At 45.7% G+C, this 576,716-nt stretch overlaps 1 protein-coding gene across 4 annotated transcripts; it reads left to right on the top strand.

Annotated features, from left to right (window-relative positions):
- Positions 1–144,172: 144,172 nt before the first annotated feature.
- On the top strand, positions 144,173–443,980 carry ZC3H14 (zinc finger CCCH-type containing 14). 4 transcript variants are annotated; one of them, XM_085626576.1, is made up of 17 exons: positions 144,173–144,378; positions 193,277–193,319; positions 207,691–207,805; positions 212,435–212,475; positions 216,315–216,504; positions 253,495–253,948; positions 272,406–272,575; positions 301,622–301,722; positions 326,158–326,445; positions 341,210–341,284; positions 371,765–371,918; positions 375,003–375,220; positions 391,889–392,003; positions 397,846–398,093; positions 398,574–398,662; positions 442,107–442,213; positions 443,208–443,980. In XM_085626576.1, the coding sequence occupies exons 1-17, from the start codon at positions 144,343–144,345 to the stop codon at positions 443,212–443,214; spliced, it is 2,451 nt and encodes an 816-aa protein (XP_085482702.1). In that variant the 5' UTR covers positions 144,173–144,342; the 3' UTR covers positions 443,215–443,980. The 4 variants fall into 4 exon arrangements, with proteins under 4 accessions (XP_085482702.1, XP_085482701.1, XP_085482704.1 ...); XM_085626575.1 differs by having other exon boundaries at positions 144,204–144,378; positions 253,492–253,948; XM_085626578.1 differs by lacking the exons at positions 144,173–144,378; positions 193,277–193,319 and adding an exon at positions 198,727–198,871.
- The last annotated feature ends 132,736 nt before the right edge of the window (positions 443,981–576,716 follow it).

Below are 576,716 nucleotides of genomic sequence, written 5' to 3'. Positions count from 1 at the left end.
GGAACCGGTTCAGGGGCATCCTGGCCCTCGCCCAGGTGGGAAACACACAAAGGGGAGTGGGTGTAGCCACCCTTTCCCGCCTCTACTCTGATTGGTAGGCTCTATTTTGGACCATCCCCTAATCTTGGGGATATATGGGAATAACTTTGCCCTAGAGCCTTAGATTCGTACAGGACTTCACAGAATTGACCTTCGACGAGCTGCTGCCCAGCTGACTGAAGAAATCTCCCTTGGGATAAAGGAGTTATCCCCCTGCTTGGCAGGCACCTAAAAGACTGCAAGATACCCGGTTGGAACTTCGCTGCTCTCACGAACTTCGACGCCTTCCATCAACCTTGAGGTGGGTCTCCAGTGCATCCTAGAGTCCTGTAAGCGTGCCCAGCAAGTCTGAGCACCGTGGACCACGTGGGTGCCGAGATCCCTGCATGCCCCGAGACCCCGGCCACCTCTTGCATAGCACACGACCCCGACCAGTGGGGAAGTTGTGCTTTGGCCCATTTCTGAGCCAACCTTCAAGCAGCATTCGTGCCAAAGCTCAGCCCCCTAGTCCACTCCGGTGGCCCGTGGGAGCCCTTTTACGCACTCCATTTGCTGCCTTCCGCGGTCCCTTGTCTCTCGACTTGTGGGCCCTGGCGGAAGACAATCTACTTTTCCAAGAGTTCCCCTGGTTGCTCCAGGCCTGCTCTACGCTCCCTGCGAAGGAGAGCACCCTCAGACCTCGTGGGTCTGCACCAGCAGCTGCTTTGTACATCTCGCGTGGGTTGCGGTTGCCAATGCTTAGTGGATCCAATCGGGACACTAACACTGCAGCGACCCTCATCCGACGTGGGACAGTCGCCCTCCCGAAGCTGGCCTTCCTTGAAGCCTCCCGGAGCCCGTGACTGCAGAGCCCAGCTGTACCTTCCACACCTGAAGCACCCGACATCCACGAGCTCCTTCCTGTGAGCTCCCTGGTCACTGTGCTGTGACCCAGACTCTGTCCCCTCTGCTTTCAGGTTCATCTTTATCTTCTCTTCAACTTTAATCTTCACGACTTCAACGACGCTTTCAGCTAGCAGCAGTTTGGACTACTTTTCCATAGAAAATCAGCCCGCGACCCGACACCAGAATCGACCTATGCACCCGGCTTCCCTGGGGCAGGTAACAGTGGTACTTCAGTACTCCCGTGGGGGTGGGCTCTCCAAAGCCTTAAGTCTCAAGCCTTAACTTTGTACTGTTGCTAGAAGTGTCCTTAACCTTTAATTATTCAACCGCGACATTCTCCATAGGCTAACATTGCGATCCCGATAGCAGCTTCTCGCACTGCACACGCCTCCCGTGGGTCCCCTTCCTCTTACCTGTGGGTAGATTCTGAAGGGGCAAGCGATCCTGAATGCCCTAGGCATTGCCTGTAGAATTGTCGTGGTTCTTATACCACTATTTTAGTATATGGTTTGGTCCCCCCCTGGGGTCCATTGATTTCTGTGCTATTTATTGTGTTTATAAATGCTTGTTTGAAATGTAACTTTGCCACTAGCCACATAAAGTGACTGTGGGATTCTGTCTAGAATAAATACATATATTTTATATATATACCTGTGTGGGCTACTCTTTTATTTGGATATTCAAGAGGTTATTATGGTAAAACAATAAGCTTAACACTCCTTCAAGACTTAGCCTGAAGGCTGCTCTCCACAGCTACCACTAGGATAGCTTTCTTTAAAGGTTGTCTTAAACCTATCATCAATAAGAGTCGAATTGGACTGGTGCAAGGTGTCCCTATAACTAGGAACAGCATATGCCAGGCCAACTTCTCACAGTATGGGTTAAACTTAGGCACATAAATGGTGATGTAAATGACTAATGAGGCCCCTTTGCTTCATGTTCTATGTTATAGATTTGGAAAAGAACGCGCTTCTTACGCGCACCGATTAGAATTCCTCGCGCCAGAGACTTTGCTAAAGTTACTTGGCCCCCTATGAGAGTGGACCGCTGTCATCGGGCATTTACAGGTGTGCCACAGGTGACAGAGCGCGTGGACATCCCCATTCGATGGACTGGCGGGAAGAGGGCTTTTGTCTGTAGTAGGAAACTAGAACTTTAAATACTTACATGTGATTGAAACAGGGTAGAAAAGATGGTTCCTCCCTTGCCATGGCATTGTTTTCAGTATTCCTGCAAATGCACGTTCACCTCTCAGGGACTGGTTCACGCACGCCGTTATACCAACAGTGCACACCGGCTCTAGCAGAATCAACGACTTTGTAAGATTCGAGACTGTAGTCCAGAAGTGTTCCCTAGTGAGGTACATACTTCATGTGTGTGAAACTTCCAATACTGTTTACGGGGCTGTTAAATGAGGTGTTTAAGGGCCTTATGTGGTGCGAACACAAGGAGAACCTGAAAATGGCAGAATACATGAAGCACACCTTCTATTACAAAAATGTGCACATATAGGGTTTCATAATGTTAATTTCAACATTCTTTGTTATATTATACAGTCCGTTTTACTCTCTGGGGTATAAAAAGCAGTGGTAATAAAGTGGCATGCCTGCATTTCCTTGCAAGATAAAGTATTCATCGCTGGTGACTAAGATTTTGTGAATGTGTATAGTTTCCTTTTTTAAGAAAACCGTGTCGTTTTACAGCAGTGTTCACTTTTCTATTAGTGCGTTAAATGTTACATTTCCAAATACCTAGACAATAATACAACAAAATGTGTTCCATGATGTGCCTTTAGTCGCATAATATGCCTCGTAGTTTCCTTCCTTTAATAATATATTTTGTCACCCCTACCATATGAGTTGGTATTTCGCTCTTGCAGGTTTCCCGCGGCCCTGCTTCTAACCATTGCCAGACACGGTGAGTTTTGATATAATGTGTGTTAAAGAGGTCGTCTATATCGAAGTGCACCCCGCGGACCGTTCAGCATCTAAAATGCACGTGTTCTTTAGACGTAAACCCCACGGGTCGTTGTTTTCTTCCTGACCCGACTCAAACACTGCACCTGAGACACCCACCTTTTCCTGTGGGGACATACGTTAACTTCCAAAGAAATGATAACCCCCGATATTTTGAAAATACAACTACAAAATGGGCCATTTCGATTCTGCCAGCAAGCGAAGGTAAGTAAGTCACTGCTGCGGTCGGTCTGTTTAAGATGCGTTTTTGATATTTCTGGAAGCTCCCTGTAATCATGCTGCATTAGACTCGATTTATCTGCCGCCGTTCATTGTTGCTATTGATTGATTTTTAAATTAGATTAATGCAATCAGTAAATACCACCCAATCACGGCCTACAAACATACCGGAGATGAGACCATTTAGGGTAATCATTCATCATGAGGGATCAATGAATCATTGATCCCTCATGATTTAAGGACGGTTTTGTTCATTTTCTCCGCGCTTTTCTCTCTTTATTTCGCCCGCTGCCTCTGTCCACGGGGTTTCATGGTCCAGGGGTCAGTTTTGGCTGTTGGCATATCAGTACTGCCCCTCCACTGTCCCCAGTTCACATTAATGTTCTTTTAGTGATGTAAAATATGTATCGAAGTGGGGGTTCCTCGCCTGTTTCTGACTTCAGCGAGGCCACCCATGTTCGACATTAGCTGCTGCCCCCTTAAATAGTAACCCCATCATGGGTGCAAGCATGAGAGCCAGCAGGGTGCTGGGGCCTGGGCCTTCCCCTAGCCACCAACGAGGGACATGCTGTGAAGTGCCCTGGGTGAGCACTGGTGCACCCCACTTTAAAGTGTAAAGTTTTTTAAAGAAAATACTGCTGCCTCCTGCAGGAACAGGGAACTGTCATGGCTGTGGGGGCCCCGGGGCTCCCCCCTCTGCCCTCCAAAAAGATCAGTGGTGTGGGGTGCTGCGCAAATTAAATAAAAATGCCAGCTCTTGCACTGCCCCAAAAGGTCATTGGCAGGGAGCTGATGGGGCCGCTGGGGCACTGGGTCTTCCCCTGTGGCTTCCTGTAAAACAATTATTATATGGCTTGAGTTATAGCTCCTTGAGATAACTATAGCTGTTGAAATTCAGTGGTTTTGAATGTTTAAAATTGCATTTTATAACTGACATTTCCAACTAACTATTACTTCACTTTAACCTTTGTTTTTTTCAGTGAATATATGTAGGTATTTATATTATGAATTATTTGTTTCGAAAACTTGAGGCTGCAAGGGGCAAAACTGTATTTAGGTGAAACCTTAAAAGAAAACCTTTACTCAAGACCTCCATGTGAGTTACAGAAGAACTGGAGGGATAGTTTCAGGGTCAAATTAAAGTGAACTCTTGTCATCACCAGCAAACAGGATAAGGACATTTCTCCAAAGAGCTGGTTGACTGCTGGCTTCGAATCCCACCCATGTTCGACATTAGCTGCTGCCCCCTTAAATAGTAACCCCAGAGCGAAGCCACGCAGCTGTGGGGGGCACAACCTCTCCACAAACAGGTGACATTTCCATGTATACCGCATTATGTTATTACCTACCTCTGTATAGTAACACACCTGTAGAAAACCATTGGTACCCTTGAAGCATGGATGGACTAATACTTACGGAGCGCTTCCAGCGCTTTGATTTCAATTTGTAAGTGTCCAGCTTGAAGGAGATCACCATTTGCCCAGGATCATAGAGGGTAAAGCGGGAGAGTAAGGTTCGAGATTGTATTGCTGTGTATTGTAAGCGGTGTACCGTGTTGTTCGTTGTGTTTGACTGTTACTTTTTATATTCTGCTCTTTGAATTGTTGTGAAAAGTGTGTATTTTTGGTTTCCTGAAATGTCTTTATGTACAGCATGTACACATAGTTGTGCATTGTTCTCTTATGTGTGCCCACTGCTTTGCAAGTGGCTGAACTGCTGTGGATTGAGGTGTGTGTGTCAGTATATTGTTACCCAATGTGTTTATATGCGTAATTACATTTTACACTTAGAACTGTATGTAGCAGTCCGAGTTTGTAGCTCCGTGATCCGTGTACATCTGTTTGGTTGGAGCCGTGCTGGGTTTAGGACTGTGGGTTGGTTCCTCCTGCTGTGCAGTGCAATCTGTGTCTGGATCGGTATTGATTGTGGGCTGTTTGTTTCTTACTGACTGCTGTGTGTAGAGCTGTGTATTCCTTGCTCAGTGTTTTTTTTGTCCTCATTCATCCCAGGTCCATACCCCGAGATTTTGCACTTGTCTTTCCAAGGTAGCCATGCTTTCTCTCTCGGCGTGCATCAGCATATAACCGAGTATCGAGATACAGAGAAAAGGATGGATGTAATCATAGGACAAAGTTATGAACCATTCACTCACCAACATTACCTTGTTCCAACCAACTCGTTAGTGGTAACCAAAAAGTATGTCTTTTAGAAGCCAGATGTGCGGCATCCATTCTTAATATGTATCTTAACAAGAAGAGCCATTCAGTATACTTGGGTGGGAAGTCTATGACCCTTTCCTGCAAATCTCTCTACATGCTAAAATTATTAAGTAGAATAGTAGCTTTGTTTTATCTTTACTCAGCTTTACTGGGCCCTCTGGGATCCCAAATATAATGAGGGAGAGGCTTACCTTAATGCTTATCCCAAAAATGTTCTTCGAGGCCTTACCCACATTTTGCCAGAAGCTGTAGATCCCAGGACATTCCATAAACATGTGACCATCACTGGCCTTCTCTAGCCCACATTTTATACATTTAGCTGGTATCCTTTTTCCCATCTTCGATATCCTATAGGGCGTCCAGTATGCTCTGTGCAGGGAAAGAGATGGTCCCTCCTTAAACTAGCAGGTTTGACAATATAACATGCTCATTGATACTTGCCGTAATTCATTTAACAGCCAGTATACTTCCACAGCTCGCCTGGTAGCGTACATTTTTCTTCTGTTATATCCATCAGTAACCAATACCATCTTGAAGTGTGGGTTAAGGACAGGTGATTTCTAGTATACGGCTTGATTGAAATGTTAGGTGGAAAGGTGCTGAGGGTTAATACCGTCCTCATTCTTTCATGCCACCATGGTACTATCTACTGTGAGCAGGTTCAGTCTTTTCTTGTCAGATATTAATCCCCTATATTGTAAGACATAACCACTATTAAGCTTGACAACTTTCTATACATCAATAGGTTACTTCTGCTAAAGTTTACAATATGCCCTTAATCTCTTCATATCTAGAGGTAAGTCTCTGATGCGTTCCTAATTGTGAATTTATAAACCTTCATCTTCATATGTGCCCCTTTTCTCATCGAATGTGGTGTCTTGCCTGTGAGGCTAATTGACTGTAAGCCTCATGGCAACCTTTTGTGATATAACAGAGGCAGATGGTCATGTGATGTCACTCCTGCAGTGTCATTAAGGGCATATTGTGAAACAGATCGCTCGGTTGCTGATGACATACATTATTTTTTCCCAGAGTCGCAAGTAAGTCTAAACTTAAATGATTTCCTGTGCCATACTCTGTACCTTAGACTAACACTTTTCCATCCCCTTTTCACTTTGCTTAACGTTTCTTTCTTGAGTTAAACTCCCTTTTGGAAGCCATGCCACATTTGCACCGCTGCACCGTGAGACACAGGCTGTCTTCGCGCTAATATATATCACTTTGATTCATTTTGCAACTGGCGGCTAAATGACCATCAAGCAGAACACGCCACACTTAGGTTAGAGTCCCAGGTAAAACAAAATGCTTTATATTTTTAGCTTCTGCTTCAGCATGGGTCTTTGAGCTGCAATGACTCGCAAGTTGGGTTGCATGCGTGGGTGGCGCGGGCTTAGCGTCTGGTTTGGTTTCTTCTGCACTGTTTTTGAAGTGAAAAATGACTGCTCTGTGTTTTTTCCCCACAGTCTTTGTTTCATTACCCTACTGTTTCAAAAATAAATTGTTATCTTTTCATTTTCAGCACCTGACAACCTGAAACATTACCGCATTTTGGGGCAATTTTCCAGCAAACAACAAGAGGACCCCAACCTCCTTTGCTGCTCTCTCACCCGACCCCGGCTACAACCCAGCAAACACCAGTGTTAAAGGTAAGGAAACTGATGCTATATATTTTTTTACATCGTAGTTAGAGCTATGTATGTGGTCACTCTCAAGGCCCTCAAGCAGTGTCTTTCAGTGCCTCCAGCAACCACTATGGCACAGAGAGGCAGGAGGCAGTACGGCTCTATTTTTAGCAGTCATTTGAGATGTATTAGGATAATGCACAAGATATATGTATAATGTATTTATACTGAAATTTAATATTATTGCACTGCACCTTATACGTTGTACTTTGATTATTGACAGGTTTCTTTAATATATATATATATATATTGGTAAGGCCAGCAACACCCCATCATGAATACAGTACAAGAGCTGATTACAAAGTCATTCCAGTCACGGCCACTTGAACAAAAACTACAGTTAAAACAATTGGGACCTCATCAGCCTGAAATAAACCTACAGCAAACTAACCAGGACAGAGGAAAAATGTCAAAACGTACATTCTCAAATGCCTGGTACACAAAAGCTGATTGGCTTACAGGGTGCCCTATAAGAAATTCTCTGTTCTGCTTCCCCTGCTTGCTGTTTGGCGGTGACTTTTCTTGGACACTGCAAGGAATGGTCGACCTGAAGCACATCGCTGAAAAAATAAAGAAGCATGCGCTCACAAGAAATCATCTGGAAAACCTGACAAGACTGGGAATGTTGGGGGAAGACGCACCAATTGAGCAGCAGATAAATGATGCGTATCGCAAATCCATTCAAAAACACAATGAAGCTGTTGATAAGAACAGACAAAATCTATCCAAGATCATTGATTGCATTCGTTTCTGTGGTGCTTTCGAACTGGCATTGCGAGGCCATGACGAATCAGAAACTTCCTCAAAACCTGGGATCTTCCGAGGCCTAGTGGATTTAATGTCAACCATAGACCAGGATTTGGAAAGACATTTAGCACATGCTACAGTCTTTAAGGGCACCTCTAATACAATACAAAATGAACTCCTTGACTGTATGCTTGAAATTATAAGAAGCCATATTGTGCAAGAGTTGCGAAACACAGACTTTGTGGCTATTCAGGCTGATGACACCACTGATGTGTCCACTCAAACACAGTCCGTGTTAGTGTTTCGGTACCTTGACAGTGACAGAAACATTGTGGAAAGATTTTATGGCTTCACGCATTTAAGTGACTCTAGTGCAGCAACCATCACTGAAGCAATACTGTGTCAACTGGACTTAATTTTCCCGGACCTGCCTCAAAAACAAAAGCTTATCGCACAAAGCTATGACGGTGCATCCGTAATGAGTGGGAGCCTTAGTGGAGTTCAGAAGAGAATTCGAGATGTGTACCCTAATGCTCATTTTGTGCACTGTTACGCCCACCAACTCAATCTTATTATGCAACAACCGGTATCAAAGATCAGAGAGACACGAGTTTTCTTTCAGGATATCGGAGGAATAGCAGCATTTTTCACACTTTCCCCCAAAAGAACAGAAGCCCTTCATGAGATTGTGGACAAAAGGAGATCCTCAACTCGTTGGAACTTTCACATTCGTACAGTCAACTTAATCTTTGAACAGAGGGAGGGCCTTGAGAAATGTTTTGTCGCCATAGCATCCAGAGCAGACTTTGATCACACAAGTCAGAATGAAGCCCATGGCTTTATTAGAACACTACAAGACAAAGAGTTTCAGTTCTTACTGTTTTTATTTCATGACATAATGATTCCTGTTGATGTGTTATACGATCAGTTGCAAAGAAAAGACCTAGATACTGTCTCTGTGAAAGCCAATACATCTGCATTTGTACAACAGATTATGAAAGTGAGAGATGGGGTTGAAGATTTAGAGAGCAAACTGCCGCAGCATTCTGTTTTTGCAAACCGCAGACAAAACATCACCTCTCTGGTTCGAATTGGAAAGGAGATATGTGACATTGTAATTGTGCAGGCGAAAGAACGTTTTTCGTTCACAAAACATTTGGTGAGTGCGACTTTATTGCAAAGTAAAGAGTTTGCACAATATGATGAATCCTTCCCTGAGCGTGCTCTGAATCAGGCTGTGGAAGCATATCCTATGCTCAAAAAAGAGCAGCTGAGAACTGAGTTAACTGTACTCTACGGAATGCCTGTGTACCGGAAGGCCACAAGCGCCTTGACTTTGCTGAGTTTAATTCATAAACTGCATATGGAAAAACTCACTTACAGAGACAGTGACTTTACTAAAAATTGTGATTACGACTCCAATGACAACAGTAGAAGCTGAACGATGTTTTTCAGCCTTAAAGCGCATAAAGACATTCCTCAGGAACACCATGCTAGAGGAAAGACTAAATGCTTTGGCGATGCTATCTGTAGAGAGCAAGCTAGTCCAAAAGATACCGGACTTCAACATGAAAGTAATTGACAAGTTTGCTACACTGAAAGACAGACGTGCGGATTTCATCTACAAGAAGTGAATGCTGCTACTTGTTTGAATACAAAAAATTCTGATTGAGGTAAGAAATGCATTGTTATCTCTGTTTTTAAAAGTTTTGTAGTGTTTGTTCTATTTGAAGACTATACAGATTTGCTCACCTTTGTTCACTGGCCGGACCTGTCTCCCGCAGGGTGAACGATTCGTTGCTTGTGTTGCCTATCAAACCTTTCCCCTTGGCAAATTGCGAAAACCTTTATACCATTTATATTTGGGGTACTTGCGTGGACCTATGTGAAGTGTGTGTACAAAGTTCAGCTCAACCAGAATCACGGTAACAGCGCATTGCGCTGCCTCTTTTATATTCAGTATATTGTAAGACTGTTTTTCTTCCCCCGCCTTTCCTTGTTTTGTTTCCCTGTTTTCCCCTTGCTTGCCATTCGTTACTCTAGAGTATAATATTCAGTATGTTGTAAGACTGTTTTTCTTCCCCCGCCTTTCCTTGTTTTGTTTCCCTCTTTTCCCCTTGCTTGCCATTCGTTACTCTAGAGTCTAATATTCAGTATGTTGTAAGACTGTTTTTCTTCCCCGCCTTTCCTTGTTTTGTTTCCCTGTTTTCCCCTTGCGTGCCATTCGTTACTCTAGAGTCTAATAGAGTCGGAAGGCCGTAGGGGAAGACTGTGGACTTTTCTTCAAGTTCCTGACGCTCCTGCGGAACGAGCCTGGCAACCATTACACTGCTGTGCAACTTCTTCTACTCTTAGAGCTGAGATTTCCATGAGTCTTATAGTCTGAATTCAGCACCTGAGCATAATAGGACAGAATGTATGAAGCTCTGTGGTAATACTGAATAAGCAGCTACCTATGTTATGCCATCTATTAATGTAATAACTGCCCTTTCACAATTGCTTTATTAACCTTCCTGCTTTCTCAAATTTGCTTGAAAATGCACGATTTTTCTTCTTTTTTTTCAAAATTTTCTTGGGGGGGGGTAACCCCCACAAACCCCCCTTTTGGGGTTCGGGCTCGCTCGCTGCGCTCGCTCGCTACGGTGCTGTATGCTAATTCGTTTGCGCCTCACCACTTTAAAATCTCACCCACCGCCCCTGTGCTACACCTTAGAAGGCCCGATAGACCTTAGAAGCCCAGGTGTCTTAGCACCCGCAGGTGGACCTGTCCACCACAATCCATACTGCAGTTCGCTTCCAGTCTTACGGGCAGGCATATGAAGAAGCACATCCTAGATCGACAGTGAATCTGTCACTGAGGTCACAAGACCCTGAGGCCAGTCCACCTCACCCATTGGTACCTCCATTGGCCTTTTTCCAGCACTAGCAGTGCAACTTGCCAGGGGTTGGCAATGTAGGATTTGCATGCACACCAAACTTAGGGGGTGATTATAATGGCAGTGGTACCGCCACGTCACCCCGTCGGTGGCGGTCCCACCGCCATTGGTGACTGCATCACAGCCCGCCATATTACAATGGCGGGTGGTTACCTGGCGGTCGGAAAGACCAACCACCACGCACCCGACGGGCTTCTTGAGCCCGCCGGTGTGGTGGAGGGGCTCGTAGTTCCTACAGTGCTGGTGGTGCCTACCATGCACCGCAGCAGGGATTACGATGTCCCTTACCCGCCAGCTTTTCAATGGCGGTTCACCTGCCATGGAAATGCTGGCGAAAGGGACATTGGGGGCCCGTAGCAGGCCCCTTTACCCCTGGCCCTCAGACATGGGTCCTGGGGGGCATCTATGATGCCCCACAACATATCACTGCACCATGTGGCAGGCACCGATATATTTAACATGTTCCTTTTTTTTTTACTTTGCGGCGGATGATGCAGCCAGCAGCACCTGCTGCAATGTAAAAGATAGGCACTGCGAACACCGTAGTGGCAGTCGCATTGTAATGCCTATCGTGGGGCCTCCACCTTGAAGGCCAGCGGTCCCATTCCCCGATTCGATGGCGGTGGTACTGAAGTCCGCCTGCCATCGTAGTCAGCCCCTAAGTTTGCATTTTATGAATATGATTCAGCGGGAAATAAATTGATGTTTGCAATTTAATTGACTTTGGTTGGCCTCTTATCTATGAGATTTCCCTGTTGAATGTGCCTTTACATTATACATTTTTGGTTGTATGAATTGATTGCATACTACACTCTCCTACAGGTATTAATTTGAGTGTCATTAGGAGTGTCTGGGACCAATTGTTTTCTTAGGAATTGTTTTCTTTACTAACCTTTGCAAAGGGCCCTAAACTTCACAGCAACACAAGTCACATTTCTTTTAGTAATTTGGGATCCGTTTGAGCTACAAAATTGTTTTGGAGGAAATCGTTAGATTATGCAGCAGATTATGTATTATGTGGCAAATATGATACAGCCATAGTTAAGTGGAAAACATTTTTCCACTTAATTTTGCCCCAACATTGTAGTTGATCAATTTGTAAGTTCCCCAAACCCAAAAGTCGAGTTTGGGCACAATTTGCATTTTAAAAGCAGCCCTATAACACAGGGCTACTTTTAAACTGACCTCAGGCTTCAGCAGTGCACACATGCAAGCGCAGAAAGGGCTGCTGACCTCTAAACTGCCATGCCTTATTATATTCTAGGGACTTAAAAGTAGTTCTAATCCCACTGCCCTATTATGTACTAGGGCCTTATAGGAGAGGTCATGCCAATCATAGGGGTACCCTAACCCATAGTGCACCCTAGTGTATGTAGGTGTTTTCACTGTATTTTTAAGTGCCTCTTTCAGAATAGCACTGGCAGTTTAGGCAGAGGCCAGGGTCAGTCAGTCAGGTACCACCAGTACCAGTCAGCAAAAAGTTGGGGAGTGCCCAGGGCGGCTTTGCAACACTAGAGAAACACAAACTCAGAATGTAAAACATACCACCATGGTTGGGGGGTTCTCTTCAATAATCAGAATTGATTTCTATCCTAATAAACCCATTTTCCAACATTAGGATAGGGAAAGACTGGGGAAAAATCATAATGTTCTAATCTATACATTGAAGTTTTTATGCAGCTCTTTGATGACGGTTAATCGCTCACTGTTCAATGTTAGGAATTTAACTTATAAACTTCAAATACCAAAAGAATATCTCAGACAAAAGCAGTAACTCACTGACCTATTGAATTAAAACTTTCACTAGACAAGCCTTTGATCTCTCTCAAAAAAAGAACATTAATCACCAAAGTTATCTTCACATTTTTATTGCTGGAGACCAGGAATGCAGCAGCAGGTACTTTTCAAACCCTAATGCACTTGCAAACACGACGCCCCCACCCTAAGTCAGCGGCCTTTGTTAGCTTTGTGCATTAAGATGCAAGATTCATATATATGTTTTTTTTAAACATTTGGTCTCATTACTATATGAATGTAAATAACAATAAAGCATACATGCAAACTGTGACTACATGCCTGCTTTTCTCAATATTTCACTTCGAAAGTATGCGATTGTATTTGTTTAACGGGCGGTATTTTGTATAGGGTCACTGGAAAGTGCACAAGGTTGTCCCTGTCCCCCTCCGAATTTTAGTGTCTCCTACGCCCCTGGCTGGCTCTGCTTTAATCTATGCCGGAGAGACGGTGGTTCACTTATATTCAGTACTTGAAATGGAACAAACATTTGCAATGCAATAGGTCTCGCATTTACGCGAGTTTCAGCTATTCACATTGCAAATAACAATGCCTTTTATTTTTGTTTTTGTTTTTAAAACATAAATAAAAGGCATTGTCATTTACAATGCCAATAGAATAAACTCGCGTAAAGCGAGACCTATTGCATTGCAAATGCTTGTTCCTTAAGGCACGGAATTCGGCATTGTATAATTTTATTGCGGCTTGGGTTACTCCCTTTAAACTCATTGACTTTTAAATGGACTCAAAAAGAAAATGTCACCCGTATTTGCGATCTTTGCAAAGGTGGCGTGCAAGATCTAAAGCATGTATTGTTAGTCTGTCCGAACTTGAAATTGGCCGAGACTAGAAGGCGCTATCTAAAATCAATCCAATTTAGATATAATAGCGCATCTGTGCAGAGTTTGATCTCACTTTTTAAATTTCCCCCCGATGAATTTGTGTGTCGTTTAAATATTTAAAAACTTTGTAAAATCTGTATTTAATGTTCTTAATGTACATAATTATAACAAATGTTTTGTATGAAATTTGTTGTTCTCAGTAGAGAACTAAATCAAATAAATTAAATTAAAACATACTCCAGACTCTGTTGGCCATTGCCTGCCATGCTAGGAAAGACTTCTCTACATCGCGTCAGCTTTAGCCATCAGGTACTGTGAAATTTTAGACATATTTACATAGCTGGACCCCTGCTGGACAGAATCTTTCACTGCTTTTCTTTGGGCCCCTTCCTGGTGAGGCCACTATATTTGCAATGGGAAACACAAGGCAACAGATGCACTCCCTAGGAAGAATACAAATTCTAAGCTTACCCCAGTGGCTGCCCCATGTAGGATGCAAGCCTCCACAACGTTTGAGGACATAAACACACTAATTGAGGAAGTTGAAACATTTCTGGGAGTGGAAAAAGCTAGTGGCCCGATCCCAAATAAAGTATTGGACAAAGTTGACCCTATATTCTCTAGGGAAAAGAAACTCAACTTGTCTGCTTCAATTGTAGCCGAAACTATTGACGCTGCCCTGACCTCTGAAGGACCAAAAATCTATGCTAATGCTAGTACGTCTGATTGTGCCACTGATGGTCACAATCATGTACCACTATCCCATCACATCCTATCTTCTAACAGGTAATCAGCCCTTGTACCATTTTCTTTAGGCCACAGCACTACAAAGGCCCCTGTGCAGGAGAGAGGCACTCTAGGTCCTACCACCCAGTCTGTAAACGGTGTAGAAGGTATGATTCCAAGCACTGGAATAGCCTTCTGTTAGGCTCTCAGTGCTCCCGGTACCAGCCTTCTTGACCCGGACAGCACAGAATGGTTGCTGGCGACCAGCGACACGATTCTGCCCTCCTGCTGCTGAGCCAAGCTTGAGCAGGGGAAGGCAGAACAATAGGCATCCTGTTACAGGGAGGTGTGACCCCCTCTCAGACAGGATGTAGTGTATTGGGATGGGGTGGGTGCGATTGCCAGCGCCACTCAGTATACATGAGGGGCACATTTGGTGTCCCTGTGCATAGTCCAGTTCAAACCAGTCCTGGGAGCCCGGCTCTGGCACGAAACTGGACAAAGGACATGGGAGTAACCTCCCCCCTATCCAGACCCTCCTCTGGGAGGGTCCCCTGAATCTTTCCAACCCTTTCCCTTGGGTACTTAAGAGCTTACCTGGGTGTAGGTCCCTAGATTCGACGTGGGATAAGATTCAGATCAGACACCATTACTCTTCAACCGTCTGGGCACTCTGGACTTTGCTGGTCTTTGTTTGGGCCTGACTTCATCTCCCTTCCATTCTGCTGCATGGTCTGTGCATCATATAGGAACCTTTCAAGGCCTGCGAAGCATCAAAGAAACTTGAAGGAATCTCCCTTGGAGTGGAGGAGTCACTCCTCAACATTTGCAGGTACCACAACTAAGTCGACCGGTCTGCAGATCCTGAGCTCCTCCAGACTCTGTGGGCTCTCCAACACAGGTGGTGGTTTTCCACAGCTCCCGAGGACTGCCCTCTTACCAAGTTTGAGGCCAGGATTTCTTGTGGGGGTTGCAATAACCCAATCCCTGTGCACCGCGTCCAACTTGCAGTTGCAAAGGCTTGTTGGCTTCTTTCCAAGAAGATTTTCGGGCTCCGAGTAGCCCCAACCTCGAGCACCTCCAGTGGCCAGAATCTTCAGCCACACCGCATCATGAGCTTCTTTTGGGGAGCTGCTTGAGGTCCTCTTGCGATTCCAGTGCTTCCGGCCTGTGGGTCCTCTTGAGGGTCACACTTGCTTCTTTTGGGCTCCCGTGATTGCTCGGGGCCTGCCCTGACTCACCTGCCTTTGGTGAGTCCCCTGGACCTTGCTGGTCCCGGCGTTGCTCCTTCTTTGATTTCTCCATTGCTTGCCTTTGTCAAGGTTTGTTGGTGCTCCTGCCGGACACCGACCCCTCAATACTTGACATCCTTCATGGGACAACTCGTGCATGGCTCCTGGTCCTCCTCACCGACGCCTAGTCCTCACAGCTGCAAAGTCAAGGTCATTGTCATCCATCCTGCAACACCCGACATCGGAGGGCATTCGTCTTCCAAGTCTCCTAGTTACCCCTGAGTGACATAGACCTCTGCTTGCAGCCCAGGTACCTCTCATCTAGAATCCATCCTTTGATTCCAATGGATACTTTCTCCTTCTTCAACAGCGGCACTTTCCTGAAGCCCTCCATTGGGTTTGATGGCGGTTTCCGACAACACTTCACACGTAATCACCCGGCTTCCCTGGTGTAGGTTACGTGGATACTAGGGTATCCACCCATGGGGTGGCTCTCCAACCTTCTGTCTTCCATGGGGTTTCTTCAGGGTCCACTGGGAAGGGTCCTTAATCTTTAAAAACTAGCCACGACTAACACGTAGAGTTGTACGGAACACATGGTTGTGTTCCCACACTGCACACGCTCTCCATGGGGTCCCTATTTACTCATCATGGGTGGTTCTTTGGGTCCCCAGCGCTTCTATGTCCTCTCAACATTGTCTTGACCCGAGACGTGGTTCTTATAACAGTTTCTTAGTCTATGGTTTGGTCCCCCCCTGGGGTTCACTGTGTATTTTGTGCTATTCACTGTGTTTCTTTGCTGAAGTATTGTGTGCATTGTGCATATCTCCGGGTAGGAGATATTTCTATGTGTTAGAGAGTATTATATAATAAATACATATTTTTATAAATTCTTTGTGTGGTTCTTTTTCCCTTAATCTATACTATAAGATTGCATTCTGGTGCAACAAGCTGATTTACACTCTTTCTGGACTAAGCCTGAAAGCTACCTCTTAGAGAGCTTTCTAAGGTTGTCTAAGACCTCTTAAATCACGATAAGGGTTGTCTGAACTGGTGCACGGTGTACACTTACATAAGTGTACATCATATACCAGGCCAGCTTCTCACAGATATTGCTAGCATTGTTACTTTGGTGAGAAGACTACAGGCTGAGATAATAGATCTCAGATCTCAACTGGCAATACCATTGTCAAACATAGGGGATATGAAATCTTCCACAAAACCATCTAGTGCCAATCCCCCTCACACATACCACACTCCACCTACATGTCCCTAATTGATGAGAGAAATAAATGGATGAATGACAGAGTTAGAACCCATCCTGAGTTACGAAATACCCACCCCCCTACCCCTGATCTATGCCCCATTAGATCGACGCCTAACACCCCCTCTTGCGTATCCTCTTGTGTTCTTGATAAACCGCGGATGGCCATGGCTGATTCAAGGTATTTAACCAAAACTATGGATGGATCCAATAATAATTTTCCTACCCAGGGGTGGCCCATAGATGGCATACTAGGGCAGGAGAGGGCTACTCCTGTTGGGAATCCCAGGCATGTTTATATGATAAAAGTCCCTAAACTGGCTGCGAGGACGAAAGAAGATGAAGAGTCTCTAATAAATAAATGTATTCATCAAATACCATCGGTGCGCAATTGCTACTCTATTTTCTGATCAGACATTTTGTACATCATACAATTCCATGATCCCACAGAACAGGCAGGGATGTTCAATTCAATCCAGATAAGTTTGAAGTCCACTATTCTAGCAGAGGGACTGGTGGGTCTAGGACTGCACAAGTAGCCCCCCCCCCCCTACGGTTCCCTGGTCCGGTTCAAACTTAACCGACCCTCTACTAGCAATTCAAAAGTCACACACCTTTCGACATCTTCCACTGCATCAGAAATTTTGGATACATCCATGGTGGATTGACTGGGATGAGTGGGTCCTTCCTGTTTCACTAGGGAAGGGGGGCACCCTGTTAGCACTGAAACGCCCAAGCCAGTTATCGATTCACCATAGATGAACACAACCTGCACCGGCCAGCATCAAGTGCCTCTGACTACCTCCCAGATAGACCCATTCAAGACCCCCAACACTAGTGTGATCTTGTCCTGGAATGTTGCAGTTGTGAAATCTAAGCTTGGCAACCAAGCCTGGCAAGCTTTTATAAACCTTTTCCATATATGTCTCCTCCAAGAAACTTGGAGGCCTAACCCTGACCATAGGCCTGGTTATGTCTCCTGTCACATCCCCGCTTTCTATGCCAGAAAGGGCCGCACCTCTGGTAGCCTTCTTACTTTGGTATGAGCTGCCATTAATGTCAAACTGTGTCTAATCCCTACTGCTTCCCACAACATCTTAGGCATTACTATCACAGAAGAGGACTCTCATATGTACTAGCTATACAATCTTTATAACCGCAGAGTCAGAGGGGGTGGTGAGACACCAACGTTACAGCAACTTACTGCCCATAGGGATCTTTCTGACAAACATGACTCCCTAATTATTGCAGGCGAGTATAACAGCACATAGGAGCCCCTTGACAGTGACAGTCCCTCCCTCTCTGACGCTGAAGATGAGGAATGGGGTATACCCTCTCTTAACAGCAACCCAGTGAAGCGATGGACAGATGCTGCTTACCAGCTACAGGGGTTTACCCTATCCTCCAGTCTGAGAGCATGTAATGGTCGCACGCCATCCGATTTACAAGCAGCTAATACCCCCAACCTACCGGGCAATTCTAGAACAATTGACAATATTCTGAGTTCACTTCCCATCTGGTTAGCCTAGCCGATATATAGGTTCTCACCAGGTCTGATAGTGATCATACTGAATTCCACTGATTCTTAAAAGGTATATTTAATCACATGTCAGGTTCATATGAACTAAAGACATTCATGAACTGCCACTCCACCAACATCATCTATGAGATACGATGGCCCTGCAATCTTGTATACATCGGACAAAGTACACAAATGGTCAAACAACGCATTATCCAGCATAAGAGCTGCATCCATTGTAAAGTGGATATTGCCCCACTTGTCAAACACTACATATAGAAACATCACAGTGAGATTGACATGATGTGGCAGGTGATTGGCCAACCTAAGCTACCCATTCTCGGTGGCAGTATGCAACAGCTCCTTAACAAGTGTGAATGCAGATGGATTACACGTTTTAACTCTGTTGACCAAGGGCTTAATACCCCTGATGAGTGGCACAACACTGTACATCTCGAGTAATGCCCTGTACATGCTCGAATGACTCATGCGCTCTTCCTCACTGCATTCTAGGGTGCCATCTCCTTTTCCCAAGAGGTTGGCTAAACTGTCTTTTCATCGCTTCATATACTGTCTTGTGAATATGTCACATGCATGTATTATACCTGCATGATAGGTTAACAGTACACACACTCATTTGTCTCACTCTACTACTGCCCATACCAAATGTATGAATTTGGATGTTGATAACATGTTGTTCCTTGATCAATGACATGGTAATTGGATCATATGTTTTAACGATTCTCTCCCTTTTCCTTATGGCTATATAAGTACATTATTGTTCCTATATGTGTACATACTCATTTTTTATTGTATCACCCTGTTTTCAATATGTTTTAGAAATATGTGAATTACAAAATTAATGTGATCGCTTTTCAAATGTCACTTTTTTACTCCAGTGGCATTTTTTCCCGTGTCATGCAGTCTCTTCAATTACTTTTGCCCTTACCTTTCGCACCTTGTTCTCCATCCAAACTTTATTTACAACTTGATTTACTTCTTTCAATGTATATCGGGGCTCCGTTACACATTTTACTCATTCCTCCTTTCCCCTGTGGCCCAACAACCTGATCACGGCTGCGACCATGCCCCTGACCTCGCCCCCCCTTACCACGCCCCCTCCGACACACCAGTGGAACATCATGACACTTCCTGTGAATTACATTTTAACCATTTCCTGAGTGCTCACAAAATTCCTTCTTGCTCGGACTCACACTGAGCGCTTAATTTGTAAAATATGAAGTGGAGGTGCTCACATTTGTTAGGAGGCCACACCCACTTCCCCGACTCAGCACACAACCTCCAGTGGCTCTACCCACTTCCTTTATTGGCCCCACGCACATCCACAAGCCTAAACACGTTAGACCTACCTCCTCACTTCTTGAGTTTCGCAAGAAGCTGAAGACCTAGTTCTTCACATAAGCATATCGAAGACCTTACACCTACACACCTGGCCAAGGGCCTGGATACTCTATTGTGTGATTAGTGCGCTATACAAATCAATATAACATAATACATTTTAACATTTGAGAAGCCTATGACAACAACTTAAAAGTGAACTCAAATTAGAAAATGTGTGTAAATGCCACGCCAAGATTTAAATTTATGACCCTGACATCAAACACAGATTCCTGGAGGGGGTATAAATATATGCTCAACAAGGAAAAACATAAAAGGGAGCGAGTGAAAGGAGGAGAGGTCTGAAGGCAAAGATAGATACAGTAGACAAAGAATGTGAAGAGAGGTGGGGAAAGTAATGATTGGGAGTGCAAGATTGAAGTTGTAGATGATGAGAATGAAAAGTGGAAAGAGGAGAAAGGCAAGGAAAGGCAAGGAAAGAAGAGCAGACGGCATGTGAAAGGAAAGTGGAAGGGAAGGAGGGAGAGGTGAAAAGGCGGTGATTAAGAGGAAACATGGACGTAGGGCAGATAGTGAAGGAAGAATGGAGAGAAGGGAAGGAGTGAGGTGTGAAGGGGAGAAAGAAAAGCAGATACAGAGGGAGAGAACAAAGAGTACACCTCTGATTTATTACCTATACAGTAATTCATTATGTAAAGTTGAGGGTTGTCATGGCTCTATCATTTTTTGGCCTGTCTCATCAATGAATAGCTGGGCTGTCCAAGATGCACAATAGCAATTCTTTAACTGTGTTAAAGTGTTATGCCTTCAAATGATGTTTTGTGGCATCACAATTGGTAATCCTGATAAAAGTGTCAGTTAAAGGCCCAAGTTCAGGGCTGAGGTGGCACAGCAGAGCTGTGAGTGAAGGGCCACTGCCCAGCCAGTGAGAACTACGGATCAGGAGAGAACAGCACTGGCAGAGACGTGGGGATGCGCTGATGCTCTAGAATTAGCAGAATACCTGTGTGGGTTTATTGTGCAGTAGAGCTGAGCTTGGCAAGGCCTTCCTACATTTTTTCACCAGTGTTGTGTAGGTTCGTAAACTAAGCTGCAGCATTAGGGGCATAGATGAGACCAGGACTGCACATTCTGGTCACAGACACCCTCTGAAATATTATCACTTGGTGCAGGCCAGACTGGGCCCCTCCCACCTCTAGACTCCGGTGCACTGCATCAATGGTCACTATGCCCCTGCTATCATCCATTAGAACCACCTTTTCTTGCTTCTGTTCCTCACTGTTTTGCATGTTTGCTTCCAGTTCATAATGTGTATTTGGTGAAACGCACATTCAATCCTGTGTTTCCAACTCAAAAATACTCATAGTGCCTCGAGAAGGCCTGGCCTTGGAAGGTTTCAAATATATGACTGTGAGGCCAAACACAGATCGATGCAAATACTACACTGCTTCACCAGACCCTGCATTCAGGCACTCTCTCCATCAGCATATAACTGGGAAACTGCTGACTTTCCTGTTATTTTCTCAACAGTGCCTAGAATTATTTTAGGCTAATGGAAATACCACCTCTAATCTCTAGATTTCCCTCCCCTAGCCACCTATCAAAAGTGTTTAATCTTTTCAATTACTTCCCTGGGTGTTTGAATCTCACCCTTCCAAAAGTTGAAAGAATTGCAGCCTACACTAAGAGATTTTGAAAGTTTTGATTCAAATAGTAGGTACAGCGCATTCTCCTGCGTGGTATATGCCCATGCACCTTCCACACCAGGCCAAAGACAGCCCAGCAGCCACGGAAAGACTGTGTGTGGACCCTCTGCGACAAATGCATGAAAACAAGGGAAACAAGCATTTACAATGCAATAGGTCTTGCATTTGCAAAATTTAGAGTTATTGGCATTGTAATTTTCACACATATATATAATTTATATATGTATTTATATATATATATATTATCTACTGGCGGTCACCAGTAGATAGTTATAGTTAGGACCGTGTTTCCATAGGAAATCCGCAACATTCTATTTGGAATAACTTTGGCGCCGGTTGACGAATCCTCGCGAAATGTTATATATATATGTAGCTTCCACCCCACCTCTTTGAAACAAAGCATCCCATACGCAGAATGTCTTCGTATGAAGAGAAACTGCAGTACAGAGAGCAGTCTTGTTGAAGCAACTAACACTCTGTTTGACAGACTAGAACAAAGAGGTTACAATGCAGACACTTTAAATAAAGCCAACTCCAAAGTCCAGAAAGTCACTAGAAAAGAACTTCTTTTCCCCAACCCGGAAAAACTAAAGAAAAAAAGCAAAAAGTCCATATCTGGGATACCAAGATTTATAACTGGATATAACACCTACCATGACATTTTGAGAAAAACTCTGTACAAACATTGGCAAATTGTGCGCAGTGACCCCGTTCTAGGTCCAAATATGCCACCGACACCATCACTAACGTTTAGACGTGCAAAATCCATGAGACAGAATCTAGTTAACAATGCACCCAGTATCAACAAAGGCTCTGAGTGGCTCAAAACCAACAATGGCTTTAGAAAATGTACCAAATGCAAGGCCTGCCGCCATGGTATTAACGTAAAAGAAATCAGTTCTCCACTCAGACACTCCCCCTTTATTATAAGGGGAAGTTATACGTGTAAAAGCGATTTTGCAGTGTACATGCTACAATGTACATGTAACAAACGTTATATAGGGTCTACCATTCACCCTGTTCATGTACGTATACTGCAGCACATGCGGGCGATTAACAACGATGACCCCAATTACCCGGTGGCCAGACACATTAATCAATGCCACAATGGAAAATCATCTGACCTTTCCTACTGTGTTCTTGATACTGTTCCTAGGAACCCAAGAGGAGGCAATAGACAGCAAACACTGCGTAGACTGGAATCCAAGTACATTATTCTGTTTAACACCAAAATACCCATTGGATTAAATACGGATGAGGCTTTATCCGTACATTTGTGAATCTATTTCTGCCTGTCTCTTACCGTACCCTTACTCCGTTTTGTATCCCAGGTTTACCCTATTGTACTTTTTAATTTGTTTAGAACTATGTGTCTATTCAATAAGTATCCTTAGCCCATGATGACAGACGTTGTGTTTTCTCTGAACCCATATGAATCCAGCTGAGACTCCTTTTCTCTCCCCTCAGTTAGAACAGTTTCAAAAATGGTAGCCAACTGGCCACTTTCTGTTCAACCGAATAATTCAAAAATCTTTTTCAGGGAGGTATAGGAAGGCCCACAGGGGCTTTATATTTCAAACAATTGAAATAATCATGTTTAAATTTGGCTTATATTACTGTCTCTGCGGATTTTTCACACTGTTGGAAAAATTTAGATTTTGGTTAATCATTAATTTAATTTTAACTAAATAATCTTTTCTTGCGGTGAGAACCAACACACTGAACGTATTAGTCTGTCTTTTTATGGGCTGAAACTACACGAATTGTTGTTTTCTATGTCAGTTGTTTACCGTTGCCATGACGATTGTTTGTGACACACAGTACTTAATGGGAGCCATTGGTATTACCTGAGATATTGACAAAGGCGGCTTGCCGTCGAAACGCGTCTTGGTCTTTGTACGAAATAAAATTCCTTCATGCTCATTTCTCACGGAGTCTACGCCTGTTTTTGAACCTTGACAGCAGGATTGGTTGCATATATATATATATATATATATATATATTTTTTTTTTCCACCAACTTCCTCGAAAAGGAAACACTGCACACCAAGGGAGTTGTATAAATCCAGGATTACTTTTAATTTCTCGTGCAATTGAACACCAACCTCCACCACCAACGCGTTTCAACCACAATTGGTCTTGCTCACGGTGCGTGAGTCTGTCTTCAATGTTGTTTATTTATACTAATTCCCATTTTAACCATTAGGAGGAATTGTGGGAATTGTAGTTATATTCATATTGTACCAAATTTACCATGTTAAGATATAATCCTGAGTGGATTTTGTATTAATGTCTCTGTTAAGGAAATAACATTGTATCCATATACGTGAATTGTTCACATTAAGTATGTATACATAGTAAACATTATTGTGAGATGTATATTGACTAACATGGTATGTAGTCAATTGAATTGCTCTTTGTCATAGCCATGGTGTGTAGTCAATTGAATTACTATTTATCACACCCATGGATTTCTATAATAATTGCTTAGTGCATATTTCCCACTTTATTACTGGCTTAGTGCCTACAGGAATACTATGTAAGTTTCTTCAGATAATTGTGGATACAAGGATCTTATGTGAATACTCTTAACCATAAATTCATCGTCAGTTTATGTTGTGTAGCAGGTTCATAGGTGACTATGTAACTCCTCATCGCCGTTGAGACCAAAGGGGGCCTTCGTCTTAAAACGTATTATCATTTTAGATTCCAATCTACGTAGTTTCAAAGTTCTGTTTCCTCCGCGTTCATTTTTGGGGACAGTTGTCAGTCCAAAGTATCTTATGTTCTGTTTCGTGTTACCTTTGTGAATTTCTTGATGTTTCGCAATTGCATAGTTAGTATCATTGTTTTGTACAGCTCTTAGGTGTTCCAAAATTCTTTTCTTTAGTGGGCAAATGGTACTCCCTATGTACCAGAGTCCACACCCACAGACAATGACATATACCACATACGTGGATTCACAAGTAATCCTTTCAGTGATGTTAAATGTGTTTCCCATGAAGTCCGTTGTTTGTTTCATGTTCATGCCGTGTTTACACGCTTTGCATGTGTTGCAGCGTACAAAACCTGTCTGTTTGGTGTCCAACCAATTCTTTGATTTCTTGACAGTTGTCATGTGGCTCTTTACCAGTTTGTCCTTTAGGGAAGGTGCTTTGCGATATGAAATGCTTGGTTGATTGCCAATTTTTGGTCCGATGTCTGGGTCCTTCCTCAAGATATTCCAATGTTTTTTTAGAATGTCTATGATTTGGTAATTTTCTTTGCTGTACGTCAAAATTACTCGGATAGCAGCATTTTCCTCTATGCGTTCCTTATGGTATTTTAGAGTCTGTTCTCGTGGAGTAGCTCTTGCTCTTTCTTGACCCTGTTTTATGTCTTTCTCACTGTATTCTCTTTGTTGGGATCTTGATGCTGTTTCTTTAAATGTTTGTTCCATTATTAGATCGTCCGAGCAATTGCGTCTCATACGCAGAAATTCCCCATATGGGATGCTCTTTTTCAATTTGGTTGGATGGAAACTTTTACCATGTAAGATACTGTTCGTCGCTGTTGGTTTTCTGTACAGTTTGGTTTTCATTTCTTGGTTTTCTATATATACAGTTACATCTAGAAATTGAATTTCTCGGTCGCTGATATTGTGAGTGAACTGTAGGCCTATTTCATTATTGTTTAAAATGTTCATATATTTCTCAAATTCATTTAGGCTGCCACTCCAAATGAGGAATAAATCGTCAATATAACGTAACCATAATTCTGTTTTTAAGGTGTATGGTTCGTTTTCCTCTCTCCAAGCTGTTAGTTTCTCCCACCACCCCATAGGTTGGCATAATGAAACTACCATAGCTGTTCCACACTGCTGAGAGTATATTTGGCCATTGAAAATAAAATTATTGTTGCGAAGACAAAGCTCAATCATTTCTAAGAGCATTGTTGTATGTTTAGATTGCTGTATATTATGTTGTTTTAGAAAATACCCAACTGCTTGTAGTCCGATGTTATGCTCAATTGAGGTGTACAGTGATACTTCATCTATTGTTGCTAGATAGTACCCCTTTTGCCATCCAAGATTTGATAGTATCCTTAAAAAGTCTCCTGTATCTTTTATGTATGATGTTAAGTCAGTGACTAGTGGTGCCAGGAAGAAGTCCACGTAATCCGATATATTCTCGTATAGTGAGTTGCAACTAGACATTATTGGTCTTGCTGGGGGATTGATTAAAGTTTTATGTATCTTCGGTAGGAAGTACATTGTAAGCATTACTGGACTGTTATTGTTGAGAAAGAGAGATTCTTCTGTTGTTAGTAATCCATCTTCTTGCCACTTTTTAATCCTCATTTGTAGATTTAAGGTTAGTTCATTGAGTGGATTGTGAGTTAATTTCACATAGTTCTTTTGGTCATCTAGTTGTCTTGTAGCTTCTTTAATGTAGTCAACTTTATTTTGAATGACCACATTGCCCCCCTTGTCTGTAGGTTTAATTATGATCTTATCATTGTTCATAAGAGTGTCAATTGCGTGTCTCTCCATTTTGTTCAAGTTTTCTTGCTTATGATTGTTGTTTATTTTACTCACTGTCTCTAGGTCACTGATCACTAGAGCATGAAAAGTGTCTATTCTGTTGCCTGGACTGAGAACAGGACAGAATTTAGATTTCGGTTTGAAAGCAGTCGGTTCTCTTTTATCAGTACAGATTTGTAAGTTCTGTAGGGCTTGAGAATCAGTTACATCATCGTTGTTGGTCATTAATTCATACGCAGTTACCAGAAGAGGTATGTCATCAGTTGTGAGGTCACTGGTCTCTGGTGCTGTTTTACTATGGATTGACGTTGTTCTATTCGAGAATTTGCTGAAGAACTTTGCAAGTTTTAGTTTCCTAACAAATTTGTAGATATCAATCCTGGTATCTACATAATTGTAGTGTTGTTCCGGACAGAAACTTAATCCTTTGTTAAGTACATTTCGTTCATGAGAATTTACTTTGTAGTCTGAGAGAGTGACAATTAGATTTGCCTTGTCCTTTTTCAGTTTCTTCAATGTATTCACTTATTCAAACGATTGCGTAGAGGGTAGCTTTTTGGTTGTTCTGCCCCCTCTTCTTGTTTTTCTCCTTCTTTTGAAGATTGATGATAGGCTCTTCCTCTCCCTCGACCTCGTCCTCATCCTCTTCCTTGGCCTCTTGGGTTCTTCTGGTCGATGTACATCAACTTCATTTCCTCTAAAAAAGTTAGATGTCCTGTTCGTGTTGTTCTTTCCTCTTCACTTAGGTCTGATTCTGATTCGCTAGTTACTGGTGCGTTTAATGTCACTTTTACATTCTTGCCCATTTGTTCTTTTAATACTTCAAATCTTCGGGCAAACGTTAGAATAGCCCCTGTTTCATAGTCCAGTTCATCTCTCCTGAACTTTCTCTGCTTTCGTTGTTCTACTTCATTTTCATGTCGATCTAGATTTTTCTCCATTTCTTTTCGTAATTGTTTACTCTCTTCCTCTTTATTTAAGCTAGTGATCTGTGATTCAACCTTTTTGATGTCTTCATGTAGCTCCTCTATGTCTTTTTTGGCATATTTGATGACAATAAGTACCATGTTCTTAGAGCACTGCATACTGTTTTTGCCCCTTTCTTCAAGCATCTCGGGCTTGGTATCTGGATGGTTAGGGAGCGTGAAGATTCTCAGCCCTCTCGGTATACGATCACATTCAATGTATTTTTCAAGCGTGATTACTTCCCAGCTTTTGGTAATCTCTTTTTTTAGTAGTCTTTCAAGTTGGATGAAAAGTTGTTTGAGGTTTTTGACCTGACTAGTATCTTGGTCAGTGGTCGTTGCCCTTTGTGTTGATGTTCCTGCTTTTACGAACATAGTCTCTGCTCTCTGCATGCGTTTCGCAGCTCTGGCTTCCATGTTTATTAGTGGTACAAATGTAATAAAGTGGGAAATATACACTAAGCAATTATTATAGAAATCCATGGGTGTGATAAATAGTAATTAAATTGACTACACACCATGGCTATGACAAAGAGCAATTCAATTGACTACATACCATGTTAGTCAATATACATCTCACAATAATGTTTACTATGTATACATACTTAATGTGAACAATTCACGTATATGGATACAATGTTATTTCCTTAACAGAGACATTAATACAAAATCCACTCAGGATTATATCTTAACATGTTAAATTTGGTACAGTATGAATATAACTACAATTTCCACAATTCCTCCTAATGGTTAAAATGGGAATTAGTATAAATAAACAACATTGAAGACAGACTCACGCACTGTGAGCAAGACCAATTGTGGTTGAAACGCGTTGGTGGTGGAGGTTGGTGTTCAATTGCACGAGAAATTAAAAGTAATCCTGGATTTATACAACTCCCTTGGTGTGCAGTGTTTCCTTTTCGAGGAAGTTGGTGGAAAATTAACTACGAGGACTGGCCCGTTCTCGACACTGGCACCCGCTATGAAATAGCGCGCTTTCCTTTTGGGTCGTTTGGTGAATCGATATATATATATATATATATATATATATAGGCACGAAGTATTCATCAGTTTCTCCACAAACAAGAATACACGAACTCCTCTTCGTCGGTGAACACTCTTTATTTGAAAAAGTATAAGAGTCTCCCTTCTGTCATATATATATATATATATATATATATATATATATATATATATATATACATATGTGTGTGTGTGTGTATATATATAAAATGTATTTATATATCTTTTTATATATATTTATTTCGATATTTTTTTAACTTTAATATATAAACTGTAAACTCATAAACATAATAATATTCAACTTTTAATTTTGTTATGTTTATTTAGAAAACATAGTAATATATATATATATATATAGTTATTGTATTTTAAAAATACATGTCTATATATTGCAGCAATTAAGCTCATCTGAATATGTTGTTCTGGTGCTTAAAATGCATATGACCACTGTCTTATGTGCCTTGGTGTCACTGCACCTGCTGCACCAATAATGCATACGCATACATCCGAACACTGAGGCATGCCCATGTTCTTAACCAATTATAACATATAGAAAAAAAGCATTGGCATGGCCAATAGGTCTCGCCTTTGGGACCTTATAAGTGTTTAGACATGCAACAGTTGATGTTGTTGTGGTGTAGATCGGAGCTTCCGAATCCCCTCTACTTCCACGGACGGAGTGATTTCACAGTCACACACGCACACACACATCACACGCTGGTGGGGCCCATTACACCAACATTCATCCTACCACCCTATCCGTGCCATGTATAAGGGGAAACACTTTCGATACCTAACCAATCTGCATGTACCCTGAGGTCAATGGCATCAACTAGTTGCTATAGATCTGGTGAAACATTTTACAATAAGCAAATAAATTCAATAAACATGACAAGAAAATAACCACCCGACACAGTGATTCAAACAGAATATTTGTTTATCTAAAATTGTAAGAAAAGCCAATTAAATGCAAATTCATTTCTCTCATATTTACCTATTCTGGCTAAATGTCAGATCCTAAGTCAGAACCGGTCCTCAGCAAAATAATCAAAGTTTCTAGCCGTCATGTAGAGTCACCGTCCCCTCCGTCAGCATCGGGACCTCGGATCATCAGTTCGGGAAGAAGTGGCGCTAGACCTCTCTAGTCTACTAATATTTATACTAAAATGACATTCCAAAATGTTGCAATTATATCGTACAAAATGGATGAATGGCGGAAATTATGTCGTCTTGGTACATTGGGATACATCCGAACATATTCACACACATTGATCGTCTCAAATAATGAATAGAAAATAAGGGGTCCATAACGAATTCGTTACTTCTCCGGATGTCTCTTTTGGATAAATTGTATCCCATTCGTGGGATCATTGCAAGTTCATAAAGTCAGTATTTTGTTTAGCAACAAATATCATGTTCAGGGGCTCTTGGCATCACTCCTGGATTTGTCGTCATGATCATGGCTTTTCAGTTCGTCAAGAGGGCAAGGTCACAGGCAGCGCGAAGCCTCCTTGCAAAATTTTCCATCGTAGCCATATTTTGGTAGGCCACATTGGTCAACTTAAGTGAAATGAAACACAAAACAGAATTACTGCACGGGAATGATTATACAGTGTTATTCCCCTACTAATACCCTTATGTGTATGTATTTATCTAGCCATTTGCGACATCAAAAGCCATTAATGCATATTAATTATAAGCGCAAAACACAATAACAATACATAAGCAACATCTATTTTTGTCAGTTTGCTCACCAACTTAGTTCACTTATAATTTTAGCCATGCAATAGCATTCCCACGTGTAATTCTTCTGTTAATAAGGTTGGTTAGACAGGACTCGACAAATCTTTAATGATTAATAATTAATCAGTAGTACTTTTAATTATAACATGCAAAAAAATGAAAAATATATTCGGGTTTACAGTAAAAACCCTGCTCCATCAATCCCCCCTTTGGTGATATCTTATCACCACAAAAAATAAAAAAATAAACCCCAAAAATCAATTTAATTTCCCCTTTTGAAGAAATTCAAAATATCTTCTTGTTCATTTTTCAAACCCTTGTTTCCATCTCATCTTCTTTCTTAGTTTCTTTATACATGCTTTCTCTTAGCTCTTCTAATTCTATTTCTTATGGATCTCTTTCTGGTTTCTTTTGTCTCCTTTTAACATTTTCTTTTGTAATTTTCTTTTTATTTCTTCTATATCTACAACACATACACCCTAATCTAAGGATCAATAATGCAACAATTACACATGTTAATGGAAATAATATCTTACCAAAAATGGTACTACCTATTTTAGCTACAAAATTCTTAATAGCAATCATCTTATTAGCCATTTTAGTCCAGATACTTACAGCTTCCAGTGGTACTAATTCTTCATGCAAATCAGTAATATTTTTGATATAAACTTTTAGATCTTTGCTTTCGTCAGGAATGTAAGTGCAACAATGTTGAACTTTCAGCATTCCACAGACTCCACCCTCTTTTGCCAAAATAATATCAAGGGCAAGTCGATTTTGCATCGCCATAGCGCGTAATGCAACCATTTCAGTATTTACCAAAAGAAAGCCTACAGCGGTGCTTGTTGACAAGCGATCCACCACTGTTGACAGCTTCCGAATGCCAAAGGCATTTAAAGAAATTCCCACTGCTGGAATTAAAGCTCCAAAAATATCTCCTACAATTTCTGTCCATGTTTCTCTTCTATAGGGTGTTAATGGATTAGTTTGTTCAGCATCGTCTACTCTGTCCATGTGAAAAATCTTTGGAAAGACCAGGCCAACACAACATGTGCCAAACCAATGGTCAGGCAAACGGTAATAAGCCTTGTTCCCACAAATATAATACACTCCTGGAAAAACTGGATCTTCTCCTCCTCTAAATCCCCATCCGGTTGCAATAAAGTATGTATCATGGCACTCAGTAGTCCCTATGAAATAATAATCATACTGGGATCTCTTCCTGGTAATGCATAGTTTGCCTTTCTGTGGTGCATCTACAGCCATAGTTGGACTGGCTCCATTTTTCAATTCCTTTTCTTTCTCAATATCCCACACTGTTTTACTCATTTTATGCCCTTCTGCTTTCTTGTGCATGTTCAACCTTCTTCTCTCAACCATGTCTAGAAAATTATTCTCTTCTCCCTTCAAACTGCAAGTTAAATTGTTCCTAAAAACATATTCTAAGGTTAATTCTTTAGTTTCTAATCTAAAGTGTTAGCTTCTTTTGCAGGATTCAGTTCTTTATTCATAGGCAATTGCCCAAGAATATTATCTACATTAGACATATTATAATCTAATTTCCCTAACTGATAAAATATGCTAATCAACACACTACATGAAATTCCATATGTAGCCGGAAGATGATGATAGGTCACTCCTTCCGAAACAGAGGCAGGTAATTGCATGCAAACGTAGCAATCCCTTACTTCCATTGTCTTTACGTATTCATACAACAATTTAGAAAAAACATTGCTAGAAAAATCATTAATTGACCTATCCTTATGAATATGTACATTGCTAGTTCCAGTTGAAACTATCTTCTGTGAACTCTTCCCTATATCAGTCCTGTTCTCAGTATGTCCTTCTAAAGTGTCTATAGTTACTCTAAAAGTAATCAATAGAGCAAGCACGCTCCAAAGCAGCATTAATAAACCTGTACAGCAGCAGCACATCTTGCACCATCTTTTCAGAAAGGTAATCTACTTTTATTATTCTCAGTGTTAGCCATTTTGTTAATTTGACCGTGTCTTTTGACTTAGCCTCTTCTACTCCTCTACCGAACTTTAGGGCAGCAAGTACCCAACAGATTATTACAATCTACTAGTTTTAATATTACTTCTTTTCTTTTCTTCTCCAAATGATTTCTTTGGATTTATTCAATTTGGATTTTCATCACTTTTCACTGTTTCTTCATAATCATCAAACTGTATCAGGTCCTGAACATCCGTCTCTTCTCCAATATCGGACAAGATAACTCTCAGGATTCCCACAGCTTCTTCTTCAGCAACCACTTTCAGTAAAGCCTCCTCTGAACTTCCTTGACTGTCTGCCTCTTCTCCTTGTTCAGGCAGTGCCACATACGTCCATTCTGGTGACTTATACCTCTGGTTTGGTTTTCTTATTCTTTTAGTTCTCTCAGGTATCTTTGTTTCTTCTTCTTCTTTAGTTGGATTTTGACTTGACACTTCGTTCACTTGTTCAGCTTTCGAAGAGTTAACTTGTGTCAGTCTATACCTCAGTCTCTTTATCTTATTGGGCCAAAGATCTCCTTTAGCATTTCTCTTTTGTCTTCCTTCTTTATTGTTTCTTTCTCCAAGCCAAGTTCTCTTTCTCAGAACTCGTCCTCCATGTATCTCATTGTCACTTTCATCAGACTCTGTCTCAGTTGCCTCTTGTTTATCAACAGTTTTCTTTTCTCCAACAACCTCCTTTCCTCCAACAGTCTCTTTTTCCACCAATTGAGTTTTCCCTACTTCTGTCCCTCCTCGGGTCTCCGACACGCAATCTTCTTGCTGTCTACTTGTCCCTTCACCTAGCTTGTTGTCGATGTTCCCTACACCTCCTCGGGGTTTTTCCGCAATCTGTCCCTCTCTGTCTTTTCCTGTCCCTTCTTCTTCAGGAATTATCTCAGGTGGAACTTGTTCAATTTCCTCATTTGATTCTGGTGTCACTTCTGTTGGAATGTTCTTTTCTTTTCTTTCTTTCCTTTTGTGTTGGTCACTGTTAGTTGAAACCTCAGATGTTTCTTCAGAATCTGAACTCGCCTCTGCGGTTTGCAATGTTCTCTTCAGAACCTCTTCTGGTGGGATGAAAATTTCTCTTGACTCACTTTCTCCACTTTCAGGATTCTTTTTTCTTCTTACTGCCTCACCGTCTGCATCATCGCTGGAATCTGATTCTTCAAAGTATTCCTTTCCAGTGCCGTCTCTTGGATTTGGAACTCTCAATGTGTGACTTGCATGTATCCAATTTTTCACTCCAGCACACTTCACAGCAGTAGTTGTGGTCAGAATGACTTGTCTTGGCCTTCCCCACCTTGGAACCAGGCAATTCCTTCTTCTGTGGACTTTTATCCTTACCCAATCCCCTGGGCTCAGATCATGGGCTGGTTTCTTTTCAAGTGTGGTGGCGTCTTCTCCAACCTGGTGAAACACAGAATGAACTGCGTCAGCCAGGCCTTTACAGTAATCCAAAATCATATCATCAGTTATAGTCATCAGCTAGTTGACTGGTACAAATGCATGTCTCATAGCACGTCCCATGATAATTTCATGTGGACTCAAACCTGTTGTTTTGTCTGGAGTAGACCTAATGGTCATCAGGACTAGAGGCAAGACATCGGGCCATTTCATTCCTGTGGCTAGGCACATTTTGCCAATTCTGTTTTTGATGGTACCATTCATTTGTTCGACCACACCAGAAGCCTCTGGTCGGTAAGCACAATGTAGCTTCTGCTGTACACTCAATGCTTCACAGATCAGACCCATGATTTCATTATAAAAATGACCTCCTCTGTCTGATTCAATGGTTACTGGGAACCCGTACCTTGGGATGAACTCTCTTAACAATAGCTTGGCCACTGTTATCCCATCATTTCTTCTTGTTGGATATGCCTCCACCCACCTGGAGAACAAACAGACCACCACCAGGACATACCTCAATCTGTTGACTTGGGGCATTTCAATGAAATCTATCTGCATTCTTGTGAAGGGTCCTCCCTCTCTGCCTATTGTTCCTAGGCTCACCACTGTTTTCTTTCCAGGATTGAATTGCTGACATATCAGACATCTCTGACAGAGACTCTCTGCTATCAGCCTGAATTTTGGACTATACCAGGTCTGCTTAAAGGCCCTTATCATAGCATCCCTCCCCAGGTGTCCTTGGCCATGATACATCCTTGCCATTGTTGATATCATGCTATTTGGCATGACTGGTCTTCCATCCCTATAGACCCACACATGGTCTTTTTCCCTTGGTGCACAACCTGCTTTCACCCAATCTTTCATTTCCTCATCTCCTGCCTCATCCTGCAGCTGTTTCACTTCCTCCCATGTTCCCACTTCATTAGTAAACATTAAGGAACAAGAAGACATTTCTCTTTCTTTACTCCGGTTAACCCCTTCGATGCTGCGCAGATTCCGCCGCTGTGCTGACGGAATCTTGCGCGGGTGTGGTCATGACGGAATGGTTCCGTCATGAGCACAGCTCAACCGTGGGTCATGACGGAACCATTCCGTCATGAGCACCGAAGGGGTTAATGGAATGATTGTTTCTTGCACATTATTGTGCTATGTCATTAGCAAATTTATTCCCAACAGTGACAAAATCATCACCTTGACCAGGAGCAGCACATTTTACAACTGCTAGTTCTTTAGGCAGCTGTATCGCGTCTAGCAATTTCCCAACCACTTCAGCATTCTTTATGGGAGTTCCACTTGAGGTCAGGAAACCCCTTTGTAGCCATAGCTGGCCAAAATCATGGACAACTCCGAAGCCATACTGGCTGTCGGTCATCACAGTCACTCTCACATTTCTTCCAATCTTGCAGGCTTTTGTTAGTGCCACCAATTCTGCCACCTGAGCGGATTTAACTCCTTTCAAAGGTGATGCTTCCACAACTCCTGAAACTGTACACACAGCATATGCAGCACTCAGTGTTCCTTCATCTGTTCTCAGGCAAGATCCATCCACAAACAACACATGATCACTCTCAGACAGTGGCAGATCTCTTATGTCTGGTCTTGGTTTTGTACAGTAATCAAGCACATCCAGGCAGTCATGATCAACTTCATTTCTCACTCCCACACATTCAGCATCAGGCAACAGTGTCGCTGGATTCACATTCACACATCTCTCCAGGCTCACATTGGTTGCACCAAGAATGACTTTTTCATATTTAGTCAGCCAACTATGGGACATGAACTGTGTCCGGCTCCTTGTTAAAAGGATTGCCACATCATGAGGTACGAATACCCGTACAGGATATCCCATTATGATTCCCTCACTTTGTTCCAAACTTCTACATGTAGCAGCTACTGCTTTCAGGCAACCTGGTAAACCCACAGCTACTGGGTCAAGTGTTGATGAGAAGTATGCAATTGGCCTTCTCAGACGGCCATGTTTCTGGATTAACACTGAAAGTGCCCATCCATTTCTTTCACTACAGTACAGCTCAAATTATTTTTCGTAATCTGGCATTCCTAAGGTAGGAGCTTCACATAGTCTGTTCTTTAACTCTTTAAATGCAGCCATTTCTTCTGGGTTTAGTTCCAATGGGTCTTTCACCTCACTTTTGGTCAATTTAATCAATGGCTTGGCAATCAAGGAAAAGTTACTTATCCACTGACGACAGTAACCCACCATTCCCAGGAACATTCTCACCTCTCTTTGTGTCATTGGGGCCCTCATTCCCCTAATGATTTTAATCCTGTCAATGGTCACTTTCCTCAGGCCTTTCTCAATATTATGTCCCAGATACTGGACTTCTTTCTTGCAGAATTGCAATTTGGCTGGAGATACCTTTAATCCTCCATCTGCCAAGTGATTCAGTAGAGCAATGGTGTCTACTTCACAAGCTTCACGTGTTTTTGATGCCACAAGCAGGTCATCAATGTATTGGACCAAAACTGAATTTTCAGGCATTGTTAGACTTTCCAGAGATTTCTTCAGCAATTGATTAAATATTGAAGGGCTCTCTGTATACCCCTGTGGAATTCGGCACCATGCCAAAATCCGCTCTCCAAATCTAAAAGAAAATATTGTCTGGCTGTCATGATGCAACGGGATTGAAAAGAAAGCATGACACAAATCAATTACGGTATACCATTCTGCATCGTGGGGAATCTGATACAAAATCACTGATGGATTTGGCACAATGGGACAGCATGACACAACAATCTTGTTAATTTTTCTCAAATCCTGTACTATTCTGAACTTTCCATTAGGTTTCTTCAGTCCCATTATTGGTGAATTACATGGGCTGCTCAATATTTCCCTTAACACCCCCTGCTGAATCATTTTCTCAATTATTGGTGTTATTCCTTCAATTATTTCAGGTGTCAGTCTGTATTGTGGAATGTTTGGGTAAACCACTCCCTCTTTTACAATAATCTTTACTGGATCTACATTTCTCATCAGGCCCACATCTTCTCCAGTAAAATCCCAAACTGCTGCTTTCACTGTCTGTTTCAATTCTGAGGGTAATGCATCTGGGTTAAATACAGCATATGTCCCCAAAGCCTCCCATTCCCTATTATCCATGGTCATTCTGTATAGGACATCCTCATCTGGTGTTTCAAAGGTTATTCCATCTGGAGTACAGAAAATAGTGCAATTCATCTTGCACAGCAGATCCCTGCCCAACAAGTTCACAGGACTAGTGTCACACACCACAAATCGGTGCATATCTGAGAATTTCCCTATTCTAACCCTTACTGGTTCAGTAAGATGAATTTTAATCTGTGTGTTGGACACACCAACTACTTGGATTGCTTCATCCAAGAGAGGAAGATTCTTTATATCAGCTGACCTGACAGTTGATCTCGTAGCTCCTGTGTCAACTAGAAAAGTAACACTTTCACCATTGATTTTTCCATCTACAAAAGGTCCTGCCTGGTCTATTTCTAGAGTTGCGCCAAGTACGCACTCCTCCTCCTCTCTTCGGCACCGTCAGAAGTCTCCCTCAGAATAACTTCCCTCATTTTTCAGCCAATATTGAGATACAGCGCTTGCGCGTTTTGGCTTGATTACCTGTTCTTCATCGTAGAACCCCGACTCTTGGCTGTACTTCTGGGATCCTCTCCTCTGTGGCAAGGGTGGTTTTGGCACCTGATTCTGCTGCTTAACAGCCTTCTGCTGTTGCTGATGCTGACCACACCCCTCACTCTGCACCTGTGAATTCAATGATGGATTGTCATCATTAGTAGACGGTGGATTCTTACACTCGGATCTCCAGTGCCCTAATTTTCCACAGTTGTGGCAAGGGAATTTTTTCTTTGCTTCCTCAATATTTCCTTTCCCTTTTCCTGGACCAAACCTGGGTTTATTTCCTGGGTTATTTGCTTGTTCAACCAACTGAGCTTCCTGTCTTTCTGCAACTTTCACTTGTGCCCACATTGCTTTTTCTTTCAGTTTCCTTTGCTTTGCCTCAATCTCATCACTGAAGTATTTTGCATGTCTCAGGATCTCATCAATCTTTTTGCTCTGCCAGTCTACGGTATGCTGCCTTATCATTTCACTGATTTCAGGTCGCAAGCCATATACAAATCTATATACAAAATGGCTCAGGTCATTGTCCCCCAGATGTTCATCTCCACTGAACTGTTTAAAAGCCAGTATTAGTCTTTCATAATATGCATGGACTGATTCTTTCAATTCTTGATGTGTTCGATCTATTTTAACCCAGTCTGTTTCCTTGGGGGGTACCTTATTTTTCAAGAAGGCCAGAACCTGCTCATACTTTTTCATGACCTCCGGATCTGGAGCTCCTGTCTTTGGATCTCTTGGGTATTCCTTAGTGGGCCAGTCTATGACTATTTTACATTCTGCCCACAGGTCTGCTGGTACAATTATATCAAACAGACTATTCAGGTCGATCCACAGCACTTTTGACAACTTCACAAATCTGTCGACCTGTCTATACCACTCGACGGGCTTCTCCCTTAGTCGAGGGAAATCATTCGTAAATGATAAAATATCCTGTCTGGTCCATGGGACATGTACATACCCACCTCCTGGAATCTACCTCATGGGGTATGCTGTCACTGCTTTCTCTTTTTCTTTCAGAGGGAATGTCGAGTAAGTTCTGTCTGCTGCATCCTCTCGCTTTCTATACCATCTATCTTTCCATCTCTCCACATCTCCCCATTTTCTCAACAAAGCAATCATCTCCTTAATCTGCCCTGTTCGGCCTGCATTGTTCAAATTCTCAATGTCCTTATCTGTAAAATCCACTCTGTAAGGCTTTTGTAAAGCTTTTACCTTGTCCATGTCGATCCCCATTTCACTGGCTATTCCTTTCAACCTGTCATGTATGTTCTTCGCTCTCCATATGATGCTTTTACATAAAAAGAGAATTTCTCCTTACTGATAATTTTTCAGCGTTTCTGTAGGCATTGTTCCTACAATCAGCTCCTCCATTTCCATACGTAGTCTAGCTACATCAAGTCCCTGGGATTCTTTTTCTTTCCTCTGCAAAGCCTTCAGCCAATCATTCAAATCTTCAGCAGTTATTCCCACAGATTTTTCTACGCCCCCTGGTTCTGACACTCTCTGTGGTTCTAGGATTGATCCTCTGTTCCCTTCCATACATCCAGAACTCAAACTTGAATTAGTCTGCACACTCAGTTCTCCTCCACATATGGTATGTCTCCACTGATTTTCTCCCGTTCTCCACTGTGTTTCTCCTGCCCTCATTTCTGCCTGCTCTGGAGGAACAATCAATCTATTGCCCACATCTGGAACTGTCAACCCACTTTCGCCCGTCCTCTGCTTATTGAAAATCAGCATAACCGGACCTATTGTCACAGGCACTGTAACTGCCTCATGATTCTTAGTCAGTTCCCTGATTTTCTCTGTCAATTCAAATGTAGTCCTTGCTAGTTCTCTGGTCTTTTCATCCTCAACTTCATTCTCCCTTTCTCTCTCTCTTTCTCTTTCGCTTTCTCTCTTTCTTTCTCTCTCTCTTTCTCTCTCTCTTTCTATCTCCCTTTCTCTTTCTCTTTCTCTCTCTCTTTCCGCCAGAGAACAACTGCTTTTCAGCCCAGGGGTGGTACCCTCTGTCTTAATAATCCGCAGGGTGTCTCTCATTGGGGTCACTGCTGTTCCTACCTCTGGTTCTCGTCTATACGGGGGTGGTCTTTTGTAGAGCATGTCCTCTAGGACATCATCATCAGACTCATTCGCCCCATACCTCCTTGTTTCTACATTATGTTCTTTCTCGATACATTTTCTCCCTTCCGTCTCCTCTGCTGTTCTTACAGGATATAATCCCTCGGTCATACTGGCATCACGCCATCGTCTCATCCGGTCATGATGGGTTTCGCGATCATACTTTCGCCCGAACATATACCGGTAACTACCTCCACCCCTCTGCTTTTCTCGCTCATGCATTTCATCTTCCCATTCAGTTAATGCCTCAAATTGCGTCGGCCTAGGCCGAGGCTCAAGACACATCATCCGCTCCCGTAAGTTTCTCAGTATGGCCAGATTAAATGAGCCATGTTCCGGGAAAGCTAAAACCCCATCCTCTTTTGTATACTTCACCCAGTTATCTAACCAAATACAGGTATGATACCCATACTTTGCAACCATGAAGGATGTGGGGGATCTTATTGGGGGAAGTAACTGTCCTTCCCTAGTCATAATATCCTTATCCTTGTCAAACCAGTTCTTAACCTTACTAGACAAGGATTTCTTTTTCTTTTCCTCAGCGTGGTAATACATTTTCTTATTTTCCGCAACCCTTTTGTCTTTCTACAACTGTACGATCTCCTGTCTAATTGCAGCACGACTCACACCAACGCACCAATCCTGGAGCGTCTACGTCACTAACTCAGTCCACGAATCCCAGCGCGACTCACACCAACGCACCAATCCTGGAGCGTCTACATCACCCTGTATGTCTCCCAATCCTTACGCGGCGTACACTAGCACACCAATCACCGTGCTTCCACCGTTCCAACCCACTGTCCAATCACAGCGCGGTCTCCCTGACGGCAGCAGTCGCTGCAGGAGCTTCTGCTCCTGTCTCCTGTCTCTCTCTCGTCTACCCCTCCTTTACAAACTATTCGGTAGACTTTGTTTCAACTTCTACGAGCCTGTTAGTTACAACATACAAACATCTCCATTGTCTGCTTCGCTAGCCACAGAACAGGAAAAGACCTTTCCCGCGAGAATTCCGCCTTTCCCGAGAGCAGCGCTTACCTCTGCCCTACTACGGAATCGTTACTTCCGTTGATAAAGTAGCACATCCCTCTACTCTACCCTTCTACCAAGCACCAATTAACTGTTTTCTCCGGAATGCTCCTAAGAGTTTCACAATTAACCAGAATGCCTTCTCATTCACGCACTTTCACACCAGAAAATGAAGAACATTCACACAGAATTCTGTCTTTCCCGAGAACAGCGAACAGTCTGTCCTACTACAGAATTATATCACACGTTAACAAAGCAGCGCTTACCTCTGCCCCGTCCTTCTAACAAGCTCAGAGAATACCTATTACCTCTCTTGTGATAAGCGTTAACGGAATGCCATACGGATCCCTGATACCTAAGACCAGAACTTCACAGATACCCTTCGCTATCATATACACTTCTCTCACACAGAAAAGACGTTTCTAATGGCAACACACGGCGATGCTACCTCATCGAACCCAGACAATGCGACACGCAACTTCAATTGTCACACGTTTTCCCCTGTCTGCATACAGGGCTAACAATCCCGCCTTTTTCCGAGAGCAGCACTCCCTCTGCCCTACTACGGAACTGTCACCTACTCCCTACGTCCCAGAAGCCGTATACAATACATAAACTCAATACAACTTCGACATATAGTGTTAGTACAAATATCAATCAATAATCAACAAGCCTATATACACGCAAATTCGCCAGATCAAGACAATAGTTAATCATCATTCTGCTACCAAGAAACTGGTGCAGATCGGAGCTTCCGAATCCCCTCTACTTCCACGGACGGAGTGATTTCACAGTCACACACGCACACACACACCACACGCTGGTGGGGCCCATTACACCAACATTCATCCTACTACCCTATCCGTGCCATGTATAAGGGGAAACACTTTCGATACCTAACCAATCTGCATGTACCCTGAGGTCAATGGCATCAACTAGTTGCTATAGATCTGGTGAAACATTTTACAATAAGCAAATAAATTCAATAAACATGACAAGAAAATAACCACCCGACACAGTGATTCAAACAGAATATTTGTTTATCTAAAATTGTAAGAAAAGCCAATTAAATGCAAATTCATTTCTCTCATATTTACCTATTCTGCCCAAATGTCAGATCCTAAGTCAGAACCGGTCCTCAGCAAAATAATCAAAGTTTCTAGCCGTCATGTAGAGTCACCGTCCTCTCCATCAGCATCGGGACCTCGGATCATCAGTTCGGAAAGAAGTGGCGCTAGACCTCCCTAGTCTACTAATATTTATACTAAAATGACATTCCAAAATGTTGCAATTATATCGTACAAAACGGATGAATGGCGGAAATGATGTCGTCTTGGTACATTGGGATACATCCGAACATATTCACACACATTGATCGTCTCAAATAATGAATAGAAAATAAGGGGTCCATAACTAATTCGTTACTTCTACGGATGTCTCTTTTGGATAAATTGTATCCCATTCGTGGGATCATTGCAAGTTCATAAAGTCAGTATTTTGTTTAGCAACAAATATCATGTTCAGGGGCTCTTGGCATCACTCCTGGATTTGTCGTCATGATCATGGCTTTTCAGTTCGTCAAGAGGGCAAGGTCACAGGCAGCGCGAAGCCTCCTTGCTAAATTTTCCATCAACTCGAATGCAGGCTGTGGGTGGTAGCCATATTTTGGTAGGCCACATTGGTCAACTTAAGTGAAATGAAACACAAAACAGAATTACTGCACGGGAATGATTATAGAGTGTTATTCCCCTACTAATACCCTTATGTGTATGTATTTATCTAGCCATTTGCGACATCAAAAGCCATTAATGCATATTAATTATAAGCGCAAAACACAATAACATCACATAAGCAACATCTATTTTTGTCAGTTTGCTCACCAACTTAGTTCACTTATAATTGTAGCCATGCAATAGCATTCCCACGTGTAATCCTTCTGTTAATAAGGTTGGTTAGACAGGACTCGACAAATCTTTAATGATTAATAATTAATCAGTAGTACTTTTAATTATAACATGCAAAAAAATGAAAAATATATTCGGGTTTACAGTAAAAACCCTGCTCCATCAGTTGCACCAAGGATATTGTACTGCATAACTAAATACTTATAAGGTTCTAAAGGCGAGACCTATTGGCTATGCCAATGCTTGTTTAAACAAAGGCTCAGAATAATGTCATGTTCTAAATGCAGTGCATACACATGGCTTTATCTGTCAACAATAAACATATCTCAAAGTGGACCAGCAATCTCAGACATGGTTCACCCTAAATCGAGGGCAAGTACAACTAGCTTGAAGAGGGTTGAAGTGGGCAGGGGCCTATGAACCCTCCAACCACAGCGAGGATTTAAAAAAACTGGATACAAGGGCTTGCATAAAGCAACAAATTTCCAAGTCGGATGCTTCATATCCCGACACAGTATGCAAGAGCAGAATTCCTTTAAAGCAGTAAGGCATGCGCCTGCACGAAAACTGAGTGCTGTTCCCTTGCAGGTTTCTCAGAAATGGATGGCTGGTGATCTCTAATCCTATTCAGCCTTGAAAACAGGCCCCTGCCAGCCAACTGGAGTGCAAGTCCTTATTACAGAGCACAAAGAGCGTCCTTCCCTCCTGCAGAATGTGGCAACAAGTCTCTGAGATATAGATATCTCACAAAAATGTATAAGCAGAAGGGGGGGGGGGGGCAAGCTGCAGAGGCTGCGTCACATCCTGTTTGAAGGCCAATCTAGCTTTAGTATCATCGGTGTGGCAGACACAATGTGCTTGGAGAACAGTGAGCTGAAAGGATGGTTAATTGTGAGCAATGTCAGAAAACATGAGAGGCTTTAACTCTCCTGGGCCGTTCAATGCCTAGATTGCGTGTACGAGAGGCAGCTCACTGTGCTTGGGCATGTAATATATTGTATGTATGTTTTTGTAACTTTTATTGTCTTATGACTGAAATAAAGTTCGTACTACTAATACTAGGACAACTCACTATACTTTAAATGCCTCTCTGTCGGATCTAAACATGTCTTTTATATCTTAAAGAACTGGTAATACGAGGGAACAGAAATGCACTGTCAAACCAGACCTAAAAGGACAATGCGCCCTGAGTTATATGCCTCTGTGTCGGATGTAAACATGTCTTTCTTCCACTTCAGCGAATAAAAAGTGCATTCTGTTCTTGTCCTCAAGAGGGCACCATAACCCACAGAGTAGGCATTAGCTCTAAAAACACCATTCCAAAAAATAACAACAACAAAAAGATTGACCAGGTAATGTTTCGGAGCTCTCGCGGTGTCAGCGCAAATATTTGAAAAACGCCGTTCTTGTTTATGTACCTGAACTCTTGAAGTTACCACCGGAAACTATTAGACCTGTGTTCCAAACATTGTGGAAGAAAACAGCTTTTTGTAAGTGGAAAAATGTTTGCAGTGAGGGTGTGTGCGCAGGGACGGCATGAATAAATGCTAATAGTGAAGTGCGTCCCACAAAGGACGGGGATCTCAAAATGAAAAGGCAGCTGTAAAGAGAACTGATAGTAGAGGTAATAATGCTAATAATGATAACATAGCTGAATATACCACTTCTGAAGGAAAACAGCGGACTTTTAACTGCTCTAACAAACAAGCATTTGCAATGCAATAGGTCTCGCATTTATACGAGTTTGAGCTATTGGCATTGTAAATGACAATGCTTTTTATTTAAGTTTGGTTTTTTTAAAACATAAATAAAAGGCACTGTCATTTACAATGCCAATAGCTCAAACTCGTATAAATGCGAGACCTATTGCATTGCAAATGCTTGTTGTCCCTTGGCAACCACCGTACCTCGGAAGCATCACATGTCGCAGTCTGTGGTTTTCAGACAAGATAAGCAGGACATAGTAACGATCGTCAAGAGACCTAAAAACGCATGAGACCAAATCACACAATCTGAACTAAGGGTTTGGCAGCAGCAAAATATGTAACAATCAAAGCGTAAAAGTTTAGTGCTTGGTTTTCACAATTTTCACCATTCAAATACACTAAGCGTTAAAATAACAGGGAAAATACATTCGTAGGTGTATTATCAAGAGATTGCGATTTTACGAATTTACGGGCAGCTACTAAAATGCAGGCTTGCTCCAATACAAACGATCATGCGGAAGCTTTAGGAGCAAGAAGTTAACAGCCAATTGAACAGCTACGCTCAATGACCAATGGGAAGCTTCGACGCATCACAGCATCGGGAAGTAAGTTTCACTTCTATAACGGGGAGACGTTCGTTATTCATGGAGCCAGAATTACAAAATGATGGTTACAAATTAGACAAAGCAGCTCCGCATCACATGAATAATTCTGAAGGTAAGCATGTGCAATCCTGGTGCCCCTATAGATGCAGAAATAAATGCACGTCCCGGTTTTTGGTGCTTCCTTTACAGTGTTGTGAGTGATTACGCTTCTACTGGCCCTTTCACCGCACTGTGTCCTGAAGTTCAATAGTTTCTAGAGCAGCCTTGTCTCCTTCACTCAGCACAGCTGGTTTTAATGTGGGACCAGTCTCCTTCCTCTGAGCCCATTAGCATGTCCCTGTGAATGATCGAGGCATCGGGGGAAGGAGTATTAATCTGACTGGTTTCATTCAACGTAGGTTTGCACGATATGAATGTTTTCTATTTGAGTTCCAGTTCGGAATACATGTGATTATGGGCATCTTTTCACTGTCTTCTGTTTCCTCTTGTAGATACGCAAATCAAAGCTTATCAGGTCCTGTGTTTTTTTTCGCTGGCATTCATGGAGGGAGGAAGGGAGGCGGCCGTGCGGCCCCGAATGTGAAAGTGATAGCAATTGCGAAAGTGAAAGAAAACGAGTGCTTTCAGGCTGCCAAATGGTGCGCGCGCCCGGAGCACATGCACTGTAGTTGGCGGCCTGAAATGCACTCGTTTCCACTTCCAAAACTCGCTTACTATAAGTCTCGCCAGAGCAGCGCTAAAGCGCTGTCTCAGGCGAGACCTAAAAACGACATGCAAATGCTATTTTAAGGACGAACAAATACTCCTCGACAGATACCTTTAATAATGAGTTTGGGTCTCCCCAAGTCTACACCGAATAATAGTCAACGAATCCCAACAAAGGCACATCGGATAGTCAGCGAAAACGAAAAATGTTCTTTTTCAGTCATCTATTTTGTTTGGTGAGTTCTTGCACTGGTTTCGTTATTTTTATTTACCTCTTTGTTTATTGGCGACAGGTTTATTTTGTTTGTGTGCCAACCCATGCCCGGTAGAAATGACTTGTCATACGTAACAGAGCCTACAGCTGCCTTAAATGAGCGCACTGACAGGGGACTTCAGAAACTGATAGTCTACGGAGCAGGCTCGGACAGTTTCCTTGTTGGATACCTTTTTATCAGTTTAAGAAAATGCTTAATACGTTCACTCATTGGCAACTTTACAAAAGACATCGGAGGTCTGCCGGACATTTTTTAATTCCATTTACGTGATTTTGCTGATGAATATAATATGTATTTTAAATAAAATATTCTGTTCTAAACTTTTATCGTCATTTAAATTAACATAAATGAAATATTCTATCAGATTAATTTGCTATCGAAATAATCCCAGGGAGACTGTCAACCCGTGATTTTAAGCAAATGTTTCAAAAGTAGCCAGCGTAGTATTCGTTCGAAGACAAATTATTTTGAATTGTTATTGTTGAAACTGGTTTGTCGTGTTTATTCGTTGCACTGCGACACTAAGACACCAGCGTTTGAAAGCGATTGCCGAATCCCCTATTCGAAGCCGATCATGACATTTCGTTTGTTGCAAATATTATCGGTGTTCGGTAGTGTTAATTTTTCGCTCACCATTTGACAAACAAGCATTGGCCGCGCGGCAGTGAAAGTGACATGGCCGCGCAGCCCGCGAAAGTGAAAGTGATTGCAATCAAGCGCGGCGAGCGAAGCGATCTGTGGTGGGGGAGAAGCGGGAGTTGTGTAACGGAGGAAAGACAGATGGCGGCTGCGCACGAGCACGCTCGCATGAACGCTAGTGCTAGGCCAGCCAAAGCGTGGGGTAGCACTTTGAAAAACCACCTACTAAATGTCTCGCAGAGCAGCGCATGCGCTGGCTCAGGCAAGACCTAAAAACCACCATCCCTCCATGCAGAACACTAACATGGCAGTTGTTGGATGCTCCCATTGCCCATTTACTACCAATAAATATCACCATAGAAGCAACACTCTTGACGCAGTCCGCCATTTAAAACTAATAGTGCTATGAGAATGACATATTTGCCAGTACAGTTTCAAACTTGTGCACCAAAAGTGACATCCCAGCTGGCATGAAATTGTACCCCAGACCGTGCAGCTCTTAAGAAGCATGCTGTAGAGTCTTAGAAGAACCCCGGGCATGTTTTGGAGGACGGGAGGAGTAGGAAATAAGGGATTCATGTTCAAAACGGTTTTTTTTTCCTGCAGTTTTATATAGCACTATCTCGACTGAAGATATTGGAGCGCTTTACATGAGTGTCGCTGGATGGGCAAGATTGGACTCCGTGCAGAGGAACATGCCAGCAGTAAGCAGCATTTAATGCCAGGTGCGAGTGAGCACTTGTGATGAACGCTTTCAGTTTTTGTTCTCTGCCGTTTCCTTCTCACTGCATGCACTGTCCAGGGCAACGTAAATAAAATAATCTCGGACCTGACAGTGTTTGGGATCTGCGCTGAATCAGGTCAGGTGACTGAATTTAGAGTGAGTGGAGAGCAGAACTTAAGAGGCACCGCAGGAACTCACAGCCCAGCCTGTGGGTAGAGCGCCTGGCTCTGCTGTCACACATGTACACTTCTGTTGTGGAAATATGGATTTTTCTGGTCAGTTATGTCCCCTATCTTGGACCCCAACGGTTCTATGTGCATGTTACAAGTACATGTATGTTCCCTCCAGTTCCAGTTATGAAGACGCAAATACATGTGCGTCCACCGTTAACATGTCCTCTGTTGATCCGCCATGAATGGGCCGGATATTCCATTCCTAAGTACGAAAGGCCACCGCCTTTATATGGTTCACTTATGCCATTTTACAGTCCAGACAAGTAGGCCCTGATTCTGCCATCAAGCTTTTCTTGCTTTCTGTCTCTGAAGCTCCAGTCCGAGCCTGCATCTGTGACCATGAACTTTGTCTCATCCTCTGCGCGGCTCACGATGCCTGACATCAGCTTGCTGCCTGCCAAGAACTGTATTTCACCTTCGGAAATTATCTACTCCGCTCACTGCCCAATGCATTCCTGTCTAGTAGCTTAAGTAAACATTCTGCCAGCTACCGAGCAAAGGCCCGGCTTCTCTGTCTTTATGCAAGTAATTCATAGCCCTGTTACCATGGAAGATTCCTGCCCTCGCATCTAGTGTAGACACTTAGACGCTTGTACACGCACTAACAGTCAGTATAGTCAGTATAGAATAAGATTCTACTCCAAGAAGGTCTCTTTTTTGGATAACATAGTTCTTTAAACATAGGATGTTAGATATGATTTGGGATTAGGTTGACTTGACCCTCCAGACATTTGTCGCCACATGTAGAGCTAAATGTCAAGTCCCCTTCACCCCCTAGCTGCACGTCAAATCACACGTCATGCTGCTGCGCGCGCATTTCTGCCAAGTATTTCTGCTGACATTGCGAAATTCTTTCATGTAACCACCCTCTTATGACATCACATCTGATGACGTTCTTTAAACATACCCAGTTACGCCTATCTTTGCCACATATGAATATATTATCTCCACTATCAATTGTTACGCCTCTTGTATTTGCTTCACTGTAATGCTTATTGTATAAAAGTAATTGATTGTCAATAACGTATGTACTTCACTTCCTGAACCTTCGTGGTGATGGAACCTGGAGCAACCGATTATAATCGACCATTGGAATAAAGCCCATTCCGAACCTCTAATATCACGGATTCTGCCTCTTATTTACTGAGCTATTTTATTATGTTTCTGTATCAAATTAGGTCCCGGTAATTAAATTATTTACCACATGAATGGCGCCCGAACAGGGACCCTTTCTCATCTCACGCGCCGGCGGTGCGTTGCAGGCCCGGTCTCCTGCCACAGCTGGACGGACAACAACGCGTACCAGCAGGATTTCCTGTATCTCCCTCCGGTCAAGCGGGGGCGACTGAGGCTGCGATCAACACCCAGACGAGGCGGTGAGAAGTGCGAAGTATCCCGACCAGAGCCTAGCTGAGAGAGCAAGATCCGAGGTATACAGAGGCCCACCAGTTTCCGAAGTCCCAAGTCAAGTCCGGTTTCCGAAGTGTTCAAGTCGAGTCCAGTCCGGTTCAAGTTCAGTTCAGACCGGTTCCGAGGCCTTCCGTTCCGAGCTACCCGGTGAGTACCATTACTGGGGAGGCGTTCTGACGTGCACATAGGTTGTGCCGGTCAAGACGGGTTTGGGTACACAAATCCGGTCTGCACTGTTTCAGCAGTGTATCTGTACTGTTTAGCAGTATATCTAGTATATCAAGTATATAAATTCAGAATAATTCAGTTAAATGTCGAGTATTATGTTTTAGTGATTAAGTTTTTCTTAGATCATCGTCATCATCACCGTTGCTCATTTTAAATGTTAAATGTTAAATGTATTGATACGTCCTGCATATTGTGGTATGAATGACTGTTCATTATTGTGTTTTATTGTATTAAGTTTGTTCAAGATCAAGTAGCAGACCAGTTCTCAATATGCCGCTCTTTTCGAAACTAAGACAGATCACAACTAGAAAAGGGGTACTCGAAGAGGCTGTTCCCATTCCTCCTAGGGACACTCCAGGGTACTTCATGTATCATAAACATGGCCTAGACGCCATATTATTTCTCAATTTATGGGTAGACTACACTAAGGAATTATCAGAAAGTCAGAGGTGGCCCGCAACTGGGACCTGGGATGCAGAGTGCATCGTGAAAGTAGAGGAAGAATTATGGAAAAAGAAAGCTAGACAATCACAGAAAGATGCCATTGAATTATGGCGTAAAGAATCGTATAGACGAACAGAAAAAGCACGTAGACAGGAAGAGAAGAGTAAAGAGAATTCGAATAAAGTTCAAGAAAATCTATTAATTGAAGAAGGTACACGAGTGAAATCAGAACAAGTAGACAGACAAAGACATGCCCTTATGAAGGGTATGTATCCCCTTCTGGCCGAGGGATTACCTAAGGCTACTGCGGGGATACCAAAAGACTTGCCACCCCCATTATTTCCAATAAAGGTACATCCTACGGGGCATCCTAGAACCGCAGAAGATGTTTTTCTTTCCTCATATTTAGATGACGCAGCTCCCGAGTATGCTAACCCCGCCCCACATAGACCGTTGGCCGGGGAGGTTCAACGCCAAGATCCTGTACCTGTACCCTTACAGCATCAAGTTCTGACACAAGTTCCGGCAAGCACATCTGTTTCCACATCTGTTCCTACACAAACTTCTATAGCTGTGTCGTCCACACCTATAGTTGCTGTATCGCGTTCTACGAATCGTTTCACGCCCGATACTCCAGACGGGGCTACCGGAGGTGCTACCAATATTTTTTCCACGCCACCCAGAATAAATAAACTTACCTTTCAAGAGTCAGCACATCCACGTACCCCCAAACTCATAAATGCCCGCACGCTTAAGGAACTTCTAGTAGATTGTAGATATGACCCTGTGCCCGGCAAAGAGGACGAAATGATCCTGGCATCATTACGTATCAGACGAGCCGCGGTGTATTTAGGGAAGTTACCAGGAATGACTATGCATCTAGATAATATATATCATTATGTCCAAACAGGGCGAGACTCTGAATGTATTAACAGAGCTATGGAATACCAGAAAGTGGAGATACAGGGGGAACTGTTACGTTTCCTCATAAATTGCGTAATCAGAAATCAAGACCGACCGGGGGTAGATCCGGAAATAATGCAAACTCTTACCAGATGGAGCCAGAATATATCAGAAGGGAGACATGATAGGCAAAAATGTATAATAGCCATGTGCAGAAAGATCCGTAAAGAAATAGAACGCCTACACGAAGAAAGATTAACGGTAGACCAGTTTGAACAAAACGAGGAGGAAGAAGGATCAGGACCGTCCACAGGACAGTCAGAAACCATAGCCTATGTAGGTAGAGGAAGATCTTGTAATAGTACTAGATATTTCACTGACCCGATACGTCCGATATGTCCAGATAATAACAGGAATTTCCAAACACCTATAATAAATATGAGATCCCCCGAGCATTCGTTCCAAGCCGCTGACAAATTACTGCGAGAACGAAGAGGTTATCATTTTCTCGATTCTATGGATGAACAAGAATTAGCCAGGTCAGCCGTTAATTGGGTTGACAGTCCCGGAAAGTATGATGATGATACAATAGTACACACATTTTTTAACCTCACCCCAGATGAACAGCGTTTAGCTGGGATTTATATGATTCAACAACTTCTTATACTATATAAAAGCCAACATTCAGATCCTGGTCCCCTACCTGATATATTGACTGAATTACTCACGAATAAATGGAAAGGTTCAGGTACTAAGTTGATTAAGGAAATACTAGAATCTAGAAAACAGTACATTCTTTTTGTATGTCCAGAACATGTTTCATTGCCCATCAAGGAAAGACCGATGTATTACATGGATAGACAGAATCCCTTACGAGAAGTACACCCAATAAAGGGCGAGGATAATCAGTTTAAACGTGTATATGTATATAGGCCCATATCGAAAATAGAATTGTTAGAAATGAAGAAAGTGGTATCCAGTCATGACAAAGACCCAGCGGGTTTCCACCGAGAAATTAAAGATATGTTACTCATGGGAGAGTATACCTATCCCGACATTATGACAATATTAAAGGTATTAATGCCTGCTGGCATTTATGAAAAACTCAAGGAAAAAGAGTGGGAGGTAGGAGACCAAAAGATAGATTGGGCAGCATTAGAAAATGAAGAAAAGGCCCGAGGTCCAGGTTCGGGGCTTGGGGACAAAACTAAAGCACTGCCAGGTCTACTAGTACAGGTACTGTCACGTTTATTAACTACGAAAAAGGAAGACTGGGGTGCAATCTCAGCCTGTAAACAAAAGCAAGATGAAGACACTAGCGATTTCTATGCCCGATTCGAAAAATGTTTTGGTATAAATAGCGGTATAAAAGCAAGTAGCGAGTCATACCCACATCTGTTTGTGACAAAATTAGTTGAAAATTCTTTGCCCCAAGTGAAGAATAGAGTATTAAAATTCGAGAGTACATGGCAAGGTAATACGCCATCACAAATGTTACAAATGTTACAGTACCATTACAATAGGATTAGAGAGGAACAAGAACATGAACAAAGACGCATGAAAGACACAAAGATGAAAATGCTAGTCTCTCAGACAGTTCCAGCTGAAGGACATAAAAAGGGTACGACACATTCCGGTGATTCGACAGGACCTGTAAAAGGGACATGCAATTACTGTAAAAGGCCAGGTCATTACGTACACGATTGTCCAGTTTTAAAACATAATATCGCTATAGGTAATACAAAAGAAAGACCACGGCCACCCAGACAGGATCAGAATGAACAAGGAGCACCGCAGCATGCACAGGCCATGCCAGCTCCACAACAGTCTATACAGTTTGTGCCAGCCGCACCAGCATTGCCAGCTGCTGCCACACAAACCACGACACGACAGCTGTACCAGACCGCACAGTATGACTATCCTGATTATCAACGATACGCATGAACCAGCCTAGAGAGGGAAGTTGACTTACCCCTTATCGAGGTCCCTGTAGACCAAGAAGGACCTTATGTACATAGTGAATTATTAGGCCAAGATAGAAAATTTTTACTCGATACAGGGGCAAGTCGAACAACCATAAAACGTAGTGAAGTTCCAGGGGCACCCCTCTCAGGCTCACAGAATATTTCCCTTGGTTTTTCAGGAAAACCTATTGTTAATGAAGTATCACAGCCTCTTTCACTTACGATAGGACCCTTGACCAGAACTACAGATTTATTGCTTACTAAATCATGTCCAGAAAACTTGTTAGGAATAAAAACACTGAAAGCTCTAGGAGCTATAATATGTTGTTCTCCGGAAGGAGTAAGATTGTTTTTACGTGATTTCAAAGGTCATTATGTGTCTCGAGATATGGATTCCCGACTGCAGACTTTACCCACACATTTATGGGCACAAGGCCCTACAGATGTTGGTTGCATGAACATTACACCCTATCGAGTCACACTAAAGGCAGGAGTGGTACTACCACGAATGCGACAATACAAGTTACCCCCAGATGCTGTAATGGCTTTACTGCAAATCATTGACGAACTTATCGGCCAAGGAGTGGTTGTGGAGACCGACTCCAATGTATGTAATTCACCGATAATTCCGATTCTTAAACGAACTGATCCAAAGGCTCCCCCAGTATCTCGATTGGTAATTGATCTGCGCGAATTAAATAAATGTATTGTACCACAATACCCCGTAGTTCCAGACATCTCTTCATTACTGACAGCTATTGATTCCGAAGCAACATTCTTTACTGTAATTGATCTCAAGAATGCCTTTTTCAGCGTCCCAATAGATCCGGAAAGCCAATATTTGTTCGGATTTAGTTTAAATGGACGTAGCTTTAAATTCACACGCGCACCTCAAGGATTTACAGAAAGCCCCAGCATCTATAGCCAAGCACTGAAACGAGAACTCGACAGTATCCACATGCCAGTTAACACTGCTTTGCTTCAATATGTCGATGATCTGCTGATCACCGCTCGAAGCGAACCTGAATGTGAAAAAGCATCACTGACGGTTTTACAATTTCTAGCCGAAAAGGGGCACAAGGTGTCCCCTTCTAAGCTGCAATTCTGTGTCCAGCGAGTTATTTACCTTGGTCACTCGCTGTCCAAGGAGGGAAGGCAGCTTACACCAGATCGTATTCAGTTAATAGCTAATATGCCAATACCCAAGACACAAAAGGAGGTGCGGGCTTTCATAGGCCTCACTTCATATTGTAGACAGTGGATCCCTCAGTATGCATTTCTAGCAAAACCACTCATTCAATTAACAACACAGGAGGCAGCCACATCGACTGTTCTCCCTTGGACTCGGGAACACACACTAGCTTTTGAAAGCCTAAAGAAAGCTTTATGTCAAGCACCTGTTTTAGCAACACCATGTTACAGAAAACATTTTACACTCTTTGTTACAGAACGAGAAGGTACTGCCTTGTCAGTACTCACACAGGAACAAGCAGGATCACACAAACCGTGTGCTTATTTTTCTAGTACATTAGATCCCGTAGCTCAGGCTTTGCCTGCGTGCCTGAAATCAGTGGCAGCGACAGCTTTAGCAATCAGACAAAGCGATGCCATAGTGTTAGGACATCCATTGACAGTACAAGTACCACACGCCGTAGAGGTTCTTGTGAATCGAACGCAAACACAACACTTGACTATAGCACGACTTACAGGGTATGAACTAACATTGTTTCAGCCACATATAGAAATCAGACGTTGTAACACATTGAATCCTGCCACACTTTTACCTATAAATGGAACAGACCCATTAGCCCACGATTGTATTGATGTTATTACAATCACGACGAAACCCAGACAAGACTTGACAGATGTTCCATTGTCAGATCCAGACCTGACGTTGTATGTAGATGGTTCATGTATGAGAACAAGTACAGGAGAGTTAGTGGCCGCTTACGCAGTCACCACAGACACTGAAATTATTGAAACCAAGTGTATAAATACCTTGTCCGCTCAAGCAGCAGAGCTCGTCGCTCTGACACAGGCCTGTATTCAAGCCACAAATAAAAAAGTCAACATATACACTGATTCACGTTATGCATTCGGAGTTGTACATGACTTCGGTGTGCTGTGGCGAGAGAGAGGTTATTTAACTTCTCACGGTGCCCACATTCAGCACGGACCCCTCATTCATGCCTTACTAGATGCAATACATTTGCCCATTGCAATATCGATTATGAAATGTAAAGCTCATACGAAAATTACTGATATCATTTCTCAAGGCAATGATCTAGCTGACAGAACAGCTAAACAGACTGCTCAAACTCGAACATCCGACATGACAAAGACAATAGTCCAGACACCAACACATTGTATGATGGTTAAGGATCCCGCTCTTGATGTAATTGACATACAGACACATGCTACTCTAGACGAAATAAGGAAATGGACTGAATTAGGAGGGATCCAAACGGATCAAGGATGGATGACGAAGGAAAAATCTGTGTGGTTCCTTCCTGATTCAATGGTCCAAGTCATTATTAACACTGTCCATAGTCCAGCGCATCTAGGAGAGAAAGCTATGCTAGACAGCATTCAACATATTTGGTTCAACAAGCATTTACGAGCAGCAGCGAAACAAAAAGTTCGTACCTGTATGATATGTTGTCAGTTCAACCCAGGAAAAAGCATTCCCGTAGAACAGGGTGGATTTCAGCCTCCTGATCACCCTTTTGAAATTCTCCAGATGGATTATATCCAGATGGAACGATGTCGAGGATTCAAATATGTTCTCGTAGTTGTTTGTGCTCTTTCCCGTTGGACGGAGGCATACCCGGTTTCAGATTACACTGCCCCGACTACTGCCAAACAGTTAGTTCGAGAATTCTTCCCACGATACGGTTTACCACGTGCTGTCTACTCAGATAACGGCCAGCCGTTCTCATCCGAATTAATGAAACACGTTTCACTTTTGCTAGGATATCAGTGGAAGTTTCATTGTGTCCGACACCCCGAGGCAGCAGGTCTCGTGGAACGACATAATCAAACTTTGAAAATCAGATTGTCCAAAATATGCAGGGAGAAAGGTGTCGACTGGGTAGTAGCATTACCAGTTGCACTCTTTTACATGAGAATGGTAGCACACTCTCGAACAGGGCTATCCCCGTATGAGGTGATCTTTGGCAGACCACCAAATATGTGGGGGACGCCTATACCACGTAAAATAACTGATATTGACTGTAATATGCTGACAGATTACTTGGCTTCCTTGATGTCTGCACTACAATCTTGTCGTTCACAGGTAGCTGCAGCTTTTCCTAACAACACTGAAGTGAAACCCCATGACGTAATTCCGGGGGATCTCGTTTTGGTGAGAAACTTCGATCGAAAGACTCAGCTGGATCCCAGGTGGAGGTCGCCTCAGCTCGTGTTATTAACGACGAGGACAGCCGTGAAGATCGAAGGCAGGAAAGGCTGGATTCATTCAAGTCATATCAAGAAATTTTATGGACTACCATCAGATATAAAAACTACACCTTGTGTGTCTTCACCCATTGACTCAAAACTTCCTTTTGTTGAAAAAAGTAATGCCGAACATTATAAACTAAAGCTCAGATCCAATCAGTCAAGCAATTTGATTGTTTAAGTCCTCTCCGAGGTGAAGCGGTTGAATTGTCTCTGACATGTATCCCTTGGACCTGAATAGAGAATACACCCGAAAAATGCTGAAACGACAGGCGTACTGTAAATCACTGCGTAGTCATTGTACAGTGACGTTATTAATTTCGTTTTTCCTTAGTCTTTTAATAATTACTGCAAGTATATTGTTGCACCTATATGATCCTATTTCTAGACATGCTTATAATATTACTGCTGAACATTCTTTTAGTGAACCCCCGCATGAATTGTCATACAGATTTGCGCTGCGCAATAACACTTTTATTAATATGTTACATCATTCCCATCAGGTTAGCAATGCTACAAATTGTTGGATATGTGGCCGACTCCCTCCCTATCAGAACTATAAAGGAATTCTACCTCTTTTTCCATACCCGTTCACACACAACGGCTCCTGTGGAGCATGGCTTAGTTTAATTAATTCCCAAGATTCGAACTCTGCAGTTTATCAAGACAATGGGGTATGGGGAAATCTGAACTTAGTTTTACTTAAGGTCTGCCACCCCAACAAGGAGGGACTTCCCAAAAAAACAGGAACTGATCTAGAAAATGAAGTATATGGATTAGGTAACTTTACGCTCAATCTCCTGATCTTGAATGTCGAATCCGAAGCTAATCCAAGTTTGCCCGCCATGTCAGTATTTCCAGTAAAAGGTGAATTATGTGTAAAAAAGAATGGTTCCATACATATGGGCCATAGTAGATGCACCACTGTAATAGAATTCAGTGATCAAGGCAGGTCGACATTTAGAGCTTCCCGCCATTCCTATTTTTTATGTGGTCAGACGGCATATGTACGTTTGCCTCTAGATTGGGATGGTACTTGCTACATTGGATTCCTTTTGCCACCTGTTTTTCTAGCTCCTCCTGATTATCACAGAAATACTCATTTAGTACACAATAGAGAAAGGAGAGATCTCCCAATAGTCGACTACACTGAAACAGCATGGGAAAAATACACAGATTTCAATAAAGGTCTCTTTCCCTATATAGGTACCGTTACTAATAGTAAGCTGATACGTAGATTGACTAGAACCCTTGAAGCAGTAGTGAACGAAACTATTTCCGCCTTAGGCAATTTAACAGAAGAACAGTCTGCTATGCGGATTGTTGTGCTTCAAAATCGTCTTGTCCTTGACGTCATCCTGGCCGATAGGGGCGGAGCTTGTAGGGTCATCGGATCAAGCTGTTGCATTTTCATACCAGAAAATTCGCCATCTGTATATAAAGCTATAACGCGCCTTCATAAGATTGTAAGCCAGATACACCAGAATCCAGGCACCTGGACTTGGTCCGGTTGGTTTTGGAGCGTGTTATCAGCCTGGGGATGGAGAGTTCTATCCTTCCTAGGTATTGGCCTTCTCATACTATTCAGTTACTGCTTATGCCTGCAATGTGGACCAGCGATTTGTGGTCTGTGTGCCACATCGTGCATTCCACATCAAGATTTTCATTCAAGATCCCGGAAAAAGAAAGAAGAACAAATGATGCTATATGAACAGATCAATGGATTAATGAAGATTGATATCTCTTGACGGGCAAGTAGGGGACAAGGAGGGAATGTGGAAATATGGATTTTTCTGGTCAGTTATGTCCCCTATCTTGGACCCCAACGGTTCTATGTGCATGTTACAAGTACATGTATGTTCCCTCCAGTTCCAGTTATGAAGACGCAAATACATGTGCGTCCACCGTTAACATGTCCTCTGTTGATCCGCCATGAATGGGCCGGATATTCCATTCCTAAGTACGAAAGGCCACCGCCTTTATATGGTTCACTTATGCCATTTTACAGTCCAGACAAGTAGGCCCTGATTCTGCCATCAAGCTTTTCTTGCTTTCTGTCTCTGAAGCTCCAGTCCGAGCCTGCATCTGTGACCATGAACTTTGTCTCATCCTCTGCGCGGCTCACGATGCCTGACATCAGCTTGCTGCCTGCCAAGAACTGTATTTCACCTTCGGAAATTATCTGCTCCGCTCCCTGCCCAATGCATTCCTGTCTAGTAGCTTAAGTAAACATTCTGCCAGCTACCGAGCAAGTAATTCATAGCCCTGTTACCATGGAAGATTCCTGCCCTCGCATCTAGTGTAGACACTTAGACGCTTGTACACGCACTAACAGTCAGTATAGTCAGTATAGAATAAGATTCTACTCCAAGAAGGTCTCTTTTTTGGATAACATAGTTCTTTAAACATAGGATGTTAGATATGATTTGGGATTAGGTTGACTTGACCCTCCAGACATTTGTCGCCACATGTAGAGCTAAATGTCAAGTCCCCTTCACCCCCTAGCTGCACGTCAAATCACACGTCATGCTGCTGCGCGCGCATTTCTGCCAAGTATTTCTGCTGACATTGCGAAATTCTTTCATGTAACCACCCTCTTATGACATCACATCTGATGACGTTCTTTAAACATACCCAGTTACGCCTATCTTTGCCACATATGAATATATTATCTCCACTATCAATTGTTACGCCTCTTGTATTTGCTTCACTGTAATGCTTATTGTATAAAAGTAATTGATTGTCAATAACGTATGTACTTCACTTCCTGAACCTTCGTGGTGATGGAACCTGGAGCAACCGATTATAATCGACCATTGGAATAAAGCCCATTCCGAACCTCTAATATCACGGATTCTGCCTCTTATTTACTGAGCTATTTTATTATGTTTCTGTATCAAATTAGGTCCCGGTAATTAAATTATTTACCACACTGTGTGTGCATGGTTCTCAGCAGTGGGGTGTCTTTTTCACTCTTGCTACACTTAGACTCGCTGGTCTAAGTGTTGGTGCTCTGCACACAAAGCATGGGTGCTGCCACTCCTCCTGCCTCGGTCGGTCTTCCAGTGTTTCTTTAGACTTTACCTAGCCTGATAAAAAGTAAAACAAAAAGCACAAGACACACCAGAAGAGCACGAAACAAGACAGGCCCCACACAACGAGGAGACCGGGTTAGATTTGAAGCATTCAGCGTGCATAAAATTGGATTTCCCCTGCTGAATGTTTATAAAAGATTAATTCTGCCCACCCCTTCAATAGTCCCGGACCTAAGAAATAAGTGCCGGTGCTCAGCACCGGAAAGCACCGGCTCAAATTAAGCACTAACCTGCCCTCTTGTCACTCCTGAGAACAATCACATGTCAGGTCAGTACTTTGCAACATAAATTTCTATGACCCCTCTGCCCCTCATGCGGTCTGTTTGTTAACTCCAATCCCTTTACCCTCCGCTCAGCTGCTGGACGCCCTCCGCTTGACACCGGGTCGGCACAACCCCCGAGGCAATTATTATTCCCACACTGGATCATAACAATCCTAAATCAACAACAGTCCATGTTCCTCCAGCAGACTGGTGAGTCTTACCAACTGCCCTTTACCCGGACATTAGTGTGACTTCTAGGCATTTTCTTGCCTCCTGTATTGGCCCCCCACCCCTCCTTCCCACAGATAGATGAGCTTGCTGCAATACACCGGATGATGGTACTCCTTGACTATACACCCTGCCTCCTCCTTCCCAGGAATCTTTCATTGGCTTCCCTGGATCTACGTCAAGCTCAGGTACATTCTTACTTCCTCTACTTCATTCCTTTTACTTTTCACCATGTCCCACTCCCTGCTTATCTCATCCCTTGCCTCTCACTTTCTCCCTTTATGTACAGCACGAAAAGTAACAGTAACCTGGTCCTGAAGATGACCTTAACTCGTTAAAGGTCGAAACGCCGTTGACTTTCCAGCGCAATCTTTGACGCAAATCTAATGCTCATGAAATTGTCCTTCCCTTGTGAAACAACTCTTGCTAACACTGTTACCTGTTGCCATCCGCTGTTTTGCCGCCGCTGCTGATTCCTTGGACGACACCCGCACAAGGGGACTACATCCCCCATCATTTCTTGCGGCGCGCACGCCGCACATCGTCTTTGAAGCGCCAGGAGGCGCTTAAAAGAGGGCCAGCCCAACACTGTTACCTGTTGCCATCCGCTGTTTTGCCGCCGCTGCTGATTCCTTGGACGACACCGGCACAAGGGGACTACATCCCCCATCATTTCTTGCAGTGCGCACGCCGCACATCGTCTTTGGAGTGCCAGGAGGCGCTTAAAAAGGGGCCAGGGCTCCCGCAGCGCGGGACGTGCGCGGGCTTGCCCGGGCCCGTCTGCGCCCATCAGAGGCAGGTAGAGGCTGGGCTGGGCCACCCCCTTGACATCGCACGCTCCACGCTGGACTTCAGCAACCAAACAAGGTACCGAAATGTATTTGGGAGGGGGTTTACCCGTCATTGCTTACTAGTGCCCACTAGTTATCTAACACAATGAGCAAACGTAAGGCTACAGGTCCACCAGTAGGGGGGGGGGGGTTGCAGGGACACTGGACGCTTTTTTGACAAGAGCAGAGTCGCTCTTGACCCACCAGATCCAGCTGACAGAGAAAAGACTCTAGCTTGATACCCTTTCAGCCCATAAACGGTCTTCAATGGGAGGCATAGCTATGGCCAAGTCCCCTACAGGCGCGCCGCAGTCTGTGGATAATCTGTGTACCGTCATCCCGGCCCTGGGCACTAACGGGAATGCAGTTTTACCATCAGCGAGATCGGAATTGACTACAGTTGCACAGATTCACATTGTCAACCCGGCCCAGAAGCGCCTAGGGGACGAGAACTCTGACTATTCGCCCATACTGATCGAAGAAATAGTGAGCCCGCCAACGGTGCATATGGAAATTAAATCTATCAGTGATGAGGCTATCACCCGATCAAAAAAGGCCACCAGGGATGGTGTGATAAGCCTATCGAAATCTCTGATAGCAAGCACCGATGAGCCGCCTGCAAAGCGCACAAGGGGGGGAGCCGCACAAAAACAGAAGCCCAAGCCTAAGCCCAGATCTAAACAACAAACAAATAGGTTTGCTGATAAGTGGACATCAGAACCTAATAATGGATTAGCCAGGATCTGTGTTCCAGATGGTGAAAATTGCACAGCAGTGGAGGCTAGGGATGATCCCGAGCTCTGGACACGATTGGAGACTATGATGGCTACTCGTATGGGACCCCTTTTATGTAAACTAGAGGCAATAGAAAAAAGACTGTTGCTTCTCCAGAACTCTGATAATGCATTAACCAATACAGAGGCATGTAGATGTTCATGTGTTGCTGGGGGGAGCAGAAGTCATTAATGCGCAAGCCCCATCTCCTATCAATGAGATGGTGCAGAGGGTAAAGGGGGTCAATGATCAGGTACTAGTGGAATGTGGGGGGGCTAATAGTAACCAACGTGTGTGTCTTGACACATTGAGACCAAACCCAAGTTCTGTGAATGGGTGGTCAAGGGATTCTAGGACAGTGACCCCAGGTAATCCTCCAATTTAGTCAGTGGATACCTCTAGATCAGGAAGGGGAGATAATGTGCCGCAGCAAGCAAAAGAGATGGTCTCACAATTGGCGCAGAGTACTCCTGGTTTACCTGTTCTAGACCTGCCCCCTGCCTCAAGCCTGTATACAGTTGTTCTAACAGGCATCCCAGCTTATACTAATCAAAGGGAGGAACCCACGCACAACTGATCAATAAGGTGGCGCATTGGATGTGTAGAAACGCGGGGTTCAATATTAGAGACCATAGACACATCTTGATGGCAAGGAGAGTATCCTGGGTCAGCGGCACAAGAAAAGTATTCCCAGGGGACTGTGTGATCATGACACTTAGGTTCCCCGAACTTGTGTGCAAGACCCTTTCCTAGAGTAGAGGGCCTTATTTAGCCAATGCGGACTCAAGCATTAAAATGCTTCCAATGGGCTTTTTCTACAGACACTCGGTCAGCCCTAACATGCCTCATGGATATGTGGGCCGACAGGAGGGTGATCTTTGGCAGGATAATATAGTGCCGATAAGTAACACCTTTGCACCACTTAGAGATCTGGATGACATCGATTGACTAAATCGGTGGGGGAAGCAGACACCACTTATAACAGCTCGGTGCTCAATACTGACCAAAGATGGAGGGGCGGAGAGCTCAGCCTGGGGACAGGTGAAGACCAAGGCACCTGTGAACCTCAGGTGGTAAACGCCCACAAGGTTAGGGGCATAAGTAAGCCAACCCACAGGTCTCATAACCCCCAGGCAACTGTCAGCAGAGATAGGCTAATTGGGAAAGATATAAAAATGGTCTCCTGGAATATAGCATGCCTGTCGTCTAAATTTAAGGACCAGCAATGGCTACTCTATATACGGGAGTTTCAGATAATCTGTTTACAAGAAGCATGGGAACCAGTTAATAGCAACTTTTTTTTAGAAGGATATAAAACCTTCTTTTGCCCAGAGCATAAGGCCTCGTCAGGTAGGGCCAGGGGAGGGCTGGTTATTTACGTAGATCTCACATTGCAGGGAAAATGGTTAGATCTAGCTTGGGGCTCGGAAGTTGTGCAGGGGTTGACATTTTTAAATAAATGTTACAGGTTACTTTTTATAAACTTTTATAATGTTAACTCAAATGGACAGGGCTCTGCAAGTCTGCATGAATTGGATACAAGAATGAATCAGTCACAGGTTCATGGGCAGATGGCTCTTCGGCTGGTTTTAGCAGGCGATTTTAATTGTCACTTGTGCCCAAATCTGAGAGTATTGCTTGGGGATTGGACAACGTGTACTCTACAGGACGGTCCACATCTGGAACAAACAGAGGAGGAAACGGAACTTAGTGGCCTTTTAAATATACATGCATTAACACACACAATGGATCTGGTTACTACTAAGCCGGACAAAATGGTTCACCCCACATTCAAAGGTAGAGGCTGTGCCTCATTTATTGATTACATTTTTGTCTCTGCATCACTCAGAAATTGTGTGACTTGGTTTAGTATTGATTGTAGCGCATTTAGTGACCATAACCCTCTTGCCTTATCACTTGCCAATGTATGCCAGGACCAGATACCCCTTGGAGTGGGGAAGGGGGTGGCCAGGGCTACGGATCAAGGTAGGAGGTTGCGTTGGACACAGGTTGATGGTGAGGCTTTCTATGTATTGCTTTTAAAGGAGGGCGAACATGCTATCCAGAGGTGTTTAGACCCTGAAATGTAAGGGGCAGAATTAGTGGGCGTTTTCAAAGATGTTGCCCAAATAGTCGACAGCCTATTGAGAGTCCCAGTCCATAAGGCAAATTTGGACACCCCAAGATGGTTTGATCATCAATGCTCACGTGCCCTAGGAGAGTTGAAAAACGCCTTAAAGATATCCCCAAGATATAGGGAGCGGGTGACCCTGTGCCGGAAAAACTATAAGTTGGCGTTCAAAGGGCGTAAAAGCCAATTACAGACACAAGCCTGGTAAGATCTATCAGAGGCGGTGGCACTAAGGGATTCTACCGCCTTTTGGAGAATTATAAATAATCCATATTTTCAAGAGGCTGACAAACCGGGATTGAGTAACAATATCCTGCCAGAGCAATGGCACGAGCACTTTCAAAGGCTCTATAACCATAACCCAAGCACAAACCAGTTGCTGGAGGATCACTGGGAACAGGTCACACCTCCATTAAGATTTTCATTGGGAGAGGTAAAAATTGGAATTGGAGGCCTAACCAGGAATAAGGCCCCGGGCCCGGATGGGATTTCACCCGATCTTTTCATCAGTTAAGTGGATCTTTGTGCGCCAATCCTGACTAGGGTCATAAACGCAGCAGTGGACACGGTAATGCCAGTATCTTGGGCCACTGCCACGATTGTCCCTATTTTAAAAAAAGGCAATAAGGATAGTCCGCAGAGTTATCGCCCGATTTCCCTTATTGATGTGTCAGCAAAAGTGTTAGGACGCGTGGTTTTAAATCGGCTGATTGACTAGGCAGAGGAGTATCAGGTTATAACCGACCTCCAATTTGGTTTTAGACCTGGAAAATCTACCACCGACCAATGCCTTCATCTGTACCTTATTTCGGCCAAATATACAATAGTTAATCTAGGGACGATGTATTTGGCATTCATGGACCTGACTGCGGCCTTTGATAGAGTTAATCGAGGGAAACTGTGGGCTATTATGGGTGGGCTTGGTGTGGACCCAGGGCTCATTAACATTTTAAAATCCCTGTATTCGCACACCACAGCAGTGGTCAGATACAGTCAGGAGGGGAAAACAACAGAACCCTTTCTGTGCTCTAGTGAGGTCAGACAGGGTTGCATACTAGCTCCCTTTTTGTTCACACTATATATAAATGGTCTGGACCGTGAATTAAGCATGTTACAGGTGGACACCCCTAGGATAGGTACTCAGAGGATCCCTGTTCTGCTTTATGCAGATGATGCAGTACTTTTAGCTTGCACCCCCAAAGGCTTGCAGCTTTTAATTGACGGGTTTGTGTCATTTATGGAGAATCTGGATTTATCGCCCAACCTGGCAAAGTCATATGTGATGGAAGTGGGGAAAAAAACGGGTAAATCCTATAAGTACACAATAGGATCGCATCACCTAGGAAAGGTACAGTCCTTTTCATACCTGGGGATTTTATTTGACCACCAACTAAATTTTAAACACTTGATAGAAGAAAAGCGCCAGGTTATGACCAGTTGTACCGGGTCCATAATGAGTTTTGCGCACAGGTTAGGACGTTGGTCCCTAGAGCAGATACTGAGATTATATAATGCTATGTGCTGTGCCAAAGTGCTGTATGGAAGCGAGGTGTGGGGTTTAACCCAAGCCGTACAGTTACAAACTGAAGAGAATATGTATCTTAGGCGCCTGCTAAAAGTACCTCAGAGCACGCCAGCCCACATTGTTTTTGAAGAACTGGGTGTCCGATATATCAGGGACAGCATGGCAGTCAAAGCCTTAGTCTGTTGGATAAAGATCTGGGCAAAAGAGGAGGCGGCTTTCAGCAGGCAGGTTATAGAAGACTGCCTTTCACTCGATCATGGACTAAAAATTCCCTGGCTCAAATACATGAAGGAGACTTTTGAGAAAATTGGTTTTGTAGACCTATTTGCCAACCCCTCTAAAGCGGGTATGAAAGATAAGGCTCTGGTTAAGGACCGGTTCTTTAAATATGCATCAATGCTCCGGGAAGACACAGAGCTAGTTAAGCCGTTGGTGAGGGAACACCTAGTAGTTAGGTCTGCTAGAGGCATTGAACCATACCTGTCTTGCATAAACAGTGCAAATGATAGATTCTTAATGACCCGGTTTAGGCTGAATCTCTTGCATCACGTTTTAGCGGACCCGGCAGGGTTCACACCTTCTATAGAGATGAATGGGCCCTGTGGCTGCGATCATAGATCTCCTCAGGACACCCTCCATTTCATCCTACTATGCCCTATCTTCTCTTATCCCAGGAGACTCTTCCTGAAGGGAATTTTAAAGAAAGCCAGATTCAAACAGGCACGGGTGGCACTGTTATTTTTAAAATTGGCTCCAGATGCTTTTACACTTTTTTGTATCATTAATTTTTTAAGGGCTGCATTTAGATTAAGGAATACAAGGAGCAGCGGTAACCTGTAGGTTCCCTGTCATAATTACCTATTATTTTTAAGAATGGTCCCCATGACTGTAGATGAATTGGTTGGATGTGGGATAGGTGCAATGTAATCTTTTAACCTTTGGACTGAAACTGTATTATATGGTTTTTAAACTGATGGATTATTAACTCTTTTCATGCTTGTACCTGTAACCTGTTTTGGATAATTTGTTGCTTTTATGGTATTTTTACATATCGAATAAAGTTATCTATTAACAACAACAAAAAAACTCTTGCTAAAATCAATTGTGAACCAGAAAGTATTTTGTATATATTTTTAATTGTGTTCACTCTGCGCTGTCCCTCGCTGTGTGACGTGTCACTTGCGCCGCTCACTGCCACAAGCACCCATGTGCACAAGTTTTTCGGGTTATTCCCACATTTATTGTAAACAGTACTGATACTGTTCTCTTGCTTACAATTTGTTTTGAATAAAGATTGCCCCTTGCATCCCTTAGCAACCTTGGAGTCTCTCTTTTCTTTCTTTGAAACTTGATGTGAATGTTTTATTGAACAGTCTTCTAATCATTACCTGTTGAGACATTGTTTAGTGTACTATTTCATGACATACATGTCAGACCCATGGCGTCTGACATTAACCTTTTCCAGAAGAAACAATAAGACCTGACACCTTTATCACTGCCTTGTCAACATACCCAACACTGCCTAAGCTTTCCCACAGGGCAACCATTAGACACACAGCCAAAAATTACAAATGTGCACCAAGTTATAGTCGGCAAAACAATATACCACCCCTCCTAAGAAGGGTTGACAAGGATTATCAAAGTTTAAATATTCCAACTGTTGTCAAAGGAGGTGACCAACACCACAATTCTTGCCTACAGCAGTAATTTATGAGAATCCATATAACCAAATACCTGTCTACAAGCTTTAACCCAGTGAAATAGCAATCCACCCTTAAAGGCCTTTTGACTTTAACATAAGTGGTTCACAATAAAAACCTAGGCCTGCTGCTTTTGTCATAATGTTTTATTAAAAAAACAGATCAGACCTTTGGCATTTGACATAATTTTGCCAATGAACCAATAAGACCTATAGCTTTTATAGCTGGCTTGTCACTATATATTACATTGGACATAAGCTTTCCATCAAAGCAGTCAACATGCAACATCAAAAAGTTTTTGTTTTTTATAACTCTGTTTATTGGCAAAGGTAAGCTTGATGGTCATTACACACAGGAATTCATAACTTTTACCGTGTTGCATCTATAGGTTCTTATACAAATATCACCACTTTCGATGGCATAGCACACAAGATGTTACTTAAATCATTAAGGCGTTAATGGTTCGTCAAGGGAAGGGATCCAGGGAGGCTCACACAGGTTGCCGCGGTACTCATTCCACTTTGACCAAATTGCCACCCATTTTCGGGGGCAATCCCGGGCCACATAGACTGTCTTCTCTTGCAGCATGCACCAGTCCATGTCCTTCTTCCATGCACTAAGCGTTGGAGGTGTTACCGCTTCCCACAGGCGTGCTATGTTACGTTTTGCTACAGCCTGTCCAAGTGTCGCCCATATTCTGCCTTTTGCTGTCAAATCTGTGGGCTCCCAGATGTTTAAGAGGCACCTTTTAACTTCGGGTCGCAATTCTACCCCCCAGACATTGCGCATACAGTTGTGAACCCGTTTCCAGTAGGTTTGTATCAGGGGCACTCCCATATTATGTGAAGGAACGTCCCCACCTCTCCACACTGTCTCCTAAAGAGCCCTTCCTCACTCCTACCCATCAATACTAGTCGGGTACTGTTGATGGTGACCTCAGCTAGGCCTACCAGTGCAAGGGGTTCGCCCTTCTCTGCACAGAGTCCTCAGACCAATAGGAAGAAGTTGGCACAGAAACTGGAATAGAAAATACAAAGTTTAATAAACCTCATGAGGTGGAACTACATTCACACAGCACCCTTCGGTGTTGAGTGAAGTAGCACACTGAACAGAAGAAGCATGGTCCTTTTATACCCACATAGGGGCTGAAAAAGGCGGTACAAGTACACATGAGAAGAGTTATGCACATAGATGGTCATACAGAAACTGCACAGTCAACAAGTAGGAGGTGTAATAAGTTGCTGACATCAGTTAGAACAGCCTGACAGTTCTATACTAGGAACAGGTGCACTCTACTAGCTAAGCACATCTGTGCATGTGCAAGACTCTGGGAGAGGGAAACAGCAAATGTCCAGCACATAGCTAACTAAAATGGCTGCCAAGTACAAAATGGCTTTCAGCTCATGCTAAGAGATTAATGCAATCTTCAACAGATGGTCCTTTTAGCATGAGCTAAAGACATTCCCATAATCCAGTAGAAAATATGCAAATAAATTTATCAATATCCTAATTCATTGCTTGGTGGGCATTTCTCATTCTAAATATTGTTAAGCTGGTATGTATAAGGTATAAGCAGGAGTACAAAGGGAACAGAGCATTGGGTCATACAGATAGCAGGAGAGAGTAATTACTATTATCAGAAACAGAACTATTAGCTTTCTAGTCCTAAGCAAATCCTAGAACCATCCAGTAAAAACATTTTCAAGACTCCTATGCATTTCAGTGACCATCAATTTCAATTTCAAAATAGCCAACAGCACATATCTAATAAAAACATTTTCACTAGACTTTTCCAGTGTTTCCTTTATGAGGGCTAGAGTATTAATCAAGAAAAGGGTAAAGTAACATTTGTCAATTGCTCAGATGAACTTTTCTCTCGCAGAATAAACATTATTCCTAATACAATTATGAAAGCAGTCAGACATATTATTACAAAAATTATCCTGGATCCAGAGGACCAGGAGGACCACACAAGACCATGAGAATTAGGACGAAGAGCTCCAAAGGGTTGCTCCTCCTCAAAAAGGGGACGACCAATGGGGTAAAAGGAAGTCCTTGGGAAATTAAAGCCGCTGTACAACCAACCAGAGGGGAGTCTTCTCCCTGTGTCCCTTTGAGCCTCACAGGCAGGCTCTTGTTGTTCCCACGGTGGAGCTGCACAACTCGCAACTCAGGAATCACGGCCCAGTTTCAAGGGAAAAGTTTCTTCTTTCAGGATATGGCAATCACCCACCAGGGCAAATGCTCTCAGCGATCCTGTCCAGTGTCTCAGGCAGTGCACCAGTTTTGTTCATTTCAATCTAACAGGCACCAGAGACACAGTACCTGTACCCTGAACTCAAGTCCTTCCCTAACTCCTGTATTGCTCTGCTGGCACACTGCTCTTTCGTTGGGGCCATAGATTGCATTCAGTGTGCCCAGGTATCTCTTGACCAACAAAGGTGAAAACTTTACAGCCACTTTGGGACCAGGATTCAGAGGCCTGATGCTAGGATCTCTGAAGCAACCCTTGTTTCAAAGGGGGTTACCTCAAGCAAAAACTTTCTCGCCTTCCTGGTCGGTCTGTGACTCTCGGCTAGGCATCAAAAACTTGATCCACAATTTCTCCTTTCTGATTTGTGACCCTGTCTTTCGCCCAAGACAGTGGCAGGGGTACACACTTCACATCCCAGTGCTTCCGGCCTTCTACCTTCACTGAGGTCCTGGTTGCCAGCAATTCCTGTGCTGGTTACCTTCACTTTGACTTCAAGCTGGACTGGTGCTGACTCTCCAAGCTGGATCTGATGTCCGCACCCCTCTGGCAATGGTTGTAAGGCAGCAAATATCTATTGGTGGACAGAACAAAAGGTCTTAAGACAAGGCACAGAAATAATCTATCAACAGAGAGGATAGTCTCAGAATACTTCCTAGTCTAGGGACGCCCCATATATTAGCAAGGCACCCAAGAACCACTTTCATCTATGTGAGAGTAAAAGAAACAACAGCCTGGACCTATTGGCAAGTATAAAAGGAACTCTTTGGTGAACTGACAAGAGTAATACGTCACCCAATCCCAAGCAGCCAAGGAAGTCTGTGTTCATTTACTAAATTCTGAGGAAAAGAGAAAAACAATACAGACATACTCCAAATCCCTACATCTGTATATTCCTATCTTAATCATCTAAAGACCCTCAAGAAAAAAGGAACTGTTCTACACTTTTACTCATAGACTTTGCATTACTTGTACAGGACTGCAGACACTTCTAAAATGATTTCTCTTAATAAAAGCACCTACATTGTATGCTTAGGACCATGCTCTCATGTTATAGGAGCAACAGGAAAATCTAAAACTGCTAATTTAACAGGGATTCCTAATACATAAAGAACTAAAAAACTTCAACATAATGGGTACATTTTCTCCAGCAGAACATCTTGTGACAAACAGACTCCTATAAAACAATATTTTCCTCAAAAATGTTTGCTAAGGATCACATGGGCATCTTCTCTGCATTCTATTTTTCACAATCCAAACCATGCAACATCAGCTCTAGTAAGGACTGTCAGTTTATTTACACAGACTAGCTAATAAAAACTAGCAATGCCCTTGCAAAACTGTATGTAGCATGAGAATAACAAACAATAGTGGTGTTATCACCTGAGAATTTTAGAACAAAAACTACCCACATCTAGTTCCCCTTAAAGATCAAATAAGGAAACCACAATCTAGACTACTCATCCTTTCATAATTTCATCAGACATTATGGCCAGTAACATAGCAAATGTATTTATTCATTTGATTAATGCTAATAATGTTTAAAACAATATTACTGAATAGCCAATTAAATGTCTCATGGCTATTTCACAGACAGTTTAGACAGGCTCAAAAGAAATTGAGAAAAAGAGAGAGAACACATACATTTACCTACCCTTAATTTGTAGAGGAGCTAGCCTCCTCCCCCCATTTTTGACAGTAGGAAACCTGTAACAGGTTTCATTCTGTCAACACTATCAACCCCAATTTGTTGCAACTGGGCATAAACAAACTCTGAGGAGCTAAATAGCACATTGAGCTAGCTAAAGAACATATTCCTTTAGCAAATGTACAAGTGTGACACGAGGGCACATGAATTCAAACTAAATCCCATTGCTTCCTTAATTCAGCCCTAAAAGCATTAGTGCTACATATATGGCAGAGCCATTGTCTTAATAAGAGCGGACATATACCATTATTATTCAATCTGTTCATATGAGTGAACAAAAACTTGCTTTTGCAAAAAAAAGCAAGCAAAACCTCTTTCTGTCCCTGCCCTGCCATTTCATCTTTCAAATGTCGAAATGTTAAAGCCCAAATGTTGCGCTGAGCCGTGCTTCTAAATGTAGAACTTCGACCTTTATCCTATTCCCAGCTGTTCCATTTTGAGTGCAAGGTTTTCATGCAGTTTTACAAATTCAAAGTGACCCTGGAGACTGAGAGCTCAACAGCAAAACCCACTCCATTCCTGTCTACCAGCAATTCAGAGGTAAGCTTAATAACTTCTGCCAGATTTTTTGTACATATTTATATTTGTAAGCAGTGTGCCGAGTGCTTGTCTAGTAGTATAGATGTCAGCTATTCATTCTATGCTTACATATGTGCATTTACTGTAGCCTGAGGCAGTTTAAAAGCTGCTCTGATTGGAATAACCTCATTTAAATAGTGAATTTTACTCAATTTAGACTTTGATGTTTGGGGTACTTAAAAATGAATATCCTACAATGTTTTTGCATAATAGTCATCCCCAGAATGTCCCCTACATCCCAGAGATGTGACATCAGAAATGTATAATGTATACCCTTATAAAAATGAGTTTTGTATGCCTGGGTAAAGTGACATTTCACATGTAAGTGACCCCCTATTGCTGTATAGCATGGCTTAAATTCAAGTTGGATGCTAGGAGGTCACAGCATCATTATTAGGCATTATAAATATTAAAAACCGAATTTAATGCACCTATTTTAAATAACATTTTTTATATAATCAAAATATATATATATTTTCTTTTAATAAATCCAATCATTTTGATGAGTCCACATATGAAAAGCAAGCTGCATCCCTTGCCTATCATATTTAAACGCATTCATTCATAGCCCTAAGAACAGAAACCTAATTTGAAAGTCTGCACCACTTTTAAAGGACAGTCATTATTATTTAACATCAAAAACCACTCTTATCCTTATTTAAAAAGGCATTAAGAAAAGAAATCCCTACTGTCAATCTGTCCTCTGTTTATCAAAAATAATGAAACTATATTTCTAACTTTTAAAACAGCAGTCTGAAATGCAGGATTTTACACCGTGCTTGCACTGACTTAAGGGGTAGTGACGTCAGCTGTTTTCCTTGGCCGGAGTCAGAAATACCCACGTGCTGACACAGCTGCTTGACACGTAAAGGCGTCGAATTCACACGCCTTTCAAGTCAGCCTTTCCACAAATCTGTCGTTCTGTAATGTATTCAGGTCTGCAACAACCAACTCACTCAGATGTTAATACCTAATACAGAAGGATAAATGCTGTGACATTTTGTATCCTAATTTTATCTATTGCAAAACACACAATTTCGTTTTTTGAAGCTTTTTTTATTCCTATTAAATGTGGATTCTAATTTTATCTTTAACATTGTGGCAATTTGCACACATGAATAGTGTCTTACTCTGTCAATTTTATGATAGCGTGCAGCTATTTAGCATATATTATATAATTCATTGCTGGATTCTTTTAAAATGTATTTTATTTTAATGATATTTGGCATAACAGAATGATGACAAAAACAAAACATTGAGCTCATTCCAGACATTTTCAAAACGGTGTCATACACATAATACAGGGCACTTAAGGCTAGCCATTCTTGCACCAAGAGCGCAATCGCTACTTACAAGTACCACTAATGACAAACCACAGACATTTAAACACACATTTAACCCACAGATCAACACTAAGGACAGAAACAAAAGACAGCCCACAGACTGTACTTAAACCAAACCATTTGTAAATACTAGTTGTAAGTCATATTCACTAGATTTGGCTGGCAGAACACCAAGAAAAAAAACGCTCTGCATATCACCACTTATGAATGTTACTAAGTGCACAGACCAGGATCCTTTCTATGTACATATTTAGTTCCTCGGGGTACTAGTCACCAAAGAAGAAATACTTTTTAATACCTAAACCTAGTTAAGTATCCCCTCTAGGGGAGCCGGCTAATTATATACAAGTTTAAAATGGTACATCCAAGAAAGCAACACATTCATAAATTCACCTGGGGGAAAACAAAAAGACCATCACGCACTTGCTTACAATTAACTGCTTTGTTCTTCAGCTCTAATGCTTTCACATAAATGTTCTTTCGCTGTTCTTTTTCAATCAAGGCTTGCTCACGCTGCATTCGTTCACGCACTTCTTTCTCCCACATTCGTACACAATCAAACATCTCTTGCCTAGTCTTTCGCTTAAACATACATTGTTCCACATACTCAATCTTTCATAAATCAAATGACCCATACATAGGCCAACACAACTCAGGATCCTTACGAGTGTATTTATTCCATAATGCGCTGTACATTATAGAAGAAATACCATACTTAATATACATATCCATATTAGGCGTCCCCTCCGGGGGGGCCGGTTGTGCTTCATCTAGTCTCAAATTGGTACCACTACAAAAGCAACACATCCTATGAAGTGTGCTAAAAACAGGCATGCCAAAAATAGTACAGAATATGCAGTATTATAATCAAAGTAGCACTTAAGGTACCTTTAGTACGATGTGCCGTTCAAATCAATTCAGATAGAGAAAATTCTCCTCATTACCTGCCTATATAAATTGCAATCCATATATAAATCTCATAACAAACCAAGTTGGCCAACACCAATTCCAAGATCCAAAAGCCACAGTAAGTGTTACTAAACTACCTTACCAATCCCAGGCATCAAAACCAACAGCAAGCGCCACAGAAGGACACCTACCAATCACTTGGTGTCCAGGTTCCAACTGCCAAGTTCTAAAATCGACCAAATGGTCACTGCACGGCGAATCAACAGAAGAGATCTCAGTCGAGGACCGGCACCACCTGGATGGTCAGATCTGAAAGAAAGGAAAAACGCCGTGGTTGCCAAGACTCGGGTCTCATCGGGCAGCGATCGCGTCCAGAGCGAGATTCCAATCCTTCGTCGCGACCAATCCTTTGGGCATCCGAGTCACCGATGAGCCCCAGTAGTTGGGCGCCAATTTGTTGATGGTGACCTCAGCTAGGCCTACCAGTGCAAGGGGTTCGCCCTTCTCTGCACAGAGTGCTCAGACCAATAGGAAGAAGTTGGCACAGAAACTGGAATAGAAAATACAAAGTTTAATAAACCTCATGAGGTGGAACTACATTCACACAGCACCCTTCGGTGTTGAGTGAAGTAGCACACTGAAGAGAAGAAGCAAGGTGCTTTTATACCCACACAGGGGCTGAAAAAGGCGGTACAAATACACATGAGAAGAGTTATGCACATAGATATTCATACAGAAACTGCACAGTCAACAAGTAGGAGGAGTAATAAGTTGCTGACATCAGTTAGAACAGCCTGACAGTTCTATACTAGGAACAGGTGCACTCTACTAGCTAAGCACATCTGCGCATGTGCAAGACTCTGGGAGAGGGAAACAGCAAATGTCCAGCACATAGCTAACTAAAATGGCTGTCAAGTACAAAATGGCTTTCAGCTCATGGTAAGAGATTAATGCAATCTTCAACAGTACCAGAAATGTAAACTCGGTGTAATATTTTCAGTTGTATCAGCCTCAGTTTTGCTGATATCGCCACTACTTTGGGGGAGGAAAGTGTCTCTCTACATTCTTCGTCATCGATCTCAAGACTGTCAAACTCCCACTTACTCCTAAGTGCGAGCAAGGGGTCAGGGGTGTGGTGTATACGTTTTTTATATGTGAAGGGAGATAGCCCTTTCCGGTAGATGCAACATCAAAATTACAAATACAAATAAAATTAGTATTGCAAAAAGCAACATTCGTCTTAAGAGGGTGTAACAAAGATTATCACAGTGGCAATCTTCTACCCCAAGCCTTTATCTGAAGGTGGAACTAACGTAAAAATTGTTTCTTAATAAGGTTTTATGTAATTTCATGTAGTAAAATACCAGTCTAGAGTCTTTAAAAAAAAATCTGTTTATTCAACCATTATACTTATTCTTTACAGTCAGTTAAACACAGGTATTAAACCCCCATTATTTTCTTCCTCCCCGTGCCTGTGGAATAGCAAAGGACTGCTGATGTCTTATATCACCCCCTGTGGTCTGTCTGAGTGAGCCCTACATCATCTCACACACCATGCTGAGGATACTGGGGGAATAGGATCTGTGTAGTATCCGTAGCTGCACTTCGATGCGCGATCTTATGGCAACTTCCCTTGGTCCTTGTAGCGCATCTGCCCAATCATAGTCCTCTAGGATACCTACTTCCACTTCCAATGCCTCTCGAAGTTGGACCAAGTGGTCCGTTGAATTATTAAGGATCTTCCAGTATGTCAACAAAACTGCTTTGGACTCCATGGGGTCCAGCAGGAGTCTATCCTCCAAATGTGTGTACTCTGATAAGCTATCCCCTTTTTAAATATGTGTCCCAAGTGCATGTTCCAGTTGGAGATAATGAAACCTTTCAGTATTCACCATACTGTATTCTTCCTGCAATTCCTGAAATGTGATCAGAGCTTGGTCCCTCCACACATCCCCCAACAATTCTATCCCAAGTAATCTCCATTTGCGGAATCCCTCCAGTCTACCCACTTCCGCTAGCAAGTCGCTATCCCATAAGGGGGCTCTTTCCATCAAGGTATTTGCACAGTTCAGATATCTATTTACCTCATGCCACACTGGGGTCATTGTCGGGGTGTGCAGCGGGAGTTGTCTCAATCCCTTTTTTCTGTATAGCACTTCCGGATAGCCTCGGTCGCCTATCGCCTATCGCCTGTCGGTCTATCCTGAATGCTGCTGGTTCCTCCCTATCCGCATACAAGCACACATTAACCATACTCAACTCTGCTGCCCAGTAGTACCTCTTGATATCTGGGACTGCCAGCCCCCCTTCATAAGCCCCCCAGTAGGAGGCCCCTCCATGTGCCATGTCTGTCCTGAGCTTCTTGATCAGTGGGAGAAGATTACCTCTTAGAAAATCATGTGGATCTCTGGTGATCTGTATACCCAAGTACTTAAAGCTAGTCCGCAGTAGTAGGGGTGTATCTCTAGCCATTCTAGGTGGGTTATCTCCTGATAAGGAAAGCAGGAGGGACTTGTCCCAGTTGATCTGGTAGCTGGAGTAGCTGCCACAAAGCCAAAAGATATGGATCAGTCTGGCCACTGTGCTGTATGGTCTGGTGGCAAATAGGAGAATATCATCCGCATACATTGAGATTCGTTCTTCCCACACCTCTGTGCCTCCAATGCCTGTCACCATATGATCCGCCCTCACCCATGCTGCAAACGGTTCTAGCGCTAGTGCGAAGAGCATCGGGGACAGTGGGCACCCTTGTCTTGTCCCCGTCTAAATGCAAAGGCTCTGGACATTACCCCGTTTACATGGACTCTCGCCTTCAGGTCACTATACAATATCCTGACCCAGCTGATGAACCCCTGCCCAAATCCCAACTTCTCGAGTACTGCAAATAGGTACGGCCACTCAATGCTGTCAACTGCCATTCTGGCGTCTAGCGATATCAGGCAGCTTCTTCCCCTGGTTTATCTAGGGTCTTATGTAGAACCCCATATAAGTCCCTGAGGTTTAATATAGTTGTCGCGTTCTACTATGGATTCCGTTGAGTCGAGTGAAGCACAAGGGTTCCACCTCCCGACGTTCCCGGCTCTGAATATAGTATCACAGAGTACCAGGGCAATCAGGCGAGGGAAAGGGAATTAGGAAGGGAACAGCGGGGAATGGGATACCTGTAATAGAAACATAAATATAAACTCAGTACAACAACCATAAGGCAACCTATTCTCATTAGGTCTCGCTAGTATGCCTCTGCAATGTGTCACCTCACCACATGCTCATACAACATTCACCTAGCCTCATAAACACCGTGACTCAGCAGGAAGCCCTTCCCCTTCTACTAAAGACCTTCTAGGTGGGAGATAACGCTCTCATTATCACCTGTCTGTTCCCTGAAAATTAAGTGAGAAATGTCAAGAGTTCTCGCACCCAAAAATAGTCCCGAACCAAGGTCCCAGAGAGAATAGTTATCGTCACTCTCTCCCCAGGCTCTGATACTCGTAAGCTCGAACAACCCCAACTATTGTCCCGAACCGAGCCTCCCCTCCTTCTAGGTGATCTACCTGACCGTTGTCCAGTTTGCGGTATCCGGTAGTCCTCCTGCTCGTGTTCCGTGGTCGGTGTATGAAGCGTCCGCTCCTACTTCCTCTTTTGTCCAAGGGGGTAGTAAAGGCAGCGACGCTTTGTTCAGCGTCCCGCTCGGCCGAGATCCGGTGAGAAGAAAGGCGGCGACGCTTTGCTCAGCGTCCCGCTCGGCTGAGATCCGGTGAGGAGAAAGGCGGCGACGCTTTGCTCAGCGTCCCGCTCGGCTGAGATCCGGTGAGAAGAAAGGCGGCGACGCTTTGCTCAGCGTCCCGCCCGAAGGAGATCCGGGGTGTTTGCCAAAGGCGGCGACGCTTACTTCAGCGTCCCGCGAACAACGTCCTCGGTAAAGAACTCCGAGGTGCTCTGACCACGCGCACCCCCCCGACGGAATCCTGAGTACAGCGGGGGCACTCCGGTACGATTGTCTCGCCCCTGCGAGCTCCGGCTAATCCTCGTGTCTTCGTTCTGTCTCCACTAGACCAAAATCCAATTAGGCAGTATCACGCGCTCCGATTGGTGTTCCTTGCCTGTACTTAACAGCTGTGACCACGGCTCCTCCCTGCCGAGGTTCCTGGGAGTTGTGGTCTGACTGCATCTTCGGTAGGCGCCTGGACTCAGCGCCTGACAATAGTACCGTTTTGTGGTATAAAGCCTGACTGATCTGGATGCACCACTGAGGATATCACTGTGGACAGCCTAGATGCCCGGACCTTTGCCAAGACCTTGACCTCCAAGTTAAGTAGGGATATAGGCTGATAAGAGCTACATAGCTCTGGGGGTTTTCCCTGCTTAGGATTAGTTATTAATAGAGCTGTACACTGATCATCTGGTAAGTACCCCTTGTCTTTAGCCGCCTGGAACATATGTCTCGTCACTATGCTTGCCACTCCTTTATAGATTTCGATTGGTAGGCCGTTGGGACCAGAGACCTTACCCGATTGTAGGTCCAGGATAGCCCCCACTATCTCCTCCTCAGATGGTTCCAGCTGCAGCATCTGCTTGTCCTCCTCGGACAGCACTGGCATTTTCACTTCCTGCACCCAATTCCTACCATGGTCCCTCCGCTCAACCACGCCAACATTTTGCTGGTCGTATCCCCTACATCTTAGAGTTTCCTCTGAGTTGTCAGTGAATGAGCCCTGGCACTATTCTCAGCCAGGTCTCTCTGCTTAACATGGATCCGATGGACAGTTGTCGCTGCTTCCACACCTTCAGCCAATGCCTGGGTCTTCAGTTCTGCAATTTCTTCCTTAAGCTCTTCATATTTCACTGCCTCTCTTTTAGTTTCCCTCCTATCGTTCCCTTCACCTGCCCCCGTATGAATGCCTTAAAAGCCTCCCACAGCGTATCGGCAGATGTAACTGACCCTTCATTTTCTTTAAAGTATAGCTCCAACTGCTCCCATACCTTCTGCCGGACGTTTGTGTCCTTGAACTCCCATGCATCTAATCTGGAGGCCCCTGTAGTTGTGACTCCACCGGTGAGGGGTCCGAGATCCCTTTCACTCGATGGGTGACCGAGCAGAAGAGACCTGCATGAGCTTGTAATGTGAGAATGTAGTCCAACCTTGCATAGCTGCCGTGGGAGTCAGAATAGTATGTGTATTGCTGCAATGTGGGATTGTTTCCACACCATATATCTGTCAGCCCGATGGATTCTACAAAACCTAGCAAAGGCTCCCTTCCTAGTCCCGTCTTGGGGCATGGGATTCTATCTTTTTCTGGATCCATGGCCGCGATAAAGTCCCCTCCCAGTACTAGTACTCCCCGCGTCAGGTCAAGCAGTAAGGTTCCCAGTGCCGAAAGTGTCTCACGATGTAGAAAATACACCGAGCAGTTTACCGTTATTACCTCCCATGTTCCTGTGATTGCAGCAAATCTGACCAACGTATCGTAGCATTTCCATCCTAATATTAACTGAGTTGAGACCATCACTAGGATGCCCACATCCCTCGAACGGATGTGTAACCCACATGTTTTTTAATAGTTCCCCCTCAGGTGAGTTTCCTGCAGGAGGACTACATCTAGGGCATGGCTCTTGATGCTTTGTAGGACTACTGTGTGTTTTATCTTACTTCCTAACCCATTTACATTCCAAGACATAACTCTCAACGCCCCTCCCCTCTGGATGCCTAGCGGGTGACGGGCTTGCCTATTCCCACTTGCCAGTATCTCCCTCAATGGGTTGATCATGACAGATCACAATGTCTCTGTATCAGGTGGGTCACTGGGAGTATGCAAAGATCCCACCCCTCCGCACTTGTTCCATGTATCGGTTTCTGTGTTTTATCATTAGCATGTTCAGAGCAAAACCTAACAAAAACAAACAATTTCAGGGTGGGCTAGGTCTGACCTCTGTTTCCCTATGCTGCTCAGCTTGCCTAAGACTGTGGCAGAGTCGTTATAGTCCTGACCTGGGATTTCCTGCTTCAGCTTTTCCTTCTCTCAATCCCCCCACCCCCAAACACCAAACCAAAGGATATTGCCTAGGTTTCATCACAATCACATCACAATGTTCGGCCTGCTGTCCTCTCATTACATTTTGCCACCATCAATGCTCCTTCTCTGGTGGACTCTGCCCCTCGTCGTACAGATGCGCTGTCTCACTGCGGTCCTCATCTGATCGACTCGATGGTGGGGCACAACATCATATATTTAAGGTCTTTGGTCCAGAGCTCCCACTTCACGGCCTCAAACGATCTGCGCTTGCGTTGGACTTGTAGAGTAAAAAACGGATTACCGTATTCTCATATTTCAAATCTCCATCTGAGTGTGCAGGCTGCAGGATAGCGTCTCAATCAATATAATTCAGGATCTGGGCTATGATTGTGAGTGGGGGCACTCCTGGTCTTGGCTTAGGGACTGGCGCCCTGTGGGCCTGTTCAATGGAGAAAACATTAGACAAGCACCTGGGTTGTAGATGTTTTTAAGGATAAGAAGAGGTCGACGGTCAGGCCTTCCACTCCCTCCAGCACTCCCACCACTCATATCTTATTCTGACGGGCCCTCCCTTCTTGATCTTCCAGCTTTGTTGCCAAGACTGCTTGTTGTTTAGTTAGATGATCTACTCGCTTTTCCAGGCTCTTGGCCGATGACTGCAATTTTGTTATATTGGCCTCTTCTGTCGAGACCTTATCCGAGATCTTATGGAAGTCTGCCCATAGGAGATTAACGTCTGTTGTCACTGCATCCAATTTAGGCTCAAGTTTACCCTTCAAATCAGCTATTGCCGCCATTATGGCTCCAAGAGTGGGCCCCACAGGTCCTCTGTGGTCCGGCTGGTCCCCCGCCTCCACTGCCGGTGTTCTGATCCCAGCATAGTTGTCCATTTTGTTGGCTTGGGCCGGGGGTTGCTTGGACGTGCCCATGTCTGCCCCTCTGTCCTAAGTGGAGTTGCCCCCCGCCAGGCTCCCCTGTCTTTTTCCCTGCTTCACACTGTTGCCTTCGCACCTCTCTCCTTTAGGGATCACCTCCTGCACGGTTGTAGTGCGATTTGTGTATTGCTGTAGCCAAATTATTGTCTGCTCACCAGGCTCTGCTAGACAATTCTTCCAGTCTGCCATGCCGGGTCCCCAGGCCATCTTCAGTTGTCACTCTCACCTGTGTGGCCATTCCTTTCCAGGAGTTGTTGCACAGAGCAGTCTGGGCAGACCAGGACTTCTTTAGTTACCCCTCTCGCCTGCATAGCTGCTCTTCTCCAGGAGTCGTTGAGCCAAGCAGTCTGAGCAGACCCCACCAGAGCCTCGTCGCATGGAGGCGTGCAGCCCCTCACTCAAGTGTTCTTCAGGGCTGGTTGCCTCCCTTTGCTCCTTACCTGCCACTATTTTGTATCCCTCTGCTCCTCTGTTGCTCTTGAGGTGACTCTATCTGCCTGGGCCTCACCATTCTCTCAATCTATTTTCTCCTCCCTCATCCAGCAGCCCTCGTGGCCCGCTCCTCCGCGGTCATCCTGGCCATCCGGTATCTTCCCTGACTAATCCCCACTTGCTTTCAGGCTTCAGTACAGGTGACACGTCTGCCCCCGCCAGCAGATCTGGGGCCTGCAGGGGAGAGAGCTCACTTGAGGCGGCTCATATCTCAGGTCTTCACCTCCTGCCCCAGTGCCCTTGTCATTGTTCCCCAACAGCTGGGTCATTTTTGCTCTGTGACATCAAAGTAAAAATGTTCCACCTGCTGGGTTGTCACGGGGGAAATCAACACCAACATACTTGTCTACTATAACAGTCTGTGAGAATCCAAGTAACTCAATACCTGTCTAGGGGCTTTAACACAGTGTAATAGCAATATACCCAGAAAGGTCTATTTACAAGACCATATGATTTTCACAATATATGTCAGGCCTTCTTTAGCTAGTATATTTTTATAATGAAACAAATAGACAAATGACCTCACACACTAATATTGTCCAATGCACCAATCAGGCCTTTAGCCTTAATTTATTTTATTTATAAGGTTTTATATAGCACAAGCATGACCCTTGCGAGTATCAGAGTGCTCTACAATAATCAAGGACACATCTAGAAGGAGGAATAGGGTATGGGAGAATCCCTTAGAGAGAAAACAACAGGATTCCAGGTGAACAACAACCTATGGAACAACATAAGAACATAGACTGTGAGAAAGAGGCATGCATGCAGGCTATGGGATAAATCATGTCCTGGGGATAGTTCAAGTGTTCTGCGGTATAAATTTGTTCATCAGTATCCTTTTAAATTATTTCTTGAATGAAGAAGTTGAGGAATTCATTCTGATATCAGGGGGGGAAGGGCGTTCCAGATTCTCGGGCCATGTCTGAGAAGGCTCGGCTATAAGTTTTTCTTTTGATAACATGTTGGTGGTTTCAGCAGTAGGGAGCTAGTGCCTCTAGATGCTCTGCCACCACCAGACAGCTCGAGTTTTTGTGCAAGGTATCTCGGAGTGTAGGAATGCAGGGCTTTATGGGTCATGCAAGCAATTTTTAAATAAATCCTTGCCTCCTATGGAAGCCAGTTAAGAGATTTCAAGTCAGGAGTGATGTGATTGTTTCTTTTTGAACATGTAATGAGCCTAGCAGCAGAATTGAGAGCACTCCCATAGTCTATCCTGGGAATCACTAGTGCTTGAACAGCAGACTTGCAGTCATCCGGGGGAAGTAAAGGTTTTATTTTTGTCAAGTTGCTCGTGTGGAAGTTCGCTCCTTTGGTGGCAGAGCTGATGTGCTCCTGCATGTTCAGACTCTTGTCCAGCGTTATTCCCAAAGATCTTGTTGATTCTATAATGTGAAGTACATAATTGAGCGGTGTTAGTTGTTTCATCCATTCTGCGATGTCCGGTGAGTGTTTGGGTGGGGCAATTAGTAGGTATTTTGTTTTGAGAGGGTTTAGTTTGAGGTGGTTACAAGTCAGCCAGTTTTGTGGTTTTTGTAGGGTTGAGTTTAGAGACCTAATATCTCCAGAAGAGATTTTTAAGTCCAATTGGGTGTCATCTGCATACATGTGATAATGGATGTTAGATAAATTCAACAATTCTGTTACGGGTGCCATGAATAAGTTAAAGAGCGTGGGTGAGAGCGAAGGCCCCTGAGGGACCCCTAATGTGATGTGTGGGGTTGGATAGGGACATTTTGACCTTGATTCTTTGCATTCTGTTCTGTAGAAAAGAGGCAAACCAGTTAAGAATGATCCCTGATATCACCATCCTACATTTAAGTCAGTCCAGGAGGCAGTCATGTTTGACAGTATTAAAGGTTGATGAGGGGTATAGAAGGATAAGAAGGCAGGATTCATTCTGGTCTACCATTTTTAGCGTATCATCAACAATGTGTGTCAGCGCTGATTTGGTGCTGTGTCCATGGCAGAAGCCAGATTGGAATCGATCTAAGAGACTAATTTGGTCAATGTGGTTGTGTTATGTTCCATATAGTTACCCCAATATCGGCTCAGGTAATGAATGCACCTTTCACCTACATTCCCATGATATTACACTGCATAATGGTTCTTAGTACTGACTTTTTACCTAGTTATGGTAATGCTCAAAGATGACATTGGGTTTTCTCTAAAAAGCTTAAACCTCGTTTATTATGCATGAGGATTATTGGAATCATAGAAGGACAGCAGGCCTACCATCTCCTGCATAATAACTATGTATGAGGGTCATCCTAGTCTGACATGATACAGCAAGGTATATCACTAGGGGGTACCGCTTTGGGTATATATACACCATATCTTGCTGAGGTAGTCAGAGAAGAAAAGGACTTCCATGCTGACACACTGATGCTAGATGCTGAGGTTCCTGCACGCAGACACTCCAGCTCGCAGTGGTCTGACATCCCTTACGGGGTGTACATCTCGAGACCAAGACAAAGTTCCACAGCCTCTCACTTCAGGTAATGGGGTTGACTGTATCCTAGAGGGATTCTTGGGTTTTTACACCCACAAACATGCTAGATACACTTAGGTACATCTAGTTATGGTCGCATCTTTGGAGTACGCATTTTATTGTCATGTATTTTATATACTTGCCTGTATTCATTGTTTTAGCACAATGGTAGAAATCTACCATCCTTTTACTCTTTTAGTGCTTATAATCATTTATATTTGTTACTGTCTAGTGGTTGTTTCAGCACACCTATTTTACACTAGAATGACGCTGGTACTGATGGAGCAGGTAAAACAAAATTTTGTATACCTCCTCTATTTTGCATGAAATTAATTACATAACCATATTAAACATTAACTCATACTAACTAGTGTGGAATGGAATGACTAATCAACCTTTGCCCCTTGATAAACACGAGATTCACGTGGGACTAAAATGCTAATTGCATGGCAAGCAATTAAATAATTAACTGTGGTACGCAAACTAACTGTAGAACGTGGTAAAATAGAGAATTACATGATTTATGTTGCTTTTGTGATGGTGTGTGCTTTCAGCAGTGAAGAATGGTGAGTATTATTGCTTTAAATGTTTCTATACGCTAGAAAATACTAATATACATTGGGATTAGTGTGGGTTTAAACATTAGAATCTTCATTTCTATATTTGAATTACTGTTATGTTTGTTTTGCTTAAGTTGGCATTCGGGCCTGCTAAGTCACAGTACTTAACATGGAGTTCCGAAGGTGCCATCGTCATGTGAGCGCGATGCATACTGCGTAGAATCGGATGGCTCTGGAGATCTCCAAGTGACCTTAGCCACGAACCAGAGTGTTCCTTGTCAAGGATAGGAACATGAAGGACTGCCAAACAAAGAATGGTGTGAACGATCGAGGTGACAATGAAGGACCTGTACAAGAAGGCTTGCTTGTTGTTACTTCGGAATTTTATGCCTGTAAACTACCAAAAAGAATACAATTGAGAAATGTTATGTTATTCATGGGAAAACAGGCAAACCTGGGAAAATTTGGGAAACTTGCAAGTTGAAATTGAATTAGCCAATTAGAACACTTTCTACCCCTAAATTGTTCCACATTGACCTAAAAGTAAGGAGAAAAAGGTATAAAAGTCCATGATCTGGCAGAGGGGGGGTTGGTTTGTTGGGATGACTGTCTTTGGCGTTGGGACTGCGTCGAACTAAAGGAGATTTCATAGTTTACCTGGGTTTTCTTTGAATTCAAGAGAACGATTCCATCTGAAGGGTTTTGATTATTGCCGTGGGTTTGACAGGTTCTCCTTTGTCGCAGAGACTGGAATAATACTCTGTGTGATTGGAAGGTCGCAAATGTTCGAAATTCGGTAAATATGATGCCATGCGAGATTTTATGTTAAGGATCAAAAGATTGGATGTCTCTTAAAATAAATGAAATATTTGAACTGTAACCCTGAACATGCTAATGCAGATTGAACTAAATTAGATAAACTAAAGTTGGGTTAATAAGAAATGAGTTTGTGATTCTTTTAAATGAGTTATTGAAAATTAATCAAATGTTTCCAAAGCTTTAACTGTGTTTTAGCTGGTTCTAAATCACCATCAACCAGTCCAACTAATTGGTCCATCCACCAAGTGGTGGAGTGCCTTGATGTTAAAGTCAGGTTTCTATAGGTGCTAATGCTGGAGCAGAGTTTTCTGTTTGAAAATTCGTTGGGTTTTGAAGCTCTGGCATGTCTATTTGTCATATTAATTTTATTAATTATTAGCAATTAATTATTTGTCTTGTGCAAGTGTGTTTATATTAATCAATCCGTTTGTCCTAATAAGAGAGAGTTACACGTGGGTGCGCATAAATGTGCTGTTTAACAATAACGTGCGTGTTTTTATGTTTAAACGTTGCTATGTGCTGTTTATTTTTGAGCACAAAACGCTTTCAGAATTAATGCTTTTCTATGTTGCAAGTGCTAGATAGATGCGTACACATAAGGGTATTAGTGGGGTTAACACTGTTTAATCACTATGCTGTGGTAACGTTGTTTTTGTTTCTTTTAATTAAGATGGTCTATTGTGGCCTATGGTGGCCTAGTTAAAGATGGCCGATTTTGTAAGCCTGGCCTCGATTTGAAAGTAGAAAACTGTGATGGAAGAGAGCCCTGCTGAATATGGTCCTGAAGTCAGCTGACCACAGTCCTTGCTTGCCTTGTGAAATTTTCCGTGAGGACATCAGCAGCCTGGGTAATCTTCGAGTGAAATGGAACGTCCTTGGCAGCCTTGGGAAAACAAAGGAGCCTTAGAGAAAGACTCTGAGCATTGGTCTCATTGCCGAGGAGAAGTAGAACTAACAAGATACATTTGTGATTCTTGGTTCCTGTTCCGTAGTCTTTATTTTGTGATTTTTCCTGAGCGGAGATTTTCGAATGTAGCAATGTTACATCCTTTCCTTCTCGCTCTGCTCAGCGGTCCAGCGGACATTACAACTTTTCTATGTATCTTTCTTTTGTTCAATTTATTATAAAAACTGTTAGCCTAGAGAGGGTTCCCCCACCCCTATTTGCCACTTGCCATTTACCTTTGCCGCGTACCGAATCTGCGTTGCTGAGGATTGATGCTGAAGGGACTTCGTCTTGAGAGACTTTACCGAGAGACTTGTCCTGACCCGTTCTGACATTTAGCTAGAATAGGTAACTATGAGAAAAATGATTTATGCTGCTTGATTTTCCTTGACTAATTTTAGATAAAGCAATATAACTTGAACATGGTGTTGGATATTATTTCTTGTCAATTATTGTGTATTATATTTTGATTATTGCTGTATAGGTTGTATAGATTATGTTTATGGACAGTCACAATAACCAGGTCTTATCGACCTCGATATAGATGCAGGGTGACTAGGAGTTTTCTTTCCACAGGTTTATTGCTGCTGGTAGAGTATTTGAGCGTATGTTAATGAAATGGGCCCTAGCGTATGATGAACGTATGTGTGTGTAACTGTGAGATTACTCTATCTGTGGTAGTGGGAATATTATACACACCCTGATCTCTATCAATTTCCTGGTAGCAGAGTAGGATGGTTATTGATGATTGTCTTGATCTGATAAGATTGCTTGTACATTAGCTTATGGGAAAATAAATGAGGAGAGTGTTACTTTTTTGGTAGACACAGGTGCAACAAGATCAACTCTCAGGTCAACAGATGTTAGAAATCTTCCTCTCTCGGATGAAGCAATCCAAGTAGTTGGTGTAGCCAATACGCAAATCAGAACACGTCTTACTGAACCTGTAAGAGTACAGATAGGGAAATTTTCAGACATGCACAGATTCATTGTCTGTGACACAAGTCCAGTGAACCTGTTAGGTAGGGACTTGTTGTGCAAGATGAACTGCACAATTTTTTGTACACCGGATGGAATAGCCTTCGAGACACCAGATGAGGATGTTTTGTACCGAGTGACTCTAGAGAATAGAGAGAGTGAGTTAATTGGTGCATTTGCTGTGTTTAATCCGGAGGATTTGCCTCGAGAGCTGAGAGACACAGTGAAAAGGACAGTTTGGGATTTTACTGGAGAGGATGTGGGATTGATGAATAATGTAGATCCAGTGAAAATTGCAATAAAAGAAGGAATTACATATCCTAACATTCCTCAATACAAAATGACACCAGAAATAATAGAAGGGATAACTCCTATAATTGAGAAAATGATTCAGCAGGGAGTTCTGAGAGAACTACTGAGTAGTCCGTGTAATTCACCGATAATGGGACTGAAAAAGCCTAATGGGAAATTTAGAATCGTACAGGATTTGAGAAAAGTTAATCAAATTGTGGTGGCATGTTGTCCTATCGTGCCAAATCCATCAGTGATCCTGTATCAAATTCCACATGATGCCGAGTGGTATACAGTAATTGATTTGTGTCATGCGTTCTTTTCAATTCCATTACATCATGATAGCCAGCCGATTTTTGCATTTAGGTTTGGCCAGCTTATCTTAGCATGGTGTCGAATCCCACAGGGGTATACGGAGAGTCCTTCGATATTCAATCAGTTATTGAAGAAATCGTTGGAGAGTTTGATCATGCCTGAGAGCTCAGTACTAGTGCAATACATTGATGACCTACTTGTGGCATCAAAGACACGTGAAGCTTGTGAAGTAGATACCATAGCTTTACTGAATCATCTGGCAGATGGAGGGTTAAAGGTATCTCCAGCTAAATTGCAATTTTGCAAGAAAGAGGTGCATTATCTTGGACACAATATTGAAAAGGGTCTGAGAAAAGTGACGGATGACAGAATCAGAATAATCAGAGAAATGAAAGCCCCAAAAACTCAGAGAGAAGTGAGAATGTTCCTGGGTATGGTGGGTTATTGTCGTCAGTGGATAATTAATTTTTCCTTGATAGCAAAGCCACTGATTAAACTGACAAAAAGTGAGATGACAGATCCATTGGATCTAGATGCAGAACAAATGGCAGCATTTGAAGAGCTCAAAAGTAAAATGTGTGAGGCTCCAGCTTTGGGTATGCCTGACTACGAAAAAGAATTTGAGCTGTACTGCAGTGAGAGAAATGGATGTGCACTTTCAGTGTTAATTCAGAAACATGGATTACTGAGAAGGCCTATTGCGTACTTCTCATCGACACTTGACCCTGTAGCTGTGGGTTTACCAGGTTGTCTGAAATCCGTGGCTGCAACATGCAGGAGTCTAGAACAAAGTGAGGGAATCATAATGGGATATCCTGTAAGGGTATTCGTACCTCACAATGTGGCAATTCTTTTGACAAGAAGCAGAACCCAGTACATGTCACATAGTCGGTTGACTAAATATGAAAAAGTGATTCTGGGAGCAACAAATGTGACTCTTGAGAGATGTGTGAATGTGAATCCAGCGACACTCTTGCCGGATATTGAAAACGTGGGTGTGAAAATGGAAGATGATCATGATTGTTTGGATGTGCTTGAGTACTGTACAAAACCGAGACCAGACATAAGGGATCTTCCCTTGCATGAGAGTGATCATGTGTTGTTTGTGGATGGTTCATGCCTGAGAAATGATGATGGTGTGCTATGTGCAGCATATGCGGTGTGCAAAGTTTCAGAGGTCATGGAAGCATCACCATTGAAAGGAGTGAAGTCTGCACAAGTTGCTGAATTGATAGCATTGACAAAAGCTTGTGAAATTGGGAAAGATTTGAGGACGACTGTGTTGACTGATAGTCAGTATGGATTTGGAGTTGTGCATGACTTTGGCCAGCTTTGGCTACAAAGAGGTTTCTTGACATCGAGTGGAACTCCAATAAAGAATGCTGAAATGATTGGTAAATTGCTTGAGGCGATACAGCTGCCTAAAGAGTTAGCAGTCGTAAAATGTGCTGCCCATGGACAGGGAGAAGATTTTATCACGGTTGGAAACCGTTACGCCAATGATGTTGCGCAATACTGTGCTAAGACAAATCAGTCCATTAATCGGAACCGAGAGGGGGAAATGTCTTTTCTCTCTGTGATGTTTACTAATGTCTTAGAAACCTGGGATGAAGTGAAACAGTTGCAAGATGAGGCAGGAGAGGAAGAGAAAAAAGATTGGATTAAGGCAGGATGTGCTCCAAGAGAAACAGACCATGTTTGGGTCTACAGAGATGGCAGACCAGTAATGCCTAACTCCATTTTGTCGTCAATGGCAAGAATGTATCATGGCCAGGGACATTTGGGGAGGGATGCGATGGTAAGGTCATTTAAACAGACCTGGTACAATGCAAAGTTCAGGACAATTGCAGAAAGCATCTGTCAAAGGTGTTTGGTTTGTCAGCAATTTAACACTGGGAAAAAGATAGTGGTGAGTCTGGGAACAATAGGCAGAGAAGGAGGTCCTTTTACAAGAATGCAGATTGATTTCATTGAAATGCCCCAAGTAAACAGACTGAGGTATGTTCTAGTGGTAGTCTGTTTGTTTTCAAGGTGGGTGGAAGCTTACCCGACTAGAAGAAATGATGGAATAACAGTGGCAAAGTTACTGTTAAGAGAGTTGATTCCTAGGTACGGGTTTCCAGTAACAGTTGAGTCTGATAGAGGTGGACACTTTCAAAATGAACTCATGGGTTTGATTTGTGAAGCATTGAAAATACAGCAGAAGCTACATTGTGCATACCGACCAGAGGCTTCTGGTGTGGTTGAGCAAATTAATGGCACAATCAAGAACAGGATTGGAAAAATGTGCTTAGCCACTGGCATGAAATGGCCAGATGTTTTACCTCTAGTGCTGATGACTATTAGATCTACTCCAGATAGAACTACTGGCTTGAGTCCGCACGAAATAATTATGGGACGTGCAATGCGCCATGCATTTGTGCCTGTCAATAAGTTGGTGACAATAACTGATGACATGATTTTGGATTACTGTAAAGGCCTGGCTGACGCAGTTCATTCTGTGTTTCACCAGGTTGGAGAAGAAGCTACCACACTTGAGAAGAAGCAAGCCCATGATCTGAGTCCAGGTGACTGGGTGAGGATTAAAGTACACAGAAGAAGAAATTGCTTGGTTCCAAGGTGGGGAAGGCCAAGACAAGTTATTCTGACTACGACGACTGCAGTAAAGTGTGCTGGAGTGAGACACTGGGTACATGCAAGTCATACTCTGAGAGTTCCAAACCCAAAAGAAGGGACTGGTAAAGAGTATTTTGAAGAGTCAGATTCCAGTGATGATGAAGATACAGAATCAGTGGGGAAAGAAGTAGGAAAAGCTTCGAATGAACCACTGCGAGTATCAGGGAAGAGATCAGATTCTGTAAGAGAGCCTGAAGTTTCAAAAAGCAGTGAAGGAAAAAGAAAAGAAAAGAGAAATTTCACAGAGACTACTCCTGAATCAGAAGAGGAGGAGATTGAAGAACCACTTGAGATTATACTTGAAGAAGTAGGGTCAGAAGAAGATAGAGAGGGACAGATTGCGGAAGACTCCCGAGGAGGTGTAGGGAACATTCTTGATGAGCTAGGTGAAGGGACAAGTAGACAGCAAGAAGATTGCGTGTCGGAGACTCGAGGAGGGACAAAAGTAGGGAAATCTCAAACAGTGGTGAAAGAATCTGTAGAAAAGAAGAAAGCTGCTAGAAAACGGAAACAAGAGGCACTTGAAACAGAATTGGATGATGAGAATGAACAAACAGAAGGTCGAGTTCTGAGAAAGAGAACTTGGATTGGAGAAAGAAGTAATAGAGAAATAAAGCCGAAAAAGGTGATAAAAGGAGATCGTTGGCCTAACAACAGAGTTAAGAGGCTGAGATACAAAATAATAAGAGCAAGTACATCAAAAGCTGAACAAGTAAATGAAGTTTCGAGTCAAAGTTCAAAAGCTGAAGGAGAAGAATCAAAGGAGTCAAAAGAACCAGTAGAAATAAAAAGAGTAAGAAGACCCACCCAAAAGTACAGATCACCGGAATGGTCTTATGTGGCACTGTCTGAAGGAGGAAAAGAAGAAACAGTGACTCGAGATAATCCGGAAGAGATCTTGAGAGAAGTGGTTGAGGAAGGTACTGGTGAAATTCTGAAAGTACTCTTGACTGACATTGGAGAAGAGTCGAGTACTGAGGATCTTGATGTTGGAGATCTAATACAATTTGATGTTGAAGAAATTGAAGTGAAGAATGACAAGTATCCAAACTGAATAAAGGAAGGATTCACTTGGATTAAGTGAACGAAAGGATCATTTGGAAAAACTGAAACCTGAAAAATTGCTGAAGAATTTAAGAGTTCCAATTTCAGTAGTGGAGTAATAGAGGCTAAACTAAAGTAGTAAAATGGCTAACATAGAAGATAATGGAAATAGATGTGCCTTCTTTAAAAGGTGGTGTAGAATGTGCTGCTGCTGTACTGGATTATTAATGCTTCTATGGGGTGTTTTAGTTTTATTAGTTACTTTTAAAGTAGAGTTTGAAATGCATACAGAGAATGTGACAAATGTAGAGAAGAATTCGCAAAAAGTAGTTCCAATTAGAATTAGTAATACTTACATACACAAAGATAGGTCAATTAATAACTTTTCTAGTAATGTTTTTTCAAAATTGTTATATGAATATGTGAAAACAATGGAAGTAAGGGATTGCTACGTTTGTATGCAATTACCTGCATCCGTTTCAGAGGGTGTTACTTATCATCATTTACCAGCTACATATGGTATTTGTCAAGAATTCCTGTCATACGAGGGAAGGAAAACGGTAACCAGCGAAAACGGACTACATCTCCCAGGATGCTTAGCGGTTGAGAGGTTATGTAAACAGGAGAGCTGTTACATAACTCAAGGGAAACACGCCCTTATGTAAACAGGAGAGCTGTTACATAACTCAAGGGAAACACGCCCTTATGTAAACAGGAGAGCTGTTACATAACTCAAGGAAAACACGCCCTATAAAGGGAGGAACCGGGAGGTACAAGGCTGTCGGTTATTGTGTTTACACCGACGTACCTGCTTCGTGAAGAGCAGTGTTCCGGAGTGGTGCTCCAGTAAGGCAAGAACGGAGGTAGGTCGAGTCGTTACTCCCTGGGCCGTGTCTTGCCCCATCGTCACCTGTGAAGGACCCGGAAGCTCTACCGGTCAACCATTGAGCTTCGCTTTTTGACTCGGCTGAGTCCAAGCGCAGTGGCGCTTTTGCTGGTTGGAGTCGTAACTCCCAGCCCGACCAGAGACACAGGGACTGCCAGCTGTAACGCACACCAGGAGGTGTTTGCCGCGTTACAGACTCGGAAGTCCACAGGATCGATCGAGCGGCTGCTCTCGGTTCAGTCTTCTTGCTTGTGATTGGGGTATCGGTGACGCATCACCAGGAGGTGACTCCGCGTCCCGGTGCAGTCTGAGGAAGAGGTTGAGCGGCTGCTCCCTTCAGGTAGAGACCCCGGCTGGGTGTTTCCCTGACTCCTCGATTCTCCCCAACACTCTTCGTGCCCCTCACAGCCTACCGATTGGCATTGTCGGCCATTTCATTTCTGCCCTCTGTTGGCATACGCCGGGATCGGCGTATATGCAGAGGACGGTTAGGACCATCCGTGCTGTGGGCTGGTAACGTACTTAGCCTGGAGGATTCCAGTGACTATAACTTTTGTTTGTTCTTTGTATTTTATTTGCCTTCATTAAAAGAACTAACCCTTCACAAGTGGTTGCGTCCTCATTGTCGTGTCTGTTAAACGATCCTGAGACGTTCAGGGCGTTACAGTATTTCTTGTAGTATTTTAAGTAGTGTTTTTTATTTGTTAGGGAAAGTAGATTATAAGATGTCTAACAGAGATAGTATTTTTGGGCATTTGCCAATGAGCAAAGAGCTGAATCCAGCTAAAGAAGCTAACACTTTTGGTGAAATTTTTATTGAAGAAAAAGGATTAACATTAGATTACATTTTTAAGAATAATTTAACTTGCAGTCTGAAAGGAGAGGAGAAAGCTTTCCTGGATATGGTAGAAGAAAGGAGATTGAACATGCAGGAGAAAGCAGGAAAATATAAAGTGAGTGAGACAATCTGGGACATTGAGATGGGAAAAGAGTTGAAGAATGGGGGTAGTCCAACTTTAGCTTTAGATGCACCACAAAAGGGTAAACTTTGTATTACAAGAAGGAAATCTCAATATGATACATATTTTGTTGGGACTAGTGAGTGCCATGATACATACTTCATTGCAACAGGTTGGGGTTTCAGAGGTGGAGAAGATGCAATTTTTCCAGGAGTATATTATGTTTGTGGGAACAAGGCTTATTACAAGTTGCCTGACCATTGGTATGGCACGTGTTATGTGGGCATGGTTTTTCCAAAGATTTTTCATATAGATAAAATAACAGATGTAGAACATATTAATTTACTAATGCGTTTTAAGAGAGAAACTTGGTCTGAAATAGTGGGTGACATTTTTGGAGTTTTGATTCCAGCAGTGGGAATTTCTTTGAATGCTTATGGAATTCGGAAACTGTCCACAGTGGTTGATCGCTTATCGACAAATACTGCTGGAGGGTTGCTTTTGGTGAATACGGAATTAAGTGCCGTACGTGCCATGTCTATGCAAAATCGACTTGCCCTTGATATTCTATTGGCCAAGGAGGGTGGAGTCTGTGGAATGCTGAAAGTTCAACATTGTTGCACTTACATTCCAGACGAAAGCAAAGACCTGAAGGTCTATATCAAAAATATTACTGATTTGCATGAAGAATTAGTACCACTTGAAGCTGAGAATTTATGGACTAAAATAGCTAATAAAATTATAGCTGTTAAGGATTTTATTGCAAAAATAGGTAGTACTATTATAGGTAGAATATTGTTTCCTTTAACTTGTATAATTGTTGCTTTATTGATAATAAGATTAGTGTGTGTGTGTTGTAAAAACAGGGGAGGGAGGAAGAAATTGAATAAAGAGAAGAAAAACAAGAGGTTGAAAAGAGAACCTCAAGAAATTGAATTAGAAGAATTGAGGGAGAGTGTTTACTTAGAGACAAAAAGGGATGATGAAAGAGTGACTGGTGTGTAATGTGTAAGGGGAAAAAGACATTTCCGATTTCTCCTAAAATGGGACTACATTTTCACTAATTTTTTTTTTGGGTTTATTTGGTGATAAAATCACCAAAGGGGGGATTGCTGGAGCAGAGTTTTCTGTTTGAAAATTCGTTGGGTTTTGAAGCTCTGGCATGTCTATTTGTCATATTAATTTTATTAATTATTAGCAATTAATTATTTGTCTTGTGCAAGTGTGTTTATATTAATCAATCCGTTTGTCCTAATAAGAGAGAGTTACACGTGGGTGTGCATAAATGTGCTGTTTAACAATAACGTGCGTGTTTTTATGTTTAAACGTTGCTATGTGCTGTTTATTTTTTAGCACAAAACGCTTTCAGAATTAATGCTTTTCTATGTTGCAAGTGCTAGATAGATGCGTACACATAAGGGTATTAGTGGGGTTAACACTGTTTAATCACTATGCTGTGGTAACGTTGTTTTTGTTTCTTTTAATTAAGATGGTCTATTGTGGCCTATGGTGGCCTAGTTAAAGATGGCCGATTTTGTAAGCCTGGCCTCGATTTGAAAGTAGAAAACTGTGATGGAAGAGAGCCCTGCTGAATATGGTCCTGAAGTCAGCTGACCACAGTCCTTGCTTGCCTTGTGAAATTTTCCGTGAGGACATCAGCAGCCTGGGTAATCTTCGAGTGAAATGGAACGTCCTTGGCAGCCTTGGGAAAACAAAGGAGCCTTAGAGAAAGACTCTGAGCATTGGTCTCATTGCCGAGGAGAAGTAGAACTAACAAGATACATTTGTGATTCTTGGTTCCTGTTCCGTAGTCTTTATTTTGTGATTTTTCCTGAGCGGAGATTTTCGAATGTAGCAATGTTACATCCTTTCCTTCTCGCTCTGCTCAGCGGTCCAGCGGACATTACAACTTTTCTATGTATCTTTCTTTTGTTCAATTTATTATAAAAACTGTTAGCCTAGAGAGGGTTCCCCCACCCCTATTTGCCACTTGCCATTTACCTTTGCCGCGTACCGAATCTGCGTTGCTGAGGATTGATGCTGAAGGGACTTCGTCTTGAGAGACTTTACCGAGAGACTTGTCCTGACCCGTTCTGACATTTAGCTAGAATAGGTAACTATGAGAAAAATGATTTATGCTGCTTGATTTTCCTTGACTAATTTTAGATAAAGCAATATAACTTGAACATGGTGTTGGATATTATTTCTTGTCAATTATTGTGTATTATATTTTGATTATTGCTGTATAGGTTGTATAGATTATGTTTATGGACAGTCACAATAACCAGGTCTTATCGACCTCGATATAGATGCAGGGTGACTAGGAGTTTTCTTTCCACAGGTTTATTGCTGCTGGTAGAGTATTTGAGCGTATGTTAGTGAAATGGGCCCTAGCGTATGATGAACGTATGTGTGTGTAACTGTGAGATTACTCTATCTGTGGTAGTGGGAATATTATACACACCCTGATCTCTATCAATTTCCTGGTAGCAGAGTAGGATGGTTATTGATGATTGTCTTGATCTGATAAGATTGCTTGTACATTAGCTTATGGGAAAATAAATGAGGAGAGTGTTACTTTTTTGGTAGACACAGGTGCGACAAGATCAACTGTCAGGTCAACAGATGTTAGAAATCTTCCTCTCTCGGATGAAGCAATCCAAGTAGTTGGTGTAGCCAATACGCAAATCAGAACACGTCTTACTGAACCTGTAAGAGTACAGATAGGGAAATTTTCAGACATGCACAGATTCATTGTCTGTGACACAAGTCCAGTGAACCTGTTAGGTAGGGACTTGTTGTGCAAGATGAACTGCACAATTTTTTGTACACCGGATGGAATAGCCTTCGAGACACCAGATGAGGATGTTTTGTACCGAGTGACTCTAGAGAATAGAGAGAGTGAGTTAATTGGTGCATTTGCTGTGTTTAATCCGGAGGATTTGCCTCGAGAGCTGAGAGACACAGTGAAAAGGACAGTTTGGGATTTTACTGGAGAGGATGTGGGATTGATGAATAATGTAGATCCAGTGAAAATTGCAATAAAAGAAGGAATTACATATCCTAACATTCCTCAATACAAAATGACACCAGAAATAATAGAAGGGATAACTCCTATAATTGAGAAAATGATTCAGCAGGGAGTTCTGAGAGAACTACTGAGTAGTCCGTGTAATTCACCGATAATGGGACTGAAAAAGCCTAATGGGAAATTTAGAATCGTACAGGATTTGAGAAAAGTTAATCAAATTGTGGTGGCATGTTGTCCTATCGTGCCAAATCCATCAGTGATCCTGTATCAAATTCCACATGATGCCGAGTGGTATACAGTAATTGATTTGTGTCATGCGTTCTTTTCAATTCCATTACATCATGATAGCCAGCCGATTTTTGCATTTAGGTTTGGCCAGCGTATCTTAGCATGGTGTCGAATCCCACAGGGGTATACGGAGAGTCCTTCGATATTCAATCAGTTATTGAAGAAATCGTTGGAGAGTTTGATCATGCCTGAGAGCTCAGTACTAGTGCAATACATTGATGACCTACTTGTGGCATCAAAGACACGTGAAGCTTGTGAAGTAGATACCATAGCTTTACTGAATCATCTGGCAGATGGAGGGTTAAAGGTATCTCCAGCTAAATTGCAATTTTGCAAGAAAGAGGTGCATTATCTTGGACACAATATTGAAAAGGGTCTGAGAAAAGTGACGGATGACAGAATCAGAATAATCAGAGAAATGAAAGCCCCAAAAACTCAGAGAGAAGTGAGAATGTTCCTGGGTATGGTGGGTTATTGTCATCAGTGGATAATTAATTTTTCCTTGATAGCAAAGCCACTGATTAAACTGACAAAAAGTGAGATGACAGATCCATTGGATCTAGATGCAGAACAAATGGCAGCATTTGAAGAGCTCAAAAGTAAAATGTGTGAGGCACCAGCTTTGGGTATGCCTGACTACGAAAAATAATTTGAGCTGTACTGCAGTGAGAGAAATGGATGTGCACTTTCAGTGTTAATTCAGAAACATGGATTACTGAGAAGGCCTATTGCGTACTTCTCATCGACACTTGACCCTGTAGCTGTGGGTTTACCAGGTTGTCTGAAATCCGTGGCTGCAACATGCAGGAGTCTAGAACAAAGTGAGGGAATCATAATGGGATATCCTGTAAGGGTATTCGTACCTCACAATGTGGCAATTCTTTTGACAAGAAGCAGAACCCAGTACATGTCACATAGTCGGTTGACTAAATATGAAAAAGTGATTCTGGGAGCATCAAATGTGACTCTTGAGAGATGTGTGAATGTGAATCCAGCGACACTCTTGCCGGATATTGAAAACGTGGGTGTGAAAATGGAAGATGATCATGATTGTTTGGATGTGCTTGAGTACTGTACAAAACCGAGACCAGACATAAGGGATCTTCCCTTGCATGAGAGTGATCATGTGTTGTTTGTGGATGGTTCATGCCTGAGAAATGATGATGGTGTGCTATGTGCAGCATATGCGGTGTGCAAAGTTTCAGAGGTCATGGAAGCATCACCATTGAAAGGAGTGAAGTCTGCACAAGTTGCTGAATTGATAGCATTGACAAAAGCTTGTGAAATTGGGAAAGATTTGAGGACGACTGTGTTGACTGATAGTCAGTATGGATTTGGAGTTGTGCATGACTTTGGCCAGCTTTGGCTACAAAGAGGTTTCTTGACATCGAGTGGAACTCCAATAAAGAATGCTGAAATGATTGGTAAATTGCTTGAGGCGATACAGCTGCCTAAAGAGTTAGCAGTCGTAAAATGTGCTGCCCATGGACAGGGAGAAGATTTTATCACGGTTGGAAACCGTTACGCCAATGATGTTGCGCAATACTGTGCTAAGACAAATCAGTCCATTAATCGGAACCGAGAGGGGGAAATGTCTTTTCTCTCTGTGATGTTTACTAATGTCTTAGAAACCTGGGATGAAGTGAAACAGTTGCAAGATGAGGCAGGAGAGGAAGAGAAAAAAGATTGGATTAAGGCAGGATGTGCTCCAAGAGAAACAGACCATGTTTGGGTCTACAGAGATGGCAGACCAGTAATGCCTAACTCCATTTTGTCGTCAATGGCAAGAATGTATCATGGCCAGGGACATTTGGGGAGGGATGTGATGGTAAGGTCATTTAAACAGACCTGGTACAATGCAAAGTTCAGGACAATTGCAGAAAGCATCTGTCAAAGGTGTTTGGTTTGTCAGCAATTTAACACTGGGAAAAAGACAGTGGTGAGTCTGGGAACAATAGGCAGAGAAGGAGGTCCTTTTTCAAGAATGCAGATTGATTTCATTGAAATGCCCCAAGTAAACAGACTGAGGTATGTTCTAGTGGTAGTCTGTTTGTTTTCAAGGTGGGTGGAAGCTTACCCGACTAGAAGAAATGATGGAATAACAGTGGCAAAGTTACTGTTAAGAGAGTTGATTCCTAGGTACGGGTTTCCAGTAACAGTTGAGTCTGATAGAGGTGGACACTTTCAAAATGAACTCATGGGTTTGATTTGTGAAGCATTGAAAATACAGCAGAAGCTACATTGTGCATACCGACCAGAGGCTTCTGGTGTGGTTGAGCAAATTAATGGCACAATCAAGAACAGGATTGGAAAAATGTGCTTAGCCACTGGCATGAAATGGCCAGATGTTTTACCTCTAGTGCTGATGACTATTAGATCTACTCCAGATAGAACTACTGGCTTGAGTCCGCACGAAATAATTATGGGACGTGCAATGCGCCATGCATTTGTGCCTGTCAATAAGTTGGTGACAATAACTGATGACATGATTTTGGATTACTGTAAAGGCCTGGCTGACACAGTTCATTCTGTGTTTCACCAGGTTGGAGAAGAAGCTACCACACTTGAGAAGAAGCAAGCCCATGATCTGAGTCCAGGTGACTGGGTGAGGATTAAAGTACACAGAAGAAGAAATTGCTTGGTTCCAAGGTGGGGAAGGCCAAGACAAGTTATTCTGACTACAACGACTGCAGTAAAGTGTGCTGGAGTGAGACACTGGGTACATGCAAGTCATACTCTGAGAGTTCCAAACCCAAAAGAAGGGACTGGTAAAGAGTATTTTGAAGAGTCAGATTCCAGTGATGATGAAGATACAGAATCAGTGGGGAAAGAAGTCGGAAAAGCTTCGAATGAACCACTGCGAGTATCAGGGAAGAGATCAGATTCTGTAAGAGAGCCTGAAGTTTCAAAAAGCAGTGAAGGAAAAAGAAAAGAAAAGAGAAATTTCACAGAGACTACTCCTGAATCAGAAGAGGAGGAGATTGAAGAACCACTTGAGATTATACTTGAAGAAGTAGGGTCAGAAGAAGATAGAGAGGGACAGATTGCGGAAGACTCCCGAGGAGGTGTAGGGAACATTCTTGATGAGCTAGGTGAAGGGACAAGTAGACAGCAAGAAGATTGCGTGTCGGAGACTCGAGGAGGGACAAAAGTAGGGAAATCTCAAACAGTGGTGAAAGAATCTGTAGAAAAGAAGAAAGCTGCTAGAAAACGGAAACAAGAGGCACTTGAAACAGAATTGGATGATGAGAATGAACAAACAGAAGGTCGAGTTCTGAGAAAGAGAACTTGGATTGGAGAAAGAAGTAATAAAGAAATAAAGCCGAAAAAGGTGATAAAAGGAGATCGTTGGCCTAACAACAGAGTTAAGAGGCTGAGATACAAAATAATAAGAGCAAGTACATCAAAAGCTGAACAAGTAAATGAAGTTTCGAGTCAAAGTTCAAAAGCTGAAGGAGAAGAATCAAAGGAGTCAAAAGAACCAGTAGAAATAAAAAGAGTAAGAAGACCCAACCAAAAGTACAGATCACCGGAATGGTCTTATGTGGCACTGTCTGAAGGAGGAAAAGAAGAAACAGTGACTCGAGATAATCCGGAAGAGATCTTGAGAGAAGTGGTTGAGGAAGGTACTGGTGAAATTCTGAAAGTACTCTTGACTGACATTGGAGAAGAGTCGAGTACTGAGGATCTTGATGTTGGAGATCTAATACAATTTGATGTTGAAGAAATTGAAGTGAAGAATGACAAGTATCCAAACTGAATAAAGGAAGGATTCACTTGGATTAAGTGAACGAAAGGATCATTTGGAAAAACTGAAACCTGAAAAATTGCTGAAGAATTTAAGAGTTCCAATTTCAGTAGTGGAGTAATAGAGGCTAAACTAAAGTAGTAAAATGGCTAACATAGAAGATAATGGAAATAGATGTGCCTTCTTTAAAAGGTGGTGTAGAATGTGCTGCTGCTGTACTGGATTATTAATGCTTCTATGGGGTGTTTTAGTTTTATTAGTTACTTTTAAAGTAGAGTTTGAAATGCATACAGAGAATGTGACAAATGTAGAGAAAAATTCGCAAAAAGTAGTTCCAATTAGAATTAGTAATACTTACATACACAAAGATAGGTCAATTAATAACTTTTCTAGTAATGTTTTTTCAAAATTGTTATATGCATATGTGAAAACAATGGAAGTAAGGGATTGCTACGTTTGTATGCAATTACCTGCATCCGTTTCAGAGGGTGTTACTTATCATCATTTACCAGCTACATATGGTATTTCTTGTAGTATTTTAAGTAGTGTTTTTTATTTGTTAGGGAAAGTAGATTATAAGATGTCTAACAGAGATAGTATTTTTGGGCATTTGCCAATGAGCAAAGAGCTGAATCCAGCTAAAGAAGCTAACACTTTTGGTGAAATTTTTATTGAAGAAAAAGGATTAACATTAGATTACATTTTTAAGAATAATTTAACTTGCAGTCTGAAAGGAGAGGAGAAAGCTTTCCTGGATATGGTAGAAGAAAGGAGATTGAACATGCAGGAGAAAGCAGGAAAATATAAAGTGAGTGAGACAATCTGGGACATTGAGATGGGAAAAGAGTTGAAGAATGGGGGTAGTCCAACTTTAGCTTTAGATGCACCACAAAAGGGTAAACTTTGTATTACAAGAAGGAAATCTCAATATGATACATATTTTGTTGGGACTAGTGAGTGCCATGATACATACTTCATTGCAACAGGTTGGGGTTTCAGAGGTGGAGAAGATGCAATTTTTCCAGGAGTATATTATGTTTGTGGGAACAAGGCTTATTACAAGTTGCCTGACCATTGGTATGGCACGTGTTATGTGGGCATGGTTTTTCCAAAGATTTTTCATATAGATAAAATAACAGATGTAGAACATATTAATTTACTAATGCGTTTTAAGAGAGAAACTTGGTCTGAAATAGTGGGTGACATTTTTGGAGTTTTGATTCCAGCAGTGGGAATTTCTTTGAATGCTTATGGAATTCGGAAACTGTCCACAGTGGTTGATCGCTTATCGACAAATACTGCTGGAGGGTTTCTTTTGGTGAATACGGAATTAAGTGCCGTACGTGCCATGTCTATGCAAAATCGACTTGCCCTTGATATTCTATTGGCCAAGGAGTGAGGAAATATGAATTTTTATGGTCAATTGTGTCCCCTATCTTAGACCCCAACGGCTCCATGTACATGCTACAAGTACATGTATGTTCCCTCCACTTCAAGCTATGAAGACGCAAATACAATTGTGTCCAACGTTAATATGTACTCTTTCATATCCGCCATGAATGGGTCGAATATTCCATTCCTAAGTATGATTGGCCACCGACTTTATATGGTCCACTTTTCATGTTTTACAGTTCAGGCGAGTAGGCCCTGAATTCGGCCATCAAGCCTTTTGTCTTTTTTCTGCCTCTGAAATGCTCCAGCCTGGACCTGCATCCGTATCCATGAACTTTGTCCTACTCCCTGCGCGGCTAACGGTGCCTGACGCGGCCTGTTGCCTGCCAAAAACTGTATTCAGCCTTCAAGTTATCTGCTCCGCTCCTCACCCAATGCATTCCTGTCTAGTAGTTTAGGTAAACATCCTTCCACCCACCGAGCAAAGGGCCCGGCCTCGCGGTCTTTATGCAAGTAATTCATAGCTCCTGTTACTATGGAAGATTCCTGCCCCCTCGCATCTCATGTAGACACATAGACGCTTGTACACGCACTAACAGTCAGTATAGAATAGGATCTGTCCGAGAAGACCTTTCCTTCCAGATAATATAGTTCCTTAAACACAAGATATTAGATATGATTTAGGACTAGGTTGTCCTGACACCCCAGACTTCTGTCTCCACATGTAGGGCTAAATGTCAAGTTCCCTTCACCCTCTAGTTGCACGTCAATCACACGTCATGCGGCTGCGCGCGCATCTCTGCCAAATATTTCTGCTGACACTGCAGGATTCTCTTATGGATCCACCCACTTGTGACATCATTTTCAATGACGTTTCTAGCATACGCCTATTATTACGCCTATTTTCATTACGTATGTGTATTCTTATCTGTATTATCAGCTGTTACGCCTCCTGCATCTGTCTTAATGCAATGCTTTTCATATATATTGTTACTTGTCAATAATGTATCGCTGATCCCTTCCTGAACCTTCGTGGTGATGGAATATGACTGCCTGGTTCGAACCATAATTCCTTTGTAAGGAATAAAGTCCTTTTCAGAACCTCTAATACCACGGATTCTGCCTCTTATTTTGACTGAGTTATTCTTACTAGATTTTACCGCATAAAAAATAGTACAGGTAATTTAAATATTTACCACATAAATTGGCGCCCGAACAGGGACACTTTCTCATCTCACGCGCCGGAGGTGCGTTGCAGGCCCGGTCTCCTGCCACAGCTGAACGGACAAAAACGCGTACCCGTAGGATTTCCTGTATCTCCCTCCGGCCAAGCGGGGGTGACTGAGGCTGCGATCAACACCCAGACGAGGCGGTGAGAAGTGCGAAGTATCCCGACCAGAGCCTAGCTGAGAGAGCAAGATCCGAGGTATACAGAGGCCCACCAGGTTCCGAAGTTCCGAGTCGAGTCGAGTCCAGTCCGGTCCAGTTCAGTTCAGTTCCGAGGCCTTCCGTTCCGTGCTACCCGGTGAGTACCGTTGCCGGGGAGGCATTTAGACGTGCACATTAATTTGTGCCGGTCATGACTGGTTTGGGTACACAAATCCGGTCTGCACTGTTTTAGCAGTGTATCTGTACTGTTTAGCAGTATATCTAGTATGTTCATGTATATAATTCAGTATTATCTAGTATTAGTATTATGTCAGTAACTAGTTTTCTTCTAATTATCATTGTTCGTTAAATGTTAAATGTTAAATGTTAAATGTTTTAATGTGTTTAAAAATAGTGGTATGAATGAGTGTTCCTTATTGTGTTTATTGTATTAATTGTGTTCAAATCCAGTTCAAGTAAGAATAAAGGAGCAAGGTTTAAAGATGCCGTTCTTTTCAAAATTAAGACAAATAAAAACTAGAAAAGGAATACTCGAAGAAGCTGTTCCCATTCCACCTAGGGACACTCCAGGGTACTTTATGTATCATAAACATGGCCTAGATGCCGTATTATATCTTGACTTATGGGTGGACTACACCAAGGATCTAGCAGAAAGTCAGAGGTGGCCCGCAGCTGGGACATGGGATGCAGATTGCATCATGAGAGTAGAAGAAGAATTATGGAAAAAGAAAGCCAGACAGTCACAGAAAGATGCCATTGAACTATGGCGTAAAGAATCGCATAGGCGCACAGAGAAAGCGCTCAGACAGGAAGAGAAAAGTAGGGAGAACTCAAATAAAGCCCGAGATAACGTATTAGTTGAGGAAGGTATCCGAGTAAAAACAGAACAAGTAGACAGACAACGGAACACTCTTATGAATGGTATGTATCCTCTTTTGGCCGAAGGTTTACCTAAGGCCACCCCGGAAATACCGAAAGATTTGCTACCCCCATTACTTCCGATTAAAGCACATCCCAAGACCGCAAAAGATATTTTCCTTTCCTCCTATTTAGACGATGTAGCTCCCGAATATGTTAATGACCCACCACACACGCCACCTGTCGATGGTGTTCAACCCCGAGATCATCCGCCCCCACCTCCGCAACAACAAACTCCTCCGCACAATCCAACAGGTCCATCTGTTTCCACCGCTTTTCCTGCATCCACAGTTTCTACCTTACATCCCACAAATCCTTTCGTGCCTAGCACCTCAGAAGGTGCGACAGGAGGTGCGACAGCAATTTTTGCCACGCCACCGTCACAAAGTAAATCGTCTCTTAGAGATTTAGCAAACCAACGTACACCCCAAATAGCAACGTCCGACATGTTTAAGGAACATCTTGTGGATTGTAGATATGATCCAGTGCCCGGTAAAAATGACAGAATGCTGTTATCATCACTACGTATACGGCGAGCTTCATTATATTTAACGACACTACCAGGAATGGTTAATCATCTAGACAATATATATCGCTTTGTCCAAACAGGGCAAGGCCCTGAAAGTATTGACGAAGCCATGGATTATCAGAAAGTGGATATACAGAGATTACTGTTACGCTTCTTCATAAACTGCTTGATCAGAGACAGAGATAGGCCTGGGGTAGATCAGGATGAAATGCAAGTGCTTACCAGATGGGGTCAGAATATATCAGAGGGAAAACATGATAAACAGACGTGTATAGTAGCTATGTGCCGAAAGATCCGCAAAGAAGTAGAACGAATACATAAAGCCAGATTGGAGGCAGACAAAACTGAATCAGAGGGAGAGGAGGAGGAAGAATCAGAAATGCCCACAGGACAATTAGAAACGATAGCTTATGTAGGTAGGGGAAGACCTTGTAACAATACCAGATACTTTACTGATCCGATACGTCCAGAATGTAATAGACATTTTCAAGCCCCTATGCTAAATGCGAAGTCCCCTGAACACTTATTCCAGGCTGCTGATAAATTACTCCGAGATCGAAGGGGGTATCACATGCTCGATTCTATGGATGAACAAGAATTAGCCAGGTCAGCAGTACAATGGGCTGACAGTTCTGAAAAATACAGTGATGATGCGCTAGCACACACGTTTTTGAATCTTACCCCAGACGAACAGCGTTTAGCTGGTATATACATGATACAACACCTCCTTATATTATATAGAAGCCAACACTCCGATCCTGGTCCCCTACCTGATATACTGATAGAATTACTCACGAACAAATGGAGAGGTTCAGGTACTGATTTAATTAAAGAAATTCTAGAATATCGACACCAGTACATTGTCTTCGTATGCCCAGAACATGTTTCAGTTCCCCCCAAAGAAAGAAAAACGTATCACATAGACAGACAGAATCCCTTACGCGAAGTGCACCCAGTCAGAGGTGATGACAATACTTTTAAACGCGTGTTTGTGTACACGCCCATAACTAAAATTGAATTATTAGAAATGAAGAAAGTAGTACCTAGCCATGACAAAGACCCAGCAGGTTTCCACCGTGAGATAAAAGACATGTTACTCATGGGAGAGTATACATACCCAGACATTATGAAAATATTAAAAGTCTTATTACCTGCCGGTATTTACGAGAAACTCAAAGAAAAGGAATGGGAGGTGGGAGACCAAAAGATAGATTGGACAGCATTAGAAAACGAAGAAAAGGTCCGAGCTGCAGGTTCAGGGCTTGGGGAAAAGACTACAGCATTACCAGGATTATTAGTGCAGGTACTACCACGTTTATTGACTACGAAAAAGGAAGACTGGGGTGCAATTTCAGCCTGTAAACAAAAACAAGATGAAGACACTAGTGATTTCTATTCCCGATTTGAAAAATGTTTTGGTATTAATAGTGGCATAAAAGCAAGTAGTGAGTCGTATCCACATCTGTTTGTGACAAAATTAGTTGAAAATTCCTTGCCCCAAGTTAAGAGTAGAGTACTGAAATTCGAGAGCACTTGGCAAGGTAACACACCGTCTCAGATGTTACAAATGTTACAATATCATCACAACAGAATTAGGGAAGAACAAGAACATGAACAAAGACGTATGAAAGACACAAAAATGAAAATGCTTGTTGCCCAGTCAGTTCCAGCTGACGGTCATAAAAAGGGTACGACACAGTCCAATGATTCAGCGGGTCCCGTTAGAGGGACATGCAACTATTGTAAACAGCCAGGTCATTATATACACGATTGCGCAGTTCTAAAACACAATATCTCTACGGGTATAACGAAAGAGAGACCACGTCCGCCTAGACAGGATCAGATCCAACAACAAGTACCTCAGAATATACAGCCTATGCCAGCTGTACAACAGACCGCACCCCAACAACAACAACAACAACAACAACAGCCACAGCCTATTGCTGCAACACAAAACACGACACAACAGATGTACCAGTATGCACAAAATGACTACCCAGAGTATCAGCGCTACACATGAAATAGCCTAGAGAGGGAAGTTGGCCTACCCCTTATTGAGGTTCCCGTAGATCAAGAGGGTCCTTATGTACAGAGTCAAGTATTAGGAAAAGACAGAAAGTTTCTACTCGATACAGGGGCAAGCAGAACCACTATCAGTCACAGCGAAGTCCCAGGGGCACCCCTCTCAGGCTCACAAAATATTTCCCTTGGTTTTTCAGGAAAGCCTACTATTAAAGAAGTATCGCAACCACTTGCATTCACAGTTGGTCCATTGACACGGACTACAGATCTACTGCTTACGAAATCATGTCCAGAAAACTTGTTAGGTATAAAAACATTGAAAGCTCTAGGAGCTATAATATGTTGTTCTCCGGAAGGAGTACGATTATTTTTGCGTGACTTTAAGGGTCACTACGTGTCTAGAGACATTGATCACCGGTTACAGAATCTACCTGCACATTTATGGGCACAAGGCCCCACTGATGTAGGTTGTATGCACATTACACCATATCGAGTCACACTCAAAACAGGAGTGGTACTACCACGAATGCGCCAATACAAGTTACCGCCAGATGCTGTAGTGGCTTTACTGCAAATCATTGACGAGCTCATTACACAAGGAGTGGTTGTAGAAACCGACTCCAATATATGTAATTCTCCGATTATTCCGATTCTTAAACGAACTGATCCAAAAGCACCCCCAGTATATCGATTAGTTATTGATCTGCGAGAATTAAACAAATGCATTGTACCACAATACCCCGTGGTCCCGGATATCTCTTCATTACTGACAGCTATTGATTCAGAAGCAACGTTCTTTACTGTAATTGACCTCAAGAACGCCTTCTTCAGCGTCCCAATCGATCCGGAAAGCCAATATTTGTTCGGATTCAGTTTAAATGGACGAAGTTTTAAATTCGCACGCGCACCTCAAGGATTCACAGAAAGCCCCAGCATCTATAGCCAAGCACTGAAAAGAGAACTTGACAGTATCCACATGCCAGCCAACACTGCCCTGCTTCAATATGTCGATGATCTGCTGATCACGCCCGAAGCGAACCTGAATGTGAAAAAGCATCACTGACGGTTTTACATTTTTTAGCCGACAAGGGGCACAAAGTGTCCCCTTCGAAGTTGCAATTCTGTGTCCAGCAAGTTGTGTACCTTGGGCACTTGCTGTCCAAATGGGGGAGACAGCTTACACCTGATCGCATCCAGTTAATTGTAAACATGCCACCACCCAAGACACAAAAGGAGGTACGGGCCTTCATAGGCCTCACTTCGTATTGCAGGCAGTGGATCCCCCAATATGCATTTTTAGCTAAACCACTCATTCAGTTGACAACACAGGAGGCAGCGACATCGACTGTCCTCCCTTGGACTCCAGAACATACACAAGCTTTTGAAGACTTAAAGAAAGCTTTATGCCAAGCACCTGTTTTAGCGACACCATGTTACAGTAAGCCTTTTACACTCTTTGTTACAGAACGTGAAGGTACTGCTTTGTCGGTACTCACGCAGGAACAAGCAGGATCACACAAGCCATGCGCTTACTTTTCTAGCACATTAGATCCCGTAGCTCAGGCTCTTCCTGCGTGTCTGAAATCAGTCGCAGCAACAGCTTTAGCAATCAGACAAAGCGATGCCATAGTGTTAGGACATCAATTGACAGTACAAGTACCACACGCAGTAGAGGTTCTCTTGAACCGGACCCAAACACAACACTTGACTATAGCAAGACTGACGGGTTATGAATTGACATTGTTCCAGCCACACATAGAAATCAGACGTTGTAGTACATTAAATCCTGCCACACTTTTGCCATTAAATGGAACAGACCCATTGGCACATGATTGTATTGAAGTCATTACTATTACGACGAAACCCAGACAAGTCTTGACAGATATTCCACTATCAGATCCAGACCTGACATTGTATGTAGATGGTTCATGCATGAGAACAAATACAGGAGAGTTAGTGGCCGCTTATGCAGTCACAACAGACACTGAAGTCATTGAAACGAATTGTATTAACACTTTGTCAGCTCAAGCAGCAGAGCTCATCGCTCTGACACAAGCCTGTATTCAAGCCAAAAATAAGAAAGTCAACATATACACAGATTCACGTTATGCATTCGGAGTCATCCACGACTTCGGAGTCCTTTGGCGAGAGAGAGGTTATTTAACTTCTCACGGTGCCAACATTCAACACGGTCCCCTTATTCAAGCTCTGTTAGATGCAATACATCTGCCTACTGCAATATCGATTATGAAGTGCAAGGCCCATACGAAAGTGACTGACATTATTTCTCAGGGTAACGACCTAGCTGACAGAACAGCTAAACAGACTGCTCAGAATCAGACTCATACAACTGACACAACAAAGACAATAGTTCCGACACCAACACACTGCATGACAGTTAAGGATCCCGCCCTTGATGTAATTGACATACAGACACATGCTACACCAGAAGAAATAAAGAGATGGACTGAATTAGGAGGGATCCAAACGGATCAAGGATGGATGACAAAGGGACAATCTATATGGTTTCTTCCTGACTCCATGGTTCAAGTCATCATTAACACGATACATAGTCCAGCGCACCTAGGAGAGAAAGCTATGCTAGACAGTATTCAACACATTTGGTTCAATAAACACTTACGAGCAGCAGCTAAACAGAAAGTACGTACCTGCATGATTTGTTGTCAGTTCAATCCAGGAAAAGGCGTACCTGTAGAACAGGGTGGATTTCAACCCCCCGATCACCCTTTTGAAGTCCTCCAGATGGATTATATCCAGATGGAACGATGTCGAGGATTCAAATATGTCCTCGTAGTTGTATGCGCTCTTTCCCGGTGGACAGAGGCGTATCCCGTCTCAGATTACACTGCCCCGACTACTGCCAAGCAATTAGTTCGTGAATTCTTCCCACGGTATGGTTTGCCCCGTATCGTGTACTCAGATAATGGCCAGCCGTTCTCATCCGAGTTAATGAAGCACATTTCACTCTTGTTAGGCTATCAATGGAAATTCCACTGTGTCCGACATCCCGAGGCAGCAGGTCTCGTGGAACGTCATAATCAGACCCTGAAAATACGACTTGCAAAAATCTGTAGAGAGAAAGGTGTCGACTGGATAGTAGCCTTGCCGGTTGCGCTCTTTTACATGAGAATGGTAGCACACTCTCGAACAGGGCTATCCCCGTATGAGGTGATCTTCGGTAGACCACCAAATATGTGGGGGACGCCTATACCTCGTAAAATCACTGATGTTGATTGTAATATGTTGACAGATTACCTGGCTTCCTTGATGTCTGCACTACAATCTTGTCGTTCACAGGTAGCTGCAGCTTTTCCCGATAACACTGAGGTGAAGCCCCATGAAGTGGTTCCAGGTGACCTGGTGCTTGTAAGAAATTTCGACAGGAGGAACCCGCTGGAGCCTCGCTGGCAGTCGCCTAAACTCGTCTTATTGACCACAAGGACAGCTGTGAAGATTGAGGGACGTAAAGGGTGGTTGCACTCAAGCCATATCAAAAAATTTCATGGACTACCAACTGAATCGAACTTTCAGCCCTGCATTCCCTCACAGACTGACACAAAACTCCCCCTGGTTGATGGGCCAGAAAAAGAGAACTATAAACTGAAACTAAGGTCTAGCAAGTCAGACAATTTGATTGTTTAAGTCCTCTTCAAGGTGAATCGGTTGAATTTGTCTCTGACATGTATCCTCTAGACCGAAATAGAGAGAGAAATAGACGGAAACAGCTCAAGAAACATATGTACTGTAAATCACTTCGTAGTCACTGCATAGTGACATTATTAATTATGTTTTTTCTAAGTCTTCTGATTATTACTGTCAGTATATTTTTACACATGTATTACCCTATTTCCAAGCGTGCTTTCAATGCTACTGCCGAACATTCTTTTAGCGAATTACCTCCGCATGAGTTGTCCTATAGATTTGCGCTGCGCAACAACACATTCATTAGTATGTTACATCATTCCCATCAGACCAGCAATGCTACAAATTGTTGGATATGTGGCCGACTCCCTCCCTATCAGAAATACAAAGGAGTTCTGCCCCTCTTTCCGTATCCATTCACACACAATGGCTCCTGTGGAGCATGGTTTAGTTTGATTAATTCCCTAGATTCAAATTCAGTAGTTTATCAAGACAACTGGGTATGGGGAAACCTGAACCTAGTTTTACTTAAAGTCTGCTACCCTAACAAGGAGGGACTTCCCAAAAGAACAGGGACTGATCTAGAAAATGAAGTATATGGATTAGGTAACTTTACACTTAACCTCATGATCCTGAATGTTGAATCCGAAGCTACACCAATCTTGCCCGCCATGTCAGTATTTCCAGTTAGAGGCGAATTATGTGTAAGAAAGAATGGTTCAATACACATGGGCCATAGTAAATGTACCACTGTAATAGAATTCAGTGATAAAGGCAAGTCTACATTTAGAGCTTCCCGTCACTCTTACTTCATCTGTGGTCACACCGCATACATGCGCCTACCCCTAGATTGGGATGGTACCTGTTACATTGCATTCCTTCTGCCACCTGTTTTCCTAGCCCCGCCTGATTATCATAGGAATACCCATTTAGTACCAAATAGACAGCAGAGAGATCTCCCGATTGTCGACTACACTGAAACAGCATGGGAGCAATATACAGATTTCAATAAAGGTTTCTTTCCCTATATAGGTACAGTCACTAATAGTAAGCTGATACGTAGATTAACTAGAACCCTTGAAGCAGTAGTGAATGAAACTACTTCCGCCTTAGGCAACTTAACAGAGGAGCAGTCTGCGATGCGGATTGTTGTTCTTCAAAATCGTCTTGTCCTTGACGTCATTCTGGCCGATAGGGGCGGAGCTTGTAGGGTCATCGGATCAAGTTGCTGTGTTTTCATACCAGAAAACGCGCCGTCAGTGTATAAAGCCATAACTCGACTTCATAAAATCGTAAGCCAGATACATCAGAATCCAGGCACCTGGACTTGGTCCGGTTGGTTCTGGAGCATATTGTCAACCTGGGGATGGAGGATCCTATCCTTCCTAGGTATTGGTTTTCTCATACTATTCAGTTGCTGCTTGTGTCTACAATGTGGGCCAGCGATTTGTGGTCTGTGTGCCACATCGTGTATCCCGCCTTCAAATTTTCATTCAAGATCCCGGAAGAAGAAGGAAGAACAAATGATGCTATATGAACAGATTGATGGATTGATGAAGATGGATATTTCATGAGGGTCCGTAGGGGACAAGGAGGGAATGAGGAAATATGAATTTTTATGGTCAATTGTGTCCCCTATCTTAGACCCCAACGGCTCCATGTACATGCTACAAGTACATGTATGTTCCCTCCACTTCAAGCTATGAAGACGCAAATACAATTGTGTCCAACGTTAATATGTACTCTTTCATATCCGCCATGAATGGGTCGAATATTCCATTCCTAAGTATGATTGGCCACCGACTTTATATGGTCCACTTTTCATGTTTTACAGTTCAGGCGAGTAGGCCCTGAATTCGGCCATCAAGCCTTTTGTCTTTTTTCTGCCTCTGAAATGCTCCAGCCTGGACCTGCATCCGTATCCATGAACTTTGTCCTACTCCCTGCGCGGCTAACGGTGCCTGACGCGGCCTGTTGCCTGCCAAAAACTGTATTCAGCCTTCAAGTTATCTGCTCCGCTCCTCACCCAATGCATTCCTGTCTAGTAGTTTAGGTAAACATCCTTCCACCCACCGAGCAAAGGGCCCGGCCTCGCGGTCTTTATGCAAGTAATTCATAGCTCCTGTTACTATGGAAGATTCCTTCCCCCTCGCATCTCATGTAGACACATAGACGCTTGTACACGCACTAACAGTCAGTATAGAATAGGATCTGTCCGAGAAGACCTTTCCTTCCAGATAATATAGTTCCTTAAACACAAGATATTAGATATGATTTAGGACTAGGTTGTCCTGACACCCCAGACTTCTGTCTCCACATGTAGGGCTAAATGTCAAGTTCCCTTCACCCTCTAGTTGCACGTCAATCACACGTCATGCGGCTGCGCGCGCATCTCTGCCAAATATTTCTGCTGACACTGCAGGATTCTCTTATGGATCCACCCACTTGTGACATCATTTTCAATGACGTTTCTAGCATACGCCTATTATTATGCCTATTTTCATTACGTATGTGTATTCTTATCTGTATTATCAGCTGTTACGCCTCCTGCATCTGTCTTAATGCAATGCTTTTCATATATATATATTGTTACTTGTCAATAATGTATCGCTGATCCCTTCCTGAACCTTCGTGGTGATGGAATATGACTGCCTGGTTCGAACCATAATTCCTTTGTAAGGAATAAAGTCCTTTTCAGAACCTCTAATACCACGGATTCTGCCTCTTATTTTGACTGAGTTATTCTTACTAGACTTTACCGCATAAAAAATAGTACAGGTAATTTAAATATTTACCACAGGAGGGTGGAGTCTGTGGAATGCTGAAAGTTCAACATTGTTGCACTTACATTCCAGACGAAAGCAAAGACCTGAAGGTCTATATCAAAAATATTACTGATTTGCATGAAGAATTAGTACCACTTGAAGCTGAGAATTTATGGACTAAAATAGCTAATAAAATGATAGCTGTTAAGGATTTTATTGCAAAAATAGGTAGTACTATTATAGGTAGAATATTGTTTCCTTTAACTTGTATAATTGTTGCTTTATTGATAATAAGATTAGTGTGTGTGTGTTGTAAAAACAGGGGAGGGAGGAAGAAATTGAATAAAGAGAAGAAAAACAAGAGGTTGAAAAGAGAACCTCAAGAAATTGAATTAGAAGAATTGAGGGAGAGTGTTTACTTAGAGACAAAAAGGGATGATGAAAGAGTGACTGGTGTGTAATGTGTAAGGGGAAAAAGACATTTCCGATTTCTCCTAAAATGGGACTAAATTTTCACAAATTTTTTTTTTGGGTTTATTTGGTGATAAAATCACCAAAGGGGGGATTGCTGGAGCAGAGTTTTCTGTTTGAAAATTCGTTGGGTTTTGAAGCTCTGGCATGTCTATTTGTCATATTAATTTTATTAATTATTAGCAATTAATTATTTGTCTTGTGCAAGTGTGTTTATATTAATCAATCCGTTTGTCCTAATAAGAGAGAGTTACACGTGGGTGCGCATAAATGTGCTGTTTAACAATAACGTGCGTGTTTTTATGTTTAAACGTTGCTATGTGCTGTTTATTTTTGAGCACAAAACGCTTTCAGAATTAATGCTTTTCTATGTTGCAAGTGCTAGATAGATGCGTACACATAAGGGTATTAGTGGGGTTAACACTGTTTAATCACTATGCTGTGGTAACGTTGTTTTTGTTTCTTTTAATTAAGATGGTCTATTGTGGCCTATGGTGGCCTAGTTAAAGATGGCCGATTTTGTAAGCCTGGCCTCGATTTGAAAGTAGAAAACTGTGATGGAAGAGAGCCCTGCTGAATATGGTCCTGAAGTCAGCTGACCACAGTCCTTGCTTGCCTTGTGAAATTTTCCGTGAGGACATCAGCAGCCTGGGTAATCTTCGAGTGAAATGGAACGTCCTTGGCAGCCTTGGGAAAACAAAGGAGCCTTAGAGAAAGACTCTGAGCATTGGTCTCATTGCCGAGGAGAAGTAGAACTAACAAGATACATTTGTGATTCTTGGTTCCTGTTCCGTAGTCTTTATTTTGTGATTTTTCCTGAGCGGAGATTTTCGAATGTAGCAATGTTACATCCTTTCCTTCTCGCTCTGCTCAGCGGTCCAGCGGACATTACAACTTTTCTATGTATCTTTCTTTTGTTCAATTTATTATAAAAACTGTTAGCCTAGAGAGGGTTCCCCCACCCCTATTTGCCACTTGCCATTTACCTTTGCCGCGTACCGAATCTGCGTTGCTGAGGATTGATGCTGAAGGGACTTCGTCTTGAGAGACTTTACCGAGAGACTTGTCCTGACCCGTTCTGACATTTAGCTAGAATAGGTAACTATGAGAAAAATGATTTATGCTGCTTGATTTTCCTTGACTAATTTTAGATAAAGCAATATAACTTGAACATGGTGTTGGATATTATTTCTTGTCAATTATTGTGTATTATATTTTGATTGCTGTATAGGTTGTATAGATTATGTTTATGGACAGTCACAATAACCAGGTCTTATCGACCTCGATATAGATGCAGGGTGACTAGGAGTTTTCTTTCCACAGGTTTATTGCTGCTGGTAGAGTATTTGAGCGTATGTTAGTGAAATGGGCCCTAGCGTATGATGAACGTATGTGTGTGTAACTGTGAGATTACTCTATCTGTGGTAGTGGGAATATTATACACACCCTGATCTCTATCACTAATGTATATAATGTAAAGGAATTACTCCTGATAGGAAACAAGGTACCCCCACATGTCCAGTGCTTTTCCTCCTATGCACAGATTCGATTGAGGTGTATGAGTGTTTGTGTTATGGGCCCCATCAATGAATGAATGTATGAATGAGTTAGTGCGATGACGAGTCTGTGACAAATGGAGGAAATGTAAATTTGCCCTTTTCCGCTGGCGCAGTACAATAAATACTTATTGAAAAACATCCCCACCGTTTATTCTGTGCATCTCTCTGAGACAAAGTAAGCACGAGTGACTGAGCGAAAAGTAGTACACTGTTTCCACGATCCTGAGGGATCAGGGTTGTCATCTTCGATAGTTGCCAAGAACTATTATTTCCTTGGTAAGAGGGTTTCTAGTGGCACTGTGAGCTAGCTGGTATACGGGCTAACATACCCGGTAGGGGTGTCTAGAATCAGTCCAAACACCAATCCTAAAGTGTATGTTGTCTAAACGCATAGATATTATATAGGTTTATAGGAACTACACAACAGTTGCACAGTTGAATATGAACACATTTCTCTAGAGTTCGAATCGTAGAGATTGGGGCGAAGTTGTTTTGGTCTGAGAAGTCCGCTGTTGTTTTTTTTAAGATGGGGTAACCTGCCCTACTTTAAGGCACTCAGGGATCGAGCCTTAAAATAATGAGGCATTGACTATTTTAGTCCATAGAAGAAGTAAGTACATTTTAATCTCACTAAGATGTTTGTTGGTAAAGGGTCGCTGAAGTGGTTTGCAGGTTTTAGTGTTGTAAGGATTGTGAGGATGGCACTTTCATCAAAAGTTTTTAATATGCTCACGTATCATTGTTTTTGGGGCTGTGAGCTGAGATACCCAGTGTGTCCGCAACCAGGGGTGTGGGGGTTCTACAATGAGGTGTGTGAGGAAGGTGCTCTGAAGCTGATTTCAAGTCTTTTTCGATCTCTCTTGTCTTTTTCATGAAGAAGGCAGAAAAATCCTCACAATTTAGTTGTGGCTTGGAACTTATGGGGGGAGAGTTGGGTTGCTTCTTGGATTGTGATTTGACCAGTTTGAACGGTTTTCTTGGACTATTTCTAGCTTTATCTAATTGACTTTACAAGAAGTTCTCTTTGGAGCTTCTAATTTGGTTGTTAGAAGCTTCTCAGGGATCTCATGAGTTTAAGGTTTTTAAGGGACGGTGATGATCTGCATGCTTATTCAGCCAGTCTAAGCGTATGCCTTTCTATGTTAAGGCTGCCATTGAGCCAAGGTTTGGAGTCTTTGGTAGACATTCTTTTTAGCTGCAGGGGTGCTATTGAGTCTAGAATGTTCAACATAGAGTTTGTAATGGTTTGTGAGGTCATGGACATCTACCATATCCAACTGGGGGTGTCAGGATGTTGTTGCCGAAGGGTGTCAGATCATTCAAGTTGATACTCTGCATGTTTCTTTTCCATTGTTTGGGTTTTCTTGGTTGGTCCTATTTTGTCTTCACTGAGTCTGTGATGAGGAAGGTGATGCAGTGTTGAACAGTCCAGTCAGAGGGGATGACAGATTCCAGTTGAATGGTGTTATTCTTGGCGATGATAAGGTCCGGGGTTGCACCCAAGTTATGTGTATGACTGTCACACCCAAGTTATGTGTAGGATGTTGTATCCTGATCAATCAGAGTGTATGGAATCTGGTAGTAGAACCTTGAGGGTCCAGATTCCATTCAATGTCAGTTGGCCCAGGCTTTTCTTTTAGAGGGACATGTTTCTGTTTCTCAATAAATACATATCATCATCACACATGGCTGTCGTACCTACTACAGAATATTACACTGGCGACGATCAGGACGCTGTCAGAAAAACCTGGATCACTGCTGCAGCTGTAGGAGTAAACAGTCAGCAGACCAGAAAGTGTCACGCGACACTCAAGGAGTTGTTGTTGTTGAGTAAGGAGCTGGCAAATTAAAGAAATCCTATTGTTATGCAGAAGCGGTGATTATCAGCGATCAAGTTCATACAAAGGTTTGGATTAATTTGGCAAAGTTCAGATGTCGCGCACATGCTCCTGTCTAATCAAGGCTGCACTGACGTAAGGTACGCTAATCTGCCTTTTTAACTTGCCTGTCCTGTTATCCCACCAGTCACGCATCATAGTGTGAGGCCTACCGATTTTAAAAATAGCTCTAACACTATTGAACAGATTTACACCAAATTAGAACAAGCATTGGCATAGCCAATAGGTCTTCCCTTTGGGACCTTATAAGTGTTTAGCCATGCAACAGTTGATGTTGTTGCATCAAGGATATTGTGCTGCATAACTAAATACTTATAAGGTCCCAAAAGCGTGACCTATTGGCTATGCCAATGCTTGTTTTACATTGTTAGCCAATTACCCCTTAATGTTGTGATGTCTGGAAACCTGGTCTGTGGAGCAGAAGTCTAGAACAGGTACCTGTCGGAAGAGCATATGCTCCCTCCTGACTTCCTCTTCGTCTTTACCATTTCTAGAAAGAATAAAATATTCTTGACTTACGGAACTTTACCCTCAACCGCCGAACCTCTCTCCCACGACCCCAGACTATGTTGAAAGCTAGTCCGGGAGCAGTGAAGTCCGAGGTTAGCGAGGAAGGGGGGTGGGGGGGCACAGCGAGCACAGAGGGAGGAAGAGAGACAGAGAGGGAGAGAGGGAGGGAAGGAGGGAGAGCGACAGAGAGAGGCCAGAGGGCTGTGGTGGAGTAGAAAGGGAAGAGAGACAAAGGAAAATGGGCACAGAAAGGGGGTGAAGGGAGAGAGGAATGTGGGAAAGGGGGTGGTAGCTCCAAGGGAGATAGTATAGAAGAAGAGCTGAAAGGACAGAGGTGAAGGAAGGAGGAGGCATGGAGTGGTAGCAGGAAGGAGAGAATGTGAAGAGAGAGAGTGAGGTAGGGGTGGGAGAGGGAGGATGAGAGAGTGAGGTAGAGGTGAGAGAGGGAGAGAGACAGTGAGGTAGGGATGAGAGAGCAAGAGAGAGAGACAGTGAGGTAGGGGTGAGAGTGAGAGAGAGACAGTGAGGTAGTGGTGAGAGAGGGAAAGAGACAGTGAGGGAGGGGTGAGAGAGGGAGAGATGCAGGAGTGAGGGGGAAGATAAGAAAGGGAGAGGGGTGATAGGGGTAACATATTGTGCAGGGGTGCTACAGAGGAGGAGAGGACGTGCAGAGAGAGACACTAGGGGAAGGGAGAGAGCGCAGAGGAGAAAAGGGGAAGAGGAGAGGAGGTAGTAGAAAGAAGGGGAGCAGCCGATAGGGAGTGGGGTAATCACAGAGAAAGATAGAAGAAAGGAGGATAGATGATAGAGATATATAGTTTGGGGGTAGTTGAGGGTGGGCATGAGGACGAGAAAAGTAGACCAGAGCAGAACATGGGGGGTGATAGAGGAGAGAGGGGGGGTGAGGAGAGCGGGACAGAAGACGGGGTCAGGAGAAGGACACAAAAGAGAGAGGCAGAGTAGAGAAGAGTAAGAGGAGGGAAGAAACAAAACTGGGTAGATGGGAATGAGGAGATCAGTGGAGAGGAGAGAGTCAGAAAGAATCCTTGGCAACAAAGCACCTCCCAGCCACAGTGTAGCAGAGAGGGAATCGGACAAGAGCAGAGCAAACCAACAAGCGCACCAGCTGGGCTAGCGGGCAGCTGCACACAAGCAAAAGCTTTGAAGTACAGGCGAGCGCTAGGCTAGCCAAGGACCATAAGGCGGAAAAAAAAACTTGCGGTCTTCTGCACTGTGTAGTAAAAGGTTCATCTGACAGCTCGGAGTTAACTGACTGCCACCTTTCTCTACCTACAGGAGCACACAGGTAGAAAAAAAGGGCATCCTCCTCGGAGGGGTTTACTCAATTCATGTTTTAGCAGGGCCCTCCAGTAGCAAATTTAATTAATGGGCGTGAGACCAGTTTGTTCATCGCTTTACTTTGTGGCCATCGGCAAACCAGCATTGTCCGCTTAATCAACCATAAGCGGAAAGGCTGACTTGTGGCAAACATAAAGCAAACCACCGGCCTTATACAGAAATACAAAGACCAGAAGTAGATTTAAGAAAATATAGGCAGGCGTAACAAACTTTGTGCGCCAACAGTGTCCTAGTCTGGGCGAGATGCATTTATGAACACTTCTTTTTATATAGCCCACACTTCTCTCATGCGGGCTTTACAGCGCTCGACGGTACGTCATATGAAACCTAAAAGAGTTATAAGGATTATACAATTCGGAAAGATAACATCTCTATACGTACATTAATTCGTGCAATCCGGACCAATGCAGTTATAAAGTTCTGCGGCTGGGATGTTTTCTGCATTAGTAGAGTTAACACACTTGCCACATAACACACAATCTGCTGCGTACCTTGCAGATTTCAACAAAACTAGTTTGTAAGTGAAACAGATTAAAAGTTACGTATACAAGCCTGGGAGTGGTGCGTGCGTGCGCGCCAAGGAATTTAAAGAATGCAGATGGCTCACTGCGGGCCGCTGCTCGCTCCCGAGACCCCTAGGCCATTGGAGTGAAAGTTTTAAGGAAAGGCGGGACATGCACCCGTCTTTGGCCATTTGCCACACGCAAAGGCCAATGGGATGTGTGGGAGGAGGCAGACCCACACGGAGAAGTCTCTTGGAAGTCTGAAGTTATTCCAAGAGGCCCTCTCCTAGAGCAACGCATGCGCTAGGCGAGACCTAAAAAAGGGCTCTTTCTGGACCAAGAGCTACCTTTCTGCCAAATTTGGTGTAAATCCGTTCAGTGGTTCGACCTGTAGCTGTGTCTAAAAATTGAAAAATACCCATAGACTTTGCATAGGGAAAATCGTTTTAGGACCCCTTTCTTTTTCTTGTCCCCTGCTTGACAAATCCCACCTAAACTTTCCATGCAGAACTAGAGAAAGTAGGACACTTTTTTGGGGAGAGTTTTGTGAAGATTTGTCAAACGGCACCAAAGTTATTAACAAAACAAAAAATGTTTTGTCTACAGGAAAAGTTGGTCCTAACTATAACTACATTAAATATATATATAGGTGGTGCGGGCATTCCTTGAATAAACCCGTTTTTTGCACCAAATCTGGGTCTGCCTTCTCGTCCTTGGAGAGGTTTCTGGTGGCGTGAAGTGTCGTGGATATATATATATATATGTTCCATCAAAATGCCCAAAGAGCTCAGGGAATCACTCGACAGCCCGCCTGCCATCCGGCATTTACAAATCAGCTTGCTCTGACAACTTCTGCTGGAAATCTCTTTGCCTGACGTGTTTCATGGCTCTGCCCCGCTTCTTCAGAGGCAATTAGCATACAGGTGACGCTTAGGAAGCTTCGTTCATTAAGGCACGTTTATTCATTGGATAATTGCTCCTCGTGACTTTCGCTTAGTGCGTGGAATTGTTATTACCTTATGGGACATGTAGTCCTTGAAGCTGTAAGTTCAGTACCCGAAGTGAGTTCCATGCGCCATACTGTAAATTAAAAGCTTTTTATTCACCTATCGTAGGTGCAGAGGTGATGAGGCAAGACTCTTTTCAATTCGACTTGCTGTGCTGACTGGCGCGGATACAGTTCCCAGCCACAGCCTCTCAATATCCAGAGATGGTGCATTCCCTCACGGTCGAGGCTCCGTGTAAATATGTTCCATCAAAATGCCCAAAGAGCTCAGGGAATCACTCGACAGCCCGCCTGCCATCCGACATTTACAAATCAGCTTGCTCTGACAACTTCTGCTGGAAATCTCTTTGCCTGACGCGTTTCACGGCTCTGCGCCGCTTCTTCAGAGGCAATTAGCATACAGATGACGCTTAGGATGCTTCGTTCATTAAGGCACGTTTATTCATTGGATAATTGCTCCTCGTGACTTTCGCTTAGTGCGTGGAATTGTTATTGCCTTATGGGACATGTAGTCCTTGAAGCTGTAAGTTCAGTACCCTAAGTGGGTTCCATGCGCCATACTGTAAATTAAAAGCTTTTTATTCACCTATCGTAGGTGCAGAGGTGATGAGGCAAGACTCGTTTCAATTCGGCTTGCTGTGCTGACTGGCGCGGATACAGTTCCCAGCCACAGCCTCTCAATATCCAGAGATGGTGCATTCCCTCACGGTCGAGGCTCCGTGTAAATATGTTCCATCAAAATGCCCAAAGAGCTCAGGGAATCACTCGACAGCCCGCCTGCCATCCGGCATTTACAAATCAGCTTGCTCTGACAACTTCTGCTGGAAATCTCTTTGCCTGACGCGTTTCACGGCTCTGCGCCGCTTCTTCAGAGGCAATTAGCATACAGATGACGCTTAGGATGCTTCGTTCATTAAGGCACGTTTATTCATTGGATAATTGCTCCTCGTGACTTTCGCTTAGTGCGTGGAATTGTTATTGCCTTATGGGACATGTAGTCCTTGAAGCTGTAAGTTCAGTACCCTAAGTGGGTTCCATGCGCCATACTGTAAATTAAAAGCTTTTTATTCACCTATCGTAGGTGCAGAGGTGATGAGGCAAGACTCTTTTCAATTCGGCTTGCTGTGCTGACTGGCGCGGATACAGTTCCCAGCCACAGCCTCTCAATATCCAGAGATGGTGCATTCCCTCACGGTCGAGGCTCCGTGTAAATATGTTCCATCAAAATGCCCAAAGAGCTCAGGGAATCACTCGACAGCCCGCCTGCCATCCGGCATTTACAAATCAGCTTGCTCTGACAACTTCTGCTGGAAATCTCTTTGCCTGACGCGTTTCACGGCTCTGCGCCGCTTCTTCAGAGGCAATTAGCATACAGATGACGCTTAGGAAGCTTCGTTCATTAAGGCACGTTTATTCATTGGATAATTGCTCCTCGTGACTTTCGCTTAGTGCGTGGAATTGTTATTGCCTTATGGGACATGTAGTCCTTAAAGCTGTAAGTTCAGTACCCTAAGTGGGTACGCATTTCGCAGAATTTTTCCGTTTCTACCATACGAGCACGCTACGCACACTCCGCGATTTTTCGAAAAAAAATTTAAAGAAATGTTGGCCCTTGGGGGTCCGTCTGGGACCCCCTGACAAAGGCTAGGGGGTCAGGAATTGTCCACCTTGCCCCCTTTTCACGTTCTCCACCTTTGTTTTTCACCCCCTCAGACTGCGAGAGACAAAATGGCGGCCGACACTTCCTGGTTTCGACCGATTCGAATGTTTACTAAGATCTAACAACCAATCAGAATTGCGCTCGCGCACGGCAGCGTGCGCGTACAGTAAGTTTACCGTACGCGCACGGTGCGCGCTTATAGATATATATATGCTTTTAAATGCTATTTTCTCAGGAAATACTGAACAGATTTACACCAGACCTGCAAAAGGCACATCCCGGACCTGAGGACTACCTCTCTGCCAAATTTCAAGTAATTCTGTTCAGCCGTTCGGGCTGTAGCTTGGACTAAAGGTCCTATGGAAAAATGCATGGGACCCCCCCTTTTTCTCAGCCCCCGCTTGACGAATCCCCCCGAGACTTTCAGGGAAGGAGTGGAGCGGAGCGCCCCACCTATTTTGAAAATTTCGCGATGATTCGTCAATCGGCGCCAAAGTTACTCCAAATAGAATGTTGCGGATTTCCTATGGAAACACGATCCTAACTATAACTATCTACTGGCGACCACCAGTAGATAATATATATATATATATATATATATATATATATATATATATATATATATTTTAAGCTCAATGGGGAGTGACCAACAGGTAAGTCGCACTCGGACAAAGGAAAGCTTTCTCCAAAACAGCCTTTATTATGGATCAAACAGCACCGCTTGCCAGCAAGTTATTAGCATGAGACTGCAATCCTGACGCGTTTCGAGAAGTCCTCTTTTTCAAAGGATAGTGCAGTCAGAAAGCGCATGATTGGCTCACCTTCACTTTTCAAACGAAATTGCATGCCCCTGATTGGCTGCTCTGAATGAGTCTATGCATTGCTTTGTGGGAGGTGTAGTCCTTTCTTTACCCCAAATGGATGCGCTTTCCAAATTAAATGCAGGCTCTCACATGACCCCCGGCCAAGCGTGGCTGGTAAATTCCGCGTCCTTTGTCCCACAATCTGAGCCCCTTGTATACGAGCTCTGTGGCCCCCAGCTTCCGGAGTGGTGCAGACTCAGCGGCAGGACGGCCGCTAAAACATCAAGCTCAATGGGGAGTGACCAACAGGTAAGTCGCACTCGGACAAAGGAAAGCTTTCCCCAAAACAGCCTTTATTATGGATCAAACAGCACCGCTTGCCAGCAAGTTATTAGCATGAGACTGCAATCCTGACACGTTTCGAGAAGTCCTCTTTTTCAAAGGATAGTGCAGTCAGAAAGCGCATGATTGGCTCACCTTCACTTTTCAAACGAAATTGCATGCCCCTGATTGGCTGCTCTGAATGAGTCTATGCATTGCTTTGTGGGAGGTGTAGTCCTTTCTTTACCCCAAATGGATGCGCTTTCCAAATTAAATGCAGGCTCTCACATGAGCCCCTGCCAAGCGTGGCTGGTAAATTCCGCGTCCTTTGTCCCACAATCTGAGCCCCTTGTATACGAGCTCTGTGGCCCCCAGCTTCCGGAGTGGTGCAGACTCAGCGGCAGGACGGCCGCTAAAACATCAAGCTCAATGGGGAGTGACCAACAGGTAAGTCGCACTCGGACAAAGGAAAGCTTTCCCCAAAACAGCCTTTATTATGGATCAAACAGCACCGCTTGCCAGCAAGTTATTAGCATGAGACTGCAATCCTGACACGTTTCGAGAAGTCCTCTTTTTCAAAGGATAGTGCAGTCAGAAAGCGCATGATTGGCTCACCTTCACTTTTCAAACGAAATTGCATGCCCCTGATTGGCATATATATATGTGCGCTCTCAGTCAGACGAACCACACATCAATCCAAGATTCCAAGGGTGTTTAATCACAACGCTTACACCGAAGCCTTGTTCACGTGATAAAACAGTGCAGCAAAACCATGACTGCTAAAGATATGAGCAATTGACATGAACAAAGGACATGAAAAGTAAACACTATAGTCTTATGCTGAAAACGGCCGACATGTTGGCATGGTAAATGACTTATGCGTACTTCAACTGATAAAGATTGTATAACTGAAATGTAAATATACAAACAGTACAACATTACTAAACAAAAATCATTGTGTTTTGGGAAAATAATAAATTCAAATAAAAAACAATAATAACAAAGTAAAAGTACACAAACATTGATCTAAGATACTAGGACCAAGGCATGCGTCGACCGCTGTGAGTTGACATATTTGTGGGCTGAACTGTTATTGCTAATCTCACGAAAAAACAGTGTTCAAATGTCATCAGGCACAAAATGAAAATGAAAAGGCATATGCCTATCCTGCAACATAATGTGCACGCATCAGCTTGTCGCATTAAAATATAGTGTCAGCACTCATGTTTACAAGATCGTCACAAAATGGGCAAGTGCCCATACTAATGTACTCAGTAATCTGACAGACAATTTAATAAGTAATCAAGGACACCAGATATACTGCACCTGATTGAAATTGCACAACTGAGATATCAAGGTACACACATTGCAGAATTGCTTGCTGCACATGTTATGCATTAGGGGAATATCTCGACATAAACTTCAAATAAAAGATAATCATGTGTAGAAGCATAATATAAATGTACAAACAGCTGTGATAGTCTCGAATATTCGAACTGTAGTACGTGTAAACTGATGTGTGCTAACGAATTGATGAGCTAGACTGCCCCTGATGACCCAATCAAAAACTAGTGTTCGACAACATCAGACCCACATGATATGAAGACGTCATATATTAGGCAAGTGCCAATAATAATGTTATCAGTAATCTGACACAAAATAGATCAACAAGCGTCATGTCATACGTGCTCAGCAACCAATCAGTCAAAGTGCTCAGTGATGATGAGGGAAAAAGGGTAGGTTGCCCGTGAAGAGTGAGTGCCAGTGTCTGGGCACCTTCCTTTCCTCCTGTAAAAATAAGAATAAAAAGAAATATAAGATATATATAGCTTATATATAACTTAATACAGATTAAAATAATGAAATATTTCTCATATGCACAGATCTACCTAATGGAGACAAGAAGAATCACACATGTCAGAACATAATGAACAACGGAGACTACAGTGGACACAGATAGGGCATGACTTCTTAGCAATCTCTAAGGTGTATTGCCAGTTCCTCATCTTGATTTAAACCGCCCGGATCCTTGGTCTGAAACTCCACTATATATTTGGACTCCCTTTGTCGCAATTTGAGCACTCTATTTCCACCCCTGGGATTATTAATGATTTGTTCAAGAATAAAAAATCTTAGAAGTGCAGGGTTGGAAAAATGTTTGTCCCTAAAGTGACGGGCCACCGGATATTTTTCATCATTATGTGTGATTGCCCGGTAATGCTCTAGTACACGTTTCTTGGCCAAAAGAGTGGTACTGCCTATGTACCAGAGATTACATGGGCACTCAATCACATAAATGACGAAGGTGGTACTGCAGGTCAAAAACTGACTGATTTCTTTATTGATCCAATTATACGAGATACTCTTGATGAAAGTGCTGTTTTTGCACGCCTTGCAATGGCCGCAGGGAAAAAAATCTCTTCAGGCCATGTTCATGTCTAGTGGGATAAATAGTAACATCACGGTGAACCAACATGTCCCTGATATTTCTGCCTTTCCTGTAAGTTATGTTAGGCCTATCAGAAATGATTCCTCCAATTGTATTATCACATTTGAGGATATCCCAGTTCTTAGCAAGGATTTTGCAAATATTATTGGAGTCAGCATTGTATGTCAAAATTATTTGGGTGTTATCCTCGCTGTTGTCTAGAGAATCCGTCAATTTATCAGCTATAGTTTGCGATCTGGGCACCGCATCTGCTCTCTCTTTGGCTCTGCATAGTACCCAATTAGGATATCCTCTAGTCTTAAAACGAGCCAACATTTCAATACTCTCTAGTTGGTAGGCCTCCTCTGTGTTGCAGTTCCTTCTTGCCCTCAACAGCTCCCCAAATGGGTTACTCCATTTGAGTGTCTCATGATGGCTGCTGAGGGCATGATGGACACTGTTGCCTGCTGTGCTTTTCCTGAATAGAGTGGTCTGAATGCACCTATTCCTAATGTGAAGCCTGACATCTAGGTATTCGGCATTAACTTTGCTAATGTGACTGGTGAGGACAATATTGTTATTATTGATGTTGAGTTTGTCAATAAAGTGGATCGCCTCTTGTTCACTGCCTTTCCAAACAATGAACAGATCATCGATGTATCGCATCCAGATAGTGACATGATCAAGGTCTCTTGCCCAATCAGGGCTGGTGAAGATGCCCTCTCCCAGTGTCCCATAAAGAGATTCGCAAAACTGGGAGCGAAGCAAGAGCCCATCGCAGTACCGATGATCTGCCTGTACAGGACACCATTAAACAAAAAAATATTGTTGGCAAGACATTATTCTATCATTTCAAGGATCATTTTGTTGTGTTCCCTAAACCGGGCTGGTCTGGTTTTAAGAAAGTGTTCACAAGCTTTCAGTCCTTGGTGATGATCAATAATAGTGTACAATGATTGTACATCTAAAGTGATGAGAAGAAAGTCTTCGTCACATTCTAAACCCTCAATTTTCTTAAGAAAGTCTTTAGTGTCCCTCATGTAAATGGGTAGGCGGATAACACTATCCCTAAGGAAGTGGTCCACATACTTGGACACATGTTCAGACACACTCCCTCTGGAGGAAACTATGGGATGTCCTGGTGGATCAATGGGGTCTTTGTGAAGTTTGGGGAGCAGATAAAGAGCAGGAAGACCAGGGTGGTCATTTTTCAAATAGCAAAATTCTTCCCATTCAAGGATACCTTTGTCCTTCCAGATGGTGAGTTTATCCCATAATTTAGTAATGCTGTTATTATATATTTCAATACTAATGGGTTCGTAGTATCTGGTATCCTTGAGTTGTCTGTATGCTTCCGCAATATATTAGTCCCTGTCCATAATGACAACATTACCGCCCTTGTCTGCTGGACGTATCACAATGTCAGTGTCTTCCATTAGTGATTTAAGTGCCTGTCTTTGGAGATACAAGAGATTGTTATTAGTAGGAGTGTGACTCTTCTTTTTATGTCTAAATGTACACAGTGCCTTACTTACACTCTCATGAAAAGTATCGATAGCGTCATGTGGAAGTGTAGGATATATATATCAAGCTCAGAGTTGCCCACTCGTAGGAAGCACTCGGACCGCTGTTAGAGATAACACTCTTTTTATTGATATGGGCAGTGTCCCTGCATATCGACCCTCTGCCTGACGCGTTTTGGATATTATTCCTTCTTCTGAGGCGATGGGTTCAGTGCAAGTGCCGCAGGTCCTCCCTTTAACATGCGCAATGGCACGCCCTGAATGGGCAGTCCGAATGTCATAGTGCCGAGCATGCTGGGAACCGTAGTTGCTTCATTAACATTTCGATGATTGCACTCTGTGAATGAATAAAAAAAACTCCAATGTGTCTCAGCACGGAAAACTGTCCTCAATTCAAAACATTGGGCCCCACATATTGTCGGCACAATCAATATCGCACCGGCCGGGGCTCCCTGGAATTTGCAGGGTGGTGCTCTCCTTGCGGCTGGGCTGCCGCGTTTCACATCAAGCTCAGAGTTACCCACTCGTAGGTAACACTCGGACCGCTGTTAGAGATAACACTCTTTTTATTGATATGGGCAGTGTCCATGCAGATCGACCCTCTGCCTGATGCGTTTCGGATATTATTCCTTCTTCTGAGGCGATGGGTTCAGTACAAGTGAGAACTGCAATCTCATCGGGAGACGAATCCGTACCTTACCTGAACAATGCCATTGTGCAAGACGCTGGAAAGTGCGCTTCTGCCTGTGGGCATTCAGGAGCTTTGAGATTACATGCGGCAGCCCAGCCGTAAAAAGCGCACCACCCGAGATGTACGGGGTCCTGGGGCCCGAGATCTTTCTGAGCCACGCAAAGGAACCAGCGCCCTGTGGGATTATGTGTGAGGACAAGCTTCCGAGGCCCATTCAGGCCTTTTAATGACAGTTTTGAATTATTGTGTATCCATCCAGGATTAATTTTCGTGACACAGACTGCAAGGCCCAGAGAACATTGCGCATAAACACAGCTGTGTAGCCCACTGGAGGGCAAACATAAGTATTTATGGGCGTGTCACTCACTCAATCCTTTTGTCGAAGCCTCTGAAGACGAGCTATCAGCTCAGAAACGCGTCAGTCTTTTTAATGGTCGACAAGAGAACTGCAATCTCATTGGGAGACGAATCCCTACCTTACCTGAACAACGCCATTGTGCGAGGCGCTGGAGAGTGCGCTACTGCACACCAGGCCAACCAGGCTGACTTGTAGAGTTTAGAAGTGCCAGGGGCACAGGATTGTTGAATGAGTAGGACAGTCACCTTCAAAATTCCTGGGATTCTGCAGGAAGACCTGAAATCTTCCAAGATATCAGGGAAAGAGAGCCCTCTAGAATTATGTTATGACAAGCTCCCTGAGGGTCGAGAAGCAAATTGGGAAAGTGAGGAATCCAAACTGGGTAATCCCAGCCAGCTCCAACAGAGTTGATTACCAAGGTTGAGCCTGCCAAAAGGGAGTGATTAGAACCAGAGATGAAAGTTGTCTGTGGGCCTGAGCCAGGACTTGCACAATCAGTAGAAAATGGAGAAGAGACTGTGGCCAAGTTTGAAGAAATGCATCCCTGGCCAGAGCCAGAATATCTGGTCTCCAACTGAAAAAGGAAGGAAGTTGGGCATTCAGTCGAGAGGCAAAAAGGTTGATTGACATGTTGCCAAAAATGGAAGAAAGACGATTGAACATTGAAAGATGCAGTTGTCCAGGAGCGGAGTCTCCATTAAGGCTCTGGGGCTGTGCCCATTTGCCCCTTTGATATTCCTTCACATTCCTGTACAAATATTAAAGAGATTTATTTATTTAGAGATACGATCGTATCTCTAAACAAATCAATGTATTTAAGACTGGGCTGTCTGTCCCAGGCTGTCTACCCCGAATCACTCTAAAGCAGGTGCGGAAGCAAGGCAGAAATCAACTTTCTGAACTGTGATGCACTAAGCAGGGCTTACTGTTCTAAAGCCTTTCATAATAAAGCATTGCCATTGTAGTCTATGGCAGTAACCACTATCAGCCAGTGACGCTTTCAGCATCATGGTTTCGGGCGCTGGAGTCTCCGTCCCTGCCTGATAGCAGCCGTCTGTCATTCACAGGCACAGATCCCACCCTTTCCCATTCATCACATGTAGGAGTGGATGCAAACACGTTTTGATGCCTTGTCCTCTGTAATGGTAAGCGTTAGAATGCTAATCTTCTGATATGTATATTGTTCTGAGACCCTTCGCCATACTAACCTCCCCCAGTGTGCACGTCACTGGCCCCGTTAGAAGTGGAGCTGCTGCATTTGTTCGCCCGTGAAATAGATCCAAAAGACAAGCAGGCCAGGGTTCTTGTTCCCTTGTGCAGTTGCTCCAAATATCATATTCAAGGGCAAAGTGACTGATATGTGCTTAAAATCGACAGTTATCTGCTGTGTGACATTAAAATTGGCCCAATCATCATGCCCTTAATAACATTAATGCCAAAAACATGGATCGATTTACAATGAGTGTTAAAAACATTAGGGCAATGCATGTCAGCAATTTAGTTCCTCTCTTATTTCAAGTTTTACTTAATCTTGCCTCCCTCAAGAGTTAGCTATTTGATCATGTTTTGTTTCTTTCTGTATTTTTTTCCGTGCATACTTTGAGCTGTGCAGGTGTTTATGAGGGGCTTTGATTGAGAGCTCTACAGCTGAAGCCAAAGCAAAGTGCCTATCAGAGAGTTGGCCTCTCTGCAGAGCACACAGAACAATGGTCAGTTGTAATTGCAATTTTGTGAAAATGTGTGTGAAGGGGGTGCACAAATGGCAAAAAAGTCAGGGCAAAAGTAAATACATTGCTTAAATGTGAGTGAGTGCAGTGTATGTTTGGGAATGGTGAAGTGAGGGAGATGCATGGAAGAGTGAGAGGGTGCTGAAGAGGAAAGAGAGGTAGTTGAAGATTTGCAGACGGACAAGATGTGCAGAGAAAAAGTACATGTATATATAACATAAAGCAGACATAACTGAAGGCCAAAACTCCTTCCACAGGCCTCAGCACTATTGAAATTTCAGAATTGAAACAAATCCTTGTTCTTACTCATTTATTTTAAACAGCTAACAATTACTGACAAAGCCAATCCTACTGAAAGGTTTTAAGTGCAGGTCAGTTGTTGTGTTATATATCTGGATGCAATTACATCTCAGAAAGAAACCAAAATACATGTCGGGTAACACACTATGGGAATCACAGAAATGTATTTTACGTTTTCCCTTTTAGACAGTCAGCACATTTTTCATCCAACTTAAAGACCTGTCTTCATATGTTTCTATATGCTTGATTGCAATCAGCAGCTGTGGGTCTTTCCCGAAGCCTGGTTAGAGCATTTTCTTCCAAAGTTGATGCCGCATGCAGTGCAAGACACTGGGCAAGCATACACTATAATAGGTTGAAGTTGTTGCATTGTACAATTTGCACATTACAGTAACTGTTGGACATATTAATGCAGTAAGATATAGGATAGTCTTGTATGCATTTAATATTTCAAAACTATACATTCCCACTTCTTTATCACTAAATTAATTTGCTTTAAAATGCACCATTTGGCAATCTTTTTTTCAATTTTTATCTCTGGAGGAGGATCCAGCTTGGACTCCACATTTGTCCATTAAGGTTGCCCGCGTCACTCACTACATAAAAGTCATACCAAACTTTTACGGCCCACCACTTTCAAATGTCACAAGCCATCACTGCAGATGCCAATCACTTGAGTCTTGAAGATGTCTGGAATACCAATCTGCAACGATATTCAAATTTCCAGGGAGGTAAACCGCTCTGACAGAGAGATTCAGTTGAAGACAGTACTCCCAAAGGGTTTTGGTGAGATCTACAAGAGATTTGGATCTTGAGATTGTTTATATATCTGACTGCTGACAAATTGTTCATCCGTAAGAGGATGGTGCATTATGCCCTGTCTTTTGTACAAGATTGGATGGCAAAGGAGCCTGCAAGCATCTCTAAACAGTTGATTTTCAAGAATGACTCCTGGCTTAACCATGTACCTCCAGTCGAGAATTGACCACATCTTGCGCTCCAACCTGTCTGACATACATCAGACTCTAAGACAAGGTCTGTGGCAGCAGTGAAAATTGTTCTCCTGTTCCAAGCTAGTCTGCAACCAGAGAAGTTCCTCACTTGATTCTGGATCACGGGAAATGGGATCTCAATCGGTTAGGCCTCTGCGGAGATGTCACATTTTTTATCTTTGAAGGGCCCGATAATGAAGCGGAACAGGAAATATTGCTTGAATAAGCCAGAAGACCCTCAAGGTGAGCCAGAGATCTGACAGAGCTATAAGTAAGGGTTAAGGAATGCTAAATTCCTGTTTTATAAGAGCCACCTTGTGTTGAGGGAGTTGGTGGGTAGACCAAGAGGTATATATAAGGAACCCTAGGAACTCCAGACGTTGAGAAGTAATCAGTGCAGATATCTTGATATTGCTAAGGAAACCTAGGCGAAGTAGAAGGTCTTGACAAAGATGCAAGTGGAAGAGAAGAACACTTTTGTTCTGGTCCATGATCAGAAAATCGTTGAGATGCATAATTAGTCTGATCCCCTGTGCCCTGAGGAAGGCTACAACAGATTTGAGAATTTTGGTGAAACACCAAGGAGCTGATGATAGGCCAAAGGGAAGAGATTTGAAATAGTAGAAGGAAGGACACCATTGAAACCGGAGATATTTCCTGTGTGAGGAACGAACCGGAATAGTAAGGTAAGCATCCTGAAGATCCAATCTTACCAGCAAGTCGTCCTGCAGCAATATATCTCTGAGGTGGGGAATAGTCTCCATCTTGAAGTGATGACACACTATGAAGATGTTAAAAACTTTTATGTTTATTACAAGGAAAAATGTTTTGTTCTTTATCTGTACCAGGAGGATGGTACTGAGGAAACTCATGGGGCCGGACTCTATTTGTTCAATAACTTGTTTTGTAAGACAAGACTGAATTTCGTCTTGGACCAGAAGGAATTGATCCTGAGAAAAATGAAGCATACATGGAAGTTTTAACTGCACAGGGGGCTGGTAGAGCTCTATGTAATACCCTTGAACTGTTTGTATTACACGGGGATCTGTGGTGAGAGAAAGATAAGCATTCAGACAAAGAGCTAACCTGCCTACTATGGGAGGAAGGTCAGAACTGGAAACTCTTGCCTGAGTATTGCTCTCTTTTATTCCTATATCCCCTAGACCGGAAGACTCTGGATGAACAGCGATAGAACTGGGGTTTGTAGCAAGTGTAGATGTCGACTTGGGAGCGTTGCTCAAATGAGCCTCTGTTAAGGGATTGTCCCCTTGAGCAGCAACAGACAGCAAAGCGACTCCTGCCTTTGCCAACCCTGGCAAAAACCTGGGAAGAGAAACGTTTCTTCAGGGACAGCTGGGCCTTGTCCATCGTGGCAAACATGGAGACATATTTTCTGAGTTCTTTAATAAAGGAATCCCCATACAGGAGGCCTTTAGCAAGTGGACCATCTTCCTTACTGGAATGACTGCTGAGCTTGGGGTCTATTTTTAAGAACAAACGTTTTTGCCTCTCTTGCATAATGTGAGCGTTGGCATTGCCCAAAATGCATATAGCCATTTGGGTCCAATTAGAGTGGGTATTGGAATCAACTTGAGTGCCCTCAATTCTTGCCTCTTCGACCAGCTCCAATATCCTGATAAGGGGACCAACTAAGTCTAAAAACCTATCCTGGCAGTTGGACAAGGCTCTGTCAACCACTTTCTTCGGATACTTTCCGAATTTAATAAAAAACATCAACATGTTTGGATCAACGACATGAGTAGCCATTGTGTTGTTGAGAAGCAACGGACAGGGACATTCTGATTTTAATTTATTCCTAGATTTATGTCAAAGATAAAATTAAACATACTCAGCCACAGGCTCCGAAGGGAACCACTCTGTGGAATTGGGATGATGACTAAGGGACAAACATAGTTTTCCCAAGATGGTCAAGTAATTCATTAGACACTGGCTACCACCACCAACATTAGGAGAAATTGTATGCCTTTTCTCCGGAGGCCCATGATTAAAAGGATCTCGAGATCCGTCAAAATTGTGCTTGTCACTCATGACATCATCACCATCATCATCAGTGTCTTTTAAATGGGGAACCTGAAGAGGGGAAGAAGGGAGCCCCAAAAAAGAAACCTCTCGGTGGGAGGACCAATTTTTAACGAATAGCCTTTGCTAATCCCAACGAGAGTCTCTACACATTTCTTATCATTTTTTGGGGGAACTTCAGTAGGGGAAGAGAGCATTTTTTAAATGGAAGCCTGTAAATTTATTTACACGTCCAGCATAGGGACAGAAACTGCCTGCTGCACTGATTCCTTAATAAACCACTTGAAATTATTCTTAAGTGCCTGGGCTTCTTACTCCTCAGACATTACAAATGCTGAAAATACCAATTACAACCACCAATAGGCATACAAAAGGAACCTAACTAAACAGATTGTAAATGGACTGTCTGAGAAAAACACTGCAAGGAAAGGGTAGATTTAGCAGAGCATTAGAGGAACAGGAACCTTTAAGGGGGCGCAGCTCTGAGGAAAAGGGCGGGCAACCGGGGAGGGGTTATTTGGCTGCCGAAGAACCAGTTGCAGAGAACTGAAAGAACAAGCATTGGCATAGCCAATAGGACTCGCCTTTGGGACCTTATAAGTTTTGAGTTATGCAGCACAATATCCTTGGTGCAACAACATCAAATGTTGCATGGCTAAACACTTATACGGTCCCAAAGGCGAGACCTATTGGCTATGCCAATGCTTGTTACCACCAGGTGGGGGAGAGGGGGCTTTTCCTCGCATCTAGGGTGGCCACATATATGGCAAACTTTCTGTTCAGAAGCCATCCCTTCCATTTTCTATTTCCAATGCCGTGTGCCTTTTGTTGCCCAATGGTAAAAATACCCCACTCCACTTGCACTGGTTTGAAAGGCATGTTTTAGGGGACCACTGGCCGGGAAAGCCTCTGTCATGTGCCTGGATGGGTGGAAGATGTTTTGCATTTGCGCTCTATAAGCTTTGGACGCAGGGACGGCATGGATAGTAGATACCAGAGGTGTGCGTGTTCTAGTTCTTCCAGCAGAGCCAACTTCCTCTTTCTGAGACAGACCGTGACAAGCGGAGGCGGCTGCGGCAGTCCAGGAAGATGCGACGCTCTCCTTCCCACTAACAGGCATCTGCTATGTCAACTAGAACCAGCAGCAATGAGCAATTCGTAAAACTACGTCAACGCTGCAGAATGAGGGAAGTCTGTTAGCGTCCTAGCTTGGCCTTGTGAGGACAGGAACCACCGAGTAGAAGCAAAGAAAGCAAACATTTCCAATGACCTTACTGAAATATTTCATGGTGCAGAATAATCAGGGAGGTAGGCTGCCCCAACATCAGCCGGAAGATTTCAAGAACTACATTGTGTGGGGAAATAAGGAACCTTCACAGTGGCAGTTCGTTACTTCTGATACTGTGTGAACTCAGACCATTAGCCAGATGTGAGGCAAACATCTGCCAAGTCAATAGGGATGGCATTGGCAAGCCAGTGCAACGTGTATTTTCTATTACTTTGGCATGCGTGTGCCGTAAAAATGAAGTGAAAACATGCCGCCACCCAAACAGGGCAGTCATATGCTTACAATAAAAAGAGAAACAATTAAAATACACAATTGCATATAGTTTGTGTAGCACAGTACAGGTGCTTCGTAGCAGGCAGGTGAATTTAGAACATGCAAACCCTTCTTCGAATGCACATCACAGGAAAATCGAATTCCCTTTGGCACAAAGGGTAATATTGACTTTAAATTACTGAAACGGTAAACAGTTGCACAAAGAAAGGAAAAAAAAAAACACATAGAAGACAACCCCAACCTCCACTGGGAATATTTGAATATGTGCTATACTCTTCATAAGCTAACGTGATGAACACATCACCATGTGCCACTCTTTTATAGTGTTCAACCATCGCTTGGAACAGGGGGCGTTCTACAGAAAAAAACATAACATAAACATGCTGTGGCCAACACCAATAGACACTAGGTAAACTACATTTGGCAAAAAAATGATGCTTCTAGCCTTGGTCTGCCCTGAAGCTGAGGATGTGTATGAGGAAACCAACCCGTGGCGAGAGCGTGTGTGTACTAGAAACCGAGGCACTACCGAATAAGGTCTTCATATCAACATAGGCAAGAGTTATTCAGAGAATCCCGGCACTGCTCTGTCAAATTGTGGGAATATAATATTTATTATTTTAAAAAAAAGGAAACGCAAGGCCCAGCTGTACAGCGTGTTCTGAATGGTGACAAAACAGCATGCAGAAGAGAAACACAAGGACAAGCAGGAAGTGGGATATGGGAGGGGGTAGGGCACGTCGCGCCCTCTAAGGGGAGAGAGGCACGCAGGCTGGCAAATGGTGTGCACTTTCGCGGCCGCTTTGATGTTCTCAGTGGCCCCGCAGCTCACTGAGAACATCAAAGCGGCCGGAAATGATCACGCAGCCTGACAAATGGTTTGCGCGCCCGGTGCACATGCACTGTATTTGGAGGCCTGAAAAGCACTAGTTTGCACTTCCAAATCCCCCGTTTACTAAAGCTCTCGCCAGAGCAGCGCTAAAGCGCTGGCTCAGGCAAGACCTAAAAAGGGAGGTGATGCCGCTAAAAGTGCTCCACCGGTGATGAGTGGAAAAAGCAACGTTCCGGGAGGCAACGCTGAGGGAAGCAGCCTAACGGGAGTCAGAGCAAGGCCGGAATGCCCACCAACGGAGAAAACTCTCGAGGCAGAACGGTGCATCATAGAGTGCATGTGTGTAGGATTGAAACTGTTCAGAAGCAACGCTAGTGAAATACACTGTAAACCACAATATCTCAAAACCATACAATAATGTAAATAACCACAATAAAAAAGAAAAGTGAGCATGGTACTTATCTTTACTGCAAGTAACAAGAAAAGAGGATTGGTTGCTCTCAGTCAAGACAATTATTAGGTTACTCGACCTCTTATTAGTTGTTGTATTATGACATCATTGTTTGTAGTCCTTTCACCAGGTTTCCTGGGTATTGTAGTTTTTTCTTTTTCTTGGCTGCTGTTAATAAAATCGCAAGAAAAGTTAGCATAATATGAGCCTGCTGTCTTGTAATAAAATCATTGCCTTTGTGTCCTTAATAGAATCAAACATTTCTTTGCCAATAACTAGGAACTGTTACATTTGTAAACAGCCCTGCATAGCTGCCAAGGTTTCAGATTGCTATGTGTGACATTTTCATACTTCCATTGTAATTATGAGTGACATTTCAACGACTATGAGTGACACTTTCTTGCTAGCAAAATTAAGCAATAAAGAGGAGGGAATTATATAAATATCAGAAATTACACCCATTTGAGTATAGCTGCTAATGTTTCAGATTGCTTATGTGTGACATTTTCATAGATTCCGTGGATTTACGAAAGTCAGGCAATGACTAGATGTGTAACACTTAGAGTGGCACTTTCTTGCGACCAAGATCATGGAATTAAGTCAATGGAAATATCAGAAATCACACTCATTTGAGCAACAAGGAAGTCGAACTCTGCAGCAGGTGCTTTTGAAGCTATTATTTAATTTCTAAACAAATCAGCACCCTCCACCCCAACCTGAGCTTCAGGTGCGGCCAAACCACATGTAACAAAGGGATCTCTGTGACAAAAGCAGCAACTCACTGAGCTATCCACATACAATACAGTACAATACACTATGCTGGTAGACTTTTTTTGAAGGAGGCATATTAACCCTCTGTGCTACTTAATAGAGAGTGTGAAAACTGCCAGTAGAGAAAACTCCGACTTCTCTAGAGCGGTAACATGACTTATCTCTGACTTAGCAAGTCTAACTGTGCTGAGAAAAAGAAGGGTGCTGCTTCGTAATGTCACTGTCAAGCAAGGATGTTAAACACTTTGCACTACTAATAAATCAGCAAAATTGCTAGTTTAGACAGACCGTAGCGCATTTTCAGCACAGACAGACAACTCTAGTGTGCCAATTTGCAAGGCCCTATGATCCACCGAGAGGAGCTGCTGGCCTGGCACCGCGTGTTCGCTAGCCTGTTGTAATGAAGTAAGATGACACAGTGGTTCAGGGTATGAAGGCTTCTTCTTTATTTCAGGAAGATTAGTAACAGCATCCCAACCACAGGAGGTTAAGCAGCAACTGACCACTCAAGAACCCTGTAACCAGGCACCTCTTGTGGTGTTCTCAGGAAACGAAGAAGCAGTAAAACAAAGAGAAGTTGAAGGAGGTAAGAATTATACAACCTCATCCACCAACAGCCGACATTAACTGCCGCGCATAGAATCTCTTACAAGAATTCTCAGACAAACATTCTCAAAAGAACATGCAGTATAGCTACGTACAAGGGTTTCGTAAATAAGATATGTAATAACCAATTTCACACATCTACCCCTTAAACAATAAACAATGTAAGGAAGGTAACAAAATAAACGACAAGGTTAAAATATACGGAGAAGTGAAGCAAAAGGAAGGATACATGAACACTAACAAAGAATGTCATATATAATCTTTCATGTACACAGGGAGTCTGTGCAACCTTTGACTCCTCTGTCTAACAAAACTTGAGACACCAGAAGAATCAGAGGAAGAGGACAGTGTACTTGACAATTTGGAATAAGAGCTAATGTCATCACCATGTGACTCAATTGAAGGAAAATTTCCTGTTAAGCTGCTTCTCAAGTTCTCTCTTCCTCCAATCTCCTATCTGGTTGTCCACAAAACCTTTATTTAACTTTATCCATCCTGGACACAATTTAGAATTGGGAATCCTACCTTTAAAAAGTTCAAAAGGAGATCTCCCAATAGTCAAATGTGGAGACATACGGTAAACTGTAATTCTTTCTTGAAGAACATGTTTCCAACACAAACCATTAGCCCTAGCTAACTGTATGCTTTCCTTGAGGGTTTTGTTGACCCTTTCTACAGCTCCGTTAGTTTCCGAGTGATAAATAGCACTTCTCTTCTGAACTATGCCGCAGTTATTTAAAAAACATTTAAATTCATGCGAACAGAATTGAGGACCATTGTCTGAGAGAATACTGTTGGGATAACTTTCTCTCTTAAAAATTTCCTCTAAAAACTTAATTACGGATTCAGAGGAGATTTCCCTCACAGCACACACCTCAATCCACCAGGAATATAAATCCAAGACAACTATTAAATAGGGAGTGTCACTGACACCATGCAAAGGACCAACAATATCAATAGCAACTTCATCCCAGGGATGATTGGGCAACTTCTTGCAAACCATGGGCATTTGTTTTGTCTTAAGAATTTTGTCACTGGCACAACATTCTGCACATTCCCAAACAAGCCTCTCAATATCTATATCCATCACGGGCCACCAGAATTGTAACCTTAGCAATTCTTTTGTCTTAACAATACCAAGATGACCATTTTGAGCAAGATTTAGTAATTTACTCCTAATACCCCCAGGAGGAACTAACTTCGTGCCACGAGCAAGCATACCATCAACAACTGAAAGTTCTTCACAAATTAAAGCCCAAGGCTTTTCCAGGCGTTTGTTGTTCATCAACATCTTCATCACTTTCTTAATTTCTTCATCCTTCTCAATGTCATCCTTCCAATCAACTTCGGAAACGGCACCATCAGTGATTTCACATACATTGATCACATCATCATCTAGATTTTCCTCATTCGCCACACATTCTTTTATGTTAACTAATCTAGAAAGACAATCAGCAGACTTATTGATGGTACCAGGAATATAATCAACTTCAAAATTAAATTCCTGAAGAGAAATTATCCATTTCCTGATTCTTGATGAAATGGAATCAAGACCTTTCTTTGCAAACACTTCTTTAAGAGGCTTATGGTCAGACAACACACTCACTTTTGTACCCCAAATGAGATTCTTAAATTACCTCAAAGCCCAAAATATAGCCAACGACTCCTTTTCTATAACAGAATAGTTACGTTCAGACCCTCTGAGACATCTAGAGGCACAGGCAATCAAACATTCTTTACCATCATTCTTTTGAAGTAAAACAGTGCCCAAACCTTTTTCACTGGCATCTGTCATCAAATAAGTAGGTAAACCTGGAACAAACACTTGTAGAGAAGGGGCTTTACTCAACTCTTCTTTAATGGAAGCAAATTCCTTCACACAATCCTCTGACCATTGAAAAACTACATTCTTCGCAGTGAGTTTCCTTAAATTATAAGTCTTATCAGCATAACCTGGGATGAATTTGCTATAAAATTCAACCATACCTAAGAAAGAGAGAAGCTCTTCCTTATTGGCTGGGTCAGAAATCTTAACAATGGAATCAACCAATTCTTTCTTAGGGAAGACGCCTTGTCCAGTAATCCGATGACCAAGATAATTTACCTCTTCTACTCCAAACTTACATTTCTCCTTTCTAAATGATAAACCAGCTTCTCTAAAGTGCTCTAACAGAGCACACACTCGAATGTGATGTTCTTGTTTTGACCTACCAAAGATCAAAAGGTCATCTTGATAACACCTGACACCTTTAAGTCTTGTAAGAATCCTTGACATGATACGCTGAAACACCGAAGCGGCAGAAATAAGTCCAAATGGCATCCTTTTAAACTTATAGGTCCCTATAGGAGTCACAAAAGCGGTCAACTCCTGAGAGGATTCATCTAGCTCAACCTGATGATAAGCTGACGCCAAATCAAGAGTGGTAAAGTATTTGGCACCTTCCAAGGTACCGACCATTTCATCTATATTAGGTAACGGGAATCTGTCTACAACAACTTCTTTGTTCAAGGAGCGTAAGTCTATGCAGGGGCGCAGTTCTCCACTGGCTTTCTTAGCTATGACAATGGGAGGCAACCACTCTGTGGCTTCTACTGGTTCTATGACCCGCATGTCCACTAGTCTTTCAATTTCTTTTTGAGCACCAGAGATTTCCCTCACAGCACACACCTCAATCCACCGGGAATATAAATCCAAAACAACTATTAAATAGGGAGTGTCACTGACACCATGCAAACGACCAACAATATCAATAGCAACTTCATCCCAGGGATGATTTGGCAACTTCCGGCAAACCATGGGCATTTGCTTTGTCTTAAGAATTTTGTCACTGGCACAACATTCTGCACATTCCCAAACAAGCCTCTCAATATCGATATCCATCCCGGGCCACCAGAATTGTAACCTTAGCAATTCTTTTGTCTTAACAATACCAAGATGACCATTATGAGCAGGATTTAGTCATTTACTCCTAATACCTCCAGGAGGAACTAACTTTGTGCCACGAGCAAGCATACCATCAACAACTGAAAGTTCTTCACAAATTAAAGCCCAAGGCTTTTCCAGGCATTTGTTGTTCATCAACATCTCCATCACTTTCTTAATTTCTTCATCCTTCACAATTTCATCCTTCCAATCAACTTCGGAAATGGCACCATCAGTGATTTCACATACATTGATCATATCATCATCTAGATTTTCCTCATCCGCCACACATTCTTTTATGTTAACTAATCTAGAAAGACAATCAGCGGACTTATTGATGGTACCAGGAATATAATCAACTTCAAAAAATTAAATTCCTGAAGAGAAATTATCCATTTCCTGATTCTTGATGAAATGGAATCAAGACCTTTCTTTGCAAACACTTCTTTAAGAGGCTTATGGTCAGACAACACACTCACTTTTGTACCCCAAATGAGATTCTTAAATTACCTCAAAGCCCAAAATATAGCCAACGACTCCTTTTCTATAACAGAATAGTTACGTTCAGACCCTCTGAGACATCTAGAGGTACAGACAATCAAACATTCTTTACCATCATTCTTTTGAAGTAAAACAGTGACCAATCTTTTTCACTGGCATCTGTCATCAAATAAGTAGGTAAACCTGGAACAAACGCTTGTAGAGATGGGGCTTTACTCAACTCTTCTTTAATGGAAGCCAATTCCTTCACACAATCCTCTGATCATTGAAAAACTACATTCTTCGCAGTGAGTTTCTTTAAATTTTAAGTCTTATCAGCATAACCTGGGATGAATTTGCTATAAAATTCAACCATACCTAAGAAAGAGAGAAGCTCTTCCTTATTGGCTGGGTCAGAAATCTTAACAATGGAATCAACCAATTCTTTCTTAGGGAAGACGCCTTGTCCAGTAATCCGATGACCAAGATAATTTACCTCTTCTACTCCAAACTTACATTTCTCCTTTCTAAGAGATAAACCAGCTTCTCTAAAGCGCTCTAACACAGCACACACTCAAATGTGATGTTCTTGTTTTGACCTACCAAAGATCAAAAGGTAATCTTGATAACACCTGACACCTTTAAGTCCTGTAAGAATCCTTGACATGATACGCTGAAACACCGAAGCGGCAGAAATAAGTCCAAATGGCATCCTTTTAAACTTATAGGTCCCTATAGGAGTCACAAAAGCGGTCAACTCCTGAGAGGATTCTTCTAGCTCAACCTGATGATAAGCTGACGCCAAATCAAGAGTGGTAAAGTATTTGGCACCTTCCTTAGCTATGACAATGTGAGGCAACCACTCTGTGGCTTCTACTGGTTCTATGACCCCCATGTCCACTAGTCTTTCAATTTCTTTTTGAACACCAGCTTGTTCATTCAAAGAAATCCTCCTTACTTTCGCAACCACTGGGATGGCACCATCTCTCAACCTAATGCGATGTTTGTACCCTTTAAGACAACCAACTCTGTCACTAACAACATCAGCAAATTAGTCAGCAAACATGGAGGATGAATTATCCACTTCTTGAACCTGAACTTGTGGAGAAGCATTGGCATTAAGGCGTACACCAAGTAATAGTTGATGGGGCCACCCTAAAAGAGAATCACCACGTTTGGCCACATACACTTTTCCAGCAATCATACGTCCACACAGCTCAATAGTAGCTAAAAAATGACCTGACATCTTAATAGGTATACCCCCATAACCTAAAGGAGAAAGATCACTTTTGACAAGTTTAACTTTGTTAAGGAAGTGTTGTCGAAAAACATCTTCACCTATCATTGTCAAGTGAATCAACAGGAATCAAACCTTAAAATTAAGTGACATACCATCAATTTCAACCATGTGAGAGGGTTGTTCTGCTCTTTGCCCATTAATCTGAGAAGTAACTGCTTTTACCTGTGGTTGATTTTTAGTATTAGAATAACCGCCTCTCTTCACTTTGCTTTTACAACATTTAGAAAAATGACCTTTCCACCCAAAGGTGTTGCACACAACACGTAAAGCAGGACAATATGAAGCACTTGCAAGATGACCTAATCGCCCACATCTAAAGCAAGTTGGTTTCCCATCAAATGTTTAGATCCCGGTTGTGACAGACTGAGAGGTATTCTTATCTTTATCTAACTTGTTTGTGTTCTGTACCTGGCATACAACCTCTTCTACATTTGTAGCAGTGGTGGTAGATTTACTTTTTTCTCCACTTAGTTCATCAACACATTTCGTCATGTGTTCTACTTGCTTTGCAATTGTTATCACTTCATCTAAAGGAGGTTTATCTTTTAACCATAGGTCTTTTCTAATGTTGTCATGAGCACACTTCAAAACAAATTGGTCTCCAATTCTCTCCTCTACTGCAGGACCAAATTTGCAAGAGGATGCTAGTTTCCTAAGGGCAGATACAAACTCTTCAACTGATTCATCTTTCTTCTGTTCTCGAAGACCAAAATGGTATCTCTCCATTATTGTGCTAAGCCGTGGAAGATAATGAAGATCAAGCTGTAAAATACATATCTCATACTCATTGAGATTTCTTTGTTCTGCAGCGCTGAGTTCAGGCAAATGTTCCAATACCTCCTGCCCTTTACCCCCAAGACAATGTAACAATAATGAATTTTTGCATTCAGCACTTAAATTGGTACCACAAACTCTTGCGTAATTTATAAATATTTTTTTTCCATTTCTGCCATTTTACATTCGGTTCTCCTGGGCTGGTCAAAAAGAAAGGAGGTTGTGTCACATTCTGCATTCTGTAATTAAGTTACACTATACACCTTAGAAAAGAACAGTAGTAAGATGAAATAAGAAGCAACAAAAAAAAATGAACTGAAAGAAAGCAAATTACTAAAATAATGCTAAATACAATAGAGTAGAGATACTTCCACCTAAATAGGGTTGTTAACACTTTAAGTGAAACTTGTGCTAGACATGAAGTGAGGAAGGAGTTAATAATGCCCAAATGAAACAACACTGCAAGACATTAAAGGTAACCTGATGTTACCTCTAGTCAAAGGTGTACCAGTCACCGAAACACTGGCTGTCCATGAAGACTCCTTTTAAAATTATACTAATTTATCGTTAATCGATGAAAGCCTTACACGTAAAAAAAATTTTTTATGGAAGTTTAGAAGTAGCGTGTTGATGTTCTCCGATGCAACAGACGCTGTTCCACAAATGAACTTGCTTTCGAAATAACGAGTTGACGTGCCCTGATGTAATAGACGCTCTTGCACAAATAAACTCGCAACACGATATGCCCTAAATTAATATGATGTCTATGGCGAGTCCCCAACTAACTAAAATGGATGCCTCGAATGACATAGAAGAACTTGATAGGTTGGCACCCACAGTTAAAATGGATGGCGTGTGTGACGACGCACAATGCGCATCCAATCAAATAGGAAAGGCAGGATTCTCTGATGCATCAAGAACTGGATTGAGGGCTGGAACGCAAGGAAGAATGTTCTATGCGGCCTTTTTAAAAAAAAATTAAAAAAGCGTTGAAATGCAAATGCGTTTCACTGTTCACCGCTCATTCCACCCTCTATCCTCCTCACAAGTTATTTCCGGGAAGCGTCTCTTCCTAACTGATACGCCGAGAGACAAACACTTAAACAGCCGCTGGAGAAGAACAAACTTCTCGTTCAACAAGTAACTATCAGCCGCTGGAGGAGGACATATAGTCAGTGGAAAGGTGAAAACGTCAGGTGTTGAGGTGAAACTGCTCCTTCTCCCTCGCTCGTCGCCAATAAAATGTGGTGCTCTCAGGAAACTAAGAAGCAGTAAAACGAAGAGAAGTTGAAGCAGGTAAGATTTATTCAACCTCATCCACCAACAGCCGACATTAACTGCTGAGCATAGAATCTCTTACAAGAATTCTCAGACAAACATTCTCAAAAGAACATACAGTATAGCTACATTCAAGGGTTCCGTAAATAAGACATGTAATAACCAATTTCACACCTCTAACATTCTACATTCTAGATAACTCACTAAGCAAGGATTAAACAACATAAGGAAATACGGAAATACCACACCTGTCTCTTCTTCTTCAGAGAGTCAGACAGCGAGCCCTGCTGCAGTGTCTCAGCCTGTGCCATCTGCTCCCACTATGAGACTCATGCTGGCGTGGTGAGTCTGGGGCAGAAGTTGGGCTCTGCTGGGCTGGGCACAGCAATAGCACATCATGTTGAGGTCAGGAGGAGGTGAGCAGGTGATCGATTCTCGAACACCGGCTTCCTCCTTTAACTCGATGCAGCAGAGGAATTCCTGGGTGCCCTGGGGCCCGGCTGGCAGGGAGGAAATGCAACATCTTGCCACAGCATGAGCGCCGACCGGACATGGCTGCTCCGCAACAGTGTGTCCATGTGGGACTGGACGTGACCCGGGGAACAGTAACAGCAAGCAGGGTTGGCGGCGCTAGTTTTGAGCTTCTTTGCCATATAAAAAAGCCTTCTGTGCACCAACCGGGTAATTGAGGCATTTGGCATTAGGAAGGTAGGTGCCCCACTGCAGAGAGCAGTTTGATTAGCACTCCAGGGGTCTCATCGATTGCATTCTCTGGGCATTGACCCTCCGATCGAAAGTATGGGAAGGGTGAGAATCCGCCGCCCTTGCCCCTGATAACATTTCTATGTTTAAAGTAATACCCTGCACTGACTTTTCACTACCTGAAGTGCTGCGCTTTGAAAATCACACGTGCACACTAGCAGGTAAAATTAATCTTCCCAGAGGAGCAGTTTTAAACTCGGTGCTAAGGATCTGTGTCTGTACCGCAGCGTCATGAACGTGATGTCCTTAATCGTGCTATGGTACGGCGCGGCATGGCGCGTTGGGTGAATTTCTTTCTTTCACACTGTAGGAACTAAGTATAGCTGCAAACTCGCCCTCCCAAGTCTGTTGGAAGCGGAGTGCACGGCGCGCTGAAGAAACAAGCTTTAGTTTCAATAGTCACTAAGGTGCATCATGATTACAGCGCTGCTGACGAAGTGCCTATTTTGCGTGACTTTGCTTTTCAGTACGGTGATGGTGATACAGACCACCGCACTGAAATGCGTTAGTCTAACGCCTGTTGCGTGATACTTGGCAGGGCTGGCCCTACCACGTTTCCTAGTTCCATGTCTGATGTACTACTTCAGTCCAAGTTTTTTCTTTGAATTCTAGGACTGTTAATCTTATTTATTTCATTATAAAACAGGAAAACAAATACCAGAATACAAAGCAAATTTCTGGACTCGGCCATCACGCATAGACATGGGAAACTTGGCAGCTATAGATGTTCGCATGTCACGTCACCCAGTACTTAGCTTTAATTCACTTCGTTTTGACTGTCGTTAACTCACAATTTGTAAGCATAAAAATTTTGTGACTACTAAAAGAAGTCGAATACACACACATTTATTCGCATTAAGCAGGTGGAAGACCCAATCCAAGATGGTCGCCAAAATTGACTCAATCAGAATGTGCAGATGCAGATCCCAATAGCGCCACCAGTCTCGCCGCTCGTCCTTCTTCACTGTTTTATGATTACATCCCTTAGAATCGTGAATTGTGACGTCGCGATGCGTGTGACACAACACCAGTTTGGACCTTCGTGCCCAGGAGAGGGCGCGCTGAGCAGAGCTGGCTGTGCTTGCTGCCCCCGGAAACAGCTGAGCGGAGCGAGCATTCGGCATTTGTGATTCTGCGAAAGGTTGCCTGGGAAATCCGGTAGAGGGATCGACCCGGAGTGTGCACTTCTAACCGGCAATATGGAGATCGGGACTGAGATCAGCCGCAAGATTCGGGTAGGTGAAAGTGTTTGTTCGATTTGAGAGAGCAAATGAGACTGTGGGTCGGAGATAAAGTTACACCGGTTGAATGTCAAAGGTAGCTTGGTAGAGAAAAATGCCGGCGAGAGGCTGAGAAGAAGCATTTATGTACTCCACCTCACTGAGTCTACTCTAAGGAATTTAGGTAGCTGACCTGGCCTTGCAGGAACTATGTACACAATTTATGCAATATGGACGTTTTCTTGTTTTGCAAATCTAAGGGTTTTTACTTGTCTGTTAGTAGTAAGTGATCGCTGTTCTGACGTCCACTGTACCGTACCGCAAGTTCATTATATGATATGTACTTTAGTGCATTCCTGTTATACGGTTTGAAATATGAGATTTAGCATGCAAAGTGTTTTAGCCTAAAAAGCCTGGACTAGAATACTTTTTCACACAAGACGTGAGCCTCATAATACCTGTTCATTTTGTCCTTACACAGAACTTGTTTAAACTGGCATCTGAAAGGGGTTATCATCATTCATTGTGCTGGAATAGCAGCTGTCCTCATGTGATGTGGTGAATGTATTTTTATTTTGCAGAGCGGACTCATTTTGTTTGGTTCAGGGATTAGGAAGTAAAGTGCATTTGCCGTAGAGTAATGCAGTTGTATAACTCTGCTCGCAGAAAAGCTTGCTAAACCTAAAAAATTAGTCATTGTGATTTCATAAATAATAAAGAAGCATCACCACCCCTGCCTAACTGTAAGGAACCGACGTATCGCCTGCCTAGCAGTAAGGAATCAACGCATTCCCCACCCCGCCAGTAAGGAACCAATGCATCACCTCCCTTGTGTAGTAAGGAACCGACACATCGCTTTGTTTTTCCTGCGCCTAACCTCTCCTGTGCAACGTTGATTTTTGACGCATCTAAGGTACTTTGTTTTTAAACAAACGCAACCATTGATTTGTATGAACTAAATTTGCTTAATCTTTTAAAAGTGATATGTTGCCTTGTGTATGCTGGATTTTTGTTGTTTTGGTCTCGTTTTATTCAGATAAATATTGACTTTTTCTATACTGGTGTGGACTCCTTTTTAGGTCCAGCCTGAGCCAGCGCGCAAGCGCTGTTCTGGCGATCAGTTGTAGATAGAGTATGGAGGAGAAGCTCCGCCCGCGCTTTTCATTGGCTTGTGTCTGCTCTTCATAAATGCTGGTGTCTGATTCCTTAATAGGCTTGTTAGTCCCTCATTGGTACGGCCATGTCGTCATTTGTATCCTCCCATGACTCCTGGCTCTTTTACTTGGTTGTTACACCATACGTGTACTATTTTTTTTTTTTAGGTTCCTTTTGTGCTTTACTTTGTTCCCGCCCCTCTTCCGTTGTCCGCGTTCTCCATTCTCCCGTTTTCCGCGTTCTCCATCTGTTTGCAGCCCGTTGCGCCTAACACTTTAACAGAATGGTAATAAACAATTGTTGTAATGTGAATTCTTCTACTACTGATTCCTGAACACAATATCTAGACGCTACGGCCCTCTTTCCCTTCAGCGCTACGCGCCGCGTCACACGCCTCCCAGCACCGTGGCCTGAGGCAGCGCAGCCTCCATTGGCTGTCAGCAGAGTGGGTTCGGAGTTCGTGACAAAATGTCAGCCGCTAGCGCCTCCGACCTAAGCCGCCACTGATCGAGAGATCCCACAGGACATGCAAAGACCATGGACGTCGTTTTGAGTAATTGCTCCTCTTTACCTATTGTAGGTATAATGAAACCAATATTTCTTTAATTCAATATTTTGTGAGGAAGACAGTTGTCCAATGTTGATTTTGAATAAAGTCTTTATTAATTTCATGAAATATGGTTCTTATGATGGTACAGTAACCAAACAGCCGACACTTGTTTCGCCCTCTGGTCAGTACGACCTGGGCTTTCTCAAGGCTGTAAAGAAATAGGTGTATAATTATAAATAAAAAGAAATAGGATCCCCATAGTAAAATACTAAGTGGTGATGATTGTTCCATTAATGAAAGGTGCAAAAGAAAAAGGACACCATAATAAAAAAAAATAATAATAAATCATAAAAAATCACCAAATAAAAAAGTGACGAAGATAAAAGAGTGAGTGAGTTAATCCAAGTGAGAAAGCGGTTAAAAAACACAAAAATAATGTGTTCTATATAACGGTCAGTAGCCATTGTAGTCTATATATAGGGAAACCTCTTTATAAGAATTTAAAGGTGCTGGCTAGGGAACATACAAGTTTGTGAGCAATGGTAGATCTTTTCAAATGAGTATCTGTTTTAATCTATAGATTTATTAAAATATGAATACCAGGGTCATGAATGTGATCACTAGTGATTAACAGGATGTGAACATGCACTGAAATTATATTTGTGCAGTATAAATAAAGTTTAGTCAAAGCAGCCTTTATCAGATAATTCATTCGTATAATACCTTTCTTAGTCTTAATTGAAAATCTTGTGCATTACAGCATAGAATTCTTCAAAGCATTAAAAACAAGTACATGTCGTTTTCTGTAAGGGAAGGGGAATGGGAATGGGAAAAATTTATGTAATCCAACAAGTCTTATAAGAAAGATCCGATAATAGCTTGATGGTTTTGAACCAAACATGATAATTGAACAGGTTTAATACAGTTGCATTATCTACCCCGACGGGAACATTGTGACGAGGTCTCAGATAAATATCAATTTGTCTTTCAAGGCAACATAAACATGTTTAATATAGTGCAGCCAAAACCTCATACCGGACATACACTAAGACAACTTAGTATGTAGTGCAGCCTATATAGCGGAAGAGTACGCGAGTGGTGTCAGACAGAGTGTCACTGAGGCATAAAAGCTTTCCTACGATGACCGTTTTTGTGGCACTGTTAATGTGCGTGATTGGCTTGCCGGGCATCTTACATACTCGAACGGAGAAGCAAAATATATAATCGACATAACCAACGTTCTTATATTACAGTCATCTAGCCAAATTACGCATACAGTTAGCGAGATTTAAAAAAGAGGAGAGAGCAAGCGTTCAGGCATCAGACTTACTTAGTCGAAAGAGAAATCCCGGTTTGAATCCCTCACAAAGTCATTTTCGAGTGTGCTCTTCCGCGTTCTCAGCGGCGGCCATTTATAGAAGGGAAAAGCCTAACATTGTTTGCGCGATAATTTGAGCGCCATTTCTAAATGGTCAAAAACGAAAATGATAGGAATTTGTTTAATTCCACTTCTACTGCAGCCTTAATTACAGAATGAAAAAGTAAGTTGGCTCACTACATTCTCAATATACCCTGTGTTTAGGGGACTTTTATATATTGAATGGTTGAATTATTATTGACTACCAATTGTTTTAGTCGAAAGAATACTGACCAAGTAGTGGTGATTTTTATGGTCGCCATCTTAAAACAGTTCTACTTCCATATACAGACATTGGAAATTGGTTGCTGTTACTAAATACTTAGCGCTCATAAAGGAATCGGCATACCTATTACTTCTTAATATAGATACAATTTAAGAGCACTCTATAAATGGCATATCATGGTTATTATTCTTATAGAGAAGCTATATATGTCTGGATATGCAGAGGTCATGGCAGGATTTGTATTGTCGCCATTTTAGAATAGGTATCGTTTGATGTATCTTATACGGAATAAGTAATACAAACGCTCAGCATACTTGACTGAAAATCTTATCATGCCAATATTGGTTTTAGATATTTCTCTAAACATCCATGATCTTAGCTTCATAAAGGGCAGTTGTTAATGCTGTATCGAACATAGCATGTAGTTGCGGTCTACACAGCGAAAATACAAGGATGAGTTCGTAGTAACGATCACATGAGATCCAATTATGCAGGAAACATATTCTAACAAATTCCTGTTACAGAGTAGATAAAATCATTTAACAAAGTTACCTAATCATATGATGTATAGCTATTTCTCCGAGGTAGCTCTAGAAAAAAGTAGGATTACTTAAGATAGGAAAGGCTATCTAATAACTCAAAAAAAGGAAGGAGGTAAACAAACTAATTAACCCATGATGGTATCGGGCAGCTCATGTTAGTTAGATCTATAGTGTGCGCTCATATGGATTTAATTTCCTTGAAGAATATTAAAAGAAGACAAGAAAATCATAAGAGAATGTGAGCTCTGTCCCTCAGTGTATTTTAATTTTTTTTAAAAACTCTTTTTATTAACATTTTCATTTCCAACCATTTCTGCAATACCATATCGTTCTACACAATGTACATTACATCTTCCTCGTCTCAGCCTTTGTCGTGCATTAATGCCTGTGTATTTTAATGATTCACACATTCATGGTCTTATGCATTCCTAAAGCCAATGATGCCACTCATGTTCTTTATTGAGTCCCATCTCCACAGTTCTCAAACGAATGATAAGCGCACTTTCTTCTACTCGTAATCTGTGTTCTAGGTTTCCACCCCTCTGCATTGTTTGTTTCCTCAGACCAATAAAATTGAAATTGCGTTGATGCTGATGGCAATTTTCAAAGTGTTCAACAAAAGGTTGTCTAGTGTCTGGTTTATGTATATTACGATAATGTTCCTGAATGCGAACTTTGAGAGGTCTGATTGTGCTGCATATATAGTGCTTATCACAAGGGCAGGTAATTAGGTAAATCACATTCGAGCTTTCACAGTTGATAAAGTCTCGTATTTGAAAGTGATGACCATTGACACTTACTTCTGTGGTTCTAGATTTACCCAATTTACAGATGGAACAGGTGTAAAATCCCAGTGGTTGTTGCAAAAAAGTAGAAGGTTTTTGTCCAGGTTAAAAAAAAAAATGGACATAATGTATCCCTGAGATTCTTACTTCTTGAGAAGCTGAATTGAGGATAATTTTGCAGTGCATCTTTTACGGTTGGATTTTCAGTCAAAAGGTTCCAGTGTTTTTTGAATATTCTCCATATATATTGCTGACCGTTGTTGTATTCAGTTAATAATCAAATAATTGGTTTTTGATTGGATGAACGGTTAGACATGAGCAAGGTTGTACGGTTTGTTTGTGCCAATTGATCTTTTGCTTTCCGTAGTTGCTGCGGTTCATATCCTCTCTGCAATAGTCTCTCTGTTATTTCATCAGTATTTTTGATGTATTCTGTTTCTGAGCTACAGTTGGTTCTAGCTCGTCGATACTCTCCATATGGGATGTTAACAATTGTATGGCGGGGATGACTACTGGACGCATGCAGTTTAGAGTTGGCAGCAGTATTTTTTCTATGGATTTTTGTCTGGAACATGTTGTTTTCAATGTAGATTGAGAGATCCAGGAATTCGATTTCTGTTTTCGAAATAGTATAAGTGATGTCAATACCCCACTTATTTGGTGTCAGTGATCCAATGAAATGATTTAAGAATTCTTCCGCCCACATTTTTCATTGGCTTGTGTCTGCTTTTCATAAATGCTGGTGTCTGATTCCTTAATAGGCTTGTTAGTCCCTCCTTAGTACGGCCATGTCGTCATTTGGATCCTCCCATGGCTACTGGCTCTTTTACTTGTTTGTTACATCATACGTGTACTATTTTTTTAGGTTCCTGTTGTGCTTTACTTTGTCCGCCCCCCCCCTCTCCAGTTGTTCGCGTTCTCCATCCTCCAGTTGTCCGTGTTCTCCATCTGTTTGCAGCCCTTTGCGCCTAACACTTTAACAGAATGTAAAATAAATAATTGTTGTAATGTGAATACTTCTACTACTGATTCCTGAACACAATATCTAGACGCTGCGGCCCTCTTTCCCTTCAGCGCTACGCGCCGCGTCACACGCCTCCCAGCTCTGGGGCCTGAGGCAGCGCAGCCTCCATTGGCTGCCAGCAGAGTGGGTTCGGAGTTCGTGACAAAATGGCAGCCGCTAGCGCCGCCGACCTAAGCCGCTACTGATCGAGAGATCCCGCAGGGCATGCAAAGACCATGGACGTCTCCCCATCAAGCTCCTTCTGTTCTTCCTCCACCTCCCCGTAGATGTGGCGCGCCACAGAGCGGCCAGGAAACCGCGCATGAACGGGAAGTAAGAGGAAGGTAAAAGATCTGGGATTGGGGGCTGGCAAACAGGACCTGCTCCCTGTGTAGGCACCAAATGACCATAACTGGGCAGCCCCGAATAACTTGGCGTGGGCCAGAGACACCTGTAAATACTTTTTGTATGCAGCAAGGGTGTGCAGCCATCTCTCCTTCCGGTATGCTGATATGTCAACCCACTTTTTGAGGTTAAGCAATATTCACAGCTCCAATACCTTTGCAGATAATGTAAGATTATTAAGGGCTTAGGGTATGCAGAGTTGCAGACCTCTCAACTAAGAGAGAGAAAGGCAAACGCATATCATGCTTCAGAATGGACTTTTGCTTTTACCTAATTTTGCTGTATTGCACGCATGCTTCCCTGTATATTGTGTTTATTTGTGCATTCACTATATAAAAGTCAATTCAGTTGGTTTTGGCTATACTTTTTCTTTCTCGTGATGGCAAGGAACACTGATGTATTGTATTGCATCGTTTAACAGTCTATTTTATGAATTCACAAAATATGTTTTTTTTAAACATGAGGGACTGCCTCTTATTCTTACTCTTAAAATAATAAAGTAATTGGCAGAACCTCCTGTGTGTTCAATGCAAAAGACGCAGCAAAAGGGAGTGAAAGCATAGAGCTTATGTGATAAACCTTTATTAAACATATGTACTCCTCAGCCTTTCAAACCCATCCGCTTGGTTGCTGATTGCTATGTACTACGTTTTTAAAATTTTAATTCCCGTAGTTTTTTATTACTGTTCATGTGACACAGTAGCAAATGCTTTTAAACAAGCACTTCTGACACTCCTCTTCCTGGCCACTTATCTCTGATTTGAGCTCTCAGTAGACTCTTATTTTAAGCAATTGTGCCTCGGATGTGTTGTTTTATTCTGTGCAAATGTACTTTGTAGAACTAATTAATGCAATTTATTGCTGTCATTCTTTTCTTGCTCATCAAAATTTGATTTATTAAAAGCTTTCAGCACGTTACTTGTCTAATACAATGATATACAACACTAATAATTAAAAACATGTTACAGAGTTCTTGCATTTTTACATTGTATACATTCCCTTGTGGCCCCAAGAATACATATTTCTTTACATTTTCTAAGGAAGAGAATAAGGCATATATTTTGTTAAATGCAATTCTCTAAAGTAAAAGAAGGCACATGTTTCATGTAGATTTACACTCTAATAAGACACCATGCTTTCCATATGCCTTGTTAGCGCTGTGAGCCGATGGCCTTCACGTCAAATGTTTCTAACATCATGGTGGGATCTGCCTGCCCACCTTTGATGGGGGCCTGGGCATGTCCAATCTCTATCATTTGGCCACCCGCCTCCTGGTCATTCACGACTGGTTCGGGGGGGGGGATGGTCCGATCCGGCCTACAGGGTGGAACTTGGGGATCTGGGTTTCTCCAGTATTCAAGACCGTCTGTACGGCGCTTCCATCCCCGCCTCCCGCCCGGATATCACCAAAGCAATCTTCCTGGCCTGGCGAGCGGCACTCCGCCACACCCGATGGACTGGGAGGCTGACCCGTGTCACTCCTTTGTGGCATGGGACGTGGTTGCGGGAGGTCGCAGAGATGGAAGGCTTTAAATCATGGGACCTCCTCGGCATTTCCCAACTGGGGGACGTCTGGCGGGGAGGGCGAATGTGTTCCTATTCAGAGCTGCAGGCGCGCTTCTCCCTCCACTCCTCCCAATTCTATAGATACCTCCAGCTGCGCCACGCCATACACACCTACACCCCACTGGACGTTCGGCTGCCGGACCATAGTCCCCCGGAGACTCACGTTATGATGGGCAATTTGGGGAGGGGGGGCATTTCCAGGATCTACCGCTCCCTAATCAACTGTACCCCTACATCCCTGGAGGGCCTTAAGGAATGGTGGGAGGGCTGGGTGGGTCCTCTGGACGAGGCCGACTGGCGGGATGCCCTTATGGCCCCCCGCTTGGTGACGGCCTCCGCCAAATTGCGGCTTATCCAAATTTACTACCTGCACACCGCTTATCTCACACCGGCTCGCCTACACCGTGCGGGCCTGTCCACTGACGCGGCCTGCCCCCGCTGTGGCTCTGAGCCTGCGGACTTCATTCATATGGTGTGGTCTTGCACAGCACTGGAGGGATACTGGAGGGGAGGGGGGTTTCAATGGGAGGGTGGGAATGTGGTGCACTTTCTGCTGTATTACTGTGTGGTGGTGGTTCGAAAGGGCCCGATAGTTTCTTTTGTTGTACTACCCAAAAACAATAAAAACTTGTTTATCAAAAAACATCATGGTGGGATGGCCTGCCTAAAATGGTGACCCCACATTTCAAAACTCCCTGCTCTTTTGTTTTGTTTTATTTGGTGCTACCCAATACTTGGTTTTAGGAGTGAGCTTCTTCCACACTGCCCAGCTTTTTACCTGGTATTATGTCATTATTGTAGCTGTAACATTGCCATAAATCACTAACCAAGTAAGACAATTCCCTAATACCTGCTCCAATACGTCCCCATGGTGTTGTCCTCCAGCCCCTCTGCTTATCTTTACATAGATTTGGACAAAACCTCATAAAATGAAGGAGGTTCCTGTGGCATTTACCTCCTAAAACCCTTAATTTTTTGATGTTTTTTAATCAAATGATTCCTTTCTTTCCCAACTGGTCCAATTTACTTGAGTCCCACTCCTGGAAAGTGAAAAAAGTCTGCACTTTTGACAATTTCTTAAAGTTGTGTTGTTGTAGATACAGTGAGACATGAAACAGGTCTGTTAGCAAAGAAATGCCACAAAGAGCTAACACCAGGTGTGGATCACTACTTTCTTTAGGTCGAGCTGGAGCCAGCGTGCAAGCGCTGCTCTGGCGATCTGTTGTTGGTGGAGTACGAAGGAGAAGCCCAGCCCACATTTTTCATTGGCTTGTGTCTTTGCTCTTCATAAATGCTGGTGTCTGATTCCTTAATAGGCTTGTTAGTCCATCCTTAGTATGCCCATGTCGTCATTTGTATCCTCCCACAGCTACTTGCCCCTTTACTTCGGTTGTTGCACAGTAGGCATTGTTTAGTCTGTAAGAACCACTTTGATTAATGAGTTTCGCATTAGTAAAGCACCTATGGTGTGTGTGTGTGGCGACACTTCACCCATGAGGTACGTGCCATGCACTTGTTGATACAATGCACACTTTGCGTCTTTCAATATATTTATTAAGTGCAGGACCTTGCCAAGGGATTTTGCACACTACATACATTCACTTAAAAAATAAAACGTATACGTAAAAAACATTGTCATTTATAAAGTCAATAGCTCTAACTCACAAATGCAAGACGTATTTACATTGCAAATGCTTGTTTGTAGTGTTTTCACTGTTTTACTCTGTGTGTGGGTACAAATGCTTTACACATTGCCTTTGAGATGAGCCTGACTGCCCGTGCCAGGCTACCAAGGGGATGAGCAGGGTTTATCTTAGCCATTTGACTCACTTACCCTGACTAGACTGATTGTCCCTTCTTGGACAGGGTGCAAACCATCGCCAACTAGATACCCCATTTCTAACAAAAGGTTTTTTGAGTTTGTTTTGGGGCATCAATAATAACATGTACTATGCATTTTTCACACCTTTCTATATATATAAACTGAATTAACATAATTGCAATTGAAACACGTTTCTTATGGCGTATAGAAGTGAAGTTATTAATGCATTTTAGTTAGGCCACATCTGTCTAAAACTCCATCTTTTTTTAATTTTTAAACATTTTATTAAATCAATCAGTCATTATTGCAGATCAAAGTACATATCAATTAGAAGGTACAGTATTTAACACGCACATGTTACATATCATAGCCAACAAGAGTTTCACTGTTCTGCTCTTTTGTGCATTGCCATATCTTCTGTCGGTGATGTGCAAATCTCGCCCCTGAACATGTTCCAACCCTTCCATTTTCGATCCCATTTCTTAGGGCAACCTCGCATTTTATAGACCTCTTTCTCTGCTAACATGAAGCGATCCATTTCCGCCATCCAGCCAACTGTTAAAGGCCGTGTGTTGGAACCCCAAGACATTGCAATAGCTCTCTTTACTAATAGGTACCCCAGTGCCACCCATTGTTGTTCTATTTCAGTCAGATCAGTGGCCTCCCATATGTTCAGGATCCCCAACCCTGGCGTCAGATCGATTTGTGTTCCTAACACGTCCCTCATTTTTTTGGTTGCTTTGTCCCATAGAGGGTGTATCTCAGGGCAGTTCCAGAGGACATGGTAAAAGATGCCATCCTGACCACATCCTCTGAGGCATAGTGCATCTGTCCTGCAGCCTATCTTTGCAAGAAGTACCCCCGAAAGGTAGGAGCGATGTAGGATTTTTTAGTTGGATAAGACGAAAGCGATGATTTATCGCCGTTTCCCTAGGGGACATTATTGCCGTCTGCCAATCTTCATCATTTATGGGCCCTACGTCTACCTGCCATTGGTTCCGGAGGGTCTGGAAAGAGTCAGGTAAGTTATTGCAGAGCTTGTGGTATGTGCAGGATACAGCCTTTATTAGGAGCGTTTCTGAAAGTAGGCGATCCTCTAAAGGAGAAGAGTCTGGTATGGAGGACAAGTCAGGGATATTAGTCTGAAGTGCATGCCAAATTTGCAAATATCTAAAAATTTCTCCTGAAGCAAGGTTGTGTTTAGTTTGCAGCTCTTCAAAGGTGAGGAGTTTTCCCCTGTGTATCAGGTCACCAATACTTGTTATACCGATAGTGTCCCATTTATCGAAACCCACGTGGTGGCAGAGTAGCCCCAATTTCTGCGTGGACCAAAGCGGTGTGGATTTCGTGAGTTTATCAGCCCATCCTAAACGTTTAGTTGCTTGGTGCCAGATGGTTACTGTCAGCGACATAGGTCCAAGCTACTGGTCCTTCTGGACCTTACTATGGAGGGCTCCCAAATAGCCCTCCCTCCCCGTTTGGTACCTCTCTAGGTGAAAGGCCGGATTCGATGGGGAACCGTGAATCCAGTGGTTCGTAGCCACCAGCTGTATGGCCCAGTAGTACAAGCGGAGGTCAGGAAGAGCAATTCCCCCATCGTACCACCCTCTCGTCCGCTTGCGGAGGGCAATGCGAGGTGCCTTGCTGTCCCATGATAGAGTCCGGATCTCTCACTCTATAGCAGTGAAGTATGCATCAGCAATGGGAAATGGGCAGTTCTGGAGGACATATAAAAATCTAGGGAATGCAAGCATTTTAAATAAGGCTGCTCTTCCCAGGAGGAACAAGGGCAGTGTTCTCCAATGTTGGACATCGTCTTGTAGTCGTCAGGGGGGGCCAAGAAGATTCCGATCGTAGAATATTTTGGGGTCAGAAGTAATATAAATCCCTAAGTGTTTAAAACCTTTGGTGGTCACATCAATTTCATATCCACGCGGTAATTTGGGTGGGGGGGCCATGCAGGACATACAATGCCGACTTTGACCAGTTAATAGTATATCCTGCGTATTTACCAAAGTTGGTGATGACATTAAGTAGACTATATAGTGAGGCTCGTGGGGATGCCAGATAAATTAAAATATCGTCTGCATATAGCGATATTTTATCCACTATATCTTCACTCCATCCCATGCTACGCATTGAAGTACTGCGTCTGATCCAGTGCACAAGTGGCTCCAGAGTCAACGCAAACAGGAGGGGGGGACAAGGGGCACCCCTGTCTAGTCCCCCTCTGTAAAGCAAACACATGCGATTTACGGTTGTTACTCGAATTTGGGCCAGTAGAGCGGTATATAACAGCGCCACCCATTGTCGAAAACGAGGACTGAAGCCGAACCTCGTCAGGACCTCAAATAGGTAGGGCCACTCTATTGAGTCAAACGCCATTGCGGCGTCTAAGGACAGTATAACTGCGTCTTCCTGTAAATATGGTTGTCAAATCAAGACGTTGTGGACTTGGCGAATATTTAGGGCTGTATTACGACTTGGTATGAAACCTGATTGGTCATCATGAACCAAGGAGGGAAGGACTGTAATCAAGCGTGATGCAAGGAGTTTTGCTAGTACCTTGGCCTCTGAGCTGATTAGAGAGATGAGTCTATACGAGCTACAGTTTGTCGCTGGCCTACCGGGTTTACGTATAACGACGATAGATGCCAGCCTTTGATTCAAGGGAAGAACACCCTTCTCCAGGCTTTCGTTATACATACTCTTAAGGTGGGGAGCTATTTTGGGGGCCATGCCCTTAAGGAATTCAATTGGGATCCCATTGGGCCCCATTGCTTTCCCGAAGTTGATCGCAAATATAGCTTAACAAATTTCTTCTGTGGTTATGTCAGCATCTAAAGCCTCTCTATCGCTGTCTGAGTGTGGGAAGGGGCATTTCTTCCAAAAACTGTCATGAGTCACTAGCGGAGGTGGTAGTTTTGGAAGAGTATATCACCTCCAGATGGTCTGCAAATACATTTGCCCCCTCCTGTGGATCAGTTACTAGCTTCCCATCTTCGAGTAAGAGTTCCGGGACCCACCTGGCCGCCTAATCTCATCGTTCCAACCACGCCAGCTTTTTCCCAGCTCGTTCACCTAGTTCATACACTCTATGGCGTGTATGGAGGAGTCTAGCCTGAGCTTTTTCCCGAGCGAGAGCGTTATATTCTAGTTGTCTATTTCGGAGAGCAAGGGCCGTATTTTCAGAGGGCGAGGTGTTATGTTCAGTTTCAAGGTGTAGCAAGTCACTTTCTAATTGAGTCAGATGTGCATTTTGGTTCCTAATGTATCCTATCTTTAATGCTAGTGCACGTCCTTTAATCATTAAGCCTCCCAGATGATGTTGGCTGACTCAACAAAGCCAACATTCTCATTAAAATAGTAATCTGTGTGCTCGGCCAGGTCGTCTTTAATATCTGGAATCGTCTGTAGCCACAGGTTAATAATTAAGGGGCCTCGGTTACAATGCCGATGTAAAGTGAGGTTAGTCATGAGGGGAGAGTGATCAGATATACCTCTCAGGAGGCTGTGGGGATGTCGAAACAGTCCGATGTCTGCCAGCGTTGTGAAGAAATAGTCAATGCGAGACATGCTTTTATGCGCATTAGAGTAGTGTGTAAAATAGGCTGTACTGGGGTTTAATGTTCGCCAGATGTCCATGAGACCCAATGTGTGGGCGAAGTCTGCCATGTGCGTAGTTCGTCGGAGAGACTGTCTTTGGGGGTGTCTATCTAGCGTCTCGTCCATCACCATGTTGAAGTCACCTCCCAGTATAAGAGTTCCTTGGGGGAGATCCACAAGAATTTTGCCCCGCTCTTGCAGTGCAGCCCTCTAAAATTCCATCTTGAACAAAGTGGCTTCCATCTTTACCCCTCACTCATGCACTTCCCCTCCCACTGACTCCACAGAGCACAGTCAAGCCCGCATGCAGTAGTTTATTTCCACTGTTCTGATTACACTGTCTTTCGATTTAGTTTTTCCCATTTCCCTAAGGCTTGTAACATTTGTCAAGGTCCTTCTGCTGTGATTACTAATCTATTTATTTGTTGAAAGTTTCATATTTGTTCGAACATCTCCAGATGATACATTAACAGAAATGCGATGATGCTTATGTGTTAAGGTATGACGTTTATTATTCATGTATTCTTATTTGCTAAAGAATTACACTTATGCTCACACTATGAGGAAACTGCTAAAATTGCTCCTATTCTATGGAAGAATTGTGTATAAAAACCTGTTCATTTTGGGGGTGTGACAGAGATTTTGAAGACTTTCCTATTCTGCTAGGGAAGCTGCCTGACCTTTCCCGGATTTTGCTGCTCATTTATGACTTTGAATAATTTCTCATTTCACATTCTCTATATAACTCTGCTTCTGAGTGCCTTCATGAAATTTAATCTGTATCACCTAGTTTGAATTTTGTAATCAAACTGTGTGAGCTTTCCATTGATCTAGAACTCAATTCTTGAGTGGTCCCAATTTCTTCTTGAAATTGTTTTACTCTGCTAAATTAATGATCCAGGAGGTGCCTGATTATGTGGACACATTGCCTCATGAAATTGCTCATGAAGATGTCATAACTGTCTAACTACTAAAATAATGATTTAACTAAAGTGACCTAACTCTAGCAGTGGTGTGGAATTCTACTTGTTCAGCAACTGGATGCTTCAGAATTCTATTTGTTCTGTAAAAAAATTATGGCAGCATTCTCATGATATCAGAGATCTGATACTAGCTACTTTGATTTGCGCCAGGTTTTATAGTCTGTCAGAGTGTGCATTATAGAAAGCCTCTGACTTTGCCACATTTCTGCAGATCCACCCACAGGGGCTGGAAGTAGGCAGGTAGCATGGTTCCAGGCCTCAAATGTCCTGCGAGTTTGTGTAAACCCACAATCGTACATGTTCAGGATTATTCACCACCCACTCCTATAAAAATTTTGTTGTCCATGATTCCTAAGAATATTTTCTGGGGATTGGGCAGTAGGAATTCCTGATCCCTGTGTATTGTGCCTAGTCCTTCTGCTTATTATGTTGCCTGGTTCCTTTACTGTTCGCTTTGGCTCAAATCATGTTTAACAAGCATTTGCAATGCAATAGGTCTCGCATTTACGCAAGGTTGAACTATTGGCATTGTAAATGACAATTCCTTTTATTTATGTTTTGGTTTCTAAAACATAAATAAAAGGCTTTGTCATTACAATGCTAATAGCTTAAACTCGCGTAAATGCGAGACCTACTGGATTGCAAATGCTTGTATTACTAGCGCCCATGCAGCACTTTCACATTTATGGAGGCATTGCACCTGTCTTTAGACTAGCCGAGTCTGAAGGAAGGGGCATGGCCGACCCCTCTACTCCTTGCTAAATAATCAGTGGCAAAACATGATGACTCAGGACTTCTATTCTTATCTAAGCAGCATAGTTCAGTAATTCGCAGATATGTTACACACATCTAACCTTGCACACATTTTCTCTCATTTTACCGTGCATAGATAACACTCTCAGCTGCTAGAATGTTTACCCTTTTCTCGCTAATAATAGACTATAATCAGTAATTTGCAGCAGTATATGTATGTTTCCTTCTTATGTGTACACACATGAAGAAGCAGGGCATGATAGCATAAATATGAGGTTATGAGAAAGCGCAAATTACATAATAAGAGGAAGCGTTATTCTCTCAACTTGCAATTGATCTTGCCATATTCAGGAACTATTTTGTTGGCCTTTTACCTACAATTAACTGCATATACCATGTCAGGCACACATATTAAATGCTAGATAAATGTGAGTTACACTTAAATGTGGCAAATACACGGCTCTGCTAGGAAAGCTCAATTGGTAATGCAATGACTTCAAAAAAGGTTTGTGTATCCGGAGGGCACAGATCTGAATCCTGGTTGGCAGGCTGAGGAGTACTATTGTGCATTTATTTATAATTCTAGGAGGGTCCAGCCCGCAAAAGAAAGCACTGTGAATATATGTCAGGAGATTTCAAATAGCATCACACAAAGGCTACCAAAGTTTAGAAAATGAAATGTATTGCACACAGCAGAAGACAAGCTGCATGCAGCATAAGAAAGGCTGCCACAAAATGTGTAAAATTGTTCAGTATATAAGGGCTTACTTGGACTTCCAAAGATGTATAACAGAGTTCAAGGAGCATGGCAACGGCAGATAAGTGTGGCAACAAGGGAGTGAGAGGATGATGGCAGAGGAAGGTGAGAGGGAGGGAAGGGCCACGGAAGAGGAGGGGACACAAAACTGTTGAGAAAAAAAGCGAACAACAGGAGGATGGTAGCAGAGGAAATGCGATGATGCTTATGTGTTAAGGTATGACAGAGGAAGAGAATACCAGAGAAGGCAGTTGGCAGAGATGTGATGGCTGAAGATGGTGATGGCAGGGTAAATTAATGGTAGGAGACAGTGAGGTTTTGACAATCAAGGAACACTAGTAAAATCAAATATTGAAAAGCTGCCGCAAAATAAACCGACTTTGAGCCTCAAAATCCCAATTTTGGTGCTGCCAAATCGGCAGAGGGTCTGTTTAGAGGAGAGAATTATAGAATGAAAACTCAGAAACGAAGCAGGCCGTTTTATATTGTCTGGTCACACGTGAAGAGTATTGAGAAGTGATATTGCAAAATTCACCACTCTACCCTTTACTTACACAATAAAAAAAAACTTTATGTGCTCGGTACAAAAGCAACATTAATAATAGAACGCCGAACGTAGCGAATGACCAAAACACATCTTACAGGAAGGAAAAAAGTTAAGATTATGATTTTGGATTTTAAAAATAGCATATGAAAAAAGTGCTATCTAGGAAACCACCTGAGTTGGAGCTCAAAGGATAGCTGTGGCTGCATACCGATGTGAAGCATTGCGACTGCCCTCAGTCTGATTCCAAACCATCTGCAGGAACGTCCGTATCTAGTCTGGCGCATACTGGGGCTGTGCGGAGCATAGTAAAGCGAACACCTGATAAGAAGAGTAAGATGGGAGAGTTCCGAAAATAAGTATGGACATGTGGTAGAGATGTTAATACCACAGCTGTGCAGGGACAGCATGCTTTCCCTGGGACTGTGCTTCAAATATGGCAGGAGTCTGTGCAAACAGAGTCCCCTCTACGTGAATTGACTTTGATTGTTTAAATAACTTTGTTTAATTGTGTGGTGACAGGGGTAGTAGAGCCTACCTCTCTGCAGCGCTGGTTGGAGCGTCCGCTTCCTCAATGTAGGTCGGGCGGTGAGCAGCGGACCCAGACTGCTTGTTCGGCTCATACTGCCCCTGTAGCCACTTGCTTCATGACGGAGGTAATCCAAGCCTATAAATATATTTTGTTTACATCCTCTGCCGAGCTATGCCTTGGCCGCTATCATGTTCAGCAGGTCGAGGTACCGTCACTTCCGGAGCAACCTTGATGGAACTGAAGGGCTTTCCGGTAGTTGGTTCGATAACGGACTGCAGCCGCTGGTGATTTTGGAGCCTAATACAATAATAGAACATTTAAATTGGAAATTGGGCTCACTAACTTATAAACACGAGATACAAAAACTGAGCATTTATGAAGCAAGCAATGGTAAAAAGAATGACCGCGTTAACAAAAATGCAAGTGACGGGCTGCTTGGGAACGAGACTCTGCATAGGCTTAGCATCAGTAATTCTCGTAAAATATAATTAATCTCCCCATGCCTATCCAAAAGTCAATGTGTCTGTGCCTTGCTCCTCCTGCCGCCTCCTGCTCCTGCCTGCCAGCCGCCCGCTCGCCAGTTTCCCGCCGCAGCTCGCAACAGGCCCCACCCACCACCGGTCCATTGGCCGAGCCGCTCCCGCCGCCCAGCTGACCCGCCCTCTCGTCCCCCTTCTTAAGGGGACAGCAAGGAGTGCTCGGGAGTGACCGCTGCGCCTCTCACCAGGCCGGGTCACCCCCTTGCTCCTCCTGCTCCTGCCTGCCAGCCGCCCGCTCGCCAGTTTCCCGCCGCAGCTCGCCACAGGCCCCGCCCACCACCGGCCCATTGGCCGAGCCGCTCCCGCCGCCCAGCTGACCCGCCCTCTCGTCCCCCTTCTTAAGGGGACAGCAAGGAGTGCTCGGGAGTGACCGCTGCGCCTCTCACCAGGCCGGGTCACCCCCTTGCTCCTCCAGCCGCCTCCTGCTCCTGCCTGCCAGCCGCCCGCTCGCCAGTTTCCCGCCGCAGCTCGCCACAGGCCCCGCCCACCACCGGCCCATTGGCCGAGCCGCTCCCGCCGCCCAGCTGACCCGCCCTCTCGTCCCCCTTCTTAAGGGGACAGCAAGGAGTGCTCGGGAGTGACCGCTGCGCCTCTCACCAGGCCGGGTCACCCCCTTGCTCCTCCTGCCGCCTCCTGCTCCTGCCTGCCAGCCGCCCGCTCGCCAGTTTCCCGCCGCAGCTTGCCACAGGCCCCGCCCACCACCGGCCCATTGGCCGAGCCGCTCCCGCCGCCCAGCTGACCCGCCCTCTCGTCCCCCTTCTTAAGGGGACAGCAAGGAGTGCTCGGGAGTGACCGCTGCGCCTCTCACCAGGCCGGGTCACCCCCTTGCTCCTCCTGCCGCCTCCTGCTCCTGCCTGCCAGCCGCCCGCTCGCCAGTTTCCCGCCGCAGCTCGCCACAGGCCCCGCCCACCACCGGCCCATTGGCCGAGCCGCTCCCGCCGCCCAGCTGACCCGCCCTCTCGTCCCCCTTCTTAAGGGGACAGCAAGGAGTGCTCGGGAGTGACCGCTGCGCCTCTCACCAGGCCGGGTCACCCCCTTGCTCCTCCTGCCGCCTCCTGCTCCTGCCTGCCAGCCGCCCGCTCGCCAGTTTCCCGCCGCAGCTCGCCAAAGGCCCCGCCCACCACCGGCCCATTGGCCGAGCCGCTCCCGCCGCCCAGCTGACCCGCCCTCTCGTCCCCCTTCTTAAGGGGACAGCAAGGAGTGCTCGGGAGTGACCGCTGCGCCTCTCACCAGGCCGGGTCACCCCCTTGCTCCTCCTGCCGCCTCCTGCTCCTGCCTGCCAGCCGCCCGCTCGCCAGTTTCCCGCCGCAGCTTGCCACAGGCCCCGCCCACCACCGGCCCATTGGCCGAGCCACTCCCGCCGCCCAGCTGACCCGCCCTCTCGTCCCCCTTCTTATGACGCCCCCAGAGCGACCGCGCAGCAGACGCGCGCAGCGGGAGCGCCGACTGAGCGCCGAAGGTGTGCCAAAGGTAAGCCCGTCTGCGCCCGTCCGCGCCTGGCCTGCGCCCAGCGCCAGGACCCCTGGCCCCCGCAGACCCCAGCCCACCCGCCGGACGTACGACGCCGCCACCCTCAACGCACTCAACGCCGGCCGAATCCCAGGATGCTACCAAGCCACCCCGAGACGCACCCACGGACCCTTCTGCTGCAACGCCTGCAAGTTCACCTGCATCCGGACCAGCACTACTCCAGCACCAACCAAGACCAAGACGAGCAACAGCAGCAGCCACCTGAAATGCATCCTGCTCAACACCCGCTCCGTCCACAGACACGCCATCGAGCTCTGGAACCTGCTCGACACAACCTCACCAGACGTCGCCTTCCTCACGGAAACCTGGATGAACGCCTCTTCAGCGCCCGACATCGCCATCGCCATCCCAGACGGCTACAAGATCATCCGAAGGGACCGCATCAACCAGACCGGAGGAGGCATCGCCATCATCCACAGGAACACCATCCGCATCACGACCAACACCGACGACACCCTCGCACCCGCCGAGCACCTGCACTTCCAGGTCCACATCAACCCCAAGACCACCCTCAGAGGCACCCTCATCTACAGACCCCCGGGACCACGCACACAATTCAGCGAAGACATCGCCGACTTCATCAGCCCGCACGCCCTCCTCTCCGCTGACTACATCCTCCTCGGGGACCTCAACTTCCACCTGGAGAACAACAACGACCGCAACACCACCACCCTGCTGGACAACCTCGCAAACCTGGGACTCAAGCAGCTGGTCACCACCCCCACCCACTACGCCGGACACACACTCGACCCCGTCTTCTCATCCAGCAAGGACATCGCCTTCAGCCACGCCACCAGACTCCACTGGACGGACCACAGCTGCGTCCACTTCAGCTTCAGAAGGACCACGATCCACCACCACCAGCAACAGGTTGCACGCAGAAGCTGGAACAAGATCACAGCCGACCAGCTCGCGACCTCCCTGAGCATGAACCCTCCCACCAGCGCAACGAACCCAAGCCAGGCGGCCACCAACCTCGCGAAGTGGATCAGCAACTGCGCAGATGACCTCGCCCCTCTGAAAACCCCGCCTAGCAGACCCGGTAGCAAGAAAGCCCCATGGTTCACCGACTAACTCAAGAGCTCCAAGAAGAACTGCCGAGCCCTCGAGAGAACATGGCGCAGAGATCCAACACCGGACAACATGATTGCCCTCAAGCTCGCCACCCGAAAACACCACCAACTCATCCACGCCACCAAGAAAACCGCATTCCAGGAACGACTGGACAACAACGCACACAACAGCAAGGAACTCTTCAACATCGTTAAAGAGCTCTCCAACCCCAACGCCGGAAACAACGACATCACCCCTTCGCAAGACCTCTGCAACTTCCTCGCCTCCTACTTCCACAACAAGATCGCGGACATACACAACAGCTTCAGCACCCAACCGACACACGCCACGACCGAACCACCGCCCCCCACCACCACCCTCCGCGCCTGGACCCCGATCAGCACCGAAGACACCGTCCGCACGATGAACTCCATCCACTCCGGATCTCCTACCGACCCCTGCCCTCACCACGTCTTCAACAAGGCCGACGCTGTCATCGCACCCCACCTGCGGGACATCATCAACACCTCCTTCGACACCGCTACCTTCCCGGAGAGCTGGAAGCACGCCGAACTCAGCGCTCTACTAAAGAAGCCATCAGCCGACCCCACCGACCTCAAGAACTACCGCCCCATCTCGCTGCTCTCGTTTCCTGCAAAAGTCATCGAGAAGACCGTCAACAAGCAGCTGGTCGCCTTCCTCGAGACGAACGGTTCCCTCAACCTCTCGCAGTCTGGCTTCCGGGCCAACCACAGCACCGAGACCGCCCTGATCGCAGCCACCGATGACATCCGAGCACTGCTTGACAACGGAGAAACAGCAGCCCTCATCCTCCTAGACCTCTCCGCGGCCTTCGACACTGTCTGCCACCGTACACTAGTGCAGCGACTCAGCAACGTCGGAATCCAGGAGAAGGCACTGGAGTGGATCATCTCCTTCCTCGCCGGAAGGACACAGAGAGTCCGCCTCCCCCCGTTCAGATCTGAAGCCACCGAAGTCATCTGCGGCGTTCCTCAAGGCTCCTCGCTCAGTCCAACCCTCTTCAACGTCTACATGAGCCCCCTCGCAGACATCGCACGCCAGCACAACCTCAACATCATCTCCTACGCCGACGACACCCACCTGATTCTCTCCCTCACCAACGACCCCGCCACGCCAGAGCCAACCTCCACGAAGGGATGAAAGAGGTAGCCGAATGGATGAAGAACAGCCGCCTGAAACTGAACTCGGACAAGACGGAAGTCCTCATCCTGGGATCCTCACCCTCCGCCTGGGACGACTCCTGGTGGCCCCCCGCCCTAGGCAGCCAACAGACCACGCACGCAACCTGGGCTTCATCCTGGACTCCTCCCTCTCCATGACCAGACAAGTCAACGCCGTCTCCTCGTCGTGCTTCAACATCCTGCGCATGCTACGTAAGATCTTCCGGTGGATCCCCACCGAGACCAGGAAGACGGTCACCCAGGCCCTCGTCACCAGCCGTCTGGACTACGGCAACTCCCTCTACGCCGGAACCACCGCCAAACTCCAGAAGAGACTCCAGCGGATCCAGAACGCCTCAGCACGACTCATCCTGGACATCCCCCGTCGCAGCCACATCTCCGGACACCTGAGAGACCTGCACTGGCTACCGGTCAACAAGAGAATCACCTTCCGACTTCTCACCCACGCACACAAAGCCCTACACAACCAAGGCCCAGGATACCTCAACAGCCGCCTCAACTTCTACGCTCCCAAACGCCAGCTTCGATCGACCGGCCACGCCCTCGCCGCCGTCCCCCGCATCCGAAGAGCCACCACAGGGGGACGGTCCTTCTCCTACCTCGCCGCCAAGACATGGAACTCCCTCCCGACCCACCTCCGCCTGACCCAGGACCACCTCGCCTTCAGGAAGCAACTCAAGACCTGGCTGTTCGAGCAGTAGCGGACCCCCCTCCCCCAGCGCCTTGAGACCCTCTGGGTGAGTAGTGCGCTATATAAATGCTTTGATTGATTGATTGATTAATTGATTGTCTGTTATGTAACTGGTGTCCTTTTACAGCACTGCAATACTATTCGGTCAAGTTTGCGCTATTTAAAATTACAACAAAAAAAAAAAGCCCGGCTGCTAAAGTGGTCCGGATGCGAGCGCCCAAAGTGAAAGCAAACTTGTCAGGCGCGCGCGCGCGCGCTTGGCGGGGGCGGGGGAGTGCATTCCAGGCGGGGGAGTGGACCCTTTGAAGTGCGATGCCAAACGGATTGCATGGCTGCACGATGCACGTGATTGTGCGCGTGCTCACCATGCAATCCGCTTTTGGGAGTACTTTGAAATGCCCCTTACTATAGTGCAATCCGCTTTTGGGAGCACTTTGAAATGCCCCTTACTATAGTCTCGCTTTGCGATCGCTTACGAGATAGCAATGCGAGACCTAAAAAGTGTGCATTTAAACACCACGCGTGGAAGGTGTGCTTCCCACGCCCCTTTCGTGCTCGCTTGTGGCTCCAGCACCCTTAATCGGCATATGTGGCACATGGGAGCGACCCCCTTCCAAATTAAAGAGACCCCCAAGTGGCTGCTGCCCCCAACAAAACACGGAATGCTGAATCCTACTTTCAGGGTAATAACGAGCGAGGGCTCGTGGGTGGTAGAGTGTGGAAGTGGCTTCATACAATGAGGAAAAACAGAAGCATTTTCTGCTGTTTTTGCCGCTGAGCAGGATGTGGTTTACAGTGTACCCCGATAAGGCAGCCAGGCGCCGACAGCAAAGAGAGGCACGGTCTACTACACCTGACGCCGACCCTCCATGCATTTCATTAATTGAGGGGGTGGCGGCATGTTTTCTACGTTGGGCACGATGCGGTGCAAGACAGCCATCTATGTAGCATTGGGACACCAACGGTTTCCAAAACGTGTGTGTGGTGAGGAGGGTATGAGGCTGTTCCTCCCTAGTGCGAGTCATACTGAGGGTCGATTGGGAGCGAGTGTTGGTCTCTCTTGATAACTGATTCCCGGAAAGAGTTTCTGCCTGGCTGCGCGAGCCTGGTGGTGGTGGGAGCTTTGCTTGGGTGTGTGTGGTCCCCCCTCCTGGTGGCATGTCCTCCGGGTAACGAGACAGAGAGTGCCTCGTCTACACTCGGTGAGTTTGGGGTGCGGATGCCCCCTGACTGGGTGCGAAAGCTCTTGTGCGCATGTGACACGCGCCCCATGCTGAGCTTACAAACACAACCATGGGGTGGGGGCAGCCCTCCCCTATTCGCCTGAGGAGACGCGGGCTCCCAGAGAGGGGAACGCCAGCGGCTGCATGAGCACAATGCCTGTGAGTGGCGCGCATCCTCCGGGATCAGTGACGGGAGAAGCCACGAGGTGTGGGGTTGTTGTGGCGAGTCCGGCCAGTGCAAGCCGCGTAGTACACCGCTGGGAGTGGAGCGGCGGTGTGCGGCCGTCATTCAATGAGTTGTGTGGCAAGGAGTGCAGCCTGTGTCTGCGGGTGGTATAACCAGATGCGCTCAGTGAAGGTATGCAGTATTTGCATGTCCTTATGGGCTGTGTGATGTTGTTAAAGAGACGTATTGAAGTGTGAGCAAATGGTGTCCTGTGGCATACAGTGATTTGCTTTCATTTTAGTAAGCATGTGTGGGCTGTATGCCCTGGTGTGGACTAACAAACACGGCAATGTGCTGCATCATATGCACTTGTTGTGGTATACTTTTTATGCTACTGTGCGTCTAGCTTGGTTGATGGTGTACAGCAGTGTATGGCGAGGAGTTTATCTCTGGTTCGGAAATATACTATACCGCGTTGTTTTGCGATAATGTTAAAAAGCTACAGCACCGCTCAGTGTCACCCGGAATACTATGTTTTTCAGTCAGCTGCTTTCATTTAACTAAACAATGCGTTCTGGGATTTGTAGTCCGGGGCATCTTCTAGTTAAATTAGAAACCACACCTGATAAAAGTAGTTTAAAAATTAAAGCAATGTACCGCACACTTGATATATTGCCGAGATGGAGCAAAGCGGTCATCCCTGTTTTTCTGTGGAATGCAGCGATGTGGATTGGTATTGTCCTGTGTGTAGTCATAGTGTGTGGAAGAACAAGCCCGGCGGAGCGTGGTGCGCGCGCGCTTGGGGGCGGGGGTGCGCATTCCAAGCAGGGGAGCGGACCCTTTGAAGTGCGATGCCAAACGGATTGCTTGGCGGCACGATGCGCTTGATTGTGCGCGTGCTAGCCATGCAATCCGCTTTTTGGGAGCACTTTTAAAACCCCCTTACAATTGTCTCGCTTTGCTTACGCGATAGCAAGGCGAGACCTAAAAATGGACAGTTTAGATGTTTTCCTGCAAACAATTTGCTTTCTCAGATGCAGAAGGTCACCTTTTCTATCAAGGTCACTGACAAAGTGTATTGATGCAGCTGTCAATGCAGGACTTTCAAGATGATTTCCAATTGTTTCTTGAAAGTGTTTCTCACCATAATGGCTTTGATGAACCAGTTTCTATGGAACACAGTAACGTTATGTAATGTAAAGAGGTGATTGAAAGCTATAGCTTGTGGATCCAGTTTCTTTTCCCAAATACCAGAATTGAAGAGCCATAATCAGACAATGCTTCCTCCTTTTTGATTGATGGTCTTCCCCGATCAACACACCAGGGCTCCCAGATGCTGCAATTGGTGCTTTACAAATACAAAATAAGAAAATTGGTGGGTACATCTTAGCATTAAGCATTTGCCACTGAGCATTTCACAAGCATTTGTGTGAGACTAGCTTCAGCCGTTTGCTCCTCTAACAATTGGAGTCCTTCTTTAGATTCAATTCAGCAATTTTTAACCATGTTCAGTAGGAACATGTTATGTTTTTCTGTTGGGTTTATCCTGTCCTCAGACTTGGACACACTAAACTAGACACCCTACTCAAAGTAAATACTTAATGTGACTGCTAATCTTGATCCTTGTACACTATTTTGTCAGCTGAGCTGTGAGCCATGAATTAACCTCATATCTGATGTAGCAGCACAAATGCCTGTCCTTTATGGATAAAACCTGAGATGAAAAATCATGATGTCCCTTACGTGGAAATGATGAAGACAAAATACTTTTAAAGAATGCTTTTCAACCCAGTGTGTCTGTAGGCACTGGTCTTAATGGCTTGTTGGCTGAGTTCAAGGACGAGGAAAGGTGTGCTTTGTTAGAATACGTGGGTTTTACATTTCTGTTTGAAATTGTGAATTGCTTTTCTTGACTACTTATTCAGGATGTATTCCAAGGGGTAACATGATGAGAACACAGTTGTCAGCCAAATGTATTTTAAAAGTTTTGGGGCCACCGAGACTGCATGTTTTTGTTGTCTATTTTTCTACTAACGGGTAATATTATGCAAGCCTGTCATTTTTAAGCCACTTGGCCTTTAACTTCATGGATTTTGATGTCACGAGAAGTCCTGGATGTTAGTATAGGATCCTATTATAGGGTCATCCATGATGTATGCTCTCTTCATAAATTTGATGATTGTGTTGTGTGCCTCATGACAAGGGTGTACGTGGACTGAACCAAGAGAAAGGACTTTGCATATTCGTATAATACAGCTGCTGTTGCTTCTTTGGGGAGTAGGAGTCCAAAATTGCTCTGCAGTTTATTGAAATTATGTATTTAAGTATAATAATGATATGTAATTAATGCACATATGTTGCGTTATGTAAATTAGTCTGAACAAAAGATTGTTTCGAATGGTCTGCAGTGTGAGGGCATGCATTTCAGGGACCAGATCACTTTTAGCGGTTAAAATATACATTGAGCTGCCAGATAAGCATATATGATGAAACATTGGATAATTAACCCATAGTACCGCTACATGTAATAATTTTATCATAACTCACTGCTTTTAAGACCGAGTTTAAATAGCTCATTACAGAAAGCATCCCTGTTATTCACCAACACACTTAGGTAAAGGAGATGATGCCTTTTAGTTTGATGTAAAATTTGTAATGGATGCACAGATGTGATAATTGTCAGTTATTATTAGATTATAAATACATTAAGTGTGTTCCTTTGAGAGAAACCCTGAAAGATGGCTAAAACCTTGGGCACCTTTTTTCCCACTTTTTATAGAAGTTGCATAGTGTACAATAGATTTTAATATTTTTGGGGAATTAACACAGGATTATTTTAAGATCACCCCTATTTTTCTGTTTTTTCCTTCACTATGATTGCCTAGGTCTGTTGCCTTTTGAGGGTGTGGTGGGACTTCTTATATGATGTGAACCACCTGAATTATCTATTCTTTCACACCTGTATAGATGTATTCTACATGTATATATCATTCTAGGGAGAGATGTAAATACATACAACAGCAGTAGTCTTTTTTCGAGTCTTTCTAAATTACGCTAGGAGAAGAAAAGCTGGATATGTCATTTGGTGCCAATACAGATCTAAATTGTGATTCCATATGAAATCCTCTGTAAATACTCTGCAGATTAACACTCCCCAAATTAAACTTGCAGCCTTTGTACCGTTGTTGTTGTTTACGCTGCTATATATCCCTAAGAATAATAACAATCTTTATTTTTCTAAGAATAGTGAATCTGATACTGATATGCCCCTCCCTTAATTAACCGAATGAAAAGAACTTCTTCAGAAACCAATGTTGAAGTTCAGGAGCATACATAAATTGAAGTTTGATGTTATACTTTTGGTAACGGACACCACCTCACAGGTTTCTTTGAGTTGCGCTCCCTTATTGGACACTGCCTGACAAGATTGATAGAAATAGCTAGAACACTATTGCCTACCTGCAGTTCTCTCATTAACTGGCAAGAACCTTGAGGTGGTAATGCATCAACCAAATATATTGGGCACTTTCTAGCAAGAAGATAGGTAAGCTGATAAAAAACAACAGTAATCATAGTCAACCGCAAAATAGAAACTTTTAGTCAATTTATAAAGTGGAGTAAGGGAGGAATGATACAAAAAGGTAGCACAACCTAATTAATCTGTGATAAGATGATGTGATGAATTAGAAAAAAACAATTGCCACGGAATTTGCCACACAATTTTAGAGGGCAACTCCTTTAGCGGTCAGTAGTACTGGCATCAACCCACGTTGCATGTAGATTATGTTGAGGAAGTGATTGCTGGGACAGGCTTCTGACAAAGGGACATTTGAAATTCTTATGTCCACTGAAAGCCAGTGAATAGCTTGTCTGGCTCCTGAGATGCGATTCTTACGGTAAAGTTTATGGGCTTAGCATAGGCCGTTGTTTTCGTACGTTGCTGTTGCTATTCACTCTGTGCCATAACAAATTATATGGTGTTTGCGTACATAAGTGGTGTGTTGTCTACAACCCTGCTCAGGGACGTAGCTTCATGGGGTGCATTTGTTTTGTGACCCCCCCCCCCCCCCCCTCCCCTCACAACCTCCAAATAGATGCATTCTTTGCAGGGCTGCTACATGTGTGTTAGTTTTTCTCGATGTGCGCGAACCATAAAAGACAAAATAGTGACATTTGATATAAAACAGGAGATAAAGAGATAGAGCTACACGCCTGGTGGCTGAATTTCAAAATGTAAAACCAGATAACCTGGAATCAATACTAGTTTTCCCTGCTTGTCTAAAGTTTGTGATCCTAGGCCTCAAGTATAAGAGCTTTTTTGCTACTGGAGTTCAGTATGTGCGCTATACATACCCCTCTTTTGATTAATGTAATAGATTATAATGTTCTATCTGCAGAAAGAATCTAGGCCACGTTTAGGGTTTACATGACTACCTACTTACCTTTTAGTTCACTAATGCATTATCATTGGGGGGTGATCCATTAATGCCATTAATGTTTCTAAGTTCATGTTTAAAACATTTAATAAATGTCTGCATATGTAGTGATATAATATGATGTACTACGGTGAAACATTTTCACATGGTAAAGAAATACACGTTTTAGAATTTTGAAGAGACTATATCATATGTTTGCACGATGTACATGGCATAGTTTCCATGGCTTGGTTCATGCAGGGTCTCTTAGAGCCAATCCAGACTTTTGGCTCGGCTCTGACTCACTCTATTAATTTGCTGGCATGCTCTTCTCTGTTTGCAGCTTGGGTTTAGTACATGGGGGCGTCAGTCACTTGATTTAAAATGATTTGTAAAATGCGAGGACTGGAAACTTAGAGCCCTGCCTACATGCACTGATTTGACAGCTCCACCATCCCACTTCTCATAGATACAAAGAGCAGTGTGTGCAGTAAAAATACATATTATAATATAAGCGATCCCACGGCAGGAACTGCAGGCTGTTGTGTTGTACGCAACTGTAGTCATGGGGTCCCAGGGAGCACTACCTGGCCCATGTGGGATGGGCAGGGGTCTAGCTTTGGTGGGGGTGTGTGGGTAGGTTGTGGAGAGTGTGAGAGCCCCCTAATGCATTCATGGATGGAAGTTGGGTTTAGGGGCTCTGAGTCACGTCTGTTATGTCTGTGTCTGGTTTTCTCATTGGTATTTTTTTTCCACAAACAATGTATAAATGATTCATTTTTTTGTAGCGGAAACATAAATACATAGGGCCTGATTCATTATGGTAACTTACACTTTTGCGTAATTTTCACTTGAGTACGTTTACTACTTTTTTTGCTGTTCACAAAATCTGAGTGTTTATTTACTCCAAAAGTGTAACTTGCATGTCGTCACCAAATTTAAAGGCATAGTAGCTATTCACAAAATGCATTTTGTAGTATGTTTTGTAGTGCTACACTAGCAGCTCAAACGTACTACAAAATTCTGTTCACAAATAATACTTCTAAAGTACTACTTTCTTTTGCGGTAGTACTTTAGAAGTGCAGTTTGCGAACATTGATGGATCTTGATGTTGCTCTCTGCAAGAATGGATCAGAGGAGTTTCACGTGATGGTTAAAAATGATGGGGAAGGACGATGGCCCTTTGGTGCACCTCAGATGACAGGGAATGTTTGTGACCGTTTGGAACCTATTTGCATGAGCTTGGAGCCAGTTAGTGATGTAGAATGTGAACTATTTCAAGATAGTGTCTGAAAATCGTTCTGTTTTCACGGTGTTGATCTAAGTTGGATAGTCAACTGTGTTGAAGCCTGTCGGAAGGTCCAGCCAGACAAGGAAGTAGGAGTGGCTCATGTTGAGAAGTAGGGTGTCGTCAACTTTTTCAGTTGTTGCTGCCACAGTGCTAAAGTGTGATCTGCAGCCAGATTGGTAGTCTTGTAGAAGATTATGTTTGCTGATGTGCTCCTGTTGCAGTGTGGCGACTGCTTCTCAATAATTTTCCCTATGAATGGGTGGTGAGTAATAGGGCAGAAGTTTGTGAGGTAGCCATAGTCCGTGGATGGGTTCTTCTTCAACGGTGGAATGATGAGACAAGTTTTAAGGGCATCTGGGAATGTTTAATGGCTTAGGGAGGCAGGGAGGTGTTGACCATGTAGAGAAAGGGTGTGAGAGCCTCTCCTCAGAATAATTTGATGATGGCAGGAGGAAGGGTGTCTTCTTCATAGGGGTTACCTTAAGAGAGTTCAAGATATTGGAGAGATCCATGTGCAAGATTTGGTAGGTGACGTCACATTTGTTTAATATGCTTTGCTACTGCTGATCCAGTCTCTGTTATCCGCTCTGACATTGAGCACCTGCGCAAAGCCATTTTGTCTTACCTCAGGTGATTGGTGATTGGAAATATGTATATATTTTAGAACTAGTTTTTAAAATTTCGTGCAGATTCGTCAAACGGCGCCACGATTATTAGCAAAACATCAAACACTTTTTCTTTGGAAACTAGGTCCTAAGTATAACTACCTACTGGTGACCACCAGTAATATATGTGTGTGTATATGCATGTATATAAATATATATTTGTATGTAAAAAAAATACGAAAGGGGGTGCACAATTGAAATAGTCCAATAGGCCTCAGTGTTGTATCATAATATCCTCTTTATTTAGAAATAGATTAAAGTTGATAAAAGGGTGGTCAGCCAACGCGTTTCATTCCCTCAAGGGGAACTTCATCAGGGCTGTAACATGATAAAACAACATATATATTACATATAAATCACAGAAGCACAGGACTAACAACATGCAATGACCACATGATGTAAGAATTTTTATAAAGACATTCTGTAGACAATCATAGAGAAACAACCATTTGAGATAACATAAAAATGAACGAGCAAAGAATATAAATTCATAATGTACATATTTACAGATAAATGTTTAACGGGTGAGAGCTCAACTAGGGAAAGACGTCCGCCTTATAAACAATTATGTGCAGATATTAAGTTAACCATAACCAACTAATTGTTGGTATACGTCTAGTGATTTGATCTATTGTCATCCTATATGCAAGAAACAACTTTTTTTTGGGAAAGCTTATGAACAACGTAAAAAGAACGCAAACAAAGATAGTGCATTTCAAAAAGTAAAAGGACAGAAAAAGAAAATATTTCCTATTTTCCTCTTTATTCATCTTTTTAAACAACAGGAGGGGGGAGTGGAAAAAACACATTGCATACCTTGAGTCAGATCTATTTGTTCCTAAAGTAGAACAAGTCTCGAAGGCTTGACGTAGTATAGTGTATAGCCCATGCGTTACAATAGTCTGAAAGAAGGAAAGGAGAAATAGTGTCCAGAATTATATTAAAAAGGCATTGTAAGCCATGCTTGTCATGTTGTGACCATAGAGAACTCTAAGAGTAATCATTCAAATTGCATACAAAGTATGATAACCTGCATATATGAGCTCGCTAATGATAGATAAGAACAAAAATGCTAAATATATTTAAAATGTCAAATGGAATCTAAGTTCCTTTTAATATTCAAGAACTACAAAACAATAATGCAATAGCAATATACATAGGTACTACAACAGTCGTAAATAAATGACATGACAACAGGGGAAATGAATCCGACAGACAGTATACTTCTTTCATAGTTACCATAGCAACGTGGTACACAAATAACGGTGGGAAGTCTGAACCAGAAAAAACTAGAAACCGTACGGTGTACCTAACTCAAATAAATAACCACAGGGCACCAATGATATGCCCCCGGTCGCGAGTCGTTGTAAGAATGACTCCATGTGTATGATATCACTAAAATAGAGACACAAACAAATGCCGGACAGCAAGGGCATGTCTAAATGAAATATAGAAAAAACCGATCGAAACGGAAAGTCCAGCGAGAATAAATATACGAAACTAATCTAAGCCACGGGCATAAGTTGTAAAATGCAGATGACCCCACAAATTCGGAGCATGTATAAACCCTCATATATATTCTTACCGGCAATAGTACGTGTAGAGTTCCTAGTAAGACGGCATATTCCTCGGTAGAAAACAGGAACCCCGCCATAGCGTATAAATATACGGGACTCAGCCCATTCATGAAGTGAAAATCAATGAGTGTGCGTCCAAGATCCCGCATTGGTGGTTACCGTTGTGTATTGCTAAGTCAGTCGCCATTATTAAATGGGCAGATTAGTCTGGCAAAGATATTCAAGCACATACTGTTGTGGGGTAACAGTCACAGAATTTAAAGACAGACAATATATAATAAATAATAACCAAAAAACACACAATTCCAAGATAGCAAAGGCCTGTGAGCTGGAATTGTAGCGAGTACGCAAAATGGCAGCTCCACCTGAATAAATCCGATCTATACAGGGCAATGATAATGTCATGTGTAACATTTAAAGAAAAGGGAAAATCAGCCCCTATATATAATATCAAAGTCTAAGTGATGTCGACTACAGAAAGTGATCATTATTATATACACAGGGATCGCCACAACTCAATGGACAGAGCAACGTGAAACATTAGCGAATGCGCGTCTGCAGCCGAAAGGTAGACGTCCAGCAGCACCTCCACCTAATTCAGTCCGATCCCAAATGGAGAGCGGTGGCTTCCTATAGGACATCCAAGTGCAGAAGCTTACCCACCTCTATATATAACCGTGCAAGAAAATAAAAAACTAAAACGCTAGTGGAGATCAACGATCATACACTTGAAAAAAGTTTTTTTGTGTGTAAACATAAAATCAGATGCTGACAGATGAAATTTTAAATATGAGATATTTGTGCATTATTAGCCTCAAAAACGGAAGCCCCAGTGGGCATATGAAGCAATGACGGAGCATTCTCGTTCCTAATAGATCAAAAATGATATAGGGCAGGTTTTATCTTTCCAAAAGCTGCAAAGAGTCCTATGTGCAACAAAAGAAGCCATTAAGGCTGATCTTACGGGGGATTTGAATTTTTTTTTTTATTTTTTCATGTGAATATCGTATCAAGCAAACTGTAATTGATGTCATGTGGATGAGAAATGCAAGATTTTCTGTGGGGTGAAATATATATTTGTATGTATGTATATGTTTTTTTTTATTTTTTACTGGCGGCCACCAGTAGGTAGTTCTAGTTAGGACCTAGTTTCCATAGGAAAAGTGTTTAATGGTTTGCAAATAATTTTGCGTTGTTTGATGAATCTTTACAAAACCTTTTAAAACTAGTTTGGCACTCATTTCAGTTGCTGTTTGGAGAGTTTCGGGATGACTCGCTAAGCAGGGGCCGAGAAAAAGGGGGAGTCCCAACATGCATTTTCCCATACGGATTTTGACCATAACTGCAGCAAAAGAACCGCGGAACTAAATTACACCAAATTTAGCAGATAGCTAAACCTTAGCCCAGAAAGGGTGCTTTTCGTAATTCGGTGTAAATTTGTTCAGTAGTTTTGGAGTTCTTGAAGAAAAGATATTTATGTATACCTAGGGGTGCGGATCGACCCGCCAACACCAATCCCGTGATTGGCTGGCCGCAACCTGACAGTAAAGTTGTGGCTATCATTTTGTGTATAGGGATACGGTCCTGGGGCGTTGAAAATAAAAGTTAAAAGGGACAGCAGGGTTCAGGGTATAGGTAAGCTGACCTCATGGGAGATATGGATGGGTTTGTGAGGTATCCCTGTGGATCCACCGTAGAGCTCAGCGTGGCCCCTGTTTGAATCTGCAGTGGATCCAGTTCCCAATTTAAAAAACACACACACACTCACAGATCCACTCACACACTCTCACACCCCTACACAACCACTCACACACCCATACACTCACTTATACACTTGTACAGTCACTGATAAATCCACTTAGAGACCCAGAAAACCACTTACACACTCACACAGGTACTCACACGCCCACTCACACAGCCATGTACACACCCATACAGCCACTTACACACCCCTTCACAGACCCACACAGCCACTTAAACACCCACTCACTCGCCTATGCAGCAAAACCAACGACACACCCACACACATCCATACAGCCACACACATCCATACAGCCACACACCTCTCATACACCTATTACACACACACACACACACACACACTATAAACCCATTCATACAGTCCCTCACACACCCATATGTTCATTGATGCATCCACTCAGAGACCCACTTAGGCACTCTCAGACACACTCAGGCACTCTCAGACCCACACAGGCACTCACACAGCGATGTACGTTGCCCGTGCGCAGTATGGGGTTGCCTGCATTTTGGGAGGTTGGCTGCATGCGGAGGTTGGCCGCAGGGCCTGGCCTCAGGCTGGCCACTACGGCCAACCCCCTGCTGTGCACGGCCTTTGGGCATAGTGGGTGACTGTTGGATTAACGTATGGTAATTAAATATGCAGGCCTTGTGACCAGTCCCCCACTGTGCATGGGTAAAGGCTGGACGCAGCAGTGGGTTAGCCGCGGCCCTTCAGCCAACCCCTACCGTGAACCGCCAAAGGCCTTCTCGAGAAGGGTAAAAAAAAATCTCAATCTAAAGCAGACGCCTAGGAGAACCTAAAGAGGTCACAATTGGGTACGTTTTATAATACAACTGGGGTAATGGAAGAGGATGACACGGCAGACTGCGTAATTTCTGCCCAAGGCAACTTTGATGGGAATGTAGAATGAGATGCCTCAGATAAAGATGATGAAGAATCCTGGCACCTCACTCCAACTAGCATTAAAAATTCAATAGGTCTCGCCTTTTATTAAGTTAAAGCCATTTGCTTTGCTACACAATACCATTAGCAAAGCAAATGGCTTTAACTTAATCAAAGGCGAGACCTATTGCATTTTCAATGCTTGTTTTTCCAAGGATTGGCCGCGTGCGCACACAACTCCCGCTTCTCCCCCTCCCCCACCACATATCGCGTCTCGTGGCCGCATCACTAAGATGTGGCCAAACGGCTAAAGCGTACGACCCCGAAGCTTGGTAACCAGGTTCGAGTCTCTGCGGCTCAACCTCTTGTTATTCTGGGCAAATCACTTCATCTCCCCACGCCTAACAAAACATGGATGTGCCCGTCTGGAACAGCTGGTGCTCGTGTAAAGCGCCCTGATACCTCCGAGTTGAGTTCGAGCTATATAAACCTACAAGACAAAAAATACCGTTCTGCGGATCTCACACGCCCTCACACGTGCACTCACTGTCACGGGCCTCAAAGATGCTCTCGTGCTCGTGGGAGATGCACTCTCCCACCTCCATAAGTGCCCCTCGCTCCCAGAAGACTCACGCACTTCCTGCTGGTTGGCGAAGAGTGAGACACAAGCTCTCACGTGACAAAGTCGGGGTATAGCGCCCACCAAGCTCATCTCGGGTTTAAACAAGCATCGTCATACAGATAGAACACGGTGACCAGTACGGGGTTGTTTGCTCTACCCCACGCCCCAGTGACACACTCAGGAGTGACACCCTCAGTAATGACACACCCGGTAGTGATACATCCATGAGTGATAACCTCAGGAGAGACACACCGGACTGACAAACTTAAGAGTGACACACTCTGGAGTGTAAGTACATGGGCCCCTGTCCTTGCAGGCTGGACTCATTAAGATGTGGCCTAACGGTTAGAGCGTACAACCTCGAAGCTGGGTAACCAGGTTCGAGTCTCTGCGGCTCAACCTCTTGTGATTCTGGGCAAATCACTTCATCTCCCTACGCCTAACAAAACATGGATGTGCCCATCTGGAACAGCTGGTGCTCGTGTAAAGCGCCATGATACCTCCGGGTCGAGTTCGAGCTATATAAAACTGCAAGACAAAAAACACGGCTCTGCGGATCTCACACGCCCTCACACGTGCACTCACTGCCACGTGCCTCAGAGGTAATCTCGTGCTCGTGGGGGATACACTCTCTCCCCTCCATAAGTGCTCCTCGCTCCCAGAAGATTCACGCACTTCCTGCTGGTTGGCGAAGAGTGAGACACAAGCTCTCGCGTGACAATGTCGAGGTATAGCGCCCACGGTTGTTAAAGTCACCAGAGAAGCCAGAGACACTTTTCTCTTTTAGAGCCATCCCAGTTGGACTGGCTCGCCTGACTTCCTTTTGTGCTAAAAGGTTTCTTATCTTTATGGGGCCATGTGTTTGGCCCCATAAAGATAACAGACCTTTTACGCCAGCAGTAAGTCGGGGCAGCCAGTCCAACTGGGACGGCTCTAAAAGAGAAAAGTGTACGTCACTGGAAGCTCTTTTCCAATGGCTGGCCACCGTTTACCAAAAATGGTGATGGCAGCCAATGGAAAAGAGGGGCGGGGCTTAAACCCCGCTTGTGAAAGCTACCCTAAATCATTAAATCTGCCAGCGAGACTGCGCATTTCTGCGCAGCATACGCCAGGCGAGACCTAAAAAGGGAATGTAAGAGGATTCGGATACAGAAGAAGGACCATCTGACTCCTGGGTTTCCACCCCACTCATTTAAAAACTATTTGATGCTGAACGAAATGTTCATCCTCCTGAATGGCCCCATACATCCAAAGCAGACTTCGGAAATATTTCCTGTTTCAGTGCCTTATAAAGCATTTCCATACCAAGAGTGTTACATTAAAAAATACACAGTCAAATCGCCACTCAGGAAGAGAAAACCAACATGGTAGAATGGAAAGCCATAATCCATCTGCAGACCAGGCTACTATGGATGTCCCACAAAAAGAGATGAGACATGCATAGAACAGCTGGGTATATATCACAAAGAGCAAATACAGAAAGTGGGCAAGTAGGCAACAAATACTACTTAACAACTTAAATGGGGGGAAAAGAAGAGCACAGCCATTAAGATGAGAAAGGGAAAAGGAAACACGCTTCTGCAATGGGGTGGAGGTGGAGACACCTGCACAGAAGGAGATAAAATCAGATGGCCTTCTACCCCAGCGCCTTCCAGGCCAAGTCACATTGACCCGTACCTACAGGATGCAAACCAAGGAAACCCCATTAATGAATGCAAACAAAAATAGGGATCGAATTCTGGGGGACCTCAGGAGGAAGGTGCCTGGGAATGGCACACAGGGGTCTGTGTGGAACATGAAGCAGGATGAGGTACACATAGACACCTCTTCAAACGTTAAGAAAAAAGCCCCAAACCTCTTCAACTATCTGCAAATTGTTTATTAGCTAAGAAATAAGGCGCCTAAAGCATGCCATGTCATATATATTGTCCAACCAGGTCTGTAATGTGGGAATAAGAGTTGCTTTCCAGAGTCGCATAATTGCCAATTTAACCACCCTCTATAGCAGTGGAGAGCCATCTATTCACAACTGAGTCATAGAGGGGAGGTCAGAAGTATTATGTAGGAGCAGTAGCCAAGCAGTCAAAGCCTGTCTACTCCTAGATCTTTCCTCATATGGTCCCAAACCCGAGACCAGAAGGCTCTCACCCGGTCACATTCCCATAAAATATGGAGTATATTGCAGTCTCTTAAGCCACATCTCCAACACTTTGAATCCACACCAAGACTGGCATTGTGCAACCTTGCTGGTGACCGGTGCCAGTGGTTAAGGATCTTAAAATAGCTATACTTAAGGCTTCTCGTAATCTTTTATTAAAGTCTGCCAGTAGAATATACCATTCATTATCCAAGAATTGCGGGTTAAGATGAGTTTCCCACCAGACACACAGTGCTGTAGATGTGGTAGAGGTAAAACGGGAGTACAGCATCATGGCATGCAGTCCTGCAATAGCCCCCCAAAGTTTTTCCAAGTGTAGATATATTGATTAATGGACAAGCTAGGGTGATCAATTTGCGCCTTCCCCAGGACAATTACTAAGGTGTGGGGCAATTGATTGTATCCTGTATAGTTGAGACAGAATTTGCGATTCCATCTCCCAAGTAGGAGAACGATTTGATAGAGCCGTTGGAGACCATATCATCCATGTGGTGAATACCATCAGCAAACCAAATGGAGCAGTGAATTTCCTCCCCGACCTACCGCATTGTGTCAAAGTGGGGCTTTAGAGTGAACACGGCTCAGGACTTGCACCAGCCTATGAGCCCTATGCCACGTGTACTGGGAAGAATGAATGATTGGGTTGAGGAGAGGAGTAACCAAAGGCCTCAAAGTGTAATAAATGGCAGGGTCCCCAGGCGTCTCCAATATGTGACGCTCCAGAAACACCCATAAGGTTATGTACCTGGAAGTAGGCAACCAGTACATGTAGTGGGTCAGCTGTTGTGCCAACCAATATCCCCCCAGCTGCAGGAGACGTAAGCCGCTATTCTCTGATGAGGAGTGCAGCTTAGCCCTCTTTATTCTTGGTCTATCCAAACCCCAAGTGAATTGGTAGATGGAGTGCAGCATGCTCCGCAAACGGGAGGCCAATATAATGAGGGACAGCATTCCACATATGTATTTAATTTTGGGGAGGACGTTCATCTCGATGATCTGTAACCCATCCCACAGTGACTGCTTCAGGGCAGACTACCCTTTTAAATCGTGCGCCATACAATCCACAATAGGCTGCACATTGCTCAGAACCATGTGTTCCAGATCCGATTAATATGCACCCTGAGGTATCTTAAAAAGAACTGAAGCCACTTGAGAAGTAGGCTACCCAGAGAGGGTCTCGTAGTGGATGGTGATATTGGTCAGGCCTTGTATTTTGTCCAGTTTATCTAATAACCCAAAAACTGGGATAAAGAGTCCAGTTGAGAAATCGGGTAGCTGCTGAGGCTGATAATGTCAAGGGGATGTTGTCTGCTTAGTAAAAGGTGTTGCTCTCACCCACTGTCATGTGAATGCCCTTAACGTTGTCATTATATTTATTTACAGTCACCAGATGATCCAGAGTCAACAGGAATAACAGTGGGACAAGGGACACCCCTTTCTGGTGCCGGGTGGATATCACAATACAGACATGAGAAACCCTACAAGTGGAAGATGCAGTAGGATCAAAGTTCAGGCCCTTGGCTAGTGTGAGAAAGTTGTGACCTATGTCCATCCTCTCCATGGTCCGAAAGAGGTAACGCCAATCAATACGATCAAAAGCCTTTTCTGCAACTAAGGATAGGATGACCTTCTCTTCCACCTCGTCCCTCACCTGCCTAAAATATGAGACCGAGTACGTAAATTATTGGTCGAGGAGCATCCCAGGACAAAGCCCAGCCGGGAGTAGTGAATAAGAGTTTTGATAACTTTATTCAAACGTGTCGCCGAAACTTTTGCCATAATCTTAACATCTGCGTTTATCAAAGAAATCGGGCAATAGCTAGAACATTCTTGTTCCCTGGTTTAGGGAGCACAGAGATTCTTGCACTGAGAACATCCGCAGAGAGATGCCCGATGTCTAGGGGCTCATAAGCGTAGACTAAGATGGGCATGGTCTGGGCTTTTGTATGTTTAACCGGAAAGGCGTCCTCACCAGGATCCTTCCCGGTGGGCATGGTATTGATCGCTCCCTCCAGATTTACAGATAGAATGTGCGTCAGCTTTGGTAGTTGTAAGGTGTCAAAAAAGGTCAATTCTACGTCTGGGGCCGGGGGCGTTCAGAATATTTCTAAAATTCGGCCACTATTGCGGTCGGATGGGTGACGAGGTGAGCCTCTGGGTCTCTCGAATAGCAGGGATCGTCCTAGAAGAATCTTGTTGACAGAGTACAGCCTACCCATCTTTGCACCCCTTTTATAATGTTTCTTTCATATGTGAAGAAGCATTTCTTTGCCTCTGTGGTACAAAGTATGTTGGTATTTAGCCAGTAGAATCTCCTTAGACGGGTCTGGAGAGGAAGAGTAGGGACCCGATCCATGCTTCTAGTTGCTGTCTAGAGTGTGAAAGCCTCCATTTAATCAGCGCCAAATCCCTCATCCGCATGCAGCAAAGCACGGCCTTTCCTGTCCCCCACAATGCCTGCACCGCGGTCACCGAGCCCCTATTATTCTCCAGGTATCTTTAGAATTATTCTGCAAGGTTGGAAGATTCTATACGCAAGATGTTTATGGAGAAGTATAGCAGCGCCCCATTTCCTAGGTCTGGTTACTAGCAGCTGTGTGAGCCCATTGAACAAACAGAGTGGCAAATTGCTAAAAGTTGCCTTTCCTTGAAAAGGACATTAAATTTGACTTGGACAGCTAGTTGGGTTTAATGCCATAATACATTTGATACCTTGAAGTACACATTTTGGTAGTCCCATTCAGAAATTACCCGGGCTGAGAACCCTGTGTTGTTAGCCAGTGGGGCTACTGACTTTTCAACAGCAAAAATGACAATCTGGAAGGTTTGCTGTCAAGACACATAAAAAGTATATGTCCTGCTTATTAAAATACAGCTTCCTGCCTTGGGGCTCCATAGGCCTTCCTTAGGGGAGACTTACATATATTGTTAAAATAAGTGGGGGCTTTGCCATTGAGTTGAATGGCAAAGTTGAACTAGCAGTATAAAAACTGCTCTTCCAGGCTGCAGTGGCAGGCTGGGAGCCAATTTGTACTTTGTCACTGACAGGATGGCACATCCAGTACCGAGGCCCTGCGGGGGACACTCTGCCTTACAGGCCGTGGGCACTCTTGGTACTATATACTAGAGACTTATAAGTACGTCAGCTTATGCCAATTGGGAGTAGCTGATTTAACATAAGTTTTGTAAGGGGTTAGATCACTGGCCTTGAGGTCTGGTCAGCAGGCCTCCGTGCACTCTCGCAAATGATAAACAAGCTGCATTAGTTAAAAACTTTGAGGGTGATCATGCAAAAAAGACATTTACTTACACCTAGCAGAGGACCCATCGTTGTATCCTTTTAAAAATGGACAGTGTCTCTGCAGTCCAATATATCAACCGGCTGTAGAGGAACTAACTCTTTCTTATTAGCAGACATTGCTTAAGACTTTTGTCACTACTTCCTGGCTCTCAACCTATCTGTACTGGCAATGCATCACCCAGGCAAGAAGAACAGTGCGGAAGATTGGATTTCCGTCAACGCAGGGATTCCAGTGAGTGGCATTTGAATTAATCTTTGTTTGCCAGGATAATGGAGAAATGAGAACCATGTTAAAAGGAGCTTTTTGCATCCTGCCTGACTTTTGCAGTTGGAGTCCGGATTCATTCGCAGTGGCGATGGATTCCTTTTTCAGAACTGGGAGGGATTGAATTATGTTTTCCCTCCCTTTCCCATGCTTTTGAGTGCATCACTCCAGATCATAAAGTAGAGAGCACAAGAGATCTCATTTACTACTTTGTTTTTTTTTTTTTTTTTTATTAAAACCTTTATTTTGGTAAATGCACAATACACAGCGTCTGCCTACAACCCCTCGGGGCCGGCCGCTATGACATATCAGCAATCTCTGAGTGAAAAGTACCGTGTAGAACATAGAACAATAATGTCAGGATAAGAAAAGGTTTAATGTTATGATTTTGTCGAGTACAATGTAGTGAACTACGAAAAGAGTCGAAGCTGATCACTGACCAGGAGAGACATCACCGTTCACGGAGCACCCAGAAGGAGGCGTTATATAGGAAGGCATTTGTAAGGAAACAGGTGGCCACCATCCAGGAACTAAGAGCAAACGCTATACCACAGAATGATAGAACGCAATAAACTCCCTACTAACACTGAACCCCGACCCTGAAGAAACACAGAAACATAGAAGAGAAAGAAACCGAAGAAGAAGAGAGAAAGAAAGAGAAAGAGGGCCATAGAGACAAAGAAAGGACATAGAACACATCCCATCCCCCCACCCTGCATACCAGCGGAAGGCCACGGCCCACCCCCCCCCAATAGGCATGCCTGTCGCCCCGAAAGAACCCCAAGTGGGAAAGAGAGTCTGGAGAGTGGGAAAGAACATCCCAGTCTCCGACTCCCAGAGAAGGCAGGAGGAGGAAATTTTACATACTCCCGGTCACCACCAGCCCCATAAGCATCCCCCACCCTGAATATCATCCGCACAACTGAAGTAGCAAGCAAAGCAGCAGGTGGGAAGACTCCATTCCAAATGTGCGAATAAATCAGATAATTAGCAATCCCATCCTAATCCCCGCCCGCCAATACGTACAGCAAACTAAAGGAAATCGCCCAGCCCTGGCCCGATCCTAAGTGGCCCCACAGATCCACCCCCGCAATCAACAATAGCAAATTACACGCATGCGGCACATCAGATACCTAGACAAATATTCTAGTCCGGGTCATGCCAGGCAGTCAGGCAGGATCATCAAGGGAGTCAACATCAGCCCTGGCCAGAACGCTGAAACCCCACCAAGCATGGCCACCGCTGGGAGTGTACCTCAGGCAGAACAAAGGAGCAAGATGGCCGCTCCCGGCAGAGAAGACGCAGAGGAAGAGGAAGCGAGAGTTCCCAATCATAGACCATCACCACATCGATAGTGACCAACACAGTTTTCCCCACAGAACGGCACACACTCCGGCGATGTTGAGGAAGCCGTGGCAACACTTGCAGAGGCAGAGTCTCAGCTTGTAAAGTGGAAGGGAGCTTTGTATCTGCAACTTTGTCATTAAAAGAACACTCGACACTGTAGCCAGGGAGAGGACGTTCCACAGCATCCCCCTGTCGCCACACTGTATCCGCCTCGAAGGGAATGAGAGGCATTGGGGGGTCAGACAACCGCAGTAGTTCCCTGGATGGCATAGCGACATCGATCTTCCGCTCCAGTTCTCGAGTGTTTTGCCACCATGTCGCCCTCAAGTCTTCCAGGGCTAGAAGGATATCACCATAGGTCAGGTCTACTCCCCGCTTCAGCATGTCGGCAGTATGCAAAGGCGCCACCGGGACACCCTCCAGCTCGACAGTAGGCAGGGCAGCTTGCGTCAGGGATATGGAGGCTTCCGTCTTTCCGGCGAGGCAGACCGGCACCGCCACCATTTTTGCAGTCAGCCCACATCGGAGGGGTGAGGGTGACTCCATAGGACGGAGGAATAGCATTTAAGGCAAGAAGAGATACTGCTCGCTATACGGGGCTCACACGATGTGAGAGCCCTCGGCTGTATAGCAATGCGGGTGGTGGGCGCTCTAAAATGGATACCGCTCTGACCGCTGGTAGCATGACAAAGGAAGGTTCGCCAGCCCGGACCCAATCATACAGGAATTCTCTCCGTCGCGAAGAAGGCTCCGCCAAGCCGCCCACTCCACAGCCGGTCACATTTCCCCAGGCGCCGGTCCGGCCCCAGGTCGTCTCACCGTACGTGATACGCGGTGTCCGGTGGCGGTGGTCGGGCCAGAGTGCGTGGGCAAAGTCCAAAGTCGGCAAACTCTATGAATCCTCGACCAAAAAAGCCGGCGGGGACATCGGAGGAATGCGGAAAGTGTCAGCGCATTCGTGGTTACATTTGCTCGCGCCGTAGGCAGGATTAAAGATCAGGATGTCATGTAAACAGCAGACGGGCTGCGGAGCCGGGAGCTCAGACGTCCTGTCCGTCCGCCATCTTGGCTCCTCCCACATTTACTACTTTGTTGAGGACACCAAGATGGCTTCCAGTCTTCCTTGAGCTATGTGCCAACAACGCTAGATTCTTCCAGTTTTTCTGACTTTTCTCTGGGACACACAGGGATAACTCATCCATTAATCTTTTAATATTTACCGCCTGGAGACTTTCTGGAGGCGTTGACAAGAAGCAGAACGTTCTAAACAAGTTCTTAGTCTCATCGATCAGGCCTAGTCCTACTCGATCAGCCATTTACATATAAACATGCTGGAGTGTGGGACAGGATTTGAACCTCATGACAGCAGATGTAACCTTTGTGGTAAATTTCCTGGCATCTTCTGCAGCTGAGGCCTCTCCTATAGCACTGTGAATTCCTATTGCATGGCTATGCTGCTGGTCCCATTCCTGGTGGAGATAACCCCACTGGTGAACATCCTTTGGTTTCCAAATTGTTGCAGGGTATTAGATTTTATTCTCCCGCTCAACTGAGATTCTTTGATCTTGAGATCTATCTGTGGTGCTGATGTGTCTCCTGTCTTGGTCTGACAGCAAGTATCCAAGAAACAACTTTCAGCTAAGTTGGCAATTCCACTTTGACTTGCCTCTTGTAGAAGAGTGCCAGGCGTTCTTTGAGTCGGACTTGCGGGAGGCATTTTACACCCAAAGCAATTACCTTTCTGAAATCTTCGAGAACAAAGTCCATCCAGACAAGTATCTTTAACAGCATTTTAGGGAGACCAGTAATTGTTTGTGGTAAACCTATAAGTCAATGAAAGTGTGATTTATGACCTCAGCTCAACAGTTTCTGACCAATTCATTTTTCTTTTCCTTTTGTCTCTCTAAACAAATTTAGAATTTGTATTCATGTTTGATATAAAATGTTCGATTTTTCAGCAACAAGTGATTACTTTACTGGTATCCTAGACTATTGAAGAACATGCTGTGGGCATAGCTGACCATATGAGATGGCAGACACAGATGACTTGGCTCTGGATGCGCCGCTTTACACAATGCTACATAATCCTGCTGATTCCTTCACATACAGGCATCATCAGATGCAGCTGTAGTGTCCGGGGAGATTAAAGTCCCTGGTGAAGAAGGAACAGTTGTGGTGATCTTCCCAGCTGCTCATGCTCTGTCTGCTGCCACGCATGCCCAGGGCGATCTGACTAGGACCTTATGATGCAACAAGTCATGCTAGCTCCCGATGGATTACAGGGGTCTGTGTTGTATTTTGGTGCCTGGCTGTTGCTGCAGATCCTGGGTGTTGGAAACCGCTGAAGTCCACTCTAAGAAACTCCCTCTTCCTGTGTAGTTTGTGCCCAACAGCATCACATGAGTCTGCCTGAATGAAGTCCCCCACCTCCCGTACCAAACAGTGGAGATCACTGGGTTAGCTGGCTTGACATATGTTGTATGATAACATTTGATTTGACAAACCACTGGCTCACTTGGAGGCAGCTGGGAGGTCTAGTTGTGATACATTCCACACCACTTTGAAAGGGAAGGCCTAGGAGGTCATCGTAAATAAGGTCATCGTAAATCAATCGACAATAATGCAAACCTGGCCGAAGGCAAGAGTAACATGCTCTTGTGGATAGGGCAAGGTAGACAAATGTACCAAAGCTGTGGCGGAAACAAGCCATCAACTGCTGTGGGTCATGGTGTGGCAATGGATACCAGCAGGGATGTGGAATTCCTATAGCCCGACGCCTGGGACATATTGTTTGAGGTCAAGGGCAACACGTTTTCATGTGTATTTTGTCCTTTGGACAAGTAGGCCCAACCCCCTACAGCACAAACCCTTTGGCTGCCTGTTTACAGTACCACACTATGGATCAGGAAAGGGCAATGTCTGCAGTTAAGTTAATATTTGTGTCCATGTGTTAAATGCTGTTCAAACTTGTATTTATGGTTCATTAATGCAAAACCTTTATTATTAGGGTTATCACTAAAAGTAAATGTAAGCTCGGCCTGCACAACGGACGCTGGTTCCAGTATAAATGTGTACACACGGTTTCAAAGTTTAGTAATATGAGGCTATGTATAATGCTCCCAGAATGCTCTCTGATTATATGCAAATATTTGCCGAAGCTTGAAAGCAAGAGTGATGATGCTTTGCTTTCAAAATAAAATGTTCACAAAACAATGCAAGTAGGAAAAAAACATTTTGCTAAACTACTGTAAGGTTTTAGGTACCATATATTTGCAGCATCATTTAGTAACATGTTGATGTATACTTGTATTCCCCAAAAATATTCATAATGATAAATCAGTGCAACCAGTTTAAATACGATTATGGGAAACAAAAATAAACAAGCACTGGCAAAGCCAGTAGGTCTGAAATTGGTGGTCAGCCTTTTGGTTTTGTCAATGTGTGACTTGTTTAGGCATGGTTTTTGTAAAACCTTATCGGTGTGGGAGCTGCTGGGCCCTCACCATTCCAATAAGCATTGGCAAAAGCAAACCATTTTTTGAGTCTCAAAAAGCACACATTGCCACAGCAGTTCCAGGCACTGATCCAAATTGCTTTGTGTGCCAATATGCTCCTTGTAAAAGAGCAGAATACTGTTACTTACAGTGAAGCTAGCTGATCGAGAGAGAGAGAGAGAGGGAGTATTTTATTAAACACAAATGGTCACGGTTAACGCCAGGCCTAATTAGAGGCTCAATTATTAAAGAAAGTCTCAAAAGTGCATCCATGGTATATTTCCTTGCATTAAGTGTATATATACAATTTCCGTGAATTCATAAAAATTTACAGAAGTAGGCCAAGAACAGTACTCCTAGAAAATATTTGAACTGCATTTTAGCATGAGCAAATGTGCATGTGTAGATTTGCTAGTGTTGCAATCTGAATGTTTTAAGTTCACTTTTCCTCCAACCACTTTTTTCTCAACCCTGGAAGATGTTTTACGTCTGCCACTGTCAGGAGTAAATTTCCAACCTTTTTCAGTACGGGAAAAGATTAGAAAAGAGTTGGTGCAAACCCTTAAAACACCCAAATTAGTAGGTTTACACAGACTCAAAAGGGCATTCCAACCCTTGAACTATTGCTTACCACTACCTTCAGCCCCAGTATGCAGACCTGCAGAAACGTAGCAACATAAGGGAATTGCTAGTATTCACCCCTACTATGGTATGAGCCCTGGCATAATTAGAGAGGCTATATCAGAACTCTTATATAATGAGATTGCTGCCTCAATTTGTCGCAGAATTACATGGCACAAAAGGGACAAGTGGATTTTGTTACAGGACAAGAAAATTTATGAAGCAACCTGCCCCATGGATAAGTAGATATTTTATTAAATTCCACACCCCTGATACCACTATACTGTCTACGGCCCAGATACTACAAACTATCCAAGATACCTGACCCTCCATGGTGGGTAAAAGTGGAGAGTTTGGTTTAGATGTCACTGTACACAGTTGTAAATCCCTTGAGCTTCACTTTGTTATAAACCAGCAGAAAAGCTGGGGCTTCAGTCTGACCACCAACATCCCCATCCCTAAGAATAAATTATGAGATGAGTTGAGTGGCTGGCATAAACTTCCCTTACCATAGTAGGCAGAACATCATCAAAAAGATAGTGCTTCCAAGCCTGCTTTACTCAGTCCAAAATTACCTTCTTGAGATTCTCACTTGGTTTTTTGAGTTAAATTGCAGGCATGTGCACACCTAGTTTTGACTAAACAAACAGCCCAGTGTGCTCTTCCTTAAATGTGTCCAGTTGGTTTATAATGGCAGACTGGCATGGTTGATTTCCAACTCTACTTCTGACGCTCAACTTGTCATGGTCAATGGCTGGCTTTTCGGAAAGAGTGATGACTGTGCAACCCTTTTAGAACTTGATTTGTTTAAGGGCTGAACTGTATAAAGCTACCGCTCCCCTCAATTATGATTGTTACCCTGGACTGCTGGTGGGGGGGCTCTCTTTTGGATTGGCTCGACAGAGCAAACTTATGCAGGAGACTGACCTGTGGTGTAGTACCAGGCTGACCTCACTGGAAGGCTTTAGAGCCTGGAATCTTCAGGCGTGGAGACGTATACAAAAGAGCCACATAAACTCCTTATACACATTATGAGACCATTTACAGCTTCACACATCCCTGGTCTGTAGATACCTTTTATTATGGCTTGCGTTAAACTTAATTGAATAGAATTGTCTCATCTCCTGGAGTTTAGCACTTCATAAGCAAAAAATCACGTTACATTGCCTGAGAGGAAGTGGCACCTCCTGTCAGGGGTGTAACGGGGGCCCCCGCAGTTACGTGGTGTGATGGGCCCTCCGGGTTTCTTGTTTTGGAGGTGGCCCCCTCACCCTTCAAGCCATGTCATTGCTGCCTTGCAGAACGTGTGCCACGGCATGGAATAAGGAATTGCCGAGCAGGCCCCTGCAGCATAATGGGGTGGCAACCATTCAGGGGGTGGCAACCATTCAGGGAGTGCCCATTGAGCCCAAGACCAATGAATGTCTGTGCGATCTGGGAGGCGCTGTGGTCCATCATCACATTCTGCAGTGGGGTCCATCATTTTGCGTTACACCACTGCCTCCCATATTTATAGATAAGGTCATAATTGCACTTGACACCCTCTTACATCTCTGAGCACAATGAGAATGAAATCAAAATGCTAGAAGTGGACAGAGAACTAAATGGCCTTTTGGACTTTAGCAATATTCATCCGCTATTGACTGATCAAATTAATGTTTTTTCACAATGTACTATACATCTGGGAAGCTATGGATAATGGACAGAAGCTTTCAGGCTGCTACAGGCACATTTACCCGTATGGTATGTGAATGGCCAACAATCCAAACCTACTGGGGTAGAGTGCAGAGGATTCTATCACAAGTGGTGGGTTGGCCAGTCGAATTAGACCCAACTGTAGGACTTCTTGGCATTATGGAGTAGCAGTGAGACTCGATGGGCACACCGCTCCCTGATGTTGATGATTAAAGAGAGAAATAGCGAGCCATTGGTGCACTGCTGGACCCACGCTAATAGTTGGCTGGCTGAGGGGAAAGGATCACCACTACCCGGAGCAAGGAATATATCAGGACAGGGGCTATCCTGGGACTCATTAGATTTATTTAGGGAGAATGGTGGGATTATTTCCCCTGTTTCAGACCCTGTTTCGTGGTAGATTGTGAAATACCCAGTCTTGGACATGATCTTTTAATCCTGTGTGGTACAACAGGTCTAAATTTATTGTATGAATTGTGGCGATTATTAGTATATGAGAAGTGGCATATGAATTGAATAAACGAATCACACAAATTCAACAAAATGTGAGATCCGGTTTGGACTTTTTTATACAAGGATGATATAGGCTTAATATGTCCTAGTAAATTAAGAGTCTTGGTTCTCTGCGACAGAAGAGGGCCTTCTAGAACTGGACCAGGGATTGTAAAGCAGGAGCGCGAAGAGACTTGGGATGGCAAAGATGTTAGTATCACACAAGCTAAGGTGGGTTTTTGTTTGTGGAAGCTTAGGGGTTTATTGTTTTCAAGTTAAGGCGGGTATGTCTGCCTCAAGTTATGCAAAGTAAAATTCAATAAAAACTATGAAAACATAAATTTATTGTACAATCGTTGCTTTATTAAAAGTTATATTAATTTTGTGTCATGATCTTATCTGCATACTGCCTAGCTGAATACAAACTCCTTACAAAAAGTTATAAAAAGTAACATTCTAATGTGTTAGCTTATTAGTTATTTTTTGTTTAAACTTTATTTATTGGTTCTTTTCATTTGTAAAACATTACGAACATGTAGAAAAAACACAAAGAGGAAAAATGGAAAGATGCGAGGGAAAGTCCAGGGTAATCTCAATACCAATAAAAAACAAGCAAAATAACGTGAGCACAAAAGGGTAACAGAGCCACATTGGTACATAGGCAATGCAATACGATCAGTAAGTCAAACATGAAGAGAGCCATTAAGCCAATAAGTCAACATGATGAGATAACATTGGTGGCGGGATTGGTTATTGTCACACGTCAGTCCTCATGCTCCAGTTCTGGATGACAACAAGCTATCCATCCGGGCTCACCGCAGGAGAGCGTGTGAAGCGATGGTGGGATACATCTTTGCCCTGTCTCTGTTGACATGCATCTTAAAGGGTGCCCAAATGTGCTCAAATTTAGACATCTTGTCCGCAACCAATGCAGTCAATCGTTCCATAGCATAAATGTGCCAGATCTTAGTCCACCACAAAGCCAAACTAGGCGGGAGAGGGGAGCCTATGTTTTTGAATATATAGTTGATTGACCTTCACTCCTGAGTAGATTTTACGCACTTCTAAAAATATTCTCTAACGTGTTAGTTTCTTCCGCCTCCAACTCACACTTCATTTTCAGCCATGTTCATGTTCACAGTGCTGACAGAGGAACAAACACGCTGTTGTCTAATCTTTTTTGGGAGGCAGTGGGAGGCATATGATTTTCCTACTATGCCTCTAATTTGTATCATTATTTTTTCATTCTCCTTAGGGCGCCATTAAGGGAAAGCTGCAGGAGCTGGGTGCATATGTTGGTAAGGGAGTTTTTATGCTCCGGTTGTGTTCTTCTGCTAATGATGTACTGTTGTTATGCTGTAATAATTAGATCTGCCCCTCTGCTACATATCTGCATCACCAATATGCTTCTGAATTTTATTGCAGAAATAGAACTGTACGTTGATGTATAAATCCTTGCACATGTCCCCTTTGTGTTCTCACGGTAACAGTGAGTTGCTGAGAGAGGTACTCAGTGTAAACCAGGGGACACTTGTTGTTATTGCCAGATTCTCAGAATTGGTTTGTGTATATAACCTGGCCCTAATGTATAAAGAGCAGTTTGCCAACCAGAGAGTACAAATTTCATGCCAACAGGCTTGCAAACTCTGTTTTCAGATACAAGCAATGTCCTAATTATTTCTGTAACAAAATGTGTATACACAGAAGATTACAAAACCTCCAGTCTCATGACTATTAATGATACAGGATGCATTTTGCCGAACAACCTACAAAAGCCGGTGAACACAGGGGTAGATGCTTGTGTGGAATAGCAGACCTTCTTCCCCCCTGAGTTCACATTTTCACAAATAGAATAGTTATTTTTTACAACTGCAATGTTAAACTTGATTGAAAGACATTGGGGGAGCATATGGTGAAATGCTGGACCACAGTCTATCCCACCCCTCGACATCACCGTGGAAAAAACCTACGTCATAGCTTTTCTTTTGTCCCAATGAGTTGCCACACCATCTCTATGACTCGCAACCAGGAGGGTCACCTCTTTCATGCCCCCTCGTATTTAAGATTCATAATGCTTGTGGAAGAAGTTTGGCAAATCGGGATGGCTCTTCTGGATCGCAAAATGGCTTTTGTACATTGCTCAATGGCATTTTGCGGTCGCTAACCCTATGTTTTTGCTATTTGCAGGCTTTGCATCCACAAACTACCTTGTACATATAGCTCAGTCTCATTCAGTTTGGTACAAGAGTACAAGAGTTTAAAATAATAGTACTTTCTCTGTTTGGTTGCTGGTACTCTAATAGGGCCCAAAAAAGTTACTAATGGTGTTCAATAAAGCATTCCAAATTAAAAGGCAAAGCATTAAAAAAAACTTAAGTAGAAGTAGGTAAAGATCTTGCAGAGAGGACGAGTTCACGATGGGGAGCCATAGCTCAGAGTTGGGGAGATGAGGGGCAGAGCCGACACTGATAAATACGTGTATCTGTTGTTAGATTCTTTTACCAAGTGGTAGGGCTGGGGAGGTATAGAGAAGTGCTCATCCTTTACGGTAAGTAAAAATAAAAACATATATTCACGCAAAAGTAATATTGCTGCAAAAGATGGTTTCCCAATCACTTTTTGAAATTAAGATTTTTTTTTAACTGTTTATTAAACTTAAGTAGTCATACAGCAGATGTTAATTATAGCCTCAGTTTTAACAAGCAAACCAATTACGAATTACTTTTCAATGTTTTGCTCAAACCATCAGTGACCCATCACAATTCTTCTCCATTTTACCCTGTAATATTCCCTTCCCAGCTGGATCTGCCCACTCGACTGGAGGGCGAGATCCAAATACCGCCCCTGTAGGCATTCCATTTGCCCCACACCCGGTCCCACTTCCGGTGACCCCCTGCTTTCGTAGACCACCCTTTCTGCTAACGTGCACCAGTCCATGTCTCGTTCCCATTCCCCTAACGTTGGCGTCTCCACCGCTCCCCATTTTATGGCTATATTTTGTTTCGCAGTTGTCAGTCCAGGGTGACTCAGAGCTACTCCATGTGAGTTATGTATGTTGCCTCCTACACATTAAGATGACCTAGTTTAGGCAGCGGATGAAGATCCCCCCCCACCATACACACCTCGCATCTGAGACACCACAGCCTTCCAATAGAGTTTGATGGCCAGGCATTCCCATGGTATATGGTAGAAGGTACCCTCCTGCATGCAAAGCCTTTTACATATAGCACCATTTTAACCAGGGTACCACAGGAAAAATATGATCTATGAAGTATCTTAAGCTGTATCAGTCTCAGTTGTGATGCTATGGCTACTTCCTGTGAAGAGGAGAGCGCTTCCTGTCAATCTTCATCTTCTAGGTTCCCTAAGTCTTCCTGCAAAAGTTTGCGAAGATGCGAAAGGGTGTCGGGTAGGTTATTTATTATTTTTTAGTATGTCACGGAGATGGCCCTTCGGTCCATGCAGTCTGTTAGGAGTCTATCTTCCAGGGGGAAGCCTCTGGTAGGTGTTTGTCAGGTAGGATGACTTTCATCAGAGCGTGTCGTATTTGTAGGTATCTAATTGTCTCTGCGTCTGACATTTCGTATTCTTTCTGTAAATCAGAGAATAAGACTATTTTTCCCCTTGCCCACCGGTCACCAACCCTCAAAATACCTATAGTTTCCCATTTATCAAAGGCCGGGCAGAAGCTGAGTCTGCCCAACCTCTCAGCCTCCCATAGGGGCATAGCTTGCGTCACTTTGTTGTACCATCCCAATCTCTCAGTCACATGATACCACAGGGCGATTGTTTGGTCTGTTGGGCCCGTGAGGTGTTGATGTTTTGGGTTTGTGTATATGGCCCTTCTATAACCCCTGTAGCTCACCAGCAATTTGTCCATCTGACATGATGGCTCGTTATGTGGTAAAATTAAGATATTTAATTAATGAGTTTTGACAGGTTAAGTCTAAAGACGGTGAGCTAGATTCAATAAAAGTTAGTCAGAAATCAGGACTTAGTTTAAAACACTTCAAGCGTTGTCAGCACAGAGGTTATTGCCTATTTTGCCATAAAAAAAAAAATCACATAAAAAATCTGCTTCCATCGGCTGCAAAATAGCTCCTTATCTTGAGATGATAAAGCCTAACAATAATAATTGCCCCAAAAGAAGCGTCTGCACAGAAGAGGTGTAAACAGTCTTAAGGTTGAAGGTGAATTGATTTTCATGGGCAGGTGTTTCAGGCTCTGGAACCATTTTATAATTTCTTCTGGTGGCACTTTGTCTTCCCCTAATGAACATTGTCAGGCCCCTAAGGTGCTTCTTCTGAAAAAAGTACATTCAAGAAAGAATTCTTGCCAAGTGTAAATGAACATGAAAATATATATATATATATATATATATATATATATATATATATATATATATATATATATTTTATCTACTGGCGGTCGCCAGTAGATAGTTATAGTTAGGACCCTGTTTCCATAGGAAATCCGCAACATTCTATTTGGAATAACTTTGGCGCCGGTCGACGAATCCTCGCGAAATTTTCAAAATAGGTGGGGCGCTACGCTCCGCTCCTACCCTGAAAGTCTCGGGGGGATTCGTCAAGCGGGGGCTGAGAAAAAAGGGGGGTCCCAAAACGCGTTTTTCCCATGCATTTTTCCATAGGACCTTTAGACACAGCTACAGCACGAACGGCTGAACAGAGTTACTTGAAATTTGGCAGAGAGGTAGTCCTCAGGTCAAGGAAGTGCCTTTTGTAGGTCTGGTGTAAATCTGTTCAGTAGTTCCTGAGAAAATAGCATTTAAATCAATATATATATCTGAGCCAGCTTACGGTGCGCTTACCGTGCGCTTACGGTAAGCTTACCGTACGCGTACGGTGACGTGCGCGAGCGCGATTCTGATTGGCTGTTTGATCTTAGTAAACATTCGAATCGTTCGAAACCAGGAAGCGGCGGCCGCCATTTTCTCTCTCGCACTCTGAGAGCAGGAGGAAAAACAAAGGCCAAAAACATGTAAAGGGACTGTTTAGACAGCTCCAAACCACGTAACCTTGGTGAATATGTCCCCAAATAACCCCCAAGGCCAAAAATTCCTTTTTAATTTTTTTCGAAAAATCGCCGATTACGCTTACCGTACGCGTACGGTAAAAAATATTTTTTTTAAAAAAAAATTATCCACACTCTCCCCACCCCGTGTGCAAATGGTGACCGAAGGGCAACATTTGAGCATGGCATAGTTATTTAAAAACAAAATGTAAAAGCGTACCTTTCACAACGAAGCGCATAATCTGTCCTCCATGGGCGCACGGTGCGCGAAGCGCATCGTGCGTACATGGCCCATCCAGCGCTACGCGCACCGCGTGCCCACCGTGCGTGCACGGCACTAACTGCGTTAAGTGGGCGCGCACGCCACGAATGGCGTAAAGTAACTTAGCATTTAAAAAAACGTACAAATTCACTGAAAAAACCATAGGTTTCACACACGTTATAGTTAGGAATTAGCATTTAAAAAACCTTGCAAATTCAGTGAAAAAACCATAGGTTTCCCACATGTTATAGTTAGCTGGACATTTTACTGATAAAAAACCAATGAAATTCCCCCGTTATAGTTAGTGCAGGCAACTATAACTCACGCGACCGCAATCCTCTGCTGATGCTAATACTGTATTTAGACACTTATTTGCTCATGTCTTCTTCCATTAAATTTTAGCTATACATATATTACAAATATTTTTTTTTCATAAAGACATATGTCATCAGCAGAGGATTGCGGTCGCGTGAGTTATAGTTGCCTGCACTAACTATAACGGGGGAATTTCATTGGTTTTTTATCAGTAAAATGTCCAGCTAACTATAACATGTGTGAAACCTATGGTTTTTTTACTGAATATATATATATATATATATATATATATATATATATATATATATATATATATATATATATATATATATATATATATATATATATATATATATATATATATATATATATATATATATATATATATATATATATATATATATATATGAAAGACTTCGCCAGAAACACTCCTGCAGACCAGCAATCACGAAGAGAGCAGGAATAGACGAACACTGACCCAGAATGCAGGTGAGTAATAGGGATTTTATTTAACTCACAGCAATGCCTGCATGACGCGTTTCAGCCTTCGGGAGGCCTTGATCACATGAGAAATTGATTAACTACAGCAAGTCCCAAAGACATTATGTAAACCACTTCTCAGATGTGGTTACCTAAATATTAAAGGTAAATATAATTTGTCAGTCTGGACATGCACACTGCTCCTCTCCCATTATAAGTCACAAAACAAACACCAAACACACAAATGAATCACTGTTCATAAAACCAATCCTATTTGCTTTATCATTGCTTATTTATTTTTCATGCTGTCTTCCTTCTCTCTCAAACATGTCACTTTCTTCTTACATGTGTGCAGAGTTGCAAAGAAGTCTGATACATTGTCAAACCTTTTCAACATTAGCAAATGTACAGTTGTCGCGAAAAATTCATAAATGTCGAAACCAGTCATGCAAATATAAGTTTTGTAGGATACCGACATTGTCGCCTCTCCACCCTTATAGCAGCAAAAAGCCAATTTGGAGAATTTAGCTGTAAAAAAACACTTTTTGTCTGATAATTCTGTCAGGACCAGAGGCGAGGATTATGCTCTACTTTCTTTATTTCCTTTCCAACAGCTTTCAACAAAATAACTCAAAAACTATCTTTCCCATGGTGCACAGGGCAAAGGTCAGCAATAATCCACCAATGAACAGTCCAGAATGTCCACAAAGGACGGGAAGCCCCAGAGATAGCTTCCTCTTCCTTTTTCTGCTTCAAGCAGTTAAGTACATATTTTCCTTATCGCTATTTTTTATGGTGCTTTTACTGTTTAAATATACTTTGTGTTGCGTTAATTTGGGTGCTGCCGACACCTCACCCCCAGGAGCTGGTTCATTGCTCCATTCCCAGGGGCCTGTGAAGCCATCGAGCGTGTCGGTGCGATAAGCACAAGGGCGTACTAGAGGGTGCACGACTAGTCAGTAGATCTGACAGGCAGCGCCCCGTGGAGTCCCTGCCTGCCTGCTTGTGCTACCTGGAAGCCCAGACGCCCATGACTCACATGTCAGTAATTAATTGAACAGCCTTACGCCCGCGTGGAATGGGTCTGTAATCCCTCAAAAACACCACTCCTTACCAGCGCCTATAATGCACTTCAACAGCGCGATCTCAGCGCCCTTACCTCACCATTCCTGGCTGTCAAGGACAGGGCCCAGGCGTTTCGGACACCTGGTGAAGGTAGGGTGAGTCAGCCCAGGGCAGAAGCCTGCTTTTCGTCATGCGCTCAGTGCGGACAAATTATTAACTGTTTTCAGTTGCCAAAAATAGAATCTGCCCAAACTTACTCTCTATTGTGGCATTGATAAATTATTAAGTTCAGAGGTCTCAATTGTGGTATTTACCCAGGCCTGACAGGTTTCTAAGCGCACTGCACCATTTGCCATTGCAATTATATATTAATTTAAGGGGGTCATGGCAGAAAACTACACAGAGGAGGAGACCTTACAGGTCCTTCCTTGAGATGACTAGTTTTGTGAGCCAGTGGATTTCTCCACCCACCTGGCGTTGGTTGAGGCCATGGGACCTTTCGAATGCCACATTATGGAAATGGCCTATGCCTACCAGAACTCCCAGTCTGGCTAGCGCCCACCACTCCCATTAACGTGCCCCTAAGCGCAGAAATGATTATGGGAAGGATTTGTGGGCCTTTGAGTGACAAAAAAGGCCTTCCTGACTCTCTGAGACTCTGGCGCACACAACGCCCTGGCAGATATGCCCGACTTATCCCCTCCTTCTCCTAAGGCCTGGAGGTGAATGACTCCCAGGGTGATTCAAATGACGAAGCCGGCCCTTACCGGCCATGGTGCCCTACATTGGTACCGGCCCCTGCAGAGCTGATGAATGATCCAGAGGATCCCTCTGACATGCTGACCTCTTGAACCCCCGCTTGGAAGAGTGGACCCCTTCCAGTAAGGTTTCTAAATTTGTTGCAGGGTGCCTTCAAAAGCCCCTAGAGAAAGAGGTCAGGACTTGCCTTAGGGTGGATTGCCCTTGCCTCACCCTACCGGATAAGATGATCACCCAACCGAGGAGATTGATCCAAGAATGGCCACATTCCTCCAGAAAAATATTACGTACCCAAAGAAGGGCAGCTAGCAGCATTAACTCTAGACGCTGGGTGCTTGTAGCGCCGGTAAAGTTTGTGATGTGCTTTTTATATTATGTTTTAAACGTTGGTGATACCTTTGTTTTTTTAACCTTGGTGAAACCTGTTTTAATCTGTGGGGAAAGCTCTTATACTTTTAAACCTTTGTACTGTGGCAGCAACTACTTGGGCTGAATTATAACGAACTTTGCACCTACCTGACCTTTTTGAGCCCGTCCCCGTTCCGCCACGGCTGTTGTGCCGATTGTTGCGGAGGGACGTGGCTCCTCCTCCCTCGCGCAGTTCCGGGGGCTGGACACTGCATATTAGTACCATGCCTAAGCGACCGCGCAGCGGACGCGCGCAGCGGGCGCGCCGATGGCGCACCGAAGGCGCGCCAAAGGCAAGCCCGTCTGCGCCCATCCGCGCTCGTTCAGCGACTAGCGCCGGCCACGCTGCTGGAGAGGTGCTCCAAGAATCATCTGGCTACGTAATGAACTCCTCAGCTTCGCTCAAAAAGGCTGTCCGACGCCCTCCTGCATGGATGTCTCAGGGTGGGGGAGGAATTTTGAACAATCAAAGGATTGTTGTGATTCCTGTCCCTTCCGCTTGGAGAAGCTATCCAGCAATGGGGTCAAGAGTTGTGGTAGGATGGGGGCAGCATCCTCTATAGCTTTCGTTCAATCACCTGAGATATTACAGGCTTGTATGATCAACTGTAGATCTTTACCTAAACACAGAGATGACATATGGCTCAACTTAAAAACGAATTCTTGGGACATTATGTTTCTGACGGAAACTTGGCTACAAGATAGCTCCAATCCTGATCTTTGCCTGGCAATACCGGAGGGCTATAGGATGGCAATAGCTAATCGGCCAAACTCCAAACGTGGGGGGGGACTAGCGGTGATTCTCAGGAAGAAATGGGAAATTTCATCAAAAATCATCAAGTTGGCAGGCCCTATCGAGGCCATGTCTTTTTGTATCAGAGTCACCTCTACTCTTTCATATGCGGGCTTACTTGTATACCGGCCCCCTGACGCTACTCCCTCGCACTGGCAGGAGTTGTTTGATACTATTGCTGTTCTCTCCTTAAAATACACCAATTTTTTTGTCCTTGGAGACTTCAATGTTCATATGGACAACTCTAATTGCCCTTCGGCTGTAACCCTTACAGACACTCTCCTAGGCCTCAACTTGACTCAGAGGGTCCCCTCCGCCACGCATGTTGCAGGTCATACACTTGACCTGATTTTCTCAAATGACCTCTCCCTCAGTGTAAAGGACCCTCTCCCTTTGCCTTGGACTGACCATTTTCTGGTCCCTTTTACATTAACTGGCCAGATGATGCCCAGTGGGTCCAGTTTAGAGCCTGAGGCTAGAAGAAACTGGAGGAAGGTTCTCCCCGAGCCCATGGGTCTCGAACTTCAAAATACACTCCCGCCTCTAACAGGTCAACCCGATCAAGACATCTCGGTCTTTGATGCTTGGTTCACGGCGGCTCTTGACAAAGTAGCCCCCATTAATATCACAAAACCTGCTAGGAAAAAGCCCACAGCCCCCTGGTTCTCGTTAGAACTTCAGCGGGAGAAAAGCCTGTGCAAGAGGCTTGAACGGCTCTGGCGGAAAAAGTATGAGGCAGTGGCAAAAGAAACCTACAGAATGGCTCAAAAAAGGTTCCATAAACTAAAGCAAAAGCACTGAAGGACTATTTCGCAGATCTAATTATGGCATCGGATAATTCCTCTAAAGAAGTTTTTAAAATCGTGAAAGATTTTGTAAAACCACAAGTCCTGAAAAGTTTGTTCGCCCCCTCTCTGCACTTATGTGAGGATCTGGCCACCTTCTTCCAAACAAAAATTCAGACCATTTACGCAGCTTTCCCTAAAATAACCACTCCTTGGCCTCCGGCTGAGATCTTGCCTACCACTCTCCCCGCGGAGATCTGGAGTGAATTTCACCCTTTCAGCCCAGACATCTCCCTGGCTGAACTTTCTAAAGTTAAGTCTGGCTCTCCAGCCGACCCCTGTCCTCCTAAGTTTTTTAAAATCCTAGCTCCATGGTTGAATCCGGTACTTAACCATATTTGGAATTCCTCCTTGAAAGGAGGTATTTATCCCACTAACTGGAAAACAGCGTTCGTCCAGCCAATTCTGAAGAAAGAGGACGCTGACCCAGCAGACTTAAAAAACTTCAGGCCCATCTCACTCCTTCCTGTCCCTGCTAAAATACTAGAGAAGGAAGTTCAAACACAGTTGGCTGCATTCCTGGAGTCACATAAACTCCTCCGCGACTCACAGTCGGGCTTTAGGACAGGCTACAGCACAGAGACGGCCTTACTTGAAGTGGCTGAAACAATCAGGGAGACGATGGACCAAGGGAACTGTGCGATGTTGGTGCTGCTGGACTTATCCGCAGCATTCGACACGGTGTCGCACCAGATCCTTCTAGATAGACTTGCCGCGCTTGGAGTGATGGGTACCACCCTGAGATGGTTCCGCTCCTTCTTGGAGGGGCGCTCCCAAAAAGTGCTTTTGCACCCCTATGTATCCTCTTCCACCCCTTTGACATCTGGAGTGCCTCAGGGCTCAGCCTTGAGTCCCTCCCTCTTTAATATATATCTTGCCCCTTTAGCCCCTATAATCGAACATCTGGGGGTGAAAGTCATCTCTTATGCGGACGACACGCAGCTTGTGTTCTCCTTTAGGGAACACTCCGAGGCTGCATTTACGAATTTCAGAAGCTGTCTTCAGAAAGTTGCCTCTTGGATGAATGATAACTGTATGAAGCTTAATACAGACAAAACTGAGGTGCTCTTTTTCAACCAACCTTCCCCCCCCCAGCCCAAAACTTTGGTGGCCCGCAGCGCTAAACCCTCCTCCGGTCCCAGCAACCTCGGTAAGGAATCTGGGATTCAAATTCGATGCCTCTTTGTCAGGAAAAACCCAGATTAGCCAGGTCTCTGCCAGCTGTTTTTGGAAGCTAAAAACCCTGAGAAGATTCCTGAAGCTTATACCGATCAGCTGCAGAAAGTCCGTTGTACATGCTCTGGTCATCTCACAACTTGACTATGCGAACAGTTTGTATCTGGGCCTTCCTGAGTACCTTGTTAGAAAGCTGCAGATTATACAAAACGCAGCAGCAAGACTGATTAGGAATGTTCCATTCCGCCATCACATCTCACCACACCTCCGGAGCCTTCATTGGCTACCGGTAAAGAGACGCATCGAATTCAAGGCTTTAACCTTGGCCTTCAGAGCTTCTCAAAACTCAGGCCCTATATATCTCAAAAAAAGACTGCAGAAATACCATCAAGGCAGAACCCTTCGCTCGAATTACCAGGAATTACTGGTAATCCCCCATTTCAAGAAATCTAGGATGGGCGGCAGGTCGTTCTCGGTAAGAACAACCATGCTATGGAACTCTATGCCGGAACATCTGCGTAAATCCCCTTCAGAACGTGTCTTCAGGAAAAACCTGAAAACATGGTTGTTTGATCTGGCCTAGACCCTCCTGTCACTTTTGCGTTTTTCTGTCATGCTCTGCTGCTAGCGCCGGGACACCTCCGTTGGAGGTAGCCGCGCGCTCTACAAATGCCACTAATAATAATAATAATAATAATAATTGATAGATCCTGGAAGTCTTGCCAGGACAAATTAGTAGACATCTCTTGTCCTATTATAACATTTTGGAGCAACCCCATTTTCCCAGAGAGAATTTCAGATTGGGCGCAGCATGCTGACGTCTTTTTTGGGGAACACGGATCGCATTCTCCAACCAAGAGGTGTCTCTCCCTCCTCTTGAAGGTTGGCCCCAAATTAGGGGACCTGGCCTCCTCTAAGGCAGGCATGGTGACTCAGAGCGGGCTCCATGTGGAGCCATTCATTAAGGAGATGAGCAGGTTCGTAGCCACGTTCACCTCCTTAGATAAGGTGCAGGTCTCCATAAAGAAAATAATTCAGCTCAGAATTTTTGTTGGGGTGGAATGTGGCAGAGAATTCAAGAAGTCCCAAGTTCTCTCTAAGCAAGGAGAGTTCTTCCAGACATGATGAGGTCAAGGTGGCCGCGGTTCTAGAGATGCCTCCTGAGTGAAGTTCCAGGCCTCAACATTTTCTCCTTTCCACAAATAAAGGTGCGAAGCCGTTTGGCACAGTTTGAACACAACTGGGGCCAAATCACTTCAGATGTGTGGGTCCTTCAGACCATCAAGGGCTTTCATATAGAGTTCTACGAATCCCTGATCCAGGAGTTCCATCCTCGCTGGTTTTTGCAGAAGATCAGGTCACCTTTTAATAGATCGGGAGATGACTGACCTGCTGCAAAAAACGTATCCCATACCTGCCTCCACCCACAAGGTTTCCTCAGCAACATTTTTGGGTGGACAAGGCGGATGGTGGTCAATGTCCTGTAATGAACCTGACGGAGTTCAATCAGTGGTTGGTTTACCGCCACTTCAAGATGGAGGGTATACATGTTCTGCACGATCTCCGACAACCCCATTTTTCCCCCACACCGCTGTTTTCTGCTGTTTAAATGGAGAAACCAAGTTTACAAGTTTACAACCCCGCATTTTGGTCTATCCTCTGCTTCATGGTGTTTCACCAAGGTCCTCAAGCCCCTAGTGGGCGAGGGGCTTTTGCCTCATCTATCTCGACGATTTTTCTATGGACCAATGCTCGTCACCCCTGATTGAGCAGTTGAAGACAACGGTCGACCTTCTGCAACGTCTAGGGTTCATGATCAAAAAATGGAAATCTCTTCTAGTGCCGTCCAAATAGATGAAGTTCCTCGGCTTTGTCATAGACTCTGTAGCACAGACTTTAAGTCTCCCCTCTCAGAAAGTTGTGAAGATCTGCAAGGAGCTGAAAAGAATGTTGGCAAGATCCACTACTTCATTATGGTAGGTAGTCTGGGTGGTAGGCCTTCTGTCATCCTCGAAACAGGCAATTTTTCCGAGGCCTCTCCCCTACAGTGCCTTGCAATGCTTTCCACCTCAGACAAGGCCTGCAGTTCTTGGAACAGGTACCCGTAACAGACAAGGTGAGGGGGAGATGAGATGATGGTAGGATCACATGGAGATGTGGAACAGACGAGCCATATTTGTCTCCCAACACGGACATCGTAATAGAATCTGACCCTGTGGGGACTCATTTACTGGAGGAAAATGGTCCGCAGACGAGCGACAACTCCACATCATTGATTTCCGGCATTGCTGGAGACTCCAGGGCATTTTGCATGAAGCTGAGGGATTACTGGCAGCAGCATGGTCTGACTGCACAAACTAACGTTACTGATCTGCATGGGCCGGATGGTTTGGATGGTGTCTTTGAAATTAACAGGATCCCATGGGGAATGTGAGGTGGTCGCTATTGTAAATCTTGGCCTCTCTAGCTTCACAGGGTTTGGTATATCGTACTATCAACTCCTAAAGGGAAGCAATCTCTACGGGGCATGTCCCGGTTCAAGGGGCCTCAGTGGGAGAACACCTATTGGTATGTGAGCTAATGCGGGGGATTCTTTGACTATCCCCCCAGAACCTAGGTACTCAGCATTATGAGATGTTAACAAGGTTTTACGCCTCGTCTGTTCTTGGCAGCAAAATAAGCATTTGTCCTGTAAGGAATTGTTGGCGAAACTCGCCATGCTTTTGTGCCTAGTGTTGTGTTGGAGATTGTCTGACATGCGGGCTCTGGATATTTCGGGAAGGGTCTTTACCTTGCAAGGGGTCACCTTCCATATCTCTTGGCGTACCAAGTCCAATTCCAAAGTGGTGTCTTTTCCTGCTTTTGATAGTTCACCCAAGTTATGTTTGGTCCGATGTGTAAAGGTTTACGAGAGCATGACGGTGGAGCTCCGTCCACCGGGCGAGCGTCAATTATAAATATCTCTGGAAACCTTTCAAAGCAGTCACTCCTCCCAACAATGGCTAGTTGGATCTGTTGGGTCGTGCAAGAAGCGGGCATTGACGTCTCGCAATTTGGCACCCATTTTGTTAGAGGAGCAATGGCTTATAAAGCTTTCTCCTTTGGGACTCGTCTGGAAGACATTATCAATGCAGCAGACTGGTCTTCGAACTCCTTGTTCAAAAGGTTCTATTTTAAGCCAATTGTTGAGATGGCGTAATTGGTGATGGATAAGCTTTGAACAAACACAATCCTCGCCTCCGGTCCTGACATTAATGGACGATTTCCTAGTAATCATGTTGGAAAGTTTCAGACATATTAAGGACCTGGAGGTGGGGATTGTTCCCGATGAAGGTCCCTGAGATCGTTGTCCCCAGCCCGGAGCGTTGTAGAATATTAGGGTTTTTCACTGTATCCACAGTTGTATGGTAGATGCATTGCTTGTTTATTCTTTCCAAAGTAAAGGTTTATTGCAATTGTGCATGTTTGTAGAGGTATTTGCATAGTCCCTGTTTACTCCGTTATGGTATACGTATTATCAGACTGGCTTTTTCTGAATGTTTGCTTCAGTGTGTCTGTTGCCTTAACTTGCGTAATACAGGAGGGTTCAGATTCATTCTTTTTGTCCTAGCTTCATTCAGATTCCGATGGTTCTAAAGCAGAATAATGGACAATGGTGGAAGATCCTGTCGCAGTCAAGAAAGAAGAAGCTATGCGGGGGGCTTCCGCCTTTGTGGACATCCTGGACTGTTCATTGGTAGATTGGTGTTGACCTTTTCCCTGTGCACCATGGGAAAGATAGTTTTTGAGTTATTTTATTGAAAGCTACTGGAAAGGAAATAAAGAAAGTAGAACACAATCCTCGCCTCCGTGTCTTTAATAAAATTGAAACTTTCCTTTATGATTGCTAGGATTTATTTCACTCTGCTGCAGAACTTTGGCAGTAATTCTCTTTCACTCAGTTGTCTTTATTAGACTTCAGCTCTGAAGTTACTCTCTCACTCACTGCTAATCTCATTCCACCCCACCCCCAAAGCCATTGAAGGGGAGATCATCTGCAATGTAAGAGTTTTGTTAATGAACCTAGCATGGTGTTATTCATTACTACCTTTATAATGGATATCCTCAGTAATAACTGTAGACACAGCTTGTCGGTTTGCCATGGTGTTGGTGAGAGACTCTTTTCTTCATTGCTTCCTTTACAGTGCTTATAAGACCTCAGACAACAAGAATATTTTGATTTCAGATTATTCTGCTAAATAGTCCTTTATGCCACTGGAGTTAACTGTCCAAAACTGATTAAATTATCTTTGTTTAGTTGGCATAATGGAACACTTCTGTGGCTTGTAGAGGGCCATACTCAAAATGGTCTTCTCTGTGGCCTTTTGTCACTTAATTGACTGCTTTAGGAGAGTCACTGGCTTAAGTAAACTAGACTGGAGCTTTATTCTCTTTTTCATATATTTAGGAGAGTATGAGCAAGCTATTTAGTGAACTTAGTGCTGTAGTTTGGTGATTGTGCACCTTAATAGCTCCTCTTTTTGTATCCCCAGACGAAGAACTCCCTGATTACATCATGGTCATGGTGGCCAACAAGAAGACCCAGGAGCAGATGACAGATGATTTGTCACTCTTTCTAGGAAGCAGTACAATCAAATTTACAGTTTGGTACGGTCATTGAATTACTGAAGTATAAATGTTTCGCACATGAAATGTCTTACTTGTCAGTCAAATTTCTACAAGGGTAATTGTGTGCTTTGCACAGTAGAAATTGTTCGTTATTGCAAATTGTGAAGAAAGCGGTTTATTATATGATGAGGCTGCACTACTGCACCGTGCAATAAACTCACAATCTTGTCTTGGGTCAAGTCAGGTTTGTTTGCAAAACCTTAGCTCAAACCTGGCTAGCTGTTGTTTCGAGCAGTGAGCCATGGAGCAGTGAGTACCAAGTGCAAATCATTTAGAACTACCAAAGCAGCTGAATAAGAAGAAACGCAACACAAAGAAATTCCAACATTAATTTATAAAAATAGCTATTATTTTTATGAATTTGTGGCTACCAAAAGAAACGAAATCCACCTAAAATATAAATTATTAAGCAAATAATAAATCACTGATTTTTATTCAAATGAAAAACAAGCATTGGCATCTACTGTGTTAGTGGTTACTTGGAAAACATTTGTAAAGTTGTGACGCCTACTCCAGCAAAGACCAAGTCCCAGGGACCAATGAGACTTGGCAGGACAGTTGCCCTGCAGTCTAAGCAGTCTCCAGTCCAGGTCCAGGCTCTGTGGGCGAACCAAATATAGACATCAATGAAGTGGTCCTGATGCAAGTATTCCAGAATGCGGAAGGATGCTTTGGATGCTGATCTGGGGAAGGAGGGGGGGTGGAGGGTATCCTCCTGGGGCCATCCCTAGTTCCACAAACCCAGTGAGGCGACTTTTGCCACAGGGGTTGATGTACCTCAACGTCTCGTTGTAGCCTAACCATAAACCAGTTGTCACTTGTCTGCTGGTCTCTGGTTACAGCAAAACCAGCGGTTCTCTTTAGCTGAGGATAGTGTTTGTCTTGAGTGACCAAACTGCACTCTTATGACTTTCCCTAGTCCAGCATACTTGGGTGCAACTTTTTAGGGTTAAGACTTGGTCTCCCAGGTTGCATTTCAACCGGTTAGTGGCAGTCAGTCAACAAGACAGACTTCTTAAGCTTTTGTGGCCCTGTAGCTGTAACAGCTGTAACAGGAAATCAGCCAAGAGACTCTTGAGGCCACTTCTGTTTGGGGCTTGGGGATAGCTTTTCGACCAGGGCACCACAGGCACAATCCTCTCTTTGCTAGACCAAGGTTCAGCAGGTTCAGTCGAGTCTTTGGTGCAGCCTCTCTTCACTGGGTCCAGGTAACAGCAGAGCAGTCTTTCTTTGGTCCTTTCTCCAGTGCAGCCGTGATCTGAGGTCTGGGTGGCAGGGGTGCCACTTTAATGCCCTGAAATTTCCCTTGGGCTGGTGGGGGGGGGGGGGGGGGTGCAGTGACTACCAGTCCATGGGCTACCACACTCCCTCCTGCCTGAGGACAGCTTCCTGTCAAGTGTGGCATCCAGCTGTCCCAGAAAGCACTATTCTGTCCACTCTCAGTATGGTAGACCCCTCCACCCTCAGTGTGTGGAGCTCGGTAGCCAATCCTAGAGATGTGGCTACCTAAGGGTTACACGCCTATGGAAAACTGGTTTGGCAACTGTTTTACCCTCTCTGTACCGAAGACAACCCTCTACAATAACAAAAGAGCAGCCCCTCTCGTGGGTGTCCACCATATACGTTTCTATTGCGGCTTCCCCTTTGAATTTTGCCTTTGGGCTCACACCCTATTTGGCCTTCTTTCCAGGAACGGCCAAATAGGGTGTTTAAACGGCATGTCCTTTGTGTTACTTCCTGAAAGTCATTCAAACCTCTTCCCAGGATGGCAGGAGGCTGTCTTGTGGCCAAAACCATTAACGGTCACTGGAAAACATGTACAACTAAGTGGCAACTTTCTAAAGTTGTCATTTATTAAAAACTCAAGTCGGGTTAAAGTTTACGATTCATTTGATACCATGAAATAACAACTTTAGTAGTCCCATTCAGAAGTAAGAACTGCTGAATTGTCAGCATGTAACTCAGTGCTTGCCAATGGGGCTACTAGCCCTTCCACAGTAAACACGACAGTGCAGGGTTTGTAAAGTTAAGAAAACACATGTCCAACTTTTTAATATTATCACCCTGCCTTTCGGGCTCAATAGGCTTGCCTTACGGGTGGGTGGCTTGTGAATATTAAAAAGGAGGGTTTGGGCTTTGCCATTACTTTCAATAACAAAGTTGAGTTAGCAGTCAAAAACTGCTCTGCCAGCCAGCAGTAGTGGGCTGGGAGTCATACTTTGCTTTGTCTCACTTGTGGTGGCACAGTAGGTGCTGCAGTCCACAAGAGGCAGTTTACCTTACAGGCCCTGGATACCCCTAGTGCCATATATTAGGGACTTCCAAGTGAGTTAAGTAACGCCAATTGTAGGTGAACCAATCGGTCATATGTATCTTTTAAGGGTCAGAGCACTGGCACTGAGGTCTGGTTAGCAGGACGCAGTGCACCTTCAGAGTCGAATAAGAGCAGCATCAGTCCAAAACTTTGGGGTGATCATGAAAATGTGGCATTTCCTTACACATACAAAGTATTTTACCCAGAAAAGGGCCTTTTGATTTATTTGTCACATTTTATCTTACATGCTATATGCTAATGAATAAGTATTGAAAGACACTGGGATTTTACTTAAACCCATCTAATTTATTTTACACCAATCCCGACCAGAACCCGCCACACAGAAACCTGCAGATCACAGAAAGATGTATTTCGATGAAGCACTATGAGTGTCTAAAGGCAAACAAATACATATTTTTCTGTCAAAGGACATACCATGCAGGTTTGCGATTGTGACACCTTGATTTGTAGGTGGGGTTATTAAGAGAGTACACACCCTACAGCTGTGTGATGCATTGATTTTTTTAAACAGTTTAGAGAATGCAATACTTTGTACAGCAGACACCCAACAGGATTGTAATGGATTACTTTCGGTGTTGGCCACCTTGCATCTTTAAGGTTTGTGATGTCTACGTGCCATTAGTGTGTGAGATTATAGAAAATCATTGATGGTAAACAAATTAGGTAGGCTGGAACGGCACCAGGAAAACAGAATGGTATTTTTAATTTGACAATAATTTGTAGATTAGTACGATTGTTAAAAACACTAAAATGGAAAACTACAAGTGTTTCGCCCCAACAACTAGTTGGATGCTCTGTGGTTATGTGGGCTCTGGTTTTAGATGAATAAAGAGCTACTTTCTTGTCCTTTGCTTTTTAATCACAACTGTATGTTTGTTTTAATTTTACATTGTTTAACAAGTTCAAGTTTATTGATGTTATGCAGCTGCCCTGTGGCTAAAGTAACCAGAATTCATACTTGCATTAATATTTCTCGGCAGCCGAGCTGGGAGCTAGATATTTTCAGATCTGATGTTAGCGAAGACATTTTGCTTTGACTTAAATTATATATTTAGTATAATTTAAGGGGATTTAAGCCAGCCCTCTTCATCAGTTGATTCGTTGTCATTCACCTTTTTCTTCTGCCCACTACAGCAGTGGGGTAGATCATGTTCATATTGCTCATATTAGGCATTGACTAACCAAGGTGAATGACAGCATTCTGTTCTTTCATATGGACTACACACACAAAGTAGTTAACCTGGATTACTTTGGCAATGTGTGATTATTTTTTTTTTATATATATTTTTGATTTTAGACATTTTTTTATATTGATGAAGGCTTGGCAGGTCCACAAAATATAGTTTTACCAAAGCCAAGACAAAACACGCATTGACAAAGCCATAAGGCTGATGTCCTACACCAGATTTAGTGGCTTTGCCAATGTTTTTTTCATTGGGCCTGCAAATATTTGCTTTTTGTTTGAGATACATGCAGCCATATATGTGTTGTCCCAGATATGGCCAAAAATCCTACATGAAGTTGTACAAAGATTCTGAAGCTCTTTTCTGAAGTCTTGATTTTTTGTTTTAAAAAAAATAATCTGTGAGGGAAGATTTGGCCTGGCAGAAATTGCATGTTGTATTTAATGTAATATTTATTCATATATGGACAAGTCACACCAGCCTGTATAGCAGAGTACTTTACCACATATTAGAGTAAAACAGCACACAGTGTCATAAACTTACACAAATAACTGAAAACATGCAGCATACATAAGTTGATGATTACATAATAAACTAGTCCACTTTGTGCCTGTCACATTCTAATTCCCTAAACACGTGCACGACTATTCGTACAATGCATGGGCATATGAATATTAATGCCTGGGCAGCTGATTTAAAAAAAATCCCTTTTCTTTTTAATGTTTTCAGAGTAATGAGGTGACCCCTGACACCTGAAACCATTTAAAGGGTGCTGTGTTCTTCAGTCTAGCTACTTGACATCCCTCTGACTCACCGATCTTATGCACTGCTTCCTGCTTTCAAGCCTATTCTATGCAACTGCATTCTTGAGTGATCTGCACACTGATTATCTGCCACTTGCAGAGGGAAAAGAGGCACTTCCCTGTTTGTCTCCTATTGGGGCGCTGATTTTGGAAGTAATTAAAACAGCACAGATTATTTGTCCAGGCAAATCTTTTGAACTCTGATCCGCAGTTTCTATGGTCGCTCAGTGCATTGATTGCGGATAACAAGAGGGAGAATTAATGTATTCTGTTTTCTGTTTTCTAGGCTTCATGGAGTGCTTGAAAAACTTCGATCAGCCACTTCTGGTGAGTAGAAGATGGCAGGGATAATAACCCTGCTTGGTTGGAAAGCGGCAAATCCATATGTGGTGCTTTCTTATGTTCTTGAACCATGCACAAGATTTTGTAAAGCCAGTCGTGTCTAATTTGTACTTAGAACCCAATCCTTACTCATTCTTTCTTAACTCTCATTTATGTATTTATTTATTTTACATAGCATAAACTCCAGCCAATTGAGTCCAAGCAGTGTACATTGCATAACAAAAAGAGTAAGGCAATCATGTGGCGTCATTCAACTAGGATTGCCATAAAAGTACCAAAGTAGTTAATGTTGAGGTAGGGCTGATATAGAATACAAAGAAAGAAGGACTTATTAGACAGTGGGTGATTATAGGTTGTGAGGATGCATGATTGAATGCATGGAGAGTCAATGTACATAAACATCTAATGACTGATGTAGAGCATGCAGATGGTCAATGATGTAAGTCAGTGATTTTATTAACTTGTAGTGGGAAAACACAGAGTAAAATACAGTAGGAACTGCCAAAGGCTCTCTAGTTTAGCAAAACCTCTGCACCTGGAACGGCAATCATTTGTTCTCTAGAACTCCTGCCTTTAATCAACTTGTACTCTGCCTCCCCTTTATGTGAACAACTAATGCCAAGTGGCAACAGTCCACAAAACAGACTTGGATTGAACTCTACAGTTCTAAGTGACATAAGCTTGAAAATAGAAAGAGAATGGAGAAAAGAAGGTTCAGAGAACAGATAGGGAAGTAGAGCGCACTTCTTGGCATTGTAGAAATTACCTTTAGGATCATTTCATAAGCAGAAATTATGCAGTCGACAAGCAGGAGGGCGAATCTCTCTCACACATTGAACAAGAACTGCTCATGCTGCAGTCCTGCACGAAGGACTAGTTCTGCATTCATGGGGCCGGGCGGTAGGTTGGCCCATCATGAGCTTTGACTTTCCTGTGTGGTGGTTGCTACAGTAAAACCATAAACCTGTCTGCTGCTTTCCCATGCAACTAATTTGTAATACTAGGTTGAGTGAACCATTTCAGGTTGCCGAAGATCAGCAACTATTTAAAAATAAAGCCAACATCATCAAAGATTTAAAAATAAATCTCTTGCTTTTGGTATATGTTCTATTGAAAATGTGTATGGGGGAATTATATTCTGTGGTCGATATTGACCACCATGCTTAAGTTGCTGGTTAAAAAAACTAGTTTATATCCAGCGTCAGCCAAAATGGTAAGTTATTCAATTGCTAGGAATATCATATGTTTATTAGATGTGTATATATATTTGCCACATATGTTTGTAAGTCGTGGGATTCACATCCAAGTTTTCATTTGCATGCACTAATACGGTTTCAGATACAATGCGAATATCCGCGATGAGAGTGTTTAACCTCATGGAGGTAATGCAGAGATTGTTTCATCACTTTTATTCAGTTGCTCAGGAAAAGGAAGGCTCACTGATGTTGACAGAGCACATTGAGTATGAAGAGTCCGAACAACTATTACCTTGTGATTAAGACTATTGAATATTGATAAACAAAAATCTAGGAAATCTCTTTTCCTGGGACTTCGAAAATCTTAATGGTTTTAATGTGCTACCTAAACAACAGTGGGCAAACAATATGCATGTTTAAAAAAAAAAAAAAAAAAGATTAAAGAGATTGAAATGCTTTGTTTTTAACTGCTTTAACTCTGTAATGGATGTTTAGTGAAGGGATACCTCTTTTAGTATTGAGCCCTTTATTTGACCGGGACTTTTGGCTTTTATGATGCATGGAAGGGTTTCATCTTAAGTGTCCTCTGGAATAGACCCTATGTCTGTCACAGCCACGCTTTGGAGTCTTCGACAACTTCCAGATAGCATGCTGTCATTATGACCAATGATGGGAGAAGTTGATTACGCCACTGTTGATAGGGAGGCATATTGCCACATCAAAAGATGCAGTACATTATGCTTTGGGTGAATGGCGGATTGAGAGGAATCTGAAGTGGGCAATAGTGTAGCAGGGATGAAGTGGAAGTTGAAGAGTACAATTTTCTGTTAAAGAGTAGAGGAAACAGCGACTTGTCGAGAATACTCAAGGAAGTATGGGCGACTTTGTCTTCATTCTCCTCCATGGCCCCCTCTCTCTCTCTCTCTCTCTGATGGCAGTCCCTTCTGCTCCTTCTATCCATCAAATAAGCAGTGTGTCTTTGAATCACATTATTCTGGGAGTATCCGTTACAAGGAATGATAGAGAGTTTTGACAAACCTTTCTTTTAATTGATGTTTATAGAATCTGGAACTGAAAGATTTCAAAGTTTGAGTGAGATTACTTGCTAAGGTGTTGAAGTTCAGGCCTAGAACTCTTTATCCCAGGTTGGCAAAGAACAGTTGTCTCCAGCTTGACCCTGTCTTGCGTGATCGTCTGCTTCAGTTTAGTCGCATAGGTTGGCTCCTTAGAACTTGCGTGTCGGGAATCAGAACAGTTATTCAAATGCCATTGACAGCAGTGACAGAATGCGTGCTCACTTTACCTCCAAACCTGCCCTTTGCCTTCACCCACCCTCTTCTGTTACGCCAACAGCTTGCAAAATCCAAATGGCTATAATCACTTTCAACAGGTTTGAAGGCTTAGCAGTCCACGACTGTAGGTGTAGGTGTCAGACATTAGTTTAAAATGAAAAATTACAAAATTCCATTGTATGTTTCTCTGTAATAGCATGTGTCTCAATAGGATATTGTATATACATCGGTGCATGAATACATTTTACGTCTGTGAAATAATGCAAATTGATGGAACGTAACAAAGCTATGATTTTTTTAATTCTTAACACAACGCAAACAATAATATGATTTCAAATTTAAAAAAAGTAATCATTACTTTAACACCCAACAGGGAAATGAGTGAAATTAATTGAGCATTTAAAATCCAAACTTGGATCTAAATTACTGTAGTTAAAAAAAGAAAGTGTCCACTAAATCACACTTCCTTTGGGTGTTGCCCAAAATTGTAGTATTCTCATCCAGTATCATTGATACTGGATGAGAAAAATTCAGTTATTTAGATAATGCAGACTGCTAACTCAGCTGTCCCTTGGTGTAGTGATAATGTGTATTGTTCTCACTAAACTCCATTGCGCTCGTGTGTCAGAAAGAGGAAAGGCTGAGTGGTCTCTGCTACAATTCATACCTCTGACTACAGGTTGCATAAATATTACTTCAAGAACTTAAGAATGTAACCAAACAATTTATTTCCAAAATGCAAATATTAAATATGAACACACTGTGTATGGCACAGACAGTCAGTTGTAATAATTTTATTTTGTATAGTATTGGAAACGTGTGATACTTGGACATAAAACGTTAAGCAGTGAAATGACTGAAGCATGGCTACCTATATACTTATAAGGAATTAGTTTTAATTAATCTGCTTTTGGGCACCACCATGAAATTGCACAGTTTGTCTGGTCAGAAGTTCTGATCCCAGTTGCCTTTACAGTTGCTTAAAATGGTTTAACAATGAGGGAGTGAGAGTGAGGAAAAAAAATAAAAAAAAAATAAATATATAATACATTTTATAACCAGGTTTGAGTTGTTCGCAACAAACAAGATGTGCAACATAAAACACCAGGCGCTCAGTCTTGTACATTGTTTCCTTAAACACATTTCTGATTTAAGCATTAAGCAAACCAAGGCCCAGCCCTTATTGGTCTCACCCTTTCCCCCAAATATAGTGTATTTCTGTGGGCAACCCTGTGCCACATATATAGGCTAACTTTGAGTTTATCTTGTAGAGCACTTCATCTGTAGTTATTTTCTGCTATGATTGACAACAAAAATATATTTGTTGGTATTGTAGATCCCAACAGTCAGAAGTCAACCGATGCCATCATTTTTGAGAGCAGTATGCCCTCAAATAAGAACCTCTCTGCCAGCAGTGAAGATGGAATGCCTGATGATCCAGGCCTTTCCATCTCTCGGACCCGAGTTGAACATCTCGATCCTCGTGTATCTACCAGCTCTCTTGGGCAGGGTGACTCTTATGTCAGGTAAGACAACAAGCGATCCAAATGTCAAAGTAATGACCCGCACAACATAAAATCTAAAACATTTTTTGAATGTGAAGGGCATCTACTGAAAAAGAAAGTGTTTGATTTAAACTTGTGGCTTGTTTCCACCAAACTGAGTTCTGAGTAGGAAGTCTAAAGTGTGTAGAGACCGTAATGAACCGGAGAGCTACTTGTAGAAAAAAGCTTTGTATATGGTGGACATGGTGTTTGTTACCCATGTGTGCAACTCTTACCCACCACTGATGGTGCTGCTAAGAAGATGACATAAGTTAATTTCCATGATGGAGATTTCTACTTGATGGGAACAACAACAGAACACTGTATTCATGTGGGAACAAAGAGGTCTGATAAGACATTGATAGATGTTGGCAGGTCTGCTCTAATTGCTCAAACAGTGTCTGCTGCTAAAGTAAGCAACCACATTGACCCTATGATCTTCATATACTATCTCGTCTATTAACACAGATGGAGAGATTTGGTGTTCTCTCTTTTGTTGTACTATTCCACCAGGTTTTGCAGGTGGCTTTGGCACTGGCAGCACTGCTTCTAGACCTCAGAAGATTTCTGCTCTTCTTCATAAGTGGTATGCCCTCTGCTTCCTCACATTGGGGCCTTTCATGAAGGTGTGTTTGACATTTTCCAAACTGTTGTATCAGAACCATCTGACATTCCTGTGCTGTCAAGTTCACTTTCTTTCTTGCAGTATATGCTTGTGGGTTGTACCATGAATTGGGATTACATGCAGTCTAATTTCCTTGCCCTCTGGGCCTCATAGCATTGGATCTTTTCTAACACCTCACTCAAAGCTAAGAATGAGACATTGTTAGACCTGGCAACCCCCTAACTTTTTCCCTTCAGGCCTCCTGTTTTTGCTGACTTCGTTTTGCCTGCCATTGGACTTTGCACACATTACCACTCCTAACCAGTGTTAAAGTGCTTGTGCTCTCTCCCTGCAACATGTTAGATTGGCTTGTACCCAATTACCATATTTAATTTACTTGTAAGCCCCTAGTAAAGCAGCCCTACCTTTTCCCTGGGCCTGTAAATTATATGTTACTAGTGGCCCTACAACAATTGTGCCACTCACTTAAGGAGCTTTTTAAAGAATATTTTAGATCTGCTATTACCAGGCCCAAACCTTGGTTTTTAATATATATATGTCACCCATACAGTAGGCCCTGGAAATCCCTAAGGGCGGGGTGCAATGTATTTAAAAAGTGGGACATGTCCTTTTAAGTTTTACATGTCCTGGTGGTGAAAACCTCAAAATCCTTTTTCACCACTGCAAAGCCTACCTCTCCCATAGGATAACATTAAAGTTACCCTATTACATTTTATACGTTTTTTTTCAAATGGGAACAAGTTCATGTTTGGTGTCTCCAGAATTTTAATGAAAAATCCTACGTTATGGTGAAGTCGGTTTTAAAATTACAATACTGAAGGTGCCAAATTAAGAAAGGGGGCCTTTTCTTGCCTTAGCCATTTGGTGCCTGTATCCTGTCTCTGGGTCACATGGGTTGTAGTGGGAGCTTAGGTGTGACTGGATGGACAACCACTGGGAGGAAGGAGTTTGACCCAGCCCCGCTTGCACTTGAATAGGCTGTGTCTTGTCTCCAAGGAAAAGGCTGCATACCTACTGTAGTTAGTCTGGAACCAGGGCCAGGAGGGCAGTGCTCCTTTGCACTTCAAAGGTATGCCTCTGGAAGCTTCCCCCCACTTCAAAGGCACCACTGGGTATACGTTCTGGACCTAAGACACCTGCTCCTCTTTACACTCCTGGAGCTGTGGATACTCTGCCAGAAAGAGGGACAGCTGTGCTGCTGAAAGGACTAAAAACATTACTGAATGAACACAAATGATGCCTCAAGAAAATATCTGTGATTACAACGGATTAAAACCTACAATATGAAGCAATCATCATATACCGCTTGTGTTGTATGAAGTTTAATGTTATGAATGTTTTGACTCACATTTGTGTTCATTCAGTAATGTTTTTCTATCATGGTTTAAATTGATATAGCAATAGCCACAAGGATACAGTGCGCAGAGGTCAAGTTGAAATACTTGATATAATTTTTTGTTGATTCATGACTTGTTCAGGCAGCATGTCAGCCTCTGCAGCACGCCGCATTTAAAAGAGATATATAAAAAGTATATAAGAGTTTAACTAGGAGTACTCCTCTTTTCAATTAATTTCATACTGCTGAAAGGACTGCCATCTGCTGGACTGATGCTCTGCTTAGCTGACCTGCTGCCCTCTTACCTGGGTGAGATGGACTCGACCTGCATGTCTTGAACCCAGAGTGACTCCACAACCTTGCACCTGGACTCTGGCATCTCTGAGTCTACCCTGCCAAGTGGTCTCATCCCAGTCCTGGGCCCTTGGAAGTGAGCTAAAGGTGCTGTGTCGGACCTTGTGAGTCCAGCGGAACTGATGCATCGTGCCTGCTGCTCTGCGCACTGCAGGGCAACAGGTGCATCCTTCGCTCAAGCCCTCGCATCCCTCATCAACGGCACCCTCGACGATGGCGACAAACTCCATAACGCAGCCTCGCAGCTCCTTGGAACTGACACAGCGCCCTGACTGTGCACTGTATCCCCGATGCCAGACTTCGCATCGCAAGCCCCGTCGATGCATTGCTTCGGCTGTGCGAATCATCTTCGACGCGGATCCTCACAATGCTCTGTAAAGCAGGATTTAAGGTACCTTGGTCCGCGGACCTAATTGGTCCCTGTAGACGTTCTGCGCTCTATAGTGATCAGCCTGAACTTGTGTCTGTGTCCCAGTCCGGCGCGACCAGATATCCACAGTTGGCGCTATGTGCTTTTTGGCTTTATTTTTCACTAAAATATTTCCAATTGCATATTTTCTGTTAGACTGACTGGATTTTTGCTGTTTTGGTCTTAACAAATTTCTATTTTTCTAACGTTGTGTGGGATGCATTTAGTTTGGTGTTTACACTTAATAATTGTTTGAAGTGTTGCATAAAAACTTAGAACTTTGCCTCAAAGTTAAGCCTGGCTGCTCTGTGCCAACCTACCAGAAGATTGAGCACAAATTAATTTAGGGATTGTTTGTGGCTCTCCCTGACGAGGATTGTGGTGCTGCTTGACCAAGGTTCACGCCCCAGTCAACCAACAACCCAATTTCTTACAGGCGTTCACCTAACAATAGGTCAGCTTGTGTGAGTTTGCACTACAAACCAGTAGCAGATGGTACGAAAACAGGGATGGCGGGTGGTGAAAACAAATCTATATTAATACTTAACTGTGCATGGCTGTCGTCTCTCCTCCGTCGTCTCTGCTGCCGAAGCAGGAAGCACACAGGCTCCCCTCCCTGAGCCAATCACGACGCTGCTGTCACAAGCATGAAAGCAGCGTTGTGATTATTCTGAGCGGCCTGGTTCGGCGCTCAGACAGGGAGTTGGAAGTCTGTGCATGTTCCCTACCCAGGCTGTGCAATACAGCCAGCTGGAGACCATGCTAAGTGCGCGTGACTGTTTGGCCGGCCTAAGACAGCTGGCCAAACAGTCATGCGCACTTAAGTGCACATATTTCCTCTTCTCCCTGCTCTGACGGCCAGCCTGCCCCACCCTAACCTGGCTCAAAATGAAAAATAAAATGATAACATTTTGCAATTATCATTTTATTTTTCCTTTTTTGCAATGCTGAAAAGCATTGGGGCGATGCTTCTCCGCCTCAGCGGAGGAGCGGCCACTGCCATAAACACAGACATACTCCGCACGTTAGCCTTGACCAGTCATAGGAGGGAGATGTGTTCCAAGATGCGGCAAGACATATTTGTGGTATGGGCATGGCCACAAGTAGATTGTTTTTGACTTGTCAAGGGTGGAAGAGTAGGAGTATTTACTTCCATCAGTTGAGTGCACATGGACCCGTAGGAGATGCATTTTTTTTAACTGAGGATGTTCAGCCCACACTGACATCCCAGAGATTCCATTGAATTACAGGAAATAAAGGACAAATTTGAAGTGATACTTGTTAACCCATCTGTGGAACCATATGCATGACCACAATGGAGATTTCCAATGAAACAGACTCTTGTAGCCCATGGAGGCAATTCCTTAGTTTTTGCAAGGCCTATTGGATGTGTTTCTACATAAACTATGTGTTATGCCATCCTGGGCTGCATAATATCCACATCATAACCCTCTACCTGATGTAGAGCATTGCTTTGGTAATCTTTGAAAGATGAAGGATCAGTGGGAAGACAGAAAATTCTATAGCTGCCAATCAGCTATAGTGTATTCTATAAGGAATTTAATTTTAATTTAATGCTGTATGCTATAAGGAATTGAATTTCTGCTCTCATCTGTTTTATCTGACTTGATATCTAGTTTATGCCATCTATTGCAGCTAGTCTGCAGTCAACTTTGGGAGGGTGCTGGTATTCCTGAACAAATGACACTGAAACATTCTTCAATAGAGCTACTAAATTGAGCTACATGGCATGCCTTCCTTCTAGGTAATTGCTTTGAAGGAAACCATTTAAAAAAACAAATAGGTTACCCCATTCCATCATTTATTTAAATTGCATTCGCTCTACCTTCTGTCCCTCCACTACTTTCACTGAAGCATAATAATTGGCTCCTTTTTTTAAAAATTTATTTTCTTTTTTTTATTGCATTGTTTTTTTAATTAATAAACAGCAACAATCATACATATATAATTCTTTCGCGTATGAGGATTAATAGTTCCATTTTTTTAACATCAGATATTTCAAAATTAAGCTTTTCACTACGTACAATTTATGTAAACTCTCAGTGAGAAGGGAAAGGAAAGGAAAATCAGATCAAATCAGAAAGCTAAAAATTATGCACAGTTGAGAAGGAACTCTAACAAATATCCTTTAAGATAGAATTCTGGCAAGCAAATATATTAACAGAGGGAAAATACAACTACAAAGATTATATGTCAATCATTTTTCGAAACTCTAGGACCCAATATGAATTTGCGCTTCCTTCCAATTATAGATAGGGTCCCAGATACGTTTACCCCAAATTTACCCTCTTTTACCCCTCCTTTCGTAAATTCCTCTCTCCAAATTAAACATCGCTAGTAGCCTAGCTAGCCAAAGCTGAAAGGTTGGGGTGGCTTGATCAAGCCAGGCTGCAGCAACACAAATTCTGAAAACTGCCATAGCAAGAAACAGAAAGCAGTAATGCAAGACTTGCCCCTGGCTGTTATCAACCCTGAGAAGCATTAGGGTTGGGCTTAGCTTAACTTTAAAACCCAAGGTGTGTTCACAAAAAGCCATAGTTGAAGATTTTTTTGAATCAAGCCGCAGGCAGGTGGAGAACATATGTACTAAGTCGGCATTTATTAGGTTGCAGTGTGAGCACCTAGTTCCCACCTGTCCCCCACTGTGCTATCTTTGCTGGTGTATAATAAAGTGAGAAGATTGTCTTGTAATGCTGAGCCTGAAGCCCAGCGGAGCATAGAACTGTCTGCCCCAACTCTAGAAACTCAAGGAAATTATCCGAATCAGTGCCCAGCCTATCTTTCCATTTTTCACAATTTGCTTCTTCTTGCCGCAAAGGTATGCTTTCTGTTACTTGAAGGGATGTTCTGTAGACCAACTTGGCTAATCAAAAGTTCTGTTCCATGCTGACACCTCCCTAATGGTGTAATTATGACAACACCTGTGCTTATTATTATTATTTTATTTACTCATAAGGCTTCCAGAATCTTTTGTTCCTTCTCCCTTAATAACATAAGTGCATATCATTCTTTCCCATAGGGATTGAAATGTGTCTACTTGAGTGTTGTGAATATTCTGACATGCTGCTTTTCTCGTCTCGGATTCTGAAGCTCCTTTCAGCTATTTACAGACCACATTACAAATCACTAATAAGTAACATAGTCTCCTTTTGTCATTCTTCCACTTGGCCCTGCCCTGTCGGTGTTCCCTTTTACTTGCCTTTCTATGCCCTGCCTTTACTGTTTAGCACAATATTAAATCTTCTGATTTGAAATCCATCGCTTCGCTTTTACTTTGTACCATCTCCTACTCATTACCCAATTAAGTGACAAATTGTAGAAATCCACTTTGATACCACAAACATAATCTTACCTAACTGATGGATGTGGGGAAATGAGGTTAAAATCTATTTCCCGTCTGATATTCTTGAATGTGGTGTAAATCATGACATTTTAAAATCACTCATTCTGCTAAAGTTCCTTTATCTGCCAAAATATGTACCACTTAGAAACAAACTAATCCCAGTTATTAAACTACTCCGTGGTTTAAAAAAGCAAATACAACTAAACTGAATTGTATATTTACCAGAAAAAGATTTAGAAAAATCTTTGTTTCCATTTGCAACAGTTTCTAAGCAACTGTATGTTTGAAAACGCAAAGCCCCCTGTGGTGCTGCATTTCTTTTTATAATACTCACTGCTGGTTAAATGTCGTACCTGAGGGACGCAAGTGATCGCAGAACACATTGCTTTGATGAGACCCACTTTGCCCAAAAGGGACTTCCTTTAAATGAGAATAGTAGCATCCTGCTCTTCAATTATTTTAATGAACCATTTTAACCAACTGTATACAGGCGAAAGGACAAAGAAGCTCCAATAATTTATTTTCTATTGCTAGTTACATACATTAATGTAAGGCCAGTAGAAAGATATAGTCTTTTAATGATTATGGTGTACTATAAGACATTTTGAAATTATTTTTTATGTGTGTTTGGGGATTTTTGGAGTTTATTGCAACGTGTTATTATGACTCTTTTTTGTTGCTCCTCTTCTCATAGATTCGATATAACTAAGGGCTATGTGAAGAACACTTTCCCTCCAGGAGCTGCATTCTGCCATTCAAGCTGCCTGTGGCCCTGGAGTGTTTTTCCCACTCATATTACACCATGCTGTGTCTGACCTGAACGTGAGAGCTGATTAGGGTGGGAAGCTTGTCGCATTGCACAGTTGTATTATGAAGTGTGGGTAAAATACAGGCCCCTCTGTGATCCACCAGACATATTTTGCCAACCGCACCTTCACTCCTGGCAGTGCAAGCTGTCATTACATCAGCTTATGGTCTTAGAATAACTTTCTACTTTGCCTGAGCCGTTACTGTGCCTGATCAGGGTCTGAGCACTATCTGGGTCAAGGAACATGATGTGCTGCCGCCTTTTCCCCTTTTTGATAGGAAATACTGTGGAGGTCCTAACATAGACTTATTTGGATACCTCCGCTATTTTGGGTAACATCAACAAGAGCTCAGCCTGAAGGTGTGTAGGAAAGTGCCTCTTTTTGATATGGTCACCCCCACATTTTGCCTGGAATCTTATGCCATTTTTTACAGAAATGTACTGGGTTCCTGCTATCCAGGTCCCCAGTGCTAGATCTCTTTCCCTAAAACTGTACAATTTTTACCCCAATTGGCAATACTTTTAGCACCCCTTGTAAGTCCCTAGTAAATGGTCCCCCTGGTACCTAGGTCAAGGAGGTTAAAGATGGACTCGAAGGGCTGCAGCGTATATTTTGCCACCCTAAGAGACCCCTCATCACCAACATGCAGGCTGCCATTGTAGGCTGTGTGCCATGTTGCAGAGAAAACTGAACACACAACATGGTACACCCTCTGTGTGCCATACCTGCAGACACTTTATGCAGTATAGGTAAGTCAACTCTACAGCAGGCCTTAAAGACTTAAGGCAGGGAGCAATATACTACATGTGTGGACCTATCTGCTTAAGCAGGTATGCTCCTGTAATGTACAAGTCGATTCTTAGATATTGCAAGTGGACAGGGAAGACATTTTGAGTATATATACTGGAAACTGGTGTTTACGAGTTCCCCAGCTCACTGAAACTAGAGATGTTTGGTATCAAACATCTCGTATTAATAACCCACACTGATTCCAGTGATGAATATATCAATGCATGCACCCAGAGGACACCTTAGAGGGGGCCCCTGAAAACCTACCGCCTTCCTGTGCCACCTGCCACCACCGAGAGGTTTAAGACCCCTGCAGGTGAGAGATGCGAAACAATGTCTGCTTCAGCCAGAGGTGTTGTCACCTCCTCCAATCAGAATGACTAAGTAATCAGCATATCAAGGCAGGAGGCTTTATAGGCCTCTGACGCCTTTGATATGCAACCCAAGGCTTATCCAGACGGGGGAAATGCCACCCTCTGCCCTGGGCCCATTTGGCACCTGGACAGGCGGGGAAATTAGCTAATCAGGAAGCGTGTTCCCCTCTGAGGCCAGCGGCGGCTCCTCCGCTATCGTGGAAGAGTGTCGCCCTACTGCTTTTATGCAGTGCAAAGTATGAAACATAAAATGCTAATAACTTTGAGTTATCATTTTATGTTACATGCTGCTTTGCAGGCGGGTGGGCGGGCCTGCTCTGCTCTTGGAGCAGGGGAGGAGTGGTTTGCCCACTCCTAAGAGCGCAATGACTGTTTGCGCCCTCTCGGGCGCCCAAACCAGTCATTCGCACTTTCCTTGTTCCGAGAACATACCCATCCCTGCATCTCCTGGCTGAGCACTGTGTTGTGGATCTCAGACTAATCAGAGTTGTCATTGGTCAGTGGGGTCTGGCTGTGCTTCCTGTTCCAAGACAAGGATAGCAGAGACGCGGAACCTGGCGGCAAGGTATTTTTTTTTTTTTAATTGCAGGCCACACCCACTCACCCCCACTGTCTGAGGCTAGTACCACCCCTAAGATGGACTACGTGAAGTCAACACGACTTTTAGAATTCCACCATCTTAGTTTTGGTGAAATAAGGCTCTCTGGATCAGGTTTATGCTCACTTCCCACAGGAAGTGGTCATGTAGAGGCTGTATACACCCTAAAGGTAAATAGCCCATTGACTTCTACCTGCCACTCCTCATAACGCACCTAAATTGAGTATTTAGGTGGCACCCCCTGACACCAGGAACCGAGATTCGACGGATCAAGAAGAGAGGATGAAGAATAGCTGCAAGAAAAAACAAGAACTGAAGACTGCTGTGGACTTTTGGCACCAAACCCTGCCTGTCTGCCTGCACCAAGTCTCAACAATCGTGACCATCAACTCATCCTGCAGCTGACCAGCTTCCAAGAACCCCAGGAGACTGCCAGCCTTCGCAAATTGCCAAGTAATTTCCCTTGGGGTAGAGGAGCTACTTCCCTGTAGTCTGTAGGCACCAAAACTCAAAGTCTGGTCTACAGGGCTGCCGCTTCCCAGCCAGCCCTACGCAGCAGCCCCTCTGGAAGAGGACCCTGTGCTCCTGAAGGTCAGATCCGGTCCCCCAGAGTGAGAGGACACCAGGACCAACCCTCTGATAAGCCTAACTGCTCACCCACACTACCACAAAAGAGAGCATTTGGGTTATCCTTTGTGCCTCTGTAAACCAGTGTGAGTTTGCCTGGACTTATTACACAGTGTACCTTGTTTTGGTCCACTGTATAAATAGCCAGTTTCCTACAAGGCCCTTCCTGTTTTTGAGCCTACTTCGCTGCTTATGCTGGGCCAAGGGACATAGTTAATTCATTTTACTGCTAAAATTGGTGGTAGATTTTTGCCATCAGTTGTGTCTAATATGTGTTCTTTATAAAGTGTCAATGTTGTTTGGAAGTTAGGTGTAAATACTATATTGTTGCCTCTCAAGCAGCAAGAATATAAGAATGAACGTATAATCCAGTATACCAAATAGAACTTAGTGATGAGAGTGGTCTACCAAATCAACCTAACATTATGTATTTAATTTTACTCAGTCCTAACTTCTATTTCAACCCCAGCTCTCGTAAATGCAGTCCCCATTTTATATTCAGTCACCGTATTAATTGTTCGACAAACGTAGCATCAATAAAATGATCAAGGTGGTTCACAACAGTAGGCATGAGAGAACTGCAATATTGTGGGATTGTCCTCCGTAAGCCGCATGGGCAATTGAACGCAAGTGTAGCATGTGTTTTGGAGTGTGAATGAGTTTATTGCTCACATGAGGCATTTCTGAATCAGTCATCAGAGTTTTGTGCTTCATAGCTGCAGCGGGAACTTCCATCAGTTGTACGCCAAGTCAGAGGACTCTCAATTGCATACAGGGGGTGGTTGGGAAGGGGCAATCATACATGTGTATCATTTGCTGAATGCATATTCCTGTGACTACCCACTGCATTCTCTACTTTCAGCTTCCAACCATATCTTGTTTTAAACACTTGGACCATGGTGTTTGGTCGAAATGACAGTTTCCAGGACAACGCTACTTGCCATTTAGCACACACTAATCTGCGATCTATAAATGTACATTTTGTATTTACAGTTTTGGACCCGACTGTAATACCCAGAAGAATACAAAAAACTGTAGCAGTTATAGCGTCAACAAATATACCACTTAAAGAATCAACAGTCAAACCATCAATTGTTACTGGATCGTACATTTTTATTCAACCAAAATCAATTTATAAGTTTTGAAAATCAGCCTATGTACACATTTGCACTGTGTATTGTCAAATTTGTGTTTTTGCTAAATTTTCAGATCTCCGATTCAGACAACCCTCTAAAAATACAAAGAAATGACATTTATATACTATCTGAAAGAGACACGTTAGTGATAGATTCGTTACCTTAGAATATCCCCAAGCATCAGACTGGATCTGAAAAGTTTTTTGTAGCAGTACCCCAGCGCCTCAGTAGGTGGCGTTGTGCGGCTCCGCATCCGTCACTGGCGTCGCAAGTGCCGAGATGACGTCACGGAGACTACTTAGGTGCCACCCATGCGCGCGGACGTCAGTTCTTTCTTTTTCCGCACCAGCAAGTGCAGATCCGGATAGAGCACGTACCTTAGTTACTTTTTGACTACTCTTTTGAGACTTTTTGTCCCCCCTTTTTTATCTCCTGGTGCACGTAGGGATTCCTGACTTTAAGTCTTGTGGGGCCTGCCGTCGCAACATATCGGTGGTGGACCCCCATGATGTTTGCCTCTACTGCCTGGAGACTGACCTTGACTCCCGGTCTTGCCGGGACTGTCGAGCCATGGCCCCGAAGGCCTTGAGGGAGCGGTGCGAAAGCTGCTGGAGGTCCGGCACTCATCCCAATGCCGCTCCAGGTCCAGGGACCGTTCCCGGGACCGCTCGCGGGGCCGCATTCGCTCCTCGGGCTCCAAGTCTTCGCCCTCGGATTCTGGTAAGCGACGACATAAAAAGAAGTTGAAGAAGCGTGTTCGCTCTCCGACGTCCCCCCGTCAGTCCTCGGATGCGGACGAGGGGGACAGGGGCTCAGCCCCTGTGGCTCCTTTGGAGCCTGGGAGTCCCGCGGCCTACCCGTCTTACCCGGGTCCGTCGGCGACTCCCGAACAGGTGCAAGAGTATCTTGCCACCATGGACCGCCTTTTTAGGTCTCGGGCTCCCGGCGGCGCGCCTTTGGGCCCTGCGGTCCCATGTCCAGATCCTGTTGGCCCGCTGGCGCCGCCGGTGGATCCAGCCTTGGCGCCACAGGATCCTACGCCGTTGGCCCCGGCGTCACGAGGTCCGCCGCTGCTGGCCCCAGTGCCGCCCTCGGCTCCGCCTCCGGCGCCGCAGTGGGTGCCGTTTGTTTCCCCCTTGCCCCGATTCCAGGACCATTTCGTTCCTGCCTGGGATCTGCATTGGCAGACGGCGCTGGCCCGGCCCCGGCCGGCGCCATTCACGGCGCCGTTTCCCACGCCGTCCGTCCCCTCTCCGGCTCTGGCTCTGCCGCCGCGACCGGTTCCTCCTGCAACGGAGGTGGAGGATGACTGGGAGGGGTCCAGGGACCCTCTTGCCCGTCAATGGGACTCCGAGCAGGACTGGGTGGACGATCTGGAGGACGCCGGCGACCCGGAGCTTGCCTCTTCCCCGCCTACGATGGAGGAGGACGCTTCCTACGCGATGGTGCTCAATCTTGATCTTCCTATGGTAGCCCTCAAAACTAACCTCCTTACTGAGGTGCTCCAGACGGTTTCGGCTTCTACGGAGCCACTGCTTCCCTTCAACGAAGCCCTCATCGACGTCCTGTTGTGCACTTGGTCGTGGCCGGCCACAGGGGCCCCTGTGGATAAAAATGTCGCCAGGCATCACCGCCCGGCGCCTGGTGACCCCGCATTTCTGACCACTAATCCTACACCTGAGAGTCTGGTCATCCAGGCCTCGAAGTCGCAGAGTGCCTTTCCCACGGCTCCCCTGGATAAGGACTCTAAGAAGCTGGAGCAGTTTGGTAAGCGGTTGTTGTTGTCGGCCAGCTTGGGGCTGCGGTCGGTGAACACCGCCTGTTTGTTGGGCCGCTATTCCCACACGGTGTGGGACACGGTTGCTCAGGTTTTACCTCAGTGTCCTGAGGAGGTCCATGCTGTGCTTTCCCAGGGAGTTGCTGAGGGTAAGGATGCGGCTAAGTTCGTCATTCGGTGTGGTTTGGATACCGCTGCACTCGTTTGGCAGGGCGATTTCTACGACTGTGGCGCTGCGTCGCCACGCTTGGTTGCGATCTACTGGGTTCTCGCCTGACGTCCAGACCTCGCTCATGCCCTTTGATGGCACTCGCCTGTTTGGTGATGGCACTCGCCTGTTTGGTGTTAAGGCTGACCGTGCGCTGGAGTGCATTAAGGACTCGCGGGCCACGGCCAAGTCCTTGGGTCTTTCCACAAGGAGCCCAGCCACTCCTGGGTTTCATTCCTTTCGTGGCCAAGGCAGGGGCGCCCAAGCACGTTCTTCAACAAGCCTGTGCAGAACCAGCCTCAGCGTGGCCGCAGACGCGGCTTCTGCAGGGGCGGCTCTGGGAATCCGCTTGGGGGCCAGTCCACCTCCGCCCCCGCTGCTTCTACCTCCAAATCTTACTAATCTGAGCTTTGTGGAGCACCCCACGCCGGTGGGTGGCAGGGTCCGCCACCACCTCCACCACTGGCGCGATATCACATCGGACGAGTGGGTGTTGCAGATCATGCGCAAGGGTTATTCTCTTCCCTTTCAGTCTTCCCCTCCAGCCATGCCACCTCAGTGCCACCGCATGTCGGGGGATTACTTCTCCAGCAGGAAGTTACAGCTCTCTTGGCCAGGGGGGCCGTCGAGCGCGTTCCTGGGCCAGAAGTAGGACGTGGTTGTTATTCCCACTACTTTCTGGTCCCCTAGAAGGACAAAGGGGGCCTGCGCCCCATCTTGGATCTCCGGAACGTCAATGGCTTCCTCCAGAAGGAGAAGTTCAAAATGCTGACTCTGGCTCAGGTCCTATCTGCCCTCGACCCTGGAGACTGGATGGTAGCATTGGACTTGCAGGACGCATATTTTCACATCCCCGTCCTGCCGGCCCACCGGCATTACCTGCGGTTCACTGTAGGCCAGTTTGCCGTGCTCCCCTTCGGCCTTACCAGTGCCCCTCAGGTGTTCACAAAGGTGATGGCGGTGGTCGCAGCTCACCTGCGCAGGTCGGGGTGTCAGTCTTCCCCCTACCCCGACGACTGGTTGTTGAAGGCGGGCTCGCCACAGGCAGTCGTCAACCACCTCCAGACTACGGCCGACCTCCTGCATTTGCTGGGGTCCTCCGTCAACGTGCCGAAGTCGCACTTGAGTCCCTCTCGGAAGCTCCCCTTCATCTGAGCGGTTCTGAATTCAACGCTGTTTCGGGTTTATCCTTCCGAGCAGCGAGTCCGGGATATTCAGGCTATGATTCCGATCTTTCAGCCTCTGTCCCGGGTGTCAGTCAGGATGACCCTCTGGCTCCTGGGTCTGATAGCCTCCTGCATCCTGCTAGTGCTACATGCCAGATGGCATATGCGGGCCCTGCAGTGGGACCTGAAGTTCCAGTGGGCGCAGCATCAGGGCAACCTGTCCGATCATGTCCAGATCTCAGAGGGCACTGCACGACAATTGCAGTGGTGGATCACGGATCGCGATTGGGTCAGTGGCGGATCCCTCTCCCTTCCCCAACCGGAGCACAGTGGTGACGGATGCGTCCCTCCTGGGATGGGGAGGCCATTTGGGAGAGGCGGAGATCGGAGAACTCTGGTCTCCGGCGCAGTCCCGGCTCCATATCAACCTCTTGGAGCTTCGGACGATCCGGCTTGCACTGAAAGCATTCCTTCCCTCTGTCCGGGGAAGTGCGGTGCAGGTGTTCATGGACAACACCACCGCCATGTGGTATTGCAAGAAACAGGGCGGGGTGGGGTCCTGGACCCTGTGTCAGGAGGCTCTGCGCCTCTGGACGTGGCTGGAGCATCAAGGCATTACCTAGGTGGTTCAACACCTGGCAGGTTCTCTGAACGCCAGGGCGGACGAACTCGGCCGCCGGTGCTTGATGGATCACGAATGGCGTCTGCACTCGGACGTGGCGCAAGGTCTCTTTCTGCAGTGGGAGAGCCTTGGTTAGATCTATTCGCCACCGAAGAGAACGCGCAATGTCATCAGTTCTGCGTGTTGGAGTTTCCAAGGTGGCACTCGCTTGGCGATGCTTTTCGTCGCGAGTGGAGTTGCGGTCTGTTGTACACCTATACGCCTATACCACTTCTGCACAGAGTGCTGAAGAAGATTTGGCGCGACTGGGCCCAAGTCATCCTTGTGGCTCCGGATTGGGCACGAAGATACTGGTATCCCGAGCTACTCAGCATGGCAATCGCTCCCCCGATCCGTCTGCCTCTTCAGGAGGATCTTCTGTCGCAGCAGCAGGGGACGGTCCTCCACCCGAAACTGTCCAGCCTCCACCTCCAAGCGTGGAGATTGAGCGCCGGCAGTTGATGGCCTTCGATCTTCCTCCCGAAGTCTGTGATGTCATTCTGGCAGCCAGGCGTCCCACCACTAAAACGGTATACGCCTGCAGGTGGAACAAGTTTAAGGCATGGTGCACAGCAAAGTCTGTCGATCCCCTTTCTGCCCCTCTTTCTGAACTGTTCCTTCTTTCTTTGGCCTATCAGGGCTCTGCTCTGGGCACTATCAAAGGTTATCTTTCGGCAATCTCCGCCTTTTTTGAGGCTTCCAGATCAGCCTTCTCTCTTTAAGTCACCGGTTGTTAAAGGCATTATGCGCACATTTCCTCCCGTGCCGTTCATCATGCCTCAATGGGACTTGAATCTCGTTTTGACCTATCTGATGTGCGCTCCTTTCGAGCCCCTTCATACCTGTCCTTTGCGTCTTCTTACTCTTAAGGCGGCTTTCCTGGTCGCTATCACCTCTGCCAGAAGAGTGATTGAGCTCAGGCTCTTTCTTCCAAACCTCCTTTCCTTTCTGTTCATCCGGGCAAGGTGGTGTTAAGGACCCGTCCTTCTTTTTTGCCAAAGGTGGTCACGCCCTTCCACATGGGGCAGAACATCACTTTGCCTACCTTCTTTCCGCCTCCGCATCCTTCGAGGGCGGAAGAGAGGCTCCACCGTCTGGACCCAAAACATGCGCTCGCATTATATCTAAAGCGTACCCAGCAGTTCCGGGTGAATGACCAGCTCTTTGTTGGCTACGTGGGTGCCAAAAAAGGTCGGGCTGTGCACAAACGGACCATCTCTCGGTGGGTCGTTCTGTGCATCAAATCATGTTACTCCTTGGCTAAGAAGGAGCCTCCTGTGGGGCTGCGTGCCCATTCTACCAGGGCGACTGCAGCCACTACTGCCTTGGGACGTGGCGTCCCCTTGCAGGACATTTGTCAGGCAGCTACGTGGGCCTCACTGCACACGTTTACCAAGCATTACTGCCTTGACAGTCAGGTCCGGAGAGACGGCCTCTTTGGCCGTTCTGTTCTCCGTGACTTTCTGGTGTAATCTATTTGCAGACCCACCACCGGGGTTGATATTGCTGGGGTATCTATTCTAAGGTAAGGAATCTATATAACTAACTGTTTCTTTCAGATGAACAAGTTACTACTTGTGTAACAATATATCTGTAAGAGACATTAGTTAGTGATAGATTCCTTACCGCCCCACCCATCCTCCCCGTTCTGCGAACTGATTCTAGGGTTAAGGTCATCCCCCTTTCAGGGCCCTAGTTTCCTGGCACCAGTGCTCAGTTTCTTGCATGGCTCTGCGTTTCTGGCGCGGAAAGTTGTGTACAGAACTGACGTCAGCGTGCATGGGTGGCGCCTAAGTAGTCTCCGTGACATAATCTCGGCGCTTGCGACGCCAGTGACGGACGCGGAGCCGCACGACGCCACCTACTGACGCGCATGGGGTACTGCTACAAAAAGCTTTCTGGATCCAGTCTGACGCCTGGGGATATTCTAAGGTTAGGAGTCTATCACTAACTAATGTCTCTTACAAATATATCGTTACACAAGTAGTAACTTGTGCTACAGTTGCATACATCCACCCCAGCATGCCTCACTCAATTCACTCCTTCATTTGTCACTCAGGTGATAACTTTTGGGTGTCTGTAGCCTCGACCTGCACGTTGGTGCTTTTGTTTTTGCCAGCAGGTTGATATGTTGTAGCTTCTTATCGATATCTGACCATAGTGCAACGTTGATTCCGGCTTGTGCATTTGCATGTGTTAAGATGACTACCACTTTTGTTTATGGGTCATGTGTTCATCCCAGCAGGCTACTCTTTTAATGCGGTCTCTCTGTCACGTTTGTGAGGCACTTCCTGCTCCCTCTTGTACCAGCAGGAGAGACACAAGGTGTTTGGCAAGTGTGATGCTGTTTGTTTCCCCCAGGGTAAGTTTTGAGGAGGGATCATTGGTTATGCCGTGGTGCGACTTCCTTTATGAGAAATCTTTTCATGAACCGGCTATTTTTACTTTGTCTCACAGGATTCCCGACAATAGGAGAATTTTACCTGTAGGAATTATTGGATTAGGTAACTATGTTTGATATGAACATACACATGATGGCCCATACACCACCCTACAGACCACACCCGCAACCTCGGCATCGTGTTGGATGTGAAGAAACAGGTAAATGCAGCCTCCTTCCACACCTTACGGATGCCCACAAGATCTTCAAGTGGCTCCCAGTCAACACCAGAAGGACCGTCATGCAGGCCTATATCACCAGCAGGCTGAACTACAGAAAAGTACTCTACGCACTCCTCCTGAAGAGACTACAAACAATACAAAACTCAGAGTAAGGCTCATCTTCAACCTCCCCAGACAGACCACATCTCACTGCATCTCATGAAGCTACACTGGCTACCGATCCAGAAGAGATGCCAGTTCAAGATGCTGACTCACGCGTACAAAGCCCTGCACAACGAAGGACCACCATACATGAACAAATGCATAACCTTCTACCAGCCTACCAGACACCTATGATCTGCCTTCCTCTTCCTCACAGATACCCCCGGGTCTGCCAAAGCAGCAGCGGAAGATGCACCTTTTCACACCTGGCAGCCAAAAGCTTTGAACGACCTTCCCCTCCCTGCACCTCAGGATTGCCTCATCACTCTGGCAATTCAGAAAAGGACTCAAGACCTGGGTGTTTGAATGAACAGAGCTGCGAGCAACTCCAGCACCTTGAGACCCTCATGGGTGTTTGCTTCATTTTATAAATCCTGATTGATTGATTGACGTACCTATTTATCAAGTATGGCTAGTCTGTGATTCATTTCCATTCACTTTGTAGGATTGGTTCCGCAGAAAGGTGAATTTTATTGTTACCACGTGTGAGACATTGACAGGTACTTACAACTACAGCAGGTTTCATGGCACTACGCTCATAGCTGTTTTTATGCGTCTGAGAGCCTTGCATGACTCCACATGGTGTATATTTTCAGGTGTGTTCACAATGTCTCGGGTTGCGAGTGCTGGTAATATTATAAGTGGCTTCCTTTTTGAGTGTCCTCTCTATTTCCAACATTTCTACCTCATGTAGGTGTTGTCACGCATTTTGGTTCAGTCAAGTCCCTGATAGAAGCCTTTAGCTTTATTTTATGGCACCATGGGTCTTTGATTTCATGTGCTATTGCAGTGGTATTTATTAGTCTTTTGACTGACTGATTTTATTTCAGGTTTTCGTTCCTATTTATTCATGATCCTGAGGGGGCATAAAAGACGTAAAGGTTGAAACACGTCGACTTTTCGAGTGAGAGGAGCCACATAAGATATATCACAAGTCTACTCGTACAGTCGTAAGGGGAAATGGCAAGATGCCAGTGTAAAAGCCATGCCCATTGTTAGCAATAGTTGCTGCACTTTGGTTTGAGAAGGTCCATCATATTAATTTCCTCAGATCCTTTGGACTGCCCTCACAAGCCTAGTAACCCTGCCTTAAACAGCTCTCCTTCTCTGTTTACTTATGCTTTTGATCATAGTCTCTCAATTGCTTTGTATCCATCTGCTCCAAATCCAGAGAGGTATCACAGCCGCTCACACCACACCAAATCAGTAATCAAATCTTTAAGGTTCTTAAAAACACTTGAGGTAAGCAATACTGAAATGTTGGAAAGTAGAAGGATATTTGCAGTACAACCATTTTTGTCAGAGGCAGTTGTTCCATTACAGTGTTCATATTTCAGCCCGTCTTCCCTGTATGAGGCCATTCTCTAATTAACTCATCTTATTATCTAGTTCATTTGACTCCACAGAACAGGTCCGGGTCTACATACTGTCTTTAGGTACATAATCCTGAGCCCAACCTTAAAAGTTTTCCACTCTGTCGTGGTATCTCCCAACAACCTAGCATTTCTGTGGGGTAGTTAGAAACCACATTTTGATTCATGCCCTGTAAGGCCTGGTCCTGTAGAACGTGTAGTTGCAGCCACCATGTGGGTTTGCATTGGTCGAATATTGTCTTGCCCGGGTAGGAATTCCAGTTGTGTGGTGACTGAAGTAACATTTCTACTCTAATGTAAAAATCATACACAGATGTGTACTATCAATATTTCCTATCTAATGTGTGAGAATCTCTTGATTCATCTTTTTTGGCAAATTTGCCTCGCCATTACCTACATTCCATTGCTTTCCTTGTGCCTTGTGTTCTGGGTAGCTGCAGGAATGACTATCCCAGTCTGGCAAATTGACTGGACAATGGACAAACTGCTCTGGTTGAAAATTGCACCGTGGCTACAGTAAAATTGTACAAGCCAAGCTTACTCTCAGGGTCCACCATTATCCTTGTGTAGACAAAGGTTACTCCTGGCTTTACTCCTAATAGACCCCTTCACTTACGCAGAGTATCTTGTATAGAACTGTCGCTTCTAGTGCATCTGAAATTTCTGCCCTTTACTAATGGTGGTATGAGTCTCCCATAGAAAAGCCATAAGCATCCTTCTTTGCGTCATATATGAATACATGTGTGCTGCTTATCTGAGCTAGCCTTACCCGGAACATTCCATGTCCGTATTGACTAGAAATTCCTCTCCCCTTTCTCTCGTGCTGGAATTCAAGATGCATGGTCATTTTGGGCATCTGTTATCATGCATGTAGGGATAAAGAACGTGAATTTGCATATTTCTAGCCATTAAATGCTGACCTTCTCTCCCATTGCTCCCCCACCCAGGACTCTGTAGCTGTTTACCCATCCAGCAAACCCCAGCTTACCCTATGGCCCAACTTGAACATGAAATATACAATCATAGAGAGAAATAAAAAGCAATACCAAACGTCTAAAGTTTGAAATGTGTGGGCCATTTTCCCAAAATGTTAAAGAAAATAGGTGTTATTTACCATTCTACAATGCCCTCCTAGTCACCTCATTTCTGGCTCATTACAACAGTGTGGCACAGCTAGTGTGCAAAAAAGTCTTTGAGTTGTTGAAGCATCCACTGGTGGCTAGTATGTAGACCCTCAGAATTTATGTCCAGCAGTCACATGTTGGTTAAACAATGTTGTTTGTAGTCATTGGCATCACTTGAGGATCTCCTTTTGTACTAGTCATAGAGTTTTCTGGGTCAGAGTCTGAATCTGTTGTGCTCTGCATAGAGTCAGCCCTGCTACTCAGACTCAGGCATCCTGCTGTATTTGTCTCCATTGCTCAATTACTGCAGCTTTGCATTTCGTTGATTGTTTCGTATAGGTTGTCTGGTTCTTTTTTGGTGTCACCTGTTCAATGCCTTTTTTCATTTCCATTTGATGTCCCGATGCTCAGTGTCACTTCACGGTCTGCCGCTCTTTGACATTAACTTCTAGGTTTCCTTTGATGTTTTAAAGAAATGCTTAATTCATTCAGCGATCACCTATAGATTTGCTGGGAAAAGTAACATGACCTTGACGTTCAAGTCCGAGTTTTCGCTTCACCACCAAGCAGGAGTTTCATTCATTCTGCACCACAAATGTGTAATCTAGGAATTTGTGCACAATGGTATTTTCATATTGTATAGAGCAAATGTGTCTTGCTCTCTGAAGGATATAGTCACTGTCCCTAAATTTCACTAGTTTTAATATATTTGGTCACAGTTTGAAATACAGAGGTGGCAGGGGTGGAAGCTCCTTGTTTACCCTTTCAATCGAAAAAAACGTTGACAAATCCTTAGGTATCATGACGTTAAAGAATAATGACACTTCTTGTGTCCCACTAAATTAGCCCCTGGTAGCTATGGCACAGAACAAACAGACTTCGGTTAGGGCAATGTGTAAGTATTAATGCAGTGCCAAAACAGCAATAAAGTCAAAACACCAAGCAATAAAAATCCAAATCTGAATTAGAAAAATAGAGTAAACATTAATAAACTAAATTGCACCAAAATAAAGTTCTTATAAGAATTACTGGAGATGTGGATTTTTAAAGATTTTAGTGAAACTAGTGGCAGCAGTACAAATGGCAGATGGTTGTGGAAGACCAGGATCTAGGTGGGATTTGAAGCTGGCTGCAATAGAGGTAGGGTCTGAAACACCAAGTGGTTAATGATCCTGGTAAAAATCTGAAAGTCAGGAAGTAAGAAAATGTTTTAGTCCCACTTCAGAAAGGGGCTTTGTCAAGCTTATGTAGAAGAGCATTGAAATTACTTCAGAGAATGGGACTTTGAGAAGAAACATTCTCCCCAAGTGGACTTCACTGAAGCTGTAGCCGCTGCCGTGGAGCTGAAAGCTGAATAACTGACGCAGGTTTGTCCCACTGGTGCTTTGGAGATTATGCACTGAAAGTGTTTCAAGTCCTAATGCAGAATGGGACAAAAGTCCTGGCATCTTTGAGCGGGATTAAGCTGAAATCCTATCCGACGCTATGGAATCGCCAGTCAGATACTTTTTCCGATGGGACCTGCTGAAGCTCTAAAGATCTGGGAGAAATCTTTTTAAAGTTTCTAAACATTCTTTAGTTGTCGAACCAACAATAGGAGTACACTTCTAAGGCCCCCTGGACCTCCCTGGCTGGCACCTTAGATTTTCATAGTGTCTTGCAGAGGCACACAGCATAGTCCAGTCCAGGCCTTGTCGCCACTGTTTAGGTGAACACTTCCAAGGAAAAGACCTCTTGCAGCTTGTGTCCCTGTAGCTACACAGGAGGACAGCCAAATGACCCATGGAATCCACTTCTTTGTCCTGGGTTCAAGAGAGAGCAGGTCCAATCTTTCAGAGCTCCTCTCATGTCACAGACTGCGGGTCCAGTCTTTTTTTTCATTTTGTGTTGGTCCAGAGACTTGGGGTGACACATTTATGCATGGCACCAGCTAGTGGGCAGTGCTGACTCCTGGCTCCACTTAACCAATAGGGTAAAAGTCTCCAGGGCAGAACTCGAAAAATCAACTTGCTCACTCGCTATGGCGAGCCAGATTTAATCAGGACGAGCTATTTGTAGAGCCTACTCACTTGTTCTGGGAGCTGACAACAGGTGTTCTGCCTGCTCACAAAGAGTGAATGAGCAATAAAGATGCCTTTAAATCTTATCTTGACAGATTTGCTTGTTTTTTAGAGACAGAGGCAATGTTCCCAATAAGCCGTGCGCATGCGCGCGCGCACCAAAGTCAAACTAAGCGCGCAGTGTGCTATATTTAGCGCACACACAACAACATCTGATCCCGCGAGACCGTATTCATGTTAATTGCAGTGCACATGAATACTAACTCGAAGGCTAAGTTACTGCCTCAAAGTCTTGAAAGTGCGAGTCAAGGGGGACAAACATTCCATCATTGGGAACCTCACCTCTTCACGGCTCATTTATGAATTGTTTGTTGTGCCATCAGTCCCTGGAGATCAGAAGGCGTTTGTGAATTGTTTTGAGGCGTTGTCTGTGGCGGAAGAAAGCCACCTATACAAAAATAAATCAAGCTTGAAATTTCTGGTTTTTCCACCAAAACGGCATGCGGTGCTGATGGATCTGAGGATTTGTCACAGAAGTGCTAGCCACGATTTGTATGACGAGAGAAACGGAAATGAAATACACCACCACACGCATGGAGAGGTGAATAATGGGGTAAAATCTACGAGGATGCCTATGTATGTGTTTTTTCAATAGATGTGCACAGTTTTACACTGCTCTGTTAAGTACAATTTCAAACCGCAACTTTTTAATTTTTCTTGAATTTCAAAATAATTTTGTAAATTGTATAAAGGTTACTTTCGATCTGACTTACACTAGCCTAGCAGGAAATGCTGTTTATTACTAAATCTGACACTTGACTTAAAGGACGATAACAATGACGCCTCCCACACAAAGGGAACGTGTGTGGCAGGCAAGCTACTAGAGGCCAGGCTCAGACAGTTCTGGATCGCAGCTCGTCTCCAGCTCCTCGAGGTTAAGGGAAGCTCATGCAGCGTGGGCTTTTTGAGACAGAGAGAAAGAGGGGGAGAGATCTGAGAGGGAAAACAGATCAAAGTGAGAGGAAGTGGGTGTGTGGCTAGAGAGAGACAAAAGCGATCAGAGGTAGAAGAGAGAGGGAAGATAAAGAATGGATGGATGGAAAGATAGATAGAGAGTAACAGAAGGGAAGGAGCAGGGTTGACTTGGACATTTTTGCCAGCCCTGCTCTGAGTGAGCTTCAAGCACTATGCCAAGGTTCTTAAGTTTTGAAATCCATTAGGGATTAGTCAGGCTCCCCAGAGCACATGAGGGGCGACTACAGAAACGTTTTGTGGTTTGACCAAGGTAGGAGTGTCCCACACCAAGTCCATCCATGGCTGCTCAGGCAGTGATGGGGTGAATGTCGTTCCCATCTCTAACCCTGCCCCCTCGGAGTCCGCGCCTCATCCCTCGGGCGGCAAACACGAATTGCCGCTTCCAGTGGTGGCTTGTGGCCTGAGCCTGCCTTCCTACAGCCAGCCTTGCACACCAGAGTCGTTGCCTGAAATTGAAAACCAAAAAGCGCAAGGCCAGAACTAGTTAGAGTTATGGAAGCCCAGTCTACTGACTCTGCTGATGTCCAGGGTTTCATCAGCAGGCACTGGGCATGCATACCTGGATGTTGGTAAGACAAAAGGTTGATAATAAGTTAACAATAATTTGATAATCATGACGTGGATACACTCGGGTAGAATCATGATGGGTCATTCACATATTGAAGGATAGCCACTGATGAATAGGACATCAGCACACTTTGTAGCATTACTGAGTGCAGGCTCGAGGCAGAGACGCAAACTTTAAATGCTAGGCTATTTTCATGTTGTGCACAGTGCAAGCTAATGTACAGACAGGTTGTAAATGCACTCCACACAGGGATTGGATACAGATAACACTTGGTTATTTATAGCATTTATTCAGTCTAGGTAAACTTGCTGGTGAGTGTCACTCGCAGTTGTTGAAATGTCACTCATAATTACACTGAATTTATGAAAATGTCACACATAGCAATCTGAAACCTTGGCAGCAATGCCCACAATCAGCCCCGCAGCTGTGCACTGTTAAGAAAAGAAAAGCGGAGTCTCAAACACAGCATGTGCTAAAGCACATGTCATGTTTGAGACACTGTTTTTCTTTTCTTAACAGTGCACAGCTGCGGGGCACTGAGATTTCGAATGGGCAGACTGCAAGTGGGTCAACTTGAAACACTCAAAATACGCCCAAGTGGAATATTATTAGATGGGCCCCTTTGGATTGAAGTCTTAAGTAGTTTTGCAAAAGAGGGCTAGTGTAGAATCAATGGACTCCAAGGACACTCTGGTCAATTTGCATAGCAATTTAGTGATCAAAGGTCACACACAGAGTTTAAAATTCATTAGGCCACTTATGTGGTGCGAGTGTCCGGCACCATGAATTGGCGGTGCTGTAAGCACATTGTAAGGGAGAACTCCATCCCCTCCTCAGTATTGGCGCCTCACAATGCAAGTGTCACTGAGGCCCAGAGTCCCCCTCAAATGATAGAAATGGTACAACTGGCCTGTGCCGCAGGTTGACAACAGTGCTGTGGGCATGATGTTAGGAATAACTTCAATCCCATCCTCAGCGTTGACACCTCCTGGCACAATTGTTACTGTACCCCCCCTCAAGTGATGCAAGTGGCAAAATCCACAGCCATAGAGCAACGCCCTGGTTTATTTCACTTCAATTAAATAGGGACCAAATGCAAAGGTCCAAGTGTCTGGAGTACACCTTATAATTGCTCTTGTCCAAACCAATAGGCTGAAGAATAAGGATTAGTCTGATAAAAGGCCATGAGGAAAAAAGGGTCTGGGTGGAGGGTTACCGCACAGAAACAGAGCATTGGCCCACGCTCTCCCGCAAGCACCCAGCAATCTCTCCTCTTGATTCCGAGGATGCATGAACCTTTTGTCAGACGGGCCATCAGACATATGCTATCATAGAACTAAACCCAAAGGATACTAAACACTCTTACCAAGAACAACAGTAGATGTCTGATGATAGAGCCAAGTGGGTGATCTTGCCCTGGTTCTTTCTGGTGCTGACGGGTGCAGGACAGGCCGGCCCTTGGCTGGCCCTTTGCACTAGTGTGGCCTGTGCATGTCCCATGCTGCAGGAGGAGGAAGAGAGCTAGAAAGCGTGCAGCATGGGGGAATCAGATGTGGCCCTTCCTCCTTTCTTCTGTGCAGCAAGGCAGTATGGGACACTGAGTGCCTGGGTACACCAACAGCAGCAGGCTCCCTGATCATCCCAGTTGATGAAAGATTTTTCAATGAAAATGTTGTTGGTACAAAACATCAAATATAGATTTCATGAAACTTAATAGGAACAGGGTTGATCATTACTAGTGTCAATGGAAAAATGGATACAACTCTACAAACCGTGGGATTTTGCCAAGGTTTTGTCAATTACTGCATTTTAGACCTGTCAGCCTTAGGTTGGTCTTCCCCCCACAATGTTTCGCCTACTTACCCTCAATTTGTACTGGATTTTTGTTTTTGTTGGCCTTAGGACTCTGCACTTTACCACTGCTAACCAGTGCTAAAGTGCATGTGCTCACTCAGCTAAACATGGTTTAATAGGCATGCAGCTAATTGGGAATATTTAGTTTACTTATAGCCAATAGCTATTCCCCAAGTCAGACTAATAATAGCTGCATTTAGTCGAATGTTTTTGGTCAGGCCAGGATCCAGCCGTCTGCAGATAAACTGGCAAGGAGAGGGTAAAAGGACAGACACACTGGCTTCTACGAGAGAAAATCAGGTAGTCCGTGGTGGTTCAAAGAGAGAGAGAGCGAGCAAAGATGTCAATTGCAATGCTTAAGTAACCGAACACTAACTTTGGAGTGTGGGTTAGAAGAACGTTCTGTGATACCAGCCCCAGTTCCCCATCAGAGATGGTTTCACTCACTAACAAGCACGCAGCAGGTTGTTTCTTTATAAAACGCACCTTTCTGTAGGTTTTTTCCAAGGAGGGGGTGCATTGCATTGTTTACAACAGCTGCCATAGCACAAAAAGGATGTTAATTGTACCAAAGCCAATCTCCGAGCCTGTGCATTTATAAGCTCTTTGACACTGGAGACGGAGGGTTTCTGCACTCGGGATTCTGGGAACTGTGGTCCACAGGGCACTAGAAGCCAAATGTTCACATCCTGGACATTCTGTGAACGGTAGTTCACTGAGATCTGCTACTAAAAGTATATAGAACCATTGTTGTTGAAAAAAAATGTATGCAAATATGGTCCGAATTTTAAAATTTCATAATTTAAATGTAAGGAAAGTGCAAATGTGTAACCAATTCATGTCCGGTCATGTGTATCTAAATTGAAAACCTGCTTTTAGACCATTCATGTGGCGCTGCATGTGTGGAAATACACTGTCTTTTCACTTTTTTAAGCAAACGTTTGGAATGATATTTGACGCTGAACCCCTACGCGCGGTCTGGTTCCTGGCGCACATAGTCTTGGGTGCAGCGCACAGAGACCTTACCCTGCCGCACACAGAGGAAAACAAATTAGAGAGAACATTGGACAGAGGTCAAAAGTCAGTTTGTCTTCCTACATTTCCTTTTCTTTCTGTGACTGCAGTTAGAGGATTTTGTAAAGTGAACTGTGTGACAATAACGCTGTGCAAAGCATGTGAAATGAAAGGCTGTAAGATTTTTGGCTTTTTTTTCTGCCATAACACTGAAATGGCTAATAAGTCAACTGTTCAAACATTTCAAGTATATTTCACAAGTTATAAAGATACATTTTTGTAATTCTGTGGTGAAAACAACATTTTTTTTATAGTATCAAGACAAATCGGAACACTTTATTTGGTGATATGCAAATTTTTAATATTTTTGCTGAAACCCAATTTCTAAACACTGTTTTTGCACTATATAGTTTTATCAGTAAAACTACATGTTAGTGGGAATGTTTTGTGGCGATTTGTATGGAAAATGTGCTATCTGTATATGACAGTGCACTACCACATCATGCTTTAGTTAATATATTTATGAAAAGTGAGTTTTTAAACATGAGCTGGGAAATATTCCTGCTCCAATGACAGTGCTATTAGTGAATTAAGAGGCAAGCCAGGCATCCTGTGTACCCCATTTGTGGGCTAGCTTCTTATTGTACATGGAGCAAACGTTGAGTCTAGTAAATAAAGTTTTTTGTGCAGCAGAAATAGTGAATTTGCATATTTGAAAGTGCTCTCTTATCTGATAATGAAGAAAAAGGCAGCTCTATAAGACAAATATTTGCTAGGATCACCCAATTTTAGACCAGTTCAAGGGTCAAGTACATTACAGTTAGGTCAAGTAGATTATTCAAGTTACTAAACCTGCAGGTCTAGTAACATTTTTATGATTTGTTTAGCACTGCAGGGGCAACCCTGCCTGCTTTCGCAGCAGTTACTTTTGTAGAAACACTCCTTCCCTTATGCAAACCCAGTGTGCCCACCAGAAGGTGTGGTCAGCCTAATAAACTTCCTCCTCCTCTGTGGTAACTTAAAACCAGTTCTGGGGCCAGCTTTTCTCCTGCTGGGTTTGTTGCCAACCTGACTATGGGGACAAAGGCTGGTTCCTGGAGCCACCTGACACTTACCTGTGACAGAACAGGCCCCTTTGGAGTTAACAAAGTTCCTGGGCCTAACCAAACTAGTCTTTCTGCCTTAGGTAAGAAAACACCTTCCCACTCGCAGGCTATTGCCCCTGCTCTGGGAGCAGTTTTCACATCTCATTAACAGCTTCTGGAGAGCTTAAGGTAAATTGTCTTCCAAGAACTTTAAGCAGGGTAAATGTAACCTTTTAAAAGTTACTTTTCCAAAATAATAATAAAAATCCAACTTCACCATTTATTTGGGTTTGTAATAAATATTGGGGTTGTTATTGGTATTATTATAATGATGATGATAATAATACTAACAAGAGGTGTTGTTGTTGCATTATTATTACTTGTGTTAGCAATACTTTGTCAGTGCCAGTAAATGCTGAAGGGGTTGTTGCTGCATGAACATGGCACAGACAGAACCCACTGATCATGCCATATGTCTTGGACAATGTGACAATAGGTAAGTTACAGGGATAGGAGAGGGTGAAGTACTCATTGACAGTAACATATGTTAGCAAAAACTGAGACAGGGTTTTAGAAGCATATAACTAAGCTGGAGGGAAGTGGCTGCTGCTTCTGCCTAGTGTGTGCGTATGTGGTGGGGATGAACGCACCCAAGGAATAGGCTGTGTGGAAATCAATTAAAAACATTCCTTGACAAAACTAATAAGTCAGGTGTGGGCTGCAGTGCTATTGGCTTTGCCAGTACTTGTTTCCTTAGCAAATGTTTTTATAAAAGCGTATGTGTGGCTGATTGTGTGAGCACGTGCATTCATTGGTGGCCACGTTGGAATGATTTTTGTTATACAGTTTTACTGAAAAAAGAAATTTAAAATGGCTACCCACTAATCCTTTCACATGTGCCCATTGGCAGCCATCTTTGAGTGGAGTTCATCCTGCTGGTGGCTTTGTATTAACAATTTAATTGTTTATTTTTAATCTTATTTGCATTTTTTATGTAATGTCTTCAGATCATTCAGATTCCTTTTTGGGATATGGTTGGGATTTATATAGACTTTAAACTAAAGAAATGCTTAACTTTTTTTTTTATTTTAATCTTTTTATTTAACATAGCTCATAGCAATGAGCAAGAAACAAATCCGACAATAGCGATGTGGTGAACCAAAAATAGCACATCAGCACACAAGTGGGATATATCGTTGCATGATCACTCCTCGACCTCCCCCCCTGATCCCCTGTATTTTCGCCATGGCCCCCAAATCTTTTTCCATTTCTTGATGCAACCCCTGCTCTTATATATAGTTTCCTCAGCCCTTTGGCACCAATCTAGGTCGCTCCTCCACTGTTCCCATTGCGGGGGCATCTGAGATCCCCATCCTCTGGCGATGTTTCTTTTAGTTACGCCCGCAGCTAATGCCAGCCAAAGTTCAACATGTCGCGACCAATCTGTATCCCCCTTGACCATCAACTGCAGCCACTTTGGCTCCATCGAATCAGAGTCGCCCACAACCACAGACATCGTGTCCGTAACCTTGGTCCAAAAAGGGACTATTTCGGGGCACTCCCATAGTATATGGTAGCAGGTGCCTTCCCCCCGGCAGCCCCTTACGCAAAGGGTCGATGGACTCCTGCCCCACTTGTATAGATGTGTGCGAGGGTAGTATATACGGTGAAGGATTTTCAATTGGACCAATCTAAACCTGGGACGGATTGCTACTTCACGCGGGCTCTGTATGGCATCTTGCCAATCATCGTCTTCGAGGGTACCAATGTCTCGGGTCCATGCTGCCCGGAGCTTCACCAAGGGGTCTGGCATATTGATTATGAGCTTTCGGTAAATGGTGGATGTTGGCTTCTCTAGTAAGGAGTCTAGTAGTAACCTATCTTCCAGAGGGGAATACTCCGGAGTGGAAGAATCTCTACCAATGTGGGACCGAATGGCGTGTGTAAGACGTATCTAGTGGTATTGTTGTGCGTCATGTAGGTCATACTCCTTCGTAAGGTAGGCAAAGGAGCAGGGGGCAGATCCCTTCCAAACGTCACCCAAGTAGTCTATGCCAATCAACCTCCAACCCCCAAAACCTGACAATTGCAACACCTCTTTCAGCTGATCTCCAAGCCACAAGGGGGTTCTACCAGTCAGTCTGTCTGTCCACCCCAGGAACTTATTCACCTCCCTCCAACACTGGACCACCATTCTAGTATGCGCAGGCCAGTCCCTTCGTAGCCTCCAAGCGTAAAGCAAGTGTTCGCTGTTTCCCTCTGGCATGACTAGTCTGGTCCCTCTATAGGCCGGTTCGGCGCTATTGGTGTATACCCAGTCATTAACAACTTGAAGCTGTGAGACCCAGTAATATAATCGTACATCGGGGAGCGCCAGGCCCCCGTCATATACCCCTCTAGTGAGTTTGTGGAGTGCTATTCTGGGGGTCTCACCGTTCCACAGCAATGTCCGCACTGCCTGAGAGATATGCGCAAATACACCCTGGGGGACAGGCTACGGTGTATTTTGTAGAATATAAAGCAGCCTCGGCAGGCCGAGCATCTTAAATAATGCTGTGCAGCCCATGAGGGCAAGCGGTAAAGACCGCCAATGACTCACGTCAGCCCCGAGATGAGCCAACTGAGGTTCAAGGTTCCTGTTGAAGAATTCAACAACGTCCTGAGTGATATAGACCTCCAAGTACTTGAACCCGTCCGTGGCCACGGTGGCTGGCCATCTAGTGGGGACTCGTGGGGGGTGCCGGACAAAGGAAAAATCACTGACTTCCCCCAATTGATGGTGTAGCCGGAGTAGCTGCCGAATAACTCAGAGGTGTAATGACTGCGCGATCGAGTGATATGGCCGCGCCATATACAGCACAATATCATCGGCGTAGAGGGAAATACGCTCCTCCCAGTCATCCATCAGAGCTAGGCCCCAAAAAGACCAGTCTCTCCTGATCCAATGAGCCAGTGGCTCCACGGCAAAAAGGAGGGGAGACGGGGGGCAACCCTGTCTGGTACCCCTCTTAAGGGGCAACACCAGGGACATAGTACCATTCGCTCTGACCTGAGCCACTGGCTGTTCGTAGAGGAGCCGCGCCCATCCGCAGAAGGTCGGGCCAAAGCCAAACTTCTGAAGCACCATATATAAATACAGCCATTCGATACTATCGAACGCCATTGAGGCATCCAAAGACATCAATGCCGTCTGCGCGTCCCCAACATCCTCTGTCATGTACAGTACTCCGTAGAGACAACGCAGGTTGTGGCGGGTGCTCCTACGGGGCATGAACCCAGACTAGTCTACATGCACTAAGTCCGGAAGAACAGATAGCAGCCTTTCCGCCAGGGCCTTGGCCAGGACCTTGGCCTCCATATTGATGAGTGAAATAGGGCGGTACGAAGAACATTGATCTGTCGACTTCCCGGCTTTGTGAATAACCACTACCGTGACTTCGCGCTAGTCAGGGGAGGAGCATAATGACGTTTGCCTGCCTCTTATAAATCTCTACCAGAAGCCCATTGGGACCAGACGCTTTCCCGGACTGGAGCGAATTAAGGGCCTTCCCAATTTCCTCACCCGTGAGGTCCGCGTCTGTCTAGGCGGTCACTCTGTTCCTGGGATAACTGGGGCAGTGCAAAATCTTGCAGGAACTCAGCGCAGTCACCCTCAGTCCTGGTGCATACCGGTGAATATATCCTTTCTAAATGAGACGCGAACGCCTCCGCTATTTCCATGCTGTTGGATACTGGGGACCCCGACCTGTCCATCACCTCCGCCACCCATGAGCGCTCCCTGTCCCACCGCTCATGCCACGCTAGCAACTTGAGGGATTTATCTCCCACATCATACAGCCGGCGCTGTGTGGCCAGCGCATATGCCCATGCCTCCTCCTCAGCTAGTGAACAAAGCTCCCTCTGTTTGAGTGTCAGTCTGTGGCGGAGATCAGCCGAAGAGGCTACATTGGCATCCTGCTCCAATTGTTCTATGTCCTTTTGAAGTTGACTGATCTGTAGGAACTCCTTTTTCTTCTGAGCCCCAATCAGTGCCTGGACCTGCCCTCTCAACACCGTTTTATAGGCTTCCCGCAGCGTTACCTGGGAGACTACAGAGCCCCGGTTTTTCTCGAAGTAGAACCGCGATACCTCTCGGAGTTTGTCCGCAATAGTCTGGTCCCTTAGGTGCCACGGGTCTATCCTCTGGAAGGAGGCCTTATTAATCACCGGGCCCAGAAGTGTGAATCCAGCCAGCGCGTGATCGGAGATCCAACGGGCCATAATGCGGGGGTCAGCGAAGGTGCCCATCTGGTCGGTGCGGGTGAAAAAATAGTCAAGTCTGGAAGATGTCCCATGTCGAGCTGAGTAGAAAGTGTATTGTCTATTTGAGGGGTGATGTGTGCGCCACAGGTCACTAAGGCCTAATGCTGTAACAAAGCCCTCTAGGCCCCATTCCCCCCTGCAGCTGGGTCCATCCCCGGAGCGGTCTATGTCAGCATTCATAACCACATTAGTGTTGCCCCCCAACAAGAGGAGCCCCTGATGCAGATCTGCCAGGAATGAGCCCAGTCGCGGAAGCACTGATGAGTGTAGGCCCGGTGGGACATAGCAGGAGCAGAAGACCAGTGTGCGATCCTCCCATTTCACCGCGGCAAACAGCCCGCATCATCGGACCATGTGCCCAACCGAACAGCAGGCAGGGTGTTGCGTAACAGAATGCCCACCCCCGTGAGCCTGACGTGAACCCTGAGTGGGCAACTAACTTATACCCAAAACGATCTAGGGCCTTGCATCTATTCCCATACAGGTGTGTCTCCTGAATGAAGACCACATCAGGGGAGTGTCGTCTGAGGTATTGTAGTATTAGGGTCCTCTAGATTTTGTTACCCAGCCCGTTTACATTCCACATCCATATTGTACACTTAGCTTGGGCACCCATTGCAGTCAGAGAGGGTTGTCAATATCGGCGGAGTGATTGGACCCACTGTGTCGTCAGACAAAATACAATACGCTATATGACTGTACTGGTCTAGAGCAAAATTTTCCAACCCCTGAAACAAGCCCCCCCCACCCCCCAACCAACACCCCCCACCCTGCCTCCCTGCTAGATGGGCCCCCAACCTCCCACCATATAAACATGCAGAGTGCCTGTTGCCCCAGTTTAACCCCACACAACATATGAGAGGAAACATGAACTTGCAGTCCGCTAGAAGAATTATACATAACTGACGAATGTCCCACCCCCATTGAAACTTTAGTAGGGCTAACCGATGCAGTGCTCCGTGGTCTCGCACCCACCCAGGTCTGCCCCCCATCGAAGTAATACACCTCTAGTGGCCCATAGCGCCCCAGATTATTTACAAGGAAGTCCAAAGTCCATGCTGTGGGAGGCTCCGCATACCAAAACCTCGCCCCCCCCGTCTATAAACATCAATGGTCTCCACAGAACCAGGAAGGGGAAGGAGCGGAAGAAAAGGAAATACCGTTCAGTCCTAATGGCCACACTGCGACAGGTCACTTTATGACTCTTTTCATGCCCCTGACTACCAGGTAGGGGTCTCTCGGCATTCTCAGTGTCCTGCCCGTTGGGTCGCTGATCCGGTCTCTGATGTTTGCCCTTCCTGCCCACTGTCCGCCAGCCCTCCAACCAGTCGCTGGCCTCCTCAGGTGATGCAAAGAAATATGCCTTGGGTCCATCCAGGATTTTGAGGCGAGCAGGGAAGTGCATCATGTACTTCACCCCTTGTTCCCTGACTGCTCTCTTCACCCCTTCAAAGGACCGACGTTGACGCTGGACATGCAAGGTGAAGTCCGGAAAGAACCGGATCGTGGCGTTCTCAAGATGGAGGTCTCCTGTTGTCCGTGCTGCCTGCAGGATGGCATCTTGGTCGCGAAATTTTTAAATGCAGGCAATGATGGTACGTGGGGGGGCCCCGGGCTTGGGCCTACCCCTGAGCACACGGTGGGCGCGCTCCAATGAGAAGAAGTTGGATCTGCGGCAGGCCCTTCCATTCCTTCTGGAACCCCCACCACGCGAATGTTGTTACGCCTGGCCTGCCCCTCCTGATCCTCGAGCCTAGCATAGATATCAGCTTGGTTTTTGGTAAGGGCCGCAATCTGTTCCTCAAGTTTTTGGGTTTTCGATTGTAGGCCCCCGATGCCCGATTCCGCCGCTGCTACCTTCTCCGACATTTTCCTAAAGTTTGCCCTTAGGAGGTTGACCTTCCCCGTCGCTGAGTCTAGTTTGGGCTCCAGAGTTCCCCGGAGTTCCCGAATCGCTGTCATGATGTCCCTCAGGGATGGGTCAGGGCCAGTGGCTTCGGGATCTTCCTGTTGGCTACCACCCGGGGCCCCATCGTCCTTCCCCATGGCCACCGTGTACCTGTTGATCTGGTTAGTCTGGCCTTGGCCCTGAGGCCTACCGCGGCCCATGTCCCGGGGTGAGTACCCCCCTGCCAAGGTCCAGCTAAGATGTGAGGAAGGGGGACTGGCCCCCTTGACTAGCAAATTTCCCTTCGCGATAGGGGGAAAAGCCGGGCTCCCTACCACTACCTCAGGTCCAAGCTTGGCACAAAAAGCAGTGTAAACAGGGCAGTCAGGCACAGAAAGCCCCCCCAGGGCTCGACTTCACCCCACCACAAGCCCTCTCCAGCGGCGTTCATTGCAGTCTGCGGCTTACTGTACAGAGGGCACCTGGCCCTCGCTCCTCAGTTCACAGCCCACTCCCTGGTTGAGTTTCAGGCCTTCTCAAGTGCCAAGGCCAGCGCTCGTCTCCACTCCTTGGAGGCCCACGCTCCGCTCTCCCTGGCAAGCAGTCCTCGCGTGTGACAGGCCCTTTGTCCCCCTGCTGGATAGGTTTGGCAGCCCGCGTTGGGATGGGATTTCAGATGCGTGCCCGAGCCTCCTTCTATGGCCTCCGGTCTCAGGCCGCAACCGCCGCAGTGTCAGGGCGCCATTTTGGACAACACAGGGAGAGTTGTGCCGCTCCTGATTTTACGGGCACAGTTGCATGATGGCGGCCGCCACAATCACCCTCAGCCTGCCACCGTGTTTCACCACAGCAGAGCTTCGCAAATGGGCACTGATCCCCCCCAGATAATGTCGGATGTCAGGTTCAAATGCTGACCGCTAGCAGAGCACTAGCAGCGAGCGGCCATCTTCCGCGGCTGCAAGTCACGCCCCCAGAAATGCTTAACTTTTGATTAAGCGGTACAAAAGGGGGTGGTGATGGACGGAGCATCAGAACCAATCAAACACTCACACCCAGTCAACAGATCTGGGTTTGATCCATCACCGTTCTTTAGCCCACTCTGCCACCCCAGTTCAGACATGGCCATATGCAAATCAGTCTGACCCTGTGCCTCATGGGAACAGTCCAGCTCGAACTGCCAAGCCATGCCTTCCCTGGACCGGAAACAAGCTTCCTAGGACCGGTTTCTGGCATTTCAGCCGTCTTCAGCCAGGCTTGCTTGAATCCAGTGGCAAAATGAGCAAGGGACTCACGTCTGAGCATACCCTGCCAACATATGGCGAACAAAGCGGTACAAAAGGGGGTGGTGATGGACGGAGCATCAGAACCAATCAAACACTCACACCCATTCGACAGATCTGGGTTTGATCCATCACCGTTCTTTTGATGAGGCTGCAGTCCTCTCTGCTCGTGTTTTTGAAGAAAGTGCAGAAAATAGATTTTCTCGATCTCATTGCAACACAAAGCAGCTTTCAGTCTGTTTTCACTCCAAAAAGAGCAGCACTCTGTAGAATGTCAACAGTAAAAGCTTCTACCAGTGATAGTCATTTCAGTAAAAACAAATACTGTAAGAGCAGCCCCCACTGGCTTTTCCCTTCAATAATAGCAGTTTCCAGTGCAATGCCACTGCGAACAGCTGACAGTCTGATATCACTGTGATAGCAGTATAGTAAGAGCAGCTTGCAGTAAAATCAACTTCTAGTGTGATGTCACTGCAGTAAAAACAGTCTCCAATGTGATGCCACTTCGTTAAGAGCATGTTGGAGTGCATTGTCACTTGTAGGAGTAGCTCTGAGTGCGCTGTCATAACAGTAAGAGCAGTTGACTCTGGAATGTCAAAGCAGTGAGTGAATACTGGTGGGATGTCCCTCTAGGAAGAGCAGCTCCATGTGGGGATTCCCTGCATTAACAAGAGCTCCCAGTGAAATGTCACTGCCGCAAGAACAGTTCACAGTGTAATGTAACTGCAGTAAATGCAGCTCCCAATGTGATGTCATGGTGCTAAACGAGATTCAGCAAGAGTACATGTAGGTTCTAAGAGTGTATGCACCTAGATAAGCTCTCCCTTAGATGTCATTGCAGTTAATACAACTCCCAGTGGCAGGTCATTGCAGACATGGCAGCTCTTAGTGTGATACCACGGTACTTAATGCTGCTTCCTTTTAAAAGGTAATTCACAAAAGCAGTGTTCAGTGTGTTGTCACCTTAAGGTCAGTTTATGGCGTCACATCAGTGCATTAAAAATCCTGTTTTCAGTTATTTTATGTCAAATTTTGTGCAGTCTTGTTTAATTTCTTTACTCTGCAGATGTCCTAATGCAGACTTCCCTCATGAGTCAGGTCCAGTGAATGCAATTTCACACTTTGGAATCTACTGAATTGATGCATTTTTGAGCTTTTTTTGTCATGGCATGATATGACATATATTTCAGCATTTAGGCCCCCTCAGTGTGATGAGACAGGCTATAACTTTTCAGGAGGTGTAGTTTGCCATCCTTTGTAATGAGCTTAAGAGTTCTTGTATGCACAAAATATAAATATGCCTTTTTTTGGATACCGTAGCTTGCTAAAGCTCTTTTTATAGCACTCTGTTGCTATCCTTTTGGTTTTAAGCACTATACAAAAGTTTTCAGTGATTGCTTCTGTATTGCAAAGGCAGAGGGCATTAGCATTGGGAACAATATTTAATGCACATTTAGTGTATGTAATTGTTCTTGAAGTGGTGTTACCTCATAAGCAATCTATTTGCTTTCTAGAATAATGGTCTGTTTTAACAAAAGAACGAAATTTCTTTGCCATTAGTTGTATGCCACACAACTTAATGCAGCATACTGATTCACATAACTTCCCTGATACAGAACAGGTAATGTGCCCAACTTAAAAACTGACTTAATTGATTAAAATGTGCCAAAAAGCATCTAATCCTGACTGTTGGCCACATGGAAAGAGATCATTGGCAATTGAAATGTCAATGCCCTCTGTGTAGCCGTGCCCCCTCCCTAGTGTGCTATTTAAAGTACTTTTTTATTTATGTATTTATTGTAAGGTTGCTTACTGGTTTCAAAATGGTGTTTATGGGATCTAAAAATGTATGTGAATGTGTCAGGAAATGCTGCTAACCCATACTTCAATGTTTGTTTAGAGACAAAATGCCACTTCAGTATTTCAAGTTCCACCACTAACTCATTTGTTTGACAAATAAAGGATTCCCTTTTGAGTTCTGCAAGTTATGTCAATATATAATGAATACCTATGTTCAGTTTTTGGTCACAACACAGTAACTCACTGTTCTAAACGGCAGAAGAGATGTGTGCTTATATTTGTCTAGGAGGCGCTTTGTCAAGTTTTTAATGGTATGTCCTCCTGGGTCACTTTTGTGTTGTTTTGTGCCACCTCAATCTTGGTGGATAATTTTTTTCTGTTGATGTCCACTCAGTCTGGGACACCAGCATCTTTCGACACCAAGTCATTATCTGCTCAACCTTTACATGATGTGTCTTATCGTAATAAAAAAAAAGTGTATTCCTATCATGATAAAGTGTATTGTAAAAGTTACTTTCTATTTCTCTAAGCAGGCAACATTCAGAAGATTGTTCTGCATCTCGCCTTACATCTGCCGTGAAGCCCATGAGAGACTTGGCACCATCTGAGGCAATCATAGACATCCAGCCCAATGCAGATGACCTCATTGATGAGGACCTCAACTATGTGCCTGAGAATCCAGTCCTGCCTGAGAATCCAGTCCTGCCTCAAAAGAAACCCACTACGTCCCCAGTGTATGGCTCTTCCCGGCCCTCCGCAGCACTTTACAGACCACCAGGGAGCAGTATGCAACAATACCAGGGCACAGAATTTGTGACTCGCTCACAGAGACCGCCCCAGGCGAGCGTCCAGCCAGATAAGCTTCCAGATTCTCAGAACTGCCGCTCTCTTGAGACCATTAAGCAGTATGACCCAGAAGGATTTGGCCATGCAGCTGAGGTGCACCGAACTACCACTAAATCTGGTTTAGAAAGGGATGGACGTGAGGTTAGTATCAAGTTGTAAACTGGCTTTACCTTTCACAATGTTACAGGAGGACCTTTGAGGTCTATTGCAGATAAGTGTTCCTGTATAGCTGTTACTACATTAATACGCTTTGCAGAATTCAATGATAATATCCCTTAGTTTCCCTGTTCCACCACAGAACGTTGAGGTGAAGGAAAAATCAATTTTCCATGTCCCTATCATTGCACTATTAGCTACTGTTTTGTGGATATTTATCATGATTGTTTAGAACCTTAAATGCTTTTAATTTCATTTATCGTTTTTAAGAACACAGTACAATACATAATCTTCAAAGACTGCAGTTGTTTTCTTCAGCCATAAGGTTTGTGATATGACTGCTTACTTGTTTTATTTTTCTTATCAAATAGCCCCTTTTTGTTAAACCTTTGTAATACATGCTTGTATATCTGCAGTAAAACGTCTTTAAAACTTGGATGGTATGTTCTGTGCCATGTGAGCAGACTATTACTTTCACACAATAAAAGCCAAAACGACTTTGGGAGGCCAAATGTGTGAATGACAGAATTACAATGCCTCTATTAACCTATAAACTCCTGGTCATATTCCCTCAATCTAGCCAAAGCTTTCCAATTTAGCATGTAGATGTTGTGCAGAACAGCTACTCTTAGCTGTATAGCTAACACAGTATTTGCTTCTTACCCTTAAGATTAAGTCAGAAGATCCTGTTCTGCTGCAGAAGACTACTTTTAAGAAATACAGATGTTTATGGGCAAAGGTACTAGAACACCAGTAACACTACCTTTCTTGGATTGGGCACACCCACTCTATCAATATATGTAGCATATGCGATTGGCATTATGAAAGGATGTACAAACGTTGGTGCATTATGTGCAAGTCCTTTTCATGCTCTATGGTAGTTAAGTGCTTCAAAACTGGCAAGCAGAAGGTAATTAAAAACCTTTTTGCAAACCACAGATCCCATTGATTGTTTTTTTTTCTGGACAGACCATTCGGACCAAGAAAATGGTCACTGAGTTAAAAGGAGATGTGGGCATGTGTTCTCTAAAAGATCACCACTTTGAGGTGCAAATATGTAATTACACTGGAAAGCTTCCAGATATTCTTGTGCTGCTTAGCACCAGGTACTATGCTGATGGCTGATTTGCACATCAGTAACATAAGTGATCATGTCTGGTTCTGCTAGCAGTGTAAGATGCTGCTTGGGGGAGGGCGGGGTTGCTTTCTTGGTAGACTCCCAAGACAATTCATTCGATATTTCTTTGACCAGTTAGTTCTTTCCTCATTTTGGACTTCTTTGGAACCCCCTTAGACGAAAGAGTGACGATCAAATCTGTTAACAGGAAAAGAGATTCTCTCGTCCACATTTGATACACTTTACTACCACAGAGAACAGGATGTATGTGCCTTCATCTCAGATTCCTCCTGTGGTAAATATTTAAATTACCTGTACTATTTTTTTATGCGGTAAAGTCTAGTAAGAATAACTCAGTCAAAATAAGAGGCAGAATCCGTGGTATTAGAGGTTCTGAAAAGGACTTTATTCCTTACAAAGGAATTATGGTTCGAACCAGGCAGTCATATTCCATCACCACGAAGGTTCAGGAAGGGATCAGCGATACATTATTGACAAGTAACAATATATATATGAAAAGCATTGCATTAAGACAGATGCAGGAGGCGTAACAGCTGATAATACAGATAAGAATACACATACGTAATGAAAATAGGCGTAATAATAGGCGTATGCTAGAAACGTCATTAAAAATGATGTCACAAGTGGGTGGATCCATAAGAGAATCCTGCAGTGTCAGCAGAAATATTTGGCAGAGATGCGCGCGCAGCCGCATGACGTGTGATTGACGTGCAACTAGAGGGTGAAGGGAACTTGACATTTAGCCCTACATGTGGAGACAGAAGTCTGGGGTGTCAGGACAACCTAGTCCTAAATCATATCTAATATCTTGTGTTTAAGGAACTATATTATCTGGAAGGAAAGGTCTTCTCGGACAGATCCTATTCTATACTGACTGTTAGTGCGTGTACAAGCGTCTATGTGTCTACATGAGATGCGAGGGGGCAGGAATCTTCCATAGTAACAGGGGCTATGAATTACTTGCATAAAGACAGCGAGGCCGGGCCCTTTGCTCGGTAGCTAGAGGGATGTTTACCTAAAACTTCTAGACAGGAATGCATTGAATGAGGAGCGGAGCAGATAACTTGAAGGCTGAATACAGTTTTTGGCAGGCAACAGGCCGCGTCAGGCACCGTTAGCCGCGCAGGGAGTAGGACAAAGTTCATGGATACAGATGCAGGTCCAGGCTGGAGCATTTCAGAGGCAGAAGCAGGAAAAGGCTTGATGGCAGAATTCAGGGCCTACTCGCCTGAACTGTAAAACGTGAAAAGTGAACCATATAAAGTCGGTGGCCAATCATATTTAGGAATGGAATATTCGACCCATTCATGGCAGATATGAAAGAGTACATATTAACGTTGGACACAATTGTATTTGCGTCTTCATAGCTTGAAGTGAAGGGAACATACATGTACTTGTAGCATGTAGCCTTTGGGGTCTAAGATAGGGGACACAATTGACCATAAAAATTCATATTTCCTCATTCCCTCCTTGTCCCCTACGGACCCTCATGAAATATCCATCTTCATCAATCCATCAATCTGTTCATATAGCATCATTTGTTCTTCCTTCTTCTTCCGGGATCTTGAATGAAAATTTGAAGGCGGGATACACGATGTGGCACACAGACCACAAATCGCTGGCCCACATTGTAGACACAAGCAGCAACTGAATAGTATGAGAAAACCAATACCTAGGAAGGATAGGATCCTCCATCCCCAGGTTGACAATATGCTCCAGAACCAACCGGACCAAGTCCAGGTGCCTGGATTCTGATGTATCTGGCTTACGATTTTATGAAGTCGAGTTATGGCTTTATACACTGACGGCGCGTTTTCTGGTATGAAAACACAGCAACTTGATCCGATGACCCTACAAGCTCCGCCCCTATCGGCCAGAATGACGTCAAGGACAAGACGATTTTGAAGAACAACAATCCGCATCGCAGACTGCTCCTCTGTTAAGTTGCCTAAGGCGGAAGTAGTTTCATTCACTACTGCTTCAAGGGTTCTAGTTAATCTACGTATCAGCTTACTGTTAGTGACTGTACCTATATAGGGAAAGAAACCTTTATTGAAATCTGTATATTGCTCCCATGCTGTTTCAGTGTAGTCGACAATCGGGAGATCTCTCTGCTGTCTATTGGGTACTAAATGGGTATTCCTATGATAATCAGGCGGGGCTAGGAAAACAGGTGGCAGAAGGAATGCAATGTAACAGGTACCATCCCAATCTAGGGGTAGGCGCATGTATGCGGTGTGACCACAGATGAAGTAAGAGTGACGGGAAGCTCTAAATGTAGACTTGCCTTTATCACTGAATTCTATTACAGTGGTACATTTACTATGGCCCATGTGTATTGAACCATTCTTTCTTACACATAATTCGCCTCTAACTGGAAATACTGACATGGCGGGCAAGATTGGTGTAGCTTCGGATTCAACATTCAGGATCATGAGGTTAAGTGTAAAGTTACCTAATCCATATACTTCATTTTCTAGATCAGTCCCTGTTCTTTTGGGAAGTCCCTCCTTGTTAGGATAGCAGACTTTAAGTAAAACTAGGTTCAGGTTTCCCTATACCCAGTTGTCTTGATAAACTACTGAATTTGAATCTAGGGAATTAATCAAACTAAACCATGCTCCACAGGAGCCATTGTGTGTGAATGGATACGGAAAGAGGGGCAGAACTCCTTTGTATTTCTGATAGGGAGGGAGTCGGCCACATATCCAACAATTTGTAGCATTGCTGGTCTGATGGGAATGATGTAACATACTAATGAATGTGTTGTTGCGCAGCGCAAATCTATAGGACAACTCATGCGGAGGTAATTCGCTAAAAGAATGTTCGGCAGTAGCATTGAAAGCATGCTTGGAAATAGGGTAATACATGTGTAAAAATATACTGACAGTAATAATCAGAAGACTTAGAAAAAACATAATTAATATTGTCACTATGCAGTGACTACGAAGTGATTTACAGTACGCATGTTTCTTGAGCTGTTTCTGTCTATTTCTCTCTCTATTTCGGTCTAGAGGATACATGTCAGAGACAAATTCAACCGATTCACCTTGGAGAGGACTTAAACAATCAAATTGTCTGACTTGCTAGACCTTAGTTTCAGTTTATAATTCTCTGTTTCTGGCTTATCAACCAGGGGGAGTTTTGAGTCAGTCGGTGAGGGAATGCAGGGCTGGACGTTTAAATCCGATGGTAGTCCATGAAATTTCTTGATATGACTCGAGTGCAACCACCCTTTGCGGCCCTCTATCTTCACGGCTGTCCTCGTGGTCAGTAAAACGAGTTTCGGTTGTTGCCAGCGAGGCTCCAACGGACTCCTTCTGTCGAAGTTCCTTACAAGTACAAGGTCTCCCGGAACCACGTCATGGGGCTTCACCTCAGTGTTATCGGGAAAAGCTGCGGCTACCTGTGAACGACAAGATTGTAGTGCAGACATCAAGGAAGCCAGGTAATCTGTCAACATATTACAATCAACATCAGTGATTTTACGAGGTATAGGCGTCCCCCACATATTTGGTGGTCTACCGAAGATCACCTCATACGGGGATAGCCCTGTTCGAGAGTGTGCTACCATTCTCATGTAAAAGAGCGCAACTGGTAAAGCTACTATCCAGTCGACACCTTTTTCTCTACATACTTTGGACAGTCTAATTTTCAGAGTTTGATTATGTCGCTCCACGAGACCTGCTGCCTCGGGATGTCGGACACAGTGGAATTTCCATTGGTAGCCTAACAAGAGTGAAATGTGCTTCATTAACTCGGATGAGAACGGCTGGCCATTATCTGAGTACACGATACGGGGCAAACCATACCGTGGGAAGAATTCTCGAACTAACTGTTTGGCAGTAGTCGGGGCAGTGTAATCTGAGACGGGATACGCCTCTGTCCACCGGGAAAGAGCGCATACAACTACAAGGACATATTTGAATCCTCGACATCGTTCCATCTGGATATAATCCATCTGGAGGACTTCAAAAGGGTGATCGGGGGGTTGGAATCCACCCTGTTCTACAGGTACGCCTTTTCCTGGATTGAACTGACAACAAATCATGCAGGTGCGTACTTTCTGTTTAGCTGCTGCTCGCAAGTGTTTATTGAACCAAATGTGTTGAATACTGTCTAGCATAGCTTTCTCTCCTAGGTGCGCTGGACTATGTATTGTGTTAATGATGACTTGAACCATTGAGTCGGGGAGAAACCATATAGATTTTCCCTTCGTCATCCATCCTTGATCCGTTTGGATCCCTCCTAATTCAGTCCATCTCTTTATTTCTTCTGGTGTGGCATGTGTCTGTATATCACTTACATCAAGGGCGGGATCCTTAACTGTCATGCAGTGTGTTGGTGTCGGAACTATTGTTTTTGTCGTGTCAGTTGTATGAGTCTGATTCTGAGCAGTTTGTTTAGCTGTTCTGTCAGCTAGGTCGTTACCCTGAGAAATAATGTCAGTCACTTTTGTATGGGCTTTACACTTCATAATCGATATTGCAGTCGGCAGATGTATTGCATCTAACAGAGCTTGAATAAAGGGACCGTGCTGGATGTGGGCACCGTGAGAAGTTAAGTAACCTCTCTCTCGCCAAAGCACGCCGAAGTCATGGACGACTCCGAATGCATAACGTGAATCTGTGTATATGTTGACTTTCTTATTTTTGGCTTGAATACAGGCTTGTGTCAGAGCGATGAGCTCTGCTGCTTGAGCTGATAAGGTATCGATACAATTTGTTTCAATAACTTCAGTGTCTGTTGTGACTGCATAAGCGGCCACTAATTCTCCTGTATTTGTTCTCATGCATGAACCATCTACATATAATGTCAGGTCTGGATCTGATAGTGGAATATCTGTCAGGTCTTGTCTGGGTTTCGTCGTAATAGTAATAACTTCAATACAATCATGTGCCAATGGGTCTGTTCCATTTAATGGCAAAAGTGTGGCAGGATTTAATGTACTACAACGTCTGATTTCTATGTGTGGCTGGAACAATGTCAATTCATAACCCGTCAGTCTTGCTATAGTCAAGTGTTGTGTTTGGGTCCGGTTCAAGAGAACCTCTACTGCGTGTGGTACTTGTACTGTCAATTGATGTCCTAACACTATGGCATCGCTTTGTCTGATTGCTAAAGCTGTTGCTGCGACTGATTTCAGACACGCAGGAAGAGCCTGAGCTACGGGATCTAATGTGCTAGAAAAGTAAGCGCATGGCTTGTGTGATCCTGCTTGTTCCTGCGTGAGTACTGACAAAGCAGTACCTTCACGTTCTGTGACAAAGAGTGTAAAAGGCTTACTGTAACATGGTGTCGCTAAAACAGGTGCTTGGCATAAAGCTTTCTTTAAGCTTTCAAAAGCTTGCGTATGTTCCTGAGTCCAAGGGAGGACAGTTGATGTCGCTGCCTCCTGTGTTGTCAACTGAATGAGTGGTTTTGCTAGAAATGCATATTGAGGGATCCACTGCCTACAGTACGACGTGAGGCCTATGAATGCCCGCACCTCCTTTTGTGTCTTGGGTGGCGGCATGTTAACAATTAACTGGATGCGGTCGGGTGTAAGCTGTCTTCCCCCCTTGGACAGCAAGTGCCCAAGGTACACAACTTGCTGGACACAGAATTGCAACTTCGAAGGGGACACTTTGTGCCCCTTGTCAGCTAAGAAATGTAAAACCGTCAGTGAAGCTTTTTCACATTCAGGTTCGCTTCGGGCGGTGATCAGCAGATCATCGACATATTGAAGCAGGGCAGTGTTAACTGGCATGTGGATACTGTCAAGTTCTCTTTTCAGTGCTTGGCTATAGATGCTGGGGCTTTCTGTGAATCCTTGAGGTGCGCGTGTGAATTTAAAACTTCGTCCATTTAAACTGAATCCGAACAAATATTGGCTTTCCGGATCGATTGGGACGCTAAAGAAGGCGTTCTTGAGGTCAATTACAGTAAAGAACATTGCTTCTGAATCTATGGCTGTTAATAATGAAGAGATATCTGGGACCACGGGGTATTGTAGCACAATGCATTTGTTTAATTCTCGCAGATCAATAACTAATCGATATACTGGGGGTGCTTTTGGATCAGTTCGTTTAAGAATCGGAATTATCGCAGAATTACATATATTGGAGTCGGTTTCTACAACCACTCCTTGTGCAATGATCTCGTCAATGATTTGCAGTAAAGCCACTACAGCATCTGGCGGTAACTTGTATTGGCGCATTCGTGGTAGTACCACTCCTGTTTTGAGTGTGACTCGATATGGTGTAATGTGCATACAACCTACATCAGTGGGGCCTTGCGCCCATAAATGTGCAGGTAGATTCTGTAACCGGTGATCCATGTCTCTAGACACGTAGTGACCCTTAAAGTCACGTAAAAATAATCGTACTCCTTCCGGAGAACAACATATTATAGCTCCTAGAGCTTTCAATGTTTTTATACCTAACAAGTTTTCTGGACATGATTTTGTAAGCAATAGATCTGTAGTCCGTGTCAATGGACCAACTGTGAATGCAAGTGGTTGCGATACTTCGTTAATAGTAGGCTTTCCTGAAAAACCAAGGGAAATATTTTGTGAGCCTGAGAGGGGTGCCCCTGGGACTTCGCTGTGACTGATAGTGGTTCTGCTTGCCCCTGTATCGAGTAGAAACTTTCTGTCTTTTCCTAATACTTGACTCTGTACGTAAGGACCCTCTTGATCTACGGGAACCTCAATAAGGGGTAGGCCAACTTCCCTCTCTAGGCTATTTCATGTGTAGCGCTGATACTCTGGGTAATCATTTTGTGCATACTGGTACATCTGTTGTGTCGTGTTTTGTGTTGCAGCAATAGGCTGTGGCTGTTGTTGTTGTTGTTGTTGTTGGGGTGCGGTCTGTTGTACAGCTGGCATAGGCTGTATATTCTGAGGTACTTGTTGTTGGATCTGATCCTGTCTAGGCGGACGTGGTCTCTCTTTCGTTATACCCGTAGAGATATTGTGTTTTAGAACTGCGCAATCGTGTATATAATGACCTGGCTGTTTACAATAGTTGCATGTCCCTCTAACGGGACCCGCTGAATCATTGGACTGTGTCGTACCCTTTTTATGACCGTCAGCTGGAACTGACTGGGCAACAAGCATTTTCATTTTTGTGTCTTTCATACGTCTTTGTTCATGTTCTTGTTCTTCCCTAATTCTGTTGTGATGATATTGTAACATTTGTAACATCTGAGACGGTGTGTTACCTTGCCAAGTGCTCTCGAATTTCAGTACTCTACTCTTAACTTGGGGCAAGGAATTTTCAACTAATTTTGTCACAAACAGATGTGGATACGACTCACTACTTGCTTTTATGCCACTATTAATACCAAAACATTTTTCAAATCGGGAATAGAAATCACTAGTGTCTTCATCTTGTTTTTGTTTACAGGCTGAAATTGCACCCCAGTCTTCCTTTTTCGTAGTTAATAAACGTGGTAGTACCTGCACTAATAATCCTGGTAATGCTGTAGTCTTTTCCCCAAGCCCTGAACCTGCAGCTCGGACCTTTTCTTCGTTTTCTAATGCTGTCCAATCTATCTTTTGGTCTCCCACCTCCCATTCCTTTTCTTTGAGTTTCTCGTAAATACCGGCAGGTAATGAGACTTTTAATATTTTCATAATGTCTGGGTATGTATACTCTCCCATGAGTAGCATGTCTTTTATCTCACGGTGGAAACCTGCTGGGTCTTTGTCATGGCTAGGTACTACTTTCTTCATTTCTAATAATTCAATTTTAGTTATGGGCGTGTACACAAACACGCGTTTAAAAGTATTGTCATCACCTCTGACTGGGTGCACTTCGCGTAAGGGATTCTGTCTGTCTATGTGATACGTTTTTCTTTCTTTGGGGGGAACTGAAACATGTTCTGGGCATACGAAGACAATGTACTGGTGTCGATATTCTAGAATTTCTTTAATTAAATCAGTACCTGAACCTCTCCATTTGTTCGTGAGTAATTCTATCAGTATATCAGGTAGGGGACCAGGATCGGAGTGTTGGCTTCTATATAATATAAGGAGGTGTTGTATCATGTATATACCAGCTAAACGCTGTTCGTCTGGGGTAAGATTCAAAAACGTGTGTGCTAGCGCATCATCACTGTATTTTTCAGAACTGTCAGCCCATTGTACTGCTGACCTGGCTAATTCTTGTTCATCCATAGAATCGAGCATGTGATACCCCCTTCGGTCTCGGAGTAATTTATCAGCAGCCTGGAATAAGTGTTCAGGGGACTTCGTATTTAGCATAGGGGCTTGAAAATGTCTATTACATTCTGGACGTATCGGACGTATCGGATCAGTAAAGTATCTGGTATTGTTACAAGGTCTTCCCCTACCTACATAAGTTATCGTTTCTAATTGTCCTGGGGGCATTTCTGATTCTTCCTCCTCCTCTCCCTCTGATTCAGTTTTGTCTGCCTCCAATCTGGCTTTATGTATTCGTTCTACTTCTTTGCGGATCTTTCGGCACATAGCTACTATACACGTCTGTTTATCATGTTTTCCCTCTGATGTATTCTGACCCCATCTGGTAAGTACTTGCATTTCATCCTGATCTACCCCAGGCCTATCTCTGTCTCTGATCAAGCAGTTTATGAAGAAGCGTAACAGTAATCTCTGTATATCCACTTTCTGATAATCCATGGCTTCGTCAATACTTTCAGGGCCTTGCCCTGTTTGGACAAAGCGATATATATTGTCTAGATGATTAACCATTCCTGGTAGTGTTGTTAAATATAATGAAGCTCGTCGTATACGTAGTGATAACAGCATTCTGTCATTTTTACCGGGCACTGGATCATATCTACAATCCACAAGATGTTCCTTAAACATGTCGGACGTTGCTATTTGGGGTGTACGTTGGTTTGCTAAATCTCTAAGAGACGATTTACTTCGTGACGGTGGCGTGGCAAAAATTGCTGTCGCACCTCCTGTCGCACCTTCTGAGGTGCTAGGCACGAAAGGATTTGTGGGATGTAAGGTAGAAACTGTGGATGCAGGAAAAGCGGTGGAAACAGATGGACCTGTTGGATTGTGCGGAGGAGTTTGTTGTTGCGGAGGTGGGGGCGGATGATCTCGGGGTTGAGCACCATCGACAGGTGGCGTGTGTGGTGGGTCATTAACATATTCGGGAGCTACATCGTCTAAATAGGAGGAAAGGAAAATATCTTTTGCGGTCTTGGGATGTGCTTTAATCGGAAGTAATGGGGGTGGCAAATCTTTCGGTATTTCCGGGGTGGCCTTAGGTAAACCTTCGGCCAAAAGAGGATACATACCATTCATAAGAGTGTTCCGTTGTCTGTCTACTTGTTCTGTTTTTACTCGGATACCTTCCTCAACTAATACGTTATCTCGGGCTTTATTTGAGTTCTCCCTACTTTTCTCTTCCTGTCTGAGCGCTTTCTCTGTGCGCCTATGCGATTCTTTACGCCATAGTTCAATGGCATCTTTCTGTGACTGTCTGGCTTTCTTTTTCCATAATTCTTCTTCTACTCTCATGATGCAATCTGCATCCCATGTCCCAGCTGCGGGCCACCTCTGACTTTCTGCTAGATCCTTGGTGTAGTCCACCCATAAGTCAAGATATAATACGGCATCTAGGCCATGTTTATGATACATAAAGTACCCTGGAGTGTCCCTAGGCGGAATGGGAACAGCTTCTTCGAGTACTCCTTTTCTAGTTTTGATTTGTCTTAATTTTGAAAAGAACGGCATCTTCAAACCTTGCTACTTGATTTTTACTTGAACTGGACTTGAACACAATTAATACGATAAACACAATAATGAACACTCATTCATACCACAATTTTTAAACACAGTAAAACATTTAACATTTAACATTTAATATTTAACGAACAATGATAATTAGAAGAAAACTAGTTACTGACATAATACTAATACTAGATATAATACTGAATTATATACATGAACATACTAGATATACTGCTAAACAGTACAGATACACTGCTAAAACAGTGCAGACCGGATTTGTGTACCCAAACCCGTCATGACCGGCACAAATTAATGTGCACGTCTAAATGCCTCCCCGGCAACGGTACTCACCGGGTAGCACGGAACGGAAGGCCTCGGAACTGAACTGAACTGGACCGGACTGGACTCGACTCGACTCGGAACTTCGGAACCTGGTGGGCCTCTGTATACCTCGGATCTTGCTCTCTCAGCTAGGCTCTGGTCGGGATACTTCGCACTTCTCACCGCCTCGTCTGGGTGTTGATCGCAGCCTCAGTCACCCCCGCTTGGCCGGAGGGAGATACAGTAAATCCTGCGGGTACGCGTTTTTGTCCGTTCAGCTGTGGCAGGGGACCGGGCCTGCAACGCACCTCCGGCGCGTGAGATGAGAAAGTGTCCCTATTCGGGCGCCAATTTATGTGGTAAATATTTAAATTACCTGTACTATTTTTTATGCGGTAAAGTCTAGTAAGAATAACTCAGTCAAAATAAGAGGCAGAATCCGTGGTATTAGAGGTTCTGAAAAGGACTTTATTCCTTACAAAGGAATTATGGTTCGAACCAGGCAGTCATATTCCATCACCACGAAGGTTCAGGAAGGGATCAGCGATACATTATTGACAAGTAACAATATATATATGAAAAGCATTGCATTAAGACAGATGCAGGAGGCGTAACAGCTGATAATACAGATAAGAATACACATACGTAATGAAAATAGGCGTAATAATAGGCGTATGCTAGAAACGTCATTAAAAATGATGTCACAAGTGGGTGGATCCATAAGAGAATCCTGCAGTGTCAGCAGAAATATTTGGCAGAGATGCGCGCGCAGCCGCATGACGTGTGATTGACGTGCAACTAGAGGGTGAAGGGAACTTGACATTTAGCCCTACATGTGGAGACAGAAGTCTGGGGTGTCAGGACAACCTAGTCCTAAATCATATCTAATATCTTGTGTTTAAGGAACTATATTATCTGGAAGGAAAGGTCTTCTCGGACAGATCCTATTCTATACTGACTGTTAGTGCGTGTACAAGCGTCTATGTGTCTACATGAGATGCGAGGGGGCAGGAATCTTCCATAGTAACAGGGGCTATGAATTACTTGCATAAAGACAGCGAGGCCGGGCCCTTTGCTCGGTAGCTAGAGGGATGTTTACCTAAAACTTCTAGACAGGAATGCATTGAATGAGGAGCGGAGCAGATAACTTGAAGGCTGAATACAGTTTTTGGCAGGCAACAGGCCGCGTCAGGCACCGTTAGCCGCGCAGGGAGTAGGACAAAGTTCATGGATACAGATGCAGGTCCAGGCTGGAGCATTTCAGAGGCAGAAGCAGGAAAAGGCTTGATGGCAGAAGTCAGGGCCTACTCGCCTGAACTGTAAAACGTGAAAAGTGAACCATATAAAGTCGGTGGCCAATCATATTTAGGAATGGAATATTCGACCCATTCATGGCAGATATGAAAGAGTACATATTAACGTTGGACACAATTGTATTTGCATCTTCATAGCTTGAAGTGAAGGGAACATACATGTACTTGTAGCATGTACATGGAGCCTTTGGGGTCTAAGATAGGGGACACAATTGACCATAAAAATTCATATTTCCTCACTCCTGAGCCCATACAATGATATGAGACTGATAGAAATCTAACATGCCCCTGACAGGGATACATTGATAAGTGGTGAGCTGGAGATGTACGAGGGAGCAGCACGTCAAGGTGGATGGTGAGGAATCTAACTTTAGACTTTTTGGGGTGGGGGGGGCAAGAATAGAGGAAGGTTGCCAACATATTCTTGGAGGTATTACCATTCCACGAACATAGCCTCGGATTTATTTTCAGGACTTTCAGTTTTTGAAGGTATCTGACATTCTGATTTCAGTAAAGTATAAGTTCACAACCTGGATATGCTCTAATTTTGTGCTGAAGCCATAGAGGCATGGATGTCCTCATTCTATGTTTTAGACCTAATTCTGCATTCTTTTTTCTCGGGCATTGCCTTCACACAACTAATGTAATCCATGGTATTCAAAAGCACACTGTAAACCACAATTTCACATTTTCCTGTCATATGATTTATACATTTAGAATGCAGCATTTCTTAAGAGTTGTTATTCTAACATTTGTTTTGTGTATGGTCTTTGTTTTTTATGTTTTACAAATGTCTATTATTCAGATTCTGAATATTCCTAGGTATTTTGCTGATTCGATGATATGTGGGGTACAGTTCAAGGTGGTTAAGATGTGGGAGCTATTCTTTAACGTTTGAAATGGAATTGGGTGGAGAGATTAAGGGGAGTTTGATTTTGAGTGCTTTACCTTTGAGGTGGTTACGGGTCAGCCAAAGATGTATTTTTGTCAAAGAGTTATTGAGGATGCTGATGTCTTCGGGTAAGGCAGTTTTCATGTAAGGTTGCGTATCATCAGCATACATCTGGTAGGAGATGCTAGAGAGTTTGATAATTTCGGTCAAGGGTTCCATGTACAGGTTGCACAGAGTGGAGGAAAGAGTTGAGCCTTAGGGTACGCCATTTGTGACTGGTATTTGGTCAGATAGGGAATGGTTGATCATGACTGTCTGAGATTTATTCTGTTGGAAGGAGGAGAACCATTTTACACAGTGCCTAAGAGACCTATCCTGAATTCTAAAAGTTTCATGAGAATCTCATGTTTGACCATGTCTAACGCAGCTGATAGATCAAGTAGGATTAGTAATAAGGATTTGTTCTGATCAAGTAGATGTAGAGCGTCATTGGCAATGTGGACCAGGGCAGTTCCAGAACTATGACCAAGTCTGAAGCCAGATTGGCATTGGGATGCTGGAGATGGGGTCGGTAGTTGTTAGGATCAGACTGGTCAGAGTTGCTTTTTTTAAGAGGAGGTAACCTGCCCACATCCACAGTCATTAGCAGAACAAGATCTTCACACATTAAATGTCAAAAGAGCCCTTATGTATTACATTGACTGAACAAAAGCCTTCCTTAAGACACTGCAGCTTGTTGTCTCTTTTTCCAAACCACACAAAGGGTTTGCTGTCTCTAAAGAAGGTCTAACACGTTGGTTGGTCATATGCATTTAGACATGTTATACCAAATCTAAATGGGCTTTGCCTACACCGCCCAGACCGCACTCAACCCGCACGAAAGGTGCCTCTGTTGCTTTCTTGGGTAAATTTCCTATAGCTGACATACACAAAGCAGCTACATGATCTTCTCCAAACACTTTTACCAAACATTACTGTGTGGATATCTTAGCTAACCAAAAATCTAGTGTTGCTCGGACTGCCCTCCTTACACTTTTTTAATCTTTTGCGACATCCTTGGGCCAGCCACCGCTTTAGGGAGGACTGCTTTACAGTCGCTGCACAGCATTTGTATCTACATGTGTCCCACAGACAGAAAGTGTTACTTACACTGTAAACATCTGTTCCGGTCATGCAGTGCTTTAGACCCGCATGTGCCCACCATCCTCCGGGAAACCCTTTCAATGTTGCACAAATGTTTTCTTTCATCTTTAATCTTCATTCGTATGGTCATCTTCTTCTGCAGCTCTATGCTTCATATACATCCTCAACCGCCATGCGGGAAAAACAATCTTACAGTGCAGCCGATGCCCATGCATCACACAAATCATTTTCCAGGATCCCATCTTGCTCAATTGCAAAATAACTAACAGTATCTTAACTTGCTTAGGTGTTCAAACAACCTAACCATGAAGCCAATGCCCATGTGCATTACCAGCTGTAGGTGGAGTCACCATATTTCGTGACTCAAAAGACTTCCTCCAAGAAAAAAAACGTACATATTTCCGAGCCCAACACTATCTGTGGCAGGAGTATGCACAGCATGTGAATCTGCAGTAACACATGCTACGAACAGATGCTTAAGGGGATGGCTATGAACTGTATGCTGTGCTTTAAAAAAAAAATATCAGAAAATTTAAACAAAAGAATAAAGAAAATTACATCATTAAGAAACTAAAGTCCGTTGTGAATCTTTTGGGAGACATTGTGTCATTGTTCATTTTCAGTTACAGACGTATACAATTGTCTGTTACATACAATCACAGCTGTTTGCTGAGTCATTCCTGCTTCTTGAATTTTTGGCTTTGCCAAATAATAGGGACGTAAGAAGGTCACGTCCCTGGCTCTTTGCACCGCACCTTTGCTAGCATGCCATAGAATACCAGATTGACTGGTGCAGGTTTCTAGTGCCCTGACCTTTTGTCTTTTTTGTAGATGCTTAAGGGGGAAGTAGCATTTTCCATTTGTCCCAATTTATTTTGCCGTTTCGACTCGTATATTAACAAGCCAATGTTTTAGTGATCTCATTTCCTTTTTCTCCTTTAAGGTTTTTTTGCATTGCACTAAATGCCTCTCGAGTGATGTGGCTGAGTACAGGACTAATTGGTTTCTGCTAGTTGATTACTTGGTATGCAAATGTTAAACCCAGTAGCCATTCTGATATTTAAATAGCATTTGAAGTGTAAGTGGCTGAACATTTGTCACCTGAAAAATATTTTGTAAATGAAAATGGCTGGTGCCCCCGAATCCTATTTTTTAAGCTATGAGCACAAAGGACAGGTTCAGGTTCAGTTTCGTTTATCTATCATTGTTCACCCCACTTAGATCTGTAGGAAGCCAAATGAAACAAACTATGATGCATGACATCTGACGACCACACTTGCAGGTCACTCAAGACTGCCTCTTCTAGGAAAATGAAAGACACAAGGAAAAAGATGGACTTTTCGAGAAGGTTGCCATTTTTTTAAGGAAGTATTTCAAACCAATTGTGTCCGTGTTCTCTAGTAAGGGTGCTTAAAGGAAACACATGCAAACTTGGAAGAAGCATGTTAATGTGAGTTTTCAATATCGGCATTGACTGTATACTTTAGACTCTATAGACAGGCGAACTAAGGTAGATGGCTTGATCTAAATATCTGTCAAGACAATAATAGGGTACTGTACTCTCAAGCCTGAGTCTTGCTCTCGATTCAGAGTTTAGACTATATTCCCTTACGTTTCTGGAAGCCCCACAAATTCCCTACTGCAGGGAATATCGTCATCATCTGAATCTAAGAAGAATATGCACGCTGAAGACCTACAGTGTCCTGAAAGTGACTTCTATTTTCTGCTATAGAATCCTTCCCAGATTTAAAAGCTTTGAACATTAATTCCATGATGCCACGGATTTGGCTTTCTCCTCAATGGTAGGGAGTACTTCAGAGGTTGTGAATCCAGAAGGGGTACAGATGAAAACGGAGGGTGATTTACGGTTATTCTGTATAGTAGGTCAATGCCATCCAATTATGTGATATGATGAGCAGTCAAGATCTTCACAGGGAAGTTGGTGGTGATTAAATTGCTTTTGCCTTAAACAAATCCGCTCTAAGGGTCAAGTTGCAGTATTGGAATCATCTATCACTTCAAATTGTTTGGCTCCATGTGTGCACATCTAAAATTTGCATATTTTGAATAGGAAAGATTGACAGTGTTTTTAAGAAATCCAAAACATTAACCTGTTTGCATCTGTATCTTTCTTACTGATTTAAAACATATGCATTTAAATAATGATTTTGTATAGGTTCATCTCTGTGCAACCCTTTGTATTAAACTTACTATAAAACACTTCTAATATTGATCAGTGCAGACCAGTTTATGGGTGTATACAATTATTTATTTTAGGTGGAAAATACATTTGTCAGGCAAAATAAATCAATATTTGCTATCTACTTAAAATACACACACACATTTTCCAGGATCCCTGCCTGCTCAAATGCAAAAGAACTTCCAGTATCTTATCTTGCTTAGGTGCTCACTAATGTACCTTGTGCACTTTCTAAAGTTCATACCTGCCTTACTGGCATGTTATCCACATTGTTAATTTTCCCAGATATCTTATTTCCTGCTTTTGAATAAGTGTCTAATGAACGTATGCACACTACCAACCAAATGTCTAACACCTTTAAATGCCATCACAAGATTGTATCCAACCACCTGCACCAGAGCGTAGCATCCTCCTGGGGGCACAACTGAGCCTTATAAAAAGTCCTTTCCAGTATACAGCAAATGTCCATATATGTCCCCCACACTGATCTTGAAGGGGGTACGGGTCTCCTCTATTGGCGAACTGTGGTTTTTTACCTATCACTAGACCCATCCGCAGCTGCGCCTGTCTAGGTACGTAAGCCCCTCATCATAGACTATGTTGGTTAAAGCAATTTTGGTAGTAAGGTCCAGTGGGCTGCCAAGAGCCCCTCCCAGAGCCACATGTATGAAATTCCAAAAGGGAGCGAGTGTTGCACAGCTCCAAATGTTTTGTAGAAAGAGGCGTTTTAAAGCAAGAACAAAGTGGCCCATTGCCCAGGATTTCCACCTTCCAAAGGGTCCCCTGGCACAGCAAACTTTCTCTCTATTTGATCACTGTCAGTTCGATTTTTCTACCTAAACCTCTCTTCCTCAATACCTAGCTTGCCCTCCGACTCGGTCTCTCTACTCAGCATTATCTTAAGGATTTTAGGTTTGACTGGCAAAACATATTTTAACTGTTTTTGAGGAACAAATAATATAGTTTTGATTGGCATCATGCAGGCTTGATTGGAAAAGAATTGGGTAAGAAATTTCAAATTTGTTCCTTACGTGGGCCCTGCAAATATGTCTTGCATGGGTCCCTCAAAATCCCTAAGATGGCACTGTGTAGAAAGTCACCCTCTGCTGTATTGCAACAGAGACAGTTTGGATCAGCAGTCCAGTTTATCCGTCAAGTAGATGCAATGCAAGTACTTAAATTGGATCAGGCGAAATTGCGCAGAAATCGCAGATACCTGGGGACCCATCAAACCCATTGCTAATTGAAAATGATTATGTTGCCTAAGGTGGAACTCAGATTTCGCCTACAGAACAGGGAAGGGAATCAGAGTGTTGATGACCAGTGAGTTGTATATGGCTGACGCTTGAGGCCACTGAGAGAAGCGGGTCATAATCGGATTGTATTCCATCAGGTCAGCTGTCATGGGCAAATATGACTGAAGTGCATGTCTCAGCTATAGGTATCTATAGACCTTTCTAACTAAAATTTACTCTGCAGGTCGTCAACAATTGTTTTTAAGCCTTTATTACCAATAATATGGCGAAGGGATGTTATGCTTGGGGTGTCCCATCCCCAGAATACCTGTGCCACTGCAGAACATAGACAGCCACCTAAAAAATCAATTTTAAGACATTGTAGGGGAGGCAAATACCACAAATATCTAAGTAGTGCAATATGATTTGTGCACTGATCATGCACAGTAATTTAAATGTCAGTCACATTGGTGCATTTCTGCCGGCAGGAAGGCAACTCCAGGAAGAGAAAACTGCAGTCTATCAGTTCTGTGGTAAAAGTGAAGACATTTAACAGTGATGGTCAAGATGAGGATGATGAAGAGGAAGATGATGACCGTGGGTCACGGCCAGCAAGCCTTCCAAGCAGCGTGTCCGTCCCCGCTAAGCCTGAAAGGAGGTATGTCTATCATTAGAGAATCCTACATAGTATTGTTACAAATGTGTTTACTTGTATGTAAGTTGCTTATGTGTTTAATCTACCATGTTGAGTTATTGTAGTCATTTTTAACACAAAAGGTTGAAATTTACATTACAATACTGCATGGATGTGAAGATTGCCAAGTAAGCAGATACGCTAAACAGAGACCGATGAACAAGAAATATTTTACATTTAGAGAACAAAAGAAAAATCCAAGTATCAGGAAAAGGGCATGTCGGAGATTGGTACCAAAGAGCTGAAAGTATAAAGGAGCTTTCTGAGCAAAGGCAAGGAGGAGATGGGATGAACTGAAAGTTGCATGTTGTTTTGCCAGAAAGACAGAATCATTACTGGGTGATGGCTGTCAGGAACCGTACGACCCCCCCCCCCCTCACCCCCCAAATGCCTTTCTGGCATTAGGGGGGTGAGAAGGCCTTTGATGCTGTGTACTTGCCTTTCTTTGAGGCCGCCCTCGTCAAATTCGGCTTTGGTCCGAATTTTAGGAAATGGGTGGCACTATTGTACACGGAACTGAGGGCAAAAGTAAGGGTCAACGGTAGGCTTTCACCTGCATTCTTAATCTCCTGTGTGATCAGACAGAGATATCCCTTGTACCCACTGCTATTCACTTTAGTGATAGAACCCCAAGCATGCATAATCAGACTACACCTAATAGTTGCGGGTTTCCAGATCTCACTAGACGACAGGGAAGAAGAAAGAATTTCACTATATGCTGATGACATCCTTCGGTTTATTACGAACGTATCAACCACCACCCCCACTGTGGTCTCCATCCTCGAGGAATAAGGCCGGTTCTCGGGTTATAAAATTAATTATCGCAAGTCCATATTATACAGCCCAATGCAAGATATGGACTGCACGCCGATAACCGGAGACTTATGTTTTACTACAGCGGGATTTCAGTATCTTGGGATTTTTCTCACCCTCTAACCCTATAACATGTTGCACGCATAATATACATCGGGTTCTCTCAAACTTCAAGCAAGATGTGAATAGAAGGAGAGAATTGCCACTCACCATGATGGGCCGAGCAGCAATGTACAAAATGATCTCATTACCCCAATTCTTATATGTGCTGCAGAACACATACAACCCCCTCCCTCGATCAATATTTAGGGAAGTAGATTCTGAACTCCTCGCACTCCTCTGGTTGAAGGACCACCCCAGAATTGCACTAAAGTGTCTACAACGTAACCCGTACAGTGGGGGACTCGCGCTTCCAGACGTGGAGGCTTACTACTGGGCAGCTCACCTTACCCCCATATATGACTGGATACCCACTCCCGGGGACCACCCCACTTACAGACTAGAAAGGGAAACACTTAACCATAAAACATTCACACACTATCTATATGGAGGGAAAGTTACCCACAGACTACTCCCTGCAGCTAGAGTCACTTTGTAAGTGTGGAACAGGACCAATACCACGTTGGGCTGGGCACACAAAATAACTCTGGGGTAAATGCAGGACTTGGACTGAGAGGCGACGTTGATTTCCCCCTAGAAAGGTCGCAATCAAAGCCAGACTCCATCTTATCCAATACAAAATTCTCCACCGGGCCTTCTACGACAAGGACAAACTACAAAAAATGGGACGCGCTGAGTCGTCCCTGTGCCTGCGTTGTTGGACAGGCACAGGCAATTTTCTCCAAACGCTTTAGGAGTGTCCACAAATGGGGATCTATTGGCAGATGATAATCGCTGAGTTGAATGCAATACAGGGAATCTCCCTCCCATTCCACCCTAGATTCATCCTTTTGGGTATCCCAGGAGACGTAGATGTTCCCCGACCCCAAGTTCTTTTCAGCGCACTGGGCCTGTTGGTGGCCAAGAAAGATATTGCACGTCACTGGGGCGAACAAGAAACCCCTACACTACAAGAATGGAACAGGGGTATGGATTTGTACATGGCAGCAGGTAGGGTGACATACAAAAGTAGGGGTTGGCCCAAAAAGTTAAAGAAACTATGGGGGGTAGTTGGATGAGACACTATGGTTTGAGCCCGAGCGTTGGGGATACCCAATCCACTGTAACTGGGTTATCGGCCCAATAGAACCTTGCTGGACCCTGGAGAGGGGGAGTGGGGTGGGCTGTAGGATGCGGCCCTGCCGTGAAGTGTACCAGGGTCATAGATGTAACTATGTTTGTACTTTAATTTGTGTCCCTCCGATGCTCACCAGAAGTGGGAATTACCAGGTGGTTGTGTATGGTCTAAGTGCAATTTTGTTGTTGCAGTTATGTCAATGTTTACAGTTGATGCAAAAAAAAAAATACATATATATTACAAGAACAAAAATTAAAAAAGGTTTGGGTTATTCACACAGCAAAATTCCAGAATTGTAAAAGACTCAAGGTTTAGGAATATCACGTAAAATTGGAATAGTATGAGCGGGAAACAATACAATCTAGTCTGAAATAATTAGATAATTGCATTTTGGAAATAAGCATGTCTAGTTGATTTTTCAAAGTATTGTTTAAATATTGTGTTCTACCAGTTGATCTCACACATTGTTCACACGAAGGCCCATGTCTTGTAATTTCATTTGTTATTCTTATATTTGTTCTCAAGTCTTACTTGTTCTCAAGTCTTACTTACTTGACAAACAATCTAAGATTACTTTATATATTTTCGTCTTTTGCCCAGGCTGGAGTCCTTTCTTTCCTCATTATCAACAGAGATGTTCTTTTAGAGACACTCTGTGCTGCTAATCAGGACTGTCAGACCAATGGCTGTACATGTTTTTGATATATAGCGTTAACATTAACAAGCATTGGCATAGCCAATAGGTCTCGCTTTTGGGACCTTATATGTGTTTAGCAATGCAACAGTTGATGGTGTTGCACCAAGGATATTGTGCTGCATAACTAAATACTTATTATGTCCCAAAAGCGAGACCTATTGGCTATGCCAATGCTTGTTTGTCTTGCTATTAACTTTGGGGATGTTTAGCGGATCTTCACAAAATGTGTCATACTCTTGGTTCATCCTGTTAAATTTTAGAAAATCTATTTTTTGTACAGATCTGTCTGAGAGAAAAAAAATATTGGGGTGGTGCATTTTCCATCTTAGCCCCATAAGTTTGGCATAAAAATAAGATTTTGCCCGAGTGGTTTGATGCCAATCTCTTCTGTAGTGTTTGAGAAATGACTGTTAGAAACAGGGGTGTTGTTGATTTGAAAGAGTTATGAACCCTATTAGAAGTAGGTGTCCACTTGTAATTAGGGCCTAGCGTGCTTTGAAGGTGACATTGGGGGGCAGAGTACCCTGTGTGGTATGGGGTTATGCTAGTCTGTGTTCAGAGTCTTTGAAACAGAGCAAGGGATTCTCAAATGCTATTGTGTAAATGAATCCTTTCGTTGGAAGCGTGGGTGCTTGTCGAGTTGCGAATCAATGTAAGTTATCAAAATAGACCATATTGTGTTAATGCCAACGGCATATTTTCTGTATAAGGTAGTATTAGAGTACGGTGCGAGAAGATAAAAGCTCTCCAACACTACTTGCAAAATATTGTTTGACATATATGAATTGATATAATTGCGAAGCCGTTTTTTGATATCAAAATATTGTTTGACATATATGTATTGATATAATTGTGAAGCCATTTTGTGATCTCATAAGTTTGCAAAGCTCTGCAGGTTTGTCGCAGATGTCATCAGTGATGTAATTTCACGTCATCGGTGAAGTCGTCTGTGATGTCATCTGTGATGTTATCTGTGGGGTCGGGAGCAGTGCATGGTGGGGATAGAGTTATGGTTTGTGAAGCATATCTTAACTTGGGATTTTCTAGAGTTCTAAGTTTTGCTTTAGAGCTTTAACTTCACTTTACCTATGTTTTTATGTGAAAATGTCTGTGTGCGTGTGCAGGTATATGTGAGCACTTCACACCTACATGCCCTGGGGTCCCAGTTCTCCCCTCGCCCCGCCCGCCCTCCACCTCACGCAGTTCGTGATTGCCTCGGTGATGTGCGCTGTGCATCACTTCTGAGGCTGACAATGTAATAACTCCCTGGCCGCCCCCACCTTGACAGGTGAATTGGATGGGAAAAAAAGGATGGCTGGGGATGGGAAGTGGGGGGGGGGGGCTCTGCAGCTGCTCAGTAGGTGGGTGGCAGGGCTGAAGGTGCAGTGGGGAGCGGTATACCAAAGGTGCTGAAATATTGATGTTTGTAGTGATGTCATCTGTGATGTTATCTGTGGGGTCGGGAGCAGTGCATGGTGGGGATAGAGTTATGGTTTGTGAAGCATATCTTAACTTGGGATTTTCTAGAGTTCTAAGTTTTGCTTTAGAGCCATAACTTCACTTTACCTATGTTTTTATGTGAAAATGTCTGTGTGCGTGTGCAGGTATATGTGAGCACTTCACACCTACATGCCCTGGGGTCCCAGTTCTCCCCTCGCCCGCCCTCCACCTCACGCAGTTCGTGATTGCCTCGGTGATGTGCGCTGTGCATCACTTCTGAGGCTGACAATGTAATAACTCCCTGGCCGCCCCCACCTTGACAGGTGAATTGGATGGGAAAGAAAGGATGGCTGGGGATGGGAAGTGGGGGGGGGGCTCTGCAGCTGCTCGGTAGGTGGGTGGCAGGGCTGAAGGTGCAGTGGGGAGCAGTATACCAAAGGTGCTGAAATATTGATGTTTGTATTGTCTCACAACTGTCAAGGGCTGGGTGGGGGGGGGGGGGGTGTCACACCTGCATATGTTTAGTTTACCGTTGTTAAGGAGGGGTGCTGTGATACCTGGGCTCGGGATGGGGGGGGGATTCTAATGCTTCCTTCTATAATTGATGATTACTCGTTTCCTTCTATTATGTACGGCGTTTCGTAATTTAATGTGGCTCCATGGCATGCCCTGGGGTCCATTTTCCAGTGATTGAGCGGCAGTTATGAGTGGGGCTCAGCGGTGACATGGAAAGGCCGCTGTCTTTGGGCCTGAGGATGGGGGCTGGCTCCCCAGCAGCACTTTAGCCATACTGAGGTCGGGTGTGTGTCCCTGGAGAGAGTGGTACTGTCCCTGTCACTCCACCCAGCTTCTTTTCTGAGGGTGACCGGGATGGTGCTTAAGTGACAGAGAGGGGAGTCCGCCCCCGCAAATCATGAGCCATTGATTCATAGCAGCTGCATCGATAGCGACCTGGCGCAGGAACTTAAAAACCTGCAAGAGTGAAAAGTGTTGTTGGTTTGAAATTGCTTCGGGTTCATGTTACCGTTGAGACAATTGCTTCGGTGGGCTGTACCGTCTAATAAACTTAATTTAATAGTAATAATTATAGGTCCTGGCTTTATTAAGTAAATACGAGCCAGCTTTGAGTAGACACTGTGAACTTGAATTCTAGGCGCTATTTCAAAACTTCGTAGCGCACGTCACATGCGCAGGCACATCCTTGTAGTCCTCAGAAGATGTTGGCGTTTCAGTCTGCGGTGCTTGGCGGGAGTCGGTGCCCCTCCCCCTTTTCCTGCAACTCTGTATCCAGGGTAATTCGGCAAGGACTTTAATTTGTAACTGCGTATTTATTTATTTATTTTATTTAGTGCATTTTTATAAAGCGCGGACATTACCCAAAGGTGTCAGAGCGCTGTACAATAGAGCTAGTTACGTTACAAGAGAAAGGTGGTACAAAATAGAACATTACGAAGACTAACTAGTGCTTTTCAGGCCTCCAAATACAGTGCATGTGCGCCGGGCGCGCGCACCATTTGTCAGCCTGCCTGATCACTTTCGTGGCCGCTTTGATGTTCACAGTGGCCGCGCGGCTCACTGAGAACATCAAAGCGGCCGCGAAAGTGATCAGGCAGGCTGACAAATGGTGCGCGCGCCCGGCGCACATGCACTGTATTTGGCGGCCTGAAAAGCACTAGTTTGCACTTCCAAATCCCCGTTTTCTAAAGGTCTCGCCAGAGCAGCGCTAAAGCGCTGGCTCAGGCGAGACCTAAACATTGATTGTAATGCAGTGTATTGTAGTGTGTTCGGAGCCTGTGTGGCTTTAGGTACACATGGTTTTCGTACTCCTGCCATCTAGTGTTGGGCCCGAACATTACAAGTTGTTTTTCTTTGACGAAGCTTTGAGTTAGGGATGTAGAGTGACTCCTTATTTAATTCACAATTCGATTTTGCACCTACTACACTCTTTGATTTATTTTTCGCGCCAATGGGTTCTGGTGAGTTAACATATGGCTCCAAAAATGATACGTTTCCTTTCAGGGACTTTAACCTTTGCTTCGGTACATTGGTTCGGGAGGAAAACTACAGTCGCCTTTGCTTGAAGTCACACAGTCTACTCCTCTCATGTCACTCAATACAGTCTCAACATCGCCTCCAAAAATGTTGGCAGATGAAGCAGACTCCCTTTCGGTTCTGCCCTCATTGTATTTTTTTTTTTTAAACAGATTTTTATTGGTTTCCTTGACAGCAAACAATCATGAGCCATGGAACAGTGCTAGGGGATATGGTTTCACGCCCCAACTAAATGACATTCAGCAGCTAACATGCAAGTCAGTAAGGTTCAACATATCTACAGACCCTGGTGCATTTCAATGTCCGCACAAACTCATTGATAACCGGGAAGAGACCCGGGTCTTTGAATGGGATCGAATGGAACCATGCACTCCCTGCAGAACACCAATCCAACATTCCGGTCGGAGTTCCGAATAAAACCTATGCCCGTGGGTGGAGGCAAATGAAACCTAAATGGGCACCCCCACCCTCCCCCCCCCTAACTACCCACCCCCCAGGTGTGTCATTTAAGTGCAGATCTTGGAGGAGCTAGGGGAATTGTATCCACTGTTGAGGCAACTCTGTGAAGTGAGGGGGAATGTAAGGGGAGACAGATAGGCCCAGGACTGGCTCCCTGACCCTCCCCGGGGAGTGAAACCAGTGTGGACGTCTGTACTACCAGTGTGGACGTCTGTACTACCAGCGGGCTAATCTGCCGCCGCCGCTGGACCAATCTCGGGTGCTTCGTCGTCCGTATTGTCAGGTTTTTAGCACCTCTACTAGTAGTTCTGTAGTAGGGGATCTCTGTGTATAGTCATAATCTAGTGAATAGTCCCGCCCATGTGCGTGGACCCCGGAGCAATAAAAAATAATCTCTAAAAGGTGACAAATCATGCAGACCTGCATACACCTTTAAGAGAGAATTTAATTTAAAGACAGATAATGCAGCCTATACCCACAGGCTACACTGTCCAGTACTTCAACTAGAATTCCACCAACATCCACAAACAGCACTGCCTGTCTAGTTTTTCTCCACATAGGAAAAAACCCTGCCTCTACCAGCAAAAGCCTCTGGAATGATAGAGAGGAAGGAGTGGACAGACAAGCCCCATAGGCTGCCATTATGTGGCTTGGAACAGGATACTGTGCCTTTAAGAAAACTTTCCAGTTTTCCAGAACTTTCCCCAGTATCCCAGAATGCCCAGCAGGTCCCATTTACTTTCAGTTCTTTTTTCCGGCTCCTGCTAGCAGGACCCTGGAGCATTGAGCTCTCCCCTTTCAAGGGTTTAATTGAGATTTTGGCAATTTTAGTCATTTTTTCTTGTGTTTAGTAGCTGGTACTGTCAACATGCCTGGCTTGTTCGACAAGTGCCCGGAATGTGGTCGAAAGAAGGCTAAAACTGATCCACACGATGTGTGCATAGGTTGCCTTCCCCAGTCCCACGTGCCTGAAAGCTGTACCATCTGCCACTCGTTCTCTGCAAGGACCCTGAGGGACAGAATGAAGATCAGGCTTCAAGTTCTAGAGGAACGAAGACTGAAGGCACCAGGTGGGTCTGGAGGGGCTGATTTGGCCCATACTGAGGCCTCTGGGGGGCTCCCCAGGGGCAGGAAGACCAGTAAGCGCTCCCACTCCCCGTCGACGTCGAGGGCGTCGACGGCGACGTCGAGGAGGATGACCACCGTCTGTTCGCCGTCCCCCCAGGGCTCTGGGGAGAAGCGGCGTCGACTATCGCCGTCGAGGGACGTGCATAGGCCGCCGTCGACTACATCGGCGCCGTCGTCGGCCCCGTCCAGCGGTCGTCGTCGAGATGGGACCCGGCGTCGGCATTCGCCGTCGAGGGATCGCAGCTCGCCGTCTATGAAGAGGAGAAGGAGATCGACGTCGAGACGCTTGAGGTCGCCGTCGAGGCGAAGGTCGCCGTCGAGGCGAAGATCGCCGTCGAGGCGAAGATCGACGCCGAGGAGAAGATCGGCGTCGAGGCACAGGTCGCCGTCGAGGCGCAGATCGCCGTCGAGGCGCAGATCGCCGTCGAGGCGCAGGTCGGCGTCGAGGCGCAGATCGACGTCGAGGAGAAGATCGACGTCGAGGAGTAGATCGACGTCGAGGAAGAGAGAGTCACCGGGATCGGTGTACTCGGTGGTGTATACGCCGCCGCGGATGCCTCCGTCGCCTCCTCCTCTCCCGCCGACGCCGCCTCCACTGCCACCACCACCACCTCCACCTCCACCGCCACCGCCACCGCCACCTCCACAAACACCTCCACCGCCGCCACCTCCGCCACCGCCACCTCGGCCGCGGGCGCTGCCTCCGCCGCCCCAGCCTCTGTCGCTGCCACGCACCCCTGTGGGGCCGCCGCCGGTTCCTCCGCGGTCGGTTTCCCTTCCACGGTACCCGACTCCGCCGCAGGGGACCCCGAAACCACGACGCCCACGGTCGCCTGGACCAGCGAGGCCGGTGGACAGGCCGAAGCCGAAGAGGTCGCGCTCCCGCTCTCATAGGAGGAGAAAATCACAGAGCCGTGGACGGTCTTCGTCGGACTCAAGACGACGCCGTAGGAGGTATAGGTCCAGGTCGCGCACGCGCTCCTCGGACAGAGGTCTTTCCCCGACGCTGTCGGACTCCCCGGGGACGAGGGTGTCTCCGGTGGACGACCTGGTGTCTTTCCAAGAGGTGCTGTTGCGTGGGGCTGCAAAGTTGGGTATCACGGTGACGGTTCCAACACCCACGACGTCCGTGATATTCGAGACGCTTCATAAAAAACACCTGTCTCGCCCCCTACTGCCTTTGGTACCAGGACTGGTGGAACCCGCCTTGGAACTGTTCCTTACTCCCGCGACGACGAAGGCCGCTCCTTCCAGGCTCATGAAAAAGTACAGGGCCCCGGAGTCGGATCCGTCATTTCTGAGAGTGGACCCGAAGCCGGATTCGGTGATCGTGACGGCGGCAAGAAAACAACTTGCGACCGCCCCGGCCTCCGCGGTTCCGCCCGACAAAGAAAGCCGCTGGCTGGATTCTGCGGGCAGGAAGGTGTGTGGCACCGCCGCCACCACCATGAAGGCGGCGAGTGCAGGGGCTTTGTTGGGCCGTTACGACTGGGCCCTGTGGGAGTCCCTGCAGCAATATGCAGACCTCCTGCCACGGGACAAGAAGGAGGACTTCTTGGAGACGGTGCGCGAAGGCATGCTGGTGTCGAATCAAACGATCAGCGCAGCGGCGGATGTAGCTTTATTGGCCGCCCACGCCTACTGTCACGGCGTCCACCAGCGGCGTCATTCGTGGTTGCGCCTGACGTCACTCAAGCCAGAGGCGCAAAGAGTGGCCAACCTGCCCTTCTCGGGGGAAACCCTGTTCGGGAAACATGCGGATGATGAGATGGCCCGCATGAAGGCTGAAGCGGAAACCCTGACGGCCGTCGGGTTGGAGAAGGCCGAGAAAAAGAAGCGCCCGTTCCAAAGGAGGTTCGGATCGTCGGGCAGAGGGCGAGGGCAGGGCTCGGGACAGCAGCAGCCACAACAGCAGCAGTTCCGCAAGCCCTTCCAGAAACGCCAGAGGGGTAGAGTAGGCCAGCAGGCTACTACCACAACCAAGGGCCCGGCCGGGTCTCGGCCCTGAGCGGTTACTTCCCCCTCAACCATTACCCACTCCAGTGGGGGGAAGCATTCAATTTTTTCCGGCAGAGTGGAGAAAAATTACTCAGGACAAGTGGGTGCTGAATATTGTTTGCAATGGATACAGTCTTCGGTTTATCAGCCCGCCTCCAGCGATTCCGCCGGTCAGCTCTCGATTCCAGCTGAGAGAGCTCCAGGCGGAGGCAGACATCTTGTTGAGAAAAAAGGCGGTAGAAGAGGTACCTCTGTCTCAAAGGGGAAGAGGTCTGTACTCTCGGTTCTTCCTCGTTCGCAAGAAGGACAAGAACGAGTTCAGGCCCATTCTGGATTTGAGGCAGGCAAACAAATGGATTCGCAGAGAGAAGTTCCGTATGCTTTCGTTGCACCAGATTTACCCTCGGCTGCAACGGGGAGACTGCAACGGGGAGACTGGCTCTGTGCCATAGATCTACAGGATGCGTACTTCCATGTGCCCATAGCGAGGAAGCACAGGAAGTTCCTGCGATTCCAAGTCGGCGCCAATCACTATCAATACACAGTACTGCCATTCGGGCTAAAATCTGCGCCCAGGACTTTTTCAAAGTGCATGGCGGTGGTGGCGGCACACCTGCGGAAGAACAAGGTGTTTGTCTACCCGTATCTGGACGATTGGCTGATCAAGGCATCATCCTTCGCGGAAGCGCAAGAACACTTCCGATGGACGTGCGAGCTCTTGCACAAGCTGGGGTTACACGTCAACATGTCCAAGTCGGTCACGACTCCGGTCCAGTGCATACAGTACCTGGGGGCCTCCATCGATACGCGGTCAGCAAGCGTGTCTCCTTCGGAGGAGAGACGGTTATCACTCCTTCGGAAGGCTCAGGACCTCAGGACTGCTCCATCGACAACAGTGCGGAAGGTGTCGTCTCTACTGGGATCGATGGCCTCCTGTATCTTCCTCACGCCTCACGCTCGGCTGCACATGAGACCACTGCAGGAGTGTTTGGAGGATCAGTGGGATCAGAGGACAGGCTCTTGGGACGACAAGATACGCCTGTCGCTGCATGCTCTTCAGTCTCTGAAGTGGTGGTGTTCGGCGGAAAACCTCCTCAAGGGGGTTCCCTTCCACAAGGACATTCCCACGACGAGTGTCGTGACGGATGCGTCTCTCCAGGGCTGGGGAGCGCATTCCGGGGACTTGCAGATTCAGGGGAAGTGGTCTGCTTTGGAAGCGACGTACCACATCAATTTCCTGGAACTCAGATCTGTCTTCCTGGCACTGAAGGCCTTCCTTCCGTCCTTCCAGACCAACTCGCTGCTGATACAGACGGACAATACAACCACGATGTATTATCTCAACAAGCAGGGGGGGTCGAGATCGCGCACTCTGTCGCAGGAGGCGCAGGCGATCTGGCGCTGGCTGCTGGCCAGAGGACTGACGATTACGGCCACGCATCTGCCAGGAGTGCAGAATGCTCAGGCGGACGCCTTGAGCAGGCTGATTCAGGAAAACCACGAATGGGTCATAAACGACGAAGTACTAGGAGAAGTCTTCGCAAGGTGGGGGACTCCAGACGCAGATCTGTTCGCCACCGCCGAAAACAGCAAATGCCGAGACTTCGCATCCAGGTACTACCAGCGGGGGACGCTGGGGAATGCGCTATGGATCGATTGGTCGAACAGCTTTCTGTACGCTTTTCCACCCATTCCCCTGATTCCGGCGGTGCTCATCAAGTTGTCCCAGTCCAGGGCGCGGATGATCCTGATCGCCCCGGAGTGGCCCAGGCAGTGGTGATTCACGGACCTTCTTCACCGGTCTCTCCTTCCTCACATGCGGTTGCCGTGCAGGCCGGACCTTCTCACGAAGTTCGGGGGGCGGATGGTGCACCCCAACCTCTCGTCTTTGAGTTTGGCGGCATGGCTCCTGAAATAGTGCAATATGGCCATCTGAATCTACCAGACGATTGTATGGACATTCTGAAGGAGTCTAAGCGACCTTCCACTAGAACATCCTATGCTTACAAGTGGAAGAGGTTCTGTATCTGGTGTAAGTCCAAGAACTTTGATCCGACAACATGTAAGGAAGATGTCATCCTTCCATACCTTTTACATCTGGCGCAGTCTGGCCTTAATTTTCATTCCATTAAGGTTCATCTGGCTGCTTTGACTGCTTACAGGAAATGCCCTTCACAGACTTCCTTCTTTCAGATCCCTGTGGTCAAGGATTTTTTGGAAGGCTTGAAGAAAGTGTTTCCTCCCGTCAGACTTCCCTCGCCTTCCTGGGACTTGAATGTGGTGCTGTCCAGACTGATGAAGGAGCCTTTTGAACCCATTCACAAGGCTTCATTGCAGCACCTATCCTGGAAGGCGGCGTTCCTAGTGGCCATTACATCGGCCCGCAGGGTGAGTGAACTTCAGGCATTATGTTGTCAAGAACCTTATACTGTATTTCATGCTGCTAAGGTTGTGATGCGTACTCACCCTAAATTTCTTCCTAAGGTTGTCTCTGATTTTCATGTTAACCAGACCATAACTTTACCTACGTTCTTTCAGAATCCCTCTTCGCCAGCGGAAAGGTCTCTCCATTCCCTGGATGTTCGGAGGGTGTTGAAATTTTATCTGGATAAGACCAAGGATATTCGTAGGTCTGACCAATTGTTTGTTAATTATGGCTCAGTCAGGACTGGTCTTGCGACCTCTAAGCAGTCCATTTCTCGGTGGATTGTGTCCTGCATACAATTGTGTTATCAAAAGGCTAATAAGACCTTAGCGGGTAAACCTAAGGCTCATTCCACCAGGGGCAAAGCTGCCACGACGGCTTTGCTGCGTAATGTTCCGATTGCGGAAATCTGTAAGGCGGCCACTTGGTAGTCGGTCCATACCTTTGCTGCGCATTACTGTCTGGACACGGATGCCAGGGCAGATGCTCAGTTTGGGCAGGCTTCGCTGCGAAATTTGTTCGCACAGTAGTGGTAGTGTCTTATGTGTTCTCCACCGCTTTTGTTGTGTGGGGATGGGCTTGCCATTCTATTCACTAGATTATGACTATACACAGAGATCCCCTACTACAGAAGGAGTAGTTTCTTTTCTGTAACTCCAGTTCTGTAGTAGGGGTATCTCTGTTATAGTCATAAGCGCCCGCCCTCCTCCCCGGTGGAGAGATACTTATTCATATGTAGAATGCTACAGGTCTGGCGTGCTACGCCTTCAAAAAGAACTGAAAGTAAATGGGACCTGCTGGGCATTCTGGGATACTGGGGAAAGTTCTGGAAAACTGGAAAGTTTTCTTAAAGGCACAGTATCCTGTTCCAAGCCACGTAATGGCAGCCTATGGGGCTTGTCTGTCCACTCCTTCCTCTCTATCATTCCAGAGGCTTTTGCTGGTAGAGGCAGGGTTTTTTCCTATGTGGAGAAAAACTAGACAGGCAGTGCTGTTTGTGGATGTTGGTGGAATTCTAGTTGAAGTACTGGACAGTGTAGCCTGTGGGTATAGGCTGCATTATCTGTCTTTAAATTAAATTCTCTCTTAAAGGTGTATGCAGGTCTGCATGATTTGTCACCTTTTAGAGATTATTTTTTATTGCTCCGGGGTCCACGCACATGGGCGGGACTATTCACTAGATTATGACTATAACAGAGATACCCCTACTACAGAACTGGAGTTACAGAAAAGAAACTACTCCTTCCCAAGCTCTCACCCTATCCATCGCCTTATCACTCCCCGTGCGGTTCGCAATCTGCATCCGAATCACTCACTCGCACTCAGCCCATTTTAAGAGGTCCGCTTTCCACTGAGCGGCACTAGGAGCCCGCTGGTCTTTCCAGTGGATAGTAATTTTCCTTTTGGCCAGTAGAAAACCAAGGTCGATAAATTTACTAGTAATTTTGTTTTTGGAGGTGTGAGGAAACCAGTGTAGGATGCAGTGAGCCATGAAGGGGTCCAAGTCCTGGGCAGTTATGTCCTCTAGCAGTGCTGTCACTTCCTCCCAATAACTATCCAACACCGGGCACTCCCACAGCATGTGTCTGAAATCTGCGTTATCTGCCAGGCATCTCTGGCAAGTCGCAGGGTGGGTCGGAAAGTATTTGTGCAGCTTCTGTGGGGTGAGATACGCCCTGTAAAGAATATGGAAGTGTGTTAACTGGAACCGCGCATTCCGTGTGCTCTTTCAGGCCCTCTCTACTAGTGCGTCCCATGCCTTATCAGGGATATCAGTCTCCAGGTCCTCTTCCCACTTAAGTTTCAAAGCGGAAAGAGAGGGTAAGGATTCCAACGTCATACGTCGATATAGGCATGTCACCGCCTTGTACGTGCCTGCCGCCAGCAACACATATTGGCACCCCATAGAGGTGGGCGGTTCTGTTAATCCAGTCCCCCAGTGCTTCCTGATGGCTGTCGTGAGGGCAGTGTACTGCAAAAAATCGCCGCCAGGCAAGTCATGCCGGGCATGCAGCGTAGCAAACGGGAGAAGGGCTCCTCCTTCATAGAGGTCTCCCATCGTGGTTAGGCCTTTCAGTGCCCAATCCTCCAGTTTGTGCCATGTGCCTCCGTGGGGCAAGGCCCTGCACATCTGCAAAGGTATCTATGGGGCATAGGGGCGATTGATCGAGGCCCTCTGCAGGTAGCGGTTACAACATTTCTGCGCCATGGCAAATTCTAGAGCGAGAGGACGGTGACCCATCGGGAGACGCAACACTATGCGGGACAAAACCATCAGAGGCCCAAATACCGCTCCTGGTTCGAACCCCCCCCACTCTCCCCCTCCCTCCCCTTCCCCCCAGCAAATCTGCCCTCATTGTAATGCAAAATACCCATGGTCCGATCAGCATGAGGAGTGTAAACTGTGCCTCCCTCCGGAGCACCACGAGTCCAACTGCATCTTTTTACTGGCCTTCATGTACAAGAAGACACTGAAGTACAGGAGAGAGCGAGAGATTCTGGCCACATTCTAGTATGCAACTGATGTTGCATTCGGACTCGCAATACTTCTTCAGGGAGCAGGGTCCCCTTGATTTTGAGGAAGAGTTAGCGGGCCCATCCGGGGCACCACTCGTAGAGAGCACACACAGCCCAGAGAATGTGTTGTTGGAAGTCTCCGACCAGGAACAAGATCACCCTTTGGCATCTACGCTGGTGAGAATGTATATAAAGAAGACACAGATGTCTGTGAGTACTGATCCCGGACACGGGGAGGGAAGGACACACAATCAGAAATAGTCATATGGTGGGGAAAAGCACTGCTCCTGAGGGGGTCCAGTATCAAGCCGCGAAAACCAGCCAAAAAAACAGCTGCTGTCCACTGGCACCCTCGAGTCCAGAGAAGATTTTAGACTTGAGACAACAGCCATGCTCTGCTTTGACGTCTTTGTGGTCCAAGGGCCCCAAGCCTTTGTCTTTGGAGCTGTAAGCATCGCAGCTAAAGTCTGAGCAGAAATAAAGGTCGAAAACTCACTCTGCACCCAGTTCAGAAGCTTTGGAGGACCCCCACTTGTGACAGACTGGTGAAGGAGGTCAACGCCTGGCAAAAAAGCCTACGTATTCACCCCAACACAGGCAGAATTTTGGCGAAGCCTCCACAGCCAGAGCTGGTTTTCTCACTTCCTCCCATTCCAAGAAAGAGTAGGCCTACTTTTGAAGAGGTACTTGAGAAGGATGTTTCTTGGCACCCAGAGCCTAAGAAACGGAGGACAAAATAACAACACCTCCACCTCTGCCTACCACACCAAAGCTGTCTCTGTTTGCTTGACATCTGCCTTCACCACCTTTTTTACTATGTCTACTCACACTACCACCAAGGCCAGTCTCACCATTACCTCCTGCACCCCCTTCACCAAACTCCCCAGAGGAGTCTGATCATTCCTTCTCAAAACCATACAGCCCATGCGAAGAAGGCACCAATACGATCAGGCATATAGATAGGCATATGGTAGGAGTGTTATTGATCCATGGGAAGACTGCAGTGTCGACCCCCATTAGGCTCATGGCAAAGAGCCATACTCAGCCAAACCATCGCAACCAGACAACATAACGTGCTGCAATACAGAGAGCTCCTCCACACCACAATGTCGCATTGCATGCATGCTATTGAGAATTTCTTAGTCAAGACCCTCTCTAAGACTGAATGTAAAGTTAAGTTCTTACCTATGTTAAAGGGTAGTCTAAAGGCAGCCCCGACAACTAAAAGCACCTTGTCAGAGTATTTACACCCCGTGCTAAATATTTTTTTTTTAAATTCAAGAACTCTCCTGTGCACAGGAGAAGCCCCACTCTGGATAAAGAGAGAAAGTGTATAGATGCTGAGGAAAAGCATATTACAGAAGGTGCTGCGAGGCAGCGGTGCATCACAAGCTCTGTGGCGTCATTCTACATTACAGATAGAATTTGAAAGAGACTATTAGTTATAAATTCCTCACCTTGTTATTACCCCCAGGCTTCAGACTGGATCCGGAGAATTTTTCTTCAGCAGTACCCCTGTGCAACGGTAGGTGGCGTTGGTTGACTCCGAGATCGTCGTTGGCGTCATGGTTGCTGGGATGACATCGTGGTATCTACTTGGAAGCTGCCCTCACGCGCTGACCTCAGTTCTTTCTTTTTCCGTGCCAGCCTGCGCAGATCCGGAGAGAGCGGTACCTCGAGTCACTTTTTGACTCTCTTCTTGCGACTTTTGTCAGCATCTTTTCAAATCGTTCGACTCCAGGTGCACGTAGGGATGTCCCGTCCTCGAACCGGCGTCCAGGCTTGCGACTCCTGCCGCAAATTGATGTCTGTTACGGATCCACACCTCGTGTGCCTTTGGTGTTTGGAGCTCGACCACGACCCGAAGTCATGCTCCAAATGCCGGGCCATGAACCCGAAGTCTTTGCGGGAGCAGTCCCGAAAGCTTCTCAAGGCCCGGCAGTCCGCTCCACGCCGCTCGAGAGGGAGATTGTGGGACTGGCCACGAAGCCATCACCACCACTCATCGTCTTAGTCTTCGGGTAAGTCGAAGCACAAAAAGAAGACGACGCATCGTCGCTCTTCGCGTTCTCACCGTCCGCCAGCCAACGCGACGCAGGTTGTGGAAGGTAGTTGTCTGGCTCCACCCGCAGAGCCTGTTGGGTCGACCCCAAGCCAGTCTCCCTTTCCGGGAGCCGTGGCGACCCCTGGCCAACTTCGTAGTTTTTACAAAGCTTTCCACTTGATCTTAGGGCACCCCGACTCCGCCGGCGCGCCTTCGGGCCCCCGCGGACTTGGCTGGGGGCTCTAGGCCTTCGATGTCCCCAGGGATCCAGGCCTGGATCCGGATCGGCGCTGGTCGAACTCATGACCCCTTCTCCAGCGCCAAATCTAGTGGCGACACCTCCGCCCCCACCGAGGCCGGTTGTGTCCCCAACCAGCGTCGACCCCAGCCTCCCTCTCGATGTGGACACAAAGCCGGACTGACGTCTTGACCTGCGCCGGCCAGTACTTTTGTACCACTGTTCTCCTTGGTGTAACCTATCGCCCTGAGTGGCTACAAGAGGAGGGTGAGGAGGACTGAGAGGGGTCTGTGGACCCTCTGGTAGACCAGTTGGAAGAACCGGACTGGAGAGAGGAGATTGGACACCTCTGCAGACTGTGGCATGCTATCTCCCCCTTCTGTGGCTATGGAGGAGGGTGCATCATACGCAGTAGTGTTGCGTAGGGTGGCTGAGGCCTTAAACCTTGAGAATCCTACGATGGCGGTCTGGACTAACCTCCTGACCGAGGTGCTTCATCTGGCAGTGGCCTGTTCCGAGCCCATGCTGCCGTTCAATCAGGCCCTCACGGACATCCTTTTGGGCACTTGATCCAAGCCCAACACAAAGGGATCCTGGATAGGATTATTGCCCGACGCCACAGCCCGGGCGACCCCATTTTCCTCTCCCAACACCCCACACCTAAGAGCTTGGACCACAGCCTCAACTTCCAAGGGCGCATTCCCTACCCCACCACCTGATAGGGAATACAAGAAGCTGGACCACCTTGGGAAGAAAATGTTTTCTTCCTCCAGCCTAGGACTGCGGTTGGTGAACACCGCATGTCTCTTGGGCCGTTATTCCCACTCTGTGGGACACGGTCACGCAGGTGCTGCCTCAGTGCCCGGAAGAAGCCCGGGCTGTGCTCTCTCGTGCAGTTGATTAAGGGAGAGACGCAGCAAAGTTCACCATACGTTGTGGGCTGGACACCACTGACTCGCTGGGCAGGACGATTTCAACGTCAGTAGCCCTGAGACGCTATGCCTGACTGAGGTCCACTGGCTTTTCGGGTTAAGTCCAAGCTACACTTTTGGACATGCCCTTTGGCTGTCGCTTGTTTGGCTACAACGCGCTTGAGGGCTTTGAGGACTATAGGGCTATGGCCAGGTCCTTGGGCCTCGCTTCTACCTCTTGCCCCGTGCAGTCTGCTTTTCACCCTGTTCGTGGCTAAGTAAGGGGTGCCCCGCCATGTTCTGTCCAGCCTCTGCGTGGCCGGGGACATGGGACCCACCGCCGTGGATCTGGGGGCCAGCGGGCGGGCCAGTCCACCAGCACCCCCTCTGCAGCAGGCTCCAAGCCCTCCTAGTCCAATCTTTCAGGGCCACCATTCGCCAGTGGGAAGCAAAATCCAACATCACCTCCCCACTGGCTCAACATCACGTTGGACAGGTGGGTTTTGCAGATAGTCCGAAGGGGCTACTCCCTCCCCATCCATGCCACCTCAATTCCATTGCATGCCGGAGGATCACTTGGCCCTTCTCCAACAAGAAGTTACAGCTCTCTTGGCCAAGGGAGCTATCGAGCGAGTTCCTGCCCCAGAAGTAGGCAGTGTTCGTCATTGCACTAGTTTCTGGTGCCCAAGAAGGACAAGGGCCTACGTCCTATCTTGGCTCTCAGGAAAGCCAATCGCTTCCTCCGGAAGGAGAAGTTCAAAATGTTGAGAATGGCTCAGGTCCTGTCTGTCCACGACGTTGAAGAATGGATGGTAGCGTTGGACTTGCAGGACGCTTATTTTCCCATCCTCGTCCTGCCGGCCCATCGGCGTTACCTGCGGTGCATGGTAGGCCACGAGCACTTTCAATTTACTGTGCTCCCCTTTGGCCTTACCAGCGCCCCTCGGGTGTTCACAAAGGTGATGGCGGTGGTCGCAGCTCATCTGCGCAGATCAGGCGTACCTATCTCGACGACTGGCTTTTGAAGGCGGTCTCGCCCCTGGCTGTCCTCTCCCACCTCCAGACTACGGCCGACCTCTTGCATTCGCTGGGGTTCACCATCAATGTGCCGAAGTCACACCCGATTCCCTCTCAGAAGCTCCTTTTCATCGGAGCAGTTCTGGACACAGCACAGTTTCGGGCTTATCCTCACGAGCTGCGAGTTGGGGATATTCAGGCTATTACTCTGATCTTTCAGCCTCTATCCCGGGTTTTGGTCAGACGGACCCTGAGGCGGCTGGGCTTCATTGCCTCCTGCATCCTGCTGGTGGACTATGCCAGGTGCCATATGTGGGCTCTGCTGTGGGACCTGAAGTTCCAGCGGGCACAGCATCAGGGGAATCTTTCCGATTGCGTACAGATCTTGGAGGACACTGCACACCAAAGGCAGTTGTGACTAACGAACCAGGATTGGGTCAACGGCAGGTCCCTCTGCTTTCCCCAACTAAAGGTCACAGTGGTGACAAATGCATCACATCTCGGGGGGGGGGGGCTGCCATATGGGGGAGGCAGAGATCAGAGGCCTCTGCTCTCCGGTGGAGTCCGGGCCCCACATCATCCTTCTGGAGCTTCTGGCGATCTGTCTTGCACTGAAGGCATTCCATCCTTCTGTGAAAGGGAAAGTAGTGCAGATGTCCACGGACACCACCACCACCATGTGGTACTGCAACAAACAGGGCGGAGTGGGGTCGTGGACCCTCTGTCAGGAGGCACTTCATCTCTGGAAGTGGCTGGAACATCATGGCAGGTGTTTCAACACCTGGCACGTTCTCTGAACGCCCGGGCGGATGAACTCAGCCGCCAGTGCATGATGGATCACGAAAGGCGTCTTCACTCGGAGGTGGTGCAAGGTCTCTTTCTGCAGTGGGGAGAGCCTTGGTTAGATCTATTCGCCACCGAAGAGAATGCGCAGTGTCAGCAGTTCTATGCGTTGGAATTTCCAAGGTGGCACTCGCTATGCTACGCTTTTCGATGCGAGTGGAGTTGTAGTCTTCTATACGCTTTTCCGCCTGTACCACTTCTGCCTAGAGCGCTGAAGAAGATCCAGTGCTCATCTGATCAGACTTCCTCTTCGGGAGGATCTTCTGTCGCAGCAGCAGGAGACGGCCCCCAACACGAACCTGTCCAGCTTCCACCTCCTTGCAAGGAGATTGAGCGGCGACAGTTGACAGCTTTCGACCTTCCTCCCGAAGTCTGTAATGTTATCTTGGCAGCCAGGCGTCCCTCCACCAAAACGGTATACGCCTGTGGATGGAACAAATTTATGGCATGGTGCGCAGAAAATGCTGTGGATCCCCTTTCTACACCCCTTTCAGAAGTTCTCCTCTTTATTTCTTTGGCTCAGCAGGGCTCTGCTCTGGGCACTCTCAAAGGCTGTGTCAACAAGAGATGTGTAGTTCCTGCAGGACAGGAAGTCGACAGGGAATAAAGTATTCCAATTCAGACTTCAACCTAACAAAAGAAAGTGCACAAGGGAAGGAAAGGTACATCGATGGGTAGTACCTTTGCCCCTAGTGTGGCCTGCCTGTATATGGCAGCATTTGAAGAGACAGTCATAATGAACGAGGACAACCCCTTTGGACCTAATCTAACCCTGTGGAAAAGGTACATCGATGATGTCATGATCCTATGGAAGGGTGATTTAACAACCTGTCACGAATTCTGTGAATGGATCAACACCAAAAATCAGTTTTTGAAATTCACTAGTCACATCTCTAACTCAGATATCCCCTTCCTGGACTTGAACATCAGATTGACACCCACAGGGTTAAGCACTACTCTCTACAGGAAACCCACTGATAAGAACAGTTTACTCCTCTACAACAGCCATCACCCCAAAGCCCTGCGCGACAATTTGCCGTTCGGCCAATTCCTTCGACTTAGGAGAAATTGTAGTTCCATTACAGACTACAAAATTGAGGCCAACATCTTGTCAGGGAACTTGACTCAAAGAGGCTATCCTCCCCGAGTGGTTTACAACTCAATGAAACGAGCAAGAAATAACAACCGTGAGGCGCTTCTGGAAGTAAGACCAAAAGACACCAGAGAGATTATCACATGTGTTACATCCTTCACACCAGAGTCCAACAACCTTAAGAAAGTGATAAAGAAACACTGGGGAATACTATCTGCAGGCACACTTACGATTCCCCCTCCACGTTTCGCTTTCAAAAGGACTAATAATTTGAAGGACACCCTCATACACACGAGACCGAAAAAACAAACAAATCCAACACACAACACCCTCTGGAACCTTCCACCTGTACAGGGGCATTACACTTGTGGTGGGTGCTCCTGCTGTGGGCAAACAATTGTGGCCAAATCTATTCGCCTTACTGACTCTTTCGAATGGGCCCTCAAGAGACACACTAATTGTAATTCTACGAACTGTGTCTATCTACTAATTTGCCCTTGTGACCTCCAGTATATAGGGATGACGACACGAGCTGTGAAAACACGCATCACCGAACATAAGAGCAACATTAGATGTGGTAAAACCACAACAAAACTTTACAGCCATTGTCTTGCATGCGAACACAGTCCTACTGATCTACGTTGGATTGTCCTTGAGTGCCAACCTGTTATGTCTCAACATGCCCTACTCAGGCTCGAACAACGCTGGGTACATCGCCTCTCATTGGACAGACTTGGCCTCAACGACGATATTCCCTGGTCTATGATATCTAACAGATAGGATATGGGTCTTCCGATATAGCTGAGGGGGTAGGATAATACTCACACTACCTTATGTACCGACTGATACTTGGTCTTCGACCTTAATCCACCTCTATATGACATACCAGGGGTATAATCTTCAGTGACCCCCCTTTTTACTGTATTTATACCATATATACATTATCATTCCAGCCCATGAGTTCTCTTATAACTAACCATCTTGGTTTTACTGACCAACACCACTACATCATGGCACCCGAGTTGGCTACCCCCACTCAGCCTGTGAGTGAAGAACCACTCACTAAGAATAAGTAACTGTGGGATGTGTGATTGGTTAGTCGTCCTTAGCAACCACACATGACTGGCATCTTGCAATCCCATAAGGAATTAGAGGGCCATTCCTTGCCTGACCGTAACATGGCGATCGTGAAGAGCTATGCCTCGATCCCAGTACTATGTATTTCATTTTTTGTAGAGATTATCTAGACGTATCTCCTCCATGGGGCAACATTACGTTCTAAACACATGGTACGCTCCACATTTTGCCCGTGCCAACATGGCACCTACCACAAGACGCATTTCCTCCATGGGGCAACATTGCGTTCCAAACACATGGTACGCTTCACTTTTCGCCCGTTCCAACATGGCGCCCACCACACTAGGACTCTCTATAGCCGTTATGTCAATGCCTACATCTCACCATTGATTGCTATAGACACATCAACGCCATACCAACCCACACAATTGACCTCTGAGATCTGTCACTAAGACCGTGATTGGTCCGCTTGCAGTCACGTGCCGGGCTAGCATCCAATCCTGTCCTGAATAAATCTTAGCGTAACCGACCCACTATCTAGCTTCCGGGTTCGGCGACGCGGGCAGGTTGAATAACCTCCAGGGGATGTCTGTGTAGTAAGTACATACCAACGCGCGTTTTGGAGGTCTGATTCCGAATACCTAGGTAGACCTTAGGCGCTTTAGACACTTCTATAACAAACGCAGGATTCCGATTCACTGCCCACCATCGGTACACGTTTGTATAGCCTGCATGTGAGCACTTTGACACGCCCAAATTACACTGGGCTTAGCAGCGATGAATTGCTGATTCATAACTTAAGCTCACAATAAGTTAGTATCGGTCACTCTGATTCATTACTTTTGAACACAGACCTTTTACAATTTGGGACTTGCACATCTGAGTCCTGCCCCCGGTTAACTGCACCTGGGTAACCACATTTAATATCAGAGTACCAGTGCACACAAGAGGTGCCACACGTTCTTTTTAATATGTTCTATTTTTAATATGTTCTCTTGTTACCTAGTGGAGATCTCTCTCCAAAGACTTCATGTTTTTGATATCTTCCTGTGCCTCTACTTCTCCCCATAACACCATTATACTTTAGGGAACGAATGTGTTTCTCCCTCTGTGGACGCGCCATGCACCTGATGAGGAGCTCTTTTTAACATAAATTGGTGAGTCCTTACATAATCATGATTTCTTTCTTTTTAAAGGGCTGTGCGTCCAACCAGAACCTGACTGTGCTACTTGCCGTTACCGTTTTTTACTTTGCCCTACCTTGTCTCATGTCATGCTATGATTAACTGACCAGATAACTGGTAGGCATCCAGTATTAATACTCTGGATTATATGAATGTGATCACCACTTAACCATACGAGTGGTGGTCGATTCTACTTTTTGTTATAATGCCTAATATGCCGAGGGTGGCTTTGGGTTCTCATACATATTTTTATTGATTATTTCCTTTCTCTAGGTGACCCCCTCTTAAATCAAATACGTAAGGTAGGGGCGCCTATTAAGGGTTGACCAACATTTTTGTTCTCACCCTTGTTTTTCTCTCACCCCACTGTAGATAGTTTCTTTCGAGCACACTTCACTTCACTTTAGGTCCTGACGAAGCGCCACGAGATCCTCCTGACTCAATGTGCGCGAAACATGTTGACCATAAGAGTTGAGCGTAGCTAGCCACTCATCCGCCGTGAGCATATATAGCTTTTACGCCACTCACTCCCCCTTTTTAACTAGGTGGTTGACTGAGCCAATAAAATTCTATTTCAGACCAACCAACCTTTTTAATCACCTACATCTACACTCCCGGGCCCTCACACGCACGCACCATACGGCAGGGAACAAAAGATCTCCGACAAAGAGCCCCTGTATGGGTGCCCGTCGGGTATTGCACCGCCGACCCGACGAGGAGCAGAACCCAGATGATGAAGCATGACACCTAGCTTGCTGGGTGTGTGAGGGTTTTAGTTCCACCCTGAAGGGATTCCCTTCCCTTGTGCACTTTCTTTTGTTAGGTTGAAGTCTGAATTGGAATACTTTATTCCCTGTCGACTTCCTGTCCTGCAGGAACTACACATCTCTTGTTGACACAGTTACTTAGGGCCTATGTGTAGGACCTCGTTAAAAATAGCCCACCTTTTACTCTCCTTCCTTTTGTTGAACACTCTCAAAGGCTCTCTTTCAGCAATTTCGGCCTTTTTTCGGCCTTGTTTCGGCTTCCTGACCAGCATTCTCTTTTCAAGTCCCCTATTGTAACTCGCTTCCTTAAGGGCATTACTCACTTGTTTCCTCCCATTCCTTTTGTAATGCCCCAGTGGGACTTGAACCTGGTTCTGACCTATCTTATGTGCGCTCCTTTCGAGCAGCTACATAACTGTCCTCTAAGACTCCTGACCCTTAAAACTGCCTTTTTGGTTGCCATCACCTCTGCTAGCAGGGTGAGTGAGCTTCAGGCTCTTTCTTCCAAACCTCCTTTCCTGGCTGTTCATCCAGACAATGTTGTCCTTAGCGCTAGGCCTTCTTTCCTTCCCAAAAGTGGTTACCTCTTTCCACATAGGACAGACCATTACCTTGCCCACCTTCTTCCCGCCCCCGCATCCTTCTAAAGAGGAAGAGAGGGCACGTGTCAGTAGTAGATATCGCAACGTCATCCCGACGACCATGACGCCAATGACGAACACAGTCGACTGACGCCACCTATCGGCGCGCAGGGGTACTGCTGAAGAAAAATTCTCCGGATCCAGTCTGACACCTGGGGGTAATCCTAAGGTGAGGAATCCACAACTAATATATCACTCTCACAGATATATCATTACCGAAGTTAAGTAACTTTTTCTTCAATTAGAAAAAGGTCGAGGCACTAATGCAGCATCTCCTCGAGGACTGGAAAGGGAGACTCTGCCCCCAAGCATTGACTCGCCCAAGCCTTCTCCCCATCACATAACACCTGTCGACGGGAGGATACGTGATTTCCACTCACAGTGGGTGGAAATCACATCCGACCAATGAGTGCTTATAGCTGTCCAAAAGGACTACTGCCTCGTATTCCACCCACCCCACCCAACATACCACCATGGCAAAGAGTATTCAGTCAGCAGCATCTCACCCTTTTAGAAGAGAAAGTTCAAGCTCTCCTTCAAAAAGTCACCATACAGCCTTGGATTTATGGGGATGGGCATATATTCCATGTATTTCTTCATCCCCAAAAAGGATTAAATTCTACGGCCGATGCAGAACCTCAGGCTGCTCACCCAATTCATCCTGTCGGAGCACTTGTATATGATCACCTCACAGGATGTAATCCCATTGCTTCTGCTGTACATATTTCCTCATGTGTCACTTGCGCCGTTCACTATTTCACGAGCACTTGTGCACAGTATAACACAGGTTACGTCATTTAATGAAACACAGTGCTTTTCTTGTCTTTAAATATATGACGAATTATATACAAAAGTTTAACTTAGTCTTCGGAAATTATTGTCTCCGTTTTATGTTCCGTGCTCCTACCAATTATTTGTGCCCCTTTAGAAATTGCCTGACAAATAATGAGACACTGTTGTATGTTGCACACCTTTGCCCTGGTCTCTACAGGGATTACGGGCTACCTCCTGTAGTTTGTTACTGTAGCAAAGTGTGAAGGCAATCCAACAGCTGCTCCCTCTTTTTTAGTCTACTCGCCCATTACCTGTAAGAACTGTAATGAAAAGGCCTGGGATTATGGTATTATGCATACCAACTGTCCAACACTCCAGATTACACTGTTCTCCTTAAAACAGTGCCTTGCCAATCAATGGTAACAAGTGGAGGGTCAGTTGTAGGATCAAGAGTTGGTAAATGCCAGCAGTCGACGCTCTTTGCAGTGGTGGAATACAAACAACCTGTTGTCAGTCAGGCCTTTCTTGGGCCCTCTTCAGGAAGTGACCATTACCACTAATACATCGCTCTTGCTATCTACAACTGCACAACAGATTTATCACTTGACAATTTTGTCTCAACTTACAGCTCCTAATGTAATATCTCCCAGTGGTAGACAACAACTTTGTGGACCTGTGAAGCATTTTGCATCAACAAGTCCATGGGGGATGAACTCCACCTTCAAGTCCTACAACATTATTTTCTAAGGTGGGGGAGCTGAACAGTTCGCCACTCATAAACAGGCAAAATGCCTTAACTTAGCCTCCAGGTACTGTCACCCGCAGTCCAACCACAATTTATTATGGATCAACTGGTCAGGGATATTGCATAGGCATTCCCACCTCTCCCACTCATCCTATATGTGATAAGGAAGCTGAGGCTAATATCCATAACCCTCGGAAAACTATGGTACTCAATATTGTTGAAGATATCTATCTGCCCGCAGGAAAAGCTCCCCATCAGGTCGGACCTTCTCTCTCAAGATCAGGGACTAATCAGACAACTGGACCCCAGAAACCTAAATTTAACAATTTGGCGCCTGAGGTTTTTTGAATTCAGATACAAGTGTGTATGGTTATTTTGCACAAAGCACTTAGACTTACCACTCATGAGTGCTACTCTAACAAGTAGAAGCAATTTGCCCGCTACTGCCTTGCGAACCAGCTCGATCCCTTTAATGTAAGGGTACAAAGGGTATCATTTAAATCTAAAGAAGGCAGTGCTAGCATGTACTTCTGTACACCCCCACCTAGTAGTGTGTTACATTGACCGGAGGAAATCTTTCCCTACCACTACCCAGCTCTTTGCTACTTATGCTAAGTTATACAAGCGTTGGGCAATTCCTAAAGCAGGTATTGCAAGATGAATTGTAAAGTACTGCATTCAGACCTGTTATGCCAACACCACACCTGTTCACAAAGCATTACTATGTGGACATAATATCATACAGCAGGCTATGGTTGACCAAAGAGTGTTAAAAACTCTGTTACAAACATCTGCTTCATCTGTCCGCGAGCCACTGCTGGGAAGACGCTACTTAATAGTCGATGCAGATAATTTGTATCTGCAACCACCCATGTTACGAATGGAATGTTATTTACCTTTTTAAGCATGTGCATTGTGGTCTAAAGAAGGAGTTACTCTATATCCCGTGACTCAAAGCTTTTTCGAAGAAAAACAACTTTGTCTAGATCCAACACCAGATGGCAGGCATATGGAAAGCATGTGAATCTGCAGCACTACATGCTATATACGAATGCATACAGGTTAAGCAACATATTCCTTATTTAACATGTATAACCCCCACATTGCTGCACATGTGTACACTACACTGCTATTGTTTTCACATTCGTGTATTTTTGTATCACATATAAAGATACGGATATCGCTAAAAGCCAGGGGGCAGCTACGAGAATGCGCATTTATCAGTGAAATAATTGTTGAAATATACTGTTTTCAGTGTATTATTTTTGTACTCACCACTAAATAAACATGGATAGAAGAAGGCGGTGATGTCAAACAATAAATACCTTGAAACCAGAAGCCTTTACTCTAATTCGGAGAACTAGGACTTTTGGAAAGCATACCTGGTGTAGAAAAAGAGGCTGCTTACCTGTCCTCCTTTGTAAAGTTTCTCCCTGGGCTGTGTTCAATATGATGTTCATTTATGGCACAGCTTGTTAGCTGTGTCCGTTGGTGGTTTCTCTGCAAATGTCTTTGTCACCTGCAAACATACTGCTCTTCCTTTCCCTGTTTCCTAAGGGAAACTATACTCAGAACATAGGCACAGGCTCAGATGCAGCCCGTTCAGCAAGCTAAGATGGCTATTTTCTTTGCATAGAAAACCTGTTCCCTGTGTAGCCACGTGTTCATTGGTACCAGCATCTTCAGCCCTTATGATGGGCTCCATTGGCAAGCCGCCCTCAGCAACAACAGCAAACAAGCATTGGCATAGCCAATAGGTCTCGCCTTTGGGACCTTATAAGTGTTTAGCCATGCAACAGTTGCATAACTAAATACTTATAAGGTCCCAAAAGCGAGACCTATTGGCTATGCAAAGCGGCCATGCGGCCGCGAAAGTGAAAGTGATCGCGATCACAATCAAATATCAAAGCGGCCGCAAAAGTGAAAGTAATGGCGGTAAAGCGCGGCGCGCGCGCACATGCACTGTGTCTCCAGGCTGGCCTGGTAGCACTTTTTGGAGCCCTCTCAATAAGTCTCGCCACACCAGCGCATGCGCTGGGTCAGGCGAGACCTAAAAAGAGATGTCTTGCTTCTGTTTTGCCAGCGGCGAAAACATCAGACTCCTACTGACTTGATAGGTATCTAGCAACAACAACCTCCTGCTGCTTCCACAACTTTCATCTGCCCTAGTGTCCCCTCCCTGAAAGCAAGCAAGACACCAGAAGCAAAACCATGAAGGATTGAAGGGGGGCTGACACTAGCAGACAATTAAAAGGCTGCCTCTGCATGGGTTCTCATTTCATTTCGGCAGAAAGGTAGTTTTCTATAGAGTACTTGCCATGCAGCCATGCAGCCCTCCCTCCTGCCAGCCCTCTTCAGGGCATGATTGCTTTTTTATTTGTTTTTTGTTGTTGTTTGGCTCTATCTTCAGCATCCCAAAAATGTGTGCTGTTGCTAGAAAAACAATACTGGTACTAAAGTCATTAACACCTACGGTGACTTCTGTTGAACTTCTGTATCGCTTTGATGGAACATGAAACTGGCATCCGATTGCATCCCTGTTGCCAGTCAGAAAGCATTGCTGGAAACCATTCTGGATCCAGTCTTGTTACTTGTGAAGGGGTTCATAAAAGAATTTCTTTAGGAGACTGTATCCATCAGAAAGAAGGTTACTAAAGGTAAGTAACTTATTTTTTGCAGCCTATTCAGTAGTCTGATACCCATGTTATTCCTTTCGACCATGCCAACAGTGATTTGGATAAAACTTCCACCAGATTGTAAATGTTTTTAAATCTCTCTCTTAGTAAGACCCAGCACAGAGCATGTAGAAACAGGTCAAATATACCAAAAATGTATGTTCATGGACAGTCATATTACCCTTACTTTGAGAATCTTTATTAATCTTAAGTCTTTTACATATTTACATTTTAGACCTACGTTACCACCTTACAAACAGGCCAATAAGAATTTGATTTTGAAGGCCATATCCGAAGCCCAGCAATCAGTAACAAAAACAACCAGCTACACAACAGGTGATTTGTTATTATGCTTTGCAGTGTCTTTCATGTTGTATATGTTTTGCAGCTATGATTTGTGTTTCCTCCTGTCTCCTGTGTGATGTCTTGGCAATCCATTTTCAGAATCTGGACAGTGGATCAGCATACGAAGCAAGAAGGGGCAACATAGTTATTAAATGTGATGGCAGTAAAGCAACTACCCAAATCGACATTTTTGAGGTAGAGAAGGGCCAAAGATGACTTGGCATAAACTGGGTATAACAGAACTCCAGGAGTGAGACAGTCAAGAAAATTTAAGATTCCAGCATGGGCGAAACTGGGAAACACACATTCAGTGAAAAGGGCAGACACAGGATGTCGAAAAAGAAATAGCAGTTGGAGATAGTAAAAGAGCTGAGTAAAACTAAGAAATACTTCAAGCTGATGGGAGATCAACACAATTCCCCGATTATTTTTGCTCCAGAATTTCTGTTTCTGAGAAAAATGATAGCCAAGCATGCAAAGAAATGGACTTTTCCTAACTATCCACATTGGTGAAGCTAAATATACTCTAAAACCTAGCATCTGATCAGTCTTCCTTATTAAATCAAAATCTGCAATAATCAAATATTTTTAGTAGAAGCCACAATACACTCCAGGTTCTCCAGTGTTCTTCAGATGGCACCCATACAGTTTGTGAACAGAAAACAAGAGCAAGCCAATGTGCAAGGGTTCTGTGCTAGGGTTGCTGTAAGCAATTTCTGAGGATTAGCGTGTGAAGATACTTAAGGCCTGATTACGAGTTTGGCACGCCACCACCCTGCTCCTGCATTGCCAAACTTTCCTGCCGGCTGCCCTATTAGGAGTTTTCTCCTAGTCCGGCGGGTGGTCCTTTGGTGTTCCCACGGCAGAGCCTTTCAAAAAGGCACTGCAATGAAAAAGTCAAAGCCTTTTCTGCATGGCATGGACTGTGAAGTTCATGCCGTGCAGGAAAGAGGGTGCATGCACACAGGGGGGCACACCATGTGCCCCCCTGCATGCATCCCTTGGGCCTTGAGGCACCAGGGGGCCCTCTTTGTGTTTCTTCACCACCACCCTAACAAATGCAGTCTCCCTGCCGTGGTTAGGGTCGCAGTGAGGAAACTTGTAATATGCTTGGCGGTGCCGCAGTGGCACCATCAACCATATTGCCGCCTCAAGACCACCGTGCTCGGGATCGCGGATCTCTGGCGGCTGCGTCTGTCCACACACGGTTTGACAGTTGTACTCGTAATACGGCGGTCAGACCACTGGTGCGGCGGTCCCCAACCACCACTGTACCTCTACCACTGGTTCAACGGTCCGATGAACCGCTGAACTCATAATCAGGCCCTTAGCTTTCTACAGACACCCATAATATATTTAAACCATACCAAAGGCACCTAAAAAAGGGATACTGTGGTGACATTAAGGTATTTTTATCACTATCCCAGTTGAGAACAATATCTAATAGACTCACTGGAAATGGTCCAGCCCATCGTGGTTTATAAGGACCAGGATAAGACCCAATGATGAAGCATGACACCAGTAGTATGTGTGAGGGTCCAATAAAAAAAAACATTGTGTCGTTGGTTATGTGAAAATTCTTGTCAGATAAACTAAGGTTTTAGGATACCTTGTGTGTTGTGGCTTCACTAGAGAGGAAATATCCTATATCCTAGTAACGATCTCACGCAATTATTGTTCCGGGCAATTCGGTTCATGATACCAAAAAAACCACAACCATTTAAGCTGTAACTTCTCAGTTCCACACTGCTGTACCTGGTCTTTCTTCTTTGCAGGGTTATCGCCAACAGATCACTTTGATGGTATATCCTGCACTATACAGAGAGTAGTAATCATGATATTAATAATCAATGCTGCAGCACAGTGGATTATGATCTTTGAATATACAGACTGTTTTCAAATGTAAGTCTTGAGGTTTCTTGCCAGGCCTTCTGGATTCCTAGAGAATTTGTTTCATTTTGAGGGAAGACACAGGTGTTGGTAATCTAGGACTTGGAGTCTTGATTCATGTACACCTATGATGAGGTTTAAAGTAGAATTTCTTCTTGGGAACCCAATCGAGTGTGTTGGCCATCTTCAGAAAGCACTAATTAGAAACATGCCAAAAAAAACATTAAAGCAAAAAACAAAATTGTCAGTGTGTTGACTCCTTGATATTCAGTGACTTCTTCTTTGGGGCGCAAGCTACTATAGTTAGGCAGAAAAAAGGAAACCTTCTTACATCATTTTGTTACAATAAGTAGGCTTCAAGTATGCTAGATTAACAGTGGAAAAAAGGTTTGAAATTGTAATGGCATGGTTGCATTACAAAATTACAAAGCATAAGCAAAACTTGGGCCTTGGCAAGCTGGTAAGATGGTTACATTTTAAAGCAATTTATTGCAAGCCAATGCTACAAGTATAAAAAGAAGCAGCAAAAAGTAAACATGCTGCCACCTCAATCATGCTGCCTTATATCTTTGCTAAAAAATGATATTTTAAAAAGAATATAATTGTATGTGATTTTAGTTGAACAGTGGTAGTGCTTCCTAACAGGTATGTGTTCCTAGAACAGGTATAGAAACCATGTTGTGTTTAAATGCATATCACAGCAAAATATGATTCTTATTGTTGCAATGAAAAGGCAATAATGTATGGTTGGTTCTGGATTACTGTAACCCGAAAACCCTAGTTTATATGCACATGGTTGACTACAAAAAGAATAAAATGAAAAAAGAACTTTCAAAGTATTCTCTGACCAGCCCTGTCACTGAAATGTGCTGTTTTCTAGGTGGTAGTGTACATGTGATCAGGAAATAAATGCTGTCACTGATAGTGCAAGAGAAGCAATCACTGAAATAGACGGACATATTGTCCAGTGCTGTATGCTGTGGTGGGTGGAAGCACAATGACATTCCAGTGGATAAAGAACATTGACCCATTTCTTCTCTGTGTATTTGTTTATGCATGTGTATTTTACGTAATGTGTATTTTGATTATGGGAGACTAGCAAGAGTATTGAAGCTTTCTCTTTGCCAGACCTAAAAATGGAAAAGAAATGATGTTTGGAGAGATGTCCCCAGCTTGAGATAAAAGAGGGGTAAAAATAAGAATCCCAATCTACCTTCTGTTAAAAAGAAAAAAAACAAGTATTGTAAAAACATAATTGCCAACTAAACAAATTTTTTTGAAAGCTAAAATAACAGAGTGCGTACAGGTGAAAATTGTCTTGTTGCTAGAATTCCATGGTCAGTGTTTGTGTTAAGGTACTTTTCTTTTCTCTAATGGGCATCATCTACTTCTAAGCTTTGCTATTAGTAAAGCTGTTCTTTCATTTTTCTGAATAGGTATTTTACCTTGTTTATCTATTTAAAGATCACGATGTGTAACATGGGAATATAGAGCTTTATTGAATTTGAGGAAACTTCTCTCTTATATTCATCAAACGGCTAAAATATCCACTTCAACCTGCTGATTTAGGCTCCCGCTTCCTAAAAAAGCACCTATACATTTACTTTGAACACGAGGAAACCGTGGTGTTTTTGTTTAAAAATGTAACTATTGGGTGCCATTTTGGGGTGTATTCCGGTTAACGGGAGACTTTGAAGCCATGGCCACCTCGATAGTTGAAGCTTTCTTTGAGAATTCAAATACATTTTGAGCAACAAGGAATTTTTTATTATTGTTTGAGAGGACTGCTTGCAGGTGTGGTCCTGGTTAACATAATACATTTTCTATGATACAGGCACTAAGTCGCCATTAAGCAGGTCCGATAAGGGCTGCCATCTCTGAAACTCTGAAAATGTTCCCGGTCTGTAGAGCCAGACATGCATCTAAAAAGAAACAGCAAAGATCTGACAAAGAAGCCACCTGAACAGCCACTTCTCCATAGCAAAACAGAGTACACTTGATTTTTATTGAGACCAGATCTCAATCTTGAAATAAATATTTAGGTTACAGATTGTGGCTTTAAGGTTTTAAATGGTTAAAGTCCTTTTTGCTTTAAATTGTAGCACCATGTTTGTGTAGACCTATCAAAACCTAATTGATAGAGGTTTTTAATTTTTTTTTTTTAAGAATCTTTTTATTGTGTTTTAATTTTTGTGTTCGGCCATAGGAAAGAACACCAATGGCAGAGAAGAGTGTACATTTATTGTTATCTGTTTTAGTTCACAGACCATGTTGGTGATTAAAGGATAATGCAAACAAATCTTCCTTGATGAGGGGGATGATTGAATAGCAAGTACCTCATTCACATTTCCAGTTTATTGTTGCATTCTGTGTGCAGTTCCTATTGTGGTATATCAAGTTCTTGGTTAACGTGCAGTAGTCTTTTCCTTGTAAACTTGTTGCCTTGTCTGGAGGGTGTCCTGCTTTCTATTATGCTGTAATATCCATCTTTGCTTAGAATAGACCCAAACCTTTGGTTGCTTTTCCTGACCAACAAAGCAGTTCTAATAGAAATGTGTCTAATTGTGCTGTTTTAAATCAATGGATCAACACTAAAGTAATAAACAAAGAACCTATATTGTCCACACAGAGGTTAAGTAAAATTTTTTTTACAAAAAAACTAAGATCCCCATAGGCAATCAATCGGCAAAAATGATTTGTCCAGCTATCGGTTGTTAAAAAATATAGACTGCTTCTACCAACATTTACAAGAAATATCCAGTAAATAAACTTGTTGCAAGTATAGTCACAGAAACCGGGGGGGGGGGGGGCTTGGTTCTGACACTATGGGCCACCCAGATTTTTCACTTTTTGAGCACCTAATTGTTGGGCGTTTACTGTGGGGGAGCCTCATAAGTTGGGACTCACCCACAGTGAACTCAGGTTGTAAGAGACTGCATGGGGATTTTACTGGTGTTCCCCTGGCGTGACCAGGCCACTGCGCAGCAGCTGGAGTAAGGGACACCGTGCTGGTTACATGCAGACCCATGTGTACATGCATGTGCACACGTGTACGGGCTGCGCAGGGGAGATTCCTAGCATGCGCAGTCCAGGAGCAGCTACAAAGTGAATGGTGTGGCAGGACTTATGCAGCATTGGGTGGTGACATGGAATAGGCTTTATACACTGGAAAGAAACATGCCAGGGAAAGTCAGTGTGTTTTACTGTGTTTTCACTTCAATATTCCCCTATGGGGATGTGGGGCCCATGGCTAGATTAACTTCCATTAGGCCTACCGATTCCAGACACGCACTTAAGTCCAATGTAGCGAATGTGAAAAGAAGTATTCTGCAGAGTCCAAAGTCATATTTGTACTGCTTTTGGGTCATCCAGAACTGTCATATTTCTCTGAGCCAGCCACGACCAGACCCAGGCTGAGGGCTGACCTCCGCTGGATGGATTGATAACCTTTCTTCCACAAGCAAGGGCCTCCTCTCCATGAAGAGGTGATGGGTGGGACTACAGTCTCATCCATCACTAGGTGTCAGGCCCCAGGCTGCACCAAGGAGGGAAGGCAGTGAGGGGGGAAGGAGTTGGGTTTCAGAGGCCATGTGGTCAGAGACACTGGACTACGCCATTTTGAACAAACCCAGAAGCTGGACAAGAAGGAGGGAGCAGGGGCAGGGAAGTGACGTGTCGCTGTTTAATAGGACCTACAGAGACTTCCTGCCAGCCCCTTACTCAACTTTAAAAAAGTGCTTGCACAGGAAGAGAAGCTCTCTCTGGGGTGTGGTCTGCTGAGGCTGAAGGTGCTGGAGCCTGGCGAATTGGGCAGTTGGACGGAATGACCCCCTGACTGCCCCCAGGACCCTATCAGCACCAGAAGAAGAGCCCAAGACCGGTGCGCAGAAGCAGGGGCCTCTGCGCAGGGAGAAGAGAGGCCCAGGAGGAGAGCCAGGCGAAAGGCTGGTGCAGGGAGCCAGTAAAGACTGCTCCCTGCAGAAGGCACCCTCTTGGAGACCCGGAGGGCGAAGGAGAGTGCTCCCAGCGGCTGGGGGACACCACCAGGAGCAAGAAGACGTGAAAATGGGGCAGATTGGACCCCCAGGGGCTGAGATATGGCCCCCAGAAGGGAGGCGACCTTTGACCCCACCTGAGACCTACGACGAAGTGCATGGGGCGTCGCAATCATGCCCCCGGGGTGGGCCAGGTCCCGAGGGCTGCCCCCGGAAGATGTAAAGGCGGGGCAGCGGCATCGCGCCCCCAGCGAAGATGTGCCCAAGGGGCCCGGGAGCCTACCCCCGGGCCCCGAAGCAAAGTCGAGGAGCTCCGTCGCGCTCTTCATGAAGTTGCCCCTGGCGGGGCACCAAGAGCCCACCCTGGAGGAGGGAGGGGCCCGGGATCCGATCCCCGGGCCCCGAAGTAAAGCCGGGGAGCCCACCCTGGCCCCCGCGAGCGTGGGTTGGAGAGGAGTGCCATCGCGCCCCCCCCCTGGAGATGTTCGAGGGCCCGAGATTCCATCCCCGGGCCCCGAGTGCTTGCAGGCGAGTGGGGGAGTGCCTTTGCACTCCCCTGAGAAGCCCGGCGAAGCCTGTCCTGTCTGCCCGCCGGAGCGGGCAGACCAGAACGGATGGCCGGCTCCCGCGGCAGCACGCATGGGTGCTGGCTGGGCGGGGAGTCGGTGGGGGCAGCCGGGGTGGGCTCCCAGGCTGGGCTCCCAGGCTGCCCTCCATTAATTGGCCATGCGGGGGTCCGGGTGGGACCCTGGCCCCGAGGAAGACCACCAGCGGTGCGAGGGGCCTGGGTGGGACCGGGCCCCGGAAAATCGAAGGAGCGGCCGAGGGTGGGCTCCCCGAGCCGCATAGTCACCTGGGGGTCCGGGTAGGACCGGACCCCACACCGATGCCTGAAGATGCGGCGAAGCCGCCATCAGTTCAGCGCGGCTCTCCCCGGCACAGCGGGAGAGCCGCTCATCAAATATACATAAAACGGAGCCTGAAGCGCCCCATAATGCCTTGCAAGGCATTTGGAAGTCGGCTGTTTTGGCACCTGGTGGCCCCCAGAGGAGGGGGTCACCCTCATGAGTGAAAAGAGGTGCAGGGGGGCTGCAGGAGCACCGCAGCCTCCCCCAGCATATATGAGAACAGTCCACCCATAAGTTTCACAGGGCATCTGAAAGAATAACCCCTCAAGGGCTCAGCCTGCATTTAACACCTTCTGGGATGGAACTTACGTTCTACAGCTGAGGGTGTACTACGAAGTGCATCATGGAGTGAAGGGCTGAGTTGGGGATGTCTGGAGAAGGGCATTCCCTGGAGGTGAAGTTGTGTAATTGCACCGAAATGCATTTACTAATGGTTATTTTTTTTAGAGGGACTGCAGTTCAGGTGTTTAATGTGATGTGCTGGTGTAAGATGATGTCATAAGCCAAGTGGGGTTATCTTGCCAGACTTTCCTGCTAGGGTGTCTGGCTGGATATGCATAATCCTATGATTTCATCAGTGATGCCTTTAGGGGCTGTAATTGCAATACATTCAAATGATCAACCAAGGTGATGAGTACTGTCATTCTAAAGTGTGCGTAAACATGGATTCTTGCTGCTGCGCTTAGGTGAAGAGCCCAGACTGTTAGCCCTTAAGATATGCATACTTTATGGTCAGTAGGAGATGCTCAGTCAGGTTCATGTGTCACCAAGGCAGGTTTACCCCTTTTTAATGTTTGTTGAGGTAATGGGGTGGGTCGCCACTGGGATGGTGCCAGTGCTCAGGGCCCTTGCTCTGGGTTATGTTCAACTAACTGCATTGGGGGCAAGTTGATGTGCATACATGGGAGTGGTGGTACTAGACCCCACTCCCCCTGCGGGCGGGGTGGAGATGTTATGCAATGTCACAAAGTAATTCCAACAGCTTATGTATATTTGTAAATTGGTGCATAGTATTGAGTAGTGTGTGTGTTTAATAAATGTACTCTTACTTTTATAAAGCAAAGTGCAGACTGGACAATCAATTATTGAGTGTTATTTTTGGCGCACCTGCAAATGGCGATTACTAGCCCACACCACCTCCCTTGAGTAAGCCTCAGACTGCTCTGCAACGCTACCCTCTGAGAGTCAGGCGCTACAATTGGGTGTTTGGTTCCCAGTGAGGACAAATGTAGTCATGTTCTTTGTGCAGGCCTCACAGATGCTGCCTCGTTTTCCAACAGGTGGAAAATCCGCTTTATCTCAAGAGGATTTCTCAAGCTTATGCAGAATGCAATTCCACCAGTGTCTGTAGTTCTAAAGCAGTTGTGTATGTTGTTTGCTTCTCACCTAAGTTCAAGACTTCAGCCCTCTGGGAAAACATTGCAGGGTCCTCCCCACAGTGGATACAGTGTTTTATACATTTCTGCAACAACATGGCAGTGATCTGAATGGAGTTGTTTAGATTGGGAAGCATGTACAACTTCTGTGAAAAAGCCACTGAAAGGTCCTTTATTACCGATTTCTCACAGCCACTGAGAAAAATAAAAAGTAAGGTATGCAATATGGGAATTGATTTGTGCCGCTGGAAATTACTCCAGCTGCTTACCAGTTTTTTTGGTGATTTTATGTTTTGTTCCTTGTTCTACTACAAACAGCTTCCAGCAATGGGCAAGTCAGTTTTGGCACTACCTAAAAATGGATAGTTAAACAGGACTGCCAGGTCACAACTTAGAGGTTGCATGCCAACGTAGAGCCCTACACAATTGTTTTTACTTCATCATCCTCATTAGTTTATTTCGGGGGCAAACCCCATAAATTGCATAAAAATTATATACAATAAAGAATTGATATAAGTTAAAAATATGAAATACATAATGTGTATATACAAAATCTTTGTCAAACTATTAAGTCTTCTCAAGCAGGGGTCATGTTTTAGCTTCTATTATGATATATTCGTATACCACACAGCTTCAGGGTTGGCCACCATCCAAAATCAAAGCAGTTCTGTATAGCTGTACAAAACTGAAAGTGTAGATGGAATCAAAGGTCGAATATGGGCCTATATAGAGCTAAGATCAGTGAAGCGATAAATCTATTATTGAATAAGTCATATGTCAGGGTGAAAGCCCCAACCGCTTCTTTCAGGGCCTAACAGCATTGCTAATGATGAAAACAACAAATGGGCTTGTGTCTGTTTGAAATGTCCTGGAAGCAGTATGATAATGTTTAAAGCCCAAGTTCAGGCATAAAGGTCTAAGCCACTACTTCTACCCACAGAATAATAGAAGATGATCTGTGTCCTTGATTGTGCCTTTGCAGAAGGGGCAAATGCCTTGATCACTAATGCATTGCTTCCACTTACAAGTAAACCTGATGGGTGATTGTGCATCAAACACAGGCTGAATATACTAAGGCCTAGCTTGAAATGGAATATTGTCATGAATATAGGGAATAAAAGCAGCGGCAGGTTTATGATTCAAGAAACTGTCTGTCAAGCTGTTGGCTTTTGTATTCATATTGTATTGTTCTATCAAATGGCTCCATAAAGTATATTTTATAGTGTCCCAGGTGGTTTTAATGGTTATGGGGTTATTCCAAAATTATCCAGCCCGAGAGCCTCGTACCAGGGTTTTATATGGCGACTCCAAGGTTTATATAGAGTGTGCCTTATCGATAAACAAAATCTCTTCAAGGCTCTTTCTATATGACATCACCTTAAGGGATGACCACATACTGGTACAAAAAATAAGGGTTTAAGATCAGCTAGATCCCCATTCCTCTTAAGCCCTAAATCGAAGCATAAAGGCATAATGAGAATGCTTTGGGGCAAATCAAAAAGTAATCTTAGAGAGCCATTGCATGTCAGATCTTTGATGTTTTTTGTTTCCTAAATGTCTGCCCCATAGAGTGATGCGCTTTGGCAAGATAGACCCCAATTACTGGCAAAACTGATCTTGATGTTGTGGTTTTATATTTCTTGACAACTGCCTAAGATCTGTTTAACAATATTGCCCCACTTTTTTGTATGTGTGATTTCCAAATATGCATGTTATCAACCCTAATTCCAAGTTAGTTAAAACTATCTGCCTTTTGAAGACAAGTGCTCTTCATCACGATCCCACAGCTGTAGCTTTTGTGGGGGTAGAAATTCATATACTTGGTTTTGGATGTATTCATCTACATACTGCAAAGGTCTCAGAACTCAGTAAATTTCTTTAAAAGATTCTTCAATCCCACTGGGGTTCAAAAAATCAGAAGTGTGTCCATGAATAAGAGAGCTGGAATTGAGGTTCCCTCTTATTCAAGATAGTAGTGTGTGCATCCAATGAGTTAGTTTATAACATCATTTACATATAAAGGAGACAAAGTAGGGGCAAGTACACATCCCTATCGTACCCCTCTGCCAACAGGAATGTGATCCATGAACTCTCCTTTTCTACCCCAACGCACTTGTACGTAATTACCTTCATTTAGCCTTCTAAGGATATTTAGTAAGTGTGAAGGAATATCCATTGACCTGAGGGTGGAACACATATGTTGCCAAGGAACAAGAACGAACGCCACTCTCAGGCTTATACACGCCACATACAAATGATCTTTTGTAAGCCTCCGGTATTTCCACATAATCTGGGTCAAGGGGAATATCTGCTCTATAGTAGTAACTTTAAAATGGTAGCCTGCTTGCAGGGCAGAGCGAATCTGGGATTCAGTCATTCAGTCCAATAGTTTATCAAGTGTTTGATGACAGAATACTTTCTGCAGATTGTCGATCAGACTGATGGGGGAGATAGTTCCATTGCAAATTCATATCACCCGTCTCAAAAAATGGGCATGATTCCTGTTGCACACCAGGAGTAGAGAAGGCTATCCCATGACATAATCCTGGTGGCCCGTCTTAAAAACGGGAATGATTTCTGCTGCACACCAGGAGTCGAGAAGGCTATCCCTTGACAAAATCCTGTTTACAGATTATTAGTATAATAATGCAATCTAAGAGTGTACAGATTTCCAGGAACCTTTATTGGGCCCGGGTGCTTTCCTGGGTTGTAGAAATGTTATGGCTCTGACTGTCTCTTCCAGAGAAAAAAAAAGGATGTTGTGATCTTTGGGTAGATTTTTATTTTGAGAATGAGTGTCCTCTAGAGCAGTGGTGGCAGCCACTGGTGGTATCCCCGTGTTTGACTCATGGTCAGAATATAAAGAAGCAAAGTGTTTTTCCCATACATGTGGTTGTATAAAATACTTGAGTGGGCTATGAATCGTAACGCTGCTATGGGCTATGATTTGCCAAAGAGTGAATGCGTCTTTTCTTTTCAATGCTTCCAGAAGGTCAGATCAAATTAATTTAATTTAATTTAATTGTGGGTTTATATAGCACTAGAATCGACTCCCGGAGGAACCCGTCCTGGCTCACCCTGAGAGATGGTCCCTAATGGGTATCTCTAAGGTGCGACCAAGCATCCCCGGCGGTCTGGGGGGGCCGTTGTGAAGATGAGGCAAGCTAATGCCCAGAGTTGCAGAGTGTGGTCCCTGACTGGAGTAGGCACCGAGGCGAGAATTATCGAGCCCGCTGACCCTGGTCCACGACCCTGCCGCGTCAGGAATCGAACCCTGGTCCCGGGCCGTCCTCTGCTTACGGGTCTGCCGCCTCTAACCAGTGAGCCACACCTCGAGTCAATTCTGCCTGGAAGTGGACATTGTTTGTTTGTATCTAAATCTAGCCTCTCTAATCCCTTCTCGGTTGTGCGATTTAATGGCCGTGAATAATAAGGAACTTGATCAAGACCTCATGTTATTCTTGGCTATTGGAGATTTAAGTGGTTAAACCCCCTTTGTGCACAGATTTTTTTAAAGCCTTAAACAAAATAATGTTAGAAGAATGAGATCTTATTGTACGGTTTTCAGCAAAGGTGCCTAAGAGGGTGCTAAATAGATCATAGATTTGTGTTAGAATGTTTGATTTGAATATTCAATTTTGCTATTTCAGTGATTTTCTGTTCTTCCCAAGGGTTAAGCGTATTCTGGAATACTTGGGTTCAGCTGTGGCATCAGAAAATATGTTACCCCTCAGTGATAATTTTAGGACGTTATGATAGCTATACGTTTTTTGTTTTATGCCAGAATCTACCACGGTAGGCCATAATTCCATGTCCAGGATACCATAATGTATGATGCTTTTACTCCCCCCCTCTAGAAAAGGTGCATGATCCGTATGCGTCAGACTTAGAGCGCCCATTGCATGTCCTGGTCTATGCAAAAGAGTTCTGGATGCTAAATGGATGGCTGCTGCCCTCCATAATTTAATTGGGTCGGCATCTAGATTTTGAATGCCTCTTGCGTCATCCTCTGGATAAGCAAGAGTGTCCATGCATTCTAATAGCTTGCATGTTACATTAAAGACCAGCTAATAAAAGAGGTGTTTTAATTTTAACGCTGGATAGATGAAAGTTGAGTAAAAAAAAGTGTTGGCAACTCCTTATCTTTTTGCATAGGGCGGTTATAGATATTGTACTTTGGCTGTGTTGGGAGTGCTGTCTCGGTTGCCTGTTCTTTTCCAGCAACTAACTCACCGCCTCGCGGCCCCCGCTCCGCGGGTGCCGCCCGCAGGCTCAAGACCGTGTCAGGGTCCTGGTCTTTTTGGTCCCCTGTTGTGCATAGGAGCACCAACGCGTCTACTGCAACCACCTTGCAACACACAAACTCAGAGGCGGGACTGCGAGGACCAGCCTGCTGAGCGGCGCTGATCGGCCGCAGCTGGTCCTCTTCCCGCCCCCTCCACCTGTTTAAAACTCCACGGAGACTGTGCTGCTTGGGTTCGTCCTTTGGCTGTGTTGGGAGTGCTGTCTCGGTTGCCTGTTCTTTTCCAGCAACTAACTCACCGCCTCGCGGCCCCCGCTCCGCGGGAGCCGCTCGCAGGCTCAAGACCGTGTCAGGGTCCTGGTCTTTTTGGTCCCCTGTTGTGCATAGGAGCACCAACGCGTCTACTGCAACCACCTTGCAACACACAAACTCAGAGGCGGGACTGCGAGGACCAGCCTGCTGAGCGGCGCTGATCGGCCGCAGCTGGTCCTCTTCCCGCCCCCTCCTGTCACTCCCCTTGATAATCTGCCAAAGCCACGCGCACGCGGGACGCGCGCGGGGCAAGGGCCGGGGCAAGGGCCGGGGCAAGGGCCGGGGCGAAGACCTGGCGAAGACCGGGCAAAGAGCGGGCCGTTTGAGGCCGTTCGAGGACATAGAGGACTGGCCTGGCCCACCCCCCTTGGTTCTTGTTATCTGACTCGTCCCTTTTCCACCAGCAAGTACATTGTGGGTACTGCAATTCAAATATATCATGAGTACACGGGGTAGTCGCAGTAAAACTGCAATGGGGCTGAGTAAGCCCAGCGGGACATTGGATGATTTCCTTGTCAAGACTAACCTAGCAATTGATGCTGAAATCACTAAAATGCAGAAGAGGGTGTCAGTTGAGCTTGATGCGGCACGTAGGCTTTCCCAGACTTTTGCTAATTCTAAAAAATCTTCCCTAGGGAAAATCGCGTCTGCTGCCTCTCCACAACATGCTCCTTGCCCTCCCTCACTGATAATCCATGCCGATGTTCACCATGTTTCCCCACCTCTTTCCCTTCCATTAGAGTCTATACCCACCTTCACTACTGTGCCCCCCAAAACTTTCGAGGGAATCGCACCCACTGGACTTGGAACGGCCATTGTCTTGTCGGATAGCCCTGACCCCCCCGACCTTTCTCCCCCAGTAGCAAAAAATAAAAACAAAGATGGCCCAACCCTAAAAAAGAAAAACAATGCAAGATCTGCTTATGCCCGCAAAAAAGAAAAAATTGCAAGGTTGCAGTTCTTTAATAATAGGCGAACACTACCCACTTCTGGGGAGACCATACAAGCGCCAAATTTGGATAACCATCTAATAGGGGGGGACAGGGAACACAGCAATCTTAACGTAGCCCTTGACCCTATTCAAGGGCCTCTCCCCACATATGATGAGCAACCCAAAGAGGGAGGGCAAAGTGAGCCAGGGAGGGATAGAGACAAGGGGGGTGATGACGAAGATTTTCTTAAGATAGTCTGGGGTACATTAAAACAATTACTGTCACCTCTGGAACTCAGACTCTCTCGTATCGAGAATAATCTCTTCGAGATGGATAAGACCTTAGTCTCCCTGGCCACTCTTAGCCTAAAACAACTGGAAGCAACTTATCCTCATATTGCTGAGAGTTCTCCTCAGGAGAATGACGATGGTATTTACCCGGCTCCAGAAATTAACGTCAGTTCCCTTGCCCCTGAAATGCTACCTCCGGTCTTGCCCCTACCCTTATCAAAGCCAACCCCAATACCCAAACCCCGCTCTAAGCCAATCGTTCCCCTTCCCCTAATACCAAAAACCCCAATATCAGTGGTAAAAGGCCCCGAGAACCAGACCTTACCCAACCCTATCCATAAGGCCGCCCATAAGCCCAATAAGACTAATATCCCCCCTACTGCGCGCATAACCAACCAGTACCATGGCCGCCAGAACTTTCGTGGGGGCTACATTGATCTTCCTCCTGACGCCGGGCCCTATGTCGTCATACTGGCTGGTGTACCACCACTTGACCCGCTTTCTATGGAGACCCAGTGGTCCCTAAAGAATAAGGTGATTCACTGGCTCAACATCAATAGACAGCTCCCCAATACTGAGGGACTAGAGTTCTAATGGTTAGGAGAGTACCATGGGTGGGTCGTACCCATAAATCCATCCCTGGAGACTGCATAGTGGTCTCATTTGCAGACCCTCATACAGCCCAGCACATCACTATATGGGATTCACAGGATACTGACCAATCTATTGTCACCAGACCCCTTACCTTTTTCTATCCTCCAAAACAGACTTTTGAGCCATCTGGGGCTTGGTCAATAGCCCACAATCGTAGATGGAAAGGACATGGGGATGGTTGGCAACCCTTTAACAACGGGTGGGAAGGAGCACCCACTATGAACAGGTTTGAATGTCTGGATCAGGTGGATTGACTGGGAATTACTGTCGCCCCAATCCTTACCAACGCCCAAAATCCCCTAATGGAAACTGTCCCGAGTGAAAAATGAATGCCCATACCCCAAGTTCCAAGCCACATTGGGATAGACCTAAACCCCCTTGAACAGCACCCTTTTACTGCACAGGTCAAACTACAGGCAGACCCTGCACACCTGCAAGTTCGGATAGGCACAACGGGGAATGCAGGGCATCATCCACAGGAAATTAGAAACCCAATGCACTCTCTCCTTTCTTGGAATGTTGCAGGCCTCGGTAGTAAGATCACCCACAAACCTTGGCTAGAGATTGTGCAGAAGCATGGCATCCTATGCCTACAAGAAACCTGGCTTATAGAGGAAGTGCACATGTTGGGCTACCGAACCTTCCATTCCCCAGCTGTGCCATCAGCCCAGGGTCGCAACAAGGGGGGCTTGTGCACATATATATCTAACGTAGCGGACGTAAAAGCTTGCGATTTCCAATCCAATCAGTACTTCCAAATCATACTACTTAAATGGGGCACTTCGCATAAGGTGATTCTCGTGAATTTTTATAATAATTTGCCAATTAGTGAGGTGGAATCAAATTTGAATATTATGATCCATCATATTCACAAACTGAGAGATCAAGGTTCGGGGGATCACATAGTGTTGTGGGTGGGTGACTTCAATTGTTCCGTCTTCTGAGCTAGGTTTGTGCGGCCTGTCAGATCTCGGGGAGGACGGTCCTCTGCACTTCTCCCACACCAATATGGGGTCTCTTCTTAACAATGTCATATTTACCTTTGACCTCACCTTCATTAACCAGGCATGCTCCCCCCCGGTTCCCTTTGCCCCAACGTACAATGGAAGAGGTTGTAAATCCACAATCGATTTCGCCTTGATATCACCCACCCATTCTGACTTTATAACCTTCTGGGAAACGGGGGATGACCCCATGAGCGATCATTACCCCATTACCTTCGGGGTAAATCTCATGGAGGGCAAAGTAAAGGAACCTAGTAGGGTTCTATATCCATTTGAGGTTACCCTATCTAAGACCAATGGGTATGTAATTAAATGGGAGAAAGTGAACCCAACATCCTTCTTTCAAAAGTTCCTATCCTCTTGCTCCACGGACATACGTGCCTGCTTAGAGGAAGATACTGACCCAAAGAGTATCATGGTTGCTTTTTCTAACATTCAGCACCACATAAAAAATGCACTGACTAGGAACTGCAAAGACAAGGGGAGGCATACTTGTGGGTGGTTTGACTCTAGATGTACATCTACACTGAAAATCTTAAAGAAAGTTTTGTCTGCCGACCCAAAAGATAGAGTTCAAATTCGTCAAGCGAGACACGATTATAAGCTGGCAATTAAACAGCGGAGGGCGAAACTGAAGCAGGAGGCCTGGGAAGCTTTGGGGGAAGCCGCCAGGAATAAGGACAGTAATGCCTTCTGGAAAGTCATAAGATCTGTTTATAACTTAAAAGACAGAGATAATTCTGTAGAAGTGGCTATAACGGCTGAGCTCTGGGTAGAACATTATGGTAATCTTTATTCCAACAAAACACAGGGTAATGTCCCGAACCCATGCAAGGTGAATTCACCCCCAGATAGCATAATTCAGGATAACCACCCAACTGTCTCCCCAGCACCTCCTTACCCCATTGAACTGGTATTCACCACACTAGAAGTGGAAGATGCCCTTAGAGAAAGTCCTTTAGGTAAAGCCCCCGGCCCTGACCACATCCCAGTGGATCTATATAAATCAGAACCGGACTTTTGAGTTCCCTTGTTAACCAATGTACTAAATATGGGAAATAAATGCGGTTTTATTTCCACCTGGTCGGACGCAATCGTAGTCCCCATATTTAAAAAAGGGAATAGGGACGACCCGGCTTGTTACCGTCCAATATCGCTATTGGACGGACTCATGAAAGTTGCTGGCAGGATTGTCCTTAAGAGGATACAACACTGGGAAGAAGAGAAGAAGGTTATCACGGAGTTCCAATATGGGTTCCGAAAGGGACTAGGGACATTGGAGCAATCCCTAAATTTGTCCCTATTAGTCTCTAAATATACGCAGGCCAAAAAAGGGGACCTATTTGTTACCTTTGTCGACCTCAGCTCCGCATTCGATTGCGTGGACCATGCGATGCTCTGGTCGACACTGGAAGACATCGGGGTGGACTCAGCGATCCTCACATTTATCAAAGAACTATATAGAGAAGCGGGGGCCAGAGTAAGATTTGGGACCCAGGGGCAATGCTCACAAAAATTCGCCATAAACAGAGGGGTGAGGCAAGGCTGCATACTTGCGCCCTTGCTTTTCACTTTTTACATAAACTCTATCGCTGAAAGCTTAATAACTCTGCCAAGCGATTATCCGGCTGTTAATGGTAGGCCTGTACCCATTCTTTTATATGCCGATGACGCGGCAATTATGTCTAGGACAAAAGTAGGTTTGCAGAGAGCTGTAAATGAATTTTCATCCTACATGGGTAAAAGAAATTTAAAGGTGAACATTTCCAAAACTTTCTCCATGCCCTGCTCCCAAAAGAACAACAGACCATCATGCTCAATATATTTAGATCAGCAAAAGATTGCCATTACAGACACTTTTTGCTATTTGGGCATTGTGTTCGACAGGAGGGGAAGGTGGAAACACGCAGTGTCAGCTAGGAAACTCGCCTTTAGCCGTGCCATAGGCGCTTTAAGAACCTTTGCAGCCAAAATTGGGGGTAAACCCATTCATGAAATGTTACAGATTTACCGGGCAAAGTGTATAGCTACGGCCACATATGGCGCAGGTCTCTGGGGTTTCGAGAATGTGTCCTCATTACAAACTTGCGAGAATATTTTCATCTGTTACTTACTAGGTGTGTCCAAAACCACATCGACTTTTATGACTCATATTGAGACCGGCGTCAAATACCTTAGCGACATCATAAAAATATCACCTTGTTTGCTTTGGCATAAGATTTGGACCACAGAGGAGTGCAAATTGAATAGAAACCTCATGAAAGACTGCATGGCTTTGGACGGTGTAGCAAAAGTCAAGTGGCTGCGATATGTACAAACGATGTTCTCTAACATTGGACACTCTGAATTTTACCACGAACCAGAGACCCTTCAAACCTTGACTAGACCGGCCCTCAAAAAACTATTATCTATACACTTAGAGAGTGCTAGATGGGACACTGAGAAACTTAAAGGCACAACCCTGAGTTATCAGCAAATCACCCCTACTGAAGGCCTACAATCTTACCTTGGGCTTGAAAAAGCACCCTATGCTCGCATGCTTTTAACTAGGCTGCGCCTAGGGTTTTTCTTCCGCTTGGTCACTTTGCCGAAACAGAATGACTGGGCCTCACTGAAATTAATATGTCCATGCGACGACCATTCAACACAAAGTAACATTCACATCATGTTCTTTTGTAATCTGTATACCAGCCCGAGGAAATTATTTCTTCTACCCTTACTTAAACGCTGGGGAATAAGAACATGTAAAGCTGCATATTTAAAACTTTTGCTTTTAGAAGATGTGGATGTCATCTTTGCTGTTTCTCGCTTTTTAATGTCAGTGATGAAATTTAGAAACTCAATGAGTTAACTAATACTCGTTAATATTGACTGATTAGTGTAAAACGAGGCCCCGCATCCAAATGACTGCTGTAGATTTTAACTTTTGGAGAAATGTTTTATCCATTTTTGTAATTTTGTTCATATGAAAACTGTTCTTAAATTATCCGCATAAATTGTATTTGTATGCTTTTATGATTTATTGATAAATCGAATAAAGCTTATATTTGATTTGATTTGATATTGTACTAATTCACCACTAAGCCATTGCTCCCTGGACTGTCAGAGCTATCTATCGCCAATTTTTTATTGCTCAGCTTAGGGTTATTTTAACTGAAATTAGAATTCCGCCTGAAGGATGACCAGCTCTGCATGATGGGTTCTTTGTAGCTGTAATTTGTGTAACCCGATCCAAATAGCAGTTCTAGGCATCAAGGTTCCTGCAACAATATTATGTCAAATAGGTCTGTAAAGTTGCCCATCATGGTATAATTAATTTTATCTTGTAAACCTGCCACATCCCATAGCAACAACTGTAGGGTTGCAAAATCTCCATTACGATTGGCCGTTGGATCCCTACTACTTGAATTAAGGTTACATGGGTCATGCGCCCTTGGCTGTCAGAGGGTGGTTATGCTCGGAGACTTTTTCTAATATTTTACTTTCTTCTGGAAAGTAGGCACTATCGTAAATTGAGTATCAGACACAGAGTTGAGAGGGGGGCTTGGGCTACAAATAGGGCCATGCTAACCGTGTAAATGGTGCTCTGTATCCACCTCGAAGACGGAATTGTGTAGTCAATCGACATCTGCTAGTGATTGGGCAAGTGGGCTTTTTGGGAAATGCATACTCTGCTTCCTGTTGTTACCCGACCATAGAATGGCCTTAGTGGATACACCCTGCTGGATTTGACTAGTTGGACAAGTGTTCATCCTATCTGAAACTTCATCTACTGGAAATTATACATTTCTTTTAACCCCTTCAGTGCCCCGCCCTTTCCCCCTCCTGTGCCGGCCGTTACATTAGCGGGCGGGGTTCATGACGAGATAGTCTCGTCATGGGCACAGCGCAACCGTGCTCCATGACGAGACTATCTCGTCATGGGCACAGAAGAGGTTAAACTGTATGCTCGAGCCTGAGCTTGATGTTTTTACTTATTTTCACATCCTTTCAGCATTGAAAACGGGTAATTCTAGGCAGGTATTAACCTTGCTTCATTAGGAAAGTGCTGCTTGAACCTTGTGGCACAATGAGTTATCTGCCACATATACATATTAGTTAGGGTGATTCACCGAGAAAAACCAAAAGTGATGGATTGAATTAATATCAACCACAGCTAATTACTCTGGGCAGAATAAGAAGTGCTCTTTTTCACTATTTGCTGCTAGTGACGGGCACCAACCACGAGTGAGTCAGCCTTGGCCCTCCCAAAAAAAGAAGAGCCCGCCCAGAACAACAATGGGCAACATTAATGAAGTTATTCTCTCAATCATCTTTTGATTTTCTCTGTGGGATGGGTGTGCCCAGACTATGGTCTGTAGCTTAATGTGCCCGAGAACTCTGCCTGACAAAAATAAACTGGAATATGTGCCAGAGACCAGTGGCTCAATTTAATACAAGGATTCCATTCATCACTTCTTGTTTTTCTGAAGAGGTCTTCCATCCGCCAAGATGTCTCTATCCACGTAGACTTGGGCCACGATATCCATGGCTCTAAAGTGTGGTTACAGGCACCTACAATTCTTAAAAAGAGTAGGGTAATTGAGGTAAAAAAAATTCTACCATTGTTTCCCACACAGGTAGAGTGTAGATATCCTGCAGCATTCAAGGGGTACCTTCCAGCATCTACTGTTTCTAGCCAATTGTGAAGAGAGGAAGCTTAAATCAGGATTCATAAAGTGCCCTTTAGTGTATACCATTGGCTTTTAATTCAGGTTGAACCTTAAGGGCATTTCTACCTCCTGGGGAACCCCTTGTCTTTCATATCATTTCTATCTGGCCCTATGGAGGGCTCTCAGTCCAGTATGCATGAATCCTTAGATTTGTAAAAGGCGTCCATCTATCTGCATGTTTTTCATCAACTTCCTCCAAGGTCATTTGGTCTACTTCAAAAGTATTTTTTCTCAATCTTGGATTTATCCATCCTAGGGCATTATCCTATTGAGGTTAGGAGAGACTACTCTTTAGATGGAACAGAGTGATAATAGAGCTACCGGATTCCCATATGGATGGTCTGCATCTCATTCCACCCTTACTACATTTCTAGAGATATGTAATTCCTTTCTAGCCAGAGCATGGCAGAGATAAGGTAGTTCAGAGGTGAGAAGAGGCATCTCTATACCAAAATGTCTCTTTTTTTTCTTCCAAGTAACTTTGTTTTTTAAAAATGTTTGTATACATTGAAAGCAAGGATACCAACATATACCAGAGGCAGGTGGTACAATAGTTGTGTAACGAGCGAAGCAAGCAATAACATTAGGCCAGAGACAAGTCATACTCTAGCAGTGACATTTTAAAAGTTGCTCAATTGGTATTGCATCTCTTGTTGCTGGCTTGCCTCGATAATGTATTATCTGAGGTTTCCAACTATGGAGTACTCTAGAGTTGGCAATTAACGTGAAACTTGGAAAAAGAAGAGGAAAACAGTGAGGGAGCTTGGGAGGAGGGGGGGCAAGTTGTGCCTTGGTCTATGACGTTCTATATAGGGATATCACTGGCAGCCAAAGATAATGATCTGCTGTGTAGGGAACTGAGCAGCCCACGAAGGTGCTGGCATATTGTGCAGATTCCTACAATGATGCAAAAAGACAGAGGGGTCTCATAATGGCCACTGGTGGTACAGAGCAAACTATACCAAAATTTCTCTTAAGCACATTAGCCACTTGAGATGGTCTCAGTCAAACTTTCCAGATTTATAACACTTGGAAATTAATGGGGCTCGTCAATATAGACCAAAGATTTGATTGATGGAATGCTCTTGCTGTAGGGCTGAAAGAATGAGAATGCAAGAGGACAGGACATCTCTAAACTGCTCAGGAGCATCCTTCGCGATCCAAAACTGAATGTGCACAGCACCCCAGAAACATGTCTGTACATATTTAATACACGCGTTTGCAGTCTTCCCAAATACATTTCAAAGGCTCTAACTCACTGATCAGTAGCCATTGCGCTCTTCACCCACTCTTATTCCTTCTCCTTCTTGCTGCTTATCATTTCTGCTGCATCCACTGTCTTACCCCCATCTATCTTTGCTTCCTAGATAGTCCCTCACTCTCATGTGTGCATTCTAGCCCTTAACTAAATTCTCTGATCCTTTATCAGTAGTTTATCATTCCCATCTGCCTTCTCTCTCAAAATTCTAAATCTCACCTCTATTAACAGTTGCCTAAAATGTATGTTTTGATCTCCTTTCACCATCAGGTCTTCCTCTTACCCCCTGTACTCCCTCTCTCTGTTTGTAAAATAAGAGTTGTGATCCTTATGCAAGTATAGGAGGCCTTAAGAATCAATACCATTTAGAATATAACATTTCCCAACTATCCTGAGGGAAAGTTTGAGCACTATTAACCAGGGGAGGGAAGAAGAGTTGGCCTAACGGCTTGGGCGGTCGACCTCGAATCTGGGGAACCAGGTTCGAGTCTCGGCAATGAAGCCGAACATCCTGTGATTCTGGGCAAATCACTTAATCTCCTCGTGCTTAACGAAAATGAATGTGTCCTCGTGTAAATCAACTGGTGCTCGTGTAAAGCGCTCTGATACCTGATACCTTCGGGTCAAGTTCGCACTATATAAAACTCTGTTAAAAAATAAATGAAAATTATTAAAAACTTGGAGGCTAAGATTATGCATCATGTTTTGGGGGGGTTTCTAATACAACTCAGCAGTTCTAACAAAGCTTCAAACTAATTTATAAAGACTACATCTCACAGACACAAAGGAAATTAGTAAATCAAGCAAACATCCTATCACTGTCCATAAAATTTAGGACATAACCCTCATGAATTTCCCCCCACCACTTTCTCAGTTTTATAGCTGCTCAGCAGCAAAAGTTATTTTCTCTGTTTTGTATAGAAGTGTGAGAGAGTGATTGGCTCTGTGTCTTTGATCTGTTGTGCTAGGTGACAGTATTTGGGTGCTATGGCATGTGACACTGATAATTGTGACTTTGTGACTTCTGTATTTGGTGTTTGATTCAGAGTACTGGCTCAAGTGGGGTACTTGTTGGTCTCTCTTTTTGAGCTTCTGCTGTGCAAGTAACCAGTACCCTCCTTTCCACTTGGTGTTCAACATCGCAAGCAGACCGGGTACGGATGCCATCCAGGGTGCAATGCATAATGGGGCTCCAGCGGGTATGAGAATCTGGAATCCATGGTGCGCCTGATGCACATTCTGGTAGTGTGGGTAGAGCAACCAGCAATCTTTTTTTCACTGTTTTTGGGTGCGTCACACCATTTATGCAGTGCCCCCACTTGTCTAATTCTGATTCCGGCTGTTCATGTTTTCTGCAGCTCTTGTCTATTCTTCCCTGATCACTCTACCTCCCTACCAATCAATGTAGCAAAAGAAAGCTGTTCAGGCCTAAATGGTATACAAGGGTCTTGTTTCAGGAGTGGAACAGGGGGAGAGGGGAAGGGGTCGGGTATTAGCTAAATATTCTTCAAAATCCGCATTGGGCTGTCTCTCTAGGTAGATCATGACTAAGTCCAGCCTTGTTGGATTTTGTCCAAGTTGTATGCTTTATTGAACAATACCAATTCTGTTGCCTTCTGTCCTAGTGACCCTTGGGCACTAAACACCATGTCCCTTCTAGGATCATTGATCACTTTTCGTTATAGGAATGCTACAGAATTTACCTACACTCTTGCCCAGAAAGTCTTTAGTCTCAGACATGTCAGGTCCTCATAAGGCATCTCTTGCGGTTCACTTCTTAGTGCAATTAAAGACGTTGCTCGATCTACCAGAGAGGTAGAAGGCAAATATGGCATATGCAAGCATAATCTTCAGATTGGCAGATAAAAGCAGTGGTTGGTATGTGCTTAGGTAGATTAAATTAACAATCTATATTATTTGAATGCTAATGTACTCATTATTTTTTAATAAACATCCTGGCTCTATAATTTTGAGATTCTAATGTACAACAGTATTAACTAGACATTAATTTAGCTGGAAATAAATGCACATAAGGTTTACATGTAGATAATTGATCTCAAGTGACTTTATACTTGATTTTGGTCTCTTGTTCAAAACCTCTTTGTGGCGATGGAACATTAATTTAACTAACATTCATTGGATTTAAATTTCTGATTAGAGTTGACTTTATTCATTTGATAAGTACAAATATTTCTTGGTTTATCTCTGTGCAGATCCTTGATACATTACTATATTGCAGCATTGGAAGAGAACTGGAACAGTTTGCATTCAATCCTGTAAGGTGTGCCGATCCTGTGCAAGATGAGTGTGCTGGATAGCCAGCATTGAATATTTTGCTACAGTTTAGAGATCCTTTCACTAGCTACCAGCTGTGGCACACTCTGAATATAACATTGCCTCTTATGCATACCATTTTAGAATAATCTAAAGCAAATTCAGCATGAAGAAATGAAACCATTTTTTTTTTGCTAAGATATTTTGATAAAATATTTTAGTTTTAGTATTTCTCTACTCTTCAAAGTTACATCCAAAAGAATAATTAAAGGAGATGACGCTTGGCAGCACTTTCAGGGGATGCCCTTTCTTTTAGGGAGAATATAAAAACAATGGTTCTACCATTTTTTGCAAAACTATATTTGATACTTGTGTTTAATATAGAGCAAGTTGTGCTAATAGACCAGTTTATACGGATTAGTATTCTACTGAATGAGGCTGATACTGTTCCAGTTAGGAAATTATTTATTTTCTGGTATAAAGATGTTATTTGATACAGTACGAGTAATGTCATATTATCTTTGAAATATCAGTTCACAGTATTGATCATACTAATTTCTCCCTGCTTTTCCTTTAAGTCCCGCAGAGGCAGACTGTCCCTGTGGCTCCGAGAACGCGCCTTCCTCAAGATGATTCAGTAAAAGAATTGATTCGTGCCCAGAATGCATTATCCAGGCCCAGCTACATTGCACAGGCTGAGCTGCCAATGTCCAGCTACAATTCTCAGGCAGAACTACCAGCTTACAATTATCTGACACAAGTTAAGTCCTCAAAGACCAACTATCTGACATCAACAGATGACCCCAGACCCAGCTTCCTCACCCAGGTTCAACCACTAACAGAGTCTGGCATAGAAAGGCTTCAAGGTAAGCTATGTTGTTCTAACTATTCTGGTCTCACACACCATGAGACATGCACTTTTTGTACAATGTAGCTTGTTGAAGTAATGAAAATCTAGCTAGATGCTGTGGCTGTTGTGTTTTTATGAGGAGCTTCAAAGGAGGGATATCCATTTTATTTCATGTAAAAAAATGCTTAAAGTATTAAAAAGCTGCAATTTAATTGTGTGTCCTGCCCTCTCTTTTCGGTCATACTGAATCCACCTGATCATCTTGGCTCCCTTTTCGTTTTGTCTAGAAACTCTCAATTGTAGGATCTCATGAGGCTCCTCTCCTAGTCTCTTAGCCCTGTTATTTTTAAAACATATGTGTGTCCTAGGCCAATTCTCATTTCTTTTTTTGCTGTAAAGACTGTTGCTTTGTCATCTTGGTGAGAAAAACAACTTGATGAAACTGGTGCCAGTAAACGAATTCTTGTGCACCTGGAATTTCCTGAAATGTTCAAATTCAATATCATTTATTTTTATCTCAAGTGATTTCCCCAAGGATCACAAATATTTTAATTTGTCCGTATTTGATGCCCATTTTGCCACCAACCTCATTCTCATCCTACCCTTCTCGCCCTTATCTTTTCTTCTTAACGTTTTTGTTTCAGTTCACCAAATCCTTCTTTATTATTCCCTGGCACCTCCCAAAACCTATTTGTGTCACCTCATTGTCCTACTCTACCCCAGATCTTGTTGTGTTTACTTTTTAGCTGTGATTTGGGGCATTCTCTGTGCTCTGTCTTAAATGCGGCTTTCTTTTCAGGGCCACAATCGTAGGAGAAAATGATACCCATTCCTTGCCTTCCTTTTCTTTCCTTCTTACTCTACTTTAGAAAAAAAAAATTGCAGAAGTTTTCTTTCTTAGATAGCTAGGAGTGGTTGGTAACCTCTCTGCAGTTTTTCTTTTTTTGCCGTATGTGAATTCAGTAACACGTCTGTGATGGTTTTAGGCTTGTCATGATCACAAGCTGATCAAATCCAGGGACTTTTTCCCGAGCTTAATCGATTTCAAGACGGGTTACGACCCAGAACAGTCCTCTTTGCTGATTATTTTATAAAGTGGAAATTCCAGCCTCAATTGGATGTCTATATCACCTAAAATACTCATGAGCAATATAGCAGTTATTCTCAGTGGACTTTATGTAAATTTCTTGCCTCCCGACATAAGTTGCCAGTTAGAACCCACAGAACGTGTCAGTTGACGTATTAACTGTGGCTTTCCTGATGAAAGTGCTGTAGTCGCCGAAATACGTGTAGAAACGACACAACTGGATCCATCCATGATCAAAGCCACTAGCTTGTCTCCTATCTTTGTACATATATTTAATCCTAATATATTTTTTCCTGATTGTTTTGTACATTGTTGACCTTTGTTAAACATTGAAACATTTATGATTGTTTGATAAACTCAATTGCACAAATTATTTTCTAATCCTATGAATTCTGATTTATTATCTTGACGTCAAGTCCATTAATACTGTAATATACATGATATTAATGTCAGTTTGTAATTGTTCATTGTGAGACTTGCTTTCAATGGAGCTAATACCTAGTTTCTAATTGTTTTTAACCTTTGTCATGTAATCTTACAGGCAGAATTTATCATATCAGGACCAAATTCTTTTTAAATATTTTGTATTAAGTCTTTTTATACAGTTCATTAGTGATCACTTGGCATTTTTCAGTATCAAGACACAATTATGCTACATAATGTAATTTAGAAGACGTATTGCCTAGGGATTGTTTACAATTTTAGACTTGTCTGGGGCATTCTTTTTTTTTTGTAGATTATTTTCACCAATTTAGGTTCCTTTCCATTACACATAACTTAGCGAAAATTATTTCTATAAGCTCAGATATGTATTCATGCCTCAATGTAATACACATGTTTATGTGAACATATTATCTAAAGTAAATCAACAACTTAGTAATTTTCAATGAAAAACGTGTGCTGATAACCTGACCTTTGGCAATCCAATCTGTGCTGTTACTCAACTTCAATTTCGGTAGTTAAACTGTAGTTAAGCAACCTTCCATCCTCGGCAACTTAGTTGATGACCATAATAGTGAAGGAGAGGGGGATTCTGCTTCAACACACTATCCTTCTAGAGAGAAAACTCTACATTGAGCTACTGGTGAACCTTAGTTCTCCCCTTTCTGGGTAACTGCTATGCCACCTGAATTATTTCTCAAAGTACAGCCCTACAGAAAAGATGACCCTAAAAAGGAGTTATCCATTACTTACCTCTCAGAGGAGTCCTTTCATGATGAGTTATAGGTAGAAGAGCTACACCTTCATAAACGTTATCCTTGCTTGTGCTTCTTCCTACTACACTGATCTTGAATCACTGTCAAGAGTTTTTGTTGACTGTTTTAGGTAGTCCTATGATCAAGTTCCATCTTCTGGGAAGATTAAATTACCCAGAAAACCACCAAGAACGTGATACATTTCAGAAGTGAGACTAGAAAAACTTGCAGTGAGGCAGTTTGAAGGAAATGGGGAGGAGTTATATTGAAGAGTGTCGATACCCTCAGAGAGGGAAAATAAAAAAGAGAACGTTTTCCAGACCCAAAAACTAGAAGGTGGATTAAAGCACAGCATGTTAATCTAGAACAGCTCCAAGCTGCAAACCTATTGCTGCAGTTCACTGATTTGTTTTTTACTATCCACCGTGAAGGCAATATAAACTGTCTCTCAAAATTGCCAAATCCAAGTTATTCAGTAATAACATTTCTCAAGCCTCCAAATCTTGCAGAGGCTGTCAAACTTCCTCTATTTGTTTTGCCATTTATGCTTTACGTTTTAAGTCTTTTGTGACAAGTTCGCCACTTACTTTATGGAAATAATTGACAGGTATGTGAGAACATTAAAATTGTGGATGGTGTGAAGGTACTACTTATCCTGTCAACCCACACAGATTAGAAGTACCCATGCTTCCAAGTTATTTCTGCTGTTAGTGAAAGCAAAGTTTGTTCTCTCTTGTCCTTGCTAAATTCTGAGTCTCCTGATGACTACTGCTCCGAGTTTGCCTTCAGCTTTGATCCACCTATGAAACACCTCCTTTTACACGTAGATTGTACTTGAAGCTTATAGGGGTGGGGGGTGTCAGGCCTCCTCTTAAGAAGCCTGATCTGGATGCAGTTGTCATTCGATTATTTACTACCAGACCTAACAAAGATTGGTAGATAATATGTGGCTATTTGAAAAGTCAATTATTTGGGAGCTGCAAACCTCATTGCTTGGGTTGACCTTAGTTCAAGTTTGATGCCAGTCATCCTCTTGGCCTTATTCTCTTAGATGTTTTAGCCATTTTGCAAATGGTGGATCATAGCACAATAATCCACTGTTTGGCAAATGCAGGCCTTAGTTGGTTGGCCTAGTCTTGTTTTTTTTCATCTTTTCTCTCTGGTCGGCCGGAGCCAGACTTTGATGCTTCTTCTGTGCCTTTCTGAGCAGTCAGCAATCTCTTGCAGTGTCCTAAAGGGATCCTCATTTTCCACCCATTTAAATTAATATATGTTTGCCGCTTCTATGGGCAATTATGAGAATGTTTTCTGTGGGATCAGTTTGTTACACTGGTGATCCTCAGTTCTGCTCTTTGATTGCCCACTATCTGAGCTTCACAGATTGTTTCTGCTTATCCAACATCAAGGGATAGCTGAGTGATAATCTGCTAAAGCTGAATGCCTGCAATACTGAGTTTTTGATCCTAGGTCAAGACAGTCTATGGAACCATGTCAAATCAAATGTTTATTGCGGAGTTAATAAACACCATTCCAAATCGCATAAGCAGACACAATTAAGTAGTAAATTAGCTAATAAAGTGCCCTAAATGCACCAATAAATTACATCAATTAAATAGAACTAATTTCTGAACAATGTCTCCTGGAACTTTGCTTCATATTTTTTTCCAACTTTCAGCAGTAGCCCCTTTGACCGCTGCGCCTCTCACCAGGCCGGCTCACCCCCTTGCTCCTCCTGCCGCCTCCTGCTCCTGCCTGCCAGCCTTGCCGCAGAGCCGCCCGCTCACCAGTTTCCTGCCGCAGCTCGCCACAGGCCCCGCCCACCACCGGCCCATTGGCCGAGCCGCTCCCGCCGCCCAGCTGACCCGCCCTCTCGTCCCCCTTCTTATGACGCCCCCAGAGCGACCGCGCAGCGGGAGCGCTGACTGAGCGCCGAAGGTGCGCCAAAGGTAAGCCCGTCTGCGCCCGTCTGCGCCTGGCCCGCGCCCAGCGCCAGGACCCCTGGCCCCCGCAGACCCCAGCCCACCCGCCGGACGTACGACGCCGCCACCCTCAACGCACTTTACGCCGACCGAATCCCAGGATGCTACCGAGCCACCCCGAGACGCACCCACAGACCCTTCTGCTGCAACGCCTGCAAGTTCACCTGCATCCGGACCAGCACTACTCCAGCACCAACCAAGACCAAGACGAGCAACAGCAGCAGCCACCTGAAATGCATCCTGCTCAACACCCGCTCCGTCCACAGACACGCCATCGAGCTCTGGAACCTGCTCGACACAACCTCACCAGACGTCGCCTTCCTCACGGAAACCTGGATGAACGCCTCTTCAGCGCCCGACATCGCCATCGCCATCCCAGACGGCTACAAGATCATCCGAAGGGACCGCATCAACCAGACCGGAGGAGGCATCGCCATCATCCACAGGAACACCATCCGCATCACGACCAACACCGACGGCACCCTCGCACCCGCCGAGCACCTGCACTTCCAGGTCCACATCAACCCCAAGACCACCCTCAGAGGCATCCTCATCTACAGACCCCCGGGACCACGCACACAATTCAGCGAAGACATCGCCGACTTCATCAGCCCGCACGCCCTCCTCTCCGCTGACTACATCCTCCTCGGGGACCTCAACTTCCACCTGGAGAACAACAACGACCGCAACACTACCACCCTGCTGGATAACCTCGCAAACCTGGGACTCAAGCAGCTGGTCACCACCCCCACCCACTACTCCGGACACACACTCGACCCCGTCTTCTCATCCAGCAAGGACATCGCCTTCAGCCACGCCACCGGACTCCACTGGACGGACCACAGCTGCGTCCACTTCAGCTTCAGAAGGACCACGATCCACCACCACCAGCAACAGGTTGCACGCAGAAGCTGGAACAAGATCACAGCCGACCAGCTCGCGACCTCCCTGAGCATGAACCCTCCCACCAGCGCAACGAACCCAAGCCAGGCAGCCACCAACCTCGCGAAGTGGATCAGCAACTGCGCAGACTACCTCGCCCCTCTGAAGACCCCGCCTAGCAGACCCGGCAGCAAGAAAGCCCCATGGTTCACCGACGAACTCAAGAGCTCCAAGAATAACTGCCGAGCCCTCGAGAGAACATGGCGCAGAGACCCAACACCGGACAACATGACTGCCCTCAAGCTCGCCACCCGAAAGCACCACCAACTCATCCACGCCACCAAGAAAACCGCATTCAAGGAACAACTGGACAACAACGCACACAACAGCAAGGAACTCTTCAACATCGTTAAAGAGCTCTCCAACCCCAACGCCGGAAACAACGACATCACCCCTTCGCAAGACCTCTGCAACTCCCTCGCCTCCTACTTCCACAACAAGATCGCGGACATACACAACAGCTTCAGCACTCAACCGACGCACACCACGACCGAACCACCGCCCCCCACCACCACCCTCCGCGTATGGACCCCGATCAGCACCGAAGACACCGTCCGCACGATGAACTCCATCCACTCCGGATCTCCTACCGACCCCTGTCCTCACCACGTCTTCAACAAGGCCGACGCTGTCATCGCACCCCACCTGCGGGACATCATCAACACCTCCTTCGACACCGCTACCTTCCCGGAGAGCTGGAAGCACGTCGAACTCAGCGCTCTACTAAAGAAGCCATCAGCCGACCCCACCGACCTCAAGAACTACCGCCCCATCTCGCTGCTCCCGTTTCCTGCAAAAGTCATCGAGAAGACCGTCAACAAGCAGCTGGCCGCCTTCCTCGAGAAGAACGGTTCCCTCGACCTCTCGCAGTCTGGCTTCCGGGCCAACCACAGCACCGAGACCGCCCTGATCGCAGCCACCGATGACATCCGAGCACTGCTTGACAACGGAGAAACAGCAGCCCTCATCCTCCTAGACCTCTCCGCGGCCTTCGACACTGTCTGCCACCGTACACTAGTGCAGCGACTCAGCAACGTCGGAATCCAGGAGAAGGCACTGGAGTGGATCATCTCCTTCCTCGCCGGAAGGACACAGAGAGTCCGCCTCCCCCCGTTCGGTGGCTTCAGATCTGAAGTCATCTGCGGCGTTCCTCAAGGCTCCTCGCTCAGTCCAACCCTCTTCAACATCTACATGAGCCCCTTCGCAGACATCGCACGCCAGCACAACCTCAACATCCTCTCCTACGCCGACGACACCCAGCTGATTCTCTCCCTCACCAACGACCCCGCCACCGCTAGAGCCAACCTTCACGAAGGGATGAAAGAAGTAGCCGAATGGATGAAGAACAGCCGCCTGAAACTGAACTCGGACAAGACGGAAGTCCTCATCCTGGGATCCTCACCCTCCGCCTGGGACGACTCCTGGTGGCCCCCCGCCCTAGGCAGCCAACAGACCACGCACGCAACCTGGGCTTCATCCTGGACTCCTCCCTCTCCATGACCAGACAAGTCAACACCGTCTCCTCGTCGTGCTTCAACATCCTGCGCATGCTACGTAAGATCTTCCGGTGGATCCCCACCGAGACCAGGAAGACGGTCACCCAGGCCCTCGTCACCAGCCGTCTGGACTACGGCAACTCCCTCTACGCCGGAACCACCGCCAAACTCCAGAAGAGACTCCAGCGAATCCAGAACGCCTCAGCACGACTCATCCTGGACATCCCTCGTTGCAGCCACATCTCCGGACACCTGAGAGACCTGCACTGGCTCCCGGTCAACAAGAGAATCACCTTCCGACTCCTCACCCACGCACACAAAGCCCTACACAACCAAGGCCCAGGATACCTCAACAGCCGCCTCAACTTCTACGCTCCCAAACGCCAGCTTCGATCGACCGGCCACGCCCTCGCCGCCGTCCCCCGCATCCGAAGAGCCACCACAGGGGGACGGTCCTTCTCCTACCTCGCCGCCAAGACATGGAACTCCCTCCCGACCCACCTCTGCCTGACCCAGGACCACCTCGCCTTCAGGAAGCAACTCAAGACCTGGCTGTTCAAGCAATAGCGGACCCCCCTCCCCCAGCGCCTTGAGACCCTCTGGGTGAGTAGTGCGCTATATAAATGCTTTGATTGATTGATTGATTGCATATGCTATTAAGCTCCAACCACACAAATATATTTTGTACAAAATAGTTATAACTATTAATTCAGAGTTTAAAAAACCGTTTTTGAATTAAGTGAGATAATAGTTAAAAAATGTACAGCTCTGATTTATAGCTGTTCATCTGTCACCATACTTTGACCGCCTGGGCACAAAGCCTAATACCTAAGCGTCTGAATGATAGGATTTAAAAAATGGCCTGGTCAGGTCTGACACACTTACAGTAACATATAGTGGGCACCAGACATTTAGTTTTCTAATAACAGAGCCTGCAATGATGTGTGTACCGGATACCTTTGCAATCCTGTTTTGTTTCACCAATATCAAACAGGCTGAATCTAAAACTGGTGGTATTCTTTTTCAGGCTTAATGAAACTGCTTCAGTGAGGTGAGGTAATTTACCCTGAGTGTAAGGATCAAATAAAGTTGCATTGTGCTTTAGTGTAGTGGCAATTTTGTTATCCAGATTAAAAGATTGTAGCTGCAGTTGTTTTTTAAATGTGACATCTCCATGCTTTCACCAGATGAGAATGTTGAAAAAAGTCTGTCCTCATTACTTAACAGCTATATGCTCTGGTGGTGAGAGCTGCCATTTCATCCAGAATTTATTATTTTAATGCCTACTGTTCCCATTCAGAGGCTGCAGTGGATCCAGAACTTGGTGGACAGGCTGGTACTTAATCTTGGCATGATTGACCATCTCATAGAGGTGCGCTGTGCCCTTCGTTGACCACCTGTGCAGTGGTGGGTAGAAGTAAAGGTCATTTGCATGGCACATTGTGCCTTTTCTGAGGAATGCCCCCTGTTTAGGTGCATGTAACTCTCGCAGTATTTCCTATCTGTCACTTCCGTAAGACTTGCATCTTTTGTTTTGTGTTCTTGATATAAATGTGTCAGAGCTGTGGGTCTTTTGTGTCCTAGCCGCATGGCACTAGAAAAGCTATCCAGTCACCATTTAACAAATTGCAAATTAGGTTTGTTTCATATGTTGTTTAAATCTCCTCTTTACTCCTTGCAGTTGGCTCTTCGAAGGCTGTTCTGTTTATCACCTTCACTTCTGGGGCCAAGATGGCTTCAGGGGCAGGTACACTGACCAGTATCTCACTCACTTATTACTCATGCATAGATTTCTTTAAATTGACTTGATTTCAGTGAATTCCCTAGTTGCATCTGCCAGTGGAGACCCTTGGAGGTCGTAGACTCGATCCAGAACCACTGGGGCTTAGGCTACCCCAGTAAGCTAATCTCTGTGATGCCTCCAAAACCTCATAGCCAAGATGATGAATTGTCGAATGTTTGTGTAAGTAATGGTGAACCAGAATTACATGATTAATGTTCTGGAAACATCTTTTAAGGGTTCATCTTCAGGTTACATAGAGCATTTTCACTCCCATCACTGAGAACTTCTGTCTTGAGCAGTGGCATCAGGGACTGTCCTTCCCAACTTACTTTAGAAAGAAGATGGGAAAGATGATTAAATATGGTTAATCTCATTCCTCCATTGATTCACCTGTAGGGATAATGTGTGCTGGTCATCAAAACGTCATGCTTCACTGAAATTTAGTGAGTTACACATTCCCCAAGTGCTTCAGGGCCCAAAGTCAGTAACTGCACTAATAATAGCCACAGAAATGTGCACCACAATTGTTGTGTTTCGATTTAGATACCCGTATATAGGTTTCCATGAATCATGTCCTTATATAGGCACAATTCGCATTGTCCTTATTTAGGCATAGAATCCCAGTCCTTATTTAGGCATTAGCCATGCTAACCAAATACAGGCATGGTCACCTACATCTGTCCATTCCACGTCACAATGAGTTCTTAGAAACCAGACCCTTAAGCCGAACGGGACTTTCCCTAGCTAGGATTATTGAGTTCTCCAAGAACTCATCTATTATGCATGAACTACTATTCCTTAGGGGTTCATCCATGACTTCTTCCTCTGCCCGACTTTACGTCAATGCTAGCATTCCTAAATACCTTCCAGATATAAATATACTTTCCCTTACCATGGCAAACCACGGCATGGCACGGCGGTTACACAGCATGACTTGACTGCACAGTTCGCCACTGCAAGTTCGGAAGAGACGATATCCCGGTCTGACGCACTGACCAGACGCTGACATCCCTGCTCGCAGAGAATCCAGCTTCCAGTGTTCTGACTCCCTTCGCGGGGTGTTAGAGTTTGAGACCCGGATAGAGATTCCCACCTCACTCATTCTAAATGTATGGAACCGACTAGAACATAGAGGGACTCTTGGCATACTAAACTTAGTATATACCATACTATAGAAAAAACACCTACTTTGACCTTGCACCACACTTAGGTTAGGTACACCGGGGTAGGACTATTTAGAAGCATCAGACGAGTATTCACATTTAAGCCTATGTTATTTATGTATGTATATATATATGTATTTATGTCATGGCTAAAAGACAATGCTATTGCATTTGCTAAAATGTGTCAGGCATCCATGTATGAGTTCACATACAAGAGTTAAATAAACATGGAGATATCACATTTTACAGCTCCATTTATTATCAAAACACAAAAAGTATGCTAAATGCCAATTAGAAGACCAAACATTAAATATGGATATAAACAGACGGAAATGTTAAAAAAAACAAAAAAATACAATAAAACTGGGAGCCCTAGTTATGAGTAGTGTGTTGAAAGTCAACACAAACCTGTTGGTGTTCCAGGGCAACGTCTTGGTGTGGTGTGCAGATATGGAGTGTCATGATTGTGTACTGTATGTAGTGTTAAGAAAAATGCAGGGTGCTAGGTTGACGGTCAGCATTAACAAATGCAAGTTTGGGGTGATGCAGGTGGAGTTGTCGACGTGTTGTCAAAAGAGGGTATAAAATCCAAAATGAAATTGCTTGAAGCGATCGATTGTACAGCTTCTGCTCACAAGGAGCAAATCCGTTCCTTTCTCGGCCTAGCTGAGTACTACTCAAAGTAGTTTGTGCTGCACTTTGCTGTCAAGGTGCATGTGTTGATGAAGCTGATGAAGAAAGAAGTGCAGATTGAGTGGAAGTGAGAGTGCCAGGTGGCTTTGAGGCTATCGAGCAGGATATTGTGAAGGCGGTAGCATTGAAGCCGTTTGACCCCCAGGATGATACCATAGTGGTAATGGGTGCAAGTGTCTATGGTTTTGGGGCAGTTTTGGTTGCAAAGGAAGAATGGCTACTAGGGGAAGGTTGCATTTGCCTCACGGATGCTAAAAAAAGCCGAAGGAAAATACTCTGTAATCGAGAGAAAGTTGTCAGCATGCTTGTGGAGAGTGCAGTATTTCAAGGCGTATGTTTGGAAAACCACCTCTGAGTTGCGTACAGACCCCAAGCTCTTGGTAATCTGTTCCCCACTAAAGAGGCTGGAAGGCAACACTGAGGATTGCCAAGTGGCTGTATCGCCTTCAAGAGTACAATTTTGTGTTGATATGTTCTGGGTAGCAAAAGTCGGAATGCGGATATCGTCTCTCGTTTACCATTGCAGGTCGAGGATGGGAGTGAAAAAGAGGACAACAGGGATGATTGGCTGGTTGCCAGTGTAAGTGAGTCCTATGGGGGAGCCATAGCTGAGGACAAGTGGAAACGAGCCATGGTGGTGGATGACACTGAGGCAGCTTATATCATGTTTGTTATGTCTAGTATGACCAGTCAGTCACAGAGTGTGAGAAAGGAATTTGGGGACTACAAGATGGTGCGGTCAGAATTGTCGATGGTGAATTGTGTTTTGAGAAGGAAGGGTAGATTGGTGGTGCCCAGGGGGTTGCGGTTCAGATTATTGGAACTAATGCATGAAGGTCACATGGGCATGTCGGCCATGAAAAGAAGGGCCTACATAGATAATTGGTGGCTGGGCATGGACAAAGAGATTGAGAGATTTGTACGTAAATGCATAGCATGCAGGTGTTGTGACAAGTCCCACAAGGTTGGGGAGACTCCCATCACACCGATCAAGCTGCCAGAGAAACCATGGTAAAAGGTGATAATTGACATTTGTGGACCGCTCAGTAGCAGAGAGATCGATGGAAAGTATTTAGTGGTTTTGGTGGATTATTTCTCCATGTGGCCGAAGGTGGCTTTTGTTAGAAAGACAAGAATTTCCTGTATCATAAACTTTTGTGAGGAGGTTTTTAGAAGGGAAGGTTACCCTGAATGCATTGTTTCTGATAATGGGCCACTGTTTGTTGCAGAGGAATTCCAAAAGTTCCTGAAAGAGGAAGGTGTGCTTCATCACAGAACTTCTATCTATCACCCTTGGGAAAATGATCTTGTAGAAAGGTTTAACAGAGTGTTTGCAACTAGCTGAAAAGAGCGGGGTAGATTGCAAAAGAGCAGTCAAGTGGAACTACATGAATACACCACCATACGTACACCTTTCTTCCTGCTGCAAAGCAGACAAGCATGCATCAAGGTGACACCTGCGTGGTTGAGACGTTTGTGTACGAAGATTGTCGATCAGGCTGAACTTGAGAGTGGCTAATTATCAGAACAAATATGCACTGAGACACAATGGCAAATTAAGGAGCAAGGCACGTACGTTTGCGGTGGGTGATTGGGTAAGAGTGCTGCGAGCTGGAAATGTAAAAATGGGGTATTCAAGATGGTCGAGTCCCAAGGAAGTGAAAAAAGTCAAGGGCAACTGTGTGTGGTTGGATGATAAAAGGTAGAACACAAGGAAAGTCACATTGTTCAATGCGCTAAAGGTGGTTGGACCAGGAGTGTGAAAAGAAGATTTATGGGAACAGTCCCGGTGCTGAGAAGATGGACAATAAGAAAATGTGGATCAGGAGGTAACTTGTTTGGCACAAAGACTGTTTGCACATAAAAAATATCGAACCGTAATTCTGTCTCGACTATACATATTTTTGTTTTGCTCCCATATTTTTTTGTTGTTGATTGTTATTTTTCTGTTTATTGGGAAAGGGGGCTGTATTATGTTTTATGCATTTCTTGTGGTGTTGTTTGCGATTGTCACCTGTAAACCTGGTCACGTGGTGAGAGTTCTCATGTGCTGGAGATTCCGTTCTCCAACAGAACTGTCACTTCGAGAGTAGCCTGCCAGGAGTTGCATGTTGATAGAGCTTAAGTATGTATAATATGCGTAGAGTGCAATATGCTATTAATTACCATTGTTGACTGTGTAGAGGGGTCATGACTCAATGACTCGTGAGGCAGTCTTTAGTGAGTCATGATGCCCCTTCCTTCCATCACCAATGTTAATAAATAGCACATTATGCTCTGTGCATTTGCATATATGTCTTGTGCCATGTTATTTTTGGGTATGTATGAAAAACAAGGGAACCCCTCACAAATGTGACCTGGGGTAGAAGATAGTTCAAAAGGACAATGGTCTGGTGAGGTCCGAGATCCTCATGTAGCGGAGCTACAGTTATTGATTTAAGAAAACAATTCAATGAGTCAAGATCATCATCAGGACAAAGTAAGAGCGTCCGTGTTGGCAAGGGCACGAAGGGGAGGAGAAGTCCCAAGGCGTTGTATGGACGAGAGTCAAAACCGGAGTAAAGCCGTTGACAGTTCGTGTTCTGCGGCGTGTTTATTGACCCAAGGCGTGTGATTGACCCGGGAATTGCTGCAAGTTGGCAAGAAGACTTTTCGAAGTTGAATGAATCAATTCAGGAGCGTGCTGGCAGCAGTCCGCTCCCCTTCGTGCCCTTGCCACCACGGACGCTCTCCTGAATTTTGGGCTCCTCGACCATCTGTGCAGGTCTTGGATTCTATCACTACGGTCTCGCGTAATCTTACGTGCTCGCACTTACTTTGTCCTGATGTTGATCTTGACTCACTAAGATCGAAACGCCGTCGACCTCAATTTCAAAGTTCCCTTTAAATTGCTTAAACCAATTGGGTTCTTTTGACCTGCTTGTCAATGCGATGAAATGTTTTTATTGTCACTAAGCACTTCACTTCACGCACCCTCACTTTTGTATGTGTGAGCACTGTATATACAATATACACTTTCTTAAAATGAAAAAAATGGTAGGAATGGAAGCGACTCCATTTTATGATGTTGAATAAAATGTGATGCCTTCCTCTACTCTCTTGTGTCCTTGCATACGTTTTCTAATTGAGTTCTACATATCACCAATACCATTGAATTGTTTTCTTAAATCAATAACTGTAGCTCCGCTACATGAGGATCTCTGACCTCACCAGACCATTGTCCTTTTGAACTATGTTATTTTTGGGATCTGTACTTGTTTAAACAAAAGGTACTTAGTCAAAACCAGGATGCATGGGGTTACATTTGTGTGGTTTGATAAAATCACATTGAAGAGACCTCGTGAGTGTTAGGAGTTTTGCATTTCTGTGGTAATAACTTCAAGCTTGATATTGCCACTCTAGTAATAAATGTGGAAACACTCTATTAAGACGTTTACATAAATAACGTGTTATTGGGCCACATTTATTTTCACTGCCATAACCTACATTTATATGTGTATACGCACACACGCAAGATGGCTCCATGGGTTAAACACTCATAAGTGACATCAGCTGTAATCTTCAGGTCATAATTATGATTCTGGCAGGGCCAGAGCAGCCTTCCATCCTTCCTAGGGCAGTATATAGAGTACCAATGCATTGGGCATTAGTAACATGTAAATTTGCAGTGCTGAGGGTCGCAAAAATGTGCTGTTTGTATAATGTGATTTTGCACTTTAGCAATCAAACACAAAACGCAAAGGGTCGTGAACAATCTACACTACTATTTCATAAACCAGTTTGTACATTGTTGTATTTTAAACTAGAGAAACAAAAGCCTTGCAAGACAACGAAATGTTTATTGTTCAAAAACGTTTAACCTCCTCGAATGTGTAAAGACACTTTATGTCGTAATTACCATATCCCCCCCCCCCCTCCCCCTAAGAATGCATTGTTAAAGGAAGCAGGCGCTTCAAGTAACAGTAGTGGCAAATGCCTCTACTAATAGTAGAGGAGGGTCTGCACTGTCTCAGTTGCCCTTCTGATTTGCTGTGTGCAGTCCTTTCTGTTGTACATGCTTTTAAAAATATCGCTCTTATTGTCCCGCATGTCAGTTTTCAGTAAATGGAATCTAAAATGTTTTTAATAAATCGGAAGATATCGCTGGGTGGCCAGCCCTCCTTGGCTCCTGTTGTAACTGCTTGAAAGGTTATGTCAGTCGAGGTCCTTTGTTACCTCCTTGGCGTCTGGTGCGCCCTAACAAAGCATGACCAGTGCTCACCTTGAAGCTTGGATGACGTCACAAACCCCCTGGGGCCTTGCACCTCACTCTGGTGTGTTATCAGTCCTCGAGGTTCATGCGGCTGGCCTCGCATTTCAGACCCAAGTGATTTATTTCTGTAATGTTTCTGTAAAGTCGATATACTGCTGATAGTGGTGTTTACCCATTTGTTTTACTTAGGAACTCACCAGAGGCAAGAGCTGTTTTCCCGACTTCGGCCCGATCCCGCCGAGGAGGCTTCAAGCATGAATCGAGGTTTGTGGTAATTTCGTTGAATTTTCCAATTGAAGTGATTTTCTAGATCATTTTATAATTATTCTACCATTCAGTTATTTTATAATTATCCGCCGTCCGAAGAAAGCAATCAGTGTCATTATTAGAATCACAAATACATTTTTCTAGCAGCTGTGTGTTCACCTGAGGAATTATCGAGAATTCACAAGACAGCCTGTTTAACCTTTCAATGACCTTCGCTAACATGTGACTGACTCCATCTTAGGCTAAAATAGCTGTCCATCGACGCATCTGAACCACTGGCCTCGCCTGTGACTTTTTGGTCTCTAAAAGGCTCAGGCAGGAAATACGGTTAAGGACACAACCTACCCGTCCCTAGGGCAATTTACACCCGTGTTCCTATTAGATGATGCAGTGGGCCTCATATCTGCCAGTGTTTTAAAGCTATGGGCGCTACTTGCCCTGTCATGCGTTCTTTAAGTGGCATTGGCAGGACCTATGTTCCTCTGTTTAGAAATATGGCTTATTTCTGCCCCAACCATAGCAGCCTTCCAGAGATGACACTGGTAATGGCCAGCTTTGCCCGTAGCCTATATGCCAATCTTAGATGAGCCTAGCAAGTAGCTACCTCCAAGGCGAGCTTGGCTTGAAAGTTGATTGTTAATTGCGACTCATATAGCACATAGCCTGCCTGTAGTACAACCTCATAGCACCTTTCAGTCGCCAGGGGTATGACTTCCCAAACGTTTCCATCAGACACCTGCATCTGATGCGTTTTTGTGCAGCAGTGTGCTTCGTAAAGTTGATATATCCGTTTTAACTAGTTGTGACTTTTTGGGGGGTGGAGGCAGTAGAGCTGCACCAGATTGTTTATGTATCTTCTCAATTTGTGCGATTGCACAATGCCCATTAAAATAAAACTGTGATAAGTGGCCAACGGTAGCAATTGTAGATGCCTGCCTTTATCAGCCAGTTAATTGCATATTCAGGCTGTGTTTGGTTCATGTTCAGAGCTCTGTGTAACTGTGTGCTGTTGAAAGGTGGTGTCTTTGTGTGTGTCGTGGTAGGCAGTACTGTTGTAATCGCATAGCTACCGCACTATGGCACGTCTCCTCTGTGTTATTTGTAAGACTTGTGTCTGATGTGTTATGTGAGATGTTGTGTTAGTGTTCATTGCTGTTGGGGCTAAACAGCCATTTGAGGCATGGCTGGGCTCTGCTGGTTGCCTCTGATGTATTGTTTTCTCGAAGGCTCCGCAGCGCAGCCTCAATCAATGCTTCACCGTGAGGGATGTTTGCATCCAAATTATTTGGTGCAGAAGATATGTATATAACATTTCCAGTAGCTTTGTTTGCTGAGGTTCCAAACTGCTCCATTTAGAGCTAGATGTACAAAGCCATTTTGTGTTCTCAATCCGTGTTATTCGATAAATAACAGGGTTTTCGAGAGTAAAATGGCAGTTTGGTATGTTTGAAACCCATTTTGTGAGTCAGAATAGTGTTCCCGGTTCTCAAAAAGTGTGTAAACTGACCCATACAGACTCGCAATTGGGAAGGCACGTCCTAATTGTGGTTTGTCATGGTATGTATCGTAGTTAGCGCCCACAATTGTGGTCAGAAGCTATTGATTAGTTGCTGACGCCTCTTTGTGAATTGTGTTGGCAACCTTTGAGGGAGCTGGCAATGGCCCTGTGGAATACTGCTGGCTACCATAATAACCTCCCATCCCCCGAACATTTTCCAAACTGGAAACTTTTTTCTTTCTTTATTAGTTTTTAAAAAAACCATAACTGATTATGAAAACTGACTTCTTTAAAAAAAAAAAGTTTCCTTTTGAGAATACAAACGAGGGAATGGTGGTCTGCTGTTCTTTGCAGGTCACTAAGGTACTGTGTTTATAGCCAATCACAGGGGTTTTCAAACAGCAACCTGCCTAGTTAATATTCATTAGGCTGGTCAATCTCGGGACCACCTGCGACTGGACATTTTGTGATGCAGCTGATAAGTACATAATTAGGGCTCCCGGTTTTATAGTACTTATTTTTTTGCCATTTTCATCTTTATTTATCCATATTTATTTTTGGGGCATTTTATCTGTATCTACTTTTATTTTTGCCGCAATCAAAAGATGATGCTGCAGGCAGTATTTTTCCATTTTATTTAAATGGACAATGCGCACATGCACTTGGTTGTTATTCGTCAACACAATACATTCATCTAAAATCTTTGCCATTGTAATACAAGCACATGCGCATTTCAAGAGACTTTGAGGACATTGAGGCTCTTTCTGGTTTGTTAATGAAATGAAGACACTGAAAACCTGTTCAATGTTTGCTGGTGATAATGGAATGGCCAAAAGATTCAAGGAAAGATTACACAGTGTTGGCCTTTCTTGCTTCTGAGAACGCCAGTATGAAGTTGCACTGATCTCTTTTTGTGGAATATTATGCATTAAATATTTGTTGAATTCTTCTTTAACAACATTCATTATGTCATCAGAAGCTCGAAACATGAATAGATCTTTGTAATCATTGAAATCTTGACTAAACTGAACTTTCTTGAATGGATCCAGGATTGTAACCTGTTTCCATAAAGAGCAGTAACTCATTTGCCCGATTATGTTTCTAGCTAGGACAGCATCCCACTTGTTTTTCAGTGCATCTTTAAAAGTAATCATCTCTTTCATTAGGGCATTTGCTTTTTTTGTGGTAACATTTGCAATAAAGTGGTGATTGTTGGGTCTTGTGTATAGTCTTGCTCTAGTGCCAAAGCCATGTCAACATCTATGGCTGGATATATATTTTGTGGACATGTCTTTCTTCTGACTCCAACTTCTTCTGAATGTTGATGATAACAGTGAGAGTTTTAACAATGAAATGCAACTTCACATAGAAAGATTGGGGGTTTGCACTGTTGGAGCAGAGCAGTTTTCGTAGGTGATCTATTTTGGATCTAGTGGCTTCTTCATTGTTTACAAAAGCAAGGAAGTAGTGCCATATTTGCAAATGTTTTACTGCTCCCTCATACCAGCTGAACCATAGGATCACAACAACCGCCCATGGATATTTCATTCTCCTGTCTACTTTTCCTTGAGAATAAATGTGTTTTAAGTTTCGAGCATACTTAAATACTGCCTCAGCCTTAATTACAAAATCATACACGTGCTGGTTGTCAGACTGAGACAGAGCATAGGAAACGGCAGCAGGGATAAGATGACATGGATCTTTTATGTGAATGAAAATAACCCTCTGAGCAGTGTGAAAATCGTTTAATGGATTTGTCATATAGAATGCATAATCAGAACATATTGCAACAATGTCATGCCATAATTTACCCAACTTCTGAAGCACATTGTATACAATTAAGGCAATTTTAGCAGAATTACACTCAACAGATACCGTGATGTCCACTAAGGCGAAGCGGCGACCCTTTTTTTATCATCACTGTAATATGTGACCAATGTTCCAATGGCTGGGTCACCATGCACCTCTGTGGTTTCGTCAAATGTTAAAGAGATAGGGACATTTGCTACAGCTTGGCGTATGCTTCCAAGCTGTGCTTCAAACACTTCGGGAAGATTTTTCTCATACATTTGGCTGGATTTGCACATTGTCCTTGCTGCAGGGCACAGATGCCTAATCAGCTCTCTAATTGAACCATCAGTCTGGTAAAGTTGAACACCAACTTCACACAGAGCTTTCACAACCTTGTGCAGGATATCCGCAGCCTCTTCAATATTTTGGCATGCACAAGTTTTGCACTGCTCCAAGGTTATTTGCTCCGTACGGGACTTCTTTACAACTGGAGAAGAAAGCCTCTCATGGGTTTTACTCCTTAGGTGAGCTTTGATAGTATCCGCTGCCCTGATTTCAATGTCAACAGTTGTTCGACATGACTTGAAGGTGAACATTTTCATTCCTTTAAGGGGCACGGATTCAAATGCTGCATACTCCAGTACATAATCATCAATGTCCTTACCTTTGCGGCCCATCTCTACAAATGTAAGGATTCAACAACTAAGCAGCCATTGGGTTGATGTTTAAAACACTGCATGTGACCAGGACAAAACACTCAGCCTTTATCTGCACTGCGTAATTGGATACAGATATGTACATTTTTAGTTGCAAATACATTTTTCTATCTTATTTATCAAAATATGTCCATGCCTTTCAAGATAACTAATTTGGTTTCTGGTTTTCAAGAAGCAGAGAGGAGCCAGCACAGTACAATTGCAGATGCCAAAAATATGTTTGCATATACCGATAGTTTAGTTGTTGATATAGTCACACACTCTATAAATCAGCTCATTGAGTGAGATCAGTTAATCACCAGAGAGGGTGGCCAAGCACTTGCAGGGGGTCCGAGAGACTCATTCAAATGTTAGTGTTATGTTATTAACACTTATAAAGCACACAGCTACTCTAAGAGTGTCCCGGCACGAGCCAAGTAGGGGCAGAAGTGAGCGGATCATTCGATGAAAAGCAGAGTTTTCAGTCTTTTCCTGAAGAGCTTAGAGTCCTGGATACTGCGAAGGTCCAGAGGAAGCGAATTCCAGGCCAAAGCTGCCTTGTATGCCAGAGAACTTACCCCCCCCCAATTCTCTTGAGGTGAAAGCGTGGAATAACAGCAAGAAGCTGCGCCGCTGAGCGCAGCTGTCTCGCAGGGACCTAGAACCTGAAACATTTCATTAGGTAGACTGGACTAAGTCAGTACAGCGCTGAATGAGCCAAAACAAGGGCTTTAAATTTTACTCTTTCAGCTACAGGTAGCCAGTGAAGATCATGCTGGTGTTGCCTTACGCGAGATCTAACAGGAATATTAAGAAGAGTTTTTGCTGCTGTGTTCTGGACCACCTGCAGCTTCTTCAAAAGATTACCTGGCAGGCCATGTACAGGGCATTTGCATAAACGATGCTTAAAAGGATTAAGGCATGGGTAACCGTTTCCTTGGCTGCCCTAGGGAGGAGAGGAAAAAAAGATTCTGAGTGATTTAAGAGTGCCAAAGCACTGCCCAGCTAGCTTCTTGATCTGTGTAGTAAACAGAAGATTTTCGTCAAACCAAATTCCTAGGTTTTTAGTGGGCTGACCCACGGAATTAGACATTGGATAATCAGCCGGCCAAAGCGATTCCCTGAACTGGGGAGGGAAAGTCCCAAACAAGAGGATCTCTGATTTATCCTCATTGCATTTAAGCTGCACGGGAGGAGCCATCTGAAAATGGCCGTTAGGCATGTTCTGGCACGAGAGGTGGATAGATCGGTTTTGTTCCATGTGAAGAGGAGCTGGGTATCATCAGCATATGCTATGATCTTGGCACCAAGCTCCTCCACCAGCTGAATCAGCGGGGTGACATATATGTTAAAAAGGAGGGGGCTCAAAGTAGACCCCTGAGGCACTTCTGTGGTCACTCTTTGAGGGGCAGACAAGGACGGGGGGAGCCAAACTTGTTGCGTTCTGCCCTCAAGGAACGATTTCAGCCACTTCCAAGGAGACCCTGAGATACCAATGTCGGAGAGGCAGGCCAGCAACAAATGGAGTGAGGCACAGTATCGAATGCTGCAGAGAGGTCCAACAAAATCAGAGCCGCCCTGCCACCAGAATCCAGACATTCCTGAATGGCTTCAGAGATTTTGACAAGGGCCGTTTCAGTACTATATGAGGCTCTGAAGCCAGATTGGGCTGGGTGGAGTAGGCCAAGCCCTTCAACATAGCTGGTAAGCTGTTTATTAACAACTTTCTCGCAGACTTTCGCCACGGCAGGAAGGAGAGATATAGGGCAATAACTATCAGGGACAGATGGATCCAAAGAGGGTTTTTTCATGAGGCAGAAGTTTGGCCTGTTTACAAGCTAGAGGAACTATAGCAGCATGTAGAGACAGATAGATAAGACTGTTAACCTCCGGGTTCACTGTCTCTGCAACCGAAGCCAACAGCCTGGCCAGGCAGGGGTTGGACTGTGAACCCGATTTCAAGGACTTAAGAACCATCAGGGAGTCAGGCGGAGCAATAGGTGAAAAGGCCGCCAGAGAAGGTGATTGATGAGAGGTAGATGTCGGCCCTTTTGGAACCTGGTTCCCTACCATGGGGTTGGTGCCAGTATTAAAATACACCTGGAGAGTCTGGATCGTGTCAATAAAGAAACTAGAAAGTTTCTCGCACCAGGCAGCCGAGGTAGGAAGCCTGATGGTCTCTGCGCTGGGGGCTAGGAAGCTCTGCACAATGGAAAAGATTACCTTGGCATTGTTTCTGGGGAGAGTATAGTAGAGGCTTTCAGCGTGCGATACAGACGCATAATATGTTTTCTGAGCTTTCCTGAGTGCCAACTTGGCCAATGGGCAATAAGCCTGTCTCCAGCAACGATCCAGTTTTTTACAATCTTGTTTTTGAACTTTGAGCTCACTGGAGAACCATGGTTTTGAAAGAGAATCCCTGGTTCGCCTATGCTGTGAAGTGGAGACATGTACTCCACCACCTGTGAAATCCAGCTGGTGAAACTATCAAGGGCTCCCTCCAGGTCCTTAGCGAAGGCTGATCGTGTCTCAACCAAGACCAGGCTAAAGGCTATAGGATCAATTTTGGGGGAGGGTCTACCTTGACAGGGCGGGCTAGGTGAGTGGTTACTATCGATGGTCCAAGAAAAGTGGATCAAAAAGTGATTGGTCTAGGATATCGGGAGAGGAGCTTTAACAGTAATGGGGAAATTAGAGCATATCGGGTCAAGAATATGACTTCCACAGAACGTGGGGGAGCCGACCCATTGAGTGAGCTGTGCGAGGCTTAGGGATTCAAGGAACTCCTGAGTCTCCCCAGCATCCCCGCAATCCAGATGGATATTGAAATCCCCAAGGAGTGTAAAAAAAGGGGGTAAAGCGCACAGCGCGGGGGATGATGACATCATCCAGGGCTTTGAGAAAGCTACTGACGGACCAGGGGGGTCTATAGACAAGTGTGCCGCCCAGCGTGAAGTGGGGTGAGATGGTGATGCGAAAGTCCAGAGTCTCTCCCTCTCCTATCCCCAGGTTCTCACTGCGGTGGAAGATCCACTTGTCCCTGAATACTACCGCTATACCTCCGCCCCTCCCGGTTTTGCGATCAACGCGAGAAACTTTATATCCTCCTCGAATGGCCAGCTCTATCACTGGATTGGAGAACTCGTTGAGCCAGATCTCTGTTATAAACAGTAGGTCAAGATACTCATCAGAGAGGAGGTCAAAGTTGTCGTGGGAGTGCTTACCAAGTGAGCGGGCGTTGATCATAGCCGCCGAGATAAGTTGCCCCTTCTTCCTTTTGATGGGAGGAATGGTAGGAGGAGGGGAGACTGCCGGTTCAGTGGACAGGCGAAATTTGCAACTCTTGTAGACCGTGAATGGGCTATCTAAAACCTCCCAACGGCCTGGACAAGTGCAGCGTTTGGGGCGGAGCAGGAGCAGCTCGGCACAGCTGTATGGCCGGGGAATGGCTCTGAGATGGGGGTAAAATGGGCAGCATGCTTGGCGCAAATAGCCAGAGCTTGAGATCATTTTGGAATCCCAGTACAGATGGGGCGGTCATGAGCTGGAGGGTGAGCTGTTCCGTTTCTACGCTTTGAGAGAGGAGAAGGAGCATGCTGCGCTCGTGCTTCTGTTCATGCGGGGAATGTAGGCGAGTGACAGGGAGGCGGTGGTGACGTGCTATGTAATCTGACCTCTGCAATCTTTTTTGATATTGGCAATCTATCCGTCATATCACAAAAAAAAAGATGCCAAAGGACATCATGGCCAAGCTATGAAAATTTTAAATTGGCCATTTGCTTAGTATTCCGGTTTTCCTCTGTTTTAAAAATGCGGAAACATAAAGTAGCTTTATTTAAGCTTTCAAATTCTGTTTTGTCCAGTGAAGACAGAGTTGGACAAATTGTGTTCTTTTGACTCATTTTATGGTGTCCTTTTACTCTGAAGAGTTACCGAGACTCAAATAGACGTTTTATCGACCTGATAAGGATGAAAGGCTGAGTGGGCCCACCGGATTCAAAACTGTGACCATAAAACAGAGTGTGCTAATAATTATGTGGAAGTGCAAAGATACAGGCTTACTTTGTGTTAAACAGGAAGTGACGTCAGGACCTTGCAGTAGCTGGCAGGTGTGGAGAGTGCAACACACTGAAAGCAAGACTCACAAAGTGAACACAGACACCTCACATATAGTCCTGAATTACCTCCTACAAACACCATACGTCACATGCTACTCCAATAAAAATTGCAGCACAGATAGTTAGTCTAGCTCTAATGTACTTGAATATGTCTTAAATAGTGCTTAAATACCGTTTTCCTTTAATTTCTGTTTAATATGGGTGATGTGTGAGAATACATTAGACATTTCTTTTAGATCAAAACAGACCTCACCTATGAAAAATGGGAGGGTGTCGCAGCGATTATTTGCAGTAATATAAATAAGCTGCTGCTGTTGTGCTCTCAGGTGGGCATTACCGCGGCTTCCTTTGGAGCCTGTTCGTGCTTGTGCCTTAGGCTTGGTTCATGGAATCAGGAAGCTGAATTCCTGGCTCAAGGCTTCCACTGGGGTTGTGCTTGGAACCAGGGTGCTAGCAGCAATAAGACCCCTGTATAAGGTGGCCTGGCCTGCACAAGGAATATCGACCCAACAAGCAGGATAAAGACTAAATACATTCAATTTGTTTGAGCAGCAGCCGAAAAGCGTATATTTGAGGCACCTTGCCCCCAGGACCAACCACTGTCCCGGTTAACATATCGCAAAAGGAGGGGATCCACCTTACTCCAGGGCTTTAAGTGAGCCAGGTCCCGTCAGTGCTTAGCACCGGCAGTTCTAAAAAGCAGGTGCTGATACGAGTCCCTATCGAGCTCTCCATTTTTGCCCTCAAGGTGGGAAAAAAAATCTTAACAGCATTATCACCCTTCGCTGCTTTGATGTAACTTCAAAGAGATTCATTATAGTTCTTTCACAGTCTCACCATGTCAGAACTGAAACATTTTTATATAGAACGAAGCCATAGTTGTTGCCTATTTAGTTTATGCACATAATTCAGCCTAACTCTGCTAAACGTGCCGATTGTAGATTTTTTAAACCTAAAGAATTTGTCACAAAGTATTTAAAAGGGAAGGAGTGAAAGGAGACTCAGCCCCTCAACCCTCTTAGCGTCAATCCATATCCTCATGACTATTATGATGTTTGTCAGCTCTCTTACCACACTTCTCATCCCAGCACAACTATGCAAAACATGCATGGAGTTTACTTGTCTGGATTGATAATGTTGTGAAATTTCTACATTCTGAATCACTACTGAGGGACGTAGTAAACACTATAGTTGGCAATCCACTCATAGTCTACTCGTGCATTAGGAAATTTCAAATCAAAGTGTTCACGCAGCTCAGAATCCAATTGAGACCACATAAGTCCATCAGTATAACTGAACCCCTTCATCCAAAATAATAACACTTAATGTGTGACTGAAATTAATCTAGACTGATCTAGCGGGATGAACACACCACTGAAAGCATTAAAGAGCGCACCCACATTGAAGGTGCTACAAACCAAGATTCTCGACTTATCTACATCAATTTAAATATTTTATAACTCCTTTTCAGAAGATTCACCAGCTCTCTACTCAAGAAACAAAGAATGCGATCAGGGTGCTTGAGATCGGAGCTTAACTCTCTTCTTCACTACACAAGTAGATAAACAAGCATGTGCACCAATTACGTAACACAAGGACACATTCATTTTTGGTAGGCACAGGGAAATGAAGTGACATGTACACAGTGTACTGCACTTCAAGCACAACCCGGCCACAAACTCGGCAAACACTGCGAGTAGACTGTGAGGCCTCCATAAATCTTGGCTTGGCTGTGAAGACACATTGGCTTGAGTGTTCGCCCAGTTTGTGGCCGGATTTTTCCTGCAGCCATACGTTGTTGTTGCAGATTTATATAGTGCAAACTCGACCTGGAGCTATTGGAGCACTTTACCTGAGTACCAATTACGTAACACAAGGACACATTCATTTTTGGTAGGCACAGGGAGATTAACTGACACATACACAGTGCGCTGCAAGAACAACTCGGCCACAAACTCGGCAAAAATTCCAGCCCCTGTGAGTAGACTGTGAAGCTGCCATTCATCTGTCCCACGAGACTACATACGTCGGGAAAATACACTTACCTTTTCCTTGAAATGGCAGTGGACTGGCGCAGAGCTCACTTGAGTGGCGTAGCCCCAGAGATGGCTAGAGAAAGGCTGGGTCAGCAACAAAAATGGCAACATGGAGGCTCTTTCTGCAATCAGGGTGGTCACAGTGCAGGTAAGACAAGCATTGGCATAGCCAATAGGTCTCGCCTTTGGGACCTTATAAGTGTTTAGCCATGCAACAGTTGATGTTGTTGCACCAAGAATATTGTGCTGCATAACTAAATACTTATAAGGTCCCAAAAGCGAGAACTAGTGGCTATGCCAATCCTTGTTTAGACTAGATGTGGTTTTCAGTGCGGGCATTGTCAAAGAGGATGCACAGGAGTGGGGCCGTGTGGGTATTTTTGGCTCTCTAGACACAGTCAAGGAGTTTATTGAAACATCCTATACATAGGATGTTAAACTAGCCCAGCTATGTTCAAATCACTATGAAGATCAACACAATTATCCGGGTTTTTCACAGGAGTGGAACAGCCCGTGTAGCAGACAAAGATAAAAGAAACCATTTGGGTGCTTGGGATAACAAAAACAAATCCAGTTCTTACACTGGCACTTGCTAGTCATGGGTGAGCGGCTGATCAAATGGAGAAAGAGACCACGTTACGGTCGTCACAGTGACACCTCCTGGCCAAGGCTGTAGGTATAGCTGAAGTAACAACCCATTGGTAAGGAGGGCTAAGCATAGCTTTTACAGTTGCATCTGTAGCAGAGAACTGTGAGCTCTGCTCCACGGGATTGCAAACCAAGTACAGGTGCCCGGTAAACCAGGTTGGCTTGCAAAGTCTGGGACAAACAGGTAACCAGAACAGAAGAGATCCCTTTGCCAATCTGGAGAGCATGGAGCTCTGCTGGGTGGACTCAGCCCTCATGGAGCCTGGCAAGGCAAAGTGCATGTGTGTGTGATCGGTGATGGGTGCCCCAACAACCTGTGCACTGCTAAAGATACCGGATAAGAACAGGTGGAAAGAAGCCCGAAAAGGTTTTATGGATCAGGTACAGGAAGCAGGAAAGAGAGAAGACATGGTTTGTTTGGTTGTGGAGAGCTGGATATCCTCAAGAATCCCCTTAGTAGCATCCTTTTGCATGCGTTGCGGCGCTACGGCTTGTGCAGCTCTCCACCATTGCATGGACTGAATACCGAATCCACGCGGTACTACTTTGCCAATGAATGGAATAAGGGGCATACTCTGGTATGTGTATCCCTCATAATAATACTTTTTTAAAAACCATGTGGCACCTATTTTACACTTGAATTACACATAGTGCACCATACTCAGCTGGTGTGTAAAAAACAGTCAAAGCACATTGCCCAATAAGGGAGGAGTTGCAGTGCATCCTGTGACTTGAAATACTTCTTTGAAGGAAAACAACTTGTAAATATCAGAACCCGACACTAGATAGCAGGAGTGAGCAGAGCATGTAAACCTACTTCACTATTAACAGATGCTTATATTGTGACATTTTCCTTCCGGTGGATGCTCGGTCTACCTGCAGTTTTCACACTAATCCTACCCACCTCTCTGTTCTTAAGGGTTGACTGGGCCACATTGAAAAGCTCCTAGTTTAGATTGATGAACTATCCTGCCACGATTGATGCCCCCCCTTCAATGCCGCACTGTGCATGGTAAAAATGTACAGGGGACTGACGCATGAGTGTGCTATAGTGGGCTCTTTAAGGCGCCAGTGACGACTTTGCTGTGTCTGTTCCTGTGGCGAGGTGGTATTTGTAGAGCTAAGAAAATCCTGGATCCCGTCTGCTGCCTGTGGATACTGCAAGGTGAAGAATCTGCAGCGAGGCTGACTTCAGGTGTGCTTGGCTCTGCCTCTTGCAATGATCCTGCGACTGATGGGAAGAAACCTACTCTGCTGGTGCAGTGGCGTCAGTGTTCACCCAGTTATTTGCACACCACTGCTGCAGTCTATTCATTTTTGGAAGCGGAAAACATTAAAATAAATAGATAAATAATTGAACCTCCCTGGCGTGGGAGAAAAAAAGAAAGCGAGAGGCCAGAGGGGGCCTGTGCAGTGTGCAAAATCTTTGCAGCAGCAAACAAAAACTATATGAAAATACCAGTGGTGTGGGGAAGGACACAAAATGGGCCAGTTATGGCCCATTGGCTCTTGTGTAGAGCATACACGCTTCTGACAACAGCCCAGCTCTGGTTAGGAAGTGACCAATACGGGAGCGGATGGGGCCCATGCATGCACCGCGGTAGATGGTGACAAAGGTGGCGCAGACCTGCTGGACCCCAGGAGTCCTGCGCCACCGAGGTTCCAGCACACAGCCGAGTGTCTCTGGGTGGATGAGCAGCAAGTGTGTGGGATAGGGAAGCGCACACAGCAGCAGCCAAGAGCAGCTCGGGAGCGGGCAGTGACTAGCTTCAGTTTGAGGTTGTTCTTTCGGAAGACGGAACTGTGGGACAGAGCAGTAGCCGGGCTCTGAGGTGCCCTCTTTGTAGCTGGAAGGGCACGAACCCAGAAACAAGCTGCTGTCCCTCATAATGGAGGCCCCGTGGCTGACGGGTTATCGTTGCCCCATGCTGCATGCTCGGGCGGGAAGAAGTGAAGTATGATTGACAAGTAAATAGACCAGTGGGCAAACGGAAAATCAAAGGAAAAATAGTGTTCGAGGCATATGAGCTGCAGATTATACACTGTGCATAGATCGCCATCTGGTGTTGGGCCCGGATGTTTGCAGTTTGTTTTTCCTCTTGGAAAGTCTTTGGAGGTCACGAGGTTGGTGACTCCTCCTTTGGTTCGTATTGCGCATGGGCTTCGGCTCCATCCTCAGATTGTTTTTTTCCGCCATCGGGCTCGGATGTAAAACTTCGCGCTCCGGTTCCGAACTTTTCCAGTTCAACAATCGACGCAAAATCCTCGCTCATCGAGATTCTTCAGATAATAAATCATCTTAATCACCTTCTCTTCGACACTTCTTCGATTCCGGTCGTCGACGGCGGCCTTCGGGCCTATCCCGGCTCCGGTCTCGGCTGATGGAAAGAACTCCCTTCAAGAAGTGCCCTCGATGTGGGTCCAAATTCCCCCACACCGATCTTCATGAGGTGTGCAACCTCTGCCTCTCCCCTGAACACGAGGCTCGAGACTGTCCCACCTGCAAGTCTTTTAGATCGAAAAAGACTATTTGAGATCGAAGGGCCAGACGCAACATGGCGCACTCCTCGACCTCCGCTCCAGTCAACATCTTTGGGGACGACGACGAAGCTCCGGGACAGCAGAACATCGAAGAAGATGACGACGACCTCGTCAGTGCTTCCGAGGCCGACGACTCAGATGTGGAGGACATCACCCCGGTGCAGAGGGTCGTGAGTACTATACCCCCTTCCACACCCGTGCCGATACACAAAAAGGCTTCGGTCACGCCTTCGCCTTCGAGCCTAGGCAAGACCAAGGACACTGCTTCTAACACCCCACCTTCGGGCCCGGTAAAGAAGCCTACTAAGCCTTCCACAGCTCGGGCTCGAGCCAGCCTACCAGCGGTGCCGAAAAACACCCTTCGGCACCGAAGAAAAAATCGGCCTCCACCTCCACACCAAGCTCAGCACCAAAGCCCTCGGTGTCGAAACCCGCCCTCTCGGTGCTGACCAAACATCATAAGGCCCTCGGCGCCGACACTCCCATGCCGAAGCCTCTCTCGGCACGAACAAAAAATCGGAGGTCCCGAAAAAGCACGGCACAGACAAGCCTAAAAAAACGTCGGCCCCGAAAACTTTTCACACCGGATCCTATGCAAAAGACACTTACCAAGGATCCAAAAACTGGACATTTGACACTGTCTTCAAAAAAGAGACATTTGGACAAACCAGCTCCACCTCCACCTCCAAAGAGGAAGGACACTGCTACCTCCCCTTTCAGGGTGCCTTCCCCACCTCCTCCACCCCCTCCACCTTCCCCACCTCCACCTTCTCCACCCCTGCCTCATCGCTCTCCGACCCTGTCTCAAGACCATGATGATCAAGGGGACCCTTACTACGATCCAGCAGATGTGCCACAAGACCCCACCCCTACTGGATCCCCAGACCCATGGGATGACTATAACAATCCGGACATCCCAGATGTCCCACAGGACGACCTTTATCCATCTAGGCCATCCCCACCAGAAGGCTCGTTAGGTTTTCACCACCTACTACAGAGGGTGGCACATTATCACGGGCTAGAGCTACATACTGACCCAGTAGAGGAAGATTTTCTCCTAGACACCTTCGATACTGCACATAGGTCTACTGCTATACTACCTATGCTAAAAGGAGTAATCAAACATGCACCAGAGGTTTTTAAAGACCCAGTCAGGGCTAGGGTCCTAAACCCACGTATAGAGAAAAAATATAAAGCCGCCCCCACAGATCCTTCATACATTAAAGGCCCTGCACCACTGGTTTCCTTAGTGGTATCTACAGCTAGGAAGCGTTCAAATTCTCAGGCGTCAGGCGAAGCACCACCACCTGACAAAGAGTCCAAGCTCCTAGACGCGTCAGGGAAGCGCACTGCGTCACAAGCCGCCATGATATGGCGTATCGCCAACACTCAAGCACTATTGGCCAGATACGACAGAGCGCATTATGATGAGTTAGAGACCATCATGCACCATCTCCCTGAAAAATACAGAAATAGGGCTAATGAATTGATTCAAGAGGGAAAAACTATAACTAATACCTCTATACGATGTGCCCTAGATGCGGCAGATACAGCCTCCAGGGCCATAAACACCAGTGTCCTCTTCCGTCGCCACGCCTGGCTAAGAGTTTCAGGTTTTAAACCTGAGGTGCAAGCCTCCATATTGAACCACCCATTCGATCAACAACATTTATTTGGTCCAAAAGTTGATGAAGCCCTCGAGAAGATGAAGAAAGACACTGATACGGCGAAATCCATGGGAGCCCTACAGTCACACACTCCTAGGCGCTCCTTTTGCCGCTCTTCCTTTCGGGGCACGGGTAGAGGCTACTCCTCAGATAGCGCATCCACGTCCTACAAATCCCCTCCTCAGTCTATCTTCACAAGGGGTTATCAAAGAGGCGGCTACAGAGGCAATAATAATAAAGGCAGAGGCAAGACAAATACCGCCCGCGCTGCCACACCGCCTACCCAATGACTTTCCCCCGCTCCCTCCAGACCATTCCACTCCGGTCGGGGGCAGAATACAAAATTTCCTTCACGTCTGGGAGACCATCACCTCAGACAGATGGGTGACCCACATTATTCATTCAGGGTACTGCCTAGAATTAACATCTACCCCCCAAACATTCCACCCAGGCAACGCCCAATGTCACGTTATTAAAACAGGAAGTAATCTCCTTCCTGCAAAAACAAGCCATAGAGCAAGTCCCCATCAATCAGCAAAATTTAGGGGTCTACTCCCTGTACTTTCTGATTCCAAAAAGAGACAAGACTCTACGACCTATTTTGGATCTCAGACCTCTAAACACTTGCATACATTCAGACCATTTTCACATGGTAACCCTTAAACAGGTTCTTCCACTCCTCTCCCACAACGACTTTCTCACCACACTGGACTTGAAAGACGCATACTTTCACATCCCAGTACACCATGCTCACAGAAAGTACCTCAGGTTTGTAGTGGACGGGCAACACTACCAGTTCAAGGTGCTCCCGTTCGGTGTCACAACAGCACCAAGGGTATTCACCAAGTGCCTAGCAGTAGTGGCGGCACACCTCAGAAGACAGCACATTCACGTCTTCCCATATTTGGACGACTGGCTAATAAAAGCCACGTCCTACCACCAATGTGTGCACCACACCGCCGCTACAATCCAACTACTTCACCAGCTAGGTTTCACGGTGAACCACCAAAAGTCCCACCTGGTATCATCACACACAAAACAATACCTCGGTGCCACCATAGACACCTCAAAAGCCATAGCCTATCCCAATCCTGCCAGGATTGCAAACATACAGGCTCTGCGTCAAAAATTCATACTTCAACACTCTCTCCAAGCAAGATTGTTTATGCAACTTATAGGGATGATGGCCTCTTGCATTTTCATAGTGCCTCATGCAAGACTCCAGATGCGTCCACTCCAAGAGTGCTTAGCGCGCCAGTGGAACCAGGCCCAGGGGCAACTGACAGATCTGGTGTTGGTGGACGGTTGCACCCATCGCTCTCTGCAGTGGTGGAACACCTCAAACCTTTCCAAAGGTCGACCGTTCCTGGACCCGGTTCCACAAATAACCCGAACAGACGCATCGCTCTCCGGCTGGGGAGCTCATCTGTTACATCTCACAGTGCAGGGCACATGGACGCCACAACAGAAGTTACTCCACATCAACCACTTGGAGTTACTGGCAATCTTCCTAGCCCTAAAATCCTTCCAGACGCAGATTTCAGGCAAGGCAGTCCTCATTCGCACAGACAACATGACTGCCATGTACTACATTCAAAAGCAGGGGGGCACACACTCTCCACAGCTCTCTCAATTAGCACAGAGCATATGGAGATGGGCAATTTCGCAGAAAGTATTTCTCCTGGCCAGACACGTCCCAGGAGTCCAAAACACCGTGGCAGATCTGCTCAGCAGACAAACGCAACAGATCCACGAATGGGAACTTTACCCACAGGTTCTTCACCCGTTCTTTCCTCAGATAGACCTCTTTGCCACCCACGAAAACAAAAAATGCCCAAACTTTGCCGCCAGATATCCACACCCAGTGTCCAATGGCAATGCGATATGGATGAACTGGTCAGACAAATTTGCATACGCTTTTCCACCTCTCCCACTAATTCCATTAGTGGTGCGGAAGCTACAACATCATTCCCTCACGCTCATCCTGGTAGCTCCAACATGGGCCAGACAACCGTGGTACACCACACTACTGGAACTCTCGGTAGTACCACACCAAAGGTTACACCTCTCACCATGCCTCCTAACCCAGAACCATGGAGAGATCAGGCACCCGGACCCAGCTCAGCTCAACCTTGCGATCTGGCTCCTGAGGTCCTAGAATACCTTAACCTTCCCCCTGATTGCATGAATATTATCAGAGAAGCTAGACGCCCCACTACTAGGGCATGCTATGCTGCAAAGTGGAAAAGATTAGTTGTTTACTGCCATAACAACACCATCAACCCTCTAAATGTGTCCATACAGCACATCATATGTTACTTGCTCCATCTACAAAGGTGTAACCTAGCATATACATCCATTCGGTTACACCTCGCAGCAATTGCTGCTTACTTACAGAACAGGCAGCACCTATCGCTTTTCAAGGTGCCTGCCATCAAAGCGTTTATGGAAGGCCTCAAAAGAGTAATTCCACCCAGAGTACCACCCTCACCTGTCTGGAACTTGAATATTGTTCTCACAAGGCTAATGGGACCGCCTTTTGAACCATTACATAAATGTGAGCTGCAATTTCTCACATGGAAAACAGCCTGTCTAGTGGCCATCACTTCCCTTAGAAGGGTTAGTGAAATACAAGCACTCACTATACGGGAACCTTTTCACCAAATGCATCAGAACAAGGTTGTACTCCGCACCAACCCAAAATTCCTACCCAAAGTCATTTCTCCCTTCCATCTCAACCAGTCGGTAGAATTACCAGTCTTTTTCTCACAACCTCAAACCGTTGCGGAAAGGGCTTTACACACACTGGATGTTAAAAGGGCCTTACTTTACTACATCCAAAGAACACAACCTTTCAGAAAAACCAAACAGCTATTTGTCTCTTTCTCTCCACCACATAAAGGCAACCCTATTTCTAAATCAGGGATAGCTAGGTGGATTGTAAAATGCATACAGATTTGTTACCACAAGGCAAAACGAACGCTATCTGTTCCCCCTAAAGCCCACTCTACAAGGAAGATAGGGGCTTCTATGGCTTTTATAGGGAACATACCATTAGATGACATCTGCAAAGCAGCGACATGGTCAACACCGCACACTTTCACAAAACATTACTGTGTAGATGTGCAAACCAAGCAACAAGCTAGTGTGGGCCAGGCTGTACTAAAAACACTGTTCCAAACAACTGCAACGGATGCCGGTGGTCGCCGCTAGGGTTGGGTACTGCTATATAGTCTATGCACAGTGTATAATCTGCAGCTCATATGCCTCGAACGGAATATGCTACTTACCAGTATGCATCTGTTCTTGGCATGTAGAGCTGCAGATCTATACACGCCCACCCGCCTCCCAGGCTACCTGTATCCGTTCCAGTCTATCTTATTTAGATACAACACACACGGGTTTCTTTACTGTTATTACTACGCTCCATCTTTCCCTGCTGGCGAAAAACATTCTGAGGATGGAGCCGAAGCCCATGCGCAATACGAACCAAAGGAGGAGTCACCAACCTCGTGACTTCCAAAGACTTTCCAAGAGGAAAAACAAACTGCAAACATCCGGGCCCAATACCAGATGGCAATCTATGCACAGTGTATAGATCTGCAGCTCTACATGCCAAGAACAGATGCATACTGGTAAGTAGCATATTCCTTTCCATCTGTATTTGTATGTAAATATCCATTTAAACGGAAAACAGAGAGCCCTACACATAATTAAACACTGGTCAGAGAATGTTTTGGCATCATTTGCGACCACATTTTGAGACCAGTCTTTTGATACACCTGGCACTTGGAGCCTCACAATGTGATCACTTTGCACAGGATAGCATGTGCGTAAATCTTTTGTTAAACTAACTTGATTTCTTCAGATTATTGATATTCACATTATACTTACCAAATCAGTTATGCACCATAGCTCCAGTGGGCCAGTTCACAAAGCATTTGATCAGGTTCATCATAAGTGCACAAAATACATATAAATTCCCTATCCTGAATTAAAGAATCTGGTGCATGTTTTACATGTGCAACGTGCCTTTGTGAATATAGAAATTCTGGCAGTATGGTGCAATTTATGCATTCTCAGATTTACTGGTCGGATGGGTTTGTGGCCTGCCTACGAGAAAAGATTCAGGCCTATCACAAACTTGTATGTTAGGATGTCTTCTGGTATTTCATACACTTAGTGAACAGGTTTCCAGGGGCAAGAGGTTCTTTCCTGAAAAAAATATTTTACCTTTGGAAACACAAAAAATAAAAAGCTAAATGCATATTTGCGTCAATTACACATTAAAGATTTATTGACCATATAGAAAATCTTTATGCGTAAATTTTTTTTTGATAAACAAATTTTTTATTGTGTTTTGCGGCATAAAGAACAGTATCAAGAATGAGATACAGCAGTGCATTGAACAAGGCATCAGTAACTGCATTCGGACAAGCATCAATAAACCATTGCAAAGACCCTCCCACCCTCCCCCATCCTCCGTCCCCACCCCCTGCGTCCCCACCTTTCAAATCATGCCCCCCAGCCATTTGCCCCATATCTTGCGGAATTTTTTGGGGCAGCCCCGCGCAGCACACAACGACCGCTCCTGGGCCGCACACCAATCCACCCCTCTACTCCAGGTAGCCACTCTGGGCGGGTCCGGTTGTGACCATACTGCCGCTATGTCTCTCTTAGCCACCATAAGGGCAGTGGTGAGGAAGTACTTTTCGTTACGGGACCCGTCGATCCCGTCCATGATGCCCAGCAGGGCCATTCTAGGCTCATGGGGAACCTCCCAACCCAAGACCTCCGCTAGCTCAGTTTCAATCGCTGCCCAGTAATCGTCTAGACGGGAACAAGACCACACCATGTGGAAAAAATCTGCCGGAGCCACCCCACAACGGGTGCAGGAGGCGTCCACACGGAGGCCCGCCCGGTACAGGCGGTCCGGAGTCAGATAGGCGGTGTGGAGGTAGTAGACTTGGATGAGCCGCAGCCTAGCGGAGGTGGTAAGCGACCGAGGGCTCATAAGGGCGTCCCTCCAGTCCGCCTCGTCCAGGGGTCCCACCCAGGCCTCCCATCGCTGTTTGAGCCCGCTCCAGTCCACCGGGGAATTGTTAATCAGGGATTTGTAAATGCGGGATATACCCCCCTTTCCCAGATACCCCAGCATCACCTGAGCTTCAGGTGGGCTATGGGGAGGCAGTCTGGAGTCTAGAGGGACGTGAGCCCGGACCGCGTGGCGCAGTTGAAGGTAGCGGTAGAATTGGGAGGGCCGCAGCGAGAAGCGGGTCTGAAGCTCTTGGAAGGAACACATGCGGCTCCCACGCCATAAATCGCCCAGACAGGAGATACCAAGAAGATCCCACTTCCGAAAGCCCGCCAATCCCACCACCTCCCGCAGCCAGGTCCCGTGCCAAAGCGGAGTGAGTTGTGTGGACGTCCCCGACCATCTAGTGTGCCGCAGTGCCGCGCGCCACGCGAGGAAGGGAGCCCGCACGACGTCGGGGAGTGATAGGGGGACCGTTGTGCCATAGAGCATGTTTTGGATGGATGAGAACCCAAGGCCTTGCACCTCGAGACGATAAGCCGGGTCGCCCCAGCCTCCCGAGAACCAGTCATGGATCACCAGTAACTGGGTGGCCAGATAATAAAGATATAGATTGGTCATGCTCAGGCCGCCATCATAGGAGGGGACTCTGCATCGATCCAAGGCCAGCCGAGGCCTACCGCCGCCCCAAAGGAATTTGGTCACCATTTTATCCAGGTCTCGGAACCACGGGCGCGGAAAAGGGCATGGAGTATTTTGTAGTATGTAAAGAAATTTGGGGAGGATCATCATCTTGTATAGAGCGACTCTCCCTAGCGGATTCAATGGGAGGGACTGCCACCGGAGCATGTCTGACCTGGTTTTGTTGACTACCGGAGCCACATTAAGGGCCCAGCATAGTTCCGGAAGGAGGGTGACCCAAATCCCCAGGTATTTAAAGGAGAGTCTCCGGAGGGGAATGTCCGACTGCCAGTCGAAACATTCCCGCGACGGGTGTAGCGGGACTAGGACGGATTTTTTGGGGTTCAGGTGAAGACCCGACGCTTGGCCAAATCGATGGAGGATCCGACGGACCCGGGGTCCCGAGGTCGCTGGGTCCGAGAGATAGAGGAGGACGTCGTCCGCGTATAGGGCGATCTTGTCGGGGGCTACATCTGGCCATTCCCATCCTCGAAGAACAGGATCCGCGCGAATCAGCACCGCCAGGGGTTCCATCGCCAGAGCGAAAAGGAGGGGCGAGAGCGGACAACCCTGGCGCGTCCCCCGGCCTATGGGAAACGGGCGAGAAAGTGCCCCATTGACCAACACACGGGCCCGCGGGTGCGCATAGAGGACCATTACCATGGCTCGGAACCGGGGACCGAAGCCCATACGCTCCAGGACCTCACCCAAGTACGCCCATCCCACGGAATCAAAGGCTTTTTCAAAGTCGACCAAGAGGAGGGCCAGATAGGGGGAAAGGCGGCCTCGGTGCGCCATCGCGAGGTGGAGGCGCCGTAGACAGTGTCTGGTCCCCCGCTCCGGCATAAAGCCACATTGGTCCGGATGGACCAGGGAGGCGAGCGATGGGCGTAACCGCTGTGCCAGGACCGTGGCATAGATTTTGAGTTCTGTGTTAATAAGGGATATCGGCCGGTAGTCGGAACAGGACCGCGAGGGAGGCTGTGTCTTGGGGAGTGCAACTATGGTTGCTGTATCCGTTTCGGGCCGGAACGAGCCCGTCTCCACCACGGCCGCAAAGAGGTCCCGAAGCCTCGGGGCCAGTGTCTCACGGTAGTGAGCGTAATATTCCTGGGGGAACCCGTCGGGTCCCGGGGTCTTCCCGGGTGCCAGGCGGCCGATCGCCTCTTCAATCTCCTGCAGCTCGATCGGCGAATCCAGGGTCTCAGAAATCTCAGGCTGCAGCCGCGCTAGTGTCGCCCCGTTTGTTCCCAGTAACTCATTCAGGGAGAGCGTGGACGGTCGGAGACGGTACAGCCGGGAGTAGTAGTCAGCGAATGCCTGGGCTATCGCCACTGAGACCGTGTGGACGCCACCTGCAGGGTCCGCGATGGCTGGAATGATCCTGCCCGCCCGGGGATAGGTCGCCAGGCGGTGGAGAAGAGTGCCGTTTTTGTCTCCCCAACCGTACACCCGGGCCACCGAGGAGCGCCATAGGATCTTCGCCGCTTCCAGGGAGTGCAGGCGAATCTCTTCCCGCAGGAAGGCCAAGCGACGAGACCGCGTGGCATCGTCTAAGTTTCCCAGACTACGCTCCAGTTCTAAGGCTTGGGCCTCACAGTCCGCGAGCTTCTGGGATTGAGCCCGTCGTTGACGTTGCAGGTGCCCTTTAGCGGCGCCCCGAACAGTCGCCTTGCCGGCCTCCCAGAGGACGGCGGGGGAGACGACAGAGCCCTCATTATGAGAGTAGTAGTCGACTATCTCGCCCCCGACCGCCCTCCGAAAAGCCTTGTCGTGAAGGAACCAAGCGTTCAGACGCCATATCGGACGGGCAGAGAGGGGGGGGGGACCGAGAGCGAGGAGCACCGGCGAGTGGTCCGAAAGGCCCCTCGGAAGAATGCGTGCGTCCCGCACCCCCGCGCAGTCGGTAGAGGGCACGAAGATGAGGTCGATCCGGGCGTGGGAGTGATGGGCCGCCGACGTGTGGGTGTATTGGCGCGTCTGCGGGTGCCAGATCCTCCAGACATCGCAGAGGCCCTGGGATTCCGCCCAAGAGGAGAGTTGTTTTGCGCGGGCGACGCGGGTCGAAGAGATCGGACCCGTCGAGTCCATGTGGGGCGAGTAGACAGCGTTAAAGTCCCCGCCGAGTATCAGGGCACCTGCAGGAAGTGTCGGGAGGATAGCCGCTGCGTGGGAAAGGGCCGACGGCAGGAGGGACGGCGCCGCGTAGAGGGACATCAGGGTAAGGGGTCGGCCCTCCAGAGTGCCACACACTACCAGTAGCATACCCTGGGGGTCCAAAAGCACCCGAGTCAGGACAAAGGGAAAGGACTTGCGAAGCAATATGGCCACCCCCCGGGATCCCCGAGCAAAACCTGAGTGCCATACCCTGTCATAACCGTAACGGCCAAGGAAGGGGCAGTTGTTACCCAACAAGTGAGTCTCCTGGAGGAGGAGTACATCGATCTCTGCCCGTTGTGCATATTTGAGGACCGCCATGCGTTTGAAACGGTCCAGGAGGCCATTGACGTTCCAGGAAAGTATGCGCATGGCGGCCCTAGGGACAGGTGGGTCAGCCATAGTCAAGGACAGAAGAATGGGCCAGTGGAGGCGCGTCCGAGCAGGTTCCCAGAGAGGAAGGACAGCGGAGCGTCGGGTGAGAGAGCGGGATAGACAGTACATGATACCTTAGCACAACAGATAAGAGGGAGTCACCCCCCACCAACAAAATCTCCCCAACGAGGAAGAAGCAACCCCAAACCAACCCCAACCCCCCACCCCCCGCCCTATACTTCAAAAACGGAAGCATCTGTCGCCCGAACCAAATGGAAGAACCACCAAACTAAAACGCTTGGGCTTGAGCGCTAGTGGACCCCTGATACATCAAAAGTCAAGCCTGATTTACCTGCCCTGGCCTAGAGCAACACTGACAACGGGACGTTCCACCCCCGCCCAGGCATCTCCCACCCCCCCCACCCCAAAGGTAAGCAAAGAAAGTCAAATGGTAGGGCTGCGAGAGAGGTCCGAAGTGTCCACCAACTCGACTGGGTGGGTTGCAGGGCCTGTAAGCCGAGGTGACGCGGCCCGCTGCCCATCCGCCACGGGACTGGTGTGTGCGGCTGAGGAGGCCGATGAGGTTCTCGATCTCTGGCTTGACCGGCCCCCAGAGCGCGTGGTGATCGCCTCCCCCGTTGTGCGCTCCCGGGGCAATGTCCGATGCCGCCGACGGGTCTTCGATGTCCGGGGTCTCCCCCGTCTCCCCCGTGGACCCAGAGGCGATCCGCGCCCAGAGCGCTGCAAGGGGTGCTCCTCCGCCAACCAGGTCCAGGCCGCCCGCGGTGTATCGAAGAAGAGAGTCTTTTGCTGGAAGACGACCCGGAGGCGGGCTGGGAATTGGAGCTGGTATTGGAGTCCCAGGGAGCGCAGTTTTTGTTTCACTTCAGTGTAGGAGCGGCGCAGCTCCTGGACTTCGCGGGTGTAGTCCGGGAAGACCATGATTTTGTGGTTCTGATAGTGGAGGGCATCCATGCGCCGGGCTTCACGGAGAATGGCATCTCGGTCACGGAAGTTCAAGAGCTTGAGGATGAACGGCCGGGGTGGAGCCCCTGGGGGCCTGGGGGCCAGGGAGCGGTGGGCTCTCTCCACCACGAACGAAGCCGACAGGCTGTCCGCCGGCATCCAGGATCGGAACCAGCGCTCCATAAAGTCGTCCGCCCGGCCCGATTCAACTCCCTCCGGGAAACCCACTAAGCGCAGGTTGCTGCGTCGGGCGCGATTTTCTGCATCCTCGACCCGGCGGTGCAACTCCTTAGAGTGGGTGGTCAGCTCCCGAACCTGATCTTGCAGATGGCGGATGTCGTCCTCGGCCGTGGATATCCGGGACTCGGCTTCCGAAATGCGGGCGGTGGCGTTCCTCAGATCTTGCCGGAGAAGAGCGACGTCCACTTTGACCTCACCCACCATGCCCTCGAGCGAGGCGCGGGACGAGTTGATGGCCTGCAGGATGGCAGCCAGGTCTGCAGCAGGGGCCGGGGCCTGTTCGCCCGTGGGGCCGGGCCCCTTGTCGGAGGTTGTGAATTTGTCCATCCTGGTTTGGGTGGCCCTGGACGCCGGCTTGGCGGCTCTGTCCTTACCCATTTCTGGGCCGTCCGTCAGCGAAGGAGGGCAACTAGCCGGTGATACACCCGCGGGACGGCAACGGGCAGCCGGGCTGCCGCGGGACCAACAGGAGGCCCGTCCGGGAGGACCACCGGCCGGGAACGGCTTGGTATCACCAGCTTCAGCGGTCAAGCCCCGCCGGGCATCTCAGCAAAGCGGGGTCCAGCAATGTAGGTCGCAGTTCCAGGCCCCCGGCCGCCGCTCGGGGGCCCCCCAGCCGGCCGTCGCAGGGCCGCAACCTCCGGCGCAGCCCAGGTCTCCAAGGGAACAATTAGCCGGGTCTCCCCTCAGTCCCCAGGAGGGGCAAGGTGTCACTCGTCAGGGTCCGCAGCCGGGAGTCCAAGCGATGGAGGGGGGGGGGAAGAGGAGGGGGGGACAGCACGTACACCCCCTCCGGCCGCCGGTATGCGGCCCGAATCAGCGAGGGCCCCCCCGCACCCGGAGTCCGCAGCCGGTCTGTGGTCGATGGAGCCGGTTCCGCGCCGCCACCAGGAGGAGAGGGGAGGGAGAAGGGGGGGGAGCCAGGGGCCCGGGCCCCCCGGCCGCCGACACACGGCCCGATGGGGGGGGGCTCCCCCGGACAGCCAACCCCTCAGTTGCCCCGATGAAGCGGTCGCGGCCAGCCCCACTCACCGCCTGATTCGCCGCTCTGCGCCACGCGGGGGGGTCCGATCCAGCACCCCCGGGGCTCCGGACGGCGTCAGCGAAGCAGGGCAGCACCGGGCCAGTGCCAGCAGCACCCGCGGCAGCCCCGCGGCCACCGCGTCCCTCAGTCCAGCAGTTTCAGGCCTGCACCCCTCGTGGGCGCCGCGGGCTAAATTTCTCAGCGTGGCCGCGCCGCGGTTCCACAGCCGCCACTGCACGCAGTCGGTCTGGTTCCGCGACGGCTAGGGAGGCTCCCAGAGCCCGCAGCGCCCCAAGATTCGGTGCGGGGCGGCAGGGCAGCTTCGCGGACCCCCGCACTCCGAGGGAGCCGGCCAGGGCAGTCCAGGAGAGGAGTAAGCCGGATTTGCGGGGACCGATGCCGGGAGCCTTAGTGAAAGGCGGCCATGCCGGTCAGGCGCCACCTAGCGCTCCTTATGCGTAAATTTTATGTGATTGGGTAATCAAGCATTTCTGAGACAGTCCTGGATTTCAGTACAGTCGTGAGATTGTTGGTGAATCCTACAGATGCTGGGAATTTTCTTTAAATGCATAAGTGGTCCTAACAGCAGCAAATACTCGACTTCAAAGGTTCACAGCTTTGAGAGTCAGGCCTAAAAGCATTCAATGGTCATAGACCTCTTTCGGGAAGTCCACAGGGCACGCAGGCGCGACGGGTGTCCCAAGGCCCATCCTGTGTTTCTGCAAATGGGGACGAGAATAGCCCTCTCCAAACTTGACTCTCAGGGTAGCGAGGGCAAGAAGACATAGGCTTCACAGGTAGGTAGTCTGAAAGGCACCTGTTCAGAACTCAGTGAGTGCTTATCTTTTAGAAAAAAAAGTTTTTTAAATCTCTGTGCTCAATGCTAGACAGTTCAAGCCAGTATGTTGGATAGTGATCCTGGTAACGACTCATTGAGAATACACCTTCTATCTACCTCCATGCTCTCTCCCACTTCTGTGGTCCTGTTCTCCAGCACTTAATGGGAGAGGGATCAGTAAGACTCAGGTGCAAATTTTAGTGCCACACAACTCAAATGCGCAGTCCTTTCGCTTGTTTGCTGACCTTCTTACCCCTGGTGGTGTAGCGGGTTGGAATTCAGTCTCTTTCTCATCAGCACTTGACTAGTGCTAACTCATTGGCAGGAGCCTCCGCAAGAAGAGGCCTGCAGTGATACTGTGCATTCAGAGGCAGCCAAGGAGGCTGGATGCAACTTATGTCTGTCTGTTCATGGCTGTCCAGGTTAGTCCAGTGTCGTTCGGTGGTCCTGGTGCCACCATACAGGCACTGGTTCAGAAGCTGCATCCCTTAACGACTGGTGAGATCCTTGAGATAGACACCACCCCAAGAGGGCTGATGCAAAAACCCCAGGATTTGGCTCACTGTCTGAGTCGATGCAAACACCTAGGCTGTCGGAGCCTGACTGGCCTGATGCAAAGACCGAGGCAGTTGCAGCCCGACTAGGCTCATGCAAACACTGTGGCAGTTACAACCCCCCACTGAATCAGTGAACCGAAACATATAGATGTTTTTGCAGTTCTTGCTAGGAACCATGGAGAAACTGGCAGAGTCTGTGCAGCACATGTCACGCCTGACTTTGGGCCAGGCTGCCTGCTTTGTATCAGTGTGCCTCCTACCTGTAAAACACCAGGTTTCTCCACCTGGACAGTCTTTCCTCCTGCAGGGCCAGGCAGAATACTTCCCTCTCTCAGTACGGAGGCTTCTAGGCGCTAGGCAGACCGACAGCTTCAGCGGAAGAAATGGCAAATTTCAGGTATTATACCCTTCACACTGGGAGGCTGTCTGTCAGAAAGACACTAGCCTTGCTCATATAGCTGTCCTTCAAGTATTCTACAGAGCACTCCCTTCCTTGCTTATGGAGAACTTGGAACTAGAACAAAGTGGGTGGTTTTGGTCCCATTTTTAGGCACACTTTAGAGACCGGGAATATGGATCCACAGTCTCAAACTTGTGGAACATTTTTGGGTGTATCTGAGGCTGCTGTTCAGATACAACACAGCCTTTGTGTAAAGTAATGATTTTCACAGCAGGTACAATGGAGCGGTCTCCCAATTGGGGACACCCACAACATAAGCACATTGAAGGTCATGGCTGTCATCAACCTCTCTGAAGCAGTAATCAGCGACAATCCATAGGGCATGCCTGACTCAGAAGCCTCCTTATCTTGCATAACAAACTGCCTGCTCCACCCTATACCGTCCACCAAATGGCAGTGCTGAAGAAGAATTATTCAGCAATCACTTAATAACAGTCTTCATGAAATTTCTACATGTAGTCCTGTCTACCTCCTCCTCATTAAGTTGATGTATACTAACGTCTTCAATACTCCGTCTCAAACTCACAGGGCCCTACTACTGCATATGTGCCACACACACACACTGCATGCACACAACCTGTACACAAGTTGTCCGAACAAGGTACTGGGCATTCACATAACAGCAGAACTATACTCAAGATGGGGAGTAGCCCACTCTCTCACTTACTCAGATAAAGTATGGTCACTTAATCAGATATTCTGGTCATACTTTCAAATGCAAAACACTGTATGCTGCCATATCCTCTTTGTGTTACTTCCAGGACAAGGACATAAGTTCTTTATCCACTGTGCTGCTCCAGTTTACAGAAAAGGTCCTGGAGCTTGCATAGTCATTGACAGGCGTATACCTCTACACAGACATCAAATTAGTGTGAAGTCAGGGCCAAAAAACACAGTAAAAACTGAGTTATTGTTCTGGCTCAAATACCCAATACCGCTGAAATATGAGCAATAACATGCGTTATGTGCATTGCATACCATAACTTTCGAATTTCAGTTATAATGCAGATTTAAATCAATTTAAACTGTATTTTATAGATTTTTCACTAACAAAAAACATACAGTGCATTTTGGCAAATCCGGAAGAGAATCTTCAGCAGACCGAAGTTAAAAACGTATGCAGTCCAACCAGATCTAAATTATAGATGTGGAAAATACATATTTCGAGGGTGTCCCAAGACCGCATAGATAGAACCAAGGCATCGAGCTTCAAAAAATGCAGCAAAATATTCATGCTCACTCTGTCGTTATGAAACCTACAGAGAGACATTTCTGGCTCCCTTCAATTCTCCCCTCCCGAGCCATCCTACATGGGGCAGTCCCTATCTTCCTGGATTATACCCAGCAGTTGTACCCACTGTAAAATAGCTGTAGACACCCCATCATCAGTATGTGAGAGGCGCATGTGTTGATCCTCCGCAGCCCCCACTCCATCGTAATCTTCAACCAACAGGTCAGCAGCGGAGCTCTTGGGCTCATCCACCCAATAGCCACCTGCCTCTTCGCCAGGAGTAAGGCCTGTTGAGCCAATCTGCGAGGGATCTAATGTCCTCTGGGTAGATTGTAACTTTTTTTAAATGTATTTATTTTTATGAACATCTTGGGCTTTTTCTCATGCACCTGATTTCAATCCTTGCTTTCTGTAGCCAACCCTTGCTGCGCACAAGGGTTTGACCATGTGCAGGGGGGAAATGTTATATGACGCACTTAATTTCCCCCGATCACCAAAAGGGCAGGCGAGCCTCACAGGGTATCTAAACATACTCTACCTACCCCACACCTAGAGACAACCTATACGTTTCTAACTAGACACCCATCAGGTGTTTTTTAAGGAAGCTCACCCTCTATCAGAGGCATGCTTCATCGTAGAGTCCTTGTGCCAGGACTTATTGTCCCTGCACGGGCTGCACCCTGTAAGACAAGGGAGCTCTTTGATTTAATGGGATGGATCCTACGGTTCAAATACCCAAGGAGTCCATGTTGTTTTTATAATGGGATACTCCTTGGTATGATTAAAATCAAAGAGGCACGTTGTCACCAGGTATTAATAGTATTACTTTGAGTAGCTGCATGTGTATCCTAATATCAGTGCCTTCTGGTAATATAGCGAGTTTCTTTTCTTTAAAAAATGGATCCATAAAAATCTTGAAGGAACATTTTCCCCAAGTCCCTGCTGCATCTCAAGCTCTGTGCTCTTTTGTCGCTGTTGTCTACAGCTCCAGAAAACGCTGTTTAGTTAAGAAACATTGGAGCACTTCCGAGGGAATCTTGAAAATAAAATGGCCGACAATTATGGAGATATTTGCTCTTCTCAGATGTGCACTCCTTCTAGAGATTTTGATACCTAAAGGGCATTGTGGCATGGTGGTTGTCTGACATCTTTATTGGATTATTAAGCGTACTGACACCAAGAGCAATATGAAAAGAGAAGGGGAGGAGGCAGCCAAAATAACATAAGCACACCAAGGGTACAGAAACCAGGCTGGAGTACCGTTTAAAGGGGCAGATGGAAGGGGAGAGGGAGTTAAAGAACTGAAGGTGCAAAGGCAAACCAGCTTTTATAGTGATCTGGAAAGGTGACACTTTGAGGTGCACAGGCTGCCCCAAAGACCTCAGTGAATGAGAGAAAGGTGATGGTGAATGGCAGACGTTATTCCAGAAGAGGTATTGTGGAAGAGGTATTTTTCCCATGTGCCTTGACAAGTGAAAGAAACTTTACTAAAAGTAGCAGCCCTCCTTCTCCACATCAGTCTACTGCATCAAACAAATGTTGTATACCTGTCAGGCAGAATCCATGTTGTGATCCTGTGGGAAGGCACTTGGGCTGCTTGTTGCAGCCTTGGTATGATATGCAGGTCAAATGTAACTGAATTCTGATGTTTTTTTCACACAAAGGGAGGCCGACTTTCCATGTTTTTTTCACACATTAAGCAACCACTGAGAGCAAAGGAAAACAAGCCTCAATAAGCAGTTACATGAAGTAATCCCAGACAAAGACTTGTCCTGCCACCAGGCACAAACTTTTCCCTTTGAATAATTGTTTTTTTTTATATTGGAAGTAGGTCAGACTGAATTTTGGTAATCTCTACTCTGAGGAAAAATTGACATTCCATAAAGGTTGTGACATTCCTTTGATTGCTTCCTTTGTAGAGGTGTACGAAGAAGACACACGGCCCTTTGACAGCAGGTCATTCATATTGAAGAGGCCAAAGTTGTCCGAAGAAGTAGCCACACAGAATCAACCGATTGAAAAAATGATTGTGGAAGGGGTACAGGCCCAGCCCGGACGCCTAATAAAAAGCCGGTAAGATCAGAACACAATGATATCAATATTATTATATTATGTAGGCAAATACATTGTATTTTATATGGCAGTGGCATTCCCTTCATGGGCAGCATGACTATGTTTTTATCCTTTGCTAACAAAGCTACTAAATTGACTGTGAACAAAGTGAGAGCACTCATTTTTTAGGCTTCGTATTGGCTGAAATAAATGCAAATTTTTTTTTTGCACCATTATTCAAACATGTAACACATATTGTGAGAAAGTGCCTCTTTTGACATGGTTAGCCCCCACTATTTGCCTGGAAAATTATGTGGCTTTGATTGAAAGTGCACATGGTCTTGGCCAAGCAGGTCCCCTGTGCCAGAGCTAATGCCCTAAGAAATGTACCACGATTGGCAACTTCAGGCTCCCTGTAAGTCTCTAGTAAATGGTACTTAGGACATTGGGACTGAAGGGGGTCCCCTAGGGACCCCTCACCAAGGCAGTGCAAACTACCACTGCAGCCTGCATGCCTCGGTGCAGAGAAAAACGACAAAGTCGACATGGCACACTGTCTGTGTGCCATGCAAAGCAGCACTGCCTAATCTATAGGTACGTTACCCCTCTAGCAGGCTTTGCAAGCACTATGACAAGGTTCACTATATCTCTGGTGTGGGCATATCTGCATGAGTAGATATGCCCCTACAATGTGTAAGTCTATTCTTAATATTTTAAGTGCCAGTGAAGCCATAGATAGTACATGATCTGGAAACTCGACAACTTGAGTTCCCCAGCACCATGATGGCTTTACCGAACCCAGGAGTGTTTGGTACCAAACAACTACTCTCAATAAACCCACAGTGCCAGTGTGGGATTTATTGAAACATGTACTCAGGGGCACCTTAGAAAACCCCCTGAAAACCTACCAATTCTGGTGTGGTCTCTGACTGGCTTTAGGCAGCCTGCCACCACCAGACATGTATCTGGACCCCTGGGCCGAGAGCCCCTGCTCTCTGAGACCAGATACAAAACAAAGCACATCCTGGGCGGAGTTGTCATGCCTCCCCCCCCCCATCCCCCCCAGGGATGAGCATGAGTACAGTGGTCGAGAGATAAGCTTCAAAGGCCTTACCGCCTTATTAATGCAACCCCAGCCTGTGCTGCTTGCACCACATGAGTGCCCCCAGTTCAAACCCCCAGTTTTGGCAGGCAAATCGGTGGGAAAACTAAGTGAGAACTGGTGGTGTGCCCCTCTTCGCCTACTCCACCCCTCAGGTGCTGGAGGTGAAGTGAAGAACATTTTTCAGTGCCCACCATCTTTAAGATGTTGGAACTTATCTAGTCAGGTCTAGGGTTATGCCCCCTCCCACAGGAGGGTGGCATAATATTGGGTGTAGACACCCAAGGTGAGAGACCCATTGGGCCCTACCTGTCACTCCCCTGTAACACCTCTAAATCTGGTATTTAGGTGGCACCCCCAGACCCTGAAATCATATTCCTGATGACCTAAGAAGAGCTGAACACTACAGTGTCGCACCAGCAGAGAAGAATACAGACACTTAACTGACTTGGCCAAAGCCCTAACAGCCTGTTTGCAGCCCTCGACTCTTCCTGCACCAAAAGACAACCCATCTTGCAGCCCAGCGACTTCCAAAGCCTTGGGAGGACTGCCTGCAACAAAGACCAAGATCTCCAGTGGACAGCGGACCTGTCCAGAAGAAACCAACTTTAAAGAACAAAGACCTCTGCCCTGAGGAACCACAAAACCACCGCTGGACCCACCTCTGCACCCGAAGCCCGTGGCCAGAGTCCTAGCGGCCCACCGGTCCCGTGAAGGTTCCCCAGCGCTTATGAGCAAGGGTCCACTGTGGGCTGACTCCTGCCGGGCTCCGCCTCAACCCCTGTAGCCTCAACTCGAAGACTCCCTCTGACTGTGACCTGCCCAGTAAGACTCTTCTGACACCCCTGCACCCGAAGCCCCTGGGCCTTGGGGAGCACGAACAACGGAGTCCCTACATCTCCTAACATTTCTACGTACCTGGGCAGCTGTGGGGTTTCTTCACCGTCCTCCTGGCCTGAGCCTGCAACCTTTCTTCAAAACTGATTCCCCCTTGGCTTGCATTGGGTGTCCGATGCTGTGTTGGCACTCTGCACCCGGCTGCCCCTGTGGGTGTAAGTTTGGTACTTCCTTGTCACCCTTCCTGTGCTTACCTTAACCCCCGGAGACTGGGTTACCAAACCGTGTTACTCAGCTGTGAGCAGCATCCCTTCAATTACCCCTTTCTCCATTGGACAACAATGGGTCCAGATTCTGAATTTGAACCCTGCACCAAGCCGCAGATTTGCTACTTACCTAAACCTTGCCCGGTGCTTATTCTTCATCCTGAAAACCAAGACTGTAAATTGCATATCTACCCGCAATACTACATTCTTGTTTTCTTCCCGTGGGGTAACATTGCTGACCTGAAAATTCCACTAAGTGGCCACTTTTTAAAGTGAAAAGTATTTTTCTTGAAAAATGTACTTGCGTTTTAATGTATTTCTTGGTCTTAAAATAAATCTTAAAATTGATGTGGATCTCATTTGTGAGTCGTGTGTCATTTATTAATGTCTGTGTGCATAACAAATGCCTTACACTCCTCTGTGTCAGGCCTAAGGCTGCTCGGCCAAGCTACCACAAATAAAGGACTTTGGGTGTACATTTACCTCTGTACACTTCTGGGGGATTCTCCGGAGTCTTTATGTGATATACCACTGAGTGGTTATATCGTGCAAAGAGCCAGCTTCCTACAAATACGTTAGGGGCCTTAGAAATTGTTGTTAGTATTTTATTGGATGATTCGTAGACACATAATGGCAAATTTACTTGTTATATTCCTAGGGACATAAGCCTTGCTCTGTCGCTCTGTCACTCTGTCTCTCTTTCTGTACAGCCCTCTGTTTATCTGTCGTCTCTGTCAATAGCACATGCTTACCTATTATGAACATATACTTGCTGCCCCTAGTACACGATTGACATATAGCTGAAGCATTTAAGTACTAAATTGAGCCATATATTTTATTTTACTTGTATTTTGTAAGGGAAATTAGCAATGTTGTTTATATATTGTCTTGATCACGCAGTGAACCCTTACAACCTGAAAAACCTGCAAGTCCGAAGTTCATAGTGACTTTGGACGGGGTACCCAGTCCACCTGGCTACGGCTCCGATCAAGAGGAAGCAATGGAGTATATTGAGGAAGGACAACAAACTCCTAAGCAAAATGGCACAAACTTAGATAAGAAAGCAAACAAATTGCAAGTGCAACAGACGATCAACAGACAGCCCAACAGTTCAGATGGTAAGTGAACTCTGATATTAAATGTGTAGGGCTTCAGATCAGCTTTATTGGTACAATGTAAATTCAGAAATACTTGTTACCTATTCTCTCTGTATTATAGAAATATACAAGCGGCTGTGCTGTTGGCGAGCAACTATATATATATATATATATATATATATATATATATATATATATATATATATATATATATTTATATATATTTGCACACCAACAGCACAGCCGCTTGGCGTATTTAACTTGATGCATTTAGAATTCTCATCAAAAGAACACAGAGAATCAACCTGTGCTGCCATTCACCTTGGAGCCCAAGAACATCATCTGCGGCGTCCCACAATGTTCGTCCCTTAGCCCTACTCTGTTCAACGCCTACATGACCCCCCCCCCCCCCCCCACACCAACTTTGTCAGAAACCTCAGTCTGAACATTATCTCCTACACTGACAACACCCATCTTATCCTCTCTCTTTCCGAAGACCCATCCACCACAAGGGCATACTTCCACCTGTGCATGACCAGCATTGTCAACTGGATGCAAAACAACTGCCTCATGCTCAACACAGACAAGATTGAAGTATTGATTTCCTGGAACAACTCCTCCCTGTGGGACGACTCCTGGTGGCCTGCTGCACTACAACCTGCTTCCATCACCATAGCCCACGCCTGAAACCTCGGCATCATCTTGGACAGCAAACTTACCATGAAGAACCAGATCTGCGCAGGTGCCTTCCCCCTGCTTCCCCGCTTTGCACATTCGCTGAAAGATCTTCAAATAGCTCCCAGTCTCCACTAGATGCACCGTCACTGAAGCCCTGGTCACCGCTTGGACAACTGCAACGCACTCTACGCAGGAATAACCCAACCCTTCCTCAAGAGACTACGGACCATTCAGAACGCAGTGGCTAGACTCATCCTCGTCCTCCCCATAAAGGCCCATATCATCCCTCACCTGAAGAAACTCCATTGACTCCCCGTCCACAAGAGATGCCTATTCAAGATTCTGACTTACACCTACAAAGCCCTACAAAACAAGGGACCAGCATACATCAACCACTGCCTGAGATTACACCAGCCTTCCAGACTTATGCGACCCACATCCCTCTCCTTAGCTCACATTCGCCAAAGCAACAATGGAGGACACTCCTCCCACATCGCTGCGAAGCCCTGGAATAGCCTCACCCCTAAATCTCTGGACTTCACCCTCTCTTCAGGAGTTCAGAAAGAGACACAAGACCTGGCTAATCAACTGATGCCCCGAGCAGCTTGGACCTCAGCACCTGGATACCCTCACGGGTGAATACACTTTGATTTATTGATTGACCTAGTAATTTAAGTTTTTATTATTTCCTGAATTTGCGAAGTGGTGGGACTCTATAACAATACATAAATATTTCGAAGGCAACGGTACTACCAGAGGGCTGTCAATTAACACCTTTCCAGCCATAGATGATTTAAATGAAATGGGAGTTAAAAAATAGGAAGAAAAGCTAAATCAAATCTCCAGGGAATGCTGAGAGATGTTAATAGATATAGCAGAGAATCAGAGAGAGAAATTGATTGAAGAAATTCAAAGAGAAATAGACCTTTTAAACTGTGCTAAAAATTGCGAAAAATAATTTTGATTTTTTAGAAGAAGTTATGGATAAATATCAAGAAAATCTTCGTACTAGAAAGAAATATACGTTTTAGTGAGATGAGTGTGTGTTGCTGGATTGTGTTTACACGGTATGCTAAGAAATTTGATCATACAGTTAAGAGATTGGATACTAGCAAGACTCCTCCACAATGCTCTGAAATTCCAAGCATGAGTAGCATTTCAAGTTCAGAGATGAGTATCAGTTAGTCTGATTTGGATACTCCACCAGAAACCATACCTAAAAATAAAACCCTAGGTCATTCAATTTGTTAAAAAAACTTAAAAAGAATTAGAATGACAACAAGAGTTCCACCCAGTGAGTGGAACAAAATAATCTGAGGCGCTAGAGAAGAAGAGGAACACATGGTGGGGGCTCGAGAACAGGCTGTTGAAGATAATCAAGTAAAACCTTTGTATATCTTAAATGTGGATGAATATTTTGGGAACCTTTTTTCATGTTTTAATGCAGATGGACTTAGGAACTGATAATAAATTGGACTAGATAATGATATGACTTAGGGTGTCTCCATTCACCTCCTGAATGTTTATATTTGTGGTTTAGCGCCAGCAATAATCTCGGTTTACCCAGATTTGTATGTACAAGAATTCCCTAATAGTTTATAGACTAATTTCCAAAAACAATGAGCATTCTGAGCATCTCAATTGGATAAAGGCCCAAGTAAACTTTCAGCAATACAAAAAAGTTCATTTTCCTTGATAGTGGGAGCAGCACCAGAGCAAGATGTACTTTTTTCCTGAGCTCCATTTGCAGTACAGATGCTACAGGCAGAAGAACCACAAGTTGCAGACACATCCTCTGCTGTGGAAGACGACTATCAGTCTCTGGGGGGGGGAATTGGAAAGCCTGAGAATACATTCAGATATTTGTGAGTTTTTCATCCATTCCCCATGCAAGAAAAAGGTGAATGTCGGACAGGCACATGCAGGGTCTTTGACCAGAAACTGAACAGGAGGCCCAGAAGACTATGCTTCTTCAATACATTAGCAATGCCACTTCACCTAATATCAAAGGTTGAGACGGTGTACAGAAGTTTTCTGGAAGGGCAGAGAAAAACATTCAACATAAAGAACCGGAAGCAACTTAAGACATGCTCCAAATGGTGCTACAGGAAGTGGAGGAGAGCAACGCCTACCAGAGCATCCGCATACTACAATGCATGCTTTGTATGAAAAACATCTTGTGCTGGGAGAAAAGTCCCAGAATTGATGGAGGCAAACCACCAAAGATAGCATCAAGAAGAAAAGTAAAAGTTCTAAGTGATCGTTCACCAAAGAAGTTACAAATACAGTAAATAGATTTTAAAAATTCCCCTCCTGCATCCAAAATAAAAAAAAAGTTATCAAAAATAAATAAACTGGTGTAGAAGCAGGGTGAAGATTCCAACTTGCTATGCAGAAGTTTGAAACCGCTAATGTGTTTTGGAATTGGCAATTTTGTCTCGCTTGTCACAAAATGACCCTACAGGGCACACCAGCACATCATAGTCATGCCGACAGTAAAGTAATTTCAATGCGCTTGTTGCCAGCCTGTGACTCAAAGGAATATAGTTGACTTTTTTCTGCTTTTCTGGCAAAGTATGTTGTGACTTTGTTAGGATGCTGGTATATACATCTTTCTAAGTAGCATTAGTAAAATATTGTGTATTTTAGACCATAGTCTGTTATACAGAAAAACTCAAAGTTCACATTGCAGTGCATATTTAGATAAAATCCATTTAAAAAATGCAATTCTTCTGCAGTCACTAAAAGTCTTCCCCAGCACAGGTTACATCCAAAAATTGCATAACATACAAAAATCTTACTACATACATTCCGGGCATTATCCTATATTTAGTTAGACCTGGTTTTAAAAACGGCATCTTTGAAGTGAAAAATTGTAAACGCTACATCAATATATGTAAATGTATACACTTTTCCCCCAATCCACAACTACAGGTGCCATTAATTTCTTCAAAAATTGTTATACCCCTACGTGATTGTGTGTGCTTTGTCCTCTTCTCCGCCGCCCCCCCACTACCGCCTCCTGTCAAGAGTTATTCCAGATAATGTGGATCTTCCACCGTCCTGGGGAGCGCACGCTGCTATTTCGGACTCTCATTGCCTTGTTTGTGTGTTATTGTTTGTTTTTAATAGAAAATATGAAACCGTCCTTTTTGATCACCCTTGGACTATGGCCGCGGCCTGTTATATGTGCTTAGGAACTTTCGGGAGATTTTGCTTCTGGCTCATTTGAATGTATGGCATTGCCTTGCTGGCTCCCGAGCTTTCTAGCGGCCAGCCCTTGTGGTTGTAGGCCCTTGTTTGTATCTTTTTAATGTGTAATAAAAGGTTTCTTATAAAAAAAAAAAAAGAAAAATTGTTATACCCGATGTGTCTATGCCCCCACGTCCTCTTTCCCGGACACTGCTGGAGCGGCTCATGGCACTATGGGCGGATATGCCGGACGGTCTGTCTGTGATGGGGGAGACTGGAATGATGTCTTGGACGTAGCCTTGGATCGCTGGCAGCCAGGGGAGGGCGCTGTGACTGGTCCAGTCACGAAACTTTCCTCCTTCATATCAGCACTCGACTGGGTTGACCCCTGGCGCCGGTAACACGCACAGGCCCGGGGCTACACATTTCTCTCTGCGGTTTATAATTCCTTTCTCCCGCCTAGATTATCTGTTCGTTCCCCAGGTGCCTACGGCTTGGGTAGTGGAGGCAGATATTCTCCCGAGGGGTCTTTCCGACCACTCACCGGTGTCTCTTACGCTGCGAATGGGTTGGGCGAGGCGGCCCTTCCGTTGGCGTCTCTCAACGTGGAATCTCCAGAAGGCGGACTACAGGGAGTGCCTGGAGGGTGCGCTAAATCAATACTTGATGCTTAATGTGGGGTCGGTTTCGGAGGCAGAACCTATGTGGGAGGCAATGAAGCCCACCTTGCGGGGAGTGGATATTTCCTATTGTGCGGCAGCTCGTAGGACTCGGAGGGAGGCCCTACTTCAAGCTGAGACGACTATTGGTGAACTTGAGCATCGTAGTCGAGGAGAGGGGGGACACCTTCTAAGGCAACAGCTGCACCTGGCGTAACAGAACTATGCAGCCCTCCTCCTGGATGAGGCCCATCTTGCCTGGTTGGCAACGCGCAGCCGAGTCTATCAGTGGGGGGATAAATCCAGTAAGATGCTTCATAGGCTTTGTCAGGGGCTGTTTCATTCTCAGCCCCTTCCCGGGATAGTGGGCCCGGATGGAGGGACTCTCACAGACTCCCTGGATATCGCCGAAAGCTTCTTTACATATTTCGCAGAGCTGTAAGCCCACAAAGAATGCCTGCATAAGGATGAGATAGGCATGTTCCTGGATGACCTCCCACCTCGGGCATTGTCTGACGAGGTGAGCGCAGAGCTGGATCTCCCGGTGGAGGAATTGGGAGCAGCCCTGGGAGACCTGAACTCGGGTAAGGTGCCGGGGCCCAATGGTTTCCCCTGTGAGTTCTTTAAGAAATTCTTTTTGCAGCTAGGACCTCATTACCTCGGGGTTGTAGAAGAGTCTTGTGAGCGGGGTTGCCTCCCGCGGGATTGGAGACATGCCGAGGTGGTGGTGTTTCATAAACCAGCGAGACCCCTGGACCGGCATGCTTCATATCGCTCCATCTCGCTCCTAAACGTGGAGGCCAAAATATTGGCCAAGGCATTGGCTAGCTGTTTGCGGGCCCATATCACCACTCTTATTCACCCTGATCAATCTGGGTTCATGCCCCAAAGGGCGACTCGGCACAATATACGCCGTGCACAGGCAGCAATACGAGGGCGTTGCGACCAGGCTGCGCTGCTGTTAGCAGATATGGACCGGGCCTTTGTCTTCCTTAGCTGGGTGTATCTCTTTGCTCTTCTGCGTAGACTGAATCTTGGCCCGCACTTTGTCCTACCTGTCCCTGCTCTATACAGATCTTACTTAATCGGTACGGGTTGCTGGCTCTACTTCCTCCACTTTCTCTCTTGAGCGGGGCACCTGGCAGGGCTGCCCACTGTCCCCGTATCTATTTGCCTTGGCAGTCGAGCCGTTGGCCCCCTGGGTACGTATGGATGCGCAGGTGGCTGGCTTTGAATGGGTGCACGGATTGTCAGAGCGGATTGCATTATATGCCGACGATGTATTATTCTTCCTTACGAATATCGATTGGACAGGCCCGCGGCTGCTTCGCATAATGCAGATCTTTGGGGAATCATCTGGTCTCTATCTCAATCCCAGCAAATCTACGTTATGGCTTTTGGGGAATACATCGGGCGTGGGCGATTGGGCGGCATCGGTTTGGGTGGTTACTGACGGGATGAGGTACCTTGATGTGTTCCTATCGGACTCCTCCACGGCGGCCTGGGAGCGGAATCTAGCTCCGGTGTGAGAACGCGTTCGGGAGGATTTGAAGGTGTGGTCTCGTATGCCGCTCTCTATTTATGGCAGATCGGCCATTTTTAAGATGGTTGCACTTCCTTGTCTATTGTACCAGTTACAGAACCATCCCTACCAGATTCCCCCTAGATGGTTTAGACAGATTAATTCAGTCTTGGGGCAATTCTTATGGGCAAGTGGTGCGGTGAGGGTCGCCCTACGAACATGTTTCCTCTCTACGGGATGGCTACTTCTGATATATTATCCTACTATATGGCCTCACATTTACTCATCTTAAATGAGTGGTGGTATGGGGATCGGGATGGCCCGGCCTACACGGTCAAGCGGCTCCTCACGGGGGATCTCTCTCTCCACACGATATATTCTGCACCGGTACAAAGGGCCCTGCCGTCAGCGACTCAAGTAGTCTTTCAGATCTGGCGACAATCATTGCAGCGGATGGGGTGGTGGAACACACTGACCCGGGAGACCCCCTTGTGGAACAATGGTCGCATGCCACAACTAGCAGCTCTGTCAGGGTTTCGGGGCTCGGGACAGGATCGGTATCTCCACCCATGGGAATGTTATGAGGGGATTAATCCTAAACTCTTTCCAAGACCTACAAGTCGAATTTCACATGCCTAAATCCCAATTCTATAAATACCTCCAGTTCCGTCACCCCCAGTTTGGCGGGATTGGAGTCATTGGCGGAATTCAGCCTGATGGAAGCCAAGGTGTTCATGGGGGATCTTCAGGACCACAAGATCTCTAAGATTTATCAATCCCTATTAATGCACAGCTCCCCCCACATTGCAAAAACTTAGAGATGCCTGGGAGGGGGATGTTGGCTCGCTTGATGAGGTGGACTGGACGGAGGCTCTGGCCTCCCCGCGGGGGGCAGCCAAAGTGGTACGTCTACATCTTATCCAATTCCAATATTTTCCATCGTGTCTATTTTACCAGGGTCCGGTTGTGGAGGGCGGGAATGGTGGCTTCCCCGGTATGCCTGAGGTGTGAACGTGAGGAAGGGACCCTGATGCACACTGTTTGGCATTGTCCTTCTCTGCTACGATTTTGGAGAGGGGTGATGTCTTGCCTCTCGGGGGTGCTGGGCTGGAGTCTGCCCCGGTCGCCGCAACTAGTATTGCTTCATGTCATGGAAGGGATCGGAGGCAACATCTATAAACGCCACCTAGTGTTGCTGGGGTTCACATTGGCAAAGAGGGACATAGCTAAGGGGTGGAAGGCGCCTACACCACCATTGGTGTCGGTATGGAAGAAGGGCCTGGACTTTTGTATGGGTTTAGAGCTCCCTATTTTCACAGCTAGAGGGTGCCCGGAGAAGCATTTTAAAATTTGGAAGCGGTGGGCTAACTATCGGGGTTGCTGCTGGAGCTGGTTGCTGCGGGGGGACCCCTTAATCCAGACTGATGGTACCCTGTTAACGCCAATGCCGATTGACTGTATACATGAAGAAGTGGATGCGGGAGGTGTGGGGTGAAGCCATGTTCTTGCTGGGTCTAGGAGGGTGTTAGTGCGACTACAGGGGGGAGGAGGGGAGTTGGGGGAGGGGGTTTCTAACAGGCATTTTTCACATGTATTGCTTTGTTTGTATCCTCATTGTCCTCTAGAAAGTCAAAGTCATGATGCTTTGTATTGATTGTGCAGAGGTCGCTGGATCACAGTGCCCTGCTCTATACTTGTCATTTGAGGAATGAAATCTGTTTAAAAAAAAAAAAAATTGTTATACCCTCTGGTTTGGCGTGCAGTGAATTTAGACTTATTCTAAATTTTAATAATGCATTTAGCATTTCTCAATTTGGTAATACGTCTTTGAGATGGGGATAGGTTGATGTTTGCGGCTTAAAATGTTTTAATCATACAGTTGTGTTTTTCCCAGCCAAATAGCTCAAGTTTTTTTCCCTGGTTTCCATGTCACCCAGATCTCTCAATTCCTTTTTCGATAATTTCAAAGGCGTATCTATATTAAAATCATTTTTCGTAATATACCTGCAATCACAAACAATTGTCCTCTTAACCCCATGTTAATCAAATTTTTTAATTCACCATATTTATTAAATGAAGTGGCTTTGATGTTCAAATTGGGTCATGCCCATTATTGCCAATTTATCTGCATGAAATAATCAAGAGATATGATGACTTAGAGGTCCAGTATATAAAGTGCAAATAGTGTAGGGGCTAAAATGCAACATTGGCATAGTTAATTCTTTAATGGTATTATTTTTGACCGAGAACCAATAACATCTAACTCTTTTCCCTCCTCGTAGTTGTTTTAATATTGATAATAAGCCTCAGGAATTTTTAAGTCATTTCATTATTGCCATAGCATCTCTTGATTAATTAAATGTGATGCGAAAATCTATGAAGCAACAGAAATAATTAACCCAGGTTTCAGTTGATTTCTTGGCCATCTCACTACTGAGTGGCTTCTTTTAAATACTCCTTGTTCAGTTGGAATTAGCTCTTCAACCTTAATCCAAATCTTCAATGACTGGAGAATAGGCTAAAAAGCTGGTAATTTTTAGGAACTGCGTGATCATCCATTAAAAAAATTGGCTTTCCAACTGTCCAGTTTTTGTGATATATTGAATACTGGAATGAATATACTATCCTGCCCCTCTATATTGAATTTTAATATTACTTTAGAGAGATCATCCAGGCCTGATACCCTCAACAGATTAAGAGAAGGTATAACCTTTGTTATAGATTTTACAGTGAAGAGAGAAAATATTTCTTCATTGCATATATATCGATGGGATGGAGGATCGAAATATCCATTTGTGTAGAGTCCTTTCAGGTAGAATAACCAGTCCTCTTTCGACACCATACACCTGGACAGACTTGATTGTCTGCCTAACCCAGGCTGGACTAATCTCCAAACGTTTGCTATATCCTTTGATGTAATTGCCAATATCATTAGCTCCCAATTGGAATTATACAATTATGTCCTCTCTCTCATGAAAGACTTACATTTTGCTTTCATTCCAGAATATACTTTATTCACCTGATCAACACACTTTGGTCACTTTCTCTGCTTTAACCTGTTTATCTTATATTTTAAGTCTTAGTACTGAACATCTAACTAGGCAACATTCTTTTTTACATTTCTTGTCTTGTTTTTAGGTGTGTGCTTGAACTTTTCCAGATAGACTTTCATACGTTTGACCACCTCCTTATTTATTTTATTGCACCAATTAATTATATCCATTTCAACCAAATCCATATTTTTTAAATCCGTGGTTCCCTGTACCTTAGAATGTAATGGTAATTGTTTGCCATCAATAGGAGTTGTTACTTGCCTTGAGAATTCCACATGTAGAGTTATCATTTTTTTCTAAGTTCTATATCTGCAAACTTAGAGAAGCTCTTAAATTGGGATGTCACTGCCATCTATATGAGCTACCTAAAGTCAGTAATCAGTCCAAAGTGCCAAGCTTGAATATAATATATTCTATCTGACACCTTTGTTTGTCCTGCATAAAGGTTTGTGTTGCTGGAATACCTGATATAAAGCAACTATTCATACACATCTAACCCTAATTATCTGAACAATTTTACATTTCACAAACTGCCTTAGATCGAACACATTTTGGAAATACAGGTTCGAGGCATGTGGGCTGCTGAATTCATATCTGTGCATAGATCGCCGCCTAGTGTTGGGTCCGGATGTTTGCACGTTGTTGTCCTGGAAGAGTCTTCGAAGTATCCTTGGATAGGTGACTCCTCCCCTGGACTACAGTGCGCATGGGCATCCTCTCCATCCTCAGATTGTTTTTTTCCGCCATTGGGTTCGGATGTGCTATCTTAGCTCAAGTTAGGAAAATATTTTTTCGAGGCCAAAAGGCCTTTAGTTTGCGTCGGTACTGTTTATCGATCGGGTTTCGATACAATTCTGTTAGTTTACTAACTTTCAGCACCGACTTTTTTCGCATTTACCTGTCCATCGACTACTTCGACGATGGAATCGAGGACGCCATTCAAAAGGTGTCCGGTATGCAATGCGAAGTACCCACACATCGACGTCCATCCGGTGTGCAACAAATGCCTTTCGCCGGACCACGACGAATCGACATGCATGGCCTGTGCCCGGTTCCGTTCCAAGAAGACTCTGCGGAATCGACGAGCGGCGAGACTCGAGGCGCAGCACGCAGCACCGGCCCCAACAGACATCTTCGACGAGGCCGAAGACGTCGAGGAATTAGAAGTCTTGCCCTCCAGTCCCGTTTCCGAACACGAACCCGGATCGGACGAGGTAGACGAGTCACTCTTCCACAGAGGTGAAGACGACACCGAGGTAGGAGACGACGAGGAGGCCTTAGGGGCCGAAGAGAGTAGCTCCAATGATGAACAAGGCCTACCTGTTCAAACCGTTGAAACACCAGTGCCACAGCCTATGGCTCCGGTCGAGGGATCGCCTTCGGGCCTTACCCGAGACCCATCCCGCAGTTCTTCGGCCCCGCCCTCGGGCCCGGCCTCGGACGTTCAGCGGCAGCCATTACTACATAAACAGGCTGGTTTCCCTACCACAAAACCGAAACCGAAAGCTGCTCCGGTTCCACCGAAACCGAAACTGAAAGTGGCGCTGGTCGGATCGAGGCCTTCGACGCCAGCGCACCGCGTCGGCACCGACCGCACCAAGAGGGACTTCGGTGCCGAACTTGAAGCGGGCGACGTTGGAGTCGACAAACGGAAAAAAGCCATCGGCACCGACAAACCTGCTCGGCTCTCGGCACCAACGACACCAAGGGCCGTACCGCCTGCTGTGTCTCGCATCGCTCCCTCGACGACACCTAAGCCTCAGGTATCGAAGACTTCGGTGATCTCTGCACCTCGACTCGATGAACCGCCGGCGCCGAAAAAATCCACGGCCGCCTCTACCAGCCTGGCCGGTGCCAAGGCCTCGAAGACGCCCCAAGTACGACCTGGTGCGACGCAAGGCAGCAAAACCACAGCTGTCCTCCAGGACACGTCGGGTTCCGGTTCGATCGGAGCTCCAGCAGCCTCTTCGGTGCCGGCCAGCATTACATTCGGCTTGCCTCCGTCGACAATCCCAAAAATGTTCCAACTCAGGACACGGGTCACCCAACCTACGGTCACACCTGCTGAGACGTCTCCGGCACGTATCATCGACGCCGACACTGGCAGGATGATTCTCCACGACCGAAGGATAACTTCGGAGCCGCCGTTGGACCCTTTCAGGATCCCACTAAAAAGGAAGTTGCCTGCAGAATCGGAACCTCTCCTTTATGAACCCTTCCATTCATCCTACCAGGATCCACACCGGTTCTCCCCCACACGCTCCGATACGGATGCATTGGAGGACTACATGGATGACCAAGTCCCCTACCATGTAGACACGGACCCTGATGACCAGCAGGACCCTGATCAAACTTGGGGCGACCCTGCACACCCCAGTGCACCTCTCGATGCACAGGACCAACAACTCTATGGGGCAAAAACATCTCCTACGGAGGATACTGCGGCGTTCAACGCTCTTATTGAACGTGCTGCAAATAACCATGGGGTACAGCTTCACTCTGATACCATCGAAGATGACTTTCTAATGGACACCTTTGCATCCTCAGAAAGACATGTAAAGTCTCTGCCAATGTTGAAGGGGGTCCTCAAACCAGCCAAGGACATTTTCAAAGAACCCACCAGGGCACGAGTGATAAACCCCAGGATTGATAAAAAATACAGATCAGCACCTGGGGATCCTACTTACATCAGAGGACAATTACCACTCGACTCCATCGTCGTAGCGAATGCACGCAAGAGGGCACACTCGCAAACGACAGGTGACGCTCCTCCCCCGGACAAAGAGTCCAAGGTGTTAGAAACATCTGGCAAGCGAGTTGCCGCCCAAGCTGCCAACATATGGCGCATAGCCAACACTCAAGCGCTCCTTGCTCGCTATGATAGAGCGCACTATGACACACTGGAGCAAATATTCCAACATCTCCCTGACCAGTTCAAGGAAGGCGCAGAAATGCTCATCAGAGAAGGACAGCTACTAACGAACGCTTCCATCAAATGCGCACTAGATGCTGCAGACACGGCTGCCAGAGCCATAAACACAAGCGTCATGCTGCGACGGCATGCCTGGCTACGGATCTCAGGATTCAAGCCTGAGGTACAAAACAATATACTGCACCAGCCTGTCAACCCCGACTATTTATTCGGGCCGGAGGTTGACACCACCCTCGAAAAGATAAAAAAGGACACGGACACTGCAAAGTCCATGGGCGCCCTACAAACTCAGTCCTTTCGGAGCGGCTCCTTTCGTCGCCCCGGAAACAAGGGAGCAGGTAGAGGACAGGGGTCACAACAAACATATAACAAAGGCAATACACAGACCACCTATGATAAAAACACCCGAGGTGGCTATCGTGGCTCCAGCACAAAGGGCAGAGGACGCGGCTACGGCAACACCAGGTCCTCCCCCAAGAACAAGCAGTGACGCCCTCTCCCTTCCTCCCGACCACATAACACCTGTCGGGGGAAGGCTACAAAGGTTCCTGTCCACGTGGAATTCCATCACCACGGACAGGTGGGTCAAAGATATTGTAAAATTCGGTTACTGTCTGGAGTTAACCTCCACTCCACCCACAATACCACCAAGAAGCCGTCCTATGTCCTCAGAGCACTTAACGCTCTTACAGCAAGAAGTGCAAAGTATGCTTCTAAAAGGCGCTATAGAGGTCGTACCCATCCACGAGCAGGGTGCGGGAGTGTACTCCCTCCACTTCTTAATTCCAAAAAAGGACGGGTCGCTCAGACCTATATTAGACCTGAGACCCCTGAACCAGTACATTCTTTCAGAGCACTTTCACATGCTCACTCTACAGCAAGTCCTTCCGCTTCTCAAGCAGGGAGACTTCCTAGCCACACTGGACCTCAAGGATGCGTACTTTCACATACCCATCCACCCCTCACACAAAAAATACCTCAGGTTCACTGTTCAGGGGCAGCACTATCAGTTCAAAGTCCTTCCCTTCGGCGTGACAACAGCGCCCAGGGTTTTCACGAAGTGCCTAGCTACGGTGGCAGCACATCTACGGAGGCAGCATATACACGTCTACCCCTACCTAGACGACTGGCTCGTTCAAGCGAAGTCAGCCCAGCAATGTGCAAGCCACATGTCCCGCACCATTCACCTTCTTCACAGTCTGGGATTCTCACTAAATTATCCAAAGTCCCATCTCCAGCCCGCACACGTACAACAGTACCTAGGTGCGACTATAGACACTCTGGCGGCCACAGCTCAGCCAAATTTAGTGAGGATCAACAGCATACAACTGCTGATCTCCTGCATCTTCATAGTCCCGCACGCGAGATTACATATGCGCCCACTTCAGGAGTGCCTAGCACGTCAGTGGAATCAGGCTCAAGGACAGTTAAAGGACCTAGTGTTGGTGAGCGGTCGGGCATACAACTCTCTGCATTGGTGGAATCCACAAAACCTTTGCAAGGGCCGACCATTCCAAGAGCCTGTCCCACAGATAGTACTGACAGCGGACGCGTCTCTCCAGGGATGGGGAGCTCATGTACTCCACTACACAGTGCAAGGACTATGGACAACACAACAAAAGAAGTTGCACATCAACCTTCTGGAATTGATGGCAATCTTCCTGGCCATGAAGGCATTCAAAGTACATCTATGCAACAAGGTCGTGTTGATCCGGACGGACAACATGACCGCAATGTACTATATACAGAAACAGGGAGGAACACACTCTCCACAGTTGTCTCATCTGGCTCAGAGCATGTGGAAGTGGGCCATTCAAAGGAACATGTTCCTCATGGCGGAACACCTCCCTGGCAAGGACAACCAGATGGCGGATCTGCTCAGCAGACACAGCCACCAGATGCACGAGTGGGAGTTACACCCATCAGTACTCCAACCGTACTTCCAGCAGTGGGGTCATCCGGAGATAGACCTATTCGCGACAAGCGAAAACGCAAAATGCCAAAGCTTCGCCGCCAGATTCCCACATCCGCAGTCGCAGGGCAATGCGATATGGATGAACTGGTCCGGCAGATTTGCGTACGCTTTTCCCCCAGCGCCATTGATACCGCTAGTGGCCCGCAAACTCCGACAACACTCCCTGACACTCGTCCTAGTTGCTCCCACGTGGGCACGCCAGCCGTGGTACACCACCTTCCTCGAACTTTCCGTGGTGCCGCATCAAAGGCTGCGGATCAAACCCGCGCATTTGACGCAGAACCATGGAGAAGTTCAGCACCCAGATCCGCAACAGCTGAATCTGGCGATCTGGCTCCTGAAGTCCTAGAGTTTGGCTATCTCAACCTGCCACCTGACTGTATGGACATCATCAAGGAGGCCAGGAGACCCACTACCAGAGCTTGCTATGCAGCCAAATGGAAAAGGTTCGTCATTTATTGCGGTAATAATGACATCAACCCGCTGGACGCATCCATCCAAAACATCATCTGTTATCTCTTACACCTATATCGATGCAATCTGGCGTACACCTCTATACGTGTCCATTTGACCGCAATCTCAGCCTATCTGCAAACCAGGCAGCACCTCTCTCTATTCAGAGTGCCTGCCATCAAAGCATTCTTGGAAGGACTCAAACGAGTCATTCCACCAAGCCACCCACCGGCTCCAATGTGGAACCTCAACTTGGTCCTCACACGCCTGATGGGTCCACCCTTTGAACCTCTACACTCATGCGAGATTCAATTCCTTACCTGGAAAGTGGCCTTCCTTGTAGCGATCACTTCCCTAAGGAGAGTTAGTGAACTCCAGGCACAAACCGTTCAAGAGCCATTTATACAGGTTCACACCAACAGGGTCGTACTACGTACCAACCCCAAATTCATGCCCAAAGTAATATCGCAGTTCCACATGAATCAGACTATTGAACTGCCAGTTTTCTTCCAAAACCCACAAACTGTTGCAGAAAGGGCACTACATACACTAGATGTACGGAGGGCCCTCATGTACTACATCGATAGGACTAAACCCTTCAGGAAGACAAAACAACTGTTCGTTGCCTTTGCCCCACACCACAAAGGTAACGCCATCTCCAAAGCAGGGATAGCCAGATGGATAGTTAAGTGTATTCAAATCTGTTATCAAAAAGCAAAACGCACCTTAACTATTCCACCACGAGCCCACTCAACACGTAAGTTGGGGGCTTCCATGGCCTTCCTAGGAAATATTCCCCTGCATGATATATGCAGAGCAGCCACATGGTCCACTACACACACATTTACAAAACACTATTGCGTAGATGTGCAGTCAAAACAGCAGGCAGCTGTAGGACAGGCTGTTCTCAAAACACTTTTTCAGACCGCTGCAGCTGGCACGGGTAGCCGCCGCCAATAGAGGGCACTGCTATATATTCTATGCACAGATATGAATTCAGCAGCCCACATGCCTCGAACTGAATATGCTACTTACCAGTATGCATCTGTTCTTGGCATGTAGGGCTGCTGACATTCATATCGCCCTCCCTCCTCCCCGGCGCCTGTCGCAGCTGCAGCTCTCAGAATTACTGCAAGCATGGTCATCACTTTCTGTATCTACTCCATCACTGCCACAATGGCGAAAAACAATCTGAGGATGGAGAGGATGCCCATGCGCACTGTAGTCCAGGGGAGGAGTCACCTATCCAAGGATACTTCGAAGACTCTTCCAGGACAACAACGTGCAAACATCCGGACCCAACACTAGGCGGCGATCTATGCACAGATATGAATGTCAGCAGCCCTACATGCCAAGAACAGATGCATACTGGTAAGTAGCATATTCACTACATATATCTTATACGCTGACATTAGATCACCCTGGCATAAGTCCCCCTGTATTGGACTCAGATTTAAATTAATTAAAATAAACCATTATCACAATCAAAGTATTTTGAAACTGCACATTTATGACTTAGATTGTAATTAATGCGATTTTGTGGACTCTTATTGTATAACCTTTCACCTAGTATTACATATACTTTTACCATAATCAGTTGATGCGGAATTATTATATAAATTGATTTTAGATGCCTATTTCCGGTCCCAACTAGTATATACTTGCTTTATACTTCTTGCTATCTTTGGCGCTGTTAGGATTATTAAGCCGCCTGATGGAGGATCAGTATCTTTAGTTCTCATCTGGGGATATAGTTGGCCAAATCTTTCAAACATTGTTTTTTTGATACAGCCATGTCTGCAGGAATCATTTGATTCTAATACTTTATGAATACATACTGAATTCATCATTCTACTTAATCCATGGATTCCTCAGGAGTATCCTAATCAATATCGCTAATCCTGTAATATTATATTATCTCAGTCTTTTCCTCATCTTCTTCCTAAAAAGAACTCGGACAATCAGATGGACAATAGTTATGCTTGTCAATGCCTTGTATGTGTGCTCTATTTCTTGGCACTAGTGAAAGTATCGCAAACTCAGAAGAGAGGGAGTGGTGTAAATGAACAGTCATAACATGTTTATGCAACTCTACATGCTTTGTAACCCTTTCTCACAAACCCAAGATGTTAGGTTTATGCTGATACCCAGATTAACTGAGATTATCCAGCATGGCAAAACCGGTTGCATTTGAATTTTTTTTTTTATTAATTTCTTTTTTGCAGGCGAAGAGGATCATTGTTCTCCAGCCAAGCAGAAAATATCTGAACGATGCAAATATTGGCCAGCCTGCAAAAATGGAGATACTTGTGTGTATCATCATCCCACTGCACCCTGCAAGTAAGTTGAGGATTATTCATAAACACTTTAATTTGTAATCTGCATCATTTTGACCCTTATGTTGTACATGTATCTATTTTTGCTTATCCAGTTGTGTTTTTGAGTTAATTTTTCTACCTATCTCGTATGATCCGCATGTATCATATGCCTACGATTGCCCAGTTATAGCTGTGAAAAAGCGTGACCATATAGAATAAACGATGCCTTTGCAAGGATTCAGCATTAGTTTAATAGTTTGAAAATTGTTTACTCCAAAAGCATCCACATCCAGGCTTGTATTTTTCTATGCCATACTTTCATCAAAATGTAATAAAACAAACATAAAAAACATATTTACAAATTTGAAAGTGTGGTAAGAGGAGGACATTTGAGTTTTTCTGTCTCTAACTACCCCAGCCTATTTAGGGTGGAAATTAGGAGATGGCATTACTCACATACTTTTGTGTAGTGTGATCAAACTAAATGCATCTCGCACTGAAAAAATTATCTGAACGGAAGATCTTTCAGGGCCTCTACCAAGGTAAGGCGAGATCAGAGGGGTGGTAAAGGTCCGACTGGTCTCTGGCCACCAAGCCAGATTTTACTTCTGGAGGGCGAGGAGATGTGTAGCTGCTCTGTGATGCGGGTGGCTAGGTCCTCAACATACCATAGTTACTGGGGGAAAACTGCAACAGGGGACACCCCCACTCATACAATTTTGGATCCTGGAGGAGGGATCACCAGTCTCAGGACCCCAGAACCATAGATCAATTTTTTCCCAACCTCTCCGTAGCAGGAGTTAGGAGGATTAAAGACTGCCGCTGTGGATCATGAGCTGTAGGTAGAAGCCCCTGTGGAGAGGCTCCCTTAGGCCCGGTGTTCAGGCAACCCAAGAGGTGGGCACATACCTGTGAGTGGGAGATCAGGCCGGAGTCTTTCAGGGCGTCAGTGGCCTTGGCGCCTGCTCATCGTCCCTGCTGGTGACCTGAATCAGTGGTGATGCAGGCCCTTTAGGGGGCTGTAGGTCCAATTGGGGCCTGCGGAAGCTGCGGGGCCTGGCAAAGGGTCAGAGGGGAACCCGCTCTTTCAGGATGGGAGTCATGTCGTGGCACAGGCAGACCTCCATGGTGGGCAGGGAGCCCACACCTGAGCTCCACCTGATCAAGAGGAGGCCCGATCGACTCCCGGGTCAGGCTCACGCTGTTTGTGCAGAAGGCCCAATCAGAGGGCTGCAGAAGCTGCTGGGCTCTGTTGGGACATCCCGCAGAGGATCCAATGAGATACCGTGCTCCTGGGATGGGAGCCACGTCGCGGAACAGGCAGGCCTTCAGTGCGGGCAGGGAGCCTGTATCTGAGATCAATTGAATCAAAGGGAGCCTGATGGCCTGAGAGAGGCTGGGTAGGCCGCTAGTCTGAAACCATGGTGCAGGTTGGACGATGTCGGGGACATGGGAGGGCGCCGGGATGCAGGGAGCAGTCTTTCTGAGCAGGCAGCAGCCGGGAGCACCCAGGTAGCAGCTCTGATCTGTTGTGGCAGCAGGAGCTCCGCACACAATGCCTTCCAGGGTCCGGCGGCAGAGCGGCATCTAGTCTGTTCAGGCCGCCATGTTGGGGCAGTTTCGGGCTATCCTGAAATGGCGTGCAAATGGGATAACTGAACCAATCCATAGGTGGACATCACGGCGGATATGTCTGAGGGCAATGAGAGGCAGTTCTGGGCCTAGATGTGTCTCGATAACGATAGATAGGAGCGAGTGATGGAGGGATCCGGAGCTCCAAGCCACGACCCCACGCAGTTCTTTATTGGAGAGAGCATTGTAGCATGCAATTGCAGGATGAATACTTAGGAAGAGTTTTCTTTTTTGAGATAGACTCCGGTATAATACAGAAGTTGGAATAACTGATATTATTAGAAGAGAAGGCACAGGCCATTAAAACACTTCCTAACAATAAAGCCCCAGGGCCTGACAGGATCTTTAACTCTTTCTATAAGACCTTTTCAGTACCCCTTGCACCCTATCTGACTAAAATCTACAACATTTTCCTTGACGGACAGGAAGTAAGACCATCAATGATAGGATCTCTTCTTACCCTTTTTGCGAAATCAGGAAAAGATCCCCATGAGTGTGGGTCTAATGCCCGATAGCCCTCGTAAATAGTGTTGTGAAGATCTTTACTAAGATCTTGACCACTATGCTGAAGGGGATATGGCCCAGTTTAGTATCTCCCTCTCAGTCAGATTTCATCAGGTACAGGCATAGAGGGGACAACATCAGGTTGGCTCTCAACATAGTTTATAAGGCATCAACCACAAGGAACCCAGGCCCTCCTCTCGGTAGATGTGGAGAATGCATTTGACTGTCATGACTGGGCATATCTAACCAAAACTTTCAAAATAACCTATTTAGGCCCTGAATTAAATCAATCTTTAATTTTGGAAAATTATGTTGGACCCTCTACCAGACTCTGAATATACTCGCGCTTTACCGAACCTATAATAATTAACCTGGGGAATGAGACAAAGGTGCTCTACTTTTCCTCATTATTTGCCCTGACAATTCAGCCACTCTTCAAACACAAGATGGCTAATCCTGCAATCACAGCCCTAGAAACAATGGCTGGACGAGTGAAAACGGCCCTCTTTGTTTCCCGACCAATTCCCCTACTTCCCTCCTGGCATTGATGAGAGAGCTGGATCAATTCCAACTTGCAGCAGGGCTCAAAGTTAAGTGCCAAAAATCTAAAGGAGTGAGAGAACGTCAAGAGGGCAGTGAGACAGTGGTAGCCAGTTATGGGTTTTAGCTGGCTTTGATGAATGTCAGCTATCTGGGAGTGTTCATTTTGTCCTAGGACAAGCAATATCTTTCAAAGCAATGTGCCTTCTCTCCTTGACACTCTATTTAAAGACCTCTGTCGATGGGGTAGACTGGAGAGCTCGTGGGTAGGGAGAATAAACTGCATTAAGATGAATTATTTGCCACAACTGCTCTACTGTTTCCATGCATTACCAGTGAGGGTCTCCGTGGATATTTTGAAATCTGTTGGAAAAAGAATGTGGGGTTGCATATGGAATAGTAAATGTCCACGCCTAGTCAAATTTCTCTTGACAAGCAGCCTGGCAGAGAGAGGCATAGGAGTCTCTGATATTGAATGTCACATATTAGCTGCCCAGCTGTCTCTGGCTCCAGAGTGGTGTTCCCCGGATGCGGGCAAGCGCGATGCCTTCTGGAGCAGGGTCACTGTAAGCTCCATCTTAATCAATTGTTATGGGTTCCTTCTAAGGCCAGCCACTCTCTGGGCAACTGAAGTGGGCCATGGAAGTGACTTTGCAATATTGGAGTAAAGCATTACGGACAAGGGGGGTGGGGGAGCCAGGGTTTACCTTTCCTTCCTCCCTTGCTCAAGTGGTGGGAAAACCAGAATTCCTGCCGGGCATGATTGATGAAGGATACTTATCCTGGAAGGGGCGTGGCAGCACATTATGCCTTGTCCAACTATGTGAGAATGGTATCCCCAAGACCAGAGATGAGTGCACCAGTGATTTATTGTTAAGCCCCAAAGATTTACACCGTGTGACACAACTGCTGCACTAAGCTAGACAACCCACCATGTGGGACCGAGGAGCGAGAGAAGCCACAGGGGTGGAAGATATGTTTTCGGAAGGGGGCACTACTAAAGCGCAATCCCATCTTTATAGAGCATTGAACAAGAACTCTCCTCTGACACCGCTCACATATATGAAGAAATGGAAGGAGGACCTTGAGCTGGACCAGACGGATGCTGATTGGAATTTGATGGGGGGAAAGGCTGCAAAATCCTCCCTATGTCTCCAGCATAGGGCTAATGCATTTAAAATGATGCTGAGTTGGTCTTCTGGTGTGGTTGAAAGTGATCAATGCTAGCTCAGATGCCTGTTGGAGGGAGTGTGGGATGAGAGGACCTACATAACCTATGTGGTGGGACTGCCCTCAAGTCCAATTATTTTGGACACGGGTAATGGGTACCATCAAAAAGATCACTAATGTTACCTTACAAAGTTCCCCATAAAGTCTTGATGGGTCTGATGGATGAGAAGGAGCTGTGCCCTCTCTCTTCGGCCGCTAATAGATTACTATCTCAGTTATTGCTGTCGGCTTAGCTGGTGGTGGCCCAAAGATGCAGGGTCCTGCATTGCCAAAAGTGGACATGTGGTGGTCTAAGGTGTGGAGTAGCCATGTCATGGACATCCTACAGCCACCCTCAGAGATACGTCTGAGTATGATGAGATGTGGACCTCCTTCCACACTTATGTCAAAAGAGATATGATGGTGCCCAGACCCCTAGTGTTGGTGAGACTGGCTGAGGATTGGGGACCAAGTGCCAATGATCCGTAAGGCACAAAAAATATATCCTAAGTTTATACACAGTTATACACCGTCACATATTCGAAGGCTTAGCTGAATTCAGCCACAACAACAACAGTGTCATCCTGTATCTGTTCGATTCCAGAGCAACATTTGTATGAATCCAGGCCATTTTAGGATCATTGGGCAGCCTACATTCCACACTTCACTGAGGGTGGCCAGAACTCTTCTTCTGAATGTCTTAATTTTACTACAGTGCCATTTGTTTGTGCATAGTTTGAGTTTTGTATCTAGGATAGAGCGGAGAAGGAGTAAGAAGAAATCTCCATAACATGGCTCTGGTAAGGTAAGTATTGTGAAGATGTTTCAGCTGAATAAAATGAAACTATATAGTGACGCCCTAGATTCCTGCTGGTCTTCATCAGGTAATGTCTCTAGCTCCCCCTCCGACACCCGCTGCAGTTGGTTTCTGTCTTTACAATTCAGAAAGTGCGCGATCATGGGTGGGGAATGGCACCCAGAAGAGGCTTCTGCAAGAGCACCCTTTATGACAAAAAAGAGTGCTTGTACATAGGTAATATTTTAGTGAGCCATTGTTCCGGGAATCTTTCAGAGTGGGCTCCTTCGCAGAATTCTGGGGATCAGCCAAGCTGAGATTATTTCTTTGGACTTTGCTTCTTAGTGCCATCCACCCTGGCATCCACGCTCTCTAACATCATTGGAAGTTTTGATACTGTTTGCCACAGGGTTTGAACAATGCCTTACAGCTTGAATATTCAACTTTTATTTTCAGTGATTCTGTTCATGTCATTGCTTAGGTCTTGTTGCAGCAGAGAAGAGTTATCTCACCTCTCCTATCTTAGACTTCAATGCATCTTTAGAGAATGTAATCACCTGTACCATTTTGGCCATCTCGTATGCCACATCAGGAAGCCCATGCCACTGCAAGGGTGCCATACCAGTGGCACTCAACTGCTGGTCAAATCATATTTGTCTATGGTACCCTGTTTGCGGCCGCGCTTATCTTTCAATCTGGAGACCGCCAGAGCACAGCTCTAAACTCTCATCAAGATCAATGGGATGCAACAGATCAGAGAGTGGAAAGCAACTCAGCCTGTGTCCATGCAGGTGCTCACAACTTCTCAGCATTCTGCCTGTCCCCAAAATCACTGTGTTGTCCCGTGGACAAACATGTTGGTTTTGAGTTGCACATGCTGGTGAATACAGCTGTGAAAAGTAAATGTGGACGGGTTAGTAAAGAGAACTAATTTTGTAGTTTTATATCCCAGTCCTGGGCATCAGCATGAAAGATGACTGTCTTTTACTCTGTGCATCTTCATGATATTTTGGTAGTCATTTGCAGAGGAAGTGTGGTAGGATATAGTCATGCAGTTAATACTGTGATTCCCCTTTCATCCTGCATTCCTCCCTGACCTTTCAACTAATACAATTTGTCTGTTCACTATTCCCTCCTGTTTGTAGAGCACTGTAACTGAATGCTTATGCCCTTTTTTTCCCAGGGCCTTCCCAAAATGCAGGTTTGCGGAGAAATGTTTGTTTATTCATCCAAACTGTAAATATGATGCCAAGTGTACCAAACCCGATTGTCCCTACACTCACGCCAGCCGACGACAGCCTATGCAGCCAGCTGAGGGCACAGCTCCTGTATGCCATGTTCCCTACTGCCGATATGATACCAAATGTACCAAACAAGATTGTCCTTACATGCACGGAAGCCAACTAAATCCCATACTCCTGCCTAAGAAATGTAAGTTTGCCAGCTTTTCAATCTGTTTGGGTAACATTTATAAAATGGGGATCTGTTTTTTGAGAATATAGTTCTCAATCTATCTAATGCTGCACATCACTTTCATATAATAATGATTCCTTGTCCTTTCAGTGGGAAATTATCCTCTCACATTGCATTAAATCAATGTACAGTTACCTCCTTTTTTTAATAGCAGTGATTTGTCAGTGCTTTTACAACTTTGCATTGCTGAATTTGCTTGCAGATGGTGGTATGCATGATTCTGTGTTGCGTGATACAAATGAGTTACCATCTGTCCTTACGGGCCCAGCTGTAGCCCATTTCACTTCTGGGAAGCATAATTCTGTAATTACTGAAGTTCTTTGCATGCATGTGTGATTTCATAATACCACACCTGGTGCCTATCTCAGTGAGGAACTCAATGTATGAAGTACGACAGCCCTGATTTTTTCCTGGTTTTTTTAATGTTCCTTTTTTCAGCACAAGCGCCAGCCTCCTCATCCACAACTCAGCAGTGCAAATTCTTCCCAGCTTGTAAGAATATGGACTGTCCCTTTTATCACCCAAAGGTAAGAAGCTGTAAAACTCAAAATATGTTCTTCTGTTTCCAATAGTTTATTCTGGTTCAACCTAATTTCGTTCTGGAGTATTTCAAATTCTGGAAATTCAACAGATTTGAGGTTGACTGTCCTAGCCGTTAGGCCACATCCTCTCCCCAAGAGCAGCCTTGTTGCTGCACTAAGCTGTCTCAAATCAATGATATTTAACTACTTGAAACATTAGGCAGATGGTACTCTTATCACTCCAATTGCTGTGATATGCTAGAAGCATGTGTATTTTTGTGACACTCTGAGCTTCTGAAGAAACATTGCATTCAAATAAGTCGTTTTTCTCCTTTATAGTAGATATTGTGCACTCAAAAATGAGAAGGAGCTACACTGACCTCAAATCTCTAGCAGAACCGTCCTTTTATTTTTGTCCTCAGCTAAAAACAATATGTTCGAGGCATATGAGCTGCAGAATTCACACTCTGTGCATAGATCGCTATCTGGTGTTGGGCTCGGATGCTTGTACCTTGTTGTTGTCTTGGAAGAAGTCTTTTGTAATCACGAGATAGGTGACTCCTCCCTTGGACGATAGTGCGCATGGGCATCGACTCCATCCTCAGATTGTTTTTTTCCACCATTGGGTTCGGATGTAACTTCTGCGGTTCGGTACTGTATTATCCAAACCTTTTCAACGCGCAAACCATAAAAAAACTTGACGGTATTGTTTTTGTTTGCGTGCCCTTCGACGTGTTCCTCAATACCCGATTCCAATCGTCGGCGCTGGCCGCTGGGCCTATCTACGCCATTCGGGCCTACGGCTAATGGAAAGGACTCCATATAAAAAATGCCCCCAGTGTGGAGCTAAATTCCCACACAGCGACCAACACAAGGTCTGTAACCTCTGTCTCGAGCACGAGGAGAGTAATTGCCAGGCCTGCACCTCCTTTCGATCCAAAAAGACTATCCGTGATCGCCGGGCCCGACGACACATTATGGCGCAACGAGCAGCTCCAGTGCCGGAGGACATCTTCAGCGAAGGCCCCGATGTCCCGGAGGAGGATTCGTAGGATCTGGAAATAGTTTCCGAGGCAGACGACTCTGAGTCAGACGACCACATCACTCCAGGTCAATGAGTGAGTACAACTGCCCCTACCCCTACCCCACCTGAAAAAAGGCGGCTCCGGTCAAGACTTCGCCTGCTGGCCCCAGTCGCGACTGAAAGAAAGCTTCAGAAGCCCCGCCCCCGGCTCCAAAGACCAAGGAGAAGCCTTCCGGCAGCTCGGGACCGACCAAGCCACATATCAGTGCCCCGCAGACACCATCGGCACTGAAGCGGGAAGCGCATCCTACTCCCGCAGTCTCCAAATAGCCATCGACACCGAGCACCTTGGCGCCGAAGCAAAAGGCCTTGGATCCGAAACCAAAACATTCGGAACCAAAAAAGATTTCGAAATCGAAGCCGAAGGATCCAAAAACCCCTTTGAAGGCTCCAGAGCAGAAATCTAAACCACGCTCAGACCCGAAAAAATCGGCGCCGAAAGCGACTATTGAAGAGGAAGAACTTTTTCAACCGGATCCCATCGATCCGAAACAAAAAACTCTCCAAGTGGACCCCAAAACAGGACATGTGGTCAATGTCTCACACAAGAAGAGGAAATTGGACACCCCACACATCCCTGAGGTGCCTGTAAAGAAAAGAGACTGTGCCACTTCACCTTTACGACCCTCTTCTCCTGTTCTTCCTGCTAAGCCTTTCTCTCCTCCAAATTCTCCCATAATTCCACCATACTCACCACCACAGGATGATGATGATGAATTAGGGGGTGGGGGAGGGAACAATGACCCTTTCACTGACCCTGATGACGACACAGACTTACCATAGGACGATTGGGATGATTATGATGAGCCAGTAGGTCCTCCAGACGTTCCTGATCCCGATACATACCCAACAAAGCCATCTCCCCAGATGACAATATTGGTTTTATTTAGCTTATAGACCATGGTGTTCAAATGCATTCGGACCCCGTAGAGGAGGACTTCCTGATAGACACCTTTGCACAGTCACAAAAGACAGTACAAACCTTACCAATGTTAAAAGGCGTCATTAAACACGCCCCAACCATATTCAAAGACCCTGTAAGGGCTAGAATTCTCAATCCTAGAATTGACAAAAAAATATAAACCCGCTCCCAATGATCCCACCTACATCAAGGGTCAACTACCTTTAAATTCTCTAGTGGTGACCAGTGCTAAAAAATGTGCCAACTCTCAAACCTCCAGTGATGCACCACCTCCGGACGAAGAGTCCAAATTATTAGATGCTTCGGGCAAACGAGTTGCTGCCCAAGCAGCTAATCACTGGAGGATAGCCAATGCGCAGGCATTACTTGCCAGGTATGATAGGGCTCATTACGACCAGCTGGAAACCCTATTGCAGCATTTACGACCAAGGCCAATGATGAGATTCAAGAGGGCAAATTAATAACTAATGCATCAATCAAGTGCGCCCTCGATGCAGCAGACACCGCATCTAGGTCCATTAATACTAGTGTGTTACTAAGGAGACATGCCTGGTTGCGCATTTCAGGCTTCAAACAGGAGGTACAAACAACTATCCTCAATTACCCGTTCAATCACGAACAACTTTTTGGCCCAGCTGTGGATACAGCTTTAGAAAAAATGAAAAAGGACACGGAGACTGCTAAATCCATGGGAGCATTACAGTCTCAATCCACACGAGGTTCCTTTCAAAACTCCTTCTATAGAGGCGCATCCAAAAATATCAGTGCATAAATCCATGGGAGCATTACAGTCTCCATCCACACGAGGTTCCTTTCGGCACTCCTTCTATAGAGGCGCATCCAAAAATATCAGTGCAGACACTGCTTCTTACTCCTACAAAAACCCCACACAAACATCCCCCAACAAGGGATATTTTAGAGGTGGATACATAGGAAATAACAACAAAGGAAGAGGCCGAGGTAACAACAACACTCAGGCCTCTCGCTCTAATAAGCAGTGACTTCCCTCCACTCCCTCCAGACTATTCCATTCCGGTCGGAGGGAGACTCTCACAGTTCCTACCTGTCTGGAAATCCATCACTACAGACAAGTGGGTTAGACAAATTATCCAGTATGGTTACTGCCTGGAACTTACAAAAACTCCACCCAACATACTACCCAAGCAGCGTCCAATGTCCATGGAAGTAGTACGCAAGCTCAAACAACAGTCTCTCAAGATGATCCTAGTTGCTCCAACGTGGGCACGGCAAGCATGGTTCACAACACTACTCGAACTCTCAGTAGTTCCACATCAAAAATTACGTCTCTCCCCAAAGCTGCTGACGCAGAACCATGGAGAGATAAGGCACCCAGATCCAGCACAACTGAATCTAGCGATCTGGCTCCTGAAATCCTAGAGTTCGGTTACCTTAACGTCCCATCAGACTGTATGAAAATGATTAAGGAAACCAGATGCCCCACTACTAGAGCTTGCTATGTAGCTAAATGGAAGAGATTCGTAATTTACTGCAATAATAACAAAATTGATCCATTAGATGCTTTAATTCAGAACATTATCTGCTATTTGCTACATCTACAAAGATGCAATCTGGCATACTCATCAATAAGATTACATGTGGCTGCCCTTGCCGCCTACCTACAAAACAGACAACATTTGTTATTGTTTAGAGTACCTGCTATCAAAGCCTTTATGGAAGGCCTTAAAAGGATAATTCCACCCAGACTGCCACCCTTTCCAGTGTGGAACCTAAACATTGTTCCTACTAGACTCATGGGTCCCCCATTTGAGCCTTTACACAAATGCAAATTACAATTCCTTACATGGAAAGTAGCTTTCCTTGTCGCAATCTCCTTCCTCAGGAGAGTAAGTGAGATCCAGGCTTTAACCATACAAAAACCATTCATACAAATACATCGTAACAAGGTGGTTCTTAGGGCAAATCCAAAATTCCTCCCCAAAGTAATCTCTGCTTTCCACCTTAATCAATCAATAGAGTTACCAGTATTTTTCCAAAATCCTGATTCCGTAGCGGAAAGAGTTCTTCACACGCTTGATGTCAAAAGAGCTTTACTTTACTACATAGGCAGGACTAAAACCTTTAGGAAAACAAAGCAACTGTTTGTAGCTTTCTCTCCACCTCATAAAGGCAATCCTATTTCCAAAGCCGGAATTGCCAGGTGGATAGTAGAATGTATTTAAATATGCTATCAGAAAGCAAAACGTAGGTTAACAATTCCCCCCTAGAGAGCATTCAACACACAAACTAGGGGCTTCCATGGCATTCTTAGGGAACATTCCCCTATAAGACATTTGTAAGGCAGCAACATGGTCTACAACACACACCAAACACTATTGTGTAGATGTGCAGGCAAAGCAACAAGCTTCTGTAGGCCAAGCTGTTCTTAAGACACTTTTTCAAACCACTGCAACCGATACAGGCGACCACCGCTAGGGGAGACACTGCTGTACAGTCTATGCACAGAGTGTGAATTCTGCAGCTCCTATGCCTCGAACGGAAAATGCTACTTACTAGTATGCATCTGTTCTTGGCATGTAGAGCTGCAGAGATTCACACGCCCACCCACCTCCCCAGAACCTGTATCTGTTCTAGTGTTATCTTACTTAGATACATTCTCCTGGACATCTTTCTGTTTCTTACAAAATCCATAATTTCCCTTCATGGCGAAAAACAATCTGAGGATAGAGTTGATTCCCATGTGCACTATCGTCCAAGGGAGGAGTCGCCTAGCTTGTGACTATAAAAGACTTCTTCCAAGACAACAACAAGGTGCAAGCATCCGAGCCCAACACCAGATGGCGATCTATGCACAGAGTGTGAATCTCTGCAGCTCTACATGCCAATAACAGATGCATACTGGTAAGTAGCATTTTCCTTATAACCGAAATGCTGTTTGATCAACTGAGCCCAGTTGTCTGCTTTTTAGTTGTTTCACTAAGCATAATTTTTTCATTTCTGTTGCTTCCCTCTCCATGTTAGAGGCATAGTTTAAAAAGTGTTCAGGGTTTGCCTTCATTCTCTGCTAATTATTGGAAGCCCTTTTTAGTCTCATGTTATGACTTGTCGTTCTTGTATTTTTTCTTACCTCTGGGAATTTAATTTTGCCTATCTGGCCTCCTGCCTTTTTTTCCAGTTCTTTCATTCCTAAATCTTGCAACATGGCACTTGTATAAACTATGCACCCATTCTGTTGAATGCAAGTGGTCCTACGATTCGGAAGATTTTGTTTCTATGAGTAGGCCCATTTCTAAATGACTGTTATTTAAGAAATAAGTATAATGTGGGCAATTTTACTAGAGCTGCTCTTGGATTCACATTGTGCGATACTGTGTGGTTCAGTCAAAGAGAAGCATTTATGGTTTAAATACATTGGTGAACAGTTAAATGATTTCAAAATCAGGTACGTGAATAGAAACACTGTCATACGAAGCCCCCTTTCCTCCATACTCACGGGATACCCTAGTTGGAGTTTGAGTACCGTAACACCTCTTTAGTGGGATGGTCTGGACACTTATATGAATCTTGATGTACATCCACAAACTCAGCCCCCTCGATGCATGACCTGGCTCTTCAAACTCTCAGTCAACTAGTTTCCCTTTTTCTGCTCTTCATCTGAGGCCATACCAGCTTCCTCCACAAAGCCTGCTGATGACTGGCGTCAATAGATGCTCTTCTTATTATTCCTGAACTTAACCGTCCTGGTCTGCCTGCACTTTCTTTGAGTCTATCCCTTCAGTCCCTCAACAGAGCAGGTTCTTAAGTTGTACTTTCTCATAGGCTTTCTGTTCTGTGGTATCTTCCAAATGTCTCTTGGTCAGCAAACTGGTTGAATAGTGGCTGTCTAGTTTTAGGAATCTGAGGTTGAACTTACCAAGCAGAAAATGAATGAGACAAGCTCCGTATCAGATTGTGAGACTCATTCTCAGCGCTACAGACACAAGTGTAAATCAAAGTGCATAGAAGCTGGCTGTCAAATTGCTTGAATCAAACCCATTTCCTGCATAAGGGTGGTATGTTATAAGTTAATTTGAGACTTCACACGCTCCAACACTAATAGGTCTTTATTTTTACATTCCTCAGTGGTCCTTATAATTGGCCATCTGGTCCCCACATCCCATAAAGCATAGGTCTGGTTTTAAGAGTCTGGAGAGTTAGTTAGGCGCTTAGACCCTGATCCTGTCATGGACAGTCAAGATTCCTCTTACTGCCAAAATCTCTTAAAGATATGATTCTTTTGGGAAGTCCGTAGCCCCAAAAAACCTTTTGCACTGCCTCCCACAGTCTTTTAAAGATTTGATAACACACTTGTTCCAAGCCCTCGTTTTTACTTTGCTGGGACAACCTCCATTTAAACTGTCAACCACTTTTCTACATTCACCCTCACTGCGGGGTCCAGCCGGAGTAGTTGAAAAAGAGATGGGCAATTCAGATAAGAAGACAATATCCAAAGAAAACCTTGTTGGTGACATGTTAGATGGCAGTATTTAGAGGATGGAGCTTAAAATGCTAATTTAATTTTTTTCTTTCATTACCGTAGCTCTGTAGTCCATCCCGCTGTCAATGGTCTTGGGAGTATTGCAAGTGCTTCATCAGCCAGATGGCTCAAGGTGACCTCTGAGATATGGTCATGGCCTTATTCTTTAACTTCCCTGAACAATTTATGTAATTCCAAGCATATGCCCTTGCTAAAACAGATGTAGATGATCACAACCTCTAACTCAGAGTGGCAATGTTGCAGGAGCAGTCGTGAAAAGCTGTGTCAGTGGCTTCTGTACAGTGGCATCGTTTTTGGTCATCCTATGCAAAAAACACTACTACGAAAAATGACTTTCCTTATTTTATACAGGGCAAATAGACAACAATAAATGGAAGAGCTCCATCTCTGATTTATTTTTTGTGTGAATTACACAAAGGTGAAAGAGAAGGCAGACGTGAAAAAGAGAGATGAGAGAAATAAACAGCACACAGTGCATGCCACAAAAATGTTTTTTCAGATTGCTTTTTCTGTCATCTGGTTTGAACTAAGCCAGTGGAGCTCTGGAATATTGGTAATAAATCAGCATGAAAATGCTGGACTAAAGATTGATCCTGTAAGATTTTTAATTGTAACTCAGCAGAGAATAAAAGGCAACTCTGAGCTGTTTTCAATGCATAGGCGAGTAGGATTTGTTGGGTGGGCAAGCTCTAAGATGATGTTTGCTCGAAACTCTTTGTTTGCTCATGCCATTGTCTTTCAGAGGGAAACTGCAGTCAACTCTAGCAATGGCACCTAACAGCTAATCAAAAAAAAGTCTGTCAAGACAAAATGGTGTCAGAATATGCTGTAGCAGAAAAGAGAGAAGGGACGCAGGGATGAATTTGAGAGCCAACTGATTCCAAAAGGAAGTAGCACATTTTGAATGAATTTGCCCATAAGAGATTGCGAACACACACAGCCTGAGAAAATAACCATCACAAAAACTAAATACGCATCTTCTATTTGCTCTGCACTAATTAGGAGTCTGCACTACCAGCCCCAGCATAGTTACTGTTCTCTCATAAAGTCCAATTAGTCGAAAGCATCTGACTTGTATAGTATGACGCATCCTCCACATGTATGGAGTTGGGGATACATTATTCATCAGCTTGTCCTAAAATACCCACATATAGCCTAAGTATATCATGAGAAACCTTAACTGGTAACTCTTGGTTACTATCGCTCTGAGGTGCAGATTGTCTCAAAGTAGGCTCTTACCACTCCACAGTCTCTGCACCCTCCACACTTGCCCCTCCATGTCTGACTAACAGTTTGAGTATGGCTGTTTCATGTTTGTGTTCCATATTCTAGCTGGTCAGCAAAGTGTCTGCCTTTTCTGGCTTCTCATATTTTTGGTTTCTTTTCTGCATCTCCATTCTCTACATGTCCTAAACTGTCTAAAAATCTTCCTTTACTATAACCCATCCATTTTACTCAAAATAGATTTCTCCTGTAAATAGTATCTGTCTGCTCCCACAACCAGTAGTTTGCTTTGAAGACTCGCTATACCATGATTTTATATACCTCCCAGTTCTCATTTTATCACTTTTATTTTTAAATGTTAAAATGTTGTTGTCTGTGCAGTGCTGTCTTTGAGGTCCTTTACAACATAATCACATGGGTTGCTGGGCTTGTATTCTGAAAACACAGTGCAGGTTATAGTCTCCAGTGAGTAAGGCTCGCCTAAATAAATTGGCTTGAATTTCTCCAAATGGACTACCCGCATCCTAAGTACGACATTCTTTTACATCTCTCCGTGAAGACAAAGGAAGAGGTAAGATATGCCAGCAAGTAGAAGTTACCAAAGTGATTTTTGTAGTGGTAGTTCTTTAACATACCCCTTTGTTTTTGACAACCAACCCACCATTTTACACCTTTTCAATCCAAAGAATGTTCCAGTTAACTGTCTGGTGGGTGTAGGAAGCTGTCTTTTTATTTAGTGGGCCAAAATGAGGTATACTATCTAGAATGTCCAGACAACCCTTATTGATTTACAGGGCTTACATTAAGAATCCCAAATGTTCTCTTTTGTGGTGGTGTGGGCAAGCAGTTTAGGCTTATCAGAGGGTAGTGTTAATCATTTGTTGTACACACAGAGTCAATAAATGAGAAACACACTCCAGAAGAAACTCCAGGCCAATTTGGAAAAATAACATATGTTCGAGGCATGTGAGCTGTATATCACATGCTTATGCATAGATCACCATCTAGTGTTGGGCCCGATTGTTTGCACTTTGTTTTTCTTCGAAGAAATCTTCCTAGTCACGAGGTAGGTGACTCCTCTTTTAGGTGATAGTGCGCCTGGTCATCGACTCCATCTTCAGATTGTTTTTTTCTGCCATCGGGTTCGGATGTTAGTCGCTGCGCTCCTGTTCGATGCCAATCCTTCAGTTTCCCTCGGTGCGTAGAACACTCACCCTTGACTGTATTGTTTCCAAAACGCTTGTTCCATTCTTCGCGTATCGTGTTTATTGATAAAAACCCTATTTCGATCGGCGAGCTCGTAGTAGGCCGTTGGACCTAGCCCCCGGTTTGACTCAGTCGATGGAATGCCCTTTAAGTTCTGTCCTCGGTGCCACGTGAAATACCCACGCTCCGACTCACACAAAGTGTGCAACCTGTGTTTGTCACCAGAACACAGTGAACAGGACTGCGACGCGTGCTGAACTTTCCGCTCCGAAAAGACTGTTCTCGACAACTGGACATGCAGAGCCAACACACAGGCTCCATTCCGGACCTCTTCGGACCTGAATCTGACAAAGAAGCTGGCTACGCTATCGGAGCTGATGAGGAACAGGAACAGATCTCCCTTTCGACGACGGCTCTGACCAGGATGAAGATATTCCGCATGGACAACGTAGTGTAAGTGCAGTCCCTACCTCGCCCCGAATCCCAAGTCAACCGAAACAGAAGGCTCTGGACCAACCCGCGCCCTCGGGCCCCGGTCGGCACTGAGACCGCGCTTCCAACGCCCTGCCTTCTGGCTCTGCACCGAAGCCCACCAAAAAGCCTTCCGGCACCGAAAAACCCCACGCCAAGTCAGGTACCAAGCCAAAGCCTTCGGGGTCGAAGCCAAAGTCCAGCCTCGAACCTCACAACTCGGCACCGAAAACCATCTCGGATCTGAAAATAGCAACCCTGAAGCCATCGGCACCGAAACCTTCGCGCTGAAACAGACTGATGCTCCAAAGTCACCTAAAAAGCATAGTTTCGGTGATTCGCTCCAAAAACCGGACCCAAAACAGCCAATATTGGTCATACATCCAAAAACTGCACACATTACCACTAAAGAGAGGGACTAATTCTGAGGAGGAATATCATATTCCATTGAAGAAGAGAAATATTGGAACAAACTCTTGCCCCCTTGCTCTCCTCTTCCTCTTCCATCACCACCTTCACCTCAGTCTCTACCACATACACCTGACAATCAGGATGATGGGGATGGGAATAATGATAATGATGATGGTCAGCCAGGGTCTATAGATGAGTGAGATGACTAAAACACTGACTCGCCCACAGACCATGATCCAGACCTATATCTTACCAGACCCTCTCCACCAGACGACAGTGTAGGCTATATTGAATTGCTAGGCAGGGCTGCCAATTACCATGGGGGTCCAGCTCCACAAAAACACCCTTGAAGATTTCCTTTTTGAAACATTGAACAGCACGCAAGGACAACACATATGTTATCCATGCTGAAAGGAATGACCAGGCATGTAGACAACATATTTAAGGATCCTGTCAGGGCACGTATCCTTACCTCTAGGGTGGATAAAAAATACAAGCCTGCACCGTATGATCCAGTCTACATAAAAGGACAGTTACCCTTAGACTCGTTAGTAGTTTAAGTTTACAATGCACGCAAAAGGGCAAACTCCCAAACTACTGGAGATGCTCCACCTCCAGATAAGGAGTCAAAGCTTCTCGATGCTTCAGGGAAAAGGGTAGCCTCCCAGGCAGCTAACTTCTGGCGCATATCTAATACTCAAGCGTTGCTAGCCAGATTTGACTGTGCGCATTGGGATGAAATGGAACAATTCATCCAATTTCTACCCCAGGAACATAAAGAAATCTAAAGCGCAAGACCTGGTACATGAGGGACAGTTAATTTCAAACAACCAAAATAGGTGCTCCCTAGATGCTGCTGACACATCTGCCAGAGCGGTAAACACTAGTGTCCTTTTAAGAAGACATGCCTGGCTACGCATATCAGGGTTCAAACCTGAGATTCAGGCCTCCACATTGAACACACCTTTTGATAAAGAACACCTTTTTGGGCCAGTGGTAGACTCTTTACTTGAGAAGATGAAAAAGGATACTGAAGTAGCTAAATCTATGCAAGCCCTTCAGTCTACACACAACCGTGGTTCCTTTTGGCGCTCTTTCTATCGGACAGGGTCCAAAAATTCTTCCTTGGAAACTGCATCCACCTATAAGGGCAAAAACCAACCCTTCAGGCTCTAAAAATTACTTCAGAGGGGGTTACAGAGGGAACAACGGCAGAGGTAGAGCTTCTAGCACACGTACCTCCCCCTCCAATACAAAGCAGTGACTTGCCCATAGTTCCCCCCAACCACTTAACACCTGTTGGGGGAAGACTGTCACATTTCCTACCAAAGTGGCAGTCCATAACAAACAAGTGGGTTCTACAAATTTTCCATTCTGGTTACTGCCTGGAGTTCATAAACACTCCTGCAAACATTCCCCCAAAGTCACACAAACTTTCACCGGATCACCTATTCCTCCTCAAACAAGAGGTACAGTCACTACTACTAAAAGAAGCTATAGAGCCCGTACCTCCACAACATCAGGAGCGGGCATGTATTCCTTTTACTTCCTAATTCCCAAAAAGGGCGGCTCTCTCAGACCAATGTTATATCTCAGAGAACTAAATTTTTACATACAGTCGGATCATTGCCTCATGGTAATACTTCAACAGGTACTACTCTCTTGCAAAAGGGCGACTTTCTGTCTACTCTAGACTTAAAGGACGCCTACTTTCATATTCCAATCCACCCGGCTCACCGCAAATTTCTCAGGTTTGTTGTAGCACGTCAACATTGCCAATTCAAGGTACTCCCATTCGGAGTCACCACTGCCCCCAGAGTCTTCCAAAGTGCCTGGCGGTAGTAGCTGCTCATCTGAAAAGACAAAGCACCCATGTCTTCCCATACTTGGACGATTGGCTCATCAAAGCTGGCACGTAGCAACGATGCCGCAAGCATACTTCTGTAACCATATAGTTACTTCACCTACTAGGGTTTACAGTCAATGTGTTAAAATCACATCTTCAGCCAGCTAAAACTCCCTAGGAGTCACTTTAGATACTCAAAGGGCTCTGGCGTTTCCCAACTCAGCCAGAATTCGAAACATTCAGGCGTTAATTCTCCAGTTTCAAGCCAATCAGTCACTTCCAGCTCGAGTTTTTATGCAGCTGTTGAGAATGATGGCCTCTTGCATCATGATTGTTCCCCATGCCAGGCTACACATACATCCACTTAGCCAGTCAGTGGAACCAGTCACATGGTCTATTAGCCGATCTAGTGTTGGTAAGCGGCCGTACTCAACGCTCTCTGCAGGGGTGGGACATACAAAATTTGTCAAAAGGAAGGCCGTTCATAGACCCGGTTCCACAGACAGTATCTGATAGAGACATCTAGCGGCAGATTCCTTAACTTAGAATATCCCCAGGCGTCAGACTGGATCCGGATTTTTTTTTGCAGCAGCACCTCTGCGTGCGCCGGGGGACGTCATCCACGTACGTGACGTCAGCGAGGTCATATAAGTCCCTCCCGGCGCACTGACGTCAGTCTCCTTCTTTTCCGCGTGCAACGCGGATCCGGAATAAGCGGTTCCTCTGGTCTGTTTTCAGGCCCTTTTTCGATGCTTTGTGTCTGGAACATTGTGCGATGCCTTCTTGCTTTACATCTTGTACTTCCTGTTCGCGGCAAATGTCCGCGACGGACCCACATCTTATCTGTATGTGGTGTCTGGGCAAGCACCACGACTCCACAGACTGTGACGCCTGCCAACACCTCAAGCCAAAGTCCCGGCGGGAGCACCGGATGAAGCTTCTTTCGGCACGGCTGTCCCGGTTGGAGTCGTCTCGTCCCCCGGCCTCTTCAACGCCGGCAGGCCCCTCTTCTTTCCAGTTCCGCCGTCGATCACCACTTATTGGTCCTTGACCTCACTTTCATCTATTGTCAGGGACACTGGTTCCCAGAACATTCCGGACGTGTGCCCCCTATCCAGGTGCGGGGGCGACTCTGCAGGCCTCCCTTGGGTCCTCCCGTCCCTGGGGCATCCTCGGGGCCTCCGCTACTTGCGGGGTCCCCGACGGACTGCGCCCTTGCCCTCCAGGGACGTCGGAGATGTGGTATCAGGGTGCGGCCCGGCTGGGTCCCCCTCTGCGACCCATTGCACCCCTGCCACGCCGCATAGTCCCGTGGGGCTCCCTGTGGCGTCGTAGGTGGTTGCTGGTGCTCAAAGCCTTGCTTTGAGCACGCCTCGGCCTTCCAGGAAGGCGGCCGCCTGTCCGAAGCCGTTGTGGTGCCATAAACTCACCTCCCCGGTTGCGGCTTGTCTGAGAGTGGTCTCCTTGGCCACTCGGATTTTGAACATGCAACCCCCTTCAGTACCCTTGTCTGTGGACCCTTTACTTGATGTCCTTCACCGCGGGTCAGGGAATGTGGAGCCGCTTCTGCCCTTTGACGCGTCTCTTTATGATGCCCTTTTGGGTACCTGGTTCAGCCAGCTTCCGGTGATCCGGTGACTTGTTCTGTCTTGCACTGCCACCGTCCTGCTCCACATGATCCAGTTTGCTTATTTGTGCCCCTGACGTGCAGGGGTTTGTTTTGCAAACTGCCTTCCCTTCCTTGCCCCGGCTAATGCTTCCTCCCTCCCGGGAGTCCAGATGGCTTGAGTCATGGGGTTGGAACATCTTTGCCTCCACTAGTGCTGCCCTACGGTCACTAAATACAGTGTGTTTCCTGGCTCGGGCTACCTCTGCCCTGTGGGACTCTGCAGAGTTTTTGCTCTCCGCCACCACTGAAGGTGCTCGTGTTGACCTCCTTCATCTTCTCCGGGATGGCCGTGACCTTGCTGAGTTTACGATCCGCTCCGCTCCGCCTTGGATACTGCTGATTCCTTAGGCCGGGCTATGGCTGGTTCAGTTGCCTTGCGGCGCCATGCTTGGTTGCGGGATAGCGTCTTCCCGGAGAATATCCGGGGAGACTTGTTGATTTACCCTTTGATGGGGTTTTGTTGTTTGATGCTCACGCCGAATCGGCTGTTCAGCACCTCCTTGCGGGCTTTCGCCCTCCCGCTTAGGCCTGTGTTCTTCAGGCGTTTGCTCTGGGGTGGTACCTTTTCATTTAGCATCCTTTTGCTGTTTCATTTAGCATCCTTTGGATGCATTATGCATTTTGAGCTGGCAGTTAGCCTACTGTGGCAGTGTTCCACAGATTGTTGTGTCTGGTCCTCTGACGATGGCTTGTCCTAAGAGGTGTTCCCCGTTGTTGGGGTATGCATACTCCGTGTGGGGTACCTGTATGCTATTATATTGCGCTACTTTATGTCAACTGGGCCTAAGAGATCCCTTGGCCTCTGTGTCACCTGGTGCTCTTATCTGCCGTTGTACGGTGCTCAATACTGTGCCTTGGTGTCATCTTCTATACGTCATGGGTCATCTTGCTTCTTTGCTTCATTCTCAGGGAGATTTTCAGTGATGCATGCGGAATTGCCAATGAGGTCCCTTTTTGCGTTCCACTTACTGGGGTGGTTCTCCAGTTTTACACTACTCCCTTCTTCGTGTTCAGATACTGAACAATTCTCTCTTCTGGACAAGGGTTACTTTCCTTCGTCGGAGGGTGTGGTCTAGAATTCTGAGATTCTTCCTCCATTTCTATGCCTTGGTACTTTGGTGCCTCTGCTGCCCCTTCCTTCGGATGTGCCTCCTTCTTTAGGTTCACCCTATATTATATCAGCTGGGCATGCGGGACGGCTCTTCTGATGTCAGTCGTCCTAGGTCTACACTCTGCATATCTGTATTTCATGTGTTGGTTCTCACCTTAGTCTTCCAGCTGCCTGGTCGAGTAGTCTTATGCTTATTTTAGCTACGCCACCTTATGGTCTTTGTGGCTGTTTGCTCTGCGCATGTTTCTGTGGTGGCCTGCATCAGCATGCTTCAGATTGTTACTGTTCACCCCTGTTCCCCCTTTTGGGACTGGGTGCGCACTTGGCGTGTTTCTTGTTTCCGCCTGCAGTTCTTAAAACATTGCTGAGTTCTACCTCTTAACCTTTGGTTCTTCGTTGTAGCCTCTCCGGCCTTCCTTCCATGGGCTAGCCTGGTAGGCTCTGGTTGCATCTCTTCATGTTTCTTCTCAACCTTTGGTCGGTGTTCACATAGTGCGCAATTAAGCTGAGAGTGGTCCTTCTTCCTCTCTCTTTCTTTTGTTCTGGTATATGGCTGGTGTCGTTTCTACCTCTCATGCTTATACAGGTATGGTGTAGCGTCATTCTGGCATTTTTGGGATGTCTTGCATACCGTTATCTTTTGCTCTCCCGAGCTATTTTGGATGCTGTCTGGCTGTTCTGCCACAGCCTCCCCCATTGTCCGTCACTCTGTTGCCGTTTCAAGTGCTTGGCGCTTTCTGTTGTTTTGTCGCAGAGCCACCTCCCCTTTGGGGTATGGCTGTGGTATCTATTCTAAGTTAAGAAATCTGCGGCTAGATGTCTTTATCAGATGTACGAGTTACTTACCTTCGGTAACGATGTATCTGTAGAGACGTTGTCTAGCTGCAGATTCCTTAACGCCCACCCAGCCTCCCCGTTTTGCGAGGACCTTACCAAGTGGGGTTCTCTGCTAGCCTCTTTCAGTTGGCGTTAGTTTTTCTCTCACGGGTGCCCACATTGTTACGTCCCTTTGAGAATTGCCATAATACAGCTGACTCCCTCGAAAGGGTTTCTTTCCTGTAAAATGGTGCCTTTTGATTCACCTTCACCAGGAGATTCATATTCTTTTTCTTTTCTTCTCCTGCTGCCTTCCCTCCCTCCTTCTCTATTGACTCAGGGTTCTGGTCTCCTCTACAGTCGTCTTCTTTGGGGATCTGTTGACCTCTGTTTCAGACCTTCATTACTATAGGGGCAGTGCCAGTCTTTTCATACCTTCCTGCAGTGGACTTTTGTTCTCTCCGTGCTCCGTTCTTGCTAGACGACACAGTTCTACATGGTATTGACAGTCTATTTCTGTCTGTTGAGATGTTCTTCCCTTGTTGCACTTGGGGAAGGGTCTTCGCTTAGCTTGCGGGGTTCTTTCTGACAGCTTTTTCTCTTATATGTAGGCAGTGTCTAATTCTGTCTTTTACGATGGTGTCTTGCACGGTTGTATGTCATTACAACGCATTCCGTTGCAACGCATACCTTTACTACGCATGCGTTACAACGCGAATGCGTTACCACGAAGAACATTTACCACTTAAATGCATTTACCACGCATATCGGTTAAAGGCATTTTCGTGGTAAATGTTCTTGTTTTTTTTTTTTTTTTTTAATAATACCCATGTGCGACCCTCCCGCCCCTGTTTCTTCTAATAAATTCCCCTCCCCTCAACATAAATTTTTTTTCCCTGTGCGATTCCCCCACCCACAAACTCTTAAATTTACCCCTTCGCTACAAGTCCCCCTCATTACTTCCTTAAACTAAATTCCCCCTTACCTCGCTAGGTCCTCTCCTCGGAAAGCTCTTCCGATCTGCTTCGCACGTCGTAAAGAGGACGCGGAAGTGTCTTTCCGTTTCCTCTAACGACGGTACGACGCCGATTGCCTCCAATCAGGTTTTTTTTTGTGTGGGGGGGGGGAGACCCCCCCAACCCCCCTTTTTTTAATATTACCTTTACCACACATGCCTTTACTACGTATCTCGTAGTAAAGGTATGCCTGGTAAAAGCAATCGTGGTAACCACGCATGCGTTGTAATGCATGCGTGGTTACTGTTATGCGTGGAAACGGCCGCATTGTAGTGGCCGTTTCCCGTCTTGCACCATCCTCCTTCATTATTCACGTATTTTTCATCCCTCGCACACTGTTCCCATACTTTCACAGTTTGTTGATGGTGGCTCCGCGTTGTGCCGCAGAAAAGTTTCTCTGAAGAAAACTGATGTCAGCGCACCGGGAGGGACTTATATGACCGCGCTGATGTCACGTACGTGGACAACGTCAGGGCGGGGTCTTGAGGCGCCGTCCCCCGGCACGCAGAGGTGCTGCTGCAAAAAAATATCTGGATCCAGTCTGACGCCTGGGGATATTCTAAGTTAAGGAATCTGCGGCTAGACAACGTCTCTACCAGATTCATCATTACAGAAGGTAAGTAACTCGTACATTAACAGCGGACGCGTCCCTTACTGGCTTGGGAGCTCATCTTCAACAACACACAGTGCAAGGTCTGTGGAGCCACCAGTAAAGGTTGGTCCAAATCAATCATTTAGAGCTGATGGCAATCTTTCTAGCTCTCAAAGCCTTTCAAGATCACCTGTCTGGCAAGGCTGTCTTGGTTCAAACCGACAAAATGACAGCTATGTACTACATACAGAAACAGAGGTGTGGGGGGGGGGGAAGACACCCTCTCCAGCTGTCCCACTTAGCCCAAGACATCTGGAGGTGGGCTATTCACCACAATATCCATCTCCTAGCGGAACATCTCCCAGGAGTCGTCAACCAGATTGCGGACCGCCTCAGCAGGCAGAGGAACCAAATACATGAATGGGAACTTCAACCCTCAAGTTCTCCACCCATACTTCCAAGCTTGGGAAGTCCCTCACATAGATCTGTTTGCAACACCCCAAAACGCAAAATGCCAAAGCTTTGCCTCCAGGTATCCACACTAGTTATCCGAAGACAATGCTCTATGTATGAACTGGTCAGGGATATTTGCTTACGCTTTTCTGCCTCTCCCACTCATTCCATAAGTGGTTCAGAAACTCAGGCAAACATCTCTCACACTAATGTTAGTAGCTCCAACATGGTCACGTCAACCCTGGTCCACAGCCCTGTCGGAACTCTCTCTGGTACCGCATCAGAAATTACATTTAACTCCTAGTCTCCTCACACAGAACCATGGAGAAATCAAACACCCAGATCCCCAACAATTGAACCTCGCGATCTGGCTCCTGAAGGCCTAGAGTTTGGTTATCTGGACCTCCCACCAGACTGTATGAACATTATTAAGGAAGCCAGAAGGCCTACAAAAGATCCTGCTACGCAGCCAAATGGAAGCGATTTGTTATCTATTGCAATAAAAATAACATCAACCCTCTTGATGCTTACATACAAAACATTATCTGCTACATGTTACATTTGCAACAGTCATCATTGACCTATACATCCATCAGACTGCATCTCGCTGCAATTGCAGCCCATCTTCAACATTTATCACTCTTTAGAGTGCCTGTAATCAAAGCATTTATGGAAGGACTAAAAAAAATTATACCACCAAGACTTCCACCTGCTCCAGTGTGGAATCTTAATATAGTCCTCACAAGGTTAATGGCCCACCATTTGAACCCATGCACAAATGTGAACTACAGTTCTTCACTTGGAAAACAGATTTCCTCATTGCAATCACTTAATTGAGGAGAGTGGGTGAACTTCAGGCACTAACCATAGAATAACCTTTTTTCCAGCTACACAAAGATGAAGTGGTTCTTCGTACCAATCCTGAATTCCTACCTAAGGTAGTATCTGCATTTCACATAAATCATTCGGTTGAATTACCGGTTTTCTTCCCTTAACCTGACTCCGTTGCAGAACGAGCTCCACACACCTTAGATTTTAGAAGAGCACAGTTGTATTACACTGAAGAACAAAATCTTTTCCTAAGACCAAACAACTCTTTCGCTTTTGCACCACCTCACAAGGGCAATCCTATATCCAAATCAGGTATTGCTAGGTGGATCATTAAATGTATTCAGATTTGCTATGCAAAAGCCAAAAGGACTCTAATGATACCCCCAGAGCACATTCTACTCGTAAGCTAGGGGCTACTATGGCTTTCTTAGAGAACATCCCTATTACTGACATCTGCAAAGCTGCAACATTGTCCACACCACACACATTCCCCAAGCATTATTGTGTAGACGTGTTAGCCAGACTATAAGCTAATGTGGGCCAAGCAGTACTTAAAACGCTGTTTCAGACAACTCCATCAGTTACAGGTTAGCCTTCGCTTAGGAGAGACTGTTGTATAGTCTATGCATAAGCATGTGATCTACAGCTCACATGCCTCAAACTGAAAATGCTACTTACCCAGTATGCATCTGTTCTTGGCATGTAGAGCTGTAGAATCTTATGCGCCCAACCACCTCCTCGTGTACCTGTGGCTGCTGTAGTTCTCTTGTTACTATTCATATATACACATGAACATCTCTATTCTTTACTACTACTCCATTCTCTCACCCTCTGCGGGAAAACAATCTGAAGATGGAGTCGATGACCATGCGCACTATCACCAAAAGGAGGAGTCACCTACCTTGTGACTAGGAAGCCTTCTTCTAAGAAAAACAAAGTGCAAACATCCGGGCCCAACACTAGATATCGATCTATGCATAAGCATGAGATTCTACAGCTCTACAGGCCAAGAACAGATGCATACTGGGTAAGTAGCATTTTCCTTTTATATGATTTTAGACATCAGGATCATCTGAATCAGGTAAGTACTTTAAATTATATCAAATTTCACAGTAAAAACAGTAGAAAATGACAGCTGACAGATTTGAGGCATGAGCCTCTAAAGCAGTAATGTTATCCTATGGGAGAAACATTCACTGCATAGGTACATTTACAGGACTGCGGTCCAACAAAGCACCAACAATTCAAGTTTATCTGCCCTGGGGTGTCCAGGTGCAGAAGTGCTTTAAGCAGTGGTAGCCGTGAACGCCACACGCTAAGTTAATGGGGAAAAGTACCTGGAAGAAAAAGGCTGTAAGTGGGCACCAGTCCGACAGAACCCAAGGGGGTGGGGCTCTGCTCTTGAGTGTCTCAGGACCACAGAGACCATGTTTGGTTATGTGATCCTGGCTGGGGAGCTTGGGTGCAGAGGTGTTTTTTTATCGGTGAGTCAGTGAGTTAGACGGTCTCACGGTTCTTGGTGTACCTGCAGAAGAGGGAAAAGAAACACAGCAGGCCCACTCTTGGTGTGGAGCTGGCCTCTTTCAGAGTCCCTCGACGTGCAGGTAAGTTATTATTTATGTATTTCTTTCAGAACATTTTATTTACCTTCAGTGGTATAAAAGTGTGTTATTTTCCCAATGATTTACATTATTTTGTGCTTCAGAGATGGACATTTAAAAAATATGTTTTCAGACTATTCCATTAGTTATCCTAGTTTGCAAACGTTTCTAAGAGCTGAACTGCTTTGCTTCCCAAAGATTTACAGAAACGCTCACCCGTTAACTCTTGGAGAGCTCCATGCAAGTCCTTTGAGAACAGAAACCAGAGCAGGGTTAGACAACGTGTGCTGGAGAAGGAGCCCTCCTCTTAAAATGCAGGTTGCTACAGGGTGCTTTGCCACCCAGCACTTCGACATAAAGGCTACTTCTAGTTGGGTAGAAGGGGCAGGTGGATAGTAGGAGGGCATTTTTTAGGGTGGCTCACCCCACTCCAGTGGTCAACCTTGACTGTAGATCCCTGTTTGCCATTCCCGTTTTTGGGGCGGGCCTTGCGGGCATCCAACTCCAGGAAGGTCTTGGGGTTGGGTCGTGCAGAGATGCGTTCAATGTTCGCGTGGGGGAGAGGGATGTCCTTCAAGAAGCCTGGAGCAAGTACCTGGTGAGTGAGAAGGATGTCCAGGATATAGTGTAGTCTGTGTAGGGGATCTTGTTTCCAACAATGAACCCTTCGACGTCATGCTTCTTGGACAGGAGACACTCAAAGGGTTGGAGATTTTTAGGTTTTCAATGTATGGAGTCTTTCCATCCTCGTAGTTCTAGTAGATCATCTGATCATACTTCAGTGCAGGTAAGTTTTGGCGGCGGTGGTGTTGTTCAGACTGAACACAAACAAGCCTTGGTGCTTGCAGCTGGTTTCAGTACCTCAGGTATTGGTGCAGGGTGACTCCTGGGTGTCCTGGCTTCTGCAAACGTGGCACGGAGATGGATCTGACCTCCTGGAGCACAAAGACCTTATGCTGGGGTGCTGTTCCCTCGGTGGGCGCGGGCGGTGAATGAACGCTGTACCGGGCATCTGCAGTCAGTGCCTGCTGGTGCAGGCAAATAGCTTCTTCATTCCAGGGGAGATGCTGCAGGGTCAAAGAAGTGGTGCGCAGACCTCCAAGGGTTTGTGGAGGCTGTTTTGCTTCTGGACGAATTGGTGTTGGTGATTGTTGGGAGAGCAGCAGTCAGGCAGAGTTTTACGCGAAGGTAGATACTGATCCACAGTTTTCACGTGTCCGGCTCATCTTGGTCTTTCAGGTAGACAAATCCTGGTTCCTGGTGTCAGTGGGGCCCCCTAAATATTACATGTAGGGGTGTTAAGGGGAGGGATGGGTAGTAGCCAATGGGCTACTTACCAGTGGGGTCTCCACAGCCCCTATATGACCACTTCCTGTGGGAAGTGGGCATAACCCTGTCCCAGAGTTCCTAACTCTGCCAAAAGCAAGATGGTGGATCCCTTCTTTCTTGGGGCGCATCAGGTAGCCCACCTTAGCTGTGTGACTAGACTGGGGGTGCAGCATGCCTACTTTCCCGCCTGTCCGGGTGCCAAATGGGCCTTAGGGCAGAGGATGGTATCTATCAGGTACGGGTGAAGCCGGGGTCGCATATCAAAGCCGGCAGGGCCTTTGAAGCCCCTGGCCTTGATATGCTAAATTGCTAGCCATCCTGCTGGTGGAGGTGTGACCATCTTCCTCTGGAACAAGCATTGTTTCTGGCCTCAGGGAGCACAGGCTCTTACCTGCAGGGTGTCAGACACCAGTCTGTGGTGGCATGCTGGTCGATACCAGTCAGCCAGTACAATAGCTACAGGTAGATTTTTCAGGGGGCACCTCTATGGTGCCCTCTGGGTGGATGTCATAACAAATCTGGCACTGACAACAGTGCAGATTTATTAAGACAAGGTGAATGATGCCAAACACCATAGGTTTCAGTAAAGCCATCATGTAGCTGGGGAACTTGTAATGACCAGTGACCAGTACATATACGTAAGATGGCTTCCCTGTTCATTTTTACTAGCTAGTAATTGAACTAGACAGTAGAGGGGCATAACTGCTCATGCAGATATGTCTTCACATGTAATAAAATGCACCTTGCCCTTGGGCTATAAGGCCTGTTGTGGGGGCGACTTACATATGTTAAATGCAGTGACTTTGGCATGGTACACAGTGAGTGTGCCGTGTCGTGTTGTCACACATGGTTTGCACCACGTCACTCCATTTACTAGAAACTTACAGGGCTGCTAAAGTGTGTGCCAATTGTAACACAATTGAACCATTTTACCTTGTTTTTAGGAAAAGAGCACTGGCACTTGGGCCCGGTTAGCAGTGACCCAGTGCACATAAGTCGAAAACCATCAGCATCAGTGGCAAAAAGTGGGGCTGACCAGTACAAAAAGGGGCACTTTCCTACAGTGGCCAAGTCATCCCCTTAGCATGGAGTAAGGTGGAATGAGAACCAGCTCTGCAGGACTCATTAAAGAGTATGTTCATGAGGAAAAAAAGGTGTTTCTGTAGCAGATATCATTTTTAATGTAAATCAGTCAGGGCTTGTATGATAGCTAAGTGGGTTTGACTCATGCATGATCCGTGGTTCAAATCACAGGATCTCTCCTACACATATTTAACTCTAAAGAATGATTAATTGGGTATACTGGAGTGTAGTAATACAAACTGTTATGTGCATGACTCGGCACAAGCCACAGGGAAACATGGCGGCGGCTAATTAGGCTGCTGCGGCGCCCTGAGGCGAGCTCCCGTCGGAGTTGAACCCACCTCGGCATTCGATGAAGCTATAACCGAAACCGAGTTGTAGGGTCTGCGATGGAGATTGTCGGGGCTTTCATCATTTCATTAGAATCAGGAAACACGCATTTCGGATCAGGTTTGTTTTCACCAGGCGGTTGTCCCTTTAACGAACGCCGAACGCCGAAGAAGCAATACTGTGTTTCTCCAATAGACGCCCCGCGTTACGTTGCCTGCCTGTGTTCCGCCTTCAGCTTTCGCCTGCGTGGCTCCTCTCTGGATGGTGCTTGCCGAGTTTTTTCTCCCCATACTGGCTCCGTGTGTATTTTTTCGACTGTGGCGAGAGTGCTTCAGTGCTCCTTGAAGAACGCCCCCCAGGAGCTAATTACCGGCCAAAATTCTTTTTCTTCATCACTGCAAGAGCCCCCGGGGAAGCCGAGGCTGCGTCTGTGGTCAGCCGCGCTGGAGCTAAGGCGTGGGAGAAAGGTGCGGAGCCTGGTTCAGTCACGTCGAGGTACTGCCAATGGGGCTAAATCCAAAGCGGTAGCCACTAAGGACGCGTCAGGTGGGTTGCAGAAGTCTGTGATATCGCCTCCTCGGGGAGAAGCCGAGGGAGGAAGGTTGGCGAAAAGTTTCTATCTCTGTGGTGAGAGTTTAAAGAGTGTTAATACGCTGGCTGAACTGCCGCCTGGGCCTGAGGTTTCTCGTGGGGAGTTTGTTGACTGTTTATTTACCGCTGATGGGGAGCAGGTTACTCAAGAGTCAAGTGAGGTAGTTTCACAAGCTCTAGGTACTGTTCAGCATTCTCAGTTTCTGGTCAGAGGGAAATCTTCTTCCTATCTAAATACAGAAGTCAAGGCTAGAGGGAGCAAATATAAATCTAAATCCAAAGTAAAGGGTCCTAAGGTAGTACAATCTTTAGGATCCAAGATCACTCCATCACTTAGATCTTATTTTAAAGCGGTCCCCCAGATTCTCAATCTCGTGGAAGATCATAATATGGCAGGGGTTTTGATTGTCCCAGACACTCTCCCCTCTCCATCTGAAAATGGGTCATCATTATCATTATCCTCCCGCATACCAGCTAGGGACGAAGCCACAGAAGAGGGATCGGCTACACCGCTACAATGTACCCCACAAGAGAAAGGCCTAGAAGAAGCCGGGATAGGTCAAGAGGTGGTGCTGGGAGCTCAGGCATCAGGGGGTTTGTCTATCATCGAACAGTGTCCTCCCTTGAGTCCCTCTCTAAACCTGACAAGGTCGGCAAGATCTAATTCCGATGTACAGGTGGTAGCGACCTCTGTGGTGGAAGGGGCAGCTGGTGGAGAGTGTCCGGATGAAGTCAACATCAAGGCTCTGCATCAGAATGCTTCTGCTGGTGTTATTACTGCCAACCTTGAGGCGGAATCTTCCATCTCTGTCGCCTCGTTGTTGGGAATGTTCTCTGCGCTCACGATGGAGATCAGGAAGGGGTTTTCTGAGTCTTCTGCAAATCAGTTAGAGATAAGGAAACACTGTGAAGCTCTGGACAATAAGATTGAGGGGTTGAATGTCAGAACAGGAGCTTTGGAAGAGACCTCTGCAGCACTCTCTACTAATATGAAGCAAGTTAAGGATGATATAAAAAAGCTTACTAGAGAGGAGCAAAGTCTAAACGAGAGATTGGAGTCATTAGAAAATAATGCCAGGCGGGGGAATATACGGATTCTCAATATTCCGGAAGGTTCTGAGGGCTCTGATATAAAGCATTTTATTTCTGTTTTGTTAAAGGAGTCCCTGGGCTTAGAGCACTCAGTAGAGGAGTTAGCCATGGACATACAACGAGTCCACAGAGATCCCTTTCGGCGGAATCCCCAGAGATCGAAGCCCCGTAAGATTCTGGTCAACTTCCATACGTATGTGCTGAAGGAGCAGATCCTAAATTTGGCATTAAAGCAAAAATCTCTTGTGGGGAGTGGGTTTACTTTCTTAGTTAGGTCTGACCTCTCTAGAATTACATTGGAGAAGCAATGGGAGTTTGGGAGGAGACTGGACGCTTTTAGGAAAGCAGGAGCAACAGCTCAGCTCATGTTTCCGGCATCTATCAAAGTTATGCATAATAATCGGATGTATAACATCAGGTCGGTTCATGAAGCCGATGAGCTTTTGTTGATTCTAGGCAAGGAGCATAATTAGTCTAAATATGCATCGTTATAACCTTGGTGTCTCTCTCCTGATAAGCCTTATAGACCGCGTTCATCTTTAACATATAGGTCTGTATTGGTCTAGCCTCCTCACTTTATGTCATATTTTTTTTTTTTTTTTTTTAACACAAAAAATTTCTTTTTTTCTTCTGATCTCCATGCAGCTAAATTGGCCAAAGTTATGTTTTGGTTACTCTTTTTTTTTTTTTTTTTTTTTTTTGCCTCATGGGTGGGGGCTTACATCATCGACGTATATTTTTCATATCTTATTTTCCATCGCTGGTAGGGAGGGGGGTTCTCTTTGACGGGAGCCTTGTCAAGGGGTGCTTCTACCGGTTCTTTCCGGCTAGATAACACAAGGGTTTTCCAAGGGGGGTGGGGTAGCTGGGAGATGTCTCACGGGGGTAGGAGGGGGGTGGGGGTGGGGGGGGTGGCAAAAATATAAAATGGTCCTCATAGCTCGAAGCAGTTCTATTAAAGATGGAAGTAGGCATATATTGATTCAGGGACCAATGCAACAAACGGTAATCTTGGCTTTGTTTTTACAGTCTTTTCCCTTTGAGTATGGGTAGTGTAAAATATATCTCCTGGAATGTTAATGGCCTCCGCACCAAGCCCAGAGCTAATAGAATCATGCAATATTTGCGGGATTTGGATGCGCAGGTCTTGGTGCTCCAGGAGACACACCTAACTCACACGGAAATGCTTACCCTTATTAAGAAAAACAATTGGATAGACTTTGCAGTTTCGACTACCCAAACATCTAATACAAGAGGGGTCTCAATTGTATTTAAAAAAGGAGCTAAAGCTAGGCTGATATCACAGGCAGTTGACCCAGGTGGCAGATGGGCCATAGTGTCAGTTGTTATATCTGGTAAACAAAGTACAATCTTAGGATATTATGGCCCGAATCAGGATGATCCCTCCATTTTGGAATCTATATTCTCACATTTGATTACTTTCCCTGAACCCATTATTTTGGCAGGCGATTTTAATATCGTACTGGATCCTCTGTTGGACAAATCACCCAATAATCGATCCTCTGTTTTTTCTAAGACGAGGGCCCTGCTCCAAAGCGCCATGAAGCAATATGGGTATGTTGATATCTGGAGAGCGAGGTCGGGGCAACAACAAGGGGTCTCTTTCAGGAACTATAAATATCACCACCAGTCCAGAATAGATTTCATCTTAATAAGTCTGAGGCTGGTGGATTCCGTAAAGAGTATTAGCTACCTCCCATCACATCTGTCGGACCACGCAGCGGTAGTAATGGAGATTGCCAGTTTGATTAAAAAGAGTTCCACCTCATGGTCTTTTGACCGGTCTCTTCTCTCATCAGTAGAGGATATTACTTTTCTTAAATCAGAAACCCATAATTTTTTGATTTCCAACAGTGGCTCAGCTACGTCTAGGATAATCTGGGACTCGTTTAAAGCTTTCTTGAGAGGGGTTATCATTGGAAAAGTTTCATACCGTAAGAAGTTGCATAGAGAGGAAGTCACTTCTATTGAAGATCAGATATCTCAAATACAACAAGATATAGATTCCAACTGTATGGATCCCGGTTTAGATCTGCCCACTCTCCATAACCAATTAGTGACTTTGAAGGGTAGTCTGAGTTCTTTATTAAATCTTCGACTTCAACAAAGATGGGAAGCCAGTAAGTTGGCCCATTTTGAATACACTGAAGGTGCCGGGAAATTACTGGCCTGGAAAACCAAAACGGATCTGGTGCGGAATAACATCGCTGCAATAATGGTAGATAACATCATCTTCTCTTCAGATGAGGACATCAGGGCAGCCTTCAGAGATTACTTTCAAGTAATCTATGAGGAGGATAAGCAGATCTCGCCAGAGTCTGTTGAGGGTTGGTTAAGGGACATCAATTTACCTTCACTATCTGCCGAGCAATCTCAATCTTTAGATAAAGCCATCACTGAGGATGAGGTAAGATCTGCCATTAAAAGAAGTAAGAAGGGGAAGGCGGCTGGACCTGACGGTCTGCCGGCAGAAATCTATAGAGCTCTTGAAATAGAATTAGTTCCATTCCTCACCGTTCTTTTTAATCAAATCTTACTGGAAGGTCAGCTTCCGCCAGATTCCTGGGATAATGCCTCAATCACTCTTATTCTGAAGCCAGGGAAACCAAAGACGGCTTGTGGTTCTTATAGGCCAATTTCAATCCTGAATGTGGATTACAAGATCTTTACCACAATCTTGGCATCTAGGTTGGCTGTGATTGCGCCTCTGGTTCTCCATCCGGACCAAAAGGGTTTCGTTAAGGGGCGACAATTATTTGAGCTAACCTATGATTTAATAGGTGCCATAGATATAGCATCGGCTCGGACCCTTCCTTTGGCCGCCCTCACGTTGGATGCAACCAAGGCCTTCGATAGAGTTAACTGGGTGTACCTGTCGGTGGCCTTGGCTAAGTTTGGCGTGGGGGATGGGATACGTAGGGCAATTGGCTTGTTATATCATAATCCTGTAGCACGCCTCTTGGTCAATGGAGATCTGTCTGACCCTGTTACCATCACTAGGGGGACACGGCAGGGCTGCCCACTTTCCCCCCTTTTGTTTGATTTTTATATCGAACCCTTTGCGCAACAACTGAGGGAGGAGACTTCTATTAAGCCATTCTCGTATAAAGGGTGGGTGAGGAAAGTAGCCCTATATGCCGACGACGTGCTTATTCTTACCTCAGATGTTGGCTCTGCACTCCCTATAATTTTAAGGATTGCTCGTTCATTTGGTCAAGTCTCCGGTTACGAAATTAATGATACTAAAACCGAGATGCTTGTTTGGAATCATGAAGGGCAAGCTATAGACTTACAAACGGGCTCCTCGATGAGATATTTGGGTTTACAGATAGGGAAGGACATAGAAAAAATAGCTCAAGTTAATTTAACATCGGTAGCTAAAGAATGCCGTAGGTTACTACACTCATGGTCTCATATCCCACTATCTTTAATTGGGAGGGTCAACTTAATCAAGATGTCGATCCTTCCTAAAATTTCGTTTTTGTTTTGTACCATTCCCTTGCACTTTGATTATTCTTGTTTAGTTAAATTGCAGTCAGACATAACATCTTTTATCTGGAACAACAAACAGGCAAGGATTTCTTGGAAAAAGCTTAGAAGGCGAAGGGACAAAGGGGGCTTGGCAGCCCCGGACTTGAAATTATATGCTTGGGCCTTCCAGTTAACTCATTCCCGCATGTTGTTAAAAATACCTACAGACTACGGGGTGGGTTTAATGTTTTCAGCCATGTTAGAAGGGGAAGAAGCTAGTCAATCAGCCTTTCTATTTAAATTCGGCAACCCCAAGTACTTCAAAAAGATTAAACTGAAGGTACTACAAGGCTTGGCAAAATTATGGGCCGAAGTTACAAGATCGATAAAAGTAAGCTACTTTTGTGAAAGGACGCCGCTATGGGGTCTCCCTGAAAACCCTGTTTGGCTTGAAGACATTCTAGCGTCTCCAATAAGAGACGCAGGCTTAGAGGTCTGGGGAGACCTTTTTTTTGACGGGGAGCTGCTTTCATGGGAACATCTTTTGGCTAAGATCGGCCCTAATCTGTCAAGACTTAAATACCTTCAAATACATAGTTGGACTCAGGCCTACAAATCTCAAGCCTTAGAAAGAAATAAGCTTCCACTTGGAGGATATAGCCTGCTCATAAACAACTTGATGGACAACCCCGTGGGAAAAAAGGAGACCTCACAGTGGTATAATCTTCTGTTGGAGGAAACGGATGGAGTCTTTGATCTGCCTGATTCACTTTGGAGCCCTTCAATCTCTGGCCCAAACCTACAAAATCTTTGGACAGACTCATTCGGCCTTTTGTGCAGCATAGTTAAGCCTTCTTGGTTACGGAGGAACCACTTGCTAACACTGCATAGGGCATATTATTCTCCTCTTAGACTATCTAAATTTTCCGAGGGTAACTCAATTGCTTGTTCCAGATGTGGGTTTCTGGCGGCACCAGACACCCATATGTTTTTTGACTGCCCCAGTTTAGGGTCATACTGGGCAGCTATCAGTAACTTTCTAACTACTTCAGTGGGTGTTAAAGTAAACATTGACTTACCTCTTGTGATCTTCGGGATTTTGGAAGGAGCTCAAGGTGCAGCCAAAAATTTAGTGTTCTATACGATTTTGTTGGCAAGAAGGGAGATCTGCAAGAAATGGAAGGACGTGTCCCCTCCTTCCTTCGGCGAATGGCAGGCCTCCGTCATATATACATCACGTATGGACCTGGCTAGGGCTGGTAATCAGAGCAAAAGAGCTTTTTGGTATTTGTTGCCATGGGTACACTGAAATACCCGGGGTTTTTTTTTTTTTTTTTTTTTTTTTTTTTTTTTTTTTTCCCCCGGGTCCGATGATTACCCTATTATGGTGTTCTAGCCATTTGTACCATACCTGGTCCTAGCCCGGGCGGACTTGGTTGCCACTTACACCAAGGTGGTTTACAAGAAGGGAAATGCCTGGTTCTTCGCCTTCCAAGATTGAAACTGCAATTGCTGAGGGATATTTTCTATTTACTTCCTTGGTCATATATCCCTGCCAGTTCTTTTGAACTGAGACAGCTGACTGTAGGGTAATCTGGTATGGCACTGAAACCATGGTAGCAATGAGGACAAAAAAAAAAAAAAAAAAAAAAAAACTGTTATGTGCATATCCGGAAACCTTTCATTGTGGTTTTCACTATATGAATGCAGTGTGATTGCTATTTTTATTTTCTGAAGGTTACTTCTAACTGCAGGTTCCTCAATTTAGAATATTACTCAGGTGCCAGGCTGGATCTGACTCCTCTCTTTCCTTCAAACACCATACCCTTAAGGTGGTGGGTACCTGTTTTGAAATGATTAAAACCATGAAAAAATTCTTTGAGTTGATCCCACTGGCCGCAAGGAAAACAGTGGCTGTGGCGTTGATACTATCACAACTAGATTACTGTAATAGCCCACTAGTAGGGGTTCATAAATCTTTGTTGAAGAGACTTCAAGTAGTACAACTCGCAGCGGCTAGACTTGTTTTGAAACTTCCTCGTAGATCATCTGCATAAGACGCTCTGAAAACTCTTCATTGGCTGCCGATGCACAAGAGAATTCTATTCAAACTCTTGGTCATCACCTTCAGAGCTAATCGTCAAATCGGACCAGAATATCTCTAGGAGATTTACACCATATATTCCAGGGAGGACCTGCTAATCTCCTCAAACTACCCGGTTTTAAACTTCAAACCAAGGGAGGGAAAACTGCTACAGTATTAGGTGCAAAAGCCTGGAATTTTATGCCCAATAAACTGAAAATGATTGTATCGGAAAACCTGTTCAGGAAAGCTCTAAAGACCTGGATCTATGGAATAAGTGATGTATCTAGTCTAGCCCTTATCTAGGCTCTAATTCCTTACTAGTCTGCCAGCTATCTGTATAGCGCCAGGAGGCTCCTTTCGGAGCGACAGTTTGCGCTCTATAAATGCCACATTTCATTTCATCCGTAGTTTTTTTCATATCAGTGTTTGCGCACACCACTAGTTGGCAACACAGAGCCGCGTATAAGCTTCAGCCCTGCACACTGACGTCAGTGCTTTTCTTTCCGGACTTTTCCGAAACTGAACTGCTCCCAAATTTGTTGCTTTGCCAAAGCTTTTCTAAACATTTCACAGCATGGTAAGCAATGATGTTCCCACCAAAAACGACCTGTTACAAGCTGTGCTGTGACTGCAGGAAGGATAACTCAGTCTCGGACTCCACAAAAAGTGTGCCTTTTTATGACTGAGCTCAGGACATGAGTTTTGAGTCTTCCGATAAGAGTACCCTCATGCAACGAAGGCAATCCAAGAGTGGGAGGCGAAGTTGTATGTTGCTGAATACAAGAAGTCTCCACTTGGTCTCGATACCGGGGCCACTCCTGTGACCTTGCAGCTTCACATTCAAGTTCCTGAATGCAAATAGTCAAACTGCAATTATAAGAAACTACACGCAATCCCATCCCTGCTGCTCTGATTATTAAGAGGATGCATCAGACTGTCCGATGTAAGTCGCACTTCTTTGAGGTCACTGACCACACAACAGATTTCTCAGTTGTTCCCAATGCATGCTTAATGTCACAGTCTGTTGGCAAACTGCAGCAAATCGAGGCCCTCAAAAAGGCCATGCTGCAAATTTTCAGTCCGCCTCCAGCACTCTCTGGTGCGGCTTCTGGCCCCACAGTACCTCAGGGGCCTCCAGTCAGTATTACTGGCGGTTCCCTACCTGGCACCATCTGTCCCGTTAGAACACTTTACTGGGCCTGTGACTGTGGTTCAGACTTCCACTCCACTGAGCTCGACCGATGTTGCTCTGTGAGATTACAAGGAAGCAACCCATTGTCGTTCTCTCTGATTCTAATCCTGTGCCTCTACTATATCACAACTATCAAAAGAGGCTCCGTTATGTTTCTGGTTCTGATCCCATGCTCAGAGCACGATGCTCTAAAGCAGAGGTCTTCAAACTTTTGTCGGCTGAGCCCCCCATCTAACCCTTTTTACACATATAGCCCCAATGCTTTATTTGTAAAATATTAAGTGACAGGGCTCTGACCAGGAGGTCACTGCAGCTTGCACCACCCATCGCCCCTGTCATCGCTGCCAAAACAACTACTAACCATCTCTCTTGCATGTAAATGCGACAGTCCAGATTATTCCAAGTCCCTCCTAAACTACCGTTGTTCAGCTCATCTCTAAATTAAATGAGCAGCGCCACCATGTGGTGGACTGTTCTAAGTGTGGTGTGGACAATTAGGTGCTGGTGCCGAGCACCGGAAAACAATTAAGTGCCGGTGCTAAGCACCGGCTCAAATTAAGCACTGTATAGGCCCCCCCCCCCCCACCCACCACCACCTCCTGACAAATAAGTTCTGGAAGTTGGTACTCTGCATCATTGATTGCCATTTCCTCCTGCAGAGCCCAGGTCATATAGTGCAAATAATATGAAATAAGGTAAGAGTGTTTAGTAAACTGACGTTTTTGAAGTGCTTGTGCTTCATATAAAGTTCAAATGAAAAGTCTCTAAGAAAAAAATTGCAAAATAAATTACATTGGTGCTTTATTTTTCACATAAAACACAAAATGTAGGATAGATGAGTAAAAACACTCCCAAAACACAGGTGAGGGGTGTGCCTGTTTTTCTCCACAGAGACAGTCAATGTGTGGATGGATTCTTGCTTCTGCCATCCTTAGGTTGTGCTCCACTTCCAGTCTTGAAGAGTACCTGGAAACGGGAGTGCTCACAACATTTTGTAATATATTTTCTTCAGTTTTATATAGAACGAACATGACCCAAAGGTATTGGAGCGCTTTTACATGAGCATCTTTTACATTACACATGCACACATTCATTTTTTGTAAGCACAGGGAGATTAAGTGATTTGCCCAGAATCACAGGATGTTGAGCAAACACCAAGAATTGGTTCTCCAGCTCCACAGTCATCGGCTCTGGCTGCTGCGCCACATCCTTGCCCCTAGACAAGATATCAGAAAAAGGGGTTCCAAAAAACATGCTTTCAGATACAATGGAAAAATCTGTGATCATGTGGCGTATGGCCAGGTGTTGCCATGCCAGTAGGAGGCCAGCCACAGTTTTCCAAGAAGGCCTAGGGGACATTTACATACACATGTGATATTAGTGATTTAAGAGAATACATACAGCTTTATTCTCTAGCACCATCAATAGTCAATTTGTTAGCATAGTTGGCTTATAAAGAAGATCGCCTTCCAAAGCTTCAGAAATAGCTGCACAAGAGAGCATTTAAATTTGGTCTACGAAGGAAGTGAGGACAGATGGTAGGCATACTTCACAATATTTGTTATATTAGGCTTGTGGACTCAGCTCGTGGACTCAGCTCTAGGGATTGGAACATGTTGAACAAGCACTAGCGACTTTAATCAAGGTCAAATTCATTTTTCGTAAGTCACTGGTAAATTAAGTGATTTTTGCCCAGGGTCACATGATGTTGTTCCAATGCCAGGACTCTGATCCGGGTCCCCAGAACCAAAGTCAGCACCTATGGCAACTGTAAAGTAACTGTGATGTAAATACCAAAAACAATAATGTATGTGGTCGTACTTATATTAGCAAGACTGGATTTACTGTTTCTAAAAAATTAATATATTTAAGAAGTACAACAATCCGAAACATGGAAGAAAGTCTACAGTGGCACATACAAACAGCAACTTTTAAGAAGGGCCAGAGTGACACACAGACTCAGCAATGTAAAATAAGTAGAATAAACGGGATAGCACAAGTGATATAGATGGACAGCAGTGGCACGTTCAACCAGCAACATTGAGGAAAGACCACAATGGTACATTCTGTCGGTGACATAGAAGAAGCACTATAATGCCACATATAGACTTTGTTAGGGGCATGCTCACAATGAAACGAAGTCACACAATTCAGTTTGAGGAATTAAGTGGGAGCCTAAGAGAAGTAATGACACAGCTGATCAAGAAGTGTGTGAACGCTAGATAATGTCTCTGATATTTGTGCCTTTTCCACACCAAAAAACATTTTCTTTTAAAAGAACACATGACCAATAGTATTGAGCATTTACATATTTAACATTTGCTCATAATGCAAAACATGTTGCACTTAGAGAGGAAAGCCTTATTAACAAGATGGCACCTAGCTACACCAAAGAGTCCTTACCATGTCTGAAAACAATGCATCTAATGCACTACTATGGATGCGCTGTCTAGTAGGCTAAACGATACACTAAACTGTCACTAGAATGAGGAGTGACATGTTTACTCCGCTGGGGAACTGTAATTAAATGTTTTATAACAGTGGTGAAAAAAGCTCTGCCAGACAGGTGTGCTCAGAAGCCAGAGATAAAAAGATAAAGGTCATAGAGCGTGATCTCTAAATTATAGATTATGTAGGTAAATAAACGCCTCAACTCAAGTAAACGTGTGTTGTGTGCTAAATGCCACATGCAGCTGGGCGCCTATCATAATTCCCTATAAACTGACAGTGTTTCTTTGGGAGTACAGGATTGTGCTAGTTCCCAGATCGAGGGGAACCCGGTGAAATTATTGATGTCTCCTTATAAGATTCTCCCTTTTAGAGAATCAAATGGTGTGGATGATAACACGCCGAGAAGGAAAGATAGCTGGACTAACAGTTCTTGAATAGTTTGCAAGATTCCAGCCCCACTTGTCTGAATCCTGCCTTTGATCGCCTTCCTGGTACAGTTTCCTGCTAGGAATGTTTCCTCCCTGAAAAACGTGTATTTCCACACTCTCTTTATTGGGAGGGCTGTGAAAATCCAGCCAGGCAGGCACAGCCTACGTGTGCTGGAGATAAGACTCTAGACACTGCCCAGCCGAGCCGCCAGCAGCTCGAGCTGAAGCAGCAGCTCAAGCTGAGACACATGACGGCGGGGGAGTGAAGCACTTTCAGCCTAACGTGGGGTTTCGCGCTGAAAGCAACAATGGAAGTGAAGTGGTGTGGTGGAGTGTGCGCCCCCCAGGGGGGTGCGCCCCACAGTTTGAAGACTTATGCTCTAAGGGATACTAATGATAATGATGGTGAAGGGGGTTGCGTGCCACTCCCTCATCATACTGCTGAAGACTTATAGCTTGATTTACAGAACCCCACAGGGCTTGATACCTCTCATGGGGCAGTGACTAAGCCGCCAATGAAAGAGAGTGCCTTATTTATAGTGGTATTTCTAAAGGCAATTGAGGCTTTGGGAATACCCTTTCCCTTCATTGAGATTAAACTGAATGTTTGACAGAAATTCTGCAGCCTGGGCCAGCAACATGTGAGCCCCTATTTCTATTTACTGATACCCTTGCATATACTCTAATGGCAACTTGGTCGAAAACATGTCTTGTCTGCTTTTTATCAGGCAGGTGGCCAGATGTCTTAGACTGACTCCTGGTGACCCCAATTTTCCCATTGACTCACTCCTTTACATAGTGCCCTGTTTTGTAGGTTTCAAACAGTAAAGTGAATCCAAATTCATTTCCATTCACTCCTCCGCACTGAGAATCAGAAGGATTAATGCTTTTCGGCAAAAGTATGTTTTCTCACTCCAGTCAGGCACTGTGACCTGCTACTGGGCCGCTACACATACACCTCGTAGATGCTCTTAGGGTCTCTTTGTTCCAAATGATACATGATGGTGCAAAATGGGGTTACATATGTTACCACAGATTCCGGCAGGGCAGTTGGTACCAGTGTTGTGCTTTGTAGACACACCTGGATGAGGTCCACTGAGTTCTTTGGTGACCTACAGGCTTCCCTAATGGACATGCCCTTTGATGGGCCTCATTTCTTCGGATAGAAGGCAGCCTATGCTTTGAAACGCTTTCAAATCAACAGACGCATTCCTTGGGCTTGTTGACCCCCACCAAACAATTTCCACATTGGTTCTGGAAATTCAGGGGCTATTAAAGAATGCTGTCCTGTAGACAGAGATGTATTGACAAATCAGACCTTTTGAGGTCGCCGACACCTAACTTGCAAAGTGGGGGCCAGCAGGAACACCAGTCTTCCAGCTCCTCCTTCCCTGCTCCATCACCCAACAAACTTCTTTAGTTTGGCCTCAGCGGCGTATACCTAACAAGTGGGAGTGAGGATTCAGCAATTCCTCCCGCGTTGGCTATCTATCAAGTCGTACAGATGGGTGTTACAGATTGTTCAAAAAGGCTTTGCTCTGCCTTTTCTTTCTTCCCCACCCAACATCCCTCCAACAGCAGCACCAATTTGGGAGAAGCCTATCTTGCTGCAGGAAGTTGCTCCCCAAGGGTTCTATAGAGAAGGTACTGGACTCTGAGAAAGTTACTTTCTCTATTTCTTTGGCTCAATAAAGGATGGTAGGGGTCAGGCCTGTCCTGGAACTTCGACCCTTGAATGCCTTCCTATGGAAGGACAAATTCAAAATGCTCACGTAGGCCCAGATCTTTTCTGCTCTGGACCAGCTGACAAGGTTGTATTCTTGGGCTTGCAGGACCTGCATTTTCATATACCTGGAACATTTTCTATTTGCCATGCTCCTCTTCATCCTCACGAGCACTGCTGGGTGTTCACGAAAGTGATGGCAGAGCTCCCTGCCTATCTTTGGATGTTTGTTGTCCCAATGTTCCCATACCTTACCTAACCCGTTGCCTTACTAAGGCTACCTCTCAGGCATTTAGATTGACCAGTCCTGATGATGATCCCATAACCGCTGTTGGGGATCAAAACGTCGTCGACAACAACATCTTCACTCCGACTGAATTTTTTTTTTTATTGTGGAGTACAAGATGTGTTTTCTATCGTGACTACTGTAATCCTTATCACTGAAAAGTCACCTTACCACTATATGCCTGAGGTCTGGAAATCTTTTGATTTCCAGAACCCTTTCACTTGTTGCTCACTTTATTGTATGTTTGTTCTTGTTTATCGAATGAGTAAATAAATGTAATAAGCTCCTCAAGGTTCGGCAGCAGCTGTAGGAGAGGTGGCTGGCAAAACTGATGACCACCATTGTCATTCTATTGTCAGCTTTTTCCTACTCTCTCAAATCATTTTACGTAGGCCATAGACTACATGGAAGCACGAGATTTATTTGGACCACGAGGACTCTGATTAACTTAAAGCAGCCGCTACTGCAATACAGTAGTGCTGCACTTTTCATTCAATCCCAAACCCTCCTTACCATTATGAATGTTCCAAAAAATTTATGAATCATGTTTTTGGGACTGCGCCAGTACAGCCGGTATCATAAATATTAATCATGCTCAACTACTTTGAATTAAATTGTTTCGTTTGCAGTTGGTCTTCTGAGATGGTGCTTCTTAAATCTGTTTCTTTTGTAGTCCATTTCGCCACTATCTTTCTGAGACCCTTCAATGGTTCCAGTCTTCTCTGCCACAGCGATGGGAGCTGTAATAAATTTCAGTTGGGCGCTATGTTTCTACAGACTTGTAGTAGAATATTAGACAAACCTCAGATTTACAACAAAAAAAAAGAAGTTTTCAGTACTAGGCTGTTTGGATCTTTTTGTTAGGCTATGAAAAAATCTGGTGTCCGGCTCTTCGCTGGCGTGGGTCCACAATCATATGTTCTGCGTGGAGCTGGACACTTTTTTCTTTTGCCTACAAAAAAATACACACACTACTTGTTCCTTGCTGTTCCTGGGGCACACAGCTGTGGGGAAGAAGATCAATGGGTCGCAAGGTTATCATGTGCCATTTTTTGCACCCAAAGCAATTCCTCATAAATAATACACCTTTTCTTCCGACCAACACTTTCTATATCAGACATGCATAGTGTTTGTAGTTTGTTCATAAGACCATGAAAAAGCTCTGGCACAGAGGTGTGCAAACCCCAGGCAGCACACTGGTTCAATGGAGTCAGTAACTATTAACATGGGTGCGGCCTATTTAGGAGCTGCTGTTATAAAGAAGGCCGGCCTAAATGGGGAAGTGGAGCGATCCATATGGGGATGTTTGTGTTTATTGGGTATGTGGTAAAGGCATTTGAGAGGAGGAACATGTGTCTTGAGTAATGGATAGTCTTGAAAGGGAAGGTTATGGTTGAGTCTGTAGAGGAGTGTGTGAAGAATGCTGAGGCAAAGGATCATATTGAGGGTGGTAAGCCTGAGTTTGAGGCATATGAGCTGCAGATCACACACTAAGGATAAGATCGCCATCTGGTGTTGGGCTCGGATGATTGCAGGTTGTTGTTGTCTTTGGAAGAAGTCTTTGGTCACGAGATAGGTGACTCCTCCACTGGACAACAGTGCGCATGGGCATCCACTCCATCCTCAGATTGTTTTTTTCCGCCATTGGGTTCGGATGAACTTTTTTCCGCTCCATCAGAAAACTTCTAGCAATCACAACAACTCTCTAAAATTTACAACTCGACGTCGAAATCCCATCGGACCGGCTCCGGACGCGGCTGATGGAAAGCACACCCTTTAAAAAATGCCCCCAATGTGGAGCAAAGTTCCCCCACAGTGATCACCACGAGGTCTGTAATCTGTGCCTCTCGCCGGACCACAACGAATCCAACTGTCCAACCTGCGCCGCATTCCGTTTGAAGAAAACCATCCGGGACCGAAGAGCTCGACGCCATATCATGGCCAAACCGGCTCCAGAACCAGACGACATCTTTGCCCAGGATGTCCCTGACGACGATTCCGAAGACCTCCAGATCGTGTCTGAGGCCGACGATTCCGATCCGGGGCAGCGTGTGAGTACCAGCTCCCCTACCCCAACCCCACCAAAAAAGACATTGGTCAAGACTCTGCCAGCTGGGCCCAGTCGCAACCCAAAATCATCTTCAGATTTTCTTCGGAGCCGGGCCCGGCTCCGAAGAAAACTAAGCCTGCAGGTGGCTCGGGCTTGAGCAAACCTCATATTATTGTGCCTACAATACCTTCGGCACCGAAGCAGGCTCCGAGGCCAAAATCTCCATCGGCACCGAAACGTCACTCGGCACCGACGTCTCCACCGGCACCGAAACGTTCTTCGGCACCGAGGTCTCCACCGGCACCGAAAGGTTCGTCGGCACCGAAAGGTTCTTCGGCACCGAAAACTCCATCGGAACCGAAAAGTTCTTCGGCACCAAAAACATCCTCGGTGCCAAAAAAAAGTCCACAAAGAACCTGCCGATCTCAGAAAATCCAGATCGGAACCCAAGTCGGCGCCAAAACCACCTTCGGACACTGAGGAACTTTTTCGCCCAGATCCAACGCAAAAACGAATTTACATCAACCCTAAAACCGGACATGTCACAGCTGTGCCATACAAGAAGAGGAAGCTGGACACAACACCTCCTCCAGCTCCTCTAAAGAAGGACTGTGCCACTTCACCCATACGTCCTTCCTCTCCTATATTACCTCCTATACCATCCCCCCCACCCCCACCTCCTTCTCCTCTACCATCTCCTTCTCATACACCACCTCCACAGGATGATGATGATTTAGGGGGAGGGGGAGACCCGGATTTCCTTAATGATCCTACTAATCCTAATGATCCCGGATACGGCACCCATAGATGACTGGGCTTACCCTATGCCTGACATGCCTGATCCCACTCCATACCCCTCAAAACCCTCCCCTCCTGATGACCATTTAGGGTTTGGTCAGCTCATAAACAGGGCGGCACTGTTCCATGGCGTCACCATGCACACAGACACACCTGAAGAAGACTTTCTCCTCGACACCTTTGAGCAGTCGCAAAAAAACGTTCACATTCTGCCTATGATTAAAGGAGTGATAAAGCACGCCACTGAGGTTTTTAGAGACCCTGTTAGGGCCAGGGTTCTTAACCCCGGATCGAAATAAAATACAGACCGGCACCACAGGATCCTGCGTACATCAAAGCGCATCTCCCCTTAGACTCTTTAGTTGTGTCAAATGCCAGAAAGCGGGCGAACTCCCAAAGAACCGGAGACACACCGCCCCCAGACAAAGAGTCTAAGCTCTTGGAGGCTTCCGGCAAAAGGGTTGCCGCACAAGCTGCTAACCACTGGTGTATTGCAAACACACAAGCCCTATTGGCCTGCTATGATAGGGCTCATTATGATCAACTGGAGGACCTTTTGCAACACCTGCCTGATCAATACAAATCCCAGGCCAATGACCTCATCCAAGAGGGCAAACTAATATCAAACGCCTCAATCAAATGTGCATTAGACGTAGCGGACACCGCCTCTAGGGCAGTCAACACAAGCGTTTTGCTTAGACGCCACGCATGGCTCCGCATTTCCGGCTTTAAGCCGGAAGTACAAACAACCATTCTTGCTCAACCCTTTAATCAGGAGCAACTATTCGGACCCACAGTAGACACTGCATTAGAAAAAATGAAGAAAGATAATGAGACTTCCAAATCAATGGGAGCATTACAGTCTCCTCAAGCCAGAGGCTCCTTTCGTCGCTCCTTTTATAGAGGGGCCTCCAAAAATGTGGGAACAGACACCTCTTCCACCTTCAAAACATCAGGTCAAACATCCCCTAACAGAGGATATTTTAGAGGAGGTTACAGGGGAAACCATACCAAAGGCCGAGGGCGGGGCAACACCAACACCCGCACCTCTCCAGCCACTAAACAGTGACTTGCCACCACTCCCCCCAGACCATTCCACTCCGGTCGGGGGAAGACTTCAACAGTTCCTACCTGTCTGGAATTCTATTACAACAGACAGGTGGGTAAGACAAATTATCCAGTCTGGCTACTGCCTCGAACTCATAGACACCCCCCCAAACATACCACCCAAACACCGTCCCATGTCGTCTCACCACCTCACGCTCCTCAAACAGGAAATTCAGTCTTTGCTTCAAAAACACGCAATAGAACCAGTTCCACACCAACATCAGGGCACAGGAGTATATTCTCTATACTTCCTCATTCCCAAAAAGGACAAGACCTTAAGACCCATACTAGACCTCAGACTACTCAACCAGTATATACAATCAGATCACTTCCACATGATCACTCTCCAGCAGGTCCTTCCATTACTTCAACAAGGCGACTTCCTTACCACATTAGACCTCAAGGACGCATATTTTCACATCCCTATGCATCCCGCGCACAGGAAGTATCTACGATTCGTGGTAGACGGTCAGCACTATCAGTTTACAGTTCTCCCATTCGGAGTAACAACCGCACCCAGGGTATTCACCAAATGCTTAGCAGTTGTGGCAGCATATCTCAGGAGCCAACAAATCCATGTCTTCCCCTATCTGGACGATTGGCTCATAAAAGCCAATACTCTCCACAAATGCGGTCTCCACACTCACCGCACTATTCAAACCCTACACAACTTGGGATTTACCATCAACTATCCCAAATCTCAACTACATCAATACCTGGGAGCCACCATAGATACATCCAAGGCCATAGCTTATCCCAGCACAGCCAGGATAGCCAACATACAAAATCTCATCAAAACATTTCAAACCCAACACTCTCTTCCAGCAAGAGTGTTTATGCAACTCTTAGGCATGATGGCGTCGTGCATCTCCATAGTACCCCACGCACGCCTTCAAATGCGTCCCTTACAGGAATGTCTAGCACAACAGTGGAACCAGGCCCACGGACAACTTACAGATCTGGTGTTGGTGGACAGCCGCTCACTTCGTTCACTGAAGTGGTGGAACACCATCAACCTGTCCAAAGGGCGGCCGTTCTTAGAGCCTCTTCCACAAATTGTGCTGACCACCGACGCATCTCTCACAGGGTGGGGAGCCCTTCTCCTTCAACACACCACTCAGGGCAGGTGGACCACTCAACAGAAACAGCACCACATCAATCACTTAGAACTTCTGGCGGTGTTCCTAGCACTCAAATCCTTCCAAGTGCATCTAAAAAACAGAACTGTCCTCATCCGCATGGACAACATGACCACAATGTATTACATACAGAAGCAGGGGGGGACACATTCTCTACAACTGTCCGAACTTGCACAACAAATCTGGAGATGGGCAATTCCACAAAACATCTACCTGCTAGCAGAACACCTCCCAGGGGTTCAGAACCAGGTGGCCGACCTCCTAAGTCGCCACACACAGCAAATACACGAATGGGAATTACACCTTAAAGTCCTACTCCCATTCTTCCAAAAGTGGGGACAACCAGACATAGACCTGTTCGCCACACAAGAAAACGCAAAATGTCCAACCTTCGCCACCAGGTTTCCACACCCACAGTCAAAGGGCAATGCGATATGGATGAACTGGTCAGGCAGATTTGCGTACGCTTTTCCGCCTCTCCCACTCATTCCATATGTGGTACGCAAACTGAAACAACAGTCGCTAACACTCATCCTAGTAGCTCCCACTTGGGCACGTCAACCCTGGTTCACCACACTTCTGGAACTATCTCTAGTTCCACATCAAAAATTGCGTCTCTCCCCGGCTCTATTAACCCAGAACCATGGAGAAATCAGACACCCAGATCCTCAAACACTGAACTTGGCAATCTGGCTCCTGAAGTCTTAGAGTTCGGGTACCTCGACCTTCCTCCAGACTGTATGAATATCATAAAAGAAGCCAGACGACCTACTACTAGGGCGTGTTATGCAGCAAAATGGAAAAGATTTGCCATTTACTGCACTAACAATCACATACGTCCACTGGATGCTTCCATCCAAAACATCATTTGCTATTTACTACACATGCAAAGATGCAATTTAGCGTATTCCTCTATACGTCTACATCTAGCGGCATTAGCAGCCTACTTGCAAAATAGACAACACCTGTCCCTCTTTAAGGTACCAGCCATTAAAGCATTTATGGAAGGTCTTAAAATAATTATTCCTCCAAGATTACCACCTTCCCCAGTGTGGAACCTTAATATTGTTCTAACAAGGCTCATGGGTCCTCCATTTGAACCAATGCACAAATGCGAACTGCAGTTCCTAACACGGAAAGTGGCTTTCCTTGTCGCAATCACATCCCTGCGAAGAGTAAATGAAATACAAGCCTTAACTCTTGAAGAACCCTTCCTACGACTACATCGTAACAAAGTGGTTCTTAGGACAAACCCAAAATTCATCCCTAAAGTCATCTCCCCTTTCCATCTAAACCAGTCAGTCGAACTGCCAGTCTTCTTCCCTAATCCAGACTCAGTAGCTGAGAGGGCACTTCATACCTTAGATGTTAAAAGAGCCTTGCTCTATTACATCGACAGAACCAAACCTTTTCGAAAAACCAAGCAACTGTTTGTTGCTTTCGCTCCACCACATAAGGGCAACCCTATTTCCAAATCGGGTATAGCCAGGTGGATAGTTAAATGTATCCAAATATGTTACCAAAAATTCAAAAGTACTCTTACAGTTCCCCCTAGGGCGCACTCCACGCGTAAAATAGGGGCTTCTATGGCATTCTTAGGGAACATCCCCTTAGAAGATATTTGCAAAGCAGCCACATGGTCTACTACACACACCTTCACTAAGCACTACTGTGTCGATGTGCAATCCAAACAACAAGCTTCAGTAGGCCAAGCTGTCCTAAAAACTCTATTCCAAACTACTGCAACGGAGACAGGTGACCACCGCTAGGGGAGACACTGCTATATAGTCTATCCTTAGTGTGTGATCTGCAGCTCATATGCCTCGAACGGAATATGCTACTTACCAGTATGCATCTGTTCTTGGCATGTAGAGCTGCAGAGCCACACACGCCCACCCGCCTCCCCGGGACCTGTATCTGTTCCAGCATTGTCTTAATTAGACACTACACATGGATATCTTTTCTCTTTATTTCTTATACACTCCATCATTTCCCATCATGGCGAAAAACAATCTGAGGATGGAGTGGATGCCCATGCGCACTGTTGTCCAGAGGAGGAGTCACCTATCTCGTGACCAAAGACTTCTTCCGAAGACAACAACAACCTGCAATCATCCGAGCCCAACACCAGATGGCGATCTTATCCTTAGTGTGTGGCTCTGCAGCTCTACATGCCAAGAACAGATGCATACTGGTAAGTAGCATATTCCTTATATGACACATGGAGTATCCCAAGGGAATATAGGTTGAGCATCATTAAACTGGTGAAAACTGTTGGGGGACTTGAGGCCTAATGTAGAAGTTTAGGCCTCCAGAACAGCAAATAGGGACTACTCAAGGGGGTGAAACCTCTTGTTTGATGAGTATCAAATCTTTAGACTCAGCATAAAAAGCACTGTTGAATCTAGCAGAGTTTCTCACCTACAGCCAGAGTTTTACACCAAATAGAGCCTAAAACTAAACCCCAGCAAGCTTTAAAAATGTCCTTTGTTCTCGCCTTCCAGCCCTGTAGGTACAACACCAAGTGTCAAAGGCCTGACTGCACCTTCTACCACCCGGCTTCCTCCGTACCTCCACGACATGCTTTAAAATGGACCCGCTCACAAACCAGGTAAGTGGATCTTGAGATGTGATGCAAAGCAATGTTGGTTTCTTATTGTACAATATCTGAAGAACCCGCATTTGTCGATTATTAAACGTTGCATCTTTGCTTCATTTAAATGTTTTTATGGGAAAATAATCGCAAAGCAAATCGTTTTTGCCGTTAAGAGTTTTATTTTCTCTGATTCATGTTCTCTTTTATTAAATGGGCTTACTAACAGTGTATATTCTACTTGTTAATTTTAAACGATTCCTCATGCCTTCCTCCCCCCCCCCCCCCCCCCCACCCCACCCATATGCGCTCCCACCACCCTCCCCGAGTCCGGCTACATACAGGCTTAGTTATCTATTGACAAACGCTAACCAGTTCCATACACTAGAGGGCCTGGTATTTCTTGTTAAGATGCACTGCTAGTCACTTGTCATTATGTTGGTAATGATAGGGTTCTGTAATTTTTAGTGTCATTCATGGCATTCTGCTGCCAATATGTGCCCACTGTTGATGTTTGTCATGCAAGCCATACGCATTGGTGTGTTAATAATGCTTGTTTCTTTTAGTCGCTGTTTCTTCAGGAGGGTTAGTCCATATGATTCCCTAATAATCATTATCCAATTGAAAGGTTGGGGGAGCCATTTTGTTAAGACAAAAGTGCCATTACTACTGAGACCCGGCCATCTCCTTTCTCCCACAGCATACCAGTCCCTCTGTTTTTCTTAGGCACTCTGCAAGAGCCCTTGGATCTTGCAGAAGCGGTAAATGCCCCTGGTAATTTGTAAGCATTAACTCTGTTACCGTGGATTGTTCTAACCTCTCCAAAGCAAAGTTGAAGTAGTAAGGGACTCGAGGGTTTGGTTCACCTGCCACAAGACTTCTGCTGAAATAAGTTGATGCATCCCTACTTTCAAAATGAACCCACTCTCTCATAGCATAAGTGTGTTCTGTTTTGTTTGTGTTCAGTCAGGCCACTGTAATATGTCTTACCAAGTTCTTTTTGTTTCTTCAGTGAATGATGGGTGCATACTGGAATTATCTTGCCCGATGGTCACCCAGAGCGCTAGGCCCACTGCGACAGTTTTCTCCAGATATTCAGGACTTTGGAAAATACAGAGTACGGTTTTCATTTAAAGAAATGGATAACCTACTTTGCAAATTGTTCCTACTTTTCAATGTTTGTACAGTTATTCACTGTTTTTATATGTTTTTTTAATTGGATAAAAAGCAACCAGGGAAATATTAAGAGAGGGAAATATTCAGTCCACAAATCTGTTGTCCTAGTTGTATAGTTTCTATGTTGATGTCATATCCTCTCACTCTTTTTATTGCATATGTGACTATTGGAAATTGATAAATTATGTCTTGTGTGGGCCTAACAATGTCCAAAATAGATGAATATTTTTTGACTTGTGCGCCATTGCATTATTTATTGTATTGCTTTTGGCCCTTCCTCGTATTTCCCTGTAAAATAAACTTACTTTTAATTAGTACTGATGTGAATTTTCTCCCATTTGCTAAGGGCCTTCCTCTAGTGATGCTAGTTTACAGTCATGCTTTACCCATTAAAGACTCAGTAGCACATTGTATGCCAAACTTTATCCATCTGAAAATGTTGAATCTTTTTACCAGCTTACATCAACGTTTATAAACTAGTACTGTAACTGGGTCCTACACAAGATAATTGCCTTTATTTATTTTTTACAATTTTTACAAATGTGCCTCAAAAGTGGCTTCATAAATCCGTATGTGAACAATAAAATACAATGTTCATCTACAAGACAACATAAGTCTCTTTTGTTTATTTGAAAATACTGAAATAGATTGTGCATTATCTACTTCAGAGAACCCCGTTTCCTCAGCGGGAGACTTTTATGCAAGGGGAGCTGGTATAATTCCCTTAGATGAGGGCGCAACATATCTGATAGCGTGCCTTGTTGCACAAATTCCAGCTATCCCTACTCATTGCCTAAAAGCCTTATTCAATATTTTCTAAAATGGTCTGCTCTGCATTAATGGTTTGCTACTCATTATTTCACCAGTGTGACTTGCAGTTGATGTCTCGAAGTTTATTGAAGAATATTTTGTTATCAAGAAGTAAGCTAAATGTATGATCAACACTGGAATAGGGCTTGTGAAGTAGAATTAGATGAAAATCTATTGTTTTTGACTGCCGGTCTGGGTGAGAAGCTTTGTCTCATGTGGGTCCGTATATATGTATTACTTTATACAAATAAGAAAATAATGCACAACTAGAATGTACGGCTGGAATCAACACCATAACTACAATAAAGCAATTTGCCATGGACACAGAAGAAAATATTTGCACAGTCTTTTAAAAGTGACAACGCACTAATTGTGGCTTCATCAAAAATAGTAAACTTATGTCCTAAAGTTTAACCAAGTCCTCAGAATCAGTAGGCAAAGTGAAACAAAAAGTTGGTTTCATACAGAGTGTAGAACGCAAATGCTTTACGCTCTGTAAAGACAAGCAGGAAGAAAACGTTTAGAAGAATTGGCAGCATACACAGCAGCAGTCCGTGCACGTAAGCACGGTGGGGCGGGCTGGCGAGGATATCGGCAGACGATGGAATAGGAATGATTTATTTTTATTTTTTTCCTTATTCTGTCGTCTGACAACATCCCCACAACATCCCGCCCCGCCAAACCCCCGCTGTGCTTACCGGCTCAGACCGCCACTGAGCATTCAGGAAGGAAGCATTGAAGAAATTAACTGCATGCACGCAGGATGGATACAGTTAACTGGCCTAAGAGCAACAGCGGAATTGTGGGACTTAAAATTGTTTTAGCAGCTATTTGTAATGGCTAAAACTGACTGTAGTTTTTATGTCTAGCATAGGCAGCGCGCATGCGCTGTCTGCAAGACCTGCTGTAGGCACTACATGGAGTGTAATCCCTCCTGCTACTTATCATTGAATCCCTCCTACGTCGCTCTTCTTTCCTGCCTCCTAAGTTGTTCAGGCAGCCGATAGCCTCACTTCTGGTCAAAGCTGAAGAGCACGGGCCCAGCACAGTCTCCTTGCGCTTACTTTCTTCATCTTTTCTTTTACAGAACTTTTTTTTTTAAAGGTTAAATAAGTCGCTGCTTCCGCCTTCCCTGTACCTTCCGACACAAATGCAGCGTTTCCAGCGGATCCTTTAATTTTAACCTAATTTGGCTGTAATAGGTTTCAACTAAGGCCACTGAATTTATTCTGATATGCATTTTCTGCATAGTTTACAGGCTCCGTCATTTTACCAATAACTTGCACGTTTTCACCTATCAACTTTGGTTTCTGGGCTGCACTTGATTTGAACTTCTTTTTACGTTCATTTGTGCTTGCCGAGCCTCGGGCATGAGCACAAAAACTTGCAGCGTGTCACTGAAACTGGACCACTTGGAGCATAACCAGCACAGTGCCAAAACACTAAAAATTTAATTATTAATGCAAAACTACTCTGCAAAGGGTAGGAGTATATCCTTGTACATTTACAGTAAATGTGTTTAATTAAAAAATACACTCCTAGGTTTTGCACCTTATTAGAAAAAAACGGAATGTAATTTGAACCAGTACAGTGTACAGCCCAGTGAACAATTGTGTTAGAACGCTAGATTTGGGTATTTTACAGACTGTTGACAGCTGATATCTGGGAGAACGTGTTCACGCCCCATCGAGGCCTTCTCAGTTATTGTTTAATGAGAACACCGGCTTTTGGAGCCTTCGATATTGTGATATAAATAGTTTTTTTAAAACAAGTTATTAAACAAGTGAGCTGAACAGTGTGACTAGTATCCAAACAAATATTTTATGTGGTGCGATATGTAATCTCAAAATATATTTATAAACAGAAGCGGTGGACAATTGTTGCATCTCTCCTATAAAGGCATGCGTGCGGGGAGAAAATAAATTTCTTTATTAAGTCTTGAAATAACTTGATTTAGAAGCACCTCCCCGTACCTGAGATATACCTCGTTCTAATTGGTTGCAGCCACCTCTGAGACACATTGTTTGAATCACTGCCTTCTGTTCAGCACCTAATGTTTTGTGATATAGCGAGACATAATTCTGTCACTCAGCAGCCAAGCTGTCAATCTAACGTCAGACATTACGCGTACCACACAGGAATATTAAGCCATTGCTTGTGATTTATTGCTAATTCATATTTCAGTTAAATTTGCTAACACACGCAATTGCCTTGTTATGAAGTGGTACATCTCCAATAAAATGCCATTTCAATCTCCTCTTTTGGCCTCAACACATACACAGTAACTTCCTTCTGCAGGGCATAGTGTGCACATGAAGTTCCGGGGCACGCTCAGATTCCTGTGGTATTCTGCACGTGCTGCCTCTTTTCAAAAAGGGCTTTGTGGGCTTTTTTGCACACGCACATAAACAGTGTATCAGGTAAATGTAATAGGGCCCACCATTAGCATGGTGATATGTTTGTAGAGTCTTCACCACTTTGCATTTAGCACAGCATGTCCAGTTTATATTCAAATCAGGGACTACTTAGATTATAACCTACATTGACCATTTATGTAAATAGAAGTCCAAGCCAAAAAGTTATTATCCCTTTGATTTGATTTTTGTACACTTCCAACATTTCCTCATCTCTTCACTATACACAAGTCCTGCACTGTCACGCATTTCTTTGAAACATCACTTGAATGATGTTTATTGATTTAAAATGTTTGTTGACTTGGCTTTAATCATGGTTGTGGTCATCTAACATGCTTGCATATCTTGTGCCTTTTATGTGATACTCATGATCTTAGTTGATTCATTAATAGATACCTTCACACGCCACACAATACCACAACAAACAATTTCAATCAAAAACATCTCTCCCTTGCACTTCCACCAATCCTGTCAACTCTCCCCCACACACCTACTGCCCCTCTCATCTCTCCCTCACAATGCCTCTACCACATCTCATCTCACAATCTCACTGCCCTCTCTCATCCCTCCCTCACATTCCTTATCTCCTCTCAATACTGCCTGCTCACACATACTAAGCACAGTGTCTTTCACTTACCTTTTTAAGGTTTCCATCCCTCAAACCACACTCTCCTCCTCTTCTTATGGTGTCTTCTGCGTACACAGGTAATCCTTTTTATGTGTTTGTGGCCTGCCCTCCCCTTCTTTCTCAACCTGTTCACACACACTTTCTACTCCTCTGTCTCAAGTTCATTCACCACTTCCTGCACAAACTACCTACCTCTCTCTATCTTCCTTGTTCAATATATTCTGTGCAACACTCACCCCTATCTATTCACCATTCCACATTATTCAACTCCAAAATTCCACTCCACACCACACAATACCACCACACGAAATTCCACAACTAACAATTCAAATACAACCCATATAATCCCATTCCACACCACATGCATCCACTACATTCCAAACCAAAAGACATGGGAAAAAGACATTTTCATTTACAACACCAATAGCTCTAATTCTCCCAAATGCGAGACCTATTGCATTGCAAATGCTTGTTTTTTCTCTCTCATAATGAGGCATCCTGGAGAGCCCACTTCCCCGACTTTCACTAATCACAGACTCCATAGAATGGTCATGGACTAGTCCCTATATCTGTAGGATCAGATCTGTGGGCCCTTGTTTTGTTTAAAATCTAGGTTGCCAGTATGATCCAGGGAGATGCTCCGCTATCTTGGATAATTGCATATCCTGAATAATATCAGCCAATTATCTTGCTCAGTTGCCAATTGAAACTGGACAGCAGCCATTCAGTAAATACACTGACATCAGTTCTTTACACCACAAATGTATTCCTTTGTGCACTGATTATTTTAAAACTGCTCGAGTCATTTAATAATGATTTAGTTTAGGAAGTCATGGCAAATTATGGTGTACCACAACGGTTAGCTCTCAAACAGATCAATGTACTGAAATTTGCACAACATAGGCAACAGTGTATCTACCACATTCCACTAAACAACCTGAAGTCCCAAAGGTGATAAATAAAACAATGTACTCCAATGTATATGTAACTAGATCAATTGCCTCACACACCATCTGGCAAAGTGACATGGGAAACGTCGAATCCAGCAGAAACACAGCTATGTACCATAGTTTTAAAGAACGAGAGGCCACCCAGGGCAGAAGAAACTTGGAGTTGGGGAGACTCTGTGGTTGTTTTTTTTCAACGCTCTGTTGGGGAGGCTGAGACAAGAATAATATCAGATAGGAGACCATTTGAAGCCAGGAAGAGTTCTGGCCTAAGTAGAATTGTTGTTTTTGTGGTCATTCAAGGAGTGGAACAGGGCTGCATGTTGGCCCTAATTTTAGTTAAATGACAAAACAAAAGGAAGCGGTTCTCCCACCCCCAACTGCTGCACTGCAAAATGAGGAGTCTCTCCTCTAGAAGTGAATTCAATTGTGACCAAGTGCTCCAAAGTGATCAAAAGTAATCCAAAAATGAATAGATGACAATAATCCATGTTCTCAAACAAATCATATCAGTCTGGAGACAGCAATGTACACTGTGAGTGTTTATTGTGCATTTTCAAATGTCTGATGCTGCATTTCGCTTAAGACATAGACACGTGCTTTAAACATTCCTTCAAAATGGCATTTGTGCAAAAACCCAATGCATTTCGAACCATTCCGGTTCTTCGTCAGGGGTACTGAAACAGATAAAATAAAAAGAACTGCATAAACAACCATACTGAGCATGTGCGACTTCAATAATGCGAAACAAAAAAAGAAAAAAAAAAAAAAAGAAAGAGACCGAACAAATGTATCAACCCATTGCCTCACCACCTGCATCCCTCTTCCCTCATGATGACCAATGTGATTACCCAAGCAGTAACAGAAACTGTATGTGAAACAGCATTACTCCCACCCTGTAACTAAAACATCCATAAAAAAACCCACTTTATTCTTTTACCTTCTGCGCCTAACAGTTGCAAGTGTGCGTCTTGCTTTCCGCTTTCAGGGAGTCATCGACTTCCCACATAATGAGGCCGTTATTTAAAGCCTGCTCATACACACGTATTTCGCGCTTATTCCCTAATTAGAACTCACCACGTGATCAGCCATTGCCTCTAATCACTTAAAGAAACAACTAATGCCTCACTTTCCCATAAATCATTGCGCAGGTAAACAAAACCCCGTGACCCCGTCTTAATCCCAACGCATTCAAATAAATGCTTAAAGAACTGTAAAACAAATGAATAAATGAACAAATAGACAAATAATACCACAAGAACACATGTATAAAAATATACTCGTGCTGTGTGAGTGAAAACATTAAATCCATCAGTGTCAAACACAATCCATCGTGAAATCGTAACGCTTCTTCCTGCTGATTGTAGTTGTATGAATGCAGTCCAACAACGTTGATGTTATCGGCCATTTGTACAAGATGGTTCTAAGTGCTGTCTCCAGAATTATGCTGTCGAGTAGTTTCATTATATTCCATATTGTGGGGTGCAACCTCGTTTTCGGGACGTTCAAGTATCAAGATCCATAACAGTTTTACGTGTGCACACCTTCCCTTTTCGTGAGTTTCAATTTCAAGTTTTTTAAGTTGATTTTTCGAATACGAGCGTGCTGGCAGCTTGCTGTGACCGTCCCTACACAGCATTAGTATAAATGACAAAACAAAAGGAAGCGGTTCTCCCACCCCGTTGAGAACATGGATTATTGTCATCTATTCATTTTTGGATTACTTTTGATCACTTTGGAGCACTTGGTCACAATTTAATTCACTTCTAGAGGAGAGACTCCTCATTTTGCAGTGCAGCAGTTAGGGGTGGGAGAACCGCTTCCTTTTGTTTTGTCATTTATACTAATGCTGTGTAGGGACGGTCACAGCAAGCTGCCAGCACGCTCGTATTCGAAAAATCAACTTAAAAAACTTGAAATTGAAACTCACGAAAAGGGAAGGTGTGCACACGTAAAACTGTTATGGATCCTAATTTTAGTTAACCATGTTCAATCAGTGATTGTGAGAAGCTGACCTGGTATATGATGTCCACTTATGTAAGTGGGCACCTTGCACCAGTCCAGACAACCCTTATGGTGTTCTAAGAGGTCTTAGACAACCTTAGAAAGCTCTCTAAGTGGTAGCTGTGGAAAGCAGCCTTCAGGCTCAATCCAGAAGGAGTGTACAGCAGTTTGTTTTACCAGAATGCAATCTTATTGTATATATTAAGTGAAAAAGAACCACACCAAGTATTTATAAAAATATGTATTCATTATAGAATACTCTGTATTAAAACATTGGAATGTTGGAAGCTCCATTGAAAACAATGGAGTGCTCTGGGCTTATAATGGATGGTATAAGCCCGGAGCTCCAACATTCCAATGCTTTGTGGCTGTGAAGAAAGGCTTCAGGGAGCCTGAGGGGATTTCAATCCCCTCGCGCTCCCTGAAGCCTTTGTTTAATTTGTTAGAACATTCTGCCCTCTTCGTATCAGGGCTATACCGGCTATTAAAGTCTTGCTGCCTTGTTAAAGTCCCTCGCCTTCGGCTTGGGCCTTTAACGCTGCAGCGGGCCTTTAATAGCCGGTATAGCCTGCTACGGCGGGCTATAAGGCTATAATACGTTCCAATGTCTCCACATGGAGATCAACACAATGCACACAATATGTTAGCAAAGAAACGTAGTAAATAGCACGAAATACACAGGGGGACCAAACCATATACTAAGAAAGTAGTATAAGAACCACGACTCCAGTCAAAACAGTGTTGGGAGGACGTAGAAGTTCTGGGACCCCAAAGAACCACCCAAGGTGAGTAGATAGGGACCCCACAGAGAGCGTGTCCAGTGTGGAAACACGACAGCGTGCTCCGTACAACTCTCGGTGCATGTTGCGGTTGGATTTTTAAAGATTAACGACTCTTCCCAGTGGACCCTAAAGAAACCCCGTGGAAGACAGAAGGTTGGAGAGCCACCCCACCTGTGGATACCCTAGTACCCACGTTACCTACACTAGGGAAGCCGGGTGCGTACGTGTGAAGTGGTGTCGGAAACCCAATGGAGGACTTCAGGAAAGTGCCGCTGGTGAAGAAGGAGAAAATGTCCGGTGGAATCCAAGGATGGATTCTTGATGAGAGGTACCTGCAAACAGAGGGGACAGAGTCTGTCACTCAGAGGTGACCAGGAGACTTGGAAGATGAATGCCTTCCGATGTCTGGTGTTGCAGGATGGATGAAGATGACCTTGACTTTGCAGCTGTGAGGACCATGCGTTGCTGAGGAGGAGCAGTGCATGAGCTGTCCCACGAAGGATGTCGATTGCTGAGTGGTCGGTGTATGGCGGGAGCACCAACAAGCCTTGACAAAGGCAAGCCATGCCGGAATCAGAAGAAGCCACGTCGGGACCAGCAAGGTCCAGGGGACTCACCAAAGGCAGGGGAGTCAGAGCAGGCCCTGAGCAATCAGGGGAGCCCAAAAGAAACAAGTGTGACTCTCAAGTTGACCCACAGGCCGGAGGCACTGGAGTCGCAAGAGGACCTCAAGCAGCTCACCAAAAGATGCAGGCCACGATGCACATGATATGGTGTGGCTGAAGATTCTGGTCACTGGAGGTGCTTGAGGTTGGGGCTACATGGAGCCCGAAGATCTTCTTCTTGCAACTGCAAGTTGGACGCGGTGCACAGGGGTTCGGTTATTGCAACCCCTATGAGGGATACTTTCAGTTGTTCCTCGTACCCCAGTCCTGATCATGCCCAAGTAGTAGGGCTGAAATGCGTCGACAACTTGAGAAGGAGGAATCCGTTGAATATTGAATTGAAATATAATAACGGACTTGCACACAAAAACGTTTTCTTTGAGGTGGAGAGGATACCTCTAATGTGCATAGGATTACCTCACAGTGGATCGCAATGTACTTTAGGAACGGAAACTTGTGAAAAAATTTGGGGTCTAGGAAATTATTATTTTTGATCTTTTGTAATTTTGTATGTGTTCTATATGTATGGTGTATATATTTGTGTTTGATTGTTTGTTTTAAAGTTGGCAGAAAAAAGACTATTGGTCCTAACCAGATGTGAATTAATAAATAAAATATGGTTTTGACCGGGAATGAATAATGAATGTGATTTATTAAGAAATATATATGAATTTGATGGGATATTGAACCAATATATAGGAATAATTAAATGTACCCTATCATGACTGTTTAGGATATCTGTTCCTCTACCTCATTTTGTTTTTTGAACACTTCAAATGAGATAGGGGCACAGAATGGTTCGGTTCTCTAATTGCTTTGCTGATTCTCTGTAACCAGATACTCTGCCTTCAAGGCTTTCTGCATCATCTGCAGGGCAAATGCCTAGTGTGTATCCAAACTAAGGTTCAAAGATATTCAGAAAAGAGAACATGTCGGTCTCCAATTGCACCATGGCTGAGCATCCCCCCTACAAGAAGAATGATGCCGAGCCCTACTGACGAATACATTTATATAGCTGTCAAGGAAAATGCAAAACCAGGTAAACGAGGAAAACCTCACCAAGCAACCAGAGTTATGCTGATAAAAGATGGTAGGCACACGGGCATTTATCTCTTATTCACTTAATTTAAAGCATAATGCAAACGATGCCTGGACTGGGACCTTGGAGAATAGGAGAGGGATGGAGTTACTAGTATACCCTTCTGTACTATGCTGCAAAGGCTATGCTTGTTCTATCTCCTTGTGCAGTGGCTAACGTCAGAATAACCATGTGCAACCTCTGCCGTGACAACCATGCAAATCGGGGGTGCCCTGAACTAGCATTGAACTCTGTGGTGTCCCTTGTTTGCTCGATCTGCCACAACTTTCTTTTCTCCCTCACCCGCCCTTCCCACCCCTGTTCCATCCCCGCCCCCATTCCTTTCATTTGGAGCAGTTGACCCTTACTCCACTTTTGCCTCTTTTATCGCTCCTCTTGTCACTCTTGCCTTCCTCCTTTCTGCCTTTTTTTCCTCCTTCTGACACTTTCTTCTTCTTGTCTGATCAGTTTGCCCAGAGCCAGGCCTCTTCCTAACCCAGTCTCTGCCTTCCTGCTCCCCTCTCGCTTCCTTATCACCTTCTTCCCTTCTCTCCACTCTCTATTCTTTCTTCTCAACAAGGTGTCTTTGACCTCCTGAGGGGTTCCTACTTTTACCTCACTTTTCTATCCTTTCCCAGCCCTCTTCCCCCTTGCCTCCCTCCTTTCCACCCTTTTGCATTTCCACTTCTCATTTTGACCTAATTGCCCTTTAAGCAGGACTTGTTCTTAACCCACTTTTCCTCTTTTCTCCCCATTGTAGATCATGGGTCCTATAGCTCACGTTTTGTGTCTGCCTCTAACTAGTGCACGACGTGGGCTTCTCCACTGACAATTCTTTGGGAACCGGCTTTTAACGTGACTGCTCTTTAACAGTGCACCCAAGGATGACTATACATCATTCTTGGATGGGCTCTTGATTGGTCCTCTGTCCTACTTTTAATGAGCTGGCTTTTCGTTAAATGGTTCTCTCTTCAATCAATCAAGATTTATAAAGCGTGTCTAATCACCTGATGGTTGTCTCTCTTGTATGTCTTGTTGTTTGTATGCAGTGCAAACCTGTAGGCGGCTCAAATGCCTCTGGGTAATAATATAGAGCATTTAGCCTAGCTGCCTAAAACCAGTGCATACTTGTGGGTCACCCATTTGTCCCTCCTGGCTGCCTGTTTTTAGCAAGTATGTGGGGTCACTCAGTTGCCACTCCAGGGGAAACTACTTATATTTTCTGTCGTGCTCTATGCAGTCTGTATCTAGCATATGCCCCAATTGTGGCTCCTCCATTAAGGCAGAGGATCATCGCCCCTCTGCCTTGAAGCAGTAAAAGAAAGGAAAAAATAAAACGATAATAACATAATAATATTATGCTGTGGTTACAGTGCGTGAGGGGGTGGGGCAGGACTGCAGGGCAGGGAAGGAGTGGTACAACCCTCCAATGACTGTTTGTCCGGCCCTATCGTGCCGCTCAAAACAGTCATCCACAGTTTCCCTGTTCTCCATGCAGGCTGCATTACAGCCTGTGTGGAGAACATGCCCAGGCCCTCCGTCACTAGCTGAGCGCCGAATCATAGCGCCCAGACTAATCAAAAGTGTTTATTTCTTTTTGTTTAATTTTGACAGTCTGACCCGTGCCCTGTTGTGTGCGACCCCCCCTCTCCGCGAGCCGTACCGGCCGACACTGATATGTCCTGGCCTGTCTCGCTTCAGGCTGAACGCTTTAGGCACCTCTTCAACCAGGCACAACACTTATGATTGGCTTGAAGCTAAGATGGCTGCTTGAACACCGGCAATTTCCTCTGGTTTGTGCTTGGTATAATTAAAATATTTTCATTTAATATACTACACCTCTGAGCAACTATACAAAAAGAAATTAAATGAAGATTATTATGGGACGGCGTACATATATTGTATTGATTTTTATGATACCAGATTTTAAATATATTGTTTATTCCGCCATTGTTGCTAATTTATTGTTGAAAATAGGTAATGAATTTTCCTTTTTTTAAATGTATTCAAGGGGTAATACCCCAAATAAACCAAATGTTGATGGAATTAAATAATCCCCAACATAAATGTGTTCCCGTTGTGGGTCAAGGGTGAAATCCTTGTTGCATAGGACTTGGAACTGCCCACAAGTTCGCCCATTCTGATTCAGGGTCCCTACCACCTTGCGCTTCCCAGTGTTGCCTGCTCCCCAGAGGACCCTTTTAGGTATCTATCATGGATGAGATGGGTCAAATGGGAACAAACCGTGGATATAGGCTGCTTTGTGGCCAAGAGGGATACTGCGAAGCACTGGAGGGCAGTTGTGCCTCCCTACAGTTGCAGAGTGGCTCCTGCATATGGATTATTGTGCCCTGGCATAAGAGTCAGTCTATAGAACCCGAGGCTACACAGGGAAACATACAGGGGTATGAGGTAAATGTTTGGACTACTTTCATGATGTTGCGCTTCGAGGCACAAACTGTATGGTTTTGATTCCTAATTTAATGCTTATGCGGAAGACTGTGTTAGTCTGCATGATGTATTTCTACTGGGTCCATGCACGGGTCTCCAACCAGTAGCTCACGAGCTACCTCTGAGTAGCTCACCTGTGTGCAGCCCAGCTTATTAAATAAGAATTCTTTTGCTTGGTTGAATTAATATACATATAAAAAAAATTAGAATATACAACACTAATAATATTAGTAGCTCTCCATGCATTTCATTGAACATAAGAAGCTGTCAATACAGAAAAGGTTGGAGACCCCAAGCCAGTATGCTGTCTACGCTTCACCTCACAGTCGCACACGTATGAAACAAAAATGGTTCCCCTGTAAACCCCACTACAAGTCAACACTCTTCCAAACGAGCACAGTCTTGGGGTGTAGCGTGCTAACTGTTCATACCTAGGCACCTAGCTAGGATGTGAAGCGCTATCTAAATGTAACTTATGTACTGTTTAATGCAAGGACAGTCACTTTCAATGTGTTCGTGCTCTCCTTAAATTATACGTGTATGGTTGAGAAGTTGGATCATTAAGACATCACTCTTGTTACCCTTCATTTCTGGTTGGGATGGGGAATGTCCTGAAACGTTGTCATGAAGAGGAGTAGTAGGAAAAAAAATCATTTTTTGAGCGGTTCAAATGCCTAACCCTTTATGTATCATATGCATTACCATTACGATTGTATGCTTCTGAAGCTTGACAATAAAACGATTTTGAAGAAAATTTGGATCATTGGCATGAATTACATGAAAACAAGTGTAAAGGGGCCAAGAGCACATGCAGACTAGAAGTGACGGCCCTGATGTTCCTCAAAAAACAAGCCTTCCAAAGTGGGCAAAAATGTATGCCAGGATAACATTGCCAGATAGCCCTATACGTTGTAAAAGTGGGCTCAGCTAGCTTCAGAAAGGGTAAAGTATTTAATTGTTTGACTGTAATTAAGCACTGAATCAAGAACCTGTAAACAAAGGCACAATATGATGATCTTCAACTTCTTTAATTTAGAAACCAATGAAGAATGAAGTCCCTTAGCATACTGCTTTTGTAATGGTAATAATACTAAAACAGAGATTTGGACGTGCTTAATTACTTTGTCTTTGCCTATGGACTTTTAAAAGGTATTAATTGATGCCAGACCTCTTAAACTATAGATTTAGATGCTTTAGGACTGAGGTAAGGAAATCTTACATTATAGTTTCATATTGCCCCTGCAAATTCATCATGTACTCTCTTACTTCAGACACCAGACTTAGTCAAGGAATTAATTTTGGGAGCCATTCTGAATCATTGGTGCTAGGTGGTGCTCTACTGTGCCAGTTGAGAATCTGTACTGCTTCACCAGCGTAGAACTTTTGTAGCGAGTCCATGTGAGTTACCCCGTGCTTTGGTTACACCTGGTTCTTCTTTCTCATGCCTTTATTTGTGGCTTACAAATGTAATCCAGTGTGCAAGAAAGAAGAAACTTTGCAACATGATCTCTGAATCACGATTGTATGGGTAACCACAAATTCAGAGGTGTACAAATCACCATTATTTCTAAACTCAGTATCTTATGTATGTTTTAGAAATACATACGTTTGCAAGTCTGCCATCGTGACAAATTGTCACTAATGTCTGTTTTTCCCCTGCACATTTGCTTTTTTTATTTAATTGTTTATATCTTTAGAAAACCCTTAAAGGATCTACACCACATGTCTCCAGCCAGTGGATCGCGAGCTATCTGTAGCTCGCAGAAACCTTCAGAGTAGTTCCCAGCCTTGAGTTCATTTTTAACTAAGAACTGCAATAAATAAGTGTTGCATTTTCCTTGTAAAGTTGAGAAAAGGGTATGTTTATTTTACATTATCAAGTTGCGGATAGCTGAGCCTGCTAATCAGCAGTACTCCACTAAGATTTATAAACCATGTGGGTCACAGACGTTCAGAACTGAAGCACTAAGGTATTTAACTCTTAAATAAAAGGTGTTCTTAACTCAATATTGGAGCATGAGAATACAATTATATTTATGAATGCTTTTTAATGAGAGAAAATTCAAATGAAGACTTAACTTAATGATTAATTTACTCTTCATTTTAATTTTCTCCCTTTTCAAAGAGACACATTTACAAACAGCTGGCCTCTTGCTCCCAGTGGCTGGTAGACACATTTATACCTGAAAAATAATAATTTTCCTTTAAAGGGGAGAAATTAAAAGTGGAATGAAATTTTTATATGAAACTTTGTCCTAATGTTTTTCTCTACTTTAAATTAAGCTAATTAAATTCTAATTTTTTATGAAGCATGTTTCTTCACATTAAATTCCTCACATTTGAACAAATGCCTGTATTTTACTGTTATAAATATGGCTCCGTGTGTGCAGGCCACTGGGAGTAATATGCCACCTGTTTGTAAAGACACTTTGACATGGGAGAAAATTAAAATGATGAGTTTAATGTAATGCATTTACACATGAAGTTAACTCTTAAGTTGAATTTTCTCATATTTCAAAGTGTCATATTTACACAAACAGGAATGTTGCGCCCAGTGGCTGGTAGACAGACTGCCATATTTATAACTGAAAAATACAGCAATTTTCTTTTAAAATGGGAGAAATTTAAACTGCAGAAAAATGTTCCATATCATGAATATTTTTCTGCACTTTAAAGTTCTCTCATTTAAAAAACAAAAAGTGGTTTCATGTTTGTGTTGTACATGTAACAGTGCCACATATCATGAAAGGCAAGTCCTGTGCCACAAGTATATACGACACAGGCTCTCAGTCACCGATACACATATATCCCATTCATTCACACACATGTAGATACATCCCCACAGACCATGCACTCATTGATGCATACGGTAGCCCTATCATAGTAACTCTAGTCACAGTATTTTGTTCAAAGTATCGATCTCCATGGACATTAGGTTTAAAGTCAACAAAGCTGGGCGAGGGGGTGTCCAGCAACAATGCACAAGTTACTTGGCCTTCAGTATCTCATGACGATTTTCACTGATCAGAAGTAGCTCTCATTACAGTAACAGTTGGAGACCCCTGATCTACACAATGACTCCTTAAATTCAGAATGTTGTCTACATAGAAATGTATAGCTTTCTGGTGTTGCCCATGGGTTTCATTCCTGTTTCCACCTTAAACTGCAAGTAAGTTGAAACTAGGAAAAATGGACTACAGCTTACAAAGCATTGGTAATGCATTGGTTACGCCTATGTAATGAATAAAGAGCTATTTTCATCAATCATCAGAGGGAAAGCGCTCCCTGACAGATAACACAGGAGTGGAGAGGATGTGGCACAGTGGCTAGAGCTGCTGACTCAAGAGCTGGGGATCCCGGTGGCACCACCAACATCCTGTGATTCTATGCAAATCAATGAATCTCTCCATGTGATACATTATTATATAAATATGCTGCAAGAGTAAAAGGCAAGCCTTTTTGAAAATATAGTACCGCCAAAGCAATGTTAACAGTATTACGGTGGCGGAAAACTTATCAGAGAAGCAAACATGGATTGGTAAATGCACGAAAATATGCTACAGCCAATAGATATGGAGGAAAGGTAAGTGGCACGCACAGGAGCCAATGAGAAGCCAGGAAAGAGGAGGTGGGATGGAAGTCCTTTTAAGTTTATATTAAAAACAATATGTTCTCAGGCACAGCGCAAGCTAACAATTGTGTTTCCCTAGATGGTGGGAAGCACTAGCAGTCAAATCATATTTAATGGTGTTAAAGAGAACAATCTCTTTAGAACGCAATGTTACCATTACTTATTCTGCGAAGCTTGCAGAAAGCTAATTGTAAATATAAAGCACCGATATCCGACCAGATAGCCGAGTTCCACCTGAAAAAAAATATAGTTAACAATACGTACCAACAAGCATTAAAAATGCAATAGGTCTCGCAATTGTTTTAGTTAGAGCTATTGGCATTGTAAATGACAATGTCTTTTACCTATGTGTTAACGGGTACATTTTGAGAAACTGGGTGGATACTTAGAGGTAAATTTGCTAGAGAAATTTACAAGATGCTTCTTAGAAGCTAAAGTAAGAACATACAACATAAAGTATTGTGGACAAATGTGGCGTACACCATTTGAAAGCAGTGTATGAAGACTGTTGGCTGACACAAGTCTTTAATAAGTTGTTGGGCGCAGAACATACATTTTAATATCAGAGGAGTGATGCACTTGCAAGAGAAAGCTTGCTTGTCCATTTCAGAAGACTAGAAGAGCATCAGAGTGTCAGAGAAGACGTAAAGGCCACGGGTTTTAAAATGTATTCCCCGAGTAATGAGTCGGAGGGTGCTTTGTTCTCAACCCACCCTGTTGGGACAGCGTCCAGAAGCAGCTGCATGCTGACACTACACAATGAACACGCAGACGTCTTCAGTGTAGTATTAGAACGTGCAGCAGTTAATCGATACACTTCTGCAGAAGCCACAGATATGGTCTCCTAAAAATGTATGCCAGGATATCCTTTGAGAGTTATTCAAATGGGGATCGAATTGCAAAAATAACGTTTTAGAAAAGTTTATTGTCAGTTGGAAAATAAACGCAGCTCTGTTGCTGGTGGAAAACTCCGATGAATTTAAGGAAGGCCTTAAACAACAAATGCAATAAACAACTGTTTGTGTGCTCAGTTTGTGGCTTTCCAGGACTGGTGTACTTTCATCGATCTACCGAAAACGATTCCCACGCTGCAGGCCTTCGACAGCTTAGTGTGAGAGCGCAATACATGAAGGCAGGCGGCAGCTGCGGGAGAGGTGTGACCAATCGTTTACTGCCCTTTTTTTTTTTTTTTTTTGTGATTTTCAAACAACCATCATCATGAGCAGCAAAGCAATATCAAATGGGCATTTGACAGCATAATATATCTCAAATCGCTTCTCATTGTGACCTCCGCCCACATCCCTCCCTCCGCCACCGGTGTGCCTCCATAGCATGTTCTATAAACAATTAGGGTGCATCAGAATTTAGTACAATAGCAATATTGAACAGCAGTAATGCAGTACAAGGCATACATGTTCATTAGAGATCACCATCCGTCCCACTGACCGTTCCCTGGATCATTCTCCTTGCGCCACAGTGCCAGTTGGGTCCCTCCTGTCTTCCAAGTCCGATACCTCATCCGAACATGTTTCTGGAGCCTGCAGTGTTGCAACTAAAGCCTCCCACGCCCTTGCCGCCTCTTGCGCTTTGTCATTATTAGTGCATGCGGCCTGTTGTAATCTAAGTGTACCTTCACTCTGTGCCCACTTGAGCAGTTCCGCCCGCCATCTCCCCACTCCCGGCCCCCTTGCTGATTTCCAATGCATTGTAATTTCCCTCTTGGCTAATACGAGGCCCAGGTCTAAAAATGTGCTTGTTACTTTAGTTTTAGCGGTATGTGGGAACCAGTGCAGTAAACAAGTGCCCAGATCTAGTTCTATCGTACGATCGGTTATACTACACAGCAATTCCAACACTTCCTTCCAATACGTTCCCAAACTCGTACATCCCCACATCATATGCTGGAAGTCGGCACCCTCCAATCTACATCTCGGGCACTGAGCGGCCGCATTAAAATATTGATTAAGCTTGGCTGGTGTCAAGTACGCCCTATGTAGGACATAGAATTGTATCAATTGAAATCTAGCATTCCTCGTGCTCTTCCAGGCTCTTCTAATGAACTGGGCCCATGTTTTTTCAGGGATTTCCCTGCCAGGGTCCACCTCCCACTTCCCCTGCAACGTGCGCAACGGTCCATATTTATGTTGAAGGGCCTGAAATGACAACGGGGTTTCGTTTTCGTAGAGGTCTCCTAGCACTTGTATTCCCAAATCTTCCCAGTTAGCCAGTGCCGTCCAATCCCCGCCGTGCACATGCCTAGTGGTATCTCCGGGGCATACGGGCGAGTGAATCCAGCCCGGCGCTGGTTCCGGTTCCAGCACAACCGCAGCGTCCTCTCTTCAGCAGTGGGCGGCTCAAGACGCATCTTCTGCTGAAGCACTATAAAGGACAAGATATAGCGTGGGACCCACCACCCTTTGGGGCCATCCGGGCCCCGGAACTCCTGAGCCACAACTTGGGTGAGCCATTGTAATTGCGCTGCTAAATAGTACCACTCGAAGTCCGGCATTGCCATACCCCCATCAGCTCTCGGGTGCGTCATAGTAGCCATAGCAACCCGTCTGCCCGACCTCCAGATAAACCCTACAGCCATAGAGCGGAGCTGTTGGAAGATGGATCCCGGCACCCAGATCGGCAATGTCTGAAAATAATACAATAAGTGCGGGAGCGCCACCCGACCCGCTACCAAAGCCCAAAACTGTCCCCGCGTATAGCCCGACCCAAATTACCCTCCAGCAAATCCTCGGGGGTATGATAAACGTTGGTGCCTAAGTAAGGTAAACAGTGGGGTTCCCAACGGATGCCTGCCACCTGCGAAGGGTTAAACACAGCCGGCGCCACCGGAAACAAGCAAGTCTTTGCCCAATTCACCCTCAGACCCGAGTACTGCCCAAACACTGTGAGCAAGTGTTGTGCGCCCTCCAAAGCCATATCCGTGTCCGCGAGAAAGATCAACAAATCGTCCGCATAGAGGGAGATGAACGCATGTCCCCACGGAGGCATAAACCAGGATGGTGCCTCCCCAACCGGGCATGGGAGGCCAGAGGCTCAATGGCTAAGGCAAATAACAATGGGGGGAGCGGGCAACCCTGTTGCGTGCCCCGCCCAACCTGGCAGGCTGATGTGATCGTCACACCCGTCCGCACTTGTGCTGTCGCCAACTTATAAAGGAGTGCCATCCACCCTACAAAGGAGTCCCCAAGTCCGAACGTGTGTAGGATCCAATACAAATACTGCCACTCTAAGCTGTCGAACGCCTTTTCAATGTCGACTGAGAGAACCGCCGCGGCAGGGGTCTCGCTATGGTCCTCACCCAAAATTCGCAGAAGGCGTCGTACATTAGTCGCGGTATTGCTCTTTGGGATAAAGCCCGCCTGGTCAGAATGGACAAGTTGCGCCATATAGGGAAGAAGCAGAGTCGCAAGTATCCTACTCAAAATCTTGTAGTCAGTTGTTAATATTGACAATGGGCGGTAAGCTGACCTAGACAACGAGACCTTACCCGATTTCAGCAATGGGATAATGATAACCTTGCACGTGGAATCTGGCAGTCTCCCCAAATCCCAGGCTTCTCGATAAACCGCCAACAATCTGGGGGCCAGGATATCAACATATGTCGAGTAAAATTAATTCGGTAGACCATCTGCCCCCGGGGTTTTCCTACGCGCCATATGTTTTATTGCACTACGAATTTCCCCCACTGTGATCTCCTGCCCCAACATGTCTCCCTGGTCGGCCTCAAGGCGCGGCAGTCGTATATCGGCCAAGAACTCATCCAATCCATCACACGCTCCCCGCAACTTACTCTCGTACAGGTCTTTATAAAATGTCAAGAGCATCTCATTAATCCCTTGTTGGGTATATTCCGGTGTACCCGCTGAGGTGGACAAAGCCAGGATGGGCGTACCCCTTGGGCCGGGTTGGCCAGCCATGCCAGGAGGGAACCCACCTTATCCCTCTCCGCGTGTGCACGTACCAAATACTCTCTGTGGTCAAAGCAGCGCAACCTCTCTACCTGCGTCGCCACTCCCTCTCTCGCAGCTAAGACTTCGGCCTGTGCTCCCGGGTCCTCAGAGTGAGCCCTCTCTGCCCGACGCAGCCGCTGTTCCTCCCTCTCTATATCCTGCAAAAGCTTCCTCCGCACTCCCGCTGTTTTGGCAATACACAAGCCCCATACCACCACCTTAAAGGCGTCCCACTCCAGGGCCAGGGTCGAAGCCGTCCCCTCATTCTCGAGGAAATAATGCTCTATGCCCTCCTGAACCTCTGTGCAGAACACCTGGTCTTCCAAAGCCTCCAGGCGTAAGCGCCAGGTAGGGATTGCAGGCCGTCCCCGAGACCATCTCAACGCCAAGAGTAGTGGATTATGATCCGATATTGTCTTTGCCAGGTACTCACTATGGCGGACCAGCGCATGAACGTCCGAGGAACACAACACTGCGTCGAGCCGCACATGCAAGTCATGTAGGGAAGAGTAATAAGAATAGTCCCGCTCCCCTATATGTTGCGCCCGCCATGTATCTATCAGTCCCCATTCGGTCTGCCAGTCCCTACGGAGTTTCGAAAGCTTATGTATGGGGACCCGGGGTAGCAGAGGGTGGGACCTATCCAGCTCAATATCTGTGACTGAGTTGAAATCTTCCCCCAAGATCACTGAACCAGTCAGGAATTACACCAGTTTCCCGGATAACTGAGCAAAGTAAGCCACCTGTTCCACATTAGGGGCATACACACTGCACAATGTCACGTCCCTCCCATCCAGCCTCCCCATAACAGCCACAAACCTCCCATCAGGATCCACGATTTGCTGAGTCGGTTGGAAGGGAACTCCCGCCCTCACCCAAACCAGTGCACCCCTAGCAAAAGCAGAATACGTTGTATAAAAAAGCTGCCCCCTCCACTAGCGCTGCAATACCTGGCCTTCAACACGGTCCATATGGGTTTCTTGGAGGAAAGCTATCTTTACCCCTCTACGCACTAAATAAGCATGAACCCTGTGGCATCTCAACATCGTTTGCATCCCCGTACATTCCACGTAATACATTTGAACTCCGGTGATGCCCCCATAGTACTGATTATCTCTGTTCCATAACTGCACTTCATGCATTTAAACACCGGTGGCTCTAACTGCCCCAATAACAATCCCCAAACTTCCCCCACCTCCCCACCCCAGAACAGGCTCTAAACAGCTAGTACCCATCCAAACTATCCACTAACAGTCCCTCTGGTAGCTACCAGGGATTCACTCTAGGAGTGAAACTAAGGGGGGAGCTCTATCGCCAAGAAGATCCGGTCCGCGGCCTCACTGTTTCCGAACACCAAACCCCACTATAACCAAAAGGAATTCTCCTCTCCCTCGGGAGGGCCCCCAGTTGGGTGACCAACTGCACAGCATAAATGTCTTCTTGCTCAAGGCCACCTAACCGCCAAGTCTCTCCCCATCACCCCCATCCAAAGGCTACAGTGCTAAGACCAATCAACACCACTTACTAGTCACTGGAGACACTGCATAAGTTCAGGCATCAACAATCTCGTCCGCCGTCCCTGGAGTGACATGTGGTTGAGGAACACTCCCTGCGTCCGTTCCATCCGAATCCGTCCCTGCCGACCCTTTTTCCGAGTCAGTCACTCCCAGCAGTGTTGTGCCGCTCGCCTGTGAGATCTCTGTCACTGCCTGCAGGGCTGCCGACATCTCTCTCTCCGTCTGTGTCGTGGAAGGCTTTTGTGTCCAAGGATGCCGTCTTCTGGTACGCCTTGTACGGCGCCGTCGTGGTGCCTCCGTTTTCTGCCCTCCAGCGCCCCCTGCTCCATCCGTCCCCGCCCGGTAGGTTTCCAACCAGCTCCATGCCTCATCAGGATCGTTATGGAAGAATGTTTTGCCATCCAGTGTCTCTCGCAAGCGTGCCGGGAACATCAGGGAATATTGAATGCCTTTGTCTCGGAGGGCCTTCTTGACCGCCAGAAACGAGGCACGATGGTGTTGTACATATAAAGTATAATCCAGGAACAATGACACGTTATTATTGTCCACTCTATAGGGGCCTGCGGTGCGTGCTTTCTGGAGCAGGAGGTCCCTGTCTTTATAATGGAGCAAGCGGGCCACCACAGGCCTGGGTGGTCTCCCAGGTGCCAACGGACGGGCAGGCACCCTGTGCGCCCTGTCCAGGGTCTAGAATGGCGTCAGACCCTCCGGTGCAACCTCGGTATGCAGCCACTGTTCCAGGTAGCCAATCATGCTGTCTCCCTCCACTCCTTCCGGAAGGCCCACTACCCTTACGTTGTTCCGTCTATTACGCCCTTTGGCTTCTTCGGCCCTCCTTTCCAGCACTTGAAGCATGCGAGTGACTTCTCCCATCTGGACATCCATTGCTTTCTGAGCCGGTTCTAAAACCTCCCGGGTAGCCTCGGCCTGCTTCACTCGGTCGGCCAGCTTCCCATGATCTGCCCGCAGGAGTCCCAGCCCCAGCAACACCTGAGCAATGTCCTGTTGGAGCGCCTACTTTGTCTCCGTGATAGCTCGGAGGATCTGGTCTACCTGTTGTTGCATCAACCCCTCCGGGGGTGGGTAAATCACATCCTACTTCTGCTGCTCCACCGCTTCATTCTCCGGCTCCGGGGGTGCCCCACCCTGCCGGCCTCGTGGCTTTCCCATGGGAGACAGTCTACCTGGCCCCCGGTCCTGGTCTCACCTTCCAACACCCCCCTTAGTCCAGTAACACAGGACCTCCCGCAAGATGGGGGTACGAGTTCTCCGAGCCACTAGCCCTTACCATCCACAACGCTCCCGGGGGTCCTCACCCGTCTCCGCTTTCTGTAGGCGACCCAACTGGGCAGTCCACCCTTAGGCGAAACCTCTGGTCGCCAGATGAGGGAGCATCAGGCCCAACCAGACCACAGCGGCCCCGTCAATAATTCTGCACTCTTGAGATAGCCCAGCGGAGTCCTCTGGTCCACAGATCTAGCCACCACGGGAGAAGGGCCCAACAATCAGCCACTGAGCAAAACTCAGATCCCGGGTTCGAGGCCACTTCAAGTCACAGGGGGTAACCACTCCTGCCCACCAGTGTCGCCACACCCTCAATCACCACGGCACGCCAGGGCGGACACGTCTCCAGCTCTGGGGCCTCAAAGTACCTCAGGTCACTCCTGCGCTGCCAGGCGGGTAGCCGCGTCGCACACAGTCCCCACCGTCGGCTCCGAAGGTCAGTCCTTAGCTCCCAAGCAGCTCCGTCGCAGTATCCCACTCTCGCTGGGGTGTCCAGCAAATCCACACTTTTGCGTACTGGCCAGACTGCGGGCAGTCCCACGTCGCTCCGAGCTCGTGAAGTCAGGGTCCCCCAGTGCCGTGTTGCGGCCCTCGCCGTTTGCCCCAGCCCGCAGGGTAGAGCGGGGTCTCACAGCAGCCAGGCCCGGATCTCCATTCGCGGCCAAGCAACCAGGCAGCAGCTTATTTCGCCCAGGGTGACCGAGCGTAGGGGCCCACCTCGCCCCCGGTATCAGTTCAATGACCATCTATGGGCCGCCGGAGCCGGGACCCCCGCCTGTCTTTTTCCAATAGATCGCCAGGCAGAGCGCGGTCCGCCCCGTCTTTTCTCCAGCAGCAAACCACTGCGCTGCTGCAGCCGGGCGTTTCCGGGATCCCCCAGGGGCCGCGCTGCCACCACTTGTCCTACCTTCCGTTCAGCCAACAGGGGGGGAGCAGGTTTCCGCTGCAGGCGCCTGGCACAGCAGCTCTCAAAGGGATAAAGCTCTCGCCTCTCTAGGGCGTCAGTCTATGCCTCCTCCTGGTCCCCCTTCATAGATCGGACTGTGGGGACGGCCGCCATTTTCTTGCCTACGCAGGCCAAGTCTCTCACCTCCGAGCTTCGTAGCTTGGCGTCAGGCGGCAACGGAGCACACAATCTTGGACTGTGCAGGTCCCCGCATCCAGAGGAGCTCTCCCAGGGTCACATGAGAGCCAGCCCGGCTCTCCGTGCTGGATAAACGGTGAGGTCAGCGCAGAGCCCTCTGCTCACGCGACTGTCCTCATCGGCGTTCAAGCCACACCCCATTGTTTACTGCCCGATGCACAGAAAGGCGAGGAGCCTTGCTACTTCCTTGTGCTATTATGCTTTTTCATGGACCAAAGTCTGCCTAGAGAGGGAGGCGTGTAGGAACAAACTGCAAAGTCAGACTGTGTGCCGCGAAGTGGGTGACCACATTATATTTGTTAACTACAATCCACTACTTAAGCAGCGCTAGAGGGAAAGGTAGTTTTATTTAAAGTTAGCATTTTTTCTTGTTGCCATTCCTGTAAACTGAAGTCACATCTGGTTTCAGAAATCTTTACTGAACGTTCTAGAGTCGCAACAAATTGGCGCACCAGCACTGATTTGGCAGCATCTGTTTCATTTTGCTGACAAATCAAAGAACTGTGTGGGCGACCAGCACACATTCTTCTCTGCATATTACTGCGGTCTAATTAGATTTGGCAAAGTGCACGGTTACTGTAGGTACAACTTTAAGCCTAGTTCAGAAGATTCCACTGCGACTCGCTTTTAACTTGGGCGGTTCCTGTCTTGTCTTGGTTTAAAAAAACGGTGTTTCAACGCGAGGTTAGATAGTCTTTCAGATTCAAACTATCCTTTGTTTTAAACTTTCTCAATATAAACGTGTTAAAAAAAACTCTAGCACAATCTATGCCACTAGTGGTCGACAAGCGAGTGCAGTAGTTGAGAACATGCAATGAAAGTTTGCCTATGCTGGATCAAAATCGCCAAAGCCAAGAGCCCCTCTCTGGCACTAAACATCGGAGTATAACATATTGTACTCAAACCTTTTAAATCCTGCCGCCGTGAACGTGCGGCCTGCAGTTTTCTCGTGTCTTCCACCAGCGCAGTGGAAAGCGGGAGTTATGGCTGCAGATGCAGGAGAATGGAAAGGGTCTCCCGTGGGTCTGCCCCACCTTTATCTGGGTCGTCAGCTGCTTTATTTGAGTGCTGTGCCTGATAAGGGTCAGATATTTGACATGTGGACTGGCCATGAGCACACACCAGTCGGTGCATCGAAGGGGAATCGAGAACTGATTAGAAAGCAAGGAAGACCGCCTTCAGAAAAAAACAAAAAAAAAGCCACCCGCTATTTATTCTTCTTAAAATGCCCATGTGTCCTGTGCAGGAACGCCACCTGCAAGTGGCAGTAGTTTAAAAGGAAAGATTCCTAAGGACACAAGGAAACAATCCAGTCCAGGTGGGCGGGACTTAAAGGAGTAAGGGAGGTCACCAAAAAACTTCACTTTTTATCATAGGCCGGCCTTTACCGTAAAGGATGACCCTGGCCAATAGAAAGCATGGGCGGAGCTTCTACCCCCACCTCCTAAAGCAAAAGCAACGATGACAATAGATCTCGCAGAGCAAGCAGTGCGCGCCCGGCGACCCTAGGCGAGACCTAATAACAAATGAGGTAATACACGAATGGGACAGTAGATGGCGCACAAGCGCTTCCACAACACTTCGCCGAGAGTGACTTGAAGCGATGCGGAATTGCCCTCAGGTGAGAGGATAATTGGAAAGCAGCACAGATTTCTCTGGAGAAACGGCAAGTTAGTTTTAGAAAATACCGTTGTTAAAACTTACGCACTGCTGGGCACGACAAAGAGGCGCTTCGGAACATAGGAAATTCCAGGAGGAGTTCACTATACCACCATTTGTTCGAGGCGACGACGCCGTGCGAGGCACCCACGCGCAGGAGCACGGTTGGGAAACTCCAACTACCGAAATCCAAAGGTGAGAAGGTTTTCCTCAGACGGCGGCTGGTGAATTTTCAAACTGATGGTTGGCCTATATTTCTACCTCGTATTGTAAAAGAGCCTATAGAGCGAGCTTGACGTCCATTTATGGATTCGTTGGGTATTTGAACGGCCTGGAATAACACGTCAGTGATAGGCGGCTATGTCGCTTCGAATTCCCCAATTTTTTCCACTTGGGGGTCATCAATTTACACAAATATAAACGCACACAAGCAAACGTGAAGCCAAAACCGCATATGCACAGACCAAGGACGAGGTGGCCAGCTGCAAACTGCTAAATAGCGCACCCATAATTAACAGAAGTGTGATTGCACCAATATAGACACATACGTGCACACACAAACAAAATACACAGTGAAAGGATGCTGAGGCTGGCCAATCACTGCTGAACACAGCTGTGTACACAGGCATATACAAAAGAGACATGCACGTTTGCACCATCTGTCAAATATGGACACACTCACAGAGAGATAGGAAGCCAACTGGGGCATAAAGTAACAACACCAGATATATCCAAAACAGCCACACAAAAAAACACTGGTGTAGAGTTGGCGGCGCTAGGTCCCCCACATACTCGTGATAAAGGATACACAGATACTTAGGGTGGATAACTGTCTCAGAGCACGTGCGCTCGGCCCTTTTTATTATCAGGGTCACCTGACTGGTGACGCCTTTGGTGGGTGGGTGTGAAGTGTATATACATCATCGGGGAAACACTAGAATGTATCCAGCCGGATACTACATCCCTCCCAAACTTTAATAAAGGTCAAAACAATGAAGTTCGAACCTGTGAGAGAGAATATAATTTGTAAACAAAATGCAACACAATAATAACGACTTCCACGTAGTCTCTTCCGCTGCTGGCCAACCGCCAACGAAGGTATCCTTGCAGCCGGGGTCACTAGTTCTCCTTGGCACGATGTCGGGGTGCCCTGGGGATGTAACCTCTTTTTGGACACACAGCGTGGAAGTGTGCTCTACAGTCTCTCTCTTCCTATTCCACATCCAGTGAAAGTGTAGATGTAATGATGGTGGATCAGTTATGTGATAATTTACACTGTATAGTCCTGGTTGAAGTATTTTCTCCCACTGGTGAATATCTCCAACGGGATTTTCAGTTGCAGGGTATCCCTCTCACGGATACCCCTCTCTCGTGGGTGTCCCCTCTCACCGGACGACCCGGAGGCCCTTTGCTGGCAGGCTTCCACTGGACCGGTGGACTGCCGCCTTGTCGCTCCAACCACGTTGGAGGAATCGCTACGGGTCCTCTCTCCGTTGCCGAAGCTCCACCTGAAAAGGGTGTTGTTGGCACTTGTTCCTTTGCATGCTACCTTTGTCCTCCCAGGATTTCCAGAGCGAGCTTCAACAGTCCATCTCTCGTGTTGGGACCCACTGCCACCGGTGTCCCAGAGGCCTCTGCCCCTTGGATTTCTGCGGTCCTGTGTCTGTTCCATCCCAGAGGTAGTTGTTACCAAGGGACCGGCCTGCTCGCCTCTGTCATCACCAGGTGATCTAAGGATTCGCTCGTGGATGTCTACTCCCAGTGATGCCGATGTTCTCCAGGTACTGTGTTTGGATGTTCATGCACCTTTGCACTTTTCCTTTCGGGTGTTTCCCTTCTGGTGTGTGAGTTGACCTGTCACGCACACCTCTTTCCTCTTCTCCTCTTCTTTCTTCCTTTGCCATGGCGTCTTGCCACTCAAGATCTGTCTTCTCTTTCCTTCCTTCGCGACGCGGTCTGGTCTTCTCTCCTGCTGGTCTACCCTAACCAGGCCTCTCCGTGTAGCATGCACTCCACACGTGTCTCCCTGGTCTTGTCCTCCCCTAGGACACTATTTTCACCTCGATCTATGACTGGACCTGTCGTCGCGACCTTCTCTCGCTTGATTACTTCTGACTTGTAGTTGATGTCGTTAGACTTCTCTCACGTCTCTTCCTGGTCCTCTTCGCGGACCTTTCCTTGGTCATCTTCATGGACACCTCCTTGGTCATTCTCTTCACGGACCTCTTCTTCATTCTTCTTGTTGGACCTCTTGTCAGATCTCTTCTCTCTGTCCGACTCTTTGCAGGTCACTTCGCTCTCTGACTACTTGTAGGTCGGCATCATCCTTGCGACCATCTGGCAGGTCGGCTTCTTCCTCCTTGCGACCAACTGACAGGTCGGCTTCTTCCGACCATCTGGCAGGTCTGCTTCTTCCTCCTTGCGACAAACTGGCAGGTCGGCTTCTTCCTCCTTGTGACCATCTGACAGGTCGGCTTCTTCCTCCTTGCGACCATCTGACAGGTCGGCTTCTTCCTCCTTGCGGTCATCTGGCAGGTCGGCTTCTTCCTCCTTCGGGTATTCGTGCTTCTAGTGGTCTGCGCAACCACTTCTTCTCTCCGCAGTCGCATTGCTTTAGCGCGCTTCTGACTGCGCCCTTCGGTCCCTTTTGAGACTTGCTGCTTTGGGCTGTTGTTTTGGCTTCTGCCCAGTGTCCGCGTGCAGTGCTTCACTGTCCTCCTTACTACTGCAGTGACCATCTCTCGCCAGTGGGCATCACCGCATACCTTCACGCACGTTTCAATGTCCTCTACCTCCAATGTCTCTTACTTGCCAGTGTCCTGCACACTCCTCGCTGGGGTGGATGCAGTATTGCTTTCAGGGTTCCTTTGCTGCGTTTGGGTATTTGGCTGTCCCTCTTGCTTAGCTTTGAGCCTGATGCTGCCTGCAGGCAGTCTCTGTCTTCATGGTTCTTTTCTCCTTTTGCTCGACACCCCCAGGCGCCTCCAGGTACCCTTGTCGAGTGGGATTCGCTTACTTCCTTCCCACAATGAAATGGCACAGTCTTAAGGGTCTTCCTATCCTTTCATTCAAACCATGTTCGCTGTCCCAAATTCTGTTTTCCTTCTGGTGGGACGTGGCTGCTTTTCTAGCCAGCTGTGGCACTAGTTCCAGGCAGCTCTACACCCGCTACGGGCCTCGCCTTGCTGCCACTTTGTTCTCGCGGCCGCTCCTGCCGCCTTCCTGCAATCTCGTGTCCCCTGGTTGCACTGGGAACCTCTCGGCATGCGAGCGCGGCTTTATTTAGTGCTCACCAGCCACATGTGCACCCTCCTCTTCGTGCGGGACACTCGCACCGGAGGCTGCTCTCCTGCCCCTACGCCGACGGCGTTTCTCTCCTCGGCCAGTTACAGCCACATGCATGGCTGCTTCCCAGGGCACATGCAGGCCGTCAGGTACGACCAGAGAACTCCGCTTCAACACGGTGAGTCACTTTCATTTTTAAAACCTGATGCTGCTCCGCAGCAGGCCGCCTGCTGTCTCCTCCTCGTTACTCGCTGCGCTGGGGGCTAGAGCGGGTGCCGAGGACCTCTGGCTCTGATCCGGGCACCCTTTTCCTTGCGGGGGCGGGGGAGTGGTTAGCTACTCCACTCTCCGTCCTCCTGCATTGGGCTCGCCTTCTGCCACCTGATCGCCACTCACTTTTTGCAGTCTGCGGCGATGGCTGGCATCCTGGCAGTCTGGCCCTGCTCGCGCTGCAAGTCTGCCATCACGGGCCTCACGCTGGATAGGTCGGCAGCAGACTTTGCAGAGGCGGGGTGGGCTCCCGCCACCTCGACTGCACCCCGGGGCTCTACACACGCCTCGCGGGCTACCGGGCACCTCTGCACAGGGGGTGGATTTACGGCACGCACATGAGGTGCGGGTGGGCTCCCGACCTCCTCACCTTCACCCCGGGGCACTTTACACGCCCCTTTACACGCCCCTCGGGTCTTCACGCCGGTGCGGGGTGGGCTCCCGAACACCTCGCACGCCTGGGGCTCTTCACATGCCCCGCAGGCGATTTGGCATTTCTTGCCTACTCACAGGGGGGGCCCTCCGCACGGGCAGCTCTCTCCCCCTTTTCCCACAGCTTCTGGGCTGCTGCACGCACTGGCACAGCCCCTCATTGCCAATGTAGAGTTGGCGGGCGCTAGGCACACATACTCGTGATAAAGGATACACAGACTCAGATACTTAGGGTGGATAACTGGCCCAGAGCCCGTGTGCTCTGCCCCTTTTATTATCAGGGTCACCTGACTGGTGACGCCTGTGGTGGGTGGGTGTGAAGTGTATATACATCATCGGGGAAACACTAGAATGTATCCAGCCGGATACTACAACTGGCATGCGCAAACACATACACAAGCCAGACTTAGACACAGGTATACACATACAGATACCATTCAGATAAAGTAACCCAAACATTAATAAGGGAACAATTTATACACACCCATAAAAAAACACATGCACACATATCAGAAAATTTTACTCACCTTCAGTAACGCCTTGTCTGGTGGAGACTGTCTAGCTGCACATTTTTTACCTTAGAATATTCTCCAGGTGTGAGATTGGATCCAGAAACTTTAGGTGAGCAGAACCCCAGTGCACTGGTAGGTGGCTTTAGGCTCCGTGTGGTTTTTCAAATCAGGTGTTAGTTAAGTGCGACTACTCATCCGTAAGGGTCTCAAGGTGCTGGGGGGTTGGGTTCGCAGGTTCCAGTCCATCAAGGAGGGGGTCTATCGAAGAACCAGGTTTTGAGGTTTCTTGCGAAGATGGAGAGTGATGTTATCTGTCTGAGGTGGAACGGAAGGTCGTTCCAGGCTCTGGCCAGAAGGAGAAGGAGCAGTCTCCTGATCTGGTCTTTCTGGTGCGGGGGACCACGGCGTAGGAGAGCTGGGCTGATCGTAGGGTCCTTTGAGGTGCGTGGAATTTGATTCGGCTATTCAGGTATGCTGGTCCGGTGTCGTGGAGGGCCTTGTGTGCGTGGGTTAGCATCTTGAAGGTGACTCTAGCTTTGATGGGGAGCCAGTGGAGTGTGCGCAGGTGCTGGGAGATGTGGCAGTGTCTTGGCAGGTTGAGGACCAGTCTTGCGGCGGCGTTTTGGATGCTCTGTAGCTTGCGGGTGAGGTTTTTGTTTATTCCGGCATTGAGTGCGTTGCCGTAGTCGAACCTGCTGGTGACCAGGGTGTGATTGACGGTCTTTGTGTTCAAGGGGGATCCATTTGAAGATCTTACGTAGGAGACGGAGGGTGTGGAAGCAGGAGGATGAGACGGAGTTGATCTGGCGGTCCATTTTGAGCTCTGAGTCCAGGATGATTCCCAGGTTGGGTGCGTGGTCCGTAGGGGTCGGCGGGCTACCGAGGGCGGGGGGCCACCAGGTGGCGTCCAGGCATCTGGGTTTGGGCCCAGGCGTCTGGGTTTGGGCCCATGATGAGTACTTCCGTTTTGTTGGTGTTTAGCTGTAGGCAGCTGTTTTTCATCCATTTGGCGACGGCTTCAATGCCTTGTCGAAAGTTGTGTCTGGCGGTGTTGGGTTTGTTGGATAGGGAGAGGATGAGTTGGGTGTCGTCTGCGTATGACACAATGTTGAGTCCGTAGGTTCTGACGATGGGGGTGAGTGGAGTTATGTAGACGTTAAAGAGCGTAGGTCTGAGGGAGGACCCCTGGGGGACTCGGTAGGTGTAGGGTCCGAGAGGAAAGGGGGGAGTCTGACCCGCTGCGTTCTGCCGGAGAGGAAGGAGCGGATCCAGTCCAGGGCCTTGTCTTGGATCCCTGCGTCATGGAGTCTGCGTATTAGGGTGAGGTGAGAGACTGTGTCGAACGCCGCTGAGAGGCCGAGGAGGATGAGGGCTGCTGTTTCTGCTTTGTCCAGTAAGGTACGGATGTCGCCTGTTGCGGCGTGGAGGGCGGTTTCCGTACTGTGGTTTTTTATGAAGCCGGATTGGGAGGAGTCGAGGATGTTGTGCTCTTCGATGAATGTGGCGAGTTGGCTGTTGATGGCTTTCTCAATGACTTACGCTGGGAACGGGAGCAGGGAGATGGGTCTGTAGTTTTTGAGGTCGGTGGGGCCCGCCGAGGGTTTCTTCAGGAGGGGGTTGATCTCAGTGTGTTTCCAGTCAGGGAACGAGGCGGTTGCCAGGGAGCGGTTGATGGTGTGGCAGAGCATGGGTGTGATGGTGTCGGCGGCTCTGTTTAAAATGTGGCGGGGGCAGGGGTCCGTAGGGGCCCCGGAGTGGATTGACTTAATCGTCTTCAGCGTGTCTTCGGTGGTGAGGGCTGTCCAATTGTCGATTGCTGGCTTCTAGGTGTGGGGGTGGTTGGTTAGGGGTCAGTGTGTTGGTTGTCTTCGTGGTGGCGTCAGAAGTGATGTGTTCAATGCTATATATGTGCCATCCCAGCGCGCTGACGTCCGTTTCTTTCACAACTTTCCACGCAAGAAGTGTGGAGCCATGAGGAACACTTACCAATGGTGTGCAGAGCTAGGAGCCTTAGAGGGGTTAAACCATAACACTATATTCCGGTCGCAGAGCGCGGAGTATAAGAGGGTCAGTGAGAAATCTGTGGTTAGATAGAGTCTCTACAAGATAACTCATAACTGAAAGTGAGTGAGTTGTTCATCTGTTAGAGACTCTAGTTGCAGATTCCTTACCTTAAAATAGACACCCCAGCAGTACCTACCTGGTGGTGGGGCCGCGATGCACATTACACTAAAAAGCCCTGACAGCCTTCAACAATCAGCTGTCAAGGTATTTATTGTATTGAAATTGTATTTATATAGCGCTTACTACCCCTGTTAAGGTGTCGAAAGTGCTTTTTCGGAGAGTAGCACGCTACTCCGGAACCCATAAAGGATTAGTGTTGAGTTAGTATAGTGAAATATGAAAGTAATTGGAGTGGTGGATAGGTTAGTCAGTTATTTGGATTCAGAAGGATAGCGGAGGGATAGAAGAGGGAAAAAGGTTTGCATTTACATAGCGCTTGTTACCCCTGATTGGGTGTTAGAGCGCTTTTTTTGGCAAATAGCATGCTACTCCGGAACCCATAAAGGATTAGTGGTGAATTAATATAGTGAAATACGAAAGTAATTTGAGTGGTGGAAATTAGTCCGTTTTTTAGATTGAGAAGGATAGCGGAGGGATAGAAGAGGGAAAAAAGGTTTGCATTTATATAGCACTTGTTACCCCTAATGGGGTGTTGAAGCACTTTCTTTGCGAGTAGCACGCTACTCTGGAACCCATAAGGATTCGTGGTGAATTAGTATAGTGAAATATGAAAGTAATTTGAGTGATGGAAATTAATCAGTTATTTGGATTGAGAAGGATAGCGGATATCAGAAAAATCAGAGTTCGCCAGATTATTTGGCACCGGACTTTTTGGCGTTGTCTCTGTGGCTGGCAGAAATCAACCTGAACACACAATACTTAATATACACCCTTGACTTTTGCTAGCAATGTTCCGAAGTGCAGAAGTACTTTGGACGTTTTGCAACTCGCTGAGACTTTTCTCCCGTTGACAACTTTGTTTGAATTATTCTCACTTCCAGATTCCATATAATCTTTACATGTAAAATAAAAAAAACATTTTTGTAAAAAATCTGTTTTTCACAATTGTTGGTACAGTAAATGACATCCTGCAAGTCACTGTGCATCTCTATCTCTGAAACCAGAAAACAGAAGTGTTTTCTCCTTCAGGGATATCCTTTCAGTGAAAACTAGTTCAGCGATGGCCACTGCACCTAGTGGAAATGCCCTTGCTAAAACAAACATTTGCATTGAGATAGGTCTCGCACCAGTGAAAGTTTGAGCTATTGCCATTGCAAACATCAATGTTAATTTTTTTATGTCAAATAATATAGCAGTAGCATAATAAAAGAAAAACAGAAGAAAAGATGTGCTTACCTGCAATCTTTCTTTTTATAAGTGCAGCAAAGGATGCAGTACTTTTTGTATCCAATAGAGGCCCCTGTACAACGCCACAGGGACAACTAGTAACAGCCTGCGGTACTGCACCCTTTCCTTGTTTGTGTATTTTCTTTTACTACTTATGTTACTGATATTTTTGACTCCCCCCCCCCCCCCCCTCCCCCCCCCGCCCAAATTCTAACATTATTATTTGCAGTGGCAATAGCTGAAACTTTCAGCAATGCGTGACCTATTGCATTGCAAATGCTTGTTACTTGATCAATTGATCTAGCACATCAGGAAACAGCTGTTTGTGGAAAAAAAAGAACAGTCCAACTCTGGAGCGCCGGTCTTTGATGACTCGAAGGGCATCTGGGTCGAACTTGTAGGCATTATTTTATCCCGCATCTATTAATAATTGGATGAGTATGAATGAATTGTGAATTTACATCCAGGCAGTTCAACACCCCCGGGGTGTCAGGGCTCCAGCCTCAATGTTTCAGCCCCTCCTTTTAATATACCAATAGTGAATACTAAAATGATTGATATAATGGAAAAAATGCCAACCGTCAGTAGGTTTGAGAAGTTAACTCAAGGAGTGAATCTGCATGGTGACTGATGAAGGCAGAAATGGGCCTGTGCCAGTCGGTCATATTGCCCAGGACTAATGAAGTTCCAGTTCTGGACGCAGGGGCCTGACACACCTGCACCCTACCCCATTTGTGAGGTGTTGCAGCATCTCCCTCACAGGAGGCCTTGTGCATTTTAGGCTTAAGTTCTTCTGTGCTAGGAGCTATCCACCAATCAGCTGTCGCCTCTCTCTTTCCCATAGCCTAGGGAATTACTCCACCCCACCCACTGACGAACTGGGAGAAGGTGAGGTGAAAAACTAAAAGCCTGAAAACTGATGCCTGTGTAGTCTCCAGCTTGCAGTTTCCTACTTCAGTGGCTTAAACAGGAATGAGCTATGTGCCTGCCTCTATAACCAGCAACATACACCTGAATCTGACCGGTGCAGGCAGCTGAAGGTTAATAAAGAAAATCTCTACAATGTATGTGTCAGAATGCGAATGTTTGAGTGTGTGAACATGTATGTGAAAGTTGGAGAGTGAGTGATGGGGAGTGTATGAGAATAAGTGAGACCGTAAAAGTGAATGAGAATTATTGACTATGAGGCATTTGTGAGTGAGAATAAGTGTGTGTGAGAAAGACTGGTAGTGAGTGAATGTAATGAGCATATTTGAATGTGTGGGGGTGAGAAAGCAGATATGTCTGTAAATGTGAGTGAAAATTAGCATGTGAGAATGAGTGCTGGATTGAGTCAGTGAGTTAGTGAAAAAACGGACCGGGTGACAGTAAGAAGTTCACATTGGAGTGACAAAGTGAGTAAGTATGAACCAGTGAGTGGGAATGAGAGTGGGAAGTATAAAAGTCTGAGGGATTAAGAGTGAGAATGAAGGAGTGGCAGTTAGAGAGTGTAAGGATGAATTAAAGGGCTGAGAGTGAGTGAGAATAAGTGTGAATAAGGTAATGTAAATGAACATGAGTGAATATGAATATGTGTGATTTTGCCGCACTTGTGAGCCCACCACTGGTGCTGCATATGCTAGGTAATTATTGGCTTATGGAGGCACACATGGTAAAATGCTGGCACACAAGAGGTAGTTCTTGGCAAAAAAGGACACGTGACAAAATGCTGATACTGACTTACTTGACGTATTTCTTGCATAAGGTATAACCTGAGGAAAATGCTAGCGTGGGCATATTTGTGGTGTTTCTTGGCATTAGGGGTACCCATAGCAAAATACTGGCACACTAGAGGTAATTCTTTACCTAAGGAATACCCATGGCAAAATGCTGGCTTTAGCACACTAGATGTAATTCTTAGCATAATTGGCACTCATGGCACATTTCTTGCACTGGCATATTGGAGGTAATTCATGACATAATAGGTAACCATCGCAAAATGCTGGTCTGGCATACTGGATGTATTGTTTAGCTCAGGGGCACCCACGATAATATTCTTAGGGAATGTGTCCTGCAAGTCCCAATGCTACCATCCAGTCTCACAGGACCAGAGCAGACAGGACTTCTTAGGGAAAGTTTTAAACCCCCTGACCTCTTGAGGTGCTCTGCAATCACCTCTGTCACCTTGGTGAATAGCCGAGGAGCCCTGGTAAGGCCGAAGCGGAGCATGGCAAACTAAAATGGCTCTTGGCCCACCATGAGGCACAGGTAACGTCGTCGGCCTGGCAGGACTGGCATGTGGAAATATGTGTCCTGCAAGTCCCAATGCTACCATCCAGTCTCACAGGTCCAGAGCAGACAGGACTTCTTAGGGAAAGTTTGAAACCTCTGGAGGTGCTCTGCAATCACCGCTGTCACCTTGATGAATAGCCGAGGAGGCCTGGTAAGGCCGAAGCGGAGCACAGCAAACTAAAAGGGCTCTTGGCCCACCTTAAAGCACAGGTAACGTCTTCGGCCTGGCAGGACTGGCATGTGGAAATATGTGTCCTGCAAGTCCCAATGCTACCATCCAGTCTCACAGGTCCAGAGCAGACAGGACTTCTTAGGGAAAGTTTGAAACCTCTGGAGGTGCTCTGCAATCACCGCTGTCACCTTGATGAATAGCCGAGGAGGCCTGGTAAGGCCGAAGCGGAGCACAACAAACTAAAAGGGCTCTTGGCCCACCTTAAAGCACAGGTAACGTCTTCGGCCTGGCAGGACTGGCATGTGGAAATGTGTCCTGCAAGTCCCAATGCTACCATCCATTCTCACAGGTCCAGAGCAGACAGGACTTCTTAGGGAAAGTTTGAAACCCCTAACCTCTGGAGCTGCTCTGCAATCACCGCTGTCACCTTGGTGAATAGCCGAGGAGCCCTGGTAAGGCCGAAGCGGAGCACGGCAAACTAAAAGGGCTCTTGGCCCACCTTGAAGCACAGGTAACGTCTTCGGCCTGGCAGGACTGGCATGTGGAAATGTGTCCTGCAAGTCCCAATGCTACCATCCAGTCTCACAGGTCAGAGCAGACCGGACTTGCGTGAGCATCTTTAATTTCTCCTTTTTCAGAAAGAGGTTGAGAAGGCGGGGGTCCAGAATAAGACACATGGTCCGTCCTTCTTGAGCACCAGAAAGTAGCGGGAATAGCAACCACAACCTACTTCTGATGCTGGCATCCTCTCTAAAGCGCCCTTGGCCAAGAGAGCTAACCCTTCCTGACAGAGCAAGGAGAGATGGTCGTCCATCAGCTTGTAGTAAGTGAGTAGCATGGGTGGGGGATAGTCAATCGATCAATCCGGGAATTTTGAAGCACGCTACTCACCCATGAGGGTATCAAGGCATGGGGGGGTGGTGGAGCTCAGAGTCAGCTGAAGAGCCAGGTCTTGAGGCTCTTCCTGAAGGTGTGCAGAGTGGGGGAGCGTCTGATGTTGATCGGGAGCTCGTTCCAGTCCTTTGGCATGATGTAGGAGAAGGCTCTTCCACCTGCTCTGGTTCTGCGGATGTGTGGGGTTTCTGCGAGGTCAGCAGAGCAGAGGTTTCTCTTGGGTGCGTGAAAAGGGACTCTTTCGTTGAGGTATTTGGGTCTGGTGTTGTGGAGGGATTTGCAGGCATGGGCGAGTAGCTTGAAAGTTACTCTCTTCTCGACAGGGAGCCAGTGGAGGTCTTGCAGGTGATGGGTAATGTGTTCATGCCGTGGGATGCTGAGAGAGTCTGGCCGCGGTGTTCTGGATGGTCTGGAGTTTGCGTAGCAGGGATTTGTTGATTCCAGCATAGAGGGAGTTTCCTTAGTCCAGTCTGCTTGTTATGAGTGTGTGGGTGACAGTCTTTCTGGATTCGGGGTGGATTCATTTGAAGATATTGCAAAGGATGCGGAGGGTGTTGAAGCAGGTGGAGGTGATGGCGTTGTTCTGGAGGGTCATGGTGAGGTAGGAGTCGAGTATGATGCCAAGGTTCCGGGCATGGCCTGTGGGGGGGCTGCCGAGGGCGGTGGGCCACCAGGTGTTGTCCCAAGCTGAGGGGATGGGTACGAGGACTTCTATCTTCTCCGAGTTGAGCTTCAGACAGCTGCTGCTTAATCAGGATGCAACGTCTTTCATTCCTATGCTGTCTGATGATGGTGGTGAGGGGGCCATGTAGATGTTGAAGAGCGTGGGACTGAGCACTGTTCCTTGGGGTACTCTGCAGTTGATCTCTGTGGGTTCGGAGAGGAATGGAGGGAGTCTGATTCTTTGGGTTCTGCCGGCGAGTAAGGAGCGGAGTCAGTCGAGAGCGGTTCCCTGTATGCCGGCGTCGTGGAGTCTGGCTGTGAGAGTGCGGTGGGAGACGGTGTCGAATAGGTCTAGTAGGATGAGGGCAGTGGTGTGGGCTTGGTCGAGGAGTGTGCAGATGTTGTTTGTGGCAGTGAGTAGTGGGGGCTCGGTGCTTTGGTTGCTGCTGAATCCAGATTGGGAAGTGTCGAGGACGGCGTTCTCCTTAATGAAGTTAATCAGCTGGGCATTGAAGATCTTCTCAGTGACTTTGGCGCGAAGGGAGGGAGAGAGATGGGTCAGTAGTTTTTCAGGTCCGTCGGGTCTGCAGAGGGTTACTTGAGGAGGGGATTGATTTCTGTGCATTCCCAGTCCTTGGGGAATGTGCCGGATTCGAAGATGGTGTTGATGATGCATCATAGCTCCGGTGCTATGGTGGCGGCTGCTCTGTGAAAGATGTGCAGCGGGCAGGGGTCTGTGGGGGCTCCTGAGTGAGTGCTCTTCATGGTCGTGGTGGTATCTTTCATGGTGACCGGAGTCCAGGCGGCGATGGTAGGCTGGCTGTCGTTGCTGGAGGAAAGAGGGGTTTCTGGAGTATGTTCGTTGAAGTTGTCATAGAGGGCCTTGATTTTCAGATGGAAGTAGGAGCCAAGCTTGTTGCAGAGGTCCTAGGAGGGTGTGATGTCCGTAGCCTCACTGGGGAGTTTGGTGAATTCCTGGATGATGCTGAAGAGTTCATTTGAGTTGCTGGAGTTGGTGAGGATTTTGTTCTGGATGAAGGTCCTTTTGGTGGTTCTGATGAGTTGGTGGTATTCTGTCATGGAGTTTCTGTAGGTGGTTTGCTCTTCAGTGGTTTTTCTGTTTCTCCATCGCTACTCAGGACGTCTGCAGGTGCATCTGGATTCTTGGAGGTCGTTGGTGAATCAGGTGGCATTCATGGGGCGCTGTCTGTCTGGTTTGCGGAAGGGGGCGAGCTTGTCTACGCTGATGGTGATCCACCAATGTAGTTCTTTGGCTGCAGAATTGGTGTCGGTCGAGGCGGGAGTGGGATCAAGGTTGAGGGTGGAGTTGCCTTGCTCCAGTTCCTTTGTGGTGGGCGTGGTGTGGGTTTGTGAGCGGTGGCATTGTTGAAAGAGAAGTCCACGCAGTGATGGTCAGTCCAGGGGGATTGGGTGGTGTGGCGGAAGTGGATGTTGTTCCCTCCTACGAAGATGGGGTCAAGGGTGTGTCCTGCCTTGTGGGTGGGGGTGGTGACTAGCTGTTTCAGTCTGAGGTTGTCCAGGAAGGTGAAGGAGTTGGGGTCCTTGGGGTTGTCGAGATGGAAGTTGAGGTCTCCAATGAGTATGTAGTCCATGGAGGCGATGGCGTGGGGCGCTATGAGGTCGGCGATGGTAGTGGTGAATGAAGTTCAAGGTCCGGGGGTTTGTAGGCGAGGGTGCTTCGTAGAGTCGTTCTGGTGCTAGTCTGGATATGGAGGTCTTCGGTGGTAGATAGGGAGTTGCGTGTGCTGGAGATGGATCGGAGGAAGCTCTTGTGTGCGATGACGAGTCCTCCTCCTGGGCGGTCCTTCCTCTGGAACTTGTCTCCATCGGGGAGGGTGGTGGTTATGACCGGGGCGGAGGTGGCGTTGGTCCAGGTTTCCTCCCTGATGAAGGTGACGTCTTGCTAGAGGGTGTTGAGGAGGTCCCATATCTCAATAGCCTGTCTATAGCGCGTTGAGGAGGATGCACCTCAGGGCTTCAGGGGTGCTGGCGTCCAGCGTGAGTGCGGCGGCCGTGGGGGAGCGGAGGATGGTGAAGGATTGTCGACAGGAGAACTGGCCGTGGATGGTGTTCGGCGTGGACAGCTGGCAGTTGTTGATTCTTCCGGGGTTGAGTGCATGGAGGTCACCTGAGTCGTAGTGTTGGGTGGTCGGGGAACCAGGGTCTCTGCTGCTGGTCGCGGTCAGGTTGCGGACGGGCACAGACAGGCTTGCCTTTGGCACGCCAGCGGCACGGCCGCTGTGGGGCCGCACAGCTGCCGCCATTAAATAGGGAAGAGGGAGGGAAGCGCAGCTGGGAGCGTGAACCAGTAGGGGAGAGGGGCTGCGGGGGCAGCAGTGGCAGGAAAAAGGGTGGCAAAAACAGGCACGGAGGACATGAACAAGGGCACAAGAAAAATGAGAAAATTAAAAACAGGCAAAATAAAAAGAATACAGAATGACAATTACAGAGGCACAAATAACAAAAGACCGAAAAACGAGCACAAACACAAGACAGACAACAGTGGACCAGCAGAAGAGCAAGGCTCTCCCACTGGAACCCAAAATAACAAGAGTGGGGGCCTCTCAACAACAAAGGGACAGGGCACCAATTTGACCACAAGTCAAAATTCAACAAATTCCCTTTGGGTGTGTTTAACCAATCCCAATAGTAGATCATACACCATTCATACCAGATTCAGCTAACATTTCCAAGAGTTCTGACTATATTAAATATGCAAATGTATTTTTCATTCATAAAACACCAGTAAAAAATATATTATAATTACAAATAGTGCATTCAATATGACAATAAAAATAGACATAACAAACAGTCCTATCTCAAGTAGTAAGATTCCTCCCAGGATGTTCTAAACACAAAATCACAAATTGGCCATTCCAGAAGTTTGTCAAACAATATCTCTTAATGTTAAAAAAGGGAGAATATCCTAGACATTAGTTTTTGTCATTTCACCGCACTAATCGGACAAAACGATCATTGGTCGAACTGTTCAAATGAGAAAAAGTCACTTTGTTCAACCAACACTATGTCGATTTAGTGCTTCAAAAAACTTTTTGTTTGTTATGTCTATTTTTATTCTCACATTGAATGCACTATTTGTATTTATAATATATTTTTTACTGGTGTTTTATGAATGGAAAAATAAATTTTCATTTTGAATATAGTCAGGACTTGTTGGAGGGAGGACCAGCGGGGAGTCGGGGGGACTGCTCCGGGGCACCTTCCTACCGCAAAGTTATAGCAGAGCGCCGCTGAGAAGCCTCCTAGGAGAGGTCCTTCTCCTGTGATCGTACTAGGCCCAGTAACACCACCACACAGGACTCCATATATTAGTTGCTTATCTTGGTTCTTTATCAATGGTAGCACATTCAATATTTACAGTGGGATCGAGTGATCCAGAAAGAGTCTCAATGTCCTTGGAGGGATAGGGTAGCGGGACAGTCTTAGTACCAGCCAGGTACGGGAAGGCTCTGCGCCAGACCTTGTGTGCTGGTCTCAAAGCAGCTCGGACGTGGAGAGCCGCAACGGCGTCTGCAGGGCTCGGGTGGTAGTTCCGCTTGGGTCGAGCCGCGTCGCAGTCAGCAGGGCTCCGGTGGTAGGTCCGCTTCGGTCGAGCCGCGACGAGGTCAGCTGGGCTCTGATGGTACATTCAACAAGGTCGGGCCGCGACAGCGTCAGCAGGGCCCTAAAGGTTCGTGAAGGTCTTTAAACACGGTGGAGCCGCGACGTCGTCAGCAGGGCTCAGAGTGTGGTTTCAGGATGGGTCTTTCTCCGTAGGGTCAGCCGCGATCCGATCAGCAGGGCTCTTGACTCCGGGATACAACTGTCGTCTTGTTGCCGTGTCGCCCCAGATATAGGTCTGGAGCCCTTTGATGTCCGGACCCTTGCGCCCGGGGGGGGGGGGGGGGGGCAGGAGAGGCCCGGGTAGGGAGCAGCCAGACGCCCAGCAGGAGAGGCGCCAGGCCCCAGAGAGCTGTGGGGCGATCGCACCTAGGTGTGGAAGGACGGTTGGGGGTCCCATCGATACTGCCCTCCGCCGGGAGTGGGAAGGGTTCACGTGGTATCCCCCGGGCCAGGGGTTGGCGCCTCGATGTCGGGCCTCGCTGGGACCGAGGCCGGGTGGAGCGGGGTCACGTAGGTGGTTACGTAGAGTCACGTACAATCCAAAATGGAGGAGCCCCGAGGTGCATGGGACCTCGTGCGGCTTAGCGAGGGGGAACAGGACCACGCCACGAGGCCGGCTCCAACACGCGTCCCCCCAGCTGAAGGCCGGGAGAGTCACCCATCTCCTTGGGGGTTCTCCTCGCCGAGGCGGAAGAATCTGGACAGGCCGTCGGCATTGGCGTGGTCGTTGCTCCACGGTGAAGTTCATCCCTTGCAGCGAGATGGACCATCGTAACAGCTTGGGGTTCTCGCCCCGCATTTGCATTAGCCACCGCAAGGGCCGGTGGTCAGTTTGGACTCTGAAGTGGGTGCCGAAAAGGTAGGGCCGGAGCTTCTTGAGGGCCCATACCACAGCGAAGGCTTCCCGCTCGATGGTGCTCCACCTCTGTTCCCGTGGCAGCAGTCGGCGGCTGATAAAGGCCACAGGTCGGTCGAGGCCCTCGGCGTCCATCTGGGAGAGGACCGCCCCCACCCCGTACTCCGATGCATCGGTCTGAACCACAAATTCCTTGCTGTAGTCAGGGGCCTGTAGCACAGGGGCAGCACACATGGCCGCCTTGAGGGCTTCAAAAGCGGACTGACAGCGGGGCGTCCAGTGCACCGCCTTGGGCTGTTTCTTGGAAGTGAGCTCCGTAAGGGGCCCCACAATGCTGCCATAATCCTTAATAAATCGCCGGTAGTAGCCTGTGAGGCCCAAGAAGGCCCGGACAGCGGTTTGGGTTGCGGGGGGCTCCCACGCCTGGATGGCATCGACCTTTAACTGGAGGGGCGCCACCTGGCCACTCCCCACCTGGTGGCCCAGATAGGTCACAGATCCTTGACCGATCTGGAACTTGCTGGCCTTAATTGTGAGCCCGGCCCTTTGGAGAGCGGCCAGGACTTCTCCGAGGTGTCCTAGGTGCGCGGCCCAGTGGTTGCTGAAGACGGCAATGTCGTCGAGGTAGGCCGCGCTGAAAGCTTCTAGCCCGGCCAGGACCTTGTTCACCAGCCTCTGGAAGGTCGCTGGGGCGTTCTTCATACCGAAGGGCATCACCCGAAAGTGGTAGTGCCCATCGGGGGTGGAAAAGGCGGATCGTTCCTGGGCGCCGGGAGTGAGCTTGATCTGCCAGTACCCAGCGGTGAGATCAAAGGTGCTTAGGTAGCGGGCGGCCGATCAGCTCATCGGTCTTGGTGACTGCGTTCAGACCCCGGTAGTCTACACAAAATCTGAGTTCCGGGGGGGTGCCGGGGGGCGGCGGCCTTCGGCACCAAGACCACCGGGCTGGCCCACGGGCTGTCTGATGGCTCGATGACTCCGAGGGCGAGCATCTTGGAGACCTCGGTCTGTATGCAGGCTCGGACTCTGTCGGGTACTCTGTAGGCGCGGTGCAGCACAGGGGGGCTGTCCCCGGTGTCCACGTCGTGGACGCACCAGGGGGTCACCCCGGGCGTGAGAGAGAAGAGGGCAGCGAAGGGTTGCAGCAGCTTCCGGCAGTCATGGCGCTGTTCTGGGGTCAGGGTGGCGGAGAGGTGGACGCCTTCCAAGGAGCCGTCTTGGCCCGAGGACCCCAGGAGGTCTGGTAGGGGCTCGGAGTCGCTTTCGCCCCCATCGTCGGTAGCCAGCAGCAGGCTTAGTTCAGTTCGGGCAAAGTGGGGCTTGAGCCGGTTGGCGTGTAGGACCCGGAGGGGGTTCCTCGGGGACTCCATGTCGACCAGGTAGGTGACGGGGCTCTTCCTCTCAACCACCTTGAAGGGCCCGGTCCACTTGTCCTGCAGGGCGCAGGGGTCCACGGGTGACATGACCCAGACTTGCTGGCCCAGCTCGAACTCGATGGCCGAGGCATTTTCGTCATACCAGCGTTTCATGTCTTCTTGGCTGGCTTCGAGGTTGGCTTCTGCCAGGGCCCGGAACTTCCGAGTCTGGTTCCGCAGGGTCAGGAGGTACCGGTAGACATCGGGGGGGGCATCTTGGACGTTCGCCTCCCAGCCCTCCTTGACCAGGCTGAGGGGCCCTCGGACTGGGTGCCCATACAACAGTTCGAAGGGGCTGAAGCCCAGGGATTTCTGTGGCACCTCTCGATAGGCGAACAGGAGGCAGGGCAGCAGGACGTCCCATCTCCTCCTCAGGGGCTCTTCCAGGCCCTTGATCATCCCCTTCAGGGTTCTGTTGAACCGCTCGACCAGTCCGTTCCCCTGGGGGTGGTAAGGGGTGGTGAATTTGTAGGTGACCCCACATTGTTGCCAGAGGGATCTCATGTACTTTGAAATAAAGTTTGTACCCCTGTCGCTCACCACTTCTCGGGGGAACCCCACCCTGGAGAAGATGCCCATCAGGGCCCGGCCCACCACTGGAGCTGTCACAGTGCGGAGTGGGATGGCCTTGGGGTATCGGGTGGCGTGGTCGACCAGTACCAGGATGAAGCGGTGTCCCAGGGCGGTTCGGGGGTCGAGGGGCCCCACGATGTCGATCCCTACTCGTTCGAACGGGGTGTGGACGGCTGGAAATGGTTGGAGGGGGGCCTTAACTCGACCCCCAGTCTTTCCGCTAGCCTGGCAGGTCTGGCAGGACCGGCAGTGATGGTCCACGTCTCTCCGCATTCGGGGCCAATAGAAATGGGTCACTAGGCGGCTGTAAGTTTTGTCTCGCCCGAGGTGTCCGGCGAGGGGCACGTCATGCGCCAGGTTCAGGAGGAACTCTCGGAATCGGAGGGGAACCACCAACACCCGGCCGGCTCCCAGTTCGGCGACTTTCTGCTCGCTATACAATAAGTCATTGTCCCAATAGATCCAGTGGGTTCCTGTGGGGTCCCCCGAGGCCTGGGTGGCCGCTTGCTGTCGGGCCCCCTCGAGGGACGGGCAGGCCTTCTGCTCTTGCTGGAATTGTTCGCGGGTGGGGCCCCCGTCGTGGCGCCACTGGGCCAGCTCGGGGATCTCGCTGAGGGAGGCGGCCTCGTCGGGAGAAAGTTCGGATGGCCCGGCCTCATCGTCAGGTTCCTCCGTGCCGGAGGAGGGTGGTAGTTCTGGGCCCGTAGGCTTGTCGGGGGCCGCGGCAGCGGCAGGTTGGGCGGTCATGGACCGGGTGGTGGCGCAGGCCCACTCGGGCAGTCCTAGCATCCCCAGATGCTCTCGGCGCTCCACCTGGGACCAGGGGGAGCTCTCTAGGTCATTCCCCAGGAGGCAGTCCACGGTGGCGTCGTCGCGGACAGTTACTTTGAGGGTGCCTGACACTCCTCCCCACTCGAAGGGGATCTTGGCCATCCGGCACATGCTTTCGGTGTTGTCCGCGGTCCGGACAGGGCATAGGACATGCGGCAGGATTTGTTCGGGGGTCACCAGGTGGCAGCGGACAGCGGTCACACTGGCCCCAGTGTCCCGGAGGGCTTCCGCCCGTTGTCCATTGATGGTGACCCACTGCTGGTACTTCTGGGTGTTGCTTGGGATGGCAGCTCGGGGCACCATTTCTCGGGAGCCCAGGCATACGAGTGACATGGCAGCGGGTTCCCACTCGGGGGACCCGTCCTCGCGGTTTTCCTCCTCTTCCTCTCCTTCCCCCAGCGCTGCGGCGGCTATTTGTCGGGGAGGGGGCCCAGCGGTCCCGCTCCGTCGGTTCACGGGGCAGGCCGGGTCGCTCGCATAGTGGCCGGTCTGTTGGCAGCCGAAGCAGGTCACTGTTGGTCGGGGTCCAGGCCTGGCGATGGGGGTCCCCCTTCGGACCAGGGTCGGGGACGTGTGGTTGGCGGCTTGGCCTCGTGGCGTGCTTCTGGGCGGTCCGGTCGGGAATTCTCGACTGCGGTGGGACCCCCCTCCTCCGCCCCGCTGGCGAGGAGGTCCCGTGGTACTCCGTTGGTAGTCCCCCACGGGGTTCCGAGTGACCCGGGTGTTGACCCATCGGTCGGCTTCGGCGGCGAGCTTCCGGGGCTCGGTCAGCTTACTGTCCAGGAGGTGTTGCCTTAGTTCCACAAAGCAGTTGTTGGCGAGGTGCTCCCAGACAATGAGGTCGAACAGTTCGTTGTACGAGGTGACCTTGCTCCCTTTTATCCACCCTTCAAAGGCCCGGCTGAAGAAGTCCACGTATTCGACCCATGTGGTACCGGGGAGCTTCTTACAGTCCCGGAAGCGCTGCCGGTACATCTCGGCTGATAGTCCGTAGCGTGTGAGTAGGGCTTCCTTCATGTGGTCGTATGATGTCATCACCGCGTCGGGGAGTTGCAGCAGGGTATCCCGGCCCTCGCTGAGGAACCTCCCCCATAGGCCGGCACCCCAATCCTTCCGGGGTACCCGATGGGAGGTCATGGCTACCTCGTAGGCTCGGAACCACTGCTGGATGTCGTCGTTTTTGTAGTATTCCTTGACGACATCCTTGGGGATATGAACCTTCGGCTCGGTTAGTGGCAGAGCGTCCCGGGCCCCGTGGGTGCTGGTCTCCCCCGTTTTGGATTTCAGTTCGAGTTCCTTGAGGCCCCTCTCGTGCTCGAGGGTTAGCCGTTTCTCTTCTAGGTCTCGCTGCCGTTTCTTTTCTTCGATTTCCTCCTGCAGCCGTAGTTGCTCCAAGGCGAGTTTCTTCTCTGCCAGCAGGAGTTCACCGTCCAGCCGGAGTCGTGCGAGGTCCATTTCGTGTGTCCGGGCCCTCTCCCGTTCCTGCATCTCATCGTGGGACAGGCCGGCTTCCGGGATGCTTCGTCCCCCATCGGTCGGGGTTATGGTCGGTGGCAGGTTTCCGCCCCGGGCCGAGGTTCCTTCGGCTCGGGGTGGAGCGGTCTCGGATTCTGCCCAGGCTTTCAGGGCTTTCTGCATTTCTTCCTTGGTGCCCAATCCTGTGGTTGGGATCCCTTTGTCCTTGCAGAATTGTTTCAGTTCTTTGTGGGTGTATTCTTCCAGCTTTTCCAGCTGGAAGGTTGCGGCGACGGTGGCTTCTTGGTCGTTCATGGTTCCCTTCTTTCCGTCTGGTTAGGTAGTGGTTGCGTTACTTGCCTGTACGATTGCGTCTGGCTCGGATCCCGTCGCTGGCCACCAAATGTTGGAGGGAGGACCACCGGGGAGTCGGGGGGACTGCTCCGGGGCACCTTCCTACCGCAAAGTTATAGCCGAGCGCCGCTGAGAAGCCTCCTAGGAGAGGTCCTTCTCCTGTGATCGTACTAGGCCCAGTAACACCACCACACAGGACTCCGTATTAGTTGCTTATCTTGGTTCTTTATCAATGGTAGCACATTCAATATTTACAGTGGGATCGAGTGATCCAGAAAGAGTCTCAATGTCCTTGGAGGGATAGGGTAGCGGGACAGTCTTAGTACCAGCCAGGTACGGGAAGGCTCTGCGCCAGACCTTGCGTGCTGGTCTCAAAGCAGCTCGGACGTGGAGAGCCGCAACGGCGTCTGCAGGGCTCGGGTGGTAGTTCCGCTTGGGTCGAGCCGCGTCACAGTCAGCAGGGCTCTGGTGGTAGGTCCGCTTCGGTCGAGCCGCGACGAGGTCAGCTGGGCTCTGATGGTACGTTCAACAAGGTCGGGCCGCGACAGCGTCAGCAGGGCCCCAAAGGTTCGTGAAGGTCTTTAAACACGGTGGAGCCGCGACGTCGTCAGCAGGGCTCAGAGTGTGGTTTCAGGATGGGTCTTTCTCCGTAGGGTCAGCCGCGATCCGATCAGCAGAGCTCTTGACCCCGGGATACAACTGTCGTCTTGTTGCCGGGTCGCTCCAGATATAGGTCTGGAGCCCTTTGATGTCCGGACCCTTGCGCCCGGGGGGGGGGGGGGAAGTGGTAGGGAATGCGCCGTGGTTGATTTTGAAAGTGGAGGCCTAGACTACCTAGACTACCTAGCTCTCTGGGGTGCGTGTGGGGGAGGAACTGGGGATCCTCAGGGGCGGGGCAATAGAGGCTGACAATTGTCCTGTGCACAGGAGCCCCTGTGCAGTTCTTTGACCAGGCCTCAATTAGGACTTTGGTAAGGGCTTAATTAAAGGGTAGAAATTATTTGATAGGGGCAACTCCCAGCTCAAAAGTCCTTGTCAAGACATTTGTCTTAACTGCCAAAGAGATGAGCATAAGGTCGAGGACCTAAGCTGCCCTCTACACCACCATTATGAATGAGGCACCCTCCACTGTAGCCATGGTACGGGGAGAGACCAAGCATGTATCTGCGGAGGTGTCCAGTCTACTGGCATCCGCCGGATCTTCGTTCTAGATGTCCTCACGGTCTCTAATGTCTGATATCCATAAGGGTCCACAGATCCCTCCCAATCCAAGCCTGTCATAGGAATTAGGCATTGGCTCCGATATGGGGAGACTGTCCCTGGTCGGTGCTAATGTCGTACAATGCCAGTCTTTCTCTGTATCAGAGTTGTGAATGATGATGAGGGTGGTGCCATAGTTGGGGGCGTCAGGTGCATGGTGGGCGCCTGCATTGGAGCAGGCACTGGGGAAGGGCGAGTTCACTGACCAGCACTGGTACAGATCTGTCAATGAAACCCCATGGCCAGTAGCTCTGGCTGCTGGAAATTCAGGGAGGCTTGAAGACAGCCTAGGCACAGGTTTGTGTTTGCAGATTGGCTGCAGCAAGTGTGTGTCTCTGCTAGAGCCTCACATGTTTTGCTATAATGCGTATAGGACGTGGTGTGTGTGCGTGTGTGGGCATATAGTATGATTCCAAAATGTCTAGGTGGTAATAGTGACTACACCATTTGTATGAGTTTGTACTCATATCTGCAATGTGCACAACACATTTCTGATATTGTTTGGTGGATAGTGTTAGGTGTAACTTGGCTGTATGTTAAAATTTAGTTGTGCAGCCGAAACAATAAGTGCATGAAAAAGGCCTTGGATAGACAATGCTCCCTGCAGAGCTGATTGATGAATGGCAAATCTAGAGACCAAGCAGAGCTCTGACAAGAGCTAAGCACCGATGTCTAGCCCCACCACCAGCCGAGGCGAAAACAAGTGCCACCACACTTAGGTCCAGAAGAACCCAGAGAACCATTGTCCTTTAACCCTCACCAGGCACAGATCAATGCATGAGGCCGGCTATAGCACCTTGTGTTGGGAAAGTTCACTATATTTTGTGTATATTGTTATTGTAGTCTCGGTGGCTTCCTGATCATCAAGCACCAACTGATCATGGTTGTGCAGATGATGGCATGGCACTAAGCTGAAAGTAAACAACCAATAGTTTTAAAAGTATGCTCCCTCACCCTGAGCAGCCAACTGAGACTGGGGTGGAACCAGAGAGTCCATGTTGCCAGAGGCACCTCCAGCAGATAAAAGGCCCTGTGGGCGACGAAAGGGAAGACAGAATGGTAGGAAGTGAGGAGCATGGGTGGAGGAGGGGGTACAGAGGGAGAAGCAGGAAACGTTGTGTGCAGTGGTATGAAGGTTTGCAAAAGTGTACACAGTGTCCGAAGAAAGCTGAGTGAAGAAATGTGCTCAACACCATCCTTTAATGACAGCGCTATTGGTCACTGGAATTATGCGTTTGGGGAGGACCAGAGAATGCAGCAGGGTTGACTAAGTTATGTGCTAAGAAAAGGCAAATAGTGTGTTGTGATGCAACACATTTTATGGCAGTATTATGTCCCTATTTTGCATTTTTATGAATGTTCGCATTGTCTGGGCAAAGGTTTCACCTCATTAGTATCTGTTTAACATTGAAATACAGCAATCAATACCTGAAAGGTGACCTGTCACTTCGGCAACAAGGGCCCCTGCCACTGTGCGATGACACATGTACCAGCGTTTTCCGCACCTTTTGATCCATTACACCAGTTTTTTTTGTTAAAATCCACAAATTGTGCAGAAGATGATGGATTATGTGGCAGGTGCGGCAAATCCATAATTATGTGGAAAACCCTGTGGCACTGGTCACTGGCTGTCACTAATTGTGTAGATAGATCCATATTAACCCCTTGTGCCATAGTTTAACAATCATATTGTTATAACAGTTAGAACACATACTACTCCAGTTTGTCCACCTTCTAAACTCTGTAAATAACAGACCTCTCTATTACCCAATTAAAATGTACAAATTGCCTCAACCTCGGAAAGATGAAATGTTTAGTAAGATCTATCAGTGTCCAAAGTCTTAGAACTTTGAAGATGTCTAATATCTTTGCTTGCCAACGAAATAAGTAAGAAAATATGTAGGCATGTTATTAAATATCAGAGTATTTAACATATACAAGATTTTGTGGCAGAGGGGGAAGGTTTGGGTAAGGGCCCCCTGCAGATTTTGTTACACCACTGCTTTTTAGATCGGGATTTGCATCAAAAGCCATTAGTGGTTGCATGGAAAGGCCCAAGCTCCACCCATGGGTCGCCCCTTTGAAACAAAATAAAACAAGGCAGCACACGGTGCTACGTTACTTTGGGTTGCAATCCAACACAAATCACGATTTGCGTTGGATTATACATTCCACCAGTAGACATTGCTTCAGGTCTGCTTTTTTAAAAAAAAAAGCTATGCAAAGTCTTTTGAAATCTGGGCCCCTATAAAGCACCTTACTCAAACAAAGCACCTGTAGAGTTATATGCAGACCTTAAACACAGTTGATGTTGAAGCTTGTTTATAAAAACACGCGGGAAAGCAGATTGAAACAAAAAATGTAAGATCTTTAAAGAACTCACAAACGCTGATTGTAGAGTGAAGGTTTATTCCAAATACATTAGATTCATCCAGGGAAAAAAGATCAAACCATCATACCAGAGGTTCTGCAACTGCCCATCCCTGGGACCTCTATAGTCCATCTCAATACATTCCAATGCTTAACATACATCACATTCTAATGTAAAAGACTGAAAATCTAGGCTCTCATATCAGATACTACACCAGGGTAGTTAATTAAAAAAGGACCATTTTGTGGACATTAATATTATTTAAAACTGTGAGCTGATTTTGTAATAGAGTGACCTTTTCTTTAAAGCATTTATGTGCTTTCAAGAGCACCCTCTGGTAGGCCTAAAAGGCCACTGTTTGGGGCAACATCATTGGCTATATCTCAGGAAGATGTAAGAAGTGCGGGCAAGAAATGACTGACTTGGAGACTGTAATCCTGGAACTGGAGGCCCTCATGCTGCACCTAGTTCCTTACTGTCCTGAGAGACTCCCTACAATAGGTATTGCGACAACTGCTGATGGCTGAGGCCAGAACCGCCTTGCTTGCCTCAGAGAATCACATCTATCAATGGGATGATAAGACCAGCAAGCCCCTGCTTTGGCTCTGCACTAACACTGCATATCACACACCTATTTGCTTATATAACGGACAAAAAGGGGTCAGGCGTTTGAGGTACACAGCTTCTGCCCAGTCCCTAGCCACCTACTAGAGTGAGACACTGCTGTACGCTCAACCACAAGGGGCATGGGGGGGGGGGGGGGGTATCCGTGAGGCCCTCTTTAACTTTGTGATGACTTTGCTGCGCACCCCCTGACTGACTCAGAATTGGACTCATTGGATAAAGACATTACCTATGAAGAGCTGGGTGAGGCAGTGTGTCAACTCCACATCCTAACGGCCCCCCGGTAGAAATCTTCAAAGCCTGCAGAGGGCTGCTTATGGATCGCCTCAGAAACCTGTTCAAACGGGCCAAGGAAACGGTTGTTCTCTCCTCCAACTAGCAGAAATAGTTGTTATACCCAAGCAGGGACATGCACCTATTGACTGTTCATTATACCACCCTATCGCCCTCCACAACATGGAGGGTAAGATGTGGGGCAATGCTCTGGCCAATAAGTTACGCTCCATTATTACCACCATGGTCCATTCGGGCTTTATGCCTAAGAGGGTCACACACTATAACATTTGGCTGGTATATATCGCACTAGCACATAGACCACTAGAAGCACATTAACTCCTGCTTGTGGATTTTCATAAGGCATTTGATTCTGTCCGAAGAGACTATTTATTTTGCCCACTGCAGAAACACAATTTCAGACCCAAAATCATTTCCTGGACACAACTACTGTACACTGATCTTCAGGCGAGAGTATGGGTAGGAGGTTCATTGTTCGTCTCATTCACATTGCGCAGAGGGTCAAGACAGGATTGACCCTTATCACCCCTGTTGTTTGCTATCGTAATTGAGCCCCTGTCAGAATGGCTGAGGGTGAACCTTCCAGTGTGAGTGGCCTGGAATGGGTGCCGGAGATCTCACTATACGCTAATGACGTCTTGATTTTCCTGGATGATACCCCTAACTCAGAGCTTTGAGTTCTCCTATTCTTAGAGATTTTTGGGACCTTCTATGGACTCTGTATTAACAAATCTAAATCCTCAGTATACCCCCCTGGCATGTCCCTCTTCGGGGCATTACTGAGCAGCCGATGCACAGGTCCTCCGAGAGGGCTTTCAGTACCTGGGAGTATATGAGACTGACAACCTAACTCAAGCTTAGGAACACAGTATTCAGACCCATTTTGAATACGTCACCCTGACGTAGGTGTTTGGTCAATGCTGCAGCTGTCCATCATGGGGCGATTGGCCATTTGTAGGATGATTGTCCTGCCTCGCCTATTGTATGCTTCCAAACTTTCAGTGGCAACATCGTGGATCACCTTATCCAAGTGCTATAAATCCCCGTACGATGGTGGGATCATGACCCCATATACTTTCCTACTACAGGGTATCCCACATCATTGTTATAAATGAGTGGTGGCTCAATATCACAAAAAATCCCGCTTATGCCACTGAGCGATGGACGATGCAGGGGATTCCCCCTCCAGCATTTGCACTTTAGAGGAGCCCTCCCAGAGCATCTTCCAGTAGCCACGAAAGTGACTCTCCAGATTTGACGGGAGACCCATTGAGCTCTCTGCTTTAATACTAGGAACCCCATTGAGGCATGGGACCCGGCTGCTACAGGTTACGGCCTTGGAGGGCTTCAGGTCTTGGGATGCTATTGGTATATCTAAAATGGAGGATGTTCTGTCTGGGTCCACTATGAAATCTTTTCTTAAGTTACAAGCAGAATACGCCCTGAGTTCTCAATTGTGTAGGTACCTGCAAGTATGGCATGCTCTCACCCCATATATCAAAGGGCTCACAGACATACTGGATGGAATACACTCCCTTAGAAGCCAACATTTTGATGAAGGAACTACCCAATCACAAAATCTCACACTTGTGGTCTATACACCACGCGCATTCGACCGGTTGCGGGAGGCCTGTGGCACCTAGCAGATGATGACAGGAGGAATTGCTGCGCCTTCCCCCGCAAGACAGCGATACTTCCGTCTCATACAGTGGACATACCCACACAGGGTTTATTTAATCAAAGAGAGATTATGGAGAAGAAAGGCAGTGGCCACACTGACTTGCCTGCGATGCCTGTTGTAAAGGAGAGATTTCCTCCACATGACTTGGGCATGTGTTTGATTGGGCCCATTCTGGAAGAGTGCCTAGAACAAGTGTTAGGCTGGGTTTTGCCTTGCGATCCTAAGTTGGACCTCCTGCATACCATGGAAGAGGTATACACGGATAGATATCGTAACACCCTGTTGTGGCTAGGTTTGGTGATTGCAAAGAGGTACATCGCCAGAGCCTGGAAAGACCATGAGACCCCATCCTTGGAACAGTGGAAACAGGGCTGGATCGTTGCATGGACCTGAAGATTGCCATATACAAGGCCAGAGGTTGTCCTTTTGGGCGGCTTGGAGTGAATATCGGGGCATTGTTCTGCAAAGACCTGATAATCCCGGCCATTCTCTGGAGGGCGAACTTGATTCCTACTGAGACCGGGGCTGATACAGGAATGGGGAGGCATGCATGTCTGCCACTTGCTGAACTAGGGAAGGGGTGGATCATGTACTTGTCTATATGCTTATTGTCTATATGCTTATTTTCTTTAGCTTGCATTGTCATACGGGAGGCTCAATTAGTCGTTCTTTTGTCGTTATATAAGATTACTTATGTCAGATCTGATGCATTAATTATGGGAAATGTAATAAAATATCATTAAAAAAAGTGTATCGCTTCCAACTTTTATTGCGGCCAATACCATCATGGATTGTAGTTACACATCCTGGAATGCCGTTTTGGAGCAATAAATGTTCTAGTCTTTGCAGCTTGGGCAGGTTTCTTCGAACTCCCTCATCCTTTAATAGTGACCACTTTAGCGCGGACGTGCAGCGCATAGAAAGCATGGCACCTGAACGCTAGATTTAACTCTTTTTGTAAACCAGTTTTACCTGAATCGCATATTTTGTTTTATGAAATTTTAGACTTTGGATTTTGGGGAGCGGTGAATTTTTTCATGTGATAAATTTGGTGCAAGCACCGTTGTATACTGATTTTGAAAGAAAATGGACACAAGTACAGTTTTAAATTGAGTTTCCTACTGTACAGGGTGGTGGGAACAGAGTGGGAAGGAATTTATTGCTGCCAATACCTTCAAAGATATGATTTACACTTCCAGGGATGCCATTTTGGAACAATAGCAGTTTTAGTCTTTGCACTCCGGGCAGAGTTCTTAGACGTCACTCACCCTTTAAATGACCTGTATAGCGCGTACATGCGGCTGATTGCCAAAGACCAGCCTGTCTGCACCCATCTGCGACTGGAACGTAACCTGTGCCACCCACGCTGCCAAGATTTCTCCTAAAGGAGGGTTAGATAGGTGTCTAACAAAGTCGCCTATGACTCTTAAATAGCCAAAGTGTGGTAATCTGTTTATCAGTGGGGCTGATTTAGCTGGAACATTCAAATGTAGTAACTGTGGGTTTACATTTTTGCCCTGTGAGGGCCCAGTTGTTAGGGGGAAATAGAAACTAAAATAGTACCTCTAAAATCGGATGACTGTGATGGAAACAAACTAAAGGACTAAGATCTCTGCCTAAACAAACTGGAGAGATAAAATGTATTAAATGATAATGTTTAGGACATGGTATTCTTTACAGAAACCTGTCTAAATAAGAGCTCCGGGCCTGATACTGCTTTGACGATTATGGAGGGCTATACTATTTCACATATGGATCGTGATTATGGACCAGGGGCGGGATTGCAGTAATCAACAAGTTACTTACCTTCGGTGGATACAGTATCTGCCTGTGGATTCCTCACCTTTTGAACTACCCCAATGCACAGCATTTCACGGAAACTTTTCGCCATAGCTCTCTTACTTCGACGAGGGCGTCATAATGCATCGCCTTTGTACATGACTCTGCATGATTTCATCGGAGCCATAAGAAGACTTAGCGTGCTCGCGTCAGTTTCCTCTCATTTTTTCATGCCTTCGAAGCGAACGGGTGAACCAACAACATTTCCATAGTATACAGTACATACCATAATAAAGAATTACCCACATGCAATTGAATTGCCAAATCAACAGCATATTGATGCTTCAAATAGAAAGCCACATAAGAAACATTCATATGAAAGATATATGCAAACTTATTTTTGGCATAAGCAGACAGCAACAGGGAAGCAGGTGGGTCCGTGAATAAACCACAGGCAGATACAGTATCCACCAGAAAAAGTATTACCAAAGGTAAGTAACTTATTCTTCTGATGGATACATTTGCCTGTGGATCCCTCACCTTTTGAATTGAATCCCCAAGGAGGACCACACTTGGAGGAGGGTACCTTCCTGCCTATACCAAAAAATGCCGTAACACAGAATGAGTAAAATTGCTGTCCTTTCTAACTTCCGAATCCAAATAATAATGCTTTTCAAAAGTGTGGAGGGAGGCCCAAGTTGCCGCTTTGTAGACGACAATTACAGGGACACCTCTAGCCAAAGCAGAAAAAGATTTAACGCTGCTAGAATGAGCTTGAATACCTTGAGGTGGCTCCTTTTTAGCCATGGCGTAGCAAATCTTGATGCACAGGATTATCCACCTGTATAAAGTTCTCTTATGGACTGCTTTCCCCTTCTTTTTGCCCACATATCCAACAAACAGCTGGTTGTCTAATCTTGAGTTCTGTCCATATAAAAACTCACTGCCCTCTTTGGTTCCAAATGATGAAGGTCTCCCCTCCTTAGATGGATGTGGGAGAGGGTAGAAAGTAGGCAAGGTGTTGGATTGTCCCAAGTGGACTGGAGTGACCACCTTAGGCAGGAAAGCAGCTCTGGTCCTAAGCACCATCTTATCTGCATGAAAGGATGTCAAGGGAGGCTTGGAGCTGATGGCCTGCAACTCACTCACCCTTCTAGCAAACGTAATGGCAACAAAAAATATGTAGTTTTAAAGGTGAAAAACCTCAACGGGCAACTATGCAAGGGCTCAAAAGGAGAACCCATCAGAAACGTAAGTACAAGATTAAGATCCAACTGGGGTATTATAAACGGAGTGGGAGGAAACTTATTAGTCAGACCTTTAATAAATCTCATAACTATAAGAGACTTAAAAATTGAAGGCTGATCCAGAAAACAAAGAAATGCAGACAAAGCAGATAGATATCCTTTAACAGTTGCAACAGCTCAATCTTGTTGCACCAGGAATAGCGCAAAATTTAAAACATCTGATAAATAGGCTGAAATAGACAATTAGCTATAGATTCCTTGCCTTTAGAATCAGAATTAGAATTACCACCGGAGAATTTATTTTCGTCAGCAGTACCCCTGCACCTTGAAAGGTGGCGTTGGTCGGCTCCGCGTGGGTTGTTGGAGTCGTGCTCGCCGGGATGACGTCGCTGTAGCTACTTAGAAGCTGCCCTCGTGCACTGACGTCAGTTCTTTCTTTTTCCACGCCAGCCAGCGCAGATCCGGTGAGAGCGGTACCTCCAGTCACTTTTTGACGTGACTTTTTGGGTGACTTGTCGACACCATTTTTGAGTCTTCGACTCCTGGTGCACATGAGGGATGCCCAGTTTCAAGGCTTGCGGTTCCTGCTGAAAACTGATGTCGGTGACGAATCTGCACCGCGTGTTCCTGTGGTGCCTGGAATGCGACCACGATCTCAAGTCGTGTTCCGTCTGCCGGACCATGAATCCGAAGTCTTTGCGGGAGCAGTCTCGAAAGCTTCTCGAGGCCCGGCAGTCCGCTCCGCGCCGTTCAATGTCCCGGTCACACGAGAAGTCGAGGGACTGGTTATGGAGCCACCACCACCACTCGTCTTCGAAGCCTTCGCACTCCTTAGGTAAGTCGAAGCACAAAAAGAAGTCGAAGAAGCATCGTCGCTCTTCGACTTCTCCCCTTCCGTCGGCCGAGGCGATGAGGGATGCCGGTGGTGCCCCTCCTGCGGCTCTGCATGTGGAACCCGAAGGGTCAGCTCAGAGTTTCCCTCCTTTTCCAGGACCCTAAGCGACCCCTGCCCAGCTTCGAAGTTTTTACGAAGCGATGCATGCCTTCTTTGAGCAGCCAGACTCCACTTGAGCCCCTTCAGGCCCCATGGAATTGGCTGGGGCGCCCTGGGCCTTCGACGCCGGCAGCTCCGGCACCGCAGGGTCCAATTGGATCCAGGCCTGGATCCGGATCGGCGCTGGTCGACCTCATAACCCCTCCACCGGCGCAGATCCCACTGGCACAATGGCCCTTGCAGTCGCCGAGGGGAGAGATGCATCCAAGTTTACCATACAATGTGGACTGGACACCGCCGACTCGCTAGGCAGGACGATTTCAAAGTCAGTAGCCCTTCGACGCTACGCTTGGCTGAGGTCAACTGGTTTTTCCGGGGATGTCCAAGCTACCCTAAAGGCCATGCCCTTTGATGGCCGTCACCTGTTTGGCGACAAAGCAGACAGTGCGCTAGAGCACTTCAAGGACTCTCGGGCTACGGCCAGCTCCTTGGGCCTCTCCACCACCCGCCTTGCGTAGTCTGTTTTTCGCCCCTGCACAGCCGGTAATGTGGAACCCACCGGCGTGGGTCTGGGGGCCAGCGAGCGGGTCAGTCCACCCCCCCCCGCAGCAGCCTCCAAACCCTCCTAGTCCAACCTTTCAGGGCCACCAATCACCAGTGGGTGGCAGGATTCACCATCACCCCCCCCTCCCCCACCGGCGCACCATCACGTCGCACAGGTGGGTTTTGCATATAGTTCAAAGGGGCTACTCCCTCCCCTTCGAGACTACACCCCCCCCCCCATGCCACTTCAGTACCATCGAATGTCAGAGGATCATCTGGCTCTTCTCTAACAGGAAGTTACGACTCTCTTGGACAAGGGAATCATCGAGCGAGTACCTGCCCCAGAAGTAGGTCGTGGTTGCTATTTCCACTACTTTTTGGTGCCCAAGAAGGACAAAGGGCTGTGTCCTATCTGGTTCTGTCTGCCCTCGACCCTGGAGACTGGATGGTAGCATTGGACTTGCAGGGCACTTACTTTCACATCCCCGTCCTGCCGGCCCACCGGCGTTAGCTGCAGTTCATGGTGGGCCACGCGCATTTTCAGTTTACCGTGCTCCCCTTCGGCCTTACCAGCACCCCCTCAGGTGTTCAGAAAGGTGATGGCGGTGGTCGCAGCTCATCTGCGCAGATCAGGGGTTCCAGTCTTCCCCTATCTCAACGACTGGCTGTTGAAGGCAGACTCGCCGCAGGCAGTCGTCTCCCACCTCCAGACTACGGCGGACCTCCTGCACTCGCTGGGGTTCACTATGAATGTGCCGAAGTCACACCTGACTCCCTCTCAGAAGCTCCTTTTCATCGAAGCAGTTCTGGACACAATGTAGTTTTGGGTTTATCCTCCCGAGCAGCGAGTCCGGGAAATTCGGACTATGATTCCGATCTTTCAGCCTCTATCCCGGGTTTCGGTCAGAAAGACCCTGAGGCTGTTGGGCCTCATGGCCTCCTGCATCCTGCTGGTAGATCATGCCAGGTGGCATATGCAGGCTCTGCAGTTGGACCTGAAGTTCCAGTGGGCACAGCATCAGGGGAATCTGTCTGATTGCGTTCAGATCTCAGAGGGCACTGCACATCAATTACAGGGTTGGCTAACGAACCAGAAATGGGCCAATGGCAGATCCCTCTCCCTTCCCCAACCGGAGTACAGTGGTGATGGATGCATCACTTCTGGGGTGGGGTGGGGCAGCCATATGGGTGAGGTGGAGATCGTAGGCCTCTGGTCTCCGGCGGAGTCTGAGCTCCACATCAACCTTCTGGAGCTTCGGGTGGGCCGTCTTGCACTAAAAGCAATACTTCCCTCTGTCTGGGCAAAAGTAGTGCAGGTGTTCACAGTCAACACCACCGCAGGGGTGGGGTCGTGGACCCTATGTTAAGAGGCTCTCTGTCTCTGGACATGGCTGGAACATCAGGGCATATCCCTGGTGGTTCAACACCTGGCAGGTTCTCTGACTGCCGTGGCGGACAAATTCAGCCGCAGGTGCATGATGGATCACGAATTGTGTCTTCACTCGGTGGTGGCGCAAGGTCTCTTTCAGCAGTGGGGAGAGCCTTGGTTAGATCTATTCGCCACGGAAGCAAGCGCGCAATGTCAGCAATTCTGTGTGTTGGAATTTCCAAGGCGGCACTTGCTAGGTGATACTTTTCATCGCGAGTGGAGTTGCAGTCTTCTATACGCTTTTCCGCCAATACCACATCTGCCCAGAGTGCTTAAGAAGATCAAGCGTGACTGGGCCCAAGTCATCCTTGTGGCTCCCGATTGGGCAGGAAGAGTCTGGTATCCCGAGCTGTTTCACATGGCCAATCTGACTGCCTCTTCGGGAGGATCTTCTGTCGCAGCAGCGGAGGACAGTCCCCCCACCCGAACCTGTCCAGTCTCCACCTCCTTGCGTGGAGATTGAGCGGCGACAGTTGACAGCCTTCGACCTTCCTCCTGAAGTCTGTAATGTAATCTTGGCAGCCAGGCGTCCCTCCACGAAGATGGTATACGCCTGCAGATGGAACAAATTAGTGGCATGGTGCACAGCAAAGGCTGTGGATCCCCTTTCTGCCCCTCTTCTGAGGTTCTCTTGTTCGACCTGTCTTTGGCCCAGCAGGGCTCTGCTCTGGGCACTCTAAAGGGCTACCTCTCAGCCATTTCAGCCTTTTTTAGGCTTCCTGATCAGCCTTCTCTTTTCAAGTCCCCTGTTGAAAATCGCTTCCTTAAGGGCATTACTGATCTTCTTCCTCCTGTTCCCTTCATAGTGCCTCAGTGGGACTTGAACTTGGTTCTTACTTACCTCATGCGCTCCCTTTTAGCCACTTCATAACTGTCCTCTCAGACTTCTTACTTTAACCCCTTCAGTGCCCCGCCCTTTCCCCGCCCTGTGCCGGCCATTGCATTAGCGGGCGGGGTTCATGACGAGATAGTCTCATCATGGGCACAGCGCAACCGCGCTCCATGACGAGACTATCTCGTCATGGGCACTGAAGGGGTTAAAGACTGCCTTTCTGGTTGCCATCACCTCTGCTCGCAGTGTGAGTGAGCTCCAAGCTCTTTCTTTAAAGGCTCCTTTTCTGGAGTGCAAGGGTGGCGTCTAAGCAGCTACCGCAACATCATCCCGGCGACCAGTACGCCAATGATGAATGCGGAACCGACTGACACCACCTTTTGACGCTCAGGGGTACTGCTGACGAAAAAAAAATCTCCGGGTCCAGTCTGACGCCTGGGGGTAATTATAATTCTAAAGGTAAGAAATCTATAACTAATCTATGTCTCTTACAGATATATCATTACCGAAGATAAGTAACTTGTTTTTCAAAGGGTCACTTGAACCTTCTCTTCACCATTTAACAAATTTTGCCCATCTGCCAGCATATACCGTCTTGGTGGAGTGTCTTTTGGCCAATAAAGTAACGTCCACCACATCTGGTGAGAGAGAGAGAGAGAGAGAGAGAGAACTCTGGTTGCCCCGTTCAATCTCCAGCCATGAAGGTGCAGACTCTGGAAATAGGGGTGTTACACCTGCCCCTGCTACTGCGAGAGGAAGTCTGCCCTGAGAGGGAGATGCAGCGGAGGGCACAATGAGAGGTAAAGAAGGTCCCTGTACCACACTTTTCGCGGCTAATCCGGGCTATAAATATGACTTAGGCCCGATCTTGGCAATTTTTCCTCAGACCCCGAGGAATCAAGGGTATGGGGTTAAATGTGTAGAAAAGCTGGAAGCCCCAATCTAACTGAAACGTGTCCCAAAATGCTCCCTGCATCGCAAACTGGAGACTGCAGAACGGCGCATTCTCGTGAGTGGCGTAAAGGTCTATCTAAGGGGTCCCCCTAACCGGAAAATGTGAAAAACCACTTCCGGATGGAGACGCAACTCATGATCAGCTGAATACTGCCGACCGAGACTGTCAAGTGATTTGCAATTATGCAAATCTGAGGACCCTGAACCCAGGACCAAAGTTGAAGAGTTTCTCTGCAAAGAAGATATGACCCTACTCCACACTGTTTGTTGATATACCACATTGATGTAGTATTGTCTGTTCAGACCTGAACTAACTGACCACAAAGGGAAGAAAGATAGGCCTTGAAAGCTAAACGTATTGCCCACTGTTCCAGAAGATTGATATGAAACAATCTTTCCTCTGGATACCAAAGAACTTTGACCTCCAGATCCCCCAGATGATCTTCCCACCCTAGAGTGGAAGCATCCGTTATCACTGTGGCCACCGGAGGAGGAGGGTGAAATGGCTTTCCTTGAGACGGATTGTAACAGTGTCTCTGAAGATCTTGACTAACTCCTCCAGTTCTCCATTGTGTTGAAACCACTTCCTGCGGAGGCACCACTGAAGAGCCCTCGTGTGCCAACATGCATGGTTGACCAACAGAATGCAGAAAGCGAACAAACTGAGCAGACGCAAAACTTTCAGGACTGGAACCAAAGCTCCGTTCTGAAACAGTGTAATCTTAGCCTGAATGTCCTGTATCCTCTGAGGAGGCATGAAGGCACGACTCACTCTAGTGTCCAGTACTGCCCCTATAAACAAGTTGCGCTTAGAGGGCTCCAGCTGATATTTGGCCACATTTATTGAAAAACCCAAACTGAACCACCGATGAGCTGTCGACTGCAAATGGTGCAGCACTATCTCTGGTGATCTCGCTTTGAGCAGCCAATCATACAGATACGGGAATACTTGAATCCCCTACCTTCTCAGATGTGCTGTCACCACTGCCATCACCTTTGTGAAGACCCGAGAAGTGGAAGTACGGCCGAACGGAAGGACCGCAAACTGATAATGCTTTGGCCCACCGAAACCCCACACACCGAAAAACGGAGAAACTTCTGATGCAATTTCAGAATTGGAATGGGAAAATACCCATCCTGTAAATCGATCAAAACCATCCAGACTTCCTTCTCCAGTGCAAGGAAAACCGGTGCTAGAGTCAACATTTTTAACTTTTCCCGTTTGAAGATGCTTAAAATCCTGAGTTTGAGGATTGGCCGCAAACTACCATCCTTTTTAGAAAACAGGAAGTGATGGGAATAACATCCCTGACCCCGTTCCTACTCTGGAATTAACTCAATTGCACCCTTTGAAGCAGCATTTGCATCTCCTGCCTGAGAAGCAGAAGATGCCCTTCTGAGCAAAGGCCTTGTCAAGGGGGAACTGGAGGAAGATACTCCTCCAAGGGCAGGGCATACCCATTCTCTACAGCATCTAAAATCCAGAGGTCTATAGTGACAGACCTCCAGTGAGGCAGAAAATAGGTCACCCGTCCTCCCAAGGGGCAAGCATGCTCTAAGATTGTGAAGCTAGAGTTGCTTTCCTGCAACAATGACGGCTTCTGCCCTTTCCCCAGAAGCTCTTATAAAGGGAATTTGAGGTTTGCTGCTGCTTCTGCTGCCAATTTCTTCCCAGAAAAGACAGGTTCCTTGAGAATCTTCAAAATCTGCTAAATTGCCTTTAGTCCCAAGGCAGGGTCTGAAGCCCTAGGGATCTTGCAGTGGCTGTGCTATCTTTAAATCACTGCAGCTCAGAATCAACCTTGGCCCCAAATAAACAAGACCCATCAAATGGTAAGTCCAGGCATGACCTCTTGTAGCCACAGAAGAACCCATGGCTGTTGCCAGCGAGTCTGCAATGTCCAGTCCTGATTGTTTAACCTGGCAGGCAACCGCCTGAGTGTTAGACAACAGCTCAGAGAAATGACCTTGAAGGTCTGTTGGCAACTTTGGGAAGACCTCCTTTGTTTAGTCCATCAAGGCATGCACATAGGCTCCAATAGACAAGTAGTGTAGTGCTAGTAGATTTAAGGGCCATACTCCCAGAAGAAAAGTCTTTCTTGCCTTACTGCTCCATCCTTTTGGACTCTATATCTTCAGGAGAAGTAGGGAATAAATCAGATGACAACATAGAGGAGCATGAAGCCAGAACCACAAGACTTTCAGGCGTGGGGTGTGATGATAAAAATGCTGGGTCTCCCGGAGCTGCTTTATATCCTTTTGGCCACTGAGCTAGAAACCACAGTAGAGGTCATAGGCTTTTGTCTAAACTCAAGGATAGGTTCCGTTAATGCCTCATTAAAAGGAAATAAAGGCTGTAAAGGAGAGGCAGACAAATGAAGTACCTCTGTAAGAATATTGGACTTCAATTCAGCAGAAGGAAGAGGCAAGTCCAAAGTATCCACAGCCTTTTTTTATCACTGCATATTAATATGTTACTTCTGGAGGTGGCAAACTCTTATGATACAATAACTCCCAATCAGGGGAGGTGTCCAATCCACTAGCCTCCTCTAAGCCCTCAAATTTAGGATCCAAACCTAAAATTTCACTTTCTTCAGCACCTTCATGCACTTCCTGATATCTTTCCTCTTCCAGCATTTTCTGAGCTTCTAGTGACTTTAGTACTGCTGCCAAAGGACGATCCACAGGTGGTCAGTGAAGTCAGCTGCGGACTCACTGGCCGCGGTTCAAATCTAGACGGCACCGGACTTGGTTTATTTGACACCAAAGAGTCACGCCCTTCCTTCAACGGTGTTGACTGTCTCTGTGCTGGCGGAGGCCAGGCCACAAGAGTCATAGGCATGAACGGCAAGAAGCGTGCCTGCTGGAAGTGAGCTGGAAAGCCTCCAAGTGAATAAGAAAGTGGACCCATGGGGCCCGCAGGTGCACCAGATTGAGTTGAGCCCTCGCCAAAATGCTGAACATAGCATTAAGAAAGTTAGAAGGATCCGAACCATGAGTCGGGAAAGCCAGATACACTGGATCCTGGTGCCATATGAGGGACCATCAAATCTGGCTCTGCTTGTAGAAGTCTTCGGCTCGATGTAAGGAGGCAGAATAACAGGCCTCTGAGCCGGAGGCAGAGTCACAGACCTCGGAGCCAGGGACGAAGCAGGAGAACTCTGTACTCATTTGAAGCTTTGGATCTGGGGTCAGCAACTTCAGAGAACCATCTTTAGAAGAACGTCGCAGAGAACCATGGCACCGCACCTTCTTATGCTTTCTTTTGGAAGACTTTGAGGTGTGGGGAGATGGCAACTCCCAATGAGGCCTTGAACTCAGACTACCTCTTGTCTGCTTTTTAGCTCTAGCATAAACAAATTAGCCTCCTTTTCCTTCAAGGCCTTAGGGTTCATCTGACGACATGATGGGCAGGCTTCAAAGTCATGGTCCGATGACAAACACCAGAAGCAATCTTCATGTGGGTCAGTGATAGACATCTGACCACTGCATTCCCTACACAGCTTAAAACCTGACTTCCTCAGAGGACACCTCTTCAACGGCAACAAAGTTACAGCAACCGATTCCAAGAAATCTTGCAGAAATTGAAAGCCTGGGAAAAAAACTTTACGCGTTGATGGCACAGAAAAAAGGGAGCTAACGTCAGCATGTCGACGAGGTCTTCTTATGGCTCCGATGACGTCACGCAGAGTCATGTGCAGAGCCGATGCATTATGACATCCTTGTCGACCTGGGAGAGCAATGGCGAGACGCTTCTGTGGATTGCTGTGCATGGGGGTAATTCAAAAGATGAGAAACCCACAGGCAGATGTATCCATCAGAAACATTGCTCCAATGTTCAATGCTTCGGAAATAACATAAGAGAGCCTAGAGCTGGCTGAGCGTTTGTGTTTTCACTCAAACTTACTAACAGTTTCTCCCTGTCAAGAGTACTAGTTTATCGATCACCTAATACGTCCCCAAGTTCAGTGAGGTACTTGCCAATGCAGTTGCATCATTTAACCTGCAATATTCTAATTTTCTACTACTTGGAGACTTTAACCTACATATTGATTGATGTCCTTGAATAGCAGGATAATTAGTGGAAGTCATGTTGGATTTTAATTTATTGCAAAATCTTGAGGGCCCCACACATAAAGGTGGTCATACACTTGATCTAATATTCACCAATGTATCTTCATATTCTCAACCTAAGGCCTTCTACAAATTTTTTGCAGATCATTTTTTAGACCCTTTAAAACTAATGACCTCTGCTGACCATCCTGAGGCTGCTAGGCCACTTAGTGACACCCGCCCATGGCATCGTATATCTGATTCAAACCTGGGAGACATTTGTTTACAAATCCATATTAATCTGACTGATAGAATCGAAGAGATAGTCAATTCTAATTTGGCCCTGATACAAGGGCCTAATAAATTGGCTCCAATAAAATGAGAAGTCCAAAAAAGAAACTCCTCCACAGCAGCCTGTGTTTCACCTGTTCTGAAGAATGAAAAACATAGATATAAACAGTTGTTCTGTAAATGCAGATGCAAATACAGACAGGAAGATAAGGTAGTTTATTGAAAAAGCACTTAAAATTTTCCGCAAGATTAGTAAAAGGCCAAAAGCTGGTTTGTTCACAAAACAGATTGCTGCAGCAGGTGATTCTTCAGTTATTTTTCAGATTGTGAAATAATTTATAAATCCAGAAGCTGGCAAACAAGCGATCCCTGCGTCTCAATCACTCATTGATAATTTATCAACTTTCTTTCTTAATAAGGTGGAAAATGTTTATTCAAAGCAAACACAAGGAGATGATGTACGGAGCGCTGAATCTTTTCAGGCACTCACCCCCAGTCACAGATCTGGGTTGAATCCATCATCGTTCTTTAGCCACCTCAGTTCAGACCCAGCTATATGCAAATCAGGTTTGACCCTGTACTTCAGGGAAACTGGCCAGCCCGAACTGCCAAGCCAGGTCTTCCCTGAACCGGAAACAAGCATCCTGGGACCGGTTTTGGGGTAACACCGCCTCATCAGCCAGGCTAGATTGAATCCAGTGGCAAAGTGAGCAAGGGACCCATGTCTGGGCATACCCTGCCAACTTAGGGCGAACAAAGTACACACAAGGAGATGATGGGCGGAGTGCTTGAAAGGTTTCAGCACTCTGTACACATCATCTCCTTTTGTTAGCTTTATTTGCCCTAAGTTAGCAGGGTATGCCCAGACGTGGGTACCTTGCTCACTTTGCCACCGGATTCAAGCTAGCCTGACTAATGAGGGGTGTTACCCCAAAACCGGTCCCAAGATGCTTGTTTCCGGTCCAGAGAAGACATGGCTTGGCAGTTCGGGCTGGACTGCTCCCATGAGGCACAGGGTCAACACTGATTTGCATATAGCTGTGTCTGAACTGGGGTGGCGAAGTGAGCTAAAGAACGATGATGGATTTAACCCAGATCTGTGACTCGGGTTGAGTGCTTGAAAAGTTTCAGTGCTCCGTCCATCATCTCCTTGTTTTTTAACTGTTTATTCAAAGACATGGACAAATGCCCACGTAGGGTTTACCCATGATCCACACTTAAGGGTACTTTTTCTCTCCTTCCAGCTTTTGAAAAAGTATCTTTGACAGAATTGGAATTGATAATGCAGAAACTTAGATCAGGTACTCCTATGGATCTCGGTCCAGACCCCCTTCATATTTTGACTCGGGCTGCATCTTCATTTCAGTGTATGGCACAAGGAACAATTCTGTTCCCTTGGAAAAAGACACTGGTTCAGCCACTTCTGAAAAAACTAGCTCTGATCCATTATTTTTGAGTAACTATAAACCTATCTGTCTTGTACCTGTGATGGGGAAAATGTTGTAAAGGAAACTCTGGTGAACTCTCAGATCACCAATCCCATCAAAAGGAACAGCATTCTTCATATGTCTTCTTATGTCTCAATCAGGTGTTCGTGCAGGTTTCAGTACAGAATCAGCAATTTTAAGGATCACTGAATTCATTAGAAGCAACCTCGATTTAGTAAAAAGGTCTGTTGCTATCCTTCTTGACTTATCACCCACATTCAATACGCTGTCCCACGATATCCTCTTGCAGAGACTGGACAAGCCAGCTATCATGGATAAAACTTGGCTCTGGATTAAATCTTTTCTTACAAATGGACAACAGACAGTATTTTACCACACTACACTTCCCGCTTGAGAGAAGTAAAATGTGGTGTTATGCAGGGTTCAGCTCTAAGCCCTGCCCTGTTTAATGTCTATCTGGCACCATTGAATTTAGACGTTTAGCCTAAGGGACTCAAGATCATATCCTGTGCGGATGATACACTGTTGATTCTTGCATTTCAACAACTGGACAATACTATGATGCAAATTTCCAGGGTTGTCTTTCGGCTGTTGTAAGTTGAATGTGTAATACCTGTTTGCAGCTGAACGCCGATAAGTCAGAAATTTTGGTCTTTGGGAATTCCTTGCTATTGTCTATGAGGAGATTATGGCCATCCGAGCTTGGGGAACCATGGATTCCAAAATCAGTTGCTAGAAACTTGGGTGTGCAATTTGACAAAGCACTATCATTTCAACCACATGTGAAGTCCACTGCAGACTTTTGCTTTTTCCTGCTTAAATCATAAAAAAAAAGACATGGTAATATCTCCCAGTAGTCTCTCAGAAAGATATGTACATACCTTAATAACCACTAGATTGGCATAATACAATGTATTTTACCTGGGTGCACCCATGAAATTTCTAAACAGGTTGCAATGAGTGCAGAATGCAGCAACGCAATGTGTTCTAAATATTCCCCAAATGGCAGTTTATTCGAAAAGGCCTGAGGCAACTTGTGATGGCTGCCAATGAGGCAACGAATAAAGTTTAAAGCATTCATCATTAGCCAAAGGGCTATACACAAAAAGGTCCCTCCCACATACAGTAGAAAGTTAAAAAATAAGTTCCCCATAGGGCATTTTGTTCAGCAACCCACAAACGTCTGTGTATTCCCAGGCTACACAAGATAGAAGATCTTTTTCCTTCCAGGTTGCTAATCTTTGTAACTCCTTGCCAGACAAGTTCTGAGCCACAGTATTAGAGCCTGTTTTCAGACCAATTTGAAATCTTTTATGTTTAGCGAAAGTTAGACACCAATGGTAGAGAAGTGTAAAAGATTCCACCTTTCTATTAGCTTAGCACCAGGATGCTTCCTGTGGAAGCAGCTGTTCGGGCTCTAGAAACAATTGTTCATTCATTAAAGTCTGGTAGGTTGATGTGTAGCTGAGACTCAGCTGGAAACCAGAGTCCTCTGATCTCCACCTCTCCCAGATGGCTGCCTCAACTAGGAGTGATGCATCTGTGACCACTGTGAGTTCTGGATGGGGAAGGGAGAGTGGTCTGACTCTGACCCAATTGCGGTTCGTCAGCCACCACTACAAGTCTTTTGCAGTTCCCTCCGATATCTGATGATGAATCCACTGGAACTTCAAGTCCCACTGTAGTGCTTGCCTATGCCAACTGGCATGCTTTACCAGCAAGAGGCCATGAGGCCAAGCAGCCTCAGAATCATTCTCACTGAAATCCAGAATATAGAGGCTGAAACATCGGTATCATAGCCTGAATATTCTGGATTTGACGCTCAAGAAAATAGACACATAACTGCACTGTGTCAAGATTGGCTGAGATGAAAGGGAGCATCTGAGAGGGAGTTGGGTGCGACTTCAGCACGTCGATAGAGAACCCCAGTGAATGCAGGATGTTTGCCGTAGTCTGGAGGTGGGTGACGACTGCCTAAGGCGAGCTTGCTTTCCACAGCCAGTTGTTGACATAGGGTAAGACTTGAACCCCTAACTTCCGCAGGAGGGCTGCAACCTCTACCATCTCCTTCATGAACACCTGAGTAACACTGGTAAAGCCGAAAGGGAGCACAGTGAATTGGAAGTGCTCATGACCCTCTATAAACTGCAGGGAATGTCTGTGGACTGCCAGGACGGGAATATGGAACAAGCATTGGTAAATGTATTAGGTTATTAATAATAAGCTGCTTTTTGTTGCAACTTGTAGCTTACTGGGCAGTTGTACAATGTAAGTTACAGAAAGTCAGTTAATGTTATGACTTGTTTATGTACAGAAAGGCAATATATTGTGCTGTTACTAGTGGTATAGTGCGGGTAAGTAATAGCAATATTTTGAAAACTGAAAGAGGGAAATAATAGAATTCATTGGTGTAATAGCAGTATCATGTGTTTAGGTGAGTTCTGACAACCTTCGCCTCTGCACCTGCTGCCCCATTCAAATCATGACCCTGTTGCCTACAAGGTAACTGCATTTGTGACTGTCTGTTTTGTAGTAAAATATAGCAATATTAGGTGTTTAGTGGGGTGCCTAGAGATTTTGGTCCTGGTACTGCACCGGTTGCATCATTCAAATCATGACCATGTTGCCTGCTAGAGAAATGCACTTGTGACTGTCTTGTTAAGTAGTCCAATTTAGCAATAATCTGGGTTTAGTGTGGTCCCTTGAGCTTTTGGTCCCAGAGCCACTGCACATGCTGCACCATTCAAATTAAGCCCCTTTGTAACTGCAATTGTGACTTCCTGTTTAGTAGTCAAATGCAGCAATATTATGTGTTTAGAGGAGTTCTGACAACTTCGAGGCCCGGTGCTGCTGCACCTGCTGCACCATTCAAATCATGACCCTGTTGTCTACAAGGTAACTGAACCTGTGACTGTCTGTTTAATTGTACAATATAGCAATATTAGACATTTAGTGGGGGTCCTGGAGCTTTTGGTCCTGGCGCTACTGCGCCTGCTGCACCATTCAAATCATGATCCTGTTGCCCGCTAGATAAATGGACTTGTGACTGTCTTGTTTAGAAGTAAAATTCAGCCATAATCTGGGTTTAGTGGTGTCCCTAGAGCTTTTGGCCCCAGAGGCACTGCACCTGCTTCACCATTTGAATCAAGTCCCTTGTAACTGCAGTTGTGACTGCCTGTTTAGTGGTGAAATATAGCAGTATAATGTGTTGAGGAGTTCTTACAACTTCTGGGCCTGGTGCTAATGCACCTGCTGCACCATTCTAATCATGACCCTGTTGTCTCAAGGTAACTGCACTTGTGGTTGCCTGTTTAGGAATAAAATATAGCAATATTAGGTGTTCAGTGGGATGCCTGGAGCTTTTGGTCCCGGTACCACTGCACATGTTGCACTATTGAAATCATGACCCTAGTGCTTGCTAGATAACTACTTTTATGACTGCCTGTTTAGTTGTAAAATATAGCAATATTAGGTGCTTAGAGGAGTTCTGACAACTTTTGGACCCGCTGCCACTGCATCTGCTGCACCATTCAAATAATGACCCTGGTACCCGAAAGATAACTGCACTTTTGACTGCCTGTTTAGTTGTAAAATATAGCAATAATCGGTGTTTAGTGGGGTGCCTGTAGCTTTTGGCCCCAATGCCGCTGCACTATTGAAATCATGACCCCAGCGCTTGCTAGATAACTACACTTGTTACTGCCTGTTTAGTTTAACATTTTGGCAATAATCTGGGTTAAGTGGGGTCCCTAGTTCTTATGGCCTCTGTGCCACTGCACCTGCTGTACCATTCAATTCAAGTGCATTTTAACTGCAAGGTAACTGCAATTGTGACTGCCTGTTTAGTAGTCAAATATAGCAATAGTATGTGTTTAGAGAAGTTCCGATAACTTTTGAGCCCGGTGCTACTGCACCTGCTGCACCATTCAAGTCATGACCCTGTTATCTGCAAGGTAACTGCACTTATGGCTGCCTGCTTAGAAGTAAAATATAGCATAGCTCTTCTATATTAACTTTATTTTAATAAGCAATGTTTATTACAACATTTAGAATTTGATCATAATGACCAAATAGAATAAGTGGAAAAATGTAATCTGGTAATGCCTACAAAGTGCAAAGAAAGGTATGAATAGGAACTGCCACAAACATTCTAAGGCTAAAGCATCTGCTTTACGCAACTAAGTAATAAAAAGCAAGCATTCCAGCATGCTGTTAGAAGCTGTCTTCCCTTTTCCATGGTAAGAGATCCTATCTTGACAGTGAATGGGGCTTAAACAGTGTGAATAGCTTTAGTAGAAGTATCATAAATGCGTGCAGCCAGGGGAAGTAAAAAAAATAAAAACGTTCCACAAAAAAGCAAATGAACATAGTAATTCGGCTATGGGACCTGATAAGAGCCCCCTTTTAAGGTATATTAAATACAAGAGATTTCACCTGTGCAGGCAAAACCTAAAAATGTGCCTGCAAGTCCAATGCTGCCACCCAGTCTACAGGGTCCAGTGCAGACGAGACGTCAGCCAGAGTGAGCATTTTCCTTTTTGAGGAAATGTCAGCCTATCTGAGAACTGTGGCATGGGCGGCTGTGTTTCTGTAAAAGGTATAGCATAATCCCACTGAACAGTCTAAAGCACCCATTTGTTTTGAAGTTATTGTTTGACATTGGGGCAGGTGGTGCCAGATTCTTCAGTCAACCGCTATCCATGATGTTGCAGGGACCTATTAAAGGGGCTTTGTGGCTGAGTGAGTGGCAGACTGGGCAGACCTCTGGCCTTGGTTCCACGAGGTATTTATGAGCTCTGGCCACAAAAGGGCAGAGGAGCCTGGTGGGTGTGGTAACTAGGGGTGAAAGGACACCACTGGTAGCCATGGAAGGGTCGGAATGGGGCTGCTGTAGGGCCATGGTGAGCCCCAACGACCTATGGGTGCCTGCTATCATTAAAACATTCAATCGCTGAATCTGCCTTGTCACCAAGAAGGCGGTTGCCATCGAAGGGCATGTTGATAACGGATGCCTTGACATCCCTCAAAAAGCCAGTTGACCTCAACTAGGTGTGATGTCATGAGTGCGCCTGATGATGCAATCCTCTGGCTAGCGAGTTGGTCGTATGTATGCAGTCCACAGCTAATGGTTAACTTTGCTGAATCTTTCATCAGCAGTTGCTAAGGAGAGTATGGCTGGGTTCTCCTTTGAGACCATAGACCACACTTGTGCAACAGAATCCCATACAGTCCCATACAGTATGGAAGTATCAACCCAATAATGAAGCATGCGGTGTTCAGCAATTGCAGTGCAAGGCTGGTGGAACAGAAAATCCTCTTCCCAAAGGTATCCAGGCTCTCAAATTCCATATCCGGTAGTGTGGTAGAGAATATGCCACGGTTAACTTTGGAAGTAGAGGCCTGGATCACCAGGCTCTCAGGGGTGGGGTGCTGAGTGAGAAAGGCTGGGTCCCTGGGAGCATATTGATGATCCTGTGCTCAGGAGAACCTGCACAGAGCTTGGCCCGGGCCCTGAACAAGACTTCAGTGAGGGCTTCATTAAGGGGGGGGGGGGACTCTGAGGGGGATACCTCAGATTGAAGCACCTCTGTCAAGAACTTTGTCTGGACTTCCACCATCGGTAGCGTAAGGTCCAGGACCTCAGCCGCTTTATGCACCACATTGCAAAGGATGCCCCTCCTTCCATAGCCGCAGTAGGAGGGGAAAGGAGACCAGTGTCTGGTGAGGTATCCAGATCTCTGGCATCAGCCAGTTCCTCATACCAGTTGTTTTCAGACGTGGTCTCTTCCAGGGAGTAAGGATACCGATACAGGTTCTCGCATTCCCTCCAATCAATCTTAGGGCCTTTCTGGGAAATCGTGTCAGTACCAGGGCCAGTGTTGTGCAATGTCAGTCCGGTTCCATATTGGAGTCAGGAATTATGATGTAATTGGCGCCGCCATTGGCTTTCTGTGGTTCTAGTAACGATGCCACTGGAATGAACCACGGTGGAGGTCTTGGGTTCCCAACAGGGGTTGGTCCGGATCTAGGAACAGATCCAGATGGACCACCTGATGCTGAGGGTGAACCCGCCAGCGCAAATAGTCTGGACCCCTCTCAGACCCATGGGGTCCTAAGGCACTAGAAAGGGGTCTGGCCTCCCAAAAATGAAGTGCATGGCCTCGTGGAGCTCTTTAGTTGGGCAGGCTTGTCTCTGGCTCTGGGAAGTTTGGGGAGGCATCAAGCTGACCCAGACTTATGCTCCACGAGAGCGAAGTGAGAGCAGGTCCTTGACTTCTGCCATCGTTCTTGCTTCTCGTCTGTTGACTTGGACTGGCGTGGAGAATTCGATGAATGCTTCCACTTCTTGGACTTCTTTGTATGGGACTTACCAGATGATGTCTGGGAGCTCTATGATTACCTCTACATAAAACTCTGGGAGAGGTCCCAGGACATCCCTAGCGACCCAGCCCAGAACCTGGAGCAGTGTGGCGTCATCTGCCATGTGGTCAGGAGCTTCATGGCTAGGTCTTGGATTACCTTTAAGTTGTCAGGCCAATTCTTTTCATCTGAAATCCAGGGATCTGCAGAAGCGTAGAGTAAGCAACCAACGCCCCTGTGGACTAATCACAGCCATGTTATTTATCCAAAGTGTGTGCAATGAAAAGCCCCCATGGGAAGGGGCAGGGTGTATAGAGAGAGGGAGCAAGAGCAGAAGTCGTCTTCTCTACGTCAACGCTCTTCCGAACTCTTTCTGAGCTCTTGCGAGATTTTGGGAAGCACGTGGCCCTCTAGATCATGTTATGCTCCAGAACAGAGTCTTTTGATGTGGGCATGCTGGAGGGGCTTTGAGGAAGGGCCACAGCCAGGGGTTCAATATTTCAGCAGGGCCTAATAGTGGCCAGGGAGTCAATACTGCTTGGGGACACTGAGGCAAGGAGTACTCCATGCGTAAAGTGTACAATGCCCGAGGCATGACAATTCTCCCCTTCCCACCCCAAAGGCCGACTCACAGGGCGAGGTTTGGAGGGTTTGCAGGCATGAAAAGCTCGAACTAACCTAGGGGCATGCACATGGGCAGCTGACTCTCAAGACTGGTTTTTGGGAGGATTGCCTTTTCAGTGTAGGAGGTAAAAAAGTTTGTCATCAATTCTTTTGGAGTCCAGGACCTTGGACACTTCAATTTCTGGATGATCAGCGACAAAAATCGGAGGAGGAGTTGGGTCCAAATGGTTGTGAGATCGGAAAGGCTTCAGGAGGGAAACAGAGCACTGGATGAACATGATGGTCCTCGGGGATATCCAGTCTCCTAGTTATTGGGTTTATGACTTGTGTGATCGAAAAAGGAACTACAGATCTTGGTTGTAGTTTTCTCTGACCTGCAAGGGGCAGGCTCTTTGTTGCTAACCACACCAAGTCCCCAGTAGAGTAGTCTGGCTCCTTTTGGCGCTCATGAGCAACTTGATCTTTCATGGATGATTTATATTGAGAGAAATGTTCCTTGGCCGATGACCAAACTTGAAGGAGATGTTTGCGATGCTGTTTCATAGCTGGGTTAAGAGTAGAAGTATGCATGGTTTCTTTAGGGAAGTTCTTGGGGTGATATCCAAAGTTGCAGTAGAAAGATGACTTGGCAAAAAATTAAGGGTTGCGATTGGAAATGACAATTAAGGGTATTCCATGTAAAGAAACTATCAGTTGAACAACAGTATCCACTAAATCAGAGGTTGACTGTAGTTTCTTTAGTAGACGTAAATGTGCTTGTTTAGTCAGTACATCAACCACTACCCAAATCATGGTAAAACCTTTATTAGGGGGCATATCAGTAATGAAGTTCATACTTACAGTGTGCTAAGGTGCCAGGAGTATGGCCATGGGTTGTAACAAACCTGTGGATTTTGTCAAAACGGGTCTGTTTTGAGCACAAGTGAGACAAGCTTGGACAATGGACTTCACATCCCTAGACATGTTTCCTCCCCCCAAAACCATCTGCCAAAATTTGTTTCGTTTTTAGCTCCCAAGGGGCCAGCTAGAGGGGCAGAATGAAACCAATTTAAAACCTCTGTTTCCAAGGGTAAGGAGGGACTATAGAGTAAATCATTGTGGTAGAAACAACCATTGTGGATGGTGTGTCCAGGTTTTTTTCATCCATTATCTTGGTTCTAGTGCTTCACCGGCAGTGGAAACAGCCCAACTCAAAATTTCCTCAATCTTTTGTTGATCCTTTTGTATACTAGAGGGGGCAATGATATAACCAAGGAATTCCACCTTAAAGTGTGGAAGGTGCATTTATCCATCTTGGCAAAGAGCCGGTTTGTTTTAATACAGGTTTTTCAAGACTGCTCTGTTCCTTTTTGTTCTTATTCTAAATCAGAATATCATCTATGTATGCTATTACGCAAACATCTAGAAATTCCCTAAGGACCTCATTAATAAAAAAATAATTGGAACACTGTTCGAGCGTTGCAGAGCCCAAAGGGCAAGATACAATACTCAATCTGTATTTAGATGATAAAGCAGTTTTCTGCTGTTTTCCTTCACAAAAACAGATTAATTGGTACATGCCACACAAACCCAGTTTAGTGTACATAGAAGACTGTTTGATGTGGTCAAGAAACAGGAATTACAGGCAAGTGTAACAATTTTTCATGGTGACTTTTTTGAGGGCCCGGTAGTCAATTACTGCCCTCCATTCTCCGTTCTTTCACAGTACAATAAACAAGGGTGAAGAAACAGGGGCGTGGAATGCTGTATAAAACCACACGCTAGCAGTACTTGATGTGCTGTGTTTCTGGCTCTCACTAGGCTTAAACACAAACACACAGAAGATTTGCTCTAGGTACTAGGTCAATCCAACAATCGAAACGTCTATGAGGGGTAGAATAGTTTCTAGCTGTTTGTCGAAGACGACCTTGAAGGCGCTATAATTATCTGACGGATCAGCCACACGGAGCTGAGCGATAGCAGCGCATGTCAAAGGAGATGACCAGTCTGACACCAGTCTCAAGCAGTTTTGAATACAGAACGTGGAGTCCAAGGCTTCTTTTCTCAGTGGACAATCTCTCTTTGGGTTTTCCGACTACAACCAAGTAATTCCCAGAATGGCTCCAAAGGTGATCAAAGATCAAAGCTTAAGGTTTACGAGTGTCCATTGTCATAGATTAGGTGAAAAAGTTGTGTTGGAAAGTTAATCAAACCCGAAGATAGTTTTGATCCCTCTACTGCCCTTACAGGCTCAGGAACTCTCACATTAAGTGTAGCTCAAGAGCCTTGACTAGTCAAATGTCAAATAAGTTTGCCATATCTCCTGAATTAAACATAATAAGAAGGATTTGTCTTGTCTGAGGGGATACAATTTGAGGTTACTGTAATCCTCAAATGCTTAGAAATATCAGTAACAGCGTTTGCCAAGGATTGAGAGACCTTATCTATGACATTACCAAGGGAGTAGGTCTTCTTCTTCCCAGAGTTTACTCATTTACCGGCTCAGCTTCTGAAGAGAAGGTAACTGCAACTACTTTCCTATGAATGGGTACCTTGGGTTTCACTGAGCATTCCCCATTAAAATGACCCTACTTTCTGGAGTAAAGGCACAAGTTCTGTTTCCATCTTTTGTTTTTCTTTTCCTTCAACAAAGGTCTCATTACCTCTTCGATCTGCATGAGTTTGGATGAATTGGTGGTTTTACTTTCAGTGTATTTCTTTTTGTGCCTGACCATTATCACTTAGTTATCAAATTTGGATCTTTCTTCCTTGTGTTTGTTTGTTCTATGATCCAGTTTGACTACTAGCTCTATGAAATTTAAACAGTCATCCAGGAGTTCAATGACTTGAGACAAAATGTATTTCAAATCATCTTGAAGGCCCCTATAGAAAGTTACTTACTTTCAGTCACGTATTATCTGGTAGAGACAATATCTAGCACAAATTCCTTACCTTTGAATTTCCCAAGCATCGGACTGGATCTGGAAATGTTTGCATGAGCAGGACCCCTGTGTGCCATTGGTTAGCTCTGTTCAGCTCCGCGTGATGTCACTGGTGTCGTTGGCATTGGTTGTGCTGTCGCAGACCTCTCTACGGGTGCCACGGAGGCACGCGGAGATCAGTTATTTTTCATTTTTTCCATGCCAGAAGCGCAGAGCCATGAAGTGAATTGATTAGCCTGTGTCAAAACTAGGGCCCTGTAAAGGGGATCAACCCTAGTCCTATAAATGAGTCTGCAGAGCAGGAAGGCATGAGTGAGTCTGTAAGAAATCCGCAGCTAGATATTGTCTCTACCAAATAATGCATTATCGAAGGTAAGTAACTTGTTCATCTAATAGAGACTTACCTTTGAAAAGATACCCAAGCAATACTTCCTGGTGGTGGACTGCGGACATATGTACTACACCAGAAAGTCTTCCAGGACCAAACTGGCAAAATACCCCTCCCAGCGGACCTCACTGTCCAGGCAGTAGTGTTTTGCAAACATGTGCAGTGAAGCCCACGTTGCAGCCTGGCAGATGTCCAGGACTGGCACTCCAAAAGCCAACAGTGTGCTCGCAGCCTTTTTCCTGATGGAATGGGCTCGTAAGCCTTGAGGAGGCTGCTTCCTAGCCAGGGCGTAGCAGATCTTAATACAGATAATGTCCCAGCGTGAAATGGTTAGTTTCTGCACTGCCCAACCTTTTTTAGCTCCCACGTAACCCACAAAGAGTTGGTCGCCCATCCAGAACTCTTTAGTGTGGTCAAGATAGAACAACAATGCTCTTTTTGGGTCCAGACGATGGAGATGCTCCACTTCCTTAGAGGGATGCGGAGGAGCAAAAAAGGTAGGCAGTGTCACCAACTGATGCACATGGAATGGGGTCACCACTTTAGGAAGGAATGAGGCACAAGTGCGAATCACCACCTTATCGAGTGATGTCAAAAGATAGGGAGGCTTGGATGACAAAGCCTGCAGCTCACTCTTCCCCTGGCCAGATGTTATTGCCACTAGAAAGGCTGTCTTGATGGTAAGCAGCTGGAGGGGCAATTCTGTAAGGGCTCCAAGGGAGTACACATTAGCTATGTGAGAACTAGATTTAGATCCAACTGCAGCATGATAAAGGTTAATTGGGGGAAACATACGTACAAGCCTTTTTAAGAACCTATTCACAATAGGTGACATAAATAAAGAGGGCTGGTCAGGCAGCTGCAAGAAAGCGGACAGATCAGAAACTTAACCCTTGAGAGTGCCCAAAGCAGAGCCCTGTTGGAGCAGGGTAAGAATAAAAAGAAGAATATTAGATAGAGAAGCAGAAAGAGGATCAATAGACCTTTCTGTACTATATATTCTTTTTTGTGCCAAAGGCAGGCATATACTGTCTTGGTGGAGGGCCGTCTGGCAGCTAAGATAACAATACATACTCTAGGAGAAAGGTCAAAAGCTGTTAACTTTTGCCGCTCAATCTCCGTGCAAGTAGACGGAGAATTGACCGGTTCAGGTGGAGGCCCCTCACCTGCTGCTGTGACAGAAGATCCTCCGAAAGGGGCAACCTGATCGGAGGATCGATGCTCATTCGAAGAACCTCTGGATCCCAGACTCTCCATGCCCAGTCCGGAGCCACAAGAATGGTTTGAGACCGGTTGTTCTTGATCATACTTGTTGTATGGGTGGAAAGGCATACAGGACTCCAGAGTTTCACTCGCAATGAAAAGCGTCACCGAGCGATAGCCACCTTGGAAACTCCAGCGTGCAATACTGATGACATTGTGCATCTTCTTTGAAGGTGAACAGATCTACCCAAGGCTTTCCCCACTGTTGAAAGAAAACTTGCGCCACCTCTGACTGGAGATGCCATTTGTAATCCGCTAGGCATCGACGGCTGAGTTAGTCCACCCTGGCATTCAGAGAACCCGGTCTTGACAAAGGGTCCACGACCCCACACTGCCCTGCTTGTTTCAGTACCATATGGTGGTCTTGTTTTCCGTGAACACTTGTGTTAGACTTGGCATCTTTGGCTTTTTTTCCGTGACTTTTTGCCTCTACCTCCTGTATTCTTAATGCTGTGCTGGATTTAGTTTGCCACTGCTCATCAATGTCAAAGTGCAAATGCTCCCTGTGTAAATTGTATTTACAATTGGTTTTCCCTGATTGGCATATTTGATTTACTTGTAAGCCCCTAGTAAAGTGCACTGAGTGTGCCAGGGCCTGAGGGAGTTGAGGTGTGCCTGGCCCTTCCTGGATGACTCAGAGCTGAGTTGAATATACTTTGGCTGAATTTAGAGTAGTGGAAGGAATTTTCCTTGCACCTGAATAGGGCCTGTCTCCCTTGCACAATGCTGTCTTCACCCCTTGTAGTCACACTGCACCAGTGAGGACAGAAATGGTTTGGACTGGGCTCAGAGACCTTTGCACAAAGAGAACAAAGACCTTTTACTGTATAAATATTCGGGCCCAGAACTTTAGATTACTTCTGGACTCAAGAGGAACCTTTGCCCAGGAGAAGAGCTATGAGGAGGAGTACTGCCCCTCTACTGTGTGCTGTGTGGGGTTGGCCTGTAGTTGCTATTTCTGCCAAAGGAGAGGACAAAGACTGGAACTTTGCTTTGAACCTGCTTGAAGATCATCTCCAAGGACCTGTGTGCACTGGCCTCCTGAACTGGCGCATCGAGGGAACACGGCTGAAGAAACTGACACAGCACCGCTCGACTACACCGCATCAATCGCCTACGCTCTGCGGATTTCCACGCATCGCACGTGTGCGGCAAGTTTGCCCGACACATCACCCGCGGACCAGAATCGTCATGAGTCGACGCATCACTTCCCCCTACAGACCGAATTCGACACATCACTTATCCTGTTTGCAGCAGAACTGTTGCATCGCCTCCTCAAGGTCTCAAGAACTGACGCATCTTTGTTTTGCTATGCTTCCCATCTCTGCGGCTGTTTGGCCTTGTGAATTTTGACACATCTAAAAGTACTTTGTGAGAAATCGCGCTTCCATAGTTTTCTATGGACCCAGTTGCTTGAAACCTTTTTAAAGTCATATTCTTATTACATGTATGTTGGATTTTTGTCGTTTTGGTCTTGTTGAGTTTAGATAAAGATACTTTATTTTTCTAAACTGGTGTGGTGCACACTTGTGGTGTTATCACTGTATTACTGTGTGTTTTGAGTACAAATACTTTACACATTCCCTTTTGGATAAGCCTGTCTGCTCGTGCAGCGCTACACAGGGGGTATCTAAAGTGTGTATCCCCCTTACCCTGACTAGAAACAAGGGTCCCTGTTTGAACAAAGGTACCTACCTCTGCTAACTAGAGACCCCCATTTCTAACAACTTGCACCAACTTCCCCTTGAAAGATGGACCAAATGCTTTCAATGCTAGTCGGATTGCCCGAAGCTCCAACAAACTGATGTGGAGCCCGACTCCGCCGGAGACCAATGTCCTCTGATCTTGACCTCTCCCAGATGGCCGCCCCATCCCAGGAGTGACACATCTGTCATTACTGTGAGATCTGGTTGGGGAAGGCAGAGGGGTCTGCCTCTGTGTATTGTTAACCACCACTGCAAGTCTTTTGCAGTTCCCTCGAGAGCTGAACCATGTCGGAGAGATTTTAGGGATGCACCCACTGGAACTTCAGGTCACACTGCAGAGCCCGCATATGCCATCTGACATAAATTACCTACAATATGCAGCAGGCCATGAGTCCCAGCAGCCTTAGTCATTGTCACCAAAATCCAGGAGAGAGGCTGAAACCTTGGTATCATAACCTGAATATCCTGAACTCGCTGCTCTGTAGGATAAGCCAGAAACTGCACTGTGCCCAGAACAGCTCCAATGAAAGGGAGCATCTGAGAAGGACTTTGGCACGTTTACAGTGAACCCCAGCGAATGCAGGCGGTCCGCTGTAGTCTGGAGGTGGTAGACAGTCTGGGGCGGGGATGCCTTTAACAGCCAGTCGTCGAGGTAGGGGGAAGACTGACACCCCTAACCTGGGCAGGTGAGCTGCAAGGACCGCCATCCCCTTGGTGAACACCAGAGGGGCGCTGGTAAGGCCAAAGGTTAGCACAGTGAACTGAAAGTGCTCGTGGCCTACCGTGAACCACAGGTAACGTTTGTGGGCCAGCAGAATGGGGATATGAAAATATGCATCATGTAAATCTAACGCTACCAGCCAGTCTCCTTGGTCTAGGGCAGACAAGACCTGAGCCAACTGAGCGTCTCGAATTTAACCTTTTTGAGGAAGAGATTGACTGCCTAGAGGTCTCGAATAGGACGTAAAACTTGTTTCTTTTTTGACATCAGAAAGTAGCGGGAGTAACAACCACTGCCTACTTCTGAAATCGGAACCTTCTCTGTAGCTCCCATGCCAGGAGAGTTGTAATTTCCTCTCAGAGTAATAACATCATTTGCCAGCAGTTCTTGTATTGGCGGTAAAGGAGTAGGAAGAGAGTAGCCTTCCCTAATGATCTGCGGGACCAACTTGTCTGATGTGATGGTCTACCAGCGGGGAGGAGATGATGTTGAATTCTCCCTCCAACTGGACTGGCATGGTCTTGGAGTACCAAACTAGGAAGGCTTGGAGGCTGCAGCTGCCGAGGAGCGGGTGGTGGACGACTTCTGGCTAATATTTCTACGAAGTCAGAATCTACAGCGTCCACGCACAACTTGGGGAGTCTGTGCAGGATGGTAGCTGAGGTAATGCTGACATGGTTGAAAACCCCTTCCATTGCCATGAAGGGGCGAAAGGCAAACTGGGAAGGAGGTGTTACCGAGAGACGTAAGGACCTGGCTGTAGTCGTTAGTCCTTGAAGCGCTCCAGTGCAGAGTCTGCTTTTTATCCCGTAGGAAAGTAGGATATTTCTGGCATAGATACCCCCACTTTTTGCCTGGTGTCAATGTGTTTTGACTGTAGTTCACTGGGATCCTGCTAACCAGGACACAAGTGGCAGTGCTCTCTCCTCTAAATTTGCCGGTAAGTACTTTGTAAACCCTGCAATTGGCATACTGTGGTTCCACTGTAAGTCCCTAGAATATGGTACTGAGGTTCCCAGGGCATTGGTACACTAAGGGTCTCCCGTGGGCTGCAGCCGGTAGCGTGTCACCCAGGGGAGTCCATGCAAACAGTCTCTGCAGAACTACTATCGCAGTCTGTGTGATATGGAGCATGCACCTTTCACTTTGGATATAAGGTTTTCCTTATATCCCGTTCACTGCACTTTAAATCTATAAGTCACCCCTTAGATGGGCCCTTTAGTCCAAGGGCAGGGTGCATGGTTCTAGGTGTGTAGGTACCCCCGCAAGAGCAGAGGTACCCCTACAAACCCCAGTCTCCATTCTCTGGGCTTTGTAAGTGTGGGGCAGCCATTTCAAGGTATGTACCATACACTATCAAGTCGAGATGTCCAACTACATAATGGCTGCTCCCAACCTGGTCATGTTTGGTATCAAACATGTTGGAATCATGCAACTACACATATTCCAGTGTTAATTGCTTTATACCATATACTGGGGTGCTTCTTAGAGGACTGCCCAATACCTACCTGTTTAGCTTTACAGGGTCTGCCTGCCAGCTCATGCTGCTGCCGAACCCAGACACTGTCCTGCCCCCCTACTGATGGGCTTAACTCGGGCAGGGAAACCTGAACAAAGGATTTCCTGTGAAGGAGAGGTGTGAACAACTCTAATTTAGAATTAGGTAGGGTGGGGGCCAACCAATCTGCATTGAAGGGCACATTTGGTGCCATCCTTGCATGAACCAGTTTTGCCCAGTTCAGGAGCTCTTGGTCCCCGCTCTGGTGTGAAACTACACAAAGGACTGGCTAGTGTCTACCCCTCTTCCAGCTTCTCCCTAGGGAGGTACTCAGAACTCCTCCAGGTGGCCACTTGATTCTGCCATGTTGAATCTTGGCCCCTGGAAGCATCTGACTGGCTAGGCCATCTGAGTAGCATCCCTGACCTCCCCTGATAGATGGGTCACTGCTGAAGACGTCCTTCTCCCTTTCAGGGTTACTTACTCCCTTGATGGTGGGTCCTTAGATTGGTCCTGGACTTCATCAAGATTCATCAAGACCTGTCTGAAGATATTTCTGCTGTTGGACACTGTAACTCTGCTGCTGGAATGAGCCAGGACCAAAGACAGGACTACTCTTGGTGAGACGATTCCTGCTGCAACTTAGTCTCAGTGCTCTTCCAAGTTTCTGAAACTCCATGGCCATACATCCTCTGAGTCAGCAAGTACTCTGGCTGCATCAAAGCAAAAAGGAATCTCACTTGGAGTGAAGGAGTCACTTTCCTGCATCCACAGCCATCTCTATGTAGACGACCGGTTTGCTGATCCTGTTGTCCCACGGACATTTCCCGGCTCTGCAACATAGATGGTGGTTTATTGGCTCCCCAGAGGCCTGACCAGTCTTCCCTGCAATTTGGGAGACTAATCCCTCACCAGCCAACCTGAACTGCATCCCTGTGCACCGCATCAGTCTGCCATTGCCAAGGCTTGTTGACTCTCCTCGCAGAAGATCTTCGAGCTCCAAGAAGCCCCAGCCTCCAGCATCGCACAGCACCAAGAACAACGTCCTGCCTGCATCCTGTGCATCGTGGGCCTCCTCTGGCTTCCCTGTGCCTGTTGTCAGAGTCCTCAAGGGGGCTCCAATGATTCCTGCTGGTCCTCCTGCATTCTGGGGGCCAGCCCGGACGTACTGTTTATGGGTTAGTAACACAGACCTAGCTGGTCTGCAACAAAGCATCTTTTTCTTTGACCCGACTGTTGCAGTTGCCAAGGCTTGTTGGTGGTCCTGCGGGCCACTAACCCTTCTTGCATTTCTCATGGGACAGCTCGTGGCTAGCTCTTGTGCTCCTGCATCGTTACCTGGCTCTACAGCTACTTTATCAAGATCGTTGTGCCTCACCAAGTACCTCTGACGTTGTGGCATTGTGCTCCTGCGCCTCCTGGATACCTCCCGGTGGTTTGGACTCTGTCTCCTCTGCTTTCAGGTACTCCTCATCCAGAATCCACGTTTGGGTTCTGCTGTCCTGGTCCATGAGCCGCTCCTGCCGACTTACTGCCAAGACCCTACATTGCGTTCAACGTGCAGTCCTGACACCACTACGCCCCAATGCACCTGGGCTCCCTGGTGTAGGCATCCTGGTTTCCTGGTTATCCATGGGTGGGATGGATGTCCAGCCTTCCCTGATCCAATTGGTGTCCTCGGGATCCTTTTGTGAAGGGTCATTCAACAAGAAAATACCAAGCGCAACTTACCCTGTGTTATCCTACAGCCACTTGACCTGGTGTAACCACTCTGCACCCAGGCACATTGGGGTCTTTAGCTACTCACCTTTGGTGGTTCCTTGCTTTCCCAGGGCTTCTCCATCATTGGTTATCTGTCTCGTTTCGGTAATTACCCCACATACCACTTTCTTAGTATATGGTATGCCACTCCCCCCCCCCCTTTTTCAGGGGCCTATGTGTTTTTTTTATGCTACATACCTGTTTATAAAGTATTTTCAGCTGGGCTTACCTTGGGAACTTACAGTGAGCTCTGGCCTAGTCAGTGAAGTCACTGAGGCTGTCCTGATATCAGAGGGTGGCATTGAACTTGCCACTCTGGCTGCCTGGCCTTCTAATACAAGGAAATACAGGCAGCATCCCCTCATACGTAGTATTGAAACAGAAGCTTACAGGGACACTGGTGCCAGTGTCACTATGGTGACTGAAAAACTGGTGTCATCTGAGCAGTTATTTGTTGGGCACACTTACTAAGTAACCAACACAGACAATATCACTAATAGCCACCCCATGGCAGTGGTCAGTCTCAGCTTGGGGGGGGGGGGGGTTACTGGCCCCAAAAAGGTTGTGGTATCCTCTAACATTCCTGTAGAGTGTCTTATAGGCAATGATTTAGAAACGTCAGCATGGGCTGAAGTGAAATTAAGGACTTAGGACTTATGCTGCCATACTTGGAGTCCCTGAAAGTGTTTTTGTGGCAACTAGAGCTCAGGTCAAGAAGCAGGGAAATCAAGGAGCAATGGAGCCTGAAATAATGGCCCAGACTGCTACCAGCAAGAGAGGTAGTAAGGGTAAAACATGATCCTCCCCCCAGATTTCATGTGAGGATCAGTTTTCTCAGGCAGATGATCTTGCCACTTGTGAGGAGACCCTCCCCCCAGAGGATCTTGGGGCTGGCATGGCAGAGCTGCTGGGAGCAGGGGGAACCTCCAGGGAGGAATGGAATCTGGAGCAGAAATTCTGCCCCTCTCTTGATAGCCTCAGACAGCAAGCTGCTGCAGAGGCAGGGGAGATCAATGGTAGCCACAAGGTCTATTGGGAGGATGATCTATTTTATTCTGAGGCTGAAGACCCCAAGCCTGGTGCCACCAGGAAGTTGGTTATTCCTCAGAGGTTTAGGGAATTCCTCTTGACCCTAGTACATGACATACCCCTTTCAGGGCATCTTGGGCAAAACAAGACTTGGGACAGGCTTGTTGCACACTTTTACTGGCCCCACATGTCTGAAAATACCAAGGAGTTTGGTCACTCCTGTGTCACTTGCCAAGCCAGTGGTAAGTCAGGTGGCACTACAAAGTGTGCCTTAATCCCAATAACAGTAGTTGGGGTTCTATATGAGAGGGTAGGGATTGACATTGTTGGTCCCCTAGACTCTACCACAGCCTAAGGGAACAGTTATATCCTGGTGGTGATGGATCATGCCACCAGATATCCAGAAGCTATTCCCCTTAGAACCACTACAGCTCCTGCAGTGGCCAAGGCCCTCTTTGGAATTGTTTCCAGAGTGGGTTTTTCTCAGGAGGTGGTGTCAGACCGAAGTGCAAACTTAATGTCTGGCTACCTTGAAGCCTTGTGGAAAGACTGTTGCCCATCCTATCCCAGGGCAGATGAATCGATAGATACTCTGGCTTCCTTCAAGTATCTCGGCACCTTTGACCTGATAGCAGATTATTGGCAGATCAGACTCTCAGATGCTGCAAGACCCAAAACCGCATTATCACACCCTGGAGGGCACCACTAGTTTACAGTCATTTACAGTCATGCCCTTTGGTTTGGAAAATGCACCTTACCCGTCTTCCTTGCAATTTGGGAGACTGTAATCCCTCTCTTGCCAACCTGAATAGCATCCCTGTGCTCTATGTTTGTCTGCCGTTGCCAAGGCTCGTTGACTCTCCTCAGGGAAGATCTGCAAGCTCCAAGAAGCCTCAGCCTCCAGCTTCGCACAGCACCAAGAACAACATCCTGCCTGCATCCTCTGCATCGTGGGCCTCCATCTTTTGTGTGCTGCTGAGACTTTCCTTCGACCCCTGTGCCTGCTGCCAGAGGATCCTCGAGTGGGCTCCAATGATTCCTGCTGGTTCTCCTGCGTGCTGAGGGCGGCCCTGACTTGCCCTTGCTAGGTTAATCCCACTGACCTTGCGGGTCTGCAACAAAGCATCTTTTCCTTTGACCCGACTGTTGTGGTTGCCAAGGCTTGTTGGTGGTTCTGCCGTCCACTGACCTTCCTGCATTCCTCATCCTTCGTTGACAGCTCATGGATAGCTCCTGTGCTCCTGCATTGGCCTGGGCTCCACAGCTGCTTCCTCTAGACCTTCGTGCTTCAACGAGTACCTCTGACAAGTAGTGGCATTGTGCTCCTGCGCCTCCTGGACATCTCCGGGTGGTATGGACTCTGACCTCTCTGATTTCAGGTACTACTCGTCTAGAACCCACATTGGGTTCCATGGACCTGCTCCACTGGTCGCTGTAGCAGCCGGACTTCCAAGACCCTCCATTGGCTTCAACGGGCGATTCCAACACCATTTCGTCCCTATGCAACTGTGCTTCCTGGTGTAGGTATTCTGGGTCCCTGGGTATCCACAGGTATGGTGGCTCTCCAACCGTACCTGATCCAAGTGATGATCTAGGTGTCCTTTGGAAAGGGTCCTGAAACAAGAAAATACCACTGCGACTTACCCTGTGTTATCCAATGGACTCTTGACTTGGTGTAACCACTCTGCACCTGGGTGCCTTGGGGTCACAAGCTACTCACCGTTGGTGGTTCCTTGCTGCCCCTGGGCTTTTCTATCCTTGGGCATCCATCTTGTTTTGGTACTTACCTCACATACCACTTTCTTAGTATATGATCTGCCCCCCCCCCCTCCCCAATAGCGGCCTATATGTGTTTTTATGCTACTTACCTGTTTTTAAAGCATTTCTGATGTGTATTTGACATCACCGGGTAGGAGATATACCAAGTTAGTTATTAGTTTTGCGATGCTAAATACTACAGTATTTTTGTAAACACTTGTGTAGTTCTTCCATGTGTAAAGGCTTACTGGCAGACCATTGTTGTAAAGGCTTTACACTCTCCTGAATAAGGCTTAGCTGCTCTCCATAGCTACCCCTTGAGAGCTTTGGTTATCAGGGACCTAAACAGTGGGGATGCTGGAGCAGTCCTTCTCTTCCTCGACTGGGACTGGGACCTCCGAGGAGTTGAGCTAAATGGCATCAACTACCGGGCTGCAAGGAGCTTCATGGATCACTCCCTCAAGGCCTTCTGCACCATGGCCTGGCAGTTCGAGCACGACTTTGAGTCTGGTTGCACTCGAGACACCAGAAGCAACAAGATGGGGGTCAGTAATAGACTCGGCGCAGTGGAAGGCTCCACATGGTTTGAAACCTACCCGTCTAGAGGTCATCCCTCGACACCGAAGAAAAAAATTCTGTGACAAAACTTAGAAAAAAGGCTGTCAAAACTCTTCTCCTGATCAGCGTTAACTGGCACGGAAAGAAAGGTAACGGACGTCCGCGTGCCTGGGTGGCGCCTAAATAGGTTACCGAGACATCACAATTGTCGCCAACGACGCTGGCGATGTCACGCGGAGCCGAACGGAGCCACCGCAGGGGTACAGCTTACGCAAAAGTTTCTGGCTCCAGTTTGACGCCTATGAAATTCAAAGGTAAGGAATCTGCAGCTAGAAATCTCTACCAGAGGTTCGCTTTTTTCTCAGTCCAATTGGTTTCTTAAACCAGTTGGTTAAAATTAGCAATGTAACAATTTAAGTCCTTCATAAAGGCATGCTTGGTGAATAACTTCCTAATGGCCTCCTTAAAGGCTCCAAATTTTTATAAAAGAGGGTCATTATTTTTTACAAGAGGCATGCATTACCAACCGAATAGGAAATCATGAAAGCCATCATGGAGTCCTCATAGGAAAGGCCACTGGCCTACAAGGAAAGTGGAGCTGGCACTGGTTCATAATAATTCTGTATTTAGAACTATCCTCAGGAAACTGCTGTGGCAGGGCCAAAGGGACTGGACTGGAGTTGAAACGGTCTGAATCGTAGTCTGAGGAGCAGGGGGGTCAACCAGAGTAGATTCTCCAGAGGGAGGCCCCCGCCCTCTGGATGGGATGAAGCGAGTAGGCTGGATGTGTGAGGGTTTCTTCTGTTTTCCTGGTTTTCCAGGCATAAACTAACTATAAAATCGCCAGAGCATGCACCCTTTCTTTCAAAGACGAGGGGGGATATTATCAAGAACGTGTGATAATTATCGCAAAATTAGCTTAACGCAAATCTTCACATCGCAGTCTATCATGGGAAATAACGCTGAGTTAACGTTGTATTCTCAACATGGCATTACCATGCGATAGTCTCACGATAACGGGTCAAATGACCGCGTTAAAATTAAATGTGATGCCGAAAAAACGCAAAATATGAACGCAAAAAAATCGACGATGTCCCAAACCATGAAACTAAATCCAACGACCGCCCTGGAATTCCCACACGTCATGTGGGGAAATGCACCAGAAAATCAGAGAAAAAAATGTGAGACGACAATGTACGAGTACAACCACACATCCGTGATGTAGTACAAATGTCCACTGTCCTGTATCAAAAAGGCATCTCCTCACAAACAGACACAATGTACATTGTCATGCAATCCGTATGTAAACTTCGCCAATGCGTAAACATACACGGAACACACTGTGAAACTGCATCTCCCCATTATATTGCAGAGGGACAATCAATACCTCCTGCAGAGCAGACTCGACCCACAGGACAACGACTATCACAAAATCCAACGGTTCATGGACAACCTCCAAACCCCACCTACAGTAGCAGGGCAGCCCAGCACCATCGAGGTGAGACCCCCTGCACAGACCACACAGCAGGAAGCACCCACCACGACGTCTGGCTCCCAGCACCTCACCTAAGAACACATGGCGTTCCAACGCCGTGTGTTAGACTGCCCGAGGGAGCTGGCTGAACAGGTGCGGGTGGGGTCAGACTTATGGCAGCCAAACTAGATTCCATGCCTGGGTTTCTAAGTCCCATTATGTACCACTTACACTCCCCAACGGACACCCACAGTCTGCCCCATGCCCTCCAACAATCAATGGCTGTTGTCGCTGGAGTTATGACTTGGAGACCACAACAACTGTCCAGTCAGAGTGGCTACAGCGATGCCATCCGTGATTTGGGAAACATAAGGAGGGTCATGGAGAACATGGAGCGGATGCAGGCACAAAGAATGGCTACCACGGCTGCACACGAGAAAGCTGTAGATGGGGATATCCCATGCCCTGCAGATACTCCTCATGGGAGTGATGCCACAAGACAGTGTGCAGATGAATGCTGCTGCTACTTCTACATCCACATCTCCGGCCCCTGATGTCTCAGTGTCACACACCGTTGCAGACCAAACCCCACCACCCACATGTGAGGCACATGAAACCTCAGATGACAAAGATGAGGATGAATCTGCCTTAGTGGTAAGGAGGAGGCAGTAGCACCCATCTCTGCCATAGGGCTTGTTTCTGCCCTCTGCATCATGCCCTGGATTAACACCTTGCACTGTCCCCCAATACACTCAGCGACACTAACCTTGCACCCTGACATGGACTGACATATATTCTTTGAAAATCAATGACACAGCAATCCGCCTGCGGGCTGGACTCTTCCACTTCCGAGTAACTTGTCAATCCCAAAGGACTCCGGCTTGCCCTCCACGGGGCAATATTGTAAAGTGGTGTCTGCATGGCCCAAGACTAAGACAGCTTCAACACTACACTGAAAGTGAATAACACAAACTAATACACACAGATGTGTCATGTCTTTGATTAATCAAGTATGAAAGCCTGGACGAATGTAGGGGCAGTGATTCCCCCTCAAGTCCATGTTGCTCATGTCGTGGTACTTGAGTCACAGGGTGCAACCCTGCATTATGGTGGTAGATATCAGACACCAAAAGAAGGCCTATTGTCAACTGTAGGTCACAAATGACAGCCTATGTGTAATCATTCTGGACACATGTGACACGCTAATGAGTGGGATTCTGTACTATCTTTGACACACAGAAATGGCATTTCGAAAACGTGACACCCCAAACAGCTTCTCTGTACAGAGGTGACACACTCGCCATCTATTTCCAAATAATGAGACTGTTAGCACTACATGTTGCACTTACACTTGTCTGAGTGACGTTCCTGTACAGAGGAGTGACGTGCACTCAGGAAATGTGTGTTGGGATGAATTTATTTGCACATGCTGTGCCTGTGGTCATTTTGAAGACTGTCCCATGATTGCTAAGGACTCTGACAATGTGACGTGCTCATGTGAAGAAATTGGCAATGATGATGTTCCTATGGGCTATTCCTGCTGCGGCTGCAAGGTGGTATGTTCCACCTGCCTCCTCTTCCTCATCATCGTCCAGTGCATCTGGCACTCGTATACATGGGGCATTGGTGCGTACATATATGTTGTGCAACACACAACATGCAACGATCATCTTGCACACGATGTCTGGGTTGTACAGGAGCCTCCCACCTGTGATGTCCAGGCACCTGAAACGTGACTTCAACACCCCAAATGTGCGTTCCACGATGCCCCTGGTGCGTTTGTGGGCCGCATTTTACTGCCTCTGGGCCTGTGTGTTCAGGGCTCGGAGGGGTGTCATCATCCAAGGGCAGAGTGCATATCTGTAGCGTTTCTGAGGTAAGGGGCGGGACAATGAGGCGAGTTAAAGTTGGTTTTATTGTATGGAGCACTCTTCGTCTACGTGAAGCCAGTATGTAGGTAGTAACAAATAAAAATACAACAGGTATGTCTCCTTCTTGCTTCCCTGTCTCTTGGTAGCTTCTTCGTGGATCCCCGGTGGTTCTCCCTCCGTAATGTCCAAGGAGCAGAAAGGTAGCGGTGTTTCGCTCGAGAACCCCAAAATTAAAGCAAAATAAAACAGTTTGTAAGTGCTTCTGTGCCGTTGTGCGTTTTGGAGGGAAAGGGAGTGAAGGAGCAACCCAAAACCCAGTGACACACGTCTAAAGGAGAGGAGTGATGGTGTCGGGTTGGGGAAATATCTATGTACAACTTCTGGTAGGAAGCTGGCGCCTCTACGCTTCAGGCCTTTCCCGCCTCCCTACCCAGCCCGCGAACCGCTCTCGTACCTGTGTTAGCCACGCTCCTCCTTGAGCGCTGGCTGGGCGAAGCGTGTTCCCGGTGGCCTCCTGGCTCTCCCGCCGTCTCTCAATGCTCCTCCGATCTTCCTCGGGCTGTTGTTAGCTCCGTACTCCTCCGCTCTCCGTCTCGTTCTCCTCTCTTCACTTCTCCGCTTACTCTTCGCTCCTCTCGTCCTCCGGTGATGACACACACCATCTTCCGGATCTCGTCTCCTCTTGTTGGTCCAAAGGTTGTGACATCATCCCTGGGGGTGAAGTCCTCGAACACAGAGTCCCAGTTAAAGGGACCAGGGCTCGTTTCTGGGGGGTGTGCTTGAGAAGGACAACTCCAGTCTTCCTGTCATGGAAAAAGAAGAGGTGTGGTAACGTCTTGTACCTCCCACCAGTCTCTTGTCTGTCCCATTTCGTCCCTGGGTACACCCGCCCCGTGACACTATCCTTGGTCACCTGCATGATGTGTTGGCAGGCTCACTGGTTCATTGGTGTGTGATATGTGTGACTTAGTGATTCCTGTTTGACATGTACTGCTTGTAGCAAATGAGCGGCATCACTGTGTATTACGTAGCCTTACTGCTGCTCCTCCCTCCCCCGAGCCTATTTACTAGTGTGCGCTGCGCGGTTGCATCACTTGCACTCCTACGACATATCATTGCCCTGCCTGTCTGCGCATGTCCACAAGCCTGAGAACGACACTGTGAAGTTGTGCGTTGAAGATGGGCGGCCACGTGTGTGTAGGCCTATGGTGAGGATAGGGCGGACACAGATATGCAGTTCATGGCTGGCTAAACTCGAGATGCGGTTGGGGGTAGACCTTTGGCTCATGCTGTGGTAATAGCGACACACAAACAGCAGTTGGCATGTATAATCCCTGATCCCGGGCGGGCTTGCGATCCCTCATTTACACCTTCGTCCGAGCCCACACTCTGGGGGCATGCTACATTGCTACATTGGCCATCGCGGGACAAGTGGCGCCGACACTACAACAGAGACACACGCATTGGTTACTTCCATGGCAAGGCCAATACTTCACCACGCCCAGAGCAACGGGTTGATGAACCACACCCCTACGCTGGACAGCCGTACGCCAGTCCATCTCCGCATACGCGTACTTGGGGGTACGACGCAGCTACATGTCCCAGGACTACCCCACTACCTGTGGGGACATGATTGCGTCCGATGTACACAGCACAATGTAATGTGGTAGGGCCCGGGGCCCTCATGCATACATAATGAGCACATGGACACACTTATATGGTTTGTGGAACTGGCTACGGGCCCGTGCGCCTGGCCCCTTTTATTGCCAGGATCACATGTCCAGTGACGCCTGTGCTGGATGGGTGTGGGGTGAGTGTCAGCCAGCCCTCAGGGAGTGGTTAGTGCTGGCCAGAACTACAACAGTGATCAGACAATCAGAAGTTCAAACAGCAAGGGTCCCTGACTTGAGCGGAACAGAGTTAGTGGCCTTGGAGGTACTGCGGCCGGCACAGGCACACCGCCACGGGACGGTGACTTGCGGTGCACTGAGGTAGGGCCTCGGGAGCTGAGAGGGTCCTCGTCGATGTCCAAGGTGAATGTCGCGGAGTGTTTCGGGGGACAGTGGAAGGTTTTCTTCCAGGGCATGATGAAGAAACCAAGCAGAAACAAGCAATATGGCGGAGATGAATGCTACAGACTTTCTTAACACCAACTCAGTATCGGCTACATGATGATGAAGACAACCCCCATGCCATATACGCGGACGCCACCAAAGTTCAACCAGAGAGTGTCCATGAATTTCAGGACACAGAGTTAGTGGCACCAGAGCAGGAAGGGGATGCAGTCTGCGATGAGGCCTGTGCACTGAAATGAACTCTGCCATAAATAAATCAAGGCTCAGATCCAAATGTTTGACCTACTTGACCACAATGTAGGCCGGAGGCAGTAGTCAGCAAGGGACCACAGACGGGTGTTGTTGGGATGCTATGCACAGAGTTACTGGCACCAGATTGAAGGGAGTACAGTGAAATAAAGGCTGCCATAAATATATGACCTCGGACATCATGAAATCAAGACTCAGTTCCATATGTGTGACCTACTGGGCCGCAGTGTAGGCCGAAGGCAGTAGTCAGCAAGGGCCCACAGCCACGTGCCGTTGGCTTGCGATGCACAGAGTTAGTGGCACCAGAGCAGTTGTTGTTAGTGTTCGATCACCTCCGTAACAATGATCCTTTTTTCCTCCGGACTGAACCGCGTCTTCCTCTTACTCCTCTCCTTGCGTACAATGATATGAACTCTGCCATGAAGAAATCAAGACTCCGTTCCAAATGTGTGGCCTACTCGACCGCAGTGTAGGTCGAAGGCAGTAGTCAGCAAGGGACCACAGACAGGTGTTGTTCGGATGCTATGCACAGAGTTGGTGGCACCTCATCGAAGGGAGTACAGTGATATAAACTCAGCCATAAAGTGTGTACTCTGCCATTGCATATTCAAGACTCAGTTCCAAATGTGTGACCTACTTGACCGCAGTGTAGGCCGGTGGAGTACGCCAACGAGAAAGGAGTGCTGGGGGCCAGTGTCGCGGAGGCCGTGATGGTCTGAGGAGGCTGACAAGGTCGCGGGCCTCGGGCTTGGAGCTTGCACAGGCACGTGGTGGGCCCTGTTTGACACATGCCGGTGTTGGCAGATGAGTGGTTTAGCCTGGTTGCGCAGGGTCGGCCAAGACTGGTCTGGGGACCTGGGGTGCAGCAGGCGCACATGATCGCAGGCACCGCCGCTCACTGTGTCAGCCTCGTGGTGGGTTGTGAGGCGCCGCCCTGGCAGACACATTGGCCATTGCGGAAGAAAACCACGCCCTGGGCAACGGGCTTTTTATTCACACCCCTACGCTGGCCTGGCGTACTCCAGTCCAGCCCACTCCGCTCACGCTTACAGGGCCGGACATAACAAGCTACATTTCCGCGATCTTCCCCACTACCTGGGGTAACATGGTTGCGTCCACTGTTCACTACACTCCAGAAACCAGCAGTGAATGTCGACATGGGCATGTCTGTGGTCTGCATACTGTAGTCTGGCCAGCACATCCACACCACACTTGTCACTGTGTACATTCTCATTCGTGTGTCACTTACCTCCTTCACATATGCCTGGTTCCCACATCTCCACACATTCTGCTGTTTGGCTGAGGTGCCATGCCGTTGACGGCTTGTGTACATGGCTAACCAAGGTTACCACAGTAAGTTGTGCTGTCGTGTCTGGTAGGTGGGCATGTTTGGCATGTTGTATGCGAGTTTGTGACGTGTGCATTCCCATTGTAGTGAGTTGCATGATTGTGGAGTTGAGGTGTGTGGTGTGTTCATTTGGAACATACCAACGAGCAATGCATTTGCGTAGGTGCCAACCTGAAAGCGCTGGTTGATGATGGACTGTCGGAAGATGAAGGAATCATGCACACTGCCTGGGTAGTTGGTGTATTCACGGCTTTTTGCACGTGCAGGTGCACAAGAACTCTGCATCTCATTAGCGTTAGTTGCCGGGGTCATCGGTGGCGATGTTTTTTGCGGCTGCTATTGCAGGAAAACTGGTGATATCGGCTGTTAGCCCCTGCTTGTGAATAGGACGCTGACTTTATCGCCACTTTGGCTGCGATAAAGTGCCGATAACTCGGCGATAAGTCCTTGAGAATATGCCTGAGGTCTCTTAAATCAGGGCTTGATCTAACTCCTGAGTTTGCATGGTATCACCAGGTTCCATCTTTGCTTGGACAGATATGTTTTCTTGGGCTTGGCTTTTTTGTCAGACCAGTTCAACTCACCTGAAATCTATAGATCTGCAGAGCAAAGAGTAAGCCACCAACACCCCTGTGGATTTATCACCCCTGCATGATTTATGTAAAGCATGTTGAACAAAAAGCTCCTAGGCACTCCTTAGTTTGTAAAACAAATATACATATATATATATATTTGTCAGGAGGCCACTGTAGCCTGCACCATCCATTACCCCTGCCAGCACTGCTAATGACAGTACCAACACAACTATTAACCATCACACTCTTACAAGTGTGACAATTCAGGCTTTTACAGGCCCCCAAAACTATAAGAATAGATTGTGTGGCAGATGTTAATAATTTTTTATGTACATTGAATTAATAAACAACTGTTGTTGTGCTAATATCTAAATTGGACAAAGAGCATCCCCATGTGGCAGACTGTCATACGTGCCGGTGTTGATAATTAAGTGGCAGTGCAGAGTATCGGAAACCACTGCCTCAAATTAAGCACTGCCCCCAGGGGAGGTGGGGAAGTGTATAGCATGAGCAGAAGAGCAAAGAACCTTGAAATATTCTTCCTCTCTAAGCTCTTCCGAACTTGTGTGTGGTTCACTAGTTATGGCCTCTAGTGTGTCTTTATTAGGAGACAGCTGTTCTCAATCCTCTCCTTAAAATAAGCACAATAGTCTAATAGCTTATGTACCCAAGGAACTTCACGCCCGGTTGCCTCCCGATTCTACCCTTGTTGAGCTCCCAAATACCTGATATTGTGTGTGGATCAAGAATTCCAAGCACTCTTTCTATGCGTGCTCTCCCAGGTATACAGTTTTCTATTCACCTCTATTGAACAACATTAAAACGTATTACTATGAGTAATCAGCTCTGGAATTCAGGCTATTGTTCACAATGTAATTTTTATACCCAGTAGTACTTTTCTTTGCTGACTTTATATGAACAAGTTACTTACCATCAGTAATGCATTATCTGGTAGAGACATAGTCTAGCTGCAGATTCCTTCACTTTTCAATTCTCTCCAGGCGCCAGTCTGGATCCAGAAATTTTCCAGCAGAACCTCTGTGGGCTGGGGGACGGCATTGTACAACTCCATGATGACGTTGACACTGATGGTGACATCAGTGGAGTCATATAAGTCCCCTTCGGTGCGTGGATGTCAGTTTCTTCTGTGAAACCTTCCACACCACAAAGCTGAGCCACTATAGAAACTGGCTGTGGAAACAGTGTGCCAAAAAAGATCAATGTATCTTTGAAACAATAACTAGAAAACAGTAATGAATGGCATGACAATACCAAGGCAAGATCGACAAGACAAAATCAAAAGGCTCATTGAATCATACAACTACATGAAAAAGTGATCACTGGTGCAAAAAAACCAGTACTGAAAATTTTACCCCCAGACAAGGTCCATAAGGAAAGATCAAATGGTTTAGTGAAGCACATGGCTAAAAGAAATGAGTGTTGGCAGTGTGGGCCCTAAAGTCGCATTAGTGTTTATTAACAAATATCATTCAAACATCTTACGCTCGACTTCTCATCGCCCCACTGCCTAGAAACCACAACTAATGAATCCACCAACAAAACAATTTGAAAAGGAGAGTTGAATATGTCCAATATATTTATGCTCTAATTTGAGCCCAAAGCTTCCAAAAATGACACAATATCAAATTGGCATAGGCTGCCAGGATTTAATTTTCAGGAGTCTTACGAATATGTTAAAAATGCAACTTTTATTTATGTCTGCAGACTGATTACACATGAGGAGATTGAACTGGAAACTCCATTGCACACCTTTAAAAAAATTCCATGGAATCTACAAGTGAGTGTAATTCGGATATAAGCTATATGGATAAATCTTTACAATTTTGAGTCTTTACGGGAATTTTAGGGCATGTATATTTAGAAATTTGAATTTTTTAACCCCAAACTAAACAATGTAAATAGAAACTAAAGGAATAAAATTCACTTATTTGTAATGTTTTTTTAAGGATGTATATAGAGGGAATATAGGTTATATTGGGTTACTGTACAATACAATATAGAAACCATTTTGTACATATTATAGCAAAGATTACCAACTGTAAATATACACTTTACCCTGGTGATGTATTTTTTGCATGAATAAGGAGTCTTGGGATATTTAAGTAATAGGATTGTATTGTGTTAATAAATATGTACATACTGTAAATATGTTAGACCTGGCATTTTTGTCGTGGTTTTCCCTGACTTTTTGCCTCTCCCACCTGTGTTTTTTATGCTGTGCTGGATTTCGTTTTTGCTGGCTTAGATGCTTTGGGCATTTTGCCACTGCTGATCAGTGTCAAAGTGCAAGTGCTCCCTGTATAAGTTGATATTGTGATTGGTTCTCCCTGATTGGCATATTTGTTTACCAGTAGGTCCCTAGTAAAGCGCACTACCCGTGTCAGGGCTCGTAAATCAAATGCTAGGAGTGGGCCTGCAGCACTGATTGTGCCACCCACATGAGTAGCTCTAAAAAGGTGTCTCAGGCCTGCCACCACATTGCCTGCGCGCAGTTTGCTAACTGCCATATTGACTTGGCAAGTGCACCCACTTGCCAGGTCCTACCCTTCCATTTCCTTACATAGGACACCCCTATGGAAGGCCCAAGGTACCCCCACCCGGGCAGGGTGCAGTGTATGTGAAAGATAGGACATGTACTGGTGTGTGTACCATGTCCTGATAGTGAAATACTGCCAATTTTGTTTTTCATTATTGAAAGGCTATGTTGCCCATAGGACAGAATGGGGAATGCTGTGTAACATTTTACCTGCATAATTTCCCATAGGAGTGAGATGGAAAATTGGAGTCTGGTATCCCTGAACTCAGAATTTAATAACATATCTTTTAGTAAGGTTGGTTTTTAAATTCTGTGTTTGAAAATAGCACTTTTAGAAGGTGGCTATTTTCTTGTTCAACCTTTCTGTGTACCTCTGCCTGGTTGTGGATTGACTGTTTGGCTTTGGAGTGACAGGGGCTGGGGCGGCTCCCGGAGTCTGGGTGAGTCAGCCTGGGCTGAATAGGCCAATCTGCATTTGAAGTGGTGGGAGGAGTAGTACCTGTCCCTAACTAGGGCTGTGCCTGCCTTCCACAAAAGACAGGCTCCACCTCCTGTGGTGCGTCTGAAGACCCTGGCCCTCATTGACAAAGGAAGAAGTTGTGCACTGGCAGAGTGCACCCAGAACTGGTTTGGACTGGGTTCAGGACCCCTTACACCTAGAGAACAAAGACATTTGGGGTATAAACATTTGAGCTGAAACCCCTGTACTTTAAACCATCCTGGAATTAAGAAGAAACCTTTGCCAAGGAGAAGAGCGCAAGAAACTGAGAAGAAGGACTGACCTTGCTGTGTGTTCTGGGGCTGACTTGCAGTTGCTATTCTGCCAAGGAAAGGAGAAGGACTTTGCTTTGTTTTGTGTCCTCTACTTCAAAAGGAAATCTCCAAGGGCCTGAGGAGAGCTGGCCTCCTATTGTGGAAACTCAGGATCATCAAAGTTTCCAAAACCACCTCTAAGCAGCTGTGTGCGTGTGTCTGGGCACAGCTGGCACCCTTCGTGAGGCTCGCATTGCTGAGGAGTACTTCGCTTTTCAAATCACCTCTACGCCGCGGTGTGCATGTGTCAGTGCACCGTGGGACACCGCGATCAACTGCGAGGCTGTCACCGCTGCTGGCCCGAGTCGACTGCGAGATCGCAATCATCTGAGGAAGGGGACTGAAGCCGTGATCAACTGAGAGGTCGTCACTGCCGCTGGCCAGAGTTGTCAGCAGGATCGTAATCACCGTGGAAGAAGCCGTGAGACGTTACCTGCCAAAGAAGGACTCCTCGACGTGAGGAAGCTGGCGCTCATCACGCCACGCCCAGCCGGTCGATCGTAGCAGAAGAGTGAGGGCTCTCCCTTGAGCCGTCCGAGGTCCCGGTAGGTACGCCGCACAGACCAGAGGAGCCGGAGAGAGAGAGCAACCCCCCAGGTAACACTCGGACTGAAGTCCTGAGCCTACGCATGTCGCTTCCTGGGCCGGGTTGCGGGCATGTAAGAAACTGTTCCGATACCGGGGGCATGTGTTTTTTTCCACTCCTTTGTGCTCAGGGGGCAGCCGGGGGGCCTACTCTTGTAGTGGTTCGCAATGGAGCAATGGAAGCGGCTTTTCAGGGCTGCAGGAGCATCGCACGCCGGTGCCAAAGGAAAGGTGCTATTACCATCACTAGGCAAATAACCTATTTTTGCTGAGGAAGGAATACAGTCCCCTTATATTTTTCTAAAGGAATACAGAATCTACAAGTTCAGTTTTTTGGTACCATCTGTGAAATACAGAACCTGAAAGTTTGCTTTTAACAAGAACCTTCCAAAGAACATTTCTAAGAAAAGCTTTAATTGTGTATGCTGGACTTTTGTCGTTTTGGTCTTGTCAAATTGATAAAGATAACTTTATTTTTTCTAAACGTGTGTGGTGTCCATTTGTGGTGTTATCACTGTGTTACTGTGAGTGCTGGTACAAATACTTTACACATTGCCTTGAGGATAAGCCTGTCTGCTCGTGCCAGGCTACCAAGGGAGTTGAGCAGGGGTTATCTAGAGTGTGTTTCACCCTTACCCTGACTAGAAGCAAGGGTCCCTATTTGGTCAAAGGTACCTACCTCTGTCAACTAGAGACCCCCATTTCTAACAACATATGATAGTGTAAATGCATATCGCATAGTAGTGAAGCACATAGCTACTTGAACAATGACCACTGTTGTTAAAACCAAGGTTGTAAAAGGAAATACCTGTTACACTACAAATCGTTTGCAGAGTGGGGAGGATGGGTAGGGCGCTAAGGAATCTGCGGCTAGACTATGTCTCTACCAGATAATGCGTTACCGAAGGTAAGTAACTTGTTCATCGGATAGAAACATTTAGCCGCAGATTCCGTTATTTTTTAATTAAATACCAATTGAAATGCCCATGCGGAGAAGGGTCTGCAAGCTAATCCTACAAAAGTTCTCAGAGAGAACCAGCCGGTCGTAATTAACAATAGACCAGTCAAATGTAGGAATTAGATGAAAAAGAGCACGAGCTCCTTATAAAACCTGTGGCAAGGACCACAGGCCATGTAATTAAAAACAACTCTACAGGTATGGAAAAAACAATGCCCAAAGGGCAGTGTAATAACACTGTGTTAGAGAACAACAGTCAACAGTAGGACAGTAGAACATGACCCCTAAAGGGGACCAGAAAGGCCAATACGGAAGTCATTGAAGGAACTTGTCCTAAGAAATCTATAAAAGAAGAACTTCCAGAACATATCTACATTAGAGCCCAGATGAATAAACACATTAAACATAAGGTCAAATCAAAGTGCATCCTTGGAGAAAATGTCATTAGATAAAATTACCACTATAAGGGTCCCACACGGTATCGAACCCATAGAGATGGACAGATGGCAATTATCCAGATATGAATATGCCATAAATAATAAACAAACAATGCCTAAATCTATATAGCTCATGTTCTAAATACATATATATATATATATGTCGCCAGTAGGTAGTTCTGAGTAGGACCTTGTTTTTATTCCAGAAGTGTTTCTTTTGCCAATATCTTTGGTGCCGTTTGACGAATCTTCGCGAAAATTTCAAAACTAATGGCCCACTCACTTCAGCTGTTGTGCTAAAGGTTTCGGGGTGATTCATCAAGCAGGGGCCGAGAAAAAGGGAGGGACTCAAAACTCTTTTTTTCTGTTATTTTCCATAGGAAACTGTAAACATGTCTACAGCCCGAACTGCTGAACGGAATTAAAGCATTTTGTTTTTACATTTCGGTGGGATTCACGTTGGATCCGGGAATCTGGCTGAAAAGTAAAAAATAAAATGAAGCATGGTCTCCCGCGCTTTGTTTAATTAGGCCCTCGGGTTGGCCAGGTCCTGGGTGCAATGATCTGAATGCATGCGGGTGCCCACGCAGGCCCCCCTCAGCCCCTGGGACTAGTTGCCCCCAGTGACCCTCAAGAGGCAATGGGACTTCATCACCCAACCAAGAGCGCGCCAGGATGCGCGTTTGCAGAGTGGTGGAGAAAAGGGGCGTGGCCTGCGACCACCTCTCAACAATCCCAAAGTGTGGGGCTTACTGAAGGTAACAAGGCTAGTTGGCCCCTAAGCACCCCCAGCAGTAAAGGGGAATTTAGCCCCCAACCAAGAACGCGGCAGGAAGCGCATTTGCAGTGTGGTGGACAAAGGGGGCGTGGCCTGGTATCAAAACTCAGCAGCCCTGCAATATGTAATATGTGAAGTCATAAGCAGTGCATTGTGGGGGAGCGAATTATAGTTAGCTATAATGGCTGCATTTCTTTGGTTTTGTGCAAGTGAAATGTCAGCCTAACTATAACATCCCTGTAACCTTTGTTGTTTTTTTCCATAAATTTCCAAGGTGTTTTAAATGCTAATGTCTCACTGTAACGTCCCTGAAACCCGTGTTTTTTTCAGTGAATTTCGATGGTTTTTTAAAATCAAATTTCTAACTATAACATACCTGAAACTTGTGGTTATTTCAGTGAAAATATATATATATATATATATTACCTACTGGCGGTCGCCAGTAGGTAGTTATAGTTAGAACCTAGTTTCCATAGGAAAAGCGTTTTTTGTTTTGCCAATAACTTTGGCGCCGTTTGACGAATCTTCGTGAAATTTTCAAAACTAATGGGGCGCTCCGGTCAGGTCCTGGCTTAAAAGTTTCGGGATGATTCGTCAAGTGGGGGCCGAGGAAAAAAGCGGGGTCCCAAAACGCGTTTTCCCCATGTTAATTTACATAGGAAAAATTGGAACAGGCTACAGCCCGAACTATATACCAAACCCTACTCCATCTGAAGAAGGCACGTACACAAGGCTGAGGATACGGCAATATTTATTTTCTTGGGTCTTCCCCGACCCTGCGACCAGGTGTGTGTGTGTGTGTGTGTGTGTGTGTGTGTGTGTGTGTGTATGTATATGTATATATATGTGTGTACATATATATATATATATATATATATATATATATATATATATATATATATATACACCCATATCTACAGGATATGACAGAGTAGCAGATAAAACTACAGTAAAGAAAAAGCAAGCCGTAACTCAAAATAAAATGTGCAAAAACATAATACATATCCTCTCTTATTGTATATAGCAAAGCTATAGCCAAAATATGCACAGCACAGATACATTACACCTGTGTGTACGCCATATACCCTAGGTGACTTAGCATTAAGATAATGCCAACTTGGCAAAAGTATCCTGTCATCAGCCTAAAAGAAAACACAGGAAAGTGAAATATTGGCAACAGCAAACACTTCTAACCACACCTGGCCCAATAGGTCAAAATGAAATGCACACCAGGCCCGTGGAAATCTCAAAAAGAGATATCCAGTTGGAATCTTTAACTGTAAGGTATACTAGACCGAACCGAAATCTGACCATAAATCAGAAGAGGGCTCATATACATAAAAGACCTGAACCCTAAAAGGACTGTAAGTCACAAAAGTGCAATTGCTGATTCAAGAAAGCAAATGTCCCCATGGAGATAGAGGACATCCAACCTCTCAACTATACCAGCACATCCAAGTATAAGGAAAGGAAAACTCAGGATACTCTTAAGTAAGCGAAGAACCATTAAGGTGAACATTCTCTTAAAGAAAAGAAGAAATCCTCTCAGAAAATGCTGGACATGGCTGTGAAAGCCAACCCCCTATGGTCGAAAAATATTTTGAGACTGAATTCCAGATAACATAACAATCGGTGATCACGGAATAACCGTGTTCCCATAATGAAAGTAGTCCATAGAACCTCCATAAATAGAGGAAAGTGTTAGTAACACAATCATTTAGAAAGATACAAAATGGAGCCCTTGAACCTACATATGTAACGTCTCCAAGAAAGAAAAATACATCTCAAGGGACAAAACACCATGCACAGGCAAGAAACACACAACGTGACGAATTTGGCATAACCCCCTCATAGGGTAACATGACCTTTGCAAAAACCACCTAGCGAAAAAGCAATCTGTGCACCCCCTGAATCCAAAGCAAAGTGCACCCCTCCAAAACTGGTGAAAAGGGCTGCAATCAAATGAAGGACCGATGAAACAAGAATGTCCTAATGGAAATCTTGGTCAAAACAGACCCAAAATTGCACTGAAGTGGAATTTCAGAGTAGGTGTTAAGAATAAGCATACTCTTTGTATAAATGGTCTCCCATATGGCTTAAGCAAGATGTCCCTATAAGAGATACTGAAAATCTAAAGTAATGCACACCAGCATACCAAACTGTTTCCAAAGAAGTGTGAGGCATAAGTAAACTCCTTAACCAGAGGAAACATCACAAGCAAATGACCTCCTCAGCATGAAGCCCATCAGAGGACAAAAGTGAATGGAGAAACCTATGCAATAGGTATACTTGTACCACATAATCTGTCAAAGACAGCATTGAAACAATAATACGTGCTAACCGAAGCAACACCACATCAGGTGTCACCAACAGGCAGAATTTATACCACCATGGCATTGTCACAACATGGTCAGCCATGTAAGAACCAAAAGATTATTATTCCCCATCCATCCTAGTATAGGGAATAAAATCAAACCGGTATATAATTAAAAAATGAGAAGTTAGGACTCTGTCTCACTTCTTCTCTCACTAAAATGCTGTAAAGCCGAGTTGGCCTGGAAACCAAAAAGATGAGTGCCATCAAAGGGCATATTGACCAAGGCAGCCTGGACTGCTTCTGCAAAACCTGAGGTCCGTAACCAGGCAAGATGTCGTAGTGCCACAGAGGATGCCATGGCTCCACCTACTAAATCAGTGGTATCCATGCCACATCTAAAAATCAGCTTAGCTGCCTGTTGTCCACCCCTAATCGGCTGTTCAAGATTAGGTCGGAGGTCATCCAAAAGTGTTGGCAATATAGTCTGCACTGAATCCCACAAAGTGTGAGGAAAAACACCCAAGAACACATGATGTGTTAGTGGGCCTTAAAGCAGAACTAGTTGAGGAAAAAATATGTCTGCCACATGAATCTTGCCTCCTAGATTCTCTATCTGGTGGAGCATTAGGCAGAGAATCTATATTCTGAGAGGCTGATGATGCCTGTACCACCAGACTACCAGAGGTAGGATGCCTGCGGGGACAAGCTGGATCTCCAGAAGCAGGTAGGTGCCTGCTAGATATAACAAGATGCACTAAAACCCCCGTATCAGGCTTAGCCCAAGTACCCAACAATATGTTGCACAGGGCCTCATTATATGGGAGAACAGGCTCCAACCCTGTCTGACATCAATCAGGGAATCAGTAGATTTATCCACTGTAGGGAGAGACAACTTCAAAACCATAGGCTCCCTCCTAAGCATATCTGCAAAGGAGGAACTCTTCTCAGTAGCAAGGCTAGGAGGGGAAAGAAGTCCAGAAGCTGGTGATGACTCTAGTCCACTAGCCTCCCCAAGTGCAGACAACCAACTATCTTCCAAAAGAGGTGGAATGGCCTCAGGCATAGGCTGTAAAAGCCCCAGTTCCTCTGTGTCACCACGAGAGGCAAGTGGGAAGACAATATTCCCCATAGATGACTCTATAAAATCTGCACCCTATGTCGTGTGATGCGCAGAAGGCGATGCTCTGATGTTGACAGGAGGAGCTGGAATGGCCTTGATCGGCACCACCAACGTTGCTGCTGCAGTCGGCTGATCAAGGACAGAGACTCCGAAGGGCTGTGCACCGGCGTCGAAGCATAGCTGGCCGACGCCAAACTAATGACTCTGTAGGCCCAACTGCCACCAAGGATGAACCCACCAGCATGGGTCCACTCACCTCCTTGGGGCCTCGCGGCGCACCAGAGGAAGATGGGGGCCCAAAGATGAGATTTAGAGAGTTATAGTACTCCCTCATCTGGGTTATCGATTCTGTGGCTCCCAGGAAAGTCAGGGAGGCGCGGGGGCAGAGTCAAGTATGGCGTCCTCAAAAGGCAAGCTGGAGGAGCCAGGGGAGATAGTCTCCACATGGTGAAGTGAGGGGATGCCACGACTTCAATCGCCTGTGCTTATCTTGAGACATGGAAGAAGAGCGACGTCCCTGCGTTCGTCTCCGGCTCCTAGAAAGCCCTGTGAACAGACCTCCAAATGGAAAGAAGACGACCGAGGCCGTAAAGTCTCCAAAGATCGTGACAGATGCGCTGCCAAGAGTTTCATACAGTGTTCTTTGAGCGCCTTCAGCTTCTGGCAGGAACCGCAATCCTCAGTCATGGTGTTCTTGCAAACACCACATTCAAATGGAATCCGGGTCTGTAGCGGACATCTGTCGCGCACAAGACCCACAAGGCTTAAAGCCTGATGACATGGGAAAAAGGCACACTGTTCCCAACCAACAAAAACAGTCTAAGTAGGCTAGAAAAACGTGGCCTAAGAAACTGATTTTCCGAATCCGCGTTGCAGTGCACAAAAGAAGAATATGACGTCCGTGCACCGGAGGAAACTTGTAAGATTCCTGTGACATCTGAACCCGGAGTCGACATCATCACAGAGTCATACAATGCTGTCCCCAGCCCGCATAGGTACTGCTGGAATATTTCCGGATCCAGATTGGCGCCTGGGGAGAATTCATAAGTTAAGGAACCTGTGCCTAGATGTCTCTATCAGATACAGTCTCTACTCACCAAGAAATGTCGATTTCTTTTAAATTAGTGTTCACAGTTCCAAAGGTATATGCAGTATTGGTAAGTCTCAATGTTTTTGAACGTTTTGCTCAGATTAGTGTACTAACCTTTTATTTACCGTATATCTTGTAACTTAGTTGCTGTGCGATAATGCACTTTATCCTCTAGTTGCCTCTGCAACCTTTCCTGTTGAAAGAAAGACAGGTTAAAGAGGTCAGAGAGCTGCTTACAGAGGTTGCCGTGAGCGCAGAGAGAGACTCATTTCTCAGGGAAAGTCTCAAAACCAAGCAGGACTTGTAGGAATGGGTGCAATGTAAATAGTACCCTGCCCAAGATGGCCACCCTTCCCAAGATCTCGGGAGATTTCGGTAAGGGAGTAGCCCTCTAGAACATGCTATCCTCCCAAATGGAGGACTTTTATATGGGTGGACTGGAGGGGCTTTGATGAAGGGCCAAAGCCAGGGACTCCATATTGCTGCAGAGCCTGGTAGGGTCTGTGATACCAAAGGGGATGATGGACGGAGCGCTTGAGCAAATTAAATACTCACCCCCAGTCAACTGATCTGGGTTTAATCCATCATTCTTTAGCTCACTCCACCACCCCAGTTCAGACATGGCCATATGCAAATCGGTCTGACCCTGTGCCTCATGGGAACAGTCAAGCCCGAACTGCCAAGCTATGTCTTCCCTGGACCGGAAACAAGCATCCTGGGACCGGTTTCGGGTTCATAACCAACATCATCTAGGCTATCTTGAATCCAGTGGCAAAGTGAGCAAGGGATCCACGTCTGGGCATACCCTGCCAACTTAGGGCGAACAAAGCGATACCAAAGGGGATGATGGACGGAGCTCGTGAGCAAATCAAACACTCACCCCCACTCAACTCATCTGGGTTCAATCCATCATCATTCTTTAGCTCACTCCACCACCCCAGTTCAGACATGGCCAGAGCAAATCAGTCTGACCCTGTGCCTCATGGGAACAGTCCAGCCCGAAATGCAAAGCCATGTCTTCCCTGGACCGGATACCAGCATCCTGGGACCGGTTTTGGGTTCATAACAAAACTGATAGCCTGGCTGATGAGGGTTATGAACCCGAAACCGAGTGAGCTAAAGAATGATGATGGATTAAACCCAGATCAGTTGACTGGGGGTGAGTGTTTGATTTGCTCAAACGCTCCGTCCATCATCCCCCTTTGGTATCGCTTTGTTCGCCCTAAGTTGGCAGGGTATGCCCAGACGTGGGTCCCTTGCTCACTTTGACACTGGATTCAAGATAGCCTGGCTGATGAGGGTTATGAACCCGAAACCGGTCCCATGATGCTTGTTTCCGGTCCAGGGAAGACATGGCTTGGCAGTTCGGGCTGGACTGTTCCCATGAGGCACAGGGTCAGACTGATTTGCATTTGGCCATGTCTGAACTCGGGTGGTGGAGTGAGCTAAAGAATGATGATGGATTAAACCCAGATCAGTTGACTGGGGGTGAGTGTTTGATTTGCTCAAACGCTCCGTCCATCATCCCCCTTTGGTATCGCTTAGTAGGGTCTGTGGCCAGGGTGTCAATACTGCTTGAGGCACAGAGCCAAGGAGTACTCAGTGCGAGAGCTGTGGAGTGCACACCACGCACAATGACCGAGACATGACACGGATGCATGGTCTTGTTCTCTGTACAAGCCCTGGATTTGTGATCCCGCTCCAGGCACCAAAGGCAATCTAAGGGGGGGTTTGTCATAGATATTTGCCTGTGACAGGCACCACATGGCTTAAAAAAAAACGACAGGCTTCTTTGGAGACCTATTCCAAAGAAGTGGAGAAAAGACTCACTATTTCAGGTGTCAACAAAAGTGTAGAAAAAAATTCAGTTAAATTAAATTAAAGGGGAGCTCAATCTGGATCCGTGCTGATAGTTCGGAAAAGAAGGGAGTGAGGTCAGCGCTCTGGGATGGCACCTTTACAGGCACCATGCACATCACTTGCAACGCAGACTACGCTTATGTGGAACCTATCAAGAGCACCGGCGCGCTTGCGGATTGCTCAAAAAAATTTCAGGATCCATTCTGATACCTGAAAAATATTCTAAGGGTAGGAATCTGAAGCTAGAAGGCTCTATCAGACAGCTTATTTACTTTTCTAGCACCAGTTTTACAATATTTTGGGACAGTTCAAAGCAAAGTATATAAAAATAGTTTAAAAGTTGTAATATTTCAGTGCTGCCCTGAGTGCGCCACTTAGACAAAAAGCAAAGCATACTGCAAAGTAGCTTACTCAACGTTCATTATGTATCCCAAAAATCATTAATTAAACATTTACAAAACTGCTGACTCGAGAAAAATGATTCCCTGGAAAAATTGACAATTTATTATCCTCAAATTTACGGCCTGATTACGAATGAAGGTGTTACTTATCGCCCCTGATAAAGCATCGGGTGGCTAACACCTATTATGAGTCTAAGGGGAATAGCATACGGATTTTGGTGTTCAATGCACTAAAATCCGCATGATACTATAAATACCATATGTAGACCTCTGTTAAATTTGGGCAGGTATGACATGTTGGGTTATTTAACGCTTACAAATAAATATGAGATGCGCTAAATAAAACCAAACTCGCAATTCTGTCCTATGCGTAAACCGGGGTTTATGCCAGGGACAGAATTTCATGAGTCAATCATAATTGACTACTGTCTGCTGGAAAATCTGTTTGAAGCAATGACGCTTCATATATTCGCTGTTTCATGTATTTAGGCACAGAGAAATACTACTACTTTATCAGCTGAAAAACAAAAAATACTACCCTGCAATCTCACGTTTATGTGGGTGGATATGATCATTGTCGAGCGTCCCAAAAATTAAAATGGTTTATATAATGCCTGTAATATGATCAAATTAACCCTGTGAATTTGAGCATTGACAATTCAATGTTGCTATATGGAATTCACACTCAAATTTATGTAGAGCCCTTTAAAATAAGTAACGACTAAAACATTATTAGAAAAATAATTTGATAAAACAGAACACTTCAATTTTACATGGCACAAATATGAAAATATAGATATACGTCGTTTACATCCCTATTCACCACACTATTCGCATGAGTAAGTTTGTCTCACGCATGTGATTGCCTGTTCCACGAATTTAAAGTTGTCTGCGTTCAGAAACATGGTTTTAATTATATATAAAGGTTTACTTGCTCATACTTTTCCATGTTAGTAAATCGTCCCGCAAAATAGGGAACAGGTGCTCCAGGGCAGAGCTCTGAAAGTTTGGGAAAACACATGAATGTTTTTGAGTATCCACTAATCATTTTCTGCTCAGTCTCACCTTGAAAGGGTTGATTTTTACTTTACCAAGGGCAGGAGTAAATCCATATCCCAGGTTACAAAAGGAAGGAAACTCCTACAAAATTGGTGGCGATATAGGATAGGGATTTTCTTTGAGCATGTACAATAGATACATCTACGAACGTTGAAATACACCTTATTTGAGTAAACTTGAATTCACAGAAATGTTCCTGGGATAATCCAGAATATCTGTGAATGTCAGTTTCCCAGGCAAACATTTTGATACCTTTCTGATTTGTAGAAACAAAACAAAATCTTACATTATTTCTATCATCAGAGAAAACCTGTTTTCTTGGTGAGTGAATTGGGTACATTTTGTTGCTGAACACTACAAGGTGTGGTGAGAATGAAATAGTCTTCGGTCGTGGTTTGGGAATGCCCTGGGATTGCTCAAAACTGGGAAGACTTCACATATGCATTGGAGGACATGCTGAGGAAGAACAGCACAATAGTGCAAGGGTGCTTGCGTTGTGGGAATGATTGTCTATATGCAGGAAGGTGCCCCTTACTGCATATGAACAATTTTAAATGAAGATGTGTAACTTATTTGTGTGCTGCTTTGTGCAGCACACATAGAAGTTGCAACTCAGCATTTTCAAAATTGTTTGTGCAGGAAGGGACACCTTCCTGTACATAAAAAATCATGCATGGAGTTTTGCTGTTTGTGTGTGCTGCACAATGCAGCACACATAAAAACAGCAAAAACGAGGAGAAATAAAGCATTTCTCGTCGTTGCTCCCTGTCATGACCAGGTTTTCCCTGGTCTTAATTTTGGCACTGCCCCATATTTACGCCACTCTTGTAAATATGGGACAGCATCAAAATCAATGGTTGTTGAGTTGAAACGCCCACTTCAAAACCCATTGCCCACCCTTTTCAAGCTAAGTATAGGTTGAAAGGGTGCCTTTTTAAAAAAGGCAGCATTGAGCCATGTTCTGTGGCTTACTGCTGCCGTGTAAATAAGGCAAAGCCGGTATCACCACCACAACGTAAACAAAAGTGACATTCTGGTGGCGATAGAAGCTTGTAAGTATACCCCTAAGTTTGGATGAATTTAAGGGGAAACGGAGAAAAGACAACACACTAGCATGGAAACAAAATTACTGTCATTTAGGAATGCCACCAATGATCAGTCATAGAAGAACTTAGAAAGCATAATGTGGACCAGTGGGATGGAGACATAAATTGCTATAGTGGAGAAAGTGAATTTAGGGATAGAATACCAAACAAACTGAATTCACACACCAACATTTTAGGTAATTAACACCATTAATGAAAAGATACCTCAGAAGAACAGTAGAAATGACCCATGAACCATGCAGGTCCACGTGAAATACTAGACACTGATACCACCAGAGGCTGAAGATACACAATAATGTTGATTATATGCTAACTAAAGAAGGTTTTGATGTGAACTTTATAAGTAGAACAGGTTTTTCTACGATTCAACAAGTTGAAATGTAACACATTATCTGGTTGAGGCAATGTCTAGCTGCAGATTCCTTACCTTTAAATTTCCCAGGCATCAGCTGGATCCGGAATTTTTTTGTGTGAGCAGTACCCCTGCATGCTGTCAGGTGGCTCCGTTTGGCTCCACATTAGGTTGTCGGCGTCAGTTATGATGTCGTGGTCACCTATATAGGCACCACCCAGGCGCACTGATAGCAGTTCCTTTTTACTTTTCCACGCCAGAAGCGCAGAGCCATGAAGTGAACTGACTGTGTGTGTGTGTGTGTGTATGCGTGTGTGTGTGTGTGTGTGTGTGTGTGTGTGTGTGTGTGTGTGTATCACAACTAGGGCCCTGAAAAGGGAACAACCCTAGCCCTATTAAATAAGTCCGCACAGTGGGGAGACATGGGTGGGTCTGTAAGCACGCTGCAGGAAGATACTGTCTCTACCAGATAATGCGTTACCAAAGGTAAGTAACTTGTTAATCTGATAGAGACTTCTAGTTTCAGATTCCTTACCTTTGAATAGATTTCCAAGCCATACCATCCAGGTGGTAGGCTGCGGACACATTTTCACAATAAAAAGTCTGGCAGGGCCAAACGGGTGAAATGCCTGTCCCTGTGGACCTGACTGTCCAGGTAGTAGTTCTTGGCAAACTTGTGCAGAAAAGCCCACGTTTCTGCCTGACAGATGTCCAGGACTGGGACACCCCAAGCCAATGCCGTGGTTGCAGCCTTCTCCCTATTGGAATGAGCTCGTAAAACCTGAGGGGGCCTGCTTCCTAGCCAGGGCTTAGCACTTAGGAGATCTTAATGCAGAGAACGACCCATCGAGAAATCGTCTGTTTCTGCACTGCCCGACCTTTTTTAGCTCCCATGTAACCCACAAAGAGTTGGTCGTCCACCTGGAATTCTTTGTCAGGGTAGAACGACAACATTCTTTTTGGGTCCAGATGGGGGAGACGCCCCTCTTCCTTAGAGGGATGTGGGGGAGCAACAAAGGTGGGCAGCGTGACTGACCCAGGTGGAATGGACTCACCACCTTTGTTACAAATTATGCTCATCAACAAAAGTCATCAAATAAGGAGGCTTGCATGACCATGCCTGCAATTCACTCGCCCTTCGGATAGATGTTATCGCCACCAGAAAGGCTGTTTTGACTGTAAGCAGGCAGAGGGGACAATTATGCAACGGCTCGGAGGGAGCACACATAAGAAATGTAAGGACCAAGTTAAGGTCCCAAGCCCTTTTAAGAACCTAATTACAATAGGGGACTTGAATAAAGAGTGGTGGTCCGGCAGCTGCAGTAAAGCGGACATAACAGAAAGATAACCCCTGAGAGTACCCAGAGCAGAGTCACGCAGGGCCAGTGTAAAAATAAAGAGAAGAATATTAGACAGAGAGGCAGAAAGAGGGTCAATAGACCGGTCTGTACAATATTTTTCAAATCTTTGCCAACTGCAGACGTATACAGTCTTAGTGGATATAATGAGCCCGATTACACCTGGAAAGGAGATTCATCCAACTACATGTTTAAGGGGGGCTAGAAGCACTACTCTTGAAAACACATATCTGGCAAATAAGACACTGGAGAAAACAAATCAAAACCGAGCTCGAATTACCGAAGTGCCAGAAGAATTTCCCGATTGGTCATGGGTGCCCCATTTCTTGAGTCATAAACGATCCTGAAGAATCTAACGATTCTAACAGGTTAAAGCCACCAATGATATCCCCAGGCCCGCCTAAGAATGACAAAATAAGATTCTGCTCATGGAATATCCATGGGTTCAAGGAAATGGGGCAAGACCCTGAGACGCAAGCCTTTCTACAAAGCTTTGACGACATATTGTTACAGGAAACCTGGAATATGAGTTCTAAATCCATTAGTGTATATGTGGAATTTCATGTTTTGGCAGAACAATTTTACAAATATGGGCATCCTAGGGGTGGGTTGTCTACCTAATTAACAGAAAAATTAGCCTGTCTTACGGAAGAACTTTACACCTGTGAAAACTGGATACAGGTTGTGAAATTGGAAAGCAACAACATTTTAATTCCAACCTAATAGGGAGCAAGACAAATAAGAGAATGTGTCAAACGGAGCTGGCAGCTAACGAACTGAAAAACGATCTGGACACTTTGGGATTGCACATTCTAAACTGTAAAATAAAGGGAGATCAACCAGCAAGGATTACCTTTCTAAGTGGGAGGAAACAATCAACCATTGACTACACCATGGTCAGTAATGAACTATACATTACAGTTGACTCGTTTTATATAGAATCCCGCCCGGAAAGTGACCATTTGCCGCAAATTTTGACCATCAACGCAAAACTGTCTCAGAAAGAGAAAATAACTGTATTGACAGAAATCCCGGTAATATTCAATCTGAAGAAACTAAAATGGCATGGTACGAATGTCTAAAAAATAATGGCTGCTGTATAAATACATAATCGAGGGCGGGTCACAGTGTACCAGGTCACCAGAAGATATTTGGGAACATTTGGAAAAGTTTCTTCTAAACAAATTTCCGGTTCTCCCGGGACGTCATGGTACACAGAATACAACTTATGAACCATGGTTCAATATACAGCTGCGTAACCTAAAAAGGGAAATCACTAGGGAATCGAGAAAAGCAGTTTCGGCCGTAAGATCCAGAAATCCAGACAAACAAACATCAATATTAGAGACATGAGGAAGAACTATAGGGAGAGGTGTAGAGTGGCAAAAAAGGAACATATGGAAAAACTCTGGGAAAAATTACTCTGGGCCAGCAAATTGCCTAATAGTTGTGAATTTTGGGGCATTGTAAATAAGTTAACAAAGGGAACAGGAATGTCTCAAAAAGCAGGAATAAGTGAGAAGATATGGGAACAACACATCCAAAATGTATACAATATTACCAACCACGAAATGATAACAAATTTGGAACCTGATCTGGATATTCTGGAGGAGGACAAGCATACAAAATTTGACATCATCCCCATTTCCTGGAAAATAGTGCAACCTGAAGAAATTATAGTCCATCACGATAAAGTTCAAATCAAAGACAAGTCACAGGAACCAAATCATAATGCCTCAAACATCTTAATTAACATAAACCAATTAAAAGATATAATTAAAAAATTGAAAACAGAGGGAGCGGCAATCTTTAAACATGATGCGGAATTTTGGGCAGATTTTCTTACTCCACTCTTCAATTACCTGTATTCTCAAAACAAGATCATTAAATCATGGAGAGGGAGCATATTTCATCCAATATATAGAAATGGTAATCGCAAGGAGCCCGGAAATTACAGGCTTATAGCCCTGACGGATGTTGATGCAAAACTATATGCTTCCTGTTTATTACACTTACAGGTATGGATGGAAGAGAAAGGTATAATTCCCAAATATCAAACCGGTTTTAGACAAGGAATGGGTACTAGCACAAACCTGGCAGCAATAGCACTCCTTAGGGAAAAAGCCATTTTAAAGAAATCAGGTCTATATGTATGTTGTATCGATTTAAAATCGGCTTTCGATAGAGTCCCACGTGAACAACTATGGACAAAATTGAAAGGTTGTGGTGTACCACAACAACTAATTAATTCCATAGTAGCCCTCCATAGTGAAACCTGGGCCCGGGTAAAGCTGGGGGATGGTAGCATAGCATCATCTAAGATCGATATAAAAAATGGCCTGAAACAGGGGTGTGTTTTGGCCCCAAGCCTTTTTAACTTGTATATAAAAAATGGCCTGAAACAGGGGTGTGTTTTGGTCCCAAGCCTTTTTAACTTGTACCTTGCTAATTGCTAATTTGCATACCCACTTGTCAAAAGTAAACGGCCATTCTCCGAAATTGGCAGAGGACCACATTCAGTATCTGCAATATGCAGATGACATAGTGGTCCTTAGCCAAACCCCCATTGGCTTACAAAGAGTCATTGACTACTTAACTGTAGGAGAGTGGCATCGACTGCATAGTTGCCCCCAACATTTTGCTGATGTTTTGACTGTTTTATGACACTAGCCAGGCTGTGGCCTGCTATCCAGGACCCCAGCCTATCTGCTTCTTCTCTAAACTGATGTGAGTACCCTAGGTACCTTCCAATTGGATACTGAGGACACCCTGTCAGCCCCTTGTAGATGGTACCCTAGGTTCCCAGGGCATGGGTCCCTCAGAGGCCTACCAGGGGCTGCAGCACTTATTGTGCCACCCCTGGGACAGCCATACAAAATGACACCACCAGACCACTACTGTAGTCTGGGTAAGGTGGTGCTTGCACCCCTTACAGGGATATAGGTATCCTGTATCCCACTTTATACAACACATATATCCTCATAGGTCACCCCTAAGGCAGGCCTTGCTAATCCTACAAGGCAGGGTGTTGAGAAATGTGTGAGGGGGAACCCCTACCTGAGTAGGGCCCCTCTGCAACCTTAGTAAAACTATTGCTGGGTTGTTTGTAGTGTAGCCATACCATTATACTCTTAACCGCATTATAAGTAATCACGATAGCATGATAACTTGGGAATGGCTACACAGAACCATATCGTGTTTGGTGTCAAACATGTAGGAATCAAACCCCCAATCCAGCCATGGGAGTGAGGGCATGATTCCCCCCTGCTAGAGGGGCGATATGGGAAAAGCGGCAGAATTTAGACACCAATTTAAAAGTGCACACGTAGCACAAAATGGATGCTACCCGCCACCCACACGACTCTGGCTGCCTGTTGCTGGGCAGAACTCCAGCCATGGCAGCTGGACAATAGGGATCTTGTTGCAGGGAGGTGCTCCCACCTCCCCAGACAGACTATGTGGATTGGAACTGGGTGGGTGCACCATAGGATGTCTTTCAGACTTGCACGTAGGCTTCTCCAGTGCCTACTTCTGCATACACCGCCTCAAACCGGTTCAGGGGCATCCTGTCCCCTGCCCAGGCGGGAAACCACACAAAGGGGAGAGGGTGTAGCCACCCTTTCCCGCCTGAACTCTCATTGGTGGGCTCTGATCTGGACACTCCCCTAATCTTTGGATAAAGGTGAATACAGGGTCCCCAGATCCTCAGATTATTCTTGAACTTCACAGACTTGAACTTCGACTTGCTGCAGCACAGCTGAATGAAGAAATCTCCCTTGGGGTAAAGGAGTTACCCCCCTGCTTGGCAGGCACCTGAAACACTGCAAGTGACCCGGTTGGAACCTTGCTGCTCCTATGGACATTGACGACTCCTTCCTACCTTGAGGTGGGTTTCCAAGCATCCCAGAGGCCAGTGAGTGTACACAGCAAAGCTCCGCACCGTGGACCCCGTCGGTGCCGAGATCCCCAATACCCCAGGACTCCGGCCACCTCTTGCACAGCACCTGACCCCGACGAGTGGGGCAGTTGTGCCTTGGCCCATTATTGAGCCAACCTCTCAGCATCATCTGTGCCAAAGATAGATGCCCTAGCCTGCTCCGGCGACCCGTGGGCGCATCTTTACGCACGCCAAATAGCTGCCTCCCGCAGTCCCTTGTCTCTTGACTGGTGGGCCCTAGCAGAGGTCAATCTTCACTTCCAAGAGTTCCCCTGGTTGCTCCAGGCCTGCTCTTTAGTCTCCTCGCTGGAGACCTCGCTCAGACCTTGTGGGTCTGCACCAGTAGCAGTTTTGTGTTTCTGGCGTGGGTTGCGGTTGCCAAGGCTAAGTGGATCCAATCCGGACACTAACACCGCAGCGACCCTTATCCTTCATGGGACAGTCGCCCTCCAGAAGCTGGCCTTCCTTGACGCCTCCTGGACCCCGTGGCTGACGATCCAAGCTACACCTCTTCCACCTGGAAGCACCCGACATTGAAGGGCTCCTTCTCCTTAGCCCCCTGGTCATTGCCGTGACCCAGACTCTGTCCGCTGTGCTTTCAGGTCCTTCTCTTCAAGATCTACATTTTCAATCTTCACGACATCGACGAAGCTTCTTGCTAGCAGCAGTTCTTCACGTTTTGCCATTGAAAATCAGCCCGCGACCCAACATCGAAAACGACCTATGCACCCGGCTTCCCTGGGGCAGGTAACCGTGGTAACTCGCTACTCTCCTGGGTGTGGGCCCTTCAAAAGCTTAACTCTAAAGTATTGAACTTGAACTCCTGCTAGAAGTGTTTTTAATCTTGTAAAATTCAACCGCGACATTCTCCATAGGCTTTAATAGAGATCCCGACAGTAGCTTTAGCCACTGCACGCGTCTCCCGTGGGTCCCCTTCCTCACTACCTTGGGTGGTTTCACAAGGGGCCAGCGACCCTAAATGCCCTAGGTATTGTCTGTAGAATTGTCGTGGTTCTTATACCACTTTTTTGATATATGGTTTGGTCCCCCCCCCCACACCCCCACCCCCCCCCCCGGGGCCCTATGATTCCAGTGATATTTATTGTAACTATCAATGCTTGTTTGAATTGTATCTTTACCTCTAGCCACATAAAGAGACTAGTGGGATTATTCTTAGAATAAATACATATATTTTATATATTTACCTGTGTGGACTACTCTTTCATTTGGCTATTCAAGAGGTTATCTATGGTAAAACAATAAGCTTAACACTCCTTCAAGACTTAGCCTGAAGGCTGCTCTCCACAGCTACCACTGGGATAGCTTTCTTTAAAGGTTGTCTTTAACCTATCACCATAAGAGTCGAATTGGACTGGTGCAAGGTGTCCCCTATAACTAGTGGACAGCATATGCCAGGCCAACTTCTCACATTAACCAACTACTTTGACTGTCAGGGGCTGGAGATAAATATGAAAAAAACAAAGGTGGTGCGATTAGTAGGCCCAAGACCCAAAACAAAATTCAAGTGGTCAGCCAAGGGTAAAGAAATAGAGAAAGTTGGCATCTACAGTATCTGGGCATTAATTTAGCGCTATGTATGTCCTTTACTGATCAAAAAAGTGCAATAAGAGCAAAGGCACAAACTTTAATTTTTGCATACAGACAGCTACAAATGAAATTAAGTTGCCCGTCTTACAGCCATCTTTTGAAAACAATGGCAGCACAATTACTTCCAGCACTGGTATACGGTTTGGAAGTATGGCATGATGGGGAATTTGGAATTTTAAATGATTTACAAACAAAAGTGTATAAAGCAGTTTTTAACCTCCCTAGAGTAGTGTCATCAGCACAGATTTGTCTGGAATTTGGGCTACAAAATCAGAAATTCCAGAGAAAATCGGTTTTTGTGAAACTATGTTGGAAACTTCGCTCCTCGGACCCCGGCACCTTGAACAATCTAAGTTGGACAGAAATAAGGGCTCAGTTTGAACAAAAAAATAGAGTGTGTAATGGCGCCGCCAAAAAATTATCTTTCTTAGATGACAAAAACATAGTGGCAAAAAGACGACATTCTTGGACAGTAATAAATTCTTATGTAAAACTAAAACCTCAAGATTACCTAGCAGCGCACTTCAGATTGTTTCTAAAGAAGAAGTATATGCTGTATCGGTTTGGAGTATATGAAACCAAGGATTTGCAACGAAGTTGGAAAGGGAAATATCTTAACACAACTTGTAGACTATGTGGATATCATAATGAATCACTATGCCACGCGATGTGTGTCTGTCCCACTGTCAGCGAAGCAAGAAGAACATTTCTAAAACCAATTTTAAAAGTCCTTAACATTCGTACTTGTAGACAGACTATTATTTGCTGGGCGGGGGGGGGGGGGGTCATTAACTATTCTAATTTGTTGAGGGTTAAAGTTTTTAACTTTGATTGACACACTCTTATGAAAAGCGGATTTTGAACCTGTGAACTTGGCTATTAATGAGTTGGAAAATCCTGCACATATCCAGTCATAATGATGTACTTTATTGTGAACCTCCGAACATGGTTCTTAATGAGTTGGATTTTTTTTTTTTACTTACATTTGAACCTGTAAACAGGGTTAATAATGAGTTGCATAAAAAAAAAATGTTTGTACATATTCTGACATAATGCACTTTATCGTTAATTTGTTTTAACTTTACATTTTAATAATTTTAAGTGTTTTATTTTATGGTTGTAAAAAACCAAATAAAGTATTTTTCACTGTATAAACAGTCTTAGTGGAGGCAACAAAAATAACATTACTAACTTCGGGAGGAAGGTCAAAAGCCATCAACTGCTGCTGCTCAATCTCCACGCATGTAGGTGGAGAGGTAACAGGTTCAGGTGGAGGACCCTCCCCTGATTCTGTAACAGAAGATCCTCCCAAAAGGGCAGCCTGATTAAAGGATCGATGCTCATTTGAAGAAGCTCTGGATTCCAGAGTCTCCGTGCCCATTCCGGAGCCACAAGAATGACTTGGGCCCGGTCGTTCTGGATCTTCTTGAGAACTCTGGGCAGAAGTGGTATGGGCGGAAAGGCATACAGGAGGCCTGAGCTTCTCTCAATGAAAAGCGTCGCCAAACGATGGTCACCCTGGAAACTCCAGCATGCATAACTGCTGCCATTGGGTGTTCACTTTTGAGGCGAACAGATTTAGCCAAGGCTCTTCCCACTGCTGAAAGAGACCTTGCACCACCTCCGACTGGAGATGCCATTTATGATCCACAAGGCATCGATGGCTGAATTAGTCCACCAAAACTCAAAAAGGTTTCGGAGGTACCCTAGTACTTGGAAAAGGGATGGGTATAGATACTGAAACAAACACAAAGTTCCCTTCTCCTTCTACTCTGAAAACATGAGGATTCTACCAGGTTGCTAAATTACAGACAAAAATATATAAAATCATACATAGAATAATACATTTCTAATCAAACGTAATAACGTTTTTTACATTCTATTCAGATTTTTTAAATATTGAACTATTGTCCTGAAGTGACGATCCACATTAGCACCGAAACGCAGCGTTGACACCTGTTCTTCATGTATTTATTGCACATATTGTTTACCTTTTATTTAAAAATATGACGAATATACGATTTTAAATGTGTTTTTAACTTTGTCAATATCAATTGTATAGAACATGATCTTTTGAATATAATATTGACAATACATTCCTTTGAAGTCCTACATTTGATTAGAAATTGATTATTCTATGTATGATTTTATATATTTTTGTCGGTAAATTTAGCAACCTCGTAAAATTTGTCTTATTATATCTCAGTGTATGGCCTTACTATAATTAAGTTAACCAATCGAATCCTCATGTTTTCAGAGTAGAAGGAAAAGGGAACTTTGTGTTTGTTTCTGAACTAGTCCACCATACATTCAAAGAACCTGGCAGGTGTTGAACCAGCAGGTTTATGCCGAGCTGTTCCAGCCATGTCCAGAGATGCAGGGCCTCTTGACAAAGGTCCCATGAACCCACCCCGCCCTGCTTATTGCAGTACCAAATGGCATTGGTGTTGTCCGTGAACACCTTCACTAACTTTCCCTTGACAAATGGAAGAAATGCTTTCAATGCTAGCCGGATTGCCCAAATCTCCAACAAGTTGATGTGAAGCTCTGACTCCACTGGAGACCAGTGTTTCCCAGATGACCGCCCCATCCCAGCAGTGATGCATCTGTTACTACTGTGAGATCTGGTTGGGGAAGGGAGAGGGATCTGCCTCCAACCCAATTGCAGTCTGTCAGCCACCACTGCAGGTCCTTTGCAGTTCCCTCCGAGATCTGAAACATGTTGGAGAGTTTCCTCTTGTAGGAGTCTAGCTTAGTATATGGTGCACACTCACAGGAGTGATGGACCTTGCACTAATCCTGGCAACCATTATGGTGTTTTTAGAGGTCTTGCACAACCATAGAAATCTCTCAAAGTGGTAGCTGTGGAGAGCAGCCTTCAGGCTTATGTTGAAGGAGTGTAAATCAGCTTGTTTTACCACATTTAATCAACAGTGTAGATTAAGAGAAAAAAAACACATAAGGTGTATAAAATAGGTCTTTTTATCACACAACACAATCACCAACACATTGGTAGATCTACTAGCTGGATATAGCAACAGTACACATGAAAATACCCAAACAAAATCAGGTAAGTAGCACAAATATACATTGGTCTCCAGGGGGAGACCAAATCATATACTGGAATGCAAACTGCAAGGAAGAACAGGACTTGGGCCAGAAGACTCAGTGGAGCTGGGAGAACAAGGAACTGCCCATGGTAAGTACCCAGGAACCCCACAGATGCTGTGTGCAGAGTGGTAACACAGCCCACGTGTCCAGTGGAAGTCAATGGAGAAATTGCGGTTGCAGTTGTAAAGAAGGACCCTTCCCATAGGACCCTAAAGAAACACTTTGGAGGATGGAAGGTTGGAGAGCCACACCACCCGTGGATGCCCAGGAACAAGGTTACCTGCCTCTGGGAAGCCGGGTGCATATGGGTGAAGTGACGTTGGAAACTCCCGTAGATGGCAATGAAAGACTTTGGAGAAAAGACCTCTGGCGAAGTTTGTGAAGATGTCCCGTGGAATCCAAGTGTAGATTATTGAAGAGTAGAACATGCAAGCAGAGGGCACAGAGTCTGTCACTTGGAGGTGACCAGGAGGCACGGAACCACAATGCCCACCCTTGGTAGGGAACTCGAGAGAGTTGACGAGGACCTTGTCACTGCAGCTGTGGGAACAAGGTGATGCTGAGGAAGATCAGGAGCCAGCACGAGCTGTCCCTCATCCTATGTCGGTGTATAGGTGGTTGGTGTCCAAGCACCTGGTAGCCATACCAACAAGCCCTGGTAGCTGTAACTGGTGTGGAAGACTATCATTGGGATCAGCAAGGTCCAAAGGAGAGTCAGTCCAGGCCCAAGCAAGCAGGGGAGCCCACCAAAGCAGAAAAGACCCTCGAGAGGACCCACAGGCCGAAGGCACAGGGGTCGCAAAAGGGCCTCAGGCAGCTCACCAAAGATGGGGACGACGGTGCAATGGATGCAGTGAGGATGCTGATCCCCAAGGGATGAGGTGCTAGAGGCTGGAGCTTCTTGGAGCCTGAAGATTTCCGGAGTGCAGAGCCAGCATGCATTGGCAACAGCAAGTCGACGCAGTGCACAGGGGTTTGGTCCCAGCGGTTCCAACGAGGGATTTTGCCCTCCAAATTGCAGGAAAGACAGGCCAGGCCACTGGAGACCTGCAGAACCACTACCTGTGTTGCTGGGCCTCAGGAAGTTCATTGTACGACAAGAGCAACAGACCGGTCAGCTTTGTTGCGGTGCCTGCAGATGCAGGGGAGTCACTCCTTCTCTCCAAGGGAGATTTCTTCAGATGTCCTGGATGCCCACAGGTCTTCTGGGGAACCTGAGTGAAGCCCAGACACAGATGAGGCAGAAGACTTGAACCGTGTGACCAATAGCAGCTGTAGTCTTCCTTGATGCAGTCCCGATTCTAGTTAAAGTCCAAGTGTCCAGACGGTCGAAGAGCGTCTTGGTGTCAGAAATGAGTCTTGTTCCATGACGAATCTGAGGACCCACCTACAGGGGGAACCCTTAATACCCCAGGAAAAGGGTTGGAATGACTCGGGGTCTCTCCCAGAGAAAGGCCTGGACAGAGGGAGGATACTCCCCTGTCCTTTGTCCAGTTCCACACCAGAGTGGGAACTAAGGGATCCTGAACTGGCCCAAGCTGGAGTATGCAAGTAGGGCACCAAATGTGCCCTTCAATGCAGTTTGGGGGCACTGCAAAGCGCCCCCACCCCGGCCCAATACACTAAGTCCTGTCTGGGAGGTGGTCACACCTTCCTGTGTCAGGAAACCTATTGTTCTTCCTTCCCCTGCTCGAGCTGAGCTCAGCAGCAGGAGGGAAGAATCGTGTATGTGGTCAGCAGCAGCACTAGCTTGCTCGCAATCAATCAATCAATCAATGCATTTGTAGAGCGCACAACTCAGCCGTGAGGGTCTCAAGGCGCTAAGGGGAGAGGCGGAGTGCTGCTACTGCTCGAACAGCCAGGTCTTGAGAAGTCTCCTGAAGGTCAGCAGGTCCTGGGTCTGTCACAGGTGGATGGGGAGGGTGTTCCATGTCTTTGCAGCGAGGTGGGAGAATGATCTGCCACCGGTGGTCGATCGGTGGATGCGTGGAACGGTGGCGAGGTCAGCAGAGCAAAGCTGGTGGTTCGGGGTGTAGAAGGTGAGTCGTTTGTTGAGGTATTCTGGTCCAGCGTTGTGGAGTGCTTTGTGAGCGTGGGTGAAGAGCTTGATGGTGATCCTCTTGTTGACGGGGAGCCAATGCAGGTCTCTCAGGTGGGCAGTACTGTGGCTGTGGCAGGGGATGTCGAGGATGAGGCGTGCAGAGGCGTTCTGTATGCGTTGAAGTCTTTTCTGGAGTTTGGCCGTGGTTCCCGCATAGAGGGTGTTGCCGTAGTCCAGCCTGCTGCTGACGAGGGCCTGGGTGACCGTCCTTCTGGTTCCGGAGGGAAACCATCTGTAGCTCTTGCGAAGCATGTGGAGAGTGTTGAAGCAGGAGGAGGAGACGGCGTTGACTTGCTGGGTCATTGACAGTGATGAGTCCAGGATGAAACCCAGGTTGCGTGCGTGGTCGGTGGGAATCAGTGCAGCTCCCAGCGCTGCCGGCCACCAGGAGTAGTCCCAGGCGGATGGGGTGGAGCCGAGGATGAGGACCTCCGTCTTGTTTGAGCTCAGTTTCAGGCGACTGTTCTTCATCCATTCGGCGACGGCCTTCATTCCTTCGTGGAGGTTGGTTTGGGCGGTGGTGGGGTCCTTGGTGAGGGAGAGGATCAGCTGGGTGTTGTCGGCGTATGAGACGATGTTGAGGTTGTGCGATCGTACGATGTTAGCGAGCGGTACCTTGTAGAGGTTAAAGAGGGTCGGGCTGAGGGATGATCCTTGGGGCACGCTGCTGGTGATCTTGGTGGCTTCAGATCAGAATGGAGAGAGGCGGAATCTCTGGGTTCTGCCGGTGATTAAGGAGGTGGTCCAGTCCAGGGCTTTATCGCGGATCCCCGCGTCGTGGAGGCGTGTGAGTAGGGTGTGGTGGCAGACGGTGTCGAAGGCGGTCAAGAGGTCCACGAGCATGAGGGCCACGGTTTTGCCGTTGTCCAGCAGGTTCCTGATGTCGTCGGTGGCGGCGATGAGGGCGGTTTCGGTGCTGTTGTTGCTGCGGAATCCGGATTGGGACGAGTCCAGGGTGGTGTTCTCCTCAAGAAAGTGGGTCAGTTGCCTTTTGACAATCTTCTTGATGACTTTCGCCAGTAACGGGAGCAGGGAGATGGGCCAGAAGCTTTGGAGGTCCTTTGGGTCTGCCTTGGGTTTCTTGAGTAGGGCGTTGATCTCGGCGTGTTTCCAGCTTTCTGGGAAGGTGGCGGTCTCGAAGGAGCTATTGAGGATCTTCCGGAGTTGGGGTGCGATGATGGAGCTTGCTTTGTTGACGATGTGGTGGGGGCAGGGGTTGGATGGCGAGCCGGAGCGGATGGTGTTCATGATTTTGATGGTGTCGTCGTCATTGACGTGGTTCCAGGAGATCAGGAGGCCGGGGGGGCGGTGAGTTAGAGGTGTCAGCGGCTGTCGGGGGGGGGGGGGTCTGGGTTGAAGCTGTCGTGGATGTCTGTGATCTTGCGGTGAAAGAAGTTGGCTAGGGAGTCGCAGAGTTCTTGCGACAGCAGGATGTCGTTGAAACTGGAGCTGGGGTTGGCGAGTTCCTTCACGATGTTGAAGAGCTCTTTGTTGTTGTGCACGTTGTTGTTGATGTGTTCCTTGAAGGAGGTTCTTTTGGGGGTTCGAATGAGTTGGTGGTGCTTGCGGCTGGCGTTCTTGGGGGCAGCGTGGTTGTCCGGTGTCTGTTCGTGGCGCCACTTCTTCTCCAGTCTTCGGCAGGTCTACTTGGATGCCTGGAGGTCGATGGTAAACCAGCTGGCCCTTCTGTTGGTGCGTCTGTTAGAGGGTTTCTTGATCGGGGCAAGAGTGTTGACGCAGTCGTCAATCCATTGCCTGAGGTTGCGGGCAGCTGTGTTGGTGTCGGAGGGGTCGGTTGGTGGGTCTTGGGCGAGGGTGTTGATAAGCTGGTCTTTGGTGACCTTGTTCCAGCTGCCGTGGGGGATACATCGAGGGTGGTTGTGCGTGGTGTGTTTCTTGAAGGAGAAGTGGATGCAGAGGTGGTTGGTCCAGTGGAGTTCGGTGGTGTGGCTGAAGGTGACGTGGTTGCTGGCGGAAAAGATGGGGTCGAGCTTGTATCTGGCGGAGTGGGTGGGTGTCGTGACAAGCTGTTTGAATCCGAGGTTGATGAGCAGGGTGGTTGAGTTGCTGTCAGTGGCGTTCTCGAGGTGGAAGTTCAGGTCTCCGAGGAGGATGTAGTCTGTGAAGGCCAGGGCGTGCGTGCTGACGTTGTCGGTGATGGAATTGCTGAACTGTGGCCGGGGTCTGGGGGGTCTGTAGACTAGGGTTCCTCTGAGGGTGGTGTTGGGATCGATGTGGATCTGGAAGTGCAGGTGTTCGGCAGTGCTGAGGGTGTCTTCGATGCTGGTCGAGATTCTGAGGGTATTCCTGTGGACGATGGCGATTCCTCCTCCCAGTCTGTTGGTGCGGTCCCTGTGGGTAATCTTGTAGCCGTCCGGGATGGCTATGGCAATGTCTGGACCGTCAGGAAGGCAACGTCCGGGGATGATGTGTCTAGTAGGTCCCAGAGTTCGACGGCGTGCTTGTGGACGGAGCTGGTGTTGAGTAGTATGCATCCGAGATGGTTGCGACCTGCCCTGGTTGGGGGTGGGGGGGGGCAGGACGTGCAGGTATTCGGTGGCTGGTGAAGCTGCAGCTCTGGCAGGAGAAGGGTCCGTGAGTAAGCTTCGGGGTGGCCTGGAAGCAGGTGGATGATCTGCCGGTGTTGATTTCGTGGAGGATGTTGGCGTCTTAGCGGCGTCGGGCGTCGTGACGTTTGCGGGGGCCAGAGGGTCTGGTGCTGGGCATGGTCCAGTCGCGGACGGGCGCAGATGGGCTCGCCTTCGGTGCGCCAGCAGAGCACCAGCCATTAAGAAGGGTAGGTGGGAGGAAGGAGCAGCTGGGAGGCGGATGCGGGGAGCGAATGGGTGAGCGAGGGGGCGCGGCCGCAGGGGACGCAGCGGTGGGAAGGGGAAGTGGCAGAAATGCCAACAAGAGAGAGTCACAGAAGGAGCAAATAGGCAAAGAAGTGGAAAGAAAAGCGGCAGACAGGCAGAATCAGGCTGATGGCCAAAAACCTGAGACAAACCTGGGGGCAACAGAGGACTGGCGCGAACTCGCGGCAGCAGCGGGCGGGAACACGGGCACAATCAGGTGGAGCTGTGCGGCGTGGGGAGCGACCTGCCTGGAGACAGAACCTGAAAGGCTGTAACCAGGAGTACAGAGAGGCCCCAAGTACATGGAATTATACCTCCAGCACCGGAATCTGTGCTAGGGTATGATTCCAACATGCTTGATACCAAACATGACAAGGTTCGGTGCAGCCATTATATAGCTGGACATCTGGTAATGACTGATGTCCAACATGTCTTAAAATGGCTGACCGCACTTACAAAGCCTGGAGAATTGACTCTGGGGTTTGTAGAAGTGTTCTGCTCATGCAGGGACACCCTCATACTTATAACCAAGCACCCTGCCCGCAGGACTGAAGGCCCTTCTGTTGGGGTGACTTTCAAGTTTCATTATATCGGAGGTCACTACACTTAAAACCGATATCTGTCGTGAGAGGGGCAAGCACCAACTCACACAGGTTGCAGTGGCAGGCCTGTAAAAGTTGAGTGGGCGCCCATGGGTGGCACAATACATGCTGCTGCCCATGGGAGAGCCCTGGTGTACCTATGCCCTGGGTACATTAGTATCATATACTAGAGACCAATAAGGGTATTCCAGGAGCCAATTATGGAGGTACAAAAGTACTTACCAAAGCCATTTTGGGAAATTGAGCACAGATGCTGGGGTCCTCATTAGCAGGTTCCCAGCAAACTACAGTCAAAACACACTGACACCAGGCAAAATGTGTGGGTAACCATGAACGCAGATCCTACTTTCCTACCTCTCTAATGCTGCGCCCACTGGAACTTCAGGTCCCACTGCAAAGCCTGCATACACCTCCTGGCATTATTTACCAACAGGATGGAGGAAACCATGACTCCCAGCAGCCTCAGTCAATCTCACTGAAATCCAGGATAGAGGCTGAAACATCGGTATTATGGCCTGAATATTCTGGACTCACTGTTTGGGAGGATAAACCCGAAACTGCATTGTGTCCAGAACAGCTCTGATGAAAGGGAGTGTCTGAGAAGGAGTCGGTGTGACTTGGCACGTTTGTTAGAGAACCCCAGGGAATGCAGGAGGTCCACAGTAGTCTGAAGGTGGGAGACAACAGCTTGGAGCGAAGGCACCTTCAACAGCCAGTCATTGAGGTAGGGAAAGACTGATACCCCTAACCTGCGCAGATGAGCTGCGACCACTGCCATCACCTTGGTGAACACCCGAGGGGCGCTGGTAAGGCCAAAGGGGAGCACGGTGAACTGAAAGTGCTAGAGTCCTACCTTGAACTGCAGGTAATGCTTGTGGGCTGTGAGGATGGGGATGTGAAAATACACGCCCTGCAAGTCCAATGCTACCAGACAGTCTTCTCGGTCTAAGGCAGACAAGACCGGAGCCAATGTGAGCATCTTGAATTTCTCCTTCTTGAGGAAGAGATTGACGGTCCGAAGGTCCAAAATGGGCCACAACCCTTTTGTTCTTGTTCGGAATCAGAAAGTAGCGGGAGTAACAACCACTGCCTACTTCTGAAATCAGAACTCTTTCTATAGCTCCCTTGGCCAAAAGAGCTGTAACTTCCTCTTGGAATAATGCTAGATCATCCTCAGCCAGATGTTCTTGAATTGGCGGAATAGGAGGAGGAAAAGGAAGACCATAACCCTCTTGAGTGATCTGCAAGACCCATCTGTCCTATGTTATGGACCTCCAGCGGAGGAGGAGATGACGAATTCTCTCCCCTACCGGAGTTAAATCGTCTTGCAGACTCAGTCTAGGAGTGCTTGGAGGCTGCAGCTGCCGAGGGCTGGGTTGCAGATGACTACTGGCGACCATTTCGAGGTCGGAATGAACCGCGTCCACAAACAACTTGAGAAGTCTGCGAAGGACGGTGGCTGGGATGCGGCCCCCGCACATTGAAAACCCCTTCCATCAGCATGAAAGGGGCGAAAGCAAGACAGGCCACGAGGTGTGACCGAGAGGCCCAAGGATCAGGCCGTAAAACAATCATGCTTAAAGCGCTCCAAGGCTGGGTCCGCCTTCGTTCCAAAACGATGAGTACCATCAAAAGGCATGTCCATGATATTACCTGTACATCTCCCAAGAAGCTAGATGTTCTGAGCTAGCCATGGCTCCATAAGGCCACCATTGACTAAACCAATCTGCCCAGCGAATCAGTCCTGTCTAAACCACACTTAATGGTGAATTTTGCTGCATCTCTTCCATCGTTCACTTCCTGGGAGAGTACGGCATGGGCCTCCTTCAGGACCTATGGCAGGACTTGCGCAACCGTCTCCCAAAGGGTGTGAAAGAAAGAGCCCAAAAAGCATGCAGTATTCACCGACCGCAATGCCAGGCTGGTAGAAGAAAACATTTTTTTTCCAAGTGAGTCCAGCCTCTTGGATTCCCTCTCTGGAGAAGGGGAAGGAAACTCGCCATGTGACGTCAAAGCCTGAACCACCAAGCTCTCAGGGGTTGGCTGAGGAAACTTGGGTCGTCCGGCGCTGGGCGATGGCACTGTGCCGTCGACCTATTCAAAGAAGGACCCTGTGCCATCCTGGACTCATTAACGGGCAAAAGGGGTTTGGAGGCCGAAGACCCAGGCTAAAGCACCTCGGTCAAGAGATTTGTCCTGACCTGCACAGAGGTTAGCTCCAGTCCAAGGACCTCTGTCGCCCTCTTTACCACCATGGGATAAGAAGCTCCCTCCTCCACCTCCACGCTAGGTGAAGAGAGCATACCAGTATCTGGGGATGTGTCCAGTCCACTGACTTAACCAAGATCCTTATACAGTCCATCTGATCCAGAGTAGCATCCAGTTGATGTTCTAGAGGGTCCAAAGACCCCTCCCAATCCTCACCCACGACTGAAACTTCTTCAAAACGTCTTCAGGTCTGATGCCAGAGAAGGAAGCATTGGCAGGAACGGTGTTGACCTGGAACCGTAATCTGATCCATGAGGCCCCATCGGCGCTGCGACGGCATCAAACCTGATGGGGCTCTTTCTGACCCTGCGGGTCTCGAAGGTTCACTAGAAGGGCCGGGCCGCTCAAATACACTTCGAATGGCTATGTAAAATTGCTTTATTTTAGCGGGGGCCGCTCCGGTTCCCAGAAATGGAGGGAGGCACTAATTCCAACCTGGCTCCGGCTCTGCAGAACCGTGCCTAGAGTGTCAGTGTTCCTTACCTCTCTCTTTGACGGACGACAGATGAGGTGAAGACAAAGTCTGCTTGGACGACTTCTTCTTGTGCCTCTTCCCTGAGTGTCCTAAATACCTTGAGTGGAAGGAAGAGAACTTGGGGCTCCTGGTGCAATCCATGACCACCTCTTCTTCGATCGGGATCTCCGCTGAGTCTCTCCAGCCAATGCTGACTGCATTCATAACTTCATAGACCGCTCCAGCAAGGCCTTCGGAGCCATGGCCTCTCAGTCCAAGCATGACTTCGTATCGTGGTCGCACTTGAGCTACAATAGGCATGCGAGGTGAGGCCGGTTACCAACATGGCGTGGTGACGGGTGCCACACGACTTAAACCCTGTACGTTTAAGTGACATGACCTTGACACACAGAAAAAATTACTCGACAAAAAGTTTTTAAAAACCTGTCAAAAAAACAAACAGTGGAGTAGCTCTAATCCGGGTCAGTGCTTAACTGGCGCAGAAAGAAAAAACTGACGTCTGCGCGCCTGGGTGGCACCTATATAGGTGACCACGACGTCATAACTGACGCTAACTATGACGTCACGCGGAGCCGAACGGAGCCACCCAATGGCACGTAGGGGTACTGCTTATGCAAAGGTTTCTGAATCCATCCTAACGCCTCGGAAATTCACAGGTAAGGAATCTGCACCTAAAAGTCACTATCAGATACATGTTTTGAAAGTTTGGGTTATATTCTGAAGCAAGCCTTTCTCCAATTCTGTCCATGTCTTCGGTGGTTGTTTTTAATGAGTGCATTATTGTGTAAAATATATTTCTTATGGCATTGCAGATTGTGTATTTTGCATTGCTTGACAGTAAAACAACTGAATACATGTCATAAATACTGACCATCTATTTAGTAACCTAAACTATAATGAAAATGGGCCAGCTACCTATCTCGTCATGAATTGTGTAGAGAAGCCATTGGTCATTTTCTTTTCTGATAACGCTATGGATTTTTAATGACTTGACAATGTGCACTCTTTTCTGATATATAGATATTCCTTCCCCGTGTGCCCTGTAATTACGAAGTAAAGAAAAAAGCAGAAAAAGCACTAATAAGACTATTTTTTTTTTAAATGGGCCAGATACACAAACTTTTATGCCAACATGTGTAGAACGTGGTGTACAAAATAAAAGAAATTACAAATTTGTATTCAGCATCCTAAGCCCCAAAATCGGGGAAAGAGGAACGTAAAATTATAATTGATACTTACGCAGTGGAAGATTTGCCAGAATGGCAGATTTTCCTCCATCCTAAACGTTGGATTTAGAAGTAGTCTGGGGCACTAATTTGAAGGCCATTACCCATATGTAGAACTACTTGCAAATTTACTCCCAAAGGTTGATGTAATGGACTGGCAAGCAAGGTTCCACAAATTTCATGTAAAGAAAAAAAAAAGAGTTCTTGTGTAACAAATAAAAGGTGCTCCTGTGGAATTTCCATAAGTACTCGTGTAGATTTCATGAGTCATTCAGATAGAATTTCATGAATACTTTTGGTAGGTTTAAATGAGTACTTCAAGTAGATTTCCAGGAGTATGGTTAGTAGATTCTCATGCATACTTCTGGTAGATTCCCATGAACACTTTCGGTAGATGGACAGGAATACTCTATTTGATTTGTGAATCCCATACAAGTCAGGAATTAGAAATTGTGGGAGGTAACAGTTGGAGTCGCATGTAACTTAATATCTAGACACCACTCCTCACTGTCCAGTTTGTGAAATGTTACTTTTAGTAATTAATGAGCACATTCCAGATTTACCTTTAACTAAACGAGTAGTCTATCTATACATTATTTTAGTCACTGTACTTTTGGTTAGAGTGAAACACTCAAAAACATATACAATCACACGTTAATGAACATTGTTTTGCTTTAATTGCATTACCTTTTTTAATCCAGCACCAGAAAATAATCATTGAAGCCTTATCGTTTAGTCAACAAGGAAACATTTTTAGGTCTTTCTTCCTGTTCGCCGTGGCTGTATGCTGCAGAATCGAGACCCACAAACACCAATGTTCACTAAAGAAACCTGCTGCGGTAGTGAGTTTGAGACGTTTTCTAACAGTTGTGATAATTTGTGACTCCCTGGGGTGTCAGTCTTTTATTTTTTACATCGGTATTTTCTACAGTTTTGTACAATGGTGAATCCAAACATCAGACACGGTGAGCTCCTGTGCACAAGTACTTTGTACAGAAAATATTTGATGCTGCAAAATTCGATCTTAGCTAACACAGCATTTATGTTTTTTAAACGGAAGAACTTTCCAAATCAATCATAAATGGTGGTAACACATATTTTAAGGATGGTTTTAGAAGGAGCTTTTGGTTACGTGGTTTAAAAAGTGTACTAATGTTAACAGCAGACTCGATAAAAGCAGCAGGGCAGATTCGTAACGTTTTTTTTTGTCTGGCACGAAAAGGGCAAATGTTCACCTTTGTACATTACACATAATTTTTAAAATGTAAACTGAAGTGCAATTTACATAAGTAAAAAAGCAAGTTTATGGAACTTGTGCAATGTATGCATACATTACTCGCATGGGTACTAAGTTTTTAGATTGCTTGTGTGACATTTCTACGGTTTCAGCGTGCCTTGGTGTGGCACTTCGAGGGACACTTCAGAGCAAGTTAATTTTAGCAGAGAGTTTAGTCTTGTAAAGGGAGATGTATCAGAAAGTACCCCCTGTAGCGCAACATGAAGCTTTAGAAAATGCCCTGGAAACGCTGAAACACTCCTCTAGTGCTTATGGAAGGCCACCTATGCAGCTGTTGGGTTAAAACATGATCATAGTGGGGTCACAGTCAGATAACAACTGGTGATAGCAAACATCTAAGTGCTACCATCAATTTACACTACTTTGTGGCATAGAGGAGTGTGGTCTGCCTCACACTCGCTGCACCCTGCCATGTGATGGAGTGCCTAGGTGTGTGCAGCATAGCGCGTGCCGAAAGGGCACTGAGTGGCTGAAAGTTACAGCAGAGTAAAACGAATTTGAAACTCAGTTTAGAATTGTGACAATGATCAGAGCTGCTGCCTGAAGCAAACAAATCCAGGCACAGCCTATGTCATTGGGACCACAGATGAACATGCCAGGCTCTGTGCCGTAGAGGGTGGACAAATGGGGTATGGGGAAAAGGGGGTGCCCTGTCTCAGACTCCCCTCCGGAGGGCATACTAAGAAATGGCACCGACTTTTCCTCCTTACTTGATCTGAGGCTGAACGCTGAAACGGGCCAGCTTGCGCCTCGTTATTGCTTGTTTTCAAGCTCCCCTGGGTGCCGACCGATCGTGCACTGGGCTCGTCTCACCCTAAGTGTCGCAGCCCGCAACGCTTTCTTGCACATTAGGAGTTGGCTATGGGTTACGTTAGCAGTTTAGTGCGGTGATGCGGATGCCAGTGCTAAAATGCTTTAGTCTTACCCCTAATGTGTGATGCTAGGCAGGGCTGTATACATAGGTGCATTTCGGCTGAGTTTAAAAGTTTGTCCCCGGGGAACTGTCTGAGAAATGACCAAGAACGTCTATTTTCTCTGTCCAATATTTGACCCACGGAAGGGTGTTACTTTCATTCCGTAAAAGGCACAGGGCATCTCACCTTTTTCATATTCTTTTCTAGTTTTGCGTATAAAGCAGCCACTGCATACCCACTCTTCATGACTTTATTTTGTAATCACTTCCTTGATTAAAGGAGGCACAACTCTAAACACATCCCCGGATTCTGAGCCATTTGTTCAATCTGAAGATGGGAATATGGGGGTTCAGCATGGATTATGATGTAATTTTCTCGGCATTCAGTGGCTTCTCCCTGTTTTCATTTATTGGCAATTTGAGCTACCTGGCTTACCCCATACCACCCTACTGCTTGTCGGTAATTGATTATCTAACAGCAGCAAGTTACCACTAAGTGCTTTATCAAACTTGCGAATGGAAAGGTCCATAACCAAGCACCAGATTTGGTCTGAGTTTACCACAGTGATTGGTACAAAAAGTGCATCGATGGCCACACACGGACACACACACGGCCACACGGACACACACACGGACACACACACACACACACACACACACACACACACACACACACACACACACACACACACACACACACACACACACACACACACACACACACACACACACACACACACACACACACACACACACACACACACACACACACACACACACACACACACACACACACACACACACACACACACACACACACACACACACACACACACACACACACACACCTTTCCCTTCTTAATAAGAAATTTAATTTAGGTTTTGGCCACGCAAGACCAAAGAGGTCAATTTAGTTCTAGCCGATTCCTCCTTACACAGACACAACACAGCATGTGCACAAATATAAACAGAAAATACAACTGCATATGTTTACGAGATTTAGCGTGAGCTCCCGTGTGCTACACCTGAAGGCTTCTCTAATGGTAAAAAAATCAATGCAATGCGTTGCTTTATGCTAGCGTCTGCACAAAAACCTAATAAATAATGTCAAACTTCTTAGATAACAAATGCACTCGCAGTCTGTCTACCCTTCTCTCACTCACCTGCCCTCTACAGGAGTGGTACATTCAGAGAAAAGGCCACAGGATTATCTACTTGCCTTCCAAATGTGGATACATTGCAAAACGAGATGCAAAACAATTCAGAGAAGGCCAAGCAAGTTATATCTGCAGTGGGCACACTGATCACAAGCCTTGCTATAGAATTCAAGGTCTAGTCGCAGCTATACAGAGATTTGGTTAAACCCGAGGTTCAAGAAGGCTCACACAGGGACACCGGACCCATACAGAGCACCTACAGCTTAGAGGGACCTGCCCCACACAGATCATACTGGGCGAGCAGTTACTTGAGCTGCATGGGTAGGACTATTTTAGTTCTAGTACCTTGGCAAACGTGATGAGCTCTTTTACACATAACCATTCAAATAAACAGTGTGTTGTTTTCGAAGTAGTAACTGCCAGAAAAACGTCTAATTAAACAAATTAAAGATTGCTGATGGTACCCTATACAATAGTAATGTTCTGGTTAAAAATACTTGCTCTTTCATTTGATAGTTTGTTGTGCTGGTGTGAGTTACATGTGTCTTTCATATTGTTGTTTGTATTTATGTATGTGGTATTTGGATTGCAAAAACGTAGCCAAAAAGCAGCAGAGTGCTGTACAAGGTGTTAGATGAAGATTCAGTCGGCATGCGATTGAAAGGGTAGCAGGTCACTAAGAACAAAAGAGGCCCGTTACTGTGTTGTGCCTTCCAGGTTTTATAGCAAGTATCAACGTGCCTCATACGGGAACCATGAGAGGATATTTAGCACTCCAAGCAAAACAACATTTTGTCTTTAGAAGTCCCCATACACTGGAAAAAGACAAACTTATGGTCTTTTTTTAGTAATTTAGTGCCACCAGTGGCACCTCCTGTGCTAAGGCGAAAGAGTATCGCCCCACTGCTTTTCAGCACTGGAAGTAAAAATAAAATGAAAATAACTAAGTTATTATCATTTTATTTTTTCCTCTTACAGTTGCTGCAGTTCTGCGGGGTAAGGTTGCT

This window comes from Triturus cristatus, chromosome 9 (genome assembly GCF_964204655.1).
Source record: "Triturus cristatus chromosome 9, aTriCri1.1, whole genome shotgun sequence".
Classification (NCBI taxonomy): domain Eukaryota; kingdom Metazoa; phylum Chordata; class Amphibia; order Caudata; family Salamandridae; genus Triturus; species Triturus cristatus.
Note: the sequence above shows the minus strand (reverse complement) of the source record. Positions and strands in the feature narration are given on the sequence as shown.

Coding starts and splice junctions, on each gene's coding strand:
- ZC3H14 (XM_085626575.1), top strand. CDS start 144,343: ATGGAGATCGGGACTGAGATCAGCCGCAAGATTCGG. Junction 341,285..371,764: donor GGCTTCAAGCATGAATCGAG/GTTTGTGGTAAT, acceptor CTTCCTTTGTAG/AGGTGTACGAAGAAGACACA. Junction 398,094..398,573: donor CATACTCCTGCCTAAGAAAT/GTAAGTTTGCCA, acceptor TCCTTTTTTCAG/CACAAGCGCCAGCCTCCTCA.